The sequence below is a fragment of the Spermophilus citellus genome (assembly GCF_964194105.1).
Source record: "Spermophilus citellus genome assembly, chromosome: 3".
Lineage (NCBI taxonomy): Eukaryota > Metazoa > Chordata > Mammalia > Rodentia > Sciuridae > Spermophilus > Spermophilus citellus.
Window position 1 is genome coordinate 174,450,105 of NC_138184.1, and position 500,217 is coordinate 174,950,321.

A 500,217-nucleotide genomic window follows, 5' to 3' on the forward strand; every position below is an offset into this window, starting at 1 on the left:
ATTCAAACCCATAACAGACCTATCACTGAAAACTACAAATGTTACTGAAGGTAATTTTAAAAGACCTAAATAAATGCACATATACACTGTGCTGCTCAAAGAGCAAAGATTCAATATTAAGATGTCAATTCTCTCAAATTGATCTGGGGATTCAATACAATCTCAATCAAAATCCCAGCATTTCTTTCACTTTGTAAAAGTTAACTTTGAAAAAGAACATATTCAGAGAACATATATCATCTGACTTCAAGGGTTTCTATAAAAAACTGTAGTAATCAAGACAACATGGTACTAGTGTCAAGAAAAACAAATTAATGGAAGAGAACAGAGAGCAGAAATGGACCTCACATACATGGTGAATTAATTTGACAATTTGCAAAAGCAGTTCAGTGGAGAAAGAATAGTCTTTTCTAAAAACAGTGCTGGGAAACCTAGATATACATTTGTTCAAAAAAAAAAAAAAGTAACTGATCTATACTCCATGCACAAAAATTAGCTCAAATATTATTACAAGCCTAAAAGGAAAATCTAAAACTAAAAAACATGCTGAAGACAAACAGGAGCTGGGCTGAACAATGATTGCTTAGAATTGACACCAAAATATATATAAGAAAAAATTTGCAAATTAAACTCCATTAAAACTAAGAACTTCTATTCTTCAAAAGATTACCAATAAAATGAAAAGATAAGTCACAAAATAAAATATTTATAAATCACATATCTGATAAAGGGCTTATATCCAGAATATATCAAAAGAAACTCAAAGCCCAAAAATAAGAAAACACTAAAGGTTTGAAGGTTCCTAATACAAAGGAATTATAATATTTGAGGAGATGGAAATGCTAGTTACCCTGATTTAATTATTATACAGTGTATGCATGCACTGAATTATGATATTGTAGCTAATAAATAAATACAAACAGTATAAGTCAGTTTAATTTTAAATGATAGTTATTATTTTTGAGGAAAAGGGAAAACAGTGACTCAGAAGGAGAACAAGGGGGATCTTTAAATTGCTGGCAGTGATTATATGGATATGCTCATGCTTGATAATTCAATTATCTACCCATGTAAATATGTGTTTTTATATATAACTTATACTTCAATTAATTTTTTAAATTAATACATAAAATTTTAAAAAATGTAAACCCAACCCATGGAAACTGTTTAAACTTATGGTCTCCATAAAACCAAACTAAGCTCATATGATTTCTATGAAAGGAAAAACAAGCTAAAAACACATTTCTTTCCCCCATTCACTCAGCAATCATCACTGAGTGTCCACCAGCTGGGCCCACACCATGCCTTTCCTTGAACCATTAGTATCCAATAGAGTGAAGTCAAACCTATCTGGAAACTGTATGGACAAGAAACATACAACTCCATTATCCAAAACAACAGATGCAGTACTAACCCAAACTCAACCAAAGATCAGTTATATCAGACAAGACCCCCCAATTTTTCTAATCCTCAGTTACCTCAAATATAAACTGGAAATTTATAATATTTGCCCCATTCTGCCTTCTGAGTATCAAAAGAATAAAATAAAAAAAACTTTGAAACCATAATTTTTTTTTTTTTTTTTGGTACCAAAGATTGAACTCAATGGCACCCAACCACTGAGCCACATCCCCAGTCACTTTTTGTATTTTATTTAGAGACAGGATCTCACACAGAGTTACTTAGAGCCACACTAAATTGCTGAGGCTGGCTTTGAACTCTTAATCCTCCTGCCTCAGCCTCTCAAGCCACTGCGATTACAGGTATGCATCAACACAACCAGCAACCATAAAGCTTTATATAGTGACATTTTTATGAAAATAAAGTAAACAACCCCAGTTTTTAAAAAAATAGTTGAAAGATCTGAACAGACACAAAACAAAAAAAAAATTTAAGAATGGCAAATAAGCACATGAAAAGATGCTCAACATCATTAGTCATTTGAAAATGAAAATTAAACAGCAAGGGTTGGGCATGTAGCTCAGTGGAAGAGTACCTACACAGTATACTCAAGTGACTGGGGAGGCTGAGGCAACAGGATCACAAATTTGAGGCCAATCTCAGCAATTCAGCAAGACCCTGTCTAGAAATGAATAAAATTTTAAAAGGCCCCGGGAGGGGCTGGGGTTGTAGCTCAGTGGCAGAGCACTTGGGTAGCATACGTGAGGCACTGAGTTCGATCCTCAGCACCACATAAAAATAAACTAATAAAATAAGATCCATCTACAACTACAAAAAAATTTTTTTAAAAAAAGACTACAGTGAGCTGGGCATGGATGATGGCACACGCCTGTAATTCCAGCAACACAGGAGGATCTCAAATCGGAAGCCAGCCTCAGCAAAAGCAAAGCACTAGGCAACTCAGTGAGACCCAGTCTCTAAATAAAATACAAAATAGGGCTGGGAATGTGGCTCAGTGGTCAAGTGCCCCTAAATTCAATCCCTGGTACCAAAAAATAAAAAATAAAAGATTGCAGTGATAGTTTCATGGGTGAATTTGTATGTCAAAACCTTGTCCAGGAGGGTCCATGCACACCTTTAATCCTGGTGACTAGAGAGGCTGAGGCAGGAAAAATCAAAAATTCAAGTCTAACCTTGGCAACTTTGTGAGTCACATCCCCCCTACTCCCCTTGCCCCAAAAAAGCAGAATGAAGCTTAGTGTTTGGAAAGCACCCCTGGGTTTGATCCCCAGTATCCAAAAAAAAAAAAAAAAATTGCCAAATGTAACAGCTTATTGTCTGTCAACTGTACCTCATGCTACCAAAAATCCTAAACAAACAAAAATGTATGCAAATGGTCTACAAGGAATTATATAGGAAAATGAGAGGAGCACTCTATGAATGTGGGTAGCAATGCTGGTTCATGTTCAACAACTTTATTTTGAAATATGCCAACCAAAATTTCAAGTAAAAAAGAATGTATATCATTTAAATCTCATCTAATTCCAAAAGAGTCTTCAGTGGCATATAGTGAAAGTGTAGTAATAAAATCATTAAACAAGTCAAGCACGGTAGTACGTACCTATAAGCTCAGCAACTCAGGAGGAGGACTACAAACTTAAGACCAGCCTTAGCAACTTAGCAAGACCCTCTCTTAAAATAAAAAGGACTGAAATGTAGCTCAGTAGTAGAGCATTGAGTTCAATCCCCAGTACAAAAAAAAAAAAAAACCTGAGGCAGTAAGGTTATAGCCAATTAGAATCTGACAATAATTTTCAAGAGATAATTACAAAGAGTGAAATCATTCGTAAAATTACCCTTTTCCCAAAGATAAAAGCAACTTTAATTTTTTCATCAAAAATATCAGCTAACATCACTTGCATTTTCTAAAATCTAACACAATTTATTTGATATTCCTTCACTTTTCCTCATCTTTACCCCAAGTGTCAGGAGTTTGATTATTTTCACTTTAGAGTCCTATTCAAATTCTTTCTTTTCCTGTTGTTATTGTTCTGAATCTGAAATCTTATGGCTTCAAATCATTTTTGGAATGAGACCAAACACAAATTAATTATTACAACAGTCTCCTAACTTACATCCTTACCTTAAAAGTTTCCTCATTCTAATGCATTCTTTTTTTTTTTAAGAGAGAGAGAGAGAATTTTAATATTTTTATTTTTTAGGCGGACACAACATCGTTGTTTGTATGTGGTGCTGAGGATCGAACCAGGCGAGCGTGCTACCGCTTGAGCCACATCCCCAGCCCCAAATGCATTCTTGATAATAAATATATTTTTAATTTTTTAGTTATACATGGACAAAATATTTTTGTTTATTTATTTTTATCTGGTGCTGAGGATTGAACCCAGTGCCTCACATGTGTAAGGCAAGCCCTCTGCCACTGAGCCACAACCTCGGCCCTTTTGGATAACTCTTTTTAAAGTGGCTTTGCATTGCTCTCCTAAGGAAGAATCTTTTTGTGTGTGAACTAAGGACCGAACCCAGGGATACTCTACCACTGAAACTACACCCCCATCCCTTTTTATTCTGATATAGGGTATCATTAAAATTGCTGGGAATAAGCAGTCCTGCCTCAGGTGCCCGCATAGCTGGGATTACAGGAACACAGCCTTGCTGGTCTGATGAAGAATCTTAAACTAGCTCTTCTACTAACAAAAGCTGCATCTCAAAAGAGACATGGAGACTGTACATAACATGCCCTCATGCCACCTATTCTTAATGTGGTCACTTCCTGCATCACATTCACTTGAGGATTTCTTGCAATTTGGGCTCAGAATCTTTGGGGATGAGGGACAAAGAATTTTTAGCTTAGATGAACCTTATATAAACTAAGACTTAAAAACCTATCACTACAAGAAAGGTTCTTTCATGAAGGCTTTGCCTAGATCCTCCATTTTATCTCCCAAACATTCCCCAAATGAAACATTCTATCCTAGACACACCAAATCACTTTCTGAACCCATCTTGTTCTTGCTTGACTCCATGACTCTACAAATGGCTGTTCTTCTCTCACTGGAAGGTTACACACTTTAATTTTGTCATCCTCCTCCCACACAGCCCCACATGCTCCAGCCATGGGTGACCTGGATGTGGAAAAGCAGATAAGCTTCAAGTAACCAAGGAAAGAAGAACAATGGAATATTCCAATTATAGAACAGGAAAAGGGTAGACAGAATCAAAAAGACACAAAGAAATAAACATCAGGGCTAAGATCCACAAAAAAAACGACATGAAAAACATGCTAAGGGGGCTGGGGATGTGGCTCAAGCGGTAGCGCGCTCGCCTGGCATGCGTGCGGCCCGGGTTCGATCCTCAGCACCACATACCAACAAAGATGTTGTGTCCGCCGAGAACTAAAAAAAAAAAAAAAAGAAAAAAGAAAAACATGCTAAGGGCCCCTAATTTTTTTCCCTGAAAGCCCCACACCTGCTCTCAAGAAGCCTTTGCATATAGGATATATATGTGTTGGGGTCTTAAGAATTGGAGAGGGTAAAGGTTAGAAAACCACAAAAATGTGTGTTCAGCTGTCAAGTTCCCTATGAGCATTTAGTCTTCTTGAAAAATGAATCCTTATTCATACACCTTATTCATAGCTTTTCATCTCTGTGACCAAAGAAAACCTGAAATAACTTAAAAGAGAATCTTAAGAATGGGCTCATGTTTTCAAAGGTTTTAGCACAAGGTCACTTGCTCCATTGTTTTTAGGCCATGATAAGGCAGGGAGCTCCTGGAACAAAGCTGATACCCTGGGGGCCAAGAAGAAGAGGATAAAAGAAGAGGGAGGAGGTGAGGACAAAACCAACTGGTCAGAGCAGGAGCACACGCACACCCATGACCCACCTCCTAAAGTTCCCACCTCCCAACAGCACTACCAGCTGGGGAACAAGACATCAACACAGGAAATTTGGGGGATATTCTACAACATCCTTAATGCATTATTTGATTTCCTACACATTTTATGACTTAATGTTGAATGCATTTCCATTTCAGCACTTTGTTTCAAAACACTGCTTCAGTCAGGCCCAGTGGCACATGCCTATAATCCCAGCAGCTCAGGAGGCTGAGGCAAGAGAATCTCGGCGTTGCACTAACTCAGCCAGATCTTTGTCTTTAAATAATTTTTTTTTTCTTTGTGGTAATTGAGATTGAACCCAGGGCCTTGTGTATGCAAGGCAAGCACTCTATCAATTGAGCTATATCCCCAGCCCCTTAAATAATTTTTTTTTTTGAGAGAGAGAGAGAATTCTTTTTAATATTTATTTTTTAGTTTTCGGCGGACACAACATCTTTGTTTGTATGTGGTACTGAGGATCGAACCTGGGCTGCACGCATGCCAGGCGAGCGCGCTACTGCTTGAGCCACATCCCCAGCCCATAAAATATTTTTAAAAGGCCTGAGGATGTGACTCAGTGGTTAGGAACCCTGGGTTCTGGCTGGGGTTGTGGCTCAGTGGTACAGTGCTTACCTAGCACACATGAGGCACTGGGTTCAATCCCCAGAACCACATTAAAAAAAATTAAAAACTAAATAAACAAAACTAAGGTATTATGTCTACAACTAAATATAAAAAATCTACATCTACAACTGAAAATAAAAAACAAAGAACCATGGGTTCAAAAAAAAAAAAAAAAAAACCTGGATTCAACAAGATTATCAGGCGTTAATAATCTTCTCCCAAACCTATGCCACTTAGTTTACAATATCATATCATTCCATTTTTCAATAGCATTCCCACCAGAGTGGGTAGCAAGTGTTTTTTTCAAAGACCAAGACAGTAAATATTCCAGACTATAAATACTATGCTCTCCATTGCAACTGCTCGATTCTGACCTTCTAGGCACAAAAGGATAAGGATAACATGTAAACAAGACATATGTGGCGTATGCCTGTAATCCCAGAGATTTGGGACGCTGAGGCAGAAGGATCGTTCAAAGTTCAAAGCCAGCCTCAGCAACTTAGTGAGACCGTGTGTCAAAATAAAAAATAAAAAAGGGGCTGGAGAGGACTGGGGTTGTGGCTCAGCAGTAGAGTACTCGCCTGGCACGTGCGAGGCCCTGGGATCAATCCTCAACACCATATAAAAATAAATAAATAAAATAAAGGTACTGTGTCCAACTACAACTAAAAAGGGGGTGGGGACTAGAGATGTGGCTCAGTGGTTAAATGTCCCTGAGGTTCAGTCTTTGGCACCAAAAAAAAAGAATGACTGTAATGCAAAAATTTATTTATGGACAACGGTATCTGAATTTCATATTTTTATGTCACAAAATATTCTTTTAAATTTTTTCAATCATTTAAAATATAAAAAATGGGAACTGGGGTTGTGGCTCAGTGCCTGCCTAGCATGTGTGCGGTGCTGGGTTCCATCCTCAGCACCATATTAAAAAAAAAGGGGGGTATTATGTCCATCTACAACTAAAAAGATTTTATCTTGCAGGACATACACACACAAAGTGACAGGCTATATTTGTCCTACAAGCCAGTTTGTAGACTCCTATATACCTAATTTAAAGATTCAGCTGCATAAACCTTCCATTATTTCATATTTCCAAAGCACCACAATTAACTTTATTTGCAAGTCTTTTTACTTAGCCTCAACTGTATGATGGACTCTGGGAAGTGAACAATTAGGCAATTCTTTTGACTTAAACCCATTCAATTTCACCCACACAGGCACTTAAAAAAAAAAAATAAAAAAAAAAAAACTTGCTCAACTAGTTTCTGATTTAAAACAGTGAAGAAAAAGGGAATTTTAAAAAGCTGTATAAATGGAACAAAGAACAATTATACTGTTATACTGATGACAAATGTCTAAAGAGTCCATTATGATGTATCTCAATTCTCAGTCCTAACTTGTCTCCCTCCCACAGATCCCAAAACTAAAAACCAAACTGTAGATTTTGAGTTTGATAATGAACTATATTAAACTCATCCTCATATTTTAAAGAAATGGACAAGACTAGACTAAAGAAGTTACTATGATCAAGTCCACTGCAAAAAATGAGAAAACACCTAATGTAAATTACGATAATAAGATGCAATACTGGGCTGGGATTGTGGCTCAGCGGTAGAGCGCTCGCCTACCATGGGCAGGACCCGGGTTCGATCCTCAGCACCACATAAAAAATAAAGGCATTGTGTTGTGTCCATCTACACCTAAAAAATAAATATTAAAAAAAAAAGATGCAACACAACTGAAACACTGATTCATTTGTTCATTTATAAATATTTTATGCATGAAGAAGTCAATGTATTTGGAATAAAAAGTTGAAGAAAGAAATATCCAAAACAGACACATCAGTTGTCTAGTGCCGTGGCTATTAGCCATATGTGACTATTTAAATTTAATTGAATTAAGAGTGAAGATATAGCTCAAAGGTAGAATATTTGCCTAGCAGGCACAGGGTTTGATTCCTAAGGACAGCAAAACACAAATTAAATTAAACCTTCAGATGCACTAGCTACCCTTCAAGTGTTCAAGAGCCCACTTTATCGAATATGCACATCTGGTTTAAAATGTTATATACTTTCCTATCTCAAAAAAAGTAAAGATAAAAATGAAATTTAACTTCTTTTATTAATAGAAGAGTACAAAATATTTACCACCCACCTCCTTATAAAGTACCCCATGATGGTCTTCTTAAACATGTATTTATTTATTATTAACTGGAAAAACTTCCTCCTAGGCCAAAACATACAGCAAAATAATCATCAAATGCTTTTATCAAGGTGTTAAATTTTCTACACATTCAGGATTTCATCGTCAATAACTTTCAGCTTCCTTATTAGCTCCCAACCACTCTCAATTGTACTTGCAGTATTTCCAAACTGCACTGTTTCCTTGTCCTGGAAAGTGAAGAATTCTGCACTCAGCTGATTTTTACCCAACTCTTTTTAAGCAGAAAACAGCTCTTCCTTGTCACCTCTGCCCAATACCTGGCATATAAAAGGTATTCAAATAATTGTTGCATGAAAGTCAACAAACTATGGACAACGGTATCTGAATTTCATATTTTTATGTCACAAATGGCGATGTCAAAATAAACCAAGTCAGATTGCATTTCACAACTCTAGGTATTAACAGAAACAAGGTCTCTAAGTCTCTGAAAAATCAACCAAGCAAAGCCTTTAGCAATTCAATGAGATTGTGTCTGTAAATAAAAAATAAAGAAGGGCTGGGGATGTGGCTCAGTGGTTAAGCACCCCAGATTCAATCCCTTTTAACACACACATACACACACACACCAAAAAAAGTAGAAAATAAGTCGGGCACAGTGGCTCACGCCTGTAATCTCAGCAGATCGGGAGGCTGAGGCAGGAGAATCAAAGTCAGTCTCAGCAACGGTGAGGCTCTCAGCAACGGTGAGGCTGGCTCAGCGACTCAGTGAGTCCCTGTCTCTAAATAAAATACAAAATAGGGCTGGGGATATGGCTCAGTGGTTGAGTGCCTCTGGGTTCAATCCCCAGCATCCAAAAAAAAAAAAAAAAAAAAGTAGAAAATATACATAGGGAAGAAAAGTACTGCAAATTACCCCACAAAAGTAAAATTAATGTTACTTAGCTGTGAGACAGACTGGGTTTTAAATAAATATGTGCAAACACAAGGGAATATTATGTTTATCTTTAAAGATAAAAGGAAATATTACAAATACACACATACACACACAAAATCCAAGCCAAAAAAAAAAAAAGAGGAAATTCTCACATGCTACAACATAACAAATTGCTTATAGTTTATGCTATTGTACACACACAAAATCCAAGCCAAAGAAAAAAAGGAGGAAATTCTATTACATGCTACAACATTTCAAAATGCTTATAGTTTACACTACTATAATTGCATACTTAATAGCTATTAAGATATATATTTTATGCTGTTTTAATCACAATAAAAATTTATAAATTATTTCTTTTTTGTACCTGGGATTGAACTCAGGGGCACTTGACTATTGAGCCACATCCCAGCCCTATTTTGTATTTTATTTAGAGACAGTCTGAGTTGCTTAGCTCCTCACCATTGCTGAAGCTGGCTTTGAACTCACAATTCTCCTGTCTCAGCCTCCCAAACTGCTGGGATTACAGGCGTGCGCCACCGTGCCCGGCCTATAAATATAAATTATAGATTATAGATTACAGAAAACTGATTCTGTCACAAGCTTTTACGTATTTTTCTAAAAAGAAAACTGACATGTATTGAATTACTTCCAATTATCTCCAAAGTGGTATCTATGATATTTTGTTGCTACTGAAGCTTTCTCCTAAAAATATTGAATAAAATAAACTCTGGAAATCTTTACAAAGGTATCTTGCTACAATATATTTTAACAATACTCTATGTAGGCAGTGTCAATTTCCACTATAGGAAAAAGTAATAAGCCCTGTCTCATTCAGTTAAAAAGCAAGTTGTTTTCATAATAGTAATTAGTGAAAAAAAAAATGTTAAACAAAGCTCTAATTACCAAAGGGAAAGTTTCAGTTTGGGATTATGAAAAGGTTCTAGGTGGTGGATAGTGGTGATGATTGCACAATAATGTGAATGTACTTAATACCACTTAACTCTGTTTAAAAGGGGCTATGGTGATCAATTTTATGTTATGTATATTTTAACAATAAGAAACTTAAAAAAAAGAAACACTCTGCCTTTAAACATTCTGTATGAATTAAGAGGAAGTTTCAGGCTGGGATGTAGCTCAGTGGTAGAGTGTTTGCCTAGCATGCTGGAAGCCCTAGGTTTGACCCCCAATATGTTGGGGGTGGGGTATTCACAAAGGTCATTTGCAGCAAGCTACTGTTAAGTCACGTGTGTTAATTCATTCATGCAATTACTTCTAAACTACCCCTAATAAAGACATCTCAAATGTCGCAATTACCCATGAAAGAGTTATCAAAATCGAAAATTTTCCTGGAAAACCTATACACTTTTTCAATGAACCCCTAGAAATAACATAAAATCTGAGTTATCAATGAGAATATAACTACTTGACAAACTTAATTAAGACACTGTTTGATTCAGAATGCGTTAAATATTTTCTACACAAACTACTTCTGCACAATCAGTGATATGCTTTTAAAAAGAAAAGTTTACTGAGCTGGGGTTGTGGCTCAGTGGTAGAACTCTCCATGCGAGACCCTGGGTTTGATCCTCAGCACCACATAAAAATAAATATATTGTATCCAACTACAACTAAAAAATAAATATAAAAAAAAGAAAAGTTTACTGAAATATACCAAAACTTGCCAAGAACATATGAAGCAATTAGAAAGAGAATAATATAATAGTAGCATTAAATTACAGCCACAACTTAATACGATATACCATCAAGAGTGCTTCATACATACCTATGTAAAAGTCCTAAGGTCAAGTACTGATCTAAAGTCCAGAAACACACAACAGAATGGACATGCTCAGGAACAGGAGTCTTAAAAATCACTATTTATTAAGCAATGCCTGGTCTAATGTGCAAGTATTATGCTGAATATATCATGTGAATTCTAATTTAAACTTCACAGTAACCTCATGAGGTTGGTGCTATAATTAATACTGTTTTACAAATGAGGAAACTGACTCACACAGGAGTTAAACAACTATTCAGATTACATAGCTATTAAATGGAAGGACAAGAGTAACAAGCCACATCCATTAACAAAGTCCATACCACTTTCAAGTTTACAGAGCCCAACTTAGGTATTTCATCTAGTTACTATCTCCCTTTTTTTAATATTTATTTTTTTAGTTTTAGGTGGACACAATATCTTTAATTTACTTTTAGGTGGTGCTGAGAATCAAACTCAGTGCCTCATGCACACTAGGCAAGCACTCTACCACTAAGCCACAACCCCAGCCCTGCTATCTCCTTTATAACACACTGAAAAGACTGCAGTTTTCAGTGCCTATTTTCCTGGAGGAAAACAGAGGATTGGGGAGGATAAACCACATCTTTCAAAGGAAAGCAAGCAGTGGAGGTGGTCAGGAACCCAAGTCTTCTAACTTCTCACACACTGCTTTTCCTTCTCAATTATACTTTACCAAGGTGATGGTTTAAAAAATATACTCACATATTAACATGCCTCCCTTTAAAGGGCACAACCTAATTCTCCCTTGAGTGTAGGCTACACTCAATAACCCCTAGAGTTGGTCATAAAAAGTACTGCAGCCTCCTCCTGGATCCCTCCCAAATCACTCCTTCTAGACAAAGCCAGCTGACAAGTCATGAGGACACTCAAGGACAGGACCCCTTGGTAGGAAGCAAGGCCTCCTGCCAACAGCTTGGAAGTAGATACTCCAGCCCCAGCCAAGTCTTCAAATGACTACAACCCTGAGCCAGAATCTCACTGCTAGTAAGCTGCCTCCAAAATCCTAACACATAGAAACTACAAAATGAAAAATGTTTTTATTAAACTACCAAATTTACAATAATTCATTACATGGTAATAGGGAAATAATACAACTGGGAAAGAAAACATAAAAAACACAACCTCTGTGTGTGACTGACACCTTGCCATCTAAATTGGCAGTGAAGAAAGTATAGGCCCTGCAGATCACATTAATAGAAACTATGTGACATGGAATAAGGGACAATCTCTCAAACTTAGTTTTATCATCTGTTAATATGAAAGATAGTTAAGTTCTTCATTTTAAATACACTCCCCATTTTACAATAATCTCTCCACTAATCTAACCTTTCCAGAGTCACTATGACAAGTAAATGGAATAATGTGACCCACACTTGGCATGGTACCTAACATGCAATAAAGGGTTAGTAAATGTTTATTGCTACAAATCTTAATTCTTTAATCTGCTCTCCACTAACAGCTTCCCCAGGTTTACGGCCAAGCTTTTAAAAATTTCCAATTCAAAAGGGAACACCTCCATTGCTGCTCTAAATTCTCCAAAATCTTTTTCTCATTGGTCTTCATTAAGGTCATTTGTTCTGCTGTTGCACAACACTCATCTAAATTTGCCCCTTCCTATGGCTCCCAGAGAATAAACAAACATGGTTCTCTTCTTATTTCTTTTACTTCTGCTGCTCATTGTCTCTCTGCCCCTTCAAATGCAGTCTAGTCTCTCAAAGTTATCTCCTTGGTCCTCTTCTTCATTCTCACCCTCGAAAATGAAAATGGCCTTTTTTATCCCCTACTCCACCTATCATTTGATTCATAGAGCCCAATCTTCATAAGCTTAATACTTCCATATAAATACCCCACACCTCCAACTCAACAAAAACTAAACTTTTTCCCTTTATGCCTTTTTGCTATCTTCCCCGTTCCCAACCCTGACCCTCTCTCTGTATTAATAGATCAGTCTCCAAAGTCATCAAGGATGAAATGTCCAAAATCATATTACAATCTTTCCCCATCTGCTTTCAATATATTAGGCACCATGCTGGATGCCAGAGACACATGGCATGCAGTTGTGTACTGCCCCTAGGAGCTCACAATCTAGCATCTAATTAGCGGCCAATTTCCTAATGAGCCCACCTGTGCAAAGGCCAACATTTCCATCCCATTCGTTTGTATTCCTACCACAACTATCCATCCTCTCACCCCTGGGCACTAACAGCATTCTAAAAACTCTCTCCAAATCTTCAATCCGCACCCTGCCTCAATCCATCCTTCACATCAGTTACCAGTTGTATTTCTCAGCAGGTGATCATGCTACTCAGATCCTCAAAAATCTGCAATGATCCCATTGCTTATAGAGAAAGTAACAATTCCCTGACATTACCACGATAGTGCTTCCTGATTTTTCCATTCAAATCATCTTCTGCAACCTCCTGTACTTTCCATATGTACAGAGAGACACGTAGGGCATCTCCCTCTCTCCTTAACACTCATGTTTCTTTTTACCTCAGTAAAAAGAAAAAAGCGCGGGGGGGGGGGGGGGGGGGGAGCTACCTAGGGATATAGCTCAGTGGCAGAGGGACTCAGGGTTGAATCCCCAGTACCACAACAAAAAAAGAAAAAGAGAAAAAGAAACCTATACCCTTAGAATATAACATCCTCTTGGCTATAACCATCAACACAATTGGCTGATTCTTCCCTTAATTTTACAAAGTGCAATAACTACACTCCTATTTGCTAACATTCCATTCCACTTTATGTCACTGTTGTTTATTTGTCTGTCTTTATGAATAGGTCATAAATCCCTCACTACCATTAATTAGCTGGGCAATCCTAAATCATCCTGTTATCTGGTGGGATTAAGCAACTACTAAGGAACTCCCAACTCCAAAGTTCCATAAGAATGACTTATTTATCACTTGAAAAAGGCAGTATAGCATAATTAACTTAGTGAGACACCATCTCAAAAAATACAAAGGGCTGGGGATGCAGTTCACTTTTTATTTTTTACTTTAATACAGGATCTCGCTAACTCACTTAGGACCTTGCTAAATTACTGAGGCTGGCCTCATACTTGCAATCCTCCCACCTCAGCTTCCTGAGTTGCTGAGATTAAGGTATTAGCCACACCGTCCAGCAAAAAGTGATTTTTCAACCTTGCCCAAAATATATTTATTTCACAAAACAAGGAATACCACTGTAGGGGACAGAAACCAAAATAGTTATTTTTTAGATCCTCTACCTATAATTCTTATACCATGATTAGAAAAATTTAAAATAACCAGGAGCAGTGGAACACACCTGCAATCCAGCTACTTCAGAGGCTGAAGCAGGAGGATCTCAATCACAAGGTCAACTGAAAAACTTAGGAAGCCTCTGTCTTAAAAAGGGGGTTGTGGAGGGCTGGGGTTGTGGCTCAGCGGTAGAACGCTTGCCCAACGCTTGCCCAGCACGTGCGAGGCCCTGGGCTCGATCCTCAGCACCCCATAAATAAATAGATAGATAGCTAGATAAAGGTATTTTGTCCAGCTACAACTAAAAAACAAATATTTTTTTTTTAAAACGGGGGGGACTGGAGGGCTGGGGTTGTGGCTCAGTGGTAGAGCATTTACCTGGAATGTGTGAGGCACTGGGTTCAATTCTCAGCACCACATATAAACAAATGAATACAATAAAGATCTGTCAACAACTAAAATTTTTTTTAATTTATAAAAAAAAAAAAAGCGGGGGGGCCGCTGGAGAAATGTAATCAGTGGTGAGGGCCCTGGGTCCAAATCCAAAAGAAGAAGGGAAAGAAAAATTAAAAATTTTATCATAATTAAATTAATAATTTTTAAAAACAGCTGGAACCAACCATTTATTTATCACTGTCTTAATCCCCTCCCTTCCCCCTTAGTCAAATGTGAAACCACAGACCTGACAGAGTTCACTTGCTATAAACAATGACTATTCCTTCATGATGTCTAGAACTGATGGTAACTGTGCTGTTCTGAACTCACTTTGAGAACCTATGCTAAGTTGACATAGCTCTTCTAAATAACTTATGAAGGTGATAAGAAAAATAAAGATAAGGTTGACCAAAATTAAAAAAGCATACTTATGTTAGATGCTTAATAAAAGTTTATAATTTCATAGCTTTTCTTTCTTCCCATTCTAAAAATTCCCAAAAATACAACTGAAATACACACAAAAAAAGCTACTACTTATGATGTACCATACAAAGGATAAGTATTATCTCATTAATCCTCATGTCTCCTTACTCTGAAAAGTAGGTTTTATTAATCTACTTTAGGAAGAAGAAATTGAGCCTTTTAACCATTTTTTTATATACTTTTCTTTAGTTGTAGATGAACACAATTTTATTTACTTATTTTTATGTGGTGCTGAGGATTGAACCCAGTGCCTCACACATCCTAGGTGAGTGCTCTACCACTGAGCTATAACCCCAACCCCTTAACAGTTCTGTTTTGTTTTGTTTTTTTAACTTACCTACTACCACTGATAAAAGTAATGCCATCAAAACCAGAATCTCATGCTGGTGGCATAGGGGAGAGCACATGTTCAGCACGTGCCAGGTCTGGGGTTCAAATTCCCAGCAAGACCAGAAAATAATTAAAAGAAAAAGGGAAAACAAAACAAAACTGAAACCCTGGTTAGTTGCCTCTGGTAGTTCTATCAGACTTCAGAAAAAACAGTCAAAGATAAAAAGTCTTGGGGAAATTGGAAGTTATAGCATCTTCTCTAGAAAATTCAGTGACTGCATCTGCCCATATGAGGGAAGCATATTTTTCAATAATGGGATTTAAAACATGAAGAGAGTAAAGTTACAAAGCTTAGGATCCTCTAAAAGTGAAATTTATCTGATCACAAAGACTTTGATGGTTGGTAGTTAGAAACAGTGGAGATCATTTCTGCTGTTACTGGTCATGCCTGCAATGCTATATACTTTATAAAGTCTTAGCCTTGCAGCTAATGATAAACAAAATATTAAGGGCTGGGGAATATAGCTCAATTGGTAGAGTGCTTGCCTTGCATGCACAAAGCACTTGGTTCAACCCCCCAGAGACTCCAAAGGATGAGGTAGGAGGATTACAAATTCGAGGCCAGCCTGGGCAGCTCTATGAATCCGTAACAAAATAAAAAATAAAAAGCTGGGGATGAAGCTCAGTTCAGCGGTAGAGTACCCTTGAATTCAATCCCTAGTACTCCCCCCCCACCCCCCGCTGAAAAAAAAGTTTTTAGGTTCCTATAGATAATAATAATGAACTGCACATTTCAAAAAGATAGAAGAAAGGATTTTGAAAGTTTTCACCATAAAGGGTAGGAAGATGAATGTAGCTCTGAGATACAGTGCTTGCTTAGCAAGTGAGAGGCCCTGGGTTCAATCCCCAGCTAAATAAATAAATAAAATGGGATACATATGTTTAATCTGATCTAAGCATCACACAATATACATATATATGTATCAAAACATTACACAGTTCCCCACTAATATATACAATTTTATGTTTTTATGTTATCATTTAAAACATAGGGCTGTGCATGTGGTGCATGCCTGTAATCCCAGCAGATCAGGAGGCTGAGGCAAGAGGATCACAAGTTCAAAGTCAGACTCAGCAACTTAGCAAGACCCTGTATAAAAACGCAAAAATAAAAAGGCTGGGGATGTGGTTCAGTGGTTGGCACCTCTGGGTTCAATCCCTAATACTAAAAAAAATAATTAATTTGGGGACTAAGGGAGTTGCTCAGTGCTACAGCACTTGCCTAGCACGCACAAGGTCCTGGACTCAACCCCCAGCACCACAAAAAGTAAAATAAATTTTTAAAAACTGATATATTTAAGGTAGAAAACATAGTTATATATTTTTAAAACTATCTTCCTGTATATTAAGCGTTTCTTAAGATTTTCTACATAAAGCATCTTCTATCACATGCCTACCAAATATGCACATGATAAAATAGTACAGACCCATGTGTCATGTAAAAGTCTCCATTCAGAGAAAAAGAATGCAGTTTTTTCCTCCCAAGAAAGGAAAGATTAAAAATTAAGACTTTAAATCTCTTTGAGGATTAGAAATTTTATCAGTCCCTAAATGGCTTATCTTCCCTGCAGTTCAGTAGTTTCAAAGACCACTGAATTAGAATCCAAGATTCTAATCCAGCACAAAGCTGGCTGAGACACTAAATGGATAAGTGACTTTTGTTGAGTAACTCAGTCCTCAGGACTTCACTTCAGGGGAAATATGGAATGCTTTTAAGACAGTGGGTTTTCAAACTGTTCTAAGCTGCAGCCTCAGGGAACACTAAGTGGGCGAGAGGCAGGCCAGGTGGCTAGGACCAAGCTGTTAACTGCCAATTCTCCCAGAATAGAGATACTTCCTCCATTTTATATAGAAAGAGGTCTATTTAGATTTTACTGTAAAAATTCTGCTTTTTTTTTCTTTTCTTTTTTTGGTACCAGGGATTGAACCCAAGGTGCTTAACCACTAAGCTACATCCCCAGCCCTTTTTACTTTTTTATTTTGAGACAGGGTCTTGCTAAGTTGCTTAGGGCCTCGCTAAATTGCTGAAGTTGGCTTTGAATTTGCAATTCTCCTGCCTCAGCCTCCTAAATCGCTAAGATTATAGGATTACACCACTGTGCCCGACAAAAGTTCTGCTCTTTAAATTTGTGCTTTTATAAAAGATGAAAAGCACAGCTCCAAGAGCTCTCTAAAGTCCCTACCACTTCAGGCATCCTCAAATCCACCATGTGCAGTAAATTTCATCTGCAAAAGATGTAGTCAAATTTTACTTTGATTTTGCAATTAACATTCAGTAACATCTTTTTTATGATAAAACTCAATATGTCTCATTCCTCTATCCCTGCAAAAAAAAAAAAAAAAATTACCAATAGGATATTCTAGAAATAAAAATAACATGGTAAGATTTCCGGGGCTGGAGTTGTGGCTCAGCGGTAGAGCACTCGCCTCTCAAGTGTGAGACCCTGGGTTCGATCCTCAGCACCACATAAAAATAAATAAACAAAATAAAAGATATTGTGCCCATGTATAACTAAAAAAATTAAAAAAAAAAAAAAGATTCCTATTCGGATGGCTGCAAGAGCCAGCAGGCAGCAGAAACAGTAACATCAACCTTTATACCCTGAATATCAGAAGCAGTGGCAGCACCTAGTGACCAAAGGAAATTTCCAGGCATACAAGTAAGGATTACCAAAAGCCAGCAATCTCTTTTAAGCAGATTTTCCGTCTTTACTGTATCTCAACTAAACCTGTGCTTCTCAACTAAACCTGTAACCCTTAAATTTGTCCTCACTCTATCTACTGAACCAGTCCATCCAGAGACACATCTACAAATATCAGCAGCACAGGAGATTAGGGGACCCACACTGTATGTCCAGGTAAAGTGAATGACAGTATTGTATCTTAAACATACCCAGGTTTAAAGCATTTGACAATATAATCCGGATATTCCCTCTTGTCCCTACACTTTTAGGCCACACAATTTAAAACCCTCACTTGAAAATTATGTCTAAAAATGTTTAGATTAATAACTTGCCCAAGAGATATGACAAACCACTTATTAATTTTAAGCACATTAGCAAAACCATTTAACTATAAAGATATTTAATGGAGAACTTGATAAAAACACAGGTGACAAAACATCCACATATCTTAAGATTTATCTACTAAGGCTACGAACTCAGGATAAGTCAAGATCTTTTTCCAGCCGCTGGGGTTGTAGCTCAGTGGTGAAGCACTTGGCTACCATGTGTGAGGCACTGGGTTTGATTCTCAGCACCACCTATAAATAAATAAATTAAATAAAGGTCCACCAACAACTAAAAAATATTTTTAAAATTTCTTTTTCCAAAAAATTACCCCTTGAATAAAAGTTTCCTAGTGTTCCAGTCTTTTTTTTTTTTTTTTGAGAGAGTGAGAGAATTTTTATTTTTTTTATTTTTTTTTTTTTTTAGTTCTTGGCGGACACAACATCTTTGTTGGTATGTGGTGCTGAGGATCGAACCCGGGCCGCACGCATGCCAGGCGAGCGCGCTACCGCTTGAGCCACATCCCCAGCCCTAGTGTTCCAGTCTTTACAAAGCTTTTCTTATAATAGACCATTCCCTCAATCATCTTATTTTTTAATACAATAAAGACAAAAAAGACAGAGAGAAATAAACAACTGGAATACAGCAGTGATGGCTATGCTGGCTGATGGTAAAATAAACTGTGCCCTGAGTAACAAAGGGAACATATATCCCTAGAGGAACATGGCCTGGTGGAGTCCTCGGCTGAGAAATGCTCCAAAGTTCAAAAACCTCAAGTCTGAAATCACTTAAATCAATACAAATGTGGGGGACTTAGAGACATCAACCCAGCAAAACCAATTTTAAAAGTGGCAGATAAACTTAACACATTTTTGAAACTACTCCCCAAGGTATGACCAAGGTATGCTGTACACTAGCCTTTTTTCTAAAATCACTTTAAAACAGCCAGTTACTCATTAAACTGCAAGAGTAACAAACTCCACAAAATAAATGAAAGCAAAAACTCTCCCATTGTTTCGTAAACACTTAATTTGCAAAAATATAAGATATATAAAACATAGAAGGGCAAAGTGGCACACACCTGTAAACATAGCCACTCAGGAGGTTGAGGCAGGAGAATCACAAGTTTGAGGCCACCTTGAACAACTTAGCAAGACTGTCTCAAAATAAAACACAAAAAGGGCCAGGAATCTAGTTCAGTGCTAAACCACCCCTGGGTTCAATACCCAATACTACAACAACAATATATGTGTATGTGTGTGTGTGTGTGTGTGTGTGTGTGTATGAAAAATATCTAGTATCAACATCATGTATGGATTCAAGACATGCTGTATCTCCTAGCAGTATGGACTGAAATATATATCATATGCTTTCTTTGTATTTTTCTGTAAACTTACCATTTTAAAAAACAAAGTGCAAAGCCATTTAAATGATTCAAAAAGCATTACTAAGGATATTAATAATTTATGTTGCAAGTGAAAAACGTCAGAATAAGGGTCGGACGTATGTAGTTCAATTGTGGAATGCTTTCCTCGCATGCAGGAAGCCCTGGATTTAATTCCTGACACCACCCAAAAAAAAAAAAAAAAAAGGTGGGGGATATGAATAAAACATCTTCATAAAACAAAAGTGGGCTTTCTAAATTAGGATAGACACTGCCATGCAGAGGAAGGCATTGCTGCTGGAGGTGCAATGGATGTCAATACTGCTTTACAAGAGGTGCTAAAGACCACCCTCATCCACAAAGGCCTTACACGTGGAATTCAAGAAGCTGCCGAAGCCTTAAACAAGCACCAGGACCATCTTTGTGTGCTTGCATCCAACTGTAATGAGCCCATGTATGTCAAATTGGTGGAGGCCCTTTGTTCTGAGCACCAAATCAACCTAATTAAGGATGATGACAACTAGGAGAATGGGTAGGCCTCTGTAAAACTGATTGGGAGGGCAAACCCTGTAAATGGTTGGTTGCGGTTGTGTACTGGTTAGGACTATGGCAAAGAATCTCAGGCCAAGGATGTCACTGAGGAGTACCTTCCAATAAAAGAAATGAGCAAGTATATTTTTGGTTCACATTCCTCAAAAAAAATTAATTAAAAGATAAATAAATTAGGGTAGAACTTTATGAATTTCAGTATATTTGTAACTAACTTAGTTGAATAATTATGCTATTTCACCTACATCCATAAATTCTGTATAATCAAATTGTCATAAAATTTTAATCTTAATCTTCTCACTGGGAAATTGAGGGGACTTATAAATAGGGCTAATTTATACTAAGGTACATAAAATACCTTAAGATACAAACTCAATCAGAAAAGTTCCCTTGGAGACACACACAACTCCAAAACATAAAAGGGAAGAAATTCTCTGTCAATGACTATTTACATAAATGATTCTACGCCCCCCCCCCCCAGGAAACTAGATGAAGCTATTCTACCTTTACTCTTGGCTGGTAATAAGGCTTCTACAACTAAGGAAGGCTACAGACTTATGAAGAAAGGTCCAGCACTGTGGCACACATCTGTAATACCAGCTATTCAGGAGGTGGAGGCAGAAGAATTCCAAGTTCAAAGCCAGCCACAGCAATTCAGTTAGTCCTTTTCTCAAAATAAAATTTTAAAAGGGGCCTGGGGATATGGCTCAGCGATAAAGTGTCTCTGGGTTCAATCCCCAGTACCAAAGGAGAAAACATACACACACACACACACACACACACACACACACACACACCACAGTGAAGATATCATCTCACACTATCAGGAGGGTTTTTATCAAATACTTAAAGAGGCTGAGGTGTAGCTCACTGATAGAGCACTTGCCTAGCGTGCAGAGGCCCTGGTTCCATCTCCATTACTGGGGGGAAAAAAAAGTAACAAGTATTAACAAGGATGTAGAGAAAGGGAACCCCTATACACTGCTGCTGGGAATGGAAATTAGTATAGCCATTACTGAAGCTCCTTGAAAACTAAAAAGAGAACTAGCATATGATCCAGTATCTCACTACTGGGTATAATCCAAAAGAAATAAAATCAGTACATCGAAGAGACATCTGCACTTCAATGTTTATTACAGCACTGTGTTCACAGTAGCGAAGAAATGGAAACACCTAAGTAGTGCCATCAACTGGATGAATAGATAAAGAAAAAAAAATGTGGTACACATACACAATGGAATACTATTCAACCACAAAAAAAAAAGTGAAATCCTATCATTTGAGACAACTTGAATAGAACTGAAGAGCATTATGTTAGGCGAAATATGCCAGGTACAGAAAGACAAGTACTGCATGATCTCACACACAAAAGCTGATCTCACAGAGGTTAAGTAGAATGGTGATTACCAGAGGCTGGAGAAAGTAGGAAAGAATTAGGTATGGGAAAAGGTTGATCAATGAGTGACAGTTACATTAGAATGAGAAGTTTTGGTGTGCTACTGACTAGAAACAACACTAATGTTCTGTTCAAAAACCTAAAAGAAAGGATTTTGAATGTTTTCACCATAAAGAAATGACGAATGTTGGGACTGGGATTGTGGCTCAGTGGTAGAGTGCTTGCATAGCACATGTAAGGCACTGGGTTTGATCCTCAGCACAATATAAAAATAAAAATAAAGGTTAAAAAAAAGAATGCTTCCGGGGCTAGAATTGTGGCTCAGTGGTAGAGCACTTGCCTAGCACGCGCAAAGCCCCGGGTTTGTACCTCAGCACCACGTATAAATAAATATATCTGTCCTGTCCAAGTACAAGTAAAAAATATTTTTTTTATTTTTTTTTTTTTAAGAGAGAGTGAGAGAGGGAGAAGGGGAGAGAGAGAGAGAGAGAGAATTTTTTTAATATTTATTTTTTAGTTATCGGCGGACACAACATCTTTGTTTGTATGTGGTGCTGAGGATCGAACCCGGGCCACCCGCATGGCAGGCGAGTACGCTACCGCTTGAGCCACATCCCCAGCCCAGTAAAAAATAATTAAAAAAAAAAAAAAAAGGAATACTTTAAAAAAGTGATAAATGTTTGAGGAAGATATGTTTACCTCCCAACTTAAACATCACACAATGTATACAGGTACTGAAACATAAAATGGTACCCCATTAATACACACAATTTTTGTTTTTATGTATCCACTGAACAATAAATTTAAAATTTTTTAAAAAGACACTGATAGGCTGGGGTTGTGACTCAGAGGTAAAGCACTCGCCTAGTACATGTAAGACCCCGGGTTCGATCCTCAGCACCACATAAAAATAAATAAATAAAATGAAAGTATCGCGTCCAACTAAAAAAAAATTTTTTAAAGGTTACATATAATTGTTTACATAACACTCTCAAAGTGGCTAGTGACAGAGAACAGATCAGCAGCACTCACCACAGGCTGGGTTAAGGGGAAAGTATAACTATTAGAGGGTTACAAGTGACCTTTGTAATTCTATGTGGTGATAAAACAGTTCTGCATCCTGCTAGCTTTGAGTACACTAATCCACACAAATGATAAAATTTGATAGAAATACATACATGGAAGAAATGCATATAAAAACTGGTAAAAGTACAAATAGTTGTTCTTGAATTAAGAATAAGGGGTAGAATGCTTGCCTAGCATGCACAAGGCCCTGGGTACAATACCTAGCACTGCAAAAAAAAAAAAAAAGAATAAGGGGCTGGGGTCAGTGGCAGAGCACTTGCCTGGCATGTGTGGGGTGCTAGGTTTGATCCTTAACACATTTTTTAAAAAAGCAAATACAATGAAGGCATTCTGTCCACCTACAACTACAAAATTTTTCTTGCCTAGCATGCACAAGGCCCTGGGTTCAATCCCCAGCACCACCAAAAAAAAAAAAAAAAAAAAAAGAATAAATTGTGCCAGGCATGATGGCACATGCCTATAATCTCAGGAGCTTGGGAGGCTGCGGAAGAAGGATCCCGAGTTCAAAGCCAGCTTCAGCAAAAGTGAGGCGCTGAGCAACTCAGTAAGACCCTGTCTCTAAATAAAATATAAAATACGGCTGGCGATGTGGCTCAGTGGTATAGTGCCCCTGGGTTTAATTCTCCAATATCCAAAAAGAAAAAAAGAATAAATTGTATCAATCTCAATTTTCTGGTCTATAATATTCTATGTTTTGTAAGATACCACCATGGGAGGAGAGCTGAATGAAAATACTGCAGTATTTTTGCAACTTCTGTGAATCAAATTATCCCAAAATAAAAAGTTTTAAAAGAAGTTCAAAAGTAAATTTACAGCCCAAAAGTTGAAACAGCTACTATGCCTAATAATGGATGAACTGATAAACAAAAGGTGGTATTATTCAATGTAATGGAATATTACTTGCAAAATAAAGGAATACAATACCAAAACATGCTACAAAAGGATGAACCTTAAAAACATTATGCTAAAGAAACAAACTAAATACAAGGTCACATATTACGAGATTCTATTTAATATGAAATATCCAGAATAGGCAGGTCCATAGAAGCAGCAAGTACATCAGTAGTCATACATGGGTAATCATATGCTGGGTAATCCCAGCTACTTAGGAGACTGAAGCTAGAAGTTGGCAAATTCAAGTCAGCCTGTTACTTAGCAAGACCTTATCTCAAAATAAAATAAAAAAGGGTGGGGTTGTGGCTCAGTGGTAGAACGCTCACCTAGCACAAGTGAGTCACTGGGTTCCATCCCCAGTACCACATAAAAAAACTAAATAACTAAATAAACAAAATAATAGTATTGTGTCCATCTACAACTAAAAATATTTTTTTTAAAAAGTTGGGGATGTAGCTCAGTGGTACAGCACTAGCTTAGCATGTCTGGGGGCCTAAATTCAACCCTTAGTTCAAGAAAGAAAGAAAGAAAGAGAAGAGAAGAGAAAAAGGGGAGGCAAAGAAAAGGCAGGCAGGAAGGCAGGCAGTGATTGCTGTGGTTAAAGGAAACAGAGTAACTGCTTTCTTCCTGGAGTGGTAAAATCTTTAGGGAATTAGATAATAGTTATAACTATACATACCTTGTGAAGGGACTAAAACTCAGTGAATTGCAGCTTTAAAAAAGTACCTTATTAGGCCTGTTTGTTGCCCAGGTTGGTCTACAACTCACTGCACTCAAGGGATGCTCCCACCTCAACCTCCAAACTGCAGGAGTATACCACCACACCCAACTCACTACAAGATAAATTTAATATTATGGCAATTATGTCTCAATAAAAGACTATGTGTTTGGGGATGTAGTTCAGTGGTAGAACACATACTTAGCATGCATGAAGCCCTGAGTTCAATTTCCACACCTCAAAAAGAGGGGCGGGGAGGGATGAGGGGATCAACAAATGAATGAACCTTAATTTTTTTTAATGTACATACATATTCAAATGCCCTAAGGTAAAAATCTATACCAAGCTGTAAGATTTAGCTAAATCATAAAAATTCATGATTGAATGACACTAAAGTACTTCCCTGCTGCTTGCTACTCGCATTATAGTATTATTAATAATTACCGAAATAAACTTACTGGAACAATATAACAAGATTTAAATTTTGACTTGGGTTGAAAGTATTCCTCAGTGGTAGAACATGGATGCATTTAGCATGTGCAAGACTCTAAGTTCAATCCTCGGCACTGCAAAAATTAAAAATTTTGGCTCGGGCTGGGGATGTGGCTCAAGCGGTAGCGCGCTCGCCTGGCATGCGTGCAGCGCAGGTTCGATCCTCAGCACCACGTACAAACAAAGATGTTGTGTCCACCAAAAAATAAATATTAAAAAAATTTTTTAAAAAAATTTTGGCTCAACTAAATAGAGAATATTACTAACAATTAAAAAGAGTCTCTAAGAATTGACTTAACTCATAAAGCTCATGGACTTGAATGATCTAAAATTAATGATGAGCCAGCTTGCATATACAAGTAGAAAAATCACAAAAGTAGATCACACTGAACTGTGCCTGGTGGCATACAACCCAGCTACTTGGGTAACTGGGTAATAACTAAATAAACAAAATAATAGCTTAGGTAGGAGGATCACCTGAGCCCAGGAGTTCAAGAAAAGTCTGGATAACATAGCATTACCCAATCTCAAAAATAAATTTAGATTTTTTTAAAAAAGTAAATCACAATGCATCAAACCAAGCCCATACAGTCACATAATTACTTTACCATATTAATATTAATATGGTTTAAAATTAGACCAACTCCTTTTCTCCTCTGGAGACTTCATCAAAAAACAAAAGCACTTGGTAGGCATCAGGAGAGCTGAATTCTGATCCAGACAAAGCTGTGCAACCTTAACTGGCAGAACTGTCTGTAAAGTGAGGAATACCTCAAGACCACAAGTCTCCTGAAGTCCCTCTAGTGTCACTCCGTGCATCCAATGCAAGTGACCTCATTTCCCACCTATAGGCCAGCTCCCAATTTCTATTACTAATTCCCATCTCCACAACCTATCCTTCACATATCAGTCAATGCTCTTTTAAAAAAGAACCAGACCCTTTCCCTCCCAGACATGAGCCTTCCATGGCCGATGGGGCTCTAAACACTCCAACTCCTGCTTCTGATCTACCTCTGAGTCACTCTGGCACCCTAACCTTGTCCCAGCCCACTCCTCCCCAGGCCTTTGCCACACTCTCATCTCCTCATTCTACCTTCTACTTAAATGTCACCTCCTCAGAGTTGAATAAGAACTCTGCTCCCAAGCTGCCTCGACTCAACCTAAAGATGGGCATGTTGTTAATACCCTGTTTCTTTTTTTTTTTTTTAATATTTATTTTTTAGTTCTCGGCGGACACAACATCTTTGTTGGTATGTGGTGCTGAGGATCGAACCCGGGCCGCACGCATGCCAGGCGAGCGCGCTACCGCTTGAGCCACATCCCCAGCCCAATACCCTGTTTCTTAATGCCTAGCTCACTAAGTATAAATGCACATAAGCAATCAGCAGTGACTGGCACAGTATTCAAATGTCATCTACACTAAGTATTACTGAAGGTGCCCCAAAATAATTTTCTTTCTAGTCCTAATCTGAAATTATCTTTCTTATTTGTCATCCTCTGTGGTTCTCCCACATCTCCATAAACATAAGCTTCATGAGGAGCTGTCTTGTTCAAAGCTCTCTCACAATTTCCTAAGGTAAATACTTATTTAACACATGAATAAATTTTATCAAGCAATTTTTTTTTTAGGGGGGAGAATACTTCAGGGAGGATAGACCCTCAAGCCTTGCACATGTAGCGCAAGCACTCTACCACTGAGCTACCCCTGTCTGAAGCAATTATCTTAAATGTCTTTTTTCAAAGAAATGGTAGTGCCTCAAAAATCAGTTGTGTATTTGGGGTGGGTCCCTTCTACTTGCTAATTACCTTGCAGTCAAGCCAGTTCATTTCATAACTAGCTGTTTTTGTTTAGTTCTGTTTTTGTTTTTGGTACCGGGATTGAATTCAGGGGCACTCAACCACTGAGTCACAACCCCAGCCCTATTTTGTATGTTATTTAGAGACAGGGTCTCACTGAGTAGCTTAGCTCCTGGCTTTTGCTGAGGCTGGCTTTGAATTCTCAATCCTTCCTCAGCCTCCCTCAGCCTTGAGAGCTGCTGGGATTACAGGCCCTGGGCACCACAGAGCCCAGCAAATCCACTGTTTCAACACCTTAAAAATTCAATGGGGGGAGGGGGGCTGGGGTTGTGGCTCAGCAGCCTAGCATGTTTGAGTCCCTGGGTGTGATCCTCAGCACCACATAAAAATAAATAAATAAGGGGCTGAGGTTGTGGCTCAGTGGTAGAGCGCTCGCCTACCACTGCATGAGGCACTGGGTTCAATCCTCAACACCACATAAAAATAAAATACATAGTGTCTACCAAAAAAACTAAAAAATAAATACTTATAAAATAAATAAATAAATAAAGGTATTGTGTCCAACTACAACTAAAAAATAAATATTTTTTTAAATCCAATATCCAGCCAGAAGCAGTGCTGCACACCAGTAATCCCAATAACTCCAGGAGGACCTCAAGTTTGGTCAACAACTTAATGAGGCTCTAAGCAATTTCACAAGACCCAAGACCTTGTCTCAAAATAAAAAAAAACAAAAAGGGCCAGGGCAGGGGTTGTGGCTGGGCGGTAGAGTGTTCGCCTACCACATGCTTGGCCCTGGGCTCAATACTCAGCACAATAAATAAATAAATAAATAAGCCGTGTCCAACTACAACTAAAAAATAATTTTAAGGGGGGGGGGGGGAGACAAAGATGTAGTTCAGTGGTAAAGAACCCATGACTTCAATCTCCAGTACCGCAAAGCAGGGGCACAAAGCGGAGAGAACTCAATGTCTAATATTTATTCTCTGGTCCTTCAAGTACTTAATAATAGCAGGTGCTTTTCCCTAATAATTTTTTAAAAGATATTTAAGAAGGTACTAATATTCACATTTTGTGAACCCCTAAAAATACTTTCATACTTAGTTTTAAATGAAAAACAAAAAGTCCAGTCATAAAAGATCAACACATAAGTAATGACTTTTGAAAGTTTTCCTAGATGCCACCAATGGATAGGAAATTAGCTAGTCATCAACCAACACGAAAAGGAAAAGTCTAGCAGTGCTGCAGGGTACCCCCCAAAGGAAACAAACAGAAATGCTTTCACAATTTTATTAAAGATGATAGTGATGCTAGACTATCGTTTCCCAAAGTACCAAAGTTACCACACAGGTTTCTTGCTCAAAAGAAAGAGCGAAACTACAAAACTGAGTAAGATGTAACAATGTTGAATGCTGGTAGTTATTAAGAACTCAGCTAGAGGAAAGGGGGCCGACCCAGAGGCGCCCTGCAGTCTCCGAGCAGCTCTCCAGGAAAAGCTTCTCAGGCAGCGGCCGCACAACTAGGATGCGAGGCCAGGCTGGAGGTGGCTGGCACTGGCACGTTCTGAAATATCACCAGGCTACAGATCCAGTCCTCGGCACAATGCGAGGGCAGCCCGCCCGCACACACGCCCACCGCCCCGCGCAGCCGGAGACCCGATAGCGGCCGCCGCGCACTAAGTCACACTCGACCCAAGCAGAAAGTTTCGAATAAAACCCGAGCGCCGAAACGCACAGGTCTGAGAGCTGAACTCGCGCCAGGAACACGCCCGAGGCAAACCACTTTGACAACCAGCTCGGTTTTCAGCAGAAAGGCCGAGAGGCGGGGACCCGGAGGAAGAGGAGGCGGTACACTCTCACACACTCGGGTCCTCTTCCTCTTTGGCCGGGTTGTCCAGGTGGGAGCCGCACAGTCGCCTCACGCCCGCACCCGGTGCACCCGGAGTAGAAAGCCGGAGCCGCGGTCCCTCCCGGGAAGGGCCCGAGACCCCCGGACTAGCCGGGAGCGCAAGGGAGGGGCGCGCACGCCCGGCGCCTTCTCACCGACCCCCTCCCCGCTCGCCTCCGACGGCCTGAGCCACCCAACAGCGGGGTCTGGGCTCCGGGAATGCTCCGCGGGCCGGCCGCGGGCCCAGGTGCCCCTCCCCCCGGTCGCCAGCCGGGCGCGCAGGAACCGAGCGCCGCCGTCCCGGGGGACTAGCCCGCCCGCCGGCCCGAAGAACCCGGCAACTTTCCTCTGCGCGGTCGCGAACTGCCCCCGACGGGGCGGGGGTGGGGGCCCGGGGATGAGCGAAGCGTGGACTCACTTTTTCGGATGTTTCTCTCTTTTCGGCCTCCGTTTTCGGGCCTGAATGGCCAGCACTAGGGAAAGACAAGACACACATTAACGGTCGGGCCGGCCGGCCTAAGGGGCCGCGTGGCTGGAAGGAGGGAACGCCGCGGGCCACTCACCTTTCCGGGAGCTCATCCTGACGCGGCGGAAGCTGGGCGGGGGGCTTCGCGGCGGCGGCAGTGGCGACGCGGGAGCCCAACCGAGCTGGGCTGCAGCCTCCACTAGCTCCGCCAGCCGGGAGGAGGCGGGAACCGCGCAGGCGCCGCCGCCGCCGCCGCTCCCGCGGGGGCCCAATAAGACCCGCCCCCGGGCGGCCCCGCCCCCGCCCCGCCCCCACTCACCGGCCCTTGGTCGGGGGGATCTGGACCCCCGCGCCGCGCCCCTGCCCCGAGCCCCGCGCCCACTCGGCCGGCCCACCTATGCAAAAGTGGCCACCTCCCACACTCACTGGCGTCCACTTACACCCAGTCTCCCCCTCCCCAGCCCAAGGCTTGGGCCTCCGCTTCCTGAGCCCCTGCGGCCGGCCCAGGCCGACCGCCTCCCTAAGCACCCGCCCCCTGCCCGCGCGACCCTCCCTTTGCAGCCACCGCCTCTCCCGTCCGCACCCCGGCCGGTCGCGCTGCACGCCTCTCCATGCGCCCTTCCTTGACCCGCGCCTCCGCGGGTCTCACACCACCTCTCTTCCCGCGGCCTCTTCTCTCCCTTTGCTCCTCTACATCCTTGCATCCCCATGAGCGCCGCTTCCTCCCTTCTGGCGGGCGTGGAAAGGGCACTGGACCAAAAGCTGGGAAACCTGGGTCCTGGATTTGCTGTGTGACCTTGGAGAAGTCATTTTCTTTCACCTTTGCATACCCCAAGGGACGGCATGAGTTTAATGAAGGAAAAGATGCAGATAGCGTTGAAAGTAGCATGAAGCTTCTGTACATTAAATGAAACCCAGCGTTGTAAATACCATGTGATAACAATTTACAATCACGCCAAGTAGTTATTTTCTCCATTTTGCAATGAAGAAACTGAGTCTTAGAGAGGTTAAATAGTTCACCCCAGCCAGGATCCAAATTCAGGCCTGTGTGGTTCCACTTTCCACTTAACCAGGCTACCTAATAAAAATGTGAATAAAGTTGATAGTGACACAAGAATGATAATCACAGTGTTCTCTTGTTTCTTTAAATAATTACAGTAGTTTTGAAAGATAAACATCTTGATCATTAACTCCCTCCTTGGTTATACAACTGTTTCCTTAACCGACCAAATGGTTAATCTTACTCTAAAAATATTAAGCCCAACAAAACATGCTGCTGGAATTGAGATTTTACTTTCTCAAGTATTTTATTTTCAAAACTATCAAACCTACTGAAAAGTATAGTGAGCAGCCATAAACACATTAACACATTTTAATCAGTTTTTAACATTTCTCCACATTTCCTTTCTGTATGTGTGTATGGTTTATTTTGCTGAATCATTTGAGGTGTTTTGTAGACACTGTTGCTTTCTACCACTAAGTACTTCTCTCCTACATAATAAGAATTCCATTATCACTCAAAAAATTTAATACTAATACATATTCACATTTTCAATATATCCCCATAATATCCTTTTTAGCTGATGTTTTTTCCCACTCCAGGATGCAATCAAGCATCATTCATTGCATTTAGTTGGCATGATTTTTTAAGCTTCTTTAGCCTAGAATAATTCCTGGGTTTTTGTTTGTGTTTGGGGGGAGAAAGGGGAGTTTCTTTCATAACATTGGCTTTTTTAAAGAATCTCATTCTACTGTTTTGCAGAATGCTTCTCAATTTGGATTTTCTGTTTCCATATAAATAAATTTGTCAGGAATACTTATGGATGATATGTTTCCATCTTAGTACATCAAGATGTGATATCAGTTTATTCCATTATTGGTGATGATACATTTCATCATTTCTTCATAGTAAAACTACCCTTTCCCCCTTTGTTTTTTTTTAATATTTTATTTACATTTTAGTTTTTGGTAGACACAACATCTTTGTTTGTATGTGGTGCTGAGGATCGAACCCAGGTTGCACCCATGCCAGGCTAGCGCTCTACGGCTTGAGCCACATCCCTAGCCCCCCCTTTCCCCCTTTGTATTTAAAAAGTAGTCTGTGTGGAAATTAGTCAAAGGATTTAAATAGACATTTCTCCAAAAACATAAGGTGAGTCAACAAACACTTGACAAGATGATCAATAACACTAGTCATTACAAAACACAAAGCAAAACCACAATGAAATACCACTTCACACCTGCTAAGATGACAACGATTTTTTAATAGAAAAATATAAGCTGGGTGCAGTGGCTCACATAGGTAATCCCAGAAATTTGGGAGACTAAACCAGAAGGATCCCAAGTTTGAGGTCACATGAAAAACTTAGCAAGATCCTGTCTCAAAAAAATAAAATGGGCCAAGGATATAGTAGTGGTAAACATGCCTGAGTTTAGCCCCTGTACTGCAAAAGAAAAGGGAGGGTGGGCAGGAGGAAGAAAAGGAAAATACTTGTTGGTTAGAATTTTGGAACCCTCACATAATTGGAAAGATTGGAACCTTCCCATATAGCTGGTAGGAATGTAAAATGGTGCAGTTACTATGGAAAAGTTTGTCCATCCCTTAGAAGGCTAATCATAAATTACCAGCAATTACACTCCTGGGTATAAATACACAAGAATTGAAAACATGTCGTCAAACAAATCTTTGTATACAAATGTTCATAGCTATAGTTGTCACGGTAGCCAAAATGTGAAAACAACCCAAGTGTCCATCCACAAATGAATAAACAAATTGTGGTACATACATGTAATGAAATATTTTTTAGCCATAAAAAGTAATGAAGGGGCTGGGGTTGTAGCTCAATGATAGAGCACTTGCCTAGCACATGTGAGATACTGGGTCCAATCCTCAGCACCACATAAAAACAAATAAATAAAACAAAGGTATTGTGGCCATCTATGACTAAAAAAAAAAATTTTTTTAAGTAGGGCTTGGGCTGTAGCTCAGTCATAGAGCACTTGCCTAGTATGTGAGAGGCACTGGGTTCAATCCCCAGCACCACGTAAAACTAAATAAAAAAAAAATAAATAAAGGTGTTGTGTCCATCTACAACTAAAAATATTAAATAATAATAATTATAATGATAATGATATGAAGGGGCCTGGGGTTGTGGTTCAGGGGTAGAGCACTTGCCTAGCACATGCAAGGCACTGGGTTCAATCCTCAGCACCACATAAAAAAAATAAAATTGTAAAAAAATAATGAAGTACTGACATAATACAATACTATTCATTCATAAAAAGGAACAAAGTACTGGGGTTGGGATGTAGTTCAGTGGTAGAGCATATTAGAGCATATGCAAGGCCCTGGGTACAATCACCAGAACAACAACAACAAAAAAGTACAGACACATGCTACAATACAAACCCTGAAAATATTATGCTAAGTGAAAGAAGCCAAACACACTAAAGGTCACAAGTTGGATGATTCCATTTATATGAAATACAGAATAGTCAAATCTACAGAAAGTAGATTGGTGGTTGCTAGCACCTGAGGTAAAAGGAAAAAGGAGAAACAATTGCCTAATGGGTACCATTTGATATGACAAAATATTTTGAAGCTATTTTAAATAGAGGTGATGGTAGCACAACATTGTGAATATACTAAATACCAATCACTGAATTTTTTTTAGTTGTAGTTGGACACAATACCTTTATTTTTTTATTATTTATTTTTATGTGATACTGAAGATCGAACCCAGCACCTGGCACATGCTAGGCAAGCGCTCTACCTCTGAGCCACAACCCCAGTCCCCAATCACTGAATTGTTTACTTTAAAATTGTTCATTACATGTTATAGGAATTTCACCTCAAAACAAACAAAGAAACAAAACAAAACAAAAACAAAAAGTTTTCAGTGGGATAATACTTTGAGATTTTGTGAATATCTTTTTCCCTTTTCCCTAACAATCTTTTAATGGGTTAGCATCCATTGATGTTGCTTGCTTAAATCAACCATCATGACTATCCAACTCTTTCCTTATTTACTTTTTTTACTTAGTTTTTTTTTTTTTCCTTGCAGTTCTAGGAATTGAGCCCAGGTCGTAGATAAATCTTTATTGGTGAGCTACACTCCCAGACCAGCCATCCTATCTATGGAAATTAAATCACATTCAAGTGTTTGGAGGGGTAGGGACACAAGTGTATACTGAGTACTCAACCAGGGCCTCCTTTACAATAAGCACTGACTCAACTCTTTCCCTCAACAACACCTCCAGCCCCTTCCTTTTGTAAGGAAGAATTTTTTTAGAGGTGGGGATGAAGCTCAGTAGTATAGTTCCTCCCTAGCATACTTGAGGCTCTGGCTTCTATCCCCAGCACTGCAAAAAAAATAAAGAACAAGAAATTTCATTTTCTCCATCCACCTACTTTGTTTTTTCTTTGTTTTTGGCATTTATACTTTTGGTATCAACATTGACAGTAGTTACTGTCACTTTTCATTTTTCTTTTCTCTTCTTTTCCTTTTATGCTTAAATTGTCTCAAATCTAACCGGGGAGATTAACTTTGCAGTGTTCTTTAGATATGGCCCATTCGTTTTTTGAGCACCCCTTTCCTTTCTGGCACAAGATGTTCCAGGAAACTGTGGCCTCCCTAATCCAATCTCAGAACCAGCCATTTCTTCGGTCATGGCTGCTTCTAGGAGGTAGTCAGAAGCATTGAAGTAAAAAAAAAAAAATCTGAGTTTGAAGCCAGTTTAGTTTATTATTTTTGAACAGTTTATAGAGATACAACTTATACACAACATAATTCACCCATTTAAAGTATAAAATCCAATAGCATTTAATATATTCATGGAGTTAGGTAACCACCATTACTATCTAATTATTTTAGTATACTTTAAATAAAATTTTTATTTAAAAGTTTTAGATTTCCATGGCTGGATGCAGTGACACACACCTCTAATCTCAGCAGCTCAGGAGGCTAAGACAGGAGGATTGGGAGTTCAAAGCCAGCCTCAGCAATGGCAAGGCACTAAGCAAGTCAGTGAGATCCTGTCTCTAAATAAAATACAAAATAGGGCTGGGGATGTGGCTAGATGGTTGAGTGACCCTGAGTTCAATCCCTTGTACAAAAAAAAAAAAGTTTTAGATTTCCAGAAAAGTTGTGAATTAGTACAGAGAGTCCTCACATACCCCTCATATTCCCTAATGTTAACATCTTACTTTAACTATATATAACATTTTTTTTTCTTCCCCACATTTTTTATTGGTGCAGTATAGTCATACATGATGATAGGATTTGTTGTTACACATCTCTACACAATCTAATTTTTAAACATTTTTGTTCCCCCTAAAATTAATTTCATATCCATCAGTAGTCACTCCCCATTTTCCCTCTCCTAGGCCTAGGCAACCACTAATGAATTTACCTCCTTGTCTCTATACATCAGCCTGATCAGGACAGTTCATATAAATAGTATCATATACTAAGTGGGCTTTTGTGACCAGCCTCTTTCCCTCAGCCTAATGTTGAAAGCCCCTTTGGCTATTTAACTTTTGCATAATCTTGGGTAAGTTACTTAATTACAACATCTGAAAAAAATGGAAAGAATATTGATACCAATGTTCACACATCAGTACTATAACCAAATAAGATAAGTAAATCTTCAATACATAGTAGTAAATAAAATTAGCTGAGAAATATGTAGCCAAACACCTTTTATGTAGCAGGCATTATTTTAGGTACTGAGTCTACAGCAGCCAATGAAGTACATGAAAACTTCCCTACCCCCATGGAGCTTGCATTCTACTGCCAGAAGACAGAAAATAAACAAGTGAAACACATAGCATGTTTAATAGATGGTGATGAATTTCTTTTTTATTTTCTTTTTCTTTGCTTTTTTTTTTTTTCTTTCCTGTGCTGGAGATTGAACCCAGGACCATGTCCATGCTATGCATGCACTCTACCACTAAGCTATACCCTCAGCCTGATAATATCTGTGGGAAAAAAAAAAAGACTAAAAACCAGCAACCTGCTGGAAAGATGGTCTGAAAAGAGAAGGCAATTTGTGTGTGTGTGTGTGTGTGTGTGTGTGTGTGTGTGTGTTGCTGGAGATTGAACTCAGGGCCTTATGCATGCAAGGAAAGCACTTTACCAACTGAGCTATATCACCATAACATTTAATTAAAGAGCTAAAGGCTTTCCTAGTGATCAGGGAAATTAAAATCAAAGTACATTGAGAGTTCATCTCACTCCAGTTAGAATGGCAATCATCAAGAATACAAATAGTAGGGGCTGGGTTTGTGGCTCAGTGGTAGAGTGCTCACATAGCATGTGTGAGGCATTGGGTTTGATCCTCAGTACCACATTAAAATAAAAAATAAAGATATTGTATCCCCCTAAAACTAAAAAATAAATATTAAAAAAAGAATACAAATAATAGCCAGGCACAGTGGCTCACACCTGTAATCCCAGTGGCTCAGGAGGCTGAGACAGGAAGATTGCGAGTTCAAAGGCAGCCTCTGCAATGGCAAGGCACTAAACAAGTCAGTGAGACCCCAAAATAGGGCTAGGGATGTGGCACAGTGGTTGAGTGCCCCTGAGTTCAATCCCCAGTACCAAAAAGAATACAAATAATAATAAATATTGGTGGGGTTGTGGGGGAAAAGGTACACTCATACATTGCTGAGGGGAGTGCAAATTAGTACAACCATTTTGGAAAGTATGAAGATTCCTCAAAAGACTAGGAATAAGCCGGGTGTGGTGGCACATGCCTGTAATCCCAGCAACCTGGGAGATCGAGACAGGAGGATTGCAAGTTCAAAGTCAGCCTCAGCAAAAGCAAGGCACTAAGCAACTGAGTGAGACCCTGTCTCTAGGGATAGGGATACGGATCAGTGGTTGAGTGCCCCTGAATTTAATCCCCAGTTCCAAAAAGAAAAAAAAAAAAAAAAGACAGATCCACCATATGACCCAGCTATCCCCAATCCTTAGTATTTATCCAAAATATCCCCACTATCATTAGTATTTATAAAAAAAAAAAAAAACACTAAAATCAGCACACTACAGTGAAACAGGCCCATCAACATTTATGGTAATACATAAACACAGCCAAACTATGGAACCAGCCTAGGTGCCTGTCAACAGATGAATGGGTAAAGAAAATGTGTACACACACACACACACACACACACACACAAGTATATTGGAGTTTTACTCAGCTATAAAGAAGAATGAGGGTTTGGGATTTGGCTCAGCAGTAGAGCGCTCGCCTAGCATGTGCAGGGCCCTGGGTTCGATCCTCAGCACTAAATAAAAATAAAGAGATAAAATAAAGATATTTTTAAAAAGAAGAAGAAGAATGAAATTATGGCATTTGCTGGTAAATGGATGGAGCTAGAGAACATCAGCTAAGTGAAATAAGCCAGACTCAGAAAGTCAACTGTCAAATGTTTTGCCTCATATGCAGAAGTTGAAGCAAAATAAGGGAAAAGCGGGGAGGAGGGGGTAGGTGGGATTCCACAAAAATAGAAAGTGGAAATCAGTGGAGTAGAGGAAGGGAGTTGAAGGGGAGAGGCGAGGGACAGAAAAAGGGAAGAACTGTGGAATTTTAATTGTCAAAATTATGCTATTTACATATATGAATATACCACACCAATTTATGGGCTGGGGCTCAGCGGTAGAGCGTTTGCCTTGCATGTATGAGGCACTGGGTTCGATCCTCAGCACCACATAAAAATAAATAAACAAAATAAAGGTATTATGTCCATATACAACTAATATATATATATATATATATATATATATATATATATATATATATATATATATAAGCACCAATTTAAAATAAATAAATAAATAGGAGAATGGGAACAACGAGAGGAAGGAAGGGAGAGAAAGAAGAAGCACTAGGGACTAAATGGAGTAAGTTATATTCCATGCATTTATGATTATGTCAAAGTGAACCATACTATTATGTATAACTATAATGCACTAATAAAAAGAGACATTTTTGGGCTGGGGATATAGTTCAGTTGGTAGAGTGCTTGCCTTGCATGCACAAGGCCCTGGGTTCAATCCTCAGCACGACCTAAAAATAAATAAATAAAATAAAAGTATCTATAACTAAAAAAAAAAAAAAGAAGAAGAAGAAGAAGAATAAAAACCTAAAACTCTTTTTTTTTTTTTTTTTCTGGTACTGGGGATTGAACTCAGAAGTGTTCTACCTCAGAGGTATATCCCCAGCCTCTTTTTTTTTTTTTTTTTTTTGGTACTGCAGATTGAACTCAGGGACACTCAACCACTGAGCCACATCCCCAGCCCTATTTTGTGTTTTATTTAGAGACAGGGTCTCACTGAGTTGCTTAGCACCTTGCTGTTGCTAAGGCTGGCTTTGAATTCATTATTCTCCTGTCTCAGCCTCTTGAGCCACTGGGATTACAAGTATGCATCACCATGCCTGGCTCCCCAGCCCTTTTTATTATTTTATTTTTTGAGTATCAGAGATTGAACCTAGAGGTGCTTAATATAACTACTGAGTCACATCTCCAGCACACATACACACACCCCCCCTTTTTTTTTTTTTTTTTTGAGACAGGGTCTCGCTAAGTTTTTAGGCCTCACCAAATTTTAGGCAAATTTTGAATTTGGGATCCTATAGCCTCAGTCTCCAAAAGCTACTGGGATTACAGGCATGCACTACCACATCAGGCTTTATTTTACTTTTGAGCTGGTTGGGCTAAATTACTAAGGTTGACCTCAAACTTGCAATCCTCTTGCCTTGGACTCCCAAGTTGCTGGGATTATAGGTGTGTCCTTCTGGCCCTTAAGGCTACCTTGCAGGTCCTTTCTAATTCTGTAAATTAGGAGAGGACCACATTCACTACCTATAATATTTGTAATTGCTTTTAATTTATTGAATTAAAATTAAAATTATCCCAGTGTGGTGGTACACACCTATAATCCCAGAGATGTGGGAGGCTGAGCCAGAAGGATCTCAAGTTCAAGGCCAGTCTCAGAAATTTAGCAAGACCCTTTCTCAAAATAAAAATAAAAAGGCTAAAGTCAGTCAGTGGTAAAACAACCCTGGGTTGTATCCCCAGGACAGGAAGAAGAAAGGATGGGAGGAAGGAAAAAGAGAAGGAAAGGAAGGAAAGAAAGAAACAAAGTATGATTCCTAAATTTTTATTCTAACATCATTATTGCTATATACAACAAATTAGTTAAGTGGATATAGTTAAGAATGGAAAGTATTAAAAGCTGGGTATGGTGCTGCACATCTGTAATCCCAGCCACTCAGGAAGCTGAGGCAGGAAGAGGATTACAAATTTGAGGCCAGCCTCAGCAATTTAGTGAAGCCCTCAGCAACTCAGCAAGACCCTGTGTTAAAAATAAAACATTAAAAAATGGACTGGGAGTGACTCAGCGGTAGAGGGCTCACCTAGAACATGTGAGGCCCTGGGTTCAATCCTCAGCACCACATAAAAATAAAATTTAAGGGATGGGGCTGTTGCTCAGTGGTAGAGCGCTTGCCTAGCATGGGTGAGGCACTGGGTTCGATCCCCCGCACCACATAAAAATAAACAAATAAAATAAAGGTATTGTTTCCATTTACAACTAAAAATATATTTAAAAAAAACAAAATTTAAAAAAGGTATTAAAAATGGGCTTGGGATGTGACTCAGTGGTTAAGCACCCCTGGGTTCAATCCCTGGTACAAAAAAAAAAAAAAAAAAGTATTATATAGTTTTAGAACTGAACATACTTTGGTCTCGCAATTCAAAAGTGAAAATGGGCAGAACATACAAAATTTTCCCCATTCTAGTACAATGTAACCCAAGACATCCACATAATATTAATTTTTACCAAATGCAATAGAAAATGAAAAGAATATTTTAAAGCCAATTATACTCAGATATTTCCAAGTGGAGTCATTAAATCATGTTGTATCTTAGAAGGTATGTTTAGTATGTCACAAAATTGGAAAAAGACTTCAGAGGTAGCTGGCTCATAGAGGCACACACCAGCAAATCCCAGCTACTCAGGAGGTTGAGATAGGAGGATCACAAGCTCAAGGCCAGCCTGGGCAATTTAGTGAGGCTCTGTCTCAAAATTCATTAAAAGGGCTGGGGTGCAGCCAGGGTTGTGGCTCAGGGATAGAGTACTTGCCTAGCATGCATGAGGCATTGGGTTCAATCCCCACACCACATAAAAATAAACAAATAAAATAAAGGTATTGTGTCTATCTACAACTAAGAAGAAAAAAATAAAAAAGGGCTGGGGTGGTAGGGTGTCCTGGATTCAATCCCCAATCCCCAGTACAAAAAAAAAAAAAAAAAAAGACTTCAGGGGTTATACAATCCATCATCTTGGGGCCTTTAATAAATGAGAAACTTAACCTCCTTTTAAAATTCCCAAGGCTTCTAAACTTAGGAAATGTCATATATATATATATATATATATATATATATATATATATATATCCTCAGCACTGCATAAAAATAAACAAATCAAATAAAGTGTTTTTTAAAATTAATTTATATATATATATATATATATATATATATATATGTTGTAGATGGATACATTTATTTTGTTTATTTAAAAAATATTTTTAGTTATACATGGGCATGATATCTCTACTTTGTTTATTTACTTTCATGTGGTGCTGAGGATTGAACCCAGTGCCTCACATGTGCAAGGCAAGTGCTCTACCACTGAGCCACAACCTCAGTCCCAGGAAATGTCTCTTTTTATCTATCATTTTCCATTATGAAGTTTAAACCTGTTTTTATTACTTCATTTGAGAGTATTTCTCAATGATACTAGCACTATTGTAACATCACTAATTTCACAATAGAAGTTAGTACAGGGGCTGGAGTTGTGGCTCAGTGGTAGAGTGCTTGCCTAGTATATGTGAGGCACTGGGTTCCATCCTCAGCACTGCATAAAAATAAACAAATCAAATAAAGTGTTTTTAAAAATATTTATTTATTTATTTATTTAAGTTAGTATAGAGGACTGGGGCTGGGGCTCAGCGGTAGTGCATTTGCCTGGCATGTGTGAGGCATTGGGTTCGATTCTAAGCACCGCATATAAATAAATAAATAAATAGTCTGTCAACAACTTGGGAAAAAAAAAGTTAGTGTAGAGATAGCAGAGCCAGACAACCAAGGTTCAAATGCTAGTTTTTCCATTAGCTTGAGTAGGGTAAGCTTGAGTAGGGTACTCAGACTCTCTGTGCCTCAGTTGTTTGATGTGCCGAGTACAGATAGGAAGGTTACCTTCTGTGCCAATGAGTTCATTCACATAAAACACTTGGAGAAGTGCATAATCATATTTATCATGAGGATTAAATCACTTAGGGAACATAAAATACTTAGAGAAGTATCTAAGTATTCAATAAATATTAGCTAGTCATATATATTCACATTAAGGAAAATATTAGGTATCTATTGCTGTATAATAAATCTCTTCCAAATATAGATGCTTAATACATTAAACATTTAGGACTACAGGTGGAGCTAAGTGGTAGAGCATGCACAAAGCCCTGGGTTTGATCCCCAGCACCACGAAAAATTTTTAAAATAAAACAATAACCATTTATTATCTCACAGTATCTGTGGTCCGGAAGTGTGGGAGCAGCTTGGCTGGAGAGTGAAGATGTTATTGGGGGGTGCAGTCATCTGAAGGCTGGACTGAGGCTGCAAGTTCTGTTACCAAGATGGTTCATTCGCATGGCTGTTAGCAGGAGGCCTTGTGTCCTTCCTGACTGTTGTAGAGATATCCCTTCCTCACAGCCTGGACCTCTCCATGGGGCTGCTGGAATGGCTGCGCTCCCCCAGAGCAAATTATCCAAGAGACAAGGAAGAAACTAAGTGCCTTTTGTGACCTAACCTCAGAAGTCACAATCCATCATTTCTACCAAATTCTATACATCAGAAACCAGAGCATCATATGCTCAAAGGAAGGGAATTAAGCTACACTTTTGAAGAGAGGGTTATAAAAGAATGTTGGATATTTTACAGTCACCACAAGAGGTCATTCTTTTTTCTTTAAATGCCTTTGATTCCAAGTGAGAATCCTGAGAGACTTCTCATTCTGCTATTTGTTTAAAAAGTAGAAATAAAGGGAATTTTCAGTTCAACATTTAGATAAAAGAAAAGAAAATGAAGACAAGATAAATTATCTAGAAAAATTATCAATAGTAACAGATTTATCATAAGTAAAATGCTACATAAGACTCTTACAAATCCCAGCAACTCAGAAGACTGAGGCAGGAGAATCATAAATTCAAATCCAGCCTCAAGAAATTAGCAAGACCCTGTCTCAAAATAAAAAATAAAAAGGGCTGGGGATGAAGGTCAGTGGTATAGCACCTCTGGGTTCAATCCCCAGTTACACCCACACACACACATACACAACTCTTACATATGTCGTCTCAACAATGACTCTTAAAATTGGGCATAGTGTCACATGACTATAATACCAGGGACTTGGCTGGTTGAGGCAGGAGGATGGCCAGTTCAAGGTCAGCCTCAGCACCTTAGCAAGGTCCTTAGTAACTTTGGAAGAGTCCTTCTCAAAATAAAAAATAAAAAGATAAAAAGGGTTGGGGATTGACTCAGTGGTTAAGCACCCCTGAGTTTAATACCCAGGGCCAAAGAGAGAGAGAGAGAGAGAGAGAGAGAGAGAGAGAGAGAGAGAGAGAGAGACTCCTAAAGATTTGCCCAGGGCTGTATTAGAGTAGATTTAGAAGATCAAGATTAACTAATATGTAAGCACATATATAAATAAATTAGATGAGGTCTAGCCATAATCTTGCTGACTTTTATACCCTGGGTTTCATTTTTTCCAAGCATTTAGACACATATACAGCCATAATTAATCTCAAATACTTAATTGTCTGGGTGTGAGAACTTGGCTTTATAATTGTTAGGGTCAACTAAAAATAAAAACATATTTTTAATGATATAAGCCAGGCATGTTGGTATGTTCCTGTAGTCCCAGCTATTCAGGAAATTGAAGTAGGCTTCAAAGCCAGCCTGGGCAAAATATCAAGACCCTGTCTCAAAAAAAAAAAAAAAAAAAAAAGGAAATAATATCTATAGTTATATCATCCAGAGAGAAACATTTACCATATTGTGCTGTTTTTAAAAAATTAGTACTGGGATGGAGTTGTGGCTCAGTGCCAAGCATATGTAGGCACTGATTTGAGTCTCAGCACCACATATAAATAAATAAAATGGGGCTGAGGATATAGCTCAGTTGGTAGAGTGTTTGCGTCATATGCACAAAGTCCTTGGTTCAATCCCCAGCACCACAATCAATCAATCAATCAATCAAATAAAGGTCCATCAACAACTTAAAATTATATATATATATATAAAATAGTATTTTGGGGGATGGGGCATACACCTGTAGTCCCAGTAACTCTGGAGGCTGAAGCAGGAGGATAATAAGTTCAAGGCCAGCCTGGGAAAATTAGAGAGACCTTGTCTTAAAATAAAAAGTAATGTGGCACAGTAGTAAAGCACCCCTGGATTCAATCCTCAGTACTACAAAAGAAAAACCAATTGTGTCATTTCGTAATAGTTTATATATAGGATTTTCACACATTATACAATGAATGTTTTCCTAAAGAGTGATGTTAGACAGGGATGCCCTCTATCACCACTTCTATTCAATTTAGTTCTCGAAGTACTGGCCAGAGCAATTAGACAGACAAAAGAAATTAAAGGCATAAAAATAGGAAAAGAAGAAATTAAACTATCGCTATTTGCGGATGACATGATAATATACTTAACAGACCCAAAAGAGTCTACAAAGAAGCTGCTAGAGTTAATAAATGAATTCAGCAAAGTGGCAGGTTATAAAATCAACACGCATAAATCAAAGGCATTCCTATATATCAGCAACAAAACTTCTGAAATGGAAATAAGGAAAACCACTCCATTCACAATATCCTCAAAGAAAATAAGATACTTGGGTATCAACCTAACAAAAGAGGTGAAAGATTTATACAATGAAAACTACAGAACCCTAAAGAGAGAGATAGAAGAAGATCTCAGAAGATGGAAAAATGTACCCTGTTCATGGATAGGCAGAACTAACATCATCAAAATGGCGATATTACCCAAAGTTCTCTATAGGTTTAATGCGATGCCAATCAAAATACCAACGGCATTTCTTGTAGAAATAGACAAAGCAATCATGAAATTCATATGGAAAAACAAAAGACCCAGAATAGCAAAAGCAATTCTAAGCAGGAAGTGTGAATCTGGAGGTATAGCGATACCAGAGGTCAAACTGTACTACAAAGCAATAGTAACAAAAACAGCATGGTACTGGTACCAAAACAGGCGGGTGGACCAATGGTACAGAATAGAAGACACAGAGACTAATCCACAAAGTTACAACTATCTTATATTTGATAAAGGGGCTAAAAGCATGCAATGGAGGAAGGATAGCATCTTCAACAAATGGTGCTGGGAAAATTGGAAATCCATATGCAACAAAATGAAATTGAATCCCTTTCTCTCGCCATCCACAAAAATTAACTCAAAATGGATCAGGGAGCTAGATATCAAATCAGAGACACTGCGTCTGATAGAAGAAAAAGTTGGCTACGATCTACAAATTGTGGGGTCGGGCTCCAAATTCCTTAATAGGACACCCATAGCCCAAGAGTTAACAACCAGAATAAACAAATGGGACTTACTTAAACTAAAAAGTTTTTTCTCAGCAAGAGAAACAATAAAAGAGGTAAATAGAGAGCCTACATCCTGGGAACAAATCTTTACCCCCCACACCTCTGATAGAGCCCTAATATCCAGAATGTACAAAGAACTCAAAAAATTAAATAATAAGATAACAAATAACCCAATTAACAAATGGGCCAAGGACCTGAACAGACACTTCTCAGAGGAGGACATACAATCAATCAACAAGTTCATGAAAAAATGCTCACCATCTCTAGCAATCAGAGAAATGCAAATCAAAACCACCCTAAGATACCATCTCACTCCAGTAAGATTGGCAGCCATTATGAAGTCAAACAACAACAAGTGTTGGCGGGGATGTGGGGAAAAAGGTACACTTGTACACTGCTGGTGGGGCTGCAAAATGGTGAGGCCAATTTGGAAAGCAGTATGGAGATTCCTGGGAAAGCTGGGAATGGAACCACCATTTGACCCAGCTATTGCACTTCTCGGACTATTCCCTGAGGACCTTAAAAGAGCGCACTATAGGGATACGGCTGCATCAATGATTATAGCGGCACAATTCACAATAGCTAGACTGTGGAACCAACCTAGATGCCCTTCAATAGATGAATGGATAAAGAAAATGTGGCATCTATACACAATGGAATATTATGCAGCACTAAGAAATGACAAAATCATAGAATTTGCAGGGAAATGGATGGCATTAGAGCAGATTATGTTAAGTGAAGCTAGCCAAGCCCTAAAAAACAAATGCCAAATGTCTGCTTTGATATAAAGAGAACAACTAAGAACAGAACAGGAAGGAAGAGCATGTGGAAAAGACTACAGTAAACAAAGACGAATGGGGGGAGAGAAACGGAGAGAGAAGGGAAAGCATATGGAAATGGTAGGAGACCTTCAAGGATACATAAAATTACAAGAGGCTATGAGGGGCAAGGGGGAGGGAAAAAAAAGGGAGAGAATTGAACAACAGATGGGAGGGGAGGGGAGGGGAGGGGGGATAGTAGGGGTTAGGAAAGGTAGCAGAATACAACAGACACTAATATGGCATTATGTAAAAATGTGAATATGTTACAGATGTGATTCTGCAATCTATATTTGGGGTGAAAATGGGAGTTCAAAACACAATTTGAGTCTAATGTATGAAAGATGATATATCATGAGCTATGTAATGCTTTAAATAATCAATAAAAAATTAAAAAAAAAAAAGAAAAGAAAAAAAAAAAAGAGTGATGTTAGAAGTGACCAGAAAATGAGTTATGCTGAGAAATATAAAACACAAAAAAGTTTACCATGCATTTTCATTGGAATAAAATCTGAAAAATAGGCCAATATCTTCCAAAAGTACAATAGCTCTATCATGACCAGTGACAGTGACAATTACAGAGTGATATCCTGCACTTTAACTTCTACAGCACTTTGAAAGCCCACTCACTTGCAGCACCTTGGACAGAGGAAACTCGTGTGTGTGTGTGTGTGTGTGTGTGTGTGTGTGTGTGTGTGTGTGTGTGTATGTACCTTAGTAGCTCTGGTGTAGGATTCTTAGACCCAATATGGCCTGTGGACATGTTCCCTACACTTACTCTTCTTGGAGTAAAACTGTATTTTTTTAAAATTTATTTTTTAGTTTTAGGTGGACACAATATCTTTATTTTACATTTACGTGGTGCTGAGGATCGAACCCAGTGCCTTGTGCATGCTAGGCAAGCGCTCTACCACTAAGCCACAATCCCAGCCCCGAAACTGTATTTTTAAAATTTATCTATCTATCTATTTATGGTGCTGGGGATTAAACCCAGGGTCTTGTGTGTATGAGGCAAGCATTCTACCAACTGAGCTATATCCCCATCCCAATGAAACTGTATTTTAAATACTTTCCCCCTTGGATTATTTTGTTTGACCACACAAAGATATGTGGTTTGTTTTTTATTGTTGCAGTATTAGGGATTAAACCCAGGAGCATTCAACCTATGGGCTATATCCCCAGTTCTTTTTTTATAATAATTTTTTTTTAGTTATAGGTGAACACATTACCCTCATTTTATGTACTTATTTTTATATGATGCTGGGGATCAAACCATGCCTCTTGCATGCTAGGCAAGTGCTCTACCACTGACCTACAACCCCATCCCTCCAGTCTTTTTTTAAATTTTATTTTTTAAAAAATATTTATTTTTTAATTGTAGATGGACACAATACCTTTATTTTATTTATATGTGGTGCTGAGGATCGAATCCAGGGTCTTGGACATGCTAGGCAAGCACTCTACCCCTAAGCCACAACCTCAGCCCTGCTTTTTAAATTTTATTTTGAGACTGGGTTTTACTAAGTTGTGAAGGCTGGCTTCAAACTTGCAATTATCCTGATTCAGCCTCCCCCTCACCCCTGAGTAGCTGGAATTACAGTCATGAACCCCTTCTCCTAGCCAAAACTGTGGTTTTTAAAAATATAAATGTATATAATCCAGTGAAAATTCTTGGGCTGAAGTTGTGGCTCAGTGGTAGAGTGCTTCAAAATAAAGGGATTATGTCCATCTACAACTAAAAACATTTTTTTTTTTAAATTCTTTTACATTTGAAGTGAAGAATTACTGTAACCTCCTTCACTGGTTAACTAGTTTTCTAGTATCCAAGCCTGTCCTTTCTTCAAATAAGCTATGCTACTAACATTATAGCCACTTTTCTCATCCCATGCTTCAGACTTTTTACTGCTAACAACAGCAGTAAAAAGAAACCTACTCCCAACCTAACCTATTCTTAGCAGGGAGAGAAGCTTATTTGTTCTCTCTTGAGCTGGTCTTAAACTTCTTTCTCCCCGTCCTTTGTCATGAACCAGTTCCAAACCAGCTCTCTTCAGTAGCAGATATTGCTGGATGCCTACCCTAAACCATTTTTCTCTTCCTCCATGTTAGCAGAGCCCCAGTTTTTGTTCCTGTATCTACTTCCCCCAATCAATGACTTAGGTACATATCAATTAGTCTAAGCCAGTAATTCTCAAACTTTTTAGTCTCAGGACTTTTTGACATTCCTAAAATTAGATGAGAACCTCAAAGAACATTATTTTTTAAATGCCATGCTGGGGATTGAACACAGAGCCTTGTAAATAATAGGCAACCTTCTATCACTTGAGCTACATTCCCAGCCCCTTAACTAACCATTTTTTTGTGGGGTGGGGGGCATACCAGGGATTGAACTCAGGGGACTCAACCACTGAGCCATATCCCCAGCCCTATTTTGTATTTTACTTAGAGACAGGGGTCTCACTGAGTTGCTTAGCACCTTGATATTGCTGAGGCTGGATTTGAACTCACAATCCTTCTGTCTCCACCTCCCAAGCCACTAGGATTACAGGCATATACCACTGCACCTGGCTAACATTTTTGTTAAAAATATTTTTTAGTTGTCAATGGACCTTATTTTATTTATTTATAAATATTTATTTATATGCATATGCTGAGAATTGAACCTAGTGCCTCATACATGCTAGGCAAATGCTCTACTACTGAGCCCCAGCCCCAGCCCCTTAAATATCCGTTTTTTGTTTGTTTGTTTTGGGTGCTGGGGATTGAACCATGGCCTTGTACATGCAAGGCAAGCACTCTACCAACTGAGCTGAATCCCCAGTCTTAAATAACAATTTTAATGAATAAAAATAACTATGTTTCCTAAAGCAAACCTTTAGTTAGAAGCTATATTTTTGCAGATCTCTCTAAGGTCTGACTTATTAGAAGACACATTGTCACATCTGCTTCTATATTCAATCCATTGCCATCCCATTCCATATAGCCTCTACAAGTGTCCATTGTGTTTTCTTTCTTTTCTTTTTTTTTTTTTTTTTGGTATTAAGGATCGAACCCAAGGGCGCTGAACCACTGAGCCACATCCCCAGCCCTTTTTGTATTTTATTCAGAAACAGGGTCTCACTCTGTTGCTGAATGCCTCACCAAATTGCTGAGGCTGACTGAACTCTCAAATCATCCTGCCTCCACCTCCCAAGATGCTAGGATTACAGGTGTGGGCCACCATGCCTGGCTGTGTTTTCATTCTTTCAGGACAGAAAGGCAAACAAAAATAAAACAAACAAAAAGCAAGTCCAAAAAAAAAATTAGTATTATTATGAGAAAGTTTTGACTACCTGAAGGGTCTTTAGATCTTCTGGTGCTCCCCAGATCATAGGTCAAGAGTCATTCCTTGGTTTAAACCAATCAGAGTGGTCCCTGACAGGTGAGCATGAGACCCAGTTGTTTCTAGTGAGCTGTGAGGAGACCTCTTCTAGAGGGGTTTTCGGAAAGATTTTTTTGCTTAATTTTTTTTTCAGAGATGAATGTTTATCTGTTGGTGATTGATTTAAAAATAAAAGCCATTCTAAATATCAAGCAAAAAGAGATTTCAGGAAGAGGTACTTGCAAAGTCATTGGAAAGGCTGGGAGGACAGACACAAACTCTAGCTGCAAAGAAATCTGGAAAAACAAAACAAAACAAAAAAAAACAAAAAAAAAAAACTTTCTGGCCTCTCCAAACAGAAGACATGTAAAGTGAACATTGAGAACAATCAATCCATGGATCTACAACAGGTAAAAGAAGAAATGGTCCTTTTTTTTAATATTTTTAATTTTTTAGTTATCGGCGGACACAACATCTTTGTTTATATGTGGTGCTGAGGATCCAACCCGGGCGCTACCGCTGAGCCACATCCCCAGCCCAAGAAATGGTCCTTTTGTTTCTGCTGTGTCTCATGACATCTGGCAACCATAGGGGGAGTTAGGAAAGGGGTTCATGGAAAGAGAACATGCTAAAGATGGTAGAGAGGAAGTGGGGAAGGATTCTGGGTCCTTGACAACATGGCTGAGCCACTGAATAAACCAACCCTGAAACTGCTTACCTCTAGGTTTGTTATTATATAATACAATAAATTTCATTATCTATATTCTCTTAAGACAGGTTTTCAGGGCTGGAGCTGGAGCTCAGTGGTAGAGTGCTTGCCTGATATGTGTAAGGCCTTGGATCCCATCCTCAGCACCACATAAAGACAAATAAATAAAAAATAAAGGTATTGTGTCCATCTACAACTACAAAAATTTTTTAAAAATGGGTGTTCACCAACTTCTCTCTTTCTTCCTTCCTTCCTTTCCTTTCTCCCTTCCTCCTTTTCTTTCTTTCTTCTCTCTCTCTCTCTCTCTCCCTCTCCTCCCCCCCTCTTTCTCTCTCTCTCTTTTTCTTTCCAGCCTTCTCCTGCCGTCAAACTCTTGCCTTTAGCTTCTCTAGTACATGGAATAAACAACCTGCCTTCTGCCCTTTAAATCTCAAGCTACAATACTCCTCCAAAATTATTTCTCCAAAGAACCAAACTTATTATCTTATTTCTAGAAAGCTGAGGGAGGTACTCCAAAGGTAAAATTTTAGAGATTCACTAAAGCCTCCTAATTCTAGCATTGTTGCCTCCATTGACTACACAGGTTTCACCATTAGAAAGTAATTTCTTTGGGTTGAGGATTTTTGTCTGAATTAATTTTTCTTTTCTTTCTTTTCATTTTTTTTGGAAGTGCTGAAGATCAATCCCAGAACCTCAGGCTTGAGCAAGTAATCATCTTTAATTCCTGGATGAAATTATACAATGTCTTGGACTTGCTTAAAAGATTATCCAGAGAATGGGGTGAGGAGTGGGAAGAAATAGATGAAACAAGATTACCCATGTGTGGATCATATTGTTGAAGCTCAGTAATGGGTGCTTAGTTCATTTTTTTAAATCTCTTATATTTGATATTTCTCATACTAACCTATTAAAAGAAAATATCATGGTAAGGGTTTGGCTCAGTTGTAGAGCACTCACCTGGCATATGTGAGGTCTTAGTTTTCTTCTCTGTAACATGAGAATGACAATACTTGCCTCTTGGGTTTTTTTGTGGTTTTGTAAAGAACAGAGCTAATATGTGACAGATACCTAATAATAAGTGTCAGTTATAGGAAGTTCTTAATAGTAGTAATAATGAGACATAAAATTTAAAGACAATAGGAGATGTAAAACTCTTCCAGTGACATACACGTTGAGAACAATGGTTCATTTGTGTGACTAGGATTTTTTTTTCCTGACAGCAGCAAATCAAGGACTTTACATAAAATGTTTGCCATGACTTTACCTCAAAAATGTAGCCACATTTATAGATTTTTAAGCTTGGGATCTGTTATTGGTTAATTTCCATTTGTTCCTCATAAATTTCTATGGACTTTCGATTGCTATACCATTCTAAAGAGAAACATGTTCCATAAATGTACCTATTTTGCAAAGACTTCTATTTTTACTCCAAAATGAACCTTTCAAGTTATAATATTTTTGCTAATTCAAATGCTGTTACTAAAATAATTATAATATAACATGATCCAACAAAAAGTGAAACAAACACAAAGGGAGAAATAATAGTAAGCATAGAGGAAGTTGATAAAAATGAGTCAGTAGGACTCAGTGATAAGAGTGCTTGCCTAGCAGGCACAAAGCCCTGTGTTTGATCCTCAGCATTGCCCCCCAAAATAAAACAACAACAACAATAATATAATAATAATTGAATTTAATAAGCTTTATGTTTCAAAATCTGCTTTTTAAAAAATTTTTATTAGTTATTGATGGACCTTTATTTACTTATTTGTTTATATGTGGTGCTGAGAATCAAACCCAGTGCCTCAGACATGCTAGGCAAGTGCTCTACCAGTGAGCCACAACCCCAGCTCAATCTAGGGGTTTTAATACAATAACTAGTTGGAACAAGGAGACATGTTCAGGAGGTGAAGTGTGGCCATTTTCAGAATTTAAATGATTAATAGGTATAGGTTTTGTTAGAAACATTTGTAATTACGTATGTACATTAAAAAGATAAAGATAACAGATATAACACCAAAAGCACAGTCTAAGAAAAACATCATCAAACTACAGATCCTATGCTCTTCACAAGCTACTCTTAGGAAAGTAAAAAGACATTCCCAGACTGTGAGCAAATATTTGCAAATCACAGATCTGATAAAAGATTTGTGTCTAGAATATACAGGGAATGCGGAAGGGGTTGGAGGTGGAGCTCATTGGTAGAGCATTTGCTTAGCATTCATGATGCTCTGGGTTTGATCTCCAGACCAATAAAAAAAAAAAAAAATCAACAATCTGGCTGAGGGTACAGTGCTTGCCTAGCATGTGCAAAGCCTAGAGCTCAATCCTCAGTACCAAAAAAAAAAAAGAGAGAAATCAGTTGAGGAATAAAAAATGAAGGTAGTAAACAATATCAGTTTGTAAAATGGCATGAAAAGAGAAAGAATGAAGAAAAAGAATGATAAATTAAAATCTTACAAGTTGCATAAAATTAATCCAAATATTGTAGGTTTTATTGGTATATGTAACAGACTTTTTAAAAATATATTTTTAGTTCTTGATAGACCTTTATTTTATTTACTGATATGCAGTGCTGCGAATTGAACTCAGTGCCTCACATATGCTAGGCAATTGTTCTACCACTGAGCTATAACTTTAGCCCTGTAACAGATTTTTTTTTAAGTTGTAGATCAACATAATACCTTTATTTTATTTATTTATTTATTTTGTGGTGCTCAGGATAGAGCCCAGTCCCTCACACATGCTAGGCAAGTGCTTTACCACTGAGCGACAACCTCAGCCCCCCAGATTTTTATATTTATCTATCAGTAGACAGTAATTTTCTGATTGCACACAAGAAACTTACCTATAAAATATCACTTACTATTAGCTGGGTTCAGCATATAGGCCCAGCTACTAGGAAAGCTGAGGCAGGAGCATGTGGCCAGTTTTGAGGCCAGTCTAAGCAACATAGTGAGACCCATCGATACCAAATAAATAAATAACATAGTGTGGGGGCAAATTTCTGAAAAGTCACATGAAAATTTTTGAAAGTATGGGGTGGGATTGTGGCTCAGTGGTAGAGCATTTGGCTAGCAAGTATGAGGCCCTGGGTTTGATCCTTAGCACCACATAAAAGTAAATAAATAAAATAAAGGTATTATATCCATCTACAGTTAAAAAATATTAAAATATTTTTTTGAAAATAAATGAATGAGAACATTTTATGCAGAAAAAAAAGAAAGCTGATGTAACTAATTTCAAACAAAATATAATTTAGGGGTACAGTGGACTAAATGTTTGTATCCCCTAAAATTCATATATCGAAACCTTAAACCATTATGATGGCATTTGGAAGATGGGCCTTTTAGGAGTTAATAAGGTCATGAACATGTTACCCTTATAAAGGGGATTAATGCCCTTATAAGGAGAAACCAGACAGCTAGTTAGTGCTCTTTCTGCTGTTGGAGAATCTAATGAGAAATCAGCAGTCTGTAAACCCGAAGAAAGTCCTATCAGTACCCAATCACACTGGCAACCTGATCTCTAACTTCCAGACTTTGGAATTGTGAGAAGAGGGGGAAAAAATTAATAGGGACAAAGAGAAAGTTAGATTTGTCTCAACAATACTTTGTGTTTGTTTTTCAGAATCCTGTGCCTATAACAAGTGTGAGGAATTGTTTATAACTGATCCAGAAGGATATATATAAGGTCTCCAGTGAACTGTGATGGAGTGCTCAAATATGACAGAAATAGAAGATTCAGTAATTTCTGACATAACTCAATGGAAAAGGATATGGATTCAATCATCAATTAGACACAGGTTCAAATCTTAATGACTATGTATACATCAAATAATAGGGACAAATACATCATGGTATTTCCAGTGAAAAATTATGCAGCCATTACAACTGTTTACATACAAATAAAGGACTGTTATTATAGTTTTATGCATAATTGAAAAAGTGAAAGTCCATGAAAAGGAAATTGGACACATAATGATAGAATCGATAGAATTTAGTAAGAATAAGACTATACTGCATTATATGTTAAGGTGTCCAAAGTATGATTAAAAGGAAAAAACAGTTGCAGAATAATTGCATTGCAGGTTGGATTATTAGAAAATCAAACTTTGGGATGAAGATTTATGGTAGAAAGTTTATTGGAAAGTGCTCTTAGGATCCATATTTATGGAGGAAGGAAAGGAAGTAGGGTCAGGTAAAGCCAAGCTTTGATGGAGCCCTGAGGCTTAGTGACCCCACAAGGAGATTTCAAACTGCTGCAACCCTTCAAAGTTCTCTTTCAGCAGGATTAACTATTCCATTGACCAGTCATTAGCAATACTTTTTGTTTCTACAGAAAATCTAATAACAGAGAATAGTGGTGAATTATGTATGTATCTATCTAGCCACCTATCATCTATCTTTATTTACCTACCTACCTGCCTACCTACCTAGATGTTTCCTTTGAAAAAGACATTGGGAAAAGTGAAAAGAAGCCTTCCACTTTTTTATTTTTACAAGAAATCTTCATATTTTGGGGAGGAAAATGGTTTGAATCATTATATTAAGGGGCTTAGAGGATGGGAGAGGAGTCAAAGAAGTGCTGAGAAAGACAATGAGACCCAACATTGTTGACTGGGCCAGTTCCCCTTGCCCTCTCCCAGACATCAAAAGGAATCTTAATTTTTTGATATTAAGAATTTTTTAAAAAATATTTATTTATTTATTTTTTAGTTTCGGCAGACACAACATCTTTGTTTGTATGTGGTGCTGAGGATCGAACCCAGGCCGCACGCATGCCAGGCACGCGCTACCGATTGAGCCACATCCCCAACCCAAGAATTTTTAAATTAAAAATTTATCAATGCTGGGCATGGTGCCTCATGCCTGTAATCATGGTGGCTCAGGAGGCTGCGACAGAAGGATCACAAGTTCAAAGCCAGCCTCAGCAATTTAGTGAAGCCCTAAGAAACTTAGGGAAACCCTGTCTGAAAATAAAACTTTTATTTTTTTATATATTTTTTATTTTATTTATTTATTTTAATATTTTAAAATTTTTATTTTTAAATAAAATTTTTAAAATATTAAAAAGCAGGGGGGAGGGCTGGGGATGTGTCTCAGTGGTAAAGTAGACTTTGGGCTCAATACCTGACACAAAAAAATTACACATTCCATATGTATACAGAATAATTCAAAGACAGTCTTGAAGAAGTATTTTATACCTATGTTCACAGCAATATTATTCACATGGCCAAATCAAGTATCTATAGATGGAGGAGTTGATAAACAAAATGTGATATGTACATACAATAAAATATTACTCAGATTTAAAATGGACAGAAATGCTGATATATGCTGCAACATGAATGAGCCTGGAAGACGTCATGCTATAAAATAAACCAATAACAAATACTCACTGTACAAGGTATCTAGAGTAAATCATAGAGACAGAAATGAACTGGTGGTTTCTAGGGGCTGGGAAGAGAAGAGAATTTTGAGTTGTTATATAAAAGATACGGAGTTTCAGTTTTGCAACGTCAAGTAGAGTTCTGGAGATGAATAGTGATAGTTTTACAACAATGTAAACATCCTTAATACCACTGAATTGTACCCTAAAATATTGCTATGATGGTATTTTATGTTATGCATAGTTAACTGTAATAAAAATAAGTTTAGGGGCTAAGGTTGTGGCTCAGTGGTAGAGCACTCACCTACCATGTATGAGGCCCTGAGTTCGCTCCTCAGCACCACATAAAGATAAAAGAATATATGTATTCTGTCCATCTACAACTAAAAAATAAAAATAAAAAATAAATAAAAATAAGTTTAGCTATGCACAGAAGTACTCACAGTACTCATGAGTACTCATGAGTACTCACAGTACTCATGAGTACTCATGAGTACTCACAGTACTCATGAGGCTGAGGCAGAAGGATCAAAAGTTGGAGGCCAACCATAGCAACTTAGTGAGACCCTGACTCAAAAAATCAATAAGAAGCACTGGGATATAATAGCTCAGTGGTATCTGGGTTCAATACCCAGTATCCATCTCCTCCAAGCATATATATACCCTATTATCTCACTATTTTTTTAAAAAAAATTTTTATTAGTTATTGATGAACCTTTATTTATTTGTTTGTTTATATGTGGTGCTAAGAATTGAACCCAGTGCCCCAAACTTGCCAGGCAAGCACTCCACCACTGAACCACAACCCCAGCCCCTTATCTCACTCTTTCACAAATAATTCAAAATAAGAATCTAAACCAGGCCTGTGTGGTTTGATTTTTTTCCTTAATGTTGTTTATTCATTTTTAATAATAACTTCATTGAGGTGTACTAATTGGCATACAATATATGGTACATCTTGAAGTGTACAATTGAGAACTTTTGACATATTATTCACCTGAGACATTATCACCACAATGGAGATGATGAACACATCCATCACTTCCAAATCCTCCTCATGCCCCTTGGTCCTCACTCCCTCCTAACCCCACTACACTTTCCCGTCCCTAACCAATCACTGGTCTACTTTCTGTCACTATAGATTAGTTTGTATTTTAAAATTTTTCTAAAAATGGAATTTAACCCCTCTTTTTATTTGATCTGGCTTTTTTTTTTGGCCAGAATAATTGAGATTAACTTTGGTATTGCCTATATCAACATGTCATTTCTTTTTTTTTTAAATTATACTGATGGTGCATGTGTGTATAGTGTACTTAAATGATACATTTCTACTTTCCTTAAGTATTTATTTTTTTAGTTGTAGTTGGACACAATACCTTTATTTTATTTATTTTTATGTGGTGCTGGGGATTGAACCCAGGGACTTGGACGTGCTAGGTGAGCGCTCTAACCCTCAGCCACAATCCCAGCCCAATATGTCATTTCTTGTTATTGCTGAGTAACATTGCATGCACACATAGATTGTGATTTTATATCCATTAGTACACTTGGAGATGGACATCTGGGATGTGTCTGGTTCTTGGTTATTAATAATAAAGCTGCTATTAACATTTGTTAAAAGGTTTTGTATGTGCCTGTCTTTTGTTTCTCTTTGGCAAATACATAGGAGCAGGATCACTGGGTTATGGTAGGTACACATGCTTATTTTTTAAAGAAACCACTTAGGTATCTTCCAGTGTTGTACTTTACAGAGTACAATCTCTACAGAAAGACTGTGAAAGCTATGAAGTTCCACATTCTCACCAACAGTAGGGTATGATCCCTGTAGTGAATTTTAAATTTAAACAGAATGTTTAAAGATTAGAAAAATATGTGACATCCCTGTTTTCCAACCATATTTATGAATGGTGCCAGAGTCTTTCTAGTCTTCAACAAAACCAACACACTGTAGCAGATTGAATACAAAAACAGATATGAGAACCCAAGTATCTTCTGCAGAAAATATTAAAGAGACTTCAAAACTGTGAAATATTTTCATAAAAATATTGCCTATACTAATTTTAAAAATCATAGATGAAATTGAATAAAGCAAAATTCACTGTTTTAACCATTTTGATGTGTACAATTCAGTGATTTTATTATATTCACAATGTTGTGCAAGCATCACTACAGTCTAATTTAAGAACACTTCTATCACCCCAAAAAGAAACTCCATACTTCCCAAATCCTCCTTCTCTCTGCCATCCAGAGTAAACACTAATCTTTCTGTCTCAATGAATTTGTCCTGCACCTTTCATATGAATGAAATCACACATATTACCTTTTTTTGTCTGAATTCTTTCACTAATCCTTATGTTTTCAATATTTACCTATATTGTACTACATATTAGTATGCTTTTCCTTTTTTTATTTTTTACTTTTATGGACACAATATCTTTATTTATTTTTATGTGGTGCTAAGGATTGAACATAGTGCCTCATACGTGTGATGCAAGTGCTCTACCACTGACCTACAACCCCAGCCCCAATATGCTATTCCTTTTATGGCTCAATAATATTACATGTATGTATGTACCACATTTTGTTTGTCAATTCCTCAGCAGATGGATATTTAGATTTTTTCTTCTTTTTGCATTATAAGTAATGCTTCTACTAACATCCATATACAAGTTTTTCTATAGGCAAATATTTTCCTTTGGGGGGGTTTTTACCTAAAATTGGAATTGCTGGGTCACATTGTAGCTTTGTGTTTGTCTGAGGAACTGCCAAACTATTTTTCACATAAGCACCATTTTACATTCCCAAGAACAATGTAGGATCTTCCAGTTTTTTTCAAATCTGTGCCAACACTTGTAATTATTATTATTATTTAGAATTACAGTCATTCTAATAGAGTTTGAAGTGATAACCAAATATGAAAACCACTTATCATATTTGGCTTTAATTTTCATTTCCCCAATTGCGAATGATGTTGAACATTTTTTCATGTGCATATTTGACTATTTGTATACTTTTTTTTAAGGAAAAGAGCTTTTCAAATCCTCTATTTTTAAATTGGATTGTCTTTTGTTGTTGAGCTGTAAGAATTCTTTTTTATGTTCTGAATACTAGACCTTTATCAGATATATGATTTGTTTTTTCTTCCATTTTGTTGGTTGTCTTTTTGCTCCCCTGCCCCACCCCGCAGTGCTGGAAATTGAACCCAGGGCCTTGCATATATTAGGCAAGGGTTCTATCACTGAGCTACAACCCAAGCTCTTTGCTTTCTTGATAGTATACACTGATGCATAAAGTTTTTTTTTTTTGTAAGTGGTGCTCTACCACTGAGCTACATTCCAGCCCTTATTTTTTTTTTTTAATTTTGAAATAGGATCTCCTTAAATTGCCTATGCTGGCCTTGAATATGAGATCCTTATGCTTTAGCCTCCAAGTGATTATAAGCATGAGCCAGTGAACATGGTTTTTAATTTTGATGAAGTCTAATTTAAAATTTTTTTTCTTTTGTTCTGTGTTTTTGCTGTCATATCTATTAATGCTTAATCCAAGGTAATAAAAATCTACAGTTATGCTTTCTTCTAAGAATTTTAAAGTTTTAATTCTTTGTTTATATCTTTGTTCCATTTTTAGTTTATTTCCATATACAGTGTAAGGTAGAGGTCTAAATTCATGCTTTGTTTGTAGATATCATCAAAGGAAAACCATATTTTGATACTTGTTAAATATGTTAGTAAAGAAAACTTTAAAAAGAAAACTTTTCAAGGAACTCCTACAATGGTGTTTTGCAGTAAGTGAGAGTTTGGACTCAATTCTGACAACAATGAAGACAATGGGTATTTATAGCCAAAGAGCAGAATGGATGGTCGATGGATAGAAAATTACTAAGACAGAATGTAGGAATATGGGGAGATTCTGAGTAAGCTCACACGGTAGGGTTCTCAAAGGCCAAGGTGGTCAGATATCACCTGGGGGATGGTAGGAAATCAGGATTTGATTTGCTATTCAAGGTGATCGGATATTGAATATGGAATTCTTTCTAAACTGACTTAGGTTTGTTCTCCAAACCAGGTGAATGTAGACCCAACAAGACCCTACAGTCGAGGCCTATGGGGCTTGCACAAGGCTGACTAGAGTTAGGACAAAGCGAGAGTCTTTGTCAATATCCAGTTGTCCCCGCACCACATATTGAAAACATCATTCTAATGCTGGGGATAGTGCTCATGATAGAACACGAGTCCAGCCTGTGTCAGGCTCTGAGTTCAATACTCAGTAGTAACAACAACAACAAAGCCAAAACTCCATTTATCATAGACGAATGCATCTGGAGTCCAAATCTCTAAATTCTACCCTATCAATCCCTATATCTGCCATTACAGCAGCATCACATTGTTTTGATTAATATGGTAATGGAATTTGAGATTGGAAAGTGAGCCTCCAAATTTTCTTTTGCAAAATTGCTTTGCTTAGCTGGCGTCCCACAGATTCTCATATGATTTTAGAACATTTATTCTTTCTGCAAAAACGTGTTTTGGAATTTTATAGGGATTACATTGATCTATAGGTCTACTTGGGGATTATTAACAAAAATTATTACAAATATTTTGTAATGGTCTTTTTATTATCCATAAGTAAAATTTATTAATCATCTAATTTATCCTAAAATATAATTCCACAAATGTTTAAACCATTAGCATTGGCATGGTAGACCACTCTGTAACCCCAGCTACTTGGGAGGCGGAGGCAGGAGGATCTTGAATTCAAAGCCAGCTCAGCAATTTAGCAACGCCCTAAGCAACTCAGCGAGACCTTGACTGTGGCTCAGTTGTAGAGCACCTGCTTAGCATACATGAGGCACTGGGTTTGATCCTCAGCACCACATAAAAATAAAATAAAGGTATTGTGTACACCTACACCTAAAAAATAAATATTAAAAGAAAAAGAGCTGGGATGTGGCTCAGTGGTTGAGCACCTGTGGGTTCAATCCCCAGTACCAAAATAAATAAATAAATAAACAAATAGTCAACAGAATATCTTTTATATTTTTAGTGTGGAAGTTCTCATGCTTTAGGAATTATTAACCACACATTAAATTTTCAACAATTGATAAATGCAGGCAGCTTTTGTTGCAAATATTTTTTTATTTTTTTAATGTCATGTTTTTGGCATTTTTTTGAGTTGTAGGTGGACACAATACCTTTATTTATTTTTTATGTGGTGCTGAGGATCAAACCCAGTGCCTCGTGCGTACTAGGCAAGAGCTCTACCACTGAGCCACAATCTCAGCCCTTGCTGCAAATCTTGATTACTACTTTCCTACATACAGACACACACAAACACACTCTCAAAAGTCTGTCTTCAGGTACTCATTATCTACATTAAATTTAGAAAAGCAGATCAGACTCAAAAATGAAACTTATGTCAATCAAGGGGCTGAAATGACTTGACTCATTCCCTGAGACATCTATAGTGGATATCTCCTGAGAGTAAATTTCCTATTGGAATTAAAAGAATTTCAAGAAATAGTCAGCAAAGCATTAATTTTTTGATGGCTAAATACTAATGTTACTGTAGCTTCAGACTTCCTATAATATGCAATATATTGAATGCTTGTGTACCCAAAATTTATATGTCAAAACCCTAATTTCCAATATCATGGTATTTGGAAATGGGTCTTTGGGAGGTAATTAAATCATGAGGGTAGATGCCACATGATAAATGAGAGCTTTTTCTGAGACAGGGTCTGTTTTAGTCAGCTTTTTCACTCTGTGACTAAATGATCTGACCAGAACACTCACAGAGGAGAAAAGGTTTATTCAGGGGCTCACAGTTTTAGAGGTCTCAGTCCATAGAAGGCCCGCTCCATTTCTCAGGGCTTGAGGTGAGGCAGAACATCATGGAAGAGTGAGGCAGAGGGAATCAGCTCACGTGTTGATCAGAAAGCAGAGAGAGACTCAACTAGCAGGATACAAATAAATACTCAAGCAAAAAAAAATGTGGCATCTATACACAATGGAGTACTATGCAGCAATAAAAAATGACAAAATCATAGAATTTGCAGGGAAATGGATGGCACTAGAGCAGATTATGCTTAGTGAAGCTAGCCAATCCCTAAAAAACAAATACCAAATGTCTTCTTTGATATAATGAGAGCAACTATGAACAGAGCAGGGAGGAAGAGCAGGAAGAAAAGATTAACATTAAACAGAGACATGAGATGGGAGGGAAAGGGAGAGAAAAGGGAAATTGCATGGAAATGAAGGGAGACCCTCATTGCTATACAAAATTACATATAAGAGGTTGTGAGGGGAATGGGAAAATAAACAAGGAGAGAAATGAATTACAGTAGATGGGGTAGAGAGAGAAGATGGGAGGGGAGGGGAGGGGGGATAGTAGGGGATAGGAAAGGTAGCAGAATACAACAATTACTAATAGGGCATTATGTAAAATTGTGGATGTGTAACCGATGTGATTCTGCAATCCGCATTTAGGGTAAAATTGGGAGCTCATAACGCACTTCAATCTAATGTATGAAATATGGTATGTCAAGAGCTTTGTAATGTTGTGAACAACCAATAAAAAAAAATAAAAAAAACCCAAATAAATACTCAAAGCCATGCCCCAATTCCCACCTCTGCCAGCCACACCCTATTACTTCAATTACCACTTAGTCCCTATGGGGGATTAAATCATTGATTGGGTTAAGACTCTTACAACCCAATCGTTTCTCCTCTGAACCTTCTTGCATTGTCTCACCCATGAGCTTTTGGAGGACACCTCACATCCAAACCATAATGGGTCTCATCAAGTTGCTGAGGCTGAGCAGACCTCATATTTATGATCCTCCTGCTTCAGCCTCCAAGTCACTGAATTACAAGTGTGTATCACTGTGACTGGCAAAGCTGTTTCTTTTCTTTTTTTGGGGTACCAGGGGTTGAACGCAGGGGCACTCAACCACAGAGCCACATCCCTAGCCCTATTTTTTATTTTATTTAGGGATAGCGTCTCACTGAGTTGCTTAGCGCCTTTGCTGTTGCTGAGGTTGGCTTTGAATTCACGATCCTCATGTCTCAGCCTCCTGAGCCAATGGGATTATACTCATGCACCACCATGCCTAGCAAAAAGCTGTTTTTAAATCAGTTTTGTATGCAAGATATAAAGAACAAAAACAGTACTGAAGGGCAGAAAATGAAATATGAGACTCTCTTTCCTCATTCACATTCCATAGAGACAACCATTGTTCATAGTTTATGTATTCTATATATACACATATATATGTATATTTTTAGTTATTTATGGACCTTTATTTTATTCATTTATTTATATGTGGTGCTGGGGATCAAACCCAGTGCCTCGTGCATGCTAGGCAAGCATGCTACTACTGAGCCCCAGCCCCAGCCCTTATGGTTTTAATTATCTTCAGAGCAGTAAATATCCTTTCCCTTTTGTGTGCTAATCTATCAATTTCAGGAACTGTGTTTCTGCTTTATTTGGATTGAGCAATTCACCACGATGACTGTCATGGAGCCCAGGCTGCATATAGGTATAGGTAGCTATACCCCACTTAGGCTTCTCTAATTATAATCACTCTTTTCTTTCTACTTAATAAAAATTCAAATTCACGAAGCCTTGATCCCTGTCCTCCTATTCCTGGAAAATGCTAAATTCAACTGTGTAAAAGAGTTTTTCAGAAGATAAGACAAACCCTTTACATTTATGAGGTTAATAGCAACACCAAACTACAGGTTGGGGCCTGTGTAGCCTTCAATTATGTTATCAACTTTGGACTGTATTTTACTTCCAGCTCCATAAGATAAGTCATTCATCACACTTGTAATACATCCCCTTGACTTTCCTTATTTCTTTCCCAATGGTTGTTGTTGGTTCCTGTTTTCACTTCTCCCAGTGACTGCCTTTCTGTCCATAAATATTATATCATCTATTTCTAAAGTTATAAACATCAGGGGCTGGGGTTGTGGCTCAGTGATAGAGCACTTGCCTAGCATGTGAGGCCCTGGGTTCAATCATTAGCACCACATAAATATTTAAATATTTTATTTAAATAAAATAAAGGTTATTGTGTCCACTACAACTAAAAAATATTTATAAAAATTTTTAAAAAAGTTTTAAACATCAGATTCTATTATCGATTTCCCCCATGAAAATCAGTAAATTACTGTATTTATTCCTTCAGCCTCCTAAATTTTTGCTATAGTATTGTTACTTTGTCAAGACAAAATATTGCTGGACACGGTGGGACATCCCTGTAAATCCAGATACTTGGAAGATTGAGGTTGGAGGTTGGAAGATTGCGAGGTTGAACCCAGCATGGGGACTTTAAACTTAGACCCTGTCTCAAAATACAAAATACAAAGTTGAGATGTTGCTCAGAGATAAAGTACTTCTGGGTTCAATCCCCAATACCTCCAAGAAAAAAGACAAACTATTTATATGCTATTTATCTACTTATTTTATCTAACAGGCTAACATTTCTCTTTGCTACAGCAAGTTGCACATGCTTCTGCCTCAGGGCCTTTACATTTGCTCTTCACAGTTCACTCTCACTGATTCAGATCCAGAGAGGAATTCCCCTGAACTTATCTAAGAGAGCATTCCTTTCCTTCTACCCCATTCACTCTCTATCCCCTGTTTAATTTTCCTTATAACTTAAAATTATATATTTGTGATACTATAATTCATAATAAGAAACATATATTTCCAATCTCTGATACAGAACTCCTAAAACCTTTGAAATTTCCTAAATGGCAGGAAGTAAAAAGAATGTCTTTGCTATTCATAATAAGTCCCTTTCAACTACACCTATAAGTTCATGAGGCAACTTTTGGATAGTTCCTAGATAACTGCAGAATGTGGGCTGGTTGCCAGGGAAACCCAGAGTTGGGTTGGAACTTTCAGCCCTTCTCCTTACCCAGGGAGGGAAGAGGGGCTGGAACTAACTTAATCATCAGTGGGCAAAGATTTGATCAATCATGTCTACAGGATGACCCCCACAATAAAACCCCAAACTATGGGGTTCAGAGAGCATTTGAGTTGGTAAACAGTGAGGTACTCAGGAGGTGGCTGCCTGAAAGAAAGCTCTACACCCATCCCCTGTAACTTGCCCTATGCATCTCTGTAATCTGGCTGTTCCTGAGGTGTATTCTTTATAATAAACCAGTGAACATAGGTAGTGTTTCCATGAGTTCCATAAGCCACTCTAATTGTCAAACCTGAAGGAGGAGTCATAGGAAACCCTTCTTTATAGCAAGTTGGTCAGAAGAACAGGTCTGGGCTTGTGATTAGCATCTGAAATAGGGCAGTCTTGTGGGACTGAGCTCTTTAATTTGTAGAAACTGACACTAACTCCAAGTGGATAGTGTCAGAATTAACTTGTAGGACGCCCAGCTGGTGTCAGAGGTTGGGTAGTGTGGGTACAGAGTTTTAGGTTCTAACATTTTTTTCCCTCTTGGAGGACACTGTCTTCCAGCACTTGGTGATGAGAGTCTGACTTTGGATATTTTGCAAGAGCCATGACTCCCTCTATGGTAGATTTTTGGATTTCTGAAATTGCAGCAGAAAGTGTGGAACTTTTTATTGAATCCTGTTTGGTACATATTTTTCTTCCATCAGTGGTACTTTTCTTCTATTATTTATTAGCCCACTCTTGTCTTTGTTCTCTCCTTTACATTGAATATCCTCCATCTGCTGGTTTTTTTTTTTTTTAAAGAGAGAGTGAGAGAGGAGAGAGAGAGAGAGAGAGAGAATTTTTAATATTTATTTTTTTTTACTTCTCGGCGGACACAACATCTTTGTTGGTATGTGGTGCTGAGGATCGAACCCAGGCCGCATGCATGCCAGGCGAGCGCGCTACCGCTTGAGCCACATCCCCAGCCCTCCATCTGCTGTTTTTGATTCATGTTCTTGGAGGCTTCCTCCGCTTTGTCTTTAGCGGATCCTTTGATCATTCTAATCCATTACAACAATCCATTTGGCAGTTGTCTGATTAATTCCCTTGCATTGAAGTGTTTTTTGCTTTACAGATACACTATCCTCTGGGTAGACTAACTAGAACAACTTGAAACTCTCATTGTTGTTTCCTACCAGGGCCTATGTTATTCATTTGCTCATCTTGGCCCTTCCCTTCCTGCTGTTATTGCCTTTCTCCCAACTATGAGTCCTGGCATTCACTCTTATTTAGGAGCACAAGGCCTCCACAAGTTAATCTGGGCTGAGATGAGAGTGGATATTTTTTCCCTTTTTTTTTTGAAGTAACTGGGGATTGAACCTTGTATGTGTTAGGCAAATTCTGTCTCACTAAGCTACATTCCCCATCCTCTTTATTTTTTATTTTCAGAGGGGGCCTCAGTTGTCCAGGCTGGCCTTGAGCTTGCGACAGGTGTGTGTCACCATGCCTGGCTAAGTGTGGATTTCTTTTAACAGATGATCTTTGTTCTCTAGCAGGCCTCTCCCTATGGGGAGACTTGATGCTTGGTGTCAGGGGAGCAGGGCATGCCTCACTAAATAAAAGATGTGTGGGTGAGGATACAGCAGTAGACTGGGGAACCCCACAGTTGCTAAATTAAGGAGTGCTGTCCTTTGGAACAGGTTGAGTGTGTTTCTCTCTTAGGCAGAGTTTCATTCCCATGTTCCCATGTCCCCCCTGTTCTGCTTTGGGGTTCTGAATTCAGCTCCATCCAGCTCTGCTCTCTTCCATTTAGGATTGAGGTTCAGACTTCTCCAGGTGCCCTCTAGGCCACCTGCTCACATTTTTTAGAGAACTGTTCATTGGCTTTATCCCAAGGGCAAGAGCACTTCAGGGTGTAGTGCTTTGCAATGTGCTCAATAAATATTTGTTGAATGACTGAATGATGAAAGAGAGGGGAGGGAGCCAACAGTCCTTGCAATTATAATCATGGTTCTTTGATGAGTTACTCTAAAGATGGCTTTCTGGCTCAGCCCTGCTCTATTTGTTGACCTTGAGCTTGCCAATTGCCAGAGTTTCTTTTATTACATATGGTGAGTTGGGCTAACTGCAACTCCTCCTTCTCTTTCTCTTTTTTTTTTTTTTTCAAAGAGAGAGTGAGAGAAGAGAGAGAGAGAGAGAGAGAGAGAGAGAGAGAGAGAGAGAGAATTTTTTTAAATATTTATTTTTTAGTTCTCGGCGGACACAACATCTTTGTTGGTATGTGGTGCTGAGGATCGAACCCGGGCCGCACGCACACCAGGCGAGCACGCTACCGCTTGAGCCACATCCCCAGCCCTCTCTTTCTCTTTTAATATGATCCATCCTCTTGCTCTTTCCTGTGTTTCCATAATTCAACAATACCTAGGGAAGGAAAGATAGAAGTGTGTATTAAATCTGTCATCCTAAACTAGAACTGTATCTAGAAATGCAGCTATCAAAAAAAAAAAAGTATTTTAAAACATTTGTTGAACTCTTACAAGATGGAAGGTTGAAAATTAGATTTTTCTTTTTATTATATGTTGACATTTTATGTGAAATAATGTTAATTGAATACTTGTTGAAAAAAAATCAGTGGAAAAAGAGTTAAAGACTTTTTGTCTATGTGTTTGATAGAATAACAAAATTTTAACAGACTACTTAAATATTTATTGAAGAAAAATAAGTGATTATAAATAATAGATGATGGAACTGCAAATTGGTGCAACTACTTTGGAAAGCAGTATGGAGATTCCTCAAAAAACTTGGAATGGCATCACTACCCTAAGTACATGTATGAAAAAGACACAAATGGTGTGAATTTACTTTGTATACAAGCAGAAAGATGAAAAATTGAGCTCTACATATATAATATGAACTGTAATGCATTCTGTTGTCATATATAACAAATTAGAATAAAAAATTAAAAAAAAAAACAAATTTGGAATGGAACCACCATTTGACCCAGTTATCCCACTCCTTGGTATATATCCAAAGGATTTAAAATCAACATACTACAGTGACACAGCCACATCAGTGTTTATAGCAGCTCAATTCACAACAGTTAAGCTATGGAACCAACCTAGGTGTCCTCCAATGAATGAATAAAGAAAATGTGGTACATATGCACAATGGAGTATTACTCAGCCATAAAAAAGAATGACTTTATGACATTTGCCAGTAAATAAAGGGATCTGGAGACTATCATGCTAAGTGAAATAAGCCAATCCCTAAAAGGCAAAGATTGAATGCTTTCTCTGATATGTGGAGGCTAACCCACAGTAAGGGGGGTGGGTGAGGGGAAGAATAGATGTTCAGTAGATTACACAATGGGGAATCAAGAGAAGGGATGGAGAATAGGATAAGGAAAGACAGTGGAATGAATCTGACATAACTTTCCTATGTATATAGAATATGAAAACTACATAGTGAATCCCACCAGCATGTACATACGTAAGAATGGGATCCCAACTAGAATAAGATATATTCTATGCTTGTATAATTATACCAACATGGATTCTACTATCCTGTATAACTAAAAAGAATCAATAAACATTTTAAAAAATAAGTGAAATTTCAAGATACCTAGAGAAAAAAGTTTTGCTAGTTGAAATAATTTTGTTTTTAAAGAAAAAGGTGAGGGCTGGGGCTGTAGCTCAGTGGTCGAGTACCTGCCTCACACATATGAGGCACTGGGTTCGACCCTCAGCACCACATGAAAATAAATAATTAAATAAAGATATTGTATCCATCTATAACTTATACTGTACAGGTTTGTAACCTAGGTGCTACAGGCTATACCATATAGCCTACATGTATAGTAGACTAGACCATCTAGGTTTGTGTAAATAGATATTATTTGTATAACAACAAAATAGTCTAATGATGCATTTCTAAGAACATATCCCCTTCATTAAGTGACATATAACTGTGTGTGTGTGTATATCACACACACAAATACATGCATATAAAACATGTATAGATTTGGGTGTATGCACACATAGAAACAAAGAATAAATAAGAAATCACAACAAACTTTTTTTTTGGCACTGGAGATTGAACCCAGGGCCTCATTTATGTGGAACACTACTACTAAGCAAGCACACTTTGAGTCCCCACATCAAACTGTCAAACTCTTTTTTCCCCCATATCAAATTCTTTTTTTAAAAATTTAATTTTATTTATTTTAATTGTAGTTGGACACAATTGTTTTATTTATTTATTTTTATGTGGAGCTGAGGATCGAACCCAGCATCTCGCACATGCTAGGTGAGTGTTCTACCACTGAGTCACAACCCCAGCCCCTCAAATTATTTTTTAATTAATTAATTTATTTTTAAATATTTATTTTTTAGTTGCAGTTGGAAACAGTGCCTTTATTTTATTTATTTATTTTTATGTGATGCCGAGGATGGAACCCAGGGCCTCACACATGCTAGGCAGGAGCTCTACTACTGAGCTACAACCCCAGCCCAAGTCTTTTTTTTTATATTTATTTTTTAGTTATAGGTGGACACAATGCCTTTATTTTACTTTATGTGGTGCTGAGGATCGAACCCAGTGCCTCACGTATGCTAGGTGAGCACTGTACGACTGAGCCATAACCCCAGCTCCCCCCTCAAATTCTTAACAAATTATTTTAGGTGGTTTAGGAGTAATACGATGATGACTGAGATGGATTAGCATCATAAAATTTATTCCAAGAGGGACTAATACATATATATAGTATTATATAATAATTAAATATAATATTTATATATTTAATTTGAAAAAATTAGGGACATGGGAGTTTCAGTACTGGCATGTAAAAGAGTTTGCAAGCTGTTACATCCTTACAAGAAAAAGAAGCTGAACAAACTGAAAATCAATGACTAACGATTTTTCTGGGATCCATCAGAGAAAGGAGTTAGCAAAGCAGACCATCACTTTAGAACCTGGAGAGACAGGAACACAAAGAGAATCACAGATAAGGTCAGTTTATCTGGAACAGAACTGCTGAAGTCATAAACTGGCAGAAATACTTCAATGGTAATTTTGATGAATTATTAAAGGCTGGATACGGCCCAGATATGGCGTGACAATGAGGAACTCCTAAAGGTTGGAACTGGAATGGATTTTACTTTCAGTAGTTCTCATTATAGAGAACCAAGAAACACTTGTGTTTCTGGCAGAGAAAGAAGTAAAGGACATTTTGAAATATGCCCAGAGTATTATCTATAACAAAGGCCTATTCAACGAGGCAAAAACTTTACCAGAGCCTTATCTAACTTGGGAAAGGAAAATTATCCAAATATGGCCTCCCTAATCTGTCTCACCTAAGTGCTAAGTTTCTCAGGGAAAAGGAAAATGATAGACGTCAAAAATTTGGATGCATGTCAAGAAAGAATTGGATAAGGAAGAAATGATATAAAATACATCTTTTTATTTTTTTGTAATATGGATTCAGGTTATTACCACTGAGCTACATACCCAGCACCCCCCCATTTTTCGTTTTAAATTATTTATTTATTTTTTGTATTTGTGGATGTAGTTTGTTTAATTTTTTCTTTCTTTTTTTTTTTTTTAATGTGTTGCTAAGAATTGAACCTAGTGCCTTACATGTGCTAGGCAAGTGCTCTGCCACTGAGTCACAACCCCAGCCTCTCTTTTAAATTTTGAGACAGGGTCTTGCTAAGTTAATAAGGCTGGTCTAGAACTTCAGATCCCCCCACCTCAGCCTCCCAAATTACTGGAATTACAGGTATGTGCCACCATACCTGGCTTATCTTTCTTAGTTGAATTAACAGGTATCTGTTCAAAAATAATAACAATGGGGGCTGGAGTTGTGGCTCAGTGGTAGAGCGCTTGCCTAGCACATGTGAAGCCCTGGGTTCGATCCTCAGCAACACATAAAAATAAATAAATGAACAAAATAAAGGTATTGTGTCCAACTACAACTAAAAAATAAATATTAAAAAAAGTTTAAAAAATAATAACAATGAATTGGGCAGAATGTGGAAAGGTAAAAGCAATAAAATTAAAGTTTCACTGCTTGAGAAAGTGGTAGAAAGGAATGGAGAATACTATTATAATGTCTGTACTATTCAGGAAGCAGTTTTTTTTTTTAAAGTATTATTTTAGTTGCCAATGGATTTCATTTATTTTTTTAATATTTTATTAGTCATTGATGGGCTTTTATTTATTTATATGTGGTGCTGAGAATCGAACCCAGTGCCTCACACATGCTAGGCAAGCACTCTACCACTGGGTCACAACCCCAGCCCCTCATTTCTTTATTCATATGTGGTTTGAACCCAGGGCCTCACACATGCCAGGCAAGCGCTCTACCACTGAGCCCCAGCCCTAGCCCAGAAAGCAGCTTAGTGTTATTTAAAAGTGAACTTAGATTACCTGCAAAAATTGGGGATAATCATTACATTAAAAAAATTGGGGGGGGGGCTGGGGTTGTGGCTCAGTGGCAGAATGCTTGCCTTGCACATGTGAGGCACCAGGTTCGATCTTCAGCACCATATAAAAATAAACAAAATAAAGATATTGTGTCCATGTATAACTAAAAAAATATTTTTTAAAAATATTTTTTTAGTTGTTGATAGACCTTTATCTTATTTATTTATACATGGTGCTGAGAATCGAACCCAGTGCCTCACACATGCCAGGCAACTGTGCTACTAATGCTGAGCCCCAGCCCCAGCCCTTTCATTACATTTTTTTTGTTGTTGTTGTTGTTAATTTTCGGCGGACACATCTTTGTTTCTATGTGGTGCTGAGGATCAAACCCAGGCCGCACACATGCCAGGCGAGCGCGCTACCGCTTGAGCCACATCCCCAGCCCCTTCATTACATTAAAAAAAATTTTTTTTTAGTTGTAGATGGACACAATATCTTTATTTTACTTATTTACTTATTTTATGTGTTGCTGTGGATCGAACCCAGTGCCTCACGCATGTGGGGCAAGAGCTCTACCACTGAGCTACAACCCCAGCCCATCATTACATTTTTAAAAGCAGTAAAATATTGATATGTTAAGAGAGGTAAAACAAAATCATATATGATATACTACTAAAACCAGAAAAGGGAGAAAAAGATAAGAGGGCAGTCAAAAACTAGGGAAACAAATAGGCAACAGTTAAAACTATGGTAGTTACAGTCCTACTGTGTTGATAATCAGCACTGCAAAACATAAGAATAAATAAATAAAATAAAATCCTTTAAAATACAAAGACAAGGTTAAAAGCAAAGGAATGGAGAAACATACACCAAACTAATATTAAAAGAATTTGGGATAGATATGGTGGCACATACCTGTAATCACAGCAGCCTTGGAGGTTGAGGCAGGAGGGTCACAAGTTCAAAGCCAGCCTCAGCAACTTAACAAGGCGCTAAGCAACTCAATGAGATCCTGTCTCTAAATGAAATACAAAAAAAAGGGCTGGGAATGTGGCTTGGTAGTTCAGTACCCCTGAGTTCAATCTCTGGTATCAGAAAAAAAAAATTGGGAGTAGCTATGTTTATGTCAGACATCACAGACTTCAGAGGAGGGAAAATTACCAGGGAAGAAAGTAGGGCATTACACGATGATATTGTTCTCCAAGAAGATATACAGTCCTAAATACCTATGCATCTAACAACGGAGCACAAATATAAATAAGCAAAGCAAAAACTAATAGAATTGCAAAGAAAAAGTTAAATCCACTATTACAGCTGGAGGCTTTAGCACCTTTCTTTAATTAGTAAATCTGGATGGCAGAAAAATCAGTAAAGGTATAGTTGACCTGAATAGCACCAACCAACCACTTAATTTTGAGGGGTGGGGATTGAACCCAGGGATTCAATACTAGGTTTTAAACCCAGGGGTGCTTAAACACTGAGCCACACCCCCACCCCTTTTTATATTTTATTTTGAGAGAGGGTCTCGCTAAGTTGCTTAGAGCCTTGCTAAGTTGCTTGGAACTCACCATCCACCTGCCTCAGCCTTTTGAGCTTCTGGGATTATAGATGTGTGCCACCACGCCCACCTACTTGAAAAATTTTTAAAAACAGAAATCATAAAAATTATGTGCTCAGATCACAATGTAACTAAATTAGAAATAAAGATTAGAAAGATAGTTAGAAAATCTCAAAATATTTGGAGATATTTAATAAGACTGAAACATATTGGTCAAGAAGTAGCAAGAAACATTTTAAGGGGCTGGGCTTGTAGCTCAGTGGCTGAGAGCACTTGCCTGGCATGTGGGAGGTACTGGGTTCCATCCTCAGCACCACATAAAAGAATTAATAAATAAAACAAAGATACACTGTCCATCTACAATTAAAAAAAATTAAAAAGAAACATTTTTAAATGCTTTTAATTGTATGAAAATAAAATTACAACTAATCAAAATTTCTAGGATACATTAAGTATTTAGAGGGAAATGTATATTAAATGAATATGTTAGAAAAGGATCTAAAATCAACAATCTAACCCTCCACCACAGGAAACTACAAAAAGGTGCAATTTAAGCCTGAGGCATATAAAGAAAAGAAATAATAAAAATTAAACCAGAAATTAGGGAAAATAGAAAAATAAGAAAACAATTGAGGAAAGCAATGAAAAGTCTGTTGCTTGAAAATATAAAATACGTTGTGAATTCCTTTTTTTTTCTTTCTTTTTGTGGTGTTAGGGATCAAACCCAGAGCCTGGCACATACTGGACAAATGCTCTACCACTGAGCTGTTTCCAGTCCTAAGGACTATATTCTTTTTTTCAAGTGTTCCAAGACACACACACACACACACACACACACACACACATATATATATATATATATATATATATATATATATATTTAGTTGTATTATTGGATGCAATATGTTTTTCTTTTTAATTTATGTATGTGGTGCTGAGGAGCGAAACAGCGCTTCACATGCTAGGAAAGCATTCCACCACTGAGCTATAACCCCAGCCCAGGACTATATTCTAACTTCTTTTTTTTTGTCCATGAATTTTTAAAATTTGTTCTAGTTAGTCGTACATGATAGCAGAATGCATTTTGATTCACTATATACAAATGGAGCACAACTTTTCATTTCTCTGGTTGTACATGTAGTGTTGCATGTGATCACATGTTCAGTCATACATGTACCTAGGATAATGATGTTCATCTCATCCCACCATCATTCCTGCCTCCACACCCTCTCCCCTTTCTTCCCTTCTCTTTGACCAACCAAAGTTCCTCCATTCTCCCCACACACTCCCCCTTAACTTCTTAAATGTTACAAACTTTTCTCAATGTGAAAAACAATGATCTCCATTCTTTTGATGATCTACTTAATAAATTTTCCACTTTCTAATTCATTTTCCATAACTTCATTATACTACTGGGCTTCCCCATCCTAGCCTCCTACTACATGCTTTTGGGCTGGTTTTCCTCCTGCAATCAGTTGGTATATGCACAGGAAGACGATACTAGACAAACTCATTTCAGGAGCTCCTTGAGGACAAGGTCTACCTAAAGATATCAACACAGTGCTTTTCACAAACTGGGAATGCAGTAAACATTTATGGGATGAATAATGCATGTTCTTCTACAGGAAAGCTGATTAGATATGTCAATGAGTTGTGCTGTATTTAAATAAAGCTATCTCTAATTTTGGACTTTCACTTTTTGAAGTTATCTGCATCATGACTTCCTCCTAATTAATGCACAGGGGCCCAAAAAGCTAGGGTGACATAGGAAAGAAACAGACTTTAGCTCCACTTTATTAGACATGTACTATTAGGAAAAAGATCAATGAAGGCAAAGGGTCAAGTTAAAGAAAGGTGGCTTCCCTTGACAAATGGAGTAACTCCATGTCTTCTTGATGAAGTGTTGTGGTAGTGAAACATTTTTGTCTAGATCAAAACAGGTAGTAAGCTTTATGATGGAAATTATTTTTGCAAACAAGAAGACAAAAGTATAGAAAATGAGAGAATGAGAGGAATACAGCTAGTAAAGTCATGTTCCCCAGGTGACTACTTGTATGCATATGGTTCTCAAATGCTGTGGGTAGAATAGATATGAACTGAAACAAAAGTACTTCGTGTTTTCATCCTGGAAAGCTGTGGTCAAGTTTACAAATGATATCTGAAACAAGAACATCTTCTACAGCCTTTAACATCAACCCTCAGGAACACGAAGACAATCCATGGAATGGGAGAAAATATTTGCTAAATTATATATCTGAAAAAGGGTGTATACTTAAACTATATAAAGAACTCCCAGTATTAAACAACATAAATTCAAATACCCACTAAATGAGCAAAAGGCTCTCAATAGATATTTCTTTAAAAATATAGACAAATAGCCAATATGCATACAAAAGTTGTTTAACTTAGTTACTATGGAAATACAAACCTAAATGACAGATATGACTTCATACCTGCCAGGATGGCTATTGAAAAAATAGATAATATCAAGTGTTGGTGAGAATGGACCAGAAATTGGACCTTTCATACATTTCTAGTGGGAATATAAAAGGTTACAGGCTGACAGCTCCTCAAAGATTAAAGAACTACCATATGACTGCAATTCTACTCCTGTGTGTCCTAGAGAAATATATATGACCACATACAAAAACTTGTACAAAAATGTTTAACAGCATTATTTTTTTTAAAAAAAGCATTATTTAGTAAAAAGGTGAAAACAACCAAATGTCCATCAATTGGTGAATGGGTAAGCAAAATGTGGTATATTCATACATGAAATATTATTAGTCTATAAAAAAGAATGAAGTACTGATACATGCTACAGCATGGATGAAACCTGAACAAGTGACTAGAATAGACAAATCTACAGAGACTGCAAGTAATTCTTGCCAAGAAAGCAGTGGTTTTCAGGGGCTGGGGCTGAGGCAAGCATACAAAGTGATAGGTATGAGGTTTCTTTTAGTGGGGATAAAATACTGCAACATTGATATGATGATAGTTGGACAACTCCAACTATATTAAAAACCTTTGACTTGTATACTTTAAATGAGTGAATTATATGGTATGTGAATCATATCTCAATAAAGCTATTATTAATAAATACAAAACCAAATAAAATCAGAAGCTTAGGCCTGCATAAATTGCCTTACCATTTTGTATAACTTGAGTTCTCAGCTTTATGTGCTAACTACTCACACAAGTTTCTTTTACTTCTGCCTCTATTCTTATTCTCATTCCCCAAACCTCAATTTATATTCCATGAATTTGGAATTTAAAAATCCAAAGAGGTTGCACAGGGATTTGCTTTGCATTATTTATAGAAGAGAGAGAGAGCTGCAGGCTGTCATCTTAACTGCTTAAAGAAAATTTCAAGCACCCTGAAATATTTCAGAACCTATTAACAATCATGTTTGATGTGTGCTCCTATAGGAAAAATATTTACTCCTAATCACCATAAAACTTATCCACACTATGCAATTCAAAATCACATTTAACTAGCCTATATATCAAAAGTTTACAAATTAAACTTTAATATCCAAGGCAAAATAGCCATTATATTGATGACATGCTATAAATAAATTATCTTGATCTGTACTGTCCAATATGGTAGCCAGTGGCCACATGTGGCTACTGAGCACTGGAAACACAGCTTGTCCAATTAAGGTACACCTTAAGTGTAAATTACCCATTAGAGTTTGAGGATTTAGTACAAAAAAAGAGAATGTAAAAAATTTAGTTTTTAATATTAAGCTTGAAACAATATTGAGGGTATACTGGTTTAAATAAAATACATAAAATTAATTTCACGTGTTTCTTTTCATATTCTTTTTTTTTAGAATTTTTTTATTTTTTTTTATTTTTTTATTTTTTTATTTTTTTTTAAGAGAGAGAGAGAGAGGAGAGAGAGAATTTTTAATATTTATTTTTTAGTTCTCGGCGGACACAACATCTTTGTTGGTATGTGGTGCTGAGGATCGAACCCGGGCCGCACGCATGCCAGGCGAGCGCGCTACCGCTTGAGCCACATCCCCAGCCCTCTTTTCATATTCTTAATGTAGAGATACTAGAAAGATTTTTCAATTATATACAGTAGTCCCCCTTTTGGTTTTGTTCTCTGCAATTTTAGTTACTTGCATTCAACCAATAAAATACTGGCAGGGGAGAGAAACCACATCCATATAATTTTTATTAGAGCATATGGCATAATTGTTCTATTTTATTATTAATTTTACTGTACATTTATGTTTGTATAAAGAAAAAAAGAGCATCCATAGGGTTGCTACTATTTGAGGTTTAGGTATCCACTGACAGTCTTAGAGTGTAATCCCTACAACTAAAAAATACTGTACATGGCTCACATTGTAGTTCTACTGGACAGAACTGCTCTAGAGAAACATGGATAGTTTCTGATGGGACAGTAAATATGTATTAAGAAACAAAGGCTTTGGATAACTTTTATTACAATTTCCTATGACAACTTTTTACATACTGGTACCTTCTCAGGAGCACAGGTAGAAAAGCTGTTAACACAAACCAACACTGTACTCTTATAGGCAAGTGCTGTACCACTGAGCCACAACAGCCCCTCTACCCATTCTTGCTTCTTATAGCTGCTGCTTTCCTAAGAAGTTCTAGCAAAGAACTTGGTTCTAACAGTTAAGACTTTTTAGGGGATAAATTTTCTGTGTGGACAAATAAGGTCAGACAGGGCATGTCCAACAGCTGGTTGAGAGCAAGGGTGGAAAAGAAAGAATGGACTACAGTTGATCCTGGAGTTTAAGGAAGTGTCCTAGAAAGGTATCTATTTCAAGCCCTGAATCTCATTACTTGCACCCATATTCAGTGGGCATTTGCCTCTGGTCATTGGCATCACCAGGTGTCACACCCGATCAAGCAGATTCTTCTCTGTATCTTGGGTGACTCATTTGGTAACTAGGGTAGTGTTACGCAGTACAGAGCCACTAACATGTATTTGTGAAGCAGCTGAAATGTGGCTACTGTGGCTAAAGAGATTTCATTAGTTGAATTCAAGTTCAGCCATATGTAGCCACTACAGGTCTAGAATCTTGCTTGCTACTTCAAGAGTGTAGAGACCAACAGCATGTCTACCCTCTGGGAGTTGGTTAGAAATGCAGTATTTCAGATTCTAAGACTTCCTGAAATATATTCTGCAATTTATGAAAACTGACAAGTGATTCCAAGTTTGGAAAGAACTTATCTATAGTAGGGGATCGTAATCTGAATACACTGAAGCTCCACTTTTTTTTTTTTTTGTGGTGCTAGGGATTGAACCCAGGGCCTTGTGCATGCATGGCAAACACTCTACCAACTGAGCTATATTCCCAGCCCTGAAGCCCCTTAAATTCTAAGGGATCTGTGAGCAAGTGTTGCATACACTCCCCACTTTTCTTCCTCTGGAGACAGTGTCCATATTTCTTTAGTATTCATCATCCAAAATTAAGCAGTCTTATCCTATAGGAATATAGCCCCACAAAGTGAGAAAGCAGATTCCATTGAACAAAGAGCACTTTCTTTTCAAGAAATGAAGTTTAGAATATGAACATACTCATAATCCCTCTACTATGCTTAACTTTTTCATGTCTGAAACAAAAATGGTTTACACTACTAATCTGTTTTTGTACCAGGGATTGAACCTAAGAGCACTTCACCACTGAGCCACATCCCCCGCCCTTTTTATTTTTTATTTTGAGATAGGGTTTGTTTAGGTCAGCTTTTTCACTACTGCAATTAAAAGACCTAACTAGAACAACTGTAGAGGAGGAAAAGTTTATTTGGGAACTCACAGTTTTAGAGATCTCAATCCATAGACAGAAGGCTCTATTCCTTGGGGCTCGAGGTGAGACAGAACATCATGGCAGAAGAATGTGGCAAAGGGAAGCAGTTCACATGATGATCAGACAGCAGAGAGACTTCTCTACTTGCCAGCTACAAATATATACTCCAAAGCCACATGCCCAGTCCCCACCTATTCCAGCCATACCCCACATACCTTCAGTCAGCACTCATTTAATCCTATCAGGTGATTAACTCACTGATTGGGTCGAGACTCTAATAATCCAATCATTTCTCCTCTGAACCTTCTTGCATTGCCTCACACATGAGCACTTGGGCAACACATCACATCCAAATCCAAATCCAAACAGTCTCACTAGGTTGCTTACAGCTTTGCTAAATTGCTGAGGTTGGCTTCAAACCTGTGATCCTCCTGCCTCAGCCTCCTGAGTCACTGGGATTACAGGCGTTCATCACCACACCCAGCTCATCTGTTTTGCTCCAAGAAAGTACATATACATCAGCATAAACTGACATATATACACACATATATATGCTATATATGTCTGTATATCTAGATATACATATACACATAGGCATATGTATACAAACATATATACATATACATACACACATTCTTTTAAAAGTACAAATTGGCCACAAAATTAAAAATATATTCCACTAAAAGTATCATTTTGTGCTAATCTATACTACCTGGAGCAAATGGTAAAGTTTCAAGTACTAATATAGTATTGCAGCTGCTACCAATTTTTTGGTTGATTCTAAAATCAACCATAAATTTTTTTCTTTTTTCTTTTTGGATATGGGGTCTTGTTATGTTGCCCAAGATGGCCTTTAATCCCTGGGCTCAAATGATCTTCCTGTCTCAGCCTCCTTAGTATCTGGGACTACAGGTGCCTGCCTAGAAATTTATTTATTTATTTTTTAATGAGTACAATAGCTATATATCTAGTTATTACCTATGACATGAAACCATGAAGATTCTAGAATCAACCAAGTTTTTCTTTTTAATAAGTACAATAGATGTCTAATTATTACCTATAACATGAAATCACAAATAAAAACATTGCTTGATTATCTACCTAACTTTTCTGTGAGGAAATTTTTATTTGGCGGGAGTGCTGGGGATTGATCCCAGGGGTGCTTAACCACTGAACCACATTTCCAGCTCTCTTTTAGTATTTTATTTAGAGACAGGGTCTCCTGAGTTGCTAAGCGCCTTGCTAAATTGCTGAGACTGGTTTTGAATTCGTGATCCTCCTGCCTCAGCCTCCAGAGCTGCTGGAATTATAGGCATGCACCACTGTGCCAAGCAGGAAAGTTTTAATTATGCTAAAAATTAATGCTCCTTTATTATATCCTTTAAGCAAAAACTTAGGCAGCTATAACACTTTTATGTAGGATGAGGTTGCTGTCAGGTTTTGTAAATTTACCTTGGAGAAACTTCCTCCCATTGTTCACAATGAAAAATGTCCTGACTTCTATGTGAAGGTGATGACTTATTCCGTATTCAGTCCCTTGAGTTAGAAAATATGTCCCCAAGGCTCAAAAAGGAATGAAAAATTAACTTCAAATCATAACTTTTCCACTGGTGTTTAAAATAAGACATGCAGAAACGGATAATTTGCTAATGTAGCCAGTAAAATTAACTTATTACATGACACATAGGATTTACCAGATGAAGAAACCACATTTGGCCTCACTTATTTTTTTTTAAATGTTGATTTATAAATGCAGGATCTGCTGGATATACTTTGCAATAGGAAGACTTAGATCTTCTTCATAAATAATTTTCAATAATCATTCTGACAAAAGATAGGAACTGGATATTACTGGAAAGCACAGACAGAACCACTATACATTTAATAAATTTAGCTTTTTGTAGAACAAGAGTCTCTAGAAATCGGCCAGATAAAAGGATAATTTTACCGTGGCATTTCCAGTCCTTTAACTTTGGCAGTGTGGTGGAGGTCATTAAAAGAAAAGGGCTAAATAAATTGTTTGTTCTCAGTCTTCTTTCCATCACCAGAAAAAGGAGAAATGTCATCACACTGCATGGAGTAATGTTCCTGATATGACAGGTCTTCTCCATTCCTTTCTTTTCTATTCCAGAAAGCATATTGGCAGGTGAGGGAGTGATACCACTGGAGGGATAATATTTAGTCCAGTCTAACAGTAAGTCAGTTGGTCATGCCATTTGATGTCTTTTATTTGTTTATTAAAAAAATTTTTTTGGTACTGGGGATTGAACCCATCGGCTCTTAAACACTAAGTCACATCTCTAGCCCCATTTCCTTTCCTTTAATTTTTTTTTTTTTTAGTTGTAGATGGACACAATACCTTTGTTTTATTTACTTATTTTATATGGTGCTGAAGATCAAACCCAGTGCCTCACACATGCTAGGCAAGTGATCTACCACTGAGCCACAACCCCAGCTCCTCTGCCCCAGCCCTTTTTATTTTTAATTGGAGACAGGGTCTTGCTAAGTTGCCTAGGGCCTCACTAAGTTGTGAGGCTGGCTTTGAACTTGCAATTCTCCTGTCTCAGCCTCCCAAGCTGTTGAGATTATAGGCATGTGCCACCGTGCCTGGCTTGATAGTTTTTTATATTATTCTCAAATCTCACACCTGATCAAGACACACTTTTGTGTTAACATCATTTTTAATTTTTTTTTTAGTCGTATATGGATTCAATGCCTTTATTTGTTTTTATGTGGTGCTAGGATCGAACCCAGTGCCTCATACTTGCAAGGCAAGTGCTCTACCACTGAGCTACAGCTCCAGCCCCCATTTGTTTTTTATTTATTTATTTATTTTATTTATTTTTTAAATTGTCGATAGAGCTTTATTTATGTGCAGTGCCTCAACATGCTAGGCAAGCACTCTACCACTGAGCCACAACCCTAGCCCTGTCAACACCATTTCTAAGGCTCTTTCATTCACTTAGTTTCTTACCTTTAGTCAGGGACAAAATTCTCATTTTCATTTAGTTTTATGTATTTATTTATTTACATAATCAGTAAAAAGGAGTTTTTAAAAGTATTTATAACATTTGACTCTAGAAATGACAGAAAAAAAAAACGAATACAATTATGCTAAACAAGTTTGGAAAGGCATATTTATCTTTCACACCAGAGAAAAGTTTTATGCAATGCCAGAAATGTAAATACCTAAGCAGTTAATGACAACGGATAAACGCTGCTGTTAGAAGGAGCCCTTGTAAAATTTAGAAGTTTTCCTCTGTGACATTATTTATTTTTGAGCAAATGCCAATCTGGTGGAAAGAATTCTGAACATAAAAAGGCACCTAGAGTAAAAAGTAGATCTTAACCAATAAAAATGGACACATTTTAAGAAAAAAGGCCCCATTCCTGTAACTCTCCTGCAAGGCATTGATAATAAATGCAAAAGCCATTGCAAACTATAAAGTATATAAATGCTTACCTGAATCCAGCACATGAGATGCATAATGACAATGAGTAGTGTATTTATATCTATAAATGGGAATTCTCAAATTATTTATCCATAGTCAAGATTTGTTTTGTTGCATTTGCTCTTAAAATGCATTGTTGTGCATTCCATTCATGATATGTTAAAAATTCCTGTTGTCTTCATGTACTCAGCAAAACCTAAAACTTCTACTTTAAACCAAAATATTATAAAGCCAGTAAAGCTGATATTTTATTATGATTTAAGCACCTAAAGTATATTCTGACTAATTTATAATCTCTGTGCTAAAATTAGGATCCTCAGGATTTGTTCATATGTATAAATATTGCAAATTATTTCTTTAAGCTAATAAAAACTTTAAAAAATACAAAGAATCCTTTACTACAAAGATTCAAAATCCATATCTGGGTCTGTATTAAGAGATAAATGAATAGGAAGTCAGTAAGCAAAGAGTTGTCTGCATTTTCTCATCTGTGGATAAGGTACTACTTAGCGCAGCCAGGTTGTATTCATCTGGGTCTGGTTCTTGATGCTGGTATCCATTTTTAGCACTTCTCGAATAGCCATGGTAGCATAAGTAGAAGGAGGAAGAGAAAAATCCATTTTGAGAGCCCTGTATTTGCCTTCTGAAAGGGAAAAAAGAAGAGAACAGTTAGAAAATGACAGTAGCTGCAGATAGACTGTATAGAATCAGATAATCTCTCTACAAATACAAAGAACCGTGCTCCTTTCCTTAGGCTTCTACTTCCCATAGGGGCTCAAAGAGAATGAAACCATGGAAGTAAGAGATTTGTAATGGGGCTGGGGCTGGGGCTGAGTGGTAGAGCACTTGCCTGGCATGTATGAGCACTAGGTTTGGTTTTCAGCACCACATATAAATAAATGAAATAAATAAATAAACAAATAAGTAAATGAACTAGTTGACTATATGAACTAGTTGAACTTATACAGTAATTCTACCCAGGAACCTTCATTAAAAGGGTAGATTATAGAAGAGCACAAGAGAAAAATGCATGTAAAAAGAACCCTCCAAACAAAACAAAACAAATCCCAATTAGGATGGGAAGAGGAAGAAAGGGGACAGAATACAGAACATAAAGAATTTGACATGATAACCTGTGAAATTTAACTCACTTTATTGCCTCTCTGTGGGAGATGAGGAGGAAAGATTTTATCACCTAATACCACAACAATCTATAACATTCATTCACTTTCAGTGGGATTGACTGTTTTAGTGACTTGCCTCCAATTATAACCACGAAACTAAGATGATGAAACCCAAAACAGAAATGATAGAGTGGACAGGTGGTGTTGATGTTTATAAGAACAATTTTATTTTTTATTTTTTTAAAGCTCAATTTTTTTCCTCTCACAAAAGTGTTGTGCTTTTTTTTTTTTTTTTGAGAGAGAGAGAGAGAGAGAGAAAAAATTTTAATATTTATTTTTTAGTTTTCGGCGGACACAACATCTTTGTTTGTATGTGGTGCTTAGGATGGAACCCGGGCCGCACGCATGCCAGGCGAGCGCTACTGCTTGAGCCACATCCCCAGCCCAAGAACAATTTTTTTAAAAAAGATTTTTTTACTTGAAGATGGACACAATACCTTTATTTTATTTATTAGCTTTGATGTGGTGCCGGTATCGAACCCAGAGCCTCGTACATGCTAGACAAACACTCTACGGTGAGCCACAACTCCTGCCCGTAAGAACAATTTATTCAAAAGAATTTACACTTTTATATGACAGACTGAAGTAAAAGTTGGTTGACACAAGAACTGAAGATTGAGTGGACTTACCAGAAGCAAAAACTGGTGGTGGTTTCCCTTCTAGGTTGTCTACGTCTGTGTTGAAAAGTGGAATTTTTGGATCATCATATGCAACTACTTCCCTTTAAAATATATAATTAAAGACAGGAGTGAATATGAACTGTCATAAATGGTACTAAATTGCTTATCATCATTTCTTTTTTGTGGCCCTAGGGATTGAACCTGGGATGCTCTACCACTGAGCCACACTCCCAGCCCTTTTTTACTTTATTTTGAGACAAAGTCTTACTAAATTGCCTCTGCCTCAAACTTGTAATCCTCCTGCCTCAGCCTCCTGCATTACAGGCATGCACCACCATAAAGGTGTTCATCATCATTTGTTTAGCAAGAAAAACACATAAAACAACTGGGCATGGTGGCACACGCCTGTAATTCCAGCAGCTCAGGGAGGCTGAGGCAGGAAGATTGTAAATTCAAAGCCAACCTCAACAACAGTCAGGTGCTAAGCAACTCAGTGAGACCCTGTCTCTAAATAAAAAATACAAAATAGGGCTGGGGATGAGCTCAGTGGTTGAGTACCCCTAAGTTCAAACACCAATACCCTCCCCCAAAAGAAAAACACATAAGTCTATTGTAAATAATTATAAATATATAAATAGAACTATTCAATAATAGAACAAGGCCAGATTTTATACAAGACTATTGTTTCCATATTATTATACAGTAAGATGACAGATAATGTCAGCAAATGGAAATGATACAAAATACTTCCCTGGGATAGATAGAAATTATTTTATATGACGTTGAGACATAGTAAACTTTATTTTGTACAGATGTGACTGAATTAATCATGGCCTTACATTTCCTCCAGAGTGGTTACACTACCATCAATACCTTGGAAAAGATACTCTGTAAACTTCATTGCCCACAGCCAGAGAAAAGGAAGGAGAGAGAATTTCCTGGCAATGGGCAAATAATGCAGGATTTCATTTTAAAATTACCAAATAAAGTTCTAGATAATACTATTAAAGTATTTTAAAATTAATTGACACAAGTATCCTTTTCTCTGTGGAAACACAATATTACAATAACCGGACTGTTATTGAAAACTCACAGCTAATTGAGTAAATTGTTCAGGGATAGCTCTGTATAAGAATCTTGGTTTTTTTAGAAATAATGAAAAAAGTTTAATCTTTACACATTTCTTCAATAATTCATTGATGTTAACAACATCTAAGAGTTGTTTTCACTAAATTTCTTTTCCTTTCTTTATAGTGGTGGGGATTGAACCCAGGGCCTTGTGCATGCTAGGCAAGTGCTCTACCACTGAGCCACATCCCTCATCCTTCATTAATCTGATGATTTGAAAAATACCAACTGGTAGCAGTAGTGATAATAGTACTAAGAACAACAATAATATTAAACACTTACATGCTAGGTTCTAAGCACTGAAAAATATATAAATGAAGAAAAAACTTAATACTTTATGTAGTAATTCAGTTCTACTTCTTTCCAGACTATTACTCACCAACTGACATTTTGAGGACGAATAATGATCTTTCGGTAAGCTCCTGATAAGGAGTAATCACGTATTTTGTGTCTCATGTTGTCAATATCAAGATTGTCTGCTGTGAGCATTTCCCTGTAGGCTTCGCTAACTAATACAAAATACAAAAAGTTAGTTAAAATGAATTCTGTCAGCAAGTTAGCTTAACGTAGACTAAAACTAGTGTAACATGTAAATTCAATTAGCATCCTTATTTTATAATACTAAGTCTGCTCTCTGGAATCAAAACAGTGGGGCTGGGGTTGTGGCTCAGTTGTAGAGCACTTGCCTAGCATGTGTGAGGTTCTGGGTTTAATCCTCAGCACCACATAAAAATAAATAAAATAAAGGTATTATGTCCAACTACAACTAATAAACAAACAAATAAATAAATAAAACTTAGTGACTTAGTAATGGGGACTAGAAGATATCTTCATCCTTGGCTTGGCCAACTTTTAGGCTATCTTTGCAGCTAGCCATAGTACATGTGGTATAAGGTTCTCAAGCTACCTACCAAAGGTCATTTCACCCAGAGTTGCTAAACCATAATTTTGTGCTCATAGTCAGAAGAAACCATATACATAGGCTTCAAACACTCTCTGAAGAGGTAGTTATAAATAAACGTATAAAAATAAGAGACCCTGAAAAACCATCTGTCTCACCCTCGCACCTGATGGAAAATCTTTTTTTACACAAGAGAGACAGTTTTTTAATGTTCACTTACAAGTTGTCATAACAAGTGGAACTACTTCTTTATGAGGCACACAATTATTAGAAAGTTCTTCCCAATTAGGATAAGATATATCCCATGCTTGTATAACTATATCAAAATGGATCCCACTGTCGTATATAACTAAAATGAACCAATTAAAAGGAAAGTTCTTCCTATTCCAAACTGAAATCTATTCCCTGGTAACTTTTTTTTAAATTTATTTTTTAGTTTTAGGTGGATACAATATCTTATTTTATTTTTATGTGCTGCTAAGGATTGAACCCAGTGCCTCATGCATGCTAGGCAAGCACTCTACCACTGAGCCACAACCCCAGCCCTGTTCCCTTGTAACTGTTGTTATTACTTTGGAACACAGTGGAACTTTCTTCTACATGTATTCATAAAAGTCGGACCTTTAAGTCACATCTTCATTAGACTAAATAATGGTTCTGTCAATTGCCCTCACTTTACAATTCTGTGTTTTCCACCAAATCCTTTAACAGGCTTATGTTCAACAACTCTAAATTACTTTAAACTTTTTATATAGAGACTACTGTATCAAACTTGGCTTTTTCTGTTTATTTGATCAGTGGGCATAAACATTAGAATTTACATTTTACCCTATTAAATGCCTTCTATAATTCTTCTTAAATCCTTGCTTAACTTACACTACTTATAAATATGACCGTATTTCTTTTCTTTTCTTTTTTTTTTTTTTAAGAGAGAGAGTGGGGGGAGGGGGAGAGAGAGAGAGAGAGAGAGAGAGAGAGAGAGAATTTTTAATATTTATTTTTTAGTTCTCGGCGGACACAACATCTTTGTTGGTATGTGGTGCTGAGGATCGAACCCGGGCCGCACGCATGCCAGGCGAGCGCGCTACCGCTTGAGCCATACCCCCAGCCCAGACCGTATTTCTTTATACAAGATATTCGTTAAAAATGCTGGATAGAGATGGGTATTATTGTGCATGCCTGTAATCCCAGTGACTTGGAAGGCTAAGGCAGGAGGACTGCAAGTTCAAAGTCAGCTTCAGCAACTTAGTGAGGCCCTAAGCAATTTAGCAAGACCCTGTCTCAGAATAAAAAATACAAAGGCTGGGGATGCCACTCTGTGATTAAGTGCACCTGGGTTCAATCCCTAGTACTTAAAAAAAAAAAAAAAGTTGGATAGTACAGAGACAAGGAAAGATGCCTCTATCACACACTGAAGACAACAGAAATCCCTAAATAAACACTGTTGGATAGAAGGTGTGCATATGTTACATATCCAAATGGTGAAATACCACCTGGCCAGCATATAAATCCCCATCTTGGCTATAAAATTTTATGAATGGACTTGTCAAAGGCTTTGATGAATGTATGTTCTTTTTGGTACCAGCCAAGTTCTTCATCTTGACAGTTGTAGCCAGCTTTCTTTCTTTCTTTCTTTTTGTTTTAATATTTTTAATTGTAGGTGGACACAATACCTTTATTTATTTATTTATTTTTATGTGATGCTGAGGATCGAACCCAGTGCTTCATTCGTGATGTACAATCTCAGCCCTGTAGCCATCTCTCTTATGATGGTTGATTTGAAGTATCAACTTGACTAGATTAAGGGATACTCCAATAGCTGGCAAAGCATTACTTATTCTCAATGTTCAGTAGGCACTGAGTTTGTCCCTCTTCTGCTAAAAAGAAAACCCAGGTGATTTTTGCTTTTCTTTAGGTTGATTGGGCTATCCCAAGTGTATGTGAGGATGTTTCCTGAGGAGTGGCATGAGTCAGAGGACTGACTGGGGAAGATCTGTCTTCACTGTGGACATGACCTGGATGAAATAAAAAGGCAGACTAACAAATGATTTCCCTCTCTCTCCTAGACTGGGATACCCTTCTTTTCATATCTTTGAACTTCAGAACTTCAGGTTCTCTGGCCTGTGGATTCTAGGACTTATACCAGCACCCCTATCACAACACCCCCAGGTTCTTGGACCTTCAGTCTCTGATTCAGTTACACCACTGGCTTCCCTGGTTTTCAAGCCTTTGGATTTGGACTGAACCATGCTATGACCACTTACGTTTCTCCAGCTTGCAGAGAGCCTATTCTGAGACTTCTCAGCCTCCATAATCAAGTGGACCAATTCTCCTAATAAATTCTTTTTCTTATCTCTATATATATCCTACTGGTTCTGTCTCTCTGGAGGACCTTTACTAAAACAAAGGGAAAGTGTGGGTTTTAGCATCTTAAGTGTCTTCCACTAGTTCAAGGTTCTTGGTTCCTGACCAGGACAGACAGATTACACCTCTCCCTTACTCACCTCACTTCCCCCCATCCACTCCTTTCCCTCAGTAAGTCAGCCTGTGCAAGTGTTACAGTACAGCAACGGGGTTGCTTTAATCAACATACAAATGAAAGAGTCCTCTTAAATCCTTGTAGAATATTTGCATTAGCCAAGAAGAGCATTAGTTTTAATAATTTTCTAACTCATAAAGTTTCAAGAAATACAACATTTATAAGTAAAATAATTCTGGTCTCTTGAAAGAAAAAATATTTTAATAAGAAGTCACCCAATGGGCTGGGGTCGTAGCTCAGTGGTAAAGTGCTTGTCTACCATGTGTGAGGTACTGCATTTGATTCTCAACACCACATATAAATAAATAAATAAATTAAAGGTCCATTGACATCTAAAAATATATATTAAAAAAAAAAAGAAGTTATTCCATGGGGCTGGGGTTGTAGTTCACTGGCAGAGAACTTGCGTAGCACGCTTGAGGCACTGGATTCAATCCTCAGCACCACATAAAAATAAACAAACAAAAAATAAAGATATTAATAAAAAAAGTCACCCCACCCACAGATTAGTCCTGGACAGGAGTAACTTCAAGGGTCATTTCCACTAAATTGGACCCATGGTCAGAGCTGCTTTCTTTTTTCAATTTCTTTTTTTTTTTTAATTAATTAATTTATTTTTTAGTTTTCGGCAGACACAGCATCTTTGTTTGTATGTGGTGCTGAGGATCGAACCCGGGCCGCACGCACGCCAGGCGAGGGCGCTACCACTGAGTCACATCCCCAGCCCCTCTTTTTTCAATTTCTGAATCCCTGTTCCAATGTTCCAATGTCTACTTGCTCAAATGGCATCCATGAAGGTAAAAGAAGTAATTCTTTTTTTTTTTAATATTTATTTTTTAGTTGTAGTTAGACACAATACCTTTATTTTTAAATTTATTTTATGTGGTGCTGAGGATCAAACTCAGGGCCTCACACATGCTAGGTGAGCACTCTACCACTGAGCCACGACCCCAACCCCCAAAAGAATTATCTTATCAGCCTCTGGGGAATAGATATAGAATAAAAGTATAGAATTCTATGTTTTCCTTTCTTTTGTACTAAGGATTGAACCCAGGGGAATTTTACCATTGAGCTACACCTCCCAGTCCTTTTTATGACAGGGTCTCACAAAATTGCTGAAGGTCTTGTAAAGCTGTTGAGGCTGGCTTTGAACTTTAGATCCTCCTGCCTCAGCCTCCTGAGTTGCTGGGGTTACAGGCATGAACCACCACACCTGGCTAACTTGTCAGTTTATAAACTCCTATATTTATTGACTTTTTAAATACCATTATCATATATTACTTAAATTATGTGTGTGTGTGTGGTGGCTCGGGGGAACTAGGGATTAAACCAAGGGATGCTCTACCACAGAGTTTACAGTCCCCTAAGTCCTTTTTAATTTTGAGATAGTGTCTCACTAAGTTTAAGACTCACCTTGAACTTTATGATCTTCCTGCCTTAGATTCTTGAATCATTGGGATTACAGGTGTGTTCCACCATACCTGGCTTTACATAATTTGTTCTTCTTTTGCAGTGTTGCAGATCAAACTTAGGGCCTCATGCATGCTATGAGCTTTATCCCAAGTCCCTTCTATTCTTTTTTTTTGGGTACCAGGAATTGAACTTGGGGGCACTCAACCACTAAGCCACATCCCCAGCCCTATTTTGTATTTTATTTAGAGACAGAGTTTCACTGAGTTGCTTAGCACCTCACTGTTGCTGAGGCTGGCTTTGAACTCATTTATGATCCTCTTGCCTCAGCCTCCTGAGCCACTGGGATTACAGGCATGGGCCACTGTGCCAGGCCCCTTATATATTTTTGTTTTATTTTGTTACTGAGGATTTAACCCAGGGGTGTTTTCCACTGAGCTACATTCCCAGCCCTATTTATTTATTTATTTATTTATTATTTTGAGACAGGGTGTAAGTTGCTTAGGGCCTTGCTAAATTGCTCTCTTGGCCTCAGGATTTCAGGCATGTGCCACCATGCCTGGCACTTAACAGTTTTTTAAAAGCAATGCTGAGGTAGAATTATCTATCTACTATCTCAATGCAAAACAAGAACAAATTATGTAAAGCCAGGTGTGGTGGAACACACCTGTAATCCTAATGATTCAGGAATCTAAGGCAGAAAGATCATAAAGTTCAAGTTCAGACTCTTCCTATACTTAATATGAATTAATAAATTTTAAAAATTTAAGTAATGCAAATAACAATAATGATAATACAACTGTTACTACTATAACCATCTAGTTTCTTTTTCTTTTTCTTTTGTTTTTTTGAGATGGGGTCTTGCTATGTTGTCCATGCTGATCTCAAACTTGGGGTTGAAGCAATTTTTCACTTTAGCCTCCCTAATAGCTAGGACTACAGGTGTGTACCACCATTCCTGGCTTTAGTTTCTTTAAACTGTTCATTTGAATGCATCCCTTTTTGGAGACTTTCATAAATAATCACAGTTTATATATGTTTGAAATCTAAATATCTCTTTAAGTGTGATGGAAATAAATCTTTTAAATTATATTTTAGGTACTGATTTTTTTTTCCTTCTTTTTACTCTTGGCTGCCAGTTGCTTAATTATGTTAGACTACTTTCTCCAAAGAATTTTTTTTTTTTTTCAGTGCTGGGTATTGAATCCAGGGCCTTGTGCATGTGTGGCAAGCATTCTACAAACTGAGCTATATTCCCCGTGCCAGAGAACTTACTTTTATGCTTTGGGTAGATAACATCAAAACCAGGCAAGGGCATTACCACATCATGAATGGAGTAATTGTCAACATCTTCTTCTTCAATATAGGTGGCTGTGGCTGCAAATGCACAAATAAACAATAAAAAAAGACATTATTTTCATGAATTCAAGCTTCTAAAGTTATATATATGTAAGCAAATCAGAAGTCAACTTTTACAAGTTAAGGGGCCTAGGAAGCTTAAAGATATATAAATATACCAATACCATCCATACTCTTTTGTTTTTTCTACTCTAAGAAATAAAAATTAAAGATTTCATAGAATTTTCAGTGAATAGTTTTAAAACATCTCCCAGCTGTATACTCATCTTCTGGAAATGTCTACTTTTAAAAATCAGCTACTTTATCCTTCATTTTTTTAAAAAAAATTTTTTTAATCCTTCTTAAGCAATATTACAAAATACTTTTTGGAAAGCTATCATACAAATATGTACTCTCCTAAAAGAATAAACAATATATCAGTCTGTAGTTAGAGGATGAAATATGTGGCACATGGAACATTAAAATGTATTGGATGTTAGGCTGGAGTTGTGGCTCAGAGGTAGAGCGCTTGCCTAGCATGCGTGCGGCACTGGGTTCAATCCTCAGCACCACATAAAAATAAAACAAATAAAATAAAGGAACTCTGTCCATCTACAACTATAAATAAACTAAAAAAAAAAAAAAAAAAAGCATTGGATATAACCAGTACTGCATGAGAAAAAAGGTGATACATCAGGGAAAAAACAAGCTAATGCATAGAGGTCAGATATGCTACTGACCCGGAATATAGACCTTGAAATGAAACAAACTTGATTTTGGAGCCCAGATTTTTCTTTTTTATTAACCAGCTGTGAAACATAAGACAAGTGACTAACCTCCACGAAAAGTACTACTTTTTAGAAGTACTGGGAGGGTTTAAACTAGAAGATGAAGGTAAAGGGTTTAGGGCAACACCTGGCACACAGTAAGGTCTCCACAGCAGAGAGAATGAGTGCTGTCTTATGAATGCTTTGGGCTCAGTATGCCCTAAATGCCCATTCTATCATGGGACACATGTAAGTTAGCTCCAGTCTGGTATTGATCTGAAGAAACACTTTTAAACTGGCTGACAACAAGATGAGAGGCTCAGACAAATCTAGAAGTATTACATATTTGCTAAACCCAGATTAACCTTTGGAAAGGAATTTTAGCCACCATTGTTCTAAATGCTATTCCACATACTAGTTGAGAAAATGGAGGCCTAGAAAGTCACATGCTTACTTAAACCAGATGTATATTTTTTTTCAATAGAGACCCATTCCAAACTTACTAAACATCTTCCTCTCTCTTTTTTTAATGTCCTGGGGATTGAACCCAGGAGTGCTACATCCCCAGCCACCCCATCACCACCTTTTTGTTGAGAAAAGATCTCATTAAGTCACTAAGGCTGGTCGTGAACTTGCAATCCTGCTGTGTACCACCATGCCCAGCTCTTTTTAATTTTTAATTCCAGGCAAGATTTTAAAGCCACTAATGACAAATACCTGACTTCTTGTTTGTTTGAACAATGATATATGCTGTTTTACCTCCTTTAAGAACAAGGTCCCCTGGAACAGGTTTCAGCCCATAATCTTCTATTCTCTTGCTCACCATATTATTCCACACATAGCTCTGATAGCTATGAATATACATTAAACGATTATTTCTTGGTATCTGGAGGGAAGGAAAAAAATAGGAAAGAAAAAGATATTCTGAATATAAAAAGTACTGCAGTTTCCAAAATATCTTGTTTGTTTACTGATGATTCTAGTACAAGAAACTTATACTTTAAATCTCTTATTTTTAATACCCTGTAGAAACAGTGGCTTTGAAACAGAGCATTGAATATTAGAGATGGAAGACCTCAAACTAAAGGGCATTAACAGTCATCAGTAGCAGCTTTTCACATTTTGTATCTATAATGCATACATCCATGCAACTGAAACAAACATTATGGAATTTGTACCCTAAATTGAAGATTCAAATCAAATTTCAAACTCAAGGAATCTACATAGAGGTCACGTATGCTACTGACCCTGAAATATGGACCTTGAAATCAAACAGTCAATTATACAGCAAACAGTAGTTTCTCCTCCATAATTCTACAGAAGGAGAACACCTACAATGATTGAATGACAACAAATTTCAGAAAGAATCCTGTTTTTTTTCGATACATTTGGATAAAAGTAACTGAGGCTTAAGCTTAAGGGTTAAATTTTAAAGTGTCCTGGATTATTCATAAACATCAGTGGTACAGGCTGTACTTGCCAAGATGTTATCCCCTCTTGAGCCGCCATGATGAAACCAGACTAATATAACTATTTAGATGGCTTACTGTCCAATTCTCTTCCTTAGGCAGTTTACAGTTCTGATGATGATCAAGAAATGACTATACAATGAATTCTGAATTTCTCAAAAACCCACTTAAATTTCCAAAGTAGATCAAGTTCTCCACATTAATACTTTTCTTGTGCCCTCAATGTTAGTAAATACTGCTAAGATTGCCTGCTCATTACCATTCAGGGTCTGAACAAAGATCACTCAGGTAAAATACCTCTTGGAGATCACCAAAGGATCCTTCTTTAGTTTCTGCTCTTTCAAAATTTAGTAAAATCTTCCAAGATAAAGTTTAAAAAGCATTAAACCACTTCAAGCCATTGCCTGACTTCACAAATCGCACTCACTATGCCAAATGCAGAGACTATATTCTTCATTCCATATTTTGAAAGTCCTCGAAGCAGCTGCCCTTCCACACACCTTTTGACAGGTAGTTTTCTGAGGGCAGCAGCTGGGTCCTTGGTCTTCGCCCATTCTTCCCTGCATTTCACCAAGTACCCCTTTTCAGCTGTGGGGGAAAAAAACTATGATTTAACTATTTTTTTTTTTTTTAAGAGAGAGTGAGAGAGGAGAGAGAGAGAGAGAGAGAGAGAATTTTTAATATTTATTTTTTTTTTAGTTCTCGGCGGACACAACATCTTTGTTGGTATGTGGTGCTGAGGATCGAACCCGGGCCGCACGCATGCCAGGCGAGCGCGCTACCGCTTGAGCCACATCCCCAGCCCAATGATTTAACTATTTATCCAAAGGACAAACCTTCACAACTTAACATGCTTCCTGGGGAACACAACATTAGATAGAAAAGTCTAATTGTGATGAAGGTGCCATGAAGAGCCTCTGCTCACCTGGGGACAGGCACCAGAAAGGGAAAAAATGAAATGTGCAGCAAGAGTACAGAATTATATGACTCTATTGACATTCCTCCCAGGGCAACAATAAAAGCTATTTATTCATTATCACCATAGCTCATTCAACAGAAGACAAAACCTTGTAGTCCTTCCTTCCTTCTCCTTTTCCATTGTGCTGTCAAGTTTTATGAGTTACTTTCCTTAAATTGAGATTTTATTTTTCTTGGCTTAATTACCTAAAATGAATATACTTATTTTGACAATTTAGAAAATTCTACTTAAATCCCTTTTATATAGCATAGCTTTAGAGATACTTTCTTTTCCTTTTTGGGGGGTGGTGGTGGGATGGGGGATCCCAGGGACTGAACTCAGGGACACTGGACCACTGAACCACATCCCCAGACCTATTTTGTATTTTATTTAGAGACAGGGTCTCACTGAGTTGCTTAGTTTCTTCTGTCACCAAGGCTGGCTTTGAACTCGAGATCTTCCTGCCTCAGCCTCCTGAGCCACTGAGATTACAGGCATGCGCTACTGTGCCAGGCTTTTAGAGATACTTCTGAAAATTTTTAGTGCACTCTTTAAAAATTCTTAGGGCATTTTGCCAAGATTTTATATTTCATAATACCATACCTTAACAAAATAGCCACATGTATGTGATCCCAATATATTCAGATATTTAGTAGCGAATGAAGGGAAATAAATTTAATTCTTAAAATATTCATTGATTAAATTAATAAATTAGATAAGTTAAAGAGCTAAAACCAGGATATAAATTTAAAATTGGAAATATATACATAAGATTTGTGAAAAAATATAAAGAAACAAATTGTACATTTATTAATTTTAGTTGTAGATGGACAAAATACCTTTATTTTATTTATTTTTATGTGGTGCTGAGGATCGAACCCAGTGCCTCACAAGTACTAGGCAAATGCTCTACCACTGAGATACAAACCCACCCCCTTATCTATTTTCTTAACATGAATTTTATTCTTACCTCCAGAACGGGGTTTCAGTATCAAATCCATGACTTCTGTCCAGGAATTTTGTAAAATAGCTCTAAAATTAAAAAGTATTTATTTACTTAACTTTGCATTAAGGTGAATCTTCTCTGCCCATATCTTTGAAGAGTTAACAAATCATACTAACTTCATATTATTTCACTAAACATTAGCAGAAAAACTATGATACTGATTTCAAATGTAAATGCAAAAGGACTTTAGAAATAAGGAGAGAATAAAATTAAGGACAATGCTTACTCATAACATTAAAGTTTCAAAAGCTGTAACAATATAAATACTATATAATTGATTTTAATGCATTATATATGGTATGTTTATGTGAATAAAAGTTTGTTGTTAACTTCTAAAAAAAAAAAAAAAAACTCTCCATGTTAATAAATACCTTCTTTTCCAGGTAAACAGAATAAATACAATTAATCCTTCTTTATTTTTCTTGCCAAAATATAAACATCTTTATTTTTGGTGATTTTAGAAGTTATAATTCTTGTAATTATATAATGGATTTCCTATTGTTAAACATTCTTAGTCCTGAAACAAGTCATATTACATCAGTCTTTTTTTTCTGTTTATTTATTTATTTCTTTATTAGTTGTTCAAAACATTACAAAGCTCTTGATATATCATATTTCATACATTTGATTCAAGTGGATTATGAACTCCCATTTTTACCCTGTATACAGATTGCAGAATCACATCGGTTACACATCCACGTTTTGTACTCCTGGGGTGATAAATTACTCAGCTGGACAGGCTTTTAGCAACATCTCTTTCTCTTTTTTTAATGGTGCTGGGGATTGAATCCAGGGCCTTGTACACATGAGGCAAGTGTTTGTCCACTAAGCTACACCCAGCGCACTTTCAGCAACATTTCAAGAAAGAGTTTAAATTTAATACTAACAGTACTTGGCACTGGTCTGCCGGATATAATACAAAGACTTAAATGATAAAAACCTTTATTCAGCATCAACTGTTATATAAACTATAGCCTGCAGTCAAATTTGGTTGGTCATTGACTGTAAATAAAGTTTTATTGGAAAACAGCTTTGCTCATTCATTTGCATATTGTCTATGGCTACTTAATACTATAACACAGAGCTTATCAGTTGCAACAAACACTATATGTCACACAAAGCCGAAAATATTTACTACCTGTATAATATAATTCTTAACTGCATGACTTCTCAATATCTTTAAGATGCTACCATATATTGTGAAGATATCAACTTTTATATTAAATATGTACATATCTGATTTATGAAAGGTTATCTGGTATACTACACATGAAGATGTTTTGTCCTTTTCTTCTTCCTTTTTTTTTTTGGTACTGGGGATTGAGCCTAGAGGTGCTTTAATACTGAGTCACATCCCCAGCTCTCTCTCTTGCTCTCTTTTTTAAAATTTTTATTTAGAGATAGGGTCTTGCTGAATTGCTCTGGGCCTCACTGTTACTGAGGCTGGCCTTGAACTTGTGACCCTCTTGCCTCAGCCTGCCAGGTCACTGGGATTATAAGCAAGTGCCACTGCACCCAGGTATCTTTCATTCCTCCACATTGTTTTATTTTACTATGGTAAAATAAACACAAAATTTATGATTTGAGCCATTTTTAAGTGTACAATTCTGTGGCATTTTACACGTTTGCTATTGTGCAACCATCGCTACCATTCATCTCCAGAACTTTTGAATCTTTCCTACCTGAAACTCTGTACCTGTTAAACAATAACTCCCTATTCACCTGTCAACCACTATTATATTTTCTATGACTCTTCTCTAGGATCTCATGTGAGCAATCAGCCAGGCATGGTGGCACACTCCTATAATCTCAACAATGCAGGAGACCAAGGCAGGAGGATCATAAGTTCAATACCAGCCTTATTAAATGAGCAACACCGTCTCCAGATAAAAAACAAAAAGGGCTGAGAAGCAGTAGAGTGCTTGCCTAGTATGCACAAGGTCCCAGGTTAAAAAAAGAAAGGGCTGGGAATGTTGCTCAATGATAGAGCACCTGTAGGTTCAATCTTCAGTAACAGGAGAAGGGGGAAAAAAAAGGAATCATACATTATTTGTCCTTCTGTGACTGGCTTATTTCAGTTAGCAGTCTGAAAGGTATAGCCATGTTATAGCATATATAAACATTTTCTACCCCCTCCTTTTTTTATTTTTTTCTTGGTACTGGTGATTGAACCCAGGGTTGCTTTACTTACAGAACTACAGCTCTCTTTTTATTTTTTATTTATTTTTTTTTGTGTGTGGTGCTGGGGATTGAACCCAGGGTCTTGTGATTGCAAGGCAAGCACTCTACCAACTGAGCTATATCTCCAGCCTCATCTCTTTTTTTTTTTTTTTTTTTTTGAGAATTTTAATATTTATTTTTTAGTTTTCGGTAGACACAACATCTTTGTTTGTATGTGGTGCTGAGGATCGAACCCGGGCCACAAGCATGCCAGGCAAGCACGCTACCGCTTGAGCCACATCCGCAGCCCTCTTTATTTTTTGAGACACCGTCTCATTGAGTTGCTGAAGCTGGCCTTGAACTTGTGCTACCACACCGCAAAATTTCCTTCAGTTTAAAGGATAAATTATTTTTCTTGAGTGCATGTATCACATTTTGTTTTTTTATCTGTTCACTGACACTTTGGTTACTTCCACCTTTTGTCTATTGTGAATAATGACATTATGAACATGAGTGTATAAACATCAGTTCACTCCTGCTTTTATATAATAATCAGAAGTAGATCTGCTGGATCATATGGTCATTTACATTTTATTTTTTGAGGAACTGCCATCCTTTCCCATAGTGGCTAAACCATTTTATAATCCCACCAGCAATGCACAAGGGTTCCAATTTCTCTATATCCTTACCAACACTTACTTAGCCTAGTGAGTATAAAGTGGTATCTCATTGTAATTTTGATCTATATTTCCCTAATGACCAGTGATGCTGGGCATCTTTTAATGTACTTATTGATTATTTTTAATTATTTTTAAATTGTTAAGTTGTGGCCCTTTTTATATTCTAGACACAAGTCTCATCAAATATATGATTTGCAAATATTTTATTCCATTTTGCAGGCTGCCTTTTCTTTCTTTGATAATGTTGTTTAATGCACAAATGCTATATACAACCCCAACCCTTTTTATTTTTTATTTTGAGGCCAGAGTTTGCCTAAATTTAAGTTACCCATGCTGGCCTTCAACTTGTGATCCTCTACCTCAGACTCTTACATAGCTGGGTAACAAGTATGTGCCACCACAACTGATTGTTTTAATTTTGGTAAGTACAAACTATCCATTTTTTCTTTTCTTTTCTGACTGTATTTGGTGCATTACCTAAGGAACTACTAACAAATCTAATAGATTTTCTTCTAAGAGTTTTTGTTTTTAAAGAGAGAGAGAGAGAGAGAGAGAGAGAGAGAGAGAGAGAGAGAGAGAATTTTTTAATATTTATTTTTTAGTTTTAGTGGACACAACATCTTTATTTGTATGTGGAGCTGAGGATCGAACCCAGGACTGCGCGCATGCCAGGCGAGCGCGCTACCGCTTGAGCCACATCCCCAGCCCCTTCTAAGAGTTTTGATAGAGCTCTTATGTTTCTTTGATCCATTTAAGTTAACTTTTATATATAAGGGAAAAGTCAACTTTGGTATACGGCATGTGACTTTCCAGTTTTCCCAGCACTATTTTATGATTACTGATAGTCATATCACCCTTGTTTAGAATCATTTACCAAGATATGTGAGGATTTACTCCATATTTTTAAAAAAAGTTTTATTGAGGTAGACTTTACATACCCTATAATTCACCCATTAAGTGTACAAATTCAATGGCTTTTGCCATTGTGGCCTTTTGTGCCATATCTCACAATTTTAGAAGAGTTTCATCACCCCCAAAGAAATCCTATCTCATTAGCTCCCTATTGGCCCTGCCTCAGCCCTGTTTCTGAAGATTTGCCTATTCCAGACATTTCATACAAATGAATCACAAAATGTGGTATTTTGTGATTGGCTTTCTTCACTTCATGTTTTCAAAAATAATTCATGTTATAGAATGTGGCAGTAAGTCCTTCCTTTCTGTTGCTGAATGATATTCTATTGTACATCACTTTTCATTTATTAATTCATCAGTTGATGACAGTTGTTTCTACTCTTTTGGATGATAAATTTACATTTGTGAAAATTTTTGTGTGAATGTAATATTTCCAGTTCTTTTTGGTATGTATACCTAGGCATGAAATTGCTAGGTCAGGTAGTGACTCTATTTAACCTTTTTAAAAAAATGTCTTTTATTTTTATGTGGTGCTGAGGATTGAACCTGGTGCTTCACACTTGCTAGGCGGGTACTCCACCACTGAGCCACAACCCCAGCCCTCTATTTAACCGTTTAAGGAACTACTACGCTGTTTTCCAAATGGCTGTCTCATTTTATATCTCCATCAACAATGTATGAAGGTTCCAATTTCTATACCCTTGCCAACACTTGTTATTCTTTTTTTAATTTTAGCCATCCTAGTAGGGGATAAAGCAGTATATTATTATGGTTTTGATTTGCATTTATCTAATGATTAGTGATGCTGAGCATCTTTTTATATGCTTATTAAAAGGTATCTATGTTCTGTGGAGAAAGGTCTGTTCAGACTACTTGCTCAGATTTAGAATGGGTTGTCTTTTTACTGCGGCAAATAAGAATTCTTTCTGTATATATTTGGAAGTCATCCTTCCTTCTTAAAACTATGAGCTGAGACTTTGTTTATTCTCTCAGGAGGTCCTATAGTAGTAATAGTAGGTTTCTTTGAAGATAGGGAAACACACACACACACACATAATTCTTTTTTGGTGGGGGGGGATCTCCCAGATAGATCATATCATAGGCAACCAGACATAGTTTGACTTCTTTACTGATTTGTATCACTTTGATTTCCTTATTGCTTATTGCTCTGGCTAATGTTTTGAGGACTATGTTGAAAAGGCGTAATGAGAGTGGACAGCCTTGTCTTGTTCCTACAAAAAATGTTTTAGTTTTTCTCTAGTTAGGCTTTGGGTCTGTTATAAATGGTCTTTTACGATGTTGAGAAAACTTCCTTTGATCCCTAGATTTTCCAGTGTTGTTTTTGTTTGTTTGTTTGTTTTTACTAATTTTTAGTTGTATAGATGGATACAGTACATTTACTTATTTTTGTGTGGTGCTGAGGATCCAACCCAGTGCCTCACACATGCCAGGAAAGTGCTCTACCACTGAGCTACAACCCCAGCCCCTCTCCAGCATTTTTAACATGAAAGGATGTTGGATTTTTATCAAAGTGTGTTTTTGCAAACATTGAGATGATCATGTGATTTTTGTTCTTAATTCTGTTTAAGTGATGAATTACATTTATTGATTTGCTTATGTTGAACCAACCTTGCATCCCTGAAATGAAATCCACTTGATCATGGTGTATTATCATTTTTGTTTTTTTTTTTAATATTTATTTTTTAGTTGTAGTTGGACACAATACCTTTATTTTTATGTGATGCTGAGGATCGAACCCAAAGCCTTGCATGTGACAGGTGAGCGCTCTACCTCTGAGCCACAACCCTAGCCCCTCATTTTTATGTGTTTTTAAGAAGCAGGTTATGGAAATGGCTTGGAATTTTGAACTGACTGTATACTGACCTTTAAGCATGCTATACAATTTTTGATCCTGGATAAATCTGGTCTCATTTTAATTAGCTATTTGTATCAATTATCTTTGGAGAGCAAAAATTACAGAGTCTAATGGCTCTCCTTCTGCTGAATTAATTACAAATGTATAGATTGATACATCCTTGCTAAATGTTTGTCTCATAATATAATTAGTATCTTTACTATGTTTACCCATGTCCTGTAACCATTAGCAAGGTTGATAATGTATTTTTCTCTATAGTTATTATCTTGGTAACAATTTTTTTCTATGGTTAGTAAACTTTAATTTTTTTTTCTTTTTTTAAGAGACAGGGGCTAGGGATATAGCTCAGTTGGTAAAGTACTTGCCGCTCAAGCACAAGGCCCTGGATTCGATCCCCAGCAACACACACACACACAAAAATAATAATTAAAATTAAAATTAAAAAAATAAAGTTAAGAGACAGGGTCCATGTAACCCAAGCTGGCCCCAAACTCCTAGGTTCAAACAATCCTTGTCTCAGTTGCTCAAGTAGCAGGAACTATGGGTAAACACCACCATCCTCAGATGCTATAATTTTAAAATATTAATATCCATTTACTGAGTACTTACTATATAAAATGAATAGAAATAAGTGCTGCATAAACAACATCTCACTGTCCTGTAAAGTTGGTATTATTTCCTTTTTACAGATGAATAAGGATGATAATCCAAGCTTGACTTCTCAACCTGTACTTTTATCCTTCACAACACTGCTTTAAAACTACTTGGGAGGCTGAAGCATATGGTGGTTGGCAAGTCTGAGACCAGCCTCAACATCTTAGCAAGACCTGTCTCAAAATAAAATAAAAAGGGATGAAGATATAGTTCAGTGGAAGAAGATCCCTAGATTCTATCCCCAGAACTAAGGGGAAAAAGGGTAAAAGAAATACATGATAGAATTTATCATTTTGTGCTTCTAAAATCACACAAACAAATGCAATTTTGTGTAGTTAGTTGCTAAAATAAATGGACCAGAAGTCAAGAAAGATCTATTTCCAGAACTATAGCTGTGTAACAAATGAGTTTGGATTGACCTCTCTAAGCCTAAATTTCATCTTTGCTAAGATGAAGGGTTGAAACATAAGGCATGACAACTCTTGGATCACTTCCAACCTGTAACTACAATTTTAACTCACATGAATAATTACTTTATGGAACATAATCTCTGCTGGTTAGCAGGATTCCAAATGTAGGTTTATAATCTAAATATTTATTGATATGATGTCTACCCTACTTTACCCTAGGTAGTATATCCTCTACCACTTTCTTCAAAGGGTTGGGTGAAGGACAGGTCACAGTTTAACACACTGGGAATCATTTGCTAACAGAGATCATAAAATACATCATTTCAGTTTGGCTATTCTGGGTAAGAGTCACACAACTGCTGGGCCACTTATTTTAAAAATAAAAACAGAATCCCTGAAGGGGCTATTGAGGGTGGGAAAAAAACTTACTTCCCAGGTCATGTTCTTTTGAACTCTGAATTTTTTTTTTAATCTTGTGTATGCATTATCTTAAAACAGAACAAAAATTAAATTAAAAGAGGCTGTGGATCAGCAATTTAGTCACCCTAAACATGAAGAAATCTAGAAATAATTTAAAACACCAACAACAAAAACCTTGTTTTTTTTTTTTTTTTTATAAGAGATCTCTTTTAGATAAAAGCCACAAAATTAAATACAAACCTCCCAACTTGATATGTAGGGACAGCTGTAGTTCCAAATCTTTGCATTCCATAGTAGTTAATAAATCCAATCTCCTTGAGAGAGTTCATAGCTTGTTGTACTTGGTCATCAGTTCCTGTTATATTTCTGCAGGGGCCCAAATTATCCAGAGAAAAATATTTACAGCCAAACACATTTAGGGATGTGTATTATAAATGATTGTGACCCATCTATGTATCTCCTTTGCTCCCTTGTACTTTCTCTCCCTCTCCTGAGGGCTCTTTGTTAATTGTGGTAATATATTTTTAACAGTAAATTTATCATTTTAGTCATTTTTAAATGTATGATTCAATAGCTTTGAGTACATTCACAATATTGTGTAATCTTTATCACTATTACTTACTTTTGCATCTTCCCAAACTGAAATTTTGTACCCATTAAAGAATAACTCTCCATTCCTCCCTGCCACCAATAACCTCTACTCTACTTTCTGCAGATTTGTCTCTTTCAGGTATCTCAATGAAATGAAATCACAGGCTATCTTTTAACACAGTATTTGAAGAAGACTGTTTTTCCAAAGGTTGTGCTAAGCTTTTAAAAGGAGAATGGAGATTATTTTCCAGTATAAATACTATAGAAGCAATTACCTCAGGGCTCCCTCAGGCCCAATACCAGTGAACCCGCACCTGATTAACAACTGTTATGAACAGATTCAAGATGACCAGGCACGATACCTCTGGTCGGCATTCCTTCAGTTCAGTTCTTTACCTGAGAACAACAGTGAAGTGATTCCCTTGAAGCTCTCCCAATTTCAGAGGGTTTTTCTGATAGCTGAAATTTCCTAGCTTAAAGTTCATCAAGCATTTATTCAGGTGGGCAAGTCTTTGTGCAGTTATTCTTTAAAAAAAAAAAATGAAGCAGAAGGAAAATCATGAGTTATTGTCTAACTGAAATAGCCTAAGATACCTTACTACAGAAAACAAGACTACGCCACAGCTGTGACTGCTGGGAAAGACAGGCACTGAAGAAGGTTGGGGTAACACAATTTTCTTTTCTTTCTGGATTGTTCTGTCAACACAGTAGTGCCTGCTTCTATGGGAATAACATGACCTAGGCCATATTTTACACACTTAAATGCTTTGTAGTTAATACACTAATGAGTAAGAGAACAACAATATTTGTGAAATTTTCTATTTTTTCATGGGGGGAAGTGAGTAAAGGGATGGTGGCATTCCCATATAATTATAAAGAATGGTAAAAAGCAATTAAAAAATGGTCAGTCACATTTTTGTCTATCAGAAAAATACTGTGAATTTATTACAGAAAACTTGGAAAACACAAAAATGCAGCAAGAAAAAATTCATAGGTTCATCCCCTGGAAAAAAATCTGTTCAACCTAACTTTGAATTTCTTCCCATTCTTTTTTTAAAACACATGTTAAAGTTACATATATAGCCGGTACCCTCCCACAAATCTGTACCCTGCTGCTACCATTTAATATGTTTCCTATGCTATTATAAAAATTTAATTAAAAATTCCTTGTTTTCTTCAGTAGGAAATCTATGTAGAAAAACAAAAACCTGTATTGAAAAGCCTTTGTCCTATCTCAATCCCCAATGCCCCTCCCCACTGACAGTCAATATTAAGTTTTTTTAATATATTTCTCCAGAAATATTTTCTGTATATATTTTTAGTAAGCCATATATATATATATATATATATATATATATATATATATATATATATACGCATGCTTTCTTTTTAGAAAAAATAAATCATACAAGTTCAGCTGACAAATTTTCACAAAGTAAGCACACCCATATTAACAAGTACCTACGTACTTTTTAAAATTTTTTTTTTTCTAGTTGTTGATAGACCTTTTTCTCATTTATTTATATACAGTGCTGAGAATGGAACCCAGTGCCTCACACCTGCCAGGTAAGTGCGCTACCACTGAACTCCAGCCCCAGCCCCAGCCCCTAGGTCCTCTCTTTTAAAAAGCAAATTTGGGTACACAGATATTGGATTGAGGAATATAGCTCAGTGGTAGAATGCTTGCCTAGACTACATAAGGCCCTGGATTCAATTCCTAGCACTGAAACATTAAAAAAAAAAAAAAAAAAAAGCTGAGCATTTTGCCTTAGTCATTTAAAGAATGCCTGTTAGAGGTTTGCTTTATCCACACAGTATTTCTGAAGCTGTCTCATCCTTTGTACAGCTGCACAGTATGTCTGTTGCATTGTCCTTTAATGGACGTTCGAGTGTAGGTAATTTTCCTCTAGTGTTGGGGATCAAACCCAGGGCTTTAAGCATGCAAGGCAAGCACTACTACCACTGAACTATACCGCCAGCCTTTTTTTCCCCTTAGTTGTAGATGGACACAATACCTTTGTTTTATTTATTTATTTTTATGTGGTGCTGAGGATCAAATGCAGTGCCTCACACTTGCTAGGCAAGTGCTGTATCGTTGAGCTACAACCCTAGCCCCATATTCCTAGCCTTTCTTTCAATGAACATTTAAGCTGCTATCCATCTTTTGCTATTTACAAACAATTCTACAGCAAATATCCTCACATTTCTTTGTGCACCTATACAGGTATTTGTATGAGATAGAATCTCTAAAAGTAGAAGGGGTGGATTTAAAATTTTAACTCTTATCACCCTCCAGAAGTTGAACCAATTTATGCTCACACCACCAATATGTAGATACCCATTGCCTCCTCCCTGTTTCTATTTCCTTGCTATGATTTGGATATGGTTTAAGTGTGTCCCCTAAAGATTCATAAGTTGGAAGCTTGATCCTCAGTGTGAAATTATGGGAGGTGGTGAACCTTTAAGAGGTATAGCCTAGCCGGGAGTCCTTAAGTCATTGTGGGTGTGTTTGTGTGTGCTGTCCTCAAAAGGGACTAATGAAGTTCTCTGGGATCTATAGAGAGAATCATGACAATAGCATGCCTGACTCCTGAATCACTCTTTAGCTTCCCATTTGGCAATACCCTTTCTCCCTCTTGTATGCGCTCCTACCACTGCCATTATTCCTAAGGTCCTCGTCACAGCCAAGCTGATACTGGTGTCATTCCTCTGAACATCCTAAGCATCTTCAACACTTTTTATTTTTTAAATTTTGCAATGGGGTCTTGCTAAGTTGCCCAGACTAACTGGAATTTGCAATCTTCCTGCTTCACCCTCTAGAGTAGCTGGGTTGACAAGTGTGTACCACTGCATCCAGCTGGTTCTGTTTATGTGTTTTGTTTTCTAAGTTGCTTAAATTCAGGATCCAGTAGAGGATCACATATTGTGGTTGTGGTATCTATTTGATCTCCGTGGAGCAAATGTTGGATCTAGCTAACGTGCTGTTTTTCATGACTTTTAGAATAATCCAGTTCTATGTCTTTCAATTTAGATTTTTCTGTTTCTTTGTGAGTAAAGTCAGGTAAACATACTGGTAGGAATACTACTTAGGTGACATTGTGGTCCTGTTCATTATGTGTTCAGTATATGACATATCAAAAACAATGATTCAGCAGGGCACACATGCCCGTAATCTCAGCTACTCAGGGTGCTGAGGCACGTGGATCCAAGTTTGAGGCCAACCTAGACAAGGTTGTGAGGCCAGTCTCTATATTATAAAGTGGGAGCATCTCTGGGTTCAATTCCCAGTACCAAAACCCCAAACAATGATTTAGTTTGCTCATCACTTGATTAGAATGGTGCTTATTAGGTCTTTCCACTGCAAAGGTACTTCTCCCTATAGAGTACTTCTCTCTATAGAGGCACACTTTTGAAATTGTGTAAAAAAATCTGCCCTCACATAGTACCCTTACTTCAGCCAGCTGTTTAGGCACCAAAGATATTACAGTGTCCACTGAAAGAGTGTTTTTCTGAATCTTACCATTCCCCCTACAGTTGACAACACTTTTCTGTAAATGAGAACTAAATACAGAAATTTTAGTCAAATTCATGAATTATTAAAAAAAAAAAAAGTTCTGATTCAAGTCATAGAAAGGGTGTCCCTAGTCAGAGATTACTTTTCAACACCCCAGGTTTTAGTAGAATACTTTCAGTTTTATCTTTATGTTTAAATGTTCAACCCACCTGGAATTTATCTGACATATGAAACTAAGGTAGGTAGTCAACTTTACTTTTTTTTTTTTCCAGATGGTAACCCAGTTTTCTCAGCAACAATGAGTCAACGATTTTTTTCTGTTATTTTCAATGCTACTTTGAATACATACTAAGTCCTTCAATGTATATAGGCCTATAATTTTTCTACCTCATAATTTGCCAATGTTAAAATTGTTTCAGTTGCTATATTTCTACAATATCCTTTAATACTGAGGCCAATCCTCCTCCTTCTTATTTTATTTTTGTAGTTGTATATGGACAATGGGCCTTTATTTTATTTGTTTATTTTTATGTGGTACTGAGGATCGAACCCAGTGCCTCATACACACTAGGCAAGTGTTCTGCCACGGAGCTATGGCCCAAGCCCCCCAAATCCTCCTATATTAGTCATTTTTTTCAGAATTTTAAGGCTTATTTTGCATCTTAACATTTCCACACAAATGTTATGCTCAGCTTGATTAATTAGAAAACTTACACTAGTATTTTTATTAGTGGGGTTGTTGTTTATACATTTTTTCAGTAAGAAGACAGGTTTATAAGTATCTAAGAATAGGTTTTATCATTTCTTTATTCATGTTTCAGCACTGCAAAGTGTATTTTTAATAGGTATCTTATGCTTTCAAGAAATCTTTGATCCTAATGGTTCTTTTTCATTTTCCTTTATAATAGATTTCATTTTTCCTCTGAAATTTCTAGTTGTATATTCTTATGTATTAATTTTTCTTATCTTGTATAATTTTCAATCAAATCTTGAGTAGATAACAACAATATCATCCATAAAAACTTAAAAATTAGCCACTTTCCTTCTCATTTTTAGCCCTCTTACTTTTTAATTTTGTTAGTTTGCATAAGCTACTATGTCCAGAATAATGATCAATGACAATAGTGAGGTCAGCTTTATCTTCCTCTTGCTGTAAATGAAATGTTTCTAGTATGTCACTACTAAGACATTGCATTTCATTTTATATATTGTCATGTTAAGACAGAATTCCTTAATCTCTACTTTAATATAAAGAGATTTTTTTTCCTAATTAGGAGAAATAATTTAACTTAAGAAAAATAATTCATCCAATTAAGTTTATTTAAGTATTCATTTTATGTAAGAAGAATCAGTTGGAATTATTTCTAATTTTCAACATATGAAATAATGCCACGATACATCACTGTACATAAAAAATTGGCTTTAGGTTTTAATTTTTCTAAATTCAGATTTCCTTTGAAAAGACAACTACTCATACTGCAATCAGCAAAACAAAGGGCGTGTGTGCTTCATTCACTATGCTGAAGAACACATTTCACTCTTCCAGAGTCTGTCAGCCGTTCCCAGTGTTGGTCTTTGAGCTCACTTCTGCTATCAGGAGCCATGTTTCGCTTTGCCTGGGAATACTGACCTGAGGGAAGTCTGGATGCAAATTCAGGCACTGTGCCTGCAAGAAAGGCTGAGTTCTGTCCCAAAGTAGCTCATCATAGAATACCTCAACAGAGGAGTGTAGCCTGCCCTGTGGACCTCTCAATTCCGAAAACTAAGAAAAAACTAATGGTTTGCATCAAAATGAAACTGAATCCCTTTCTCTCGCCATGCACAAAAGTTAACTCAAAATGGATCAAGGAGCTTGATATTAAATCAGAGACACGGCGTCTGATAGAAGAAAAAGTTGGCTATGATCTACATACTGTGGGGTCGGGCTCCAAATTCCTCAATAGGACACCCATAGCGCAAGAGTTAATAACTAGAATCAACAAATGGGACTTACTCAAACTAAAAAGTTTTTTCTCAGCAAAAGAAACAATAAGAGAGATAAACAGGGAGCCTACATCCTGGGAACAAATCTTTACTCCACACACTTCAGATAGAGCCCTAATATCCAGAGTATACAAAGAACTCAAAAAATTAGACAATAAGATAACAAATAACCCAATCAACAAATGGGCCAAGGACCTGAACAGACACTTCTCAGAGGAGGACATACAATCAATCAATAAGTACATGAAAAAATGCTCACCATCTCTAGCAGTCAGAGAAATGCAAATCAAAACCACCCTAAGATACCATCTCACTCCAGTAAGATTGGCAGCCATTATGAAGTCCAACAACAACAAGTGCTGGCGAGGATGCAGGGAAAAGGGTACACTTGTTCATTGTTGGTGGGACTGCAAATTGGTGCAGCCAATTTGGAAAGCAGTATGGAGATTTCTTGGAAAGCTGGGAATGGAACCACCATTTGACCCAGCTATTCCCCTTCTGGGTCTATTCCCTAAAGACCTAATAAGAGCATGCTACAGGGACACTGCTACATCGATGTTCATAGCAGCACAATTCACGACAGCAAGATTGTGGAACCAACCCAGATGCCCTTCAATAGATGAATGGATAAAAGAAATGTGGCATTTATACACAATGGAGTATTACTCTGCATTAAAAAATGACAAAATCATAGAATTTGGAGGGAAATGGATGGCATTAGAGCAGATTATGCTAAGTGAAGCTAGCCAATCCTTAAAAAACAAATGCCAAATGACTTCTTTGATATAAGGGGAGTAACCAAGGACAGGGTAGGGACGAAGAGCTTGAGAAGAAGATTAACATTAAACAGGGATGAGAGGTGGGAGGGAAAGGGAGTGAGAAGGGAAATCGCATGGAAATGGAAGGTGTTCCTCAGGGTTATACAAAATTACATATAAGAGGAAAGGAGGGGTAAGAGAAGAATAATACAAGTGGAAAAAATGAAATAGAGGGGGTAGAGAGAGAAAAGGGGAGGGGAGGGGAGGGGAGGGGAAGGGGGATAGTAGAGAATAGGATAGACAGCAGAATACATCAGACACTAGAATGGCAATATGTAAATCAATGGAAGTGTAACTGATGTGATACAGCAATCTGTATACGGGGTAAAAATGGGAGTTCATAACCCACTTGAATCAAACTGTGAAATATGATATATTAAGAACTATGTAATGTTTTGAACGACCAACAATTAAAAAAAAAAGAAAAAACTAATGGTAAAAATTTATCCTACTTCCTGGTTATAAATATATTATTCTAAGTTAAATAAAATTGTTAAAAACTCATCTATATCCTACCAACTTGCAATCTGATCTCACAGAATTCTTTCTTTGATGAAATGTCTCATATTTGCTAAAGATAATCCCTTGATACCCTATATACTACCCTATTGCTTCCTGGCTTGATACATGCAGGAGCAGCCTGATCAGGTTTCTTGAGGGAAAATAAAAATGTTACTGCCCCATTAATTAACAGAAAGGGTAGGAAGACAGCCAGAGAAATCAGGAAATGGGCCACTCTTGTACTCCATTTTCCCTGTCTTCTGTCCAATCCCAAGTCCACACATAATCCAGGACAAGTTCAAAAAAGGATAAAGCAGATATAGTCCAACTGTGGGTCAGTTGCTAGGAGGCACCAGGCCCTAGTGTTCAAATGTATGGGGATGACAGTAGAACCCAAAGGTGTGAATTAATCCAGGATATGTATCCCCAAGAATTCAGAAAGAAAGCAGAAGTTCAGTATGAATAAATTTAGGAACAGGAGGACCAGATTCCTTTTTGGTCAGTCCACTGCAGGAACTGACAGAATAATTCAGATCAAGAACAAAAAGGAATCCAATTGGCAATCTAGCTGTCCTAAAAAGAGAGCTATAGATACTATGCCCCAATAGTTTCTGACAGCAGCTTTTTTTTTTTTTTTAAATAAAATTAACATAAAAATTCACCATTTTGGGGCTGGGGATGTGGCTCAAGCGGTAGCGCGCTCGCCTGGCATGCGTGCGGCCCGGGTTCGATCCTCAGCACCACATACAAACAAAGATGTTGTGTCCGCCGAGAACTAAAAAATAAATATTAAAAAAAAAATTCTCTCTCTCTCTCTCTCTCCTCTCTCACTCTCTCTTTAAAAAAAAATTCACCATTTTAACTATCATAAAGTATACATTTCAGTGGTTTTTAGTATATTCACAATGTTGCGCAAGACTCTTCTAATTCTAAAAACTTTCATGGACATTGTTTTTTTTTTTTTTTTTTGGTACGGGAAGTCTAACCCTGGGGTAATTTACCATCCCCAGCCCCTTTTAAATTTTAACACAGGGTCTCACTGAGTTGCTTACTGCCTCACCGTGGCTGAGGCTGGCTTTGAACTTGTGATCCTCCTGCCTCAACCTCCTGAGCCACTAGGATTACAAGTGTGTGCCATCACACCAGCTTCCATGGATTTATGAACAAAAAACTTCACACCTAGTTAGCAGTCACTCCCATTCCCTCCGTTTCCTCTCCCTGCAGCTCCTGATAACCATTAATCCATTTTCTGTCTATAGATTCCCCTACTTGGGATATTTCATATAAATGAATCATTATGTGGCCTTTTGTGCCTGACTTCTTAGTGCAAGGTTTTTAAGATTTATATTGTAGCAAAATATATCAGTACTTCATTCCTGTTTATGGCTGAATAATATTATTATTTTTTGAACATACAATAGACATATACTTCTGAATCCCTCAGCAGAGCAAAACCCCATAGCTATACTCAATTTTTGATGGTCATATTGCTGAGAAAATATGGGTGGAGCTGACAATGTCTTCATTATACTGCTCACTGTTTTAATTCTGATGATCTTAGGAAAAGTTCTTTGATTATAAATTTCCTGCAATTTAAATGACTAGAGAGTATGACAATCTCACTTTTATATAGTAGGAGCCAACTTAACTGACAAGTTGCACAAAAACATTTGTTAACAAAGCCAGGGAAGTATTGGCCCAAGTACTGGCAGGCACAGGCAGGAAAAGAAACAAATCATTCTGAATAGTGCTGTTCCTGCTTGAGATCCTGTAGAAATTACTAGGCGGCTTTAGAGATACATGAAGCTGAAAAGAAACGTTGCTTATCCCCAGAACTGATCAATTCAGCAAAAATTAAAATCCTTGTGTGGCAGAGTGGATGCATCCTGTTCACTAGTTCTCACGGGAAAGGCCAATCTGCCTGGCCCCACAGATCCATTAAGCAAACTAAGGGTGTAGCCTGTATCCGTGAGATAAGTGTTATGTGCTTTCAAAAGGCCAAAATTTAAGTGTCTGATATGTTTTTTTATGAAATCAACAGGAAAATGATAAAGGCAGCACAATTCTTTGAGGGCAGAGCAGTATCCTGAACAGGTATGACACCTGCTGGCTGACCAAAATGAGAAGTGTCTTCCGTCTTAAAAAAATCAAGTACTTCACATCAAATAATGCAGAATAAAATAATGAGATGCCATTTTTTTACTCTCAAATCAATAAGAGACTCCCCACCCCCCATTATAATACTGTGCTGGGGAGGCACTAGAATAAAGGTGGTAAATTGGTGCCACCTTTCTTCAGGGCAATTAGGCTTGCCTATCAAAAACCATTAGCAAGGTTAGGGTGTGGCTCAGTGGTAGAGCGCTTGTCAAGCACCTGTGAGGCACTGGATCCCCTCCTCTGCACCACATTAAACAAACAAACAAATAAAATAAAGGTTAAAAAAACGTATTACTAGCTCATATTCCCTTTTAGTCAATAATGCAATTGCTAGTTTATCTTAAATGAATTTATCATAAATGCATGCCAAGATTTAGCTACAAATATGTGTCATGGAATTGCTTATTTTATGAAGAGAAGATGTAAATCCCATAAAGTAAACTTGAGAACTCAGAAAAGTGATGCTAGGATTTTCCCAGTAGAAATCCTGACAAGTAATCTTTACTTACTTAAGAACAGCAATTTCTTGAACCGTTATAGCCCTTTTATCTTTGGTTCCCATATAAGAGAAGATGTTTGGCTTCACTCTGGTAAAACAGAAACACAACAACCCAAAGTCACATATCTTAAGAAATCATATTTCTCATAATTAAGTTTCAAAATAAGTACATTTAAAATAAACAGAGGAAGAGTAAAATAGGGAGAAACTTCTTACAGTGCTTGATTCACAACACTGTGGTTATTAGTAACTGATACTGTTCAAAGACTTGGCTAGACAGTAAAAAAAAAAAAAAAAAAAAGCAAACAGTGCACTTCCATTGATCATAAACAATTCACCAGATTACATAAAACTGTTACCATGTTTAAATTTAGGTAACTTTTCACAGCACACAGATTTGTTGTGGTGCCTACAGCCATTCTATTAAAAACAAAGCAAAACCAAAAAAGCTTTGGCACTTGTCCCAACCTTAAAGACCATAATCTCTGCTACATTTGCACCCTCTGAGAAAACGTGACTGGTTTCCAGGTTCTCCATGTAGTCAGTTTCCAGGAATTGAGAGCTCCCCATTTGGTAAAGCCAATCCCTGCAACCACATCAAACTACGGTTTAAGGGAGAAAGTCAATTTTCATTTCCATCTTATGAATCGATAACTCTCAATATGTGAATTATTTACTTTCAGAACTATCTTCTTGAATTATTGGCACGGGGCTTAAAAAATTAATTTACCTGTTGCCTAAGAAAACTGGTAGGTACATTTATTGTCTACTGATCTATGCTCCTGTTCTTTTTCCATTAGCAAGGAATGAAAACAAAACAAAAAACACATTAGTAATGCTCTGATTTTGTAGAGGAACAAGAACAAAATACCAACCTTAAATATTTGGATAGTACATTAATAGCGTCCATGGTGTCTTTGTTTTCCTTATACAGAACAAAGTGGCAGTAACTTCCCCTAGATTTTGGCCAAGAATGTTTTCTTGGATCTTAAAAATAAAAAAGTGAATGTTATATATACCATAGTAAAAGTTAAATTAAAAGCTAAAATGTATGTTGTGTAAAAAATGACTAGGATCAACAAGCAACCTTTACAAGGCACAGACATGGACGAGGCCCACAATTCCTATCAGCACCTGTCTGACAGGGGGCCCAACTGGCTCCACAACACATGCAGTCCAAAGGGAAACAGCAGCTACAGTGGAATTTACAACCCTCTTCTAAGAGTGAGGATCAGGTGTTCAAACATATGGTAGCAGGGATGGAAGTTTATGACAAATTATCTAAGTAACATGAATAGATTTTTCCAAAGGTCTTTCCATTACAAAAGTTTAGTTTATGTCTACAAATGGTCTAAAAAATCACCCTGATAAAAGAGAACAGCTAGCATTCAAGACCTGTCACTCCTGGGAAAAGAAAACTCTTTTTTTGTTGTTGTTGTTTTCAGTACTGGGGATTGATCTCAGGAGCACTTAACCTCTAAGCCATATACTCAGCTCTTTTTTTGTATTTTATTTAGAGACAGGGTCTCACTGATTGCTTATTGTTAATATATGCCATATATATTGCTAAATTGCTGAGACTGGCTTTGAACTCATGATTAGGTCTCAGCCTCCCAAGCAGCTGGGATTACCAGTGTGTACCACCGCATCTGGCAGGAAACTCTTAAAAATTAAGCCATATTAGGTGCTAACTTCTGAGCTAGTGTTACTTCAACTGTTTAACTCTTTGGAGACTGATAAATACCGCATGACCTAGGAGAGCCTCATTTTTAGGATTGTTCTTTTAATTGAATATTTCAATTATATTGTAATCTAGAAATATATATATTTAAACAATATAAAATTTAGATTTAAGCTGCTTAAAGAGTGTTTTAAATAATTGTTACTTTGGGAAAAACACAAGCCACAGTTGCACTTTGCAGACACTGTACAATATTCATGAGTCTTGTGTGACAGAGCTGTAGTTATTTGAAAAACATATCTAGCTCATTTGACTTCTGTAATTACAAGAAAGAAAAACTGAAATAATATTCTGCACAATTAACTAAAAAGAATCCTTTTCTTTTAAGGAATGGTCCTTTGTCTTTGTTCCCCAATTTTTTCACATGAACTCATGGAATCCTTTATCTGCAGAGGTTTATGATGTTCCTCATACTGAGGTTAACTGCATAACTGGCTTTATCAAAGCAAAAACCCTGCTTGATAACAAGTTAGTGATTTCAGCTACAATTAAAAAAGCCATAAATCAATGTAAAGAATCAATAAACCATTTCAGAAAACTGTCATGGTAGGTATGCCTAGAAAATTTAACTTTCCTCCTGGATAAGTAAGTCTTTTCTGTCCTGTACAGAAAAGTATTACAACTATCTTTTGATGTGAAGTAGTCACAATTTCCTCGGAAAGTTTTGAGTAGGAATATCATTTGGTTTTCCTTCCAGTTAGTTCACTATCAGTTAAGCAAGGTGATAGCACTTGCAACAAAACCATTGGCATTTCATTTAATCTACATTGAAACACCAACTGCTCTTACCTGCTGCAGTTCTGACCTCTGTCCAAATGCACAGCATAAAGAGCACAAGAGAGCAATGTTTAATTTATAATAATCCTAAAGTAATTTAGAGGTGAACATGCAAATGATCGCATGGTAAGTTTATACTGAGGACTCCTACAGCACCTAATAGTTATGTGATGGGTCAACAGCCATTCAGACATTAACAATGGGATGGGATGGAGGCAAACAGGGAAAAAGTAGAAAACTCACCTACTACAGCCTCCCTGTCTCGAACTTTTCACAACGGGCATGTTGGTTCATCCTCAAAAGTGCACTATCTATTTAACCCGTGGAAATTAGCAAAAGGTTCAAGACTGGGTATCAAATGCTTCTCCCATTTAGAGCTTTGTTTTCTTAAATATGGGAAGACATGCCCAATGCAATAGTTAGTTATTGTTTTGCTTTGTGCTTTTTTTTTAAATAAGCTGCAGTACACTATAAAGATTTTTTAAATTTGAAAATGTTTAATGATTAGTACAGAAAATATCTAAATTCTCCAGTTTACAGATTAAAAGAGATTTAAGAGATGATCTGGGAGACTTATTCATTGAGTGAAGTTTTTTTCTGGAGGGGAGTGGGAGTGGGGACTGGTGATTGAACCCAGGGGTGTTTAACTACTGAGCCACATCCCCATACCTTTTTTATAGTTCATTTAGAGACAGCATCTCGCTGAGTTGCTTAGGGCTTCGCTAAGTTGCTGAGGCTGGCTTTGAACTCATGATCCTCTTGCTTCAGCCTCCAGAGCTACTAGGATTATAGGCATGCACCACCGCACCCCTACCTGAGTGAAGTGTTCTGAGTTTGTTTTTATCATTACTTGAAGAAGCTGTGTACATAAGAGGCATTTTTGAGATACTCAGGGAAAAATTAAACATGCACTGGGTATTAGATATTAAGAAATGATTTTGATTTTCCTGGATATGATAATAGTTTGGGTTTTAGCCCTTACTAATAAACACACACTTAAGTATTTATGAGTGGAATGACAAGTTATGTAGAATTTGCTTTAAAGTGCTCCAGTAAGGAAAAAAAGAAAAAAAAAAGAGGGATAGATGAAACAAAAACAAGAGAATGTTAACTATCTCTTTTTATTTTTACTTATTTATTTATTGGCACATTATAATTATACATAATAGTGGATTTTGTTAGAATGTGGATAATCTTGAAGATGGTTGATGGGAACATATAGTTTCCATACACTACTTCCTCTATGTGTGTATATGTTTGAGAATGCACATTCAATAAAGATTTTAAAAACAAGTATAAGAAAGTTGATAAAGTGTAGCTACATTTTTCTTGAAATACTAGCCCTTAAGTATATTCACAATTAAGTATAATGGTAAAAAATAAATTACACCTACAAGATGAAAAACTAAATGCTATTACCCCTTAATGGAAACCATGACAACTAAGTATGAGTATGAATTTGACTCAGAAGCATGCATCCCCTACTAGTAAATCCAAGCACTGAGCATGCATAAAATTATCTCCTCTGACAATAAGAAACATATTTTTTTCAAAGTGCACTCAATATGCAAAATAGTAAAACACTTCCATTGATTAACTAGGAATATTTTGAATAACAGAAATTGATGAGTTTCAACTTATTTTGGACAATTTGTTTGACATTATAAAACTCTAACCCCTTAGAATGCTAAGTACATATACTTAGCTTTATAAGTTAAATAAATTTAAGGTAACTTTCAAACATTTTTTTTAGATACTCCAATTTATAATGCAAAAAATTCTTAGGCTAGGTAATATACATCTTATTTCCAGAAGGTTACTTCTACCTTCTGAGGGTCTGCCATGGCAGCCCCAGACTAGCAGAAATAGAAACAAGAAAAAGGGGAAACCATGTTCAGAAAGATTCATGTATTGAGCACAAATGTCCCCATGGATAAAGAAGAAAAAAAATGTAGCTTGAGGAAGATGACAGGATGGGGTAGCATGCAGAACATTCTTTCCTTCTTACTCAAGTCCATTCTTACCACTGCACCCTGAATACCAACCTTGCTGCTTCTTCAGAGATCCTACTATATCCATTATTTCATTATACTCTTCCCTGAATTTTTGCCCTCCCTTTCCACTGTCTCTTCTCTTCAGTACTTAAATATACTCAGGACTCTTCCATTTTAAGCATGTTCTCTTCCTTTTCCTTTCTCTTTATAGCTTGTTTGAAAAGCCAGTCTGTATAGATTAGACTGTATATACTGCCTTCCATCTCAATCTGCTCTGTAAACTGGTTTCCAACTTCATCCATCATTCCATTAAACCGCTTTGGTAAAAAGACACCAGTGACTTCCATGTTACTAAAGTTACAGATTTGTTTCACAGTTCCCACCTTACGAGATCTATATGTGCCATTTCACACTGCTAACTATTCTTATTATTGGTATTCCTATTCCTATGGATTGTGTAATACCATTCTCTCCCAGAGAGCCTCTTTGTACCTTCCAGGCTCTTCCTCTAAGTCTGTGGATTGCTAGGTCCAAGGATCAATCCTTCCTGAGAACCATTTATTTTTAGAAAGTATAAAAAAAAACTAGTGTATAAATATATCAGAGCAGAATGTCTTTCTTAATCCTAAATCTTTAAAAACAAGTTTTAGAAACATTTGCAATGTATACTATCTCAAAATGTAAATAAAATGTACTTATTTATGAATGTTATAAGTTATATGGTATTTTCAGAAAATAAATGTTTTGGTAGATAACGAAATGTACCCTATTGGACAACCTTAACACACAAACACAAAAAAAATGCCTGAATTTAAATAGTTCATTATTTTTGGTGTTTGGGAACCGAGAATTAGAAGGTACGACTTCTATGTTTTAGGAAGCACTATTATAGTTGAGAAAAGTTAGGTTAAGAATATTGCAAATTAGATAATGCATAATCCATCAATAATAATTTGTATCAGGGCTTGGTAGTAAATGAGCTTTAAATCATAATAAATTGCAAAGCTTTTTTTTTTTTTTTTAAAGCTAATACAGTCAAATACAAGGCAAGAAAGCCTAGGAGGACAAGCTGTCATTGGTACTGGGTTCTATTTGTAGGGCCATGAACAACAGTTTCTGGATACCAGCTCTCCCTCCATTCTGAGTGGCATTTACCTTAGGCTACTCTATCAGCTTGTGAATGGGAAAGCTGGACATGGAAAAGGTGAATACAGCCTCCCAAGTAACTATCTAGACAAGAGAACAGCCTTCTGTGGGGTAATGGGAGATCAGCACTCAGAAGATAGAAATTTAGTCCATCTGTTTCTTTTCTTTCTTTGAGATAGGCTGGCCTTGAACTTGAGGGCCTCCTGCCATAGCCTCCCAAGAAGCTGGGATAACAGGTATGTGCCACCATACTCAACTCATGCTTCTTTTTAAGGTGAGAAACTCATATTTTACTAATAATGTATATATAAAGGAAGATGGAAATGGGCGATTCATGTCCTACAGTTTAGCATTTCAGCTGGAAAACCTAAAGAAAATTTTGTATTACAAAAATGAAAGATGTTTTTGGTATAAACACAGAAATTCTGATTTAGACAGAACCTGAGAGATGTAACACAAGTTACTTAGAGGGAGAGAAACTGTAATGGCCACTTTGGCTTGCAAACTCCCTCCTTTTCTCACAAAATCTAGCATCCCTTATGAAATCAAGATCATTTCTAAGAAGCAATCAGTCAAAAATATGTTTTGCCTTTTCCAATCTGCTTCCTCATGACCACAACAAGCAGAACAAGACCTTGTGTTTCCTCTCAGCTCACAGAGGTAGTGGCTACCTACCTAAGACCCATTTCCCTAACAGCCTCCTGAACTGCATTCCTTGAAAGAATTAGACCAATGTCCTATGGCACTGTTGTATGTAGTAAATCACCTTCTCCCTTCTTTTTTTTTTTAATATTTATTTTTTAGTTGTAGGTGGACACATATCTTTATTTTATTTTTATGTGGTGCTGAGGATCGAACCCAGTGCCTCACTCATGCTAGGCAAACTCTCTACCATTTGAGCCACATCCCCAGCCCCATACCTTCTCCCTTCTATTTCTAGAATAGTTACTAGCTATACATCATCCTTGGGAGAATTGAAAAAAAAAAAAATCACTGAAGCTATTTCCTATGGAGCTTATTCTCTTGAGCACCCCTGGCTACTAAGGTACTATTTCTTACATGACCCAGACATTAAAGAAACATATGGTAACCAAGCCATTAGTTTGGGAACTAGAATATAATAAACAACTCTTGCTACAAGCAGCTCTAGAACACATGGTCTTACTTTTTTTTTATATCAACTCAGAGTGGCCTCTGATCATCACTTTCTCTTCTCTAATTCCTCGATGTTTCTCATTTCTCTACATGATTTTCTTAGGCTTAGTTAACCTTATTTGCTGCCTTTTTTCCCTTTTTTTATAACATTTCATTTCACTAGAAACATGGTTATACACAATTAAGCCTTCATATATTCATAGTAATCTGTTTTAAGTTAAATAAGAAAATATTGACAGATCCCTAATGGGTTGATTTTTATACAGTCTTGGGAGTTTTGTTCTAATAAATCTACCTTGAAATAAGTGATCACTAATAGGGAATATCACTGGTAGGAGAGAAGGGTGAGGAAATAATTTTTTGCTATTGTCATTTTCATTAAAATTTTATCCACTGAGTTGATAGGAAAAAGAAAAAACATTACCTAATTTTTCTTAAGGTTAATGCAAACAGAAAAATTTCTTGGCTATAGGAGATAGATTAGGACATGAATATCAAAGTAACTCACTAACAACAGACCCATTTCAAATAAACAATACACAATGGAAGATAGGTTCAGGTGAAGGGGTCATCTTTCCAAATATCCCATACTTTTTATGTGTGAGTGAAGAAGATAATCTTAATTGGAAAGCCGAAGCACAAAATATGCCCTAGAATAGGTGATGAGCATTTCTGTTCATCTGAAATCTTTTTTTCCTCTATTAAGAATACAGAATGAGCAACAGCCCTTCCATTTACTTCTTTAAATTGCTATTCAGCCCACTCTGCTCTTTGGGGAACATATCAAATTTCTAACAATCTCTTGGGCACCACTATAATTTCCACCATTTTTTACTAATTTATTAGACCAAATGCCCTCTACTTGAGAGGCTGCAGGCTGCTCTGGCATTTGAAGTAACAATATTCACCCTCTCTCTTTTTTTTTTTTTTTAATTATTTTATTGTTGGTTGTTCAAAACATTCATAGTTCTTAATATACCATATTTCACAGATTGATTCACCCTCTCTTAAAGGTGTGACATGATCAGTATCTTTCTGTGAACAACAGCAAAACAGCCCTTGGCACGAATAAATAAGGTAAGCAAAGAGTAGGGTCTAGAAAGTGGTTCACACACACACTTACTTGCCAAAGCCTTTTTTCCAGCTGCGTGGTAGGCTACAATATATTTCCTCCCTTCTCTATCCTCTGTTTTTGTCTCTAATCCTGGAAACAGAGACTTAATAGCTTGATGGATGATTGTTCTTTTTTCTTTGGTGTCCTCAATAACCTATTAAAAACACAGAGTAACACTACTCCTTTAACAAACATTAAATAAGGAAATAATACAGTGAATTAGTTAAAAACACGGCTCATTAACTATGCAAAATAAGAAAAGGGCCTAAGTACAATATCAGAAATATTTTAGAGCTCCACAATATGGCAAATCATAAGGGCCTGCTGATCACATGTGTCCATCTGCCAGGCACTACCCCAAGCTCTTTACATTCACTGTCTTATTTAATCCCATAATCTCACTATCACACCATCATTACATCTATTTCAAGATAAGGAAAATGAGGCTGAGACCTATTATGGAATGTGTCCAAAGATGTATAGTTGGGAGGGCAGAGAGCTGATGTGAAATTAGGCTACTAGACTCTGGGGCCACTGACCACAGATGCTTCCTATAAGTGTCTTTGCTAGACAAATGCTTTAGGGCCCACAAGTAAATTTGTAGGCAAGTCAGGCCTTTTTGTCCCTTGGACAGTCTAGTCTACAGCTGCCTCAAGTTGAATGTTATACTATGTGCAATTATTTTATAGTGAGGTTCTAGCACATTGGTTCACAATAAAGAAAATTCTTTATATAAACAAAATGTAAATTTATTGGTTACACAACATTTCAGTTTTTGAGGGCATCTCACACTAAGAAACACATTTTAATTTTACTTAATAGCACAAATGGGTGTACAGTATAGGCCATATTGAAAAAAAAAAAAGACTTCACCAAAAAATGTCAACATTTTTTTTTTTTGGTACTGAATACAAAGATATTTTCTATTTTATTTATTTCCATTAAAAATGCTGATTGTATTCAAACTAAAAAGTTTCTTCTCAGCAAAAATCAATCTGTGAGGTGAATAGAGAGCCTACACCTTGGGAGCAAATCTTTACCCTCACACATCAGATTGAGCACTGATCTCTAGGGTACATAAAGAATTCAAAAAGCTAAGCACCAAAAAAACAAATAACCCAGTCAATAAATGGGCCAAGGACCTGAACAGACACTTCTCAGAAGATGACATACAATCAATCAACAAAAATATGAAAATGCTCATTATTATTAACATTAGAGAAATGCAAAATCAAAACCACTCTAAGATTTCATCTCACTGCAGTCAGAATGGCAACTATTATGAAGACAGACAACAATAAGTGTTGGTGAGGGTGTGGGGAAAAAGGAACACTCATACAGTGCTGGTAGGACTGCAAATTGGTGCAGCCAATATGGAAAGCAGTATGGAGATTTCTTGGAAAATTGGGAATGGAACCACCATTTGACCCAGCTATCTCTCTCCTCAGTCTATATCCAAAGGACTTAAAAACAGCATACTACAGAGACACAGCCACATCAATGTTTATATAGCAGCACAATTCACAATAGCTAAACTGTGGAACCAAACTAGATGCCCTTCAATAGATGAATGGATTAAAAAAGTGGCATATATACACAATGGAATATTACTCAGCAATAAAAGAGAATAAAATCATGCCATTTACAGGTAAATGGATGGAGTTAGATAACGTTAAGTTTAGCCAATCTCAAAAAACCAAATGCCAAATGTTTTCTCTGATATAAGGGGGCTGATTCATAATGGGGTAGGGAGGGGGAGCATGGGAGGAATAGACAAACTCTGAATAGGGCAGAGGGATGGGAGGGAAGGGAGGGGGCATGGGTTAGAAATGATGGTGGAATGTGAAGGACATTTTTATCCAAAGTACATGTATGAAGATATGAATTGGTGTGAATATACTTTGTATACAACCAGAGATATGAAAAAATTGTGCTCTATATGTGTAATAAGAATTGTAATACATTTCACTGTCATATATAAATATAAAAAATTAATTTAAAAAATGGTGATTGTAAAGCAGGGCTTGGTGGAGCACGCCTATAATCCTAATGGCTCGGGAGGCTGAGGCTGAGATAGGAGGATCATGAGTTCAAAACCAGCCTCAGCAACAGTGAAGCACTAAAGCAACTCAGTGAGACCCTGTCTCTAAATAAAATACAAAATAGGGCTGGGGATGTGGCTTAGTGGTATAGAGTCCTTGAGTTCAATCCCTGGTATCCCCCCACAAAAAAATTGTTGATCGCAAGACATACTAACTTGATTTCATGACCAGCTGATCATCTGCAATCTACAAGACAAAAAGACTACAACTGCTACTGACTAAACTTGACAATACTTTACAAAAAACAAACTGGTTGGGCTCAGTAGCGCATGCCTGTAATTTCAGCTACTTGAGAGGTCGAAGCAGGAAGATTGTGAATTCAAGACCAGTGTGGGCAACTTAGCATGATGAAAATAAAAGATAAAATGTCTCAAATAAAAAAAGTGCTCGGAATGTGGTTCTGTGGTAGAATGGTTGCCTAGTATGCATGAGGGCCTGGGTTCAATCTCTAGTACTGCAAACAACAACAGTCTAATTATAGATCAATGAGTTTTCATATCAATAAGTGAGTCTAGATCTGAAACTCTAATAGCAATAAGTTGGAATCATATTTTGTGTTTGTGAATTCATATTTAGACCTCAAAAATTCAGTCTTTCCTCTTCATTTTAGTTGGATTTTTTAAAATACATTTTTTGTAGTCGTAGATGGACAGAATGCCTTTATTTGTTTATTTTTATGTGGTTCTGAGGATTGGACTCAGTGCCCTACGCATGGTAGGCAAGTGCTCTGCCACTGAGCTACAGCCCCAGCCTGGATTTCTTTTTTTTTTTTTTTGTACTGGGAGCTGAACCCAGGGTGCTTTCACATCCCCAGCCCTCCACCTCCCCCGTTTTTTGGTTTTTTTTTGGGTGCTGGGTATTGAACTCAGGGGCACTCAACCATTGAGCCACATCCTCAGCACTACTTTGTATTTTATTTAGAAACAGGGTCTCACTGAGTTGCTTAGCGCCTCGCTTTTGCTGAGGCTGGCTTTGAACTTGCAATCCTCCTGCCTCAGCCTCCCAAGCAGCGGGGATTACAGGCGTGCGCTATGGCACCTGGCTTTCATTTTCATTTTAGAGATGAGAAAACTTGCCTAAAATTTACGCCCTTTAAAAGTTAAAATTTAGCAGACTGCAAAAACATAGTTTTTTAAATGAGAATTAATTTTGTCATATGTGCAGAAAAATGAGTATTATGAAGCTGATACACCACTGTATTATACAAGTAAGGGAAACGTGGAATATCCTCCTGGATTGTTCTTAAAACCTATTCTAGGGCTGGGGATGCCACTCAACATAGAGTGCTAGCAAATATGAGGCCCTTGATTCCCAGAAACATAAAAACTAAAAACCTGTTACTAGGAATTCTACGTGGGATTGCCAAGGATGTTGTCTATGGGTAAATTCAGTAATTGGAAATCCCGAAGTTATAATATCACATACTCTTCGGAATTTTGGTGGGGAGGGACAGGAAAGGTGAGTGTTGGAATTAGATTATGACATGTGAAAAGTTGCAGTAAACTCTTACTAATTAGAAGTGATGGGAGGGGGAATTTCAAACACCCCATATCCAGCAGGTCAATAAAGGGAAAAAAGAAAGGACAACATCTCTATAATTTTAAAAATATTGATTATATAATGAAATAATATTTTGTGGGGTTTTTTTTTAACAATTTTTTTTTTAATATTTATTTTTCAGTTCTCGGCGGACACAACATCTTTATTTGTATGTGGTGCTAAGGATCGAACCCAGGCCGCACGCATGCCAGGCGAGCGCGCTATGGCTTGAGCCACATCCCCAGCCCCAATGAAATAATATTTTGAATATAATAGGGTAAATTAAATATACCCTTACAGTAAAAACTTCACTTTTTCTTACTTTAAAAAAAGATGTGGCAACTCGGAAAATTTTAAATTAAAAATATGGGGACTGGGATTATAGCTTAATGGTAGAGCACGTGTAAGGTCCTGGCTTTGATCTCCAGTACCACAAAACAACAAAACAAACCAAAAAACTGGCATCATGATTCCACTGGATAGCACTAACTTAGGAGAATAAAATTTCCATAAGAAAAAATGCTTTTAAAATGGCATTTACTGGGCTGGGAATGTGGCTCAGTGGTAGAGCGCTTACCTCGCATGTGCGAGACCCTGGATCCGATGCTCAGCACCACATAAAAAAAAATAAATGAGCGAAATAGAGGTGTTGTTTCTAACTAAAAATAAATAAATAAAATAAAATAAAATAAAATGGCATTTACTATTCTATTTAGTAGCTGAACTTTCTTTTTCTCAAATAGCAGAAGCAGACACGGGCTGAAGAAAGTGTGCCCTTACCTCCTTCACCCAGTTACTCCCTCCCCATTTGGAGACCAAGAAGCTGCTGAAGCTAGAGCCACCACAGGGGTGGGTAAGAAGCCCTGTTGCAGCAATATAGCTGTCATTTTCTGGTTCTAAGTAACAGATTTCTTTGTGATTTGTGTTCATATTTTTTTTTAACAAAAAGATAACTTTTTTTTTTTTTTTGCTATAGTTTATAGCATAATTTAACCCTGAAAAACTATTCATTAGTATAAATGCCCTTTTACATCAAACAGGGCAAGGTCACCCATTTTTAAACATTGTATTGTTTTTCAATTGATGCTTATTAATATCTACCTCAAATATTGAAGCAACCAAAAACCCTTATAACCTTTGCAAGTGTTTCTGTACTACTTACCTCAATGGCAACACTGGTTTCCTTATTTTTAAAAAGCTGGAGCTCTTCCAGTTGCTGCTTTTCTTCAGCTGTCAAAACTGTAAATACATCTTCTGAAGGATCCTATAAAAGAACCACAGAATTCACAATGAATCATAACAGAATTCAAAGATACGATATCTATGATCTCTAGCAAATTCTATTTTAGTATAGAAGGTGACTGTTGCTAGAGAGCTACATCTACCTCCTCATCCACCGGAACAGACAAGTCATCCAAATGGCTGATCTGTCCATCTTTTCCGATTTCATGAACAACAAAGTCGGAGTATCTGATAAAAGATAACACAAATTTTCAAAGATTTAACATTTTAGTTCTTACAATCTTAGAATAAATTTTATAAACAGCAAGTCTTACTGTTGTGTAAAAGGGATTAAAAAAAAAAAAAAACTTCAGGGGCTGGAGTTGTGGCTTAGTGGTAGTGTGGCCTAACATGTGAGGCACTAGATTCAATCCGACGCACCACATGAAAATGAACAAATAAAATAATGGTATTGTGTCTACCTACAACTACAAAACAAAAACAAAAAACAAAACTTTAGTGTAAAGTTATAGGAAGTTTTGAAATTTGGGGGATTTTTTTTTTTTTTGTAGTCTGGGAATTAAATTCAGGGGGGGCTTTGCCTCTAAGTTATACCCCCAATCTTTTTAAATTTTGAGACACAGTCTCAATAAATTGCCTGGGCTGGCCTCAAACTTATGATCCTCCTGCTTCAGCATTGAGTTGCTGGGATACTGAATGTTAAATCACATCGTGCCTTAGGTTTTATCAGAAGCTTCTAGAATATTCTTCCAGAGCAAAATACTGAGAAATGTATAAACAAAAGCTTATTAATGTTAACCTGTGATTTTACAGACAGATCATACTTAACCGAATCATAAAATAAAATGAATGGTTAATTAAATCAGAAGTCAGTAAGTCACCTGGGCAGTGGCACATGCCTGTAAGGCTGAGGCAGGAGGATTTCGAATTCCAAGCTTGCCTCAGCAACTTAGCATAGCCCTAAGCAACTCAGCGAGACCCTGTCTCTAAAATACAAAAAAGGGGTGGGGATGTGGCTCAGTGGTTAAGCACCCCTGGGTTCAACCGGGGACCCTACCCCAAAAAGTAAAAGTCAGTAAGTTTACTGGTAAGCCACCCAACATTATCTCTTATGTTAAATATCTTACATCTATTATTTATGATCCTCTCAACAACTCCATGGTATCATGATCTGTTTTTTAGAGGATACTGAGGTTAGAGGAGTTAAGTATCTATTAAATGGCTGAAGTAGATTCACAACCAGATCCATTTGCTTCCAAAGACTGCTTTCTTTCTTTTTTTTGTTATATTTATTTTTTAGCTTTAGGTGGACACAATATCTTTATTTTAGTTTTATGTGGTGCTGAGGATCGAACCCAGTGCCTCACGCATGCCAGGGGAGTGCACTACTAACTGAGCCATATCCCCAGTCCCAAGACTGCCTTCTTTCTATGCAGATATGGTATATTCAGGTGAAAGTGTTTTAAGATTATAAATCAAATTCAAGGGAAAACATGAAATCTTTTAAAACAATTTAACAAAGTGAACAGCATCTATCCACTGATTAAAAGTGCATATCACTGGGGGAATTACTTATCTTTATTCCAAGAATTCTGGGAAGGATCTTCCTTTGACAAGAATACACCAAGATTTCTCTTTAAATATTAATATTTTAAATATTAGAAAATTCAAGACTATTTACTCATTTAGGAAGCTCTCCTTCATTCTATTCTTTTTTTGACCATAAGCATAAATAATCTTTGGGGTCAGAAAGCTAAGTGGAAGATCATATATATTATTCATTTCTTTCTAAAGAAATAAATTAAAAATAACTATACATAAACTAACCATACCTTTCTTTTAAAATTCCCGAGAATCCTTGATGAGAACTTACAAACTTAGTGATGCCTACATCAATTTCGGTAAGTCCATGTTTCATCATGTCTGCAAAACTCTCTGCTTCCTCTTCCTCCTCTCCCTCCTCTGAAAGGCCATCTTCCTCCTCTTCTTCCTCTTCCTCCAACTGATCATCAGAAGTCATTTTGCCTCTCTTGGCACTTACAGGTTCTGGTGGCCCAGGCACATTTTCTCTATTGGGTAAGCAGTCATTCTGCAGCCCATCTGGTCTTTTGGTCAGACAGCACTCAGAGACCTTCTGTTTTTTTGTCTCTTCAGCTAGGGCCGCACTGTCATCATCTTCCATAGCAAGGCACCCACGTTTCAGAGACATGCCAGTCATTTCTGTCATTTCCATCTTTAAGGCTCCAAGAAAACATTTAAGAGAACCTTTCAGGAAGGAGAAAAGAGTAGAAATTAAGGTAATACAGGTAGTCAACTTTGTTCACAAGATCTAAAAACTCATTTATTAAAATAATTTTTCTTGATGTTGGCATATATTTTTGGAGAAATACAAAACAAGCACATTGGTTTCCAGCCAACTCCGGACCGCAAGGCTGCGGGGGGACACCGGGCTCTGCCAGAGACAGCTGTCAACAGTTACAACTACCTCACCTCCCTGAGGAGTGTTCCCTATGGCTCAGAGGAGTACTTGCAGCTGCGATCCAAGGATCACTAGGCAATGCTGAGCTGACATGGATCTAGGGCGAACAGTCTGGGCCTCTCAGAACACACACTGAGCCCGGATCGGCTGAATTCAAGCTCCCGTTGGCCTGCTTCCCGCAGACAAACAGCTGTGACTCAGCACTAATCCATCCGGCTGAAACAACTGGTCAGCCCTTCTCATCCTACGGAGGTAAATGCCTACCAAGCCTTCATAGGTAGTGGCCACAGGTTTGAAACGGGGCTTGGGAGAGACAGTAAGGACCCACCCGTTGCATTGGTTGCCTGGCAAAGGGAAACGAACTGTCGCCATTTGCAAGAGATACCACCATGGCAGAGAACTGACGTCATCAGACTGCGGCGGAGGAGATAACTTCATTGAAACCTGCGGGCTACAGGTGTGTAATTCCCTAGCCTTCCCTCTCCACACATCGGGGAAACCTTAAGGGCCCCTCCCAGCTCTCCCAGGAGCACGATAGCCAGACCGAGGGAATCAGAGGTGGCGCGGGACCGCGGCACGGAACTACCGCTCCCACCAGTGCTGACAGCTGAGGTCTCTTGCACCAGCTACCGGGGGCGTGGCTACCGGAGGGCAAGTAAAATTCGCTGAGGATTCTCAGCCCCAAGCTCTACAAACTTAGGGTCTGAGGGAATGGCCAACTGGAAGAGTGTGCCCAGTCGTTCATGAAAACAGGGCTCCCGGGAGCAGCAGACCTGGCATGTAGCCAGTATTGTGGTGAGCAGCACCTGTGAGAGGGGCCTGGCTAGAGGAAAAGTGGGAAGTGACTAGACACAAGAGGAGGCCCTAGGCACTCAGGATCGGAGACTCGCCCAGTCTGGGAGGAGCTGCTGCACAGTGATTGGTTCCCGCATATTGACAGGAGAAACTTGGCCTGGTGGGCACAGCACCACCAATTGGAAGAGAAGTTAATCAAACTCTAAGACTGCATTTATTAGGTTTTTTTTTCTTTTCTCTTTTTTTTTTTTGATTTGGGTTTTTCTTTCATTTTCATTTTTCTTTCTTGTTGTTTTTTTAAAATTTTTTTAATAATTTTTTTTAAATTTTTTTTCTTCTAATTTTAATTTTTTTATTATTTAAAAATTTTTTTTCTTTTTTTATTTCCTATTTTTTTCTTCTTTTGTCTTTTCATTTCTTTTCAATTATCTTATGCCCCCTTCCTTGAATTCTACCTGCTTACTCTCATTCTCTTTAGTGACTTCTTCCCTTCCCTTCTAATACCTTTCCTCCCAAGCATCTAATAAATTTATAGGAGTAAACAGTAACTCATCAGACAAACAAAACAAGAAGTAACACGAGCAGCTTCAAAAAGCAAGGAAGAAAAGGAGTACAAACAATGCAGGACAGCCTAAATAGTCAGGAGGACCTAGAATCATCAGAAAAATGGTCATATAAAGAACTCAAGGAACACCTTAGACAGATGGAATGGAACCTTAAAGAGGATACAAGACAGCAAATTCAAGCAGCGAAAGAACACATTGAGAATGAATTACATAAACAGATAAAAGAAGAAGTTAAGCATCTTTATCAGGAGATAGAGATTATAAAAAAATAATCAAACAATAATTCTAGAAATAAAGGAAACGATAAACCAAATTAAAAACTCAATTGAGAGTATCACTAACAGAGTGGAGCAAGTAGAAGCCAGAACGTCAGATAATGAAGACAAAATATATCATCTTGAAAAGAGTCTAGCCAATTCAGAAAGGCTGGTAAAAAATCACGAGTAAAACATCCAAGAGTTATGGGATAACATAAAAAAAACAAACTTACGAGTCATTGGGATAGAAGAAGGTACAGAGATTCAAACCAAGGGAATGAGTAACCTGCTGAATGAAATAATTACAGAAAACTTTCCAGAAATAAAAAAGGAAACAGATATACAAATTGAAGATGCATACAGGACACCGAGCACACAAAATCACAGTAGACCAACGCCAAGACACATTGTTATGAAGATATCCAATATACAGAACAAAGAGAAAATATTAAAAGCTACAAGAGAAAGGAGACAGATTACATTCAGGGGTAAAACAATAAGGTTAACAACGGATTTTTCATCACAGACACTGAAAGCAAGAAGGTCATGGAACAATGTATTTCAAACACTGAAAGACAATGGATGCCAACCAAGAATTCTGTATCCAGCAAAATTAAGCTTCAGGTATGAAAACGAAATAAAAATCTTTCATGATAAACAAAAGTTAAAAGAATTTGCAGCCAGAAAACCAGCATTGCAAAGCATTTTGAGCAAAACACTACACGAGGAAGAAATGAAAAACAATAACCAAAACCATCAGTGGGAAGTGCCTCAGTAAAGACAGAGGGCGAGGGGAAAGATAATCATGGAGAAACAAACTAAATTTTTTTTAAAAAAAGAATAAATAATCAAACATGGATGGAAGTACAAACCATATATCAATAGTAACTCTGAATGTGAATGGCTTAAACTCTCCAATAAAGCGACATAGGCTGGTATCATGGAATAAAAAAACAAATCCAACAATATGCTGCCTCCAGGAGACACATCTGATTGGAAAAGACATACACAGGCTGAAGGTGAAAGGATGGGAAAAAATATACCATGCACATGGTCCTCGTAAGCAAGCAGGGGTGGCCATCCTCATATCGAATAAAATCGACTTCAAGACTAAGTTAATCAAAAGGGATAAAGAAGGACATTATATACTGTTAAAAGGAACCATTCACCAACAAGACATAACAATTATCAATATTTATGCACCAAATAATGGTGCTGCGACATTCATAAAACAAATTTTCCTCAAGTTCAAGAATCAAATAGACCACAACACAATAATTATGGGTGACTTCAACACACCTCTCTCACCATTGGACAGATCCTCCAAACAAAAGTTGAATAAAGAAACTATAGAACTCAATATCACAATCAATAACCTAGACTTAACTGACATATATATAGAATATATCAACCATCATCAAATGGATATACTTTTTTCTCAGCAGCACATGGATCCTTCTCAAAAATAGACCATATATTATGCCATAGGGCAACCCTCAGTAAATATAAAGGGGTGGAGATAATACCATGCATTTTATCTGATCATAATGGAATGAAACTGGAAATCAATGATAAAAGAAGGAAGGAAAAATCCTACATCACATGGAAAATGAACAATATGTTACTGAATGATCAATGGGTTACAGAAGACATAAAGGAGGAAATCAAAAAATTCTTAGAGATAAATGAAAATACAGACACAACATATCGGAATCTATGGGACACAATGAAAGCAGTTTTAAGAGGAAAATTCATCGCCTGGTGGTCATTCCTCAAAAAAGAAAAAACCAACAAATAAATGAGCTCACACTTCATCTCAAAGCCCTAGAAAAGGAAGAGCAAAACAACAGCAAATGTAGCAGAAGGCAAGAAATAATTAAAATCAGAGCGGAAATCAATGAAATTGAAACAAAAGAAACTATTGAAAAAATTAACAAAACTAAAAGTTGGTTCTTCGAAAAAATAAATAAGATCGACAGACCTTTAGCCATGCTAACGAAGAGAAGAAGAGAGAGAACTCAAATTACTAACATACGGGATGAAAAAGGCAATATCACAACAGATGCTACAGAAATACAGAAGACAATTAGAAATTATTTTGAAAACCTATATTCCAATAAAATAGAAGATAGTGAAGACATCGATAAATTTCTTAAGTCATATGATTTGCCCAGACTGAGTCAGGAGGATACACACAATTTGAACAGACCAATATCAATGGATGAAATTGAAGAAGCCATCAAAAGACTACCAACCAAGAAAAGCCCAGGACCGGATGGGTATACAGCGGAGTTTTACAAAACCTTTAAAGAAGAATTAATACCAATACTTTTCAAGTTATTTCAGGAAATAGAAAAAGAGGGAGCTCTTCCAAATTCATTCTATGAGGCCAACATCACCCTGATTCCGAAACCAGACAAAGACACCTCAAAGAAAGAAAACTACAGACCAATATCTCTAATGAACCTAGATGCAAAAATCCTCAATAAAATTCTGGCGAATCGAATACAAAAACACATCAAAAAAATTGTGCACCATGATTAAGTAGGATTCATCCCTGGGATGCAAGGATGGTTCAATATACGGAAATCAATAAATGTTATTCACCACATCAATAGACTTAAAGATAAGAACCATATGATCATCTCGGTAGACACAGAGAAAGCATTCGACAAACTACAGCATCCCTTTATGTTCAAAACATTAGAAAAACTAGGGATAACAGGAACTTACCTTGACATTGTAAAAGCTATCTATGCTAAGCCTCAGGCTAGCATCATTCTGAATGGACAAAAGTTAAAGGCATTCCCTCTAAAATCCGGAACAAGACAGGGATGCCCTCTATCACCACTTCTATTCAATATAGTTCTCGAAACACTGGCCAGAGCAATTAGACAGACGAAAGAAATTAAAGGCATAAAAATTGGAAAAGAAGAACGTAAATTATCACTATTTGCAGATGACATGATTCTATACCTAGAAGACCCAAAAGGGTCTACAAAGAAACTACTAGAACTAATAAATGAATTCAGCAACGTGGCAGGATATAAAATCAACACGCATAAATCAAAGGCATTTCTGTATATCAGCGACAAAACTTCTGAAACGGAAATGAGGAAAAACACTCCATTCATAATATCCTCCAAAAAAATAAAATACTTGGGAATCAACCTAACAAAAGAGGTGAAAGATTTATACAATGAAAACTACAGAACCCTAAAGAGAGAAGTAGAAGAAGATCTTAGAAGATGGAAAAATATACCTTGTTCATGGATAGGCAGAACTAACATCATCAAAATGGCGATATTACCAAAAGTTCTCTATAGGTTTAATGCAATGCCAATCAAAATCCCAACGGCATTTCTTGTAGAAATAGATAAAGCAATCATGAAATTCATATGGAAAAATAAAAGACCCAGAATAGCAAAAGCAATTCTAAACAGGAAGTGTGAATCAGGCGGTATAGCGATACCAGATTTCAAACTATATTACAGAGCAATAGTGACAAAAACAGCATGGTACTGGTACCAAAACAGGCGGGTGGACCAATGGTATAGAATAGAGGACACAGAGACTAATCCACAAAGTTACAACTATCTTATATTTGATAAAGGGGCTAAAAGCATGCAATCGAGGAAGGATAGAATCTTCAACAAATGGTGTTGGGAAAACTGGAAATCCATATGCAACAAAATGAAACTGAATCCCTTTCTCTCGCCATGCACAAAAGTTAACTCAAAATGGATCAAGAAACTTGATATCAAATCAGAGACTCTGCGTCTGATAGAAGAAAAAGTTGGCTCCGATCTACAGATTGTGGGGTCGGGCTCCAAATTCCTTAATAGGACACCCATAGCACAAGAGTTAATAACAAGAAACAACAAATGGGACTTACTTAAACTAAAAAGTTTTTTCTCAGCAACAGAAACAATAAGAGAGGTAAATAGGGAGCCTACATCCTGGGAACAAATTTTTATTCCTCACACTTCAGATAGAGCCCTAATATCCAGAGTATACAAAGAACTCAAAAAATTAGACAATAAGATAATAACCCAATCAACAAATGGGCCAAGGACCTGAACAGACACTTCTCAGAGGAGGACATACAATCAATCAACAAGTACATGAAAAAATGCTCACCATCTCTAGCAGTCAGAGAAATGCAAATCAAAACCACCCTAAGATACCATCTCACTCCAGTAAGATTGGCAGCCACTATGAAGTCAAACAACAACAAGTGCTGGCGAGGATGTGGAGAAAAGGGTACACTTGTACATTGCTGGTGGGACTGCAAATTGGTGTGGCCAATTTGGAAAGCAGTTTGGAGATTCCTGGGAAAGCTGGGAATGGAACCACCATTTGACCCTGCTATTGCCCTTCTCAGACTATTCCCTGAAGACCTTAAAGGAGCATGCTACAGGGATACTGCCACATCGATGTTCATAGCAGCACAATTCACAATAACTAGACTGTGGAACCAACCCAGATGCCCTTCAATAGATGAATGGATAAAAGAAATGTGGCATCTATACACAATGGAGTACTATGCAGCACTAAAAAATGACAAAATCATAGAATTTGCAGGGAAATGGAGGGCACTAGAGCAGATTATGCTTAGTGAAGCTAGCCAATCCCTAAAAAACAAATACCAAATGTCTTCTTTGATATAATGAGAGCAACTATGAACAGAGCAGGGAGGAAGAGTAGGAAGAAAAGATTAACATTAAACAGAGACATGAGATGGGAGGGAAAGGGAGAGAAAAGGGAAATTGCATGGAAATGAAGGGAGACCCTCATTGCTATACAAAATTACATATAAGAGGTTGTGAGGGGAATGGGAAAATAAACAAGGAGAGAAATGAATTACAGTAGATGGGGTAGAGAGAGAAGATGGGAGGGGAGGGGAGGGGAGGGGGGATAGTAGGGGATAGGAAAGGTAGCAGAATACAACAATTACTAATAGGGCATTATGTAAAATTGTGGATGTGTAACCGACGTGATTCTGCAATCTGCATTTGGGGTAAAATTGGGGTTCATAACCCACTTCAATCTAATGTATGAAATATGATATGTCAAGAGCTTTGTAATGTTGTGAACAACCAATGAAAAGAAATGAAAAAAAAAAAGAAAACAAGAAAACAAGCACATTACTTCTATGCAGAGTCTGACTGTGTGCATCAAAAACCTTAAAAATATATATGTGATCCAGAAAAAAATATATGTATATTTTTTGGCAGTACTGGGAATTGAATGCAGGGCCTCATACATGCCAGGCAAACATTCAATCACTGTGCTACAGTCCCACCTTTTTTATGTTTTACTTTGAGACAGTTTTCTAGGCTAGTTTTGAGGATCAAGTGTATACCACAATGCCTGAACTAAAATAGTTCTTTGCAAAATTGATCTTTTTTAAATATATTGTTTTAGTTATTGATGGACCTTTTTTCAAAAACTATTTATTTGTTAATGGACCTTTATTTTTGTTATTTATTTGTATGTGGTGCTGGGAACTGAACTCAGTGCCTCACACATACTTAGGCAAACACTCCATTGCTGAGCTATAACCTCAACCCCTGAAGGATTTATCTTAAAATAATTAAGAAAGTGCTTAAAGTTTTAGCCATACAGATTCTCATTTCAGTGCTTTTATATTAACAAAAAATGAAGAACAGTGAAGCCTGGGTACATAAATTAAACAATAAGTTAACAACTGACTAGAAACTGGGGAAGGTGATTACTCCTGGGACAGAATCTAGTTAGATGGGGACAATAGTGTGAAACTTGCTGCTTTTACTGAATACCACTGTGGCATTTTGTTTCAATTGTTTCAAACACATATATTATCCTTTCAAAAACTGATGAAATAGTGTATTTAAAACGGTATAAAAATGCATTTATTGATGAAAGCATATTCATGCTATACCACATTTAATAATAAGGGAAATGGGCTACAGTTGTATAAATGGGCAAAGAGTTTTATTTTACAAGATAAAAAGAGTTCTAGATATCAATCGGAAAATAATGTGAACATATTAACATTATTGAACTGTACACTTAAGAATGGTAAAGGTGTGGGAGTCAGCAGGGTGGTGCATGCCTGTAATCCCAGCAGCTTGGGAGGCTGAGACAGGAGGATCACGAGTTCAAAGTCAGTCTCAGCAAATGTGAGACGCTAAGCAATTCAGTGAGACCCTGTCTAATAAAATACAAAATTGGGCTGGGGATGTGGCTCAGTGGTTGAATGCCCCTGAATTCAATCCCTAGTACCTCCCCCAAAAAAGTATATAGCATCAATGATTATAAATCATTTAATATGTGTTTTGCTAAATTCAATTATGGTCCTAGAAACGGAGAACATATTTTCTAGAACAGTTGTGCAAACTTCTGGATTAGAAGAACTCAAATGAATGTCATTTTCATAAGCAGAAGCTATTATAAATGAAAAAAAAACTAAAATGGGATAAATTTTTAAATTAGGGGGGAGTCATGGAGGAGAGAGGTGATCTTGTGAACATGGAAGAGACCCAAAAGAATTCAACCACAAATACTGAACCCTGACTCTACCAAGGTAAGAGGCCTAAGGAAATCAATTAGCTGCACTCAGGAAAAATCCCAAGATTTTCAACCTTGCAGATGTAAAGTGATTGGCTTAAAAAACAAAGAGGGGGGCTTTATAATATTCCTCCCCTTAGGGGATGAAATCCTGGGTCTATGGCAAGCTCTCTACACTGAGCTATATCCCCAGTCCTTTTTATTTTGGAATAAGTTCTTATCAAGTTGCCCAGGCTGGTCTTGAAGTTCCAATCCTGTCTCTCAGACCCACAAGTAGCAGGGATTACAGGGGTATGCCACCATATGTGGCATAATAATATCTTAAACTCTCAATAAAATCTCTACAGACCAGAAGACTGATACTATAACCAGGAAGATGCTGATCCACTGATACTTTCCCATGAACTTAAAGTTTTACACATTTTTTTTGTTTTTCAGAAAATTCTAAAATGGAGGCTGGGAGTGTGGCTTAGCGGTAGAGTGAGTGAGGCCCAGGGTTCGATCCTCAGCACCACATGAAAATAAAGGCATTGTGTTGTGTCCATCTCCATTTAAAAAATAAATATTAAAAAAAAAGAAAATTCTAAAATGTTTCTCTTTGTACTGTAAATGAGCCAAATGAGAATGTAAGTATTGCAATTTTGTGGGTACAGTGGTACATAACTGTAATACCAGCAGTTGGGGGGAGGGGGGCTGAAGCAGAGGATCACAAGTTTGAGGCCAGCCTCAGCAACTTAGCAAGGCCCCAAGCAATTTAGTAAGACCCTGTCTTTAAATGAAAAATAAAAATGGCTTGGGATGTTGCTTAGTGGTAAAGTGCCTCTGGGTTCAATCTCCAGTAACCCCCTCCCCCCAAATATAAGTATTATAATTTTACCAGTATTTTAATTTAAAAAATCCATCCAAATATTAGATTCACCAATTAAATTTTCAACATCTTCTACATCAAAAATCAAGTTCAGGGCTGGGATTGTGGCTCAGTGGTAGAGTGCTCTCCTAGCACCTGCAGGGCCCTGGGTTCGATCCTCAGCACCACATAAAAAAATAAATAAAATAAAGGTATTGTGTCCAACTACAACTAAAAAATAAATATTTGAAAAAAAAATCAAGTTCAGCATTTTCCAATTTTTAATATAACACTGACAAAAGTCCCTTAACATTATTTCTTCCAAAGTGAACATCTGAAAGAGTTATACAAGTCTGAATCCTATTTCAAAATCCTCACAACTTCCATTTTTTAAATGCACCTATCCTCTATCCCCTGCAAATTGTCTTTCTAGATTTTACAAGGAGGAACACTTTAAGACAGTGCATATACTACATCTTAATATACAAAATTGTTAAGTCTACCAAAAGTATTTATTCTACTGATAATTTATTGAGTACATTCTAATGTATAGGATGTACTATGGTAGGCACTTGAGAAAAATACAAAAATTTCCTGCCCTTGACGAGCTTACATTCTATTTGAGGACATTAAATTACAAAATAAAAATTAATCTCAGAACACACAAGCCACAGGGCTGGGGTTGTAGCTCAGTGGTAGAGCACTTGCCTTGCATGTGTGAAGTACTGGGTTCGATTCTCAGCACTGCATATAAATAAATAATAAAGGTCAATCAACAACTAAAAAAAATTTTTTTTTAAAGAACAAACAAGTCACAAATTAAAAAAAAAAAAAAAACAGCAGAGCATAGGGACAGAGACTAAAAGGGGTGGTCTTTGGTGAAGTCTAAGAGGGTGAACTTTGGGTAAAGGACTTGAAAGAAAGAGTAGACATGAAAAGATTTTTGTGAGGGTTTTAGGCAGCTGAGTCAATATCTGTTAAGGACCTGAGGCAGGAGCAAACTTAGGTACAGGAAATATAAGCAGGACTGTTAGTTCTTTCCTCCTTGGGGGAAAAGCTGAGTTTCATTAATACCATATAGTCCCATCATTTAAAAAAAGATGTGTTCAGGCTTGATTGGTTGCAAGGGTCAGTAACATCAGACACTTGGGAGGCTGAGGCAGGAGGATGGCACATATAAAGCCCCCCTGGGTAACTTAGGGAGATCCTGTCTCAAAATAAAATTTAAAAACAGGACTAGGGATGTAGCTCAATGGTAGAGTACAAGGCTCTAGGGTTCAATCCGCAGAACTGGAAAAATATTTAAAAAGCCAATCCCAAAAAACCAAGGGCCACATGTTTTCTTTGATATGCGGATGGTATTTCATAATGGAAGGGGGGGGACTAGGAAAGAATAGTTACTTTAGATTAAGGAGAGGGGAGTGAAGAAAGGGGAGAGAGTATGGGAGTAGGAAGGATAATAGAATGAATCAGACATTATTACCCTATGTACATATATAACTATATGACCAGTGGGATTCTACAATCATGTACAACCAGAAGAATGAGAAATTATACTCCATTTATATATTATGTATCAAAGTGAATTCTACTGTCATGTATAACTAATTAAAACAAATAAAAGTTTGTTTAAAAAGACTTGTTCAAAAATTAATTAATTCAGGGGCTGGGATTATGGCTCAGTGGTGGAGAGCTCACCTAGCAAGCATGAGGCACTGGGTTAGGTCCTCAGCACCACATAAAGAAAAATAAATAAGGGTATTGTGTCCATCTAGAACTGAAAGAATTCTTTTTAAAAATTAACTAATTCAGGGCTGGGGTTGTAGCTCAGTGGTACAGTACTCGCCTAGCATGCATGAGGCACTGGGTTCGATCCTCAGCACCACATAAATGTAAAATAAAGATATTGTGTCCACCTAAAACTAAAAAATAAATATTTTTTAAAAATTAACTAATTCAGACGTTTGACTATTTTCTAATGACTGAACATGAATGACCACCCATCCCTTTTCTATACTGGTGTTCAGTGCGATTTTTTGAGAGATCCCTCAATAGTCAAGACACTCCCCCGCCCCCCCCCCCCGCCTCCCCGCAGTGGGGCATACTATTTCACACACGAATACAGAGGATCTCAGTAACCCTGTGTTTTCGGAATGGAAAAAAAAAAAAAAAAGTGGCCAGATATTTGAAAAACTAAGCTCCCTCCAGCCCTTCTTTTTGGCAATGACGATGTACTTTTGAACCCCTCAGTGCAGGACTGGCGGTAAGGACTCTGGGCTAAGTTTCAGTCTGCCAGACAGCACTTCCCTCCACTCACTGAACAGACGCTGAGCAGGGGGCTGGAGAAAACACTCCTAACCCGATCCTGCTGGGGAAATGCAGACAGATCGAGTAATCCCCGAATGCCTGCCCGGCATTTAGTGGGCTTAAAACCAAGCTGAGGTGTGAATACAGGGACGAAAGCACGTGGGCTGGACCTGTAGCAGCTTGGCCAGGCGATGTGAGGAGCTGTGCCGGCTTTCGCGAAGAGGCCGGTTTTCCCATCGGAGGAAGAACAGTTTAGGGGGTGTTCTGGGCCAGGCAAAGAAAGGGGAGGAGTGGGAAGAGGACCCTCAGGCTAACTGAGCCGCGGCGGGAGGAAAGAGAACGCGCGCGGCGCCCAGACGACTGGCGGGGCCGCTGGGAGCAAGAGGCCGGCGGTCGGGAGCAGCGCCCGTGGGCCCGAGCGCAGAACCCGCTGGGCTCCAGCCGCGCACCCGCGAGCTCGCCCTTTAATGCAGGCGCTGCGAGCTGAGAACACGGTGGGCCGCCTTCTCAGCCCACACTGCCTCTCCAGGCGAGGTCGTGGTGCCGGGCCGAGGGCTGGCCGCTGAGCCCAGGCGGGAAGGCCGCGCACTTACCCGGAGCCTGGGAGCGCGGGCGCGGTGCGGGACGAGAGGAGACGAGGCCGGTGCTCCTCTTCGGGCGCAGGAGGGCGGCGGCTGCGAGGGTCACTCGGAGAAGGCAGTGGCAAGGGCAGATCAGCATGTGCAGCAAGGTCCGCGCCGGGTAGGAGGCGCGCGGGAGGACTCAGCAGAGGCCGGGCTCGCACACCCGCGGCGCAGCGTCGCTCCGCGGCCCGCCGGCCCCTCCCCCGGGTTGGAGCCCGAGCCCGGCCCCTCCCCGGGAGGCCCCGCCCACCCGGAGCTGGCGGCGCAGGCCAGGGAACTCGCAGCCCTTTGACCTGCTGAATCTCTCCTGCTTGGTATGCGGGTGTGGCGCTGGAGCAAAAAAGGGGCTTTTATAATGCACCAAAGAGCACTTTAGATCTTTAGGACGTCTAAAATGGAGTTTGCCTTATTCATTGTTAGTTGTATTCTAATACCAGTTTATTCCACATAGTTGTCGCTCTTTCTTGTTACACTTGGTCTAGGAGATTACACATAATGAAGACCTTCACTCTAGGGACTCTTTGTTCTATGGGTCCCTCGAATGTTGCGGATCCAAGAGGGCCATTTCCCCACTTTTTACCCTGACTGCTTCCCATAGGATCCGCTTCAAGAAATCTGATGGTAGCTAGTTTATGCTTCTATTTATTTTTATTTTTTGATACTGCGGATTGAATCCAGGGGCGCTGTATCATTGAGTAGTAATAACTCATTGTTTTGACTTGCAAGCAGCAAGTGTTGGTGAGGTTGTGGAGCAACAGGAAATCTCATTCATTGCTGATGGTTCTGCCACTCTGGAAGACAGTTTGACAGTTTCGTGCAAAACTAAATATGTTGTTACCAGTAATTTTTCTTCTGGTTATTTATCCCAAGGAGTTGGACACTTAGGCACACAAAAATCTGCACGTGGATATTTATAATTGCCAAAACTTGGAACCAAGATATTCTCTCTTTTTTTTTTAAAAAATATAGAGTGAGAGAGAGAGAATTTTAATATTTATTTATTTTTTTTAGTTTTTGGCGGACACAACATCTTTGTTTGTATGTGTAAGTGCCCCTGAGTTCAAACCTGGCCACCCCATACCACTAAAAAAAAAAGCTAGCAAATCATGAAAAGACATGGAGGAACCACCTATGCATAGGACTAATTGAAAGAAACCAATCTGAAGAGGCCACATACTGCATGATACCAACCATAGGACATTCTAAGAAAGAAAACTATGGAGTCAGTAATTTAAAAAAAAAAAAAAAGTGTTTGCCTGGTTTAGGATGCATGAACATGCAGAACACAGAGAATTTTTGTTTTGTTTTGTTTGGGTATCAGGGATTGAACTCAGGGGCACTTGATTACTGAGCCATATCCCCAGCCCTATTTTGTATTTCATTTAGAGACAGGGTCTCACTGAGTTGCTTAGCACCTCGATTTTTGCTGAGGCTAGCCTTGAACTGTTGGTCCTCCTGTCTCAGCCTTTCCAGTTTCTGTAATTACAGGCATGCACCACTGTACCTGAACACAGAGAATTTTTAGGATGATGAAAACACTCTATCATAACATAATGATGGATATGTGTCATTGTACATTTGTTAGAACTCATAGAACCTACAACACCAAGTGGACCCTAATGTGAACTATGGACTCTGGGTGATAATTATGTATTAATGTAAACTGATCAATTGTAACAAAGGTACCACTTTGGTGAGGGCTGTGGATGGTGGAGGAAGCTATGCATGTGTCAGGGAAGGAGATATATGGGAAATCTCTGCAACTAATTATCAATTGTGCTATAAACTAAAACTGATCTAAAAATATGAAATTTTTCTAAAAATTTCTGAGATTGTGTGCAAACTCCTCACAAATGTGTTTAGGGGAAAGACCTTTCATATTTCTTTGGCTATTGGCTGGGTCCATGGTTAAAACTTAAAATTTTTTTTGCATTTTAGCCAAACCTGACTTACATAGGGTCCAAGTGAAATGTGCATCTTTAATTTTCTGTTTTCCAAAATGGGTGACTCCATTGGCTTTTATGGTTAAAATAACTCAGAAGCATTCAAAGTCTCTCCCCTACTCTAACACACTTTACTAATTATTTAACAGTTAAATGTTCTCAACTTTAAAACTTCGTTTATGGGGCTGGGGATGTGGCTCAAGCGGTAGCACGCTCGCCTGGCATGCATGTGGCCCGGGTTCAATCCTCAGCACGACATACAAACAAAGATGTTGTGTCCGCCGAGAACTAAAAAATAAATATTAAAAAAAATTCTCTCTCTCTTTCCCACTCTCTCTTTAAAAAAATAAAATAAATAAAACTTCATTTATATTATATACAATATTGAGTATGTTGCTTTTAACTCTACACTAGCAGTATATGCATTCCTAAGTGCCTATCATACAAGATATATCTTCTTTCAATCTATGATTGCCTAGTATTCTGTCCATCTTAGACGTCTTTCTCCAAACCCCAGATAGCAATTAATTTTTCTCTGTACTCCCTCATTCATTACAAACCTTTCTGTTGTTAAGCTTTATACTCATTCCTAACTTATTTGTTTCCATGTCTATGATTTTTTTTCAGAGGCAAAATTTTGAGTTCAGGAAAGTGTCTTTTCTCCTTTGATTCAATCTTTAAATTTTTATCAGACTTATGCATGTCTGTGATTAAGAGGCAAATAATTCTATAGAATGAAACAGCAAAACCTGTATCCTTATCCCTCCCCTCTTCTTACTTGTATCCACCTTCTCAAAGGCAGTCATTTTTCTTCTTTTAACTGATTATTTATCTCCATCTCTATATAACATGCTTGTATTGCTATGTTTTAATTTTTCACTTTTATGCATTATCTATTGATAATGGCCCAAAAGCCTTAGTTTTCCTTCCTTCTCATTTCTCCACTATACTTCTCATCCTCCATTTGCTCAATATAGTTATATTATGCTTTCTTTAGATTGTGTTTACTTCATTATAATGATGAAACTATCACTCTCATCTTGGGCAAGTAGGAAACTATACTTACTTCTCTTTCTCCTGCATAGGCTTTTGTTTTTGCTGTAGTTAATATTCTCTTGGTTTATTTTTTATTACTAAGCCAACCCCCAATTCCTTAATGATTGTTTAAATTTCCCTCTCCAGATGTTTGATTAGGTGAGGTATTTTATCAGTTTCATCTATTTGGAGGAGCTTCTTCTGGAGCCTTCTGACCTGCAAAAATCCATGCCTAGTACACACTTGTTGACAGGAAATCTCACTTCATTTCCCTGTTTCCTACATCTATGTGCTATGGTTTGAATGTTTCAACCAAAACTCATGTTAACATTTAATCCCTATTTGTGAGGTATTAAGAGGTGAGACCAGAGCTGTAGATGTAACTCAGTGGTAGAGAGCTTGCCTAGCATGCAAGAGGCTCTGAATTTGACCCATGGGACCACAAAAGGGTGAGGGTGGGGGGAGAAGGTGGGACCAGGAAGGCCTTTAAAAGAGTGGATCTGTTAATAAAGGTCATCTTGTTCTGGCTCTTAGATCTGAGCTGCTTTTACCATCATGTTATGCTCGGTGCTGCCTTGGGACTTTGGCAGAGTCTACACCAGCAAGTCCTTTACCAGATGCTACCCCTTAATCTTGGACTGCTCAGTCTCAGTAACTGTGAATTGAATGAAACCTTTCTTCCTTTTTAAAAAAAATTTTTAGTTATAGATGGACACAATGTCTTTATTTTATTTTTATGCGGTGCTGAGGATCGAACCCAGTGCCTCACACATACTGGGTGAGCACTCTACCCACAGAGCCACAACCCAAGCCTCCAAACCTTTTTTTTTTTTTATCAGTATAAATAAATGCTTTATAGACTCACATTCATTGCTACCTTAAATAAGACAGTGACTGGTCAATCACAAAACCCTGGCTTGGTTTCTGAGCATTTTACTGCTATATACAGCCTTTTCATGCAAGTTACACAATAAGTTTCTAAAGCTCTCACGCTACAGGGCATGCCCTTGCTACTGCCTGAAACAAGTTTATTGCCTTCAGCCCAAGACACTGGATGAAGGACAATTTATTATTTTTATGTACAGAAATGCAACAGCATACATTTATCCCAGTTTAGTGGCGAGTTCTTTAGTCTTTGCCTTTTCCAGCTTGGCAATGCGAGGCACAGATTTTGGACCCAGGACGTTGCCTCCCCAGTGGCATTGTAGTTGGTTCTGATAGCTTCCACCAACTTAGCCAGAGCTCCTTTGTCTTCCGAGTTAACCTGTGTGAAGGCAACAGTGGTGCATGTCTTCCTGTGAACCAGACGTCCCAGCCTAGCCTTCCCCTTGATGATGCAGTAAGGGACTCCCATCTTGCGACACAGAGCAGGCAGGAAGACAACCAGCTCGATGGGATCGACATCATGTGCGATCACTACCAGCTGAGCCTTCTTGTTCTCCACCAAGGTGGTGACAGTATTGACCCCTGCTCCAAGGACAGGTGGTCTCTTTGTGGGAACATCCCCTTTGCCAGCAGCCTTCTTCTCAGCCCGGGCCAACAGCCTCTGCTTCTTTTCCTGCTTGGTCTCAGGTCTGTACTTGGGGGCAAGCTTAAGCAGCTGGGTGGCTGTTTGGCGGTCCAAGGCCTGGGTGAGCTGGTTAATCGCAGGAGGCACTTTCAGCCGCTTGTAGAGAATAGCCCTTTGCCTCTGCAGCCGGATGTAGCGGGGCCATTTTACAAAGCGGGTAAGGTCCCTTTTGGGCTGGATGTCCTGTCCGATGCCGAAGTTCTTCGGCCTCTTCTCGAAGAGCGGGTTCACTACCTTCTTAGCCTCCTGCTTCTTGACCACGGCGGGGGCCGGGGCCACCTTCTTCCCCTTGGCCTTCTTTCCCTTCGGCATCTTGGTCGGCAGGAGGAGAGAGAAAGCTCCAAACCTTTATTCTTTATAAAATATCCAGTCTGTGATATTATAGAAACAGAAAACAGACTAAGACACTATGTCTTTTCTCATTGATTACTTTCTCATTTTAGGGGAACATAACCTTCAGTAGTTTCCTGTGAAAGAAGAGGTAAATGAAAGGTCAAATTTTGAGATCTTGAATGTCTGAATTCGCCTTTATTCTAATCTCAAACTTGAGTGATGGGTTACTAATCAAATATAGCATTCTAGTTTTAAATAAATTTCCTTTAAATATTTGATGAAATTACTCTTTGGTCCTCTTTGTTGCTCTGAGAAATCCAACAATATTGATTCTTCTTATTATTATCTTTTTAAAAATTTTAGCCACTGAACTAAATCTCCAGTCCTTTTTATTTTATTTTTTGGTGGTGCTGGGTTCAAACCTAGGGCCTTGAACATGCTAGGCAAACACTTTACTACCATGCTATTGAAGCCAGAATTAAACAGGCAGATAGGCAAGGGTCAGATCCAGAGAATGGGGGAATAGAGTTGTTATTTCCTTCAGAGCCCTTCCTCTACCCTTATCAAGATAACCTGCTCCTGCTCTAACCTGTTGCTAAGGTAACCTGTTCCAGGGATTGTCCTTCCTTATAAGGAGTTGTTAATTACGCCCCACTTCCTGCCCAGATCACTCCACCTTGGCCCTTCCAGCTCATCTACTTCTCACCTTTTGGCGATTCCACTGAACATGTCTTGGGCCTAGTCACTACGTAGGAAGGAGAAAGATGGGAAAAAGAGAGCAGGAGAACAAAGGATGCCTAGGAGATTAAAAAGGCAGAACACCCTCACTTCTTGGGGTACTAGGATACCACCTTTGGCCCCCTTTCTTCTTCCCAGAAGTCCGTTACCCCTTTTTAAATAAACCCTGATTTATATGCTTGCCTCTGCGTGCTTCTCTAATGTCATACTTCAACACACGAGGAAGCAAAACTCGGCACTGGTAACCAGCAGCATCACTGTAACTCCATTCCCTTATTTTTTAAGACAGGGTCTCACAAAGTTGTTGAGGAACTTGCAATCCTCCTGCCTCAGCCTCCTGAGTAACTGAGGTTATAGATGTGGACCTTTTTTTCTGGATTGATTCTTTATTCTTTGTAAATGATCAGTTTTCTTTCTTTCTTCTTCTTCTTCTTTTAATTGGAGCTTTATATTTATACATTGTAGTTGGGTTAGTGAATAGTTTCTCTCTCTGAAAGTCTTTTTGTCCCCAATGTTCTACAATTTCAGAGGGATGAGCCATGGAATGAATCAATTTTTATGAATTGTGCCAGACAGTTGGTGCATTTCAATTTGGAAACACATGATTTCCAGTTTTGTGTAACTTTCTTGAATTATTTTGTTCAATGGCTCCCCCCAACCGACCCCCCCCAGGATATTTCCCACCATCTATCTTTCAGCCATAGGGCTTTTCATTTCTCTGTGTGTGTGTGTGTGTGTGTGTGTGTGTGTGTATGTGTGTATAATTGGTCTCTGAATCCTCCTTTTAAAATACTATCCTTAACCACCATTTGACCCAGCTATTCCCCTTCTCGGTCTATTCCCTAAAGACCTAATAAGAGCATTCTACAGGGACACTGCTACATCGATGTTCATAGCAGTACAATTCACGATAGCAAGATTGTGGAACCAACCTAGATGCCCTTCAATAGATGAATGGATTAAAAAATGTGGCATTTATACACAATGGAGTATTACTCTGCTTTAAAAAATGACAAAATCATAGAATTTGGAGGGAAATGGATGGCATTAGAGCAGATTATGCTAAGTGAAGCTAGCCAATCCTTAAAAAACAAATGCCAAATGACTGCTTTGATATAAGGGGAGTAACCAAGGTTAGGGTAGGGACGAAGAGCTTGAGAAGAAGATTAACATTAAACAGGGATGAGAGGTGGGAGGGAAAGGGAGTGAGAAGGGAAATCGCATGGAAATGGAAGGTGACCCTCAGGGTTATACAAAATTACATAAAAGAGGAAAGGAGGGGTAAGAGAAAAATAATACAAGTGGAAGAAATGATTTACAGTAGAGGGGGTAGAGAGAGAAAAGGGGAGGGGAGGGGAGGGGAAGGGGGATAGTAGAGAATAGGATAGACAGCAGAATACATCAGTCACTAGAATGGCAATATGTAAATCAATGGAAGTGTAACTGATGTGATACAGCAATCTGTATACAGGGTAAAAATGGGAGTTCATAACCCACTTGAATCAAACTGTGAAATATGATATATTAAGAACTATGTAATGTTTTGAACGACCAACAATAAAAATAAATAAATAAATAAAGGTACAAACTAGGAAAAAAAATAAAAATAAAATACTATCCTATCCTATTCTTATTTTATGTTGGCAGTTGTAACTCATAGCATATCCAATACATATATTTCAATTTTCTCCTCACTAAAGAATTTGTTTCCTCCAAGGTTGCTTTTTCTTTTGCTTTGATCTTTATAACTTGAAGGACATGGAAAAACAACCCCCACGAAGTAAAAAAAGATAATGGGTCCTAGGGAGAGAAGAAAAGCAATGGGCTCTGGATTTTCAAAATTTCCCGTGTCTGCTGTTGTTCCCCAGACTTCCCAACCAACACATTCTGCTATGATTCAGTTTCACTGAACCCTGTAAAATTCAGACCCCTATTGTAACCAGTTGCCATTTTCTCTCCTGAAAAACATGCCCCTCTGGTGCTTAATAAAGGATCGTTGATCCGTTGAGGTCTGTCTCCATTCTTTTCTCTTCTTTTATTCATTTTGCTTTCAGTACTTCCACATTAGTTTGTTTATGAAGTTATCAAATCCCGGGTTCCTTTACCAACCCTTGCTGCTAGGAACTCCCATTCCTCCTCCCTGGCAATCAGCAGGTGATGGGGAGCCTCCACTGGGCAAAGTGCGAGTTAGGAGTTGAAAGCTCTTCCTCCATTCAGCACCTAGGACGCTTACAACCAGAGCCTCATTCTCCAGGTAGGAAACCAGAGAGTTATCCCTAGGAATCTGATCATCCTTAAAAGAAAGATTAAAGATCCTAACTGTAAGGTCCTTGTTTAGCATCTGGATGGCCATCTTAAGTGACAGCTGCATTTTAGGAAAATTTTCGCTTTCCCGCCTAAGGGGGTTCTGAGAAAGGCTCACCACTGACTTCAGCCTTCACTGCCCAATAGGACTCGCCCGGGTCTAATCCCTGAGCCTGCCCCATAAAAGTCCCGAATCCCAAGCCTGTGTTGCCTCTCTCTCCTATGGAGAGATGGCCTTTATTTGTCACCTCTAAATAAACTCTCGTGTGTATCCCTGCCTGGTCTGCGTCTTTCATTTCCCGCTCGCCCGCCCTGTTTCCTCGCTTTCCTTTCACTAAAATTCTTTGAAAATCTCCTATTAAACCAAACCAAATAACCTACATTTACTTTTAAGTTCTTAGTCAATAAGCTTACTCACACTCGCTAACATAATATTGTCTAAGATATAAATTTAAATGATTTACAGAGAATCTATGGCGTGGAGGAAGCATACCTTCAAGCTACATTAAGAGCAGCTCCCAGCAAGCAAGGGGCTTTACAGTGGCTAAGAGGGATCGCCCCTTTCCCTCCAGAACCTTACGGGCGGGCGCCCGCTTCCTGAGCGGCCATTCCGACCCTCGGCCAGCAGGTGGTGCCACAGCGCGGCCCGGAGCTACGCTGCCATGGCCTCTCTGGGCCCAGAGGAAGGAACCAGAGAGACAGCAAGAGGAAGTCGAGGTGGCGCGTAGTCCTAGGGACACCGAGTCGGAGTTGGTGTCTGTCGCTGGCCGGAGTCGCACTCCACACACCAAGCTGGCAGCGCATGGAGCCGAGGACTCGCGCGGAGGCAGAATGCATCCGACCGGCGAGATCTGCGAGGTGCTTGCAGCCCCGGTGAGGCGACCTTGGGAGGGGACGCTGGTGGCCCAGTCAGATGGTACAGATCTCCCAGGGGAGATTGTTTGGGTGAGGTGACCCTAGAAAACTAGTGGTACCCGTGGCTGGAGCCGGGAGGGTCTTCCAAGACCGAGTTGTGCGGGCCGTGGTGACGCAAGCCTGTAATCCCCATTGACCCAGGAGGCTGAGGCAAGAGGAGCGCAAGTTTAAAGACCAGCCTGGGCAATTTAGCCAGGCCCTAAGCAATTTAGTGAGACCCTGTCTCAAAATAAAATAAAAAGGACTCGAGATGGAGCTCAGTGTTGAGACGCCCCAAGGGACGCAGGTCCAACGAAGTGGGTCTGATGGTCTGGGTGAGATGACAGATCTCATTGGGTGGTAACCTCGGCGACTGGGCAGGTAACTCGGGTCTTAAGTGTCACAGACCTGGGAAGGTGGCAGTGGTGGCACCAAGGAGATAGCTATCTTTCAAACTGATATCTGATTGCTCTGGCCCCTAAGAAGGCCTCGAAGGGAGAGAGACTGGGACTCCTGTCTTCCAGTGGGTGTCGTTTAGGAGCCCTGTATGAGTTCCATCTTACTTTATTCTTAATTTGTTTTGTCACACCTATTTTCCTTCTAGTGTTCCTCTGAAAGTGGCGAGGAAGGGAAGAACATCGAGGAGAAAAGTAAGTAGGCTCCAAATACCTTAGCTCTTTTTTGCCCAGCATTCCTTCCAAATTCACCCTTCCAGGGTCTGCAAGAGAAAAGGGTTCTTAGCCTGTTGTCTTTCAGATGAACTATTTTCTTTCTGTGGAATATGCTTATATAGTAATAAATACTGATTATCATTATACACATATTGCTGTGTAAGGTTGTAAATGTGGGAGGCTTTGGAGAAGAACACTTCCTGACCCTCTACCTAGAACAGGAATTGGTATGGCTTCATTCAAGGTCTGTCCATCAGATACAACTCAGAATAATTGGGACCTACTTGTCATGTTAATAATGCATCAACTTAAGCATCAGGAGTTTGGAGAAGCTAATGATCTAGGAAACATGACAAACATCTTAATCAGGTTCAAAGGAAGTAAATGATAATCATTTAGTTGCACTTTTACCCTCAGTGAATTTGCAATTAAAATTTGCTTTGGGAAGAGCACAATGGATAATTTGAGTTCTGGATCTTGGACTGGTCAGGGAAGGGGGAAGAGTTGGTGCCTACATTTCATACCTAGGATAAGAACATATGCCAGGAATGTTGACATTTGTCATTTTATTTTAATGTGATTTTTTTTCTTTTTAAGTTAACATAGAATCAACTCTGTAAGAGTAAGTATGGCAGGTTATTGGAAATCAAGGACTCTTCAGGGGCTTTTGAAGTGAATTTTTCTTTTGAGGCGGGGAGTAGAGCATATAATAGCTCTTTTATAGGAATCAGGGATTGATACCACTGAGCCACAATCCCAGCCCAGTTCATAACTCTTGACAGTCAAGGCTGCTACAGCTTAATTCCTTTTCCTTGAAGGATATGAGGGTGCACCATAACTTTTAGTTAAACCCTTCTGTTATGGTTTAGATATGAGGGGTCCCTTGAAAAGCTCATGTTAGGCAATGCAGGAATGTTCAGAGGTGAAATGGTTAGATTATGAGAACTGTAACCTTATCAGTGGATTGATCCACTTGGATTAATACTTTGAATGGACTTTTGGGTGGTAACTGAAGGCAGGTAGGACATGGCTGGAGGAAGTAGGTCACTGGAGATATGCCTTTGGACTATATCTGTCCTGGCTCCTCTTGCACTCTGCTTCCTAGCTGTCATGAATTGATAGCCTTCCTCTGCCATACCCTTCTGCCATGGTATTCTTCATTACCTCAGGGTCAAAGCAATGGAGTTGGCCAACCATGGACAGAACCTATGAAACCGTGAACCCAAAATAAACTTTTCCACCTCTAAATTTTTTTTGACAGATATTTTGATCACTGAGATGAAAAGCTGAATAACACACCTTTCATTTTCCACATTCAGATGCCTCGGAAGTCTGATGCCTACCAATATATCATTTTAGTAACAGGATAGACACTGATTGTCATATCATGGACTTTGTCCTTGTTCCCAGTGTTCAGTCAACTACTTTGCAATTAGTAGTGCTCTTTACAAAAAACGGAAAAGGAGAGACATAAAAATCTCCTAAACCAGTGTGTCATTTTGAAGTATGTAATTTGATTAAGAATGTACTATATGAGGGCTGGGGATGTGGCTCAAGCGGTAGCGCGCTCGCCTGGCATGCGTGCGGCCCGGGTTCGATCCTCAGCACCACATACCAACAAAGATGTTGTGTCCGCCAAGAACTAAAAAATAATAAATATTAAAAAAAAAAAAATTCTCTCTCTCTCTCTCTCTCTCTCTCTCTCTCTCTCTCTCTCTCCTCTTTAAAAAAAAAAAAAAAAAAAAAAAGAATGTACTATATGACACATTTGAATTGTTATATACATAAAGAGTGTGATTTTTTTTTTTCTTTTATGTTGAGGAAGAATCAACTCCCTAAGATGTAGCAACCTAACTTTTCCCGGAGGATTCCCTGTCTCTATTTATTTGTGGATATACACAAATCACTTATTTATAATAAATAGGAAAAAAAAGAAGAAATTGTGAATATACAATGATATTAATATAATATTCAGATATAATGATTAACTTACAATTGCACTAATGTATGATATTATGTGCTGTGATTAATATACTGTATTATTATATATTAATAAAGTGTGGATGCAGACAGGTCAATCCTGTTCATATTTGAAGGAGAAGAAAATAAATAGTATTGGATTAAGAACAGGAAATGAGGGGCTGGGGATATGGCTCAAGTAGTAGCGTGCTTGCCTGGCATGTGTGAGGCACTGGGTTCGATCCTCAGCACCACATAAAAATAAAATAAAGATAGTGTCCACCTAAATCTAAAAAATAATTAAAAAAAAACAGGAAATGAATTTTAGAAATTAAGTAGAACAAAGGGAAATTTTAGTTTTGGTGGTAGAAGGAAGGAGGGAAGAACATACTTGATACCAAACATACTGATATGTATTTTGTTAGTCTTTACATAAATAACTGAATAATAGCTGATATTTACATTTTACATTTAGGAATATATTTAGATGCTAATAGTTAGGATGACTTGTAATGAAGGTGTTTACATGTTCCCCAGGAGGCTCTGTTTCGTTCCCCCCAGCTTTATCCCCCCCACACACACTTTTTAAAAATTATTTTTAAACTAGGAATTACTCGAATCTAGAAAGGTTAATTCATCAATGTGGAAAAATTCAAATTGTGGAGGGAGTAGAACTGAGTGTGTTTATCAGTGAAATGAAGTATGATTATACTTCAGGTTTTCTAAACTTGCCTGGAAGAAGCTGTGAGTAATGAAAAGAGAATAGCTTATGCATGGAAACAGATTCCTCAGAGAGAAACCTGAACTCAGCACACTGGGGTGGGCTGCGAGGACTGTTTCTGTTTTCCCTTGTGCTCTCCCTTTTTCTTTGGTCATGTCACCCTTTAATTCTTTGCCAAGAAACTGCTATGAACTTCCAGGTCCCTGAGGTGCAGGGCACAGTTCAGAAAGCCACCCTGAACCAGGCACAGTGCCACACCTGTAATCCCAGCTACTTGAGAGTGTGTGACAGGAGGATCAAAGTAGTCCAGCCTGGGCACCTTAGTGAGACCCTTTATCAAAATAAAAAGAGCTAGAGATGTAGCTTAGTGGTAGAGCACTTGACTAGCATACAGAAGGCTCTGGGTTCAATTTCTAGTACTGAAAAAAAAAAAAAAAAAAAAGAATGCCACACTGGTCAGCAAAGTATAGCAAGAGACACCTGATAAGAAGAGCAATGCTATTGATCCACAAATTTAGGACAATTGAAAATAATTTAGTTGCCTTTGAAATAGACTATTTACTAAAAATTTGTTTTCTTAAGTATTTTGTTAAGATAAAACTTAAGCTGGGTGAGGTGGTACATGCCTGTAATCCCAGTGGTTCCCTGTAATCCCAGCGGCTCATGAGGCTAGGACAGGAGGATCGAAAGTTCAAAGCCAACCTCAACAAAAAGCGAGGTGCTAAGCAACTCAGTGAGACCCTGTCTCTAAATAAAATACAAAATAGTACCCCTGAGTTTAGTCCCTGGTACTCCCCCCCCCACCACCAAAAAAAAAAAAAAAACTTGAAAAATTTAAATTTATATATTTGACTTTTGCTTAAAAAGAATTACAGGTAACTTTAATTAGGTCTTAATAAACATCCTGGAGAGTATTTGGGAAATTTCACATTGCTCTTCAACAAGAAATGGCTTCAGGGTTCCAAGTCATCTGCTTTGCCACGTTTTTACTAAGTCCAATATAAATTGGGCTAAATCTGGTTTGTTTGCCATGGAAAGAATCTCATTTTGTACAAAATAGCCATTTTGATTTTTTTCAAGTAATTTTTGTATTTTCTCTCATGTATTCTTTTTTCCTTCTTCCTATTTCTGATATGGACATCTTTGTAACAATGACATTTTAAGCTTTTAAAACTGTTTAAGAGAGAGTTTTTACTTATTGGTCACCTTTTCAAATTTCTTCCATATACTTGAAATATTTCAATAATTTAACATTTTAAAACTAGAGAACTCATTTGTTGTTAGTCTAAATCTACCATTGATTCCTTATAAAATTAGAAAAGGGGGGCTGGGGATGTGGCTCAAGCAGTAGTGCGCTCGCCTGGCATGCGTGAGGCCCGGGTTCGATCCTCAGCACCACATACAAACAAAGATGTTGTGTCCGCCAAAAACTAAAAAATAAATATTAAAAAAAAAATTAGAAAAGGGGTCTGGGGTTGTAGCTCAGTGGTGGAACACTTGCCTAGCATGTGTGAGGCACCAGGTTCGATTCTCAGCACCGCATATAAATAAAAATAAAGTTCTATCAACAACTAAAAAAAAAATTGAAAAGGTATTAGCATTGTCATGACAATGTCTATTGAAACCTCTGGTTACTAGGTCAGACTTTACGAGATTTTTTCTTCATTCTGAATTTCTTCCACTCTTAAGTATTTTACTTGCTTGATAGACTGCTTTATAGCTATTCATTTAAATATTATGTGTCTATATATAGTGTATGTATTTTAAAATTATTAGTGTTTAAAGGTAAACACACTGTCTTGTGTATCTTTTATATTTTCTTTAACTCTATAGTGCTTAGTGGTATTGAGTAGTTCCTCTTTAAATTTTAGGTGATATGAACATTGCATCTCTCATGGGAGGTGAAGAGGTCTGCAGAGATACAGATAATGGTGACCTTCCTTCTTATGTGTCTGCATTCATAGAAAAGGAAGTTGGAAATGACCTTAAATCTTTAAAAAAACTTGATAAACTCATAGAACAAATGACAGAAAATAAAATGCAGCTAGAAGAACAGGTAAGTATTAAAACTCATTGAAATAATATCAACAATAATGGGGCTGGACAAAAGTTAACTCAAAATGGATCAAGGACCTTGATATCAAATCAGAGACTATGCGTCTGATAGAAGAAAAGGTTGGCTCCGATCTACATATTGTGGGGTCGGGCTCCAAATTCCTTAATAGGACACCCATAGCACAAGAGTTAATAACTAGAATCAACAAATGGGACTTACTTAAACTAAAAAGTTTTTTTCTCAGCAAGAGAAACAATAAGAGAGGTAAACAGGGAGCCTACATCATGGGAACAAATGTTTACTCCTCACACTTCAGATAGAGCCCTAATATCCAGAGTGTACAAAGAACTCAAAAAATTAAACAATAAGAAAACAAATAACCCAATCAACAAATGGGCCAAAGACCTGAACAGACACTTCTCAGAGGAGGACATACAATCAATCAACAAGTACATGAAAAAATGCTCACCATCTCTAGCAGTCAGAGAAATGCAAATCAAAACCACCCTAAGATACCATCTCACTCCAGTAAGATTGGCAGCCACTCTGAAGTCAAACAACAACAAGTGCTGGCGAGGATGTGGGGAAAAGGGTACACTTGTACGTTGCTGGTGGGACTGCAAATTGGCGCAGCCAATTTGGAAAGCAGTATGGAGATTCCTGGGAAAGATGGGAATGGAACCACCATTTGACCCTGCTATTGCCCTTCTCGGACTATTCCCTGAAGACCTTAAAGAGCGTACTACAGGGATACTGCCACATCGATGTTCATAGCAGCACAATTCACAATAGCTAGACTGTGGAACCAACCCCAATGCCCCTCAATAGATGAATGGATAAAAAAATGTGGCATTTATACACCGTGGAGTATTACGCAGCACTAAAAAATGACAAAATCATGGAATTTGCAGGGAAATGGATGGCATTAGAGCAGATTATACTAAGTGAAGCTAGCCAATCCCTAAAAAACAAATACCAAATGTCTTCTTTGATATAATGAGAGCAACTATGAACAGAGCAGGGAGGAAGAGCAGGAGGAAAAGATTAACATTAAACAGACATGAGGTGGGAGGGAAAAGGAGAGAAAAGGGAAATTGCATGGAAATGGAAGGAGACCCTCATTGTTATACAAAATTACATATAAGAGGTTGTGAGGGGAATGGGAAAAAAAATAAGGAGGGAAATGAATTACAGTAGATGGGGTAGAGAGAGAAGATGTGAGGGAAGGGGAGGGGGGATAGTAGAGGATATGAAAGGTAGCAGAATACAACAGTTACTATTATGGCATTATGTAAAAATGTGGATGTGTAACCGATGTGATTCTGCAATCTTTGTAATGTTTTGAATAACCAAAAAATAAATAAATAAATAATGGGGCTGGGGCTGGAGCTCAGTGGTGGAGCGCTCGCCAGTCACATGCAAGGCCCTGGGTTCAATCCTCAGCACCACATAAAAATAAATAAAAATAAAAAGGTATTGTGTCCAATTACAACTAAAAAATAAATATAAAAAAATAAATAATATCAATAACATACTAATTATAGGAATAGAATATAAACATAATCACTATTATTTATAGAATTTTAGAGTTTGGATTGTGACAAAAGTCTAATCATTTTAAACTAATAGGTTTTTAAAGATCTACACAGGTACTACATGATTTATGGATTATTTAAAAGGCAAAAGTTCCTGCTTATTTATGTCTTGAAAACATAATGATAGCTAACATTTTATATAGCTTTTATAGAATGACTTCTAAAGTGCTTTATGAATAATAATTTTGTGATTTACAAAAATGTTTAGACACTGTCATTCCGTTTTTTTTTTTTTTTAATAAGTGCACACAGCAAGAAAAACACAAAAAGTATAATATTGTAATAGTGGTTATTGTAGGGCAGTTGGCTGAAAGTGACTTATTATCTTCATATTTTATGTCTTTTCAGGTTCTTTTTTTCTTTTTACAATAAACATTACCTAAAATAATTGAAAAAAAAAACAATGAAAGTATTCTTGAATCTAAAATAACTGGATCTGTATACCTGGAATAGTCAAAGAAAAAAAATATTGTTTAACTACTAAATTAGGTTAAGTACAGTCTGTGGGTATGTGGATGTCATCCCTGGGTTGTCAGTTGTCTTATGTTCTCCTATTCTTACCTGTCACCTTGGGCCTTCTCAACTCTCCTCTTTTTATCTTTCTACCACACCTACTGCTAGCCTCTACGTTTAGCCTGGCCCCATCAGTTTGTTTCACTCTTGAAGGGCTCTGTTAGAGGTTATGTCATAGCTGAGTGGGTTGTGCCTATCCATTGTGTGGTCTTCTACCATGCCTCACCTCATCTGCCAGTCCTTGTACAGGAAGGTCAGTTCTGCTGCGACACTAGGCTGCACTTTCACAAATTATATGTAAATAAACATAATGAACATAATGGTTTGTCGAATTCACATCCAGCATTTTATATTTGGATTGATTGGTAGGGTTGAAGAAATCGAATCTTTCTTTTGAAGTTTTTTTTTTATATTTATTTTTTAGTTGTAGTTGGACACAATACCTTTATTTCACTTATTTATTTTTATATGGTGCTGAGGATCAAACCCAGGGTTTCACATATGCGAGGTGAGCACTCTACCACTGAGCCACAATCCCAGCCCTCTTTTGAAGTTTTTAATGGATAATTTTCAGTTCTGTCAGAACAAACATGCATTTGGAAGTGAATGAACTAAAAAAAGATTATGAAAATTTTATATGATTGCTGCTATTCTCTTTGTCTTATTTATTTATTTATTTTTGGTATGGTTAGGTACTTACCATTTCATCAGAAATTCCTAAAAGAATTCAGAGTGCCTTAAAAAATGCAGAAGAATCAAAGCAATTCATTAATCTGTTTCTGGAGCAAGAAACTCAACTCTTCAGTTCCATTAACAGCCATTTGCTGACTGCACAGCCTTGGATGGATGATCTCGGGGCCATGATTAACCAAATTGAAGAGATTGAACGGCATCTCGCTTACCTTAAATGGATTTCGCAAATTGAAGAACTAAGGTAAAATGGGCCTCTTTGTTCTCATAATTATTATTTTCCTTTGAGGCTCTGTCTTAGAGCATGCATGCTTGCCATTAAATAATTGAGTTAATTAAAGATTATAATGATGTAATTTTACCAGTTGTTAGGAAAATAGCATTATGATAATGATTCTTTTCCTTTGTTGTGAATGAACATAAACTTTTCAGGGAGTTTAATTTGCATTTGAAAGAAAGTAAGTATGTTAAAATTTTAAGTCTTATAGTTGTGTTATGAACATGTGGTAAAAAGTATTGTTTGTAATATGAAATTAGTAAAACAAACACTCAGTGTGGGTAATAGGTATCCCTGTTTAATTTTTAGAGATTGTCACATGAGATGGATTGCTTCCTCTAGAATTTGAATTTTTTTTTTTTTTTTTTTTTGTATTAGAGATTGAACTCAGGGGCACTTAACCACTGAGTCACATCCCCAGCCCTATTTTATATTTTATTTAGGGACAGGGTCTCACTGAGATGCTTAGCCCCCCACCATTGCTGAAGCTGTGTTTGAACTCAGGATCCTCCTGCCTCACCCTCCTGAGCCACTGGGATTACAGGCGTGTGCCACTGCGCCCAGCTTAGAATTTGAATTTTTTTCAGTGTGAATCATTAAATAACTTTTTTTAGATGAATAACAAAATTCTACTAACTGAGTAGGTGGGGAAGAGAAAGAAGTTCTTTTAAATTGAATATATACCATTGGTGATTATATCTGGTATTGCTTTTTAAACAAGCCAGAGTAACATTTCTACCTAAAGGGGCAACTTATTTGGTTTCATGATATGGTCCCCTGAAATTATATTGTTGCATCCTTGCTTAGTTTTAGCTATTCTTGTTGCATAACTGTCAGTAGCCATTAATGTCTGGAAAACCAAAGGGAGAAAAATCATCCAAGAGTACCCCCTTCCTCATGAGTGAACTAGGGTCTGGTGCATGCTAGGCTGGTGCCCTTCCACTGAGCTACATCACCCTGCCCGCCCCCTGCTGCTCCCCGCCTTTTGTTTGTTTGTTTGTTTGTTTGTTTTGAGACGCAGAAGTTACTCAGGCCATTCTTGAACTTGCCTCAGCCTCCTGAGTAGCTGGGATTATAGGTGTGACACCACCATGTCGCCAAAATTTTTGATATTTTCTTTAAGATGTACCATAGTTAATATATTTAATGTTATATATGTTATGAATGTTATGTATTCTTTTGTCCTGCATATGTTTCCTGAGATTATAAAGCATTTTACTTATTAGTTTGGTATGAAAATCCTTATTTTGCATATACGAGGCTTTATTTTTGAAGATTGTGGTGTGATTAGTGATTCCAGAAATTGACTTAAGCTTTTTAGATCATCTCATTCTTGTTTAAATTATTTACAGTGAGGGAATTTTAAACCTTGCTTTATTTTATTTCTTTATTTCTCCTTGCCCCTCTGAAAGAAAATACCAGTAAGAGATAATATTAATAACCTTATTAAGTAAAATAAGTTGAATAAAGGTCTCCCTCTCATTGTACTACATTAAAATTATTAGATTAACTAAAAGTATTAGATTAACTAGAATAGGACTGTGATTATTTATAACCATTTCTGATATCTGAATTGTTTAAGAGAAATGTGTCCAAAGAATCATATTAGAAATAAGAAATTTATAATGAAGTACAGAAACAATTGTTTCTATCTTTAATAATGTGTTCTTTCCCTTAAGTCTTTTGTGGTAACATCTCTATTTCTAGCTTTTTTTTTTTTTTTGAGCTTCTGTAATTCTCTCTTTTAATTTAAATAGTTTCTTCTTGTTAGGACTAGCAGCTTTGTTCTGTTTCGTGAATTCTACAGTACATCAGTATCACTCCAAATGGAGACTCTTCTTAGGCTCTAAAATGTCCTTTATGCTTCGGTGTTCTGTAGAGATATATGTCATCCTAGAAAGCAATCCTTCTATATTCTGTGGTTACTTGTACATTTTAAGTTCTTTTGTAACATTTGTATATATCTTAAGCACAGTAATCTTTATTCTAATATAATGGAACACTTAGTTTGCAATATATTTCTTTGAAGTGGGAAATCAAGATTTGTTAGGCAAAAGAAGTAACAATTGAAGATACTGTACTTGACCCTAACAGATGCTATCCTGAACATGGGCTGCTTGCTGCTCTTAGAAGGTTGCTAAGAAATTTAGAGGACTCCAGGATCCAAGAGAGACATGGCGTTAGGTTAAATAGCCACATCAGGGTGGTGCTTCATTCTTCCTTGGATGTAACTTTATATAAAATGTGAGGGAGAATCGTTTTTTTCAAATTTACAATTATTCTGAATAAATTTTCCTTAAGTTTATTTTCTTTCCTTTGTTTTGCAGTGATAACATTCAACAATATCTGATGACCAATAATGTGCCAGAGGCAGCCTCTATTCTGGTGGCTATGACAGAACTTGACATTAAACTTCAGGAATCATCCTGTACTCATCTTCTCAGTTTCATGAGAGCCACAGTTAAATTCTGGCATAAAATTCTCAAGGACAAGCTTACAAGGTAGAGAATTTACCCATATTTCATGGTCATTACTTTCAGTTGGATATTTGGCAATTATTTGATAACCTTGTACTGAAATTTGTATTTGTTTTCTGTTTCAGCGATTTTGAGGAAGTTTTAGCACAGATTCATTGGCCATTCATTGTGCCCCCTCAATCTCAAACTGTTGGCTTAAACCGACCCACCAGTGCCCCTGAGATATACAGTAACCTGGAGACATTGTTTTGTCAGTTATTGAAACTGCAAACCTCGTATCTTTGTCAAAGTGGAAAACTTAACTGAAATTTCTTCTTTATAGAGTGGATTTGTGGCTACAGAGTAAAACTTTTTGAAAGTGGTCAAGAACCAAATGGGAGTCCTGGGTTGGACTTGATGTATCAATGGCCATTGATTTGTGGATTTTTCTTTTGCAAAGTGAACTTTGTGTGGGCCAGAGTATTGCAAGGAAGAGTTCTGAGACAGGGACTGACCCAAGTTTGCATCATATTTGCATCATATATAATAGAATGAATGAACAATTGGGAGGAAACCTTAGTAACAAAGTATTAATCTAATCAAATGATAAGTTGAATTTCCTAATATTTTTATTTTAAAAAAGATTTACAGATTAATTCTAATAAAAATGTGCATTTTTTACTAGTATAAATGTAAAGTTAGACTTATTATTTGTATCATAATTTTTATTTAGTATTGGTACATTTGTTGGGAAATTGTGTGTATACATATATTGTGTGTGAGTGTATATGTGTATATATATGTGTGTGTGTGTCTGTATGTATATTTTATTCTTTTTCCTTGACTTCACTATGTCAGAGATGAATTACTTACTGAGCCAAAAGAACTCCCAGAAAAATATTCTCTTCCACCTTCCCCTTCTGTCATCCTGCCCATCCAGATTATGCTGACTCCCCTTCAAAAGAGGTTCAGGTATCACTTCAGAGGCAACCGACAGACTAATGTTATAAGCAAGGTGTGCTTTGCCAACTCTTACCTTTGATTTTTAGTAATAGCAAATGTTAAATATTTCTGTATTTTTACCAACTTAAAATTTACCTCTATTCACTTTTCTGTTTTTCTTCTAAAGAGCTAAATTCATGTTTTGTCACTGCCATTTACAATAGGGGACATGGAAGTAGATATGTTGCAGGTGTCAGTTTACTCATTGGCATGTCATGTGACCAGTTTCTAGGATTGCTATGGGTGCTATAGCATTTGCTGTGACAGTTTTTACAATTGGATCCACTGTGTTTCATTGTACAAATTGCTCCTTTGGATTTATAAATATATTGAAAGAAAAAGTGAATTCCCCAAAATAGTAGAGCATTAGTTTTGAATATAGGTGCTTATTCTAAAATGCTTTATAGCTGTGCAAAGAGATTATGGGAATAAAATGTAAACAGTTTTGAGGACATTATCACCAATATTTTAATTGAGGGACCTTACTGGTGTATACTAGGCATATTGTTGAGATGTTTCTTTGATTTGGCTTGAGAAATAAGTCAAATTATAATCTTAGAAATTACTAGGAGGGCTGGGCATGGTGGTTTATGCCTGTAATCCCAGTGACTTGGAAGGTAGAGGCAGGAGGATTGCAACCTTTTTGTTTTTGTTTTTGGTGGTGCTGGGGATTGAACCCAGGACCTTGTGCATGCGAGACAAGCACTCTACCAACTGAGCTATATCCCTAGCCCACCATTGCAAGTTTGAGGGCAACTTCCACAATTTAACACGACCCTGTCTCAAAATAAAAAGGAAAAGGGCTGGGGATATGGTAAAAGCATTGCTGGGTTTAATCCCCAGTACCAGAAAAGAAAAAAGGAGTTATTTACTACCTTATCTATTGAGTTTTTGCTACCAATTAATGTAGCACATATAGTTAGGGGTTCAGTAAGTATTTTAAATTTTATTAATGCCAAATCACACTAGGCATTGTACATATCATATAAATAAACTTATCAAATTCATAGAATTTTAAAGGAATCACTAGGCATGGTGTGGTACATGTCTGTAATCCCAGCTACTTAGGAGGCTAAAGCAGGAGAATCCCAAGTTTGAGCCGGGCAATTTAGCAAGATCCTGTCTCAAAATAAGAATAAGAGTGCTGGGAATGTAGCTTAGTGGTAGAATATCACTGAGTTCAATCCCTACTACATTTAAAAAAAATTTTTTTTAAAAGGAATCCAGGAATAGGTAATTATGTTTGTGTGTTTGCACAGGAAGGAGCATAGTGGCTTCACTTTATGGGTCTCCTTTGTTGAATGGGGTAGAAGGAAGGGCAGAACCACTTAGTACTAAATAATAAGACAAAGCAATGAACCTAAAGTTGTAGAGAGGCAGTAATAAGTTGATGTAAGAAAATTGTGAGTTGGTTGGCTTCTTTTGAAAGTATGGTCCCAGTGGACTTAGCACTCTGCCACCAAGCCTAATCTGTGCAACCTTTGAGATTAGATACTGCCCTTATTCATTTTTGTATTCCCAACATCTAGCACACAAGAGAGGTTTACCATTCAGTAAATATTTTTGGATCTTTGTTCAACAAAACTTGGAATGCTTGCAGAGATCATCTCTAAGGAAAATTTAAAATGCTGCGTGTCTTATTCCTTTCTATAATTATACCTGTTTTAAGCCAATTTTTTTTTCAATTTTTTCCTTAATCTATCATTTGAAAAGAAAAAGAAGAAGAAAATGATGTTTAAAAATTTAAAAAAACAACTTAAAGTCCATCAGTTCATTTTATCTGTTATTAAAGTGCTAAGTTTTAAATATATATAGTTTTTTTTTCCCCCATGGTGCTGATGATTAAGCCCAGGGCTTGGCACATCCTAGGCAAACACTTTATATCTTTACCCACTCTGGCATTTTAAATTTATGGGTTTATTGGCTTACACCACATTATTGGAATTTGTTGGGAGAATATTGAGAAATATTTGGTTATTAAGCTTTTCATGAGTTTGAAGTTCAGAGTAGAAATTATTTTCTTCTACATAGAAATTTTCAACTAATTTTTAAAAAGTGTGGTGTGTTTACAATTAAATATATATTTAATTATGACTGTCTACTTGGAATAAATAAAAAATTTAAATTATTTTACCTTCTTCCTTAGCCGGAATGGTACTTGGCTCAGGTACTTATGTGGATTGGAAACCATACTCAATTTCTGGATGAGAAGATTCAGCCAATATTAGACAATGCAGGCTCTGCAGTAAATGCCAGGGTAAGAGACTCAGTCCTAAGTGTTTCAGTTTTAGAGTTGTACCTGTACTTGAATACCTCGTTATCTACTTACCTCATGTGTGTTTCTTTTTTTTTTCATGTGTGTTTCTTTTAGCTTGAATTTTCTCGGGGTCTCATGATGCTGGTTCTTGAGAAGTTAGCTTCAGATATTCCTTGTCTGCTCTATGATGACAATCTTTTCTGTCATTTGGTGGATGAGGTGCTGTTGTTTGAAAGGGAGCTACACAATGTTCACTGCTATCCTAGCACTTTTGCTAATTGTATGCATATTCTATCAGAGGAAACCTGTTTTCAGAGATGGTTGACTGTGGAGAGAAAATGTAAGTGCTCATGTGGCCATAGGACAGAGATGCCTGTTTTTTTTGTTGTTGTTGTTTGTTTGTTTTTCCACTTTAAAAATTTTGTTCTTTTTAGATATACATGACAATAGAGTATATTTTGACATACATACATAGAGTATAACTTGTTCTGATTGGGATCCCATTCTTGTGGTTGTACATGATGTGGAATTTCAATGGTTGTGTATCCATATATGAGCATAGGAAAGTTATGTCAGATTCACTCTACTGTCTTTCCTATTCCCATTGAGATACCTTTTTTGTTATATAAATTTTGGTGTTTTCCGCCTCTAGTCCCGGGTAGGAACTATAGTCATCAAAAATTTTCCTGGTCAGAGTTTACCAAGTTGCTTTCAGAGATAATCTTATTTTCTTTTCTTCCCATGAAACTTTATATTTTTTTCTTGAATTACACTTTACATGCTTCTAGAGTGGAACAGGCAAACTGGTAGAGCATATAGCTATTTTATAGATTTACCACATAGTATTTTTGTTCTCGGTAGAATCTTTTTGGATGTAGTCAGTGTAACTATTTTTTTTTCTTTTGGTGCCTGGGAGTCAACCCAGGGGTGCTTAACCATAGAGCCAGATCCCCAAACCTTTTTTTATGTTTTAGTTTTAAGTTGACACAATACCTTTATTTTTATGTGGTGCTGAGGATCGAACCCAGTGCCTCACGCATACTAGGTGACCGCTCTACCTCTAAGCCCCAGCCCCCCAGCCCTTTTTATATTTTATTTAGAGAGAGTCTTGTGAAGTTGCTAAGTTGCTGAGGCTGGCTTTGAACTTGAGATCCTCTTACCTCATCTTCTTGAGCTGCTGGGATTATAGATGTGCACCACCATGCCTTGGCAGTGTAACTATTTTGAAGATTTGAAAATAATATATTATAACTAGTGGGATATTGTGGGTTTATTGTATAGAAGAGTCCCAAATTCCTAAAAAATTATAGGTTGAAAAAATAAGGAATGACTATAATTACTTAATTGACATAATCCTTTTTTTCTTCATATCAGTTGCTCTTCAAAAAATGGACTCAATGCTTTCATCAGAAGCTGCCTGGGTATCCCAATATAAGGATATCACTGATGTAGATGAAATGAAAGTTCCAGACTGTGCAGAAACTTTTATGACTCTACTCTTGGTTATAACTGGTAAGTATAAATGTTTCATGATAGGGCTTTGTTTTAAAAGTATTGACTTTTCACATGATACTGTTTTTAGTAGCTCAAAAATATTAATATTATACAGTGGTTATTATAATTCAGTTTATATTTTAGTTGATATCTAACAAATATTTGAATTTTTGGATTTTTTAATAATTTAAGTAAGGACTTAAACATTGGTATACCTAAGGGAAAATTTTTTGAATTGTTTTATTTAAACAGTTAAATAAGAATTTAATTTTATTACCTGAACTGTCTTGCCATTTAGCTTTTAAATGCCTTCAGTAATGGCAATTGACCTAAATTAAATTAATTTTTTTCAAGAGATAGAGTCTCACTGTTTTTCTGGACTACCCTTGAGCTCCTAGCTTAGCCTCCTGATGGGAGACCATAGGCATGTGCCACCGTAAATTTTTTTTTTCTTTTTAATTTTTTTTGGAGTTGTAGATAGACAGAATGCCTTTATTTGTTTATTTTTATGTGGTGCTGAGGATCGAACCCTGTGCCTCATGCATGCTAGGCAAGCGCTCTGCCACTGAGCTACAGCCCCAGCCCCTGAAGATTGGAATAGGAATTCTTATCATGCAAGAGTTGTCTGGCTGGAGAGTAACCTAGCAGCTGCTGACCCTGGTTGGTAGGCCTGCTGATTCTCCAGGTTCCAGAAGCCTTCATTGACACCATCCTTAGTTCTCTTTGCCTCCCCGCTCCTTTGGCAATCCATTTCTTGGTCACATAACATGAAGAAGTATATTCTAGCCCAATGAGTAAATAATTTTGTATTCTTAATTATAAGAAAAAAATATGAAAAACCCTTAAAAACTTAAGAAAAAACTCACGTGACTTTAAAAAAATTTGTATTAGGAACATTTTCAAACAAACACAAAGGCAGGACCCTTTGTTACCCATTGTCAAGGTTCAGAACAATTGTGTTTTCTGTAACATTTTTCTACCCAACTTTCCCCCCCCCTGGAGTATTTTCAAGGACATTCCAACATCATGTCACCTGTAATTCCTTAAATATGTATCTTATTTAATCTCTAGGAGCTTCTCCTTTATTTTTTTTAAATTTATTTATTTGTTCTAATCAGTTATACATGACAGCAGAATGGAGGCATTTTTTTAATTTGTTTATGGTACTGGGGATTGAACCCAGGGATGCTCTACTACTGAGCTACTGCCCCCCTCCCCCCTTCTTTTTTGGTATTAGGCATTGAACTCAAGGGTGCTTAACTACTGAGCCACATCTCAGCCCCCCCCCTTTTTTTTTTTTTTTAATTTTATTTAGAGACAGGGTCTCACTGAGTTGCTTAGGCCATGCTAAGTTGCTGAGGCTGGCTTTGAACTTGTGATCCTCCTGCTTCAGCCTCCAGAGCTGTGTGTTTGCTAGGCTTCTGTGTGTGCCACCATACCCAGCCCTCAGCCCTTTTTATTTTTTTGAGACAGGATCTCACTAAGTTGCCCAGATTAGCCCTGAACTCCTCCTCCTCTACTAGCCTCCCAAGTAGCTGGATTACAGGTGTGTGCCACCATGCTCAGCAGCATTTTTTAAAAAATATTTATTTTTTAGTTGTAGTTGCTTACACTGTCGTTAACTAATTTTATTTCTTATTTTTATATGGTGCCTTGCCCATGCTAGACAAGCGCTTTACTGCTGAGCCACAACTCCAGCCCCTCAGCAGCATTTTTTAATGTGATTTTTCTCATGGGTTTTTAAAAAAATCAAGGCATGATTTATATACAGTGAAGTGTACTATATGAAAATGTAAAGTGCATTATCCAGTTTACTATTCAGTGATTCTTGATAAATACGTATACCTGTGAAACCTGTATTCTTAGAGCATTTAGAAAAAGATAGATCCATACATAAATGATAAATTGACTTTTGGCAAAGTAGCAAAAGCCTATATTATGGATGGTACCAAAACCTTCATGTCTTACTAACTCTCTCCACAGACAGATATAAAAATCTCCCCACAGCTTCCCGAAAGCTGCAGTTCCTGGAGTTACAGAAGGACTTAGTAGATGATTTTAGGATACGATTAACTCAGGTGATGAAAGAAGAGACTAGAGCCTCCCTTGGCTTTCGGTACTGTGCAATTCTTAATGCTGTGAACTACATCTCAACAGTACTAGCAGACTGGGCTGACAATGTTGTGAGTTAACACACTTTTATATTAAGAAATATATTAGTGGTTTGAACTATTTTGACCTTTTGAAATGTTGAATCTATTGTAAGCAAAGTAACATGTTAGACACAATCACAATGATGCCAAACTTCAGAGATATGATTAAAGTATACTTTTTTCTCAGTCAAATCCCAAATAGATAAATAATCCTGTTATTTTAATGAACTTAACCATTGGAAGACTGAAATATATATGACTTAGTGATAGAATGCTTGCCTACCATGCATGAGACCTTGAGTTCAATCCCCAGTGCCACCAAAAACAAAAAACAAACAAAAAATTGAAAAAAAAAAATCTTTCATGAAATAGTTGCTCATAGAATGAACCTCTTTTCATTTTTCTTTGTCCTCAGAAAATATTTATATATGGTAATTGCCACCATGGAAAAATTGTTATTAAATAATGATGTCAAAAATCAATAAAAGGGCTGGGTTATGGCTCAGTGGTAGAGCACTTGCCTAGCATGGGTGAGGCACTGGGTTGGATTCCTGGCACCATATACAATAAACAAATAAAATAAAGGTATTGTGTCCATCTACAACTACTCTCTCACTCTCTCTCTCTCTCTCTCTATATATATATATATATATATATATATATATATATATAATTTTTTTTTTTTAATTTTAGGTGGACACAATATCTTTATTTTATTTTTATGTGGTGCTGAGAATCGAACCCAGTGCCTCACGCATGCTAGGTGAGCGCGCTACCACTTGAGGCACATCCCAGCCCTGACAAAAATATTTTTTTAAAAAATAAATAAAATCCAGGACTTTGGTCTAGAGGTATAGTTAGTGGCAGAGTGCTTGTCTAGCTTGCATGAATCTCTGGACTCTGGGTTCAATTCCTGACACCATCAAATCAATCAATCAATCCAGGACTTGAAGGAAAATAAAAGAGTAAATTTGATACTTGAATGTCTTCAAAACATGACAAATTATAAAGAATCATTAAAATAGAAACATTTTTAAAATTTTAATTCTTTCAGACATTAAAAAATTATTTATGGGGCTGGGGTTATAGCTCAGAGGTAGAGCGTTTGCCTTGCATGCATGAAGCCCAGCCTGGGTTAGATCCTCAGCACCACATAAAAATAAATAAATAGGGGCTAGGAATAATTGCTCAGTTGGTAGAGTGCTTGCCTTGCATGCACAAGGCCCTGGGTTCAATCCCCAGCATCACCAAAATAACAATCACAACAAAAATAAATAAAAAGATATTTTAAAAATTATTAATGGCTGGGATGTGGCTTTGTTGTAGAATGCTTACCTAGTAGAATGCTTACCTAGAATATACAAGACTCTGGATTTGATCCTTAGCACCTCAAATAAATAACTATTTTTAAACAAACAGGAAAATAACCCCATGTGCCACCCAGCTTCTTACCCTACTTCTGTTTCATTTCAACTTCTTCACATCCCCCAACATCATTTAATTATTTTGAAGCAGGCCTCAGATATCATATTTCATGGTAAATATTTTAGTATTTATCTCTAAGAGATAAATACTAAAGTAACCCAAGGAATATACTGGCTAACAGGGCTTCTGGTAACCTGATTTTCCAAATGTACTTCTAACCAGAAGTGAAGAAACCTAATTAGCCTTTTATAGCCTTGATATAGACAAATTAATTCCTTTAATTATTTTTTTTTAAAGAGAGAGTGGGAGAATGAGAGAGAGAGAGAGAGAGAGAGAGAGAATTTTAATATTTATTTTTTAGTTCTCGGCGGACACAACATCTTTGTTGGTATGTGGTGCTGAGGATCGAACCCGGGCCGCACACATGCCAGGCGAGCGCACTACCGCTTGAACCACATCCCCAGCCCCCTTTAATTATTTTAGATACAGTATTATAGTAATCTCAGAGGGCTTCCCAGACTTCCTTCTTGGACAAGGTACCCTTGCAAGGGAATCACTGTTCTGAGATCATCTGAAACACCTATGTGTTTCATAAAGTAAGTTCATGACACAAAACATTTTTAGAGAACTAGGATGACCACAGATGGTGAAATATACATTAAACAGTAAAAAAAAAAATTATGCTGCATATAAACAGGTTAAAGAATATGAAGATACATTCATTATAAATGTATAATTATGTCATAAAACAAAAATAGGAAAGTAAACAATAAAACAATTATAATTTTACCTATAAACTTAAAGTATTACTATTAATATGTGATAGGTAAAGTGGGAATTTAAAAATTATGAAGTATATAATTAGAAAGATTGACTAGCTGGGGAAAAACACAATTTTTAAGTGTGTTACAAAGATGGACAAGGTGAATTAATTTAAAATCTGTATATTTTAATTCAGTAAGAAAAAATAAAAGCAGAAAAGAAGCATATTTAAACATGGACATTTAAAAAATATTTAGTGTCTGGATTAGGGCGGAAGTATAGAAATAAGATAAGAATGTATTTTAAATTATGAATTTGAGGCAAAAAATTATAGTGATAATGCATTATGTAGTGTATTTTGTTTTCCATAAAACAAAAAATTATAGTGTACTGCTAGAAGAAAACTTTCTTCACTGTACCTATTTACCATGAAAGAAAAGACAAAACAAAAAAGTATTTTTCTTTTTTTTTTTATTGGTTGTTCACAACATTACAAAGCTCTTGACATATCATGTTTCATACATTAGATTCAAGTGGGTTATGAACTCCCAATTTTTACCCCAAATGCAGATTGCAGAATCACGTCAGTTATACATCCACAATTTTACTTAATGCCCTATTAGTAACTGTTGTATTCTGATACCTTTCCTATCCTCTACTATCCCCCCTCCCCTTCCCTCACATCTTCTCTCTCTACCCCATCTACTGTAATTCATTTCTCTCCTTGTTTATTTTCCCATTCCCCTCACAACCTCTTATATGTAATTTTGTATAGCAATGAGGGTCTCCCTTCATTTCCATGCAATTTCCCTTTTCTCTCCCTTTCCCTCCCATCTCATGTCTCTGTTTAATGTTAATCTTTTCTTCCTGCTCTTCCTCCCTGCTCTGTTCATAGTTGCTCTCATTATATCAAAGAAGACATTTGGTATTTGCTTTTTAGGGATTGGCTAGCTTCACTAAGCATAATCTGCTCTAGTGCCATCCATTTCCCTGCAAATTCCATGATTTTGTCATTTTTTAGTGCTGCGTAATACTCCATGGTGTATAAATGCCACATTTTTTTTATCCATTCATCTATTGAAGGGCATTGGGGTTGGTTCCACAGTCTAGCTATTGTGAATTGTGCTGCTATGAACATCGATGTGGCAGTATCCCTGTAGTACGCTCTTTTTTTTTTTTTTTTTTTTTTTAGAGAGAGAAAATTTTTTTAATATTTATTTTTTAGTTCTCGGCGGACACAACATCCCTGTTTGTATGTGGTGCCAAGGATCGAACCCGGGCCGCACGCATGCCAGGCGAGCGCGCTACCACTTGAGCCACATCCCCAGCCCCTGTAGTACGCTCTTTTAAGGTCTTCAGGGAATAGTCCGAGAAGGGCAATAGCTGGGTCAAATGGTGGTTCCATTCCCATCTTTCCCAGGAATCTCCAAACTGCTTTCCAAATTGGCCGCACCAATTTGCAGTCCCACCAGCAATGTACAAGTGTACCCTTTTCCCCACATCCTCACCAGCACTTGTTGTTGTTTGACTTCATAATGGCTGCCAATCTTACTGGAGTGAGATGGTATCTTAGGGTGCTTTTGATTTGCATTTCTCTGACTGCTAGAGATGGAGAGCATTTTTTCATGTACTTGTTGATTGATTGTATATCCTCCTCTGAGAAGTGTCTGTTCAGGTCCTTGGCCCATTTGTTGATTGGGTTATTTGTTATCTTATTGTCTAATTTTTTGAGTTCTTTGTATATTCTGGATATTAGGGCTCTATCTGAAGTGTGAGGAGTAAAAATTTGTTCCCATGATGTAGGCTCCCTATTTACCTCTCTTATTGTTTCTCTTGCTGAGAAAAAAACTTTTTAGTTTATTATTTTTCTTAAAAACAGGTAATAAAATAAAACAGTAATAAGCCAAATGAACCAAAAATGAATTTACCAATAACAGATATAAACAAGATAAAACATTGATAATATGATCACAATCAGAGAGCTACATCCTTTTATTTTTTATTTTGAGACAAGATCTCACTAAGTTGACGAGGCTAACCTTGAACTTGGGATTCTCCTGTTTTACCCTCCCAAACTGTTAGATTTACAGGTGTGTGTCACCATGCCTGGCAGTAGTTTATTCTTAATTGAACTCTGGGACTTAGTAATCATTTCAAATTGTTTTTTATAAAAATGTTAACAGAAATCCATGTGCATAATGTCATTCTGCTGAGCGAGGAAAATAAAATATTTTTAAAGTGATTATAGAGTATAATGATCAGCGCATTTCTAAAGTCAACTAATCAGCATACATTCATTCATTTTGCACTTTTGTGTGTCGTGTTTCTAATTTAAGTGAGTATTCTTCCAGCCCCCACACTGCTCCATTTGCTGCTAAAGCTTTTTCAATAGTATGAAACAAATTGTCATTCTTGATTCTTATGCCAGATGATCTAATAAGAGACTCATTCAGGGATAGATTTTTAACTTCAATGAAATTATTTGTGGAACATCATTAACTAATTTACTTGGTGCCAGGGACTGTTAACAAAGACAAATTAGCCATTTTCCTTACCCTTAGAAAACTTAAAATCTTATGTCGAATTAACTAGGTCTCACCATGGTTTTTACGATGCTAATTCTGTCTTAATATCAAAATGTCCTTCAGTCTGTGAATGCTTTAAATAAAAAATCATTAAAGCTCTTTTTTACGTAATTACATAACTAGAAAAAAGAAAAAAAAGAACGGAGTTCAATTTCCATTTATTGCATATTCTTTATTGATAACTGTTGGCAGATTATGCCAAGCCTGAAATATCCAGCCATTCAGAATTAGGAATTTTTTAATTACAAGTGACAGAAACTCGATTTGAACTGGCCTAAGTCATGAGATAGAGTGGGATAAGGAATTTGTGTGACACCTTGCCTGGCTTGGTTTTCATTACTTAGGAATGGCTGTTCTAAAGTTCATTTCTGGTTTCATTCTCAGGTAGGCTCTGGACATGTGGCTCTAGGTGGCTCCAAGCTCACATGTTCCATCCCTAATCTCAAAAGACTGTGTTTCCCCTGATAGTTTCAGCAGATTTACCAAGGTGATCTCTTACTGGTCCAACCCTGAAACATTGGTGTGGCCAGGGCAGGATATTACCATCTTGGGCAACAAAGAGTAGGGATAATGCCACCTGAGTTTAGTTGTCTCGGAGTAGAACATCAGAGTAGAAGAGGTGATTTCCCCAAAGGAAATCAGGGGTACTGGTACTGTTATCAAAAGAAAAGTAAAAGATGCTGGTTAGGTAAAAGTAGCCATGACACATTACCATGTAAATGAATATGGAGAGAGAGAGAGAGAGAGACTGAAAGAGACTGAGTAATATTCTATGTTCATGTTGAGTAGTAGTAAATTTTAGTAGTAAATGTTTAGGAAAATTGATCATCAGATTTTTCCTCCCAGTGCTGGGAATTGAACCCAGAGCCTATGCACATGCTAGGCAAGCACTTTACCACTGAGTTGTACTCCTAGCCTTATTTTCCTATTTATGTAGTTTGTTTATCATTCATGAAGTCTTTGGGGGAACTCTAAATGGCTTTTAGTTTATTATTACTATTTGCATTACTATGGATTGAATTTGGGAGCACCTTATCATTGAGTTACATCTCTATCCCTTTTATTTTTTGAGATAGGGTCTTTGCTAAGTTGCCAAGGCTGTCCCCAAACTTGGGATCCTCCTGTCTCAAGTCCCTGAGTAGCTGGGATTTCAGATATGCACGACCTCACTCGCCTTGAATTTTATTAATTTTTCTTTTTTTGGTGGGGGGTACCAGAGATTGAACTCAGGGACACTCGACCACTGAGCCATATCCCCAGCCCTATTTTGTATTTTATTTAGAGACAGGGTCTCACTGAATTGCTTAGCATCTCACTTTTGCTGAGGCTGGCTTTGAATTCGAGATATTCCTGCTTCAGCCTCCTGAGCCACTGGGATTACAGGTGTGTGCCCCATGCCCGGCTATCAATTTTTCATGAGTTTCATTTCAATAACTGTTTTGCAGTACTGGGGACTGATCTCAGGGGTACTTTACCACTAAGTTAAATCCCTAGCCATTTTTAGTTTTGGTATTGGGTATTGATTCCAAAGGGGTTCTACCAGTGAGCTATATATCCCAGCCTTTTTAATTTTTTTATTTTGAGACAAGGTTCACAAAGTTGCCCAGACTCTCCTTGAACTTGTGATCCTCCTTCCTCAGTCTCCCAAGTAGCTGGGATTACAGGTGTGTGCCACCACTCCTGGCTCATTTTAAGAACTTTAAAACAAAGGAACCAAAAATTCTTAAGGCAACATTTCAAGGGTAACCAAATATTTGATGCCTTTAACATGGTTCATTATGACATATTTATTGTTTAATACCATTTAGAGTTTTATTTGAAAAAATAACCCTGGAAAAATGGAATACTGAGTATTCTGTAGTTGTATTTTTGAGGAAATAAATTTCAGATCTTCATGGTTAATCTTACTCTTTTTTTTTTTTTCCTGGTATCAGGGATTGAACCTAAGGGTGCTTAGCCACTGAGCCACATCCTCAGCCCTTTTTAATATTTTATATTGAGATAGGGTTTCATTGAGTTGCTTAGGGCCTCGATAAGTTGCTGGGGCTGGTTTTGAACTTGCAATCCTCCTGCCTCAGTCTCCTGAGATGGTGGGATTATAGGTGTGTACCATTGTGCCCAGTGCTAATCTTACTATTAAATGCTTATTATTAGTGACATTTTTTCTGTTTAGTTAAGTACGTGATTACTGTAGAAAGGAGCAAAAGAGAAAAAATTTTGACTATGTAATCCATGTATGTAATACAAAATTCAAAAGCCACAAGATGGCTTATAGTGAAAATAGGTGGTAATACTGACCCTCTCCAGTTTTATCAATTTCTGTGTAGCCTCCCAAAGCTATTCATAAAAACACAGTGTGGAGGGTGGGTGTGGTGGCACAGGTAATCTCTGTGGCTCTGGAGGCTTAGGCAAGAGTTACAACTAAATTTACTACCACAGTTGAACTATATACACTTGAGATGGGTGAATTGTATGATATATAAATTCTATTTCAAGATGTTGAAGTGTATTAATAAATGTGTTAATGTGTTTTTTGTTTCAGTTCTTTCTACAACTTCAGCAGGCAGCCCTAGAGGTTTTTGCAGAGAATAATACCCTCAGTAAATTGCAGCTGGGACAACTAGCCTCTATGGAGAGTTCTGTCTTTGATGACATGATTAACCTCTTAGAGCGTTTAAAGCATGATATGTTGACCCGTCAAGTAGACCATGTTTTTAGAGAAGTTAAAGATGCTGCAAAATTTTATAAGAAAGAAAGGTAGGTACTTTGTATAAGTTAACTCTTTATGCCAGTTTAGTAAAAGTTGAAAGATGGTACATGCAGTCAAATTTCCAAAGTGTCTAGATAGAAACAGGGTTTGGCCTGTTGCACTCAAAACTTTAGTTTTTTGTTGTTGTTTTTGTAATGTTGGGGATCAAATGCAGGGCCTTGTGCATACTAGGCCCAAACTTTAACTGTTTTTGGTAGAAATCTTCCTAAAATATATTCTTGGACATTTTTAATCAGAATAAATTTATGCTACTATAATTTAGTCCTCAACTATTATAAATACAGAGAGCTAGGGTCAAACAGCCCAGCCTGTCACTTGTTTTTCAAAGTAAGGTGCTCCTGCAGCAACCTGTGCATCTTTGCATTATACAATTTATTCCATTACCATAATTCCCTGAGGGCATCTGTGACCTCCACCAGAACATGAGCTGCTAAAGAACAAGCAATATGTATTTGACATACCACAGTCCCTGCCACACAGAGGACCTCAATCAGTTTGGAAGTGTTATTCATCACTGTTGTTTTTTTGCTGAAAACTAGAGTATAAAAGTAGCTGATGCCTCAAATGCTAAATATACATTTTAGGGGCTGAGTTTTTTTTACTCAGCGGTAGAGCGCTTGCATAGCATGTGCGGGGCGCTGGGTTCAATCCTCAGCACCACATAAAAATAAAATAAAGGTATTATGTCCAACTACAACTAAAACAAAATATTTTTTTAAAAGATACATGTTTTAATTTTTTTTTTTTAGTTATACATGGGCACAATATCTTTATTTGGTTTATTTATTTTTATGTGGTGCTGAGGATCGAACCCAGGGTCTCACACATCCGAGGTGAGTGCTGTACTGCTGAGCCACAACCCCAAACCTTAAAAACATACATTTTAATTTTTTTCTCTCAGTACTTGAATTAAATCCAGGGCCTTGCATATGCTAAGCAAGTACTGTACCACTGAGCTATATTTCCACCCCTTGTTATCTTGAGACAGGGTCCACTAAGTTGCCCAGGACAGCCTGGAACTTGTAATCCCTTTGTCTCAGTCTCAAGAGTAGCTTGGCTTGCAGATGTGTGTCACCATACCCAGTTTAATTTTTTAAAAACTTTTATATCAATAAGTCAAATATTAAAATTTTGGGATTTAAAGTATATGTATCATCTTGATAGTAAATAAAGGTATTTCATTGACAGCTAAAATATAAACATAGGTACATTTGCTTTCTTTCTTTTTTTTTTTTTTTAAGAGAGAGTGATAGAGGGAGGGAGGGAGAGAGAGAGAGAGAGAGAGAGAGAGAGAATTTTTCAATATTTATTTTTTAGTTATCGGTGGACACAACATCGTTGTTTGTATGTGGTGCTGAGGATCGAACCCGGGCCGCACACATGCCAGACGAGCGTGCTACCGCTTGAGCCACATCCCCAGCCCTGGTACATTTGCTTTCTGAGAGAACTTTTAATATTGTACCTGTTTTCTCATCCAAAATTCCCCAGGCAGTACACGTCTCCAAATATAACATAATTTGTTAAAGATTTAAAAAATACAATGATAAGCCAGATATGGTGGTGCCCACCTGTAATCCTAGTTACTCAAGAGGCTGAGATAAGAGGATCCAAGTTTAAGGTCAGCCTCACAATACAACTTATTAAGACTCTGTCTCAAAATAAAAAAGGGCCAGGGGTGTAGTTCAGTGGTAAAGCACCCCTGGGCTAAATCTCCAGTACTAGCCCCACATAAAAAGTGATTAAAAAAATTTTAGGGTAAAAATGTAAGCTGTGTTTTGTATTAATTAATTAATTAATTTATTTATTTATTCTTAACAGATGGTTATCCTTGCCATCTCAATCAGAACAGGCAGTAATGTCCCTATCCAGTTCAGCCTGCCCGTTATTGCTTACATTACGAGACCGTTTACTTCAACTGGAACAGCAGCTTTGTTTCTCCTTATTTAAAATTTTCTGGCAAATGCTTGTGGAAAAGCTGGATGTATACATATATCAAGAAGTAAGTAAGAAAAGAAAATGTGGCATATATACACAGAATAAAATCATGGCATTTGCAGGTAAACGGATGGAGTTAGAGAAGATAATGCTAAGTGAAGTTAGCCAATCCCAAAAAACAAAATGCCGAGAATGTTTTCTCTGATATAAGGAAGCTGATTCATAGTGGAGTAGGGAGGGAGAGCATGGGAGGAATAGAGGAACTCTAGATAAGGCAGAGGGGTGGGAGGGGAAAGGAGGGAGCATGGGGTTAGAAATGATGGTGGAATGTGATGGACATTATTATCCAAAGTATATGTATGAAGACACAAATTGGTGTGAATATATCATAATCAGAGATATGAAAAGTTGTGCCCTATATATGTAATAAGAATTGTAATGCATTCTGCTGTTATATATTAAAAAAAAGAAAAATTTGTGTTCAGTATGTATAATATGAACTGTAATGCTTATATAAATAAAAAAATTTTTAAAAAGAAGAGTAGAAAGTTTTTTTGGGCTATGATAATTAAAGGCAGCTGTTACATGAATTATTCTTTGTTTCAGATAATTCTTGCTAATCACTTCAATGAAGGAGGAGCAGCCCAGTTGCAGTTTGATATGACTCGGAACCTTTTCCCTTTGTTTTCTCATTATTGCAAAAGACCAGAAAATTATTTTAAACAGTAAGCTTAATATTTAATAATTAATATTGATGTATCAAATTATTAGAGAAGGTTGATTTGCTTTTAGCAACTTTAAGAATTATACTGATGTTTGGTGGAATAAGAAATTAAAATCTTTTTTTTAATTGGTACTTTTTAGTTTTACATGACAAGAGTATTTTGATAAAATTATACATGCATGGAATATATTTTGTTCTACTTAGGAGATCAATTAAAATCTTAAAACATTGATTGTATAGCTACTGTGTGTTCAGAGCACAATAGAAAAACAAAATCATTTATGAGATATGACCCATGAACTCAGAAAATTGGCCAGAAGTAGATTTAAATTATCCAGTTGGACTTTGTTTCCTAAACATTTGGTTTAATGTTCTCAGTTGCTTATTCCTGGGAGAATAAATAGAAAATGAAAGCAACTGTGGTTTCTGCTATATTCAGTAAATGTAAGCAAATACACATGTGTTTAATACCTAACAGTAAGCCAGGCCAGAAGAAAATTTTTTCTTACACATTTGATATTGTGATTCTAAGTGTAATTATATAAACGTACGTGAGAATAATTCTTAGAAATATATTCAGATTTATTTTAGTATTCTACCTATCTTCTGCTTTCATTTTTAATCTCTTAATTTTCTGTTTTTCCGTACCCTAATGGACCTAAAGTGGTAGCTATATTTAATAGACTATTAGTACCAAGTATTGTATTTAGAGAACAAATGGCTACATATTGGAAGCATGATTCTAGTACCTTATGAACTTACAAATTCTAATGAACTTACAAATTTTGTGCACCTCTGTAGTCCCAACATATTTGAAAAGACAAATAATTAGTCCAAAAATAGTTTTGATAGAGAGGATATTTGACCAGCAGCAGCACGGGGAAACTTTAGCTTCTCAAAATGAAATTATTACAATATGGATGACAGAGATAATAAAAAAATTCCGTTTACCTCCTTTCTTTTTTTTCCTCCTAAACAGTATAAAAGAAGCCTGTATTGTTTTGAATTTGAACATTGGTTCTGCATTACTTCTGAAAGATGTACTGCAGTCAGCTTCAGGGCAGCTTACTGCCACAGCAGCTTTAAATGAAGTTGGAATTTACAAACTGGCTCAACAAGATGTTGAAATTCTACTTAATTTGAGGACAAACTGGCCTAACACTGGAAAATAATCCATCTTTCAGAAAAAGTTGTGGGTTTTTTGTTTTTGTTTTTTTAAAACAAAAAGGAAGGTAGTTGGATTTAAAGTTCTGAAGATGTTCTGAATTAATGAAAGTGGACAAATGACAACTTTACTGAATCATTTATTATCTTGAATTCATGGTATTACCAAAATGATGACCATATTTCCCGAGTCCTCTTGTTCCTAAGAAAACCAAAAACAGAAAACTATGGAAACTCAGAATAATTCCATTTACAAGTATAAATGCTGAATATATATGTTGAATAAAATACAAAAGCAAAGAAATTATAACTTTCAACTTCGTTTGCTAAAGGAAACTTTTGTGGATAATCAAACATAGCCAATAAATTTTTAAAAAGTCACTTAAGAATGCATGTTTATCATTGAGGTTCCTGTACCCAGTTTGTGAATTCAGTATTTTTCCATGAGAAAACAAATTATGAGATGGTGAATTAGCTAGGTTTATACTTCATGTTCTGTAACTATCTTTCCATTTAAAATACTCTTGGAGCAGGTGAAGGCTGTAGGTTCATTCCCTAGCCACAAAATAAATAAATAAAATATTTAGTTCCATTCTTTGTGACAGTGGAAACCTTTTCTCTCTGGATGAAACATTTTAGGCTACAGCACGCTGCCTTAGTCTTTCCCCCATGGTAGAAGATGTAATTAAACATTTTTGTTTAATATTTTTGTCACTGATGTGACAAAAATATTGCACTTTCTTTTTTCTTCTGACTTTTCCTTGGCTTTGGGCTATACTAAATAGTGGTTTCTTTCTTTTTTTTTTTTAATATTTTTTTAGTTGCCAGTGGATCTTTTATTTTATTTATTTATATGTGGTACTGAGGATCGAACCCAGGGCCTCACACATGCCAGGCAAGTGCTCTACCACGAAGCCACAACTCCAGCCCTAAATAATGGTTTCTTGATCAATAAATCTCAGAGAGTAAAACTTGCAAACAAATTAAGCTAAATTAACTAGAGCCTTTCTACAAATATCGAATTTTATTACAATAGTTTTCCTGACAGAGCATTTAGTACTTTCAACACTGGTTATAATATCTCAAATCTAAAACTGTCAGGCTAATGTGTATTACACTATTGATAAACATTTACTTTGCAATAAGTAAGTTTTGAGATAAATTCTATTACTGTGTACAGAAACTTTTCAACTAGTGTGTTGAGCTCAAAGCTTTTCTGTTAGTTTTAGCAAACTAGGTTTTTGTATCTCATCCTTTGAGAATTGCTGAGGTTTCCTTGAGGAAAGAATGAAGTTGCCTTGGAACATCCTAACTCCAGAATTTCCCAGAAGGGAACATTCCTTGCTTGTCCTTCCTTCCTTCTTTCTTCTTTCTTTCTTTTTTTTTTTTTTTTGTATCAGGGATTGAACCCAGGGGCACTTAACCATTGAGCCATATCCCAGCCCTTTTTTAATTTTTTGAGACAAGGCCTCGATAAATTTCTGAGGCTGGCTTTGAACTTGGTATCCTCCTGCCTCAGCCTCCCAAGTTGCTGGGAGTATAGGCATGCACCTGTCGTCACTTTCTAGTTGCTGTAAGTTTCAGGGAAATGAAAGGTTTTTCTCAAAAGGGAGGAACTCATTTGCAACAGAATTAATAATAAATACTTGAAAATCATGCTACATTATTAAAATTATTATTTAAAAGATAGACTTACACTTCCTCCTTGAACCTATTCAGATTTATTATATGTCCATCATCCTTTAAATCTTCATCTGCATCACATAGACCCAGGGTTTTTAGTGCTGTAAACATCAGAATGAGAAGAAATGAAAATTTGCAAAATGAGGATTCCTTTCAACTAGAGAAAATTATGAAATGACCATAAATTATTCCTTCAATTTATAGAAAATACTAACCTTCTTTGTACTGTACAAATGATATGGTGCCTTTGCCTGAATTGTCCAGCATCTCAAACATGGCCGTGATGTTAGAGTTATCCATAAAGTAAGGAAAAGCTACATTTGTTTCTTTAGCAATTCTCATACATTCCAACACAGAGATTAAATATTCTCTTGGATTTTCTGCAAAAGAATAGTCCCAACTCTTTCTGATATGAAATTTCAATATGTCACAAAAGAAAACAGCCATTTAACAACTATTAAACACCTGTTCAAGGTATTGTACTAGACACCAGGGATACAGACCTTGCTTTCATGAAACTTACAGTCCAGTAGGAAACATAAAACATTAAACAATCACATACATAAGTGCTCTACTTTAGATGACTGAATAGAAAAGTCTAGAAACTGAACCTGGTCATTTAAAAAAAAAATAAATTTCCCAGTCAATCTAACTTACCTAAAGAATTGCAAACCGAAAAGAGTGGGAACAGCAAGATGTAAGAAAAGTTGGCTAGGGGCTGGGATTGTGGCTCAGCGGTAGAGCGCTCGCCTAGCACATGTGAGGCCCTGGGTTCGATCCTCAGCACCACATAATAATGAAATAAAGATAATGTGTCTAACTAAACTAAAAAATAATAAATATAAAAAAAAGAAAAAGAAAAGTTGGCTAGAGGGGATGATATATAGGTAACAAAAGCAGAAACTCAGATATAGTTCTCCAGATAGGAAGCATAAAATATTTATTTCTAACATTTTGAATAAATAAGTTATCTTTCATTAAAGCAATTTTAGAAATGAAAAATAAAGGACAACCTACTTTCCAGAAATAAATGTAGGGCAATCATGACAAAAAAATCATAAGTAGCCAGGTGTGGTGATGCAAGTCTATAATCCCAGCTACTCAGGAGGCTGAGGCAGGAGGATCTCAAGTTCCAGGCCACCTGGGCAACTAACTTAGCAAGATTGTGTCTCAAAAAAAAAAAAAAAAAGAAAAAAAGAAAAAAGAAAAATAAAAAGGACTGGGGATGTAGCTTAGTGACAGATCAACCCTGGGTTCTATCCCTGGTCAGAAGTTAAGAAAAAAAGGAGTAAAGATGGAACAGCTGGTAAAACCCTACTACTGCACCATCATTTAATTTCAATCCCAGCTTTTACCCATATGTTTATTTAAAAATTCTTTAAAAAGAGCTTTTTATTGTTAAGAATTAAAGGAGTTTGGGCTAGGGTTGTAGATCAGTAGCAGAGTGCTTGCCTAGCATGTGTGAGGCACTGGGTTCCATCCTCAGCACCACATAAAAATAAATAAAAAGATATTGTGCCCATCTACAACTAAATGTGTGTGTGTGTGTGTGTGTGTGTGTGTGTGTGTATTTAAAAATACAGGAGTTTGTAAAAGTAGAAAAGTATAGTAAACTCACCACCAACTTTAACTGTTAAAACTTGCAGCCAATCTTATTTCACTAGTTACCCACCTACTTCCCCCTCTTTACCTATTATTTCAAAGAAAATCATAGCAATCATGTTTCATTGCTATTTGAATTATGCATCTCTAAAAGGACTCCTTTTTCATATCACCACAATATTATCACAATACCATTCACACATTTAAAAAATCTTTTTAGTATCCTCAGATGGTATTCAAGTTTCAGTTGTCTCACAAATGCTATAAATTTTAAACATTTTTAAAAAATCAGTATCCAGGGGCTGGGATTATAGCTCAGTAGTAGAATGCTTGCCTCATAGGTACAAAACCCCAAATTTGATTCCCAGCACTACCAAAAAAAAAAAAAAAGAAAAAAGAAAGAAAAGAAAAAAAAAAGGAAATATTCAAATAGGGTCCCCACATTGTGATAGATTATTTAAATGTATTTATTTATTTATTTAGAATTATGGCTCTATCACTGAGCCATAACCCCAGCCCTTAAATTTTTTTATGTTTAAATTTATTTAAGTAATTTTTTTAAGTTGTAGATGGACACAATACCTTTGTTTGTTTGTTTTTATCTGTTGTTAAGGACCAAACTCATTGCCTCACACCTGCTAGGCAAATGCTCTACCATTTAGCCACAACTGCAGCCTCTTAAATTTATTAAAAATTTTTCTTTTAAATTGTAGATAGACACAATACCTTTATTTTATTTATTCATTTGTGGTGTTGGGGATTGAATCCAGGGCCTGTGCATGTGAGGCAAGCACTCTACCAATTGAGCTATGTCCCCAGCCCACTATTTTATTATTTTTATGTGGTTCTGAGGATCAAACCCAGTGCTTCACAGGTGCTAGGCAAGCGCTCTACCACAGAGCCATAACCCCAGCCCTTAAATTTATTTTGACAGGTAAAAATTAGATACATTTATAATAAACAACATGATGTATGTATATAGATACATATACATATTATGGAATGGCTTAATCAAAATATTTAACGTGCTATTTCACTTTTTTGGTGATGAATACACTTAAAATTACTCTCTTCACAATTTTTTAAAAATTATTTTTATTAGTTATTGATGGACCTTTATTTATTTGTTTATATGTGATGCTGAGAATCTAACCCAGTGCCTCACACATGCTAGGCAAGTGCTCCATCACTGAGCCACAACCCCAGCCCAGATACAATATATTGTTATTAACTGTAGTTGCCATTATGTAGAATATATCTTTTGAACTTATTCTTCATCTAACTTAAATTTTGGGACCAACATTTCCTTAATACCTAAACTCCTAGTCTCTGGGATCCACCATTTTGCTCTATTTCTGTGTTCTGTGTTTTTTTTCCCTTAAATTCAGCATATTATAGAATATTGTGCTATTATCTTTCTATGCCTGGGTTATTTTACTTAACACACTGACTTTCATATTCATCCAAATGACAGGATTTTCTGCTTTTTAAAAATGAATAGCAGGGCTGGGGTTGTGGCTCAGTGGTAGTGTACTTGGTGAGGCACTGGTTTGATTCAGCATCATATATAAATAAATGAATAAAATAAAAGTTCATCAACAACTAAAAAAAAAGACAAATAGTATTCCATTGTAAATATATACCACATTTTCTTTACTTATCTGTTAATGGACACAAAGTTGTTTCCTTTTTTTGGCTATTGTTAATAATGCTGTGGTGAACATGGGAGTGTAGGTATCTTTTTGACAGACTGGTTTCATTTCTCTTGGATATACACTCAGTAGTGGGATTGCTGGATCACATAATATATCTATTTTTTAACTTTTTGAGATCCTTCCTCCTTACTGTTTTCCATTATGATCGTACTAATCTGCATTTCCACCAACAGTGTACACATTTCCCTTTTCTCTACATCCTTGACAACACTTGTTATTCAATAATAGCCATTCTAACAACTCTGAGGTGAATATTGGTTTTAATTTGCATTTCTCTGATGATTAGTGATGGAGAGCATTTTTTTTCATATACCCTGTTGTTTATTTGTATGTTTTCTTTTGAGAAATGTCTTTAGATCCTTTGGCTTTTTTCTTTCTTTCCTTTTTGTGTGTGGTCCTGGGGATCAACCTGAGTCCCCATTTTAAAAATTGCACTGTTTTTTTTTACCACTGTGTTGAGTTCCTTATGTATTTTTTATATTATCTCTTACCAGATGTATAGTTTGCAAATAAATTCTCCCACACCATAGTTGTCTCTTCGCTCACATTATGTTTTTAAATCTATTGGTTTCCTTTTGTCTTTTTTTTAAGATATATTTTTATTCTTATTTGACACAGTAATTATACACATTTATGGAGTACAGTGTGATATTTCAATATATGTATACAACAGGGTAAGAGGCATATCTACCACCTCAGATATTTATCATTTCTTTGTGTTGGGAACACTGAAATGCTATCAAGAGTACCAGTTGTGGAGTCAGATATACTGCTGCATTGAACAGAATACTTTTCAATGTTACAGTATCAAGCACCAGCAAGAGACACAGTCACTTTTCCAAAACACACATGTTTTAAAAATCAGTTTGAAATCAATTTTACCTCAGAGCATTAAAAAGAGAGAGGAGAGAGAGAGAGAGTGAGTTAGTTAGTTAAGGGCATTCCTTTGTCTTTATTTCTTTTCACTTTCTTATTTGTTACAGTGATATTTTTTGTTTGTTTTTAATGCTTTCTGCTGTAAAACAACTAGAAAGAATTTGATCATACTTAACACGATCATACTGGATGGGTGGTTTTGGCAGTGTTAGGATGTGTAGAATTTAAGGAAATGGACAGTTTTAGCTTTTTGGACACTTCACATGGAAGTTTTGCAACCTGGGGAGGACATATGATCATTTTTACTTCCTCCTCCCATCCCCCCATACTGTAATTTGAACCCACGGACGATCTACCACTGAGCTACATCCCCTTTTTAATTTTTTATTTCGAGATGGGGGTCTAAGTTGCCCAGGCAACTTGGAATCCTCCTGCCTCAGCCTCTCAAGTAGCTGGGATCACAGGCATGTGCCACTACACCCGATTTAACAAAACTTCTTAATTACACACTACACAAAAATTATGAAATGTTTCAAACCTTTTAAGGGGCACAGATGTATAAAAATGTCAGGAAAAGCTGCTCCCCAAGAACACCCTTCTAGCTCACCCTATCATTTGTTTAGTGCACTTACTGTATGAAAAACTCTTCACAAGCAGGGGTAGCAATGGAAACATCCGTTGTTTGCCAAGCACAGGCTGTTTTATATATGAATCTCCCCCACGAGATCGGTTCTACTATCGTGCCCACTTTTCAGAGCAAGAAACCAGTTCAGAGTCTTGCCTTAAACCACGTAGCACGCAGAGGTGGAGCGGGAAGCCTCTCTTCCCAACAACCGCTCCCCTAGCCTAACTCGCCGCACTAGGTTAGCGGCTGGCACCTAGGGGTCGTCCCAGCTGCACATGTTTACCGAAGACCACAGAGTTAATGGGCAACAGCAGGACTCCGTGGCCTAGAGAGCGTGGAAGGAGGAAAGAAGAAAAAAGGAGGAGGCAGCGAACCGCCCGCACCCGACTCCCTCGCGTCTCCGCGGGGAGGCGGGCAGCACAGAACGCTATTAGGTGGCAACACCCTTACCTGGCCTGACAAAGAGGAGGACGCTGGTGAGGTGGTTCAGCAGATCCATGATCCGGTGGCTTTTCAAATAATACCCGGCTTCCTGCTCCCTGCTAACTGGAGCCTCCATCGCTTCGCCGGGGGCTGTTGCTAAGCGACCAGGCGGCGTCCAGGCCTCCGACTCCGCCTGCCTCCGCCCGGCGCGGTCACGTGACGCGCTCCCCACGCTGCGAGCTGGGCGTGGCGTTCAGTTCCGGGCGGGGTCTGGGCGTGCGGTGTGCTGGGGGCGGAGGTGGAGGCGTGGTGCCCTCCCTCCAGCTGAGGGCCGGGTTACGGGCCTTTTCCCGGTTCTGTCTCTAGCCCATAGCGAATGCTTGAGGTGCTGGTAACACAGGATGAACCAAACAAAATTTGCGTAATTCTGGGGGTGTCTGGTGCAGAGTCCTACATAGCATTTTAGGTGTGAGCCGCCTGCTGACCTCCCGCTGGCTTGACTGGATTGGGGAGCACAAAGCATGCCTGGATCCTGACTAGACTGCCTAAGGTTGTAGAGACCATCTGACAGTGCTAGAGGGACACTGAATAATATTGGTTGCAGGTGTCTGAGAGAGTCTCCGCTTATTCAGTGGAGTACCTGAGAAACTAAATTCGCCTGACACTTCTGTCTTTGAGTGCTGAACCTCTGAAGCCTGTGCCCTTTGACCAAAGAACTCAAAACGAGAACTTTTAGGGCTGAGGTTGTTGGCTCAGAGGCAGAACATTCGCCTAGCATATGAAAGGCTCTGGGTTCGATCCTCAGCATCACATAGAAATAAATATAGAAAATAAAGGTATTGTGTCCAACTACAACTAAAAAATGAATATTAAAAAAAAAAAAACAGGGGAGTCTGTGGCTCAGCTGTAGTGCTTGCCTGGCATGTGTGAATCACTAGGTTCGATTCTCAGCACCGCATATAAATAAATAAAATAAAGGTCTATCGACAACTTTAAAAAAAACCAGGAACTTTAAGAAAAGATAAATGGCCAATGAAAATATTCTCAACCTCTTTAGGAATCCTGCAAATAAAATAAAATTACAAGATAATGCCATTTTGTTTATTTATTTATTTATTTTGAATTTTAATGTTTATTTTTAGATTTTGGCGGACACAACATCTTTGTTGTTATGTGGTGCTGAGGATCGAACCCCGGCCGCACGCATGCCAGGCGAGCACTCTACCGCTTGAGCCACATCCCCAGCCCCGATAATGCCATTTTATATACATAACAGACTGATAAAAACTAGGAAGTTGGGCAATATCAAGTTCTGGCAAAGATGTGGTGTGATCATGGAAGTGTACATTGGAACATCTGCTTTGGAAAATGGTTTGGAATCATCTTGCTAATTTAAACGTGGTTCATTATGACTCAGAAATGCCACTCCTAAAGCAACTCTTGTAAATGTGCACCAAGAGACATGTAAAAGAATGTTCACAGCAGCACTGTTCATAATAGAAATCACTGACAACAGTCCAAATGTCATCAAGAATAGAGTGGATTTTTTTAAAACCTGATATATTATACAATCGAATACCATAAAACACTGCAACAATAAATTGTAGCTACTGTGACCATGTAGGTGAATCTCAAAAAACATTGTCTCAAGAAAATACATACAGTATGAATCAATTGATAGGAAGTTTAAAAACATACCAAACTAAACAATATGATTTACAGATTCAAACATATGTAGGAAATCTATCCAGAAATTCAAGGGAATGATAAACCCAAATTTCAGTATAGGGTTTGCCTAGGAGGTGAGAGGAAAGGGAGTAAGTTTAGGTAAAAGGAATATCCTGGGGATTGTAGTGTGCAAGGTCGTGTGAGATTTCTTTACCTAAGTGGTGGATACACAGGTGTTTATCAAATTAGGATCCTTTTCTTTTTTTAGTGGTGGGGGGTACTGTAGGATTTAACCCAGGAACATTTTACCACTGAGCCACATCCCCAGCCCTTTTTATTTTGAGACAGGGTCTTGCTGAGTTTCTGAGGCTGGCTTTTCTGCAGTCCTCTTGCCTCAGCCTCCTAAGTCACTAGGATTGTAGGGGTACAAGACCACGCCTGGCTCAAGTGAGGATTCTTTATACTTTTTATTGATTTTTAAAATCTCAGCATTTAAAAAAAAATTAAGTTGCTTTTTATTTATCTATTTTTTTATGTGGTGCTGAGGATCAAGCCCAGGGCTGCACGCATGCGAGGCAAGCGCTCTACCACTGAGCCACAACCCCAGCCACAACTCCCCCAAATCTCAGCATTTTATACAAATAATTTCTCAGCAATTAAAAAATAGTGGAAAAAGAAGCCTCGATATCAATGCCAGGAGACTGACCCAAATCTGAAATGGAAAGTAACTAAGGTGGGGCTGGGATTGTGGCTCAGTGGTATAGCGTTCACCTAGCACGGGCGGGACCCTGGTTCGATCCTCAGCACCACATAAAAATAAAGGCATTGTGTTGTGTCCATCTACACCTAAAAAAAAAAAAAAAAAAAAGTAACTAAGGTGCCAGGGATGCGGTGGGGATGAGACTTCCAGGAGGCTGGCCTGCCTTTACAAGTTTGAGAGATGTGGCAACCTATTTAGATGACTGCCCTGAGCATCAGGGAGAACTAGATGCTTAACTAATTATTGGATCCTTGGTTCAACCTTGAGTAAAGAGGGATAAGCTTTTTGTCCTCAAATTCTAGAGAAAGTACTCCAAGGAGGAAGCTAGCTAACTCTTTGGAAAGACTTGAACATTGGGTACCCAAATCTGTAAAACTGGCTTGGATGTGTGAAAAGGAGGGTGTCCTGGAGAATGCAGGAGAATACTCTGCAAACTTTTTATCAGCAGAATCTTTTTTTGTGTGTGTGTGCCAGGGATTGAACTCAGGGGCAATCAACCACTGAGCCACATCCCCAGCCCTATTATGTATTTTTTTTATTTAGAGACAGGGTGTCTCTGAGATGCTTAGCCCCTCACTTTTGTTGAGGCTGACTCTGAACTCACCATCCTCCTGCCTCAGCCTCCGGAGTCATTAGGATTACAGGCATGGTCCACTGTGCCCGGTGACTCAGCAGAATCTTTTAAAGAAGTCCTGTGTGGAATGCCTTACCAACACATATAAACAGATACAAGAGGGCACTGTATTGAAATTTACTTAGAATTACAGGATTACATTATCTATTCTTCATTTGTGCTTTTCTCTGAAGTATGACTGGCAGCCTGAGTGATCCTTATGATACAGGTAAGTGGAACCCGGGAAGCCCTTACTCAGGGGCAGACCTACACTACCTAAACTGACAAAGCAGATGCATTATTCAAGCGCCAGTGTACCCAAGAGCCCTGGTTTTTGGTGGATTCTGGGGAGATTTTGAAAAATACTGGTGTTGGTGTTATTTTTCAGTGGTTTTTGATCTAATTCTTATGGGACTCACTTTATGTTCCATGGTAGAAGGGACAGTATATCACAAAGAAGATGATTATTCTCCTCTAAATCATGGCCATTTGAGTGTGTGACCCTTCAGGGTTGACCTAAGAATGTGATCTCTTGGCAAAGTGGCTCTGGGTCTGCTTAAAAGTCTGTACAGCAGAAGCCAGACAATGTCAACTGGGATTAGAAATGAGAGGGAGTCCTGCTGAGGGGACAGTGATGACTATGAGAAGCAGAAGACAACAGGCCTGGTTGAGAAGGACTTGAGTCACAATAACAGGGGGCCTGTTTGCAGTCTTTGGTCATGGTCTCCTTTGATTGACTGATCCAAGGCTGGTGTGGCCTGGGGAAAGCAAAGTAAAAAAGATGAGGAACATCCTTAATGGAGGAAGAGAAGACTGGGCGCTGATCCGCAGAATGCAGTGGTTTCTGCTCAATGCTTCGACTTAAGACATTTGGTTTCTTCTGGGGAACTTCATTGATTTATTCTCTGCTCTTTGTACTCCAGAATGTGCAGTAACACTTGACAATGCAATTATCTAATTTCCTCCGCCTATGAAGTCAAGCTGGGGGGAGTACGTGGGCCCTGCTCACATCCTCCTCAGTTGCTGGATGTTTTCTTCGTCAAGAAATCTGCATGCTTTTCTCTACCAAAGGAACAATGAAGTCCGCTCAGTGCTCTCTCTCTCACACAACCTGTCTCAGACACGAATCTCCAGTTCCCCTGGAAAGGACACTACAGAGAAGTGTCCAGATGCCACCTAGTGGAGTCAGCTATTTTCTATCATGGCCACTCTCTCTTAAACCAAACTGGACTTCATTAGTTATTATCATCAATGTTACCAGAGCACGTTTTCTTCTTTGTCTTCTTGTCCTCCGTCTCCTTAATATTGTTCTTAATCCTGCTACTGCTTTGAGGGAGTAACTCTGGATAAAAAGTATGCACGCAGTACTTCTCAGCCAGGGTTGCACATTGTAGCCACCTGGGGACCTTTACAGAGTACTGATGCTTGGACCCTATTCTGAACCCATGGAATTGAATCTCTTGGAATGGGGCAAGTGGACACTGGCGGTTTTGTTGTTGTTGCTGGTATAACAGATTTTTAAAATTACATGTTTTTAAACACTCTATTCTTTTTTTTTTTTAATATCCTTACTTTATTTGTTTATTTTTTATTGTGGTGCTGAGATTTGAACTCAGTACCTCATATATGCTAGGCAAGCACTCTACCACCGAGCTACAACTCCAGCCCTGTTATAATAGATTTTTACATATAATTAACATTTAGTAAACTGCATATTTTTAATGTTTTAACATTTTTATATGTATTTTTAGTTGATGGACCTTTATTTTTAGTCATTTATTTATATGTGGTGCTGAGAATTGAACCCAGTGCCTCACACATGCTAAGCAAGTGCTCTATGACTGAGCTACAACCCTAGCCCAATGAGTTATGTTTTGATGTAGCCGTGGAAATTACCACAGAAAGATAAAGAACATATTAATCACTAACCCTGCCTCCAGACAACCACTGACCTTCTATATGTAACTGTAGATTAGCTTGGATTCTATATAAATGGCACCATATAGTATGTTTTTTCTGGCTCTTTTTTTTTTAACTCAACATATTTATTTTTTGAGATTCATTCATGTGGTTACATATATCAATATTTCATTCCTTTTTTTTTTAGTAGTGGGGATTGAACCCAGGGGTGCTTAACCACTGAGCCACATCCCCAGCCCTTTTAAAATAGTTTATTTAGAGACAGGTTGAGTTTCTAAATGCCTCACTAAGTTGCTGAGACTGGCTTTGAACTTGCCATTCTCCTGCCTCAGCCTCCTGAGCCTCTGGGATTACAGGTGAGCTCCACGGTGGCTATTTCACTCATTTTGTTGCTGAGTAGGATTCCATCATATGGATATACCACAATTTGTATATCCATTCATCCATTGATAGACAAATTTGGTTGTTTCAGTTTGAAACTACTTCAGATAAAGCAGCTGTGAACATTCATGTACAGATGTTTGGGTGGATATATGATTTAATTTCTCTTGGTTAAATACCTAGGAATGGAATGGAGGGTGGGTGGAATGGTGGTGTAGGTTTAACTTTGAAGAAACTGCCAAACTGTTTTCCAATGTGGCAATACCTTTTTATATTCTCAAGCTGAAGGTATTACAGGCTTCCAGGTGATTCTGGTGTATAAGCCAGGACTGAGACTTGCATAACAATAAGGTGTGCAGGTTGAGGTGGAGAGCTGGGAAATGTGAATTAGGACTCTTGTAGCATCTGGGAGGACCTAGCTCATGCTTGATATAATCCTACTGTGATTCTCCAACCCAGGCCACACAATGCAATCTGCTGGGGAGCCATCTGTAAATATGTCTGCCCTTCTCCCCTGTTGAGGGCCACAGCCGAGTCGGGATAACGCATGGCATTTTTGCCAGAAGTAGTGGTTGAGAGGTGACGCTAGTGAGCCATTAAGATGATGACTTTTGAGTTCTGGCGGAGTTCCCGTTGGGTTCTGCTTGAGCTCTCGCGGGGATTCCCGGAGAGTTCCCATTGGTTGGGGAAGTGCCAGAGGCGGGATTTTCCGGTTGCTGGTTCCTAGAGGAGCCGCGTGGCGTTCAGGGAAGTTCCCGGGAGCATGTGTGGAGTGTGCTGGTAGAGTTCAGAAATAAAGTTTGTTCCTGCTTCAGTGGCTCGTGATTTGTGCCCAGCCAAACTGCGGCACTCCCCCACTTGCAGAGTCTGGTAAAATTGCTCTGGGATCCATGGTGCAGGAGTATTTCAGGCATCACAATTTATTAACAGCTCCCCAAAGCGATGAACCTCTTGATTTATTCAGGAAACTTTCAGTGATAAAACTGGACAAATTTCAGGTTAACTACAACAGTTAGTCATCCTGTTTGTGGATCACTAACATAAAGACCTTGGGCTTTGGTATTAGGTAGACTTGTCAATTTTCCTGTCAACCTTGGAGTGATAGGTCAGGGTGTGTGTGTGTGTGTGTGTGTGTGTGTGTGTGTGTTTTGAGCATGGGGAGATGAGATTGTATAAAAGGAAAAATGAGGAGACAAGAGTGTCCAGAATAGACTGTGGGTTTATTTCTTCTCTCTGTTTTCTGTTTTGAGCAGAAACAAGACAGAGAAGCCTCAGCTCAGGGTTTTAGTTGCTGTTAAAGGAGAGGGAAGGGCCTGGGGATGTAGCTCAGTGGTAGAATACTTGCCTAGCTCATGCAAAGCCTTAGATTCAATCCCCAGCCATGAAAAAGGGAAAAAAAGAAGAGGGGAAAAAATATAAAGGACAAATTTTCTGAGAAAATGTATAGTGATGCAGTATTGTGTAGTGATCTCTGGAACCAGACTGCCTCCATTCAAATCCCAGTCTTACCATTGACCATTATGAGCTACGTGACCGTGGGAAAGATGCCTGAATTCTCTGCCTTGCTTTCCTCATGGATAGAATATCTGCCTCATAGGAGATGTGTTAAGGACAGAACAAACAAATATACATACAGCTCTTAAAACGGTTCCAGGAATGTACTAAGTGTTTGCTGTTAAGGAAAAAATTGGTGACTAAATAGAGTTTCTATAACCTATGTCCATGGGCTGTCCTGCTTGATTTCCCATGAAAGTTACTTTTTTGTTGTTGTTTTGTTGTTTTGGGGAATGATGTAGTATTTCAGATTTTGTGTTACATCTTTTAAAAAGATGTAGTATTAAAAAAGGATGTAGTATTTTCAGATTTTGTGTTACATCTTTTAAAAACTACAGACTCTTGGTTCTATGTGGCAATGTGGAAAGAAGAAAAGGTATTTATTATATGCTTAACACTCTTGGGCAATTCATATGGAGACAGAAGTTTGGAATCTAATAATTTTATTTTTACCAAGTTGTTTTGTTGGTGGGGTTTTTGTTTGTTTGTTTGCTTATTTTTAGACAGAACACATCTTAATAGTGACACCGTGTTATTTTTTTCATGTTAGGTAGGCCTCAGCAGCCTGTTTTAAGCTTTGCAACCAGAATTTGACAGGTATACAGGTCTCTGTGAAAGTCAAGTCTCAAAAGCTCCATCTCAGTCTTTGTAAAACAGCAACATTCAATTTCTGAGGAAGTGCCAGCTTTACTCAGAAGGAATGTCAAGCTTGTCCTCATTCTTCATGGACCTAAAAAGCCAAACTGCTGAAAACTGGTTTTGTTTTGTTTTCGTTTTTGGTGCTGAGGATGAACCCAGGGCCTGGCACATGTTAGGCAAGCAGTCTACCCCTGAGCTACCTCCCCAGGCCTGAAAACATTTTAAAATCCTAATTTAAATCCCCACTACAAAAGACAACAGGGTAGAGAATATCAAGTGAATAGCTGTACTACAAAGGATTGCAGGCCAAGGTTGGGATGGGATGATGGTACCAGTTGCCCTACACTGAACCAAAATGGCAGCATGTTACTGGTTGCAGCAGTCCCTGGAAGAGTAGGGCCTTGGGCAAAGTGGTTCTGCACCCAAGGCTATCCCTAAAACCAGAGGGTGACTGAACATGGTACCTGCTTTATAACCTACTCTTTCCTTTTTGATTCTGGAATAGTTTAAGACTCACAAGAGGTTGTAAAATAGTTCAGAGAGCTCCATGTGCCCTCCCTCCAGCTTTTCCCAATGCTGATATGTAACCACAGAATCAGGAAATTGGCTCTACTACAATGCTATTAACTGAGCCCTAGGATTTATTTGGATTTTACCAGTTTTAATCTAACCCCCATCTCATTTTTTTAAACAATTTTTATATTTTAGAACATCAAACTATAAACGTAGCCTTAATTTATCCCCCATAACACCAACTATGTCTGTTTAAGCTTTAGTTAGGTTCACCAAATTAAAGCCCAGGACAAAATTTTTGAATACTAATACTCTGCTGAGTGCAGTGGCATGTGCCTGTAATCCCAGTGATTTCAGAAGTTGAGACAGAAAGATCACAAATTTGAGGCCAGCCTCAGCAACTTAGCAAGACTTTGTCTACATAAATAAATAAAAGGGCTAGAGATGTAGCTCAGTGGTAAAGCACCCCTGGGTTCAATCCCCAGTACCACGAAAACCAAACAACAACAAAACCCCCAAACCAAACAAACCAATACTCTTTGAGCTTCTAAATTATTTGTATGAAGGATTAACTCAAATGTTCTCCTATTTACCCAAGAACCTTTTCCCAACAGGCTTCATCCTTGCTAGCAGTGTGATCTTGAACGAATTACTTGACTTCTGTTAACTTTGTTTTCTCACCTATAAAATGGGGATAATCTTACATATAGAGTCATTGAGAGGATTAAATTTGAAAAGATGAGGAGCCGGGCATGATGGTGTGTTCCTGTAGTCTCAGCTACTTAGGGGGCTGAGGTAGGAGAATCATGAGTTAGAGGCCAGCTTAGACAATTTAGAGAGACTCTGTCTCAAAAACAAAACACACACACACACACACAAACACACATACACACACACACACAGAGTGGGATTTAGCTCAATGGTAAAGTATCCCTGAGTTCAATCCCAGTACTGAAAAAAAAAAAAAAAAAAAAGAAAGAAAGGCTGTGAGATATATACAGATATTAGTTACTATTATTTCTACTGGTCCACCAGCACCAATACTAGCACCACCAGGGTAATCCTTGTACTTCCAGCCCATTTCTTGATGTCAGAGAAGTACAGGTGTAGCTTAGAGCTGGAGTCTGCTCTGGGGGCAGCTGGGAGTCTTCACCTCTGGCAGATGGCAGATGGTGAGGTAGAAGGGTGTGCTTTCTCATGGCTGGGATGGTGGCCAGGTAGCATACAGTCTTGTCTTCCCTGGCTGAAACTGAGAATGCATTTCCCAAAATAATGCTACTGAATCAATATAAAGACTTTAGGTGCATTGTGGGCTGCCCTGCAACCTAGTCACCCTTGATATTGCTTTTTAGTGGAAGACCATGTTAGGTTCCAATGAAATGTTTGGAGCCCAGTTCACAGAATGGGTTTTGAGAAGAAAAAAGAAATTACTTATGTATTATTAAAACAAACAAAAAAATCCGTTTGCCCAAGTACCCTTTTCAAACAGAAAAATGGGGAAAAATGTTGGATAGAAAAGTTGGTTGTTTTCAAGTGATAGCAAAGTTCTCCTTGTTGTCCTTTGGGGATAAACGATTTCATATTGTTTAACATGAATTAACATAGCATTGCTGGTCATAGCATGTGTGTGGCATTGGCAAATCAGCTGTGTGTGGTAGCTGCTTGCACAGCCTCGCTAGGACCAGTCAGTTCGTCTCTTCCCAGCTGTGATTTCTGTGAGGTCATGCTGCCAGCTTGGGGTTGGCCATGGGGATGTATTTACATCACAGAAATTAGCAAATGCTTTCCCTGTCATTCTCCAAGCCCATCAGTCTATGTTTACTAGAACACCACTGGCTCCTTTATCATACATTTGTTGTACCTCAACTATATGCCTGATGCTGTTTAGGAACCGAAAAATACTTAACAAGCCAGCTCAGGTCTTGCTCCCGTAGAAATTTAAGAGGATCCCCAAAGAAGAATTTAGAGTTCAAGTAGACATAAAATATACATGCTTTGGAATGAAAAAGTTCCACAATGTCAATGAAATCCATGTGGAAATCTATACCAAGTTTTACAAAATTGGAAAAGTTCTCCTAGGAAGAACTTCTTTTTTTGGGGGGGGGGTGCTGGGGATCAAACCCTGGGCCTTGTGAATGCTGGCACGTGCTCTATCACTGTGCTACACCCCAGCCCTATAGATTACTTTCAAAGCCATCTGAGAGTCAAATGTTATACTGTGATAGTAGGAGCAAATGTGACTCCATTTTGTTTTATGACTTCATCCTGTAAACAACCATGCCAAGTAGAAGAGTCATGACTGGAGCAAGATGTTCTTTTCCTTTTGCTATAGAAACCTTTAAGAACACGGAACTACCTAATGGGATATTGTTTCTGTAACTAGGGTAACGGGGCTCTGTTTCTGTAACTGGGGTGACTGCGCTAACTGTGATTGGTTAGGCTTCCCTCCGCTTGACTGCACTGTCCCGCTTCTGTAACCTGGCTTGCTTGCATTGGCTAGACCCCCTGAACATCCCTTTTGCGGTTTTCAGGCTTATAAGGAGTGCCCTTGCAATTGTTCGGGGCTGATCAGGGGAACAGCTTTATGTTCTGGTCAGCCGCCACTGGTGTGCTTCAATAAAGGTTTGATTCGATTATACGTGAGTGGTCTGGAAGTCAGTTTATGAAACCCTGGGACGAAGCTTTAACTATAACAATACCATGATAAAAAGGAAGATGAGATCACCTAATAGTTCTCATATATTTCTTTTTCTTTCCCTTCCATTTCTTTTTCCTTCTGTCCTTTTTTTCCCACCTCCTGAGTGCTGGAAATAGAACCCAGGGTCTTTGCATAGTATGAAAGTTCTCTACTACTGAGCTACACTTCCTGCCCTGTTTCCCATGTATTGCATTATTATTTTAGGCATCCTGAGGGTATGCTTACCTAAGTTAAAACAAACTCCAAGCACTATTTGAAAATTTTAAGTTCGGTAGAGGAATTTATGATGAAAAGAAGCAATTTTATACTTCCTTCCACTTTTCACATCCACTCTGAGGTAACCTTCTCTGCTGGGCCTGGTATCCTTCAGTCCGGAACCTCTCAACATCTCATTTAATTTCTCCTGAAAACCCTCTAGTGGCCACAGAAGAGAGAGTGGCTGCATATGGGAGATGAAGGGAGCCTCAGCAATCTCATATAAGATTAATTTATTTCTTTCGCTCTCTCATTTCGTCCTCCTCCTCCTCCTCCTCCTTCTTTTTTTGGTGGTACTGAAGATTGAACCCAGGGATGCTCTATCAGTGATCTACATCTCCAGCCCCTATTTATTTATTTGTTTAGTGGCAGAGTCTCACTAAGGTGCACAGCCTGGCCTGGAACTTTCGATCCTCCTGCCTCAGCCTCTCAAGTTGCTAGGGTTATAGGTGTGCACACCCATGCCCAACTCATGTGGAGATTTCCACCCTAACCCGAACCCCCCTTTCCCATTTTCAACCCATTGTTTGCAGCCCCTCCTCTGTGGTACATACAGCCCCTGGGAGGATGAGGGACAAATACTTCACATCAGTATTCTCCTCCAACCATGTTGTAACTTTCTTCTTTTTGCTGACACCTATCACTTCGAGTCTACCATATATCTTGTGTGTGGGGGAACATTTAAATTTAAGAATACAAAGTGAAATGAACATTTTTTTTTTTGGTACTGAGGATTAACCACTGAGCCACATCCCCAGCTCTATTTTGTATTTTATTAGAGACAGGGTCTCACTGAGTTGCTTAGCATCTCGTTCAATTGCTGAGGCTTTGAACTCATGATTCTCCTGCCTCCGCCTCCTGAGCTGCTGGGATTAGAGGGTATGCCACTGCGCCCGTCCCCAAAATGAACATATCTTAAGTATACAATATGATAAATATTTTACAAATGATTAGATTCATTTAACAAACTCTCAGCTCAAGATGCAGAGCGCTTCCAGCACTCCAGAAATCTCTTTTGTGCCCCCCAAATTAACAGCTATTCTATAAGTCAGTGTGTTTGTATTCATGGTTTTAATTCACCAAGGTTACTTTGAATGCCAATTCATTAATTAAAATGTTAAACAATGCTGGGATCAGCGTGGACCTGGTAGGAACAACCTCACCGAGCTTGAAGGTGAGCCAGGGCCTGGAGGCGCCCTCTGTGGGTAATCCCACCTGATCAGTCCTCTGCTCAAAGTGGGAGCATGTGCACAGAAAAACATTCTCAGTTTGTTGAGTGGGATGGAACCAAAAGGCTGATAAGAACTGAAAAAAACAAAAACATGACATCTGATTCTTCCTAGTAGAAAAGCCTCAGAATCCCTATTATTGTTCCTGCCCATTCTCTTCATTTCTGTGTCACCCTTTGTCCTATTTCAAGAATGTGCCCAAATTGTCACCCTCTCTCCCATCTCCCAGCACTGGGTCTGGATTATTCAGGGGCATGGAAGAGCATTTCTGGGGAGGCAGGCAGTCCGTGATAAGACCCGGTTGGATATCAGCCAGGGAAGTGAAGAAGCTGGGAGAAAATGAAAATCCTAACACAGACGGTTGAAGCTCCTGTTTCAACATCAGCCTCCACAGTTCTTGTTCAGGTTGCAGAGGAAGCCAAATACTTTCATGATGATGCTGTTTGATTAAACATTCACTAAATATTTGTAGGCTAAAGGGGAAACCCAGAAAGAGTTCTACAATTTTTTAAATTAAGAGAGCCTTCCCAATGTTAATGACCTCAGATCTGATTTGTGATTTGAATTCTCAATAAATGCAGCACCTCCAAGTTGTTGGCAAGCTTCCCACAGTGATTTTGCAACGATTCAGACTTGCATGGGATTGATTTGGTGTTTGAAGCATTCAGCTCTTTTGCATCTTTCTCATTTACTTTTCTAGTTGAATAGCTTATGAAGATGTAACGATAGAAAATAAACATTAAAATACATTCCTGGGTCCTGGGTACTTTTCTCAGAAGCATGGATACATAAAATCTGCTGCTCTGGAGGTTGTCCCAACCAGATCAGAAAGCAAGAAATAATCCATTAGGCAAGTAGGTATTGCCAAATGGGAAAAACCAAAAAGGAGACAAGTATTTAAGTACAGTAGAATGAATTACAGAAACCTGAGAAAACCAACTAGGGGACCCATAGAATTTTAAAAGAGCTCCATGAACATACTCACAGTGGTTTAGGAAGAAAAGCCTTTAGACAGAGTTTATTTCTACAGGAAGCAGGGAGGACCATGGAGAGGGTACCAGATAGAAGGGAGAATAAATAGGCTGCATGTTCTTAGTACCTCATTTCACCTCTGTGTGTCTGTTTTGTCACCTGTAGAAGAGGGCCCTTAAGATCAATCATTCACACCAGTCACAGTGGTGCTCATCTGTAATTTCAACTACTTGGGAGGCTGAGGCAGGAGGATGGCAAGTTTGAGGCCAGACTAGGTGACTTAGTGAGATCTTTTCTCAAAATATAAAAGAAAGGGTTGGGGATGGAACCGAGTAGTAGAGCCCCACTGGGTTCCTTCCCTAGTACTATAAACAAATCAATGGGTCCATCCAGTTTTCATATTACCCACAGAGGGTGCTTCCAAGTCTCACTCATTTTGAAGGAGCCTTTTCAGAGTCCTGAGTTTGGAAAAAAAAAAACCAGAATGCACAGGCCTTTTTCAAAATGACATTACAAGTCACCCAGGCCAATGCAGTAATGGGCAGCCAGTCACACAAACAAGTCTCTGAGAGAACTGATGGACAAGGAAGTTGTTGATACTAGCAGTGTTATGCTGATGTTGTTGTGACCATTGGCAATCAAATTTAACATGTATTCAATGTGCCTACTGCGTGTGTTCCAAGCATCAAATCTGCTTCCTCTGGTTTCTGTTCTGCACAGTAAGTGAAAATATTCTCTTGGGCCTGAGTCAAAATGACAAGATATTTGCCTTAATTTGCTTAAGAGCTTTGGCTCCAACTGTCCTTGTTCTGCTCTTTGTGTACTTAAACCACTGTCCAAGACTGTCTGTTCCGTGTCCGGATCCTTCTTCAATCACAGATTGCAAATGTGCCCTCAGTGTTCTCTGGCAATCCAGTTTCTTTAGTAACCATTTCATTCTTTCCCTCCTCCTCTCAAACTTCTCCAGCTTTCTCATGCACCTTCAACTTGCCTCTGGTCACTGAGAAAATGGAATCCATCAGATGGAAATTTCCTCATCTTCCCAACATTGAATCTACACAAGCTGACTTCTTCCCAATTTCCCTCAAAGAAGTGTCCCTCCGTCCCCCCCCCCTTGCCTTCCCAGGGACTCTTTTCTTTTGCTTTATCAACCTCTGGCTCTCCTGTTACCCCTGCCTCACCAGTGTCTGAATCATAGTCTGGCCTCTCCTTCCTTGAAAAAAAAAATAACAACCATTCAACCAACCAACCAACCAACAAACAAACCCAACAAACAAAAACCCCAATCCCAAACTACCCTGTGCCTTCCAACGTTTTATTTTTTGTCTATACTTACTGAATTTCCTTGCTTAGTTTTCATTCGTCCTTCAAAACATTCCAGTTCAGCTTTGCCATCCTTACCTCCCAAACTCCACCACCATACCTGCTGTCAGGTCACCGGAGTGAATTAAATAGTAATCACACACGTGCACACGTGCACACGTGCACACACACACACATAAAATATATACATACAAATATATAAAATCTCTCTATATTTTCAAGTCCCAACCCCAGAAACTATAAGTATGGACTTATTTGGAAAATGGAACTTGTAGATGTAATTGAGTTAAGCATCTAGAGATTAACCAGGATTTAAGCTGGGGCTTAGGTCCAGTGACAGGTATCCCTGTAAGAGAAAGATAGTGGAGATGTAAGACACGGGGGACACCCATGAGAGAAAGCCGAGAAGATGGAGACAGAGGTTGAAGTGATATGTCTCTAAACCGAGATTTGCCAAAGAATGTCAGCAGTCACCAGAAGCTGGAAGAGGTGAGGGAAGATTCTCCACAGCCTTTGGAAGTCTAGAGACTTTTGGTCTTCGGAACTGTGAGAGAATACATTTTTGTGATTTTAAGCCACCAAAGTTGTGGTAATTTGTGTGGTAGTTTCAATGACCTCCGTGTTGCAAAACCCCAGACACATTCCGTCTCTCTCTTACACTGCAGTGGTATTTGATTTAGTTGACTGCTCCTTGAACATCTTAAAGTCCTGGCTTCCAGGGAATCACTTTCTGTTGTGTTCTCTTTTCTCAGTGAGTGCTTATCCTTGCCAGCTTTTGGCTTCTACTCAACTTCCCCAATGTCTGCTTGTCTCCCTTTACATTCTCTTAAGCAACCTCACTCAACCATACCTATGGCTCTAAATAACCTCCATGAACCTGCTTCCCAAATCAGTGCCAACCTAGACCAGCCGATAGTGTCTGCACCTTGCCTTCCTGATAAAGCAGCATCAGGGACAGTTACACATTTTACTGTCATCTCTTACATGATCAAACATCTAAGTATAAAACAAAACTTAATATTAACTCCTATTTACCTTTATTTGATGTTGAATTTACCCACCTTCCCCCGCCCCCAGGGATTAAACCCAGGGTCTCGCTCATACTGACAAACTCCCAGGTGATTTTTTTCCTTTGGTTTCTTCTGGAACATCTTTTTCTTATGTGCAACCTCCTCTGCTGGTTTAAAAATAACTTGTTCTTTAGTGGGGATCATCTTGATGTGGGAGGGGGAGCTTGTGTCTGAGTTAACCTGAGCCTGGGCTCTGAAAGTGTGATGTGCATCTTGGGTGCCTCGTTCATTTGGAGGTGCTCAGTAGCCACAGAATCTACCAAAACCTTTTAAGTTCAGCAGCACCCTCTGCCTTATGAAACATGTGTAGCAAAAATTCAGACCTTTTTTGGGGGGCCACTGGCCCTTTGTACAGCCTCAAGGTTTGGCCTGGGCACACCTCCCAATCCACCACTGTAATAATGGAATGGCACACATGGCTTCTGTAAGGTGACGTCTTTCAGATACTTGGTGGCTTTTTGGGTAGACCTACGTTTGATGGGCTGGGCAGTTTCACTGAGCTCCTGAGGTGAATATGAAGACTGGAACCTCTTAACTTGCATGATTTTTGTAGGGTTTTCTGGGTCAAGTGAACACTGAACGGTTTTCAGAGATCACCTTGGGCCACTCATGTGGAGACTACATAATGGGATTCCCAAACTTCACTAAACACGATTCCTGTGGCCCCCTAAAAAAATCTCTTCCTGCCTTGGTTTTTCCCATCTCCACCCAACACCATTGCTCTACTAGAAACCTGGGAGTCATTCTTTCCTCAAATGAGTCATGTTAATTTAATATCTAAAATGTATCTTGAACCTATTCTTTTTTTTTTTTTTTTGGTACTGGGGATTGAACCCAGGGGTGCTTAATCACTGAGCCAAATCTCTAGCCATTTTTTTAAAACAGGTCATGACAACATTTTTTAAAAATATTTATTTTTTTAAGTTGTAGTTGGACTCAATATCTTTATTTATTTTATGTGGTGCTGAGGATCGAACCCAGGGCCTAGCACGTGCTAGGCAGGCGCTCTACCGCTGAGCCACAACCTCAGCCCCCCTAGCCATTTTTATTTTGAGACAGAGTCTCACTAAGTTGCTGAGGGCCTCGCCAAATTGCTGAGGCTAGCCTGGAACTTTCAATCTTCCTGTCTCAGCCTTAGAAGTTGCTAGGATTATGGGGTATACCACCATGCTCTGCCAATTCCCTTCTCTTCATAGCTCCTGTCTTTATCCTGGGACCACATGGACTTTTTTTTTAAATCTTTTTTAGTGGTAGATGGGCATAATACCTTTATTTATTTTTATGTGGTGCTGAGGATCAAACCTAGCGCCTCACACATGCTAGGCAAGCACCTTACAATTGAGCCACAACCCCAGCCCCTAGAACACTTTTTTAATAGATCATGTCATGCCTTTATTTAAAGCCCTTCAAAGAATTCCCTCTGAATTTAGTACAAAATCCAAATTCTACAAGGCTTTATGTGACTTTGTCCCTAACTTCTGTCCATCTCTCTGTCTCTGCTGTGTCCAGGGCGGACCCTTCCTTATGCCCTGAGGGCTTACCAAGCTTTCCTACCTTGGATGCTCCCTTCTTTAGAGACCTCTAGATCTGCCCTCTTCAATTCACATCAGTTTCTCTTGTTTTTTTCTCTCCCATAAAACTCAGTTCTTTCCACATAGCATTGGCCACAAGCTGTAATTACACATTTGATCATGTGTTTATTTGCTCTCTCCCCGACTGGGTAGCTTCCAGAGAGCAGCTGGGATTGTGTCTGTTTCTCTTCACTGAACACACAGCGCCTAGCTCAGGGGCAGGCACAGAGAGGAGGCTCCATAAATATTTGCCCAATGAATTCACTATCCCCGTCATCTCCTGCTGCAAACGTATGTTCTAGGGCGAAGGCTCTTCTGGTGACAGTGCTGTCACCCACAAGAAAAGAAAGGCAGACCAAAAGTTTAGAATTTATGAAAACCCCAAGACTTTCTTTCTTTCTTTCTTTTTTACAAACATATAAATTATTTTATTTACAAAGCCATGTTACAAAAGAAAAAAAAAGCAAAAAAAAAATAATTACAATCGCTTACTGGAGAATATTTCCAGGCCTGATGCTGAACCGTGGCAGTATCAATAGATACATATTTGTTCTTTCTTTTTAAAACTGTAAGCCATAGAATTTACTATTTACACCTCCTTACATTTATTCTGCTTACAATATCACAGGCATGGAATGAATTCTATCTGATAGTGCTAATACATAAAGGTGCGGGACAAAGAAGGAAAATACTTAGTGTTACAAAATATGGATCGTAGAAAAGAAACCCACTCCACAAGTGTGGCATTTGTTTAGAATGATTGGACATGCTTTCTTCAAAATTCTTCTGGAAAAGGTTCTAAAATCGGTAGTAGGAAAGGACAAATGAGCAGGTGCAAATTCTTGTCTGTGCAACAACAGTTATTTAATGTACCCCATGACTGACCAGCTACCTAAAACCCACAGAGTTTTGTTAAAGTGCCATGGGCCAACAGCATAACAAAATATAAGGTGTAAATAGAAAATTTCTTTTTTTTTCCTTTTTTAAAACAAGAGTTCACTGAGAATCAGCAATAATAGAATATGCTGTATAAACTATTCTCTACAAAGGTTGATCAGCATTATTTACAATTGGTACATTGATACAAAAGAAGGCATACAAGTTATCCAAGTCGCTTTTTTTTCTTTTTTCTTTTTTTTTTCCTCTTTCTTTCTTTTTTCCTTTTCTTTCTTTCTTTTTTTTTTTTTTTATGGCTGACAGGTCTATGCATTGCGTTATGTTTAACAACCAGAGCTTTCGAGCCTCTGTGGCTGGCGACAAGTCAGGAGATCTTCAGGCAAATAGGGGTGTGTGCAGTCAAGGGGCTGGGAGAGAAGGCTGTTGGGGGGTGTGCAGAACAGAAGGACCCAAAGGATACCACCCTAAAGATGCTTTATAGGCTGGTCCAGTTGAACTCCATGAAAATAACCCCAAAGAAAACCTTTATTTGCATTCCACTTTTCAAGCTGCAAGTTTTTAATACATCAATACAAAGTAAACCTGTGGTTGATTGCGAAAGAAGAAATACCGTGGGTTTTCCCTTTTTGCTCAGTTATCCATAAATGTCCTCACCTTGGTCAGAGCCAGTTTTTCAAGAAAGTAAGCAGCATTTGGTGAGGAACCTCTTTATTCCAGCTTCCATTTCAAGACGCAGGGAGCTAAAATGTTGAACCCGCTCCTTCAGTCCCTGTTGAGACATTATTTCTCAGAAGCAGCCACTTCATCTCTCAACCTTTGTTTTCCCTCTTCGAGTGTAAAAGTTTATAAATCAGAGGGTTATTTTGTTGCTGAGATTGGTTTTGTTTCTACTCCTGCAAGTTTTAAAACTCATAATAAATTATAAAAAACAGCAGACTTCTAAAACCGAACAAGACAAAAATTGTGCAAAAATAACAAAGATATGTACATACTTTTCGGTCTGAAGAAACATACAATAAAAACATAATTCAAAGAACATTTTAAAAATATAAACATTGCTTAAACTTTCCTAAGTTTCATATTGTTTCTGAAACTATTCTGGTCAGTTAGCTCTGTAATATAGTAAAACATAAATTATTACAAAATTAACACTATAAAAATTTACTTTAAGAATATCTTCTAAACTTTTTTTTTCAAAGGGTCTAACCTTGTTTATAATTTCTTAAACATTTATAAGTCTTAAAATCTGCCTTAACCTTTTTTTTTAAAAAGAAAAAGTTAACAATCGTCCCTTCAATTTGCAGTCTCTTTTTTCCAAGACTCAAATAAACCAGCATATAAGTGCACTTTTAACACTGTTGAAATAAAAATGAAATCATCTGAACTAATGTCCTGGTACTTAATATCAACTCCTGATTTTTAAAAAAATCTTTTTTTATATTAAAAATTTTAGTAATCCTATAAGAAATACTGTCAGTGCAATTCCATCAATGCAGATCACTCCGTTAGCCTCCCACCTTTGCAGATTCCAATCGTGTGGTGAAACTTAACAGTAGTCTGATCTTTGGGTTGGGGGATGGGAAAATAAAGGAAAACCTTGGGATTGGGGGTTGCACCCAGCCTCGAGACTAGTATTTCTGATTTCAGGATGAAAGAGAACCTCCTAGCATCTCTGTTGTATGCAAACTTATAAGATTAATTAATAGCACAGAACACCTGTTTCACATTAGGAATTCCGTTCCTGATGATGATTCCTTATTAGAGTTTATGGTATTGCTGTTTCTTTCAAAACTCCATTGTGAAAAACTTCATAGCTGCGATGCTCCAATGTCTCTCTTCAGCTCTTCCAAATGGCTCTTCACTAAGAGATGGCACGTCCTTTACCATTCCTTCTCAGGGGTGGCTGTCTGAGTTGGGGCGAATGCACGCTCACTTCTGGGTGTAGGTGGGCAATGCAAGTTCCCCTCTGGGCATGGGTGGGTAATGCTAATATTTATTTTCACAAGGGATTTGATACATGATCCTCCATGGAGGCTTTCCCCTTGAGGATCTTTCCTGTCCCCAGAGGGCAACTTGAGAACCTTTAGCTGAAGATCACCATGCTTCCTGATGGAGTGACTTTTTTGGTTCAGTGGCCTTTCCCCTGGGATTCCTCCATCTCTGACTCACTCAACTTTGGGAACCTGCACACCGTGCCCTGGAAGGGATTCTGCAGAATGGATTCCTAACAAGCTCAGACCATCACAGTTACTTGGTCCCCACCATTTTTTAAGGGACATTGTCTCCTACTGGCCAGGTTCTGCTTTCTGCCACTCTTCCAGGTCCCCTCTGCTTCTCCCCTGTGTGTCTTTTCTGGGCTGTACAGCTAGACACTGGTATTGGAAAACCAGGTCATTAAGCAGCCAATGTTCTCAATTTTGCCTGCTGGGCTGTAGAAATCTGTTGAGGGCACCCATATACCCTCTGGCTCTTTCCTCTTAGGATCCTCCCTAACAAAACCCCTTCCCCAGCATGCTGTCCAGGGGGTACTGGTGGGAGCCAGCCACTCCTGATGGCCAGTGGGCCCCTCCTGCCCTGTGAGTGGCAGGTTGGGGATGGGAGGGATGCGGTGGGAGAGAACAAGGAGGAAGAGCTCTGCATGTGCTAAAGTTCAAGAGCTTCAGACAGCGCCAACCCAGAACTGACATTCTGCGATGTCTGCTCTCAGGGCAGGGGCAAAATTATGGTGGGGTAGCAGCATCAGGAGTGAGGGAAGTGACCCCAAATTTGGAAGAATGTATAAATGTGGCAAATGAAAAATGGAAAGAAAACACTGGTATTGTTTTCTGAAAGTTTCAAATCCATGTTCTTTTGCCTTTTTCTGTTTCTTCAAAAACAACAACAATGAAAAAACTCATCATTAAAAAAAAAAAAAGAAGAAGAAGAAAGGCCAGAGCCACAGGCCGGGCATAGGGAAGAGACGCTCCCCAAGGGCCCACTCCCCTCCCTCCTCCTCCTGCCATGGCCTCCTGGGGTGGGATCACAACCAGGAATTGTTTTGGAAGTGGCTTCATAGTCTTGCTATGGAAGAGTCCTTATCCTGCCCATTCTGTTTGTGTTCTTCTAGGAAAGAAAAGAAAAACTTGTTTCAAAACCATACATTTGGGATAGCTCATGAAAATTCAAGGATGGAGCCTGAGTTTTCTCAACCATAACAGAAAGGATAACATCCTACCTCCAGTACATGGCAAAGGACAGCTGTAATAAGCAAATGAGGTGATGGCTATAAAGGACTCCAGATATGTTATGTAGTCACCATGATCCTAGGACTGGAGGAAAACACAGGGACAAATGCAGTGGACATTCCTGGAACTCCTCTCCTGGAGAGAGGACTGGAATAAGTGATGTCTTCATTTTTTTCCCCCTCTCTTGGTTCACCTTTTCCTACGTAACCTACAGATGGCCCAATGAATTATCTAAGGAAGGAGTAGACCTTTGGGTTAATTACAGAGGCTTATGAGAAGCAAGATTTTGGGTTCAAGTTACTTAGCTTCTTAGGACAGCCATCTCCATCTATCACAAGAGTACACTCTTGTCCCTCATGGGGTTGTTACAAGTATGTACGTACAGTATGTAAAGGGCTTAGCACAGCTGCAGAGACAGTGCTCACCAAGTAGTAGCTGTTGGTATTATTCCATATTTACTAAGTCTCACAGCCAGCATTTGTTTTCTCAGCAAGGGACCTGGAGCTATGGACACATGCTTGGTGAGGGTGAAAATGTATTCTCTAGACACACTCAGCAACCTCTGCCAGGGGCCCACCCACCACAGAAGCTGACTAAGCATAGAGGCGCCACCCTCCCAGACTAGCACAGATGATAGGCTGCAGAGGCTCAAGTGCAAAGAGGCCCATAGCCACTCAAAATAGTGGGGAGAGCCTTTCATCTAGGGATACAAAAAGTTTCCCCGTAATCTTTTTCCCCTAAACTCTACCCAAGATTTGTGGGAAAATCTCAAAGGGCAAAACACAAACATGTTGCTCTTTAGTGTCTATAAAACATGACTGCATGTCCAAAACAACATGACATGTAATTGAGGCACAACCCCACCCCTGACCCTCCTTGCTTTCTTCACACACACACACACACACACACACACACACACATACACACAAACTCCACTGAGAAAAATCATATCCTTGAGCTTGTACGTTGACTACTCTCACACCTCAAGTTCATAAAAACTGCTAAATCTATCCTGAATATGCCTAGCATGAAACCACATCTTGAAGGACAACTACAGTTCACCAGGCCTTTGAGAAAGCACAGACTGATAAATGTCACGAGTAAGCCCTTTAATCAACATCATCTTATTTAAATTTCACAATGCTATTAGGACGTAAGCATCAATTTTGCCCTTTCCTTTTCTTTTTTTTTTTCAGCACTCAGGATTGAACTCAGGACCTCATGTGTACCAGGCAAGTGTTCTACCACGAGGCTACCCTGCCAGCCCAATTTTGGCACTTAACCGATGAAAAAAAACGAGACCTAGAGAAGCAATCTGCCTACGATCACACATCTGATAATAATAATAACAGCTAACACTTGTGTGCTTGCTGCGTGCCAGGCATTTTCCAGAGATTTTATGTGAATAAACTGATTTAATTCTCACAAGAGCCTTATACGGCGTTAGTGGCCACGAGGGGCTCCCCTTTATACACAAGGAAATGGAAGTACAGAGAAGTTAAGTAACTTGTTCAAGGAGTAAAGTTAATAACGAGAAGGCCTAGCTAGGTTTGGGAGCCAGGTAATCACACTCTTATCTAGCGCTGAGGTTTGAATTAGGGTCTGACCTCTGACCCCAATGCCCAGCCCACTCTTTTTGCCCTGATGTGGACTCTGTGGATCATCGTGACCCCCAGTAACTTACCGGTCGGCTGTGTCCTGGGCTGGATATGCTTGAAGGACTGGATTGTGACAAAGCTAGGCTGCTATTTTTCCCAACCTGAAAGACACCAGTGAAGCCCACTCAGACACCAGAGGCACCATGGAAAGTCCCTCCGACACCACACTGCTGGGGGCGAGGAGCAGGGCTGTGCACGGGCCTCATTCTCTCACACTGCTTCAAAATGAGCCTTCTTCAATGGCAGAAAGTGACAATGGTTCCCAGAGGAAAAGCAGGATGGTAGCGAACTCCTACTTTTGCTTCCCAGATGGACAGACTGCAAGTGTCAGGGTGAAGTATCTGGTGAGAAGCTGGTCTCTCCTGGGAGCCCCACCGTGTCCACGCGTGGGCTGCACAAGTTCACCTACCTCTGACCCACGTTGCAGACCCACCTTGTCTCCAGCCCAGATTCCCATGGATCATTGGTAGCTAAAAACACCTAGGCCTGTTTCTGCGTCAGGTTTCCTGGCCAGGAGACAGCATTCAGAAAATCAGCACAGTGGTGCTGGCTGCCCCTGCAAGTGCAGGAAGGGAAGGACCCTGGGATGGCAGTAGTGGGGACATGTGGATGGGTCCCTTCCTCTGTGACTGTCCTTGTCACATGGTGGACTGGGACATCGTCGGAGCTAATATCAGGGGCCAGTGCCTTGTTCCTGACTTGTTTGCAAAGGCAAGGCTTTTTCTTTTTTTGTACCAGGGGTTGAACCTAGGAGTGCTTAATCACTGAGCCACATTCCCAGCCCTTTTTATTTTTAATTTTGAGACAGGGTCTCACTAAATGGCTTAGGGCTTTGCTAAGTTGTTGAGACTGGCTTTGAACTTGCGATCCTTCTGCCTCAGCCTCCTGAGCCAACGGGGTTACAGGTGGGCACCACTGGGCCTGGCTGCAAAGGCAACTAGCGCTTTCAGCCTGTACACAGATCCTCCTCAACATCAACCCACCTTTGCCTAAAGACATTTGCCTGCAACACACAGTCTCAGTTCATGTCTGTTTAATATCCTGGTAGCAAATTCTGGCCTTATATCTACCAGACATAATTCAATGGATCCTCAAGTTGTCCCCAAAGCACAGGCTTATCTTGGATTTTTCAACTTTATGCTTTCACTCTCCCAACCTTCTAAGACCATCAGTGCACACCCCAAAGGCCATGGCCTTTTCCCAACACTTGGAAATCCCTGGAGGTGGACACCAGTGTTGATTCTCCTCCTGACAAGCACTCTGGTGGAGAAGACTCATCTGATTTTTTTGCCACTGCTTTTGATTGATTCATTGTGTCACCCAAGCATTTCATACAGTCCTGCAGATCCCAGAACCAAGAGAGCGGCTGTCTCTCAATGTGGAGACAGCCCCTTAACAGCATGGAGGCCAAAAGCCTGACTCCAGAGCAAAATGCCTGTCTTTAAATCCCAGACCTACTCTATTTGCTGTGTGAGCTAGGTAACCTTTCTGTGCCTTGGTTGACTCATCTCTAAGATGGGGGCAATGACAGGTAATTATTGAGTTAATATATCTGAAGTGCTTGGAACAGAGACCATCACACGTGTCAGCTGCTAGAACTCTATCTAAAATGAGTGAGATATCATGATTTTGCTGTCCAAGGCATGGTCAGCAAACCAGTGTAGTGTAGTGGCCCTGTCTGGAAGTCAGGTTCTGTGCCCTGGGATGGCAGTACTGGGGACATGTGGGTATGTCCCTTCCTCTGTGACTGTCCTTGGTACATGGTGGGCTGTGTTGGAAATGCAGACTCAGTCCCACCTCAAGCCTGCTCACTCCAAATGTGCATGTTTTTGGTACAGGGGACTGAGCCCAGGGACGCTCTACCACTGAGCTATATCCCTGGTCCTTTTTATTTTGAGACAGGGTCTTGCTAAGTTGCTTAGGGCTTTGCTAAGTAGCTGAGGCTGGCCTTGAACTTGCCATCCAGCTGCCTCAGCCTCTCCATCACTGGGATTAAAGGCATGCAGCATCACACCTGGCAGAATATGCATTTTCACATTCATGTGCACGTTCCAGCTTGAGAAGCCCTGGCTGTGTCCTCCATCCTGAAACGTGCTAGCACTGGCCAGCAGTTTAGTCTGCAGGTAGGGCCCCATCCCTATTTCTGGAACTGGGGGGTCAGAATGGAGCCAGGTGCTAACAGAGGACCTGTATCTTGCACTCCTCTCACCTTGGCCTTGTTGCAGCTGTCTGGCCCCCTTGGGCTCCAAACTTGCTGTTGTTTGAGTGTGTACTTGTGACTCCCCCTCCCTCAGGAGGTGTTCTTCATGGGGTTTTAACAAGTCCCATACATGGTGACATAAAACATGAAGACATCTTTTAACCTCTGCCTCCCATCTTTCCAAAGTCCTCATCCCTATCCTGGACCAGCCTTATGGTTTAGCCCATGAATTCTAGGTCACTGGCCTCAGGGTGAACTCCAGTCTCTGGGCAGGCTTTGGTCCTCCCACCAGCTGGGCTGAGGAGTGGGTAGTAGCGGCCTTTCCTAAGTAGCTCCTCCAGCCCGAGAAGACAGACTGGATTTGGGACTGGGAACAGAGCCCAAGGGAATGAAACACACATTCTTCTTGGATCACCCACATTTTTGGTTTATTTTTGGTAATGGGGATTTTTGGTAATTTGGTAATTTTTGTATTTTGAGACAGGGTCTCACTAAGCTGCTTAGGGCCTCACTAAGTTGCTAAGGCTGGCTCTGAACTTTCGATCCTCCTGCCTCAGCCTCCCAAGTTGCTGGGATCACAGGTGTGTGCCACTGCACCCAGCTGGGCCACCCACGTTTTCCCAGAGTCCTCATGATACATGTATTTGGCGTGAGCTGCAGTTTTCCTTTAGGAAGGAAAGAGTTACATTAGGAGGGGGCATGGATCCAGGCAGCCTGGTGAACTGAGAACAATCTCCTGGGACCTGGGAAACCAGGTTACCACTCCCTAGCCATTAAACCTGCTTGGACCTTGGGCTCTTCCTGAGGGGATTCCAACAGATCAAATCAAACTTCTTAACACCAGAACTCTTTAATGAAATCATCCTGATAAACCCAAGATAGAAAAATCAACAAAAGTGGAGTGGGGAACTCAAACGCTCCGTGCCTCAGTTTACCCATCTGTAAAGTGGCAACAACAATTCTACCAACTGCACTGGACGGCTGTGAGGACTAGATGGGGTGATGGCTGTAACGTGCTCAGCACACTGCCTAGCTCACAGTGAGAGTCTGTGAAGCGTTTGTTAAATAAACTGCTCTCAAAGCAGAGGGTGAAGGTCGCCTACAGGGAAAACGAGAAAAGGAGCCACGCTTGCGTTACCTGTCTGAGCCACCTGGCCAAGCAGGGGCACTGCCCAGCTCCCCCTGCCCCCCAGAGCCGATGAAGGCTGTGCCAGGAGGTCCCTTACCTGCCGAGAGGAGGTGCTGTTAACGGGCTCGGGCACCGGTGCAAGAAGGCCGGGTGGGTTCTTTTTGTGAACGCTATTCATACCAGGCATTTTAGTGATTTTACAGGCTTTGCTACTAGTGCTCGAGTTCTTACGCTTTTTTCCTTCTGATTTGTCAAAAGAGAGGGGCAGAGAAGACACGGCATTGTGTGAGGCCAGAGAGAGGTCCCCTGTGTGGAGCGCAAGGGAGGGCACAGAGAGGGGACAGGAGTCACTGCTGCCGCCCACCGTGCCCACCTGTCTCACTATGTCCGCGGGGCCGCCGGGCAGCGAGGTCCGTCCTGAGGGCTCCAGCTTGGCACTGAGTGGGCTCACCCCATTGTTTGAGTTGTGCACAGACAGACTGGTATAGGGAGGGGCCGCCTGATAGGAGTTCAAAGCGGAACTGGCATTCAGGACACAGTTCTTTTTGTGGGGCCCTGACAATGGAGACGAGAGGGAAGGCGGCAGGGACAAGGAGGAAGAGGAGGAGGAGGAGGAAGAGGAAGAGGAGGAGGAGGAGGAAGTCGAAGACTGGGGCTTCCTCTTTTTGTTACTTGGAGACTCGTCCCTACGGGTGGACAGGTCTTTGACTTTTGAGGATTTGCTGGTTTTGGTTTTGGATGGCTTGTGGGATGGGGAAGGGATGACGGCTGGTATCGGGGACACGGCAGATGGGGCCTTGAAGGTTGAGTCCATGATGCTGAGGGTGGCGGCCACATGGGGGAAAGCTGTGGTGTGGGACATGAGGACGCGCGGGTCCGGCGATGCCACAAAAGCTGCGTCTGAGAGCATGGCTGATGTCATTATGTAAGAAGAGGTGAGTCTCGAGCTGATGGGAGCTGAAGGAAGATACACAGCACCGGGGTTGCTGAAAGGCTGCAAAACGGATGCTGGAACAGGGGTGGTGATGTGGGCTGCTGGCGAGGGCATGGGGCTATCTGCCGCAGGAGGGATCTTCCTAAACACAAGAGAAGAGCCAAAGAGAAACAGTGAGACATTGGGTTGGCATCGCTTGGGAGGCTCAATGAAGTCTGAGCATCAGGGCCACAGAGAACACCCCGGCAGGACCAGACTATGGAGAATGAAGCCTTGGTGGATGGTAAGAGCTGAAGGATGGCCCTTCCTTATGCTGCCCCATTGCAACATCCAACAACTATTTCAATCCCTTTGTGGGTTTCCAGATCCTATTCTCCACGCCTGTACTGGAGAATGGCTGATTTGGGTTTATCAATCAAAGGCAATGTTATTTAGAACATACATATTTCCAGCAGTCTTCCCTCCTCTCTTTCTTTTTTCTTTTTTGGCAGCGATGAAGGTGGCCTTTAATGAGAAGTGGTCATTTCACATTTAGGTCCCGATTTGAAGTAAGAAACGGGAGGACAGGGCTTGGCCACCTGGAAGTATGGCTCAGAGGTTCCACTTCCGGCTACTGCACCCTCTTTCCCTGTTCCCCACCTGGTGTGTGGCTAGAGGTACTCTGGGGATAGCCCCCTCTCCATGGGCCAGCACCCTCCTGCTACCTGCAGCCTCTGGTTACTCTGGGGAGGCATTTCAATGTTAGCTCAAGGTCGCTGGCTCCATATGGCCATGGTGGTCAGGATCTTGGGAAATGACAGAGATGTCAAGTTACCCCTATCCAGGACTGACATTTTTCCCTCTTTATCCCACCCTACCTCAGCTCTTACCAAGAGCTGTAATGGAGCTGCCCTTCAACAGATCCTCCTGGCCCCTGTCAGGAAAAGGTGAGAATATGGGGACACTTGTGTGCAGAGAAGGGGACCAGAGCTTTCTAGTTTGTTCTGAGGGTAAATGCAGGCTATGGTCAGGAGGACAACATATGGATAGGAAAGGGGAAAGCCACTGTTTTCTTCTTCAGTCTTCCTGGAGCTGGGTTAGGAGGTGTCTAAAAGCAAACTCCCTGGAGCCAGGGCAGGGGGTCATTCTTGGGGTCTCTCTGCAAACTCCATCTTTTGACTTATGCTAGAAGTGGCTCCCACTTCCAATCTACAGCCTGGGGGATGCTCTTGATACTCTGGGGCCAGAAGGGAGGCATGGCAGCTATGGGGTCCCTACATGTCCCTCATTTTGCTGGAAAGAACATTGACCTCAGGAACCCAGTGAATGTTTTTAAGCCAGTTCTTTCCTATTTCTTACACTGCTCCTTTCCCTGTTCCCAGCGAGTTTGTTCTCCTGGGCTGATCAAAAATCAGGAACTAGCTCTCTTTCTCCGAAAGCAGCCCTCGAAGGCAGGACCAGCCTAGGGCCTGCACCTTGGATGGGGCCTCACCCAACCCTCCCTCTGGAGGTCACCCCGCAGCTGTGGCTCCAGACCCAGGTGCCAAGGAACTCTGGACAGAGGCCACACTGAGAAGTAAGCACCTTTCCTCACATTCCTTTCTCTCACAATTCCCTTCTCTGCCTCTACTTGGTGGAGCCTGTGGCTCCCATCTTCAGGGTGGAATCCAGAGGAATCCTGAATACAGAAGCACAGTGTGCTTGAATGTCAGACCCAGATCAAATGTAAGAAAAAAATATTGCCAAACCCACAGTGGCTATGATGGCACTGGGTGGCCTGAAGAATGTAAAAGCTCCTTTTGGCACTAAGCTAGGTGCTCCATAAATATTTTTTGCAATGAATGAATGAGTGAATGAATGGATGAATGGATGGGTAGGTGGATGGGTGAGCGGGTGAGTTCTTAGCAGCAACATAACCAGATTGTCAGGGACTATGCATGCTGGGCAAGGACTCCCATAGAATCAGATTGGAAAGGTCTACATACATCCTGAGAATTGAAATTGTCTGCCACTGGCACTGGCATTACACCCACCATCCCTTCCTTTTTTTTTTTGGTCAGTACTGGGGACTGAACTCAGGGAGCTTTACCCCTGGCTGAGTTCCCCAGGCCTTTTTATATCATTTTGGAGACAGGGTCTCGTTAAATTGTAATCCTCCCATCTCAGCCTCCCGGGGTAGCTAGGATTACAGAAGTGTGCCACCATGCCTAGCCACAATCCCTTCCTAACAGGGCTGGGGAACTTTTCTTAAGAGTGTGAGGCATCAGCAAACTTTCTTGCTGTCTTTGTTGCCTTACTCTGGTACTAGAGGCATCCCACTCAAACCTTTCCTTGGCTCAAGTTTCCTTACCAACTAAAGTAGAGCTAGAAATACATAGTGGCAGAGGTTTGGCGGCTAACAGGTTATTTACAAATACCAGATGGCTCATTTAGGGAGGACCCCACTTGATGACCTTGAATGGGATCTACTTTTAATTCCTCAATTTATATTTTCCCCATTAAAGAGTAAAAACTCATGCTTCAACTTGGGCCAACAAACAAGAGTTGACGTCCTAAATCATACCTGGCCCTCACTCAGGATCGGAATCGGTGTTACTTTTGGCGTACGTCCTATTCCTTTCTTTCCTCTCCCTACTAATCCTCAGTGGTCAGCTGGGGCAGGAGGGAACCAGGGCAGAGGAGAAGTGGTGCAAGGGGCTGTCCCCGGGAACCCCTGTCTCCCACACTGAACAGTTTGTGTGTTTTCTAGGTGCCAAATGGCCGGGGATTTCAGCTTTGCTGGGCTGTGCCCTGGTGTAAGCCTTGCACACTGGCCTAGGGAAGTCCTGTACAAAAGCCCACGGATGCGAATGAGTTCCTGACAGTGCCCATCCTCCCCTGCCAGCTGGCGTGGAGATCCAGATGCTGACCTGGCTGAAAGAGAATACTGTGTTGGCGTCTCCTGATGCAGAGTTAAATGCTTGTTAAAGAAAAAAGTGTCTTGGCCGTTCCTTTTCTTCCTAATGTCTTCCATGCCCCCATCGGCTGCCATCCCTCCAGGTTCGGGCCCGTCGGGGCCTGGGGTTTGGGCAGCGAGGTTGAGAGGGCAGCGTGGTGCTACGCTCTCCAGAGTTGACACCCAGGCAGCCCCAATGTTGCTCAGTGACAGCAGATTGGTTAGGCAAGTCCTGAACAGGGGGGAGGGACCTGATGCCCTGTGGCTCGGGCTTCTGTGCCTGAGGAGGAAAGGAATATGGAGCTTGAGCTGATAGGACACCAGGGAGCGAAAGACAGATCAACACATTCCTTCCACGTGTCCGGGATTTACACTTCCATAACACACGGCAGCCAAGAGCTGAGAGACTCACCAGGGCAGGCTGCCATCTTGGGGGGAACAAGCCCAGAAGGAGAGATCACTGAGCAACTGAGATCATGGTCATCAATCCCACACACAGAAGCACCCCTGGGTTGCATTTTTGAGTGGACACAAGTAGAGGTCAAGGGTGCCCTTTAGCCACACTGGGTAGTCACTTATATGAGAAGAAACAATAGGCTTCTCTTGTGGCCCTTTCCTAGTTTATGTGAAATGTCAACCTATAGTCCCAGGTCCCCTGAGAGAGCTCAGTGCATACACAGAGGGGCTCATGTCTACGAGTTCATTGTGTAAAGGGGCCGAAGTTCCAGAGCTGCTGGGAGAGGAGGGAACCGAGGACTGGGCAAACTGTGGATGCCGTTCCCTCCCACTTCTGGGGAATGCCTTTTCTGCCTTTCCAGGACTGCTCTGGGTGGGGTCGGGGTTGGATTTCAGCTGTTGGCTTTCCTGGACTATCTGGGGCCAGACTTACATGATCCATGCTCCCATGGGATTATAGTATCTTCAGAGCTCCTGTTGGTAGGAGCAGGGTAGGGGGACACCCAGAGGCTTACATTGTCAAATGGCCAAAAGGTAGCTCTTTGTGTGTGTCATGGTTTGTTGGGGTCTAGGCCTGTTGTTCCTTCATAATAGCATTCTATCCAATCGAGGTTTCTTCCCTTTTGTGAATCCCCTATTAAGATGAAAGTAAATTGGGAAGTGTTGGAGAATAAAGGTCCATAGAGAAATGGAACACAGGTTGGAATTTAGGGAAGAAAACAGGACAAGTGGAGGTGAGGAGGGGGCTCAAAGGAGATGGGAAGGGCCAAAGATAAACTTAACCAACTTCACAGCATTGCTCAGGGTCTGCCCTGTTGGCAACCGCACACATTTTCCCCACAGGACAGAAAACAGTTAGAAATTGGTCTATAGCCAATTATAAAATCTTGAGTAGTATTGCTATTGTATCATTAACATTATTAAAAGCATATTCTTAATATTCTTAGATGCTCTTAATAGTAGTAAAAAGGCCCTGTCAAAGAAATATGGTCTTATCTAATACTCTTTTTGTTTAGATTAGAATATTACCAACACAAAAATGATCTTCAAAGAAGATAAAAAATATATATCTAGCACATCATATGTATTTCTAGAAATCTTCAGGCAAACCATGAAGAAGAGCTGACGTTGAAGAATTAATCACAAATCCTGATTTCAGACTCTCTTTGCTCTGTGAAAATGCCAACTGCTGACGTTTATGTAGAAGTTAGGGTTCGGGTGACTGTGGGGCAGCTCTGACCTTACACTGCCCGGAACCTGCTCACTTACTTCCACATCTGTGAATTCAAGTGTTTCTCTACCATGGAGTTTAGTGCGAATCGAAAACGATCCCATCTTCTATCAAACACATAGTACCCTCGTCCCATGAGGCGACTCCCGAATGAGCAAAACTGTGAGGAAAACAAAATTTTAATTTTGATTACAGGTTAATAAGCTAATATAAACCACACAGAGAAAAATAACATTTGCATAAAAACACACAGGGGTACCATTTTACTCAAAATAAAGAAGCAAATAGTACTGAAGACAAAAATATTTCTGTGGTGCTGTAATTTGAGCTTGAGATACTCTGCAGAACCTCACGTTCTATCCCAACAATAGCTACATTCAATCTTCCTTGGCACCAGGGGCCACATTCTCGACTCCTGGGATTGGGCCAGCATTTTAGGTTAAAAAGCAAACAACCATCACAAGCAGCTAGGGAGACTTTTCAGAGCTCCATCTGTTCATCACATCATCCATCTTCTCAAAGAATTTGGGGTTCCCTGCCTCTCATCCTTGTAATGGGAAATGCTGATTCTGGTGCCATGGGCCATACCTTTCTACTGATGTCACAGAGGTCACAGAGACACTTCATTTCTGACCAGGCTAATGCCTTCCTTTCCTAGTTCAGACCTCAGCTCCCTGCATTGGCCCTTGCAGGCTGCCTGGGGCCACAGCATGCTTCCACGCTTTTGCTCCTACTGCCCTTCTGCCTCTCCTGCTCTCTTCTCTTTGACAGTCCCCCACTCAGTGCTAATCAAGATTCTCATTTCCAATAGGCTCATCTGATGGGTCTTTCCCCTGCGAGCTCCCCTGGCACACCTACTGTATATTCTATTGTACTTCATCTTGGAGTAACTACGTGGCTATTTCATTTTACATATACAATGCTTATGTACCTGATGGCTATTAGTGTATAAATAGCAGGGACTCCATTCTCTTCCTCCTCTGTATGAGAATCATAAAGGTTTGTGATAAAGAATTGATCTGGATCTGGCTGGGTGTGGTGGCTCATGCCTGTAATCCCCGCGGCTTGGGAGGCTGAGGCCAGAGGATCATGAGTTCAAAGCCAGCCTCAGCAAAACCAAGGTGCTAAGTAATTCAGTGAGACCCTGTCTCAAAAAAAAAAAAAAAAAAAAACTACAAAATACAAAATAGGGCTAGGGATGTGGCTCAGTGGTCCAGTGCCCCTGAATTCAATCCTGGTACACCCCTGACCAAAAAAAAAAAAAAAAAAAGAATTGGGGAGACAAAGCTCCTCCAAAATGTTTAAAGCAAACCATTGCATTTAAAATAGATGGCTGAAATATGGTCATTCAAATGCTTAGCAAACACCACTTGATCATAATGTTAGGACAACTGGAAAGCCAGAAGACAGAATGGCCTCTGAGAAGGTGACATTAGGCTGGTCTAGAGCTCAAACAAGTTTGCAAATGACTGTGACTCAAATGCAGTTTTCCCTGCTCCTCAGCCCTGCAGCAGCTCCCTGGCCTCTGTCCCAGACATAGTGCTGATTGGCACCCACTCCACAAACCCGTCTGGATCCAGCCTTTGGAACAGTTTTTAGGAGAAAATGTAAGACCTTCCCTTTGTTCTGTTTGTGCTTGTGTTTGGGGGATTTTACATTAAAATATTAGTGCCCACCAAATCTGGTATCACTGATGAACACATTTTTTGTGTCCCTAAGTTTTTATTGGTTAAGCAGGAAAATATAACAAGGAATTTTCCAATGTAGAAGCTGGTCTCCAGCTGTTTGTAGGAGTTGTTCTAGGTCTAGACATCATTTTCTTCCTTTCTTTTTTTAAAAAATATTTGTTTTTTAGTTGTAGTGGGACACAACACCTTTATTTATTTATTTATTTTTATGTGGTGCTGAGGATTGGGCCCAGAGCCTCACATGTGCTAGGTGAGAGCTCTACCGCTGAGCCCCAACTCTAGCCCCTAGACATCATTTCTTCCTTTATCCCAATTGCTAAGGACACATTGTTTATTACAAAAATGATTTACTGTATTAATTGGCCACGAGACTGGACAAACCAAAGAAACAGATCTGTGGCTTTTCCATTTAAATCAGCAAAACATTAATGGCACACAAATGTGCCATGTCCAGAGTTTAGCTAACCTACTACAGCAGCTTGTCCTGGGGATGAAAATCTTGATGTCCTTCAGAGTCTGGCCTTCTGGGAGAGCCCATCTCTCTTGCAGACTTGGGAGCTCTTGATCTTGGTTCCCCACCTATCTAACTCCAAGATAAAAGACAACACAGCTGCTGAGGCTCCTATTCCTGATTGGCATACTGTGCCCTCAGTAGGAAGCCGATCTTCCCTGTGGTCACCGTAGGCCCTGCTGGCTGCCAACCTTGCCCACTGAATCTCCTCTCACTGGACCTGTCTTCCTCTTGCTAAGAAGCCTTTGCTCTGATATCTGACAGGGAGCAGTAACAGGGAAGGTGTGTCCTTCCCCAGAACCTTGGGACGAATCATAGCTGGTTTCATCTGAGGTCATTACAATTCTTTCTTTCTCTGCCACTAGTATAGGGGTGAGCTTGTGACCTGTTTCGGGTAGATATATAAGGGGAAGTCTAAGGGCTTCATAGGAAGATTATTATTATTATTTATCATCATCATCATCATCATCATCATCATTTTTTGGTACTGGGGATTGAACTCAGGGACGCTTAACCACTGAGCAACATCCCCAGCTCTTTTTTTCTTTTAATTTTATGTGGTGCTCAGGATAGAACTCACGGCCTCACGCATGCTAGGCAAGTATTCTACCACCGAGCCTCAGCCCATCCCCAGCCCTTTTTTAAACAAAAATTTAATTAAAAAAAATTTTTTAGTTGTAGATGGACACAATATCTTTATTTATTTATTTTTATGTGGTGCTGAGGATCGAACCCAGTGCCTCACATGTGCGAGGCAAGTGCTCTACCACTGAGCTATAGTCCTTCCCCAGCTCTTTAAATGTTTTGTTTAGAATTACAGACTCTCTGAGTTGCTCAGTGCCTCGTTAAGTTGCCTAGGCTGGCTTTGAACTTGAAATCCTCCTGTCTTGGCCTGCCGAATTGCTGGGATAATAGGCGAGTGCCACAACTCCTGGCTGAAGATTATTTTTAACTGAGAGAACACGTCATCTTGGAAGGTCCATTTTCTGTGTATCCCTTTCCATTCGGTGCACAATGCCACTGAGTGAGGATGTGACCCTGGAGCCGCAGTGGCTGCACTGAAACCACGCACAAAAGGCACTGATGGCTACAGAGGTTGCTCTTTAATTCCATGACATCATGGAAGAGCTGAATCAAGCATGGAAGCACACACCTCTAGCCTTCTTGCTTTGTGACTTAATTAAATATCCTTATGTGTATGCAGATGACTTTTCTACTACTGGCAGGAAAAGGATTCCAAGTTGTTCCTAACTATTTCTGTACAGGATCATGAGGCAATCTCAGGCTCTAGATGAGTGACAGGTAACCATCATCCCTGGAAGGACAAAGTAGATGTGGCCTTCATTCATCACACAGATAGGAGGGAGGAGGAACTCACTCTCTCATGGTGGAGGATTCATTTAACTTACTGGTCCCTGAGATCTAGAGGTAAGTCAAAGCCAATCATGAACAGCTCAGACTGGCACCAGAGCAAACCACCATGGTGTCCCATGTTGCAGGCCCCCTGCATTTGGCACCAGAGACTTCCCTTCTCATGTGCTCAGAAGGCAAATATATACCAGCCTCTAGTTGATGCCTTGATTTCCCACTTTGATTTCAATGGCCTGAATTGCTAAAGTGAACTATTAAGGAATTGGAAAAAAAGTGCCCTGTTTGTTAATAAGCAATCATGCTGACACAAAATACTTCCTCCATTCCTCAACTCCCCCCACCTCCATTCCTCTCTCTCTCAGTTCTTTTTTTTTTTTTTTTTTTAATACACCAGATGCACTTTTTTTTTTTGGCCAATGAACCTTTTAATCAATCAATTAATTGATTAATTCATATGCGGTACTGAGAATTGAACTCAGTGCCTCACACATGCTAGGCAAGCACTCTACCACTGAGCTACAGCCCTAGCCCACCCTCTCTCTCAGTCTGGCACCATATGGTCACAGTAATAACAGTATAACTTAGAACCAGTAGGGAGAACACCAACGGGGGCTGGTACCTGACACATGGCTAAGATGGATGGCTTCCAGAGGAGCCCTGCTAACTTTGGACATCAGACACTTCATTTTTAGATGGACAAGGCCAAAAGGTTAGCTCCTGAGTTCATTTACATAAATGTCATTTCTCAAACATTTTCACTTCCAGGTGGGTGGGCCATAAGTACCCAAGTATTTAAAGGATTATAATCGGGCAGGAGCCCTTTCCTTTCTTTCTGTGATGTTCAAGGGCATTTGTAATGCCATCACTTAACTCAGGGTAAGCCTTTGGTAAAGCTCTGTGCTGACACCCTCTCCTTAGGAATTCGAGCCTCTGCCTTGATCATCAAAGTGCCTGAGTGAGGATGTGACCCTGGGGAAGCCACGTGGAAGGGAACAGGAGGAGGCCTACCGCAAGAGGTCTGGGATGGTGCACGGAGAACTGACAGTCCAACCTCTCAGATTCGTCGCCTCCGTCCATCTCCCCTTCATCACTGGACAGTCGGCTGGTGAGGTCACCTCCAACTGGGGGCAGAGGGGGCTCTGGCGCGTAGCTGCTGTGATTTGAAGACGCACTGCTACTTATGCTATTTGCAGATGATGGTCTATAGGCAAGAGTGGAGAACAAGCAGAATCAACCTTTCTGAGGTAACAAGAGCCATTCAGGATCCTGGTGCCCAGAAAGCAGCCTGATTACTCTTGCTACCATGTCAGGGAGGATTGGTAGAAAGCAATTTTGCCGAAGGAAAAATGTTAAGGCTGAAGGGTTAAGTGACCAGCTCTCTACAGTAGGTCAGAGGAGTTAGGTTCTCCCCTGCCTGCTCTTGAGGGGCATGATCCAGGCAGGAGGGGAAGGCCCAAGGGTGAGCAAAAAACTCAGAGAGTTAATTGAACCCAAACTATCTTCTATGAATTCACCCACCTGCATGTAAAGTGATTTGTACTCACCACACGGGTATTTCCCTTAGAAAGTGATCTTCCAACCAGGTGAACAGGATCAGACCAAACCACAAAATACCAGTAATGAAGAAACAGTCCCATGCATACTGTCCTTGCTATTCAACCACGACTTTCAGAAACCGTTATCACACAGGCATCATAAAAGCTGTTGTCCCAGTGATAGGCCACTCTTTCCTGACCCCAATGCCATGCCAGTGTCAGTCCTGAGCTGCGTGTAGTTTAAGAGCATCTTCTAAGAATGAGTGCTTCAGTCTGATTTTTGACAAGCCACTTTCCTACCGCCTGGCATGGTTGGCTCCTCGTAGGTGTTGAGAGATTTTTCTCAATGAAGGAATGAATGAATTCCACGAATATAAGGAAATCTAACAGATGTCATCTCAATTATGACGAAGCTTATAAAAAAGCAATGTCACAATAACAGGCAGCATTATAGACTTCCTAAGCAGTGAAAAGCAAGACAAAACAAGGCATAAAGAAACAGACACATCCATATTAGTGAAAAGTTTGAAGAGAAATAGTTGTTAGTGGTCTTTACTACTCAACATTTTTATCAGTTGATTGATGTGGGAGGAAAAAAGTTTTGGGGAAATCAGGTTTGTTTGTTTTTTTTTTTTTTTAAAAAGGGAAATCATTTTCTGATTTCTGCTTTGAAAGCGCCTCGCCCCCATCACACGAAGTAGCATTTTTGATTTGTCACCCTTTTCTCTCATTTTCACCATGTGTCCTTTGTTGCTTTGAAATCTCAGGTCTCAAATACCTGAATGTAATCAGATTCAGAAGCACGATCATTTAAAAATCATAATGGTGTAAAATGACCCAAGTGTCCACCAATAGTTGAATAGATAAACCAAATGTGGTATATACCTGCAATGAAATATTATTCAAGCCTGAAAAACATGTGAAATGTTTTAAAGGTTATATTTATTTATTTATTTGTTGTTTTTAGATATACATGATAGTCGGGTGTATTTTGACATATTATACATACATGAGTGCAACCCATTACAATTTTGATCCCATTCTTGTGGATTAACAATGATGTAAGGTTTCACTGGTTGTGTATTCATTTTTTTTCCCCAGTGGACACAACATCTTTATTTTTATGTGGTGCTGAGGATCGCACGTAAGGCGAGCGTGCTACCGCTTGAGCCAGATCCCCAGCCCTGGTTGTGTATTCATATATGAGCATAAGAAAGTTATGTCCGATTTATTCCAATGTCTGTCCTATTCCCATCCCTGCTCCTTTCCCCTTTGTCTAATCCAATGAGCTTCTGTTCTTTCCCTCCCACCCTCCCTTATTATGTGTTAGCAACCACATATCAGAGAGACCATTCAACCTTTGGTTTTTAGGGACTGACTTATTTCACTTAGCACGATAATCTCCAGTTTCATCCATTTACTGGCAAATGCCATAATTTCATTCTTCTTTAAAAGAGCTGAGTAATATCCCAAATGTCTATATATACCACATTTCCTTTACCCATTCATCTGTTGAAGGGTACCTAGGATGGTTCCATAGCTTGGCTAATGTGAATTGAGCTGCTATAAACATTGATGTGGCTATGCCACTGTAGTAGGCTGATTTTAAGTTCTTTGGGTATAAACCTAGGAGTGAGACAAGTGGATCAAATGGTGGTTCCATTCCAAGTTTTTTGAGGCATCTCCATACTGCCTTCCAGATTGGTTGCACAAATTTGCAGTCCCACCGGTAATGTATGAATGAACTTTTACCCCCACATCCTCACCAACATTTATTATTATTTGTATTCTTGATAATTGCCATTCTGACTGGAGAAAACATGTGAAATTCTGATACCTACTATGTTATGGCTGAACCTTGAAGGCAGCATGCTAAGTGAAATCACCAGCACCAAGGACAAACACTGTATGATTCCATTTACACGAGATAGAACAGTGGTTATGAGATGCCAGAGAGGGAGGGATGGGGAGTAAGTGTTTAATAGGTAAGAGTTACAACTGCAGTTCTGGAAATGGGTATGACATAGCTGCATTATACTATGTTGAATACACTTAGTACAATTTAAAATGATAAAATGTCAAATTTTATGTTATATATATTCGCTACAAAACAAAACAAAGCCAAAAGTAGTTTTTCAGCGTTATTATGAAAATTTCATAGGAATGACAATTTATCATTGACACTCACCTTCCCATAATTACAAAAACAAGGATGCCATTCATTCTGCATGCCAAAGGTCTACAGACCAAAGAACACATCTCCCCAGTCCTCCCTCGATGCCTACTCTTCTGGACTGGGAAAAGAATCTGCACTATTACATGCCTACGGCTTAAGATCTCAAAGTAAAACAATTTAGATGATTCTCAAACAGAGGGACAGAAAACATCACCTATAATCCTGCTGCCCAAGATCAAGTGCTATTAGTTTTTTGATTTATGTCCTTCAAGACTACTTGACTTTTTTTTTTTTTTTTTTTTTTTGTACCAAGGATTGAACCCAGGGGGTGCTTAACCACTGAGCCACATTCCCATCCCTTTTTATATTTTATTTTGAAACAGGGTCTTGCTAAGTTTCTTAGGGCCTCTCTAAGTTACTGAGGCTGGTTTCGAACATGAGATCCTCCTGCCTCAGCCTCCCAAGCTGCTGGGATTACCAGCATGCCCTACCATGACTGACTCCTTGACTTTTTTTATTTTATTTTTTTCCAAACTTTAATAATGTGCAATACATTACACTTTACATAATAAACAAATAGCTACACATATTGAAGGTGTACAATGTGATGATTTGATATATGCATGTTTGTGAAATGGTTACTATAATTGATAGAGTTAACATATCCCTTACCTCCACTAATTACCATTTTTTCCCCTGGAACTGAGAATTAAACCCAGGACTTTGTGCGTGCTAGACTCTACTGCCAAGCTGCACCCCTGGCCCTGGGTGTGTGTGGGAGTGGGAGTGGTATGGAGTTTGAACTCAGGGGTGCTTTTTAATTTTAAGATATGAGTGTTATCCCTATATTGCCCAGGCTCAAAGTTATAATCCTCTTGTCTTAACCTTCTGAGTATCTGGGATTGTGGGTGTGTGCTACTGTGCTTGGTTCCATTTTTTCTTCCGATGGTGAGAATCCTCAAGATCTACTTTCTCAGCAAATTTTAAGAATATAACATACTATAATTTAGTGTAGTTACCAGATTCCCCAGAACTTATTCATCTTATAACTGAAAATTACTCGGGTCTATCCATTTCCCCTCATCTCTCAGCCCCTGGAAACCTCTGTTTCTATGAGTTTTTTTTTTTTTAATTCTACACACAAGTGGAATCATACAGTATTCTGTCTTTCTCTATCTGACTTATTTCACTAGCATAATGCCTTCAAGGTTCATCCATGTTACTGAAAATGTCAGGATTTCTTTTCTTTTTTATGCCTGAATAATATTCCATGGTGTTATATGTACCCAAACTTCTTTATATTTTAATCCATCAGGAGACACTTAGGTTACTTCCATATCTTGGCTACAGTGACTAATCCTGCAACGAATGTGGAAGTGTTAATCAGGGCAGAAACATCATACACATTTATTTCTTGGTCCCTCCCCCAAAGCCAACTAAAATGACAGCAAAGGAGTAAAAAAGACATTATCCCTAAGGAACAAAGAGATCATCAGGGATATGGTGGTAGTTATGGTGATGACTTCCCAATATCCATTTAGCCCCACACCAATAGCAATCTCTCTAATCTTGCTTACTAATGATTGGTTTAGAAAAGGTCATGAGAAATAAAATAACATTTACTTTTTGGGATGGGGGATTTTGGAAAGACTTTTCCGACTTTTAAAAAGAAACACTAGGCTTTGGTGGAAGATGTTGATCACTGGAGAGGCTGTGCATATTGGGGGTCAGGGGAAATAAAGGAAATCTCTGTTACTTTTGGGTCAGTTTTCCTGTGAACCTGAAGCTGCTCTAATATAAGGAATTAAAAGAGAGAGAGAGAGAGAGAGAGAGAGAGAGAGAGAGAGAGAGAGAGAGAGAGAAAGAGAGAGAGATCCATAAGGAAAAGTGGTCCTGACTACATCAGAACCTAAACAGGTGGAGAGATGACAGAGCTCATGGCAGCTGGACTGACATGCAAGTCGTTTCTACCACTGCATACCACCAGGTACCTGGTTCCTGCCAGGACAGCTCCTCCCCACCTCGGTCAACTTCTTTCTTTGTTTTTGGTACCTGGGATTGAACCCAGGGGCACTTAATCACTGAGCCACATCCCCTCCCTTTTTGTATTTATTTAGAGACAGGGTCTCACTGAGTTGCTTAGTGCCTAGCTTTTGCTGAGGCTGGCTTTGAACTCGTGATCCTCCTGCCTCAGCCTCCCAAGCTGCTAGGATTACGAGTGTGCACCACCACCACACACAGCTTATGTCTACTTTCTTTCTTTCTTTTTTTTCTTTTTTTTAATATTTATTTTCTGGTTATCGGCGGACATAACATCTTTGTTTGTATGTGGTGCTGAGGATCGAACCTGGACCGCACGCAAGCCAGGCGAGTGCGCTACGGCTTGAGCCACATCCCCAGCCCTCTTTCTTTCTTTTTTAAACACTTATTTTCTAGTTGTAGTTGGACACAATACCTTTATTTTATTTATTTATTTTTATGTGGTGCTGAGGATCAAACCCAGAGTCTCACACATGCGAGGCAAGCCCTCTACCACTGAGCCACAACTCCCGCCCTTCAGTCAACTTTCTAAAATAAAACAAAGGTTTTCCAGAGAAAAGGAACTAGAGAACCTCTAGACATGGGGCCCCCAGGCTCGTCCGAGGGCAGGAGTGGGACACAGGGCTGTGGGCTCTCCTTGGTCAGGGTGCCCATCTCCAGACACCCTGCCAGGCACCAGAAACTGAGTGTCCTGGAGAAGAGGCTTAGATCTCGCTGCTGTGAGCCCTCAGTCAAAGGGCTGGCTGCTGACCAGTCCCACATACAGACTTCCACCAGCCTCTTCTAAATATGAATAGTCAGGGATTGCCCCACCTTCCTGGAGTAGACCAACATGAAACTGACCAGTCAAATGTCGAAGGTGCAAACACACAAGTGGAACAGGCCTGGAGGAGGCAAAGATAATGAGGAAAAGAGGAAAAACTGAAAACCTATCTTTACAGATACTCACATGGTATTTATTACCAGGCTGGGGGAGCAGCTCAGTGGTAGAGCGCTGCCTTAGCAACACAACAAAAGAATGGTATTATTTCGGAGAATTGATAGTGTCTTGTAAAATATCACAAGGAACCATCAGATTAAAAAAGAACCAGATAATAAAAAATGTTAAATGTATCATAAATGTATTATTGAACACACAATGTTGAAGGTGAAGTAAGAAAAATCTTTTAGAAAGTACAACTAGGACTTTTAAAGAGAATTAAAATATCAGGCTGGGTGAGGTGGCACACACCTGTAAGCCTAGTGGCTTGGGAGGCTGAGGCAGGAGGATTGTGAGTTCAAAGCCAGCCTCAGCAATTTAGTGAGGCCCTAAGCAATTAGTGAGTACCTGTCTCTAAATAAAAAACAAGAAAGGGCTGGGGATGTGGCTCAGTGGTTAAGCACCCCTGGGTTAAGCATTCCTGGGGAAAACCAAAAAACAAAGAAACCTCCCACAAACCCTGAGAACTTCTAGAGTCCCAAACTTCAGAGATTTAAACTGGTTCCATGCAAAGAAATGGGCATCAGTGTAATAGTGGACTTCATGATAAAAACTTGTGATGTTAGAAGTCAATGGAAAAGTGTCCTTCTGCAGAGACATGATTTTTTTAAATCAAGTTATTATGCAGATCATCAATACGTGTGTGGGTAGAACAAAAACATCCTCAGGTGTGTAAAGATTCTAAAAACAGATCTGTGCCATTCTTCGTAGAAAGACACTGTAGGAGCTACTCCGTCAAAATCAAGGAGCAAACTAAGAAAGAGGGGTACAGCAGGACCTGGAAACATGCTCTGTCACGGACGGAGCGAAGAGATATTCCAGGTGGGCAGGAGCCACTGCTTTTCCTTCTAAGTCAATACCATTTGATTTCTGAACTATGTGCCTGTATTCTGTGATTAAAAAATGAAGTCTAATCAAGCAAAACATGGTTGAAACACTAGTAAGCTCCAGGTACCAGATAAAAGAGAGGAGGAGACGAACAGAAGAGACTTCTGAGGAGTGAGCCCAGGAGCCATGTGCTCTTTTGTAGAATGGGCTCCGGGTGTGTGTGTGTGGGGGGGGACGGGATGGGGGACGAACTGTGGGAATAGTACGCACACTGCCTAAAAGAGTTTGCTGGAACCAGCATGTCTCAGAAAACACAAGGCGTGGGCAGGAAGGGATGGGGATTGGGGCCACTAATCACAAGACAGTGTTCACAAAGTCACTGGAGGTTGTGACTTGCCACCCACTCTTTCCTCCTCGACACTACATCACCCGGCCCCTCTCCACCTACCAGCTGAGACTAAAGACAAAGTCTGTGATGGTGGGTGCCTGTCCAGTGCCACTCAGAAACTCAGGGAAAGTCCCACCCCACCACTTTGAGGAACTATAGCATCCGTCTGTCCCAGGGTTCTGGGGCAGAGAGTGGAAGGCAATGACCTTAATCGCATCCTTTCCCCGTGCCAGGCATGTTACATACATTTTCTCATCCCAGCCAGCTACACGTTGCCTTAGGTGAGGGAAAATATTATCTGCTGTCTCAGATGAAGAAATTACTGGCAAAATTCATAAGAAATGAGATGTTCTGTGCCTGTCTGCTTGATCGCAAAGTCCCCCCAGACTGAGAAATGGACAGACCTAAGCCAAGGAGAGAAAGGGCTTGCAGCAGTGTGGTAAGAACATGATCCTAAAGAACTGAGTTCTTCCACTCCAGGCTCATCCTTGCCCTTACTCGGGGACATGGGGCCTTCTGCCATGGTCCACGTTTCCCTTGGGAGTCTAAGAATCATTAGGCTTTGCCATTTAACACTTCAGATCGTGTGAGCATCCACAACTCGGGGGATGGGCCCAGATTGTGCTGGCCCAGGCTTCCCAGCCTAACTCTTCTTCCGTCTTCCCTGGGGGTTACAGCCTGGCTTGTCAGAGACCAGCTCGACCCTCTGCCCTCCTCCTCCTTTTTAACAGATCCCTGGTGAGTTTGGCTGAGCCAGTCATCTAATCATCCTTGGGCTCTTCAGGGCAAGTGATGTGTGCTTTCTTAGAGTTGGGGACAAAGAAACACAGCACATGTTTATGTGCTACAGTTCTGGTGACTATTATCTCCCAAGGTTCCTATGGTGGAAGCTAGCTCCCAGTGAAGTGGTGTTGAGGGGATGGAACCTTTAAAAGGTGGGGCCTAAGAGACAATTAGATCCTGGGGGCACCAGCCTCAGTAGGATTGCACGCTGGTCTCTTGGAGTATGTTGGGTCTCTCAGGAATGGGTTAGTTCCTCTAAGAGTAAAGTTGTTATAAAAGACTGAGCCTGGCTTCTCCCTGATCTCTTGCTTCCTTGCTCTTATATGTTGCTTCTGCATATGGCAGTTTCCTTTTCTGCTTCTCTGCCATGTGTAATGCGGCTAGGATGTCCCTCACCAGAGGCCAGGGTTTGGCTGTTTTGATTTTCCAATCAGCAGAATCATAAGTCAATTAAACCTTTTTCCCTAATACATTCCCGGTGCTAGGTATTTTGTTATAGCAACACAGATGGACTACGTATGTCGTTCAAGGGCCCTAAGATTTCAGGCAAAGGACCAGAAGACAGGCATATAAAATCAGGTAGCACCAAGGCCTTCATTTGCTCACACTTCTTCCCTTTGGAATACCACTACCACTTACAGCTACCATTAATTGAGTAGTACATTATGGGCTTGGTACTTTTTCACTTAACTCTTATTAGCTCCATTTTATAGATGAATAATCTGAGGTTAGAGAGGCTAACAATCATGCTTAAGTTTATCTAGTTACCAAGCATGGAGGTGAGATTTTTTCACTTCAAATCCTGTTCCAACCCTTGTTATCTAACTCACAGTTTTCTAATTGTAGACCCAAGTTCCTTTTTTAGCAATCCCTGACAAGAATGGGATGCAGTTCAAGAATATGAGAACTAAAATATTTTCAAGGTTATTAAAAAGATAGGTAAGAAATAAATTCACACACGGTAGCATTTCCTATAAAGGGAATTCATAATTGGTAAGGATTACAATAATTCCATTCACATGTGATAGCTTTCTTTTTTCTTTTTCTTTTTGCCAATCACAGATAGTGTAGATGAAATATGTTTCTTCTTCTCCTTTTTTTTTTCTTCCCCATGTGGTGCTGGGGATCAAACCTAGAACCTTGCACATACTAGGCAAGTGCTCTCTGAGTTAAATCCTCAGCCTGAAATATATATTGTATATGTATCATTAATATCAGTAAATAAACATCTTTGTAAGTTTAGTGTGATTACAACATTAATCTCTGATTATGCTTTTCAATCTCTGATTGCACAAGATTCCAACCTAAAGTAAGTACAAAAAGGAACAGAACAATGAAGATCCTTAAGGCTCTACTGCCTGTTTTATTTTTTAATAACCACTCCCTTTTGACTCTGTTAACCCAGGCACCACTTCTGGGAGAAGTGCCTCCATGGCCAAAAACCAGTGGAGAAATCTTTAATAAAAGGATTTCATACTGGGTTCCCTTGGGGAATCTGAGGTCATGCCTTGGAGGGCTGGGGACAATGGTTCTAGGAATGTGTGTAATGAGAGGAGGACTAACTTGTCTTCAGGTAAGGCAAGGCTCCTTCTATATTTGGTACCATGGAAAGTTGTATTGAAATGAAAATATTTGATAGGCACAAAGAATTTGAAAGTTCCTAAACATAGTCCCTCCCCACCCCCACCTTATCAGTGGTTTCACTTTATAGTTCAGTTACTCATGGTCAACTGATATCCAAAACTGTTAAATGAAAAACTCCAGAAATAAACAATTTATAAGTTTTAAATTATATACAATCACGAGTAGTGTGATGGAATATTACACAGTCCCACTCTGTCTCACTTGGGTCTCGAATCATCTATTTGTCCAATGTATCCATGCTGTATATACTACCCGCCCATTAGTCAGTTAGCAGCTGTTTTGGTTATCAGATCAACTGTCACAGTATAGCAGTGTTTGTGTTCAAGTAACCATTATTTTATTTTGTCAGGGGTCCATAGTACACGAGTAGCAATGCTGGCAATTCTGTTATGGTATATGTTAATAATTGTTCTATTTTATTTTACTATCACAAATTTATGAGTTAAATTTTATCACAGGTATATATGTATTGGAAAAAAGCAGTATAGATAGGGTTTGATATTATCTGCAATTAAATATCCACTGGGCTCTTAGATATGGGGGACTACTGTATACAGAGACCTTTCCAGAAGTTTGGAACAGATTATTTCTTCAACTCTGAAACAAGGGTAATATCCTTAATTACTACCTGGCATTACAGTGAGAAGTAGTTATAAAACGATCTTGCAAAGTGAGTGATGGCAATGACGCAACAGCGGCTGTGACGATGGGGTGGCAATTCCACCTGACTGCTCCCTCCTGAATGCCTGAAGCTGGCCATAATGACAGAGGGACTCTGCTGTCAGACTTGTACCAAAGTGCAAAGTGCATGAGGGTGAGAAGCTGGTAGATCAGGATCAACTGCCACCAAAGATTAATTTCTGCTTTAAAAATCAACTCCCTGCTCTTCCTTTCTAATGATGTTCTCTTAAAGCCTACTTGCTTATTGGACAATTACTCTCCGAGACACATTGCATGCATGAAAAAAAACCATCAGATAAGGTCATTATCTCTAGTTCTCATTGAGTATTATTAATGTTTCCTTTTTATGCAAAGCGTGGATATTTGAGTTTTATCTCATTTCCTCAACTCTAAATTTTTGAAAAGCAGAGCCTAGGTTCGTTTTTCTCTATGCCCCTGCCTGAGAGAGACTAACCTGGTACCTTGCTTATGGAGTTATAATTATTCAATAATAATATTTTAAAATAAATATTATATTCCCTTGCCCCATGACCTGGAAATTGGTCCACTGCCCATCAAAACAGACATTTGTGGATTTTAAATTGTTTTAATCCACATGGGCTTTAGTTCTGTTTTCTGTTCAGGACAACCAAATAAAACCCCAAACAGGTGGCCCAGAAGAGCAGCTTTCTTGGCATGTTATGGGTCCAGGTTTTTATTTCTTGCTCTATAAAAACACTGTCTGATAAAAGGTTTGCTAGAAAGGCTGCTGCTGCTACATATGACAAAGATGATGATAATGACAGCAGTAAGATCTGTTGAACACTTTGTGGCAGGCACTGGGCTGAGCCCCTTATGCACATGATCTCATTTGAACTTAGAAGCGCCTTATGAGGTGCTATTATGATTTCCAATTGATGCATGATCAGACCACACACACCGCACACCCAGCCAGGTAAAATGCCTTGACTAAGGACTCAGGTCTTCTATCGCCAATGCAGGACTTACCTGGGAAGTACAGAGTTAGGTGGCCTGGATTTTGCAGGGGATGCAACTTTTGGTTCTGGCCCCGAGCTCCCTGAAGATCCCAGCAGAGACTCCTGCCCTGGCCCGGGTGGATTTGGAAGTATTTCCCTTGTGGAAGTCAGGAGGTGCTCTTTAACTTCTTTCTCCCGGGACTTGGCTTTGTGTTCCGCCAGGAGGAGGTCAAATTGCTTTTTCCGGCCCGGGACTGCCCTCCGATGGCTTAGCGAGTGTGTCTAAGGAGAAGAGAGATGAGAAGCACAGCCTCTTTGATCAGCACATAAACCTGCTTCCCCAGGCCCTGCATTTCAGAAATAGCAATCATGGGAATTTAGAGGTGCTTGAAAAGTCAACTTCAAGGCAACAGCTCCTGCTCTGTGGCTGGGAAGAGGCAGAGACCACACGGACGCAACCATGCCCTACACTCCTGGTGCTAAGAAGCCAAAGCTTCCTCCAAAAACATGGCCTGAGATGACGAGCTTCAGCGCAGAACCCATGAAAACCTCTCTGATGAAAGGCAACCGCGAGGGAATGCTAGAGTTAATCCAGGTGCAGGTGGGAGGCTCGAGTCGGCCCAGACAAACCGAGCCACCAAGCAGAGAGGGCCATAGCCTCGATCCCAAGAAGCACTAGCAGTTCAGAAGGAAATGTGGGGCTTTGGGCTACCCAATGGCGGCCGCCTTGGGTCCGCTGTTCCCCTGGCCACCCCGTGTGGCTGGATCAGGGGCGCGGCATCTCATCCTCCCCTTCAGGGCGCTGCCGCCGCCGCCGCCGCCGCCGTTCCTGCATACATTAAAACGTAGCAGGCTTTAGAACCGCCTGTGAGTGCCTATAAATACAATTTACTGTCTGGCCTCCCAAGTAACAGGGGAAGCCTAGTTTTTTTTTTTTTTTTTTTTTTTTCCTCTCCTTAAAAAGCCAGCCAGCTTGAGGCAGGCACTCTGCTACCAAGGACGAGAAGAAAGCATTTCCCTTACAAAGAACAGCTGGAGGTCATGTCGAGGTTCCACACCCTGCCGTGTGCAGAGAGTGGCATGCAAACATTTCGACAAAGGCCCCAGCAAGAGCAGGAAGTATTTTTTATGGAAAGAGAAATACCTTGCAGGTGAGGGATCTTGTGCAAGGTTTCTTTGTCTCGGGATCCAATACTCCACAGTGTTTATTTGGGTCAAATTCTCTCTCTGGTTTAAGAAACAAACAAAAAATATAAGAAAAAAGGAGACTAAATAGGATTTGGCATTAAGACTACAGTTTTAAAAAATGCACATTTGCACCAACAAGTGAGACATTGTCAGGCAATCTGTTTTTTCTTCTTCTTTTTTTCCCAACCGGCTGCTAAAATGCCTCAAGACCCACCTAGGGGAAAATGGCAGTCCCCTCTGAAGGCAGAGTTTCCAAGCCCAGCACAGGGCACCAGGGTTAGGGTGGGAGAGGGCACCAGAAGAAAAGGAACTGTACTGCTTGCAACACTTCATTTTATTTGCATGGTCCACACAGGTCCTTGGCACGTGGGGCATAGCGGCTGCAGAGCAGGGAGAGTCACCTGAGACCCAAGGGTCTCTTCTCCCTGGGCTGCTGCATACACCCCAGTACATACACCCTAGCCTCCACCCCTGCCTTCCTGCTAATTAAGCCATTTAAGTGGGAGATGGTTCCTTGACATGTCAGTGTGACCTGCCTCTCCCATGCTTTACAAAGCACTCAGCAGGGGCTTTCCACACACCTGCACAGACCAACAAAGTCATTTACCTGATTCAGGAACATTCTAGATACAGGCAGGGGCAGGGAAAAGCTGAGTGTGTGTTTTCGTGTGAGTGAACCTGTGCTCCGTCCCTAGCCCTGGCTCTGAAGCCCTTCAGGAGAATAAGACAGGGCAGCTAGGGAGGAAGGGCCCTGTGTGGGGAGATGTGGCTTTACCCAGGTCCTGGGTCTGAAGGGATGGTTGATGGCTCATGTGGAGGCTACTTCTAAGGAATCAGTTCTTTTTATGCCCATTGGGGATCCTTCCTCCCTTCTGGGATAACAAATATGTTCTCCATACCTGGAAAATGTGGGGACATGAGGCAATCTTTTAAGGACCCGTTAGGTTTTAGGATGGCCTGTGCTGTTTCTGGAAGGTACCCAGTGAACACCCAGGTTCTGCGGAGAGGAAGTCCACAGCTCTCTGGGTGTGTGTGGAAATGGGTGGTGTATTATTGCTCGGGGGAGGAGGGCCTCGAAGAGCTCCAAATTCAAGAGAGGTTACCCAGTCAACAACTGCAATTGGTGGAGTAAACTCAGAGCATAATAAATGAATGTGTTCTATTTTCAAAGAAGGTTTGGGGGTCAGGAGGGGAGGTTGCAACAGTAGCTATGATGCTGTGGGCATGAAATCATTCTTACACCCAAGGGTATCCAAGTACTTCCCTCCCTCCTTTGTGCTTTTTGCCTTCCTTTTTTACAATCTTCATTTTAAGAAAAGAAAACTGCTAGGTCTGGAGATGCTGGTTTCCTTGGATCCCTCTGCCCAGCAGGCAGTGAGTGTCTGCGTGCCAGGTCCCAGGCTGCGCCGTGGAGGACCTTCCCCCTCGGATCTGTCAGAGTCCGGCCAGTGCCCAGACCCACACCAGCACCTCATGCTGGCCTAGAGCTGAGCCAGTTATTGGCTGGGGGATGGAATTGGATGCCAAATGTGAGAGCGAGGTAGAAACAAGCAAAAGACCCAATGAGACAAGAAAACCAACCAAGTGCAAAACCAATAGTCCTCAGGAAAGTCCCAGACAAACTCAGATTGCGATACAGGCTGCAAGTCAAGATCATGCTTCTGCTGCAACAAGGGATCCGTGGCCTCTGGACACTGTGCCCAGGCCTATTCGCTGCCCCCCTCCCCCCACCCACTGACACTGCACTTCCATGCAGGGAGAGCAAGGCCCCAGAGTGCTCACAGAGCACCACACTCTACCTTTCCCTCCCAGTGGGTGGCTAGGACATGGAGAAGGGGGCAGGGCACTATTTCCATTTGAATGCTTTGGGCCTGAGGTATTTGTAATATATGATTTTTTAAAGAGTTTCAAATGTAAGATAGAAAAACAAGAAATACAGATAAACACAAAGTAGAAAATAAAAATTACCCACAGTTCCTTGGGTGCTTAAAAACCTTGCTCACGGCTGGGCGCAGTGGCGCATGCCTGTGATCCCAGCGACTTGGGAGGCTGAGGCAGGAGGATCTCGAGTTCAAAGCCAGCCTCAGCAACTTAGCAAGGCCCTAAGCAACTTAGCAAGACCTTGTCTCTAAAAAATATGAAAAAGGGCTTGGGATGTAGTTCAGTGGTTAAACTCGCCTGGGTTCAATCCTCAGTACCAAACAAACAAACAAACAAAACCACCCTCCCAAAACCAAAAAACAAAATAACCAGACTTGCTTATAAACAGAAGGTTTCTCTCTCATGGGATGGCTTTCACTGTATTTTATTTTTTTCTGGCTACCATAGATAGACCTCATGGTGTGTGGAGATATTATGAAGTTTATAGCTTTTCCTGGTCACTTAGAGAGAGCAGAACTGCCCAAGTTAGTTCTACAACAGATCCAAAGCAAACATCATCCATAAGGGGCCTCTAGCGAGCCACTCAAAGAGTGGCCATGTGTCTGCTTGGACAACCGAGGAGTAGGCCCAAGAGAGACCTCCCAATGCCCCATCTGCTGTGCCAGCCTGAGTCTCCCATTTGAGAACTCTGACCTGATTATGGGGAAAGGGCATTTGTAAAAGCCCCAACTGCAGAGTCAACCTGGAAACCCACAAGGCCAAAGGACAGAGGTGCATCTCCCTGTGCATTCTTCTGATGAGGCTGTCCCAGCATGCCCAGAGCCACTGTGAAATATCCCTGCAGACTGTCCAACTTTATAGCCGTGAAGCTTCTGTGGGAGCCAAGGACCTTCAACCTGTCAGCATATTTGGCTGCACAGCGCCACCTGCTAAGGAGACCCTCTAAGTCCACAGACTGTAGGTCAGTGCAGAGCATCTCACCCCCGGGGTGGCTGGAATAACTCCTCCTAAGCAATTAACCAAGCAAAGGGACTTTGCCTGGGAATAAGAAGCAGTTCTCCTTGCACTTTTAGGTGGAGGTCCTGTTTGCAGATAGCTCCATGTCCCCCTTAAAATAAAACAGAGCTGCTTAATTATAAGAACACTCCTTTGGTTACAGATGGGACTCAACTTTAGTCTTATCATGAGCCAGACTCTAATGACACTGACACATACCTGAAAGTCTCCGGTAAGGCTTGTTGCTGTTTTTGGTGCCATTTTGGTGTTTCTTGTCTATTGTGGCTGACAGAATTCCTTTGCCATTTAGGATTTTCTCTGGTGAAGGTGGCACTGACTTGGACATCAAGATGGGCTTAATTAAAGGAGGGGTGGAGACGGCAGAGGAGGAGGTGGAGGAGGAGGTGACTGCAGTAGTGGTTGTAGAGTTCATTTTGACATTGGCACCATCTGCCTTCACTAGGTTAGGAATTTTCTCTAAACTGACTACAGGAACCGGAACGCTGAAAAATAAATGAACAAACATACACAATTGCCTTCTTTGATACATCTGGTCTGCTGAAGAGCTATAGCCACTTATCATTATCAGAACACTTCCTTATCCCTTATTTATACTCCTCCTATAAGCAAGCAGCATGATTCCAGTTTTGATGGGATAGAGATTTGTGCTGTGGAAAGGACCAACAGGGGGTGTGAGGCTGGCACAGTGCCCAGGATAGCATCAGAGCTGACTGATTACCTCCCGTGCTGGCTTGTCCCCATGGATCCTGTGATTCTCCTCTTTCTCAGGTCCTATGTGTGGGTCTCTGAAACGGCACCTTGGGCAGAACAAGGCATCCGCTGTGAAGCCCAGGCAGAGACACTGTCTGTCCCCTGCAGACAGTGTGCCACAGCTGAATAAGGTTCCCTTCCCCCTGTTCACTAGTCTCCCACCCCAGCCAATCGACCTGACATCTGCTTAGCTCCGGAGAGCTGACAGGATCACACCCCACGGAGGCATGGCTTCAGGCCAGCCCGCTGCACTCCATGCTGTTGGAGGGCTTCTGGATCACTCTCATATCCCGGGGATGGGCTCAAATTGAGTGAGCCGCCATGTACCATTATCCAATATTCCATTTTAGGCAGCTAGTTATGTAAATAGGCAATTCTCAAGGCTGGCAGGTGAGAAGATGAATTTTAAGAAGGCAAGAGCACAAAGGTGTGCATTCACTCTTCAGAATCTGTCACCTTTGCCCCACTTCCCTGCTATTTCTCCTGTGATGGATGTGCATTTGATTTCTGCAGCTCTTTAATGCTGGAGGACCCTGTGTCTGGGGGGCTGTGGAGGACTCTGTCTTGGGGTCTTAAAAGATGAGATGAATAAGCTTTGCTTTGGTCCCTGAACCAGATTCCCTTTCCTCCTGGCAGGAGGGTAGAATGCTAACACTTCAGCTCCCCAATCATCTTTGAGCTGAGAGTGCAGCCGACTTAGCTATTTGAATGCCAAATGATGGAGAATATGGCTTTTACATGCCTGCAGACAATGCAGGGCATGAAAGAGGCTGTTTTTGGCAGGGGAGGAATCCTATCTGTCCACAAAGCTGGCTGGCTCCCTCTTCTCTAAGATACACTCACAGATCATTTCTGCGATCAACGTATTCATGAAATTATTTCAGCAACCCCTGAGCCCCTGTCCCTGTTCTGACTTAGAAACAGGATCACAGATGTTACAGATCTTTGCCAGTGAGAAGGGCACATAGTGGTGGAACAGATTGTGGCTGGACATTAGGGATTCTCCCTTGGGGCCATGTGACTTCTTGGCCTGGGGAAAGAGTGTGGGATTTAGTCTGTGTGAGGGGAAACTGGAATGGTGGCTTTTAGCAATACTTGGTATAACTGCCAGTTCTGTCCCACATTGGAGTTGTTGATGCACGGCTGCCTGTTTATTTAATGGTGATTCTCTAAGCACTCCCATGTTGCTTGCCAACTGCACCAGAAGCCCTTGAGGAGTGACAGTGCTCAGAAGTTATATACACTCCTCGGTGAAGTTATCACCTGCAATGGTTTGAATGAGTCCTCTAAAGTTCATATGCTAGAAACTCAACCTTCAAATTCACATGTTGATGGTATTTGGAAATGGTGTCATTGAGAGGTAATTGGGGTCAGATGAAATTGGGAGGATGGGGCTCCCTGACAGGGATTAGTGGCTTTATAACAAGAGGAAAGGAGACCTGAGCCTGTGTACTTCCTTACCCTCATCATGTGATGCCCTCCACAACAAAAAGGCCCTCACCAGATGCTGGCACCTTAATCTTGGACTTCTTAGCCTCCAGACCATGTAAAACAAATTTCTTTCTTTCCTTCCTTCCCTTGTTTCTTTTATAGTCCTAGGGTTGAACCCAGGGGTGCTCTACCACTGAATTACATCCCCAGCCCTTTTTATTTTTAATTTTAAGACAGGGTATTAATAAGTTGCTGAGGCTGGCCTCCAACTTGCAATCTTCCTGCCTCAGCTTCCTCTGTTGCTGGGATAATAGGCATGCACCATTGCCACCATGTACCTACCATTTTTCTTTATAAATCCACCCAGTCTGCAGTATTCTGTTACAGCAGCAGAAAACAGACTAAGATAACACTGCATTCCTGATTTTTTCCTAATGATTAAAAATGTGAAGGTGTGTGATATTGTGCAACAGAATTCTTCCAGGCTCATTTTTTTTTCACTCTATTTTAAAAAACACAAGCTACAGAAACCAGGGTCTCAAAGAGATATCTGCACACCCATGTTCAGAGCAGCATTATTTGCAACAGCCAGAGGGTGGAAGCAACCCAATGTCCATCAACAGGTTAATGGACAAATAAAATGTGGTACAATTTGGCCTTAAAAAGGAAAGAGATTCTGACCTAGGGATGAACTTTGAGGACAGTGTGCTAAATAAAATAAGCCAGTGACAAAAAGACAAATAATATGTGATTCCACTTCCACAAAGTACCCAGAGTAGTCAAATTCATGGAGATGGGAAATAGAGCTGCGGTTGCCAGGGGTTGAGGGAGAGGAGAATGGGTATAGAGTTTCATTTTTGTTTTTGGTATTGAGGATTGAACCGAGGCGTACCCTACCCCTGAGCTTCATCTGCATCCCTTTCCATTTTTTATTTTAAGACAGGGTCTCCCTAAGCTGTCCAGGCTGGTCTTGAACTTGCCATCCTTCTGCCTCAGCCTCTGGGATTACAGGCATGTGTTACAGCACCCAGCCTAGAGTTTCATTTTTAAAATTAATTAATTAATTCTAATTTGTTATACACGACAGCATCATTGTTATAAGATGAAGAGAATTCTGGAGCTTGGTTACACAGCAATGTGAATGTACTTAACACTACTGAACTGTGCATTAAAAAAGGTTAAGATGGTAAATTTTATGTTACATGCATTTTACCTTAATTTGAAAAATTTAAAAGTACAAACTAAAAAAACCCAAACAAACCAAATTACAAAACTCAATGTTAACCTGAAATACACGTACATATGTGTATGTGTATATACACACACAGAAGAACCTACTCAAAAAGTTTTTAAAAAAATTTATGTAGTTGTAGATGGACAGAATGCCCTTATTTTATTTATTTACTTTTATGTGGTGCTGAGGATCAAACTCAGTGCCTCACACATGCTAGGCAAGTGCTCTACCACTGAGCTACAACTCCAGCCCTCAAAAAGGTTTTTTTTTTTTGTTGTTTTTTTTTTTTTAAATTTCTCACTCTTGATCAGATCTACTGAGTTTTATCTCCTTAGGACAAAAATAAACCAAACTTCAAATGTTGATACTATTCAGGTGAGCGGGCCTCAGGCGCCTGAGCCACCTTCTCTGAAAACACTTCTTTGTGAAGTCATTTTAGTTCAGGAAAGGAAACGAAGACCTTCCCGATCCAGATTTGGCTCTCATTGAATGAGCAGGGATGAGTACAAAGTTCTCCAGGTTCTGTGAAGCATGCCCTAGTGTAGGCTGAATGCTTATGTCCCCAGCAGACAAAGGTCTGATGCTGGGGACTGAATAATTCAGAACAAATGTATAAATTGCCCTTCAAATGCTCACAGTTCAGTTGTGTTTCTCCTCCAGAAAGTCCAGCTCCAGATGTACTCTGTAAGGCAGCCGCATGAGCGCAGGGGCACTAGGCCCAGACATCTGGATCAGTGCCCCCCCCGTTGACTCATGGCTTAGGTGATGCTTCTCTCAACTATGTGTGACTGAGCTTGAACCAGGCCAGCTAAAGTCTGTGACTGAGCTCCTAATTTGAAATTTTTCCCACTACATAACAAGTATGGCCCATTCATTTTCTGTACCACCAACCCTTCCAGAACTCCAGCTGGACTTCAGTCCCAGTGCCCACATGCAGGATGCGGAGCTCAAGGGAAACAGGAAAGGCTGAAGTGCAGTCCTCTAGGACTGAGGAATGGGAAGTTGGGTGGGGGTGGGATCCAATCAAGAATGTCTTAAAGCATTCTAAAGACCCTGAGAGTCAGGAGGCAGTTAGCTCCATGACAGTAGAGAGAACCAAACATGTCCCCAGATGAATTGGGGGTGGGGGGAGATGAAAATCATCTGTATTTGATCTTGCCATGCTCATTTCTCCAGTATAAATTCTAGCCACCATGGAATCAGATGGACTGTCTAAGCAGTCCGTCTCGTCCCTTTAAGGACAAGGACAAAGGAGGAAATGATCATAAGATGGTGCCATACAATATGGAAAACCAGTCCCAGAGATTTGATCTTTTTTAAGGTAAGAGAGCTGGCTGATATAAAAACCTGTTGAGAGCCCCTGCCACCTCACTTCACTTATGTACCAGTCCCCTGCATGTGTCTGTAGTCCAGCAGTGGGTAGTGTGGCCATGGGAAGCCACCTGTCATAGTTTAGATTTGGAATGTCCCCCTAAAGCTGTGTGGAAGGCTTGGTCCCCAATGCAGCAATGTTCAAAGGAGCCTTAGAGATGTGATGGATCATGAGCTCTTTAATCTCATCAACCATTGGTGGATTCGTAGCTAAACAACTGGGAGGTGGTGGAAGCTATCTGATAAGGGACCTAGTAGAAGGGAGTAAGTCCTTGGGGGAATACTTTGGGGACTAGATCTTGTCTCTGGTCCCTTCCATTCTCTCTCTCTGATTCCTGGCTTCCATGAGGTAAGCAGCGTTGCTCCACCACAATGTTCTGCCTCATTACAGGCCTAGAAATAGCCGGGTGTGGTGGTGCATGCCCCAATCCCAGTTTATGAGGCTGAGGTAGGAGGATCATGAGTTCAAAGCTACCCTCAGCTAAAGTGAGGTGCTAAGCAACTCAGTGAAACCCTGTCTCTAAATAAAATACAAAATAGGGCTGGGGATGTGGCTCAGTATGGAAAAACAAAGAAACAATGGAGCCAGCCAACCATGGACTGAAACCTCTGAAACTGTGATCCAAAACAAATTTTTCCTCCTCTTTTGAGATGATTTTCTCAAGTATTTTATCACAGTAATGGAAAGTTGACTAATATACCACTATCTCAGAAGTGCCTTCTGCTTGCTCCCCTGGTCCCATTACTCAGTCTCCTCAATTCCTTGGCAATCGCCTTTGCCAGCCAGGGAGGGAAGTGTCCCATCCTTGGGTAGGTAAAGGCTTCTTCTGGATGGCAGTGGAAGCTGAATGGCAGGTTTAATTTTTTTTTTTTCCATTGGAAAGAGGCCAAAGATTCTGACCCCTGCTTTCACAGGGTGGGCATGGCTCATCTTTTCTATATTCAGTCACACTAACTCAAACACCTCCACATGTGGTGAGGAGCTGAGAGTGGGTGGTTAGTTGGCAATACTCAGAAGATTGACTAAGCAATGTATTATTCTGTTTGTGTAGGTGATAAACAAGCCAACAGTTACTCCTGAGGTTAGCAAAGTCCCCTGAAATTCCTTCCCCTTCAATCTTAAGGAATGCATTTACATACTGCCTTAGGGCTCACAATTTGCAATCTGTTGCATTGGTCAACTATTGTCCTTCCTTTGAGGAGCAGGGTTTGAAAAGGAAAGAGGAGTCTACTTAGCATGAACTCTTTCAGGAATCCCAGGGCTGCAGCTAGCTTCCTGTCTACTATACAGGGAGTATTTATCTCCTTGCTATCTCTATTCCTCCAGGTAGGTCTCTCTACCTCCATCTCAGTTGGTCCTGGGAAGGGACCCTCCCTCATCCCCCCCTGCACCATGGGAAGGTGTCTACCTTCTGTGTCTTTTGTCCTGCTTTGGCTGCCCAAATCTTCTTCCTGTGTGCTTGGCCTGTCTGAATTTATCTTTCTAGACCAAGGCAGGTCTTCTGGCTTTAAGAAAAATGGTTCTCTTGGCAGCAAGTAGATTCCCTCCCTGCCCAGTGATGTCTGCAAAAGAGCAGAGGTGGAGAATCATGATGGTGTCATTGCGAGAGCCACCAACGTGCTGCAGGGCCAGCTGCCCTCCTGCCAGCTACGCTTTTCTGGTGAGCAAGATTTATTCTTCTATCATCAACAGATACGCCTTAAGAGAATGGTTTACAAAGTCTTTAGGTTTGCAAAAATTATTGCCAGCCTTTCTCCACTTACCAGAGCAGGGTAAAGATGGATTTGACAGGCAGGAGCGAGAGGACATATGGTATCTGTGCTGTGGGTTACATGTCTGATGAGAGTTCTCAGCTGTCTGATTTCTCCCACCCCTTCCTTCGACAAAGACCTATGTGCCTGTGCCATGGTCTGGCAGAATTTTGAGAATCTCTGATTTACTGGCAGGTCCCTGGGAGAGCCATCTCACTCAGCCTTTTGCCTTCCAAGCAGTGACAGCATTAAGTCATCCCAAACAAAAAGGAATTCACCCTCTTTTAAAATGCTCTTGGAGAAGAAATTCTATTTGGCGCTCTTGGGTGTCTTTTGGGGGTTGCTACTAGAAAATTTTTTATATCGAATTTAAATTCTTTAAGTAAAAAAAATACTTGGGGCATTCTGGAAGGCTGGTAGTTGGGCAATCATTAAGAACCAGTGTAAATAACACAGCCATGGAGTCTGCCCTAGTAGGAGAGTTATAATAGGTAGCACATAAATCCAGATGGATAAATAAATGGGATATACATATATATATATATATAATTTTTTTAAACATACATTTTTATATCTGGTAAAATACTGGGAAAACTTTCAGAAACCCTATTTGTAAGTACCTTTAGCAACCACAGGGCCCGTAAATAAGAAAATCTACTAGGCTAATTTATTATTCTGTGGCTAAGTGTCAGGCCTGGTGGTGAGAGAGGAAGCACAGTGTATAATCTCTCTTGACCTTTGCACGTTTTGGATTCTCTCCCGCAAAACACAACCTCAGTAAACTGGGGAAATGTGGTCAGACTGCACAGCTATTGTGGGGTGAGTGGTCATAGTGGCAGAGGCAGGGTGGGGGAGTGGGGGGTAGGGGTGAGGGGGGGAAGGGGGAGTAGGAGTTTGATGGCCAGGTTCTCTCATTCTCATACCAAGGGGAGCTTGGCTGGCACCCACAGTTGGCCGGGAAGGGTACAGCATGCAGCATCTTCAATGACAATAATGGGTCAAGGTTTCCTTCCTCACCCAGCAGAGGTGATTAACTGCTGAGAAGAATGATGTGGAGTTTCCTGCTTAGACGAGTTAGGCATGTATGTGTGTGTCTCTGTGTGTGTACATGTGGGTGGGTGATGAACAAGCTGACTTTGACAAATTGCAAAAATGGCCATAAATGAATGAAATAAAAATCTCAGAGGACAAGTTAGGCTGAATTCAGGGTCAGCAACTTGTCAAAGTTCTAGAAAATTCACTCACTGTGGAGGGTGTTACAAAAGAGATTAGGACAAGAGTTAGCACAGGTTTTGAAATTAGAGAAATTGCCCAGCGCAGTGATGCATGCCTGTAATCCCAGCAGCCTGGGAGGCTGAAGCAGGAGGATTACAAGTTTGAGACCAGCCTCAGCAACATAGCAAGGCCCAGAGCAACTTGTGAGACCCTGTCTCAAAATAAAAAATCAAAAGGGCTGGGGATATGGCTCAGTGGTAAAGTGCCCTTGGGTTCAATTCCTGGTCCTCTCCCTCTGAAAAAAGAGAAATCAGACAAAACTACATTTGAATCCTGTCTTATCTATTGCTGGAAGCATTAGGGTAAGAGAGCATGTGACTTCCTGGCTTCAGGACCTCAGCAAGCCCATAGAACTTCTGTGAGAACAAGAAAAAGGAGCAGCAGCTGGCAGATAGGGTGTGTACTGGCTTTGACTCCTCCCTCCTTTGGTGGGGTGGTCTCTCATACAGCACAGAGCCCACACAAGTGGTGCCTCAGGCCTTCATGGTTCTGTGCCTGTTTCCTGATCAATAAAATGAAGGTAATGATAATTGAAGAGATTACATGAGGTAACAGACATGAAGAGCTTGGCACGGTGCCAGGCACACAGCAGAACCTCAACAAAATGTAGTGAGACCAATAGAGGACACAGGGTCACACCATTCACTTTCCCCAGTGTCCCTGATACTTTTGGGGTATACTTCTGGGAAGAAAGGCCATCAGAAACCTCTTGTCTTCTTTGTCTTTTCTGACCCACAAAGATGGACAAGGTGGGAGGAGGCAGTGACAGTTGACGGGCAGGTGGCCTCCACTCACCCAGAGAACAGGACTTCTGGAGGTGCAATGAAGAGGAGAAGAGAATGAGGAAGGAGGTCTTTCCAGACCTGATGACCTCTTTCCAGGACTCTTCAGCCAGCTCCACAGTCCTACCTGATGATCCATTACTAGCACTGCCAAGCCTGAGCTAAGTGACTAAAGCACATCTGGAAGGAGAGTGAGTGGGATAGCCAGCCTCCTCTCATACAAATGTGTTGTCTCCTGCAGCATGGTAGGCCACAGGGGCCTCTGTCACTCTGGGACATCACCCAGAGGAATGACTACACTTGCACCCGGCTGCTCCAGAGGAAGGAGGAGGCCACAGCACCAGCCTCTCTGCTGGTCTGTTAGTCTCTCCTAGTTTTCTGCTGTTAGGGCTTCCCAAGGCACAGAGCTCAGAAGGTCGTCTCCACACACACTGGAGAACAAGAAGTGATAAATGTCCTGATGTTCCTGGGGAGTCCTAGTGCACCAGGACTGTGGAAAAACCAGCAACCTGGAGAAGGTAAAGAAGAAGGAGGGGGCTGGGGATGTGGCTCAAGCCGTAGCGCGCTCGCCTGGCATGCGTGCGGCCCGGGTTCGATCCTCAGCACCACATACCAACAAAGATGTTGTGTCCGCCGAGAACTAAAAAACAAATATTAAAAAAAAAAAAGAAGAAGGAGAATGGAGTCCTGATTCAAGAGGGCATACGATGCTGCACAGTCTGCCTTTGAGACCAACTGTGCTTGTAGTGGTGTGGTCTCAAGGTCAGGAAAGGTTTAACAACAGCCCTAGACCAAAACAACAGCTGCTGCTCAGGGTCTTCCCTCATGACTGAGCTGCACACTTCACATAAATGGCCACTGAAATTCACATCAGTGCAGAAATGATATCAGAGCCTTTGAAGGACAGATGTGAGAAGGTAGGGATCAGGAGGCAGGTAGATTCTGCAAAGTGTGCTGGTACAGAGTGGGACAGATCCCTGAGTGCCCTGGTCCCCAGCATTGGACCAGGACAGGCCACACTCCGGAGCAGCAACTGGGCGCGCTCCCCTCTGCAGCCACCAGAGGTCATTGGCTCCCACTGTTGCAGCAACAAGCTGCCCTTCTGCAGGGCCTGCCAATAGCCTACCAGGGCCAGAGTCCTTACTGTCACTCTCAAACCCTGGAGCCAAGGGAGAGATTAGTGACATGGAGAGATAGGGACTTACAGACCATCTTCATCCCCCTGCCGAGGTAGGCTGGGAGCAGCACCTGAGCAGAGACCCTGAGCCCCCATCCCCAGGCTTTTGCCTTTGAAAAGTCCTTATGAGCATGTTGGGAAAAGAGTCAAGGACAGAGTCTCTGGCTGTCTTCAGTGCCCCAGCCTCTGCCAGGGAGCCTGACACCAGCTGCTCTCATTTCCATCAGAGAGGAACGGTCCCAGGTGTACTCCCTTTCCCAGGTGTAACACTCACTCAATTTTTTCCTCTTCACAATTGGAATCCATTCCCTATTAGGCAGCCCTGCACCTAAACCACTTTTATCCAGAAAAAAGCACATTATTTAAAAAGACATTCAAGAATTTCGTCTTCATATTGTCCTACAGCAAACTAAGGAAATTATTTTAAAATTCTTATTTATTTTTACTTTTTAGTACTAGGGATTGTACCCAGAAGTACTCTACCACAGAGCTACATTCCCCAGCCCTTCTTATTTTTTATTTTGAGACAGGGTTTTGCTCAGTTGCTGGACTGGCCTAAAACTTGTGATCCTCCTGCCTCAGCCTCCTGAGTTGCTGAAATTACAGGAAGCGCCCCCAGCTTCAGGAAATTCTTTTTATATTAAATAACAAAATACATCATGTTTTACAATTGAGGCATAGAAATAAGTCAGACTCAGAAAGTCAAGGGTCCTATATTTTCCCTCATATGTAGAAGCTAGAGAGAAAAAAGGGGGAAAAACCAATTTGTGATAAAAATAGAAGCAAGACCAATAGAGTAGAGGATGGGGTGGGAGGAGGGAAGAGAAGAGGGAACAGGGTGGAGGTACTGGGCAATGAAATTGACAAGATTATGATATGGGCATATATGAATCTATCACAATGAATCCCACTGTTGTGTATAATTATAATGTATCCATAAAAAAAGAAATACAGAGCTGGCATGCTGGCCCATGTCTGTAATCCCAGCAATATGCTTGGTTGTGGCAGGAGGACTGTCAGTTCAAGGACAGCTTCAGCAACTTAGTGAGACCCTGTCTCAAAATAAAAAGGGCCAGGGGTATGACTCAGTGATAGAGCACCCCTGGGTTTAGTATGATCAAAAAAGAAAAAGAAAAGAAAAAAAAAGACCCCTGTCTGCATTTTTCTGCATTACCAGTGAAAGTCTTAGCATGGCTTGCCTGACCCTTGTTCAAAATTCCCACCACTAGCTGTAGGGTGCTTGTCTAGCACATGCAAGGTCTTGGGTTCAATCCCCAGCACTGCAAAAAGAATGAAAAGAAAATTCCACTACCAATGTTTTTTTGTTTTGTTTTGTTTTGTTTTTTGGTACCAGGGATTGAACCCAGGGGCACTTAATCACTGAGCCACATCCCCAACCCCTTTTTGTATTTTATTAGAGACACGGTCTGGCTGAGTTGCCAAGGCTGGCTTTGAACTTGGGATCCTCCTGCCTCAGCCTCCTGAACCGCTGAGATTACAGGCGTTTGCCACCATACACATCCGTCTCGCACTCAGCCACCAGTGCAAAGGTGACCATTAAAGGTCAGGGAGGTCAACCTTCACAGCCTGGCCTACTCCACCTCTCCTGTCCAGTCACGTTCTCCTACATCCCTGCTCGACTTCTCTTGGATCCTGGGACCAGATGCAGGGGCCTAGTTCTGTGCACTGGGGTCTGCGCTTGGTGCCCTCCCCTCTCCTGTGAACATCCCCTCCATCTGTCCACATCCTGAGGAAATTCAGCCTTCTCTCATGCTAGCTGTCCCTTCTCAGGTGTTTCTGTTGCACTTACCATGTTCAATGGCGAAGTTTTATTTCTACAGCTACATACATTGACCAGACTGAGAGCTACCCAAGGATAGGAACTCTGTCCCAGCAGCATATACAACGTCTAGCATTTAGGAAAGACTCAATAAAGGTTTGATGCAATAATTAATGTTCTCGGCAAAGATTAAATCATATAACATCTTAATAAAGGGACTGGTTCTCCACCAGTGCTTGGAAAGAACAAATGCTTTAGGGGAGGACCAGCCTGCAGCTCTTTCTCTTTCTTGGCAAGAGAGAATGACAAAGGAAAGGTGTGAGTTCATAGTGGCCCCCGCTGAGTGCCCACATGTGATGGACGGTAGGTCATGCTCTCACATGGAATACCATGTTTAATCTCCACCCCAATTTTACAATTGAGGCATAGAAAAGTCACCCAGCTCATTCAGTAAAATGAAGGCAGACATGGGGCTCGATATCAGGTCACTCTAGGAGTGGTGCTCTACCTGCAGCCCTGGAAGTCAGAGACCAGGGATGGGGTCTAGCTCTGCTACTGGACTTGGACCAGACACTTCATTTCTTTGGGCCTCTGTTTTCTTAACTTCCTCACAGGGTAGTAGATGGGATCAGGGCTATAAAAGTGTCTGAAAATTATAAAGTGCTGTGCAGCCATGAAAGGTCATGGCTACCCATCCTTGTGGCCCATAACCTTCTCTCTCTCCTGCCATTTTCCCCTTTCCCAGCTGTCCTAGTCTTATTATTCCCTCCAGAGGCCCCATTCTCTTTCTGAGCACTTCTGTGACTTCAGGAGGTCATTGGAGTTGACTCCCAAGGAGCTGTCCATTGTCCTTATCTTTGCTCATCTGCAGACCTGTGCGTGTGTGCACAGCATTTAACATAGCACTTAATGTTTAAGTTCCTGATCTCCCCACCCTGTGCTTGAATATTCTGGCCTACCTACCTTTCATCCGCTCTGGCCCACCTGGCCTTTCTACCTTCCCCCCTTCAGTTCCTAACAAAGGGGCTAGATTTCCATTCTAAAAAGACAAACAATCAGTGTGGAACAGGAAGGGTGGACTGGAGGAGGAGGCAAGGCAGAGGTGGCTGCAGGAATCCTACTGGAGAATCTAGGGAGGCCAGAGTGGTAGGGTCTGTTGGAGGCTCTGCAGCATTTTGGATCTAGGATTTCACAGCCTGACTGGAACCCCTGAGATGACCTCCCATGTTTTCAGGGAGCCATCAATCCTAAGCCGGGTTCTGTCTTCAGTTCACCAGCACCAGCCCTCAGTTATCATTTCCCTCTCTTCAAAGCTCTGGAAAGACTTCCAGGGTACCTGGGCTCCCCAGCCCACTTTACTGCTGGAAGACCCACCTTGCATTTCTAAGTATTTTGAGAAGAGCCCTGTCTACCTGGGGAGAGGCAGCCCTCCCCCTCTGTGCTGGAGGGCAGGCACGTGGAGTCCAGCCTGCTGATTTTTCTTTTGCTTTGGCTCATTTTCCTTCTGGAGCAGCTGGCTCTTCTCCTGCATTTTTAATAGCTGAGCATATTTAGCATTCAACACACATGTGCGGGTTGATAAGGCCCAAAGAGAAGGCAACAAGCCATCCAGGGGAAGAAAACCTCCTCCTACCTGCTCCCTGCCTCCTGTCCACATCTGCCTACCTCAGTGGGTTTGAGTTCCCCATGAGCTCAGCATGCTCAGCCCCGGTGGGAAGTGACAGCAGCTGGGAAAGGTTCCCTGTGCCAGGGCCTGGTCCCAAGCGGAGTGGGAACTCATAAGCAGAGGCTGAAATGCTTATTGCAGCTCAAAAGAGCCAAACAGCCATGATTTTATTTAATTTCCTCCCTCCTCCCACCCTCTCCCCCACTTTCCCTCCCACCTTTTTGAAACAGGTCTTGCTATGTCGCCCAGGATGGACTCAAACTCCTGGGCTCAAGCGATCCTCTTGCCTCCAATTCCTAAGTGGAACTACAGGTCATGCCACTGCAACAGGCCCCACGATGCCTTCTTGACTTTCACATGGGGACACAATCATCTTATCCATCTCCCTCTGTCATTATGGACTGTGTTTATACTGGCCAGGGACTCTCTGGCCTCTGGTTCCCTTGGGAGTGGTCCCCTGAAGGGGCAGAACTATGGAGAGAGGGGCTATTAGAACCTGAGTGCTGGGTGACCTTCGACAGTAGTCAGGCAGTTCACAGGGGATAAATCTGGTAACATGGAGATACTTTCTCTGTTTTCCCCTTTCTTCTCATGCAGAGTTATTTTTTTAACCCAATCCAGATACAAAAGGGAGAAAGAAAAGAAACACAGACTATTTAACCTGGGCAAGAATTCCAGGAGGTCAGCCTGACCTCAGGGGTGGTGCTTTTACTGCTGTCCACGTGAACTTGAGCTACTTGGAAAAGGTGCCCCACGCCTGTTGTCAAATGGCACATAAAGGCCACATAGCCCACGTGGGCAGGCACTGCTTATATTTTCTTGGCTTGTAAGGATCAATATGGAGCTCAACTGGAGCGATGAAAAGGAACTCTGGCCAGGGAGTCTCTGCATGGCCTGATTAGATTTTTTTAGATCTGTTCCTACTACAGGCTAATGCAGGAAGGGAGTGAGAGTTCTTACCACTTCGTGAGAGCCCCGAGGAGTCCAGTTAATTTATCTCTGAACCCAAGAAATGGAGAGACCCACCTAGGATTCCCCGGATACAGGTTAAGGTCTGTTGTGTCAGAGACAGCAGCCACCAGCCACTTGTGGCTACTGAGCACTTACATTGTGGCTGCCATGGACGAGGGAGGAACATAATTCTAAATTTAATTCATTACAATTTAAAAAGAGATAATTGGTTCTATTATTAGGAAATGTTTAAGTATGTTTGGAACAACTTGCATATGTGAATCTATTTTACAATTTCTAGTTTTTATGAAATCTAACAAGGAAGCAAATATTTCTGATGACAATTTAGTGTCCAAATTGAGATGTGCTGTAAGGGTAAAATATACACAGGATTTCAAAAACAGAATGGAAAAAAAAAAGGAATGTAGCTGGGCATGGTGACGTACACCTGTAATCCCAGTAGTTTGGGAAGCTGAGGCAAGAGGATTGCGAGTTCAAAGCCAGCCTCAGCAACTTAGCGAGGCCCTAAGCAACTCAGTGAAACCCTGTCTCTAAATAAAATGCAAAAAAGGCTGGAGATGCGGCTCCATGGTTGAGTGCCCCTGAGTTCAATCCCTGGTACCAAAAAAAAAAAAAAAAAAAAAAAAGAATGTAAACTACTTTACTGTTAGGGGGAAGAAAATATATTGTTAAAAAATTAATTTCACCTGTTTCTTTTCACTTTTTTTCAACGTGGCTGCTAGAAAATGTTCAGTTACACAGGGGGCATGTATTATATTTCCATGGGACGTGCTCATCTCAACACTGCTAGACAAAAGGCTCACCATCTCCAGAAAATCTTACAATCCCCTTCAATGGTGAGATCTGTTCCTTTCATTTCAGCAAGAGTTGATGGACAGGGATGTGGCTCAATGGCAGTAGGGCGCTGGCCTAGCAGGTGTGAGATCCTGGTTCAATCCCCACATTGCAAAAAAAAAAAAAAAAAAAAAAAAAAAAGAAGAAGTTCAAAGTAACAACAACAACAACAAAAAACCAACAAAACAAAACAAAACAAAAAAAAACCCCCACCAACATCAAAACCAACAAGGGCACCATGTTTGCTCAGCTGGTGAGAAGCTAACACATGGCAGACCCTGCAGCTACCACTGAGCAGGAGCAGCATGAGGATATTAAATGTATGGCAGGCCACAGAGGGTGTCACAGGTGAGGCAAAAACTATGTGCTTTGGGGCCTGAAAAGAGGATGATAGCCGATCACGTTGCTGGAGGTGGACAGTGAAATGCATAATAAGAATGGTGAAGATTTTGACCAGGAAAGAAGCAGCAGGACACTATGGAAAGAACACCAGGACCAGGAGCAGTGGTGCACTCCCGCAATCCCAGTTACTATGGAAGTGGAGGCAGGAGGGTCGCAAGTTTGAGACCAGCCTTGGCAATTTAGTGAGACCCTGTCTTGAAATATAATAATAGCAATAATAATAATAATAATAATAATAATAATAATAATAATAATGGCTTGGGATGTGGCTCAAGCAGTAGCGTGCTCACCTGGCATGTGCGGGGTGCTGGGTTTGAGCCTCAGCACCACATAAACATAAAATAAAGACGTTATGTCCACCGAAAACTAAAAAATAAATTAAAAAATTCTCTCTCTCTTTAAAAAAATAATGATATAATAATAAAAAATAATAAAAATATAATAATAATAATAAAAAGGGCTGGGGATGTAGGTCATGGATAGAGCATCCCTGGGTTTGGTCTATTACTAAAAGCAGACAAACTAAAACCACTAGGCTTAGTTGGCCCTGCAGCCTTGGGCTCTCCTCCTCGTCCTGTTTCCCAGGGCCCTGCCTATGGCCTGTTCTTTTCATGCCACATATCTTCTGGGAGTCCCCACCTGCATCCATGGCTTCAACCCCCATTTCTACACAGGACTCTGAAATCTGGATTCCACCAGTACCTCTCTCCTGACCTCTGGATCCAAACATCTGGATCCATGCCCACTGGATGTCTCCTAGTAGGAATTAATTAAATAATTCACAGTCTACCAACTCTCCAGCTGAACTCATCTCTCCTTTCCTCCCTAGACTCTGGCCCTTATCAGCCTTCTCACTCTGGCCCTTATCATTAGCCTTCTCTTGAGGAGGAGGCAGGACCAGTCACTTAGTTGTCCAAGAACCTCAACATCGTCCACAACTCTTCCTTATATTCCAGTCCTACATATAACCAACCTCCAAATCCTGTGAAGGTTCCTCCTTGCTGCTTCTCCCACTGGCTCATCACCCCTGCCTCGGGCCTGGCTGCCATCACTTGGATTATGCAACAACATCCTCACTGTTCTTGCCACTTCCTGAGTGGCCCTGAAGCCATCCTTTAGACCGCGGACAGGGTGATCACAGCTGAAAACGGCCCCTTTAACAGCTCCATGCAGGCTTCAGGTGAAGTCTGAATTCCTGAATTGACCACGGACAGTGAAACTTTGAATTGAAGCCCACCCACTTGGCTTCACATCCTGCCTCTCCCCAGGGGCAAACACTCTCCCACCTTCTGTTCCCTTTGCCTGGCTCATCTTTCCTTCTCTATTTTTTTTTTTTTTTTTTTTGGTGTTACTGGGGATTGAACCCAGGGGTGCTTTACCACTGAGCCACATCCCCAGCCCTTTTCACATGTTATTTAGAGAAGGGTCTTGCTAAGTTGCTTGGGGCCTTGTTAAATTGCTGAGGCTGGCTTTGAACTAGCAGTCCTCCTACCTCAGCCTCCCAAACTGCTGGGATTATAGGCATGCACCACCACATCTGGCCTCCTCTTTATTTTTTATTTTTGAGACAGGGTTTCACTAAGTTGTCCAGGCTAGCCTGGAACTTGACATCTCCTGCCTCAGCCCCAGTTGCTGAGGTTACAGATGAGCACCACTGTGTTGCCCGGCTCATCTTTCCCACTGTCTTAATATTTTTTGGTACCAGGGATTGAATTCAGGGCACTTGGTCACTTAGTCACATCCGCAGCCCTATTCTGTATTTTATTTAGAGACAGGGTCTCACTGGTTTGCTTAGCGCCTCACTATTGCTGAGGCTGGCTTTGAATTTGCAATTTTCCTGCCTCAGCCACCTGAGCCGCTGGGATTACAGGCATGTGCCCCAGCACCCGCTTTAATTTTTTAATTATGGAGAAATAGATAACATAAAATTACCATTCAGATAACCACAGATTACCATTCAAATCCCATTTTATTTTTTAAGCTCCTTACTATAGACATGTTGGACTTTTGATGATTCATGATTTATTTATTTGTTTAGTTTTGGTACTGTGGATAAGGGGCGCTTTACCACTGAGCTATATATCTCAAGCGTTTTTGTCTTTTATTTTAAGACAGGGTCTCAGTAAGTTGCTAAGGGTCTCACTAAGTTGCCCAGACTGGTCTTGAACCTAAGAACTTCCTGCCTCAGACTCCTAAGTAGCTGGGATTAAAAGTGTGTACCACAGCACCTGGCTTGACTTGTGATTTTTTTTTCACTTTATGATGGTGTGAAAATCATAAGCATTTAGTAGAAACTGTAACTTGTTTTTTTTGTGGTGCTGGGGAATGGAACCCAGAGCCTGATAGATGTTAGGCGTGTGCTCTACTACTGAGCTACATCCCCGGCCCAGAAAATGTACTTTGAATTTTGATCTTTTTCCAGGCTAGCCATGTGAGTATGATATTCTCTTGTGACAGTGGGCAGTGGCAGTGGGCTGCAGCCCCCAGTCAGTCCTGTGTTCACAGGGTTACCATATAAAATAGGCTTTGTATTAGAGGACTTTGTCTGACTATAGGCTAATTATAAGTGGTCCAGCTAAGATAGTCAGCAGGTTAGGTATATTAAATGCCTCTTGACTTATGGTATTTTCAACTTACCATTGTAAATTGAAAATTACATAACCCCATCATAAGCTGAGGAGCATGTGTACTTGTCCTTCAAATTAAGCTGAAGTGCAACCTCTTCAGAGAAACTTTTTGAGTACTCAGCATGGGTTGGATGTCCTTCTTCTGGGCTACCAATATCAGAGCCCTTATCACATTACACTCTATGTCAGCTTATGTCGCTTCTTGCAGATTCCCTTTGATAGCATCTGTCTTATTTAACTTTGTATTCCCAAGGCTGCTGTATACAGTTGTACAGGTTTTGCACTGCACTGGGATAATTAATCAACTGAAGAAGTCATTAGGGCATGAAGATCATCAGTCCATTGTATACTTGGTACAATGAGACTCACAGCCATTAAGTGACTTGTTCAAGGACGTACAGAAAGTGAGTGGCAGAGGCTGGGCTTGAACTCACTTTCCCGCCCCTAGCTCAGTGCCCATCTTTTCATACTCTATTCTAAGGAGGCCTCTCAGAACTCAGTTCGGACCCTATGAGCTCCAAGCTGCAGTCCCTAAGGCTGCATCTTCCCAGCCTTGGGGACCCCGTCTCTTCCTGACTTACGTTCCTGGCTACAGCAAGTGGAAGGATGACAGCAGGCAGACTGGCATGAGGCCAGCTAGAAGACCAAGGTGGCCTGTGGCCTCTTTGCTGGTGCACCCCGCTGAGCTGTCTTCACTCCCGTTCACCCACCTGGAGTAACATCAGTGGCCGTTGGCTTTCTCCTCCACCCTAGCTCTGAAGGCTGTTTTCATTTAGAGCCATTTCCCTCCTTGCCATCTCTGGGATCAGCTGGCTCCTTCAGACTCAGTCACGCCTCCTTCTGGTCCTAGCTGGTGGTGCCTTGCCAATGCAGGTCCTAATGTATGTGAAGTGCCACGAGTCTCCATCGCAGGTGGGGAGTGATCTAACCCCACAGATCTCCCTGAGGTCCGCCTCCTGGGAGAATGCTTTTGAGCGCCATGGGACCCCCAAGGCAAATTCATTTTATGATCATCTATGAGCCGGCCATATCTCCTGCTCACTTGTAAGCCCCTTGCCCAGCTTCCTGAGTTTACTTCTCTCAGCTCATTTCTGGGCTTTGCATAATTTTTTTTTTCAGTGCTGGGGGACTGAATCCAAGGTCTTGCACATGCTAGGCAAATGTTGTACCACTGGGCTACACCACCAGCTTCAAATAAATTATGATTATTATTATTATTATTATTATTATTATTATTATCATTCTCCGTTTTCATCTTACTGTGACTCTGAAGAGCCATTTCCCTCACTTATTAGGCAGACTGCAGCTCCCAAGTTATGGGAGCTCTGTCCTTTGGCATGTATGATTAATGAAAATGATAACATTATCCTTAAAGATGTACTGAACATGTACTCTGATCCAGATGTTGTGCTTGCTGCTTTATCAAACTCAGCTCACTTTGTCTTCACAACAGTCTCATGAGGGAAAGCCCCATTTTTCAGGTGAGGACATGGAGACACAAGATCAAATGACTTGCCCAAAGTCACCTAGCTGAGGTTTGTACACAGGCAGTGACTCTGGAGCTTATGCTTACATGGGGACATGCAGCCCGGACGAAAACTCAGCTCTTCCGGGACTGGAGACCTGGTCTGCCTGCATGCTGGCCAGAGCTCACAGGCTGTTACTCTCAGGCTGGGTCTTCCCTGATCAGCTGCATCCTCCCACAGGACAGGATGCAGACCCAACAAGGCACAGAAAGCAAAGCCAGTCAGTGAGGCCGGTGAGATGGCAGATGACTCCCTCCTCCACAGCCCCATCTAACCTCTCCAGGCTATCACAAGAGGCTCCTTCATCGATCTGGCATAATTAGCTCTTTTACTAAGTCATCACAATTTTTAGCGTACAGCGACAGACCCATTGATGGATGATTTTATTCCACAGCTTTCCTAGGTATGAAGTGTAATTAACTATCATTAATTAAAGGAACACTGTTTCTCTTTAAAGATGTAAATTAGGCAGACTCCAGGCTGCCCCTTCTTTGCCATGGTGAGGCCTGAAGGCTGAGGCTGGCGGGGGCTGTAATAAGCCAGGCCTGGGCGCTCTCCATATGGCTCTGAGACTCCCCTCCTCCTCCTTTTCAGTTTGGTTTCCTATCTGTCCATTTCACAGGGAAGCAGAACTTTTTGGTAAAGACCGTGATGAATAACTGAATGGAAAGCCTCTTCTGATTTTTCTCAGTTACCTGTAACTGATGCTCTCCCTCCCCATCGAAGGGTTGGCCTCCTCTTTGGCTTTGTGCTCTTCTTCCCGTGGGCAGCCCCCAGATACCTGCTACTCCCCAGGAGCTGGGAGCTGGGGCTCTGCATGAAGCCTGCCTCTGGGGCTGGGGCAGGATCGGGGCCTCTCCCCATGATGGGCAGACTGCCTGTGCTTTTGATTTGCTCATACCAGTGCTTCTCTTCACTGGGGTGGAAAATTGAGAGGTAACCATATAACTGAGGAATATTTCCCTGTTACCCTTTGCTTAGACACAACTTGGCTAAGCTTTCAAGAGAAGAAAAATTTCCCTGTCGGGCACGGGCACTTTTAAAGGTTCCCCATTCCCTTTGGAATTTAGGCTTCTCATGCCATTATTCTGGGTTCCCTCCTCAGTCCCCCAGATTCCTTAGACATGAGGCAGGAACAAAGCCAGAGAGTAAACACTGTTTCCCATGGTGACAGGGACAGGCAGTGAGGGCAGACAGCTGCTGGCTGCTAGTACCCGACACTCACCATGGTTTATCCCTTGATCCTTTTGCAGAAAAGACTGTGTGCTGTCTGCTGCTGGAGGTAAGTAGATTGTCTTTGGGCGTTTTGAATGGCTTTGAGGTGCTGCTGGCAGAGTTATGGCCGCTGAGACAGGCTTTCGTTTTCACCTGTGCTAGTGATGTCCTGGGGTTGGAGGCTGGAGACGCTGGAGAGGAAGAAGGTCTACACATTGAACCGTGTCTTCTCTCTACAGGGGGAGAAAGGACAGAACTCAGCACAGCTTCTCCCATGCTGGTCTCCCATGCTCGCACACACTCCTGGACACAAGGGGCACAAAGTGGAGCTTTCCTGGTAGGATCCGCAGCCCCTAAGCTTAGTTCTGATGACAGCTCACCCTGACGTTGGCTCCTACCCCACCCACTATCAAGGAGTACATTCTGGAATTCTGTATTCAATGGCATGTGCTAAGTGGACCCTGAGGTTCTCTTGGGGGCCATTACCATCCTCCTGTCAAACACTTCCATAGGAGTAGCAGTGTGATGGCTGTATTACCCGACACAGGGGGACAATCAATAGCCTTTGTGATCCCCAGACAGCCTTCTTAGAGGTCACAGGTCGCCCAGGGCAGTAGATAGGGAAAGACTTTCAGAAAAAATGGGAGATTCTCCAACTGACCTTCTGTAGGACATGAAAGTCACAGAGCCCTGCAGGACTGAATGAAAGGTCTTTGAGAGCCAGAAAGTGGCCCAGCATCTGTCCCTTCCTGGGACGCACGGACAGTCTGTTGACATACCCTAGTAGTGGCCTCTTCAGGGTCAACTGAAGTTCAAGGACACTGGAGGATATTAACACTTGAGGCAGAATCTACAGATGTGGGGTGGACTGCTGCCTGAGGTTCTGTAGGAAATAGGAGAGCTCCGGGCAGAGATGCCCCAGAGATGCTCTGCCAGCCCTGCCAACCCAACTCAGTAGGCAGGATGAAGACACTGACCTGGACAGCAGGTGTATGAAATCAAGTTCTAGTGTGCACCCACTATGGTGGTCCTTAGCTGTTTTAGGGTTACAGATTTGAGAAAGTTAAGGACCTCAGAAAAATGCACACTTACACATAAGAGTCCCAAACTCCGAAATGACAATGGTCCTGAAACTCTAAGTCCTCTCTGACTTTCTTGTGCCCCATATAAAATTAGTGCTCCATGAATATGTGGGGGTTTTGTTTGTTTGTTTTGGTTACTGGGGATTGAACCCAGGAGTACTTTACCACTAGCTATACCCCCATCCCTTTTCATTTTTTTATTTTGAGATGAGTCTTGCTAAGTTGCTCAGGGCCTCACTGAGTTACTGAGGCTGGCCTCTAATTTGGGATCCTTCTGCCTCAGCCTCCAGTCACTGAGATTACAGGAGTGTGTACACCAGTATGCCTGGCTCAATGAGTTGGTGTTGATTGAAGAAATGAAATTATAATGGATGTCCTGATGGGAAGAACCAGAGATGACAAATCTGTAAATCTGGATTGAATGTGATAAGGAGAAAGGTGAGAAGCAAAGATTGAGGATCACATTCTCCCTCCAGCCCAGAGCTCCTCAGGCTTTTCACCTTGGCAAGATATTTCTAGTTGCTCTTTCCAGACACCTAACCTGGGGGACAAAACCTAACCACTGTGGTCTGTGGGAGGGGAGGGGGGTTGGAGTTTCTATGTGCTCTTTCTTACCAATTGGCTGCCAGGCTTTCTCAAAGCACAGATTGATTCTAATCTTCTGATGAAATTGTAATTGGGAGGTGTGGGGGTAGCTTTTCGAAGATCATCTAATGGTTTGATATTTGTGCCTGGTCAGTGTTCACACAATGTCCACATAGAATAACTTTATGGGGTAAATTTTTCTCTACTGATATTAGTAGACCTTGCATACATGTTTAATTCCCAGAAGTCATCCCTGTGGAGATGAAGGCTCCAGCTCCAGTCACCCACAGGGTAGCCTTATGGCCTTGAGTTCACCATGTAACTTTTCTTGGTTTCCTTCTTGGTTTCCATAGCTCAATTATAAACAAAGTGGGTCCCTCAGTGGCTTCTAAGGTCTCTTTCCATTCCATTACCATAAATATAAGACATGCTTATACCTGCTCCTTCTCTGCTCATCCTCATAACTCCTGCATGTTGTAGCAACAGCACAGGTATGTGCTGTGTAGTGAACAGCACAGGTATGAAGATATTTTACTTGGGCAGTATCTTTCTTGGGAGAATTAATCCTTTGTAAAATTAGAGGCCTTTACAACCCCTTGTAAGACAGGCAGGAAGTAGCCTCCTGCATCTCCACCCTCCTCACAGTTTATTGTCCAAAGGAGACCCAGAGAGGCCAGATGATTTCCAAGGTCAGGGCCAATGGATACTTGAGGAATGGGACCTTGGGCATAGGCCCAGCTGCCTCTCAGGAAGTCAGGAAATGTTGGTGTACTATGAACAATATTTGAAGCCAGGAAATTAGGAAATGAGGAACTTACAATCACTAAAGGTTAGAACTGGGTCTTAAAAGTCCACTAGTCTAATCTCCTTCCCCATAGAGGAGGCTGTTATTAGTTGCCAGCCCCTAGGGCAAAGCTGGCTGGTGGCAATGCTGGGATTAGAATCAGGTCTCCTTACTTTTAAATACTTAAGTACTTTTTGGCCTTCAGAAATTTCATGTTAAGCTTTTTTTTTTTTTTAATGGTAGAGGTTTCAATTCCAAAATAAAACTTTGATTTTTACCCTACTGCTGAAGATGATTCTATAGTCTTCATTCACTGACTTGCTAGCACTTGCTCAAAGTGGGGGGTAGGGGTATACAAAAATATTACTCAGTAGCCTGAATAACAAAGATAAACTTTAGTTTGCTAAACTAAGGGTTAAAAAGTATACAAGTAAAGCTGGGTGCAGTGGCACACACCTGTATCCCAGCACTTGGGAGGCTGAGGTTGGAAGATCATTTGAGCTTAGGAGTTTGAGACCTTCTTGGAGAACACAGTGAGACCCTGTTTGGAAAAAAAAATGCACGTATGCACAAACATAAACAAACTAAACTACAGAAAGAGTCCCATTAAGGACAAAATGAGTGGTCTAAAACCACTTTCCCAGAGAATTCTGGTTTGTGGTCCTGGTTGACATCTTCCACTGCTAAACTCATAGAAAAAAATTAAATCAATGACGAACCTTCATTTTTGGTTTCATATTTTAACCTCATAAAACATTAAATTTCCAATGGAAAGAACAAGTTGCATATGAGAGAATAATCACTGAAGCCTGAAGACAGTCCTTTGCCCTTAATGTAAGTTTTTTGATTGCGTAATATGCCATTTCGTATTGCAGTACATAGTATTGTATTTCCTACTTGTGAAACTGCTCCTTGTTTAGAATGAATTAAATCTATCTATTTTAAGAAATCCCACAAAGAGGTCAGTATTTCTGTCCCCAGAATGGCGGGAACAAGCTTGCCTCCTACTGGTGTAGGTGAGAAAAGCTACGGAAGGATTGAAAACGGTGGAACCCACAGGGTCAGAATGTTGGGACTTCATCCAGGCGATGAGCTGCAACTCAGCTTTTTAAAAAATCCAGTACTTTGAACCCAGGGCCTCCTGCATACTACACAAGAACTCTACCACTTCGCTACATCCCCAGCCAGTTTTAAAAAATCTTATTTTGAGATAAGGTCTTGCCAAGTGTCTGAGGTTGGTCTCAAACTTGCAATCCTCCCATCTCGGCCTCCTGAGTTGTTGGGATTATAAGTGTGCACCACCATGCCCAGTGCAGCTCAGCTTTTGAAAATGGGTAGAACTGAATGGAGTGCTGTGGCACATGCCTGTAATCCCAGTAGCTCAGGAGGCTGAGGCAGGAGCATCATGAGTTCAAAGCTAGCCTCAGCAAAAGCAAGGAGCTAAGCAACTCTGTGAAGACCTGCCTGTAAATGACTTAAGCACAGTTTTGTTTTGGGTAGAGAGGTGGATGGGCAACCAATGGGAGAAAGTGGGGTCTTTATTTCTTGTAAAAGGATATTGCTATGCAGGTGGAATTTCTCTGGGTAAAGATTTCCAGGTTTATATTACAATCATTCTGATACAGGTCCTCACCATGTTGGGCTTAATCATTTCTTTCTGTTTTGGTCAAGAGAATGCCTTAGGGAGAACCCTATGATTTTTCTAATTCCTCTTGCTCTGCCCAGGAAGCATTTATAGGACGTTATTTTCCTCACTTACTGTAAAACTATTGTGTAGACTTAAGTAATTTTAGAGAAAGAAAGCACTTCCCTCTAAAATTTCTCAATCTTTGTTAATGTCCATGGTTGTACTAACAAAACTGTAATCAATTGATATTTTGGACTATTCTTTGTCAACTAAAATTATTCTATTTACACATCTAATTCCCACATGCTTGCCATTTTAAACAGGTAATAGTCATTAACATGCTGTAGATTATTGAGCTACTCTCTTACTGTCTGGCACTTAAACACTAATTTATTTATAAAGTGATTTAGGATTATTTCCTTGAGGTAAGGTATAGCTCCCAATGTGAGAGCTGGAAATAGCTCATAGCTCTTGCTACACATTTCATTCCAGACCATGAGATAGAAAAACCAAAACCAAGAAATTGTGTTATATTGAATATAAGCACCACTCACCTACTGAAGAGAAAACAAAATCACTTTTGGAACACCTGTGCAGTGTCCAATATATCAATTAACAACCTTGGTGAATGATCTTGGACCGGCAAGCTCTAGTTCCACCCCTTCTTTCCGTTCGCTAATAGTAATAATAATTTACTGAAAGTGTTTTCCATGTGCTAGGCACTCTATCCCACACTTGATTCACTTGCTAGCATTTAAGCCTTACATACAACTCCTTAAAAGAGGTTCTTTGACTATGTCTACTCTACAGACCAAACTAAGGCCCAGAGATACAATGAGCTGCCCAGAGATACAATGAGTTACACAGAGCTGGAAAACATCAGATCTAGGGATGTCTTCAGAGCCTGTATCTTAGCTCTGAGCTCTGCTACTTTGGAATTTTGGAAGATGGTGCTGTAGACAGAGGGCCTGGAAGGGCCAGCAGGGGACCTCTCCCTCCCTACTGCCTGAGGGCATTCCAGCAGGGCACCACTCTAGCAGGGAGAGGGAAGAAATACCTTTCAGATATTTAAGCAGTTTCTAGGTGCCAGTCTGCAGCCTCATGCCACTGTCTGAGACCTGAATCCCAGAGCTGGGGGTCCCAGGACCAAAGAAATGAAAAACCAAATCCTTTTTTTTTTTTTTTTTTTGACATTTTCACCACAGGAAGCCCAGGCTTCCCCAGATACTCCTGAAAGATCCAGGGGACCACTCAAGGGCCCAGTCCTGGAAACCAACTGAGCAGGGGGGCTTGCAGACATGACCCTCTGCTTTCTAAAAATCTGTTAGGTGTGGGAGCCCTGCTGTCTTCACAGTTGTCTCCTCTTCCTCTCTGAAGATAAAATCCATCAGAATCCTGGGCACTTCCACTTCCCCCAGGGCTTCCCCCAGGTGCCCTGCTCAGATATTTTCATACCCTCAGCATCAATCTCCTGTGTTCAGTCCGAAGCAGAAATGCCTCATGAATAGTTGAGGGGGCCACAGGCACCCGTGTGGCTCCCGGTACCATTTTTAGAAAGAATTTGTTAGGATTTTTCCAATATGGTTTTAAGAGACCTATCCCTTCCTAATAGACTTTGGGCACCGCCATCGCCTTCGCCTGCCATGGTTGTGAAAGCAAACCTGAGGTAAGGCCAGTAGCTGGCTTACTCATTTCACAGTGCCAAGTCTCCTTGAGCCCCCACCCAGGGCAAGTGCTTGGCGAGTTATGAGCCAAGTTCCACTTCATCAGTGGATGCTCTCTGCTTTAGTAACCGCAGTCAGGATGCTTCCCCTAAAGGACAACCTTGAATTGCAAGGGCCCTTCTTCCAAAAGGAAACTGGAATTGGAGGGGAGAGAGGGAGCCATGCTAGCTGTACCTTACAACTGCCTTGCAAGGCAGGCAAGGCAGACGTTCCCTCAGTTGGCAGCGGTGGAAACAGGCAGACTGCTTTCGAGAGACTTGCCAACGTCTCAAGGCTGCACAGTGGAGAGTTGGGGCTCGAATCTGGGCCAATGGTCCCACTTGCTACAATCCTAGTTAGGCACTAAATATAGCCCCATGGTAGCTGCAGGGGGATATGGAATGGGCTTGCCTCAGCAGATGGGGAGAAGACGACACAGGAAAATCAAGGAACAGAGGCAGGCAGTGAGTGGCAGGCAGAACCAAGCACTTCCTGTGCCAGGGATTCCTGTGAGGTTTCTGGAATTTCTGCTCCCTCTTCAGACTTGGAGTTCTTCCTTAAAAGATCTCAGGACCCGAACAGCCGGGGAGGAGTTCCTCAAAGAACGGGTACCCAGTTGGGTGCTGTGGCCCATGCCTGTAATCCCGACAGCTCAGGAGGCTGACACAGGAGGATCACATGTTTGAGGTCAGCCTGGACAACTTAGTGAGACTTTGTCTCAAAATAAAAAATAAAATGGGCTGGGGATGTAGCTAAGTGATAGAGGGCCTCTGGGTTCAAGCCACAGTCTCACAAAACTAACAACCGGAGGCAGTCACCAAGGGACTTATACTAGGTCTTCTTTACCCTGGGGCAACATGAGCTATTTAGGGTACTAAGTTATTTGACAAAAACCAGTGAGTGGTGAGTGGCCCACACTGCTCATGTCAGCTCAGTTCCCCAACCCTCCCGTGTTCCAGGTTGGTTTCTTGGTTATCTGATCACCCCCATCCCCAGGTTCTTGAATGCCTGCCATGTGTCAGGCACTGTGAAAATTCCTTTCCACCCACCAGCTCACATAATCTACCCAACAACCGCACAAGGTGATCTGATCCTGCCAGCCTCCTTGTTACAGACAGGGAAACTGAAGCTTAGCAAGATTATGAAACAAGACCAAGGTTAACAGCCATCAGCATCTGGGAGGAAAGCCCAGGATTCCCCCGCTCCAAAGTTAATGCCTTTTCCTTCATGCCACTGTGCCTAGAATGTTCCCTTCTCTCCACAGTTTAGAAAGTCAATTCCTCCAGTCGGGTCTGCAAAAAGAATTTTCCATTTCAAAACTGCTCTTGGATATATCTGTGCAGTCTGATCAAACTATAAGATCCTCTTTATCTCTCCGCTCATGGGGAGCATTTCTCCTCCTACTTGCTCTTCTATTTGTCATTGATACCAAGGTGCAAAATTTTGACACTAGTCCCTGTTGGGTAGGATCTGGGGAGTCCCAGGGATTTTCCAGTGCCTGAAGTATTTCTCTCAGCCACCAAGGGTGCCTTCAGCAGACACCCGGCTAGAAGGAAAACCCACAGGAAACAAGCCCATGTATACATTGCCTGGGTACTTTTAAGGGATTACATTTTTCTGGAGAGCACCCTGGTGATAATAACAGGAGCTAAAAGGCATTTGCAGCCTTTGATCTGATAATCTGGTAATGTTAGTTTTAAAAGTAGACCTAAAGGAAATATCTTAAAAGAAAAAAAATTCAAAGATATTTTCAGTAGCACTGTTTATAGTAATAAAAAAATACTACAAATGACTTGAATGATCTATAATAAGACAACTGAAAATGACAGGTATGAGGATTATCTCAATCTAAGGAAATGATAAGCCAAACAACACACCCAATCCACAAGAAAATGAAAAATACCACAAATACTATGTAACCACTAATTACTTATTTAAAAATTAACATGAGTATGAGGATGAGGCAAAAAAGGAAGTAGGGGATGGATTACTTAATAGACTTTGCTTTTGTTAAAGCCATTTAGGTCTACACAAGGAAAAAAGATGAAAAACAGACAAACACCACCAACAGCAGAACCCAAGGAGAGAAAACAGGTACCAATAGAAAGGTCGGAAGGAGAGAAAAACATGAAAGTCAAACCTCATTTATTCATTCACTCATTTAAAAAAAAAGTATTTCCTTGGCACCCATCATGTGCCAGGTCCTGGGATATGAGCAGTGGGTTGTCACAGCTGTAATAAGATAGACATTGTCATTGCTAGACCTTGAAACCAAAGGGTTCCCTCAGGGTCAGGACGGCACCCTAGGTCCTAGGCTGGCCATCACATTCATCACCCGGAGTGACTGGAGCACAGACTTGCCCCTCAGAAGACAGTTGCTGCTTAAAGGACCCAAGAGGGTACACAACCCTCTCTGGTCTGAGGTCTCCGCCTGCAGCCAGAGCTGTGATTCTCTCCTAACATTGTCTCACCTGTTCTCCTGTGTTTGGGCCCACTGGGGTATGGAGGGTTGGCAAGGCGCTCTACCGGCAGATCAACCCTTCCTGTCGTCAGGGTAACCTCTCTCCACCATCCCCCAAACATGTATGCTGCATGGGTCACTTGAGTTTACATGGGAGTCACCACAAGCTTCAGTGAAAATTGGAGACTTCCAGTCTTCTCATAAGTTGTTGGGAGTCCAATTAAGATGACACAGTTGACATCATCCCTACCCCAGGGCCACTGAAGGAACAGGTGCAGCTGGACACTGAGCAAAATGGGAGGCATAGGCCAGGGTACCTTTGAGGAGACAACCATGACCTGGTGTTCTCAGGGTCTAAAATACCTGCAGAGCTGTCTCACTCTTCCCCGCACTGTCTTGGGGACTTTACCCAGTGGCCTTTACCCAGGTGCCTCGGGCTACACACAAGAGCTCCATCTCTGGCACAGGCAGGCCTTTTCCATGCCTTGTGGAGAGAACTTCCTGGAACAGGAGGCAGGGAAAGTGCCCAGGCCACACGGGCATGTCACAGTCTACCCAGTACAGTAGGGACTCCTTCACTCTTGAGACAGGAGGGCCACTGCTCTCAAATCTGTATTTTTTTAAAAAAGGTCCTGAGGTGATGGTCATGTTCCGTCAGCTTTGGGAATCACTGGAAACATGGACGAAACACCAGGACTCAGAAAGATCTGGGCTCAAATCCCAGCTCTGTCACTCATTAGCTCTGTGACTTCAGCAAGCAACTTAACCCCCTGAGCCCCAGGTGTCTTTACTTACAAAAGGGAAACAACAATAACCACTGGGCATAACCATGGCTCACCAACAGGGCAGGTCCCCTAGGGTGCATGGAGTCCCCCACTCTTAGCACACACCATATGCTGTAACTGCTGGTTTATTCGCCTAGATGTCCTACACCTGGACACACCTTGAGGAAAAAGCTCTGTCGACACTTCTAGCCCTGGCAGCGTAGCTCTACTGAGCCCCCCCAATATTCATTGTTTGCTAAATCAGTGTTGGGAGGATTGAGGACACGGGGAAGGCGGCTACCACAGTGCCACCTCGGAGTAGGGAACACAAGTTCCTGAAATCATGAAAAGGTGGATAAAGAAAAAAAAAAAAATCACAGGTAGTAGCTCTCCCAAGGAAGCAGACTGCAGCCTTCTCTTTGCCCCTGAGTTTAAAACTTTCCATTTACAAGAATCCCATGAGGCACAGTGCTGAGGAACACAGGCTGAGGAGGAGAGGCCATCACCACCTTATTTCTGTCTGGACCAACTTTCAATTTGGTCACCTGGGCCCTGGTCACCTACAGTAGAAGGTACAAAGTCCTGCTCATTGCTAAGCTCATGGCGCTCACCCCACAGGCTGCTGTGGTCCTGCAGCAGCCACTAACGGAACCATTTCTGTTCTCCTTGGAGTGGCAGTTGGCAGTGGCAAACAGGAAGTTGTCTTGAAGTAGGGTGTGGTTGTGCCCTGTCAACATATGTGTGCAGAGACACACACGCTCCCCGCCCCATGTCCCCCTTCTTTAGAAGCAAAAGTTCTGAATTGTTTTGGTGAAAACCAAACTTTTTACATGATTTAAGTTCAACTATCACTGCTATACAAACAAACAAACAAACAAAAAATAGATACAGGAGAAAGGGGCCTAAAACATAACAAAGATCTGTCTTTTTTACTGTCAGTCACTCCCTGTGGCATTCAGTGAAGAGCTGTGATGTGCATGCACGTGTGTGTGTGTGTGTGTGTGTGTGTGTGTGTGTGACTTTTCCCCTTTATTTCTCCGTGGGCACACAGGAAATAAAACTCTAGTTAGAAACCAGGCCAGATGCACTGCCAATCATCCTAGTGAGCCAGTCAGTACGCCAGTAGGCCAGCCACCACGGTTTATTCAGGACCCACGGTGTGCACACACTGGACCTAAAATCATCCATGAATAGCAAAGAAGGAAAGACACAGGTCACTAGTTACAAGCCGCTTATATAATTTGAGTAGAAAGGACCTGAAACATTTCTTTAACACAAATTGCATATAAAATGGCAAAGAAAAGCGACCGCTGAGTATATAAAAGGCAAAAAGTATCATTTGAGCTGCACATAAATGCTGAGAGATGGGGGAGACAAGTTGGTAGGGCTCACTGTAGCTGGCTTCCCTGTCCTGAAAGATGTGCTATAAAATTTTCCACTCCAGTCCTTTCCAGACCCGAGGCTTGTGCCTCCAGAAGGGCTGTCCCAAACAGTAGGGTCCCCGGCTCCACCTCCTACTCCCAACCTCTTTCTGAGGTGGCTGCTCTCCCCACTGCATGCCTCAACCCTGTCTCCACTCCAGCTCCTGCCACAGAGTAAAGAGCACTATGCTGAACCCAGTTCGTTATATGCATCGTGGGCTACCAGCTCGCTCAGCCTGCCGAGCTCTCTCTTCTGTGACCTGTGCCCAGCCCCATGCCGTCCTGGGTGGCGATCATGCCCTGAGCTCACACTTACACATCCCGGGGAAGCAGCCTTGGATAAGGAGGCTGAGCCAGTGCCACGCTGGGCAGCACTACTCGTGCTAGTAGACATTTCCTGGCTCCCGGCTGTGGGCCCTGGCCAGTCAGAATGCATCACTTCCCCTTTTAGAGAGCACGCCCATAGGCCCATGAGATTAGGGAAAGGCAGAAAGAAAAGCCCGGAACAGTCAGAATTGTATCCTGAACTTGGCAGATGAACTTGGGTTTTCCTGAACCACACACACGAAGTGCGGTAGAGACAGTGAGCTCCTTAGATGCTCATGAGAGCTGGCACTATGCATGGAGGGCCAGGGCCTTTCAGCAGCCCCCAGAATGGTGCCCACACTTGACCTGCACGGGACCCAGCTCTCGGAGCTGCTGTCCACCTGGGCCTGGGTCCCCAGTGGCCTGAGGAGGCCTCTGGCCCTTCCATGCTCGCTCCTCTTGGTTCCTGTTCATGCTGAAGGGCAGCATCCATTTCAACACGTTAGTACTGTGCTCTGGAGAAAATAGAGAGGTTACCTAGGGCCTGGAAAGAACTTCTGTGGGATATTTTCACTATTAATTTAAGCAGGGAGTTTTCATTCATTCTGGTTATTTAGAAAATTTATTTCCTGATCCTGGCAAAAGACAGCAGTAGCCTTGTGGGGGGACTGGGCTCCTATAAAAATAATGGTTCATCAAAGATCATGCTACATGTGATTTCCTTTATATGAAATATCCAGAATGGGTAAATCCATGGAGACAGAAAGCAGATTAGTGGTTGTCAGGAGCTGGCTGAGGAAAGAAACAGTAATAACACCACCACCACCAACAACAACAACAAAAACTGCCCAAATAGCAGGGAGTAACTGCTTAATGGTTATAAGTTCTCTTTTTGGGTGATGGTTGCCCAGCAGTGTAAATGTACTCAATTCCAACAATTGCACATTTTATTATTAATTTTGGTACGTCTCAGGCATGCAAAGTGCACACTATGTCATTGAGCTATATCTTCCGCCTTGAACACTTTAAAATAGTTAATTTTCTGTTACGTGAATTTCATCTTCAATAAAAAAGAAAAGAAAACAACAATGGTCAGGTGTGTTTTGGGCCTCTTCATCTTCTACTAGACCTTTCCGGTGCTTCATCCACTAGTTTGTAAAGCCTGGATGTTACCCGGTAAACCTGAGTCCAACTAAAAGCACAACCTGTGAAACAAAGGGCTTCTGAGACCCTCAGGATGAGTCTCCTGAAGAAATCTCAGACTATGGGAAGATGGGATCCTCTCAAATGATGCCCCACAAGCTAGGCAGTGCCTCCTGCCTTGTGAGGCAGGCCCTGTGGGACTGTCCTCTCAGCAGCAGGACAACGTAACCAAAGCCACAGATGGTGAGTCTCCCACGGGAGAATCATGACTTTGGACCTCTGGGTTCTTGGCTTTGTTTTCCACTGTTTTAGAGAGGGCTTCTTCCCAGAATTAGGGAGAATTAATCAATTTCTGACTGAGAGGGAGCTATGCTGGTCAGTGTCCACCATCCCATTTCCTGGAACTGAGTCAGTGTGGGTGAGGGGGTGTGAGCCCCGCTGGAAGAAGTGTCCAGCACTGCTTTCTCGGTCATTTAAAGCTTTGACTGGAGATAGTCTGCTCCTGTGGGTTAGGCCGTGAGCCTGTCCTCCAGGCCCTAGGCCAGCCAGGGCTACTGGGCACATTTTCCCAACCCAGGGGACTGCCAAGTAGAAGCCTGGTGGATGTTGCAATGCTTAAAAGAAACACAGATGAAAGGGCAGGCCTTCAGTCCTGGGAGCCTGTCTTTCCAGAGCCAAACATGAACAGCTTTCCTAGTACCTCTACTGAAAGTTCCAGGAGGACCTGGAGGACAGAGGTGGGCATATTTCCCTTGGGCCACCTCTGCCAGAGCTCTCTGGCCCTGCCTTTCTTGGCCCTGTTCTCTCTCCGTACCTCAGTTGCCCGAGGAGTAAGTAGATGGCTTAGGTTCTCAGCAAACAGGTGGTTTAAGATAATAAGATGCATACACTATTCTGGCTTCTAGGAGCAGCAAATTTAGAAGCATAACTCTACAAAAACAGGCAGGGGCAACCCAATTAAAAATGCACAAAGGACTTGAATAGAAATTTCTCCAAAGAAGACATAAAAATGGGCAATAAGAGCAAGCATATGAATAGATGTTCCATTTCACTAGTTATTAGGGAAAAGCAGATCAAACCACAAAGAGGTACCACCTCATGCACATTAGAACAGTACACATCCATAATCCCAGTAACTTGGGAGACAGAGGCAACAGGATCATAAGTTCTAGGCTGGCCTCAGCAACTTAGTGAGACCCTATTTAAAAAAAAAAAAGGATTGTGGACATGTGGATGTAGCTCTGTGGTAAAATGCCCCTGAGTTCAATCTCTAGTAATTAAAAAAAAAAAAAAAAGAAAAGAAAAGAACAAGAGCTGATGATGAGGATGTGGAGAAACTGGAGTAGTGCTTATGTACTCTTCTTTGAATGAAAAAATGGTATGGCCACTATGAAAAATGGTATGGTCATTCCTCAAAAAATTAAAAAAAAATCTTTTAGAATTACCACATGATCTGCCAATTCCACTTCTGGGTCTATACCGAAAAGAATTGAAAGCAGTGTCTTAAACAGATATTTGTGAACCCATGATGATAGCAGCATTATTCACAATAGCCAAAAGATAGAAGCAACCCAAGGATCTATCAATGGATGAGTGGATTAACAAAATACGGTGTATACGTATGTATGTATTTATGTATGTATGTGTGTATGTATGTTATTCAGCCTTAAAAAGGAAGGAATTCCTGATACATGCTACAACATGGATGAACCTTGAGGAAGTTTTGCTAAGTGAAATAAGGCAGTCACAAAAGGACAAACGCTGCATTATTCCACTGATATGAGGTACCTAGAGTAATCAAATTCATAAATGGAAAATAGAATGGTGGTTCTAGGAGTTGGAGGAAGGAGGAGTGAAGAGTTATTTTTAAATAGAAACAGTTTTTCAGTTTTGCAGGCTGCAGAATTCTGGAGACTTGTAGCAATAGTGGCGTAACAATGTGAATGGTTAAGATGAGCTGGGCATGGTGGCATATGCCTGCAATCCCATCTATATGGGAGGCTGAGGCAGAAGGAAAGCATGTTCATAGCCAGCCTGGGCAACTTTGTGAGACCTTGTCTCAAAATAAAAAATAAGGGCTGGCAGGGTTGTGGCTCAGTGGTGGAGCATTCACCTTGTATGTGTGAGGTACTGGGTCTGATCCCCAGCAACCCATAAAAATAAATATATAGAATAAAGGTATTGTGTCCATCTACAATTAAAGAAAATAAAAACAAACAAACAAATAAATAAAGAGGGTTGGGGATGTAGCTCAGTGGCAGACCAACCCTGGGCTCAATCCCTAGTACTACACACACATACACACAAAAGATGTAAATATTCAAATCCCCATCAATGGACCAAACAAAACTGTGGCTTATATATATGAAGATGTATTATTTAGTCACAAAGAATGAAGCAGAACATGTGCTACAACACAGATGTATCTCAAAGATATTAAACGAAAGAAGCCAGTCATAAAAGGTCATATACATTTATGATTCCAACCATTTGCAATGTCCAGAACAGGCAATTCACAGAGACAGAAAGCAGATTGACAAGTTACTAGGAGTGGTGGGTGGTGGGAAAGAGGAATAACTGCTTAATGTATATCTAGTCTGATTTCTGGCTGCACCAGTAGGTGAATAATGTCCTGAATGACATGCAGGAGCTGGCAGACCCCATGTGTAATGTCCTTGCTTCTAAGTTCCAGTTTGGTTGAACTGTAGAAGCCAGAGAAAACCCAGATCAGGAGAGGCCTGCAGGGCCAGAACAATCTATTCACAGAACAATCACTTTCAAGACAACTGGGAATTACCTCCAAACTCTGCTTGGAACCATGCCAGGAGTGATTTTTAAGTTGAGATGATTTTTAAGTTAAGGTAATTAAGACAACCGGCAGGAGATAGTAAACAGGCACTATAAGACAGTAACTCTCATGCACTGCTAATCTGAGTCCATGAAGAACTGTTAATTTGTCTTAAATAATATGACACACACACATACACACACACAGAGAGACACACGCACTCACACTTACAGATAGCTCCCGGATTGTGTTCTCCCTATGTTTCTGTGTTAGGATCTTCTTTCATTATATATTGATAGTGATAATAGATGGTAGTTGGACTGTACTACTGTTTTGTTTTTAATGTATTTACTTGATAAAATAAATCAATGTGAATCCTAATAACTCACACACAGACCATAGGCAGGTGCAACTAGCTATTTACAAATGAGACCCTGAGGCACAGCTGCCCTCCACCAGGCCTGTCATCCTGGATACAGCCACCACTTCATCAAAGGGATCAACACTTCTTAGACCCTGAGGTTGAGACTAACAGATTCTCCACAGGCAAGAAATCGCCCTGCTGGCCCTCTTCAGGGGGCCTGACATTGTCTCTCCACCATCCTGCAGGAGTGTAGGTTTGTCTTTCTGCAGGCTTGGCTCTGTGGCGCTCTCCACGGCAGTAGCACCTGACAGTGTGGGGTAGACAGCACTGACCGACTGTTGGACAGCTCTCCCCTACGCAGAGCTTCTAGGTGTCTAGGCGATGACTACATGTTAATCTCACTCCAGCCCTATAGGGTCTCCAGAAATGGTCTAATCCCCTTCCACAGGACACTTTGCTAAGTCTGAGTTCCCCAAAGTCTCTTTCCTGTCTAAACACCCCAGCTGCCTTTTAAAGCCATAAAACACGGGTTTCCACTCCCCTGCTGACCTGGATTTTTTTCTGGAACTCAGAAGGGAGGATCTTACCTGTGGGGTCTTCCCAGCTTCTGCCTGTCCATTCAGGACATTATTCTCCTATTAAGGCAGCCAGAAATAAGTCTAGATGCTTTATTTCTTACAGCTGTCTCACGCTTAAATCTTATTTCACCCATTTTGCTGCCAATCCACAGGTATCCTTTTTTGGGGGGGAGGGTATGAGGGATTGAACTCAGGGGCACTCGACCCTGAGCCACATCCCCAGCCCTATTGTTTTGTATTTTATTTAGAGACAGGGTCTCTCTGAGTTGTTTGGCCAGGTATCCTTTAAAAACACCTTCTCGCTGGATTCAGTCTACTGCTCCAGCCTGTTGGGATCTTTTTGGTTCCTGATCCACTAACATATCCATTCTCTCTCCCAAATCTACCACCTGGAGACTTGATAGGCCCGCCATCAATGCCATTCTTCTTCCAAATCCTCGTTTACCATGTGGAAGAGGCCAGGCCCAAGGATGCAACTTGATCCATGCCCCAGGGTGAGAGTGACCTGTGAACAGCACTTTTGAGGTGTGCTTGAAACAAGCCTCCTGCCACTCAGGGTAGGTGTGCCATTGGCCTATACTTCTTCATCTTCCTGGTAAGGATCTCCGAGTAACCTTGATACAGGAAGCTAACGATCCCCCTCCTCTTATTGGTGGTGGTGAAGACTAAACACAAGACATGCCCAGCAGGGAATTATATACAGCGAGCGATCAGACACTGCTTTTGCTACTGACAAGAAAGATGATAGAGGGAGCACTGGCATCCAAGACCTAAAACCTGAATCCTAGTTTCCTCCAGAATTTCCATGCTCTGAGGGTAAGAGAACCTGCCTTTCCAGGGTACAGGGAGGAGTCAGTGAGATTAGATGTAAGATCAGAGGCTTAAAGCTGTGTCAGGCTGTGTAACCATAATACTGTTCTTTGATATAAATATTAAAAATCCAGTGTTATAATTATTACTAAATAACTTACAAATAACTCAAAGATACCATTTCCATCAGCAGAAATCTACCTAATGAGCCAAGGAGGAACCTACAGATGTCCTTAAGCTGCCAGAGGGAACAGGGCTTCAGCCCAGGGCAGCTGGACTGCTGCAAGGGATCAGATTCCTCATCTCTCTTGGCAGCAACCTCCTCTCCTCTCAGACCAGAGCTGAGGCTGGCTTACAAAGAAAGGATGGTGGGTCTTCCTCCCACACTTGCATAGGGACTATCAGTCACTATCCCTGCATATCCCCTGACCAGGATCTGAGTAAGCAGCAGGTGGCTAAGAACGGGGAGGGTTGCTTTTAGCTCCCCAGTGGCTTGTCCCCAACTAATCCCTGGGCTTCCCTTGGATGGTGGTCTCTAAGAACACTGGGCTTTGGGTTCTGACATTCTCAGGGCAGGCCCCCAGAAACCCTGCTCTCTTCTCAATTTTAGTGAAGAAATGATCTTCACTAAAACAAGACCTTGGAAACATTTTGCCAAGAGCTGTCAGAGCCATTTGCTGGCTCCTAGCAGCAGCATCTCAGGGTCAAGGTACCCCACAGCAGGAGAAGAGGGAGAGAGGAACTGGCACGGCCAAACACAGGGCCCTGGGAAAAGAGCAGTGGTTAAAATGGGAGGCAAAACTGGCACAAATAGGTTTGCCTCTCCCAGCCCCCCTAAGGCTGGTTTCCCAATTCCCAGGGGTAATGAATACTGAAGGCAGATTACACACACATATATGTAATTGTTGGCAAGACACTGAGAGGATTATGCCAATAAATCTATTAACATATCAGGGAGTTTGCCCAGAAAGGTGCTGGGAGGAAGAGGCCAGGAAGGGAAGGTAACAATTCTGGCTAGATAATTTTTGGAGCCTGCAGGTCCACAAACTACCCTAACTCAACCTATTTCCTCCATGGTCTTCCTCAAGACAGGTAGACTGCTGCAGTCACCTCGAAATCATCACAGCACAGGTGAAAGGTAACTCAGGCTTTCACAGCCACTGCCAATGTATTTTGGGGAATTTTAAGCATTTTCTTGTCTTTCTCTCATTGTATCCTGTGACCATGTATCCACAAAGAGATGGCACCTGGTTCTGAACACTCGGGGACACAAGAATGAACTCACAGGTGAATCTTCTCTGCGGCGGTTAGGCAGTGTTCTGAGGTGGCTACTTAATGGAGCTGAGACAGGACCAGGCTTGGCTGACTGGTGTTACGGGCTGAACTGTCCACTCCCCACCCCAGCTCCATGCCCATCTGAAGTCCTAACTCCTAGTACCTGAGATGAGGTCTTTCAAGAGGTGATGAAGTTAGAATGAGGCCATTAGAATGGGGCCCTAATCCAATATGACTGGTGTCCATTTAAGAGGAAGAAACCTCAAAGACACAAGTACGCTGAAAATGACCATGTGAGGAGGCCACGAGAGTGTGGCCCTTAGCAAGCCAAGGAGAGGCCGCAGGAGAAACCAACCCTGTTGGTACCTTAATCTCACAGTCTCCGAAACTGTGAGAAAATAAGCTTTGTTTTTTTTTTTTAACTATCTGGTCTGTTTTATTTATTATAGCCCTCACAAACTAATACACGTGGCTTACTTGAAATCCATTCATGTTTACCATATCAGGGAAAAAAAATGTGTGTGTGTGTGTGGTGTATTTCAGAGGACAGAGGGCTACTGGTCTCTGACAGGATCACAGCTCTAATGCATTGTCTCTTAGGTGTCATTTGTAGCAGGGCCAAGGTGGGGACAATCTCCTCATCCTCTTAATGACCAGCATATCCTGCCACCCTGGAATCCAGAGGTTGAGGACATAGAGCACATTTAATAGCTGGCCTGAAGTAGCAGTGTGACTCTCTAGGTCGCAGCTTGCAGTAACCAACTTTTTAAAAATCAGCTTAGTTTCTTGTTTGGTCTCTGACTCTTATGGGTTCCGACTAAACTGTGTGCCACTGCTGGGACTCTAGGGAAAGGTGAGACCTGGGGGGTGAGAAGGCGAGTGTCTAAGTGAGCTAGCCCCCAGCACACTCTCATGAATTTGGTGGGCCCACCTCGACTATTTGGCTGTGCTGCCCATCTCCTGCCTGCATGTCCTGGTTCTCCATGGGAACTTTGGACCCTGCCAGTCCCTGAGTTCCCACTGAAGGTAGGGTGGGCAGAACCACTCCCCTAGGGCCAAGAGAGGAGGTGGACTCATAAATGCTTATGGCCACTAAGGGGCCAGCCACAGAGCATCAAGCAGCAGGTGTGTCATAGTGCTGACTACCAGCAGAAGAAACCAAGGGGAAGGAAGGTACTGGCAGGCCGATGTCTAGAGGGGCTGGGAGGGACGATGTGCCACAAGAAACAGAGCTCAGAGGCACCTTCACTTTCCCAAGGATGGCAAATTTCAGGGGTAGGACCAATTTAAATAAAAACCCCCACAAGAGCCCCGTGGACCCCCTCACGACTCTACATTCACTCTGGCCATAGGTTATTCACACAGCAAGGTGGGCGCCTCCACAATCATTGCTAGCCGAGGTGCACTCCAAACAATGCACACCTCAGACCTGAGGACTTCAAAGAGTGGGTGCTAGATCCTCCCTGTTCCAACCTGACAGGCTGGTCAAGGAAAGGGGAAGGAACCAGACTCTCACCTAAGGGGACAGATGGAATCTAATTAGAACCAGGAGTTTCTTTACATCCCAGTGTAGCCAGTTTGCCCAGTGCAGATGGGGCAGGGAGTAGATGCAGGTCTGATGGATGATATCAGCCCTGTGTTCAGCTCCCCAGCCCGGCTGTGCAAGCCAAGCCCCATCTCCAGCCTTTTCTACTGGGACTAAAGGGCTTGACTTGTCCTCTGCCAGCTCCGTGGGAATGGCGTGAGAAAGCACAGTATACTGTCAACTGTAAAAGACCCAAATGGAGCCAGCCTCATCATTATTCTCTGCAAGGTTAGAGGAGACAAAAGAATTAAACTTCTATGTGGAGGAGAAAAAGAAATCCGCTCCTGGCAGCACTCAAGTAGATATAACGACAAGCTTTGGCCTAATGCTCACATTTACTACCTTGGAAATTTCCGTTTCAACTGTCTGTTCTCATTTGTGTGTGCTGGGGTGAGGGGGATTTGGATCCGTCTGTGTAGGACCTAAGGACCCAGATCAAAGCTAACTGCCTTCTCAGAAGGCCTGCACATGGCCCAAACCATGTTGATCGCTTTCTCCTCCTTTTTCGATTTGTTTGGTTTAAAATATTTAACCTGAGGCACAATGAAGTGTTTCATTTACCACGCTCTCCCGGACCATTAGACTGGGACTCCGCGCTCATTATGCTGATGAACGTGCTACTTACCCGTGTAAATTCCAGGAGCAGCAGCCTCCAAGACAGCCAGGGAGATGGGAGGTGCTGAAGGTACCCTATCAAGGACTGATTTAATTACACAGCCATTCAGTGGGCAAAGCACAGCAATTTTTAGCCAAACATTCTAGTAAATATTATGGGAAACCCTTTTATAGAGTGCTAATTCTGGCTTGGTGTTTTCATATGTGCCCGGTTTTAGTTCTCATTCAAACAAGCATAGGGGCCCCCAAAGATGCTACCAACAGCCCAGAAAAATCACACAGACAATGCATTAGCTGGCTAGCCATCCTGCAGTTGATGAGCATTTAAAAAATGTCATCAACATCTCCATATCATGGTCATTTTAGTGCGGACAAACTTTAAAATCCACTAGCTTCCCTGGGGTCATCCTTCTTCAGTCCCCTCCCCCATGCCCTGAGTCCTGCCAACGGATCTCCAGGGTAGGCTTCAGGTCACTGGATGACACTGCTCCTGAAAGTCTGACAAAACAACCACTGCAAACTCATTTTGGATGTTTGAAACAATACCCAATCACTGCACCCACCCTCGCAGAGCGTCCCAGAGGAAATGGCATCATCACTTTCATTTTACTCCTTTCTACCCACCAAAGGAAAATAACATGTCCCGTGACAATTATCAGGGCATCTGATATCTGCAGCTGGAGAGTATGCTCCGGAATGTTATCAAGTGACCTTACATAGGAACTAATTTTCAAGAGTGAAAATCACTCCTTGCTGCACCGGCGTTTCTCTAAGTGCAGGAACGCATTTCACTTTCCACTGTTGGAACAGAAACCCTCATGCATCCCCGTTTCTTTAAAAAAAAAAAAAGTCTATAAATAACCCAGGATCAGCAAAATTATGCAAAACATCCTGCTAGAAGAAGAAATGTAAACTAAAACCACTTACAGAGAGACTCAGGCTGCCAGCTTAATCTGATGCTACGACGACTGTAAACATGTTGTACTTTTGGAACCTGAAGAGATCCACATTAGCACGGATGCCATCGCAAAGAAAAGAAAAAATAAAAATAAAAAAAAAATGCGCAACAACAACAAAAGCCCAACAACCAAAACAGAGCAACGTGATTCCGTATTCTGCACAGTGCACGACCCGACGGCTGACCAGCTGCAGTCAATACCAGCTACCCTCGCTTGCACACGCCAACTGTTTTGACTACAGGCACTTGTTAAACACAGAGTTTCAGGTCCTACCAGTTGGACACCAGAAGTTCATAGAACTGACCCAGTGCCAAGAACAACAAGCACAGAAAGCGAAACGGCTGCCTCGTGCGTGTTTTTGTTAACTGTTTATGCAAGCCCCAAAGCAACTGGGTAACAATTAAGAATAAAGAAGAACTTAAATAACAAAAGCAAAAGATTACCAGCTTAAACGAAATGTAGATGCTGGCAGATAAAGGACAGACGTCAAGCTACTTTATCGATGGGGTGGGTGGGTGGTTTTTCGGAGAGAACCGGTGTTGGGTGTGGGGGGTGGTAGAGCGGGTGTCACATGACACACTGTGGTTATTAGCAGAAGGAACTGGTTGCTTCCTTCAAGCATCTTTTACTTGGAGATTAATTTAAGAGATTTTTTTTTTTTTTTTTTTTTTTTTTTGCAAATGCTGAGGCCTTGGTTCACATCCAGGGGTGTCAGCAGCAGAGTTGGAATTTGGAAGTTGGTAAATCCCATGGGAGAAGAAAGGGACATGCTGAATGAAAATTTTCAAGATGCAAAGAAAGGACGTTCAAGTTCCAAGTTCCGTACTGTGTGTGACAAGGCCATTGACACAGGCAGCTAACGGGTGCTGACTCGGGGGTAGAAGCTGGTGTGTCCCCTTTTGAATGAGGACTTCTGGGACCAACTTTCTCTCTAATCAAGACTGGAGTTTACACTGGCGAATAGTCTTTTCACCTGGCAAAATAACATACAAAGGATCACACTTAAGTTGCCCAACAAGTGTTTCCATTTCTTCCCAAGAATGCATCAAGCAGTATTTAATTTAAGGACCAAGACAAATAACCAGATCGAATTTTAGAGTTTCCTGAGGATCTGAGAAAACTGAATTCTAAGAGAATTGGGGTATAAGTGAGGTATTTTAAATTGCTGAGTGGATTTATACTTAATGCCCCCTTCCCTCTCCCCGCCATCTTTCTATCATCTGATTTAGAGGAAAGTAATTAGAAAGCAGCTATAGGTTGTTTGTAAATGCCACTGTAATTGTGGGCCAGATTCATGTTTATTCTAGAGAGTAAATGTTGTTTCTCTGTATCTGGGGTCGCTCATGCCGTGGTGGTGAATAGCAACCCCCAGGATGGCTGCCCTTTCCTCCAGAGGAACCCACATTTCATTACGACTATATATAGAAATGGATCTGAAATGGAGCCACCCTGCAGTGAAGTGTGGCAGTCAGCTGACAGCTTAGGGAGAATTGCAAAGGCACCTGAGAACATCTCTGCAAAAGAAAGCCTGAAAGAAGCAGGCTGGGGTGGGGAGAGGAGGAGGACGGAGGGACTCAGCCAGAGAGAAAGTGCTGGTAGGTCCCTAGAAGTGAGTCTTCACCCAGCCCTGGCCTCAGGGTGGGTGAAAGATCCATTAACGTGGCCCCAGAACTGCTGTGAGCCAGCCTCTCACTCACTGAAAGCTCCACCATTTACAGGTCTTCTTCTTGCACAGTATATTACTTGGTCCTCAGAAACATCCTGTGAGATAGATGGGAAAAGCTGCTAATATTGCATTTTACAAAGAAGGAACTCAGCAAAACCTGTGATGTTCCCAGGGTCCTGCACCCAGGTTTCTGAGGTCCATTTCCTGGGCCTCAACCACAGGAACCAGGACTTGCAGGTCAGGTGCTTTAGACTTGATACTTTCTTGTCTTTTTATTTATTCTTCCCCTCCCTCCCACCACCCCTCTCTTCTTCTTCCCTCCCCCTCTCCCTCCCTCCCCCCTCCCTGTTTTTTCTCCTTCCTTCCTTCCTTCCTTCCTTCCTTCCTTCCTTCCTTCCTTCCTTCCTTCCTTCCTTCCTTCCTTCCTTCCTTCCTCTTCCTCCCTCCCTCCCTCCCTCCCTCCCTCCTTGTGCATGCTGAGCATATGATCTCCCACTGAAACATACCCCAATCTCTTGTAAAATACTTTAACAGTTGGATGCTCTATCATTCGCATTTTTATAGACAAGAAAACTGAGATTCAGAGAGAGAGTATACGATTTGGTAAAAACCACACTACAAACCATAAACGGCACCAGATCTTCCAACTCCTAGCATCAACTCCTTGCCTCAATCATGTTTCCAGAAAACAGAATGATAGAACTTAAAAGATCAATAAAATTGTTTGATTATAAAAGCACAAGATTGCTGGGCATGGTGGCACACATCTGTAATCCTAGTGACCCAGGAGGTTGAGGTAGGAAGATTGCAAGTTTGAGGCCAGTCTCAGTAATTTAGCAAGACCCTAAGCAACTTAGTGAGACCCTGTCTCAAAATAAAAAATAAAAAGGATTGAGGATGTGGATCAGGGGTTAAGCACTCTGGGTTCAATCCCTGGTACCAAACAAAAATAAATAAATAAAATAAAATAAAATAAATAAAAACCAACCAAACAAAAAAGCACAAAATCTTCCTTGATTTCTCACTTACTGTCTTCATGGCTTTTTTGGTAGCAGTTCCCAGTCAGCCAGTGTCTTGGAAAGAAGGGTTCTTTTCTATGATGGGTGAGCTTTGAACACCCTCTCCATCCAGTTCACACCCTCTCTGATTTGAACAGTTCACCCACATGCCAAACCTGGCTCCTTACCCACTCCTAGTCTAAGAAGAAATGGAGCCGAATGTCTCCACAGATCTGCTCTGTTGTCCATTAAGAAAGCTTGCACATCTAGAAGGTGCGTTGTCAAATGCTAGGCATGTGGCTGAGCATGCAGTATGGTGGATCTCTTCCACAACATGCACTGTAGAGTTCACCCTTTGCTAAGTTCTTCTGCAACAGAGGCCTCTGAAAATACCGGACCACATGAAAGTTCCTGCTGTCATGCTCTCTCTCCTCTGTGCCATGTGAACACATTCACTGCTTGAGTAGGGGTGCTATTACTATTATGGGATACACTCAAGTAGGGTTTGGTGCTTTCCTCTGAGAGAGCCTGGGAGTGGGTTACTGATGGCCAGGGAGTTTGAAGGATAATGAATGTTTGTCAGGAAATGAAGACTTAGGGCTAGGACAAGAGATGCTAAATGTTGAAGACAGGAAGGGAGCTGGTAATAAGGTGATGCTTAGAAAGTTCTACAATGTTTTGCCACTCCCTCATGAATCTACCTCTTCCTGAAAATATGAAGAAATTACAGAATCAAGGCTAGAGAAATTGGGTGTCAAGATGGACTTTACCTTGAATGTAACTGAAGCAGCCTAGATCATGAAGACTAATCAAATCTACATGCTTCCACTGACTAGAAAAGCTCTGTGGTTAGAGGGGATATATATGTGGTACCTCTCTGGCTTGTAAACACTCACTTTGAGGTTGCTTTGGTAACCACATAACATTTGCATCCATGCTGCCTGCAAGAATATGAGCATTGGGTAAATCAGAAGCTTGGCAGGAAAGCTTCTTTGCTTACAAGCTACAAGTGAGTAGAATATGTCCAGGTAACTTGTTGACTCTTCTGAGCATAGAGACCATTTAAAAAAAAAAAACTCTCAAAATCAGACCCACAATTTGATAAGCTCTGGCATATTTAGGGAAGTTGTTTAAAATCAGAACTTCTGAAAGTCCAATAAGGCCTGGCCACCAAATTTGTGATATCAAATTAGTAAAAACAGAGGCATATGCAATATTAACAGAAATCTGCTGCAGTTATTACTGATGTGCTCAGCAAAGCAGCTCTACTCCACACCAGAAAAACAAAAAAACAAAAAAACAAAAAAAACTGCTTTGCTGCTGCTGAGAGATGAGGGCTGTTTGGGGAATGCTTGCTCGTGAGCCAGTGTATCTAGTCCGTGAATAGCACCATGGATGGAGACAAAACTGGGGGGCCCTGTGTCCATGCTCTGGACATCTCATGAGTCAAGGGAGCTGCATGAGAGCACTCATGGAGGAGGAGGTTGGTGGAGGACCAGTGCAGGGTTTTAAGCATGTCTGGATGTATGGAAAGCTGCTCAAAAGAGGATGGAATCAATATAGGACAGAGTTCTGACTGGGGGGTGTGGGGGGGTTTAGACATACACATTAGCAGCAGTTGCTACTACAGGCTGCAGCTTGGTCTGCACCCTTGGAATCTGGTCCCTGGTATTGCCTTGCAGACTTCCAGCCAGTATTTGCACTGGGCTTGACACTATGCATGTCTGTCCTATCTCTTGGATTCACAGGACCAAGCCAGTCTGCTTGATTGAATCTGTGATGAGCTTTTGGCTTAACCTTTATGATGTGTACCTACAACCCAAAGCATTTTAGCTAACATCGTGGGTTAGTTTTGCACATATGGGACCACATACCCTAAAATTTTCAAGAGAGTACAGATTTCAACCAGCCTCAGCCAGAATTACATAGCAATTTGAAAAAATGACCTTATAGTGAAGGTAAATGAATGTGGGGAGACTGCAACCTAGACCACTAGACTGAAGTTCTTTGAGGGCCAGTTCTGAATCTCCTTTATACTTGTAGGACAAGGCCTAGCCAGAGCATAGAGGTGTTGTGTTTTTAATACAGTGTGAACGAATGAACGCTTCTCAACTGTATTACAAAGATACATGTATAGCTTATTAGGTCCAATCAATATCTTTATATTAAATGTGTCTTAAATTTGGTGTTTTTAAAAAGTTGTCTGGGTGTGATGGTGCATGTCTGTAATCTCAGATACTCAGGTGGTTGATGCAGGAAGATTAAAAGTTCAAGGACAGCATTGGCAACTTCATGGTACCCTGTCTTAAACTAAAATGAGGAAAAACAAAACAAACAACAACAAGAACAAGGATAAAACAAGACAAGACTGGGACCTGTACATGGTGGTGCACTCCTGTATCCCAGGGACTCCAAAGGCTGAGGCAGGAGCATCAGCGTTCAAGGTCAGCCTCAGCAATTTAGAGACCCTGTCTCAAAAGAAAAAAGAAAAGGGTTGGGAGTGTAGCTCATTGAGCCTTCTTGGGTTTAATCCCCAGTACCATATTTAAAAAAAAAATGGCAGGGGTAGAGTGCCCCTAGGTTCAGTCCCTAAAGCCACACACAGACACACACATACAAAGTTGTTTGTGGTTTAAGTTAGGGAGAAGGTAGAAAGGCTTTCTCTTTACAATTCATAATGCCAACTCTTCAAAAGAAAAAAAAGTTGTAGCTGTTAAGTAGGAGTTCACGGACACCAGGATGGAGAAGACAGTGTATTAAAAAGAAGCCTCTGGAGGACAATAAACCCCATTACCATAACAACTGCAGGACTTATCACCATGGCAACTCCGGCCACAGGTTCAAATTACAAAATTGACCAATGGTAGTAACGAGGGCATTATTTTAATTAGGTTTTCTAAAGTAACCAATGCGGGAGGGATTGGAAACTATTCTAATCAGGTATCAGAAGATAACCAATGGGAGAAAATGGGGAAAGGTCCTCCGTCAGGTTCTTACAGGGTAGAGAAGGCCCCATAGTTCAGGGTATAAGGCCCTAATTTCCAGACATTGGGGCCTTGAGCCTCTCTCTCTCCCGCAGCCCACTCCGTTCTATCTAATGCAGTGCTATTGTCACCTGCAATAAATCTGGATTCTATCTGTTACTTCTGTGTGTCTTGGTGTCTTGCTCAGTTCTTTGTTGAGGATGCCAAGGACCTGGACTTCAGCTGATCATCCCAATAGTAACATAGAGACTGTGTAACAGGAATCTTTTCAAAAGAGCTTCACACCATTGTACTTTGTTTTCTTGATTGGTGTGCAGCTAGTATTCTCTATCAAAGAGTTCCACATAATGATTTAACCACCATGGGTGGAGAATATATAGGAAAAAATTGTGTCCGTGCTAAACATGTACAGACTTTTCTTGTCCTTATTCCCTAGACAATACAGTCTAACAACCATTGCATAGCATTTACATTGTATTAGGTATTATAAGTAATCTGGAGATGACTTAAGGTGTATAGGAGGAGGTATGTAGGCTATATGTAAACACTACACTATTTTTTGTGGTTCTAGGAATTGAATACAAAGCTTTGCACATGCTTGGCAAGAGCTCTACCTCTGAGATACAACCCCAGCTCCCTAACTATACCATTTTATGTAATGAACTTGAGCACCTGATCCTGGGGGGCAGGTAGGGGTTGGCCAGGAACCAATGATACTGAGGGATGACTATTTTGAACATTGTGATTCCTTTTGGTAACTGAAGGTGGTGTTAAGGGCATTCACTGATGTAAAACTATGATGACTTCGGGGTCTAAAACAGTAGTTTTTCAAACTTTTTGACCCTGATCCACTTTGAGAAATAAATTTTACCCTGCAACTGAATATGCACATATGTTTATAAGACAAAAGCTCCAAAGGATCATACTTATCTTTATCACCTAGGAAGCACTTTGATATTTCCGCTCCCCTGTCCTCCCTTCCTTCTCTTTCCATCTCTTTTCCTTTTGTTTAACATCTTGGTCCAACTCAGTAACTGACTGCGCCACCATCATGGGTGGTGCCTAGGGTTTGTAAACACTGAAAAAGTATTCAGAGTAAGTTGCCCTGTCCCAAAATGGGCCTCAGCGCCCCCACTTTTCTTTTTCTGTTTCTGCAGTCTGTATCACTCCTTTTTGCTCTCAGGGCCTGCCACTGCACCCTTCTCCTTAGAGTTCTACTTCTCCAACTTGAAATCAGACACTAAGCTGGCTAGCGGGCTGTATGACTGAAGGCAAGCTGCTTCTCAATGAACCCGAAGGCACTCCTATGACTGGTGTGGAGTTTAGGTGCAGTGATTTGGTCCTGCTCCAAAATGCACAGGGCTCTTGGCTGGGTTCCCAAGGCGCTTTACTCAGTGGCAGAGGTCATGATACTGAGGTGTTATTGAATGTGCCACATGAGAACACTAGCCCATGAGCATAGATTTTTTTCTTTTTTGAATGGAGTCTTCAGATGATTGGGGCTCTGGCTGGTTGGGCTATAAAATGACAAATGCTCTTGAAGCAATGTTGCTTCATGAATGACAAATATCTGGGCCCCTGTGTGTGAGGAGGCTATTCCCCAAGTCATTTAGCTGGCTTCTGGCAGTCTGCAAGGATGCAGTATTTTGGCTCTCCACCCTGAGTTGCCCTTTACCCTGTTTTTTTTTTTTTTTAACAGCCTCTGCTAATCTATATGCCCACTGTCATGGTTTCATTCACCTAAAAGTAAAAAACCAAACTAATTAATATATGACATTTCTGGTTGTGTTTTCAAATGTGTGTCAAGTTTATGTGTGGTAGATATATTGATTTTTAAAAAAATTATAGCAAAAGGTGTAAACACTGTGCCTCTAAACAATCTAAATGGCAAGCAATCAGACACTGGCTAAGTAAATTATTGGCACATTCATTCAATGGAATGCTGGAAACCTATAAAAATGATGATGCAGATCTATATTCACTGAAATTTGTTCACAACAATTTTAGATGAAAAAAGCAGATTTCAAAGCAATGTCTATAATAGAATTCTACTTTTATTTTTTAAAATATAAAAAGATGCATAGAGATCCATATGTACAACACACAGATACATACCTATAGGAAAAAGTTTGACAGTCTCACACTGAAAATTTTTTTTTCTTATTTTACTATTAGATTTTCTGATATTTTGGAAATTTCTGCAGTGCATAATTTTTTATTTTTATTTTTGAATTCCTTGATATTTTCATTTTAAAATTAAAATAATGTTTGATTGACAAAGATTGCATATATGGAAGATGTACAACATGCTGGACATTCTTTTTATAATATAAGAACAAAAGCAATTTTCACTTTGAAACAATAAAATTCATATTATTATTCATCTAGTCCTTCTGTTTGGAGCATAGCTCTTACTTGTATCACACCCCATTCTCATGTCTTCTTAACCTTTCATAAGAGTTCTACTCATATAAGGAAGAGTAAGTTGAAAAAAATTTTTTTTTCAGAAGTGCTGGGGATCAAACCAAGGGTCTCCTGCATTGCTAGGCAAGTGCTCTACCACTGAGCTACACCACCAATCCCTCTTTAAAATTTAATTCTATTTTTGAGACAGGGTTTGCTAAATTGCCCAGGCTGGACTTGAACTTGCTATCCTACTGCCTCAGCCTCTGAACAGCTGGGATTATCAGGTATAAATTGAATCTTTATTGAAAAATGTTTCCATTAAAGCATTTTAAGTCAAAGGACTGGTTTCTGGTTTTACTTCTGGTGGTCAAATTCAAGTTCTTTTCTCTGATGGACTTAAGGAGTCATGTACACCCCAGGTAGATGGCTTTGCTAGTTACTCCCTTGGAAGAAGCAGGCTACCGGCCTTTGTAGTCTTGAGAAAGACAAATTAAAAAGCTCACATTATCTATATTCTGAAGCTAGTTGTCTCCAAACTAGAGTCAATCCAAGCATAAAACAATTTTAGTTTAAGGATAGGAACAATCCCTAACTCTAGTTAGTTCTGTTCTCTTTCCAAGCCTCATTCACATGCATGAGATAACTGTTATCTTACCAAAAACCAACTGGGGAGGGAGAGGGAGCAAGCTAGCATGCCAGGTATTTTTCTGTCTACAGATGAGGAAACTATGTTTAACAGAAGTGAGGCAACTTGCCCAAGCCCACCATATTAGAAAATGCTAGAGGCAGGATCCAAACCCAGTTTTCGTGTGTGTGTGTGTGTGTGTGTGTGTGTGTGTGTGTATAAACTTTTGTTTTTGATACCAGGGATTGAACCCTGGGTGCTTTACCAATGAGCTACATCCTCAGCCATTTTTATTTTGAGACAGAGTCTTGTTAAATTGATTAGGGCCTTGCTAAATTGCCCAGGTAGCCTTGAACCTGTGATCCTCCTGCCTCAGCCTCCTGAGTCTCTGGGATTAGAGGTGAGCACCACTGTGCAAGGCTAGTTTTCCTGTCTCTCCCCTCCCCCACTCTTTATTCTATGCCATAGCATTCTTTCTAGAAATAGAGAAATCATATAACTCATTGTCCTAATTGGATGCCTTTGAAAATAAAAGAGGGTGCTATGTGGCTGGATCCAAGGGCAACAGGCATAAATTTTGACTGTACCAGGCAAACTAGGTCACATGGTCATATGGTCATTTAAGATATAACCAGACGGACAGACAAATACACACTGGGAATTATACCTTTTGAATAAGAAAAATAAATGGAACAGTGTTACAATGTCTATAATCTATTTAAAAATACTTTAGTATAAAAAATAAAAATATATTAAAAATAAATAAAAAGTATCTGAATTCAACTTGTGTTCCACTGTGTATGCACCAATGAGTCTATGCTTTATCTCTCAGGGTCATCAGCTCTCACGCTATCAGAAATACAAAGTCTAGATTGGGTAACTGGTATTGATCAAAGAGGGCCATAATCCCAAATTGACTTCTTTACGTGTTCCTGCTATATATATATATATATTTTACCAACATTCTGAACTCAAAAAAATGGATTTTATTGTTGAAACTTGTGATATAGTCTAATGAATGTCAGAAATGGGGTTTTATTGGTGAAATTAAAGATATTCAAGATATATGACCTAGCCCAAAGTCCTGACAGCCACACTCCAACCTGGATTTAACAAAGTGTTAGAATCCAGTGAAGCCTGTCTCTAGGCTCTGAGGATGGCACTTGAGGCTTTCCAGGGTCCCACTATTGAATCAGGACTGTCTATAAGGGCACCATGCCGATTTGGGGCACAATGTCCTTTCTCTGCAGTACTCATGCAGCTGCCTCAAATGAACATTTTGTGCAAGGTATGGGTGGAATACCTTGAAAGAGACAGAGCTGGGCTCTCATCAAGCTTACAGAATGGTTGAATCAACTGTTTGTACCTACTTGTTAATAATAAGGGGTTGTTTGATAAAGGCCTGTATCTGAGGCAGAATTCAGTTTACCAGCCTCGTTCACATGACCAGGTAGGGAGGTGATGGGGAAGAAGCCAACACTGACCACCTCAGTCTTCTATACTGGCAACTGCTTTCTACCAGAAAGAGTTCCACATGGCCAAACCACCATAGGTCAGTCCACAATGAATATGAAACTGGGTGAATCTGAAAAGGTTCCTTAATACAGTTTCCTCTCCACCAGGGATGAGGCTCTTGAACACAAAGTCAGGGGGTTGTGTTCATTGTGATAATCCCTAAGCCTCAAGAAAGTACATGGTGTATGTTTGTCCAGTGGATAAAGGAATTGAATAAGAATTCTGTTATTTCTAGAATTGAATTTATTAACTGTTAGTTGTGATTGTCCTTTATTCCATAAATAATAACTGATCCTCATAGACCACAATCTATTGCTTGCCTTGGATTGAATTTACTTTAAATAGAAAAAAAAAAGTAAGATAGTAACAAAAGCCATTGGGATTCTATCATACATCCCCACAATAAAGCAATGAGATTGGTACTATCCTTTGTTCAGTTGAGGAGACCATGGTCCAGAGAGGTTACAACTTAATTAGGAAAGTCAGGTCTGTCTAAGTCCTAACCTGATCATGTTTTCTAAAGCTGTGCTACCTAGAATTAGTAAAAACTTAGTTTTGCAAAAACTAAGCATTCCCTCCCTCCCTCCCTCCCTCCCTCCCTCCCTCCCTCCCTTCCTTCCTTCCTTCCTTCCTTCCTTCCTTCCTTCCTTCCTTCCTTCCTTCCTTCCTTCTTTTTCCTGTGGTACTGGGGATTAAAACCAAGAGTGCTTCTACCATTGAGCTACATTCCCAGCCCTTTAATTTTTTTTTTTTTTTTTTCATTTGAGACAGGGTCTCATTAAGTTGTTCAGGCTGGACTTGAACTTGAGATCCTCCTGCTTCAGCCTCCAGAGTAGCTGGGAAAATAGTTATGTACCGCCACACCGGCATGGGTATTTTCTTTACTACTTCTATTCTTTTTACTTTCTAACATGTTATTGAACAAACACATCTTTTTGGTGCTTCATCATATTTTAGAAAAAGCTGTTTTTGTTTTGTTTGTTTTGTTTTTTGATGGAGAAACTAGATGCATGCTGGAATATACAACCCAGCTTTCCGTTCCTTTACTTTAAATATTTTGATTGACATGTGGCCTTGAGGGATATCTAATAGTCTCTAGGGTCTTTGAGCTGGGAATCAGTTGCAGTTTACCCATCTCCAGGGCACCAGGCACTCATTTGGCTCATTCTGACACCCTCCCCACAGCACCCTTGCTGTCTGCCCCCTGGATTACCAAGAGCCTTTTGTTGTATGTCTGTGTGACTTGGTGCACAGTGTCCTTTCCCTGGAATGCTTGTCCATCCTTTTGTTCTTCACCTTGGTTAACTCCTTGGTTTCTTTTTCAAGTCCTAGTTCAAACACCAGCACACTTGGGATTCCCTGGTGATCCCAGCCACCCCTGCACTGCTGCCTGATCTCGCACGAGTCCCCTTCTTTATGCTCCTAGGACACACTGAGCAAACTGTTGCCTCGTTGTCTGGCTTGTGGCTCCCTAATGACCCGTGGATTCAACCCTCTTGTCTGCTCCACCATAAAAAACCCAAGCCAGGGACTCTGTCTCAATACTGGCACATAACAGGCCCTTGGAGTGTGTTAGATAACAAATGAATAAATCAGGAAATAATTAGCCAGGCCACAGTACAGCAAGAGAAAACAGGAATCAACAGCAGCAGCAGTCTCTGCGGTCTGAGGACTAGCTAGGCTGAAATATTTCTCTTAGTTACTGGGCATAAAAATAATTTTTAAAGCCCAAGAACATCAGAGTTGTTGGTTTGTTTTTAACGAGAGGTAATAGACTACTTAACTCTAAGCGCTCTGCTCCTGGTTTGTTATAGAAACAAACAAACAAGCAAATAAACAACAACACCTCTGGAGAGTTTCCAAGTGTAGCCAGCTCCTGCTGGAGGACGCTGTGCCAGCTGCTGGCATCCCCGTCAGGCTTGAGGTGCTCCGACTGGCCGCAGGACAGGCTGCACTGGCATTTTGTGGCCCTCTCACCAACTCCGGGCGACGGTCTGAGCTGAGATGTTTCCAGATCCCAGATACAGACCAACAAATGACCTGAAAAAAGCTACAGCTTGATCTGACTGTGGGACTCTGGCCTAATGAAATAAACTATTCCCAGCAGAGCCTGACCCTGCAGAATGTAATTCTTTCTCACCACACTGTGTAGATAAAAATAATTTAGTGATTTCTTCCCACTAAACTCTTGGGCATAAACCAAGAAATCTGCAGAGTAGCTGTTGTGATGCTACTGTGTAATTGTAAATATTTAAATTTTTTTTGCATTCTTATCAGTGTTTATCAGCAGGAATGCATCCGGCATTTTAGGTGGGATAATTCTTCATTGGGTAAAACTATCCCATGCACTCCAGATCATTTAGCACCTTGGATGCAATCAATGCCAGTTACTATGATGGCTCCCAGAGACACATTTCCAACTTGAATCCTGGGACTCCACGTGGGGTAGGATTGGATTCCTTTTGCAACCTGAGAATGTAGGAGGGGACCAAAGTGGCCATATAGCCCAAAGGTTGGGTTCTAAAGGGACAAGACTTAGGGAGTTAGCAAGCACACCTGAGGCACAAGGACAATTGACCAAGGCCTGTCTGTGGGGGAGGCAGATGCCCTGAGAGAGGAAGGACACATCCATTCCTTAAGTAGAGAAGTCAAATAATCAAGGAAGTCGGACTCATGGGAGCAAAGAGATCAGAGTAGAGCCGGAGTAGAAGTCCAAGTGGTGTAGATGGAATAAAGAATGAACAGGGGGTGGGGAAGGACCTGGGCAATGTTTTTTTTTTGTTTTTTTTTTGTTTTTTGCGGGGTGGGTACCAGAGATGGAACCCAGGAGTGTTTAGCCACTGAGCCACATCCCCAACCCATTTTTATTTTTTATTTTGAGACAGGGTCTTGCTAAGATGCTTAGGGCTTCACTCAGTAGCTGAGGCTGGCTTTGAACTCATGATCCTCCTGCCTCAGCCTCCTGAGCTGCTGGGATTACAGGCATGTGGCCATGGTGCCTGGCCTGGGCAATGGTTCTGATACTGGCTGTTTCTGAGTTCCCTCCTCACAGACTTCAGGGGCATACCAAAGGAATCAAGAGTGTGTGTGGGGCTGTGTGACTCAGTGGTAGAGCTCTTGCCTAGTATTTCAGAGGACCTAGGTTCAACCCCCAGCATCACCAAAAAAGAAAACAATTTAACAAAGGGTCAAGGTCATCAATTCTGGACAGCACTGCCCTGTGGAGTTTCGAGGAAAGACCCAGCCCTGCAGTCTTGCTTGGCCTAAAAATAGCAACGACTAAATCAACACAACAACCCTATCATTGCCCCATCACCTTGGTCACACTCTGCAAATATGGCCTCCTGCAGAGAATTTGTAAGTTTCTCCAAGTGATGTTAAAGTGCATTCGTGTCACCAAAGGGGTGAGGCTCTAAAAACCAGCCAAGGAGAAAAATGAGCTGAAATCCTGAGTGGAGGGGACATGAGCACAGATAGGATCACCCGTCCCTCTGATTTAGTGGTTAGAAGCTCCAGCAGGAGGGCAATGGGCAAAGTTGCTGGGAAGCTACTTACTCCTCTGTCTCATCTTTCTCACTTATTTTAAATTTATTTTATCTTGCTCTGTTTGCAACTTTTCAAGCGGCCTTGAATCCTTTTACAATAAGTCGGTATAAATAAATAAAGCAAAGAAATAAAACCCACTGCTGCTGCTGTCAGCACTGCCAAACTGGGCTCGAATGTTTTGGCTCTTGTCTGAGGTGCTCTGCAGAAATGGGAGGGGAGCAGGAGGAGAAAACTCCAGAGTCCTGAAGAAGAGCTGGCCCTGGGTCCCATCCTGTCTCTACATCAGGGTCACAGAGCCTCAGGCAAGTCGCTAACCGCTCAGGCCTCCTTTTCCCCATCTTTAAATGAAGGATGTGATGAAATGGTTTCAAAGACCTCCTTATTCCTGAACACTGGGATTCCGAGGTACCCATGCTTGGATCTCTTAAATTTTTTTTTTTTTTTGGTACTGGGGATTGAACCCCGGGACGCTTAACTACTAAGCTTGCTCCTTCCCCTCTATATTCTTTCTCAGTACAAAAGAAACTGGAGTTCTACTCATTTGCAAATGTAGGGGTTTATTGGGTAATTTACTGATCAAATTTCCCATTGTGAAATGAGATCAAAGTACTGATTTTTATGTTTATTTCCTGATAAGCTGGTAAGTTTCCCCCTAAAAAAAAATTCTGTTACAGAGAGTAGGAACATCTATCAATGCTGTACCCATCATTCACAACTACCAAGAGATGGAAAGCACTGCTACATTCTGGAAGATTCTTTTTGCTTTCCATTGAAGGGTTCGGTGGTGTTTTAGTGTACCTACTCTCACATTCCCATATAGTCACTGTCCCTATTTACAAAGAGAATGGCTTGGGATACCTGTTGCTTTTAGCAGACCCAATTCAAAACATCCCAGCAGAATGCTCTGGAGCAGAGTCTTTCACACTTTAATGGGCCCATAAATTACCTGAGGAGCTTATTGAAGTCAAGTTTTTCTAAGTTTCTAATGCTTTGACATTTTAGGGTCTTATAGACTCTCCTTCCTAGGGCTAGCAAACTGTGGGACTTGCCTGCAAGTCTGATATACAAGCATACCACGTCGTCTTCCATCCAGCTCTTATACTCTGGACCACTGCTCCCCTACCTAATCACCCCAGGAAGGGTACTAGTATGATCATGGTAGCCAATCTGAAGCCTGTGCACTCTGATTGCCTGTTCTTTCCTGTGGAAGCCCTAATAAAGGCTTTTGTCTACATTTTCTCCTTCCTCCCCAAGCCTCCAGATCAGGCCTGATACTTTCCCTTGTGGCCCTCCTCTTGGAAACTGTGAGTGACAAATTATCTTTACAGTGGCCATCAACTCCTGACCTGTTGGCTCCTCTACACCTGAATAAATGATAAAACTTACATCTTAAACCAGTCTGGTGGTGTCGATGCTTCTGATCTAAGAACCACCCTTTGTGTTGCAAGGTTCTCAATTCCTGTGCTGTTACAGAATATGTGCCACAGCTGAGAGGATGGACTATGCTTCTGCAAGTCTGACCTGCATTGGAGCCCAGTGTGCTGCAGGAATCAAATGGCCAAGGGGCCAAAGCTCTAGCAGAGGCACCCTGTGGAAAACTGCCATTGCTTCTGTCTTACCTTCCAAAATTGTGGGTTCATGGAGCTTTACTAGATAGAAATTAAATAAAAAGCTGCAAAGGAAAGGAAGCTGAGTCTGAGGTCTTTAAACTCCAGCAGGCACTGTGGCACCTTTATAAGGTGACTCAAGGCCGGGGGTGGGGGTGGGGATGGTTAGGACTCTGTAGGTCAGCTGGCATTGGGCGCTTGCTACATGCTCCCTACATGAACTGATGCAGATATGGCCCTGGATAACCAACCCCAGTCAGGAGGCCTCAGGGAGTAAGCCTTAGAATCTAGGCAATTTACCTGTCTCCCGAGCAAGAAGCTATTTAGGTATCCATCAGCCCTTCTGCCCAGAGGTATAGGAAGGCTCTGATTATCATTCCCTTTCTCAGGGCACCTAGGGCTTGGAGAAGCAGCCTAGACAGGATCTCAAACCTTCTAACTCTAAAGCCAGAGCACCACCCCCTCCCAATCCCAGTTCCATATGCCACTAATTAAAACAAACCCTGATTAAGAACTATCAATTTTAGGTACTTCATGTGGCTTAGCTTGTCTAATCCCCACAACCCTATACAGTAGATTCTCTGCAAATCCTTATTTTCAAGATGAGTAAGCAAGTCCAGAGAGGCTAAGTAGCTTGCCCACCCTCCCCACTAATTGGCAGGGTCAGAATTTCAGTCTAAAGGCTGCACCACAGAGCCTTCACTCTCTGTTGTACCCTCTGAGTGTTTGGGCGGTGCTAGTCAGGTGAGGGCCCCAGATCTGTGTCCACAGCATCAATACCAGACAGGAGCAAATTGCCCGGCCTATCCCAGTCTTGCTGAATCAGAATCCTATGAATGAGGCCAGGAATCTGTGCTTTATAAAGTCTCTGAGTGACTCTGCTGTAGATTGAACATAACCTGTGTCAGAGGCACCCCTGTAAGAAACTAATGTCAATAGTAACAGCATCAGTTTAACTTCAAGTATGGACATCACTGTTTAGAACAAGGCCTTGGGAGTTAGCCTGACAAACAAGAAGGATAATGGTGCAGATTCAAAACCTGCTCCCACAGAAGTTACAAGCTTGGAAGCTTTGGGCAAAGTGCTTAACTTTTTGGAACTTCACTTTCCTCATCTGGAGAATGGGAATCCAGTATCAACCTCTTAGAGTATGTGAGCATAAAATGAGCCAACCCTGTAAAGTGCTGTGCTCTGTTTCTAGCACCAGGAAATGCTCTTTAAGTGGTAGTAAGTCCTTAACACTTCCCTGTTTTCTAAAACTTATGTCCTTTCCTATCACACTTTACCGTAGTGTGAACCTGAATTTCTCTGGTTGCCAAACCAAGAAAATTGCTTTCAATAAGAACAAGGAAGCTATATTCTTTTTTTTTTTGAGGGGGGGCAGGGGTACTAGGGATTGAACTTAGGGGCATTTGATCACTGAGCTATATCCTCAGCCCCATTTTTGTTTAGAGACAGGGCCTCACTGAGTTGCTCTGTACCTTGCTTTTGCTGAGGCTGGCTTTGAACACGCAATCGTCCTGCCTTCCCCGCCACTGAGGTTACAGGTGTGTGCCACCACGCCTGGCCAGAATAACTAGAATGGCAAGCTACCTAAACAATGCCTAAAGACATTACTGTACACCCACATGGAGCAATCCCCAAATGCCATCAAAAGTTTCAACCCTGAACTAGGGGGTAGAGATGCTCATTCATGAACTGAGGAAATTCACATTAAGCAACAGCTTGGCCCTCATCTCTCTTACCTGACTGTAGATGGTAAAAGTGTTCCTAGTGGCATGCCTTTAAAAACACACTCCCGCTGTACACCCCAGAAGTGGAGAAAGCATAATGGTGGTGGTAAACTGGCTTTAAACACAGACTAAATTCTGCAGTGACATCTCAGTCGCTTCTGAACCCAATGAATCTTCCCATCTCCAATCATACAGTTACCTCAGAGGAAGCAAATCTTCCTGCTCCCAGTGACTGGGGCATCCCACTCAGACACCAGTCACCTAGGCATAGACAAAGAAAAGGCCCCATGCCCCCCCACAAGGAGGGCGGGAAGAGAAAAAAAGGTATGTGGGAGAAGAAGAAAGAAGCCTCAGGGGACATTTATGTCATCACTAAAGTCATGTCAGGCCAACTCCATCCTAAGCCATCAACTCTGATTTTCAATCAGAAGGAGGGGGGTACAAGGAGAATTTAGATTTTTTTTTTAAGGTAAAGAAAAAAAAATGTCGTGCTACCTTCATTATATAAATTAAAATCCCACTGGGACATGTCAGTAGTTATTCTTCCTATCTGTAAGGAGAAATTTCAATAAAAAGGTGTAGGTGGTAAAATGAAAATCTGAGCAGATCTCATTTTTTTATTATTCCCTTCACTGTTTGGAGACCTCTGAAAAGATAGATGATTTTATATGGAGCCCAGCTGATTTCTGATCCTTTTAGATTCTGGCCCAGAAAAAATAAAATACAAAAATCAAACCAAAGTGGGTTCCCATGAACCTTAACTTTGGCACTATTATTGAATTATTTGTTTTTCATAAAATCCTTTAAAAACCTAATTATAAAAATAATGTATACAATAAAGATCTTAGAAAATTCAGATATGAATGAGGAAGAAAATAAAAATCATCCAGTCTCCACACCATTTCAGTTTAAAAATAAACGTATATATGTGCATAATTTAAAAAAATGTGATCATACCAAGCACTTTGCTTTAAATGCTATTTTTCTCCTTTTACATCATGAACATTTCTTTATGTAGTGAAATCTTTTTTTTTTTTTAAGACTGTTTTAGAATTACTTAGTGCTAATAACTCCTTTTGTTTGGCATTGAGATTGGTTGTAAATTCTTGCCATTATGGATTATTCTGGAGTGAACATCCTTTGGATACATTTTTATACATATTCATATTTTATTTATTTATACATTCATTCATTCATTTATTTTTGTGGTGGTGCTGGGGATTGACCCCTGGGCCATGGGCATGCTAGGTAAGAATGTGCCAATTGACCTACATAGATCCACAGTCCTATTTATTTTCTTATGTAAATTCTTAGAAGCAGAATTTTTGGTTCCAGGCCCTTGAACCAGGTAGTCAAATGCCCAAAGGGACAGGGATCTCTGATCTACATATGTACCAGGTTCAGGCAGAGTACAGTTTACTTTTTCCTCATTAACACAGGATATTATTATTAATTTGAAACCTTTGTCATTTTGATAGGTGAAAAATACTCTCTACTTGTTTTAACCTTTGTTTTTGATTACCAGTGAGGCGGAACACTTTTCGTGTTAATTGGCCACTTGATTTTATCTCTTGTGAATTGCCTATTCATACCCATTTTTAGTGTATTTCTTTTTCTCATTCATCTCTAAGAATTTTATAAAGAGAAAGAATATTAGTATTTTAAAACCAGAAGAAGTTGAAAACCATAACTGTTTCTTAATAAGATTTACAACTGTTTTGAAATGTTTATATCATGAAGCGTTAAAAAGTTCTTTTGGTGGCAAAGAGGCCTTGTGGGGTAGTGAAGTTTGAATCAGATTTGACAAAATCTTTATCACTAAACCTGAACCCAGAACGCTCATTTGAACCCTCTGCCCCTTTTAAATCAACTTCAGTAATAACAGAATGCCAGACATAAAAATAATGACAGGGTGGCATCTTAGGAAGAGTCCTACACCTTTGCTAGGCAGGTTCTATACTTTCCTGGTTGATTAGCTACAGACAGACTCTTCAGTGGGCAAGAAAATTTGTGTGGGCACTGTCCAGCACCAGTGGCCACCAGAAGGACAGAGCATTTTGCAGGGTTTCTTATTTGAGTTGAAGCCAGCAAATCAGGGGTTTGAATTCTGAGTTCCTGGGTGCCACTTAGAATGAGCTGAATGATCACAAGAAACCATAAACATCAGATCCACCTCCACCCTCAGGGTAGAACAGGATTAAAGAAGATTTAAGGACACCAGAACGCTGTCTGATTTCTCTACTCACTGTTCCTAAGAGGCAGAGCAGAATCCACCTTTTGGTGTGGATGCCCAAGGGCTTCCCGGAGAGGTGGGCACAGAGGCGTAAACTCAGATCTCCCAGGGCAGGAAACACCTCTTCACGCACAGTTTGCATTTCCGCCAGTTGACAGCAGGAGCAGAAAATGTAGCCAGCCAGCCAGGTTGGGAGGGCGGAGGGTGATGACTGATGGTGACAGGGAACCACCTTCCTGTCGTTGGAGCCAACCCAGGTCACTAGTTGTATGTCTGGCATTTGGGTCGGATGCCTACCAATCACACAGGTTCTGTCTGCCGGCCTGGGTTCCGGCCGCGATTGTTCAAAAATAAAACAGGAAGTCCAGAACTGAACAAGCCGAGAGCAGGCAGCTGCACAGGAGTGCAGGCTGGGTAGAGAGGATTTGTCTTGGCGGGGCGGGCTCCGAGTTGAGGAGAGCAGCCCCAGCTGCAGGACAGGAAGACATCACAGAGGATGATGAAGGAAGCCAGGTATCCCACTGCCTGCTGTTTCCAAGTTACATCCTGATTCCACACTAGGAAACAGACCAATTTACAATGGTCACCAGATCCACAGACTTTACCCACTAAAATGGAGATTTTTTTTCTGTCCTTCTGTAACCAGAAGCTGAGGGACAGATAAGCAGAGGGAAGCGAAGGATAGAGAAAGATGGGTGGGTGGGTAGGGTGAGTCTTTGTCTTACTGGTCTCACTGGTCTGCTAGGTATTCCTTCTCCCTTCTTTTCTCATAATAGCAGCACCTTGATTTTCCTCTGGGGCACACCCTTCTCCACACTTAGCTCACAAGACTGCCATGTAGTAGGCTTGCCCAACCTCCCTGGGGGCTGGGTGGCACTCAAAATGTCCTCTCAATGTTAAAGCTATTGTCCCACACAGTTAAAGGGCTTCCTACTCAGGGCTTTGGATCTTTCTATCTTCTGAAACTTTATGCATGACCTTGGTTCACTGGGTTGGGATTCCAAAGACTCTGCAGTTGGCTGGGGATGTAGCTCAGTGGTAGAGCACTTGCCTAGCATATGCAGGGTATGGGTTTGATCCCTAGCACAGCAATAAACAAACAAAAAGATCCCTGTCGTGCTCACTGTACTCCAGGAAGATACACCAGGGCTTCCTCCTGAACGGAGTCCGGAGCAAATGCGGGAATTTGGGCCTTCTTACAGAGGAGTAGGCCTAGGAATGACTGGATTACATGTGGGTAAAGCTGATACCTGCTCAAATAGGGGTGTTCCTGGAGTCCACAGCAGAGCTGGGAAGAGGTTAGGACTTGACAGCTCTGTAGACAGAAGATAGATGAAAACCCAGAGCTTCCAGAGGAAAACAATTAAAGAGTGAGTGAGCTTTCCTTCTGGAGTAGATTTATGCTTTTCAGCAAACTATAGGGATGAGAAAAACCTACCGTGAAAGGCCCGGCTCGCTCAGAATATGATTAAAGACTGCACTGCCAGAGCCTAGAAAAGGAGCCCTCTTTTCAGCTGTGCCCCAGACTTTGGATTCTTCCAAAACCTGGGATGATTGTATAATCCCTTAGCTGTCTTTTGGCTCTATTCCTAACCAAGTCCAATTTCGTCTTAAGTCATAAGCAGCTTGGTGGCACAGACTGGAATGGAACCTGGTGTCTGCATCTTGCTTCTTTACACAGACTGAATACCACGGAGGAAGTCTGAAACCCGTTACTTCTCTGGGGAGTTTTTCCTCAGGGCAGGTGGTTACTTCATTAATTCCTGCAGAGTGTAGACTTGAATGGACTCAGCTAACACTGGCTCTGGTCTGATTTAGCCATCTAGTACCTTCTCTTTACCTAGGGGAGTTGGTGCCTTTTGGAGACCCACTGGAAAATTCCAGAGTGCTCTACCTGTCTGGCAGAGCCAAAGCAAACCTTGTGAAGGCCTGAAGAGACTCTCACAGGCAGCCCAGCCTCCCTCCACTCAGGCCAAGCCACCGTTTGACTTCCTTCCTATGGCCTTTTCATTCTCGTCACACCTCGGGCTATGGGAAGTCTTCCTCAGCTCCATGCACATTTCTCCTTCCTCTGAACCCATAGAAATTCTAGCAAGGAGACCCTTCCCCCACCGCAACAGTCTGGGCAGCAGCAGCCACAACAAATATCAAAAGCTGCTGCTGCATTGCTGGATGGCTAGGCCAGAACGGGTGGTGTCAGGCTGTGTTCACAGGGTGGTGGCTGGGGGCCTTCCTGCCACCTCTCTCACTGACTGTTGAGTTGGTGGTCAGCTGGTGAAGGAGAGAGGGCCCGTAATAGAGCCACAAGGTGACAGTTAGGGCACGGAAGCTGTCCCCAATCTCTGCTCTGTTGATGCCACCATGGCCTCTGGTTTCTATGAGGGAGGCAGAAGTAGGGGAAGAACTGAAGGCCCGCTCAGATGTATGTAAAGGAATGAGCAGGGGACAAGAGGGTGCTGCACTGAGCTGCTGGAACACCTAGTGCTGCCTGCTTCTAAGTAGCTCATTGTTGATAACTACTCCGAAGCCACCAAACGGCTCTACCACAGGCGGCTCTCCTTTCCCCACTGCATCCTGCTCTCACTTACATAACCCGTCAACCACAACCACTCCTGGACACCTTGCTGTGTGCAACGTTACTTCGTGGAGAAGTAACGTTGCAACCCTGGGAATAGGGGAAAAATGGACACATCTGGCACTGACTTGGGCAACATTCCTTTGGAACCTCCTTTTGCAGATATTGTGAACACCCTAGTCTAGCCCAGAGGGGCGGACCATCCTGCAGGAGAAGCTGGGAAGAATTCTCGGGGTGGGTGCAGCCTCAGCCTTGCAGCTCTGCCCAGCCAGAAAGGCTGTGGCCTTCCTGTGATGGTCCTTCTCAGATCGAAATGGGTTCTGATGAACTTTTCACATTAATGAGAATCAGACAGCCTACCCCTAAGGTTGCGTATTGAGTTCTCTTGGAAAGGACTTGTGCTCCCTCTCCTGCTTCTTCTTCTTTTGTGTATGTGTACTAGGAATTGAACGCAGGGGAACTTAACACTGAGCTACATCTCCAGTCCTTTTTTAAATTTGAGAAGGGTCTTGTAAGTTGCTGACATTGGCCTTGAAGTTGCAATCCTCTTGTCTCAGCCTTCCATATTGTTGGGATGACAGTTGTGCACCACTGTTCCTGGCTAGGGTGCCCTCTTTTTGACAGCTGTATGTGTGTGTGTATGGGGGGGGGTGTACACACACTTGCATACATGCCTGAGCACACACACGGTTACTAGATTGTTTTGTGGTGATGGGGACTGAACCCAGTGGTGCCCTTCCACTGCGCTACATCCTAGTGCTTTTTTTTTTTTTTTTTTTTTTTTTTTTTTAATTTTGAGACAGGGTCTTGCTAAGTTGTCCAGACTGGCCTTGAACTTGTGATACTCCTGTGTCAGCCTCCCGAGTAGCTGGGATTATGGGAGTATGCCACAGGCCCAGGAGTTACCAGTTTGTTTCAATTTACCTGCATATCCTAATTGTACTGTTCAATGTGGTGGGAATTCTTCATCACATGAGCTCATCTTCATCGACTCTAAAATGCACTTTAACTCAGCTTCAGATACTACCTTGCTTCTAGACGTTATAAAGGCAGAGCTGGAATTGTGTGTGTGTGAGTGAGTTTGTATGTGCGCTGTTGTTATTCAGAGTTGAGTCCATATTAGGAAGACCCAGCACTTCTTCCAGTCTCCAGGCATCATGGTTCCAGGTCTTGATGCTTTTGCTCTTTGACTGCAAGACACTGTACCATTTCACACTGGGGTCTCTGCAGAGCAAGGAGCTAAGAGGGCTCAGGGTTAGACAACCTCCATTTGAATTCTAATTTTGCAACTTGCTTTTGGTCTCTGGACCAGTACCTTATCTCTCTGTGCCTCAGTTTCCTCATCTACAAATTGGGAATATGAAAATCCCTATTGCGAAATGGCGCTGAGATGACTAAATGTGTTAATACATACAAAGCGCTTAGAGACTTTCCTGGCACATAGTATGTATTCAATAACTATTTGGTATTATTCATGTTATTATTCAATAAATCACAGATGTTATTATTACAAATAAAATGGGGTGGGAAGTTGGACTGAATCATCCCTCAGGTCGTTTGCAGCTTTAAAAGCCCACAATTTTATGAGGTTATAAAAGACTGAATGAATTGTGAATGGATTCTTTAAAGAAAAATACCAATCAAAGCAAAGAGGCCACAGAGAATTTAGGAAAGGCTAAATTCTGGAATCTGTAGGTGCATTTGGGGGCAAAGCTGTGTGTTTTGGGTTGGCATAAACCAAGGCAGCACCACTGCTCTGTAGACTCTCCTCTTGTGAACGCTTTAGAGCATGGAGGTCAAAACCCTGGTTTTGTCTGTCTGGGGGAGGATTCTAGCTCCACCTCCTAAGCTGCTGCTCCATTATGCTGGGCTATTTAGCTGGGCTGCCAGGGTCAGAGCTAAACAAGCCTCAAGCGTCCACGTGGCCGCTGAGACACTCTAATAGTACTGGCTGTTGCTGCAGAGCAGGGAGGAAAAGGAGAAGCAAAGCTTGCTGCAAAGGCTAGATTTTGGAATTGAAAGCCATTGCTACATGTAGGACTTAATCTTTGATGGAAACAGGATATTTGGTTTAAAGTCTTTTTTTTTTTCCAAGAACAAAAAAGACAGGATGTATTAGTTTCCTAGGGCTGCTATAACAAAGTACTACACATTGAGTGGCTCAAAGCAACAGAAATTTATTCTCTCATAATTCAAGAGGCCAGAGGTCTAAAATCTAGGTGTCAGCAGGGCTGGTTGTTTCTGGGGGATCTGAGGGGGAATTTGTTGCATGCCTCACTCCTAGTATCTGGTGTCACTGTCAATCCCTGCTACTCCTATGCTTGTGGCTGCATTGCTCTAATCTTTGACTATGTCTTCAGACTTTGTCTTTCTTGTGTGTCTCTGTGTTAGAACCTTCTGTTCCTTTCTCTTGCAAAGATATTAGTCACCAGATTTAGGGACCACTCTCATCCTGTACAGCTTCATTTTCACTTGATTACATCTGCAGACCCTGTTTCCAAAAGGTCATCTATATAGGTAGGGAGTGGGTGGGATTTGAACATTTTTTTTGGGGGGGGGACCCAATGCAACCCATTCATTACACAGGACCAACAGGTCCCAAATACCAAGTTGAGGAGAGAAGGAAGAGAGAGTTTACCATTTGGCTACTGGTAGAAAGAAGAGGTGGGGATGGGAAATGGATGAATGAATGAGGGAGACAGAGAGAAAAATTCCGCTTTTCTAAAAAAAGCTACAAAACTATAACAAGTGAAAGCAGCCGGACTCTTCTCTCTCTTTACTCCTCTTCTGGAGCCAGTTGTGACAAATTAGAGGACTATAGGGAGAATAAACCCCAATAATTAGTGTTCCAATGAAAGCTCCTTCATAAACCTTTAAAAAAGTCCATCGGAATCCTTCCCCACCTCCTCAAATGGCGTGATCTATGACTTCCCAACGTGGGTGGGTTGGCAAGTACAGTCCTCTGGGGAAGGAATCTGTTCTTTGAATGTGAAGCACACACCTGGTCTTGACTGATCAGAACAGGGACGTTGTGAGCAACTTTAATTTCCATCTGTGATTAAACCGCAGCATAGTGAGTTACAGCTTTCACACATCCATCTGAATTCCCAAACAGCTAGGAAATAAGTCTAGGAGCACAAAGAACATGGTGAGAGTGAGGCTGGAGATGGGGGCATCTCCAGCCTGTGGAGGAGCCTCATCTACCACTCACATTATTTTAGGACACTTAACACACCCTCATCTCCCCCCCCCCCCACGGCCCCAGTAGCACAGCAGGTGCCTCGCATGTACCTTAGTATGAAGGGAGCAAGGCTGAGAGTCTGAGGAGATGGCTGGCAAGGCCAGGCATGAGTAAACCTGGGACAGTGGCACTGTTATCCTCATCTCTCTCCTCAGTGCTGGGTTTTATGCCTGGTGTCCGACATGAACTTAACCAAATGGCAAGGGACCATTCAGAAATGCATTCTGGGAATGTCCGGCCTGTCTGAATAACTAAATGACACAAGGGCGTGCCAATGCCCAGCCCTTAGCAGATGGTCCATCACGACTGATGAAGGAATAGATCATGAACTTCCTACTCAACAGGAGCACATGAGAGACTAGAAATGGATTCTCCCCTGTGCATCTATCTACTTGTTTTTGTGGCTCCATGGGCCCTCATTGGGCAAATAAGATTTCTACAACTGTGGGAACATTTAATTAGAATCAGTGCCTGAAAGCCGAGTAGACCATTTTACCACACTGCCCCTCTTCTAACAATTTAACTATTAACATTTTAAAAGCACTTGAAATCATCACAGCATGAGGTTCTTTTAAATAACAGAGAATGAGTCTTACACCCCTCATTACTATTCTCTAGAGAGAAACATTAAGACAAATTAAAAACTAGTAATCTGATTCCCTGTCCCACGCAGCCACGTAATATGGAACAAGATTTTTTTTCAATTAAAGTATACTGATGGGCAATTTGACAGTAGCTATTAAAATTAAAATGTGTATCTCCATGACCCAGCGGTTCTTGGAGAAACACTATGTGCAAGAGTGTTCACCGCAGCGTTGCCATTATCAATGGTGGGAAAATATTACCAATCCAGCCATTTTATGGAATATTGTTCACGAGGCAGAGATTTGAAAGATATCAATAGTTGAAAGGCTTAGAGAAAAGTAGAGTTGAAGAAGTTATGTATGCTATCATTTATGTCCAAAACACATAGCAATAACAAACATTTTCTGTGGATATTCACATATGTGGATACAAATGCAAGAAAAGTGTTTGGACAGACACATCCTAGATGAACAATAGTTTTCTATCTGGGCTGGGGACTGAGCTTGGAGCAGTATGAAAGGAGACTTTAATGGGTATTAATGAATTACCTGTGTGATGGAAGAATTATTTTTAAAAACCCACGAAGATGACAAAAAGTATGATTGTACCACTTTGCTTTTCACATTAGCTGTTCTTTGAATTTATTATCTAGCTGGAGAAGAATGTTAAAATTAAAGTGTCCTCTTAGATCTCAGGCAGGAATGCAGACTGTGACAAGAGAATCTAAGTGTATTACCAATGTATGAAAGAACCTTAGTGAACAGGGCTACGGGGAAAGTGCTGACTTAGGTACTTTGGAAATGGGTAGTCTGTAAGACTCAGGCAAAACGAATGGCACGCAAACACTGTACTTCATAAAATTGTTTCCCATGGGTTACAATTTGGATACCACTCTACGTGTACACTGGAACTGAACAATTAAGAAAATTCCACATGGTGGAAGACAGGTTTCTTACCACTGCAGTGGAAATTTATAGATATACAAGGGGAGGGGCTAGAATGATCCATATGGGAATGGGTTAGAGTTGGAGATATTAGCATGAATCCTGTTTAACTTAATGAGATACAGATGGAAACATATAGAAATATTTACAGGCACAAGATACTTTAAAGATAGACACATGGGTTAGCATACACACACTTATTCCTTTGCTCTGTCAGCCCAAAGGAATTATAAGCAATAGCAGCACCCCCAGTACCAATGAGCACACCTTGTTCCCAGATCTTGGTTTCTCAGACCATTGTTTAATGAAAGGAACCAGGACTCCTTATAGAAATGACAGGGGTAGGAAATATACAAGGTGAGTCTGGAACATCCTGCAGTGTCAGAAAGTGAGGAAGTAAAATATCAAAAAGTGAATAACAAAACCTCACCATGATAGGTGTATGTCAAAGGGAACACAGGAGCAATTCTTTGTTTTAGTCAGCTTTTGTTGTTGTTGTTGCTGTGATGAAAAGACCTGATAAGACACTTTTAGAAGAGGAAAGTTTATTTGGTGCTCGTGGTTTCAGAGGTCACCTCAGGCCCATAGATGGCCAGCTCTGTTGCTTTGGACCTGGGGTAAGGATCTGGTACATACAAGCACTGTCCTAAAAAGCCTATTTTTTTAAGGGTATTCCTCTTAACTTATACATTATCTTTCACTTCTTATTAAAAGAAAAAGGATAGCTTGTGTATTTTTTCCTTGGGGAGTTATTTTAGGACTTGGAGGCCAACTGTTTGAGGTTACAGGTGAAATGAATCTGTGGTTTGGTTTAGGAGCTGGGGCCGAAGCCCTTGCAGTGTGCAGTGATGGGTGCTGACTTGGTAGGTGAGCCAAGTCCACAGCTGCCCTGCAGTGAGCATTTATCGGTCAATGCAAAGCAAAATGGCACCAATGTTGGGGGATGGGTCATTTTCAGTCTTGTGTGTAACCCTCAGCAGTTAGTTTAGATGGTGCCAATAGCTGGGGAGATTCATTGCTCTTCTGCTCAAAATCTCTTAGTCTCCCATAGCTGTCTGCCTCATCTACTATCCTCTAGTCCCATTGGGCTCCTAGCTGGTCCTCATACCCACAAGCAAGCTCCAGCCTCAGTGCCTCTGCACCTGCTCTTTCCTCTGCCTGCAACACTTAAATGACACTGCATCAGAGTGACCTTCATGGCTAAAACAGCAGCCCCAACATCACTTTTTCCCCTTGCCAGCTTCATTTTTGTTTTTCAGTACTAAGTTGTATATTGCCTGTTGTCCCCAAATACAATGTGATTTCCATGAGAGTAGGACTTCACCTGTTTTTATTCCCTGTGGTACCACCAATATCTAGAAGAGAATCTAGTACATAGAGAGCACTTAATAATATCTGTTGAAGGAATATATGAATGAACAAAGTAGTGATTTTTAACATTGCAATTTGATGAATAATGTGTGCTGATAAACAATAATAATTGCACCCACTTCATCTCTTTCAGTTCCTTCTATTATTTATTTATTATTTTTAAAAAAATATTTATTCTTAAGTTTTAGGTGGACACAAGATCTTTATTTTACACTTATGTGGTGCTGAGGATCGAACTCAGTGCCTCATGCATGGTTGGCGAGCACTCTACCACTAAGCCACAACCCCAGCTCCCACTTCTATTATTTAAAGCTCAGAGCTGGTGTGGTGGTATCTACCTATAGTCCCAGTTCTCTGGGAGGCAGAGGCAGAGGATAGTTTAAGCTCAGGAGTTTGGGGCTAGTCTCAGCAGGAGTTAGGGACAGTGAGCCCTGGCTTCTTAAAGAAAAAAAAAAGTTTAGAAAATTATCTTCTTCACAAATTCTTGTGTGTCTCAATACTAAAGTATATGCATAGATAAGTAGACTATTCGTTTGACAAATATTTATCGATTGTGGTTAATCTAACTCCTGTCCCTTGTTTCATTAAATAATAATAATAATAATGTAATCTGAACAATTCCCCCCATAAAAAATATCAAGAATGTGTAAATGAGTAGATTGCTGGCTTGGGTTTGGGTCCTATATGTCCAAGCAGTATGGTGGATTCTAGGGGCACAAAGGTGAGTAAGATCTGCTTTCTGAGCTCCGTCCATCCATCCATCCACCCACCCACCCATCCATCCATCCATTTATCCATCCAATCCTTTTGAGTCCTTGCTAAATGCCAGACACTGCTTGTTTAAGAGAGTATTTGATATATCACCTTGTCCTTCTCTCTGTATTGTTAATTCTCATAATGGCAGGGAACTCAAGAATTTGGTGCCACTGACTAATTTTCTTGACCCTGGAAAAAAAATCACTAAATTCTGAGTATTTGTTGCCTCATGTGTAAACACAGGTTTGAGCCCTCTGGCCAACCTGCCTCACAGTGCTGCTAGGAATGTCCAATGAGATGATCCAAAAATAAATGTACTTTCTACTCCAGGAAGTCCAAAACACATGGAAGAGCTTCTCTGCCAGTAAATGCTTAAAACAAAAACAAACCCCCAAATAAACAAAACGAAACTCAAATCTTTTCCTTAGAACGCTTCTCAGTGGGTCTCAGAGCCAGGCAGCTGCTGCTGTGGTGAGGCTGATCTGCCATCACTCAGAAATCCATAGTTGGATCAAAATCAGGACAGGCAGCCCAATTCCTGTCAAGGTAATCCTTTGCAGATTAAGTAGACCATCAATAATTTTGGGTTAGTATTTAAGTCAAGAGCATACAGGCTCTTCCCACTCTCCCGGGCCCTCCAGCTGAGGATCTGTTAGCTATTGTGCGTTGTGTGCTGTTTTGAAGTCTTAGCAGCCCTCAGAGTATCCTTCCATATATATAAAAACAAAACAAAGCAAACATATAAAAAAAATATACCAAAACAAAACCCCCTGGCTTGGCTGGCTTTGGAGTTTCTTATGAAATGGAGCTTCATAGTAAATGCAAGTGATTCCTTAAGTGTCGACAAGTAAACATCATTGATCAGGCCAGGACCTCTTCAAAAGGAAGACACTGTAAGGATATTCTGAATTTTCCCAATTGTAATCAAGGTGAATAAGGGTGGATGGATGGAGGTAGAGGAAGAGAGAGGGAGACACACACACGTGCATACACATGGCAAAGGGCAATGTAGCAGCAAAGGGAGTGCACAGATGCTCTAACTTTTCTAGAGCATGATTGGATCTGAACTCTGAAGGCTTCTAGTTTCTATATTTATGCTCTCTGTTCCTGATGAGGTGTATGACATTTTCAGCACTGACTGAAAAGGTGGAGGCTATCAGAGCTGTTGAATTTATTCTGTGGAAATAAAGACTCACCCTTACTCAATGCATTCTCACTTGTAAGGGCTGAAATGGTTGCAAATTAAATACCTCCAAGACATCCCCCCGCCCCGTCTCTTTATCACAAGATCCATATGTCCTGGGTTCTGATAACAACATCTATAGCAGTGATGGCATCTGCCAGCTACCTTTTACTTTTATTTATCTATGTATTTTATTTATGCATTTATTCATTTACATAGGTACTGGGGGTTGAACCCAGGGCACTCTACCACTGAACCTCCAGTCGTTTTTATTTTTTGTTTTGAGACAGGATCTTGTTAAGTTGCCCAGGCTGGCCTTGAACTTGTGATCATCCTGCTTCAGCCTCCCAAGTGGCTGGAATTAGAGGCATGTGCCCCTGTGCTTGGTGCCAACTGTCTTTTACACAGGGAAAAAAACCCTCCAACTGCAGGCAGGAGGGAAGCTCACTTGCACTGAGACTTGAAGTCCTCATTTGGACCTCAGTGTCCATGCCTTTCCATCAATAGAATCTCTTCCCAACCAACAGTTGTCTCTTCCCTGTATTCTTCTTTTTAAAATACAGCAGGGCAAGGTTGGGGATATAGTTAAGTTGGTAGAGTGCTTGCTTTGCACACACAAGGCCCTGGGTTCAATAAAGAGGTAAGACAGAATTTGTCCAAGAAAGCCCATGCCATGAATCTTTGCAGTGGGGGAGAAAAATGGAATCTAACTCTCTCCTTCATATTCTTTTCTTTTTTCTTATACTTTCAAAAACATGCAAAAAATATAATAGTATAACATATGTCACCCACTCAGTTTATGTGGAACAATTTTATATATTGCCAATTCTGTTCCACATATTTCTACCCCCTCAACTGGTCTTTTTAGGGAATATTTTAAAGCAAACACAGGACATCAGACTCTTTCATCAGCACCCTTTGTATCTTCTGACTTTTCTTTCACTGTGTTTAATGATGCAGTGGCTCTGAGGACCCAGCGAGATGTCCTGTTGATTTCTTTGCAGTAGCTGGGCGGTGGTATGGCATGTGGACACAGGTATACTCATGAATCAAACCCAAGCCAGCAAATCTACTCATTTACACATTCTTGATATTGTTTTATGGGGGGAACTGTTCAGATTACATTATTAATATTATTTAATGAAACAAGGAACAGGAACTAGTTAACACCTAAAATTGTGGCTGAAGCCAATAGTTCTTCTGGGTTCTGAAGAGGATGGGTGGTCAAAAGGGACTCCAGAGTCACTGGTCAGAGAACCCCAACTACTGGAGAAATGGGATTCAGGATGTCCCTTCCTCTTTTGTAGGGCTGCCCGGACTGTGACCAGGAGTCAGCCATGAGGTTACAGTGCTGTCCACATTGCTGCCCAATTTGGGAGCTGGGGAACACAGGAAGAATGAGGAGGCTGGAAATGAGGTTTGACTGTGCACACACAGCTAATTAATTATTCATGTGAACTGCTTACCATGTGTGCTTAATTACCTCGCAGCATGAGAATGAACAGGTCTGTCATGAAAATCCCACTGGGTCCCAGAGATGAAACCTCTCTGGGCTTTCCTGGACTTCCTCTGCAGTAGGCAAGGTTGCTAGCTCAGAACTTAGAAGGAGGAGTGGTTTGCCCTGGCTGGATGTGGTCTCTGAAGACAGGGCGCTTGAAGCTCTGTGAGACCGCCTTAGCCTCTGATGAGGAATTTGGCATTTCTATAGCCAAGAAGTGACTCTTCTATCTCTGATCATGCAAAGCTTTGGCAAAAAGTCTCTTCTTGAACTGCTATTGAGTTGAGATGGTCTGGAACTGTAAAGCAGGCTGTGGGCTTTCATAATGCCTGAGTACCTTAAAGCGGTGGTAATGGGGAACTTAAATCAAACCCAGAGAATGGCCCTTCCCAGATGAATTGAATCAGGATCTCTGGAATGGGGGTGCTGCTCTCCCCAGGTGGTTCTAATGCACAGCCCGGTAGAGACCCACTGCTCAAAGGCAATGCATGCTTTGCACATTTTGTCTTACTTTCTTCTCCATCTCTCTTTGTTAGGGTCATTTTTTCCCCCCTCAAAGCTTTTGAGATAGAAGAAACATGTTCTTTTTAGGTTTGAGTATTCAGGTCATGCTGGTTTCATAAAATGAACGAAGGGAAATTTTCACCTTATTCTATAGTTTCAAATAATTTGAATAATAAAGGATATATATCTGGTTTTTGAAGACTAGCTAGTATCCAGTTATAAGACCATGAAGGCCTTTTAAAATGGGTATCTCTTTAATAAACTTTCTAATGTGGTTGATGATTATTAGTCTATTGGGAGTAATTTTGAGAATGTGTATTTTGCCAGGTGACTCTCTATTATTTTCTCCAGATTTTCAAATTAATGCCATAGATTTTTGCATGCAATTTTTACACATTTTTACACTCCTTCCTTTAATTTTTTTTTTTTTTTTTGGTACCATGGATTGAAACCAGGGGCATTCTACCATGGAGCTAGATCCCAGCTCTTTTAATTTTTTTTAATTTTATTTTGAGACAGGGTCTCACTAAGTTTCTGAGGCTGGCATCAAACTTGTGATACTCCCAAGTATTGCTTCAGCCTCCCAAGTCACTGGGATAACCCAGGAGCACCATAGCTCTGGCCTTGCACTCTTTTCTCACTTAGTGATTACACCTTCTTTTTCATTCTCATCTTCCAGGCTAAGAGTTTTATTTTAAAAATGTCCTCTCATTGTAATAGTAACAGTTAATACTTATTGATCACTGACCATGTGCTATGCTATGGGTCTAAGTGCTTTGCTGGGACTAACTCGTTTACTCATGACAATTCAGTAAAACAGGGATTCTTATAATCCTCACATCACAGGCAAGTTCCTCACCTTTGTGTGAGCAGAGAAGTTGAGCAATTTGCCATTAGGTCACATAGTAGCATGTGGCTTCAATATACTGCCTACTAAACTTGTGTGTCTCCATGTTTTGGAGAGATCAGACTTAGTCTACTATTTGTCTTTATTATTCTAGGGGTAAGAATTAAGGGGAAAAAAGGAACAACAACAGTGTTGGAGCTGCAGATTCCTGCTCAAAGCTCTTAACTAGGATGTATGGTCTTAAAGACTTCCATGGCTGGGAGGTGACTTTGCTGATGAGGAGTGGCCCTGAGAATCGGGACTATGAGCTCCAATGATTAGATGGATTCTGTGTCTTGTGACCCTTTTGGTGACCTGGCTCAAGGTCACCTAACTGCTTTGAATGTTCACTCAGACAATGAGAGAAGCCTATATAAACACCACAAAGTGGACATGAAGTGTGGTGAAGAAAACCACAATTACCTAAAAGAGGAGAGCGGTTATTACTATCCACGCATAGCGGCAACACACGTGCACCCTTTGTATGAAAAGTTCTTACAAGGCTGGTGTTCTGTTGCTTTCAGAATAAAACCCAAACTCCGTTTAGTTTAGCCTTTAAGGAATTCCTTCACCTGACATCAGCAGACTTTCTTCTTTTTTTCCCCCTTCAGTACAGGGGATTGAACCTGGGGCACTCTACCACTGAGCCACATGCCCAGCCCTTTTTACTTTATAATTGAGACAGGGCCTTACTAAGTGGTCTGGGCTAGAACTTAATTGGTTCTCTTAATTGGATAACTTGTGCTCCCCCTGCCTCAGCCCCTGTACCCCTACCCCCACTCCACCAGAGTATTACTGGTGTGCCCAGCGACAGCCTATGACCTCTGCATACCACATCTTTCAGGCAGGGCTGTGGCGTCTAAGCTCCAGCTTGGCGTGTCCTTGAATGTTGGCCTCTGTGCCTTTGCCTGTGCTGTTCCCACCACCAGGAATGCCCTTTCTTCATTTGCAATGACAGTGTCTAGCACAAATGTTCTGATAATGCTTGGATCCTTTCTCCCATAACTAAATCATAAGAGCACTTAACACACACTGTGTGTGCTAGCACTTTACACTGCTAACAATCTCACCTTTAAAACAATCCTGAGCATTAGGTACTCTTCTTATCTCTATTTTTATGACTGGGAAAACTGAGACTCAATAACGTATCCAAGGCCACATTTATCTAGTGACTGAGCTGGGATTCAAACCCAGGCAATCTGGATCCATGGTCTTAACCCCTCTGCACAGTGGCCATGCCTCTCAGCAGGGACCTTATATAGTGACTTTTGCACTTACCACTCCTACATGACAATAAGCTTGTCCAAGAAAGGATGTGGGTCTGGTGCACCTTTCTGTCCACTCAGATGTACCACAACTATTTGCTGAATGGACAGAGCAAAGCCATAGCAGAAGTTTCTTACCTTTATTAGGACCCTCGTAGAGAAAATCAGCATTCTACGTAGATGGATTGGGGAGGGCAGGGGTGAAGAATTTGCAACCAAGGTCCCTGCTGTCAAGACATTTAAAATGTGTGTAGGTAGGCTGACTTTCAATACCTGTTACCGTGGAAAATTACCGCTGAAGTGAAACAAAGCACAAATCCAGAGGGTTCCAACCCTCAGACAGAGAAGATGCTGGCAGAGGCATGGAAGTCTGTAGGCTCTTTGGGACCGGGGATCTTTTCTTAAGACTTACTATACAAAGTATGGTCCAGCAGCAGGTGTTGACAGGGAACCTGTTAGAAATGCAGAATCTAGGCCTGCTCAGACCTGAGGAAGCAGAACTCACACTTCGGCAAGATCTTCAGGAGAGTCAATACACCCTAAAGTTTGAAAAGCACTCCCATAGGGCCATTCAGGCCTACCTTCACAGGCTGTAACTTAGTTGGTTTGGGGTAGGGCCAGGACATGCATATTTCTAAAAACCTTTACAGGTAACTTCACCTTGCAGTGTGGGTCAGAACCTCTGTCTTGGTCTCCTCAGGAGACCCGTGGAATGGAAAGATGGAGGAAAGCAAGGGATAGAGAACCCAGCTTCACTACTGCGTTAGCTTTGAGACCTTGGACACATTTCAGTATTAAATGAAGAAGAGGTGTTATATCAATGGTTCATTAAAAAATCCAGAATCAGAAAATACATATTCCTGAGTCAAGTGAACTATAGTTCCCAGGGCTGGGCCTAAGGTATTGGCATTTTTTAAGAATTTCCCTACAGGCTCTTCATGAAGTGGCTGGCACTGGTTTTGGGCACTGGTGGGTTAGATGACCTCTAGGTCTCTTGTTCTAATATTGTATGATCTTGGGGGAGGAGAATTTTGCTTTCCAGGTTGTAAAAGCATTGATAAGTGTGTGTTAATATAGGAGAGTTCAAACATTTTAAACTGCATTGTAACATGCCAAAAGAAATATGAGAGACGGGATAGAGAGAATGGTGGAGGGAGGGACAGAGAGACTGCCTGAAATTCTGCATTTCTTTCTTTCGGTGGTGCTGGGGATTGAACCCAGGGCTTTGTGTATGCAAGACAAACACTTTACCAACTGAGCTATATCCCCAGCTGGGGAGTCTGCCTTTCTAACAGGCTCCCTATTGCTGCTGCTGGTCCAGGGACCATATTATATATATGTATAAACATATGAAATAGAAATTTCATAGGACATTGCTTTTCCTTACTGGGTGATCCAGTCTATTTTCTCCTCTTTATAATACACCATTTTAAAAAAATTTCATCATCCACCAGTGGGTTGAGATAATTTGAAAAAACCCTGAATCAAGAACCATGACTTTGTCAGGGCCAGAAACCAAAACCTGGAAGTGTTGTTTGGCAGAGGGCACACAGCTCCATGCTGGCCAGCCCAGTTTATAAAGGACCCAGGGGTAGCTGATTATGATTATAAGCAGAGGAATTGTTTGGGTAAGTTGGAAATGAGAAAAGAGGTTAGTGGAAGGCCCAAGACTCTAGGGCTGAGGAGTTTAGCAATTACTAGAGGCTTCTGAACTAGGAAGATCCACAGAACATTAGTGCAGTGGTTCTCAGCATGGAAATATAGCAGAATCACCTGGAGAACTTTCATAAAATATCAGTATCTGTTCCCAAAGACGCTAAGCCTCCAACCAAAGCTCTCCTGAGTAATTATGCTGTGAGCTGGGACTGTACTGATCTAAGAGTAAAACAGGTGGGTCGTGTAACTATTTATATATATATATATGGGCTTCGGGGGTCTCTTAAGGTAACTTTCTCTGAAGTTTCCTATAGGTGAAATGGGGATAACAACACCCACCTTAGTGGCATATTGGGAGGATGAGGTAAGATAAAGGTATGTATACCCATCAGCTGCTCAGTCAAAGGCTGTTCCACTGCAAATTCTTCCTCAGTGGACCAAAAAGAACACTATAAGCCCACAGAGCCAGGGAAGCAGCAGAAAGGGACAACGATGAGGATGCTCAGCTCCAGATGCTAATTCTTCCACACTGTGGGGCGTCCTCTGGGCACAGGAACAAAGCCCAAGGAAGGTCATGTGTGTAGGACTAATCTGCATCCATCTGGACCCTAAATGGCCACTTTCTTCCTTCCCAAACTGAACTTCAGTTAGAGCTTTGGGTCTGCAGAGATCCTTGCCCAAAATACACCCTTAATTTTCTTTTCTCAAAAGCCAGGTCACATCTACTCCCTACAACACTGGGAGCTTCTCAACATGTTGCTGGTCCTGTTTGAGGTCAACCCATTTGAGTTTGATCTTCCTTTTTGATCGAAGATCAGTTATGAAGTGGGTCCCCAATGCTGTTTAACCTCTGTGGTGAAGGTGCAGTCAGAGAACGACTTTTCATCCCCCGAGGAAGAGGACTGAGGAGAGGGGAAGAGGCTGAGGGATGGCTAGCTGGAAGGAGGTTTCAGCAGTTCAGAAGGAGGGGTTGAGGGACGTGGGTGTTAGGGATTGAGGACCCTCCTCAAAAGATGTTGAAGTCCTAACCTCCAGTATCTGTGGATATGACTTTTCTCAGAAATAGGGTCTTTGCAGATGATCAAATGAAGACAGTCATCAGGGTGGACCTTAATCTAATGTGACTGTGTCCTTATAAAAGAGAAGTTTGAACAGAGGCAGACATACCAGGATAACCCCATGTGGAAGATGAAGGTAGAGATCGGCATGATGTAGCACCACAGAGTACCAAGGTGGCCAGCAACCTCCAGAAGCTAAGAGAGCAGGCAACAGATTCTCACCCCAGCCTCCGAAGGCACCAACCCTGCTGACACCTTAATCTTGGACTTCTAACTTCCAGAACCAAGAGACAAATTTCTTTTTAAGATATCCTGATTGTGACACTTTGTTATGGTACCCCTGGCAAAGTTATACAGTGAGTGTCACATCCTTGCTCAAAGGACACATTGTCCTCTATCAAGGCAAAGACCCAAATGTCTCCTTCAAAAAGCTAGAACATCAGAGGAGCAAGGGTGCTGTGTTCCACGTGTGGCTCCTGACCCACAGTGGAGATTCTCAACATTACTACAGGGACTTGGCCTTGAAATACTGCTTGTGATCTGATTTCAAGAATATCAGCTTCTTTATTGATGCTCTTGAACATACCTGCATTGGAGCAAAACCAGTGGCAATTTTCGCGTGGATCTACTCCTCTCTGTGGTAGGTGATAACCCTTCCTGGTACTTAATGTATGCCAGGCATTTTCCTAAGTGAATTCATTTAATCTTCACTACCCTCTCATGTAGATTCTATGCTTCTGTCCCATTGTAGAGAGGAGAAAATGGAGGCATAGAGAGGTAAAGAAACTTTCCCAAGGCTGCATGACCAGAAATGTAGGAGGTAGGATGTGGACCCAGATAAAATTTAGCTGTAGAATGCTCCAAAAAATGACTACTGCCTGATGAGGGCGCCCTGGGGTGGGCACTGTTTCAAACACTTACATGATTAACCCATTTTACTTGCATAATCATTTATTTAAGCTCTCAGACTATTATATTCCATATTCACACTCCCAGGGAGGCTATTTTAATTTGGACTGGGTAAACCCCGCCCCCCCTTCCCATATACATTCACAAAGGCACAATCTGGTCTCTTCTACACACAGGCCACAGGCTGGTGATCCTATAGCTGCACCTAGTGGGTATCTTCTGGTGTCCAGCTACTTGCTCCTTCCTTCTCAATACACTTAACGCCCACCTTGACTTCTAGTCCTTACCTTCCTAGCTGAAATTATGAAGTGAATGGCTTTCGGGGATAGCCAAACTTCCTCAGATCAAGCTCCTTGCTTTCCACACTAGAATTTTGAAAGATCTTTTACTTTTCCTGGTCAGAGATGAGTGGGAGCTTCTGTATGTGACTTGTATGTTGGTATAAAATCTCCATTTCCCTGAGAGAAAGCGAAGGAGGAGAGGAGGAGCCACATGGAGGAGGAGAACAGACAGAAAATAAAGGAAGAAGAGGAAAATCTGAAAATTGCCTGCCTGAGCTAAGAACTGGGCCAGGCGCTCAGCATTATTGTTCCTGTTGCCAGTGACTTAAGGTCAGGTAGTGCACTGCACAAAGCTGGGTTTGAAGCCCGTGTTCCTTCTGTTGCAGCTGAATGAGGGACATGGGGAGGCTGCTCCCTTGCTCAACAGTTCTGACAAAAGAAACCTTCTTGGCGTGAATTCTTGGTAGGGCAGGCTACTCTGATCATCACCTCTGGGATCACCAAGGAAGTGCCTTCTCCAAGGTCCCAAGTGTCCCCGAGGGGCTGTAGCTGTGCCAACATCACACAGCTGTTGCACAGTGGCCAGGCAGTGACCATATTCTGATACTTGGGCCTCTGGACCCACCAGCTGTTGATGCTAGCAGTGCCAAAGGGGACTCAGCTTCCTTTCAGAATCCTCTGGCGAGACGCCCTGGTGGTTCCTGACTCCCTCCAAATCTGCTTGCTAACTTATGAGGAAATAGATCTTTCCGTTTCAGTAACAACAAAATTGGTCTTTGCATCTGTGAAAATTATGCTCTCGATGACAGCAATCCCGAACATTAATCAAGTATCAATCACTGACATGAGTGGAAAATAGAGCTGGCGTCTTTATTCAAGTCTTGTTTTGAGCAAAGCAAAGCAAGGGCTGATTGCAGAGGAAACCCCTTAATGGGTTTGAAACAGCACAGCGGGTGGAAAGAGCAAGAGAGCGGAGGCTGAGGCCTGCTTCAGTCCCCGCTCCTCCCTGAGATGGCTGTGCTTCCCAGGCCTGTTCTCCCCTTTGTAAAGCAAGAGAAATGTGGTCTCCTCTCCGGTCACTCAAGGACCAAGTGTGAGGACATAGACAAAGAGCACAGCCCATGCAGGCTCTGCCCAGGAACAATGAACTGTCAAACACAGACACAATAACAGGGGAAAAAGGAATCCACTGGGAAGAGGGTCCCCTCTCCTGCCCAAGTGTTAGCTCAGAATGTATTTAGATGCACGGGATCCGTACCAGGGGACTGGTCTGTTTTCATTCCCATTCAGGTTTATGAGCTGCCTTGTTCCCACCAAGAGGGCTTGTTCTGCATCCTTTAGCAGTATTGCCTGGACTTCCTTTGCATCGGTCCTATCTTCCCAGCCTCAGATCCTACCCCTTTAAAAAGGCTTCCATCCTCAAATGTGCAATCTGAATCTAATCACAAGGCAATGTCATGCAAACTGAATCAAGGACATTTTACAGAACATGTGGCCTGTAATCTTCAAAAGTGTTAAGGCCATGAACAGCAAAGGAGACTGAAGAGCCACAGCTCAACACAACGTACATTCTGTACTTAAACCACTCTTTTTCTACAAAGGACGATGGGCAAAATTTGAATAAGGTCATATTAATGATGTTAGTTTCCTGATTTTCCTAACTGTCCTATGGTAAGAGGATGTCTTTATTTTTAGAAAGTATACATCGAAATATTAAGTGGTAATAGGACATAACATTGGAAACTTACTCTCAAACAGTTCAGAAAAATATATACAAAAATATAAAATAAAAAAAATAAGACACAATTTAGACTTTCTTGAACAAAAAACACAAAAATATAAAATACACATATATGTATGTGTGTGTGTGTGTATATATATATATACACACATATTATACAGGGGGGAGGCAGTGTTTTCTGTAAATACGAAATTACCTTTGTGGCCCTTAGAAAAACACTCCACAATTCATCATGTTCTTTCCTTTTCCCTTCATGCTCAGGCTTGGGGTTTTTAATGTGGGCTGTGTATAAGAACCCCTTTTGCGTTTCCCATGCCACTTGATTTATAGGCAAGTAACATTAGAGTAGGGCTCCTCTGAGACCACCTAATTGGAGACTTCCAGGAGATGCAACCAGGCCCAGAGGAGCCTATGGCTGCCACCACCTCCCTGAGTGGCACCTGGGCTGGCCCTGGGATCTAGGTGCTCTTTCTCTGCTTCACACAGCACGGCTGCGATCCATCAGCCTGCAAAGGAGTGACAGATGTGATAGGATATGGATCCCCTCTGTCTTTGGGAGGCAGCGCAGGCTGTTGACTCCAGTCTGGGCGATAATATGAAAAATGTCAGGAAGCTGTTCTCATCCCATCTGTTCCCCCCGGCTCTAAGTAACACCTATATGCTAAATAGTCTCAAATTTGTCTCTCCAACCCTGACCTCTGCCTGAACTCCACAATTCTATAACCAACTGCTGACTCTTGATCATTGAATCAATGCCTCTAACAGAATATGTCAAAACCAAGCCTGGATTTCTCCCAGACCCTGCTTTTTCTTATCTTGGGCACAGTCAGCATTACCGTTTGCTAAGGATCATCCTGGCTTCCTGCTGTTCTGGCTCCTTGCATGGAAACCATCAGCAGGTCTTGTGGGCCCTGCCTCCCAGTCCTGTCTGGAATCTGCTCTTCACCAGCTCCATGCAGGTCTCCATTGCTTCTTGTCTGGTCTTCACTAAGCACCTCTCAGGTGTCCTAGTCCATCCTCCCCGGTCTACACTGCATACCTAACCAGCAACTGGAGTGAGACTATTCCTTCCTGGCTCAGAAACGTCCCAGGGCTTCTGTGTCACTTAGAATAAAATTTAAATCCTTACCTGCTTGGATCCCTCCCTGGGGGGTCGACCCCTTTTCTCTTCCCCCTCCCCTTTGGAACACTCCAGGCACCTCACCCCTTGTTGCCCCAGGAGGACGGGCCTGGGATGCCCTGGAGTCAGGGTCTTTCCCCTGCTGCTGTCTCTGCTCTGGCCAAGAGTGCACAGGCCCACTCACCGACCACACTCTGCAGCCTCACCTGACTATCTTATGGAAAAGTACTGACTTTTCTTCACTTGACATTTGCATTCCTTTGTTTATCATCTGCATCTCCTATGAAGCTCCTAGATAGGGAATCTACATGGTTCCTTCTGAGCCCAACCATATTTGAACTAAAATAGAAGCTCAATATCTAGTTGTTAAAATAATGAATGCATGCATTGTTGTCAAAAAAGCATAACTATATATAATACAATTTTTTTTTTTTTTAAAAAGAGCCAGGCATGGTGGCACATGCCTGTAATGCCAGCGGCTGGGGAGGCTGAGCCAGGAGGATCTCGAGTTCAAAGCCAGCCTCAGCAAAAGCAAGGTGCTAAGCAACTCAGTGAGACCCTGTCTCTAAATATACAAAATAGGACTAGGGATGTGGTTCAGTGGTCAAATGCCCCTGAGTTCAATCCCTGGTACCAAAAGAAAAAGAAAAAAAAAAGAAAAAGAAAAAGAAAAAAGATCCAGTCATTGCTTAACCAATGTGAAGATCGGTTCCAGGATCCCTGAAGACATCAAGATCAGGGGATGCACAAGTTATTTATATGAAAAGGGTAATATTTTAATATAACCTATGTGTATTCTCTTGCATTCTTAAATCATCTATAGGTTACTATAATACCTAACACAATGTAAATGCTACGTAAATAGTTGTTACACTATATTGTATATATTTTTTCTCTTTTTTTGTGTTGGGGATTAAACCCAGGGCCTTGCACATGCTAGGGTAATGCACACCACCAAGATATACCCTCAGCAACCCACTCCCTGCTTTTTTCTGAAGACACAATTAAAATAATAATTCTAAGCTGCACTTGATTGAATCCATAAATACAAGACTTGAGTACAGGGAGAGCCAACTGGTCTACACATCTCTTTCAGGATTTCTGGGAGGGTGAATGGGTGAATGGAGGCAGGGATAAGAGAGAAACATTTCACTGTATATGCTTTTAGATACTTTTAAATTTTGTAATCTGTACGTGTATTACCTATTCAATAAATTTCAAATATACAAACACCTTTTCATCCAACTCAAAGCCTGGCTTGGGTGGGAGCCATGACTAGTCCAGGTAAGTCAGGTTTGAGGGCCTTGTAACTCTCTCTGTTGGACCTGTTAATGTTGGAGATGTTCATAATCCTGATGGTGAAAAGCCATGTTTGAAGCTTACTTAGTTAGCATTTGCAAGAGGGGTCAGAGAGCACCAGCAGAATGCTGGCCTTGGACTTTGGAGACCTGGGGGATGGTCCAACTCCCTCTCTACCTGTGGGACTCTGCCTGACCTCAGTGGGTGTAGGGTGGGGTGGGGGGATGGGTGGGTTACTGGAGATTGAACCTAGAGGCACTTTACCACTGAACTATATCCCCAGCACTTTTTCTTTTCTTTCTTCTTGAAATGTTTTTTAAATATTGTAAGACAGGGTCTCATTAAGTTGCTTAGGCCTTGCTAAGTTGCTGAAGCTGGCCTTAAACTTATGATCCTCCTGCCTCAGCCTCCCAAGTTGCTGAGGTTACCAGTGTGCATCACTGCACCTGGATCTGTGAACTATTTTATTGGCCAAATAAAGCACTCTGGAAGCTGCTACTTATGAGCTGAGCAAGAATGACTCCTAAGAGCCAGGCATGGAGAGGGCTGCTTCTATGTCCCAGAGCCAGCTCCACCCTCAAGATCAATGACACGTGGTTTTAGGAGCCAGCAGGGAAGACTAATTAGAGCACACTCTCTTTGCCTGAAAAAATGCTGGCAAGAAAAAAATCATAAAAGACAAGAGCTTTTAGCATGTTTGGGAGGGGTCCAGGGTTGGCGGGCGTGTGTGTATGTGTGTGGGGGGGCAGTGGGAAGGGAGGGGAGACAACGTTTGGGCATCAATTCTCAAATTATATGCATAAAGGGAAGGAAGGAAATGGCATGGAGGCCTAGGGAATTGCCTCTAACTTTGGAATGTTCCACATTATTATTTTCCATGTTAGATTTGTCTTGCTGACTATGTTAGACTGAGACTAATGTCAAGATCAGTTTGAATTGTCTGCACATGTGTTTTGGGTTCCAGAGGAATTCCCTGCAGGATCAAAGAATTCTCTCTAGATAGTCCCCAAATAGTTTAGGGTACATGAAAAAATGGTCACATCATTAGTCATAAGAGAAATGCATATCAAAACCACAATAAGATATCATTCTCACCCCATTAAGAACGGCTGTTATCAAAAAGACTAGAGAAAACAAGTGCTGGCGAGGGTGTGGAGAAAAGGAGCCCTTGCACACTGTCGGTGGGAAGATAAATTAGTACAGTCATTAGGGAAAGAAGCTCGGAGGTTTCTCAAAGAACTAAACCTAGAACTACCATGTGATCCAGCGATTCCACTCCTCGGCATATAAATCTCCAAAGGAAATGAAATCAGTATGTTGAAAATACACCTGCATTCCCATGTTTATTGCAGCACTGTTTACAACAGACAGGAAATGGAAGCAACCTAAGTGTCTCTCAACCTATGCATGTATAAGGAAAATATGGTACATGTACACAATGGAATTCTCTTCTGCCATAAAAAGAATGAGATCTTGTTATTTGGGACAACCTGGTTAGAACCAGAGATCATTATGTTAAATGAAATAAGCCAGGTACAGAAAGAAAAGTACTACATGATCTCACACATGGAATCTAAAAAAGCTGATCTCACGAAAGTTGAGAGTCTGGAATGGTGGTTACCAGAGGCTGGGAGCGAGGGGAGCAGGAGGAGGGAGGGATATGGAGAGGCCAATTAACGGATCCCAAGATTCAGTTAGGTAGGAGTAAGATTTTCTATTGTGCTTCTACTACACAGAAGGGTGACAGCAAATAGCGATTATGTATTGTATATTTCAGAAAGCTAGAAGAAAGATTTTTTAATGTTTTTGCCATACACAAGTGATAAATGAAGAGAGAGGTAGGTTTAACCTGATTATACAATGTACACGTGTTTCAAAACACTGCATTGTATCCATTATCTTATAGGTTTTTTGTTGCATAAATTAATAAAATAAATTTAATTCAAAATAGGGTGGGGCTGGGGATGTGGCTTAAGCGATAGCGTGCTCGCCTGGCATGCGTGCGGCCCGGGTTCAATCCTCAGCACCACATACAAACAAAGATATTGTGTCCGCCGAAAACTAAAAAATAAATATTAAAAAAATTCTCTCTCTCTCTCTCTCTCTTTAAAAAAAATAGGGTATAGTGTGCATATATGAATATGTAACAACAAATTCCATCACTATGTACAACTACAATGCACCAATAAAATTTTTTTGGGGGGGAAAGATGCAAAGTTCTGGAAAACTAAGAAAAAAAAAGATAGTCACAGTGCAGAAGAGTAAGGAAGGGTAAACCATCAGGCTGCAAGTAAGTGAGAAAGAGAAACTTTCAAAACGAAGTTGGATGATATCTGTGGTTTGGGTTTCTTAAACAATGTTTTTATGCCTGTTCTGTCTTCATTTTGCAAGCTCAAGAATTCTACCCTTTGAAGTTGGCATTAGCGGGGTGAGGGCGGGAGACAGAGAAGTTCACAGTTGTCACATTCAGAAGAAAGGCATTAGGAGAAGTTGTGAAAACTCCATCTCTGGATATTAAGGAAGAGAGGAAGCCCCATTTAGGCTGGTGGATTCAATCATGTGAAGGACTTTTCTTTTCTGGCAGGTATGGGTAAGGCCTGCATTTTTTTTTTAAATAAACTCCAACTGTAATCCAGTCCAATTGTGTGCTGCACCCCTGCCACCTCCTCCCCAGGTCCCCTGTTTAGAGCCACTGTTGGCTGAGTTCTAGAAGATGGACCAGCCCATGAGGTTTCCCCCAGCACTTGAGTAGAAAACCTTCATGCACCTATAACAGCTGTTCCCAGGGGAGCCTAGTAGGCCTTCAAGACAGGAGAAGTGGGGGCCTTGCTTTTCTTCCTCCTCTCACTTAAACAGCAGTCAGAACAGGGTGTATAGACAGCAGACACTTTAGAAAGTGCTTTTTAACTCCAAAGAAAGCTTAAGTTCCCATTTCTAGAAAGGGCTGTTGTTAACCCAGCAGCATTTCAAACAATGTACTTTGTGAACAGTTAAAGATGATAGATATCATAATTTCATATTTTTGATTGCACTTTTTAAGATGACTTTTTTTTTTTTTTTTTTTTTTTTGTGGTGCTGGGGATTGAACCCAGGGCCTTTGTGCATGCGAGGCAAGCACTCTACCAACTGAGCTACATCCCCAGCCCTAAGACAACACTTTTATCAATCACTCTTTTGAAAACCTGTAAGATTCTTTCAGCCCAGAAGAGAGCCCTGGCTTGGCAAGTGGCTTTTCTTATTCCTCAGTCTAGCATCCAGGCCTCCTATGATCTGTGGTCTTCCACAGTGGCTCCTCTCATCTTGCTACCTGCTCCTGTCACTTCAGTTGACTGGCTGTCTCCTGTGTCACATCCTTCTTAATGTTGTAGTAACTGCATAAGATTGTGTCATTGGGGTCATGAAAGTATCTTGACTTAACTACTCCCCAATCGCTGAACATTTTTCTATTTCCCTTCTCTGTATTTTGCCAAGAATGGTGCAAGGAGTCATCTAGTCCAATGGCTCCTGACTGTGGCCTGTTGCTGGAATACATGTGACAAGGGAAGGTAGGAGGTGAGGGTGTTAGATGCTTTTCACTGAGTTGTAATATGCATATAGGAGAAGACACTAGTCACACGAACGCCATCTGATGACATTTCACAAACAAAACTGAAAGGCTGAAGTGAGGGGAGCTTTCACAAATCCTTACTTTGGGATTTAGTCATTTGAGATTCTGATTCCTGGATCTGAGATAAAGACCAGGGAATTTGCATTGTTAAGATTCATGCAGTGGTGCACACCTGTAATCCCAGTAGCTGGGGAGGCTGAGGCAGGAAGATCATGAGTTCAAAGCCAGCCTCAGCAACTTAGTGAGACCCTTTCTCTAAATAAAATACAAAAAAAAAAAAAAAAAAAAGGGCTGGGGATATTGCTCAGTGATTGAGGGTTCAATCCCTGGTACCAAAAAAAAAAAAAAAAAAAAAAAAAGATTCACTCTGGGGTTTCCTTTGCACAACTTGAAGACTACTGATCTACCACAGGTGTCACCTGGGGAGGTGAGGATGGAGACAGTGAGCTGTCAGACCAGAGACACTTGGGCTTCCACCTGAGGATAAAAACAATCCTTAGACAACCCACAGTTGTACATCACTCATCAGTCAGGATTGAACTGAAGAAACAGAACTGCCAGGCAGGATGCAGAGACAGAGATATATCTGTGTATGTATGAACTTATCATGGGCATTTGGTCTTTCTCGGTAATAAGAGTTGGTTAAGTGGGCTTTATAAGCTTTTGTGGCTGATGCTCAAGTGTGAAGTCCATAGGGCGGGCAGGCAGGGAGGGGAAAGATGCAAAATGAGGGAGACTGGAGCCTTGTGGAACCCCCTGAGGAGGGACCCAGACCTCTCACTCTTTGCTGCCTTTGACCTTGATGGCATGAACGTCCTGTGAAAGCCAGGGCTTTTCACCATGGAGTTAAACACATACACCTGGCTAGGAGTTGAAGATAAAGGAGAACCCAGAAGGTGGAGCAGTAGCAGGCCCAGCTGGCAGCTAAGCGACAGAACATGTGTTGCGAAATGTTTGCTGCTTCTCTCATCCTCTAAATCTCCCCAGAACCTCCCTTGTAGTCCACCCCAACGAGCAACCTTCAGGACAGGGAATTCTGGGAAATGGAGTCAGCCTAGCTGGGTGGAACTCTGACAAACCCACCACAGCACCATCCGACCACTGGGTCTCAGGCTGGACTGCACACTGGGACCACATGTGGCACTTGGACCACATGTGGCACTTGGCTTCCCAGGTTGCTCTAATGTGCCATCAAGGCTGAGAAGCACTGGCTGTCAGCTGACAATGGATGTGAACCTCATACTGACCCAACCTGGGTCCTGAGAAAATAAATTCTATCTTCTCTTTTGCCCCAAAGATCATAAAAAGGCCTGATTACTTTTTTTTCTAAGTCCTAATGTTGTTTTCCTTGTTATCCTGCCTTCTTCCATCTGTCGCTAATGCAGCCACAACCCTCCTGCCGTCCTCAGCACAGTGGCTGCACTTTGAATGAAGCCATCCCTGGTTATCCTGGTGCTAAGTGGATTAGGAGCACAGGCGGAGAGGCTGCGATCACCCTCATGCCATCAAGCGCATGGCGAACTGAAGACTCGGACGTTTTCACTATTAAGCTTCTAAATAAAGCATCTCTTCCTCCTAGGCACAAACTAATTAAGTGATTACACACAGCAAAGTGGTCAGCGAACACTTAACCACTGTGATATGAGCAACAGAGTTGGTGGGAGCTGCAGGCTTGCAGGTGGCTGAGCTGCCACTGCTGAGTCCTTAAAGATGGCTGGAAGAGAAGCCAGTGCGGGGCCATCGTAGGAAAGCAAGCTGGGGGCTGGGAAGAGCTCTGGTTCCAGTTATAGGGCAGCCACTAACTAGCCGTGGGCCTTGGGCAAGTCACATACTTCCCTAAGCCCCAATCAGTCCTAGCTCCTGCCTAGGGCCGTTGAGAACATAACAAAGAGGACAGGTGTGAAATGGTATGAGGGGAAGAGAGTCTAAAAGCTCTGGCCTCTATGGCAAGGACGAGTTCTACTGTTACAGACAACACTGGTGTAAGTCAAGGCTCGAGACATGACTGGTTATTAGGCCCTCTGTTTTCTTTTCCCTATCTGTGCTGTGGTCATTTCTTTTTTGGTGCTGGGGATTAAACTCAGGGGCACTTAACCACTGAGCCACATCCCCAGCCCTCTTTTGTATTTTATTTAGAGACAGGGTCTCACTGAGTTGCTTAGGGCCTCACTAAGTTGCTGTAGCTGGCTTTGAACTCTTGATCCTCCTGCCTCAGCCCCACAGCCACTGATATCACAGGCATGTGCCACCGTGCCTGGCTTGCTGTGGTCATTTCTAATGAGGTCTGCTGAAGTGCGAGATTGACAGGATTGATTAAAACAAGGTCTCTGGGATTAACTTGGGCTTTCTGTTGTCTATGCTTGTCCTCCCGCCACCCTCCCCTTACAGCTGACAGCTGAAGTGCAGTAGAGCCACCCATTCTACACTCTGAGTTTGCACAGAAAGAATCCTTCTAAGAAACCACAACAGCAAGCGTCTTTCACAGCATCTCTGTGGAGTAAATCGGGACAGGCTCAGGCAGGGCCACGTTATGCTCATTGGATGTGCTTAGTATTGATGGCAGCTTACTCTCCTGAAATAGATTTGAGGCTTTCTGAGAACAAGGGCTGAATCCGGGTCTCCCTTTATTTGCATTTTCACCAGGACAGTAGAGTAGAAAGGGAACTGGACTTAGTGATCCAAGCTGTAGGTCCTAGTTTCAGCCCTGTCCTTCAAAAGGCAGCCTCAACTGCTTCCTCCACACTCCATGGGATTATTGTGTGGTGCAAATTAGACAATGTGTGGGAAAATACTCGAGGGCTCCCAAAGTGCTGTGCCTGTAGAAAAAATGTGTAAGAGCTGCTACTTCTCAAGAACAACACGTTAACTGATTTTCTTGTAGAGGACAGGGAGGCAGAAAACAGAAGTGGTCCACTCTAGAAAACCAATGTGGAAACACTCAGGGATGGAGGTAGGGGGAAGATGAAGTGCCCAGGAGCCTTCGGAGTGAGAGGAGATGCTTCCTCAATGCCTACCTTGGGAGGTCTCTACATTCTCTCTTTTGCTTCAGAAGAGAAGAGTCCTTTATTTGTGGGCTTATTTTTTCCCCAGGGTTTATTGAGCACCTACTCTATACGGAGGGCTATTCCAGGAATTGAGAATTGAATGATGAGGAAACCAGAGGAGGTCCCTGTTTATTCCCAAACAGGTTTGGGCTTAGGCGAATGCATTGAGAGTTGGACAATAGTCCAACCAAACAAAAGCATCGGGAATGAATAGCAGGAGAAGTAACCACCACCCTGGTCAAGGGACAGCACTGTGCCAACCTGCCCCTCCCCCAGGCCCCCATGTGAGTCTGGCCCATGTGCAACCCCTCCCTTCCCCGAAAGGATCCAGACTCCCAGGTTTTCAGTCTTCACTTCTGTGTTTATTCACGACACCAGGTGTATACTCTGAGATACAAGTTTTAAGTCCATTCTTCCTTCCTTCCTTATTGGGGATTGAACTCAGGCCTCACATATGCTAGGCAAGCACTCTACCACTGAACTACATTTCCAACCCTTTTTGAGACAAGGTCGTGCTAAATTGTACAGGCTGGTCTTGAACTTGAAATCCTTCTGTCTCGACTTCCTGAGTAGCAGAGATTACAGGTGTGTGCATGTAGTCTTCCTGTTTTCTGTCTTTTAAGCATCTTTTAAGCAATGAGTCCCCCTCCCCCCATCTATTTCTTTTCCTTTCAAGTTATCTGTTGAGGGCTGTGTAGCCTGCAGATTCCCACAGTCTGGATTTTGCTCTTGGTGCATGCCAATAAGTCCTCAAATACCCATTTTCAATGCAAATAACACTTATTTAAAATCACCGTTTGCCAGCCATGCTCTTCAGGAGGGCACAACCCATTACCATCATTTTCTCATCAGTGTGTGGGCAAAGGGAGCCCTCACAACAGAGATGACGAGGCAGAAAGAGCAGTCGGGGAATTCTCCGTGGAACTAGTGATTTATGACAATATCTATGTATATATATGTTTGCAATTGGAAGTGACCAGGGAATGCTTCTCCTTAATGTCTTCCAATATGGTTTGCTTTAGTAGAAAGCATGTTTGGATTGGGGTTTGGCATGATGTTATGCTCCAGGGTCCAGGGTTGTATATATTAGGTTTTATCAAAGAAAATTACATAATAGGAGGCTGGATGTATCGAAAACCTAAGGAATCTGAACTGCTAACCAGACTCACCCAATGTAATAAATATAAATTATAGACAAAGGAAGATTGAATCAGGCCATTTACTTATGGTTTGGAGCGAGAAAAGGAAGCTTTAACATTTTTTCTTTCTCCAGTCTTGGCAGGCAGGCTCATGAACACAATTATTAGCATTTTCAAAAGGCCTTATCAAATATTGAGTTAATAAAGAGGCAGTCCACTTAAGAGTGGCCTCCAAACACTCCCCGTAAGTCCAGGGTCCTAAATTCTATGCTCCAGAGCCACCACATTCACACAATGGACAAAAGAGATGACTTGTATCATATTAGGAGATGGTAACTTTTAAATACATTAAATATGTGCAGGGTCTATTTTAATTTTCAGAGGGGGAAAGAAAGCTCCAAAACAGAGGAATATGATAGAAAAAAAAAGAGACCCAAAAGACTTTTAAAATTCAATAAGCTACTGACATCTTCAAAGTGAAAACATCAGAGGGGAATAAAAGAAATTAGGCGGATGGAGCTGGGGCTCAGTGGTAGACTGCTTGCTTTGCATGTGTGAGGCACTGTGTTTGATACTCAGCACCTCATAAATAAATAAATAAAATAAAGATGTATTTAAAAAAAAGAAATTAGGCGGAGAGCATAAATGACCACCTGCTTATTTCTTTCCTTGGCTCTCCTAGGGATTGTATTTGTGAGAGAAATCAGATTTGTGAGGCCTATTTCCTGTTCATATTGGAGAAAAGGTAAAGGCAGGAAGGGGCTGGAGGGAAAGCATAATTGAGAGGACTTAATGCAAATTCGGCAGGCAGACTATTTCTCTCCTGGGCTGCAGGAGAAAATTTTAAAATTTGCTTGCAAGATTGGGTTCCTACAACATCGATGGTAAGAGATTTCCAACCCTGAATTTTACAATGCTCTAGGGCATATCCGATTACTATAATGTGTGCATTTAAAATTCTCAAAGTCAAATTAATTTAAATTCCGTTTCACCAAAAACACAAATATAATTCAAAAGCTTTTTTTTTTTTTCTTAGTTATCATTCCTAGTCTACCTTTCTGAAAGATTCGATAATGTTTCTTGGAATTCATTCCCCCTACCAGCGCTCCGGGACACTGTCACTCTGCTGTTTGAGCACTGTCTCCCAGCTGGCTCAGGGGCCTCCTTCAGCCCCCACCTCTGGATTACAGGGTTCCCAGAGTCCTTTGCTCCTCCCTACCCCGCCCCCCCCCCCAGCCCCACCTCCAAGCCTCTCACAGACTTCTCTCTTCTGGAGATTTCTGATCCCTGCTTCCAAGCTATTAGAGGAATGGAGTTTCTGGAGGGCAGGCCGGGTTGGGTCCCTGCAGTGATGCTTGGAGGGAAACCAGAACCCAGATAGCAGGATGAATCTATTATGGCTTCTGCACCTCTCTCAGCTCTCTTCCCATGCTGGGCTGGGCTGGGTCTAAGCATGTTTCATGCATTATGCTGTTTAATCCTTATACTACTTCTGAAAAAATGCGTGCTCATACTCATTTTCCACACATGAGAAGATTTAAGCTCAGACAGGGAGGGAGCTCGCCACAGTAGCCAAGCTGGGAACCAGCTCCAAGCCTGGTTCTGAATGATCACACTCTTTCCGCTGAAGCAGATTTTGTCCTTGTATTTCTGGACCACAGAAGGACTCCAGAGCTTCGTGGTTTGTCCTTTGGTGGACCAGTGGGAGGACAGATCAGCGGTCCCATTTCCAGCTGCCCCTAGCCCTGCCTGGGCCCGGCTGCTGACCACCCAGCTTCTTCTGTGGGTCTCATTCCTATGAGGGATGTGTGGGTCTTTATTTTGTACATCCCTACACTTCCCACCTTGGAAAGTGCCAGTTCTTCCTGGGATTGTGCCATTCGTAGATGGGTCAGGGCCTCAAGGTTCTTCCTTGGCAAACTGCATACATCAGTTCAAAGGAAACCTCTTTACTGATGAGACTAAACATCAGTGCTGTCAAAAACAGTCCTTGGTCTGGGACGGAGACATATATGATTCTGTATTTGCATCAGCAACGTCTTCTTTAGCCATCCTTGATGAAGGGGAGCCACGGAGCCCCAGGCTTCAAGCCCTCTCTTCAACCCATCGCAAAGTCCTCTTGAACACTGTCTCCTTTCCCATCGCTATGGCTTGGAGATGGTTTGGGTGTGTCCCCCAAAGATCATGTGCTGCAAGCTTGGTCCCCAGTGTGCAAGTGGAACCTTTCAGAGGTGGAGCCTGGTGCCAGGTCATTATGTCATGAAGTCACTTCTCTCAGGAGGGATTGATGCTGGTCTCAAGGAGGGAGTTAGTTCTTGTGAGAGCAGGTTGTTATAGAATAAGGCCACCCCTGTGCTTGGCCCCTTCTGCATGTGGCTGTTTCTCTTTCTGCTCCTCCAGTAAGTTGTGATACACTTAGGAAACCCTAGCCAGAGGCCTAACAGATGGGGTTATTCAATCTTGGACTTTCAGCAACCTCTAGAACTATGAGCTAAATGAATCTCTTTTCTTTACAAGGTATCCAGCCTCAGGTTATTTTGTCACAGCAACAGAAAAAGAACTAAGATACCCATAAATCCATATTCTACACCATCAACTACTATGTAGAAATAAAATATTCAGTGGCCATTTTTCCCCCTATTATCTGTTCTTACCTTTTATCCTACTGAGTATTTAATTTTATTAGCCACATTTGGAGTTCAGGGGTGAAGATAAGTATTCAAATAGCCAAGAGGTTTTATTTATTCATGATGTCTTTCTTGCTCAAAGAGTCATCAGGAGATGGTAAGTGTGGGGCTTGTGTGCAATCACTCACTCCCAGGGCCCATACACTGGCTGGCTAGGTCAGGTCCTAGAAGGGAGAGGAGGCCTGAGTTCCTAGACACTCAGTGTGTGTGTGTGTGTGTGCACGTGTGCATATGCAGGTATGTGACTTACCCCAGGTGTACATAGGTGGTGGTGGGAAGTGGGGTGTGACCAGAGAGAAAGAACAATGCTAATAGAAACGTGACAGCTCCCAGAAGGGTCTTACACAAGTCCCTGTGCACACACAGCCCTGTTGCTACCGGAACATGGGGAGTTAAAGATGAAACCACCCTCGAAACTGAAACCAATTATCCATGGCAATTTATTAAATAACGAAGGTTTCTGGGCCTTATTAAAATAAATGTTCAGTGTGTTTTCTTATGCTCAGAGGTTCACTTCTTCACTTGTCAGCACCTGCTGGCAGCAGCTGGAGTCCTCTCACCAATTTTGCCGTCTGTGCAAATCAATTTGATTTCCCCCCAAAAGATAAAAATCAGTAAAGTGATTAAGTTACAATTAAGGCATGTCATTGAAAGCACAGACAACATGAAAAGACTGAGCAGGAATTGCCCTGAAGTCACCAGTGACTTCCTTCTGGCCCTGTTAAGTGAGTGTCCCCTCGGTCTCCCTGCCCCCCTCTATGTATGTGACTCTGGGGGCAGATCAACAAGCCTCCACCCTCTTCCTGAAATTCTCTCCTCTGTTGGCATCCGTCATGCTATCCCCAGGCTGGGTACTCCTCCTCTCACTGTTCTGGCTTTCTAACCGTTAAGATGTCCATCTATCCATCCATCTACCCATCCATCCACCCGTCCATCCATCCATCTACCCATCCATCCATCCATCCATCCATCCATCCATCCATCCATCCATGCATGTTCAATAACTCAATGTACTAGGTATGGGGAAAAACAACAAGGTATATTGGTGCCTGGTTTTACACTTTAAGAAATGCTTTTATATATATGATTTCATTAAATTCATGTTATAACCACATGAAATGGCTGTTAACATCCCCATTTTATAGATGAGGAAACAGACTGTAAGAGGATCTGTGATTTATTCAGATAGTACAGCCAGTGGGTGGCAGGGTCTGGACATGAACTCAGGTTTTCATTCCCTTAAGAATTCATAATGGTACCTCCCTACATACTGGTCAAGTATAATTTTTCTACCAGTGACTATGTTCCCAATTACCATGATCCAATCAACACATATTTATTGAGGCTGTGCTATGCTCTGAGGGATGCTCTGAATCCCTACTCTCATAGAACTTGTGGCATCGTTGGGGAGACAGACATCAAACACATATTCATACAATCAATATTTGTTTTCAACACATGAGGGAGAGTTAATCTGATTATGAAAATTAGGAAGTTTTCCAGGAGGAAGTAATCATTAAGATGCATTCTGGAGGATGAATCAGAGATAGCTTTGGAAAGAGAGGATGAAAGAAAAAAAATCACATATAGAAAGGGCAAAGCATGGGCAAAGGCCCTGTGACGAGAAGACCCAATGTGCTGAAATTTTGAAGGCCATCTTAACTGGCATATAGAGAGTGAAAGGGAGCCTGGCACAGGATGTGGTCCAGACCATACATGACCTTGAAGCCATGAGAATGATTTTTTTTTTACTTTTAGCTTAAGAGCAATGGGAAGCCACAAGTCAAGAGAATGACATGGTTAACTTGGACTCAGATTCTGACTTTGGTGTGCGGAATGGATTGTAGAGGAGCAAGAGTGGAAGCAGAGGAAACAGCTGGAAGGCTTTTGCAGTTGTCCAGGTGAGAAGTGATGGCAGCTTGGACCAGGTGGTGGTGGTGGAAATGGAGAGAAGAACCCCACAGGTGCCCCCTGCTCTGCAAGCCCATTTCCTCACTAGACCCTGTCACCAGAGTGTGCTCACGAATTTGCAGTACATGGAAGCTTGTCCACACTTCAGGGCTCTGCTGGAGTCTCCTCTTCCAGGAAGCCTTCTCCAGGCAAGGCCAGTCTCCGTGGTCTTTCAGAGGTTGTGCATATCTTCTGCACTGCCCATTCTCCCACCTGATGCTTCTCTAGGGCTTGGCTGCTCTGCGTCCTCTCCAGGAGATGCTTGCATTTCTCTTGTTGTCTTGCTTTCTCCCTTGGGAAAGTAAATGCTTTGTTGGCATTTGCTGAATCGTATCAACAGGGCTCCTTTTGGAAATTACATTTGTAAATGATTACTCATGCCAATTGCCTTCTCCCCCCTTAAATTTAACACTGCTTGCTTAAATCTGTCTTCACGATCTTGTTCTATCAAAAAATGTATGTCCCAGTTTTTTCCATTATTTCCTCTACACTCTTCCATATTTCTTTTAGCAGAAAGCCGTTCCAGGGGGGGATGGAGTGCAGTGGGGGTGGGGCGGGGGCAGGAGTGTAATTAAACAGGGGCTGTCTGACCAGAATTCCTACACCTTTTAATGGGGCATTTGATTAATCCTTTCCACAGGCACCATTATTCATGCCTTGATGGAATCTCATTTTATAGCTCTTAATACATGGACCCAATTTATCCACATCACATTGTATTCTAATACTTGTCATCCAAGTTATTAGCTATCTCCTTCTCGGTGTAAAATCATCAGCAAGTTTGATTAGCTTATTCCCTGGGGATGATAGGGGAGATAAGAGCAGATGCAGTACAATAGGGCCATCAATGGCCCCCCCAAGTCCTCCAAAGAAGACTACACATGGGCACCACCCACGGGGCCACACTGAACGCCTGCTCTCTCTGTGGGACCCCAAGCCTTTGCTACACAGAGCCAACCGCTGTTCCTGGTGGGGCTGAGGTGTCATCCTGAGGGACACAATTTTAATAAAACACAGTGGGGCCATCCTCCTGCTTCCCCACCCGCCTCCTTCCCACCCACTCCCTACGGGCACATCCCAGAAGTTCCTCTTATTCCAGGATGTCACTTCCACCTTCAATCCCTGTTCTTGTCCCACTACTGAGGAACTGGCAAGCAAGATTATCTAGAAGGACGTGCGCCGTGCTGCTTACTGTGCGCTCTCCGGCACAGCCTGGGCTCTAAGCAGTGGCCCCTTCTTCCACCTCTCTGCAGCCAGATCTGTGCCTCCGACCCAGGTGGCTACCCCCACACCCACCCCCAGACTGCAGGAAGGAAGAGGTCTGCAAGACTCTTACAGGATGGAGGGCTCAAAGTTTCCCATGCCCCTTCCTCTACCCAAACACGCCAAAACCCTGTGGTCCCAAGAGCCACAGCCCCCTTCCTCTTGACACCTGAGGCTCTGTCAATTATTCTCGTAATCTTTTGGGGCCTGGCAAGATGGGGATGAAAAAGGCTCACCCTTTCTTGTAAAGATGTGGAGCCTAAGAGACTTAGAGATTCATTCCTAATGAACAGAAGAAAGCAGAAATGACACTGTGACATTTCTGAGACCAGGTGAAGAAGGGCGAGTTGACTTCTTTCCTCCCCCACTGCCTCGGGTTGTTGCGGAGGGAGACCAACCGCTGTGTTATGAGCAGCCCCGTGGAGAGGCCGAAGGCCCTGAGAGCAAGGAACCAAGGCCTCCAGCCTCCAGCCACAGGAGTGGGTCATCTTGGAAGTGGGTCCTCCAACTATGTTCAGGTGACAGTTTGGCAGCAACCACACGAGACTTAGAGCCAGAAGCACCCCGCTACGCCACTCACAGACCTCTGGCCCACAGAAACTGTGCAAGACCGTACATATAAATGTTGGCATCATTTGTTATGCAGAAACAGGTTACTAATATACTCTTCTTACCTAAGGGGAGGGCCCCCTTCCCCCCTTCAATTCCCTTCTTAGGTTCCATTTCATCTCTTTTTAGGGAGCCTGGATCTTTGTAGTACCCTCTACTGACCGTCCTTGGCTTCTACTGTGTGTCCTCTTGTCCTCTTAAGGACTCCCCTGATAAGAGGGGGGTGGGGAAGGAGGAGCTCCCTGAGGCGTGGGTTTGGAATTCCAGCTCCTTGTCTGCCATCCAGAGTGACAGCTGGCATTGGGAGAGTGACTTTTGCAGAGGGCAGCCTTCTCAGGCCATGAAACTCCCTCTTGTTTCTGAATCCTGGGGCCTAATGACATCACTCAGGCCCACAGCCAGATGAAAGGACTTTGCAAACACCATGTTCCCTTTTGTCTTACAGGCTCATCTCCTGTGCCCTTTCTGCTCATCTGCAGTTTCTGAAAAAGGTCACGTCTTGTTTCAAAGTCGCAGTTAAGTGCGTCTGACACCAGTTGGGAATTCCAGCATCGAATGGGAAAGCAACTGGCTTAGGTGTCACAAAAATCTACCACTACATTCCACCCTAGAGCTGCGTCCTGCCAGTGCGGTTGGTCACCATCGTGTGAGGGAAGTGGTGATTGATCCTCACATCTCTCAGAATCATTAAGAAAAAAAAAAAAATCAGGCTGATTTCCCATTTGGTTAAACCCTAGTAATTTTTACAAAATCCACTTGAATTGTATGGGGCAAGATCAAATAGAGATATCAAGCTCTTGAAAGATTTGAAAAGGTAAAACAGCAGTGGTCCCAGGCCAGGCTATCAGGGTGTGCCTTCTTGGGCCCCAGCCCAGCCTCCAGGAAATCAGAAACTCAGGGTGTTCCCCTCCCCCACCATCTGTGCTTTAACCACCCTCCAGGGGATTCTGATGCATGGCTGCAGGTGGAGTAGCACTGACTTCAAGGATCAAACGTGTAAATTATTCACTCCCTTACTCACTCATTCCTAGGACACTGATTGAGTGCCTACTATTTGCCAGGCACGGAGCTCCGGGTCAATGATAAGAACTGCCTTCCTCCAGGGAGTCTCTGTCCTCCCTTCCCTTGCTTTATGACAAAGCTTGATAAGACCACAGGAATCCGAGGATGCAAATACAAGGAGCCAGAATTGATTATTCTCTGTATGTAACTCTTCTTCAATGGATAGGAAAGACACCAAAACTATCCCCCAAACCCCAAGATCATACTCTCAAAATAACTTTTCTAAAGTCAGTAAATACATGGGTTTAATTTACCGTGTACAACTGGTTCAGGCTTTTAAGCTAAAATAAAATAAAGTTAGATTCCACCATGAATGAAATGCGGGGTCACTTAGGTCTGTGCCTGTCTTTTAATAAACTAACTATTCTGTTGTCTCCTCACCTTGCAGGAAGCAGGAGTCTCTTTTTCTCTAAGTCCGCATGAGTCCATATGTATGGTTCGCTTCCTAGGGCTGAGCTCTGGGAGAGCTCTGGGCTCATCTACTCACTCCATCCTCCCCTGATTGTATTAAGTAAATGTAGAAAATACCCAGTCTGTCTATGAAGAGTAGAGGCTGGAAGATGGAGCTCTTAACCCCAGTAAATTGTCCTGCTGCCCTGTACTTTCAGATCCATTTGATCCTTCAGCTGCTCACCCAAAGTACTGATTAATTGGGAAAACATTAAAAGAAATATCACCCTCTTCTAAAAGGTTTCTAGTACGTCAACTTTGGCTAATTCTCCATTTTGGGGATTTAGTTCTCAATTTCAAAGTTCATGCTAGATTTCTCCTTCAATACCAAAGATAATGAAGAGCTGGCTACAGATGTCCTATGGCCACTGGCTTTAGTGTCCTATATAAGAATCTAGCCCATGCTAATGGATCCTGCTATGAGATACTACATACACACTATCTCCTTTCTCAGGGTGGTTTAGTGACGCTCAATACTATCAGGGAAGCCAATTTCTCTGTGGTTAGGATGAACTTGAGTTGATCCACCAACCCTGTAACCTTGTGGCTATGGATGCCCAGTTAATCCAGCAGCTGTGAGGGTGAAGGATGTCACCACAAAAGAAATCAAAGATGTGTGGCTGGACCAGCCACAGGCTCAGCCCCTGGGCGTGGGCACGCGGTCTGCCCTGGATAGCTGGGCTCATCCAAAACACATTTAGAGGAGAGTCCTGGGTCTCATGTGTTTTGGTAACTAGATCAGGAAGCCTTCTCTGCCTCCTTGGGAATAACCTGGTGCTTTTACTAAGACTTTTACCATGACTTCTAAAGTCCATGTGGACTATATAGAAAACCTTGTGGATATTTTTCTAGCCACGTATAGAGCTTGTAACTTGAGGCGAACGGAAACACATCCGCCTTTCCCATTGACTTTCTGTAATCAAGTCTTTTTAGAACAAAAAGTCCAACCCCTTGCTATTTTTAATTCAGGGATGCTTGTTGGCTTTTGCTGAGACATTGATTTGATTAGTAGCATTCTGTGGAACTACAGACATGAGATGTTGAGCTCACAAATGTATGATTCATTTCAGGATTCTGAAATGAGAATCGTACCTATCAATGGCGCACTGGAGGCTGGGAGATTCTGAGAAAGCATTTCCTGCATATAAATGGGACAAGTGATGAAAAAATTTGCTTATGGTGACGCTTCTGAAGCCAGGGACCACCCCACTGTGCTCTCCACCCCAGAGAAGTGACGGCTCTATGGGAAACTGCTGGGATTAGACAGTCCTGCATTTGGACACCCATATGCTGCCTCATTTATCTACCTGTGACAGGGACAGTATTGGAAGAGAATCAAAAGATGACAAATTGCTTCTGGTTCTAAAGGAGCTGTTCAGGCTGGGTGCGTGCCCAGGGGGAACCAGGTTTCGTGCCAGGAACCATTGCTTCCTCCCATTCTAAGGCCACATTTTGGCAAACACTGACCAACAGATGACTGTTGTCTCCTTTCACCAGTGGATTGCAAGACACTTGCTCTGAAAAGGCTGAAATGCAGTCTTTCTGACGGTGACATGTGCAGCAGAGGGCAGACCTGCCCGAACACTGTGGTGAGGGCGGATGGCGGGCATGAAGCGAGAGTTCTAGATGACAGAGATTTTCTTCCCTCTGGTTGAAGCAGATGAATAACAGGGAATGATTTTTCAGGATTCCAGAGTAGACAGAGATACAGAATCCTAGACTCTGGGAAAGACTGACTCATATGAGAAAAGTAGATACAAATATCTAGGATGCTGATCCCTGGAATCTGCTTTCGGGGACACAGATCCCTTCATCCTCAAGCTTTGGTAGGGAGGAGGCATATCGGGAGTTTCTGTATGGACCACCTAAGCAGTATAGCCCTGCACACCTCCTCTGTTTACTAGCTGGGGGTGGGGAGGTCAGCCGAGGCTGCTTATCATTTTGGCTACAGCCCTTGCTCCTTCCTTCCAATGGATGCTTGTCTTTGGGAATAATCAAATAATTCATGGTCAACCTCCTCAGTGCTCTGGAGAGGAGCTTTTCTCAATCAATCCAGTCTGTGATTGTACCCTGCCATGTGCTGGAATCCACAAGGCAAAAAAGGTGTCTCCCTGTGCTGCTCCTGGACACCATGGCTCTTCCAGATGCTGCGGTCCCATTGACTTATTCTATCCTTGTGACAACCTCTACCATTCAGGTATTATTATCTCTATTTTTTAGGTGAGGAAACCAAGGCACAGAGGCATGAAGGGCTGGCTGAAGATCACATAGGCAGTGTCAGAGCCAAAGTCAAGGCCAGGCAGGGTGGCTTCAGGGTCGGGCTCTTTCCTAACCACGAGGCTGCCTGGCAAACACAAGGACATTTCAAACACAGCAGCTGAAGCCCATGTGGGAACTGGCTCACTCAGGCCTTCCTCTTCCCAACCCTCTGGAATCCAGTGGGTGCCCGGGGCTGAGTGCAGAGCCTGCAGCGTGAAAAGTTGGACACTCATCTCCAATCCCCCAATTTGTTCCTGAATTCAAGCCGGACGGCCAAATGCTGCTTTGTGTTTGTTTGTGTTGAACATTCCACCGTGTTGCCCAAGACCACCTCATAGATGGTGTCTGTTCTTCCCCAGCAGAGCACCTGGCCCCTCCCCTCACACCTCCAGTCTCTGGCAATGCTCTTGCTGCCAGCAGCTGTGTTCCCTGCCTAACCTCATTATACATTTCAGCTAAAAAAACGCCTATTTTCCACGTGGCAGCAAGGCATATTTATAGCATGAGCCACACGCCAAGGCATTTTCAAATTTACTGTTTCTAATAATACCCTTGGAGCATAAACACCATACCCATTCCACAAGTGGGCAAACAGAGGCAGGAGGTCACAGCAAGGTTACAGAGGAGTCCCAAGGTGCCAGGCCTCTGGAGTCACCTCTATACAAGTCTCTCCTGGAATTGCTTCCATTCAACTTCCTCTGTAACAAACTTATCTGGGGCCCAGGAATGAGAAACGTTATGGAGATCAAGTTGCATCTGTCTGTATTCTACCTCTCCCAATACTAACGAGCAACTCCAAGCTCTGGTGGCAGGGACGTTAATGCTTATCTTTCTGCCAAACCCTATTCTCTCTTTTTTTTTTTTTTTTTTTTTTTGTGATATTAGCTTTCGTTTTATTTATTTATTTATTTTTCTTTTTTTTTATTGGTTGTTCACAACATTACAAAGCTCTTGACATATCATATTTCATACATTAGATTGAAGTGAGTTATGAACCCCCAATTTTACCCCAAATGCAGATTGCAGAATCACGTCGGTTACACATCCACAATTTTACATAATGCCCTATTAGTAATTGTTGTATTCTGCTACCTTTCCTATCCCCTACTATCCCCTCTCCCCTCCCCTCCCATCTTCTCTCTCTACCCCATCTACTGTAATTCATTTCTCTCCTTGTTTATTTTCCCATTCCCCTCACAACCTCTTATATGTAATTTTGTATAGCAATGAGGGTCTCCCTTCATTTCCATGCAATTTCCCTTTTCTCTCCCTTTCCCTCCCATCTCATGTCTCTGTTTAATGTTAATCTTTTCTTCCTGCTCTTCCTCCCTGCTCTGTTTATAGTTGCTCTCATTATATCAAAGAAGACATTTGGTATTTGTTTTTTAGGGATTGGCTAGCTTCACTAAGCATAATCTGCTCTGGTGCCATCCATTTCCCTGCAAATTCTATGATTTTTGTCATTTTTTATTGCTGCATAGTACTCCATTGTGTATAGATGCCACATTTTTGTTATCCATTCATCTATTGAAGGGCATCTGGGTTGGTTCCACAGTCTAGCTATTGTGAATTGTGCTGCTATGAACATCGATGTGGCAGTATCCCTGTAGCATGCTCTTTTAAGGTCTTCAGGGAATAGTCCGAGAAGGGCAATAGCAGGGTCAAATGGTGGTTCCATTCCCAGCTTTCCCAGGAATCTCCAAACTGCTTTCCAAATTGGCCTCACCAATTTGCAGTCCCACCAGCAATGTACAAGTGTACCCTTTTCTCCACATCCTCGCCAGCACTTGTTGTTGTTTGACTTCATAATGGCTGCCAATCTTACTGGAGTGAGATGGTATCTTAGGGTGGTTTTGATTTGCATTTCTCTGACTGCTAGAGATGGTGAGCATTTTTTCATATACTTGTTGATTGATTGTATGTCCTCCTCTGAGAAGTGTCTGTTCAGGTCCTTGGCCCATTTGTTGATTGGGTTATTTGTTATCTTATTGTCTAATTTTTTGAGTTCTTTGTATACTCTGGATATTAGGGCTCTATCTGAAGTGTGAGGAGTAAAGATTTGTTCCCAGGATGTAGGCTCCCTATTTACCTCTCTTATTGTTTCTCTTGCTGAGAAAAAACTTTTAAGTTTAATTAAGTCCCATTTGTTGATTCTTGTTATTAACTCTTGTGCTATGGGTGTCCTATTAAGGAATTTGGAGCCCGACCCCACAATATGTAGATCGGAGCCAACTTTTTCTTCTATCAGACGCAGAGTCTCTGATTTGATATCAAGCTCCTTGATCCATTTTGAGTTAACTTTTGTGCATGGCGAGAGAAAGGGATTCAGTTTCTTTTTGTTGCATATGGATTTCCAGTTTTCCCAACACCATTTGTTGAAGATGCTATCCTTCCTCCATTGCATGCTTTTAGCCCCTTTATCAAATATAAGATAGTTGTAACTTTGTGGATTAGTCTCTGTGTCCTCTATTCTATACCATTGGTCCACCTGCCTGTTTTGGTACCAGTACCATGCTGTTTTTGTCACTATTGCTCTGTAATATAGTTTGAAATCTGGTATCGCTATACCGCCTGATTCACACTTCCTGCTTAGAATTGCTTTTGCTATTCTGGGTCTTTTATTTTTCCATATGAATTTCATGATTGCTTTATCTATTTCTACAAGAAATGCCGTTGGGATTTTGATTGGCATTGCATTAAACCTATAGAGAACTTTTGGTAATATCGCCATTTTGATAATGTTAGTTCTGCCTATCCATGAACAGGGTATATTTTTCCATCTTCTAAGATCTTCTTCTACTTCTCTCTTTAGGGTTCTGTAGTTTTCATTGTATAAATCTTTCACCTCTTTTGTTAGGTTGATTCCCAATAATTATGGGTGACTTCAACACACCTCTCTCACCATTGGACAGATCCTCCAAACAAAAGTTGAATAAAGAAACAATAGAACTCAATATCACAATCAATAACCTAGACTTAACTGACATATATAGAATATATCAACCATCATCAAATGGATATACTTTTTTCTCAGCAGCACATGGATCCTTCTCAAAAATAGACCATATATTATGCCATACGGCAACCCTCAGTAAATATAAAGGGGTGGAGATAATACCTTGCATTTTATCTGATCATAATGGAATGAAACTGGAAATCAATGATAAAAGAAGGAAGGAAAAATCCTACATCACATGGAAAATGAACAATATGTTACTGAATGATCAATGGGTTACAGAAGACATAAAGGAGGAAATCAAAAAATTCTTAGAGATAAATGAAAATACAGACACAACATATCGGAATCTATGGGACACAATGAAAGCAGTTTTAAGAGGAAAATTCATCGCCTGGTGGTCATTCCTCAAAAAAAGAAAAAACCAACAAATAAATGAGCTCACACTTCATCTCAAAGCCCTAGAAAAGGAAGAGCAAAACAACAGCAAATGTAGCAGAAGGCAAGAAATAATTAAAATCAGAGCGGAAATCAATGAAATTGAAACAAAAGAAACTACTGAAAAAATTAACAAAACTAAAAGTTGGTTCTTCGAAAAAATAAATAAGATCGACAGACCTTTAGCCATGCTAACGAAGAGAAGAAGAGAGAGAACTCAAATTACTAACATACGGGATGAAAAAGGCAATATCACAACAGATGCTACAGAAATACAGAAGACAATTAGAAATTATTTTGAAAACCTATATTCCAATAAAATAGAAGATAGTGAAGACATCGATAAATTTCTTAAGTCATATGATTTGCCCAGACTGAGTCAGGAGGATACACACAATTTGAACAGACCAATATCAATGGATGAAATTGAAGAAGCCATCAAAAGACTACCAACCAAGAAAAGCCCAGGACCAGATGGGTATACAGCGGAGTTTTACAAAACCTTTAAAGAAGAATTAATACCAATACTTTTCAAGTTATTTCAGGAAATAGAAAAAGAGGGAGCTCTTCCAAATTCATTCTATGAGGCCAACATCACCCTGATTCCGAAACCAGACAAAGACACCTCAAAGAAAAAAAACTACAGACCAATATCTCTAATGAACCTAGATGCAAAAATCCTCAATAAAATTCTGGCGAATCGAATACAAAAACACATCAAAAAAATTGTGCACCATGATCAAGTAGGATTCCTCCCTGGGATGCAAGGATGGTTCAACATACGGAAATCAATAAATGTTATTCACCACATCAATAGACTTAAAGATAAGAACCATATGATCATCTCGGTAGACGCAGAGAAAGCATTCGACAAAGTACAGCATCCCTTTATGTTCAAAACATTAGAAAAACTAGGGATAACAGGAACTTACCTTGACATTGTAAAAGCTATCTATGCTAAGCCTCAGGCTAGCATCATTCTGAATGGACAAAAGTTAAAGGCATTCCCTCTAAAATCCGGAACAAGACAGGGATGCCCTCTATCACCACTTCTATTCAATATAGTTCTCGAAACACTGGCCAGAGCAATTAGACAGATGCAAGAAATTAAAGGCATAAAAATTGGAAAAGAAGAACATAAATTATCACTATTTGCAGATGACATGATTCTATACCTAGAAGACCCAAAAGGGTCTACAAAGAAACTACTAGAACTAATAAATGAATTCAGCAAAGTGGCAGGATATAAAATCAACACGCATAAATCAAAGGCATTTCTGTATATCAGTGACAAAACTTCTGAAATGGAAATGAGGAAAAACACTCCATTCCCTATTCTCATTAGTAGGTTTAGATGCATGAAGCACACACTTGGAGGTTTTGGTCTGCATCATTCTCTCATCGCCCGTTGTAACTAATCGGCATTCTGAATGGATTTATTCTCATGCAGAACCCAACCAACTGCCTTCAACGCCTTCCAAGTGATGGTGACTTTTGTTCTGATGGAATCTTTTGGCCAGGAAGCGAAAGGGTAGATTGAAATCCATAAGCAGATTGAATAATCTTCCTTTTGACCTAAAATTGTAAGAGTGTTTTTTTCAGACAGAAAGCTCAGATGCTCTGGGAAGGAGACAGGAGAAAGCTAGAGAACGTGTTTATTGCACTGAAGTTTGGAATTAGAAACTGCAAATGTGAAAACTTTCTTAAAGGTACATTTGCCTCCTATAGTTTGTTGCTGCTGTACCTTTCTTCCCCTGGGGTCTCTGTTCATGGAAGAGGGCTGCAGGGAGAATGAGGAGTCTTGAGTTCTTGTCCCAGCTCTGCCTTTATCTGTGGTGTGACCTTAGTCACTGAATTTCTTTGAGTTTCCAAATTTGTGAAGCTAGCACTCACCTGAGTACCTTACTGAAGCTAGAACTCGCTATGCACTTTATTGAAGCTCACCAGGCACCTTCCTGAGTTCTTCTGCAAGTCTAATCGAGTGGGCTTTGAAAGTGTGGTGTAAACAGCAAGACGTCGCCCAAGTACATGGAAATTCTGCAGGTAGATGATCAACTTCAGTAGGCAGCAGCGAGAACAGAAGCCTTTCAACAATGTTTTCAAGAGGATTGTTTCCCAGAGACACTGCTGAGAAGTGATGTTGGCGACTGCGGCCAGGGAAGACGACACCCTTGTTCACGTGTTCACCGCCTCTACTCATGTTTGTCCCGGAGTCCTGGTCCTGCCGCCTACAGTGACGCCTGGCACGTCCCAGGTACTCATAAACATGAGACAACTCAAAGATGCCGACCTAAGGATTTTAGTTCCTTTGGCACAGAAAACTCTTTGGTGGGGGCTGAGGGAGGGGATTTCTGGAAGGCTCAGTGTAGGATGACCAGCTGACTTAGATATAAGGGACCTGGACAAGATGGCCACTACCTGAATGTCCTCTCTAATATCCATTTTGTCTTCTCTCAGAGGCAGAGAATAAAACATCTGAGCTAAGTCTGGTGGAAGGGTTATGTGTCGGAGTTCCTTAAGAGTAGATCCCTGGAGATTTAGAGCCTGGGCTGGCCTGCCTTTCAAAATCTCTCTCTCTCACTTTCCTTTCTTCTCCCTTTTATGCCCCCATTCGTTTCCATTTCCCTTGATGACATCATTCACTATCAGGAATCCAACAGAATCACACCTCTTCTATTTTTCCTGCATCAGATTATCGCCTCTCAGATATTTCCCTGGTCCCTGCTGGTGGCTTCCTGCCACCAGCTAAATCTTCTCCCTAACAGCTTGTGGCACTGGGTATAAAACTGTAGTCTTTAGCAGGACTTGCACTTGGAATTGTCGCAAGCGCTTTGTGCAACAGTCACCAGAAACGCACGTGCACTGAAGCACTGCGGTCTGGATCAAGCTCTGAGTAGTGCACGTGGCGGGGGAATGACAGTTGGGCTAGGGAGATGTGATCTACGGGGGATTTCCCCTTTAAAAAACGTACAGCAAAAGCCTGCCTGAGCCAATTCAATATTCATAAATGGAAAGCAGAGATGGCGTTTCTGTTCCGCCAAGAGCAATAGCTATTTATCACGGCAAATGACTGAAATAGTTGTACGTACAATGCTTTACTTGGTGCTGTAAATTATGGTATACAGAAGATTAAACTTAAGCCTAATGCTACCCTTGAGCTTCAACAGCTGAGTCCTATAAATGGATACCCGTGAAGAGGAGAGAATCTTTTCCTGGTTACTATTTAAAAGTGTATCTCTATTAAAAGCTTGCTTTAAACATAAATTATCAGGGAGCCTGCCCCAGCCTTGGGCTGGCTCTTCCTCAGGGCACTGACTTACACAAGTCACATTTAAATGACACAGGGACAGGCCTGAGACTTGACCTTAGGAGGGATGGCACAGGAATAGGAATGAAGGCAGAGGGCCTTCACAGAGCGCTGAATGAGCACTTCCTTTCAGACAGGCTGACCTGGGCTACAGGGGGACGAAGAGGACTCTTCCAGACCTCAGGGAGACCTTCAGAAACAAAATGATCTTGAACCCCAAACTATTGCAGAGAGAAAGTTTCTTCTGGTATCTGCTGTCTTGGAAAGTATCAAGGAGATCTGATCAAGAGCCTTTAAACCCCCCAGTTTTTCTACCTAAGTTGTATTCTCCAAGCACTTGCTCCTCGAATTAAGTGAGGTCTCTGGACTCAAAGCAGCAGTGTGCCCAATGGGAGATGTTAGAAATACAGACCAACAAATCTGTGTCTGCTTTCTAACCAGATTCCCCAGGGATCTGTCTGCACATTCAGGTTTGAGAATCAAAGCTAGGTAAGCAGGTGCAGGGAGAAGGATCCCATCCCGTGTCCCCACTGTAAATCATGACAAATGACAAATCTGATTGGTGAAAACAGGCCCTAATGGTGGACCACAGGTTTTGTCCAAACCTACTTTAAAAGGAATTGAGAGAGAGATTTTTATGAGCTGGGAATGGATCTGTGGCTCTGAATTTGAGAGATTTCCCAAAGCACTTTAGGGTGTAAAACAGTAAACTAGAAAAATTTCATGTCCTTTAAATTAACCAAGGTGTTTCTAGTCTCACTGTGAGTCAGTTGATTGAGAATGCATGGCCATTGTGTTCTGGACCCTGATTTCAATTCTTGTAATTACCAGTTGATTTTAAGTGAGTGAAATAATGCAAAGGTCTTTGGGTTGTTTGAGAAGACAGAGATTCTGGATAACTTTAGTCTTTATTAGAAAACGAATTATAGTTCAGTATTCATGTTAAAAATGTAATGCTAATTACTAAATAAATAGAATTTTAGAAGTAAAATTTATTGTGGCCAAGTGAGCAAAAGGAAAAACAGAGAGAACATAAGGAAAGTTTTACTAATCTAATGGGAGGCAGGAAAAAAGAACAAAGAAGCAAATACAAAGCAAGGTAAACAAATGCAAATTAAAAGAAAATAAGTCCACATACATCAAGTAATTACAATAAATATAAATGGATAAAACTCACCTATTAAAAGACACTATCAGATTGGACTTTTAAAAAAGCCAGATATACACTGCTTACAAGAGAGACACCTAAAACAAAATGACACAGAAAAGTTGAAAATAAAAGACTAGAAAAGATAAATGAGGCAAATACACACTGACCAAAAGAAAATTGAATAGCAATGTAAATCAGATAAAAATAGAACCTGAGGCAAAGCATTAATTGGCATGAAGACACCACCTGTTAAACTTCTATGTGCTCAGTTGCACAGCCCCTGGATTGTAAAGCAAAGGCGTCAGAGTTACAGGAGAGACTAGCATCTTACAACCATCAAGGGAGGTTTAAAACTTCCTGCTCAGAAAGAACAGAGCAAGCAGAAAAAAAGTGGTGAGGATATACCAGATTTGAACGAAATAATATATATATGGAATCCTGCCCCAAAAGAGAGATTATGTAAGATTTCCAATTGTACAGGAGACATTGACAAAAACTGGATGCTAACTAGTCGCAAGGGAAGTATCTAAGTTATAAAATGGATAACATAGGGGCTGGGGATGTGGCTCAAGCGGTAGCGCGCTCGCCTAGCGTGCGTGCGGCCCGGGTTCGATCCTCAGCACCACATACAAACGAAGATGTTGTGTCCGCCGAGAATTAAGAAAAAATAAATAAATATTAAAATTCTCTCTCTCTCTGTCCCCCTCTCTCTCACTCTCTTTAAAAAAAAATAAATAAAATGGATAACATACCTAACGTTCTCTGACCACCACAAATTCAACTAGAAATAAAAAAATAAGACAATAGTAAGGCCAGCCTCTTACCACCCTCTACATTTGAAATCTAAAACCACAAGCCTAAATTAACACTAAATTAACACTTGGCAGACAGTGCGATTTTATTCTGTGTGGCCTAGTTGCTATGGGATCAGGTTAATTTACATGACGTTTATCAGGAGGATGGCAAGATACAGGAAACTCTCAGACCATTATAGCTTCATTATTTTGAAGGGATGTGCACAGGTTAGTTACAACCTAGTCCTGTAGCTAGAAGCTTCTATTGGCACATTCCCCAGCCGTGGCCCTCTTCTGCCACACTGTACCCATCTTTTCCCACTTGCCAATGCTGGCTGGATTAATAGATTGTCCTTGAAGTGCTCCTGGCACCTGGGAAAAGGTGTTATTCAACTGATGTAGCATCTTACAATTAATGGTATCCTGGAATTGAGAAAGTACCAGAGTTAATAGTGTGTATGGGACTTTCTGTTTGTTCTTCCATAGGGCCAAGGACTTCTGAAAAATGACTGGGGACAGCTGCATAGGGGATACCTAGGAAAAAAATGGAGGTTCCTCTGTACCTTGAGAGATGAGCTCACTTTCCAAGAAATTCCCCCAAGCAAAACCAAAAATAGCTGGATGTGTCTTCCCCTGGCCTGTGCTGCTAGCCCAATACAATTCCAGTACTATTTGATAAATCAAATATTACAAAGAAAATCTAGGGTTAGGGGTGTAGTTCAGTGGTAGAGTCCTTGCATGCATCAAGAAGTCTGGGTTCAATCTTTAGTAAACACACACACACACACACACACACACACACACACACACACACCAAACAACCTAAAAAAGGATGGAACACTGGATCATGCTAATATCAATTGAACCACACTAATGACAGGCCTGTAAGTTCTCTGGACAAGCGAGGCTGAGGGCAGGAGTGAAAAAGACAAAAGACCATGGCTCTTCAGCCTGTGCACTGGGTACCATGGAGATCAAAAGAGTGCAGTGGTTTCTTGGCTGTCACAAACATTATAAGCCAGAGTAGAGAGGCTCTCAGGGGCAACCCCTTCTCCTCTAGATCTTTCTATTGATCTCCCACTATCTTTGCCACTTTCACCCCTGCCCCTTGGACAGCAGCTGAGGCAAAAGGTGGTTATAAAGGCTGGAGGTTCCTCATCACCAGACACCTTAGAGTGTCACAAGTTGTGAGAATATGACAGAGGAAGCGAGGCTGGGAAAGTGGTAGGATTTTGATGGAGCTACTGCCCAGCTCCTGCCTCCCTAACTGCATAGGTAAACTCCACCAACGGGTACATGGAGATAGTTCCATCACTAGGATGTCAACCCAGAGCTGTCAGTCAAGCAGGTCACTGAGTTAGGGGTCCGACAGGGTCAGTGCCAATGCAACCTTCACATTAATGAAAATGCTGTACTTGGTTAAGGAGGTTAGTGTTTATAAGAAGGTACTTGTTTAAGAAGGTTATAAATGGGGTGGGGCAGCCACTTACAGAATACCATGGGCAGGATGCAAACTAAGTCTTGCTTGTTCTAGAAATATGCACCTCTGGAAAAGGCTCAGGAATTTGAAAAAATAATTCAGGTGGAGAAAAGCAAAGTATTTGTGTTGCTAGTAAACAAATAAATCACAGGGTTAGTAAAAACAACAACAAACAAACAACAAAAACCCCCACATCCAACCTTAGATAGAACTCTGGAATCCCAGACTACGGCTGCTTTCTCTGGAAAAAAATTATGATTCATTCCATGTGAAGTGGGATTCATCAGTGAAATTGTTGACTTACTCTTTCATCATTTATTCCCAATTTACATCCCCCCCCACCCCCCGAACCCATTGCTTTCCAGCGTGTCTCCTATGCAGCATTCTCCAATTTGCACTTATCTTTCAGATAAGTGCCTGGCCTGGGAAAGAGCAGTGGAAAGTTCTCACAAAACTGTGAACACCAGTATTGCCCCGACTTCAGGATGCCATTCACTGCGGGATGCCATCTCCACTTAACAGCACCCTTTTCCAGGGAAAAAGCAAAGGAAAATCTGTCCTAGGAACAGTCCACATGATGGGAAGGAGCAATCCCAAGGCATGCCTCCATTGGGTCCCTACGGTGTAACACTTAGCACAGGGCAGCTCTTTGTGACCTTCCCAAAGGAAAACTAGGATAGTGGAGTGGGGTTTCAGCATCAGGGCGTGAAGTGACAATCATGTATAATCAAAACTACCCTTGAAAATCCATCTGCTTAGAAAGTAATAGTGTACATGGCTTGGGGGATGGTGGACTCTCTCCACAGCCAGTTTTTCCTCCAGGATTAGAGAAGATCTTTATTTCTCTGCTCAGACATCAAATGAAGGAGTGGGCTTGTGTTTGGGGCCTAAGGACAAAGATGCATTATTGTTACTGTAGCCAAGTGCATGTAGATGACTTCAGATAAGAAACAGGCAACTCCAATGTGAAATAGATACATTTTTGGTTTCCACCATAAAAGCTCTGGAGGCTTCGATAGCTGCAGCTGCTGTGAGGCTCCAGGCAGCGGGTGCTGACACCCTTTCCCAAGGATATGTGCCTACCCGAACTCTTGCTGTCTGGGGACTGACTTGCTCTTCCAGAGAAGGAACATTCTGGGAAGTGCTGTTCTACTTGTTGCTGAGGACTGGGAGAATTCCAGAGTGACCTTTGAATCAGCATTGGCAACATTCTTTTCTCGGATTTAAATAAATCAGTGACTGTTACCCTAATTCTTCTCGGTTGATGCAGCTCTGAGGAATGGAATTAGAGCAGCCTGTACAGCAGGACATGCCAGGGATGAGTCGGAAGTGGGAGTCATGTTACAGCAAGACCCTCAAGAATTCAGCTGTGGTCAGGATCAAAGCAGCAGCCCTCCAGCGATTGCTGAGGAAGGGTGTTCACCCTGCCATCCGCCTTTCCAACTGCATCTGAACAGAGAGGATCATTCTCTTTCAAGTAGCCAGATCTTGCAAATGAATGTACTCACTTTACACGTGGCTACTGGCTTATTGTGAATCACAACTGGCAAGCTATTTTTCCTTCCTTGTGAGTTTCTTTCTTTCTTTTCTCCAAAATTCATTTTTTTAAAAAAAGTCTACTGAATGCCAATGTTTTAGATTCAGCATTCACTGTGTTAAATTGGGGAATCTAATAGTGAGCATGACAGAGTTCCTGGTACCTTGAAACTCCTAGTGTATGGGTAGGGGATGGATAAGTAAGCAAGTATTTGCAGTGGCCATGATATTTGCTAATATTGGTGAAGCAGAAAGTGCCGAAGGCACTTGAATTGGGGATTAGAGGATCCTTCCTTTTGCCTGTTTGTCCTAAACACTGTGGGTGTCTACGGGAAGTCAGGAAATGTGCTGCATTGCTGAGACTCAGGGATGCATGAGGCGCAGTCTTCGTCCTCAGCAACTCCCTCCTGGTACAAGTAATTCCACTGAACAGCAATTGTCCTACTACAGGACACAGGAGGCAGCTATAAGACACGGGATGGCACAGAGGTGTCAACAGACAATCTGGTTGGGTGGCAGCTGAGCTAAGCACAAACAGATCAAACGCTCTGGTGCTGCCAACCTAAAAAGGGGGCTACTGGTCATGCAAAAATGAAGCCACCTGCCCTTGCAAAAAAAATTTCCAAGACACCACTAAAATGGCTACTGTCAAAGTAAGCAACCTTCAGGTGGCCAATCTAGTGACCCCCCCCCCCACTCAATCTCTTGCACTGGACATGGTCTAAAAAGCACTTTCTCCTCTTGGCTCCAACATTTCCACCCTCTATTCCTTTTCTTGCCAAATAGCTGGCCATTTCCCCTAACCTATCTCTAAATAAAATAACCTATCTCCTCCCTTATCCAACCCAATCCAACCCAATCCATCAGTAAATTCCGTCAGCTAGGTTTCCAAAATGGATCCCAAGTTTATCCTTTTCTATCCACCTTCATGATATACCATGATCTATTATCACTGACCATGCATTACATTAGCCCCTAACAAGGTTTCCCAGGCTGCACTGCAGTCAGAATGAACTTTGGAAAACATAAATGAGATTATGTCTCCCTCACTCAACATCTTCCAGGGTTCTCACATCACACCCAGAATAAAACCCCAACTCTAGACTCTGGCCTGCAAGACACTTCACTTGTGGTCCTTGCCCACTGCTCTGAAGCCTTGAAGATGCCTGTTTTTGTTCTTGCTATGTTCTCTGCTGCGACGAACCCTCTTTACCAGCTCTTCATATGGTTTGGCTGTGTATTGTTTTTTATTTGACATATCCAAACATAAACTTCAAGAAGGCCAAGCCTTTCTCTGTCTTGTCTCCTCTGTGTCTGCAGCACTAGAACAATGACTGCCATATAGCAGGTGTTCAATAAATCTTGATTTCAAGTAAATGAATTAAAATTATGAGAATTATGAGCCTCGGAAGAAAGAAATCCAAGAGATTCAGACTTCAAGAAATAGGCTTTGGGGGCTGAGGTTGAGGCTCAGTGGTAGAGCACTTGCCTAGCATGTGTGAGGCACTGGGTTTGATTCTCAGCCCCACATATAAATAAATAAAGGTCCATCAACAACTAATAGAATATATAAAAAAAATAGGCTTTGATGAGTATAAGTAGATTTTTTAAAAAAGTTAAAAATGAACTCAATATTACTGAAGTTATAAAGATCCTATTAATCTATCTTTAAATTTGAGCTGAGCCAATGTATCTGGGGTAAGTTTGTCTGCAACATTTCTACTCAATTCACACAACTATGCAAAAAAGGGAATTTTGTTGTATATCGAGGAAATTATCTACCATTGAGGGTCTCATGGATCTGCTTATTTGTTGTTGATAATCAAGAAACTGCAGACAGAATGGATGGGAGAACACGTATGGTACCCATGTCACCTCTTTCACAAGCTTCCTTTATTTTTATTTTCTTATGTTTAAAAGTCTATTTCAAATGTTGTGGTTAGGACTTTAAACAGATTTGGGATTATCAGTTTATTCCTCCTTTCCTTAAAACTGTGGACAAGTTCTTCACCCAGGGAAATAATCAGATAGGATCAATTTCACAGATTAGGAGGGTGTGAAGGAGAAACGAAGCACCTGTCATTTCTCTAGCATACTTTGTAGGATAAAAATGAGCTTCCTGCATCAAAATTTAGTTGTAGTGGTGCAGGGAGTCTAAGATACAGAACATTCAACCAATACAGTGGCGAATGCACTCTGGGGTCTAGGTTGGAATCCTGGTTCTGCCACTTACCCTGATCTTGAAGAAATTTCCTAAATGCTCTGAGTCTTCCTTGCTTTGCTGAGAAATAAGGATAATTCAACCATAGCATCTTAGGGCAGTGACAGATAATGCATTAAAGGGCCCAGCACATAGTAAGTACTCAAAAACTATATTAGCTTTATTGTTACTGTTTTTATTTTCCATAAATGCAATTAAAAAAAGAAACCAGGGTCTGGGACCAGGTCAAACTGCTATGTTCTTGGGCCAATATTAATTCTAATTTGAGCAGTAGCCAAGTTCAAACTATAAAAATTTAAAGTGGAGAAAGTGCTTGGGACTGGGAATGTAGCTCAGTGATATAGTTGTTGCCTAGCATGCACGAGGCTCTGGGTTGAACACCTAGCATTGAAAAAAAAAATCTAAATAAATCCTAGTCCTATTTAATTGTAGATTCTTTCAGTTGTAATGTTTGGTTTAAGGTTTAATTAGTTATCCCATCACTTCTTTCCTTAGAAATAGCCTTAGGATCTATCATAGGGATTTATTTAAGATGTATTGTGTGATTACACTTTACTAAGGACCATGGAAAGATGAAGAAGAAAACATGATTATTTGTGATCGTAAAGAGCCTCAAAACTATGTCAATACCAGGAGTTAATTCTGGATCTGTGATACACTGATCAAATTAAAGTTTAAAAAATCCTAATGCTATCAAGTTTGCACAGATTCGCTTGCCCTTGCCGTGGCTTATTAATTAATGCTGTCAGACATGATAAAGAATAGATTCAATGAGACCAATTTCTTTTAGTTATTTTACATTTCTCTGGTGTCAAAAAATTTAGTCTTATAAAAAAAGACAGCTGACAATCACAACAACAAAAATTTTATCTCAAAAAGCAAATCCAATTTAATTGACAAAAATCCCTCAGCTCTGTGCCATGGCCGTCAACACCTTCAGAAAGGAGGTCCTGGCAGACTAATTAGCTGGTGATGGGACCCCTGATGCCCCAGGACGCCCAGGGGCACTGACACTGGCTGGGACTCACTTTCTCTTGGGCTCAGAAGCACAAATGGTTTGTCACTTCCTCAACCAGAGGTCACCTGGAGATAGAGAGCATAGAAAGAACAATAGCAGGAAGCCTTGGAATCTCATTAATTAGGCTCCCATGTGTAGCACTGCTGGGTGGGCTGCTGCCTGTACCCAACCAGCACCGGCATCTGGATGCACACAGAAGAGCAGGTGCCAGCCAGGACATGCCATGCCGCGCTCCAGGAGCAAGTCACCGTCACTCATTTATTTTGCGGCTCAGCCTCTCTGCTGTAGCTCACAGTTCATTAAATTCCACTGCATCACCATCAACATGCAAAACAGCTACTTGAAGGGCATTCAAAAATACAATCAGAAAAGGGAATGAAAAATCCTCTCCGAGAAAGAAGGAGAAAAATTGAATCCGCTCTTGTCTGTTGAAAGACATGTTGGTTCCTTGGTTCTAAACCATTAAAAAATAATAATAATATATTTGCAGTGCCATCCAAGGATTATCTCTGAGGGGTGGGGTGTGGTTCTCTGCTCAGAGGATGAGTGCTAAATGGGGTTGAAAAATTCTATGGGCTCTGTATAATTTCTTTTGCCTTTTCTTTTCTCCATTATTTTATTTTATTATTATTATTCTTTTTTTTTTTTAAATTTTACACTTCTGCATATGCCTGTGGTGGGGAAATGATTCTGAGGACCAGCTCTGTGTGAGTTGAAATAGTCAACTTTCTATATGTGGCTGTGATCCCACAGAAGTTACTTCTGGGCTTAGTGTGCACATGCTTTGGGAAAAATAAAATCAAGTACAGAAAAGCACAGAATATGATATAACGAATGGGGCATGTCATGTTTTGTGGTGGTGGTTCTCAAATGAGGGTGCTTTTGTCTCCTAGAAGATATTGGTAATGCCTGAAGGTGTTTTGGGTTGTCCAGATTAGGGGCGGGGTCTAGGGATTTGGCTCAGCAGTAGAACCTAGCATGTGTGAAGGCCCTGGGTTTGGTTCTCTGCACTGCAAATAAATAAATAAATAATAAATCTAAAAACAAACAAACAAACAAAAAACCAAATAAAGATTAGGAACAGGGCAATGGCTGCTATTCTATCTAGTAAGCGACAGGAAAGCTGTTTGACATCCCATGACAACATACAGGATGTCCCCACAACAAAGAATTACACATCCCAAAATATCAATAGAGCTGCTATTAGGAACCCATGTTTGACAGTAGGTAGCTAACATTAGAAAATAAGGACAGAGAAAAATTATTTTCCTTTCACCTAGGAAAGTCCAATAATTTCATAAATGTTCAACCCAATTATAAAATTATAATTTGAACTGACCTATTTACTTTATCTTTAATTATGTTTAGATGTGAGGGGTTCCCCAAAAGCTCATGTGTGAGAGACAATGCAAGAAAATTTAGAGGTGAAATCATTGAGTTAGGAGAGTCTTAACCTAATCAGTGCATTAATCCCCTGATAGAGATTAGATTAACTAAGACAGTGGTAACTGTAGGCAGGTAGGGCGTGGCTGAGGGAGGGGCGTGCCTTTGGGGTGTATTTGGTTCTCCGTGGGCAGAGCTGTCTGCTTCCTGGTGTGAGGTCCTGAGGGCTCTCTTCCATCACACCCTTCCACTGTGATTTTCTGCCTCCTTTCAGGCAATGAAGCTGGCCTCTATGGACTGAGACCTCTGAAACTATGAGCCCTCAAGTAAATTTTTCCTCCTCTAAAACTGTTCTTGTCAGGTCTTTTGGTCACAATGACGAACAAGCTGACTAAAGCAAATTACAATATTCCAAAGTGACTAAAATAACACTATTATTAGCAGTAGTATTTTTTCCATGATACACACCTCATACCTCCTTACCTTTGCACAGGCGTAAAGAGGGTACCCCGCCTCAGTATTCCTTTTGAGGAAAATGGCCTTAGCACTCGGTCTAGGTGGAGGTTAGGTTCCACCACAACACTGACACCAGAGGGATAGTCACAAAGGACTTTCTCTCCCTCCACAATACCACAGGTGACAATCTTTTGGACAAGATTTCAATATGGATCTCTGAAACTCATCACTATCATTTTTTCTTAAAGTAAGCCTTGTTCTACATTGTTCTTTCCATACGCAAGCAAGTTCCTTTAATCATCCTGAAGATCTTACGAGATAACTATGACTCCGTATTTAGAATAAGGAAATGAAAGCACAGAAACTCTAAGGAACCTGTCCCAGGTCACACAGCTAATCAGGGATAGAAATGGGATTTGAAACTAAGCAGATTGATTCTAGAGAGGCTGCACTCAACCGGTAGACCCTTCCAAGTGCATTGAGCCACACCTTGGGAGGACAATCTGGGATAGACAGAGATGCCTGCTGAGTGGAATCAGGCCTTCCAAGGTGATGCTTTTTATTTTCTTTTTCCTACGACTATCTGGACCATGTCAATCCATCTAAGGAAATTCAGTAATTGAGGGATCCCTCCAGATCCTAGATTTTCTGGGTGGAGGTTTGAAAAGTATCTAAAAAGCCCTTGGCACAGACTTAGAACAGGCTCAAGAAGGCTGACACAGGTCGGGTGGCAGGAGCATGGCTCTCAGAGGTCCTCCATCCCCCTGCCAGGAACAGGGCTTCCAAGCAGTGGCTGTGTCTGCTTTCTGTCAGGGACATCAGCTTCCGCAGTGTCAGGGGCAGGACTGTGGCCAGGCATGCTAGGGGGCGTCACAGTACCCCTGTAAAGCACCCGGAGACACCTGAGCTTTGTGGCGTTTCCAAAGGAGCCACATTTTCTAAGGAGAAAGTCAAGCACTATCTGCTGGGCCAAATCCTCGGGGCTCCTGGCAGATATGATCACGGTCAGGCGACAATCCTTGCCTCCAAGAGTGTGGGAAGCTCAAGATGAATCAGAGGCGAAAGTCCACGGGCTGACCTGAGCGCACATCCCCTGAGACAGGCGGGGAACGGAGACAGGAAACACTTGACTAAATTGGTTTTCCCATTTTTCATAAGAAACTTTTGACTTAATAAAAAGTAGCCACATTTTATTGACAATAATAGCTACCCTTTCTTTATTTCCTTACCATGCGCCAGAAAACTATATATGCTGCTTCTCAGAGTAACTCCACAAGGCAGGCACAGGCCTTCTCATTTTATAGATGAGGAAGAGGAGTCTCAGAAAGGTTACCTCATCAGCCCAAGGTTACACCACTAGAAAATGTCAGTCAGGATCCTAACCTGGATCCATTTGACTCCAAAATTCATGATTTCTCCATGGTGCTATCCTATTTTTCACATTGCTACTGTGACTTGTGATATAAGAAGAAATATATATTTGGTCTTTGTCCCCAGTTGCTAACACAGAGCAGCTAAACCCTTGTAATTTCTTGAGTGCTGGCATGAGGGGCACATTTGTTTTTGTATCTGGTTTTGGTTCCCAGTTTCTGGACACTGAGCTTTGAGGACCTTTGCAATCTGTGGAGTTTCTGTAGATAGTGAGAAGACTGATAGCTAGGTCCCCAAAGAGGGTTTTTTAAAAAATTTTTATTTATTTTATCCATTTTAGTTGTTTTTTATTTTTATTTTATTATTTAGTTGACTTTTATTTTTTATTTATATGTGGTGCTGAGAATCAAACCCAGTGTCTCACACATTTAAGGCAAGCGCTCCACCACTGAGCCACAACCCCAGCCCAAGGGTTTTTTTTTTTTAAGTATCTTTTTTAGTTGTAGATGGACACAATACCTTTATTTTATTTATTTATTTTTATATGGAGCTGTGGCTCCAACCCAGTGCCTCACACGTGCTAGGCAAGCGCTCTACCACAGAGCCACAACCCCAGTCCCCCCACAGAGAGTTTTAAGGTGAGGCTGAAGATTGAGTTTATCACCAATGGCCAGTGTTTTAATCAATTATGGCTGTGTAATGGAACTTCCAAAAAGCCCCTTAACAACAAGAGTTCAGACAGATTTCCAGGTCGGTGAAGGCATCCACATGTTATTCGGGTAGCACCACAATTGTATGGGGACCCTTTTAGACCTTGCCTTATGTGTCTCTGGCTGTTCATTTGCATCCTTTATAATAAACCAGTAAATGAAAGGAAAATATTTCCCTGAGTTCTGTGAGTCATTGCAGAAAATTATCAAACCTGACGAGGGGTTTGTGGGAATCCCCAGCTATGGTCAACTTAGACATCAGTGGGGGTAATCTGAGACTCACTGATTGTGACTGGCATCTGCAACAGGAGGCTGTTTTGTAGGGCTGAGCCTTTAACCTGTGGCATCTGCACTAACTCTGAGTAGTTATTGTCAGAATCAAATTAAATTATAGGACACCCAGTTGGTGTTCACAGAAAATGGCTTGGCATGCAAAGCCCACATATTTGGTGTCAGAAGCATTGAGTAAGGGCTGGGGTTGTGGCTCAGCAGTAGAGCGCTCGACTCGCACGTGCAAGACCCTGGGTTCGATCCTCAGCACCATATAAAAATAAATGAATAAAGGTATTGTGTCCAACTACAACTGAAAAATAAATTAAAAAAAATAAGTGTTGAGTTAGAAACAATTTTCTTTAACTCCACAACTGACTGCCTACACACACACACACACACACACACACACCACAACACACCCCTCCATTTAGCTTGAAAGGCCAGTATACCAAGGTCTTGAATGCTGCCATGCCCCTGTGATGAACTCATTTTCTGAGTGCTGGGAGTACAGAATTGAAAAGGAATCTCCTGGTGCTGAAAGCAGAGACAGTCCACAGACAACTGCGTGGCAGAAGGTGGCAAGCGGCACAGGAGAACAGAGTTCTATGGATATCCAGAGAGAGGAGTCCCATCTCCGCTGGGGGCAGTGTGAGCAGATGCCTGAAGAGAGGGGAGGAAGTGAACTCCAGGCCTCGCACCAGTCATGTCCGGACAACCCTGCCAGGCAGGCTGACTAACCCATTCTACAGATGAGCAAACCGAGATGGAGAAGATGAGCTGACCCTTCTAAGGTCACACAGTGGGGAAGTCCTGTGAGCCTTTGTCTGACTCCAAAGCCTGCCATCTCCATTACGTCAACAAACGTCAAGTGATGTTCTATGGAGCCCTGGTGGTGGGACTGCAGGGGAGTCGGAGGAAGGCCAGGTGGGTGGGGCTTGAGCCCCGCCCCAGTTTCACTTCAAGAGCTCTGCTTTCAATATTTGTGTACAGATAGAGGCGGTGAGATGACGACGCAGCAGGCACTTCCCTCACTGTTATGAAGCTGCATGTGAAATCAGGCTCAGCACCTGCCCGGCTTTGAGGCCCCGGGGGCAAGACACTGAAATCTCCTAAGCCATAGCTTCCTCAGCTTCAATGGATACCAATTCATACCTCCTTCACAGGGCTGTTACATGCTCAAAGATATGGAAAGCACTTGGCACAGTGCCCGGCCCTGGACACAGTGGAATTCTTATTAACTTGCTGAAGAGAACAAGGGTCATCACACAAGGTGAAACAGCGGAAAAAGACAGACTGGTGGGGACTGAATGTCTGTGTCCTCCCAAATCCATACGCTGAAACCCTAACCTCCAATGTGAGGGGGGTGGACTTGGGAGGCAATTACATAATGAATGGGGTTACTGCCTGTAAGACAGGGGCCCCAGGGAGCTCTCTGGTCCCCTTTCTGCTACACGAGGATACTGTAAGCAGGTGGCCATCTGCAATTCAGACAATGGCCCTCATCAGAATCCTGACATGCTGGCACCCTGACTTCAGACGTCCAGCCTCCACAACTGCAAGCAACGGATTTCTGTTGTTTATAAGCATCCACCTCTGGCATTCTGTTAGAGCAGCCTCAACTAATCATGAAATTATAGGAGAAATTCTTAGACAAACTAAAAAATACTCCCCCGGACAAGTTGCCATGGTTCTGAGCTCTGCCGTGCATTCTCTCCCAGTCCTGATAAATATGGGTCTTGGATTATCGGTACACACACCTGGAAGAGGAGAGAGGCTTCAGTGCCTCAATTTGCTGAGCTCTGGTTATGTCCCCACTGCTGCTTGTCAGTTGGCTCAGCAAGAAACTCAATGGAGACCGGGCTTCGAGTGATGAAGTCAGCAACCCCAAAGCCCCAGACTAATTTTCTGTCACTGCTCAGAGCAGGGCGCCACAATGCCATTTGCTTTCCCATAAGCTGAGTCTTGGTTCTTGCACCAAAAGCCCCAAGGTAGAGGGAGGCATGTGTATCAGCCACACCAAATCCTAGAGCTCCTCTGCTAGCCAGATGGGGTTTTGCCCTTAGGCAGATTCTGCAGGGCAGGGGGATCCCAGGTCCCTTTTAGGGTACTTCTATCAAAGACGGCTGGCAAACTAAGTTCCCAGTGAAGGTTTTGAAGGCTTACAGTACAGCACAAGCTCCCCAGGGCCAGGATTTTCACTTATTGTGTTCACTGCTGTACCCCAGTGCCTAGAGTGGCGGCACAGTCCTGTGAATGGATGAGTGCACGGTGACCATGTTCGGGATGAGCTCCTGGCTGCATCGTTATGAGGTGCAAAGAGGCAATGGAGCATGGAGCTCACAGGTCATTCACGGAGCACTGGTGGCACTTCTGATCACTGCTCTGCTTTTGATACCCCACCTGTCACTTCAGCTGGAGGCACCACCACGGGGCCTCTGACGGTTCCCCTTCGGAAATGTTTGACCCTGTCTCTCTTCCAGGAGGAAGACAGGGCCATTTGCCACAGAACACTGAGCAAGAAGGTCAGCTCATGCCCAGAACATGCCTGCTCTTTTCACACTCACACTGCCAGGAATGAAAATGTTGGAGATGGGTACGTCCACAGGAGTTACCTCCTCATGGAAGAGACAAGGAAACCAAAGTCCGGAGACATTAACCAAGTAACCAAGGACAGAGTTGGACTCTGCCTCTCACTGGAGCTCTTTGCACAGCACTTTCTAGGGCCCTGTCTCTGCTTTGTACTGTCAGTCTTGCCCCTTGAGCTGGGTTCTCTTTCTGCATGTTACAAGCACAAAATACACCTACAATATATACACAGAGGCCTTGTATATACGTAGATATATATGGATCATATACACGTGTTCATAGATGATATTAGTATATACATGCTGTTCTATAGTCCCAAACACATTCAATTCTTTTATCCTTGCCTATTTATTACAGCATGGTGATAAATAAAGGGACAAGGGGAAATCAGAAATCCCCAGTGTGAGAAAGGGGAAATGTGCCATTTGCAAAAGCTCATTCAATATTATAATTGCTTTTTTTTAAAGTACAATATTGGATGTGCTTCAAAACTTTAACAATAAAGCAGAATTTACATTCATCAAAAGGGGCTCAGAAATTCATAAAACATTTGGGAAATACTGCTCTGGACTTACTGTCTATGATGGCTTTGGCTATCATCTGGGCCAGCTCCCTGTTCAAGACAGGAAACTTCCACCCAGTGAGATTCAAAAGTTTCTTGTCTAAGACAAGCTGGCCGTTCATTCATGCCTGAGGGAGTGGCCATGTGCGCTCTGTCGTTGTCCATGGCACCTGCGCTGAGTGGAGTGGGAGTGGGGGTGTGCTGCTGATCGACTGAAGGAACTTATCACACCGAGGACATTAAGATACAGAGGGAAAGCGAGTTCCCAGACACAGCTGGATTTTTTTCTTTTTTTAAAGAAAAGAGGGGATTCTTGGAAACGGATAAGTGGAACCTGAGGTTTTATATGCCATTTCCTGGGGTCAGCATTCAATGGCCCATGAACTGGGCTACCTTTGGCTCCAGCCCCCTTATGTGAGTCTGGGAAACCGCTCTCCAGTCCCCTGTTTCAAGAGGAGAAAATGTCAGGCTGCAGGAGCGTGTCCTCAAGCCACTGCTCTCCCCTCCCCTTGGTTACCTGCAGAGGTCAGCAGGTTGGGCGGATGGTTTCAGTCTAGCCTCATCTACCATGACGAGTTGCAGGTTTTCTCTCATTTTTTCCCCCATAGGACCGAGCATTTCAGCAGGAGGACTACAGATCCTAAAACAGTTACCCTGTGAGCAGAGGCAGCAGCCCCAGGAAGAGTCTACCCACAGCCTTGGGCAAAGACAGACACTGGGGGGCCCTGTGGAAGGCGACTGTGCCCGGAGTGGCGGCTGCCTGTGCCCCTGCCGGGTGCAGGAGTCCACTTACCGCAGTGCGACTGGAAAACCTGTGGCTTGACGACCTGATTACAGGCACTGCACACTACGAGATAGAAGTCATCATGTGCTGGATAATGGCCAAATAAGTGCATATCTGTGGGAAAATGAAAACAATGTTTTTTGAAAAAGCAATTAAGTCTCAGAAGGCATACAGTTTCCTCTTGGAATTTCTTCAAGGACAGTTTTTCAAACAACACAGGCAGAAAGGTAATCATCTTTACTAAAGGAAATGCAGTCTGTCACAGTGCAGCTCCCCACCTCTCAGAGAAGCATCTGCCTCAAAGAACGCCTCTTTGCACCCCTGGAAACAAGCTGAGATGACAGGTGGTCTGGTCAGCAGTGTCAGGGGCTGCCCGGTTACATGCTGGGGGATGATCCCGGTGGAAGACAGAACCCAGGTGGTAGTGAGACCCAGTGAGGCTCTTTATTTCAGGACTGTGGGGACTCCCCCAAGCCTTTTCCTATTTCAGCAGTGGTCCCTTAGGTGAGCGAGAGGGGAGAACTCAGCTGCGGCTAGCAAGAGGAGTCAACGTGTCCTCAGCAATCACCTGATTTTCCCCATCACCTGTGGGAGACACCAAGGCTAAAGGAATCCTGCGAACAAGTGACTCATTTGTTGCCATTATTATCCATTATTCATTCAGTAAATATTTAATGAGTGCCTCTGGGTGCCAGGCATCGTGCTAGGTGCCAGGGAGAACTGCTCTCCTGGAGCCTCTGATAGCAGAAGGAGAAACATCATAGACCAACGTAAGGAATTTGAACCTGATTTTAGGAAAAATGGGAAATCACTGACGGATTTTAAGGCATGATATGTGGGACATACCAACGAGACATGAATGCATACGTCCACATGAATGTTCATTGGCTATTATTCAGGATATCCAATAAGTGGAAACAATCCAACTGATTGTTGGCTACCAACTGATAATGGATGAACAAAATGCATCATATATATAAGAGAATACTACTACACATCCATAAAAAGCAATGAAGTACTGACAAGTGCTACAACGTGGATGAACCCTGAAAACGTTATGCGAAGAGAAAGGAGCCACCCTCAAAGCCATATACTGTATGCCTCCATTTATATGAAATGTTCAGAATAGGCAAATCTGCACAGATAAAAAGCAGTTATGCTGCATTGGATAGGGAGGCCTGGAGGGACTTGGGGTGAGAGATCTATTTGGTGGGATGATGAAATGTTCTAAGATTGACAGTAGTGTTTGTACAACTCTGTGGAATACACTAAAAAACTGAACTGTATATTTTAAATGTGCAAGCTGTGTGGTATACAAATTATATCTCAAAAAAGCTGTCACACACACAAAAAGGTCAGTTTTGTCTGAGGAACCCTAGTCATGTCTCCTTAGGCACTGCTGTGTGGCCACAGGGCCCTGGAGCATACCTCTGTCTGCTTTCAAGCGAGCCACTTAGGCTCTAAGAACACGGTAGCCACAACCTCACAGAGTTAATGGAAGAATTCATGACATTGTATGCACAAAGGTGTCTCGGTCACAAACCCCCTGAACTTCCTCAGGTTGAGAGTGGAAGTCTCCACTTGTGTCTTTAATGAAAACCCGAACACAGGTTCCCAGACTGTGATCTTAGGCCAGAAGAAAGAGTCGAGGTCTCAAGAAGTGGGAAGGCTCATTGACAACCCCACAAATGCTTTAATGGAGGATCCAAGGCTCTGCATTCCCTTATCAGGGCAGCCCTGATGCTTTGGGGGAAATGGAATTGGTACACTTATCACACAGCGAGGAACAGAGACCAGTTCTCTGGGAGGAGGCCAGCAAATGGGAGGGTGGGCCTGGTGGGCCTGGCTGGGGACTTCCCTACCAGTGACCTCCTCTATCTCCTCTGGTGTGGGGAGCAGATGGAGGGGGAAGAGGAGGGATAACAGGCTCCAACAAATTTCTAAGTTACGGGTCCCTCCGGGTGGGTGAGGTCTGCTATTCACTCCTCTTGGGGGCTCATCTGTCTCTGTTCGTGCCTGTGTTTACATCATCTGCCTGGGCGTTATGCAGGGGAACATTATTATCACCTGGGAGGTGGGAGAACCCTGGGAAGAGAAGCTGAGAGAGCCTGGAGCTGCGACAATGGTGAGGATGTGAGCACTGGTCCCACCAGATGCAGGACAGAGCTATGGGAGCCCCAGGGAGACAGGACCCTCGGTTTAGAGCGTCACAGCAGGAACACGTCCCCCCTGGAGCTTTAATTGCTGATAACACTCTTGCTTCACTTTTCTTTGCAGGTTATTTTTATAAAATATATTCATTTTTTAAATAACAGAAACAATCCATGCTCTTTTGAGGATACATTTGAAAAATACAGAAAAGCCAGAAGACTTTTTAAAAAATGACTGGCAACCTGTATTAACGCTTTGCATCTCATTTAGATTTAAAGTCACATTTTCTACTCAGGAACATGCAAAACCAGGAACTGGCTAGGGCTAAAACTTACTTATTTGTTCAATAGGAATTTATTGAGCTGTCTTGTATCCCTTCTGCAAGAGGTAAGCTATGAAGGAATAAAATTCATTAATTAAAAATTTAAAGAATCCACCCGAACCAAGCATTATCACAAGTTTCTTTTTTTTTCAATTTTTTTTAGTTGCAGATGGACACAATACCTTTATTTTATTTATTTATTTTTATGTGGTACTGAGGATCAAACCCAGTGCCTCATGTGTGCTAGGCAAGCGCTCTACCACTGAGCTACAACCCCAGCCCGCATTATCACAAATTTTTTAAGCATCTTTTTTTTTTTCAGTGGTGGGGATCAAACCCAGGGCCTCGTGCATGCTCGGCAAGTGCTCTACCACTGAGCTCTACCCCTAGCTTGAGCACCTACTCTTGGGCCAGAGTCTGAACCAGCTGCCAGGAGGCTGAATCCGTGAGGTATGGATTGTGTCTCTGCACTTTTGTTGTTCATGCCTGACGATCCACTGCACTTTTGTTGTTCATGCCTGACGATCCACTGGGGGCCTCTCAGGAGCCGTCTAATGTCCCATTCTTCTGTATTCGCCCAGTGATCTGCAGAGCCTACCCGCCCGCCCCCCCATCTCCTCACATGCACACACAGTTGCTGTGTCACTGAGTTCTAGGTCAAGGTTAGGCTAGTCAGAGATGTATCCACCTGGGCGTGTGTTCCCCTCAAGCCCTTTATTTGCTGGGACTTTTCGTGGTTTACCTCTAAGGCAGTTTCAACCTTGCACTTGTCTGCTTGATTCTTGCTGGGGGAACTGATCTTAGAATCTCCTCTACAGGCCGCCCAAGGTCTGGGAGCCCGGCAGATGGGGAGCAAGGTAAGGGCTCTTGGCTCCCAGAAGCCCTCCACTTCACTTGGCTGGCCGTTCAAGGTCAGCATGCTGTTTGATTTGATTAATAAGGGCTGGAGATGAAGGGGAGATGAACATGAATAGACCAGACACAATGCTGGCACTCAATATTTTCTCTCTCTTCCTTAATTTGTCCCCTAAGTAAAATGTTGAGTGCACAGCTGCGTGCTGACGTGGGCTTCCACCAGCCTGGAGGGCCACTTGCGTATTCCCCTTCCCAACTCCACATTCAGGGTTGTCATGGTGGTGGCTTGAAGTCAGCCATGGTGGGAGTATTTGCACCATGGAAATGGGCAAACACTACAACCAGGTCTTTTCTTTGGAGAGCTGGTGGTTAAATATTTACCAGTGCAACACGAAATGCAGATGGGCAAAAGTGAAGAAGAAAAGTGAAATCCCCCGAAATGCCACAAACCAGACGATAACCACTGTGGACGAGTTACCACGGGCTGGAGTTTGTGATGTGATACCCCCTTGGTTACTCTTCCTAATTAACCTATGAAGTCAACACCTCTGCTTTTCAGGCAAGAGTGTGAAGGTAAAGTCATTTGCCAGAGGTCCTGTGGCAGTGACTTGTGCGGCAGAATGAGATTACAGGGCACTGAATCTAAAGTCAGGGTTCCTTCCTCTGCAAAATGCTGTTTCTTTAATCACAGAGCAAGATCCCACTTCACAGTGAAGCAGCCAGTTTGAAAGATGCTGGGATATGAATGTTTGTTCCCTCTGAAACTCATGTTGAAATTTGATTGCCACTGTGGCTGTGTTGGAAGGTGGGCCTTTAACAGGTGATTAAAACATTAAGAAGGAGTCATGCCTTTGTTGTAGGAGTGGATTCCTTCTAGTAAAATAAGGTTGTTTTAAAGTGAGTTTGCCCTCATGCTTTCCCTCTTCCATGCATTACCACTTGCCTTTCCACTTTTACGCTGTGTTATAATGTCACAGGAGGCCCATGCCAAATATAGCTGCCTCATCTTGGACTGCCAACCTCCAGAACTGTGAGCTGAAATAAACTTCCCTTTATAAATTACTTCGTCTCAGGTATTCTGTCATAGCAACAGAAGATGGACTCAGGGATCTTCTAAAAGGGATGACTAATGGGCTATCCTAAGGCTCCTAAGACTAATGAGTGGGTAGCATATACAGAGTAGATACTCTGGATAAGGGACTAATTCATGTCCTGGGCAGGACAGCACAAGATTTCATCACAATGTACAGAATGGCATGCAACTTAACATGTATGAATTGTTTATTTCTGGAATTGTCCATTTAACATTTTTGTACTATAATTGACTCAGATAACTGAAACCATGGAAAGCAAAACCTTAGAAAAGGAGGAGTACTATATTTATAACACCAAAGTCAGCATCCACTACAAGTAGGACTTGCTACTCTTGGAGAACTGGTTGTAAGACTTTTACCAGGACACCACCGTCCGGCACTCACTCTGGTATCACTCTTCCCTGGCTATTTCCCCAGACTATAAAATGGGTGTATTACATTATATACATCATCCACCACATGGGGATGTAGACAGGCTTTTGTGAACTTACTTGCGAGTAAATCATTATATTCATATAAAATTATGGTTATGACATCAATTGTAATTAACCCAAGAGCTTATGCACAGCAGAGCCAGGTAAACATGGTGACCACTTCCTGTGTCAAATGAGCACACAGAGCTACAAGTTGTTCATAGGGGAAGTGTGGGGTGGTAAAGTAACTGGAGTTCTTTCCAACATCTGTTGACTTAATGCTTACTTGTTATGGGGTTTTTATGGAGAACAGTCACAGATCAAGCTCATGGTACGAGATCAATGCTGTTTATAAGTGTATCACCCACAGGTGATACTCTCCGTGTCCCTTTATTAAAGCAAGTAGCCTTCTGCTTCCCTGATGTAACTTCTGGTGCAGTTCTCACTTGTGGTGGAGTTGACCACACTCATGTTAGCAAGGTAGCCTGGTACACCTGGCCTGCTTCCTGACACACCTGAGGTTCCCCAAGCCTCTGTCTGGCTCTCACTGCCTCTCCCCCCCTGGACCCCACCCTCCCAGATGGCAGAGAGTGGAAGGAGGGGGAAAGAGCTCCGCAGGGATGATGTAAAAAGGCACAAAGTTTGGGACAATAGGATGGTTTTTATGAAAGTGTAGTAATAACTCTGGATTTCCTAATGTAGTCAATAAACTGTCTAAGAGTTGAGACTAAAAAAGAAATTGACAGAAAGAGAGTAGCATTTTATTCAAGAACAAAGTAAACAGCTTTCTAAGGAGAATTATTTTGCCCAGAAAAATTGTGTATGTGAACTTTCATTTATATCCAGTGTTCCCTTTTGACAAGGGGTGCACAGTTCAGGAAAGGGCAGGGTGACATCTCCAATTCACTATTTGTACAGGACTTGTTTCCAAGATGGGAAGACAGCTGGTTTTGTGGATTCATGATCAAACTAGGTACTGTGTGCTTTTGAATTTGCCCCTGGACACCTTCCAAAGCTTGAGACTTTGACGTTATGAAGCAACAACTGGAGAGAGCCTGAAAGATGAAAAACTCAAGAAAGAGTGGGGAAGGGTTGATCCCTTCCCTCTGCGAGCGGGAATCCTGAGAGAAGCCCAGAGAAGCGGAATGATGCCGACTGCGCTTTGAAGGCAGCTGAACAGCTTATCGGCAATCGATGACACCTGTGCTCGCTAGACAAAGTCCCGCAGTGGGAAGAAGAAGACAAAAAAAAAAAAAAAAAAAAAAAAACAACAACAACAAAAAAAACAGACAACCTTGGCTTTTTACTTCTTGGAAATATTAGTAAGGTCCTGGAAAATGGCCTTAGCTTTCCCCCAAAGTCTCTTCCAGGGTTGTGAAACCAACTCTGTCATTATAGGAATTAGAAAAATCTCAAGGCAGCACATGCAATAAATATTGTGCATTTTGGAAAATAATTTCATTTAATTTTAAAAGTATGCTTTCATTTTTAAAAATTGCAATTAACAAAATGGAATTGTATTTGTGTTAATTTCGTCACACCAAGGCCTTTCCAGGAAGGCAGATGTGAGCCCTGCCTAAAAAGCTCACTGGGAGACAATTGCACTCACAGATCTTCATAGGACCCAAGGATGACAACCATGTGACGATGGCCAGAGGGCTGGGTGCCACTGGACTTCCTTGGAAAACTATCAGAGAAACATGCTGTGGCTGACAGAGTGCGATTTGTGGGCTTCTACCTACATGGACTCAGATAGGTCAAGTTATTCGAAAGAACAGTCACTGAGGTTCAAGGACACCTCTGACGGACTCCAAGCAGATTCAAATCAGGACACAAAGCAGCTGGACCTAAGAGACTTTCTTTCCCCCTATCAATCTTAATATGCCCATCATACAATTTTTATTAATTTTCTTTTGCGAGTGGAATTTCTGTTTACGTTTTCATCATTTCGCCACATGAAAAGCTAGAAGGGACATACAACAATGTTTCTCCTTTGCTCTGACAGAGTGATTTTATTTGTTTCCCAACTCCCAAATCTCCTTAAATGCATAAAACAAAACAAATTAGGAGTCTTAAAACGGTAGACTTGACATCTCCCATTGCCACAGCAGAAGGTCCAACTCCCCCTCTAGAAAAATATGGCCGCTTTCTAGTTTTCAGATCTCTGAAAACCAAGGGCCTGCCTGGGCTTCAAAACAGTGAAATGTGGAAAGGGAACCCGAAACCGGGGACCAGAAAGCAAACAGAAGCAGTGGCCCTGCAGCCTCAGGAAGGATCTCCTTTGGGGCACAGGTTAGGGAGCCAAGCTCCTCTTTACAAGCCAAAGTTGCCCTCCTCTCCTTGCTGTGGCTGGGAGGCACCCTCTTGCCTGGCTGGGAGGCAGGTCCTGGGAAACAAAGGAGACAGGTGGAAGTTCCCCATAAGGCTACCCCTCTGGAGCCCCAGCCCCAACCATCCAATTCAACCACAGCCTAATGCTCCCTTTCCTCAGAAGGAGTTTTAGAGATAGGTACTCAAGGTATAGAGGCCAGGGGGCTGCACCGGGTCTCCAGGATGCTTCCCAGGCCTAGGCCTTAGCCAGCCATAGGCCAGAGTTTAGAACAAAACATTTCAAGAGATGGGCCTTAAAAATATAATGCCTGATTGCTGGGCCATAGAGCTGGCAGCACGGAGTTCAAGTCCTGGCCCTGCCACTTGGCATGATAATCCTCTGGAAGCTTGCTTCCTCATCTGGACTTGAACAACATATTTGTGAAGGAGCTGGCATATAATAAGAATGTAAAAAATAAAGCAGAACATATTATCCATGTCCTTCTTGTCTCTTGAGTTCAGCTGAGTGCCCTCTGGGAAGCTCTCCTCCCTCTGTCCCTCCTGGTGCATCTCAGCACCATGGGGGCGGCTTTCCTGAGAGCCTGGGGTATGCCTTGGTTCTCACCAGACTGGGATCTCCTGGAAGCTGGGAATCATGAGCTATCGCCCTTCATGTCTCCCTAGCCAAAGGGTCTGGCACCTGGTAGCTCCTTGACAATTAATACACTCACTAGGCCCAAGTTCCCAAGAAGTCAACTTATTTTCCACAATCCTCCATTTTCTCATCTCTCAAAGGGGGAAGCAGTAAATGACAATAAACTGCCCTAAAGTCCATGTTGTTATCTAAAGGATAAGGTCAATAATTATATCTGTTTATTCACTTTTTGAGTTCCTTGGAAGACAAGTGCGGTATGAATCTAAGAAGGAGACAAGTTCAGGTGGGCCACACTAATGAAGAAGAGACTTATTCCTGTCCCCACTACGCCAAGTGTGTGAAGGCTGGCTCCTTCCTCCACTGTTAAACACAGCTATTTCCCACTCTCAACCCCAGGACTGGCCCCTCAGAGCTGGCATTCGGGGTGGCTTCAGGTGTTCCGGATGCCATCCCTCTGGTTTCAGTTCCTATTTCCTGGCTTTGGGGCCCTTTATATCAAGGTTGCACATCATCCAGGGCCTGGAAGATCTAGACGTCTCCCACTATTCCCTCCTCCTCTCTTTCCCCATCTCACACTGGATCGGCACACAACAAGGCTCAGTCCAGGGCATACTGGTGGCAACTTGAGCCCAGCCTGGCAGAGGATATAACTGGTTGGCTGGACCGCAATGACCTTGGTAGCAAAGAGAATAATTTTGCAAAGGGTTCCCCTATTCCCATGCCTGGCTTAGGCAACGATGCCAATACTTTGTTCCTAAAAATGTTCCTGTGGATGTAAAACCAACCCTGACTTTCTCAAGCAGCTGCAGGGACACCTAGGCTTCTCCCCACCCAGCCACACGCACCTTGTCTATCATTCCAGCCAGGCTGGCTGGTAAGTCCTGCTGGCTGGTAAGTCCTGGCTTGACATCTCAGGACAGATGAGGCACATGTCAACACTTTGGCATGTTGCTGAGTCCTGGTAAGGTTTTCTGGCCAAAGCTATTCTTATAGCAAGGGTTGCTTGGGCTCAGAGATCAGTTGTGAACAGGACAGCTCAATTTCCCCCTTGTCAAGAGGGGCGCGCAGGGTCCAAGTTCAGTGTGAAGGACGAGGATGGGCACAGCATGTTCAACCAGTGACCTGTCAACAAATACTGTACAGTTCACTCTGGCTCAGGGAAGAAAGAAGCATCAGTCTATTGGGGGAAGTTCTAATCCCTTTCTCTTGGCTTTCAGGCTGAGTGGCACTTCAAGAGAAGATCAGAAGAGAGGACTAGGAATGCTTAAAAATGGTCATGAGTCATCACCAGGCTCCCTCCCCTCTCAGGTTCTCCTACCTGGTTCATTTAAATGTTTGAATATTCATTTAAACCTTTATGCTCATATTTCCTTTAACTTGAGGATGCCCGTTGAGATATGTATTTCCACAAAATCCCGAGGCTCCCTGGGCATTTTCCCTCAACTCTTCTTCCATAGGCATTGCTTTGCTTTCTTTTCTTTTGCCTTTTCCTGCCCTAGTTCTCCCTTGTCAGAGAAATTTAAGAGCTTGTCTATATGAGGCCAGTTTTTAGTTGATTCTGGGGTGACTCCTCCCACATCCATCCTGGAGCATCTCTTGGGTTCAGGTTGGGTCTCCTGGCATAGTCTGTGATGCTGTTCCTTCTCCTACTCTGCCTTCCCCAAGAAAGATCTTGATGAGATACAGGTGGGAGTCATACTGGTTTGAGAACATGGAAGTGATGATCCTCATATGATGTTTTTCCTTACATTACAAGATGGACTGTGGTCTGTTAGGGTTTGAATGTGTCACCTAAAGTTCTTGTAAGTTCCTTTCCCACTCTTTAGTTGAATGACTGGTCCAACACACAGAAGTTCTGGAAACTTAATCCCCAACCCAAGTGTTGTGAGGTGGGACCTTCTTTAAGAAGCAATTAGGTCACGAGGGCAGAGGATTAATGTTATCACAGGAGTGGGTTAGTTGTTGCAGGAGTAAGTTTCTGATAAAAGGATGAGTTCGATCCCTTCACTTCCCTCTCTCCTTCCCTCTTGTTATGGTTTGGATCTTGAATGTTCCCCAAGGGCTCATGTGTTGAAGACTAGGTCCCCAGTACAGCAATGTTCAGAGGTGGGGGCTTTTGGGAAGTGATTGAATCTTAGGTCTCCTCATCAATGGATAAATCCATTGATGGATTCTAAGCTGAATGGGCTATTGGAGGACATGGGAACTGTAGGAGGTGGGACCTAGTGAAGGGAGTGCCCTTGGGGACTGTATCTTGTCCCCAGATCCCTTTCTCTTTCTCTCATTCTCTGTCCTGAGGCAAGCAGCTTTTCTTTGCCATGCCCCTCTGCTATGATGTTCTGCATCACCTCAGGCTCAGAGCAAGGGAGCCAGGTGACCATGGACAGAAACCTCCAAGACTGTGAGCCAAAATGATTCTTTGCTCCTCTAAGTTGATTTTCACAGGTATTTTTGTTATAGTAATGAAATGTTGACCATGTGTGAGTCAACACATGGTCCTCACATGGTCAACACATGACCTCCTCACCCCTCTCCTGCATGGGCTCTGCTGCCCTTCCATCCTTCCACCATGTTATTACTGAGCAAGAAGGCCCTCCCTAGATACTCCCTCATCCTTGGACTTCCCAGCCTTCAGCACTGTGAGAAATACATTTCTTTATAAATCACGCTGTCTGTGGTATTCTGTTAGCAGAAAATGCACTAAGATATGGTCAAAGAGAAATTTCAGGCTGAACATGAAAGTGCTACTAGAACACCTTAAGTATAGGCTAAGGGGAAATCAATGGAAACATCTCCTTTCATGTCTTTTCACATAGGACAGTCCAACTTCTTACTGTGGCATCCTGACTGAGACTGGAGGATGGACTAACTGAACGTGTAAGTTCCTTTCCCGCTCTTCAGTTGAATGACTGGTCCAACAGAAAGTGTGTTAGGAGAAGATGAGTGAAGAAGAAGACGGGAAAAGGAGTATGCCCCATCCATGCAGCATAGAAAATCTCTGGGAAAAAAAAGCAAATGAACAGAACATTGGAGTGGGTCAGTCTTAAGAGGATTTACTGAGGACTATCTATCTCTCCATCCTACCATGGTTCTGGCATAGAAAGTCTTATATCACTTAAGCACTGTGGTTCTGAGGATTTAGCTTGGTCTCTGTTTTGCTGCTACAATAAATGCTACATTTCTGGGTGACAAGAGTGATATATGGCATAAATTAATAAATAAATAAATACTTCAAAACAAGGAGGGGGAAAAGAGAAGCTTAAACAGCAAGAAGTGTCAGTTGGTTTTCAATGGCTGCATTATGAGCTGCACGAGAGCAAAGACTGAGCTTCCTCTGTGTCTTCGTTTTCTCTAATGCACCACAGTTCCATCCATGCATTAGGTGCTAAGTGAAGTATGAATTGAAGTTTTCCTTGTAGGCAACTAAATCCACAGTTCTGACACTTGAATAGATCTTTTTCACTTTTTTTAAAAAAAAGTCTGCTTTTGGGTATACTAAAGAACTTGGAATCTTCCATATTGCTTCTTTCAATTCATGTGCTGAGAGGCTTGTATTCTATCCAGATGAAAACAGGAGAGTGTCCAGGGCAAAGGAGGGGTGGGGTGGTTGGTTGTTTGGGAGAGTCAGACTCATGCCATCTTGAGAACTTTCAAAGTTCTTCTAAGACTAGGGCAATTATGAAAGAAGCAGTTCTTTTTTTAAAATTTTTATTTACTTATTTATTTTTTTTAAAAAAACAGAGAGAAATTTTTTAATATTTATTTTTTAGTATTTGGCGGACACAACATCTTTGTTGGTATGTGGTGCTGAGGATTGAACCCGGGCCGCATGCATGCCAGGCGAGCACGCTACCGCTTGAGCCACATCCCCAGCCCAAGAAGCAGCAGTTCTTAACAGGTCTTCTGACACTGCTTAGAGATTTTAATTTAGAAATGGCAGCACGGCCTCAGGAGGAGCCAGACAGTATTTATCCACCACAGAGATAGATGCGACACTTGTCCCAACATAACAATTTGAGAGATTTCTTGGATGACATGTTGCAGGAACATGGTGAAAACAGAGTCCATGAAGAAGCCTTCCCATGAGTGCCTCAAGTATATAAAGGCATGAGAAGTGGCCTTCACAGTGACACTTTCAGAGAAGTGGCCTTCACAGCGACACTTCCACAGCAAGCCTCAGCTGTCAAGCTGTTGCTACCAATGCTATCCAGAACATGTGAAGGAGGCTGGTAGCCACCTGGTAAGAAAATGTGCTACCCAGAAGATCCTGCCCACCCCTACCATATTTCAGACACACGGATTTCTGCTCATTGGTGGAGTTTTATATCAGGATTCTGTCTGCAGATAGAAGGATGAAGAAAAGGTATTCTGATCAGAATCCATGAAACTGGTATCTAGGAATGATGGGCGCTCACACACAATCTTTGAGTCCCAGGTCAGTGGTGAGCTGATTTCCTAATTGAGGGTTCAGGGCAAGAGATCCTTGATGCTAAGGCACTTAGGAGTGTCTCTGAGCAGAAAGCAGAAGTTGGCTCTGGCTGTGGTTTATCCATAACTGACAAAAGAACAATAGCACTTCCCCCTCAGAGGGCCATTAGTCAGGGCCATGGAACCCCACAAGTGCCCTTCAGGATTATAATGCTCACCAGATCAAGGCTGCCAGGGCTCAGAAGTAAAAGTGCCATTTGGCTACATAGAGAGAAGTGTGTCCATTCTCAGAGGACAGTGGAAAGGGACTGCATAATGTCCCTGAATCAGAGTGCAAAGCTCTTGAGCCATTAGGACAGCCAGCCGACCGGAAGCTGTTGACAGATAACCCAAGCATTCTCCCAGGAACGGGGTGCTCACAAGGTGAGCCAGAGCCACTCCAGCTGGACCAGGCTTCTTGCCAGTACTTGTAAAGGACAGAAACGAACCTTGGCTCTAAGAACAAAAAGAGGCGCTCAAGCATCTCCTCACCTCCAGGCTCCTCAACCCCAGCTCTGATGGCGCCGGTGCTTACAGCTGCCACCTTCTGAGCAGAGGCTTGGGAAGAAAAAGCCACCATGGAGAGCAGGGGTTAAAAAAGCTGTTTTAAGGTAATGGAAAAGAAGATCGATCGGCTGGAGGAGAAAAATCACAACATCTTCAATCACAAATCAAGCATGAAACTAGTTACCTGCCAAGGAGAGAAGGGAGATTCTTAGCAGGGTTCAGGAGGCTTTGGGATCTGGCCCAATCCCTGGGACCCCAGGTTCAATACTCACCAAATCCTCCCCTGCTGTGGCCCCTCCTCTGGCCCTTCCTCCAGGCTGCTGAGATCCTACATGGGCTTCTAGAGCCTACTGCGGTGCAGCCTCCTCCAGGGAGCCCACCCCCTTTCCCTGCCTGCGCCGAGGGCTTTCATCTTGCTGCGGCTTCTCAGCAGTGGTGTTTAAAGACTGTGGTGGCTCTGTCTGTCTTTCCCACTTGTACACTAATGTTTTATTTACAGACTCAGATGTTTAACAGTCAAAAATGAAGACTGCCAGAAACACGCCCAAATGCTCAAGAGTGTCAGCAAATCAAAGCTGCCTTATGTTACCTAAGGAACCCTCCAGGAGACTCAGCTGGGCAGCTGTGGGTAAAGGAAGGAGCAACAAAAATCCCACTGGGTCTCTAGCTGACTGTGCAACACAGGGCAAGCCACAGGACCTCTCTGGACCTACTCTTCCTCTTCAGGAAAACAGCGGGCACACTTTCTCCATAAGGTTGCTGCTAGGATTAAATAAGACACTTTATGCCAGTGCCGGCATTTCACAGACACTCAATTAAATGCCCATGAAATTGAACTGAACTTCAGCCTGAAATAGCTTGGCCGAAAGCCAAAGACCCTCTGAGGAACACTATTTTATAGAAGCAGTGGAGTGTCATGCTTAGAATGCAGCTCTTGGAGTCAGACAGACTGGATGTGAATCGTGGCACCACCTCCTGGGGAAATTTCTGGGGGCCTCAGTTTCGTCATGTACAAAATGGGGATGGTAATAACAGAGCCACTGTTAGGATGAGATGGGGTAACGTGTGTCTGCTGTCTGGTGCTTGGGATGCTCTCAACAGATATGTATTAGGACCATAATTTGCATAGTGGGACTTAAAAAAAAAATAGCCCTGTTTGCCTGGAGCGAAACAGGGAGTATTGAGAATAAAGTCACTGTGTTAAAAGTCACTAGACCTTAAACTTTCAGTCATCCAAGCCACAGAGTAAGTAAATAGTAGATGAGTGTGATTACTACCTGCAGTTTGTTTGCCAAATGTAGATGCCTGGACCCTGTCCCAGATCTACAGCATCAGATTCTCTGCAGGGTAGGGTCTAGTAGGATGCATTTTTAATAAACCCTTCTAAAGGATGTGATAACCCCTAAAGTTGTCTAATCATTGTCCTGTCATGGCAGCTATTAGTCAACTGTGCATCTCTTCCCAACTCCATATTTAGCACCCTCACGTTGGAAGTTTGAAATTGGCATGGTGAGAACGTTTATACCTTGTAAACTGGAAAATATCACAATCAGAGCTTTAAAATGTTTTTTTCTCAGGGAGCCAGTATACGAGCACACCTTTTGTTCTCAACCATAATAAAGTTCTGTGCTGGAACCCAGAATGTGGTCTAGGGCAATATATTTGGATACTTGGATGGTTTAGGGTTGGTTAAAGCCTGGTTTCTGGAAAAGAAAAAAAAAGAAAAAAAAAAACCCAAAAAACCCAAACGACCTAAAATAGAATGCCAGAGATGTCCTGACATTTTAACCCTGGTGGCAAGGCTCAAGAGAAAACCTCCTTTGTGCTCTATGTCACACCCTAACACCCAGCACTGGGTGGGCCATCTGGCAAACCACAATCTCAATACTCAAGCAGAAGGGAGTAAGGGTGTGGATTCTTTGGACCAGCCCCTCAGCACCACCAGAAAAACAATCTTGTTCTTCTGAGGGCTGCCCAGTGGCCTTCATACCTCAGGAAACCAACCTATAATGTCTGAGTTCAGGGGTGGGGTGCTCTAGCTAAGTTTCAGCCCCCATTACCAGCCTGCAGTTCAGACCCTCTAACTGCCTTTCAAAAGGTCACCCATTGAGAGCCCTAAGCCCTGCAGTGGGCCCTGCTTCAGCAGATACTGCTGGGGAAAGAAACATAGACCTTTCCTTTGAATTCCTCCTCTCAGCAGTCAGGTGAGTCAAGGAGAATTCAATCCAATTTCTCAGTAAATCCTACTATGCTCTGGAAGGACACGGTCTGAAAAAATCTATTTTTGTGCTTTTATTTACTTACGGTCTGCATGCCTGGGGAGCTTTTTCATAGTGCCATCAAACTGCTTCTCGCTTAACAGGAGGAAAAAAAAAAGTCTTTTCCTGTAACACTACCAGCAACAGCCCAGCTGCACAGTCCATAGGAACTACGCTGAATGAGGACCCCTAATTCTCAGTGGCAGGAGGTTCCTTCCAGCACTCTGCACAGCAGTCTGGCTCCAGCATGTGGCTTTACCTTTCCAGGGCTGCCCAGAGCTCACTCATTTTGGTTTTCCTGGTTTAAATGCTGTTTTTGATCCAGAAACACAGCCTGTCTCTGTGGGGTTTGTGCCTGCCATTCTAGCAGCTTCACAGGGTAAATTGTGTGTGCGTGTGCGGGGGGGTGGGGGTGGGGGGAGAATGATTTGGAGCTGGGGACACTACTGTCTCAAATTTATAGAAGACCTGAATGCTCAGATGAGAAAACAAAATCCTTCAATCTATTCACTTGGAGCTGTCTGTATTGGTGAACCCAGACCATGTCCCTACCTCTGCATCAAAGCCATACATTGGGTTGCTACCCAGCCAACTTCATCTCAGACTCATAGCAGCATCAAAAGCAAGTTGCGTGCTTCACTCCCCACCCGCCACCCATGGTGGGCTGTAAAGTGGCACCTTCATTGCCATGGGTGCCATGGCCAGCACAGAGGCATGCTAGCATCCAAACCACTGGCCCCAGAGCCTTCTTTGCCTGGTTCCTTCTCAGCTTCTCTTGAGTCAAGGCTCCGCTGTGGGCCCCCATCCTGATGCCCTCATTCCATATTGGGAACAAATGGCTCGGGCCCTGGACATTATGAGAAGGCAGGGACTGAGCGGAAACCTCCATGGTTTGGCCTCTGTCACTAACCTCTTTGGGGCTCCAGAGCATTCTGGAGAATTAAGGCAGCAGATCAGGTTTGTGGTTCCATATATAACTAAGCATCAGAATCTCTCAGGAGCTTTCAAAGGACAGGTTCCTGGATTCTGGCCAGACCGACAGAATTGGAATTGAGTTCCAGGAATCTGCATTTGGGAATAAAGCTTTCCAGGTGTTTCTTTTCTTCTTTTTTGTATTTTTAGTTGTCAATGGACCTTTATTTTATTTATTTATATGCGGTGCTGAGATTTGAACTCAGGATCTCACGCACACCAGGCAAGTAAGTGCTCTACCAATGAGCCACAACCCCAGCCCCTCCAGGTGTTTCTGATGCAAATCTTCAACCCAACACTGGGCTAGACACTCCCAGAAGTCCCTCTTGTGGAAACAGTCCACTCTTTTAAATATTTTCATCCTGTGACAAACTGGGATGGGAAGAGGGAAGCACATGGTGAGAGACATCTGCTGTATTTGTTCATCCGACCAATATTGATGGGACTATAATAATGTCCCTTCTGTGATGCAGCTGAGTGGCCATTAGCTGATCACTGGAGGCAGCCAGGAGGGGACTCTTCACAGGCCAGGGACTAGGAGTTGCACCCACCCTGACCCTTGAAGGACAGGACTGCCTGCTTTGGCTGGTCAGAGGAAGAGAAATGGGCAGTCCTCAGCCGTAGTGCCTCACCTGGCTGTGCCCCTGAGCTCGGACACATGTTGCCCAACCTCCTTTTAAGGCCTGGGGGTAGATGTCCCCAGATGCAGGAAAAGCCCTTTAATATAAGCAACAGCCATACGGAGACCCACGCAAACCAAGAAAAGCAAACTCCAAGCCCCGAAGTGAATAGACGGGAAGGGCCTGCTTGCCTCCAAAAGAGACTGATTGAAGGGACTCCTGTGCCTGGCTGTCCCAGGCGCGGGCGTGTATGGGTAAAGAGACAGCATAACCCACCCTGTACCAAGATAAGATTCAGAACATGGGGTATGTCCACAGAGAAGAGGGAAGCCCTTGTTGGAGATGAATGGAAACGCCTTCCCTGCACCCCTCCTCACTCCCCCTCCCATCCCAGGGAAAATTAGCCTCTCATTCCAACTAACAAGTAAGGGGGAGAATTTCAGGGACCGTCCTACCAAACCATTTGCATGCTAGTCTGATATTGCTACAACAGTTATTCTATGTGTTAGGTGCCAGCCAGAAGCCGGTCTGTGACAGATCTTTTAGGGGGAGATTTATTGATAAAACAATATTATTGAAAACAACATCAATCACAGCAGCCAATCTTTATTGAGTATTTACTCCATGCTAGGCACTGGCTGGGTGCTTTACATGGATTGTTTCATTTAATCCTCCCAACAGCCCTGCAGGGGTGATCTTATCTCCATTTTATAGACAGAAAGTCAGGGGTTAAGCTATTTGCTTCCAGCCTCACAGTTTGGGGATGGTGGAGTCCAAGTTTGAACCCAAGTCTGCTGACTCAACTCCTAGGCCACTCTGCTTTTCCAAAGGATGGCAGCCCAGGGAAGGTGAGATAGGCGGCAAAGTGACCAGAGCTCTTAGGTTAGTTATGAATAAATACCCGTGGGGTAGCATTGACCAAATATCCTAGGACCAAGGAAATATAGAAGCATAAACTGAAGTCCCTGTCTACAACAAGCACTCATACGCTTCCCGCCATGAACGAGACAGACAGAAGAAAGCACTGAGATAATAAAGGGCTAAATTGTGCCAGACAGAGAATAGGACAGCATGAAAGGATGTGAGAATTGAGTAGAACAGGCAGAAAGGGCAAAAGGAGCTGGAGGGGGCCCTGTGCTCCAGCTGGGGTGGGAGGGCTTTCTTTATGAGGGTGGTTCACGTGGGCAGGGCCCTGAGGGCTGTGGGGGAGCGGAAAATGGGACTCCCAGGGCTCCAGCGTTTGGTAAATGTGTGTGCAGGAAGTACAGGGGGCTGGCAGCTGATAGCACTTGTGCCAACAGGGCACTGGAGATGGCTCAGTGCAGGAAAGAGGAAGTCACGGGTCCTCCCTCACTGTCCCCATCCACTCACTGTTGATTCGTTCATTCACTCTCCCACTCATTCACCCATCCAGTCAACGCTTATTTGCTGCCATTAAATATACACCAGGGACTGGGGTAATGAAGGAGGTGGTGTCAGCCCTCACAGGGCTCACAGACCATTAAGGGAGACCATCCTAGACACACATGCCCACCACATGCCATGGTGAGTGATAAATAGAGCATGTTCAAAGAGCTCATTGTGCATCAGGGACAAAGGAGGCTTCACCAGGCTGACCCCAGAGTGGGTTTTGCAGATGAGTAGAGGTTGTTTCAGGTAGCCCAGAGTAGGGCAGAGTTTCTTGTAGCAGGAACAACAAGACCAGTGAGATGCATTTGGCTTGTAAGGGTAGATGGGCATAGTGGGGAAGGAGGGAAGAAGGAAAGGAGATGGGGCCAGAGAGGGAAAGAGGCAGGATTTTACTGTGTCTGAGTATGTGAGAAACAGAACAGTGATTGGTGTTGGTTCTGGAAGCAATGCTGAGCTAGCTTGCAGGGACAAGCATGGAGGTGGGTGGCTACTGCAGGGTCTGTGAATTGACTAGGGATGTTTGACCTGTGGTAGTGGACACAGGGACAGCAAGGACAAAGGATCTTAAGAGGAAAGTGGCACTGACCACTGTGGGAAATGCTATCGCTTTCTGGCTTGGGGTACTGGAAAAGGGGAGGGTGGATGGGCACAACAGGAGGGGAGGACGGGTGGCAGAGCACTAGGGACTGAACCGTGTCCCTCCCAATCCATTTGTGGAGGCCCTAGCCCTCAAAGCAATGGTGTGAGCGGGTGGGACCTTCAGGAGGTAATGAGGACCAGGTGAGGTGAGGTCACAAAGAGTGGGGCCCTCCAACGGATTAGCACCCTTATAAGAAGGGTAAGAACATCAGATTCTCCACTGTGAGCACGGTGAGAAGACAGTGCCAGACAAGCCAGGAAGAGAGAAGGTGCTCGCTCTGCTGGCACCTGATCTTGGACTTCCAGGCTCCAGAACCGTGAGATATAACTTTCTGTCGTTTAAGCCTCCTGGTCTGTTGGATTTTGTAATAATAGCCTATGAAGACGAAGATGTCTTGGGAAGATGAATTCATTTTGCAACCTATTGAATTCGAGCAACTGATATAAAGTCCTAGAGGAAAGCTGGGGGTGGGGCTGGGACACCATGAGCGTGCATGAATTCAATGTGGCAGGAATCATCCTATGATGTGATGCCTCCCACAACAGGGTTAAGGACAAGGATTTGGGGAACACCAACAAGTCCAGGACAGAAGAGAGAAGGGGCAGTAAGGAAAGTGGGGAAGGAACGCCTGGAGAGGACAGAGGGAAAGCAGAAGATGCCAAAGAGGACAAGGGACAGAGAGCTCAAGTAAGAAGGACAAAGCAGCCAGGGCCTCTAACGGCGGGGAGCAGAAGCCGTTTTGAGGAAACGGTGGAGGGTGGAAGTTAATTGGCAGTTGCTGTTGAGGGATGTACCGCCAAGGATGAGCGAGTTGTTTCTTTCAATTTTAAACAGCAAAAAATGTGAATAAGGCTTTAGCTGCAAGAAGCCAGGAGAGTCTTCTTTTCCCTTCTGGGGTCTTTGCCTGGCCTTCCGTCAGGAAGTGCTGCAGACCAGGGTCTAGCCAGGCTTCCTGTGTGTGTGAAAAGCCATCTTGTCACCCCAGATTTGGCACTGTCCACCTTCCCACCACAAGGGCTCTTTCTTCCACTGCCCCACAATGATGCCACGGAGGGTGTAGACTACAGGCCAGACACCATGTTCCACATCAGCCAGCCTTCTGAGGAGAATGAGGGAGGCTCGGCTCAGCCAGGCCCAGGGTATGGGTGAAGAAACGAGGCCTCAGGGAACTAGTTACCTGCCTAGAGTCAGGCTGTCTGTTTCTCACATACTCAGACACAGTAAAATCCTGCCTCTTTCCCTCTCTGGCCCATCTCCTTTCCTTCTTCCCTCCTTCCCCGCTATGCCCATCTATCCTTACAAGCCAAATGCATCTCACTGGTTTTGTTCTTGCTACCTGGGACTCCGCCCTACCCTGGGCTGGAGTTGGGACCCACATATATCAAACCCCACTATGTTTCCCTGCCTCGAAAGAACCTTTCCTTTTCATGTTTTCTTGAAAGAGCCACCCATGCTGACCCTGCTGACACATACCCACATAGACACAGAACAGGCCAGCCTGTTGTAACACGTGCAGTAATGCCCATGTGTTTACTCCTCCCTCTCCACATGTCCTTAGCAATTTCCTTCTCGTACTCATTTGGGGCGTGGTCACTGGACTGCTTTGGCCAACAGAATATCACCAAATGTGACACCAATGAAATCAGCAAGTGTACTTGTGCACGGGGGTTCACCTGTTCTCTCTTGTTGCGTTAACACCTCACATGAAGAAGCCTGGGATGCTCACAGGAGAATGGAAAGACCACATGGGGTAGGGTAGGGACTAGCTGGTCCTTTCCACGCCTCTCCAGGCCAGCCAGCCTCCCACCCACAACCAGACAGGCGAGGGAGCCCATCTTGACTGTTGACCCCCAGGAATGTGACCAATAATGTTTCATGTCTTGAGCCATCAAATTTTAGGGTGGAGTTAATTGCACAGGAAAAGCTAATTAATACAAGTCCTGAAAGGAGGCCCAAGCCAGGCTCTCCTTCCATCTCTGGAGCATCCATACACTCCTTCATAACCACTCCCAGAATACACTGTGTTCCTGAGCATCAAGAGGCTTTTCTATCCTTCTCTCCAGGATGCAGAGTGGGTCTGCCCCCAGCCAGCAGGCAGTCCTGGTGGGTGCCTGGTTATTTGGGGACAAGGTGACATAGCTCACTTCTGCCATATTGTCCCCAGCTGAGTGTTTTTCCACTGATGGGGAAGGAGATCTCTCTCTAGTGAGCTACTGCAAAGGCTTTGAGGCAGCGTGTCATCAAAGAGTGTGGGGGAGTTTTTGGGAGACTGCAAGATCCAGCCACCTCCCAGCCCCACTTAGCAAGAAGCTTGCTGTTTCTGTTTTCAGAGAGGCGTAGAAATGAATGAGTACTCAAGAAAGCCAACCTGATCAGTGGCACTTTGATAAGGTGACAAAATCACTCCCTCCTTCAGTCCAAACCCACTCTCTGTGGTGGACTATTATGGAAAGAAGCATTGACTAATTAGGAGCATCTCTAGGACATGAGAAAAATCAGCACCTAAAATGCCTGAGCAGAGAGAATTCTTTGTTAAGAAGAGAGAAAAAAACAAACAAAACAAAACAAAACAAAAAAGCTAGGATGTCGCTTTCCCAAGGGTATTTATACAAGGAGGAGGAGATAAGAATTAATTAGGACAGGAGTTTCTACCCAAGTGACATAGAAGACACAATTATTTTTACTGCTTGTACAGACCAAGTGCCCCTTCCAGGTGGTGACAGATCCCTGATGCCACCACTATTTTGAAAAATGACTTTTAGTCTTTGCTAGTTCTAATGAAGCTTGAAATTAAGACAGTTCTTTTGTTTACTCCTCCTGTTTGTGAAGCCCTAGTCACCCATCAATAACACCAATGTCTGGATTATTTATTTCTCATTGCCCAACCTATGGGGCATAGAAGAATTTTATGAAGCCACATGTGAGGCATTTTCTTTCTAGGAAGTGTGGAGGCACTTCCCCACGCTGCAGAGCCCTTTTATGATTTGGATTTTGACAGACAGTATTGATGCCTGGCTTTGAGTTGGGCAAAGAGCCCTGAAAATCAAGGGCTCAATTCTTGTCACCTCTTGACATTGACTGACTGTGAGATCTTGAGTAAGTCCTTTAACCTTGAGAAAATTCAAAACAACAAAGGGGTTAGTGACTAACATATTATAATCTCTTCTCTAAAAAAACTGTGGTTAAAAATCCCACAAAACAGAAATCTTAGCAAATTCGTGTACAGTATTGTTAACTATAATCACAACGTTCTAGAACAGATCTCTAGAACTTTCCATTTTGCATAATTGAAACTATACCCAATGAAGAGCGAATCCCGACCCCCTCGGACCCCCGGCCCCTGGCAACTCCCATTCTACTTTCTGCCTATGTGAGTCTGAGTACTTTAGCTACCGCATGTAAGTGGATTCATGCAGCATTGTCCTCTGACTGGCTTATTTCACTTAGCATAATGTCCTCTGGGTTCAAACATGTTGTATTCTCAGACTATACATACATAGTCCTCCCTGCTGACATGGTAAGTGCTTCCATATATCAACTCATTCACCATATGTGACACAAATAAAATCAGCAAGTGTACTTGTGCACTGGGGTTCATCTGTTCGGTTAACACCTCACATGAAGAAGCCTGGGCTGGTTCACAGGAGAATGGAAAGACCACATGGGGTAGGGTAGGGACAAGCTGGTCCTTTCCACACTTCTCCAGACCAGCCAGCCTCTGTAGGTGAAGCCAGTTGCTCACAGAACTCCTGCAAGATAAATATTGTTATTATCTCTCTCTCTTTTTTTTTGGGGGGGGGATGGGGTGGGAATTGTTATTATCTCTCTTTTTGGGGGGCTACTGGGGATTGAACTCAGGGACACTCGACCACTGAGTCACATCCTCAGCACTATTTTGTACTTATTTAGAGCCAGGGTCTCATTGAGTTGCTTAGTGCCGTGCTGTTGCTGAGGGCTGGCTTTGTACTTGCGATCCTTCTGCCTGGGCCTCCTGAGCTGCTGGGATTTCAGGTGTGAGCCCCTGCACCTGGCTATTATCTCTTTTTGATGGATGAGGAAACTGAGACACAGGGAGGTGAAGTAATAATGTGCCCAAGCTTACCTGGCACTTGAAAGATTCTAGATCCATCCCTTTGAACACTACATTGTTCTTTCAGTTTAAAATTCGTATTTTAGGCAAATAAGCTCATAGAGATAAAGAAGTCACTAAGCACCATGGCAAAAGGTGGGGTAGGGAAAACGAATGAGAGGCAGTGTCTGAGACATATCCTTTTGTGTGGTCCCAAGTGGTCTTTTGTAGTAGAACAGGGACCTAGGTCCAATCCTGGCCTTACACACAAAACTGATAAAACCTCTGCTTCATTGAGATTATATTTCCGCAGGGAGACAAACATTCAACAAACAGTTCTGACATTATATAGTATGGAGAAAGGGGGAAGTATTATAGAAAAAAATTAGAGCAGGAGTGGAGATTGGGAAGGCTGGGTGAGAAGGTAGAATGGTTTAGACCTGACATGTCCCCCACAAGGCTCATGGGATGAAGACTTGGTCCCCAATGCAGCAACAATCAGAAGTGGGGCTTTTGGGAAGTAACTGGATCATGAAGAGTACAACCTCATCAGTGGATTAATCCACTTGATGGATTAATGACTTGAATGGATTACTGGGAGGAGGTGGAAACTGCAGGCAGGTGGGGCATGGTTGGAAGATGTAGGCAACTGGGGGTGTGCCCTTGGAGACTATTTCTTGTTGGGGACCTTCCTCTTTCTCTTGCTCTCTGCTTCCTGGATGTCATGAACTGAGCACCTTTTGTCCGCTACGTCCTTCTGCCATGATGCTCTGCCTCACCTCCAGAGATCAGGAGCCACCCGACCATGGACTGAAACTGCTAAAACAGTGAGCCAAAAGAAACCTTTCCTCCTGTAAGCTTTCTTGTCAGGTATTTTGGTCACAGTAACAAAAAACTGACTAACACTGAAGGCGAGTTGGAATTTTGAAAGGTGTCACTGAGAAGATGGTATTTGAGCAGAGACATGGGGAAGGCAAGGGAGTCAGTGAGGGGGCAGGAGCATATCGGGGGATGGTGCTGTGGGGAGGGAAGAGCTAGTGGGGAGGTCCCACAGGGAGAGCTTAGGATGGCTAAGGAAGAGCAAGAGGGCTGGTGTGGCTGCAGAAGAGCTCACGGAAGCCAGAGAAGAGGGCAAGGGAGCCAGGGAGGGAGTGGACTAAGGATGTGGGCAGGAACTCTGAGTGACACAGGAAGACACGCGGGGTCTTGTGCAGGGAGGCGTAACATGATCTACCGTCTGGCTCTGGCAATCATTCGGGTGATGGTAGTTCAGACCAGGGCAATAGAAGTAGATGGAAAGAAGGGATTGGTTCTGGACCTGGCCCTCCATGAGCATCAGCAGTGGTTCTTGAAGCAGGGGTGTAGGTGGGAGAAAAGGTCAGAGTCAAGAGAAACTGGAAGAATAGGGTGGCTATTAGCTGCGGTGGAAAAGCTGTAGGTGAAGCCATTGAGGGTGTTATGAGTTGAACCGTATCCCCCCAAAATGATCTGCTGAAGTCCTAGCCCCAATACCTGGGACGTAACCTCACTTGTTAACCAGCTCTTTGTAGAAGGAAGAATTAAGGATAGGCTTTCCTCTGATTTGAATGGTGTCCTTGTCAGAAGAGGAGAGGAGACACATAGGGAGATACCACGCCATGAAGGAGACAGATGCTAGAGTGACACGCCACAGACAGGAAAGCCAAGCACTGCCAGCAACTCCACCTCAGAGAGGCTGGGAACAGTCTCCTCGCCAGCCTTCAGGGAAAGCCTGGCCCTGCCAACCCCTTGATTTTGAACCTGTACCCTTCAGAATTGTGAGAGAAAAAATTTCTGCTATTTCTAGCTGCCCATTTGTGGTACTTTATTATGGCAGCCCTGACAGACTAATGCAAGGGGTGAGCTAGATTTTCAATGTCACACGTGGCAGCTGTCAAAGAAGCAATGGCATATAGGAATCTTGCGTTCAGGAGAGAAGCCCGGGCCTTCGGGACATATCTACAAACAGAACATATTTAAATCCTTGAGACTTGATGACTTCAGCAAGTTTTTGATGAAAGTAGGTGGGAAGAGAAGAGGGCCAAGGATTGAGCCAGGAGCACCCCAAAGTGGGGACTGGGGAGAAGTGAGAACAAACTAGCAAAGGGCTCAGAGATGGAGCCCCTGGTGCGGTGGGAGGGACACCAAGGGAACAGAATCCCAGGACCTGGATTCCTTCTGCGGCTTCCACTGTCCCTGGGGACCGAGGTCTCCCTGCAGCCCCCTTTCCTGCTCTGCTGGACAGGAGAGAGCTCCAGCTGGACCACTGAACCTCTGTCAACGCCCCCAACCCCATGTCTTCCTTGTTTTCTGTGTCTCAGCCTAGAGCCTCCCTTCCCTGAGAATGCACCCCAACCCCAGGTGGAGGGAGGTAATCTGCCCCCAGTGGGCTGTCCTCTCCTGTATTCTTGGGCTCATCTCACACTGTGGGGTTTGTGGGAAGGCCTAGTTTTGCATTCAGCCGGCTCCTTGGCACAGGGCTTGGCATGGAGCAGGTTGTCAATAAATATTTGCTGAAATTAATGAATCAGTAAATTGAAAGGGGCCTCTTCGGGTGGCTACATCATGTTAGTAAACTTAGCATTAACACTAAGTTTAGAGTCAACTAAAACACACACACACTTAAAGTTTCTTAAGCTCTCTCTGCCTTTCTGGAGTTGACTTTTTTAAGTCTCAAGAATAGAATTTAACATCTACTGCTGTGAACCTTCTATCTTGATACATATAACTCCAACTAGTAAGGTATTTGGGGTCCTGATTCTGTCAGTCTCTAGACTAGTTTTCAGGCCTCACTCTCCCAAAACTGTAATGAGCATATCATCAACGCTGTTACTCCAGTCATTAATACAACACTAAGCAGCACAGGGGTAGGAAAGAGTCCTGAATGTTCCCCAAACATGGCTGAGTAATGACCTACTCACCCAACAGATAAGCACTGAGCATCCACTGTGTGCCTGGGGTTGTTCCAGGTGTCAGGGATTCAACCCTGAACCAAACAAAGATCCCTGCTCTCACTGAATCAGAGTCAGGGACGGCCTTCCAGTCTGTCGCAAATTGACCTACTTGTGTGATTTTATGGGGAGTCCATCTTATCCACAGACATTTCCTGAGAGAATTTAGCCAAGTATCTTGTTAAAACCAGAGACACTGTGTCATGTTCCCTAAGCTCTCAGCCCAGGAGGCTGTGGGGAGTGGACATGGTGTTTCTCTGGCATGAGTAGCTCCTAGTAGGCCCAGGTTGGCTCCTGAGGGTCACCTTCTTTTCTAGAAGTCATAGCCTATCATTTCGGTAGCAACAGTCCAGACTCTCCCCTTACGTGTGAATTCTGAAATTAATTTTCTTTCCTGGTAGTGTAGAAACTAGAAAATCATCATTTGATCACTTTCAGTCTTGAGACTTCTCCTTTTCTCTATGATTCTGTGACTCTCATCAAAACATTCCATGCCTCAGTTTTATTCCAGTATTCTAGGATAGCATTACCTAGACCTGTAATCTGAGTTCAAAACAACTGAGTGTTCTCTGGTCATTTCTCCACTTATCCTAGGCTCCAATCTCCTCTTACTGGTAGGGGGGTCCCACCCTCCAGAGTCTGCAAATCATTCTCCTTAATGCCCTCTGGCCTCAGTCTTCTCTTTACCTTTCCCCCCACATATCAGTCAGGATTCTCCAGAGCAACAGAAACAATAGAATATATGTAATTATAAGAGGCAGTTTCTCAGATTGGCTCACATCACACAGAGGCTGAAAAGTTCCACTCCTGCAGGAGCCAGGAGAGCCGGTGGCTGGCTGCTCAGTCCAAGAAGCTGGAAGCCCCAGAAAGAGAGAGAGACCAATGACACAGCCCTGGTCTGAGGCCAAAGGCTTGAAAACTCCCAGGACAGCCACTGGGGCAGGTCTGAGTTCAAGGGTTGATGAGCTTAAAGTCTGATGTCCATGGATGAGAGCCACAAAAAATGGCCTCATCTGGGCAGGGAGAGGGAGGGTTCCCATAGTTTCCTTCAAAGGCATACCCCAATGGCCCATCTCTTAAAGGTTCTACCACCTCCTAATGGTGTCACCCTGGGGACCAAGTCTGTAACTTAGGACTTTGGGAGACGTTCAATATCTAAACTATATAGCATCCCATTTTATCATATATCAACCCATTTTTATCCCATTACTCCAGATATGGAACATTTATCAAAACATAAGTAGTATATAATATATAATAAGAGTAAGAATAATAGTATAACATAACTATAATACTAATATTAATATAACAAATATATAAGATTTAGATTATGATTTCCGACCTATTTTAATGCACCTGTGTCAATTTCATTGACATGTTAATCACATGTTAATGTACTTGGAGATCAGGCAATTAGGGTTAGATGAGGTCATGAAGGTGAGGCTTCAAGATGATGTTAGTGGCCTAATAAGAGATGAAAGAAGACCTGAACTTGTTCTGTCTCACCACACGATGCGCTCCACCATGTTATGATGCAGCAAGAAAGCCCTCACCAGAGGCTGAGCAGATGCCAGCACGATGCTCTTGAACTTCATGCTCTTGGAATTTCTAGCCTCCAGAACTGTGAGCTAGGTAAACCTTTCATCCATTTTTTTTTTGGCGGGGCCGGGCGGGGGGCGGGGAGTACCAGGGATTGAACTCAGGGGCTCTCAACCACTGAGCCACATCCCCAGCCCTATTTTGTATTTTATTTAGAGACAGGATCTCCCTGAGTTGTTTAGGGCTTCACTTTTTGCTAAGGCTGGCTTTGAAGTTGTGATCTTCCTGCCTCAGCCTCCCAAGCTGCGGGGATTACAGGCATGCACCTGGTAAACCTCTCAGTTTATAAATTACCTGGTCTTGGATATTTTGTTAAAGCAACAGAAAAGAGACTAACATACTGCAGAAGAAGAAGAGGTCGGGAGAAGAAATTATCAAGTCAGTGTGTTTTCAGTCTAGTTGTTTTCTCAGAGTTGCTATATGAGGAATTGGAAAGCTAGCATGCTCATTACATTAGAATAATGACTGGATTATATGTGCAAACATTTGGGTTAATAATAGGTGTTTATTATTACTTGACCTTCATATTTTTGTTTGTTTTTGTTTTCTGTCTGCTTATCAATTCTACTTCATTTCAGAGAGTCATTGATTCTAATACTGAAAAATCACTTAAAATACATGTGTGGAAGAATTTTTAAAAAGTAGGAGAAAGGAGGACAGAGGAATAAAGGGCCAGAAAGGGGTCTGGCAGAGTTGCAGATTACTTGCATAGTTTAAAAGATAACATTCAAATTTGTCTCTCACCTCCTCATGGCTAGACATTCAGGAAAGATACAGAAAGTTTGATGTAAAAATAAATTCTTCTTTAAATAAGAAGTGAATGTTCTGAACAGCTTCTTCCTGGGGCTTTGTATTTATTACTCTGTTTCACAGAAATTGCCAGTCGAGAACAATCAGTTCACAGGCCTGTTACAAAAGATCATTTACTGAGAACATACAAGGAACAGGATTGCTGCTACAAGGGAGCAGGGGGGCTGTGGGTGGGACTGGTTCTCTCCAGAGCAGACACTCAGGATGCTCTTCCCTACTTCTTTCCCCAGATCCGCTTTGGTCCTTGCAGGGAAAAGGCGTGAAATCTTTCTGAAACATAAGAACGGTGTGTGTCTCTCTCAGACCTTTTGAACACTGCTGACTTGAGTTTGGAGAACCAGATATTATGGAGTGAAGAGGGAGAGAAGGAGCAGGTGTGAGACCATCTGAGAGTCAGAAACCACTGCCATCTCCCATCTGCATTTCACACGGGTGCTGGGAAAAGGGATACACACTGCAGGGTGACTTTCTACCTTATTATTAGGAGTAGTGCCAGTTCCCCCTAAATATTCTATGTTGACATCATTTAGCTTTATTTAAAAAAAAAAAGGAGGAGGAGGAAGATAAGGAGGAAATCACATCAATTTTCCAGGGAGAAACCAGGTCACATCAAGGACTCGGAATGGCACTGGACTTTTCATGAGCCACACCATAAGTGGAAAGGCAGAGGAGTGCCAACTACAAAATCTGGAGAGGAAATTATTTTCAATTGGAAATTCTGTCAGAGCAAAGTACTTTCAGACCCACATGGTCTCAGAAAATTTGCCTCTCATGCATGCTTTCTTAAGAAACTGCTGGAAGGCTGGGTGCAGTGGTGCAGGCCTGTAATTCCAGGGACTTGGGAGGCCGAGGAAGGAGGATCACCAGTTCGAGGCCAGCCTGGGCAACTTAGTGAGACCCTATCTCAAAATAAATAAAAAAAAAAAGAGGACTGAAAATGTAGCTTAATGGTTAAAACACACACACACACACACACACACACACTGTAACAAACAAAAAAACTGCTGGAAGATGTGCTCTCCCAAATAAAGGGGCAAACTTTAAAAGAGGAAGATATGAAATCAACAGGAAAATCAGGGATCTAAGCCACAGAGTTACCGGGAAAGGAGGACCCGGCTGCAGCTGGGCAGCATGCCTAGCCTAGAGGACAACACGTCTAGGCTGAAGCAGAAAGACAGATTCAGGAGGTGGGGGTGGTGCTGAAGGGATGGGTCATGTGATGCCTGAGACGATTTGGCAAATGGCAATAGTAGGTATTTGACAGAGCATTGGAAAATAAGGAGCAATAGGTACGGAGTAACCTAAGCAACCTTTTAAAGGCAATTCTTGACTCAAAGAAAAACAGCTGTCCAGGAAAGGAAACACAATCCCCGTACAATAGTTGTGTCTCTCGTGAATAAAATTCAAGTCATTAGCAGAGTGGGGACACGGAGCCCGGGGCTGGCCTTGTCAGCACTGGTCTACTGAGGCTGGGGGGCAGCCACCAGGGTGGGTGCTGAAGGGGCCTGTGTTCTTCTCAAAGGAAGTCAGCAGGCAACGTGTCAGACCATAGGGATCTGATCTAGGGAGCTGACCCGGAAGAAATAGCTAAAAGCCTAAAAGAGGTGGCCCTGGGGAATGGTTCGGGGACTGGGCAGGGACTGAGAAGAGCTGTTTGACTTTTTTTGGGAGAGGGTGGGTATTGGGGATTGAACTCAGGCACTCAACCACTGAGCCACACCCCCAGCCTTATTTTGTATTTTATTTAGAGACAGGGTCTCACTGAGTTGCTTAGTGCCTCACTTTTACTAAGATAAGGCTGGTTTTGAACTCGCGATCCTCCTGTCTCAGCCTCCTGAGCCACTGGGATTACAGGTGTAGGGATGCCACTGTGCCTGACCTGTTTGACTTTGAAACTATGTTTTCATACAATTTTGATAAAAATAAAACTTGCTTTAAAAAACAATGCATTGGGCATGCACGGTGGCGCATGCCTGTGATCCCAGCGGCTCAGGAGGCTGAGACAAGAGGATTGTGAGTTCAAAGCCAGCCTCAGCAAAAGTGAGGTGCTAAGCAACTCAGTGAGACCCTGTCTCTAAATAAAATACAAAACAGGGCTGGAGGTGTGGCTCTGTCGTTGAGATCCCTTGAGTTCAATCCCCGTTATCCTTTGCCTCCAAAAAAATTTTTTTATTCTAAAAAGATTTTCATAAGGGGAATGGGGTACCCAAGCAACTCAAAACAAGGGAGACTAAGGCAAAGGAGGGGAAAGGAAAAAAACATTACAAAATTCTTAGCAGGATATGATTCTAATTCAGAGACTAGTGTGATTTCCTTGCTGCTGAAAACTTCCATGTATTGCGCTGTTGAATATCCTTCAGGGAGGGGTCCAGCCATTAAGAATATCACTGCCGCCCTTCTCTGCTCCTGCACAAGTGGAGGCCTCGGTTGGGAACTACATGGGTGAGACCTGCCCCAGCTTCCAGCTGGAATGTTCTGGAATGTTTTATTCCTGGGCAGGAGAAGCCAAGAACTCTAGGAAACTCTCAGGGCAAAGAGGGAGCAAAAGAGTATTTTCATATAAGGAAGAGCTTCATTTTAAGGACTGTGGACATAAATAAGGCCATCTAGGAAAGTGTTAAATTACACTGGAGTTTACTCTTTCATTTCCAGGGTCTAAGAGCAGGTGGGGTATTTATTTTTTGTCATGTCTCTGATGTAGTCGGAGACTCTAATGAGAGCCGAAAGTAAACAAAGATTTGATTGAAAACAGAGATGTCAATATGCGCCCTCTACCTGTTGTTGATACAGTTGAAGGCAGTTTCAATAAGACCGAAATAATTAGACTTGAAGATTGCTGAATCCAAGCCACATGCAAATGGAAGCCTATCACTCAGTGTGTAGGAGAAACCATTGTTTGTTAGTAATTTCTTCTGATTATATTAAAATAAATGCTTGGCTGTTATATTTTCTGAAGTTGAACATTGTACTAGGTTAAATAAGGGCACATTCCTATTCTTAGGATGAACACATTGAAGTAACTGGTAAAATAGCATGAAGAATGGAACTTGCCCTCAAATGGTCCAGGAAAATATTATGTGTGACTATTAAAAATTATATCTGCCCAGGCACAGTAGCACACACCTGTAATCCCAGTGGTTTGGGAGCTTGAGGCAGGAGGATGGCAAGTTCAAAGCCAGCCTCAGCAATTTAGTGAGACCCTAAGCAACTCAGGGAAGACCCTGTATCTGAATAAGATATAAAAAGGGCTGAATATGTGGCTCAGTGGTTAAGCACCCCTGGGTTCAATCCCCAGTACCCCTCCCAAATATATATATATATATATATATATATATATATATATATATATATATATATATATAATTCATATTCTTTTATAAATAAAAAGTTTAAAAAATAGAATGAATGCTTGTTATCCCAGGTGAAGCTGTAAGAAAATGACTCATGTTTTACAAACATTCCAAAAACATTCTGTGTGCGTGGTGGATACTGGACTGAATCTAACAAGCTACCAGAGATAAAATCTTTGTTTTCTGGAATAGATTCAGAACCAATAAAATAGTCTCATAATGCCAAGGTGAAAGAAAACCACTCTCTTTCAGGGTTTGACTTCCCAGTGGCTCAAAATCAAAGCTGAATGGTCAGTGTGCAAAACACAGCTTCAGTTTAAAACAAAGGAACCATCCAGCTGTCTTGCCAATTTCAAGATAATTAAGGAAGGGGGCGTCTTCAAAAGTTCGGGCACTACAGAGTAAGTCTTCACCCTCAAACATGCAGCATGCATTGAGACCAGCATGTGTTACGATAAAGCTGCGGACAATAATGCACCACTGCATGCAGGGGACATGCTTTCACTAAAAACTGAGGCATCAGAACCACACAGGACTCCAAAACATTGCATCTGTAAAAGACTGTGCTGGAATTTACTCCTTATTCTTGAACCCAGGAGGGCAGCTAATCCTTCATACTGAATTTAACTTGTTTTTAAAATGTTAGGATCAAAGTAATTCTTGGGGGGAAAGAGGCTGGTCAGTGGGAGAGGGTCACATATGGCATCTGGGGGACCCTGCCTCATGAATTTGTATATTTTTTAAATGAAGTTTTATGCATTTTGGTTAGCTATTATTATTATTTTTTAAAAAATCTGTGTAATTGGGCTTCTTAACAACAAAAAAGTTAAAATTTAGAGAAAAAGCAAAATGCATGAACCTGTTTGTGGAATTAAAAAAAAAAAAAAAAAACATGTCCCTTTCAAACATCCTCTACTCCATCTGATACAGAAATAGAAACAAAACCTTTCAAACTAATATTCTAGAAAACCATCAAAATGGACATACTGCCAGGAAGTAACATAGTAATACACTTAAACTGAATATTGGGATAAGAATGACTGACAGCTCAGTGACTGACAGACATCAAGCCTTCTTGGAAAAAATGAAGCAAGAACACAGGGGATGTCTGTGAGATGGGAGACACCCTGGGCAGTGGGACCTCCAAGGCCCACCCGGTCCCTTGAAGAAGTGGGAGCTTGGATGGAAGACAGAAGTGGTTTTCATCGCTACAAAGATCAGACACATAGCTGCCTTCTTCAGGGTTGCAGATGGAAAGGATACACTTTCCTACTTGCACTCCAACTTCTGGTAAAAGGGCAGGGTTGAGTCAGAGTTAGGGTTTAGGGTTGCACAATTCCTTGTGTTCTGGGCAGACTCAGCCCTCATGGGCTGACATACTATGTGCGTGGGCTGCCTTCAGGTCCCACGTACTACAGTGGGAACCTAACCTCAGGAAAGTGGCTGCCAGGAAAGAACTTGACCCTCCTTCCAGGTTGTTCCTCTTACAACACCTTAGAAGAGTGGTTATATATACAATGAAAACGTAGAACTCATTTTATAGGCAGAAAAGCAGAGTTGTTACAAGCAGAGGTTCTGGAGACAGAGGACTCTGACTTCAAACTGTGGCTCCACCATGATTGTGAGCAGTTATTTAATCTCTCACCTTCCGTTTTCTTAAATGTAAAGTGGAACTGAAAACAGTGGGGATGAAATGAGGTCATGTAAGGCACACCTTGCGCAGGGTGGCATAAGGCAAGTACTCAGTTAACTGTGATCACTGCTGTTGTCCTCATAGCATGTATTGATAGGTACCTGGAACATCTCCCCCCCCCCCAACTCCACATAATCGTTCCTCTACCTTGGTTGATGCCAGAAAAGCAGTTTTACTACATGGTGAGGCCCCAGATGCCTTCCAGTGACATTGCTCAGTGATTTGCCACCCTTCCCTATACTTGAGTTGGTCACATCAAAATTCTTCGAGTCTCCTGGACAATGCTGCTGACTCTAAACAACAGACTCCACTTTCAAAAAATCCATAACGTGCTGGGCGCAGTGGCGCACGCCTGTAATCCCAGTAGCTCGGGAGGCTGAGGCAGGAGGATCCTGAGTTCAAAGCCAGCCTCAGCAAAAAGCGAGGGGCCAAGCAACTCACGTGAGGCCGGGGATGTGGTTCAGTGGTTGAGTGCCTCTGAGTTCAAATCCCCAGTACCTTGCCCCCCAAATCCGTAATGTTTATAGTGAGGAAAGTATACTAGCTTTGGAGCCACAGGGAAAAAATGTGCTCTTTTGTGAATGGAGAAAATGCTACTGGCCCATGAGCCACAGGACTTGGGTTTGGGCTGCTTTTTTGATTTTGTTTCTCTCTTTTAGCAAAGGTGGGAGACTTTCATTGCTTCATTTACCCCCCTTTACACCATTATTTCTTTTTTTTAATATCTAATTTTTAGTTGTAGTTTGACACAATACCTTTTATAAAAATTTATTTATTTTTACGTGGTGCTGAGGATCGAACCCAGGGCCACGCATGTGCTAGGTGATTGCTCTACCGCTGAGCCACAACCCCAGGCCTATACCATTATTCTTATGAGCATCAGGAGTGATATTTGGGTGATAGGATAAACCCAAGGAGCAACTGCTGGGACATGGAAGTCCCAGCAGTTTTTAAATTTTTTTTTTTAAATTTTCAGACAGGGTCTTACAAGTTGCTGAGGCTGGTCTTGAACTTGTGAGTCTCCTGCCTCAAGCCTCCCAAGTTGCTGGGATCACAGGCAAGTCCAGTATCACTGTGCCTGGCCACACTTTTAACTTCTAAAATGTATTTCACCTCACCAATGTATTAGTAGAACAGTGTGTGCATATCATTTATAATACAAGTATCTTGGGGTGCTAACCCCCAATATGTTTTACAGATAAGGGTAGTTTGCTCTAGAAACCTCACCAACACTGCAGCTGAACAGCTCATTCTGCTCCTTTCTCTTCCTTTATTGTTGTTAGTGACTTTGGTCAGTAACTTTTATTGGTGTGTATTCTTCAGATTACTTCCCAACGTGGCAAAGCAATAACTCTGGTCTTACAGAATGAAAGGTGTTTTCCATTGCGTACAAAGTCTAAGGCTGACATGAATCAGTTCCTTTTTAAAAGGATTCCACGGCAGTGCAAACAGTCCCAACTCATACAGCAGAGGCACCCCAAGATTCCGGCATCATTTGTGACCACTTAAAAACAGCAAAAGTTCCAGTAAATACAGGGGCACACGGGCTTTGCACAAAGGTTCTTGAATCATAGCAAGTCCAAACTGTGGTTATAGGTTTATGTCACTACAATGGCCACTCTGTGGCATTTAAGAGCGTAGCACTTGGAGTAAACACCGTACTGGAAGTTTTCAGGAGAAGGAATTGTTGTCTGAGTTGTTCCCTGTTTTGTACCCAACAGGGCACACGATCATTGTTGATGGGCTGGGTGAAGGGTGGATGGATTACCCACCGACTTTATTTTTTCTCTTGACTAAGATACCCTTAAAAGAACAGGAAAGGAACAAAACCAGGAATGAATGTAAAGACAATGGGAAGGGAGATCAGGAAACAAGTGCACGTTTTTGGAAAACAGGCAGGAGTGTTGGCCAACTGGGTGGAGGGGAGGAGAGAGCTACCTGCATGTCCAGAGAAAGATACATATTTTTTTGTGAGCATATTTGCTTGAGATACAACCCTTGGGAGGCGGAGGACCAGGGCACTGTGGACTCAGGGGTCAAGAACCATCAGAGGGGGCACTATTCAAAATCTGAAGGTTTGTTTTTTGGAGTTAAAGAGGCTCCAGACCAGGGGACAGGTGGCATCCTGAAGGAATGGGGGATGGGAAGGCTAAGAAAGTGGTCACTTTCCTTGCTTCCTACCCCCATCTGTTCTCAGGGTACACTCCAGGTAGGAAAGGAAGAGATTTATCTATGAAAAGATAGAAGGCTCTTCAAGAAATGGGCTCCATGTGCTGAAAGATGAAACTTCTACAAATAAACAGTGAGTGCGCCATGCCATCTCCCTATACAACAAGCCACCTGTCACAGCTCCACTGAAACACCTACAATGGCCGGCCACCTGAAGCTTCTCATTCTTAGGTATGAATGGCTGAGGATCCCCAAACATGTGAAGAGAACCCAAACGTGAAAGAGACCGAGACAAACAATTACTAAGAATAGAGGACAGTAGAAACTACATAATGAGTAGGAGAAAACTTGAAAACACCATTATTAATATCCTCACAATGTTTAGATTGAGTCTCAGGATGCCATGGAGACAGAGCAAGTGCGGAACCATCAAAAGCTCCTGGAAAATGGAAATATGAAAGGTGAAGTCAAAATTCCATAGAAGATCTGCAAGACAAAGTACAGCCGTGCTTCCAAAAAGAAAAAAAAAAAGGCAAACAGAAAAAAAGAACCCATAAGGAAGGCCCAGTATCTGATAAATAGGAATTTCAGAGGGAACAAAGTAAATAGAGAGGAGGAAATAATTTTTTTTAAATGCAAGGGCACTTTACAGAGTTGAGGAATATGCATTTCCAAATTACAAGGGCCCACCTGCAGAGCAGTCAATTCAAAGAAGAAAAAGACCTCCAAAGCACACTATGGGGAAGTCTCAGATCAACAGTGACAAGGAGAGGATCCTAAAAGCTTTTGAAGAGTAAAACGGGTTCCCAGGAAGGGCTGGCATCTCACATGAAGAGGGACCCAAGGGCAGAAGACAATACAAATGTGAAGTCCTGAAAGAAGATCATTTCCAACTTTGAATATTCCACAGCCACCAAATTATCCCTCAAGACATGGGGACAGAGCAAAGACATTTCTGTATCTCAGGGACTTACAAGTTTTACATTTTGTGTAGGGTGCATCTGAAAGTTATGTCCTAGCCAAGCAGGGAGGGAATGAAGCAGGAGGGAGGCCATTAGAATGGGCCTCCCAGGATGATAGGGAGGGAGCCCAGGAGGCAGGAGAAGAGCTGGCCCGGGGTCTCTCTGGGTTCCAGAAAATACATGGGAACTGAAGAATTATCTACTATATCTCATCAGCAGCAGAAAAAGTACTGACGGGATATGGCCAACCTGATGGGCAGGACTGAGGATGAGTCTATAGAGGAAAAAACCAAGAGGCGGTAACAAGCACAGACATATATAAGAGGAAGTGTAAAAATCAATGTCTAAAATTGAGAGATGAAGACACAGTCAATAAGCATATTTAAAAAAAAAAAAAACAGGCACAATACTCCTCAGCTCTGCTGTGAGCGATAGAGGCCCCCACACTGTTCTACCACACTCTCCTCCTGTCCTTCACTATCTGAACTCCCACCATTCACATCTGAAACCCAGAAACCGAGTAAGTTTGGCTTGTGTGGTGTCTCTCGCTTTCCCAACACATTGTCGAACTCAGGGACTAAAGAGATTTGGATGCTTGACATTTACAAAGGCTCAGTGTAACCACAGACCCTTGACTGAGGATTGGGAGCCCACCCTGGGGAAGGGAAAGAAAGAGGGGGTAAGAGCCAAACCCCGCTCCACGGTGACAGCAGGTTCACGACCACCTCTGAAATATCCAGAGCTGATAAAGGAAGCAATCTCACACAGACATGTTTCATAGAAATATGGGGCAGATACCAGAAAAAATAGCTAGAAGAGTAAAAAATGCTTATCCCCAGAGGACAGGACTAGAAGTAGGTACAGACTGGACAAGGTACTGATGAAGAGTTTGGTTTGTTTTCTGTCTTTATAATTAGGGTTTAAACTGGATATTTGAAAAGAAGAAAAACCCAAATTAAAAATTTAATAAGAACACTTATTAAACAGAGACCTGGAAAACTGCGCCTGGCTCCACACGTCACTAGCCAGTGATGTGTAGAGTGAGACTCTTTAATCTCCAGGCCTTGGTTGCCTCGCCTATAAAACAAGGAGTCGGGGTCCTTTCCAACTCCACGAGCCGATGACTGCCTGATTCTAATGTGCAAATCTGGGTTCTCTGCCAAAGTTGTGGACGTCATCCAAATTTGAAATCCTGGACTGTAAGACTATTTACCATGTGTTAATAAAATAGCGTTTTATTACATTAAAAAATATAGACACATACCCAAAATAGAGGCATTTGGAAAGAACGTGCAACATGAGAGGCTTGTGATTTGCCAGACAGAGGAACATAGGCTGTGGCTATTCTGAAGAAGATGTAGTATGAAAAAAAAATCACAGGATGGTCAAGAAGGGAACCCACCTGAGCCTGAGAACAAAATGAGAGCAACACTAATCAAGCAAACAGGGGAAGACCCCAGGCCTAAGGGCTTGGACCACCCCAGGGGATTTACACAGGTGGGCAGAGACATCTGAGTGGTAGAGATTTTGACAAAAGTCTGAGGCTAGAGATGAAAAGAAGTGAGAACCATAAAAGTGGCCATATTTTACCAAGAGAATTACAAATACTTTACCTTTGGGGATAAGAAGTAAGATGAGTTCTCAAAGAACTGATAGAGTTTGTGAAAGAGAGAAAGATAACAGTGACCACGTGGACCTAGGGAGTCCAGGAGCACATCTCAGAGTGAGGCAGCCTTGGTCTCCCCCCAAGCCAGGTCCAAACATGCAGAACAGAAACTGAGGTTGGAAAGGCAAGGATGGGGCCTATGTCAGAAGGAAGGAAACCCTGGTCATCAAGAGTGCAGAAAAGGGCTGGGGTAAGAGTGCCCAAAGGGCTCAGATGGTAAGAGCGCTTGCCTTGCATGCATAAGGCCCTGGGTTCAATCCTCAGCACCACAGGAAAAAAAAAATCTGACAGAGTGGCACCCATATTTGTTTAAACTGATTTCTCTTGTTGGATTCTGAACCTCTTTCCAATATAAACAACATACTTCCTTCATATCCAGGCAGTAAAATTCATTATTATATCATTCATTAAACATTTCAACTATTCATTAAAAAATAACTGTTTCTATTGAGGTAAAATAAACCACTCATTCTTATGGACACAGTTCTCTTTCAGGGCTTTAGGATAATAATAGAGAATGTTTATGGAATACTTTCAGTCTAGCAATGGTTTTAAGAGCTTTCTGTAAAATATCTTGTTTAATCTTTCTAACAACCCTATGAAGTAGTTACTATGGATCCATAATCCCTTATCCAAAGCCCTCCTGCTCAGTGGGTTTCCCAAATCAAATTTATCAGATTTTAATAGATAATGTGTATGGTGTACATTAAATCATGCCTTAGCAGTCTGGGGGTACATCCTATAATCAAAATCATTAATATTTCTGCCTGGAAACATAGAGGAATAACTTTTCATTTTCAGAGTGTTTGGATTTCAGAAATGCAGATCAGCATCCCTATCCCGGCTTTACACACAAGGAAACCGAGACGCAAAAAAAATTATGTAACTTTTCCCAAGATCAAACCTGTAGTAGTAAGTGGTGGGGTCAGGAGCTGACCTTGGGCAGCATGGCCCCTTCACTGCACTGCCTCAGTGCTTCCTTGCAGGGTGCTTATAACTTAGCACCTAGGTTGGTGGAGGGCGTGGGTCACATCTTCATCACATGAGTTGTCAAGGACGTGTATCCAGGTCCCAGCAGAGTTATGCTGAATGTAAGAGAGCCAGGCAACATCAATGCTTCCCTGTCCCTGAGGAGCAGGGAGAACAGTTTGAAGGAAGACCCAGGACTGGAGTTACCTACAGCAGATCATGAGAAAGACCCTGGGCACACAGAGCACACTGGAGAGGGCTGCGCTCACCTGGTTCCATGAACCGTTGGGGATGAGGACACCACAGCAACTCTCAGAGAAACCAGGTTAACAGGGCCGTGAGACTAATGAATACAAATACAAGAACTGAGAAGACATAGGGAAAACAGCAACCGTTACTGTTTATCAAGCACTTACTATATGCTGAATACGGTGCAAAGTACTTTGCGTGCACTATCATATTTTATTCCTATAAACTTGCGAGAGAAGAACCATTATTCTTCTCAACTTTTAGCGAAGAGGTTGGAAGTAAAACGTATGTAGTTCATGGTTTATTAGAAGCAGAGCCCAAACCAAAGAAAGACCTGGTAGGAGGAGAAGTAGGGGGTTTAGAAGGACAGGGAGATGAGAGGTGGTGAGCATCGCTGATTTCTAAGGGAGAAATACATGGGTTCCACCAGCAAGGCTTATGCAGAGAGAGCTATTTTCTATGAAGATACTTTTCACATTATGTCTTCGTGGGATAATACCTTTGACAGAGTAAATGAAAAGAGAATTTAAATACCAGATAAGCAGTCTTATTTGCTTTTTCACTAGGGAAGATGCGAAAATATGTAGCTTCCGATGTGCAACTTGGAGAAGGCAATCAATACCTTTGACAGCCTCCATCCTCAAATAGCAACGAGAAAGTACAGCTGTTTCCCACACAGAGCTAAAGCTCCTGTGGGCCACCGTGGAGGAGGGGGGGAGAAGTGCCGGTTGCAATTTTATGGTAATTTAATTAATTTAATTAACAGCTACAAAACACCCACGAATGCACACTCACTGAGAAGATGCACACTACGGCCAGCGTCCCCCTCTTCAACACTGACCAAAATCACAGACTTCAGTGTGTCTGATCAAAATGCATGGACCAAAGTGGGGCTATTTCCGCTAGAGATGAAAACTTCCTTTCAGAACTGGTCCAAGACAGGAAGATTGTTTACATTCCAAGCTAAATCACAAGCACTTAACAACTGGATGTTACAATGACCTTACAAGGACCTTCTCTGGAAAAGAAGAGGTTCACAAGAAAACAGCAATTACCACACACTGCTCCATAGAGCTGGAGGAGAGTTGGTTTTCCAAAACACGCTCCATGCAGAAGCTGCAGCGAAGCTCGAGGCCCCCCGCCCAGTGCCGGGGTCTAAGCCAGAGGCACTGAGCACACACACTCCAAGTACCGCACGCACCCCAAGCCAGCAGTGTGGACGCGACACCAGCTTTCCCAACAACCCCATTTTACAGATCAGGGAAGGGAGGCTCTGCGAGGTTCAGTCACTTGTCCTCAGGCACATCACGCATGGGAGGAGGAGCCAGAAATGGCTGGGGGTGGGGGTGTCTGTCCCCATCACTGGAGCCTCCCTGGCAGAGCTGAAAGAGGGACTGTAGGAATTTGCAGAGAGTCTTCAGCCCACCCCATCCCGTACCTCGACTTGAGCAGGGGTTCCATGTTTGTCTGTTTCGTAGATTGGGTTTTTGCTTAAGATTTTCTTTGGAAAATAATCCTAGTCGGCAAACATCAACAACAAAGGGGACACCTTGGATGACGGCCCCATGCCTGTGGCACAGCTTGATTTGTGACTAGAAGGTGCCACTTGATTTTTCTAATGCTCCCTGAAGAGGTGTGGGGTGTGGTCAGGAAAGACTGAGGAAGAGGATAAGATGTCGCTGTGTGGGATAGTTATACATACCTAACCTATGATTTGGCAGCGGAAGATGACATCTGAGTCATTAAGCAGCTCCACGTCAACACGGTAAAGCCTAAGTAAACAATGTGGGAAAACAAATTCCTATATTCTTACAGGGCCCACGTTGGGAGGATTACCATCCCAGGGATCTTAAACACAAACCCAGCAGCTCCATCCCTTCTCTAGAGGCAGCCAAAACCACCCTTCCTGTTTCTGCACCCGGAAAAAGAGACTAGGGCAGCGTCTGCCCTGCAGTGCCATGTCAACCGGCCCTGGGGACAGGCGGTTGCATGTCCTGGGGTTTTATGTCTGTAGCGCAGTGAACATTTCTATTTATTTATTTATTTTAATGTGGGTACTGGGGATTGAACCCAGAGGCCCTCAACCACCGAGCCACATCCTTAGCCCTCTTTTGAATTTTATTTAGGGACAGGGTCTTGCTGAGTTGTTTAGGGCCTCACTAAGTTGCTGCGGCTGCTTTTAAACTCGAGATCCTCCTGCCTCAGCCTCCAGAGCCATTGGGATTACAGGCATGCAGCACTGTGCCCTGTATCAGTGAACATTTTAATGGGCAAAGTTCACAGGATTGTTCTAATGAGCTTTCAAAGACAACTTAAAGGCTAGAGCTTTTCAATCCAGGTTCTCAGTATTCTCTGGGTGCCTCAGAAATATCTCAGGGGTCTCTCTAGAACCACCTGTCTCACCTTGCCCAATAAGAACTATTCCTCTGTGTCCTGAAAGCTGTGTGAAGTACAAATAAAGAATGAGCTGCTCTTGTCCACCTTTATCATATCACACACAAGGTGACTGAAGCCCAGAGAGGGAGAGGGAGTTGTGCATTGTCACACAGCTCACTAGTGACCAAGTTCCAGCTTGCCTGCCCCTGACCCCAACCTGGTGGCATGAAAGATTCTGCTTCAAGATAGCTGAGTCAATGTGAGTTCCATGTAGTCTCACCACTGTAGTGAGAAAGGCTGAGAGCACGCTGGGTACATTCAGGAGGTCTCCTAAATTGCTCTGGGAAAACATGGGGGATTTAAAAATGTCTAGAAAGCAATGTGTTGTGGGAGCAGAGCCTCCAAAATTTCCAATTTCCAACTCTGTGGACGGAGCTGGGCAACAGGTGGACAAAATCATCAGGTAAGGAACACCTGCTGATACCCACAGTGAAAGGGCTATGGTCCAGGAACTATGGAAGGTGCTGGGGGCACTTTGGGTTCAATGTGGCAAATGATAAACTACGTTCATCTCCACTGTCTCCTGAAGCCCCACTGAATGGAGTAAATTGAATTTTAAAAAGGCATAAACTACAAGAACAATGTGCATAAGATCGGAGATGAGAGTAGACCCAAGGCACCAATAACGTTTTGGATGCTGCTAGAGAGCAGTTGGACAAAGAGCAAATGACTTACTAAGCCGCAGCCACCGGGTGGTGGAGTGCGGGGAGAGACAGGCTGAGGCGAGCCCCCAGAGCCCAGGAAGGCCCAGGACTGGAGGCAAAGTGTACCCTTGAAAATGGGGGTGCAGGGTGGGCTAAGCAAAGGAAATACATTGGAAAGTCTGCACGACTGGAACCTTTTGCTTCACCTCGGCAGAAGTCTGGAGAAATCAGAGTTGTTTCAGAAAGGGACACGTAGTGCCGAGCGAGGTGGCACACACCTGTAATCACAGTAGCTTGGGAGGCTGAGGCAGGAGGATTGTGAGTTCAAAGGCAGCCTCAGCAACTTAGAGAGGCCCTTAAGCAGCTCAGTGAGACCCTGTCTCTAAATAAAAAATACAAAAAAGAGCTCGAGATGTGGCTCAGTGGTAAGCACCCCTGGATTCAATCCTTGGTACAAAAACAACAACAAAAAAAGGGGGACATGTAAGGACAGTCCTAGGTGATTCAATGGTAATACGCACGTGGTCATAATAATATAAGCCCCCTATACCGATTTGGTGAAAAACTGCCATGAAACTATATTGGAAGGAAGGATAGAAAAGAAGTGAGAGTGAGGGAGGGAGGACCTCTCAGAGAGAGAAAGCTCAGTTTCCATGCTGGGAAGTTATCAGACAACATAAGGCTTCAGAAACTCTAGGAATGCCAGGGGAAGACGGTAGTTTAAAATCATAGAAGTAAATGGAAAAAAAAAGTCAAAAAGTATTTTTAAAATATTTGCATCTGGAGAGTAGAAATTGAGGATAGTTTGATGACAGGTGATAACCCCGACCTTGGTGGGAGGGCTCATCAGTTACCTTTTGAAAATCCAAATAATTCTGAGTTCCTAAAGACACCTGCCCCGAAGTACACCAACAGCTCCCACTGAAGTAGCTCTGGCCCTGTCCTCTCCCCCTGCGCTCATCCGGCCCCAGCCTGCTTGACTTCTCCACTTCAGGGTTTGAAAGGCAAAGTTTGCCATTTGTACTTAACTCAGCTTGTCCAAAACAGAGCTCCTGCCTTCTCCCCTCGTTGGCACATGGTCCTGACACAGGACCACCCAACCAGCTACGCCACCATCAGTCATCCTGTGGCTTGGACCAAGAAACTAAGAGGCGTCCTTGTGGGCTGAGAGTGTGTGGCTCAGTGGTAGAGTGCTGGCCTAGCGTGTGTAGGACCATGGGTTTGATTCCCAGCACTTCGAGAGAACTGTCCTTGACACTGCCTGACCCCCATGGTCCCACATCAGGTCCATCATCATAGATAACCTGCCCGGCCCCCTGCTCAGCACACGTATTACCAAGCCTCGTACAAGGCTCCTTCTTCCTTGCCCCCATTTCAACAGAACAGAAGACAGAGCTTCTAAAACAGATATCATACCAAGTCGCTCGCTGATTAACACCTCCAATGGCTTCTCTCCGACTGGATTCCTGACTCCTTATATAACCTGCAAGGCCCTGGAGAGCTTGCTCCCGCCTCCTCCTCCAGTCACACTGGGTCCTTCAGCTACAGCAGCTGTTCCCCTCCCTGCTTCAGCTGTTTCCCTCCCTGCTGATCCCTCTCTCCAAGACCCCCCTGACTCTCACCTGGTTCTCTCCTCACATCATCCAGTTCTTTGCTCAAATATCATCTCCTTGGAAAGGCTCCCTCACACCTACAGCCCATCATTTTCTGTGCGTTATCATCTTTGGTGCACCCATCTGGCCCCTGCTAGACTGGGGGTACCATAAAGACAGGGAGTGTGGCAGTCTTGTTAACCACTGGAGTTTCCGTATTTAGGGCAGAGTGTGATGCATACTACCTGATCAATAAGCACCTGCTCACTAAAAGAAGGAATAGATGTGCTCTTTGTACACCATTTGGAAGATAGATAAGGAATAATAAAATGAAAATAAAAAACATCCCTGAAATCCAACTGTACACAGAAAAGCATATACACAAATGACTGTGTGCATGCTTAATATGCATTGGTCAAAACTCACAGCACATATATTCAAGGTTTGTATATTTCATTGTTAGTAAATTTTCTCTCAAAGGAAAAAAATCCATAAACAAATATTGAACTCTGGTTAATAATATGCATGCTCAAGTACTTAGGGGAAAGAGTACTGATGCTGGCAACTTCCTCTGAAAAGCACCGAAAGAATAATCACTAGGTCCCTCACCCCCAAAAAAATTATTGGATGGACAGAGTGAGCATTGAAAATAGATATGTGATAAAGCAAATGTAGTAGAACATTATCAGTAAAACTAGTCACTGTTATATGGGAGAATTTACTCCAAAATCCTTCCAAGTAGGCTATGTTTGAAAATCTTCATAATAACATGTGGGAGAAAATAATTTGAGATCATATTGATTATTTACTGAATAATTTATTGTATTTTCCCATATTGTTATTGTCTCTGAAAATATACTTTTAAATGGTGTGGCTGTACCATATGCTATCAGAGGGGTATATCAAAACTTACTTAACCTGTCTCCTAGCTTCGGAACTGTAGGCCATCTACAATTTCCTACTTTTATCAACAATAGAATAATGGGAATCTTGGTATATCAATTTTTGTGTACACCTACATTTATCTCCTCAGTTTACTTTTCCAAAAGAACAATCACGAGGCCCAAATGTCATAACACTGTAGAATCCTGATATGTGCATACCGCCAGCTGCCTTTTAAAGGGTGATGGAGTGATTTATAGTTACTATCTGGTGAGTCTGTGCATTGCTTAAGGGAGAGTAACTGCTTTCTTCCAGCCCTGCCACTGAGCTTAGCACACCTGAGGCTCTTGGAAAAATATTCTGAATTATGTTAAGAGAACTTTTAACAAAACGACTCTTGCCCTATCACTGAGAAAAACGGTGAGAGGTACTTGATGGGAAATTTGAGGCTGCCTCTTCATGGTCAAGCAGAGAGGAAAGGCTGTAGACAGGAGGCGATGGGCAGCAGAGTCCTTCCAGATGCCCACCGTGCCACTGAGAACCTATAAGCGGCTTTCCTCAGGGGACAAGAAGGTCTCTAAGGCTCACTGAACTGATTCTGGTTCAACCAAAACAATAGAACATCTTTATGTCCCTTAAACAGAATAAGGTCAAACTAAATGAACACTAGCGGAAAGACGCTTGGATGGATGCTTAGGAAAGTGGGCACGTACAGACCAGAGGGAGGCCCAGCACAGAGGCCTGTGCAGGCCCAGGGAGGGGGCTTCCTTTCTTTATTCCATGCTCATCCAGACCCTGTGCGTTTTTCTTTATCCAATTGTAATCTAACTACATAATAAAAAATTTTTTTAAAAGTTCCCAGAGGTCAAAGGGACAGGGTTGGTGAGCCAATCTTTGAGCACGGAAGTACTTCTGCTTGGATCCCAGTATGCTAGCATCTCGGTTCTAGAATTCACTAGAGAAGCAGTCCTCACCTTCTACTCGGGTTTTATTCCAGAAGTCCATTAGGAAGTTATTGTATTCCCTATACAATGGAGGAAGTTTCTATTCTGGCCGGCAAGAACTTTTCTGACCCCTTTATGAAATCAAAATAGATTCAATTTTCAAAAAAAGGACAGAAAAATCTGATTAACAAAGATACGGAAGGGGACTTTCACAGGAGTGGTGACAGAGGCTGTAGTTTTTCTAAAAAGAAAAAAAAATCTTTCTAGGAAAGTTTGGCTAGTGGCACCCTTTTTTAACTTTTTTTTTTTTTTGAAGAGGAAGAAGAATAGCAGGGAAAAAAGCCCTCAGGACTTTCCTAAGGGATCTGCCAAGGGATAAAAGTGAGAGGGGAGAGTGGTCCTAAGGAAATTCACTAGAACAAGCTCACTCCGAGGTGGAACGATCTGATCTCTCCCTGGTGAGGAGGACAAGGTAAGGATGGCGGCGACACCTCAGAGGGGCAGTGCCCCAGACCTCCAGGGCTGCAGGAGGAGGAGAGGGGGTGCCCCTGGTGAGGTCAAAGGTCAAGCCCAGGGCTGGGGATGTGGCTCATGCGGTAGCGGGCTCGCCTGGCATGCGTGCGGCCCGGGTTCGATCCTCAGCACCACATACCAACAGAGATGTTGTGTCCGCCGAGAACTAAAAAATAAATATTAAAAAGCTCTGAAAAAAAAAGATTAAAAAAAAAAAAAAAAAAAAGGTCAAGCCTACAGGAAACTGAACACTCCCAGCGAAGGGGATGTGGTTTTTGGACAGAACAGGGAGGAGCAGCAATGGAGAGGAAGAGTCAGGATTTCACGAGGGACCACCACCCCCACAATACACTCAGATGATTCATTAGTTTGCACATCACAGCGACAACAGGAGCAAATGATTGCCAGGAAATAATATGTTTCTGTCAAGTTGAGGGGACACCGTCTATTCAGCTGAAGGCCCTACTGTGCCTGGAGACTAGAGAACTGATGTCTTCAAATCACTCCCCAGCTGCAGGGTCATCCAAACAACCAAAATGACTCAAGGACCAGAAGAATGGTCTAAGTGATGAGATGAAGGTGTGAAAAGCCCGGGATTGGGCAACCGGGGAGGGAAGGGGATGCTGGTGTTTTAAATGTCAGGGCAACAAAGTCGCCCAGTGGAGGGTGATGTTTCCAGAGATAAGTGGAAGGATGGTGAGCATGATCCGGTGGTATAAGGGTCCCCCCAAAAGAATTGAGGGACATGAGGGCAGCTGGTGCCTCCACCCCTCTGCCTCCTCCACAGCACCTGGCTCTAAACAGATTCTGGAAGGATATTTGAGGATTTGATGTTATCTTGAAGGAGTTCATCAGAACACTGGCCTTCTGGTTACTTTCTACTTCTTTGAACTACAACATTCTAATACTCATGTTATTTTACAGATAGCTGCTTCTTCACTTAAAATGGGGTGACATCCTAATAAGCCTACTGTAAACTGAACATAAGTCTAATGCATTTAACACACCTAATCTACCGAATGTCCTAGCTTAGAGCATGGTAGTACTTCTGCTTAGATCCCTATGTGCAAAGCACACTGCAGTTGTTGGTTGTGATCACACAGCTGACTGGGAGTTGTGGCTGGCTATTGCCGCCCAGGATCTCCAGAGAGCTCCGAACCACATATCGTTAGCCTGGGAAAAAGATCAAAATTCAAAATTCAAAGCAGTCTCTAATGTATCACTCTGCACCATCGTAAAGTTGAAAAACTGTTAAAGTCATACTGTCATTAGTCAGGGACCCTCTCTACTAGTAAGAAAGTTTAAACTATGACATGGCATTGATTTTAAGATACATCCCAACTTCAGAGATGTTAAAACGTGAAAAAAGTGGGCATCTTAGAATCAATGAATTATGGAGGATTGTAAGGCAGCTACCCTGCCTGGGCTCATGACACTTCCCTCACCCTGCACCAGTGAGAGCAGCAAGGATGCAGCATCCCCAGAATCTACTGGAGTGGGGGTAGGGGACTGAGAAGTAGGCGGATGAATGAATGAAAAGGGTGGTTGGTGGTTTACACTCACCATTTTAGGACTGGGGGTGTAACTCAGTGGTAGAGCACTTGTCTAGTGTATGAAAGGCCCTGGGTTTGAGCCACAGAATTGGAAAATAAAGGAGGGGGGGTGAGGACCAAGAAAGCAGGCCCAGGGACATCATCTCTTGATGTTGATCTATTTACAGACTCGTAGTGGGTGGACTCTCATGAGCACGTCTCTCGCCACTCTTCTCCACTCACATGGTGAGCCCCATGCCAACTGCGTCAAGCCTCCACATGACAAGCGGCACACTGGACCTGGGGACGTTTGCAAGTGCCTGCCTCCCTCCTGAATGAACACTACACATGTGCATTCGCTCACCATGGTGAAGGTCCTGAAATCGAGAGAGTCGGCTGCACAGGAAATGTTTTGCAAAGAAAGAACCAAGTCTTCTCTCCTGAAAAATAGCTTCCCTCCAGCCTCTTCAAGGGAGCTGGAAAGGAATGCTGTCCATTTGCAAATCAATAACTTCCACTGGCGGTGTGCACAATAAAGTGCAATATGTGATCCTGGAGACCCATAATGGCCCAGTGTTCCAACATAATCCTGCCCTCCAAGAAGCAGACAGAAAATGACACAGCCCTCCTGGCTGCGTCTGCCAGAGCCACACCAGGGTTGGTGGCTATCTGTCTGTCTTTATTTTATTTTGGTGGAAAAATCAGCCTGCTGCCAGGAACCGACAACACTCCACTCGACATTTTACCACTTCCTACCATCCACCGCTATTTGCATAAGAGTTGTTAGGAAAATACCTATACCAGGAGGGAGCCGGTGTAATGGAAAAAGCATTTCAATCATTCACATTCAGCCAGAATTTCAAACACTGGAGGCACTTGACATTATCCTCGGAAATCAGAAGAGGAACAGCTGCAGCGTAGGCCACACCCCCAGGGATTTCAGCCTTTTGATACAAGGGGAGTGCAGAGATTTGTTAGAGTCTGTGAAATTCCAGCCAGAAGTGGGGCCTGGGAGATCGGGTAATAAAACTGATCTCCATCCTACCTGGATCAGTCTGTACTCTACCTGCAGAGACAATAAAACAGGCCTGTGGCTGGCAAACATCATTTTCCATTATTGTTCCACTCCCTTCTAATTACTCTCTGAGTCTGGCACCAGAGCAAGAGCCCAGGGCAATGTGGAGTTGATCTGAACTCCCAGATCACTGGGCACCATGCCCGCCAGGTCTCTGAGAATCTAGGGATGAGATTATATCTATCCACTTGCCTGGTGTGAAGAGCTGGCTAGAGCACACCTCTGCTTCCTTTTCACTCAGGAGAGACACTTAGGATATTGTGTCACTCCCAACAGAAAGCAAAGGGATCCATTCCTACATGAAGCACAATCTCTGCTGAGACCAAGCTTTCCTCCATTTAGACAAAGATTACTGAAGAACCCTTCGAATTGCCCACTCAGCTTCAGGGAAGCCAGCCCTTGAAGGATGCCACCCAGGCAAAGCCACCAACCAAACTAGCCAACAACATCTGACACATTCGGCTGTGGGTGTTCTAGATATAAATACCAGAGGTTTTTCCTTTTACAAAGGCCAAATGGCATGCTGTTATGGGCAACGGCTCAGCAGAGAGAGTTTTTAGGAAGCTGTTGCTGCTGCAAGGAAAAAAAAAAGCCTGTAGATTTTGTGCACTGAAAATGAAAATCAAAACTTGAAAGTGGAAGATGGTTGCCTGATGGTCTGGCACCTCTCTCTGGCCTGAGCACTTTAAATATAACATGGAGATTTCCACACCTCACTTCAGCACTCTCTACTGGACCTCACTCCTGCTGTGAGGGCTCAGGGCCTAAGTGCTGGCAGCTTCCTGGTTTGGACTGGCTTCCAGAAGGTATCTGATCAGCACAAATGAGCCTGTTGGGCCGTGTGGCCTACGCAGCATGGCCCACCTGGGGCATCTGAATGACTCCTCCCCTCTGACCTTGTGCTCCAATTGCTGAATTGGAGCACAAGGTCAGAGGGGAGGAGTCATCCTTCTTTCTCCCTGAAGCCCTGCTCAGATCCAGAAGACAGGGGACAACACCCCACACAGGATGGCAGCATTGGGCTGGGGGTATAGCTCAGTTGCGGGAGTGCTTGCTTCGCATGCACAAGGCCCTGGGTTCAATCCCCAGCACCACCACAACAACAACAACAAAAAAAAAAAAAAAAAAAAAAAAGGAAGGTAGCCTTGCGTGCAGCACAGACAGGACTGGTACACACCTCTGTGCACCCAGAAAGCCCACGAACACCCAGGAAAAATACATCTATTAAGCACCTACTATATACCAGGCATAGGAAAGCAGCACATATGTGAGACACAGGCTGTGCGCCAAAGGATGCCAGAGCCCACCAGGAAGACGGGTGAAATGCGGAATGATCATATGCCATGTTAGACAGCATAACAGAGACACTTGAAGTGTGCCCCTGAAACAGACAAGGACTTGGTTGGTCCTGCACAGGACTGAGGGTGGGGGCAGTGTCATTTGAACTGGGCCCTAATGGATGAGTAGGACCAGGTGGACCCAGAGAACAGTAAGAAAACAGGAATAGGAGGTGAGGGTAGGAGGTCTGCCAGGAGGGCAGGGACAGTCCACTTCATTCAGTAGTCACCAGGAAGCCAAGTGACTATCATAAGATCCAAGGATCAGCGTGATGATCTGACGGGAAAGATCACTCTGGTGGCGATAAGGCTAGATTGGAGAGGCAGCGGGCAGGAGGAGGGAGACCAGTCAGAAGGTTGCCAAGAAGGTTCTAGAGAATGGGGGTATAGACAGCCCACCCCTGTGGGAAGAAGAGGGCCAGAGTTGAGATGCTTGGCTGCAGGCAGGAGGGACGCCATACCTGCCTGGGTGCTCCTGCACATTGCAGGGATTGAAAGGCCTGGCACCTTTGATGTCCTAGAGCCCAGCCAGCAACCCATCAGCTTTCTCTGTCACATTTTCCAAACTTTCTTAATACCTGGATACATCCTGACGGAATCTAAGTAACATCCCAGCTTTTGGCTCTATTGGATTTTTTTTTTTTAACTTTAGGAGTCATTTATTTTTTTTAGTGCATTACAGTTATACATAATTGCAGGGTTCTTTTTGACAGATTCCTCCATACACAAAACATAATTTGCTCCATATTTCAATCCCCAGTAGTATCCCCTCCTCCTTCCTCCCGATTCCCTTCCTCTACTGGTCTTCTAGTAATTCACTTATTTTTCATTGGTACATTACAGTTATACACAAATAACAATAAATGTCGGTGAGAATGCGGGGGGGGGGGGGGAAGGTACACTTGTGCATTATTGGTGGGACTGCAAATTAGTATGACCACTTTGGAAAGCCGTGTGGAGACTCCTCAAAAGGAATGGAACCACTACACAATCCAGCTATCCCACTCCTTGGTAGTTATCCAAAAGAATTAAAATCAGCATACTATAGTGATGCATGCATACCAATGTTCACAGCAGCACAATTGTAATAGCCAAGTTATGGAAGCAGCGTAGGTGTACCTCAATATCTCTATCTTTTCTATCTTCTCCGGATCATGCATCTTGCCCTCCTCAATCCCACCCTCCTGGGGTATGGAGCCTCCTGTCCTTCCCTGATTTCCTACCAGCCCCAGGATTAGAAGTTCCAGAAAGAAATGGGATGAACTTCCTGCCTGAGTCTATCCACAGGCCCCTTTCCAAACACAAAGCATGTGAGGTCACCCTTCCAGGTTTACCTGCCCTAGCCAGTAGCAGGAATTCCAGGGTGTGTTCTACCTTTGCCCCCAAGCCCTGGCTCCATGCGGTGATGGCAACTCAGAGTCTTCACAGGAACTTTTATTTATTTTATTTTATTTTTTTAGGATCCAGAGAAATCTGGACAAAAGATAACAATCCTAATTTCCTTAGTGAACCCCAGAAGGGGTGCATTCAAGGTGGGGCTAGGACAGACTTGGGCAGATGAGCCCCAGGTGTTTTTCCTGGGCCTCGTGTGTGCCGTGCAGTGTTTGCGGAGCTTCACAGTGTCTGTTGGCACTGGGTCCCTGCAACAACACAGGCAGGAGTCAGCACTCCTAGGGGGCTTGCATGGAGCATAGCAAGAGAGCCAGAGGCTGCAGCCACAATCTTGGGGTGGGGTCCTGCACTGCTCATTGCTGCCATCTCACCTTGGGCAATTTTCTACTTCCTGTGCCTCAGTTTCTCTAGCTTTAAAATGGGACTACTAATAATGGCTAGCATATAATGAGTACATTACAACGTTTACTGAAGAAAGATCTCAGAGATAACTTAGAGTGCTGGCTGGCAAGCTGTGCTGGCCTGAGGTTTCCCGGCTGGAATGTGAGACCAATGAGAATGCTTTGGCTCCCAGACCAGACTGTCATGCCACATCAAGCTTCTCTGGGAAGCACCTATTACCTGGCCAGTCCCTCATGCTGCCTGGGAAAGGGACTTTACAGGGAAACAATGTACACACTATAGCAGTCACCACTAAAGTAAACATGTCTTTTTTTTTTTTTTGAAAATTTTAAGGTAAGATTCACATAACATAAAATGCATCCTTTAACCATCTGAAGTGTACAGTTTGGTAAAAAATTCACAATGTGGTATAAATATTACCACTATCTAATTGTAGACTATTTTCACAATCCCCCAAAGAAGTCTTGTATTACCCAATCCCCGTCTTCCCTCAGTCCAACCACGATTCTATTTTCTATCTGTATAAATTGACCTCTTTTGGAAATTTCATATAAGTGGAATCAGATAGCATGCAGTCCTTTGCTTTCTTTCACTCAGCATAATATTTTCAAGATTCGCCCATGTTGTAGCAAGTCTTAGTACTTCAAGTCCTTTTATGTCTGCATCATATTCCACTGTAGGATATACTGAACTCTGTTGATCCATTCACCAGTTGATAGACATTTGGGTTGTTTTCACCTGTGGGCTATTGTGAACTGTGCTACTATGAATACTGGTATACATTTCATAGCATGAACTTAGGTATACATGTAGAAGTGGAGTTATTGGATCATGTGGTAAGTTTGTTTAACTTTTGGAAGAACTACCAAATTGCTTTCCACAGTAGCTGTGTCATTTTACATTGCCATCAGCAAGGTATTTTAATTTCTCCACATCCTTTTGCATACTTTTCATCTTTAAATATATATATATTATTATAGCCATCCTAGAGGATGTGATGTGGTATCTCATTGTGTTTCTGATTTACATTTCCTGAATGATCAGGAATGTTGAGCATCTTATCATGTAGGTACTCCTTTATGTTCTTGGTATTATAGAAACTGAGATACATATGAATTGGATCCCCTTGTTTATAATGGAGGAGTGGGTTAGCACACATAAAGATCAGAGCAGGAAAGGCTAATACCTGAGAGACATGTTCCTTTGGTTAGTTCCTATGTGCTCAAGAAAATGGTGGCCCCTAGAGTTGAGGTGGGATTTGGTAAGGCTGCACAGGTCTATAGGGCTCTCACAACTACCTGGGCCCACCCTGCTCTGCTCTTGTTGCTGGTTACTGGGTTACAGCTCTCTCTTGTGGGCCTTGGTGGTTTCCTGTATTTTTGGTATAGCACAGCAACTTCGTCCACAGCCTTGAGGTGGGTTAGCAAGAGGCTGTGAGATGCTCAAGTGGTAAACCAATCGCAGGCCTCAGAAGAGCTGAGGACCTAAGGATAAGTGACAGATCCATCTAGAAAGCCCAAAATACCAAACAACATCAGGGCTGGGCACTCACAGAAGCACATCCTCCTGTGATTGGGGCAGCAATGTGGCCCTGACCTGACGGACCTGTGGGCCAACAGCAGAGACAGAGTACAGCTGAGAAAGTGCCCTTCCAAAAGCAGACATCCTTTCACCATTGTAAGGGTGGTTACCCTAGCTATGGGAGTCCTAAGACCTCAGGATCCTTGTTTCATTACTGCCTTCTGGTTATTTCTGAATTTTCCAGAACCTTCACCAGAGACAGGAGAGAAGGAAAAAAAAAATCACTGCATGATCCCCAATTCTGTTTTTTTTTAATTGTAGATGGACACAATTCCTTTTATTTACTTATGTGGTGCTGAGGATTGAACCCAGTGCCCCACATATGCGAGGCAAGCACTCTACCACCAACCCATAACTCCAGTCCAGCTCCCACAATTCTTGTAAAAGGCTACAGCAAAGGTGTGGTTGAAGCCCATGGATTCATGCTCTACTACTGTGTAATAAACTGTCCTCAGACTTTGGGGCATAAAATGACAATATGCTATTTTCTCTTATAGTTCTATTGAGTGAGAAGACTCCACTGGGCACTTTTCTCTTAGGATCAGATGACAGCTAGGGAGGTAGTCACTTGAAAGTTCTACTGGGATGGCTGTCCAAGATGGTCCACTCACACAGCTGGCACGTGACAATGACTGTCAGCTGGAAGTTCAGCAAAGGTGTGGGAAGTTGATTGGCATGCCCACTCCTTCGTGGCATGGGCTTCTGACAGCATAGCAGCTGGATTCCAAGAGGGAGTGTCCAACAGTGAGTGTTCCAGGAAATAGGCAGAAGTTGAAAGGCTCCTACGACCAAGCTTGATATGCCACATGGTGTCACTTCTGCCACATTCTATTGGTCAAGAGTCAGTCCCAGGGAATATTGTCCAACTCTGTAAGTCCAGTGTTACTCTACCTGATGAAGACATCAGGAGAAAACTAGAGACTAAATCCCTTATAAATATAGATATAAAAATCCTCAGCAGAATACTAGCACACCAAATTCAGCAATATATAAAAAAAAGATTATGCACTGTGGGTGTCTCAGCAGTGGTTCAACATGAACATGAAAATCAATTCAGGTAAACACCATATTAACAGAATAAAGGACAAAACTCCGCAATCATCTCAATGGTTGCAGAAAATGCACTGGATGCAATCCAACACCCTTTTTGATAAAAACACTTAACAAACTAGGAACAGAATGGAATTTTCTCAACTCGATAAAGCATATTAATGAAAATTCCACAGCTAATATTATATTTTATGGAGAAAGACTGGAAGGTTTTCCCCCAAGATCAGGAATAATACAAGGATGTCCATTCCCACTACTACTACTACTTCTTTTTTTTTTTTTTTTTTTTGGTTACTGCGTATAGAACTCAGGGACACTTGGCCACTAAGCCACATCCCCAGCCCTATTTTGTATTTTATTTAGAAACAGGGTCTCACTGAATTGCTTAGCACCTCACTTTTGCTGAGGCTGGCTTTGAACTTGCGATCCTCCTGCCTGAGCCTCATGAGCCTCATGTGCCACTATGCCCGGCCATTCCTACTACTTCTGTTCTATATTGTACTAGAAAGAGATTCTAGCCTGGGCAACTGGGCAGGAAAAAGAGATAGAAGACATCCATATTAGAAAAGAAAAAGCAAAACTACCTCTATTTGCAAATGACCTTATCTTGTATATAGGAAATCTTAAAAAATAAAGAAAACTTAGTAGAGCTAATGAACAAGTTTAGCAAGGTGGCAGAATTGGAAAAAAAAAAGAACATATACAAGAATTACTTGTATTTCTATGTACTGGCAATGAATAATTAGAAAATGAAATTAAGATGAAAATTCCATTTATCATAGCATTGCAAAAATAAGATATTTATGCTTAGTTCAAGAGGTGCAAGAGTTATACAATGAAACTAGATTCATAGTTGACAGAAATCAATCTAAGTAAGTGGAAAGACAGTCTGTGTTCGTGTGCTGGAAGATCTAATGTTGTTAAAATGACTGCTAGAACTTAGATCTTGAATGTTCCCCCAAGGCCCATGTGATGGTGCATTAGGAAGTAATGGAACTTTGAGGAGGTGGGGCCTAGTGGAAGGAAGTCAGGTCACTGGCAGTGTGACCCTAATGAAGGGGACAGTGGAACCCTGGCCCCTTCCTGTCTCTTTCTCTTTGCTTTCTAGCTGCCAGGAAATGAGCAGCTTCAACTGACCATGGACTGAAACCTCTGAAACTAAGAGTGAAAATAAATCTTTCCCCCTTATAAGTTGACTATCTCAGTATTTTTGTTATTGTAATGGAAAGTTCACTGAAACAATGGTCATACTCCCAAAATTGACCTATGGATTCAATGCAATCCATATAAAATCCCAACTGCCTTTTTTTTTTTTTTTTTTGGTTAAAATTGACAAAGTGATCCTAAAATTCATATAGAAATTCAGGGAGCCTCTATTGTTTCAAGCTAAAGCAATCTTGGAAACACACAAAGTAGCTAGGCACAGTGGCACATGCTTATAATCCCAGCTTCTTAGGCAGATAAGGCAAGAGGATTGCAAGTTCGAGGCCAGCCTAGGCAACTCAGGAGACTCTGTTTCAAAATTAAAAATATAAAGGGGCTAAGGACGGAGCTCAGCCACAAAGCGTCCCTGGGTTTAATTCTTGGTACTGAAAAAGAGAAAAGCAAAGGCACCAAGTTGGAGGGCTCATAACTTCCCAGCTTCGAAACTTTCTATGAAGCTACAATAACCAAGACAAGTGTATTACTGGCAAAAGGATAGATATGCAGATCAATGGAATAGAACTGAGAGTCCAGAAATAAACCCTTATGCTTATGGCCAATTGATTTTCAATTGGTGGGGGAAAGATTAGTCTTTTGAACAAACAGTGCTGAGACAGCTGGATAGCAACAGGAAAAAGAATGAATTTGAACCTGGAATTCACCTCTCTCTCTCTCTCTCTCTCTCTCTCTCTCTCTCTCTCTCACACACACACACACACACACACACACACACACACACACACACACACATTTACAAAAAGCATCAGAGTACCAAATATAGGAACTAAAATGATTAAACTCTTAGAAGAACACAGGTGTAAATCTTTGTGACAGTTGTTCCTTACACATGACATCAAATGCACAAGCAAGAAAAAAATAATAAACAGGATATCACCAAAATTAAAAGACTTTGCTTTAAAGAATACCCTCAAGAGAGCAAAAAGACAATGCACAGAATGGGGAAAAATTGCAAATCACACATTTTATAAAAGGATTCTCTCCAGAATACATAAAGGACACTTTCAAGTTAAAAAGAGAAATAATCTAATAGAAATTTGGCCAAGAATTTAAAAAGAATTTCTCCAAAGAAGATTGCCAGTATCTACTGATAAGCACACTGAAAGACGGTCAATATCAGTGGTTTGATTGGCATATGCAAGTGAAATACCACTTCATACCCACTAGGATGGCTTTAATAAAAAGCTGGACAATAACACACATTGGCAAGAATGTAGAGAACATTTCGATGGTGGGAATGTAAAATGGCGCTGTTGCTTTGAAAAAATCGTTTGGTAGTTGCTCAACAATTAAGCACAGAGTTGCCATATGATCCAGCATTTACATTCCCAGGTATATATCCAAGAGAACTGAAAATATATGTTCACATAAAAACCTGTACAAATGTCCATAGCACAATTCACAATAGCTCAAAGGTGGAAATAACTCAAATGACCACCAACTGATGAATGGATAAGCAGAGGTGGTATATGCTACGATGGGATACTTATTATTCAGCCATAAAAAGGTATGAAGTACTGATACTTATGACAACACAGACAAGCCTGGAAACATTATGTGAGTGAAAGGAACCACATGTAAAAGGCCACATACTGTATGAGTCTATTTATATGAAATGTGCAGAAACGGGCAATCCCTAGAGACAGAAAGTAGGTTAGTGGTTGCCAGGGCCTGGGGGGAGGACAGAATGGTGAGAAACTGCTAGTGGGTACGTGGTTTCTTTTTGGAGTAATAAAAATGTTCTAAACTTAGATAGTGGTGTTGGTTGCACAACTTTGGGAAGATACCCCAAACCCACGTTTGTATGCTTTAAAGGGGTGAATGTTATGGTATATGAATTATGTCTCAATAAAGCTATTATTAACAAGTATCACAGGAGTATCTTGGGAGGCAAGGGTATCTTTGGAGACTGCTTAGCTCATGCTCTCCACTTGCTCCTCGTCTTAATGGGTGAGATAATTGGGAGATGGCCACTAGATCAAGGATTGCATGTATCTGTGTTTTGCCTTCTGATTCTGAAGTTTGGGAGAGAAACAACATTTCTGGTATCCCTTGGGATTCTCTGTAGCAGAACAGTCCAAGAGGACCTCTAGGACCAAGAAGAAGCTGGCTAGTTGGAATGCCTAGAGAACAGGTCCAGTTGAGAAACAGTGAAAAATGGTCAGGGCAGATAAAATCAGGGACAGGGTAACTTTCCTAGAGCCAGTCCACAGGTCTGGATGTGACTTGTAAAATCACTGTTTAACCCAAGAATGAGAGTCAGCTTGGTACAATGGAAAGCACGCAGGTGGGAGAGATGGAAAGATCCAGGATCCAATCTTGGTTCAGCCACTGATGAGCTATGTATTCTTAAGTGAGCTACTTAATTTTTGTCTGCACCCCCAGTTTGCTCAGCTGTTAGCAGGGTGACAGGGTTGAATGGCTCATATATGTGAAGTTCCTGGTAGAAAATAGTTGTTCAATAAATGGTAGCTTTTGTTACTGCTACTGTCTTATCTGCATAATTATTAATACTACTGGCCCTTGCTGGCATTTGGTAACACCTGTCATGTGGTTTGGAAATTATCTGGGAATTTCTATTTTCCTAGGTACTTTGGTCCTTTTGCCAACATCAGATGGTCAGAAAATTTTAGAGTGTTAAGATTTCCTAAAAAGTGGGCTAGGGGTGTTTTAGTGATTTTGAGAGTGCAAATTAAAATAAAGTTAACATTTGAAAACCTATTAAATCATCAAACATTTGAAAATCTTTGGTGAGGTATTGGCCAGAGTTCAGGAAACAGCCACTCTCCTATACTTCTGATGGTGGTATTAATTGGAACAATATTTCTAGAGGGCAATTTAGCAATGAATATCAAAAACCTCAAAAAGAGCATACTCCTGGACTTGGCATTCCACTTCTAAAAAATTATACTCTACAGTTAATCATGGATGTGTGCAAAAATTTGCCTACAAGGACATTCATTTGATTGCAATATTATTTTTAATTATGAAAACCAAGACAATCAATATATCTAATGACAGGGAGTTAAATAAATTATGAAACCTATATACGATAGAATGCTTAATAACTTGGGAAGGTACTCACTATAGCAAAATGATACAAGATGATCCCATTTTAAAAATTACATATAATATATATATTAAAGGTATTTAAAAAAGTTGGCCCTTGTTAAATCTATGTAAAGGGTCTATAGGCTAGTTTTTCTTTTCTTCTTTTGTGGATGTAAACGTTCTACAGTGCTTCTGTGTCTCTTTTGTACTTAGAAAAAAAATTAAATAAATTTATTCATGGAAACCTAAACCTTCCCCAAATGGCAGCTCACTGTGTCCAGCCTAGAGCATGCTGCTCTTCTGCTTGAAGAACATATACTCTCCCAGCTCCAAGTCCCCTCCTCCTTCCAGAGCAGAGTATGTCCTTAGCCAGGTCCCTGCTTTCTGCTCCTCTCTGAGTCCTCCCCCTGTGCTGTGTGAGGACTCAGGCCCAAGCCTAGCTCTGGCTTGAATTATCACACACACCAGTGACCCCATGCTCTTTCTTCACCTCCAGCCCCCTATCTGCGGCCCCCACCACCTGATGCCTGCCCACCCCCAATCACCACACCATTATTACCCTTCTACTGTCAGTTTTCTTTATAGTTCTTCAGAAGGGACAAGCCACCACCACTGGCCCCTGAAAGAACCTGAGCAGTCTCAACAGGGCCTGGAAGTGTGATTCCACTTCTTTGCCAACGAGGGGGCAGAAGGTTGATTCCCAGGCCATGGCATGGTCCCTTACAACACCACACTGCCAGAGGCCTATCTCCACATGATGACACAGAGTGGGGGAGCAGGGGCAGGGACCTGGAAAGGAGAGGGTAGTAGCTCCATCAGATTCTTTCTGACAGACGTGAGACCTGCCGGCAATTTTTAAGGGTCAGGCTGGTTGTTTCCCCACGTCTCTACTGAACACTGAAAACACCAAGGCTGGTGCTCTGCTGCGAGATGGGCTGGTCTGTGGGTTACACTGAGAGGCACCAAGTCACAGGAGGTAGCCTCTCTTCTGAGCCGTGGCCAGCTGTGGTTTCCCACAATTTGAGAGGTGTGGCCATAGCTTGCAGGGTGTCAGGCCTCCTCCCTCCTGCAAGGGCTGTATATAGATGTTCCTCCTAAGCAAACTGAACACACATGAGTTGTCATGGGCCTTGAGATTGCTCGGGCTCCCTGAGGATGTTCAGGGCCCTGGATGACAAAGGGTCCTCTGAAGTCTGGGCCACTTCCTTCCCTCCTGCTTCCCATCTGGATTTACAGGGAGATCAAGCACCAGCCGCTCCCTCCTCCTCCCTCTGAACTCTTTAAACACAGTCCGCCTGATGGTGAAGTTCATACACATACACCTTTACATTCCATGGCTACACCAAGGGCTTTCTATGTTTGGTGAAATTCATGCTTTATCTTAAAAATTAATGCTGATTTTGCTTTATCCTCCATTTTTCACCCTAATGTATTTTATTAATTCTTTTTTCTTCTTTTTTTGGTAGTGCTGGGAATTGAACCCAGGGCTTCATGCATATGCTAGGCAAGTGCTCTACCATTCAGCTATAACCCCAGCCCTTTGAAATTTTAAATTTTCTAAAATTTATTTATTTATTTTTGAGACAGTCTCACTAACTTGCTGGTGTCAAAGTTTTTATCCTCTTGCCTCAGCCTCTTGAGTAGCTGGGATGACAGGTGTGCACCATGGCATAGCCAGCTATATTTTACTAATTCTAAACTGTAACCTCACACACACACATATTGACATCTTTAAAAATCAGGATGAGTCTTAGAATGGACAGTGGCTGTCGTTTAAACAGCAGTGTTTTTTTTCTCCATGTCTCATAAAACAACAATGTATCTTACAATGAAGAGAATCTCAGAGTTGATAAAATATGACATCATGATGTTCTGAAAGAAGTACCAGGTTTGTACCCACCTCACTCCCTGCTTAGGGCCTTGGTTTAACAACCATCTAGATGGTGTTTCCTAAGGAAATGTCACATCCTCTGGCATCCAGATCATGGTCCTCACACAGGCATTGTGCCCACAAGAAAGGAAGAGAAAAAGAAAAAAAAAAAAAGAAAGAGAGGATGAGGAGGAGACCTCCTTTCGAGCAGTGTCCCCCAGGCTTCCCTTCTGAGGCACGTTCAATGTCAGTGAAAGGAAGTGTTTACCGAGCATTTACTATGACCATGCATGGAGCCAAGGTCTGTATGTCCACATCGTTTAATCTTCCCACTGACCCTATGAGGTACCTGTGATTATCATTTTACAGATGGGAAGAATGAGGTGTTGAGGGGTAATGTGAATTTCCCCTGCACCGTCCCTGGCAGATCTCTGCAGATGCTCTCACGAGGAGGCTTGGTGTGTAGGATAAGCTGGAAGAAGACAAGATTGAGACCAGCCCAGAGAGGATGGGGTCAACATCAAAAGAAGTGGAAGCTGGCTCCACCCCTGGCACCACTTTGACTCTTTCCTGTTGCCCTCCTCCTGATAACCCATGTCTTCACTCAGAAGCTTCCAAACTTAACTCCTCCAACCCTCCCTCCCTGTGCTCTCAAATTCTGGCTCAGTTTTTGCTCAGCCCTCAGCTGAAGTGCAACCCAGCAGCTACCCTGCAAAAACCACTGGGCTTTAGATCTCCCCCCTCTGCTAGGCAATAACAATAACCACCATTTCTTGACCATCATTGGTGTGACAGCTGATGAGCAAGCTGAGGCACAGAGAGGTGAGGGAGCTTGCCCAAAGTCACACAGCCAGCAGGCAACATTTAGGCACTTAGAAATGATCCAGTAAACAGTTTCTTTTGCAGATCTGACCAAAAAGCCTGTATGTCACAGGCATAAGATGTAAAAAGGACTTTTCCATCTAGTGTACTATATTATCTGCCTTTCTCTGTTGGTCCTGCCTCCACGTAAAAAGCCTAAATGACAAGCATGTCAGTGGAATTTCAAGTGGTTCTCTCAGCCTCCCATCCCAAACCTGGGAAGACTCTCCCTTAAAGGAGATTTACAAGTATCAGAAACCCTCACACCAGCATTCAACTTGGAAATCAGCACACACATTCCTTGCTGGTCTCCATCCACTTCCCATGTGACTCGTACTCATTACATCTATGCACATGGATGTCTCCCCTAAAAACTGTGAATTTCTTTAAATACCTTTCCTTGAAGGAGTGAGGGAGTCATACACCCTCGAGGAGCCCAGGCAGAGAAAAAGCCACAGACCCTCTGCCCAGAAAAAGCGTGCACACGAGAAACACAGCCTCACGCTTCCACTAATCTCTACACAGCTGCAGGTTTTCCCAGACAGCAAGTCCAGAGTCTCCAGGCTGCGTCCCTCCCATTCCTAATAGGGGCTCTGCACTCAGTAAGGGCTGAATAATCTTATTAAGGAAAACATGGCACCGTCTCTTCTTCCTGTTCTTTCCTTCACCATCCTTGGTCAGAAAGGACACTGCCGGTCCCTCTATCATCACACTTTCTGTGAGTTGTTTCTCTGATTCTCCCTTCTAAGGATTTTTTTATCAGCCTCCCTTGGTCTTGGGAAGTTCTACCACTTTCCTCTTCTGGGCCTTGAAACCCTGCCACCCACACCCCATCTCCAGGGGTCTGCCCCTGCCGTACTCCTCTCCCCCCAGGAACTTTGCTGGCTCTTGGTAACATCCTTCTGACAGGCGGCCAACCTGCGGCAAGGACCTCAGCATCCTACCCCTCACCTCACAGAGGAGGATCACAGGCCATGGCTGTCCTGCTTTCTGGTGCAGGGAGACCCAATCCCAGGAATCCTTACCCAGTTAGTTCAGCCTTCCTAACCCTCCTTTTCCCCAGAAAGCAAAAGCACCACTGACCACGTGCAATCCTGGCCTCTTGGATTCGCAGCTCTGCCGGGGCTCCTCTGGATAATAAAGCACCTTTGTGCAAGTTAGAAAAGGCATCCACTCTGGTCTGATGCAGCCCACAAGGCAAGTGACAGGTTGACTTGATTTGGCTGGGCACACGGCTTCATGGCCCTTCATACAGCTTTGACAGAGGGAGGCATGTACCTGAGCTGTGTTTCCAGAGGAGTCATCCCAGACAAACCAATTCTCTTCTCACCTCCATCTGAGTCCCTGAACATGGGCCATACCTGTGCTCACAGCAGCATTATTCATAGTAGCAACAACAACAAAAAAAATCCATTGACAGAGAAGTGAATCGACAGAGGGTAGTATACGTACAGTAGTATTATCATATATTCATGTAATAGAATCGTATTCAACCTTAAAAAGGAAGACAATTGTGACACATGCTACAGCATAGAAGAACTTTGAAAACATCATGCCAAGTGAAATAAGTCAGACACAAAAGGAGAACTACTATATGATTTCTTCTATGTGAGGTGCCTAGAATAGGCCGATTCACAGAGACAGAAAGCAGAATTGAGGTTTCCAGGCTGGGCGGGGTGGGTGGGGAGAGATGGATAACTATTGTTAATGGATGCTGAGCTTCCAGTTGGGAATTGGCAGAAGTTCTGGAGATGGACAGAGGTGACAGCTGCAGCTCATGGAGAATGTATTTAGTGCCACTGCCACTGTATTGTAAACATTAAAATGGTTAAATGCTAAGTTTAATGTTATATGTACTTGAAAGTTTAAGAGCTAAGTGTGGTCGGGTGTGGTGGAGGGTGCCTGTAATCCCAGTGGCTTGGGAGGCTGAGGCAGGAGCATCGCAAGTTCAAAGCCAGCCTCAGCAACTGAGCAAGGTACTTAGCAACTCAGCGAGACCCTGTCTCTAAATAAAATATAAACAAAGGGCTGGGGATGGGGCTCAGTGGTTAAGCGCTCTGGGTTCAACCCCTGGTCCCCCCAAAAAAGCTAAGTATGCTTTACATTATGGCTTAAAAAGAAGCACCTTTCTGTCCATGTAAAGACATGAGGACGTAAGGATTTACTCTGCTTCCCCCAAGAGCTTGATACACCAAGAATATTGTCTTGGGACTTAATTCCCCCGATGCCAGCATCTCCATAGGGCCTAACACCTTTGAACACATGGCAATTTGGAAGTCCACTGGACTAAAGGTGCCCCACAAATATAAACATTGCCTTCTTCCTGCCAGTTCCCTCCACCCACAGCCCCCATCTCCACACGCTGCCAGATTCTCCTATGAGGCTGCAGCAGCCGGGCCCATTCTTGGTAGGCATAAACTGCCATCCTGTTATAAATCCTTTCCCACAAAGCGCTGGAAACTGGTCCTCTCCCTGTGCCAAGAAGTCTTTTTCTGACCATCTGTAATCCATTCAAAGGCAACCGGCAGGAAATGGCGGCAAGGAAAACCCCAGCAAAATGCAACTGGTGGGACCACCTCTCCTCCAGCTCAGGGCAGCAACAGGAACCCGGCCTTTCTTAGGACACAGAACATCTGTGGGAGTTCTGGAAGCGGCTGGGCATCTGTCAGGGGGCTCAATGGGCTTGAGACGGATGCTCACGAAATTTGGTAAGAAAAGCAAGCTGTATTGAATTTTTAAATTAGCTCTGAAGAAAACTCATTTGAAAAGCCAAAATAAACCCCAGACCCCAAGAGAGGAAAAAAATACCATCATATCAAAACTAACCTCACAATTGCTGTCTTCTGATTTCTATGGGCAATTAGACCACAATTTCAAGTAGTTCAAATCTTTTTCTTATTGTGGCTCCCCCTTCAATCTGATAGTTGTCAGCTGCTTCTCCCTAATAGTGACAGCTTCATTTTTTTGGCACTAACCGCTGAGGCCCTAATGGTAAGCCGAGGCCAGCCTACAGGCTCACAAGAGCCGATTGTTGACATTTTCAGGAATTTGGTGAGTAAATTATTAAAATTATTAAAAGTGGGCTGGGGTTGTGGCTCAGTTGTAGAGAGCTTGCCTAGCACGCATGAGGCACTGGGTTCGATCTTCAGCATCACATGAAAATAAATAAATAAATAAAGGTATTATGTCCATCTACAACTACAAAAATACTTTTTAAAGAGTCATATAAGCCTATAATTAAACATATTAAAAATAAATACTCAAAACACATTACTTCATATTTCTCTTGCAACAGTTTACTGTTATCTATGCTTTGAGCAGGGATTGGTAATTTTTTCTAGAAAGAAGCAGGCAGTAAATATTTTAGGCTTTGGAGTCCATACTGTCACTGCAGTGAAAAAGCAACCCTGGCCAATATGTAAATGAGTCATGTATTCCAATGCAACTTTATAAAAATAGGCTGCAGGCTAGATTTTGCCAGTGGGCCATGGGTTGCTGACTCTTGCTCTTGAAGTTATTTATATTAACTGTACCTGTATGGTAGAATCTGAATAATGATGTGCTAATGAATGTCTCTACCCAACTCTGAGTTCACATGGAGCTTAAAATGCAATAGTGACCTTAGTCTGGGAGTGGTAGCCCACGCCTATAATCCCAGTGGCTGGGGAGGCTGAGGCAGGAGGATTGTGCGTTCAAAGCCAGCCTCAGCAAAAGTGAGGCACTCAGAAACTCAGTGAGATTTTGACTCCAAATAAAATACAAAATAAGGCTGGGGATGTGGCTCAGTGGTTGAGTACCCTGGAGTTCACAGTACCCCTCTCCCCAAAAAAGAAAATGCAATGGTGACTTCATACCATGAAAACCACCAAATGCTACAAATCAAGGTTCTGATTATTTTTTCCAGATTTGAAAAGGTGAGGGAGGAAATTTTAATCATGCAAATTAAACTTAAAAGTACATCATGTCCACAGCTATATTGTGAATAGTTTTTTTTTAAATGAAGATATGTTCTTCAGTCTACTTGAAAGTGAACAAAATGAACAAAGAAGTCACTCAAGTCACCGACAATCAAGTGGAGTTCTACCCTTCACCTCTGATCTTTCACTTGCATCCTACTAACCACAGCAGCCAAAGCTCATGAGGAATCTACCTTATTCTTCAACTAAAATCTTAGGTTGGCCACAGGACACAATAATTTAAACAAAACTCAACAAAAGCATTTGGTGAGAAGCTATTGGTTATGTGGAATTTATGATAGCTTTAAATATTTCGCTATTTGTAAATTGTATGCAAAGCAGCATTTTTAAATTTATAATAAGCATATATATGAGCAAAACATTTTTTTGGAGAGCATACTGTTAAATATTTACTAGCACAACATGATTATAAAGGAAAAAATACTTACAAATCAATTGGGTAGCTAGATGTTAAATGTGTGTGTTTGAGAGAAAAGGAGAATAATTCTTCCCCAGAACCCTGAGCCGAAAAAAATCAAAGCATATACAAATATGACTGTAAAAAGAAAGGGAGCCTGTTTCCTGAAAACCCTACTTCATCAAGAAGTGCAGTGGGCTAGGTGTCAAGTGAGTGTACAAGTGGAATAATCAGGAACTGCAACTCCTTGGCATTAACGGAATCTCACAGAATTCCTGTTTCCATAAGCAACCTCCTGGGGAACTCCCAGCCCTCCTGGACTTGGCTTATGCTCTTCCCTACAGAATCCCTGATGTCCATTCCCAGCCATCTTTGCTACCCCTGTGTGGACCAATCATTCCTTCACTCTTCAAACAACAACTTGTCTTCCACTACATACCTTTCCCAGTGCTCCAGGTAGAACCCAAACCAAACCGTCCCTGCCCTCAGGTCAAAGGTCTCGCTGACCACAGACTGAAATCCCTTCTTCCTCTGGTCACCAGGACATTCAAGCTCCACTTCATTCTCTTTGTAGCACCAGAACTCCCAGCAAGCTGTGTGGCGAGTTCCAGGAGGGCAGCGGCCACAGCCGTCCCACTCACACCCCACACAGCGCCCAGCCGCGTGCCTTCCACATCCAGAGCGATCAGTCACTTTGTACTGAGCCAGCGGTGAGGGAGCACCACCCTAGCTTCATAACACACAGGGCAGTGCTCATCTTGGTCTGCAATTTCACTTCAGTGGTTCCTCTGACCCAGGCTAAATAGTAGGCTCTAGCTGGAAAGTAGGAGCCGGATTATTTTAAGTGTAATTATCTTTTTCCTTCCTCAAATTAAAATGAGGGTCCATTGAGTGTGGGGGGTAAGGTTCCTCTGTGTGTTTTGCCCCTCCTTAGCTTCAGAATCATGGTGTTCAGCTCCTTCCTCTGAAAGTTGGTAATTAAAGGCAAAAGCTTTACTCTGCCTTTTAGAAGGAATTGAAAACAGTAGTTCATACCCCCTGATGGTGAGAAAGGGGTCTTTGTAGAAGAATGTTGCCCAATAAGAGTAGTTTGGAAGAACAAAATTTGAAAGTGACCATCCCTAAAGAAATAACTGATTCAGACAAGAGTCATCAATGGGTGCCCAGAGGATTCCCTAACTTCCCACTGGGGAATAGGATATTCGTTTAGTGCCAAAGCATCACCCACAGAATGACATGCTAATTGCAGAAGGAAAACACATCTTTGTAATGGAGAGAGGTGACCACCACTTTCAAGTGGTGATCGATAACTAACAACAGGACACCCTGACATCAAGTGCTCCTGATGAGATGTGTAATGAAGTACTCAAAATCACCTGGTATGTACTCTTGCCAAAATGCTGGGCCCGAATCTAATTGAGATTTTAGCTGTAACTTCCTGTGTGAGGGGGAAACAGGGAACAGACAAAACAAGGTAAACAACACCACAAGGAAGTGATCTGGCAGAACAGAATGTGAAACATTCTAACCGGCCATGTTGTATATATGTATATCGAGAAATCTATACATATATTCATATATCACATATGGGGTGGAGGTACTATTCTAGATTATAAGTGACTAGAGAGGCATAACAAATAAATGCAATGCGTGAATCCTGACAAAATCCTAGTTTGAAGAAAGCACCTATAAAATTTTGGGGGAGGGAGGAGGCAATAGGGAAACTGATATTGAAAGTGGATTTGATATTTGATACTATTAGGGAATTGCTGTTAATTTTCTAAGCGTGACCCTCGTATTATGGTTACAATTAGAAAAAATGTTTTTAATTGTAAGAAGTTGCAGACGGTAATATTTAGGGGTCAAGTGTCAAGCTGTCTGCAACGTATCAAATAGTTCAGCAAACATACATAGGTATATTTATATAAGATGAAGCTCTGAAAACTTAAGTGACTAGCTCAAGGAAACAGTCATGATGTGGCAAAATGCTAAATATTTAGAGATAAAGTGTCAACAACTTATTTTCAAATATATATATATATATATATATTTAAGAAATATATGGCTATATACAAGTAGATGTGACCACGATATTATTATTTCAACTTTTTATGTGTGTGAAAAATGTTAACATTAACATTGAGTTGGAAGGGCTCCAAACACACAAGGGTGCAGGTGAGGACTGCCACTTAAAATTAAACAGGGGACTTCAGTATGCTCAAAGGTGTCTGTGACTCTGGGTCCCCATGATTGTTCTTATCTGCTGAATTTTCTGCAGACCTAGGAACCCATGGAGGATGCTGGGTTCATACCTAAGCTGAGCTGGGCTCTTTTGCAGTGTGGCTCCAACTATCCACCTGAATAGAACTTCAGGTCCTCTCAGCGGTTAGAATTTCAACACCCTTAAAATAGCAGGTGGTGAATCAAAGAAACTTGTAGGCCATCTTCAGACTGTTTTTAAGATGAAAATACAAAAGGGAGTCTTTTTTTCCAGTGGGTACAGTTTCAGTTTGCAAGATGAAAGAGTTCTGGAGCTTGGTTACGCAAATGAACTATACACTTAAAAATGGTTAAGATGGTAAATGTTATGCTATTTTAGCCAGTTTTATTTTTCTTTTTTTAAAAAAAGAAAAATACGGGGTAAAAATGGGAGTTCATAACCCACTTGAATCAAACTGTGAAATATGATATATTAAGAACTATGTAATGTTTTGAACGACCAACAATAAATAAATAAATAAATAAATAAAAAAGTGTGAAAGCACAAGCAATATCAAGAAACATGCCTGAAAAATAAATTTGATACTTAGTCAAACTGTAGCACTCTGCTGGTTCAAAGATAACTCAGGAAACACAAAGGGAAGATAAGGTCCCTCCTCCCTGAAGACTCAAACGCAGTTATGAAGACAAGACACAGGTGGACTGTGGCGGCTCAAGGAACTGTAAGATTTAGAATGCAAAAGGCACAGTGGGGACAGACTGCAGCACAAGGTCCAAGAGCAGATCCTCAGGTTGTGCGGCCTGAGAGGTGGGAAGGAATCCCTGGAGTATGGGCTGGGCCCTGCAGAACAAGGGACGTAGGGTGAAGGGAGAAGGCCCTGGAGGCAGAGGGCAGAGGGAGAGAGGGAAGGAACACGACCAGGCCATCTGTGGGGGACAGTCCACCTGCCAGGATGTGAAGGGATGAGGTGCTGAGACCTGAAGGGCTGCACTAACTATGGTTGACCAGGAAGTGAAGGAGGATGTTCATTTACAGAACAAGCTAATAAATGTGACTTTCTGGAAGATTAATTTTGAAATGATGTGCAAGGAAGGCAGAGACAGGGAGACCAATGAAATGGCTTGCACACAAGCCCAGCTAGGCCAGGAGGCGGTGGCAGGCGATGCCGGGAAGTGGAAGGGAGTGGGAGAACTACAAGAAACTGCCTTAAGATGGTGGAGGGCTTTCTCAAGAGAGTGGAGAAGGAAAAACACACAGGCTTTGCCCTGGCACTTGGGCTAGGGAGTATGGGGTGCATACAGACACCCATGAGGATGTCTCCAGTACAACCTTCAGAGAGGGCAGAGAGCTCTCTGTAAGGAGAGGTCAGGACTGGGAATCGCCACAGAGGGAATGGCTAGGTGTGAGTAAGCAGCAGGTGTCCTCAGACAAGGGGAGAGGGAGGACACGAGAAGCTGGCTGAACAGGCAGAGAAGTAGATGCTACTAAAACTTTCCTAAAGGAAACACAGTGTTCATAAAGATCTAAGGCTGTCTTCTGTTTAAAGAGATATCCAGTAGCCCCATTTGGAAAGCGGAGAGCCCTCCATCTGCTTAAGCCTGATTATTTTATGTTGGGCTCGTCTTTGCCTTTAAGTCTTTTGTCTCATCCATGGAAAGTGGCAGCACTCAGTTGCATTCGAGTTCTCTGTGGGTCCCTCCCTGCGTCTACAAAAGATGGAGGGGGGGGGCATGGGGGAGGGGGAAGGGAAACTCATAAGGACAGGGCCTGAGTCTGGGAACACAGCTAATAGGGTTCTTGTTTGTGAGTCGGCCATCTGGAACCAACTTTACCCAAAAGTGACCAGCGCCACTTTCCCAATGTCTCATTTTCTTCCTGCTAGTCTGGGGCAGGAAGAATCAAATCAGCAGCCAGCAGGCGTCACCTGAAACCCCACACAGAGGAAGTGACTAAGTAGGAGAGAGGAAGAATGAAGAGGGAACACATGTCAAAGAGTCCCCTAGTCTCCGAACATGAGGGGGAGCAGGGAGGAAACACCAGCTTTTTTGGGACCAGCAAGGCCATCACATATAAAATGCTCAAGTGGCCTGGTTAATGAAGAGCAGGTGAAACCCAGAGTCACAGAGCTGATCACTGCCACATCTCCCCATCCTCGTGTGGGAGACACATTCTGTGTGTTTCTCAGCCACTCTAAAGAATTTTCTTTATCACTACCCCTCAGAGCCAGTGACAACTAGGGCATGCTGTGGCTGAAGAAGGCAAAGGACTTTCACACCCACTTAACAGGCATATCACCATCAAAAGGACACCTTGAACGTGGTGGGTATTGAAAAGCTATCTCCACTCCATCATCCAAAGGAGAGTGCACCCTTCATGAAAATACTAACAATCCTAACACCAAGAGGCAAACTGAACAGCAGCCTAGAAGATGTTCAAAAGGGGGAAAAAAGAGAGAAATCACCACTGTAGATAGATGTCCCTGGAGTTGCCTGGCAACCATCTTTGCTAACACCTTCTTCCAAAAAGGAACAGTTTGCATCAGCTCCTGTGATTTCCCTGAGGCCAGCACTCTGGCCACAGAGGCCCCAAAGCTGGGACCCTGGGATAAGAAAGCCTTTCATTGACAGGGCCACCCAGGGCCCCCTCAGCTGGTCACGGGCTCACACGGGAAAGACAGCTGCTCCATCTGCACTATTCTGCTTACAGGACATGCTCTCCTAAGCAGGGCTGGGCTGGATGAGGCAAGCCAGGTGCTCAGGTGCAACATTTAAGGTTGCATGTGAGTGCCTCCTTAAGCATGTGTTTTAGGTGCCTGTTTGCTTCATCTTAGTCTGAATCTCACTTCCCAGGATGACAGACATTATATGATACTGTGATTGGAGTGCAGCCTCTGGAATGACCCTGCCTCTGGGTTCAAATTCTGGCTCTGCTACTTTCCAGTTATATCACCTTAAGTTAATCACTTCACCTCTCTGAGCTTCAGCTTCCTAATCTCTAAAGTGGGATTTGTGTCACAGGGTGCTCATAAGGGCTGAATGAGAAAAAACACATTTAGCCTGTGCCTGGTACTAGCCAATGCCCAATGAATGGCAGCTAGGATTGTTATTTAAAACACACACACACACACACACACACACACACACACACACACACACTGTTCCCTGAGAACCCCTCGACCTGGACCTATGCAAGCAGAATCTCTGCAAGCAAGCCTGGCATCTTTGTATCCAAAAGCTTCCCCAGGGATTCAGGGTGGGCAGGGTTGACAGCCACTTCTCCAATCAGCGAGCAAATTTCAACATTCAGTTACCACAGTCCCCGGAGCAGCCAGTTTGAAATGTGAGTCCCTGGTTCCTGTGCTTCACTCTGTCAGTAGTTCTGGGTCAGCATGACCGCAACCTAGGGGCTGGGATTCCAAGTGCCTAGGGAATACCCTGGGGTCCCAGAATAAACACTTTGTAAGACAGTTTCACTCTTGGAAAAAAAAATACAGGGACCCAGGTTCAACTCCTTTTGCTTTTGTTCCTGGGATCCTTATAGAACCATGGACGTAAAAGATAAGTGACCCTGGGCACACTCCTGGAGCAGCTGGGACACAGTCTGTCCCTCGGAAAGTGACAGCTCTGGTATAGCAAAGAAGATCCAAGTGCCTCATAAAAAATAACAATTATCATAACAAAAGCTTATATCATTGAGTGCCTACTGTATGCCAGAAGTAACTCATTTATTTTTACAACTCGGAGAGAGACTGTCATCCCTATTCTGAAAATAAGGAAATTAAGGCTGAATTTAAGACACAGCCAGGAAGTGGCAGAGTCAAGATTTAAATATTGCTTCATGAATCTCTCCATTCTGCAATGCCGATGAACTTTGTGTGTGTGTGTAGTAAAATACACATAACATTTACCATCTTCGCCCTTTTTAAGTGCACAGTTCTGTGGCATTACATACATTCACAATGCTGTCCAGCTGTCACTAACATCCATCTCCACAACTTTTTCAGCTTCTTTAACTGAAAGTGTGTCCACTAAATATTAATTCCCCATCTCCCTCCCCATTCCAGCCCTGGCATCTACCATTCTACTCTCTTTGAATGTGACTCTTCTAGGAACCTCATTTACGTGGACTCAGGCAGTATCTGTCCTTTTGCAGCCAGCACACTTTAAAAAAAAAAAAGAGCTGGATATCACCCTGATCTGACATGACCAAACTGGGAACAGGGTCTCAACTGATGAGCATACCCTGCAATGCTGGACTGACCTGGTCAGAGCCACCACACTGGATGTCCTGTCTCCCCACCCCAGCTCAGGTGTGGGGGTGTGTTGGTGTATTGCAGCAGGTCACACTGCTCCTGGCTGAGGGTGTCCTTGCACTTAATGTTCACAGATTCACAACTGGCTTCACAGAAGCGGGGAGACTGATAACTGCTTCTGTTGTTCAAAGAGCCCACCATTGACTCATTTTTATCTTCCCCATTACAGTGACCTGATGCCACTTCATCCTGTCCTGAGGAGACTGGATGAACTGTTTTATTTGGTTTCCTTTTTCTCCTTAAGCAACCTGTCCCTTAAAATCAACAAGTAGAATTGTGTTATGAAACCACAAGGATAAAGTATCTCCATAAAAACAAATGCTTTGTCCCCAGTGGGATTCCAGCTTTACCTATGGGCCACTGGGTGAGCCAGGTCTGACCTCTGAATGTGTAGGATCCCAGGCCTTAGCCTCAGACGGCTCGAAGGAAGTATCTTCCAGAACTCTCATCATGAGCTCAAATGCCTTAGGGTCCAAATGCAGGTCCCTTTGGCAGAAGTGGCCAGTCTTGCCACAGAAGACAGAAAGAGAAAGCCAGCCAAACAGCACTAGCTGGAAGCCCGACATGGGCAGAACACTGTGCCGAGTTTTAGAAGACAGGCACAGAAGTCGGTTCTTGCCATTCTGTTTCTACAGTATTTGAAAAAAAAAAATCCAACCCACTGGCTAACACTCTCCCAATCCAATCTATGTTTGATTACTGTCATTACTGAATGATCATTGTTCCCAGATGTGAACGCTGAGCCTCTTCAGGGGGTGGAGTCCTTGGATAGGAGGTATTTGACTAGGATGGGGTCTCCCTGTGTTGGCTAGTACCATTTTGTGTCCACTTCAGGACACCACAAATGAAACAAAACGTCATAAAGTGAAAGGTTACTCAGAGGACATAAATGCAAGCTACACAGAAAAGCACGCAGAAATGAATCTGCTTCTCTTCTCTAAATCAGTTCTGTAGCAGAAACAACAGGCTCCTGAGAGCCACGGCTGAAGAGTCAGCGAGGCCCCCCAGTCCTAAATAATACCGTACACCATGTGGCACAAACCAGAGGCCCTCTGAAGCGGACCTTCTTCCCTGTCCTTCCTATTTTCCAGTCCTTAACATGGAAGTCTTGAAGCCAGCTGCTTGCTCTCAGCCATGTGCATCCCCATTTCAGACATATCCCATGGGTAATCAAACTGCAGAGGATGCCAGTGGTTCTTCCAGCCTGACTTTCAATATAAACTGAAATCTTTAATTCTTCACCATGGTGCTTCTGACATCAGGCACCGGCAGATAATAAATGCCATCATTATCAGAATTGGCGCTCTGGGGTCTCCTCTCCCCACAGTGAGAGAGGGTTGGGCCACCCAGAATGAGAACTTGCATCTCCCCACGGTCGCCACTGACTACAGAGGGCACCAAAGCTTTGGAGCAGTGGTCTTGTAAACCTTTGGAGGAGAGTTCCTGGAGGCCCTTTGGAACCTCCCAAGTGTAGCCCAGCACCAGTTACAGTACAGGCACAGTCCACAGTGCTGAGCAGTTGCTGAGGCTGACTTATAGACAACTTATCTAGGCTGTAAAACCGAGACATGCCGTTAGTGGAATATTCCTTTATTTTTCTCTATTTTCCAGCTTCACCAGTGATTCTCTACCAGGGTGAGACTAGAGGACATTTGGCAATATCTGTAGATGTTTTTGGTTGTCCAAACTTGGAGGGGAGGAAGGAGTCACTACTGGAACCTAGTGGGTAGAAGATGCGGCTCAACACCCTACAATACACAGGATAGTCCCCTCCAAAAAGAAGTCACTGATTTGAAATGTCAGTAGTGCCACTATTCTGTTATCTTCACTCTAACAACAGACTTTTTAGTTTCTAGAACATTCTGTATTCTCTTGCACTTTGAGCCTCCACACACATTGTTTCCTCTAACTCCACCCCGCCCCACACATGGGTACCTTCCATTCCTCTTCCAGCCTTTCACTTAAATAAAACAAAATTTCTCCAGGGAGGGCTTTATTGAGTCCCTAACCTAAACTGGGTCCTCTTGCCATGCTCTTCAACAGCACCCCAAGTTTCCCTTTCAGAGCACTGATCCCAGTCACCATGACTTTTTAAAACTCTGCTTTTGCTGTTAGGAGGGAAGCTCCCTGAGGGCAGGATGTACCTTCCACTGCTGTGTCCCATGCCTAGCACAGTGAGCTCTCTCCCATTGGGCCAGCTCACTCCACACAGGAAGAAGCCAAGAAGACAATATAGAGTGTATTTAAAATTTAGCCAGACACCCAGAGGCTTAGTACATGCAAGGCACCAAAAAGAGAATGTGGCAACTCCTTATGAACCAACCTGGACAGCTCTCTAAGATGAATGGAAATGGCAGGATACTAGACAGTCCTTACAGCTTTCCATCATTCATGTAGGAACAAGACAAAATTATACACGTATTTACTCAAATGCACACAATACTTTTGGGAGAATACACGAGCTAATGGGGTCAGGGTAAAGAGACTTACTTCCCACAGTAACTCTACCCCTTTGAATGTTATAATATGAACACTACTTTTTTAAATGCAGCTCTAATGAATGTATGTAACAATCTTTATCTGCAGAGGTAAAATTTTATTCTCAGAGAATGAATGACACATGCTGAGATCCTGGCACAGTCCAACTTGTATTGAAGGCAATGCTGTGTACACAGAGTGCCCACCCTAACTTCCTGTTCTGAAAGGACCTAGAGCCACATTTTCTCCACATGGGAACACAGACACATGGAAATACTTGTGTGTATAAAGAGACTCATTTCAGAAGCTTTGTATTTTTTTCAAACTAGATGGTGGGACTGTCCTTTCTCAGCTTTGCTTGCCCTCTACTCCACCAGTTGGATGTGACCGTAAAGCTTATTCATTTGCCAAGCCCTTATTTTGGGCTCCTTTTCATCTTTCCTCCCTACCACCTTTAACTCTCCCCATCTCTCCTTTCCCTCCATCCCAATCCCAGAGCAAGAGAAGAGAGATGATAATGACATGCTAAAGTGGACAAATGTTGACACCCAAGCAAAAGGGGAGGAAGGAAGGCTCAATGCAGGATGAAGGTGAAACTAATGGTGGAAATGAGGTGGATCTGTGTCGTCCCTGTCTTCCCATCTCTTGTTAACATAGATACAGAATTGTCTGTATAATGATAAAGGGAAGCTGGATGCAGCTTCCCATAAGTCTCCACAGCTCGCCCCTGGCTTTCCCTGGCTCAGGGAACACTTCCATCTTACCAGGTCAGCTGCTACTTTTCCTCCAATTTGCTCCCATCTAGCCATAACTACAGGATCCTAAACCTGAACAGAACATGTTCCCATGTTTCCTGCTCCCTCCTGTACTCCAGCCCAATTCCACCAGCCTCTCAGGAGAACAGCAAACTTATAGTCACAGTAAGATCTTACGGGTCCAGCAGCACAGTTTTCAATTGGAAGCATGGCACTAGTTTAATTGCATCAACCCAAAACATGTGGGAACACTAAAATGCAGACAAATGCCCAGAGTCACAAGCGTGGGCTTCCAAAACACCCAAACAAAGATCTACTGAGGTTATACTTTTCTCAGTGATAAAACAACTTATACTCATTAAAAAGAAAAAAAGAAAAAAAATTTAAACCTCTCCATCCTTGGTGGGGGCGGGAGGGGGGGGAACTACGTAAACTCTTAAGTCATAAACCTTAAAATGCCTATTTTTTTTTTTTAGCTCTTGATAAAACTTTTCAATGACTGCTTATCAGTGGTACTCCATTAAAAATGTTGATATTGCTCTATAAATGAAGTCTCTTTTGTCTTCATCATAGATTAGTTAAAAACCTAAGTTAATTAGAATAATAATTTTCTAGAACTAGCTTCATTAATAAACGGTGATAATCATAATAATAAAAAGGATAAAAGCAAACATTCATTAAGCACATCCTATGTGTTAAGCCCTTTCATATCATCTCAATCCTCAAAACAACCTTGTTTTTATCTCATTTTGTAGCTGAAGACACTTAAGAGCCTGCTCCTTATTTATGAATTGGCTCCCTCCCCACCTCCATCCCTGCACCCAGTATTGGGGAGTGAACTCTACAACTGAGATATATTCCAAGCCCTTTTTGTTTTGGGGGCCAGGATCTCACTAAGTTGCCCAGGCTGCCCTCAAACTTTTGATTGTCCTGCCTGGGTTTTCCTCAAACTGGCATTCTTAAAAGAAAAAAAATTGGTATTTCTTAACTTAAGAAGGAACTGGCAATCTTAAAAGAAAAAAAAAAAAGTTCAGGTAAAGCAATTAGAAATTGGGAACATCTTTCTAAATCACCAAGGGCTTTTTTCCCAATTAGCTTGGGGGGTGGGGGGGGAGAAAGTCCTCAGGTAAATCCACCAAGTGGAGGAGAGAAACTTATTTTAAAAGGTCAGCATAGAAGAATGGCCTTCCTTGGAATATTCCATCATAAACACAGTCCCGTCCCTGTGGTATATTAGACTAATAAGGTTTCTGGGACCCCTGCTCCTAGGAAAGCTGACGGCTTGATTGATCTAAGCTGCCTGAGGCCAAGGCCCTGCTCACGAGGGGAGACACATTCCACTGGGTTTTGGACTCAAACCCTCACTTTTTTTAGAGCACTGAAGGCCACAGACCATTCACAACTATGTGCAGTAGACTATGCTTGTGTATGAGATGCAGTAATTTTTGCCACCAAGAAGTAAAAAACTGAGAAAATATACCCAATTATTCTTTATACTTCTGAAGGAGTTTCAGGTATTTTAAATGGGAGGGCTTATTTTACCTACTTTATTTTAAAGTTTACTTAGAAACAGCTTGTCTGCTATAATTGCATCTCAAAGGCAGGTACATTCAATGGAGAAGCTCAGGTTCAGAGGTCTCAGAGGAACCGTGGAGGACATTTAGTCCCACCCTCTTACTTTACAGAGGAGAGAATAAGCTCAGAGAAGGAAATGTCCCCTTGGGCATATATCAGAACTCAGGAAGCTAACTCTGAGTGTTCTCTTTTTCTCTCTCCTTCTCTCTTACCTCCCAGGCTGCTCTGGAGAGAACCCTATATAAGCACATCCAAGTATGGAATTAGTGACAACTTCTGCACCCAGGTGATGACCTGGCAAGGTTCAAACATGTGCAGAATTCCGCTTGACCATCATTTTAGCTAACTTTGGATGAAATAATAACTTTGATGTGAAGACTTTATTATAGAGATTTCAAAGCATTCTGTTAACATTCCCTATCCGATAAAGGTGGGGAATTGAAACAAAGGAAGGTTAAAGGGACATGGGATGGGAAAGGAACTATATTACAATAACCACGTTATTTGAAAAGTCTGCAAATGCTTGCTATGTCTTCCAAAACTGTGGCCAGACAGGCAGAAAGCAAAATGATTCTTATTTCACATTTCCAGCCTAACTTCCCTTCCTGAGCTTACATATTAAAAAAAAAAAAATCGCATCACACCATTGTTCATGGCAACATTATTCATAATAGCCAAAAGGTGGAAACAACCCAAATGTCTATCAACAGACGAGTGGATTTTAAAAAAAAAATGTAGTATATACACAATGGAAACAGTCTGAAAAAGGAATGAAGTACTGATACTTACTACAACACAGATGAACCTTGAAAATACTATGCTAAGTGAAAGAAGCAGACACAAGAGGGCAATTACAGTATGCTTTCACTTACATGAGGTCTCTAGAATGGGCAACTTCATAGAGATAGAAAGTAGAAAGCAGATACCAGGATTAAAGGGAAGGGGGAAATAGGAAATTATTGTTTAATGGGTACAGAATTTCTGGTTAAGATGGTGAAAAACTTGCAAAATGGATAGTGGTGCTCATTGTACAATCCTATGCACGTACTCACTGACACTGAACTGTATACTCAGAAATAGTTGAAATGGTACATTTTGTTATATATATTTTATCCTAAAAATCATATCCCTTTGTTTCTCAGTTGTAATTCCTAAACTTTATTTTATTCATTAATTGCCATTAAAGCCCAAATGTCTTCTCAAGACCTGCTAGCTGCCAATAGCATCATGGTCAATCTATGTGTTTATGTATGGACAGAGTCACAGACTGGCCATTTTGTGTCCTGCAGAGACCCATCCACAAACACGTGTCCAGTCCAAGAACTGCCATAGGATAACTGCAACAAGTTGGTCCATGGCAAGTCATGCAGCCAGGGTTACTGGAGATCCAGGCCTCCAAACACCCTGACATAGAGTATCAGATCAACCCTTACATTCTTCATGGCAATGGTGGTAGTGGGAGGGATATGTATTTAGTATATATATATATATATATATATATATTTATCTACAAAGAAAACTGTGTGTATAGATCAGAAAGACCATCAGGAAATACTCACCCAAATCTGCCCATGAACAAAGAGATCAAGCCTGTGCATGGCTATTTTGGTGAAGTCAGCAATTGTATGTTGCACCGAACAGTGGGTGTCCATAATGCAAATGCATATAATTAGGAGTTAAGTCTTTGTACCTTTACAGGACAAAGGACACAATAAGCAGGATATACCCTTTGTGACTTCTGAGGAAAGGAGAGCTTTTCATTTTTCCTTAAAAGAATCCATTTCTCATGAGGCAAAGAAATCTGAGAACAAGAATCTTTTGAAATAGAAGTGGGGGGAAGGAGGGAAAAGAACATGAATTTTGTACATTATAGTCATAATCCATCACCCAGACCTGAGAAGTGCCAATCCTGTGCCATACCATGACCTCTACTCAACTTTAATTTAAAGGTTTTCACAACCTCATCATCTTTCGTGGAAACCTTGCCAGTGGTCTGATAACTCAGTCCTGGAAGCTTTTAAAGACTTCAAGAGTTTGTGAAGAAAACAATCTCTAGGGATTCTTTCCATTGGCAACACACATGGACATTTAGCACAAATAAGCTGCCACTTGTAAGATGTCCACTTAACATCATTCCCTCGTGCATCCTAAACACACATGTCAAGATCACACTAAGATATTTAGAGGCAAACATCTTTAGAATAATGTTTTGTTCCCAAAGTGCTTAATTAGCAGAAACACTGCTAGAGAGCTGTCCTTGAATATGCATGCATTTTAACCTCCATGTTATTTTTTCTGAAGCACAAAATTTCCTCTCACTGGATGGTCAGGAAGTGATTGGGAACAGAAAACCAACTGTCTTGGGTGTCAATCTGCAAAATGAGTTCCATTTTTCTAAGCAGGTTTCAATTGCCTTTTAGGGTGATGTTCCCTTTCATGAACGGTACCATTTTGGAGTTTAATGGCCTTTTCTCCATTCATTTTGGATGAGAGATGCTCCTATGGCCTAGTTATGTCTGAACTTTTAAAACACCTTTCCCCACCAACCTCTTCTGCCCCTTTGCACGCCCACCCCCATTATAGTCAATTATGTTTACAACACTTTAGTTAGCGCATTACAATTCACATTAATCCATCCACTTCTTCAGCAATGTTACCTTTGAAGTTGTTCCATTTGAAGCCCATAGGCCAGAGTTACACATGGTAGGCTTGCAAACCAGGATATGATTTATTTATGACAACCATGTGTGTTTGATGCCCAGCTCCAGCACACTTTACTTCGCTCACATGTCTCAGTCTGAGATGACCTATCTACTCATTGTGTTCCATTTCAGGTGCCATATTTCCATGCTGTGAAAACAGATGGGGGACCAACTTGGTGGGGAGTGCTGCCCATACAGATGCCCCTAACACTGGTCACTATGTAACAATCTGTGATGGAACACAAAGTGGGCCAAATGTCACTTGCTGCAAAGGTTTACCGTGTACAATGATTTTTCAGTGGAGAAGAGGTTACCGGAATGACTGACCATGTGGGGTTCATTAAAACTGTTGTGCATTTTACCCACAAGGAAGGCTGGAATGCTTGTGAAGGAAGCCCCACTTCTCATTTCAGGGATTTTGACCCCCCACCATTTGGCAATGATGCTCCAAAGGAGAATGGTAGATATGCATCAGAAGGTGCAAACGTGGACTTCAACTGAAGTGCAGCAAACTTCTGCCTTCCACAGTCTCCCCCCCCCTGTGCCCCCCAGTTGTATTTATACTTTGAAAGAAGTTAAGATGAAGCAGTAGTCACCTGGGCGTGCTCAATTTTTGACAAGCCTTAGTCACTCTGTACCCAGCAGAACAATTCACATTATATTCCAAATCCTGTGAAGATTCTGCCACACATGCTAACACTAAAATGCCAGTAGCTCCACTTACCTTCTTTATTAAGCCTCATAACCTCCCTGCTTTTTCCACCCTCTTTTCCAGCCTCTTCTAAATCTACATCTGCAGATGAAAAAGAAAAGGAAAAAAGAAAATGAGGAAAAAAAGGGGGGGGAAAGCCAAAGTCAAGGGGGGAGGGAGAGTGTTTATTTGCAAACAGATCGATATAAATACTGTATATGAAAATCTTTCAAAAATTGACAATGCAACATTTTCTCCCAAGTCTGGGTTTCCATCTACCTGGCCCAGATAGGTACCAAAAAAACTATGCAAGCAGCAACAGAGTAGCCTTTTAAACAGATAACACCGTGGGGCTGCGAAAGCCCACCCCGCGGGCTGCCACGGGGAGCGGGGCACAGACAGACAGACAGACAGCCCTGGCAGCCGGGCCTCTCTCTGTGCACTGATGATCTGTCTCTGTGTGTATTTATTTAGAGAGAGAGGGAGAAGCATGGAGGACACCAGGGGCCACTCTCTCTCTCACACACACACACTTTTTCCCAGTGGCTCTAGGTGAATGGAAAGGTTACAGGATAATAAAAGGAGGAGGAGGCGGTGGGGTTCTTACTGTCGGAGCAGTGTAATTTGGCGGCGTCGATCCAGGAGGACCAGGGTTTGCCCAGAAACGCCTCCGGACTGGGCACTTTGCGATCCAGTGTCGCCATTGCTCTTCCTTCTTGTTGCTTTTTCCCTGTTCCTTCGGCAGCAGCAGCCGAGAGACACGGGATTCGAGAACGCTCCGACGTCATCTTCGGAACGTTCCGACATTGAGTGTTCTGAAAGGGGGAGGGAGGGAGGGATGGGAGGAGGGAGGCGGAGGTGGAGGAGGAGAGAGGAGGAGGGGCCGGCGCTCAGGAGCCCGGGCCGGGCTCGGCTCTGCTCGCGGCGCGCGCGGCCGCCAGGGGCAGCAGAGAGGCGCCCTGCAGCCCGCCCGCCCGCCGGGCGGCCAGCCCGCACGCCCAGGGAGGGGCTGCGCGGCCCGGCCACCGCCGCGTGCCGGGGCTCCGAGATGCTGCGGCTCCACTCGCCCACGCCACCCGGAGTCCCAGAGCCTGGATCTGAGCGGCCGGCTCGACTCGGGGCCGAAGAAGGGGTTGTCTTTCGTGCAGAGTTGCGGCCCGAGGACCCAAAGTTTTGCTTGTGTGTCCCTCCCTCCTCGGGTCCCTGTCGCCCACGGTGAGGCACCCCTGTGGAGATCCTGTCGGCTGAATGGGAGGGAGCCGAGTAGGTGTGCACGTCCCCCACCCCAAGTAGGGTGTTGACCCTGGTGACCTCGCGTCCTGGCCACCATCCCCTTCATCCTATCAGTCTCTGGTGGACCGTAGATCTTGGGGATTCTGCGGATGCCTGTGAGAGGTGAAACCAATGAGTCCTTAAATGCAGGTAAGTTGGGGGCAAGAGAAGCTGTGCCTTCCTATCTCAGGCTTCCGGGCATGCAAAACTCAAAACTCAAGTCTGAGCCGCGGTACCCCCGGGGACCCTGCGCGATGCATGCCCCGGGCTCTCAGAACCACGGCGGAGACTTACCTCTCTCACCACAGCAGGAGAGCTAAATTTCTCTTCTTGGGAAATGATGCTAGCGGGCCTATCCCTGTAGCAGTTTCCTGCGCTCCCTACGGTGAGATGAAGGTGGCCAGGAATAGCGCAGGCATGCTACCGCCAGGAATCTGATACCTACCTAGGAGGACTCGCTTCAGGCTTAACTACTCCAACTAGAAAGGGATGGCTAGGTTTCCCCTGGAATTTGGACGTTCTGTGCTTTAATCAGGGTATCCCTCTGTCCCTAGATGTAGATAACAAAGACCTTAAAAAGTCTTCTGTCATCTTTTTGAAAATGTTTTTTGTTTGTTTTTTTAGAAAGTACCCAAACTATGTGGGCGCCCCTCCACTCACGATGGGTAATGTTTCCTCTATATTTTTACCAGCACTCTTTAGTTCTCACCAGTGCTGTTTCCCAAGTGCTCATCTGTCTCGTTGCTGAAATATTGATTTAAACTTGCTTTATATTGACTGAGTTCTGTTCTGGCTGGGTCATCTAAGGCTCTGGCACTTGGCATCCTGGGTCTGAAGGCCAGTGTTAGAATGGGTGATGAAGGGAGAGCTACAAATTTGCCTCAGCTGTGATGTTTGAAGTGCATAGTCTTATTTATGTCCAAGATGGGTAAATCTCACTTGCTTTTGCTCTCTTTGGGAAGGGTTCCTACACAGAACTAAGGTGCAGATTTCACATTGTTAGGATCAGTGGTGGTAACAAATATTTATGATGTGTTGACCTCTTATGAGATGCTAAACACTGTGCTTGACATTTCCTTCCATCCATCCATCATCCATTCATCTTTCCAACCAACCTTATCTCTCATGGACCAGCCACCCTCAGGAGGGGAAGACATGTGAGATCTCTCTTGGATCTCACAGAGGTGCATGCTGTGGTCTCTGGAAGAAGAGAGGAAAGAAGCTTATCCACTCCTTAGAGAAACATGACACATGTACAGTGACTGGCCAATGTAGTAAGTGCTGTGGTCTCTTGCAGCTTCGCTTGTTCATAGGAGGAACTGAAATAGTTAGGAGTGATCACAAAATGTGTCACAGAGAGGATGGGCTCTGTTCTGCATCCTGAAAACTGGGAAGGATTTATAATGACGAGATGAAGACTGGTCTCACCAAGGTAGGGAGAAGATGATATCAGCATAGGCTTCATGTCTCTGCTGGTTTGCCTAGGATGCTGGAATTGTTCCTGGAGGTTTGGGGATGATGAGTTTTGCTAGCCAGGCCTGGGTCAAATGATGCACTGAATGGCAGCCTATGGAGTCTAGATCTTGTTTGACATTAGGGAGCCACTGAGAGCTTTCTGGAGATAAGTTAAAAATGTGACTTTAATTATTCTGGCTTAACTGTCCTGGACATATTGGAGTATGGGAGCTGATTAGAAAAATAATGCTGAAATGTTCATGGTATGAAGAGCTGGAACTTGAACTCTGGGGGTGCTTGCTGGTGGAGAAGAGGAGATAGTGTTAGAGAACTCTCTGAACAAAACACTTGTCACAGGATAGGTTGTTTGTCTGAGAGTGAGTACCAGCAGAGGCATAAATAATCAGTATATCACTGGAACATTTACCCTTCCCATTCTGCTTTCTTTTATCCCCACTATTCATGGTCTATTAAGGTATTTATTCCTTTATTATTGTGCATGCAAGGAAGGTGCAAGCAGTCTCTAAAGATGGCCTCAGTAATCCCTACCTTATGGGCGTTACATCTTGTGTGATTCCCTTCCCTTTACATTTGGATTGAGCCCAGGGCCTCCTGCCTGCTAGGCAGTCACTCTACTATTGAGCTACATCCCCAGCTCTGCACTTTTAGTGTGGGCTGGACCTGGTGACTTGATTTGAACTCTGGTGGTGCTTGCTGGTGGAGAAGAGGAGATAGTGTTAGAGAATACTAACCAGCTGAATACTAACAAATGGAATATAGGAAAAGTAATGGGATATCACCTCTGGCTTAGGTTACAAAATTATGTGACTTGCATCCTGCTTGTTCTCTTGCTCTAAAGGAAGCCCTTGCCACGTTGTGAGCTATCCTACAAAGAGATCTGTGTGGCAGGAAACCTCTGTACCTTGTGCCCAGAAGACTCCTTGCTTGTGAAGATCTGAGGTCCTTAGTCCAACAGGCTGGGAGGAGCTGAATCCTGTCCTTAGACATGTGAATAAGTTCACTTTCTGGGAACCAGTGACTTGGGCTTCCAGAATTCTGTCTCCTTTCCTGAGAGACACTTATATCACTGAAAAAAAGAAAAAAAAAGAAAGAAAGAAATCAAAGATGGCTTACTGTCAGATGTCTGGGACCCTCAATTACAGAGAAAAAAGTCAATGGTTTCATATTTTAACATTAGCTTACTTCCCCTGCAGAGTATTACCCAGGACTTCTGGGTAATAGTAAGCTATTATCCAAAACCCTGAAGATGCCATGACATTCTAGAAGTTGTTCCCTTCTAGCTAGGAGGATTTTACTTTGTGACATAGTAAAGTGTGGGCTGAAATCTAGCATCTCTACAAATATTGGCTACATTGCCATGTTTAATTGATAATCAGAATACATGTAAATTGGTGCAGTTAGAGAGATGTGTGATTGTAGTTTGTAGTCTAAACACTCCACAGTTTCTCCACTGACTAGAGGTTATAATCCCAAATTGGTGAAACTGTAAACCACCTATGACTTTGCTGGATAACATGGCTGTCAATTAAATTGCATAGCTGGGAGCAAAGAATAAAGAAAGCATTGCTCATCAAACTAGGTGTTTACATTTCACTTTGGATGAAAATTGAGGTCAGTTTGCTTAGTGTCCAGGTCAACATGGTGCATATGTATTGTCAAATATACATTTATATTCATATATCAACCATGCTTATGGCAAATTTACTGCAGATCTGAATTCCTTTTGGTAGTAAATGATTGCACATACTGTCAGAGTCAATAAGAATCTTATACACGCTTAATAGGAATAAAGTGACCTGAAAAACAGTAATTTAAAGCATGTTAGTATAATGTTTGTGTGATAAACTCTCTAGCAAAGGCCTCACACTCTCTTCCCCTCATGATTAATGTTTAGGAAGATAAAGGGGATATAAATATTTTTATTGTTTTATTATCTTTCTTAGAAAAATGACAGAGTGGTTGGTTTAATTAAAAAGGAGACTCTCTCCCATAGATCAAATAAAGAAATCCATTCTATGGAGATGACAATGGAAAAATACCTATTTAATTTGAATAACACATGGTTCTGTAGAAATGTGCCTCTTATATGTATCCTGCATTCACTTAGCCTGACTTCTGTGCTATTTTCATCATAGTATTGAACAGAAGAAAAGAGGGGTATGTGCTCTCTCATTTGGGGCTATTAAATGCCTGCTGGGGTTGAGATGACCTTGGCTTCCTACCTAGATGCTTGTTGGGAGTTACCTGGAGGCAGAGAGGAGAAAAAGCATGTTCCATTGAAATGAGGTATCCCTGGAATTGTTGGGTGTTCTTTGCCTTGGTTGAATCCATCCATCCCATCTGCTTCTCTTCTCTTGGAATGTATTTCCCCAATCTGCTCTCCCAGGGGATTTTGTTGGTGGGGGGGGGGTGTCATCACATACATTGTTACTTTTTCTAAGATCTCTCAGCATCTGGAGGGCACGTGTACCCTCTACTACCTTCTTTGTCGACAACTATACCTCCCTTTTTCTTGCCCCTCCTACCTGATGGATTAAAAACAGGACTGGGCTAATAGACCCCCAGTAGCAATTGGAGTAGAAAAGAAGAGAGGAATCCAGGATTGTGCTTATTGGTTACACGAGGGCCCCAGCCATGTGCAAGTCTGGATACCGTTAATAAATGTTGACTGGAAAAACATGAACTTGGCATTCCGACTGGGGCAGAGGAGCTTCAGTGGGAATGTGTTATTGCCCTAACCCTCAGGAGTCCTCATGTGTGGGAGGCCAACCTTACGGGTGACTGAGTTACACTCCCCAGCTGGGTGCTGAGGGGCTCAGTCACAGAAATGGGTGTGTCTTGCTACAGCCCCATGGGTGAAGCTATGCTCACCTGTTCCTTTGTAATATAACCCCTTGCCCTGTTTAGGATAGAATCTTCCATGGAAGTGCCTTGTGTGTGTCCCCTTCTCTTACTGTACCCTTGGGTGTGGCCTACCCAGGTGTCAGTCAACCTGCTGATAGTGGACATCATGAAGATAGACTCAGCCCCCTGAAACCTGACCCCTTGCCTCATTTGAATAGCTTCTCCTCAATAAAAGGGGTCAGCGCATGCTCTCTCTCTCTTCCTTTGGACCTGTGAGGTCAGAGGAGCCGTCACAGCGACCCCAAAGAAAAAGGTATTTGTGTCTCTTGTGTGGTTATTTCGTGCAGCCCAGTTAGCCCAGTTTAACTGGAGTGACCCCTGAGCCTTTTAGTCTGGAGAACAGAAACCCGGCACTCATGGCTCTCCGGAACCACTCGGATGCCACAGGTGGTGGAGAACTCCCTTCCCTGCATACGGCAGATCCAGCCCCATTCCTAACCACTGCCCATTCTCAAGGGTTTGGGAGGAATGATAGTTTCTCTCTCTCTCTCTCTCTCTCTCTCTCTCTCTCTCTCTCTCTCTAATAGAAATCACTTTTGTCCCTTCACTTAAATATGAATAAATTTAACATTTATGTACATATATTAATTGGAGCCAAGCCTATCTATCTCTCTAGACTCACCATGTAACACAATTGGGGAGGCAGTGCAGATTGGAGGCCAGAGCAAGATCTGGAGGTCAGTGGTGAACGTCACAATCACCCTTCAGTCATTTGCTTGAGATCGATCTGCTTCCTTAATCCACTGGAACCTCAGTTTCCTCAGCTGTTAAATGGGTACTAAGGCTCTTCTCTTGGTATTATCGTGAGGATCAGGTAGGATTCTGGGTACTGAGCCCTTGGCATAGGCCTGGGAGATAGCAGACAGTGGGGGCTGGGGGTATAGCTCAGTTGGTAGAGTGCTTGCCTCATATGCACAAGGCCCTGGGTTCAATCCCCAGCACCACACACACACACACACACACACACACGTTCCCTGTGTAATTTGGAGTACCACTGCATTTGATGTTCTAGACAGCAGTGGCCAGTTGGAAACAGTCTGGCGCTTTGATGTGGGGAAGGGCACATGTGCTTGCTCCTGGCAGACATCCTTTGGTTTGGAAAAGAAGCTGAAGCTCTGCTCTTACCTTGGCATGGAGCCACTGCCCTTGCAACAGTGATGTGGAGACCGCTATCTGAAACTCCTGCCCCAAACTTCATCTTGACTGTGTGTCCTGGTAGAGTCATTAGTGCTTTGTTCAGGACGGACCCTGTAAGACCTTTTAGTTATGCAAAGGATTTGCAAAATCCAATCTGGTTGGGGACAAAGCTTCCTTTGCATGACAGTGTAAGCAGAATGGGAGTCTCTGGTAATTTTTTTTTCATCTTAGAAGCATTTATTTCTTTTCTTTTGTGAAAGAAACTTAATATTGAATTCTAAAAATCCTATAGGGACAGGTTTTCCTCCAAAGATATTAAAACAATAGAGATAAGGGAGAGTTTTCCTTTTACTATTCCCTTCAAACGTGGCCACTTCCCTACTCTAGGTCTGGAGGAATTTTTTTCCATGGCCATTTCTTTACATTTATCTACATTCAATATCTATTATTACAGGTGTAGATGATATTGCTGCATGCATGTGAGTGTATGTGTACTTGTGTGCGTGTTTAAATATGAATAGCTTTATTTTTCTGGGCATTTTTCTGTAAATTTTTTTCTCACACATACTATTTCATGTCCTTACATGTAGAATACCTCGCCCTTTTTAACGGCTGCATAGTATTCCATAAAATGATCTAGAGTCTATTTATTTACTCTCTCCTTGATGGACAATTAGGTTTCTGGTTTTATAAAAAATAGGTTTGTCATCATCTTTATTTTTATATCTGCTTTCTGGGCACCTGAGGGACTATTTCTACACAGAAGTAGAGTTGCTGGGTATGTGCATTTTCTCCGGTAATAGTTCTGCCAAATTGTCTTCTGAGGCAGCTGACTCTGTACTCCCACACGCAGTACAGGAATGTGCCCTTTTCTTCACACCCTAATTAGTTCTCAACATTTTCAAATATTTTAACTTTTGCCAACATTATGAGTAAAAAAATATTTAACTCGTTTTTCCCTTGTTTCTAGGGTATTTTTGCAGCATTTTTCTTATGATCGTTAAATTTTCACTCTGTAAATTGCTGTTGGTATCTTTTGATGATTTCTTATTGGTATTTTTAGATCTTTGTATTGATTTGTAGGACTTGTCTATACATTCTAAATTTAGATCTTTTAATAATGTAATTTCCCAGCTTGTTGCTTTTCTGCTTTTAATCTTGTTGATGGTGTTTTTTTCCATACACTTTTTTTTCCTCCCCATTTGGATGTAGTTGGATGTATCAGACTTGGTGTCTTCTTAAGACTGCTTCTTCCTCAAGGTCAGAAAATATTTTCTTGCATTCTCTCTTTATGCTTTATAGGTCTTTGTTTTACATTTACCTTTCCAAGTTGTTTTAGCTGATGATATGATGCAAAAAGTTAATTTTTAAATTTTTTCCCCAATTTCCAGTTGCCTTCAGCACCACATATGAAATAATTCATTCTTTCTGGAGAGATCTGCCTCATACTTGTCTTCGAAATATGTGAGTCTGTCCCTCAATTCTCTTTTCTGTTCCATGGCTTAAACTGTTTTTTCCTGTACCAATTCCACACTGTTTTAATTACTCTTGCTTAAAAATATGCTTTGCTTTCTATTAGGGAAAAAAAAAAGTTTTCATTCCACTATGGATTTAAAAGATTTTCTAAAAAAATGGTTGTGATTCCTGAGGAGTGCGTTGTACGTGACATTTTCCACAGGACATGTCCTGATGGAGCGTGGACCTTGTCAGGGAGGCTGCAGGAAACCTAACTTCACTCCACGTGCACAGGATTCTGTGAACATGGGCTCAATGGCTGCAGCCAGCTTAGATCTTGGTGAAGCTTCCCCCAAAGTGATTCTCCAAACCAAATATCTCAGACTTAGGGAAACGCATTTCCAAGTATCTGGAAAAGCCACTGCCTGTAGGTAGTAGTTGGGAATTTTCCTGAATGATGTGGACACTCCCATCCATCAGTCAAAGGAGCCTTGGAAATGAAGGCTGGGGGAAAGGGAAGAAGTAGGCCTGAGGTGAGATCAGGGCCCTTGAGCAGGTGGACTCTGGCTGAGGGCTGGACCTGGCAGCATCCTATAGGGGGATGTTGAGAGCCACAGCCGAAGGGGCCCCAGCAAACTTCCAGCTGCCAGCAAACTTCCAGCTGCTGGCTGATGATTGGCTCACAGCGGCCCCAGCAAACTTCTAGCTGCCAACTGATTGGCTCCTCTGCGGTGATGCTCATTGGGCTGTTTCCCCGCCCTTTCAGACCAGGAGCTGCTCATTGGGGGACTTTTTTTGGCTCCGCCCACACGACCCAGCCAATCAGCCTCAAGAGCAGGAGGAGTGGGGGAGGTTGAGAGGCTTGTGGGAAGCCGGTGGTGGCAGTTGGGCTCTGAGGGTTTTTCCCTGAGGAGCTGTTTTGTTTGGCGTGTGTGGTTCTAAAAATAAAGTTAGTTTCTTTTGACAAGTGGCTCCTGAATTGTGCCCAGCCAGATTGCGGCAGGGGGACTTGTCTGGGATGACCTCAGTGCGAGTGTCCAGTTGTAAGGTTTTCTGGGTTGTCATTTCTTTGGTGTCACCCAGGTCTTTAATGAAATTACCTAGCCTTAGACAGCTGGCTAGGGAAAGCCAAGGACTCATCCATACAGGGGAGCCCCCGTAGAAGGCCCAAGTGATGCAGCTTTACTTCAGGCCAGCCCTGTGTGGTAGCAGCACCATTATTCAGGGAAAGGTGACAGTGCTGGGACCTCAGAAGGTGGCCCTGCCCCAGAGAGCTCAGGTGGATGCCTGGGCTGCCATGCCGGATACCTTTCTCTCCACCCTAGCTCCAGCTCCTTCTCAAAGAGAGAGGTCCTGGAAAGCAGGGGCCAGCATTTGAATTTCAGTTATAGGACAGGAAAGAGAAGCCTAGTATCCTTAAGGTCACAGAAGAGTCATAGCAGAATTTAAAGGCCAGGTCTCCTTTGGTTGGAAGTCAGCTTGCTAATTCACAAGAACCATGCGAGGGCTTAAGTTCCCATGTAGACCAGGGTTTCTCAACCCAGGACGATTTCATCACCCCCTCTTCCCAGAGGGTATTTAGCTGTGTCTGGAGACATTTTTGGTTGTCATGAGGGTGGGGGGTGAAGGTACTACTGACATCTAGTGGGCGGAAGCCAGGGTACTGCTGAATGCGCTACAGTGTGACACACAGCACTGCCTCCCACAAGTTCAGCTGGTCCAACGTGATGGGGCTGAGATTGAGAAACCCTGATGTAGGCTAGTTAACTTCAGGTTTTCTTTTTCTCTTTTTATTGTTCGGATGACCAATGCCTAGCCTTCATTAACAACTTTGCCACAGTGGGCGTCTCTGATCACACAGAAATCTAATAAGCATGTGTGGTGGGGGCCGTGAGACCCATCATGGCTACTAGAAAAGTCTCCAAGGTCTTTTCACATTCAGTATTTCAAAACCCAAATTTGATGATGGGGTGAATTATACTTGTAACAAGCGAAGAGAATGTAAGCTGTCCGTCTTATGGCTCTAGTTACGTGGTAATCAAGTAATGTCTCCTTCTTATTGTCGGAATCATTTACAGACCATTGCTTTACTATTCCAATGGGAAGGCTGATCAGTGTTAAGATACCCATGCCAGATAGCTCTTATTACACCCAATTTACAGATGATGAAATCGAGGCTCAGGGGGGAAGTAAAATACAGAATGGCTCCCTCCCACTGGTATCTTATATTCTCAGGTTATAGACACCTGGCCCGCATTGACGCGTAGGTTGTACACTGCACATTCCTGCTGCTTCTAAAGGATCACTATTCACGTTACAGATGTCATAGATTTATTATGATGGCTTAGTTAGCAGATGGCTATGAAGTGGTTTATTCTAAGAAAATTGGGAACATTAAGACTGTTTTCTATCAGAGGGAAGCAAGGCTTCTTGAAGAAGGTGAGCCTTTCCCTAATCCTCAGTACGATGCTAGCCGAAGTAGCAGAAGGAATGGTGCTGTTGACTCTTCAGTTCAACTGCAAGTCTTACTTTTTGCTTGACTAGGAATCCCCCTCCCCTGCAGGATGCTGTGTTGGTGTTGTGGAGTGATGCACGTTACAAGAAATGCACTTGAGTTGACAGATTTCCCAAGGAATCTGTCGTGCATGAGAAATACACTACCTTGGGTTCTGGATGAGTAAAATGACTTGGGAATCTAATTTTGATTGTTCACACTGTAGTTGGGGCTTAAGTCACCCTTAAGTCTCCATCTGAGCTTGGCTTAGAGAAAGAGACATTGATGTGTGTACCAGTTTAATAAACTTGGCAGTGGGGAGGTGCAAAGAGTATCGTTTCAATTATAGATTGACCCACGATTGATGGAGCAATGTGTGTTGCTTAGGTTACAATCAATACCGAGTAACGGCAGGTTCTCGACTCTTAGGAGGGTGGGGGCAAATGTTGGAGAATCGATGGACTGATAAATTCACATTGGTCTTTTGATACAGGGAGAATAAAAAATAAAAACAGTAAAACATTGTAAGATGGGAGTGATAGTATAGTGAGTGTTAAAATAGCCTGCCCAAGCTTTTATCCTACGTACCTATGCCCACACTACCCCTCCAATGGGATTGTCCTGTTCTAGGTTTGTTCTGAGTCTCGAGTGTGAGTCATCTCATAGTGTTTTAGAGGAGAAAGGCCTCAGCAGTTGCTTCTCTTGGGAAAATCTTTATTTTTCTATTTATGCAAATATCCTAGCATTCAGGGAATTGGACTAATAAAATTGTCTCGTATAAAGCCTAGTAACTACCCTGGTTGGGTTGAGATGGAGTATATTAAGGAATTACAACCCCCACTTTATAATTGGAAGAGGAGAGGTTGACAGATTTACCTGAACTGGTGGTGTACCAAGTGCGACGTGGGACAGCCTGAGAGCTGTTTCTCACCAGGAGCTTACTGCTTGGTGTGAGGGAGACGGATATGCAATCAAAAATTAGAGAACAGGATGGCCTGTGAGCCGGCGCTGATCTGACTGCAGATAATGAATGCCACAGGAGCTGAGCAGGACAGGTTGCCGTGGTGGACAGCAAAGCCCTGGGAGAGGAGAGAAACCTGAGCTGGACTTCGACAGGCTGGGAGGATATAAATAGCCGGTGGGCAGAGTGACCAGTGGTGACTGATGGGGGCACAGCCATCTTCAGGAAGAGCCCGGGTCACAGAGATGACACTTCCCTAAAACAAAGCCCTCCCTCGCCACAGGTAAGTCTCAGGGGGTCTGGAGTGGAGAGGCATTTAAGAGAGTCACACAGTGTTTCCAAGATTAAATCTACAGTGTCACATAACATGGGTAAAACGACAGCGTGTTCTCAGCCAAGTGGTATTATTTTTCAGAGAAATAATTTTTATCTCTAAAATTAGACCTCCGTTGATAGGAATGAGCTAATTAGGTGAGAAAATGAACTTTTAAAGATTCTTTAACCATCTTGTTGGCATGTTTAGAAACTGCACCCCATTCTACTGATAAAAGGGTAGTCTCTATGTTTGGGGTTTACCCTCTAACACTCCAACACTGGGTCATTTTCAGAGACAGGGTTAAAAAAAAACGACTTTCAGTTAGGCTGCCCGAGTGGCTGAGTTTGTCTGGGGAGTCCCGGATTATGCTGGTCACACCAGCAAAACTATTGATAGCTTCCCCTTTGGAACCTAAAATGTCCATGTTTGGATGATAAGTTATAATGGTTACCCTAATTCGAAGTGATGTACTTTGGACTTCTTGATTAGTCTGTGAATTCTCAGTGGCCAATAGGGATACTCCCAGCTTATGGGTATTTATTTGCCTACATATGCATTCTGTCTTCTTGAAATGGTTATATTTTTTTCCTTACAGATAAAACAGTCATTGTAAAAAATTAGCAATGGAGAAAGGCATAAGTAAGAATATTATAACCCAGAAATTATTTATATGCATATATATCTATATGTACTATCCACATATTATTTATCTATTTATCAATCAATCTAAATTTCTATATTTAGAAACTTACAGCCTAAGTTAGTTTATTTGGAATTGGCATCCCATATATATACAAATGTGGATATGAATATAAATGTACTACATAATATTATGTATTTAGAACTATAGAATAACCTAGTTAAGATAGATCAGTATAATCACTTTTTTTAAATTTGGGTTTATTTTATTTATTTATTTATTTATTTATTTATTTATTTATTTATTTATTTTTGTAGTTGTAAATGGACAGAATGCCTTTATTTTATTTGTTTATTTTTATGTGGTGCTGAGGATCGAACCCAGTGTCTCATGCATGCTAGGCATGAGGTTCAGCACTCTGCCGCTGAACCACAGCCCCCAGCCAGTATAATCACTTTTTAATAATCACTTTAAAAATCACTTTGAAGGACTATATAATATTCTAGTGGATATTTATTCTTAAGCTCTTAAATATTTAATGAACCCCCAATTTGGGGCATTTAGATTGTTTCAGCTTTTAAATACATTATTTAAAAATATATATACATATATATTATATATAATATATATATATATTATACATACATAATATATATATATAATATCCTATCCCCTTAGACTTGGCAGTTTCATTTACAGAAAAGCATCTTTAAAACATAACCATGGAGGGCTAGGGCTGTAGCTCAGTGGCAGAGCGCTTGCTCATGTGAGGCACTGGGTACGATCCTCAGCACCACATAAAAATAAATAAAGGCCTTCTGTCCATCTACAATTACAAAAAAAATTTAAAAAAAAAAAAACATAACTATGGAATACAAAAGAATTTAGCAACCACCAAGTCAAAAGGGATAGGATATATATGTATATGTATTATATATATATATATATATATATATATATTAGTTGTAGATGGACCCATACCTTTATTTTATTTATTTATTTTTATGTGGTGCTGAGGATCGAACCCAGTGCCTTACACGTATGAGGAAAGTGCTCTACCACTGAGCCACACCCCAGCCTTAAATGTATTTTTTATACATATTATACATATATAATTATACATAGTAGTGGGAACCATTATGCCATATTCATACGTGCACATAACAGTTTGATCAGTCTCATTCTTTAGTACCTGCTCTTTCCCTTTCTTCCTCCCTCCCCTCGATATGATTTATTATTATTATTTGGATCATTAGTTTAATTTGTGAACCATAACTGTAATAAATAATAATATTATTATTTTAATCAGTGCATGATAGTTGTGTAGGTAAGTGGGATTCGTTGTGGTTCATTCACACACAGACATAGCGTAATTTGGTAGATTTCCATCCTCGGTACTTCCCGATGCCCTTTCTTTCTCCCTCCCTCTCCGTCTCCTTCCTCCAATCTGTTGGTCTCCCTTCTATTAAATTATTATTAACAATACTGTAATGAATGTTTTGTGTTGCTAAATCCTTTTGTATATCCATAGTTATGTTTTTTTAAATTTTTTTGTAATTGTAGATGGACAGAAGGCCTTTATTTATTTTTATATGGTGCTGAGGATTATACTCAGTGCCTCACATGAGCAAGCGCTCTGCCACTGAGCTACAGCCTCAGTCCTCAATGTTATGTTTTAAAGATGCTTTTCTGTAAATGAAACTGCCAAGTCAAAGGGGATAGGATATGCATGCAAAATTTTGGAATTGCCAAACTTTGTTGGAGAGTGTGAGAATCCAACTCCCTCACAGCCTCGTCTGCTGAGCCTGTCACTCTTTCTCATCTTTCAATCTGAGAGAATTTTATTTCCTGGTTATTTAAGTTGTATCTTTGATTATTAATGATTCGTATATTTTTAAGTTGCCCACTCTTTCATTACGATGTTCATCTTTCCCCTACCTAATAATAAAATAACCCTCTTTGTTATGTTGAAATTTTTTTTCTAATTTGCTATTTGTCTTTTAACTTTTTATATAGACTTTTGTGTGTGCATGTGTATGTGTAGATTCAGAAGTCCTTATTTTGTATGTAATTATATCTATCAGTCTTCTCCATTATAGAGTTATGTACTTTTTTTATATGACCAAATTTTCAATGAAATCCTGTGAAATTTTCAGTCTCATCTGATGCTCTCAAACCCCTTAAGCTCCTTGTTTCAAATTTGCAGTCTGAGCTCACAGATGAGGTATAATTTTTGTTCCTATTTCTATAGTTCAGTAAACCTCTCGAGGGGTTTTAGTCACTTTACAAATTCACAGATAAGTCACTGCAAGTAAGAGCTGGTGATGTGCATTCTTTCCCTCAACCACAAAAAGTGTGCCTCCATTCATGGAAGGCTATAATGGGACTTGGAAGGGACTAGTTTGTTTAGATTTTTTGCAGGGTGAATCATGTTGTCCCATTGATGTGCTTTATAATTATACTGATGTGTTCTCAAAAAATTTTTTTCTGGCACCAACCCAAGAATCTAATACATGGTCAAAACCCACCAGTTTTGTTGTAGCTCCCCCAAAGCAACAGCTTTCATGGAATGGAATCTCCAGGCTTCATGGCAGATTCCCTACACCATGGAGGAGGGCCGCAGTCTGGCTGGGCACAAATCACGGCCACTCAAGCAGGAACAAACTTTATTTCTGAACTCCACCAGCACACTCCCCACACGCTCCCCGGGAACTCTCCTGAACGCCACGCACTCGGCCTTCTTTGGGGACACACCACACACCAACAGGAAATCCCTCCTGCGGCACTTCCCCAACCATTCCCCAACCAATGGGAACTCTCCGAGAATTCCCGTGAGAACTCCAAAGTAGCTCAAGAACTCCAAAGTAGCAGGCCGAGGTGGACAGTAAAGGTCTAATATACAACCAAATCAATCCAGCATCATCTTAATGGCTTGCCTCTCAACCAATACTATTGGCAAAATGCCAGGGGCCATTCCGACTTGGCTGTGGCTCTCAGCAGAGGAGGGCCTGCCCGGCATCCAGTTCTGGCTAGGACCAGGCGGGTGAGCTTGTAGCTGGGCTCTGACACTGGTTTTGTTGACTTGAACCACATGGGAGCCTCAAAGACTCCCCTCTTGTCTTTAAAGTTAGACCTGAGCCTCCCGCTTCTCTTTGGTCCTCCCCTGTGCCTGCTGGGCCCTGCCAGTGTTTACCTGGGGGGTGAGGGAGATAAGAGGATCTTCTCCCCACTTTCAGACCTCATGACAGTCCACTTGGTTGTCACTATAACACCCCCACCCCCACATCATGCCTTTCTCTCTTCTTGCAGGGTAAGCACTGAGCCCCAGGCAGAGCTGAGCGTAGTAGGACTGGTGAACACCACCATGACGCAGAGGCAGTTTGCTCTCAGCTTCTGGAACTTCCGCCCAGCAGCAGGGACTCCAAGATTCAGCCCAGGTGCAATGGAAGCCAAATCCTGCTGCTGATGTCTTCTCAAGAGGATTCATGGGTGGGGATCTGGGGATGGGGACCAAAGTCCCACATCAGCGTTGTCTTGACAAGAAATTAGGAAAGGGCAGGGGTTGTGGCTCAGCGGTAGAGCGCTTGCCTAGCATGTGTGAGGCCCTGGGTTCAATCCTCAGCACCACATAAAAATAAATAAATAAATAAAGATATTGTGCCCAACTACAACTAATAAATAAATAAATAAATAAGAAATTAGGAAAGATGAATAAATGTAAGAACTATGGGGCCGGCGTTGTGGCTCAGTGGTAGAGCAGTTGCCTAGCCTGCATGAGGCACTGGGTTTGATTCCCAGCACCACATAAAAATAAAATAAAGGTCTTGTGTCCATTTACAACTAAAAAAAAAAGAAAATTTTTTTAAATGTAAGAACTGTAAAATAGCCTGCTCCTCTCAGCAAGAAACCAGGTTTATGGTGCAACTCTGTGATCAAGACCAGGGGTTTGAAAATAGTTATTATGAAATGACCCTATTAGGGTTTTAGTAGCCCTCTCCAGAGGCTATGCTTTTAAATGTATTGCATTAGGGTCCCCTCAATTGGGGGAAGATAAACTAATTTTTCTCCTGCCTATTCAGTGCCATTTGCATTCCCTCTCCCCGTCTTCCTACTCAGTATACATACACCGTGTATACTGACAAAAAGTCAAAGAATGAATTTAACCAAAATACAGTCCCTCCTCAGACTGCTGGGAGGGAGAAACCACATATGATCAAAGCCCAAACCTTTCCATAGGCAAAGCTCGCTGGTAAGTAATCGTTGTCTTGTTCCCCATTCAGGAATTGTCCATTCCTCCCAGTGGGTGCTGGCAGCATGTTCCATGGAGACCTCTAATGAGAAGCTTCCCCTTCCCTAAGCTCCTCTGGATTCTCAAGGATGTGTGAACCAGGGAAGCGAGTAGTGGTAAAGGATTTCTAGGCCCATCATTTTCTTTTTCTGAGGTCTGGGTTTGAAAGTGGTAGAGCATTTACCAATTCTTCTCCATCGCAGGTCCTACAAGAGGGATGGAGAAGAGAAATTCTGAATACATGACATGTCTGGATTTTGCAAAGGTGTTTCACTAATGACATCTGTAGGAGACTGGGGCCCCCTAAAGATCCTGGGTCCTGATCCCTGAATCCTATGAGTGTTACATTATACAGTTAAGTCTTTGCAGAGGTGATTAAGTTAAAGATCTTGAGCTGGAGATATTATCCTGGATTATCCAGCTGGGCCCTAAATGCCATCACTTGTATCCTTACTTAAGAAAGAGGCCAAGGGAGGTTTTATAATGACACTCACAGGAGGGAAGTGTTTTAGTTAGTTTTTTCATTTCTGTTACTAAAAGACCAGAACAATTGTGGAGGAGAAAAAGTTTATTTGGGGGCTCATAGTTTCAGAGGTCTCAATCCATAGAGAGCAAGTTCCATTTCTCAGGGCTCAAGGTGAGACAGAACACCATGGTGGAAGAGTGTGGCAGGGAGAAGCAGCTCACAGGATGATCAGGCAGCAGAGAGAGAAATTTCCACTTGCCAGATACAAATATATACCCAAAGCCACACCCCCCAATGCCCCACCTCCTCCGGCCACGCCCCACCTGCCTCCAGTTACCTCCTTTTATTCCTATCCCATGATTCGTTCACTGATTGGGTTAAGGCTCTTGTAACCCAATCATTTCTCCTCTGAACTTTCTTGCACTGTCTCATACTGGAGCTCTGGGGGACACCTCAGATCCAAGCCATAATAGCAGGCAATGTAAAGATGGAGCATGGGAGGCTTTGAAGATGCTGGCCCTGAAGACGAGAGTGATGCACCCCGCCCAAGCCAAGAAGCACTGGCATCTACCAGAAGCTCAAGAAGCAAGAAGCAATTTCTCCCCTAGAGTCTCTCGAGGGAGTGTGGCCTTGATTTTGGCACAGTGAAACCAATGTTTGATTTCTGATCTCTAGAACTGTCAAAGAATAAATTTGTGTCACTTAAGGTCTCTAAATTTGTGGTGATTTGTTATGGTAGCCCCGGGGTCTTGCAGATAAAATGGAGAATCCTGAACCTAGAAGCCTGGGTCAGTAGAGTCATAGGTTTCTGACCAACTCTATCTACTTATTCATTTACTCAGGAGATGTTTAAATTGAATGACTATTCCAGACAAGGAACTGTGAGTAAAGCAAACTCACTATTTGCACAAATGTCTCTGGAAGCTCAACATTAGCAGTAAGGTCCAAGGGATTGGGGGGGGGGGAGGCACTTCTATACATGTTTTAGAGAATGAGGTTCAATTCAAGATGGGGAGGAGGCAGCCAGGGGTCCACTTCTGGAGTACTGATGGGTCCACATTCTGTGGGTCGTGTAAACAGTTCATCTGTTTATTCACCCAGTTAATAAATGTTTAGTGAGCACCTATTATATGTCTGGCACTGACAAGGCTTTGGGAAATCAGCAGCGATTAGGACAGAAACATTTGCTGACCTCCTAGAGCTTCCTCTAGGTAGACACGAGAGGCTTAATTGTGCAATTATCACCTCTTCTCACTGTATTAGATTTTTTCAGATTACAAAATTGTTCTATAGTATTAAAATAGCAAAATCAAATATTACAGAAATACATAACAGAAAAGAAAAATGCCCCATCAACTTGTACTCCCCCCCCCCAGAGACAGTCACTGCCAACAGGTTTTCCACTTGTTTCTCCAACTTTTAAAGTTTACATATAATTTACTTTAAAAGCATAAAAATAGAGGAGTAATAAATACTCTTATGGTTTTTTTAGCTTGATATAGCTTGAATATCCTCCTAAACGAATATGAAGAAATAAGTTTATAGAGGTGGAAATGCAGCGTCAAAGGGTATGAATAATTTCAATGAAAGATGCTCCCAGATTTCTGACTGTTCGTGGTGTACTTGGACGGGAGTGCCAAGGAGATGGCGTGTTTTCTCGCAGCCCCAATGACGCTGGATGTTATCAGTAATTTTAATCTTCACCTGTCTGATAGGCGAAAGGGGATCTCTTGTTTGGATGAACCGTTTCTGACCTACAACTGAGATAACAGTGAAGTGGGAATGTGCAAGGGGTTGAACGCGTGACCTAGTCAAAGAGGCTGGAGCTGCTGCGCTCTGGAGGGCGCGGGAGGTGGGATGAGAGAGGGTGAGGAGGGAGGCAGGGCCCCAACCCCAGGGCCTTGTGGTTCATCTTAAGGGTTTTGGTGTTTTATTCCAAGAGAGAAGAGGAGCCAGTGGGAGGTCTCGTACAATCTGGCACCATCAGGTGGGCCTTTCCAACAGCCGCCTCTGGCCCTGTGCAGAAAGTGGGCTGGGGAAGTGGGGGGAGCAGATACAGAGAGCAAGAGGTGGGGGGGGGGTGTCCCGGTGAGAGGCGGTGTTAGCCCCTGGGTGAGGGTGGAGGCCAGTCATGGAGAGAAGTGACTGCATTTGAGTTATTTAGGCCACAGATTTGACAGGAGGAGGCTTGAGGGGGAGAGGAAGAGGGTGGTGAGTTGGAAGACAGATGGAATAGGACTCATCGCGGGGATGATGAGATGTCCAAGGAGCAGGCGAGGATTTGCCTGGAAGGGGAAGCTCCAGAGGAGAGGCAGGCACGGGAGCCCTGGGCTCCCCAGCCCTGAATCCACAGCCCTAAGGCAAGCTGCCAGTTGGGCTGGGAGAGTATTTTAGACCATGGCCCTGTGGTCTGGAACGGAAGCCTGCCTGTGGAGGGGACAGGGCCAAGTGGAGATGAGCCCTCCCTCGTGGAGTTTGAAGGAGAACCCAGGTGAGTGAACTTGGAGTCATAAGAAAGGCTGCATCAGGGGAAAGCAGGAAAGGGAAGTCGTGGGTCAGCCCCAGTCCTGAGGAAGGAGGGCCAGGAAGAGAGAGCTAGGGCAGAGCTGGGTGGGGGCTGAAGGGCCACAGAGCACTAGAACGAGGTGGATGGACCTCGGTCCCTGAGGGTGGCTGAGTGGTCAAGAGCCAGGCTTTCAAGCTGAGCAGATCTGAGTTTGAATCCCCAGCTCTAGTTGGGTGACTTTGAACAAGTCACTGAACTTCTGTTCTTTTCATAGACACCAGAATAGAGAAGCAAAATAAAGATCAATGTATGAAATATAGTTCAATGTTCTTCGAGTTCAAAAACCAAGCATTAAAATTGCAATTAAATGCCACACACACTCATTAGACTTGAAAAATTTGAAAAATCTGATAAAACAAATTGATTGTAAGGATGTGAAGCAACAGGAAATCTATATGCTCCTAGTGGGAATGTAGATTATTATAACCATCTGGGGAAACACTTTGGCATTATCTATTAAAACTGAAAATGTACACATTCTACAACTCAACAATTTTTTCTTGGGGTATGCAAATCTAAGAGGAACTTCTCATGTGTACTGGGGTATCTACACAAGTTTATCCATAACTTTGTTGTTCATTATTGCCTCAGGCTAGAAACAATGCAACTATCCACCAACTATGAAATATAGATTGTGATGTGTTCACACAGTGGAGTACTATACAGCACTGAGAAGGAACAAACCATGCTACAGGGAAATGACATGAATAAATTACATAAATACAATGTTGAACACAAGAAATGGTTCTTAAGAATTAAAAAATAAGCAAAACTAAATTGCAACATAGTTTATTTTTTACAATCTTTTTTTTTATAACTGGGGATTGAACTTTAGAGGTACTTTACCACTGAGCTACATCCCCAGCTCTTTTTTATCTTATTTTTTAAATTTTGAGACAAGGTCTTGCTAAATTGCTGAGATTGGCCTCAAACTTGCAATCCTCCTACCTCAGCCTCATAAGTCACTGGAATTACAGGCATGAGCCCCTGAGCCCAGTTTATAATACATGTTTCTGAGAAAATTGTAAAGGAAGGAAAGAAAGCAATTATTATGCAAGCCAGGGTGGCAGTCCTTGTAGAGGAGGAGAGTGCCAGGCCTGCAGGGAGTCCTCAGAGCAGGGAGACTCCACGGTGCTTGGGGGTATTCTATTTCTTGACCCAGGAGGTAGTTACACAAGTGTTTGCTTTGTGATTGTTCATTATACTGTACATTTGTTTTGAACACTTTAATCCAAGAGTATTTTATTCCACAATTTAAACAGGTTTAAAAAGAAGATAGCTAACACTTGTAAAATGCTTGGCGTAGTGCCTGGCCCATATTAAGAGCTCAACAGATGGCAATTTTATTTACTGTTATAACCCAGTTGTTAGAGCTGCCTTGTCTCCTAAGCAACCTTCCAGCTCCTGGACTGAGCTCTTGTTTCCATGAGTCCCGGCTTTGAGGTTCACATTCTGGGCTTCTCTGTTTCCCATGGCAGCCCCCCAAATCCTGCTCCTCCACGGCACTTCTCAATCGACAGGTGGCCGTTTACTCTGTTGCCTCCAACCCTCCTCAAGTGGGCCACCAAAGCTTGGCAATAATGTAGAAAACTTTCTCCTTCCTTCCTGCCTTCCTTTTTCTTTTTCTTTCTTCTCTCCCCCATCTCTTTCTTCCTTCCTTTTTTTGGGGGGTGTGTGTGTGAGGTGAGGAGTATCTTTGTAATGTGGTTCTAGAAAGCTAGATTGCTAACTGAGCATTGTATCATCTGGGACAGAGCCAGAGTCCAGCCTGCTGCAGGTCGGGGTTCAGGGGTGAAACCCTATGACAAGCTGGTGCCAAAGAAAAGGGACTTTTTTTTTTTAACAGACTTTAGTTTTCAGGGCGATTTTAGATTCACAGGGTCTGTTGTGAAAGACACACCCAAATAGCGGTGATGCAGGAGGGACCAGATGCATCCGGGATATCTGCGATTGCCAATTTAAACCCTTCCAGAGTGTGATCCATATTCTGAAATTCCACAGAAAGGTGGATGGTCGCTGGCTGAAGGTAGTCTGAGAATGTCTCTGGTCCTTGCAGGTCTAGAGGAGTAAAGGATGAGGAAGCACCTTCCACAGGTACCAGAAGGGGTGCTGTGCACAACGGCTGATTGTGAGGCTAGCCGATCACTGGGGGTGCTCATCATGAGCCAGCACAGTGCTACCACTTCATTCTTACCTCCACCCCAGGAGGCAGATGTCTTTACCATTTCAGCAGATACAGCTGAAGCACAGAGGAGTGCAGTAACTTGCAAGATCACACAGCTGGTTAAGTGATAGAGCCCAGAAAAGGGATCCTTCTTAGGGAGGGCCCAGGGTTTGGGAATTAGATGAAGACATATTTTGCTAACAATAAGCAAAATGATCCCCAAAGGCCAATCCAACAGGGAATGTGGAGTTTTGGAAGCTGCTGTAAACAGCTTGACTATCAAGTATGTTTTAGAAAAGATTCCTGCAATGGAGCAGCAGGTTAGACTACATATGTTTCAAGGTCTTTCCAAAGAAGCCAAGATTGAAAATTTGAGTCTTAGTAGAGCTTCAGACAGAGGAATGGACTGTATAGTTAAAAAAAAAAGTAGATAAAAAATAAAACAAAACAAAAAACCCTCCAAACTGCACAGCATGCCCCGATGCGTATGCCATTCGGGTACCCTTTCATGCTGATGTTCAGGAACATCCTCAGAACTCTGGAGACAAGTAAAATCATTTTCCTTAGGGGGATGTTTCTGTTTAGTCTTTTAGCTGACAGTAGTTGCACAGCGCCTTTCTAACTGCCGATAAAATACCTTCCTAAGCTCCAGAAGAGAATCGATTTACATAAGGCATTCTCCCACACTTATTTCTTTAATTTCAGACCAGAAGCACTGATCTTGTCCTAGGTACCCTCCCACCACATCTCCCACGATAGGCCTGCGGACTGTGAGCGCCCCGTGTTGTCAACGGCAATCCGGAGTGTTGGGGGTTGTTTAGAATCTGTCCTTCGTGCTGAGATGGTACATACAGCTTTGTTTCCAGGGTTACAGCGACGTCTCTGGTCCATCTCCAAGACCATGTCACTACTTTCTGGTTTTCAGAGGGCTTGTGACCACCCTCCAGGAAAAGGGAGGCATGTGACGGTGTCTCTGGTTGAAGCCTTTCCTGTTACCTGGAAAACCAGATTTGATTTTGGTTATTTGACCTATTGGAAAATTGACCCTGGCATTTTATCCTTGGGCAGAATATTAAGCTGGGTTGCATATCATGGTTTTTGAAGTCTTTGAGTAATAACTATTTAAATTAACTGTGTGGAAACTTAGGAATTGCCTGTGTTCGATATAATTTCTCCTTGTACATACAGTTAAGTAGTTCATGATACATGTTAATTAAAATGAGTTTATTGAACATATAGTATTTTTAACAGACTTTAGTTTTCAGGGCAATTTTAGGTTCACCGCAAAACTGAGTGCAAAGTAGAGCATTTCCATATATCACACCTGTCCCCCAATATGCATAGCCTCCCCTATTCACATCCCCCACCAAAGTGGCAATGGCACCCCATTACTGCTCATCATCCATAGTTTTACATCAGGGTCCATTTTTGAAGTTTTATGTCCTCTGGCTTCTTCATGGTTTCACCTTTTCCAAAAAGTTATAGAGCTGAAATTACACAGATGTAGCCTTTTCAGATTTTCTCTTTCATTTAGTGATATTAATTTAAGATTCTTCCTTGTCTTTCCAAGACTTAACAGTTCATTTCTTTTCAGTGTCAAGTAATACTCCACTGTCTGGATGTACCACAATTTTTTTTTTTTTTAATTTTTAAGTCCGTTCTCCCACTGAAGGACATGGGTGCTTCCAAGCTTTGGCCACTGTAAACAAAACTGCTATAAACATTCACGTGCAGGTTCTTCGTGGACGTGTTTTCAGTTCTTCTGGGTAAATACCAAGGAGCATCCTTACTGGGCCATATGGGAAAAGTATACTGAGTTTTGTAAGAAACTGCCGACTGCCTTCCAAAGTGGCTGAACCATTTTGCATTCCCACCAGAAGTGAATGAGAGCTCCTGTTTCCTGACACCCCTCACCAGAATTCGTTGCTGTCATATTTTTTTAAAACTTTTATCATGCTAGTAAGTATATGGTGGTATCCCACTGTTATTTTAATTTGTATTCCCTAATGACATATGAGGTTGAGCATCTTCTCATGTGCTTTTTTTGTTGTTGTTGTTGTTTTTCCATCTATAGCTCTTCTTTGTTGAGGCCTCTGTTTGGATCTGTGCAGATCTTTTGCCCATTTTTAACTTAGGTTGTTGGTATTTTTGTGGTTGAGTTTTAAGAGTTCTTTGTGTATTTTTCGTAACAGTCCTTCATCAGGCATGTCTGTTACCAGTAATTTTCTCCCAGTCTGCGGCTTGTCCTGTTCACTTGAACACACGACAGTGTCTGTTCCAGGTCACGGGACATAGAAAGTATATTTGAGACCGTTGCTCCCTTGGAAGTTGCTTTCATTCTTATTTGGGGAAAAAAAGAAATCTATTTCCTGGATGCAGAAAGAATGCCAGTGTTCTTTTTATTGGCTGCTATTGAAGCTCCTAAATGGATCATGGAGTAATAAACACTCCAGAGAACTGGGACACTTGGGAAACTTGCTTGGATGTTGTTTTATATGGGGACAGTTTCCCAATAAACCAGAGACTGGTGGCTTAGGTATTGAAACCCTGACTTATTGGGGAAGACAAAGCATCGCCAGTATCCTGAGAAATATCAGTGACTGATGTTTCTGCGTTCCCTCACGTTCCACGTTCACCAGCCTCACCTCAAGTGACGGTTGTGAGGTGGTGAGAATTTACCCAAGCAGAAGGGAATATGGCAATTGGGCCAAGAGAAAAGAAGTTTTTATTATATGTTTTAGGCATCTACAGAAGAACCTGCACATAAATGTTTAGGCATCTTTTTCGTCACTGTGACCAACAGAGCTGACAAGAAAAATTTTTAGAGGAGGAAAAGTTTGCCGCTCCTGGTTTCAGAGGTATCAGTCCTTAGATAGTTGACTCTATTGCTCGGCACCCAATGGGGGGAGGCAGAACATCATGGCAGAAGGATGTGCAGGAACATGGCACCAGGAAGCAGAGAGAGACAGCTCCACTCTCCAGGGGCCAAATACATACCCGAAAGGCACACCTCCACTGACTCACCTCCTCCAGCCACACCCCACCTGCCTTCAGTTACTACCCAGGCAATCCCCATTAGGGAGGTCAATGCACTGATTAGATTAAGGCTCTCATAATCCAATCATTCCACCTCTAAACTTTCTTCATTTTCTTGCACATGAACTTTTGGGGAACACCTAGTATCTATTCCATAACATTATATTTATCTGGATTTTTACATTTTTAAATATTTAAAAACATGTAACAGAAGGGGCTCATTTCTAAACAGCATAGAGTCACAGGGAGTAAAACTCATGTGACTTCACATTTTGGAGTCTGCGGCATTTGCTGGTATGGAAATACATATCAACATTATTAATGTATCATTATTATTAACGTGACATCTTAAACTTCAATAATATTAAACAGAACTCTTTCAGCATGTCTACTCATAAATTTAAAAACAGGGCCTTAGCCCGGTGCAGTGGTGTATGCCTGTAATCCCAGCAGCTCGAGAGGCTGAGACAGGAGAATTGCAAGTTCAAAGTCAGCCTCAGCAATGGCAAGGCATTAAGTAACTCAGTGAGACCCTGTGCCTGAATAAAATACAAAATAGGGCTGGGGATGTGGCTCAGTGGTTGAGTGCCTCTGAGTTCAATACCTGGTACCACCCCCTCAAAAAAAAAAAAAAAACCCACAAGGTCCTAAACCCAGTGTGAATTGGATGCCAGCTCTCTCCAGTTTGCATGAGCCATGTCAACCCTCATCGGCAAGTGCTAGGAGTCAAGTTGGAGTGTAAGGTCTGACCTTGAATCTGAAATGAAAGGGAAGCTCAAACACTTAGCTGAGCAGAAGAACAAACACTAGCGAGACAGGATTGTTAGGACTGACAATGAGCTGGATCCAATATCAAGGCCATTCACTCCCAATGCTGTGTCCAAAGAGGAAGAAACAGTCCAGACACCCAAACGTCCCATTCCTCAGAGAGGGCCAGAGAACCCTGAGAGACAGCAGACAGTGACCAGAAAAAGGGCACAATTTTGTCTCCATCCAGGAAGATCTACTTATTCAGTGGACCAGCAGCAAGTCCCTTTCCTTGGTGAGACTGATATAAATGTTCTCCAGAATTTCCCAAGCTGCCAGGTTTCCAACCAAGTTGGATAAAGCAGGAGTTGCCCAGTGCTGAGTCTAGGAGGGCCCTACACTGTGCGAAGACCCCTGTTGAAGGACCTCTGCAAGCCTGGGGTCTGTCCCGGCTGTGTGGTTAGTTATACAACCTTGGGCCACTTATTTAAACATTGTAAAACATTAAACATTGGTTTCTTCATTTATAAAACTGGAATAATAATTGCTGCGATTCGGTTCTGTTGCAAAGATGAGTGACCATTTTACATCAAATACTTGGCCTGTAGTGGGAACTCAATAAATGTTAAGTAATTAAAAAAATAATTCAGACTTTATTTATGCCTTTAATGACTCCACTGTAAGAAAGGCCCAGGTGCACTCTCTATATACTTCTGCTTATGCTGCTTTTGTTGAAAATCAAATATGGTGTCAACTAGGATGCTTTCAGTTGCAAGTATCAAAACTGCCAACTCAAACTAGCTTAAAAAAATAAAGTGAACTTATTGGTTCACATAACTGGAAAATCCCATGAAAAAGTCAGCTTCAGGAGAAGCTTGACCCAGCAGGTCCATGATGTGCTATTGGTTGACCTGGTTTCTTTTCTCTTTTCTTTTAAGGGATGGGGTCTTACTATATTACCCTGGTTAGCCTCAAACTTCTGGGCTCAAGTGATCCTCCTGCCTCAGCCTCCCAAGTAGCTGGGACAATAGGTACCGCCACACCTGGCTCAGACTTGGTTTCTTTTGATTTCTGCTCTGTTACTGTGGTATCAGCTTTATTCCAAGTCTGGTTTCCTTTGTTGTTGCAAGATGGTTGTCAGCAGATGTCTGGATCCATCTGTTAGAATTTAGTTTACTCTGTCTGACTGAAAACCCACTATGATAGTGGTTATAAAAAGACAAGTATTTTTCTCCCCATATAAAAGAAATCTGGAGATAGGTGGTCTAGGGCTAGTATAGTGCCTTCACCCTGTTATGGACTCAGATGTCCATAACACAATGCTCCATATCTTAAGGCATTTCTCCCTTTCTCAAGGTCACCTCCAAGTCCAAATGACTGCTGGAGTTCCAGCCATTACATCTACATTCTGGTCAGGCGGAAGGGGCAGAAGAAAGGCTTGCTTCCTCTTTTTTTAAGAAGATTCATTGTATATCACACAATCTTGCATCTGACATCCCATTGGCTGGTACTTAGTCACACAGGGTAGTTGGAAGAGAGGCTGGGAGATAGAATCTTTTGCTGGGCTCAAATTGCCTAGTTAGAAATTGAGTTATTCTTATGCCCCCAAAGAGAGGACATTTGAAGGCAACCAGTTGTTGCCACTCAGTCATGTGCTTCCTTATTCAGGCTCTGTGGACAATAATAGTCTTTATGTGTGTGTGTGTGTGGGGGGGGCACCCATGGAAGGGAAGAGACGCTTTTCAGAACATACAAACAAATAAATAAAGCCAAAAAATTCATCTACATCTGATTGGCTCATGTGGCGTCTTGCAGAACCCATCGTCGTGGGGTATGTGGGAGATGGTGGTCGCTGATTGGTCTAGCACTTTAGCACCCTCTCCTGGATGGAGGGCAGGATTGGTTCCCCTGGGACATCCCTAGGATATTTACGGATCTGGCAGGATGATAGAAGGAGTCAATTGTCAATACAAAATTCCCTTTTCCACCTCCAGACTTCTTTTCAACATGCTAAGCAATTCTAAGACTTAAAATTCTTTTTTTTTTTTTTAAGGATGGCAAAATTTTAAAATCTTTCATAAAGTTCCCTGTAGAAAACTCAGTCCCAGGGCAAGTACTCAGCTGGTTTTCCCATGGGAAGACTTAACATTCTTGATAAAAGTCTTGAATTTTAGATCCCTTCTGTATCTCTGTGGATGTGTTCTGAATATTTGATCTTTCCCGACTGGGCACAATAATGATAGCAACAGATCCCTAAACATCGCTGAACTTTATTTTCCCCATCTGTAAAATGGTCAGGGTCATAGTGGCTACCTTTTTCTTCTCCAAAGATTACATGGGATGACACATGTATGCTTGGCACAGTATTAACAAAGCCGAAGTCACTGACGCGGCAATATTTCCTGATTAGTGAATCTTAGTTCTGTTTTTATTTTCCTGGGTGTCTTGCTTCTTTCTCTACCTGGAGCCCCTGAATCCTCTTCTTGCTCTCCTAGCTTCTGTTTCTGTGGGTCCTTTTAGAAATTCCTCTTAATAGATGCCCCTGAACTCATCTCTGTTTTCCCAAGGTAGTTATCAGAGCCCAAGGTGTGACAATAAGAGAAAATGATTTAGGAGGGCTAAGAGTGGACAAAGAGCTGCAGGGAGCAGCGAAGTGGGGCCCCTCCCAGAGAGCGGAGCCCCAGGCTCCCTGTGCACAAGGAAGAATGTTTTCTTGTGTGTGTGTGTGTGTGTGTGTGTGGTCTGTTTATTTATATCAGAGACTAATGTTTATACACAGTAGTTGTGTTCATCCCAACCAACTCATACGTGCATGGAAATCGATTTCAGTTCTTGATCCCCGTTTCCTTCTGTCTTGCCCCCTCCCTTCTCCTTCCTCTGCTAGGCTTCCTTTCTCTCCTCTGTTAATTTATATTTGATTGGTTCTTCACGTGATCTTTTTTTTTGTTGTTCTTTCAGATATACATGACAGTAGAGTATTTTGACACATTATGTATACTTTGAGTATTACTTATGCTAATTAGGATCCCTTCTTGTGGTTGTGCATGATGTGGAGTTTCAATGGTTGTTTTCATATATGAACATAGGAAAGTTATGTCCTATTTATTTTATTGCCTTTCCTATTCCTATTCCCCTTGGAAGAATGTTTTCTATTTGTTCATGTGAATCTTGTTGTTTTTTTTTTTTTCTTTTTTGTGGTGCTGGGGATTGAACCCAGGGCCTTGTGCATGCTGTATTCCTAGCCCCTGTTCAGGTGAATTTACATGAGAAACACACCTTCTGTCAGGAGGCTGAGGAGCTCCTTTGTCTACATGAAGCAGTTTGTTCTCAGTCTTGAGTTGCTGCGAAACCTGCCCAGCTGGTCTCAGGTGGTTTTCACTCACTGTCCTCCCACTTCCTGCCTTTCCTTCTTGCTTCCATAAGGATGGAGAGGCTGGGAGGATTTGGACTCAGTTCCCTTGAAAAGAGCTACTTGGGGAATCCCTGCCTTTGCCCATCCCAGAGGAGACCAAGATTCCCCAGGGTACTGCTTGAGTTCTGTCTTGGTAACCAAGGAGGAGATAATAGCTTACATGAATTGCCCGCCACTATAAGCACTTTGTATGTTTGATGATGATGATGATGATAATAATAATAATAATAGCAGCTAATGATTAATATGGTGCTTAGTTGGTACAGGGCATAGTTTAAATTATTTTGTACCTTTGAATTTGTTTTATTCCCTCATACTCATCTGAAATAGTAACTACCATTGCTCCCATCTTACAGCTGAAGTTCTGGGCTCAGAAAAGTTCCGTAACTAGCTCAGGGTGGCCCCACGGGTATCAGAGTCTGAACTCACACAGATTGCTTGGCACTGTGCTCCTCAGTAGTATACTAAGCCATCTCTCTAGGAGAAGGTTTTACCCATTTTACAGATGAGACTGAGGCACACGGAGAGAAGATAATCCTGGATTCAAATGCAGGCAGGAGACTCCAGAGCCTGGATCTTATTTGTTATGTCACTCCTCCAGGTGCAGGTGGGGTCATTTCCACATCTACACATCACATGGAGAGCATGCCGAGGGCCACAGAAGGTGACACAACTAACAGAGCTACCAATGGTGTGGCACAGGGTGCAGAGCTGTCTGGAGGTGCTCCCTGCCCTACCAAGGCTGCTGGTCTTGCTTCTGGGGCCCAGCGGGGAGAGAGGGAGGCCAGTGTTTGGGGGAATGCAGGGAGGCAGCCAGTGATCAGAAAATCACATTTTCTTTTTGCCTCAGGAGCAAAATTCACTTGTGCCTTTTTTTGGTTCCTGATCTCTTCCTCACTCTATCTTGGGGTCATTGGTCAAGGCATCCTGGGACCCACTGGGGTTTGAAACATCAGACACCACAGTCTGTGCCACCTGCTAAATAAGGGAAGTATCCAGGAGAGTTTCACTTATTTATTTATCCTGTGTTTTGTTCCCCAAAGGATTTATGACAGTACACGGTATTGTCATATACGATTATGTGACAGTGTGGCTGCGATCCCAGCCCGCCTGTTCTCCTTCCCAGGGGCTGGCAACAAGTCCCGTCGTCTTCCTGCCACCAGATTTCTTGGTTTCGCAGTTGGCGATGGTGCCTTCCTTGGAGAGTTGGAGTGATGGTTCCTAACAGTTCCTGTCAAGCTCCTGTCCCAAGCCTGCTGCAGAGAGGTGCCATGTGGACGAGGAGGAGGATGAGGAGGACGATGGCCATGACAGTGGCAAGGTGGGGACTGACTTCACAGAGCAAAACCAAGGGAAAGGTCATACAATGGAGCCCAGAATGAGGCCACCAGGAAGCCACCTTCACATTCTCAGGGCTGGTGTGACAAGAGAGCCCTGATGGCTAAGTCCCTCTGGGCATTTGTAAGGGGAAAGCACTGGGCGCAGGCTCAGGAGGGAGGACAGGTCTCCCTGGATTCCTGAGGACGCTGTGCAGTGTGGTGGACAGTGTCCACACTGCTTCATTGTGTAAACACAACGACAAGTTCCACTGACCGTCCCTTAATAGAGGCTAATGCAGTGAGCCACAGCTTAAGCCAGCTTGAGTCATCGCACTGCGCCAGCAGAGTACAGTCCAGGCGCAGCTCTCAGTGGGCGCAACTTGACCAGGGGCAACAGCAGGCAGTGCTCACCGAGCATCAGGAGTGAGAGTTCTGAGCACTCTGCATGCATCTCCTGGTTTAAAGCTTGAACTATCCTGATGGGATTGGCAGTATCATCATCCCCATTTTAACATGAGTAAACTGAGGCCTGGAGAAGTTAAGAAAGCTGCCCAAAGTCACTGAGCTCATAATCCCTAGCCAGGCTTCGAACTCAGACAGGCAGGCAGGATCCTCAGCCTGTGCCCCTACCCCTTCCAGAAAACTGATGGGGGCAGAAGAACTTTGTGACAGTCCTTCGTGAGGTTGGCTGGTCAGCAGAGCCTCTGAGAGAACGTGGGCAACACTGAGGTCAAGCCAATGTGTAAACCCTGACGAGTTCCTGGGGGGCAGTGTTCTGGGGGCCCGTTAGTGGGGAGCTGTGTGCCTTACCCATCAGCTGAGATGGGGTAGTGTTCTGGGGCCTAATATAGGGCCCCTCTGGAACTGAAGCCAATCTATGGCCCCGGACCAGGAAAGGAGGTGGCAATTAAGGGAGCAGGGCCAAGATCCATCTCAGAAAGCAAACTTAAACCCACTCCAATGCCCCAAAGAACGAGTGAAGACCCAACACCCTCCACATATCATAGCTGCACTGATTTTAGTCCGATTCAGTGTCAAGTCAGCTAGTTTCTTGTTCTCGGTATTTAAAAAAAAATGAATACATGGCATTTATAGGATATGCACATCCCTTTCATTGTGAGCTTTATGCCCAAATATATTGAACCTCCTAAACTATCTGAGAAGAAACACCCCCAAGCCTCCTCTATCTTGTAACTGACCAATTCAGCAGAATGCTCCCCAAAGGCTAAATATAGCCTTGTCTGGTTTCTGTGGGGTGGCTCCTGGACAGATACACAGACAGCCCACTCTATCTGTGAATTCAAACAGCTATGGAATGAAAATATTTTAGGAAAAAAAATGTGTCCATACTGTACATGAATAGGCTTTTTTTCCTTATCAATTATCCCTTAAAGAATATAGTATAACAACTAATAATGTGGCATTTACATTGCATTTGGTATTAGAGTAATCTGGAGAAGTAGACGGTAGGGTGCACATAGGTTATATGCAGATACTGTGTCATTTTATGTAAGGGACTTGAACATCCTGAGTTTGGCATCCACGTGGGTCTTAGAACCAACCCCCTTTGGGTGCCGAGGGACAGCTGCAAGAGAAACATAGGACCCATCACCTAGCCTTCTGGGCTCATCCTCTCTGGTATCCAGACGCATTGGCCAAGTCCCTTCTCCTCCTCTGTGGGAGTGGGGCCTCCTCAGGATTTCCTGAGAATATCCCTGGTTCAGGGCGGTCAGCATTCTGGCGTTGACTGCCCTTTCCCTGCCCCTGTCACCTTTGCTTCCTTTATCCTTTCTGCCTGTGGCTATGTGGGTGGCCCACTGTAACTCAGAGCTCAGTCCACTGCAGAGACCCCGACATAGCACAGGCGACAGCAGAAAGCCAAAATGCTCTGTCCCTTATCTAAATTGCTTGCCAGGTTCCCTTAAGTCCCTGGCTTCCCATTAACTTCTGGGACTTTGCTCGTCCCCAGGAGTCAAGGTTTGCTCAACAAACTCATTCCCTGAGCCCCCAGCCTCCAGTTATTTTCCTAGAGAGCAGAATTTAGCTCATCCCTCATTTTCACCTTTGCTTTCAAGGCCTGGAACTTGCTTTGCTCACCCCTCAAACCTCACATGGCATGTGTTTTTCCTATAACGTACATCCTAACATGTGAAAGCCGTCACAGTCACTGTTTTAAATAGCATCTCCCCCCCAACCGTGACATCGTAGGTATTGGGAATTATGGGACAGTGGGCAATTACATTTCTAAAAAATAAGGATGAAATAACGAGGTAACAAAAAAGACCCCAAACAAGAGATGGCCAAACTGTGATTAAGCAAGGAATGCTGGGGCCAGAAAGAAGGGTAAAGAAGAGGAGCAGCTTCTCTGGGGGACCCCGTGGGGTCCGGAGAGGTGAGACTGGATTGGGTGTGAGGGAAGGATGGGATGGGCGGGTGTGATGAGTGGGAGAGAGCAGAAGGCCATCTTCAGGAGGAGAACCCGCTTGAGCAAAGGCAGGAAGCGGGCCCAGGACCCACAGGACTGGAGGGGTGATCAGGAGCAGTCCTGGCCAGCGGGGAAGGGCTGGGAGCCTCCCCAGGCCCAAAGGTGAGGCAGAAACCAGGATGGGGGACTCTGGCCTACTGCCTTCTCGGAGTGAACAGGTTGCCTGTGGTTCCTAGCACACGAGACAATCAACAATGTAAACTGCCAGGATGCAGTTCCCTAATGAAGTCTGTTTTCTTACAACATGTGTTTATTTATTACAGAGAGCTGTGAGAACTTGAGGGTGTTGTGTCAACCTCGTCTCAGGCACCAGCTGAACTCAGTGACACCAGCATCTTGGATCCTGACAGACGGCGGAGTTCTTACTGAATCACCAAGGAGGCTGCTCAGGCCTGGCGCGGCTCTGCTCCGGAGGTGCTTCATTTGCAGTGTGGGCAGACTTGACCTCAGTCAAGGCTGCAGACCTGCCCTGATTTGGAACCCTATGCTGGTGTCAGTTACACCAGTGGTTTTCAAACTTGAGCTTGTGTTTGGGTCACCTGGAGGGCTTGTTAAAACACAGAGTGCTGGGCTCCCCCAGTTTCTGAATCAGCAAGTCTGGGATAGGGCCTGGGAATATGCATTTCTAATAAGTGTGGCTGCTGCTGCTTGGGAGATCGCACTTGGAGAATCATAGGTCTGCGCCAGGGTTCTACTGTCAACTTGTGAAACGTTCTCTCTTCAGTTCTTTTTGCAAAGAAACATCAGATTAAATGGAAGAGTGAATGGAAGTAAAAAAAAAATCAAAATGACCTACATGTCCATCAACTGATGAGTGGATAAATTATGGGATATCCATACAAGAAAATATTATTAAGCCATAAAAAGGAATGAAATATTAATACACCTTACAATATGTGAATGATCTTTGAAAACATGCTAAATGAAAAAAGCCAGGCACAAAAGGCCACCTATTATATGAATTAATTTAGATGATATGTCCAGGCAAATTCATAGAGACAGAAAGCAGTTAAAGGTTGCCAGGAGCTGGAAGCAGTGTTGGAACGAGGAGCGACTGCTTATTGTGCTTCCCAGTATGATGATAAAAACGTTGAACTAAATAATGGTGATGGCTACACCACACTGTGACTGTACCTTTTACCCCCAAATTGCATATTTTAAAAATGACTAAAATGTTCAATTTTATGCTATATGTATTTTATCACAATAAGAAACAATTAAAAGAGTGAATGGAGTGTTGTTTTTATTCAAATTATTGAGCCATTAAAATGTTTACAGAATAATGGTTGGAAATGCAAAGGGCCTAGATTGGTGGTTCTCCGCCCTGGTTGCATGAAGGGTCACCTGGAGAAGTTTATACCACACTCTCCTCTTAGCTACTCCCCAAACCAGCTCAGTCTCTGGAGGTGAGGCCCAGGCATCAAAAAGTAAAAACCTACCTCTGGATAATTGCAATGTACAGCCAGGTTCCAGAATACTGGCCAGAGACCTCGAGGGCCAAATATACTGGTGAACTTCATGCACACTGACTTGACCTTCATCACAGACAACACTCTGTTATGTCCTCCTATGTGTGCTTGGCATTGGAGTGCAGCGTAGAAGGAGGTGACTCTTGGAATCAGATCAACTTGGGATTTGAAATCAGTTCTGCTATCGGAGAGCACTGGGCAAACCTCAGTACCCTACTGAGCGTGTTCTTCCTGCGTGAAGAACAGGGGTGTCTTGAGGCGTGCCTGAAATAGGCCAAGTTCCCAGCAATAACCGGTCAGACACTGTCCTCTCATCATCCAGCCCTTCATCCTCTTCTACCTTATTTGTGTAAAAGTTTTAGCAATGTGGTATCTTGCTAAGTTCAATTTGAGCTTATGACCCTCCGTTGGTAGGCTCAAAGGACTTTATAACCCTGGAAGGACACATTCAGGAGAAGCATTAACTAGAGCACTCATGCTCAGACTTTATTTTTTTTTTTTAGTTGTAGATGGACACGATACCTTTTTATCTTATTTATTAATTTTTATGTGGTGCTGAGGCTCAAACCTAGTGCCTCACACGTGCTTGGCAAGTGCTCTACTACTGAGCCACAACCCCAGCCCTCAGACTTTCTTTTGTGTACTAAGCTTTATAAAGATGTAAACATATGATACAATAAAACCAGATAAAAATTTACCTCAATTTTTAATAACCAATATTTGTATTTTTCATGTTTTGGTGTAGCCCTTGTTCATAAGTAATATAGGCATTTTTTTTTTTTTGGTACTGGGAATTGAACCCAAAGATGCTTATCCACTGAGCCACATCCCTAGCACTTTTTATTTTTTATTTTGAGATAGAGTCTTGCTAAGTTGTTTAGAGCCTCACTAAGTTGCTGAGGCTGGTCTTGAACTTGTGATCTTCCTGCTTCAGCCTCGAAAATCACTGGGATTACAAGCGTGCACCACCATGCAGGGCTAATATATTTTTATTCAACTACAATTATGATACAGTCACAGTTTTATACTCTGTAATTTTTTTTCTTTCAGCTCTTCATTTTATGTACTTATCACAAGTTTATGGTTCACTTTTGACATTTTAATGGCTACCTAATATTTCATTGAATAGCCTTACTATAATTTCACTACTGTTCTCTTGTTAAGCCTTTTGATTGCTTATTTTTTAGTCAGCTATTTCTCTCTGCTGTGATTAAAGGACCCCAATCAGAACAATTGTAGAGGAAGAAAAGTTTACTTGATGGCTCACGGTTTCAGAGGTCTCAGTCCATAAGAGGCTGGCTCCATTCCTCATGGCTCAACATGAGGCAGGACGTCATCACAGAAAAGTGGGCAGAGAAAAGCAGCTCACATGAAGATCAGAAAGCAGACAGAGAGTCTCCACTTGCCAGGTACAAATATGTACCCCATGGCCACGTCCCCAGTGAACCACTTCTTCCAGCCACACCCCACCTACCTCCAGTCACCACTCAGTTAATCCCACCACAGATTAATTCTCTGATTGGGTTAAGGCTATAACCCAATCATTTCTCCTCCAAGCCTTCTTGCATTGTCTTACACATGAGCTTTAGGGGAACACCTATCTAAACCATAAAAGCTTCCAAGTTTTCAATATTAGAAACCAGGCTCCATGAAAACATTTCTGCATATAATTTTAACTACCTTTGACTTACATCCTTAAAATTCTCATGAGTTACTGGGTCAAAGATGTGAACATTTTAAGGATCTTGAATGCACTGTCAAATGGCTTTAGTAAAAGATTGTACCAGCAGGGTGTGAGTGTGTAATTTTCAACAACTTTCTAGTACTGAGTCTCATCATTTGAAAAATATTTATATATTGTACATAGTCTAACAATATAGGCTAGTAAGAGACCGTGTCCAACTTTGAGGCATATATGACATTCCTTTGCCATTCCTTTTCTGGTAGCAATCCCTACTACTTTGTAAACTGTTTGAGGGCACATCTTAGAAAATCAATAATTACTTTTTGAAGCAATGAATAATTCAGGCAATCCCTCCTCCCAATAATTTTTTCATTTTTCTAATAACAATTGAGATTTATTTGTTTGTTTGTTTTCAAAATAAATTAAATTGCACTTTATTTCACTTATGTTGGCAGCCTCAGAGAGCTCTGTTTGCAGAAAAAAAATGTTTGATGGTTTTCACTTGGTGGGGAGTAGATCTCCCCCACACCACGACAGCAAGAGGATAAATCATGGCTCTGCACTCCCATCTCGTTTCCTGTCTACTCCTGAAGAGCCAACTCGACAGGAATGAAGGGAAAGCTATTTGTGGTGTGCATGGGAGGAAAAATGAATGCAAATAGGCCCTTCCTAAGCTATTGAGCTCAGCTCTCCCTCTTTCCAGTAGGATAAAAGTGGTACGTGCTCAGGTGATTGAATTTGCGTATTGGTTCCCATTGATGAGGACAGTTTGTGGCATTGAAAAGCTGCTATAAATTCAGTAATGCTTTTAAATAACTATGGATTTTATTATTTTGTTTTCAAGTGTCTACATAAATTTCCAAAACAGTAGTAGAACTATGTGTGAGATGGATGTATCTGGCTGTACCTATATGGTATACATTTGTATTCTCAGATTCCTTCAGTATCCCTTTTTTTGCCTAAAGGTTGAGAAATGCTGCTCTGAGAGTAAAACAATATCTTTTTATCACTAATAGGTGCTTAACCGGTTAAGAGGAGTAGGGGAGTGCTTGTCATCATAGCTAGTACTTTTCTAGTATCTAATACTGTGGCCTGACCCTCCCCCCCCCCCCCATACGGGGACTCCTCTACCTTAACTTTTAGAAATGGCTAATTTTTAAGTCTCCTTCCAGCCACTTCACCTTCTTCTCATCTGTGACAGCAGCAAACAATTAATGGGATTTCTTAAATATCTCACTGGCTGAAATAACATCTTTTTTTTCTAATTAAAAAGTAACAAAAGCTGCATCTCTACTCTGTTCCCTTCACTAGCCGTAACATTTTGACATCTGCCTCTGTCACCAGCTTTGTGTAAGACCAAGCTTATCTCAAAATGGAATAGGTCATGTGTTTCTTCCTGGAACAGATTGTTTGCAACTTCAGTTTCTAAGGAAAATTTATACGGGTGGTTTGTAGAAAGTTGACATACTCAAGGGTTCCTTTGTCAGAGGACTGCAGGGTTGCTGAGGACCTGTCTGGACAACGTGGCCTTGTACCCCAGTCATGCATGGGTTGCTGCGGGGATGGGGTCACCTACTTATCCACACTCTTTCCCCTTCCCCACTTCCTACAAAGACACTCCAGCCCTCGTTTATTTCAGTCTCACTTTCCAAAGCTCAATTCGTCATATTTTGTGTTATAGATTCTTAAACCCCAGGAAGCAGAGAGGTTATAACCCAGTGGCTGGGTGAGCAGAGTCTCTTGAAGAACTTCTCTAAAGTTCGCCCCCATGCCTGATGATTCCTTAGGACTGTGTGCGGCCATGAAACCTGCGTTTCGAGAAGCTCTCCTTATGTTCCAGATGATAAATCCAGTTTCAGAACTGCTAAGCCAACCGGGCTCCCAGGGGAAGACTTCCTTGACTATCATCTCTGGCAGGTGGTCACGCAGCCTCCATTGGAATGCCACCAGCCATAGGGCACTCACTTCTTACCGGGACTTGCCTCAGTTGACACGGTCTTTGTGTGGTGGTGAATGTATAGGTGTTTTTAACCAGAAAATGTTTTTACCTATTGGTCTCAATTATAGCTTTTACAGCAATAGAGGAAAAAAGTTATTCTTCTTCCCCCAATAACCTTTCAAACACTAGAAGACAGTATTGTTTCCTTCCCAGGATCTCTCTTCTGGTTTCAAGACCTTTCCTCCAGATGTTCTAGCCAAGTCTTCTAGATCAATTACTGTAAGAACTTTATGGGTCAATTTCTTCCCGGTGTTGAGATGAGGCCATAAAGGTCCAGTCAAGGGACATGACCTGTCCGTTTCCGGCAGTTAAGTAGCCAAATTGAAACCTGAATTCTCTGACTCCAAATTCTGTGTTCTTTTTTTTTTTTTTAAGGAGAGAGAGAGAAAATTTTTAATAATTATTTTTTAGTTTTCAGCAGACACAACATTTTTGTTTGTATGTGGTGCTGAGGATCGAACCCGGGCCGCACGCATGCCAGGCGAGTGTGCTACCGCTTGAGCCACATCCCCAGTCCAAATCCTGTGTTCTTAATTGATATGTTATGCTTCAGACCCTTTATCTCAGCAAACGGCACTAACTAGGGTCCTGAGTCCTGCTTTCCCTCTAGCAAATTTAACTATCAAGCCCTATCATTTCTACTTCTAATGTTTCCATCTCTAGTAGTTATAAAAATTACCCATTTTTCTCCCCTGCTGTCATTACCCTAACCATTCTTATCTTATTCTTTTCTCTAATTTCTAAAAATTGTAGTAAAATATACATGATATAAAATTTACCATCTTAATCATTTTAAGTGCACAGTCCTGTGAGTAAATATATTCATAATGTTATGCAGCTATCACTACCATCCATCTCTAGAATGCTTTCCATCCTGTAAAAGTGAAATTCTGTACCTATTAAACAGTAGTTCCCCATTGCTCCCTCCCTGGCCTCTGGCCACCAGCTTTCTCTTTCTGTCTTTGAATCTGACTACTATCACCACATAAGTGGAATCATACAGTATTTGCCTTTTTCTAACAAGCTTATTTCTCTTAGCGTAATGTCCTTAAGCTTCTCCCATATTTCAGCATATATAAAAATTTTATTTCTCTTCAAGGTTGAATAATAATGAAATATATATATTACAATAATATTATAATATATTACAATAATGAAATATATATTACAATAATAATGAAATATATATATTACATTTTGTTCACCCACAGATCTGTTGATGGATCCTTGGATTGTTTCAGTCTTTTAACTATTATGAATAATATTGCTATGGATACCCATGTACACATATGACTTCAAGATGTGGAATTTCTGGAATTGTTAGTAATTCTATTTTTAATATTCTGAGGAATCACCATGCTGTTTTCTATAGTGGCTGTGCCACTTAACATTTCCAACAACAGTACATAAAGGTTTCAATTTCTTCATGTCCACACCAACGCTTCTCATTTGTTTCTTTGTTTTGGGATGGTAGTCTTCCTACTGGATGTGAGATGGTATCTCATTAGTTTTGTTTTGTATTTCCTTCATAATTAATAATGTTGAGCATCTTTTCATGTGCTTATTAGCCATTTGTATATCTTCTTTGGAGAAATGTCTATTCAAGCCCTTTGCCCACTTTTAATTGGGTAGGGATTTTGTTGTTGAATTTTAAGACTTCTCTGTATTCTCGATATTAAACCCTTATCAGAAATATGCTTTACAAATATTTTCTCCAACTTTGTTTGTTACTCTGATAAGTATCTTTTGATGTGCAATTTTTTTTTAATTATCATGAAAATAATTATCCTGGGGCTGTGGGTATAGCTCAGTGGTAGAATGCATGGTTAGCATGCATGAGGTCCTGGGTTCGATCCCAAGCACCACAAAGATACATTATGCGATTAGGATAATAATAAGGATCCTGTAGGTGATCATAAACATTTGCAATAATGCATATGGTACACTTTACACACTGTTTCTCTAACCAGTCTCATGGACATACTTTCAGGAGTCCAATCATTCTCTCTAAAAATCTTACGTTCTTAACTTTTTTTTTTTATTTAACAGAGACTTTATTTTTCAGAGCAGTTTTCAGATTTCTGGAAAAATTGAGCTGACAGTACACAGTCACCATATAATCATCCCCACCCCATGTACAACCTTTCCCACTGCATCAAACTGATGCATTTGCACAACTCATAAACCTACCTTGGCACATGATCACCCAGAGCCCAGTTTACATGAGAGTCTTCTCTTGATGTTGTCCATCCTGTGGGTTTTAACAAATGCATAATGACATGTGTCCACTATTATAGTGTCAGACGGAATAGTTTCATTGCCCTAAAAATCTGCTGTGCTCTGCCTATTCATCCCACCCTCTTCCTAACTCCTGGCAACCATGAGCTTTTTATTGTCTGCATGGTTTTGCCTTTTTCAGAATGTCACATAGTTGGAATTATACTACATGTATCCTTTTCATAGTGACTTCTTTCACTTAGTAATATGCATTCAAGCTCTTTCCATAGCCTGGCAGCTCATTTCTTTTTAGCCCTGAATAATATTCCATTATCTGGATGGACTACGTTTGTTAAAGCATTCACCAGGTCTTAACTTTTAATTCGCTGCTTTTCAAACAGGGGTTTTTGGATCTCTGTCTCAGCTGAACATGTATTTTTTTTGAGGATTTAAGAGTTTTACAATTTGAGAAACACATTCTAGCATAGAGTAGATGCTCAGTAAATGTAATAATTGGTGACAGAATTATGACGAATGAAAGAGAAGCTAAAGTATAGTGAGGCAAGTCTGTGCTGGGGACTGTGTTCTTGGGATTTATCCCAGAGAGGACTGTCACGTCAAGTGGATTTGCAGTTAAAGCTGCTTTTGGGGGGCAGGGCGTGTTTGAACTTCCTGGGAAGCTGTCTAGACACTGTGCCCAGTCTTCAAGGGGCACATCCCCAGGGCAGGTTTTGGGCACTGTGGTGACCTGACAATTTCTGACAGTCCCATTTTTGGAACTGGAAACCTTTTCTCATCTTAGGTTTTCTGGGACTGTTCCTTTGCTCTGTAATTTTCGGAGATTACGGTGTGATTCCTCAATTGTCTCTGCAAGATCTTCCTGTTCCCAGGCCTGTAATTCATGGAGCCTGGAGACCTGAACTCATTCAGAGCTGCCTGGGGCTCCCTGATTATCTCTCCTTCCATCCTTAGCTTTTGTTCCCTCTTAACCATCTGTGTTCTGCTTTGCCAGCATTGGAGGTCCTGCTTCCAGATGGTCAGGGCAGGGCGAGAGCTCAGCTGGGCAGTGCTGGTGTCTGTCGCATCATCAACCCCAACCCGTTGCCTATCTTTGTTCATCTCTTTGCCCTGAACACAATTTCACAGGTCCGCATTGTGCCAGGTGAGCACCGCACAGGTCAGAGCTGTCCCAGCATCCCAGCCTCTTCTGTGCTCCTTTTCCTACCTACACATTGAAATGTCCTCTGTGTGGACACACAGGGGTTTTAAGTACTTCCCTGTGTTAATTGGGATCCATCCCTCCTGTATTTTTTCAGGCTCTCGTTTTCTAGAGCGCTGTTTTTCAAGTCCCATTTCCTTTTAATGTAGGGATTCTCAACCCTGGTTGCCCAGTAGAGTGACTGAACAACCAAATCTTTGGGATTGTGTTCCCCAGATAATCACAAAAGGAAAAAAAAAGTGTGAAATGGACTTTATTGAAATTGAAAACTTTTTTGTTTGTTTGTTTTAAAGCTGGGGGATTGAACCAGGGCCTCATTCATGTTAAGCCCATGCTCTACCACTAAGTTACAACTCCAGCCAAAATTAGAAACTGCTAACCAGAGGCCACTACTAAGAAAAAAGAAGAATTATATGGATGGGATCACACAGTAGGTATTTTCTTTTTTCTTTCTTTCTTTTTTTTTTTTTTTTTTTGGTACCAGGGATTGAACTCAGAGGCACTCAACCACTGAGTCACACCCCCAGCCCTATTTTGTATTTTATTTAGAGACAGGGTCTCACTGAGTTGCTTAGCACTTGCGGCAAAACATTCACAAGTTCAAGACTGGGGAAAATGTTTTGCGGCACATATATCTGACAATGGGCTTATACAGCATATCTTCGCAATTTTTTTTTGTTTGTTTTTCTTTTGTTGCTTGGAGTTGAATCTAGGGGCTCTTTACCACGGAGCAACATTCCTAGACCTTTTTTTTTTTGTTTTTAATCTTAGCAAGACCTAAGTGAGGGTCTTACTAAGTTGTTGAGACTGGCCTCAAACTTGTGATCCTCCTGTTTTAGCCTCCCAAGTCATTGGAATTACAGTTGTATACCACTGACTCTTAGCAATTCTTATAATTCAGTAATAAAATGACAATTAGCCCAATTATAAATGGCCTAAAAGCACACTACCACCATTAACCGTAAGGGAAATAGAAATCAAAATCAAATTGTGCTAAAGTGACTAAAATTAAAATTTGTTTTTAGCAGCAATGGTGAGGATGCAGAACAATTGGAACTCTCATTTGTGTCTGACAGGAGGATAAAATGGTACAACCACTTTGGAAATTGGTCTAATGGTTATTCATAAAGAGAAATATATACCTACCGATGACCAAAATCACTGTTTCTGGGTGTGTTTTTTTTTTTTTTTTTTTTTGCCTGAGATAAATGAAAACAAGCATATACTAAAAGACTTAACAGCTTTATTAATAATAGCCTAAAACTAGAAACTGTCCAAATGTCCCTCAGAGAATGGACACACAAATTGTTGTGCATCAACCACAAGAATGGAATCCTAATTAGAATAAGTTATACTCTATGTATGTATAATATGCAAAATACACTCTAATGCCATGTATATCTAAAAAATACTCTCAATAATAATACTAATGAAAGGAGGAAACTATTGATTGACATGAAAACATGGATGAATCTTGAAAACATGATGCCAAGTGAAAGAGACCACATACACACAAGTACCTACTGTGTGCTGGGTGTGGTGGCACATGCCTGTCATCCCAGTGGCTCAAGAGGCTGAGGCAGAAGGATCACAAGTTCAAAGTCAGCCTCAGCAAAAGCAAGTGCTAAGCAACTCAGTGAGACCCTGTCTCTAAATAAAATATAAAATAGGGCTGAGGATGTGGCTCAGTGGTGGAGTGTCCCTGAGTTCAATCCCTGGTACAAAAAAACAAAGTACCTACTGTGTGATCCCATTCATATAAAGTTCGACAACGAGTAAACTAAAATACGGAGAAAGGAATCAGAACAGAAGTTTGCCTCTAAGGTAGAAATGACTGTGAGTGACTGGGAAGCTCAGGGTAGAACTTTCTGGAATGTTGGATACATCCTACATCTTGAAGATGGTGTGGGTTACAAAGCATATGCACTTATTGAGACTCATTTTCACATTTGGATCTCAGATGTTGCACATTTGATATCCAAACATTCAACTTAAATAAATTACATTACAAAAGGAAAAATTAAATTTGAAAAAAGTTCCCCAGACCATTTTGCTGCACAATAAGGGTTGAGAGTCAACGCTATGCCGTCCAGTTCTTAAAATGTCTCCTGTCTTGACCTTGCAGTTTGAAAACCTGTTCTACCATCCAGACACCTCATCGGCCAGCACTCAGTCTCCCAATCTCTTAGGAACTCCAGAACATCATGAGCGCTCACAGAAGATGTCTCATTTCCACCATACCACCCACACTTCTCTGTTGGATAAAACAAAGTAAACCACACCAGGTCTCCTTTCTGGGCAAGGGAGTCCAGTGACCGCGGCTCTTCTGGTGGCAGAGGCTGGGGATCTGAGGCCCTCTGGCAGGATCTCTTCCCTGCACGCAGAGCTGATGTTTCCCTGTGACTTTGGGGGAGAGCATCTTTTTGCTTCTGTACTTACTGATTTGGATGTAGTTGAATGTGTTCTTATTTAAAGTAAAGTTCTGTGTTGCTTTTTGTTAGACATACTTCTTTTGAATAAAACATGCTTTTGAAAGTTACTATTTCCATTCTAAATTCTCTCTTGCCAAGACCCAGGGATTTCTCGGGGAATGTTTAACCATGATGTGTCTGGATTTTCAGACGACTTATCACCATTGCCCATGCCGTGCCTTACTTTCTTATCTGAGGGAGGTGCTTAGATGTGATTTAGCTTCTGTTTTTAAGAACCTGCCTCAAATACCCATGAGCAATATGGAGGTGATGTGTGTCCCCTACTTAGCAGCTTTAACTGTCTAGGACTCAAATAATAACTAAAAAGTGAGACACAAGGAGACTCTGAAGACACAAAGTAGATATCATAAAATCCATGCACCTGCCTCCGAGGTGAGCCCCGTGGATTACTCAGAGCCAATTTACTCTCACCTGGTGCACAGGTGTAACGCCTTCACAGCCTGGCCAGAAGCACCAAGACCCAAGACAGAACAGAGGTGGACCTTACCGATAGGTCGATAGCTCTCAAAAGGGGCAGCTGACAGGAGAGAAGAGGCAATCCTTTCCAATATCACCTTGTCCTACTAAAATGTAAAGCAATAAAAAAAAAAAATCTAGTGGCTGTTTGCTTCAGGAGCATGTATGTAAAATCATTTCCCCAATCATCTCCAGAGGCATGATCACATTTGAGGTCAACACAAAGCTACTATTGATGGCTATGTCTTTAAGCCATTGAGAGAGACTGACGTTCCCTGCAAGACAAGGAGCAGAGAGTGTGTAATATGGCTTAGAAAGGTTTCTATCAAACTGGGTGGAAATAAAAATTTTGAGAGTTCCTGTGAGTAAGCTGCAGTATCTCAAACCTTGACGGTCTGGCGCCATGCCCTTGAGGACAGCTCTGGGTGATGGTGCCCAGGTGACAATCGTGGAGGCAGGACCAGATTCTCTCTGCTCCATTCCATGACTGGCCCTTGTCCCTTGTGGGTGGGGGAGTCCTCACCTGCAATTGCAGCCATTTGTGTGTGATTCTGGGCCCCTGACCCACCCTTCCGTTACACAGTACCTGTTGTCTCTCTTCCTCAAAAACCTCTGCCAATGGCCACCCTTGGCTTTCTCAGTCTCCTCGTGCCTCCAAATCTGACTCCATTTTTCTCTGCCTGCACTCTTCACTCTACAAATCCATTGGAGGCTCACCTCCGAATCCTGTGACTGTGAAATAAAAAGAAGTTCTACAGATAAATTGTTAGTGATGTTTAGAGTTTGTTTTTAAAGTAATTCAACGGGGGTAGAGTAGGAATAAGGGGTCCACTAACAACTATGGAATTCGATGAGTGCAAACTAATTACTCTCTCCCTTTGTGTATGTTAGAAACTATCCATTAAAAAAAGTTACAAAGATGTCAGACGTAGAGGTGCATACCTGTAATTCTAGTAGCTTGGAGGCTGAGGTAGGAGGATCATAAGTTTGAGGTCAGCCTCAGTAATTTAGTGAGGCCCTGTCTTTAAAAAATAAAAAGGATTTGGAGCTGGGGCTAGGGTTCAGTGGTGGAGTGCTTGCCTTAGCACATGTGAGGCACTGGGTTTTATCCTTAGCTCCACATAAAAATGAATGAATAAGATGAGGGTGTCCTGTTCATCTACAGCTACAAAAAGAATTTTAAAAAATAAAAAGGACTGGAGATGTGGCCCAGTGGTCAAGTGCCCCTAGGTTTGATCCCCAGTACCAAAAAAAAAGTTACAAAGAAAACTGTGACAATGTCATATAACCTAAAGTACCTCTTATTTTTTATGGAAAGCTGGACAGAGAGTGTAAATTTATTTAACCATTAACCTAAGATCACTTAAAATTGTACCCTCAAGAACTTCATCCAGGAAATAAAACATCCAGGAATTATTTTATTTATTTTTTGGTACTAGGAATTGAAAACAGGGGCCCTTAACCACTGACCCACATCCCCAGCCTTTTTTATATTTTATTTTGAGACAGGATCTTGTTAAGTTGCTTAGGGCCTTGCCAAGTTGCTAAGGCTACCTTTGAACTCACAATCCTCCTGCCTCGGCCTCCCAAGCCACTGGGATTACAGGCGTGCACCACCGTGCCCGTCCAGGAATTTCTTTTTTTTAAAAAAGAATCTCACTAGTGTGTTCATCTCTTTTTGCCTAATATAGGTTATGGTACAGATTATTCAGAGCAGATTAAAAGTGTCAGTGTTGAGTGCCACTCCACGGAGATGGGACAGAGGCCAAGGCATACTTTACCTTTGAAGAATCCTGGCACTCAGGCCCACACCTATAGGCCAGTCCAGCAATCTGAATGATGGAGGTGAGAGGCCAAGTCTGAACACTTGTGAACTCTGATTCTTCAGGAAGGTGGCTCTCTGATCAGAAATTACTTCCCTTTTCTCTCTTGGCTCAAGTTTTCTCCCTTCCCTTTCCTTAGCTTCCTTTTATTTTATTTATTTATTTATTTATTTATTGAGAGAGAGAGAATTTTAATATTTATTTTTTAGTTTTTGGTGGATACAACATCTTTGTATGTGGTGCTGAGGATCGAACCCCGGGCCGCACGCATGCCAGGCGAGCGCACTACCGCTTGAGCCACATCCCCAGCCCCTCCTTAGCTTCCTTTTAAACTCCACCATCACTACAGAAAGCCATGGTATGTTCGTGGGAGAATCTCACAGAGCTGCCGTCAACCTTAAGACACAAGTGTGGGAGAAAAATTTCAATTAATTAGAATAATTTTGATCATTATAATTAAAACAATAATTATGGACATGTTGAACATCCATCTTACTAATAAATGAACCTTTTGTGCCAATCACTCATCTTCAGCAGATGCTCATACATAGCCAATTTCCTCCTACCTGCCCCCCAGTCCATCCTCTTCCTCACCCCACCCCATGTTACTTTAAAACAAGTCCAAGGATCATATTATTTTATCTATAAATAATTAAGTTGTAGTTCTCTGACTCTCTCTCTATCCTGTGTGTGTGTGTGTGTGTGTGTGTGTGTGTGTGAATCGGAATTGAACCCAGGGCCTTAGGCATACTAATCAAGTGCTCTGAGCTATACCCAGCCCAACTCATAGTATTTCTAAGAGATACCTATCCTTTGAAAACATAATCATAATAGTATCATCACATCTAAAAATACCAACAATTTGTTAATATTATAAAATATTTGGTTAGTTCTCAAATTTCTAATTATCTCAAAATTTCTGTGTATTCTTCTTTTATTTAAATCAAGATCCAAGTAAGGTCCACACATTGCATTCAGTTGGAATGGCTCTTACCTGTTGTCTCTAGGCTTCCTTGCCCTCTTTTCTTGCCACTTACTTATTGGGGAACCTGTGCCATATGTCTTATATAATTGTTGACATTCTGGATTTTGCTGAGTGCATCCTCATGGTATTGTTTAACATGTTCCTGCATTGCCTGTTATTTCTGTCGGCTGATCATTGTACCTAGAAGCTTATCATTAGTGCTAGTAATCACAAAGGCTTCCTAAGACTGACCATTTCTGCACAGGACATCTGACCATGGTGAATGAGGCAGGGTCCCAAACTCTTCTGAGGCAACAACAACATAAAAGATGACCTCTTTGGCGGTAATGCCAAATTTAGTCTCTGTTCACTTTACAAAAGAAAGTCTGTCCATCATTCCCTCCTGCCTGTGAACTAGAATGGGCTCAGCCTCCCCTCTGGTTGTGGGAATGAACAGAGACGGGTGAAAGAAACACGAGCTAGGGAGCCGGACACCTCTTGATTTGAACCTGAATTCCCCTCTCAATAGGTACACACCTTTTTAGTTACTTAGTATCTTTAAGTCCCTGATTCCTTATGTGTACAAAGACAAAGTCTGTCCCACCTGGCTGCTGAGATGCACCTGTCATGTAGTGTGAGTTCAATAATCGCCTGTTGCTTTTCCAGTTTAGGTTAAAAAAGGGAATTGTCAAAAACCCACAAATCCACAGTTTGTTTAGAGCCAAACACAAATATGACATTCACTAGCTTCATAAACAATAGAGAAAGTTTTCAAACAAGCCTCAAGAAAACACATCCAGAAAAGGGAAGGAGCATGGGAACAGGAAATATTGCTCCTTTTCCCGCCTTGTAATTAGAGAGTTCAGGAAATTCTTCCCCAAGAAAGCGTGACCTAGTTCTGTCCCAAAATGTGCTGTTCTCTGGACGCTGCTGGCTTGAGAATGTATTTCTCTTACCAAAAAGATGAGTTCACAGTAAATGACTCAGAAACATATGGATGAAATTTCCCTGAAGCCACTCAGGGGATTAGAAATTAAGGGAAAGAGTGCTTGGCAAAATGCATTTGGGGTTTTGCCAAGATGGAGCCAACTGAGAAATAGTTAAGACGCAAGGCAGATCTCCAAGGTTGCCAAGTTTACCCATCTTAGCGGGACAGGGATTTATAATTAGAGTTACTCAGAAAAGCACTGCCTCACGGTGGCAGAGGACAAAAAAGCCTTTGTTCCCAGTGTCTCAATGAGGTTATTTCCCTGATGGACCCTTTACAGCATGCACATCCTCTCAATCAGGGGTCAGGGGTCCTCAAACCCTGACCCGGCCAGCACAGCTCATCTGGACGGAGCCCCAGACGTGCTCTCCGGGACTCTCATTTCTGGCCAGGCGGGATGTTGCTCACAGTGAATTCCTGGATGCAGACAGCAAATCTTGATGGGAGTTCTTGAATTACCCTGGAGAGCTGTTATGGGAAGACGTGACAAAGCAATTTCCTTCTCCGGTGCACACCTCGCCTTTCTGTCCCTTACCTTTGTCACCTCCCACTGTGTTCTGTGGGTCTCTTTTTTCTGCAAAATGAAGGGACTCAGCCAGCTGCTTTCAAACTGTGCTACCTGGAGCCTTAAGGGTCTGGCCGGGCCCAGTGGAAGGTACAGGCCAGGGAAGTAAAGAGAGGATGCTTTGAAAAGCAGAAGTGGGGTCCAGCATAAGATTTTGAGTGAAGCGATTATTCTGGGTTAGGCGATTTGGAAACCATGAGTCTAATGGGTGAAGTCTAATGTTCCTTCTGACTCATCAGTGCCAGTGTCGTCTGCCCTACTGCTCAGTCTCCACTCACTGAGCCAAGTGTCCCCGGCGATGTGCACTGATTCTTCTTCTTCCAGCACTCCTCAGAGGGCTTCCTGGTGCCAGGCCCTCTGCTAAGCACTGAGCAGACACAGTGTGCAAAACATAGCTCCCCCCCAGTGGAGCTAGAGACTAATTAGGAGGATCAGCACTAAACAAATAAATATGCGAATCCAAACCAAGATATATACCATGAAAGGCAAGAGCGTGGCGGACAGTGAGTGGGCCTGGAGATGGGGGCAGGCGGTAGCATGTTTCCTGGCTCCCCTCTCAGCCTGGCTTGCTGCCTGCTGCTAGATAGAATAGCTAATCCTTATTAAGTCATTGAAGGTTTCCATCAAAAATACACCTCAGTTACCTGACAGGAGAGGGCCAAGAAACCTAACAGCAGCAACCAGCTTGTGGGTCAGCTAGATAGTTGCTATGGCAGAGGGTGGACTTGAGAGAACGGAATGCAGCCTGCAGAAAGGTAAATGTGGAGGCATTCACAGCCCGGTTGGGCTGAGGAGAAAAGTCAGGTAGGTCACCTGGCAAGATATGAAAGATCCAGGGAGAGGTGACCCGAAGTGCTTTTGCCACGCCAGTGACGCATCCCCCACCCTTACTTATCTCACTCTTGTAAGGTGAGTCGTTCTTAATTCCGCTTCCTTGACCTCCACTGAGTTTAATATGCGCTACCTGTTAACTCATTACCACATCTTAATCCTATGACTACCCCTTTGCTTCTGTTTAGCTCTTTCTCTTTACGTACATTTGGTGAAGAGATAACAAAACCAAAAACAATTCCTGGAGACATTTCCATGGTTCCTACTGTAGGTAAGGATGACCCTGGCCTGGAATGTGCCTGGCTACTTAGCTGGGAGGGAGGGAAGTGGTGGGGGTGGGAGGCTCAGCAGAAGGAGACATACTTATCTGCTTAAAGAGTTTAGGCTCCTGTGGGGCACTAGATGGCAACATTTCCCCAAATCTAAACCTAGCAGAGGCAAGGGCCTGTGGTCAGGCCAACTTGGCACCGCTGCCAGTCCTGACAGCTGTGAAACCCAGCTCAGGAAGGGAAGACTGAAACTGGATCTGATGGAAGGGGGTGCCTACCAGTTCCTTGCTCAAGGCCTGGTCCATGTTGAGGGCAATGCTGTTAGCTGTTGTCACCACCACCATTATCACTACCACCATTACCACTACCACCATTGCTAGTAACCCTACCAACGCTACCGCTAGACATTGAGTCACCCATGATGTTTTTGTTGATGTTAAAATGAAAATTTAATTCAGACTAATTCTAGGAGGAGAAATCTAGATATAGGAGCATATCTTTTTAATTTTTTTTTTTTTTTACCAAAGTATGCTACAATTAGATTGACAAACAGCCACCTGATACAGAAACCTAGGAGAATTTCTTTAATGAATAGATATGAATGATTTGTTTTTGCATATCATTTTTTTTTGCTTCTTATCTGCTTAAACAATATTTCAAAACAGAGTGTTCTATGTAGACTGAAAATACCCTCTGGAGTTGTGTGTGCAGTATCAATTTATTTGGCACACTCTTTCTGCTTAGCAACCACCCCCACTCCCTGGGCTCTGTCCTTTTAATGAGTCACCTGTCACTGTATTTCAGAGTTCCTATTGAGGTACACCAACTGACCCAAGGCAAAGCACTTGACACAGAGCAAATATTTGCTAAACTTCTCATTTAATTGGGCTGGTCAATGAGTTTTTTTCTCAAACTCCTATGAAAGGACAGGAATGAAGACTCTCAAGAAGTTGACAATGGCCAGGAGAAGATTATGCCAAGGCAGAAGGACAGGACCCAAAGTTGACTGATGGTTGCTAGTTAGAAGGCGACGCGTGCATACACGCACGCCATAGATCCCCTGTGTTCCACAGTGGCCACTGGACAGGTAATCTTTTATATAGTTCCATTCATGTTTTCAATCAGGAAATAAGGATTGACATCTAACATTGCCCAGTAAACTCCAGGCTTTTTGGATATAACAGTAAGCAAGGTAGGTGCCCTAAGGACGTTCATGTACTAATGAGGAGAAAAACTGATATGCAGATTACCAAATATAATTCAGGTTTGATAAGTGCCAAGAAAAAATGAAGCAGAATTCACTCATAGTGATAAGTAATGGTGTGTGTGTGTGTGTGTGTGTGTGTGTGTGTGTGTGTGATTTACCTGGCTCAGTCACTGGGTACGTTGTAGGCAAGTTGTTCTCTACGACCAAAGCAGAGCCTGAGGGTTCAGGTCATTGGCAGTGGGGCTCCCCACAGCTAGGCCACACATCTGTGTGTCTGCCACACTGCTCGTGAACAGCAAATAGCAAAGAATGGAACAGGTCTAAAATATTTTAGCCAACTCACATATCTTAAATACCTTAATTTCACCAACAAAAATCCATTTCTAATATCCATTGTACTTATTAACAATTAATTTCGTCAATAATCCATTTTTTATTGGTTGTTCAAAACATTACAAAGCTCATGATATATCATCTTTCATACATTTGACTCAATTGGGTTATGAACTCCCATTTTTACCCCAAATACAAATTGCAGAATCACATCGGTTACACATCACATTTTTACATAATGGCATATTAGTGACTGTTGTATTCTGCTACCTTTCCTATCCCCTACTATCCCCCCTCCCCTCCCCTTCCATCTTCCCTCTCTACCTCCTCTGCTGTTGTTCAATTCTCTCCCTTGTTTCCCTCCCCCTTTCCTCTCACAACCTCTTATATGTACTTTTGTGTAACATTGAGGGTCTCCTACCATTTCCATATGCTTTCCCTTCTCTCTCCCTTTCCCTCCCCCCACTCGTCTTTGTTTAATGTTAATCTTTTCCTCATGCTCTTCCTCCCTGTTCTGTTCTTAGTTGCTCTCTTTATATCAAAGAAGACATTTGACATTTGTTTTTTAAGGGTTGGCTAGCTTCGCTTAGCATAATCTGCTCTAATGCCATCCATTTCCCTGCAAATTCTATGATTTTGTCATTTTTTAGTGCTGCATAGTACTCCATTGTGTATAGATGCCACATTTTTGTTATCCATTCATCTATTGAAGGGCATCTAGGTTGGTTCCACAGTCTAGTTATTGTGAATTGTGCTGCTATGATCATTGATGTGGCAGTATCCCTATAGTACTCTCTTTTAAGATCCTCAGGGAATAGTCCGAGAAGGGCGATAGCTGGGTCAAATGGTGGATCCATTCCCAGCTTTCCCAGGAATCTCCATACTGCTTTCCAAATTGGCCTCACCAATTTGCAGTCCCACCAACAATGTACAAGTGTACACTTTTCCCCACATCCTCGCCAACACTTATTGTTGTTTGACTTCATAGTGGCTGCCAATCTTACTGGAGTGAGATGGTATCTTAGGGTGGTTTTGATTTGCATTTCTCTGACTGCTAGAGATGGTGAGCATTTTTTCATGTACTTGTTGATTGATTGTATGTCCTCCTCTGTGAAGTGTCTGTTCAGGTCCTTGGCCCATTTGTTAATTGGGTTATTTGTTATCTTATTGTTTAATTTTTTGAGTTCTTTGTATATTCTGGATATTAGGGCTCTATCTGAAGTGTGAGGGGTAAAAATTTGTTCCCAGGATGTAGGCTCCCTATTTACCTCTCTTATTGTTTCTCTTGCTGAGAAAAAACTTTTTAGTTTAAGTAAGTCCCATTTGTTGATTCTTGTTATTAACTCTTGGGCTATGGGCATCCTATTAAGGAATTTGGAGCCCGACCCCACAATATGTAGATCGTAGCCAACTTTTTCTTCTATCAGACGCAGTGTCTCTGATTTGATATCTAGCTCCTTGATCCATTTTGAGTTAACTTTTGTGCATGGCGAGAGAAAGGGATTCAGTTTCATTTTGTTGCTTATGGATTTCCAGTTTTCCCAGCACCATTTGTTGAAGATGCTATCCTTCCTCCATTGCATGTTTTTAGCCCCTTTATCAAATATAAGAAAGTTGTAATTTTGTGGATTGGTTTCTGTGTCCTCTATTCTGTACCATTGGTCCACCTGCCTGTTTTGGTACCAGTACCATGCTGTTTTTGTTACTATTGCTTTGTAGTACAGTTTGACCTCTGGTATCGCTATACCTCCAGATTCACACTTCCTGCTTAGAATTGCTTTTGCTATTCTGGGTCTTTTGTTTTTCCATATGAATTTCATGATTGCTTTATCTATTTCTACAAGAAATGCCGTTGGGATTTTGATTGGCATCGCATTAAACCTGTAGAGAACTTTGGGTAATATCGCCATTTTGATGATGTTAGTTCTGCCTATCCATGAACAGGGCACATTTTTCCATCTTCTGAGATCTTCTTCTATCTCTCTCTTTAGGGTTCTGTAGTTTTCATTGTATAAATCTTTCACCTCTTTTGTTAGGTTGATTCCCAAGTATCTTATTTTCTTTGAGGATATTGTGAATGGAGTGGTTTTCCTCATTTCCATTTCAGAAGTTTTGTTGCAGATATACAGGAATGCCTTTGATTTATGCATGTTGATTTTATATCCTGCCACTTTGCTGAATTCATTTATTAACTCTAGCAGTTTCTTTGTAGACCCTTTTGGGTCTGTTAAATATATTATCATGTCATCCGCAAATAGCGATAATTTAAGTTCTTCTTTTCCTATTTTTATGCCTTTAATTTCTTTTGTCTGTCTAATTGCTCTGGCTAGTATTTCGAGAACTAAATTGAATAGAAGTGGTGATAGAGGGCATCCCTGTCTTGTTCCAGATTTTAGAGGGAATGCCTTCAGTTTTTCTCCATTTAGGATGATGCTAGCCTGAGGTTTAGCATATATAGCTTTTACAATGTTGAGGTAAGTTCCTGTTATCCCTAGTTTTTCTAGTGTTTTGAACATAAAGGGATGCTGTACTTTGTCAAATGCCTTTTCTGCATCTATCGAGATGATCATATGGTTCTTGTCTTTAAGTCTATTGATGTGGTGAATAGCATTTATTGATTTCCGTATATTGAACCAGCCTTGCATCCCAGGGATGAATCCTACTTGATCATGGCGCACAATTTTTTTGATATGCTTTTGTATTCGATTCGCCAGGATTTTATTGAGAATTTTTGCATCCAATTTCATTAGAGATATTGGTCTGTAGTTTTCTTTCTTTGAAGTGTCTTTGTCTGGTTTCGGGATCAGGGTGATGTTGGCCTCATAGAATGAATTTGGAAGAGCTCCTTCTTTTTCTATTTCTTGAAATAGCTTGAAAAGTATTGGTATTAATTCTTCTTTGAAGGTTTTGTAAAACTCCGCTGTATACCCATCCGGTCCAGGGCTTTTTTTGGTTGGTAGTCTTTTGATGGCTTCTTCTATTTCTTCCTTTGTTATTGGTCTGTTTAGATTGAGTGTGTCTTCCTGACTCAATCTGGGCAGATCATATGACTTAAGAAATTTATCGATATCTTCACTATCTTCTATTTTATTGGAATATAGGGTTTCAAAATACCTTCTAATTATCTTCTGTATTTCTGTAGTGTCTGTTGTGATATTGCCTTTTTCATCCCATATGTTAGTAATTTGAGTTCTCTCTCTTCTTCTCTTCGTTAGCATGGCTAAGGGCCTGTCGATCTTATTTGTTTTTTCAAAGAACAAACTTTTAGTTTTATCAATTTTTTCAATTTTTTTTAAAATATTTTTTTTAGTTGTAGTTGGACACAATATCTTTATTTTATTTATTTATGTGGTGTTAAGGATCGAACCCAGGGCCTCGCACATGCTAGGCAAGCGCTCTAGGCAAGCTGAGCCACAGCCCCAGCTCCAAGAATCCATTTTTAACATTCACTTTGCTGATTAAGAAAGCCTCAGTGAGACGTTGATCAAGGAAGCACTTGTCTGGCTGCCTCTAGACTAGGGCCTTTGAGAAAATACTAGCTCCCTGCCCTGGAGTAGAATTTTCCATTCGAACAACTGACTGCCCTTAGAGTAAAAGCTTAAGTGAACCAGCATACAATGGTGTGGTGTCTATTACTGTCTCTACCTTACTGAAGAATTTTAGAGTAACTCACAGTCTTCCAATACCTCATTATATATGCTTATCTTTGGGGTCTTAGAAGTCTGTTCTCTGATCTTGTCCAATCACACTGTGTTGGGGATTTATTGTTGTTGTTCCTTGGACAGAAAGCTGCACAAACTAGTTTGGGTTTCATGGGGGTTACTGTGGGGATCCAAGGACTCAGTGGGCAACCTCTAGATACCAGGTTGGCAAGGAAGGCTCTTTGGGCCACTCAGAGTAGGGCTGTGTGTTTGGTCTCCAACTTCACCTGCTGCTCTCACTGGGCCTCTCTTCTTCACTTTTCTCTGGGTCTGCTCCTGTCCCCCTCTTCTCTGCCTTTCCCCCTTTCTTATTGTATACTTCCCCAGTCCTGATTCTACATAACATTGAGCAGAAGCACACACCATCATTTGAACATCTATCTCCACATCTTATAGATCCAAAGAGAAAATAGAATGGGTGTAGCCCTGCCTGTGGCCTGAGGTCCCCGGGTTACTTGAGCACCCAGGGTGTGTTGGGCATCATCAAGGGTGCAGCATGAGCAGGGTAAATGAGGGTCCTCCTTCTACAAGCTGAGGGAGGACAAGTTCCCCAGGAAGAGGATGAATATGGGATATTCTGATCAGCTGCACACCTCAGCCCTACTTACTGGTAGTACAGTATCTTGCCAGAGAGTTCTTTGATGCACACACCCCTCTGTGCACAGGTACATGCAGGCACACCACATATAGTTGAGTAAGCTGATCCTAGAGTGGCCAAGGCTACGGTTATGGTCTGGATATGAGATGTCCCCCAAAGCTCTTGTGTTAATGCAGGAATGTTCCAGGGTAAAATGATTAGACCACAAGAGCCGTAACCTAATCAGTCCGTCATTGTTTAAATGCACGGACTGGGTGGTAACCGAAGACAGAGGGAGCATGGCGGGAGGCTATAGGTCACTGGGGCGTTCCCTGGAAAGGTTTGTTTGCCCTGTAGCCCTGTCCCCTTTCTCTCTCTGCTTCCTGGCTACCACGTCTTGAGCAGTTTTCCTCTACCTTACCCTTCTGCCATGATGTTCTGCCTCGCCAGGGCCCCAAGCAATGGACTTGGCTGACCCTGGACTAGACCTTTGGAACTGTGAGCCAAAAAAATACTTTTCCTCCTCTAAGTTGTTCTTCTTGAGTATTTTGATAATAGTAATGAAAAGCTGATTAACACAGCCACATTCTTACATTATGATATTCAAGTGACACAAAACATTGTTTCCCTGATTCAGTTCACGATGGCGCACGCCTGTAATCCCAGCAGCTCAGGAGGCTGAGGCAGGAGGATTGTGAATTCAAAGCCAGCCTCAGTAATTTAGGGAGGCCCTAAGCAGCTCAGTGAGACCCTGTCTCTAAGTAAAATATTGAAAAAGGGCTGGGGATGTGGCTCAGTGGTTAAGCATCCCTGGGTTCAAACCCTTGTACCAAAATAAAGAAATAAAAAGTAAAAATTAAAAAAGGTCTTCTTGTTAGCTTTCTTGAAGACTTCATCTGCTAAATATGCCATCTTTTCAGTTATAACTTATAAGAGTTGTGAATTGACTTCTTCGGTGATGGCCACTTCCCTGAGTCTAGGTAGAGCCCCGTAGCTTGGCTGCCCCAGTGTCTCTCACAGACCACACACAGTGGACTTCTGTGGATCTGGTAGCTCACGAGGGGACCTTCTCTACAAGGGAATTGGCCTGCACCCTACCTGGCAATGAGTCCTCAGTGTGTGAGCCTATCAGTGGGGTTCTGATGAAGGAAAGCAAATCCATCCTCCAGCCTGAGTACACAGAAACCTCATATTGTTCTCAGTGTTTCCTTCCGTGCTTGCTCACTCACTTAGCATTTCCCAGGGACTCTGGTGTGCCGACTGATCTTACCAGCTGGGCTTTTTTTTTTTTTTTTTTTTTGTATTGGGGACTGAACCCAGGGGTGCTTAACCACTGAGTCACATCCCCAGCCCTTTTTTATATTTTATTTAGAGACAGGGTCTCACTGAATTGGTTAGGGCCTCCCTAAATTACTGAGGTTGACCTTGAACTCAAGATCCTCCTGCCTCAGCGTCTCAGGTGTTTGCTAGAATAGTCTCTCCTGAAAGCCTGTTGGAGAAATGTCCCAAACTGGAGACACTAAATAAAAACTTTCTTAGAGTTTGCCTCCCTCTAATGGCCCTTCAGGCCAGTTGTCATGCTCTTGATCACACAGCTGGCCCTGACAACTGAGTCCTAGACACCTACACTCTGTTCACAGCCTCCACCCAAACTCTTGCTCTGACTCACTCCTTTTCCTCACCGGCCTCTGATTCCCTGGGTGCTGAGCCCAGTCACCTGTTATTTATAGCCTTGGTTCCTCCTTCACACTGGAAGCCCTCTCCAGCTCTGAGCTCTGCTTCTGCTCCTGAGTTGGGATCCACAGTCTCACTTTTGACCACGCACTACTCCTCACTCCAGCCTTATCTTGCCCCTGGAGCTCCACCCTGGGACAGGACTTGGTGGCCAGCAAACCCTGGAGCCTCAGACCAGAGCAGGAGATAGGTACACACATACAGAAAAGCAAATTGGAATGGGAACTGCACTTCAATGTGGTAGAAAAGAGGAACTGGAGCCAATTTTGTAAGCAACGTATATTCTCATCTCAACCCGCTCCCTCCCGGCACAACCAGGCAGCTCCCCAGGACAGGTGGACTCCAGGGCTTTTAACCCTCCCCTAGATCATGAAGGTCAGGGCCACAAAACCTGGATGTGCTTGTTTTTCACGAGAGACAACAGGCAGTCCTGGTTTGGGGCAGTGCTTGTTGATGGCCCCTTGACCTGACACATGGCACAGAGACTTCAGAGGCAGCCCTCAGCTGCTAAGGCCCCCAGGGCAGGGGTGAAGGGTGGCTTCTTGGTTTGGCCCTGCTCTGAATGAGGGTGGGTGGGTGGGAAAGAGGGGCCACTGTGTTCCAGATGTATCACAAAGAGTGCGATAATGTTACCTAGAACTGTCTAGAGCCAACCCCTCCAAGACTGGTGACAGTCACATCCTTGCTGCTCACCCCCACCTCCCATCCAACAGCCGAGAATCCCAGGGAGGCCCCAGAGTAGAGGAGGAAAGGAGGCCCACCAGAGCCGAGGTGTCGGGCTCCCAGGCTGCTCTGCTGTCAGCACCGCTGCTGCCCCCGTCGGCCCAGGTGTCTAGGTGTGGGGGTGACTGCGCACCTCAGCTTTACCAGAGAGCCCCTCGCCCAGGCTTGTGGGAGCAGAAAGGGGCCCCGGAGCTCAGATCTGCCATTTTTCTGCTGGCATCCTTTGGCCCCAGAGGACCTGGTCAAGGCTGATTTAGTTGTCTGCCTTTGCAATCCCTCTTTCCAGGCCTTTCTCATAGGATTCACCAGGGGTTGAGGCTCTTTTTTATTTCCTCAAGTAAAAAACCTACCGAGAATTCATTCCTTCTGTTCTCTTTCACAGTAAAACTGGATAGTTCATCTGCAAGTGCCTCACGGCCCATTCACAAGATCCCTGAGCTCAAAACACCAAAGAGCCTGGCCCCTCTCTGAGAGCAAGGAGCACCCAGACCCCAGAAACACCTTCCCTTCCATCCTGAGGACCAAGGACAGACAGGGACAGAGCAGCAAATGGCTGAACAAAAGAAAACCCAAACAGACTCAGAATGATTCTTGGTTCTGTGGGCTCTTTCCCTCACCCCTGCCCCCTCCCTATGCATTCACGCATTTTTGCACACACACAACACACACACACACACACACACACACACACACACACACACACACTCTCTCTTTCGGTTACCTTTCTTTTGAGGAACATGGGAGTAAAAATGATAGAACTGCTGGTGGGTGGTGGGGAGTCCCTTCTATTCAGGAACACTAAGCGTGCTCTTGATGTACACAGGCCACCTGGGTGGCACCATCCTTAGGGGCAGAGAGGCTGACAGTGGAATGGTTTGGAATGGAGACTCCAGGGCCAAGTCGTCTGGGTTTGAGTCCTGGCTGTACCCATTGCTAGGACTGTAGTCCTGGGAAAGTTCTCCGGCTTCTCTGCACCATGGTTTTCCCATCTGTGAGATGAGGAATAATAGCATTAGCACAAACTGTCTCACGCGCTGTTGCGAGGATGAAAGAGTCCGTCTATAATAAGCATGTAGCACCGTGTGGCTCGTAGAAAGCAATGGATAATGCTTGCTCTGATTTTTTGTAGAGAGATGACATAGGATTTGTTGTTGTCACTATATGACATGTGGGGAGCAAGTCTCTTCTGTTATTTATTTACAATGAATCCTCAGCTACTTCCCCAAAGGATTTAAAGTGACTGAACAATGACAGAAACTGGAAAGCTCATCAGCTGGGGCCCTGTGCACAGTTCCTTTGTAAAGGATAATCGTTCTTAACTCAAAGAGAAAACTGCATTTTTTCTGTTTGTTTCCTCTTGTGGTGTAATAGAAAGGATTCATAAACAGGGCAACCTGAATGGCGATTTTGCGGGGTTTTGTTATTATTTATTTTTTATGCCGTGCCAAGGATGAAAACCAGTGCCTCCCACATGCTGGGAGGGCGCTCTGACACTGAGCCACAACTCCAGCCTGGGCAATTTGGATGACACTGCAGAGGCTCAGTGACTCTTTGGGACTGTAAGTACTGTTTGGAGCACCTTCCCTGTGCTAGACCCTCACACAGATGGGCCCCTTGAGTCCTCAAAATCAGAGCTGCAATGTAGATTCACATTTTTTTTGGTACAAGAAAGCAAGATGGGGGATGTTAAGCAACCTCCTATAGGCACGAAGCAAGCACTTGGGGTTGCAGGGCTCAAGGCTGGGCCCAATGCAGCTGCGGGTGCTTCCCGCTCTGCCACCACCCACTGTGACTTGACAAAACAGGGACCACCTTTTCCAGGCCACCAGAGCCTTGGGTTTTGCAGGAGAAAAATCAGAGTAACTGGAATCTTCTGCCTCTTCACATCTGGATGAGGATAGAACCCTTGCCTGGGATCTAACCCAGATATCAAGCCACGGAAGCATGTGGAGTTCATATCAAT

General features: G+C 41.8%; 6 protein-coding genes and 1 pseudogene across 31 annotated transcripts in view; 2 read left to right on the forward strand and 5 right to left on the reverse strand.

Moving 5' to 3' along the window:
* Positions 1-29,731, reverse strand: part of SRPK2 (SRSF protein kinase 2) — a gene marked incomplete at its 5' end in the record, with an annotated part of 239,643 nt that extends 209,912 nt beyond the window's left edge. For 3 of the 10 annotated variants that reach the window (XM_081286030.1, XM_081286028.1, XM_081286034.1), the window contains 3 exons: positions 28,974-29,028; positions 29,119-29,416; positions 29,605-29,649. In XM_081286030.1, the coding sequence (XP_081142156.1) occupies positions 28,974-29,028; positions 29,119-29,416; positions 29,605-29,634 (383 nt within the window). Of the gene's footprint in view, positions 1-28,973; positions 29,029-29,118; positions 29,417-29,604 lie in introns of those variants that run through there. The other 7 variants (XM_081286031.1, XM_081286029.1, XM_081286033.1 and 4 more) reach the window with 5 other exon arrangements.
* Positions 29,732-78,599: 48,868 nt separating this feature from the next.
* PUS7 (pseudouridine synthase 7) lies at positions 78,600-138,059 on the reverse strand. 3 transcript variants are annotated; one of them, XM_081284717.1, is made up of 16 exons: positions 137,817-138,059; positions 125,253-125,661; positions 123,564-123,648; positions 123,341-123,442; positions 118,547-118,691; positions 111,486-111,597; positions 110,621-110,698; positions 101,535-101,663; positions 100,788-100,913; positions 93,400-93,461; positions 91,899-92,059; positions 90,762-90,888; positions 89,173-89,274; positions 83,427-83,556; positions 81,929-82,020; positions 78,601-80,758 (listed from the first exon to the last, which is right to left on the reverse strand). In XM_081284717.1, the coding sequence occupies exons 1-16, from the start codon at positions 137,941-137,943 to the stop codon at positions 80,622-80,624; spliced, it is 2,124 nt and encodes a 707-aa protein (XP_081140843.1). In that variant the 5' UTR covers positions 137,944-138,059; the 3' UTR covers positions 78,601-80,621. The 3 variants fall into 3 exon arrangements, with proteins under 3 accessions (XP_081140844.1, XP_081140843.1, XP_081140842.1); XM_081284716.1 differs by having other exon boundaries at positions 78,602-80,758; positions 125,253-125,685; XM_081284718.1 differs by lacking the exons at positions 100,788-100,913; positions 101,535-101,663 and having other exon boundaries at positions 78,600-80,758; positions 125,253-125,685.
* Positions 138,060-141,872: 3,813 nt separating this feature from the next.
* On the reverse strand, positions 141,873-142,737 carry LOC308643090 (large ribosomal subunit protein eL8-like; annotated as a pseudogene). The gene has a single exon. The product of its transcript is annotated as a large ribosomal subunit protein eL8-like (transcript).
* A 3,531-nt stretch (positions 142,738-146,268) lies between these two features.
* Positions 146,269-175,921, forward strand: RINT1 (RAD50 interactor 1). 2 transcript variants are annotated; one of them, XM_081286045.1, is made up of 15 exons: positions 146,269-146,642; positions 147,268-147,313; positions 151,886-152,070; positions 154,871-155,112; positions 157,473-157,646; positions 157,748-157,897; positions 158,460-158,616; positions 160,750-160,860; positions 160,975-161,200; positions 162,235-162,372; positions 164,338-164,537; positions 171,822-172,036; positions 173,868-174,048; positions 174,591-174,709; positions 175,688-175,921. In XM_081286045.1, exons 1-15 carry the CDS (start codon positions 146,601-146,603, stop codon positions 175,878-175,880), a joined length of 2,379 nt encoding a protein of 792 aa, XP_081142171.1. In that variant the 5' UTR covers positions 146,269-146,600; the 3' UTR covers positions 175,881-175,921. The 2 variants fall into 2 exon arrangements, with proteins under 2 accessions (XP_081142171.1, XP_081142170.1); XM_081286044.1 differs by having other exon boundaries at positions 146,269-146,627.
* Positions 175,922-176,023: 102 nt separating this feature from the next.
* Positions 176,024-183,045, reverse strand: EFCAB10 (EF-hand calcium binding domain 10). The gene is made up of 4 exons (XM_081286049.1): positions 182,824-183,045; positions 177,771-177,935; positions 177,569-177,656; positions 176,024-176,074 (listed from the first exon to the last, which is right to left on the reverse strand). The coding sequence occupies exons 1-4, from the start codon at positions 182,930-182,932 to the stop codon at positions 176,035-176,037; spliced, it is 402 nt and encodes a 133-aa protein (XP_081142175.1). The 5' UTR covers positions 182,933-183,045; the 3' UTR covers positions 176,024-176,034.
* A 16,971-nt stretch (positions 183,046-200,016) lies between these two features.
* Positions 200,017-441,502, reverse strand: ATXN7L1 (ataxin 7 like 1). 8 transcript variants are annotated; one of them, XM_081283610.1, is made up of 14 exons: positions 441,432-441,502; positions 440,473-440,680; positions 439,899-439,967; positions 359,205-359,309; positions 255,076-255,298; positions 234,470-234,753; positions 231,330-231,412; positions 230,217-230,467; positions 219,184-219,376; positions 214,644-214,765; positions 212,893-213,198; positions 209,168-210,146; positions 205,768-205,842; positions 200,017-203,961 (listed from the first exon to the last, which is right to left on the reverse strand). In XM_081283610.1, exons 2-14 carry the CDS (start codon positions 440,651-440,653, stop codon positions 203,920-203,922), a joined length of 2,913 nt encoding a protein of 970 aa, XP_081139736.1. In that variant the 5' UTR covers positions 440,654-440,680; positions 441,432-441,502; the 3' UTR covers positions 200,017-203,919. The 8 variants fall into 8 exon arrangements, with proteins under 8 accessions (XP_081139736.1, XP_081139741.1, XP_081139740.1 ...); XM_081283615.1 differs by lacking the exons at positions 212,893-213,198; positions 441,432-441,502 and having other exon boundaries at positions 200,024-203,958; XM_081283614.1 differs by lacking the exons at positions 212,893-213,198; positions 441,432-441,502 and having other exon boundaries at positions 200,025-203,961.
* LOC308643625 (uncharacterized protein) lies at positions 440,799-458,006 on the forward strand. Of its 6 annotated transcripts, XM_081283619.1 has the most exons (6): positions 440,799-441,287; positions 447,867-447,914; positions 448,046-448,118; positions 455,830-455,957; positions 456,801-456,924; positions 457,012-458,005. In XM_081283619.1, exons 1-5 carry the CDS (start codon positions 441,248-441,250, stop codon positions 456,875-456,877), a joined length of 366 nt encoding a protein of 121 aa, XP_081139745.1. In that variant the 5' UTR covers positions 440,799-441,247; the 3' UTR covers positions 456,878-456,924; positions 457,012-458,005. The 6 variants fall into 6 exon arrangements, 3 of the variants coding, with proteins under 3 accessions (XP_081139745.1, XP_081139744.1, XP_081139746.1); XM_081283618.1 differs by having other exon boundaries at positions 456,801-458,006; XR_014020761.1 differs by lacking the exon at positions 440,799-441,287 and adding an exon at positions 442,284-442,411 and having other exon boundaries at positions 455,830-456,009; positions 456,801-458,005.
* Positions 458,007-500,217: the final 42,211 nt, after the last annotated feature.

What these genes read in the sequence shown, in the direction of transcription:
- RINT1 (XM_081286045.1), top strand. Translation starts at nt 146,601, where the DNA reads ATGCATCCGACCGGCGAGATCTGCGAGGTGCTTGCAGCCCCG. An exon ending in AAATGCAGCTAGAAGAACAG is followed by an intron (nt 152,071 to 154,870) that starts GTAAGTATTAAA and finishes TGGTATGGTTAG; the next exon opens with GTACTTACCATTTCATCAGA. An exon ending in GCTCTGCAGTAAATGCCAGG is followed by an intron (nt 160,861 to 160,974) that starts GTAAGAGACTCA and finishes TGTTTCTTTTAG; the next exon opens with CTTGAATTTTCTCGGGGTCT.
- PUS7 (XM_081284716.1), bottom strand. Translation starts at nt 137,943, where the DNA reads ATGCTGATCTGCCCTTGCCACTGCCTTCTCCGAGTGACCCTCGCAGCC. An exon ending in TGGAAAAAAGGCTTTGGCAA is followed by an intron (nt 111,598 to 118,546) that starts GTAAGTGTGTGT and finishes TTTATTTTTAAG; the next exon opens with ATCCAAGAAAACATTCTTGG. An exon ending in TAGTCTCTGCATTTGGCATA is followed by an intron (nt 90,889 to 91,898) that starts GTGAGTGCGATT and finishes CCTTCCCTCCAG; the next exon opens with ATACCAAGAAATAATCGTTT.
- LOC308643625 (XM_081283618.1), top strand. Translation starts at nt 441,248, where the DNA reads ATGCCTGTGAGAGGTGAAACCAATGAGTCCTTAAATGCAG. An exon ending in CAATGAGTCCTTAAATGCAG is followed by an intron (nt 441,288 to 447,866) that starts GTAAGTTGGGGG and finishes ATTTGGATGTAG; the next exon opens with TTGGATGTATCAGACTTGGT. An exon ending in AAGACTGCTTCTTCCTCAAG is followed by an intron (nt 447,915 to 448,045) that starts GTCAGAAAATAT and finishes CCCAATTTCCAG; the next exon opens with TTGCCTTCAGCACCACATAT.
- ATXN7L1 (XM_081283610.1), bottom strand. Translation starts at nt 440,653, where the DNA reads ATGACGTCGGAGCGTTCTCGAATCCCGTGTCTCTCGGCTGCTGCTGCC. An exon ending in TATGAGGCTTAATAAAGAAG is followed by an intron (nt 359,310 to 439,898) that starts GTAAGTGGAGCT and finishes ATTTTCCCACAG; the next exon opens with ATATGCACTTATTTGGCCAT. An exon ending in CAGTATTCTCTTTCAGCCAG is followed by an intron (nt 210,147 to 212,892) that starts GTCAGCATCTGG and finishes TCTTGTGTTTAG; the next exon opens with GAAGATCCCTCCTGCGGCAG.
- EFCAB10 (XM_081286049.1), bottom strand. Translation starts at nt 182,932, where the DNA reads ATGGAGGCTCCAGTTAGCAGGGAGCAGGAAGCCGGGTATTATTTGAAA. An exon ending in CCTCCTCTTTGTCAGGCCAG is followed by an intron (nt 177,936 to 182,823) that starts GTAAGGGTGTTG and finishes ATTCTTTTGCAG; the next exon opens with AAAATCCAAGAGAATATTTA. An exon ending in AATAGGTTCAAGGAGGAAGT is followed by an intron (nt 176,075 to 177,568) that starts GTAAGTCTATCT and finishes TGGTTTTCTTAG; the next exon opens with GAACAAGAGGACTCGGGAAA.